This window comes from Cervus canadensis, chromosome 9 (genome assembly GCF_019320065.1).
Source record: "Cervus canadensis isolate Bull #8, Minnesota chromosome 9, ASM1932006v1, whole genome shotgun sequence".
In the NCBI taxonomy this organism is placed as follows: domain Eukaryota; kingdom Metazoa; phylum Chordata; class Mammalia; order Artiodactyla; family Cervidae; genus Cervus; species Cervus canadensis.
Window position 1 is genome coordinate 1,261,604 of NC_057394.1, and position 574,927 is coordinate 1,836,530.

A 574,927-nucleotide genomic window follows, 5' to 3' on the forward strand; every position below is an offset into this window, starting at 1 on the left:
GGAGCTGGTGCCCTTTTGCGATTATACCGGGGTAGCCTTCCTGTGTCTTTCCAACCCGAGACAGCGTCTAGCCCATGTGCTCCCAAACACAGCTCAAAGACGGTGCCCCGGGAAGGCAGGCTGCTCCTGGTAGCCCAAGTTGTCTGGAATTCTATCCCAAGAATCTGGAGAACCCGGGAAACGCTCACCGTCTATGGAACTTTCGGTCGACTTGGGAAGCTCGCGTGCCGGAGTGTGGGAAGGAGGGACAAAGCAGCGGTCTCTGGCGCCGGCTCACGGCCGTGGGGTCCTCCCAGGTCCCTGCCTCACATAACTTGGTTTTTTAAAAACTATGTGGTTGTTCCAACTTCCCACTTGATTATTTTTTATTTTTCACGCTTCTTCATGGCATTGGGACCTCAGGCTCCCAGGGGCTCAATAAACATTTGCTGATTGACTTCCTGATCGAGTCATCCCTTTGTATTGAAGGACAGCACCGGAGGGATGGGGCCGTGGACCTCGCGTCCCATCCAGTCTCATCCCAGAGCAGTGGTGATCGTAGGTAGGGGCGCGAGAGCCTAGACTTGAAGACAGACACAGTGAGAGACACAGACCCCTAAGAAGCAAGTCCATCATCCTTTCTGATCCAAGATGAAGGATACAGCTGCCTTCTTTATTGAAGTATGTAGGTTTATATAAGATGATCAGAACTCAACCAGCTAATAGTGAATTACTGGCTTCCGGGATGGCTCAGTGGTAAAGAATCCGCCTGCCAGTGCAAGAGACAGAGGAGACGTGGGTTCGTTCTCTGGGTTGGGAAGATCCCTTGGAGGAGGGCATGGCAACCCATTCCAGTATCTTTACTTGGGAAATCCCATGGACAGAGGAGCCTGGTGGGTTATAGTCCACAGGACTGCACAGAGTCAGACACGACTGAAGCAACCGAGCCCAGTAGTAAATTAAAGCCCTCTGTGGTTTCGTGTATTTTTTCCCATCAGTTATTTTCAGGACATAGTCACTCAGAAGTGAGCTTCGGTTCTAGAAGGTGATAAACTTTCACCTTGGGGGTTTCAACCCTGCTATCGACCTGCGGGACGTCTGGTAGGAGCAGCGGCCAGGAGTCTGGTCTCTGAGAACGCTTTGCCAGCAGCCTTCTCGCCTCAGGACGTAATTCAGGGAAATATACGGTTCTCGTGAAAGCAAAGAGACAATCCTGGCAGGATGAATGCTGCCTCTTAGACGGTGTCTGCAAGTAGCTAGCCCTGTCTCTGAGGCAGAGGTGTCCCCCAAACCGCCACTCCCTAGAGGGCGGACAGGCAGGTGATTTGGGAGGCAGCTCAGATTTTCATCGGAAATATTTCAGGCTCAGATGAATGAATTTGCAGTATTCCCTGGGGCTTCTGGACTAAACGCAGACTTTAATAATTACTCTAATTACATCTGTGGTGATTCCACCTTTGAATCTACATCAAACAAACATATAGCAATGATTACGCTTTCATTTAATATGCTAGTTCTCTGAAAACTGACGTGATCATTTCCTTCTTATGCACTTTTGCCTGTAATACAGGCCCAGAGATTTAAAATTATTTTTATTTAGTGATAAACATGTTGTTGGGCTTCCCAGGTGGCTCAGTGGTAAAGAATCTGCCCACAATACAGGAGACGCGGGTTCGATCCCTGGGTCAGACAGACCCCCTGGAGAAGGAAATGGCAGCCCACTGCAGTACTTGCCCAGGAAACCCCATGGACGGAGGAGCCTGGCGGGCTGCAGTCCACGGGGTCACAAGAGGTCTGACATGACTTAGCAACTAAAAACAACAGCAAATATGTATTTAACAGCTAATGGCACAGTTTCCTTTTACGTGAAATGTAAGGACACTGACTTTTCTGAAAGCCGCTGCAGAGCTGCTCTGCGTCGACAGCATAGACCCCGGAGCCTCCTGTAACGGGATGGGGGTCTCGAGAAGGGCAGGGTGACCTTTGCCCCCCAGCCCGGGTCCTTACAGCATGTGCCCCTTGTGGTCTGGCACATCGGCACAGCCACCTTCTGGAAAACAACTCTTTACGGTGACAGTTTGTCACCAAGGCTGAAAGAGGAGGGATGGACGTGGGTGTGAGTGGGAACCCCAGGCTGCGCGGAGACCCCGAGCTCCCGCAACCCCCAGCGTCTCCTCCACTCACCACCACAGGGTCTGAGGCGGCCTCTGCGGCTTAACTGCGGGCACGTTCCCCCTCCAGGCCCTGTTTCCTCATCGGTAACTGAGAGTCATGGCGAGAGTGAAAGGAGAAATTTGGGATTTCTGAAGCTTGGTTTTGTTAGAAATCTGCTATTGTTACAAACAGCAAAGATGCTCTTGAAGTGAACTGTCAGTCACTCAGTCGTGTCCAACTCTTTGCAACCCCACGGACTGTAGCCCACTGGCCCCTCTGTCCGTGGGATTCTCCAGGCAGGAACACTGGAGTGGGTTGCCATGCCCTTCTTCAGGGGAAGGACGCTTTTGGAAAATGTGTATTTTCCAGCCCTTCCTGTGGGGATGCTAACTTAGGAGGACTCGGGCAATTGGGACAGTGAGAACCTGGATGTTCAAGGCGTCGCGGGACAGTCCTAGGACCCAGGACAGAAGGAGGAACGGGGCTCTCGGCGCAGTGAACCCGCAGGCGTCTGCTGAAATGCACTCGCGTCTGGCCTGGGCCCTGCCAGACCCGCGGCAGACGTCAAGAGCTGCTCTCTGGGCAGGGAGCTGGCCCCCAGGAGAAGGGTTGATGTGGGAAAGTTAGTGGGAAAATTCAGATGACGGGGCTCCCAGAGAAGGAAGGAAGGAAGGAGAGACCGGGATGAGGTGGAGAGACCTCGGAGCGTCAGGAGGGCCTGCCGAGGTGGACAGACCCTCAGTGAAAGGCAAGCAGTGCTGTGGGCATAGCCCCTGGCCACCCCCGATCCCTACCCCCAACGGCCAGGCCAGGACAGGCACTGCCCTTCACACCCAGAGCCGTGGTGCTCACCCTGCCTCCTGCTGGCACCGCCAGGGGCCTTCTCTGCGTGTGGGGCCTCCCCGCAGGAGGGCCTGGTGAAACAGGCCCAGAGCAGGGCAGCATCTGCCAGGGCTTGAAAGCTGCCCCGGGCTCCTGCAGGGTCAGCCCTGGAGTCCACACCAAGCCCAGCTTTCCCCGCCGCCAACCTTGCCCCCTGCACCGTCCCTGGCTCTCTGGGCGATCAGGGCTCTTTGTGCTGCGGCGGTCCAGGCCCTGCCCCTGCCGAGCCCGCCAGCAAGGTGGATTCCCACAGTCAGAAACACAAGGAGGCTGCCAACTCATTTCAGGGAGAAAGGAGCAACAAATCGCCAAGTGCTTCCCCGATAAAGCAGAGGCTGGAACGGCAGCCTCTGGCTTCGAGTTCACAGGACGCACCTCAGGCTCGGTCGGCTTTGTTGAAGAGGTGCCGGAGAAGTGCAGGTTCTCTGTGAAATGCGTCATTGCTGAGCAAAAGGCTTTCTGTCTCTTTCACGGGTTGAGTGGTATCTCTCTGAAACTCACCCATTAATGTCCTGAGGCTGGTTAGGGAGGTGAAGGGAGGACTGGGATGTGCGTGATGGTTGGACATGCATTTTCCCAAGCTGCCCGAGAAAGTGTGAGACATCTCCTCCCTTCCCCTCTGCTCTACGCCAACCCTCTGTCCCATCCTAGGGCCACCGCAAAAGGATCCATCCTGTCACTTACACTTCTGTTGGGCATTTACCTATGCACACCTATTCACTCTACCCCAACGGCAAATGTCTGGAACCCCTTCAGAGCCCCCCCCAACAAATTCCTTGGAGTCAGAACTACAGTTGAGTGGTCACTGCACAGACAGCCCCTCCCGTCTCCTCCAGACCCCCCGCCTGGCTGAAGCACTGGGGCTGGGGATTAGTGGGTAATCAGAAAAGAGTGTCCCAATAAGAAATAAAAAAATCCAAATTTATGCCTGAAACTTTTAACGCAACTCATGTACTTATTTTGAGGTAGGGCTAAAGCTGCTGCTGAGGGGGTTTCATAGTCCTTTCTCTTGTACACACAGCTTCTATCTATAATGCATCCCTTGTGTTTCTTTGAAATGAACCAATTAGTTTAAACCGCTTGTGAAGCAATCTGAACATTGATTCTTAGGTTTCAAAGATTTTCCGCCAGTAACTGATACTGATCTCACCTACAAGTGATTCTTTTTTTTTTTTTTTTTTCACATAAACCGCTCGTTTATTAGCACTGGTGCTGGGACAGGACCTCCAGGAGACATGCGGAGCGGCGTGGAGGGGGCCGGCCCAGGTGAGGGGCAGGTGTGGCCTTACTTCTGCGGCTCGTCCGTGCCACAGTCCCGCTCGGCCGAGAAGCCCTGGATGGGGCCGCCTTCGCCCCGCGCGTCCTCTCGGTCTGCTTGGCCGCCCCAACAGTCTGCGGATGTGCCCGCAGTGCTTCTCCAGGTGACAGGGGTGCCGAGAAGCTGAGGGCGAGCAGGGCAGGGCCCAGCACTGCCTCCCGCTCGTCCGTGGGCCCGTCCACGTCAGCAGAGCTCCCGAACTCCAGCTGGTAGAGTCAGACTTTCTCATCAGCGGAGATGCTGCCCTGGGAGGCCTTCTCTTCCCTTCGAGGCCTCTGGCTGGCAGACAGGTTCTCGACGCGGGCCACGTCGGGCAAGGGTACGCCTGTCCACGTAACCCAGGAGAGAGTAGTCAGGGCGTGGTCTTCAGTCCTCACATCACTTCTGTGTGCTCACACACACCAAGGTGGAAAGTGCCTGCCTGCCGATTAGGCTGCACGCTCTGGTACCAACATTCTGCTGTGTCCGCCCAGCTGCGGCCCAACCTGTCTGCTTGACTGCCCTCTGCACCTTGGCTGCCCGCTGCCAGAGGAGCAGTAATTCTATATACTTTAAAACAACTGGTTTTATCTGGCCTTTCCTAAATACTCACTTTAATTTCCATAGAAAAATATTCTTTATGGTTTTTTTGCACTCATATTTCAGTGGCTCACATATTTAGTTAAATTAAAAAACAACAGTAATTGCATATGGTATGATTTGATGTTGGAGCAAATCTAGCACCTCTGACAGGGTCAGGCGCCATTCAAGTGCCGTATCCCAGGGAGGAAGAGGGTTGGGGGTGCTGTACCCCAGAGTCCCTGGGACTGCGAGGAGATCTAACCAGTCCATCCTAAAGGAAATCAGTCCTGATTGTTCATTGGAAGGACTGATATTGAAGCTGAAACTCCAATACTTTGGCCACCTGACGTGAAGAACTGACTCATTGGAAAAGACCCTGATGCTGGGAAAGATTGACGCCGGGAGGAGAAGGGGACGACAGAGGATGAGATTGTTGGATGGCATCACCGACTCGATGGACATGAGTTTGAACAAGCTCTGGGAGTTGGTGATGGGCAGGGAGGCCTGGCGTGCTGCAGTCCATGGGGTCACAAAGAATTGGACATGACTGAGTGACTGAACTGAACTGAACCCTAGGGAGGAAGAGGGTTGGGAGTGCCATATCCCAGAGAGGAGGGGGGTTTGGGGAAGGCTGGTTAGGACGAGGTGGGTGCAGAGAGCTCCCTCCGGCTGCTGATGCCCCTGGAGGCCTACCCCATTCCCCTCGCAGACTTTAGATCCTGCCTCCACTTCACCCCATGCAAGGACGGCAGTGGACGGGGAAGGATGGGGAGAGGCAGGTCAAAGGGCACAGATTTTTGGCCTAAGGTGGACAAGGTCCCCGCGTCTGATGTAACACTGTTGATGAAACTGTGTTGTACAGAAATTTGCTAAGGGAGTTGAATTTCAAGGTTCTCACATCCCCCCAAAAAATAAATATGTGAGGTGATCCTTGATAATAAATTAGATGGGGGAGGCCCTCCACAGTTCATATATACATACAGCAAGTCACCATGATGAACAGCTACTATAGACGGTGGTTTCATGGGTCAGACACGCCTCTCTGAGGCTGACGAAAGGCGGTGGTGGGCAGCTGGAGAGTCAGCTCTCTCCTCTGCGCCGCTGGAGACAGAAGTCACCAACACGTGTTGATGCTTCTTCACTACTTATTCATTTAGTCCTTCCCTAAATACCAACTCCTTGAACAGAGTCCGACAATCCTAATTCTGTGTACAAATCACGCCACCAGGAACGGTCGCCAAGGCCAAGCGAGATCCTCCTTGTGGGTCATTTTGGGGAGACAACGTGTGTCTTCACTAGAGTGCCTGATACTTTATTTGAGAGGAAATGTCAAAACCAAACTTGCAGGAATGATGCAGAGCTCCCTAAATCGGGGCTTCAAACCCACCGGCCATTAAATCCAAGGGCTGGAGCATCGAGTCACTGACGGGTGCCCAGGACCTGTCATTCACACCACAGACCCGCCTCTTCCATTCCTTTTCTCTTCCGCTGCTGTGCAACGTTTAAAACATAAAATCTGGCATTTTAGCCATTTTTAAGTGTGCAATTCAGTGGCAATAATGACACTCCCACCATTGTTGGACCATCACCATATTTCCCAAACTTTTCCATCACCCCAAACGGAAGTGAAGTGCCCAGTAAGCAAGAAGCCTCACCCTCCCTGTCACGGCCTCCACCTCCTTCTTAGCTTTCAGTTCGGGTGAGCCAGCATAGGTTTTCCTTTTCTATGTATCTTGATTTGATCACATATTTAATCAAGAAGCATGTGCTCCTTGTTTTGTGGACATTCATGCCAAAGCACATTCATTGTACATAGAGATCTTATGCAATTAGTGAACTCATGAAAATTATCTACTTAGACTCATTTAAATCAAATGATGCTATAAATTATCTGATAAAAATGAAGTGGGGTTAGAGGGGAGTCATACAGGAGACGATTCATGGTTTAAAGGTACCGCACGTAACTTGCAAATTTAGATTTTACACCTTGGATTTTCCTAAAGCAAAATTCATTTATATCATTTCAACACTTTTGTATCTAAGAGAAATCACCATCATTTTCCTTGGGTATAGAAGCACTTTATTTTAAAACTAACAGGCATATTTGACAAATTTCGGCTCAGTTAAATACATTGCCATCTTGATGCTCTCTGTTTCAGTAGATTTCCTTAAGTCATACCAGCCCTTTCATGATAGCTCCACACTATTCATATTCTAGGAAGGATAAAATTCCTGCCTGAACCCTCCACAAATATTCGAAATTTGAGACGATCAAATAAATGCCAATGAAAAAAAAAATGTTTCTGGAATTGTACTAGCTGTTATCAAAACAATAACAGCAGTGATAAATGTTTTAGAGATTGAGCACCAGGGATTTTTCCGACATTCATTACATGCCAATCTCGGTAAGCGACATGTAATAAATGCAAACATCCTTAAAAGCAAATAAATACGTTTAAAAGTATAATTTCTCTTAGCCTGTGTACCGATTTTTCAAAATGTTTCTAGCAAAGTGAAATTCCATATCAAAATGCGTGTATTCCATCAGACTCTGAGAAGGAAAAGGGACTCTGGGACTCTGTGTCACTGGGAAGATCCGGGGTGGCCTTAATCCCCAGACGACTCCAGTGTGACAACACGGAAGTCTCGGAGGCTCGGAAATGGCTCGGGTGCCGGGAGCCGGGAATGTGTTCCCAGAGTATAATCCGGCTGATACAGTGTTCTCTGCAAAAGGCTGTGAGGTCTTGGCCTAATAAGCATAATCTCATTACACTGCAAATAAAAGTTTCCTATTTATCTCCAGATTTCAAATGAATCTAATAAGGCTTATGATACAGTCACCCAATACCCTAATCATATTTCTGCCTATCTAAAAGCAATCAGTAATTGTGTTACAGCAGACCGTGCTGACAATACCTCTGACACAGAAAGGAGAATGAGAGCCCAGCTGTACTAATTAAATTAAATGCTAGGCTGATGGAATACATTTGCTGGAGCCGGGGAGTATGGGTGCAGAATTAATAAGCATTACGGCTTAGAGCGGGAGATGATATCATAATGGAGGGAAGGTTTTGATGTTGAGAGCCTCATTCAGATTCAATGCGCCATAATGCACGGATCTGACAGCTGCTTAGAGAGGTGCAGCGCCTTGAACAAATTGCACAGGATCTGTGTCGTTTCTGTGCTCCTCGCTGGGCCCATCACAGCTCGCATCACCCTTGAAGCCTGCAAGCCGCCCGGGCGGCCCCACCGGGAGGCGGCCACGGCTGGCCTGCCCTCTTCCTGCCTGTCTCTCCCCCGGCTCTGGGACTCTCCTGCCCATCCGTCTAGGCTCGCTTTGGATCACAGAGACGGGCCGGCAAGCGATCGTCTTAGAACTAGATTTTCCTGTGAGGCCTTCCCCCGGTTCTCCTAGGGAAAACCGAGCCCGCCCCGCCTTGTGACCGGCCCAGGGCGCAGCGGGGCTGGGGGCCCGGCACGGTCTCCTGCCGGCGATCAAGCGCCGCTATCTCTCCGGTTGCAGCGCGGAGGCAGCCGTGCTCGCGGCTGGCTGGGACTCATTATCATGAGAATTTTGACAGGATATTAAATTTACTAATCCTGCACTTTGCGGACTGACCCTCCCTGGGAGCAGACAATGCGGCTGTCTGCCGGAAAAGCACTTTCTCTGTCTTCTCTTGTCCTTCCGCCTTTTCTCCCCTGCGACCCCTCGCGTGGCCCCACCGGCCCCAGTGCGCACCCCAAAACCTGTGCTCCCTCAAGCGTCACCGGCGCCCAGGCCGCGGCCCCCTCCGATGGGCGCACGCTCCTGCAGGTGATCCGAAGAGGGCACCGCACCCCCTCCTTGGCTGGAAACACTGTTCAGGGTCCTTCCGGCCTGAGCCGCTTGGCTGGAGCCCGAGGTAACTGATGGGTTTGTGGGAGGACGAGGATGGGGCATCCACAGCGTGTCTGTGCAGTTCCGCCTTCCGCAGGCGACTTTGACACGCGGGGACCAACCGGCATGCTGGACACGGATTACATGCCATCCTGCACGCGTGCACACATGTGCACACACCTGCGTCACCTGTGATTCACCTGTAAGCCAGCCCAGAAGACTCAGCTCCACACGGATGCCGTCCACTAGAATTTCGGAAAGGCCGGCACCCGTCCCTGCCTCTGTCTGCACATTCTCACAGCCCTGCTGGCAATCAGGCAGCACACATATGTTGTGGTAGCAACTGTTACTCTTTGTTTATTCCGTCTTTAAATAAACTACATCGGAGCCCAGGAATATTTTTAGAAAAGTTTCGGGTATCGCAGCAGAATCCCAGCATCTTGCCCATTCATAAGCTCTCCCTGCTCCAGAAAAACAAAACGCACCACACATTTCCACTGACATTCTGCCAGTGTGATCTCTAAATAATTCAGCAGTAAAATCTGGTCAGCTCTCCCACCTCCCCGAAAAAACTCCTGCACACACAGTGCCAATTAAGTTGCTGAAAACAGCAGATTTCCACTGATACTCCACAGATAAAGCTGACCATTAAATCGCAATTTAACATCCCAGGCAGTGGGAGCTGCTGACAGACTCTGAAGCTTGTAATCTCATTTAACCCCCTCCTGTCAGGAGCAGGCCCACCCCTTTAGCATAATGCCGCCAAATTAGACCTGACATGGCAACAAGAGAAAGAAAAACCTCTTTAGCTTAAAAGTCAGGCCACAGTGGGCAACCCTGACCTTCAGCGTCCCCCGCTCACCCGCGCCATCCTCCAGGGACCCCGGAGACATTTACGCTGAGCCGGGGGAGCGGGGGCGGGGGGGGGGGGCGACGCAGGGGTGGAGGGGCCCGGCTGCAAGGCACTTGGGTTTCCCTGGGGGCAAATTACAGAGAATTTCCCTAGACAATGGAAGGAAATTTCACCTGGGCTTTTTCAAGTCTTTCTTTGGTAATAAAAGATGAACCCCGATGGTTCTGTTCAAACTCCTCCAGCTCAATATTTCCCTCTGCCTGCGGTGGCCTCTGACTCGGAAGCCGGGGGACGCCTCTGCTGGAACACAGAGTTCCCACCCCAGGCCTGGGACAGCGTGCATTTTCAATGAGGTCATCCTAGCTGGTGGCTGCAGGCTTCAAAGCCTTTTCTGTGACTGGCATTTACTGGCTCTGTTTTCATGAGGAATCTGGCCGCCTCGGAGGCCCCTGACAACCAGCTCTCTGGACTCAGGCTTTTCCACCAACTCCCCTATTTTGTTAAGAGTGGGTGGGGGCCAGAGGGGAGGGGCGTGGGGTCCCAGTACAGCCTCAGAAGGTGACTTTCACAACATTCACAGCACTTTTCCCAGGTCAAGCCAGAGCCGCTCTTCAAGACCGACACTGCGTTCTGGGCCTGACTCACAAGGACAAACCCAGATTTTTGTGGGCTCCAGTGTGCATTCTATTTCAGTGAATTTGTGTCTTAAAAAAAAAATTAGCTGTTAATTTGAAACAGCTTGCTTCTCTAGTATAAAGTAAATTTTTTGTCTTTCTGCTCCTGCAAAAATAAAAATGTTTTCAGGCCAAAAGTTAGACAGACACCTTCTAAAGCTGGCATTCATGGCTCCTTGGGACCTCGAGAAGACCAAAACCAAGCCTGCACTCAAAAATCCTATCCTCGGTTCCTCCAGGACTTGAATTTCAAAAACAGATGGGGTCTGTAGCAGACCAAAACCTGCTGTAAGTCGAGTAGGGTTTGAGACACAGAGAGGAGCTTGCCCACACCTGGCCCCCACCGACCCTCCTTAGGGAGCGGCTCAGGAGACGAATGAACAAATCATGCCTTCCAGAAAGAAGAGACACGCCAAGATGCTTGCAGGAGGGGAGTCTGGACCTTGCAGAGTGGTCAGCGGCTAGGCGGCTCCGCGGAGCCCCCAGCCTGCCCCGCGCTCCCGGGACTCACCTGTGCGGCTCCCGGCCGCCCAGCAGGATGGGCGCTCGGCTCCCTGGAACCACAGCCTCTCTGCCCGTCCGTCACCTGCCGCGGAGGCTGGCTCTGGGCGCTGCTGGCCGGCTCCAAACCTCCAGTCCCCCCGACTTTTCCCCCCCCCAGCTAAAGTGAGCCGAAAGGGCTAGCAGAAACCGCCTCAATGTTTATTTCGAATTCCCGGGGCTGCACTGGAGCGAAGTCCTGCCCGCCCGAGCCTTTCTGCGCTGGAGTGGTTTATTTAATTTGTCAGGATAATGGGAGCGGCTGAATGAGAGACAGAGAATGCAGTGTGGTATAAAAGAAACAAAGGCTAAAAGTACCACTATTTTGATTCCCTTTTTAAAATTACTTCCAAAGTGTGGTGTCTATTGTGAAGAATAATGCTGAACAAAGCACAGTGTCTTGGCAATATTCACAGGGCTTATTCACGCACAGCCAGCTCTGTCTGTACATTCAGAGGTAGAATACACTTATAAATGATGTATTGGAAGGACTGCAGCTCCCATTGTGTCCCCAGTGTAAACAAAAAGGCGGACAGGAGCCGAGTGGCCTCTGGGCGGCCGGGCCGCGGGGGGTGCTCCCAGCCCCCCCGGTTCCGGGAGGGAAAACCCGTATCAGCAAAACCCACCGGAGTCCACGTGACGGGGGCTCAGCCCAGGGCGCTCCCTTCTGTCCCCCATCAACCCCACTTGGGGCGCACGGGGGCTCCAGAAGTTTTGCTTAGGCAGCGTCAGCCTGGGCATGCGCCCACCACCCACACTCCTGGGTGACCCCTCTGCCCATTTCCAGAACCTTCTACTTGGAGGACACTGGCCTCCCCTACTGAGAACAGGCTCCATCAGTCCCAGCATAAACTCAGCGATGGCCTCCACGTGCCCTGCGTGGGGGTCCAGAGCGCGAGGCCTGACTCCACGTTCTGTGTGTTGGTGGGCATAGCTGCTCCGTCTCCGCTTCAGGCCTAGCAGCTAAACATTGCTTTGTAACATGCCTGGACTGCAGTTGTGAGAAGAGGGCCTGCTAGTTATAACCTGTAAACTTCTTCTTCCCCTGCCAGCTGGAGGAAAAAGCGTTCTTGAATTTCAGTTTTCTGCCAGTAAGACGTTTTCCCCACTCATGGCAACAGGGAAAGACAGGTCACGGCTGTAACTGTGGTTCTCAGCCAGGTGCGGGGGCCTGGGCCGGGGCCGCCCAGACCCAGGTCTTTCCGGGGGTGCGCTGTCCTGGAGCCCCACCGCCAGCCCTTCGATCCCCAACCTCGGGCTGTCTCCAGCTGTCCCCCGTCCCCGGACGTCCCCTTCCAAGGGGGAGCCATGTGCCTGCTCAGAGCTGCGCTGTGCGGGCAGAGAAGGCTGCGACTTTGGTTCTAGGTTTCGCTCTTCTGCAGAGAGTGGCTGCTGCGGCTCGGGCGGGGAAGCGCCGCCAACGCGACCTGCTTGTGCCGCGCACACAACGGGGGATGGCGGTCACGGCGAGCTGGGACGCGTGGCCAGCCCACGGTGACCCAGAGCTGTCCCCTCCTCGGGGTGCACACATGCAGAGGCCCCGGCCTGCAGGGGTCAGACTCCCCAGGCCACACGGGCCTCGCTGAGCTGAGAACATGGAGGCCGCTCACCGGACTCTCAGCGCCGAGTCCCTGCACTTACGGGGTGTCCGAATCCAGGCCTTCCTCTCTCATTGCATTTTAGTGACTGACTGTGTCTGATCTCCCCCTGAAACAAGCACCTCACACCTCTAGCTGGTTCTCAACGTTTTTTGAAAGAGACGTTTCTGTTTTCACATTTAGAGCTGGAGGTCTGTACCTTTGATCACTTTCACCCTTGCCAGCCCGCCACATCCACCATCTCCGGAAACCACAGGCTGCTGAGTCTGAGTTCAGTGTCCTGAGATTCCAGCTGTGAGGCCGGCCATGCGGGCTGTCTTTCTCACACCGGCTCCCCGGGCTCAGCGTCCTCGAGGTCGCTCCGTGCCATCCCAGTGGTAGGATTTCCTTCCTTCCACCATGAAAAACCTTCCTCTCTCTGTACCTGCACTTGTATCTGTACCTATATCTAGGTGGAATCTTATTTATGTGGTGGAACATATATAATATATAACATTATTTAGTGGCGTAAATAGTGAAAGTGAATGTGAAGTCGCTCAGTCCAGTCCGACTCTTTGTGGCCCTGTGGACTGTAGCCCATCAGGCTCCTGTCCATGGGATTTTCCATGCAAGAATATTGGAGTGGGTTGCCATTTCCTTCTCCAGGGGATCTTCCTGACCCAGGGATCGAACCTGGGTCTCCCGCATTGTAGGCAGACGCTTTTACCATCTTGCCACCAGGGAAGTCCTAAGCATATATAGTAGGATATATAATATAACTGAGCCACTAAGGAACCCCACATATATATATATATAACATATATAATATTATATACAATACATAATACTATGTATAGTAGAATATATGTATTATATAATATATAAAGGTACATATAGTAGAGTATATGTAGTGGAATATATAATATATATGGTAGAATATTATATATATAGTGAAATATATAGAATATTATCTAATATCACTATATAATATTACTAATATTATGTATGTGAAATACGTGAAGTATATATAGTGGAATATATTATATATAACATACAATATTATAAGTAGTGGAATGTACACTGTAGGATATACCTCACCATGTTCATTGCAGCTTTGTTCACAGTAGCCAAGGTACAGAAATGTCCAGTCTGTCAGTGATGAAAAGATTTTAAAAATGTGATATGTATATATTCTATTATATGTATATTCCACTATATACATAACATTATTATATATTCCACTACGTATGCTATATATTATATATATTTCACTTTATATAGTATCATATAACATATGATAGTCCCTAGACAGCGTATTACAAAGCAGAGATATTACTTTGCTGACAAAGGTCCGTATAGTCAAAGCTATGGTTTTTCCAGTAGTCATGTACAGATGTGAGTGTTGGACCATAAAGAAGGCTAAGAGCTGAAGAATTGATGCATTCAAATTGTGGTGTTGGAGAAGACTTTTGAGAGTCCCTTGGACTGCAAGGAGATCCAACCAGTCCATTCTAAAGAAAATCAACCCTGAATATTACTTGGAAGGACTAATGCTAAAGCTAAACCTCCAATACTTTGGCCACCTGATGTGAAGAGCTGACTCATGGAAAAAGACCCTGATTCTGGGGAAATATCGAGGGCAGGAGGAGCAGGAGGCAACAGAGAATGAGATGGTTGGATGGCATCACCAACTCAATGGACATGAGTTTGAGCAAACTCTGGGAGATGGTGAAGGACAGGGAAGGCTGACGTGCTGCAGTTCATGGGGTTGCAAAGAGTTGGACACGACTTAGCGACTGAACAATAACAATACATAATAGAGTACAATGTAACCTATTTATAATATAATTAAACATCAAATATGCTGCTGCTGCTGCTAAGTCGCTTCAGTCATGTCCGACTCTGTGCGACCCCACAAACGGCAGCCCACCAGGCTCCGCCGTCCCTGGGATTCTCCAGGCAAGAACACTGGAGTGGGTTGCCATTTCCTTCTCCAAGGCATGAAAGTGAAAAGTGAAAGTGAAGTCACTCAGTCGTGTCCGACTCTTAGTGACCCCACGAACTCCAGCCTATCAGGCTCCTCCGTCCATGGGATTTTCCAGGCAAGAGCACTGGGGTGGGGTGCCATTGCCTTCTCCATCAAATTTGCTATATAATATAAAATTGTATATAATCAATTACATTGCAATATATTATAGTTATATAATATAAACATATATAATGTTATACTTATGTAACTTCATATAATATATAATATTATATAAAGTGGAATAGCTATAATATGTAGCATATGTGGTAGAATATATAATATAATGTATATTGTGTGCGTGTTAGTTGCTCAGTTGTGTCTGACTCTTTGAGACCCCCTGGACTGTGGCCCGCCAGGCTCCTCTGTGCATGGGATTCTCCAGGCAAGAATACTGCAGTGGGTAGCCATTCCCTTCTCCAGGAGATCTTCCCAACCCAGGGATCGAACCCCAGTCTCCCGTACCGCAAGCAGATTCCTTACCATCTGAGCCACCAGGCTACCTCTTATTATGTATATAGTGGAATACACATATAACAGAATAAATACATATCACATTTTTTACCCATTCATCACTGATAACACTTAGTCATTTCTGTATCTTGGCTTCTGTGAATAACGCTGCAGTGAACGTGGCGATACAGGCTTTCCCCAGTGTCTTGTTTCCATTTCTTTAGGATAAACACCCAGAAGTGGACTTGCTGGGCCGCACGGTGGTCCTACTTTAATTCTGGAGGAGCCGACAGTGCTCACGGGTTCCCTTCTCGCCACGTCCTCACCGACACTGGTTACCTCTTGTGTTTTAGAAACTAGCCTGTTCTTCAATGTGTTAAGGGCCCTTCTGCCCCTGGCCTGTCCAGAGCGCCCCTCATGCCAGCGTGTCCTCTCGGGATGACCCTTGCCATCGCTTTCATGCTCCGGAAACACGTCCCTCTGCAGCAACAGGAGACCAAGTGAGTTTCAACAACGTCCGACACACGGTGACCTGCTGCTGTGATTTGGATTTGGTAGTGGGACATTTGTAAAGATCTCTTTTAAAAATGTTTATTTCCCATGATAGAAATAGTTATCGGGGCACAGCTTCTAAACCAGGGGTTCTTTGAATGGCTCTGAAGGCACCATCTGGGCAGATTCTGGAGAGCTCTCCATTTACAAAGATCACAACACTGAGATCTTAGTTGAGCTTCTACAGGAAAACCATCAGTAAATGTGCTATGGCTGAAAGTAGACAATAAAACGCAGTGGAGTGGCGAGTCCCGGCCTGGCTGTGACGGGACCCGTCCTGCTCTCTGGGCCTCTGTTCCTTCAGCTTCCGTGTTGCTAGTACTTTTCTGAAGTTGGAACACTTTCCTTTTTTAAAACAATCACTGCAGTGCTACGTGACCAGAAAGCCTGGTTGATGAAATCCTTGCTGGCTTTATCTGGAGCCCTGGGGGCTCTGGGCTTGTCCTGGAATTTAATGTTTTTATTTCTCAGTAGAGCAAGCTGAGTCCAGAGCCTAAGGGTTGCGGAAACTCAGAGAACAACAGGATTTGGTAGGAATCTGAGAAATCAGTTGGTCTAATGTTCTCATTTTAGAGAGGGAAAAATTGAGATTCAAAGCAAATTGGCTTTTCAAGATCAGTTAGCCAACAAATTGGGATAAGTTCTCAGATCTGTTAAGCTATTTAAGTACTTAAACAATTTTTTTAATTTAGAAAGGTTTAAATATAGTGGTCCATGAAAAGCAGTAGTAAATGATGCAATTACTTTTGGGGTAGAGACACTCCAGTAAACCTCTACTATTTTCTACAGGAGTTTTCCATTTTGTACACAGATTTTCAGTCTTTCGATGACTCAAAAATGATCAAGTGAGAGGTGACTCGGAGATTGCTTGATGCGGGGCTCCTCCATCTTCGAGGATCCCTCTGTGTGATGATAAAGCCGCAGGTATCACCTGGAGGTGCTTGTGCTCAGGTAACGTCAGTTCTCAGAGGACCACTGATGGCAGCTGAGGCAGGCCGCCCTAACCTGCGGCCTGGAAAACAGGCTCAGCTTCTGGACCATTCCTCAGCCTTAGAAAGAGGCTCATTCATTTATTTCCTACGCCATCAGCATGCAGCAGATGGCCGGTCACAGAACACACCGCTGTGTTTCTCCTAGTTGGCCAAAGGTAAGTGGGTGGGTCCAAGATTCAGGGGCTGGAGTGTCTGCTGAGGGGAGGAAGTGAGTCTACATCTCACTTCGGGTTTTGGGGACCCGACCTGGGCTCCCAGTTCCCCAACTTTAAATCTGGTCTTCCGGTTCTCCAACTTTAAGATGGTCTTGATACCACTTACGTGCAGAGTCTAAACTAGGACACAAATGGCCCCATCTGTGGAACAGAATCACGGACTTGGAGAGCGGACTGGTGTTTGCCAAGGGGCGGGGTATGGGGAGGGGTGGAGGGGGGTTTGGGGTTGGCAGACGCAAACTACTGCACACGGGGTGGATGAGCAAGGTCCTCCAGGCAGCGCAGGACGTGCAGCCAATATCTTACAATGGAAAAGAGTTTTAAAAAAGAATGTATTGATGCTTATATATATAAATTCTTTTTATGTAGATAGAATGTATGGGTAGAATATATATAGAGAATATATATATAATTGAATCACTTTGTTGTACAAGAGAAATTAACACAACATTGTAAACACACTACAATAAAGAAATCGTAAAAACTGAAATTGTCTTGATAATTTATGTCCATCTACTTCTATGCCCTCAACTTCACCTGTTTCCTAAAGACACGAATGTCCCCGTAGTATGTTTAATCAGTGGTGATCCTGGGGGAAGGTGAATTAGAACCACTCATTGTAGACTCTGAGGGGGAAAGGTGCTGTGTAAGTCCCCGGCGGCTCTCATGTGCGTCGGAAGGGGCTCCCCTGAGCTGGCCTGCCGCTGCTACACACAAGCCTCTTCCCCCAGTTACTCCGTTTTACCTTGGGTGTTTCACGGCCTCCTGTTTCACTACTGTACATCATAGTCCCAGCTAGACGGAATGTGAGGAGCCTGACCGTTTCACGTGGACTTTTCACACGTGACGTTTGAGAACCTGAATTTTTATAACATGTGCAGAAGGCAGAGGTGGCTCACTGGTGAGGAGTCATCTGCCAGTTCAGGAGGTGTAGGAGATGCAGGTTCCATCTCTGGGTCGGGAAGGTCCCCTGGAGAAGGGCTTGGCGACCCAATCTGGTATTCTTGCCTGGAGCATCCCATGGACAGAGGAGCCTGGCGGGCTACAGTCCATGGAGTCACAAAGAGTCAGACACGACTGAGCACGCACGCAGTTGTGGACTTCCCTTTTCCACCCTTGGGTTCTGCTATGTCCAGATTTTTAAACAACGGGTGCTGCTGCCCATGGAACTGGCCACACACACATCCTGGGCAGAGCAGTGCATGCTTTCCTGGACTGAATTTGCAGCAAGCCCAGTAAAAATGAAAATCAGTTCTCCAGTCTTTAATTTTTTTCAGCTCGTTTCCCTTTCCTTTTTTTTTTTTTTAATATGCTTTAAAATTCCTTGCAGTCTTCCTCCCCAACTGCACAATATCAAAAGCGCTCTGTTCTAATCCTCTCCCGGCCGCCTCAATTAATCACTTCTTTATTACAGACCTTGGCGTCCTGCCCTCTCATCACCGGCGAGCGTCTCCCTGCTTCGCGGCCGTGGAGCCGGGCTCTCTCGTCCCCTGGCGCCAGCTAGCCCTTCTCCCTCGCAAGGCGCTCCTTTTCCTTCCCCGTTTCTGCCCCATCCCCGCCCCTCGTCCATCTATTTCCTCCTTCTCCTACACGCCCGCTGCTCTTCGCTGACTCAGTCCACGCCATCGTGTGGCTGCTGCGCTTTATTTCTGCCACGTGGATCGGGCCCCTGAACTGAGCTGGAGCTGCGGGCAGCTGCCGCCTCCTGAGCCCTGACCACGCAGGGCGGGCTCAGGGTTACGTGCACCTCTTCACCGAAGCTTCTGGGACCCTGAGGGACGGCTGCGGCTCGCCCGTCTGATGCAGGAGGGGGGCGGCGGGGCCCTATGTACGGGGCCAAGAGGGCGCAGAGCTCAGGTGCCCCCTGGCCCGCACTGCTCCCCGGAGTGCTGTCCGCCTGCTGACCGCCCCCGGGAACTTGACCGTGCCCTGCCCGCGGCGGATGGGAAGAGCCGTGACTCTGGACCTGGCAGGCCCGGCCCACGGGTCACTTCTCCTCGGTGCCACAGGCAGCCTCCTCTCCTCACGACTTGTCCCCAGGGTCCCAGGCTGCCCTGGAGGGAAGAGCGTCGTGGATGCCAGCTCCTGCCATCGCCCACAGCATCCTCTAGCGGGGCCAGACTTACTCACTGGGCACAGCTTGGTTTTCAGCTGAACTATTGATAGGTAAAATATTCAGGGAAGGTTTTTAGAGGTAAAGCCAACTTTTTGAACATGAAATCAGTGATGTTTTATGACATGTGTTTTCCTAAAAGGTCTATTTTTAAAACTAACTTCCTACTTCATTGTACAGCCAAGGAAGAAAATGTGATACCTATTTATTTAATTGCCCTAAAATGCAGGCTTTTTCTGAAGCAATAGTCCTCCTCTGAGTTGAGCAAAGAAGTACTGCACCCTGGCTGCCCCTGTGAGCACTGGGTCCTGAAACAGACCTCCAAGAGCCTGAAGGACGGCTGATGGTGAGCTGGAAACACCCGTTCACAACCGGCTTGCACACTGGTGCGGCCTTGGAAGCCAAGACAGGTCAGGGGAAGACGCTTCACTTCTCTGTGCCCAGCCAGGCGTCGCAGCCTCAGCATCAGGTGTTGTCTGCCCAGGAGGCCGAAGGTGGCTCTTGGAGGTGACATGCCGTGCCGGGAGGCGACGCCGTGGTGGCGACACCGCCTTCTAACCCCTGCTCCCCCTCCTCATGGTCCCCCGCCCCAGCCCCAGCCCGCAGGTAACCGGCCCGGTGTGCTAGCCTCCGCAGAGCCGGGCAGGTGGCACCTGAGCCCCCAGGCGGCCACTGATACGTGAAATCCAGAGGAAGGACGTGGGGGTGAGGGCAAAGCGTGCATCGGATTTTGAAGACTTATCATGAAAAGAAGAATATGTTGTTAAAAATTTTAACAAATAGACTTCATTTTCTGGAGCAGTTTTTAGGCCCACAGTAAAACTGAAGGAAAGGGCAGAGATTCCCACAAACCCCCACCCTTCCCCAGACAGCCTCCCTGTTACCAGCACCCCCACTGCAGCGGGGCACCTGTTACCACTGATGGACCCACCATGACAGGATATTAAAAAGCAGAGACATTACTTTGCCAACAAACGTCCATCTAGTCAAAGCTATGGTTTTTCCAGTAGTCATGGATGGATGTGAGAGTTGGACTAAAAAGAAAGCTGAGTGCCAAAGAATTGATGCTTTTGAACTGTGGTGTTGGAGAAGACTCTTGAGAGTCCTTTGGACTGCAAGGAGATCCAACCAGTCCATCCTAAAGGAAATCAGTCCTGAATGATGCTGAAGCTGAAACTCCAATACTTTGGCCACCTGATGTGAAGAACCGACTCACTGGAAAAGACCTGATGCTGGGAAAGACTGAAGGCGGGAGGAGAAGGGGACGACAGAGGATGAGATGGTTGGATGGCATCACCCACTCGATGGGCATGAGTCTGTGTAAGCTCCTGCAGTTGGTGATGGACGGGAGGCCTGCTGTGCTGCAGTCCATGGGGTCGCAAAGAGTCGGACACGACTGAGCGACTGAGAGATGGACTGACTGACTGACGTGTCCTCACTGCCCAGAGTGCGCAGGTGACACCAGGGTTCGCTCTTGGTGAGAATTCTACCGGCCAGGACAAGCGTGTAACGTCATGTCTCTACCGCCCCCGTCTCCTGAGGGGGAATCTCATCGCCCTGTGATCCTCCATGCTCTCCCCCGTCTCTTTCTGCCCTGAAACCCGGGCGCCACTGAGCTTTTTACAGTCCCCAGTGTCTTGCCTTTCCCAGGATGTCATGTTGCTGGAATCACACAGTGTGTAGCCTTTTTAGACAGGCTCTTCTCACTTGGTCACATGTGCTTCGTTTCCTCCACGTCTTTCTGTGAACTGAAACACACTTCTTTTTGTGCAGAACGAACTCCCATGACGTGGATGCACTGGCGTATTTACCCGTCACCTACTGAAGGGCATCTTGGTTGCTTCCAAGATTTGGTGACAATGAATGAAGCTGCCATAGACACTGTGTATTGGTGTTTGTGTGGCAGTAACTTTTCAATTCATCTGAGTAAAAACCAAGGAGCGTGATTGCTGGATTGAAAAAAAAATGTGTTTTTAATACACTGGATTAAATAAAGCATACCATTAAAATTACTTATTTCTTTTTACTTAAAAAAAACGTGGTTAGTAGAAGCACTGAAGCTCACACGTGTGGCTCACGTCACATTCCTGGCTGACCGGTGGCCTGGAGCCTCTGGGGGCTGTAAGTGGGAAGGGCGTGTCTGCAGGGTGCGCCTGGAGCCTGGGGACGCGGTTTGCGCTCCCAGCTCCCTGGGCGGTGTTCTAAGGTCAGCGGAGCGGTCAGAGGAGGTGGTGGGGGAGGGCGGCGCTTTGCTTTGCACACGTGGTCTGTGCAGCTGGGTGGTCACCAGAGCTGCCAACTGCATCCTCGTGCGCGAGTGAGTGTTCAAGCTCACCCGTGACACGCCGCCCCCGCCCAGCCCTGACCTGCTCTGCTCCCCTGCCCACCCGCTTTGGTGGCTTCAGGCCCCGGGACCCATCTCGGGTGGAAAAGCCGTCTTTGGCCACAGAGAGCCGACACGCAGAGGGCCATTCTCAGCCCTCCTGTTCCAGGGGCGCCCAGGCGCGTCCGTGGACCCAAATCTCCGCGGGGGTCTCTCCTGCCTGTGGCCACGCGAGCTCCCCAGGTTGGGGGGGCCCAGGTGAAGAGGGCAGGCCAGGGGGGCTGGGAGGCTGGGGGCCTGACGCACGCCCACCGCCAGCGCCACGCTGGAGATGCCGCAGGGAGACGCGGCCGGCTGGGGACGGACGGGGCCCTTCCTGGGGAGGCCCCGGCAGGACAGGGCGTCCGCCTCGTGGTGGTCTCTGAGCCCGGTCTTCCTGGCGGGGCGGGGCTCGTCTTCTCAGCTCTGACCCCCGGCCCCCCACTGCCTGGGACTGGGCGCATTCCCGAGGAATCTGTGGTCTGAGTGTGACCTGGCCGTAAACCACGCGGAGCGGTCCAGGTGGCAACGGCATTTGTGCGGAACCCTCAGCGGCGGGAGAACAGGGCTCCACGTCCCCTGCTGTGGGCGCGCCCCCGAGCACAGGAGTGACGGCAGGGCCCAGGAAATGACGTCAGGGCCCAGGAAATGACGTCATGGCTGTCGGGCCCAGCCGTGCGGGGGCGCGGGGCAGGGCGGCTGTTCCTGTGGAGGTCACGGCACACGGCCGGCGGGCAGAGGGCGGCCGGGTCTTGGTAATGGAGGTTGACCCACACTGACTGGGTTAAGACCAGGTCCAGATGTTACGGGGCCTAACCTCCTGGCATGCGGGCCGTCCTCTTTCATAAAGACTTACACGATTGCAAACACCCCATTCGGATGGGAATTTACGGAAGCCAGGGGCCCGACCTTGCGGCTCCGCAGCTCTGCGTGCGGCAGCCTCTGCGGAGGCCCCAGCCCGGCGCGGGGATGTCGCGGGTTGCAGCAGGTCACAGCGGGGCTCCTCGGTTGGCGTTCTTTTCCAGGGGACGTTTGCCAGCGTCTGCAGGCAGTTTGGACTGCCCCAGCTGGACAGGGGGTGCTATCGGCACCAGCGGGAGAGGCCAGGGGTGTTGCTCCTCACCCCGCGATGCGCAGGACGCCCCAGCACGGGGGGCGTCTGCCCCCACGGGACCACAGTGTGGAGGTGGGAGAGTCCTGGGTTTCGCTAGAGAGGTGCTCTTCCCGCGGGGCGCCCAGCGTGGCTGCTGGCATGCACCTGCAGACTCGGGCCACGGACGGGGGGAACCCTGGGCTGGGGTGGTCGGTGCCCCCGCACCTGGACTGCAGTCTCGCCGGCTGCTTCCCTGCAGGGCCCGCTCGACAGCGCGGTGGCTCACGGCTGCTCTGCCCTCGGCTCGCCTGCTCACACCCTCCCTGCCCAGCCACCAACTAACAGTTACAGTCGCTGCCTCCACACGAAATTAATATATTTTAATGCTCACACCCGTAAATCATTCACTTCAAAATCCTCATCTCTTGTGAATAAGTTCATCATTTTCATTCACATTTTGTCACAGAAATTAGGAGTTTCGTGTTTGGAAAATTCCATTTTCCACTTGTCTTTTATGTGTGGCAAGATAGTAAACCAGTAGATTAGCTTTTCTTTCATCACAGCCGAGGAGGGACGAGCTAGAACGTAACACAATCAAAACAAATTGCTTAGGAAAATAATTCCTTTATTTAAAGGAATTACCAATAAGCAGGCGGCTTTCATACGAAAGAAAAACTGTCACGGAGCTAGCCAGGGTCGGGGAACGCGGAGACGGAATTACACTCTCCTCTGCACAGTCACTGTTCCAAATTACAGCAATACTCACATCTTGCTAATGACTTTGAAAATGGGGTAAGATAAACACTGTGGAAAAACCGGCTGCTCCTAGCACCACTTTTCAAGTGTGACGCCAAGAAAAAACCGCCTTTGCCTGGTATCCAACGACAGCCGGCATTCCTTTAGTTGACATAGCACCACGTGGCCAGGAGTGGACACATGGTGTGTAAACCCATGGGACACCACTTCTCATGGAGTCTTTCCCCCCCAGACAGCATACCATTATTTTTTGCAAAAGCAGACTGGCCAGTTATGAAAAAGACAGCTTCCATCATAGAAGCATTTCTGAATAAAATGTTCTCATCCTGAGCCTACAAAATCCAGTGTAGTTACTATTACAAGATAAAGGACATTTGAGTGGCACCTTGATGAATTTAGAATATCTCATGCAAATTGAGATTTCATTTCATTAAAAAAAAAAAAACCCTTTTGAAAATAAATGAAGGCAAAAGCTTGAACCTAATTTATCTGTTTGCTGTCTTCAGCTCATTTTCACTGTACGAATAAAGGAAAGAGGTAAATTAAAGTTATCCCAGGTTATTACTCGTGAGAGGTTAAAGTATGTTCTAATGGGCAGATTAATTCTGTGGGGAAATAACATTAAATCTTTCCGAAGCCTTGAAATTTCTCAAAAGCATTCTTACCGCCTTCTTGCAACAGAAGCAGTCATCTGGCTAGATAATCTGGCATCTTGAATAACTTTGCACTTAAGGCCTGTCAATTTGATCTTCCAAGGTTAATTGATTATTTCAACAAGCATTCTTGCCAGAAAAGATCTGAGTGCTCACATCTTTTCATTAATTCATGCTGTTTGGTGAGAAGGTGAAAAATAAGAAGGGGCGGCTTGATTTAACCCCTCCGTTCCGGGACCACCGGAGGAGGGGCAGGTCTGGGGCACAGCTTCACAGGGGCAAACTGCGGCTCTGTGTGCCGAACGCCCGTGAATTAGCACGGCCTCCTGCGTCCTGAGTCTGGGTCTCTGCCTGACAGATACCCGAGCCCGTTTGTAACCCGAGCGGCTGGTTTCCTCTGGACTCTGGCCCTGCAGCACCGGCCGCTGGCCCTGGACTTGCCGCCTGGGCTCCTGGGGAGGTCGTGCGCGGCCAGTCACCAGGGATTTGTCACAGATAGCCTCCTCTGCAGACGCCCAGCCGGGACACTGAGGATCTCCCCTCCCCGGATGGTGCCACCACCCCCCAGCTGAACCACAGAGCTGCCTGGGAGACGGGCTTCCTCTCCTACAGGCATTAGACGTGTGCAGGTGTTTGTGCTGCTTAACAAGACTTTAAAAAGCAGTCCCAGACCCTCCCAGCCTGAGAAAGCACTTGCGTCTGTGTGGACAGTCTCCATGGCGCAGCAGTTCTGTTTCTGACCAGGTCGAAGCCCCAGGCCCCCGCGAGCCTGGAGAGGGTGTCCCCTCTCTGGCCTTCCCCGCGCTCTCCCCCACCCCCATGCGGCCGCTGACTCCCCTCCACCGTCTCCTCTTTTGCCCACGAAGGCTGGAAAGAGCAGTGGCAAGTCCACCCTTTTCTGCTCACTGTCTGGGGCCTGCAGCGCCCCTGCGGACACCCGCTCACCCCATCCTGGCTCATTTTGAGGGGGTGGTGCCAGCTTGTGTGCCCGGGGCAGGAGGCGGGTCTGGTACCACGGGGCGGGCATGGCCGGGCACAGGCCCCTGCAGGCTGGCAGGGCCGCCTTGCCCTCCCTCCGCGCTTCCAAATGGAATTGGCATTGGAAGGAGAAGGCCACAGCTTTGTTTCCATAACATAAGAGACAGAACAATCAACACGCATTAATCATGATCATTACCCGAATCGTGCGGAAGGACACTGCTGACCGCTTCCGCTGCGCGTTCGTTACTTTCTGTTCCTTTTCTCTTCCTCTTGGAAAAGAGGGGAAAGCGACAGAATTGTCAGGACAACTCAGGGTCACTGCCCGGAAACGAGTGTAGATGACCCGCCAAGTGCGCGCTTCTTGGGAACTGCGAGCAGAACACGGAGCCGGCGCCCCCCTCTCCGCCCCTTGCGCCCTGACAGGTATTATTGCCCCCGAGAGAGTGACTTCAGCCGGGTAGGCGCCTGGTGTCCGGGGATGTCAGGGGACTGTGATTAGACACGTTTAATTAGGATCTACCCCGCTGCTCCTAACAAGCATTTAATTAACTGCGAGGCAGGGTAATTAGCCCTGGCGGCTGACTTCCCCTCTCACCTTCTGTTGACACTCGTCCTGCCCCGAGGCGCCCCGCGGGCTGACAGTGTAATGGATAGTGGCATCGGGGGAGATGCAGATCTAGGCTGAGTCTAAAAAAAGCGCCCAGTGCAGCGATGAAGATAAAAGCCTCAGGAACGACTATCGTGGGTCCACGTCTGGGAATCACCGGAGGCCAGGGGCCCCCAGGCGGACTAAGACCCTGCTGGGAGGGGAGGGGCCGCCCCTGAAACAAAGCCGGCCCAGCCGTCTACGTGGGGCCCTCGTGGGAGGTTCTCTCTCCCCAGAGCTCGGGTTCCATCTTCGCATCTCAAATGGATGCCCCGTAAAGGCCAGCCCAGCGCCCGCCTGGCGTGCGGACCCAAGGAACCAGAGAGCTCTTCCCAGAAGCCAGCAGCCCCGGCGCCTCCTCCTGCTTTCAGCCGCGTCTCCAAACTCCCGGCCGGGGACCTGCTCCTCCATCCTCTGAGATCTCCCTCAAACATGACGGGACTCCCCACTACAAGGATGAGACCGCCAACGCCTGAGGGAGGAGGGACTGAATTCGCTTCCTGGTGATGACTGTAAAGGCAGGTGCGCCTCACAAGGGACTCCTCTCTTTGCACACCCACGTGCTCAGCAGCGAACTCACACCAGCCAAAAGGTGGAAGCAGCCCAGGTGGCAGGTAAGCACAGCGTGGTCCAGCCCCGCGATGGACTACTACTCAGCCATGAAAAGGTTGGAGATCCTGACACAGGCTATGACACGGATGAACCTCGAGGTCGATACGCTCAGTGGAGTGAGCCAGTCACAGAAGGACAGATCCTACGTGAGCGCGCTCATACGAGGGAGCTGGGGTCATCAGAGTCTTAAAGCAGAAGGTAGCTGGTGATCCCAAGGGCTGGGGAGGAGGGGCCGGGGGTTAGCGCTGAGTGGACACAGGGTTTCAGTTTGGGCAGGTGGAAAAGTTCTGCAGATGGCCCAGTACAGTTGACCCCTGAACTCCAAGGGGAACATGGACACTGACGTCCTACACGGTAGAAAATCGTAGAGTGAGTCACAGTCAGTCCTCTGTGTACGTGGATCCTCCACATGCATGGTTCTCCACCTGCATATTCAACCCAGCCCCAGTCATGTAGCGCTGCTGTGACTACTTTTGAAAAAAATCCATGTGTAAATGGACTGTGCATTTTAAACCCATGTCGTTCAGGGTCGACTCTAATGTGAGTGTATTTAATGCCACAGAATCTACACTAAAGAATGGTGTTTGTGTTTAGTTGCTGAGTTGCGTCCAACTCTCTGCGACCCCACGGACTGCAGCCTGCCAGGCTCCTCTGTCCACGGGATTCTCCAGGCAAGAATACTGGAGTGGGTTGCCGTTTCCTCCTCCAGAGGATCTTCCCAACCCAGGGACTGAACTCGCATCCCTTACGTCTCCTCCATTGGCAGGTGGGTTCTTTACCACTAGTGCCACCTGGAGAGCCCAGACAAGTTGCAAAGAGACACTCACTATCAAAACTTAGGAACCGGGGCCCGTACACTTGAAAATGATAACCAAGTGGGTGGTTCTTTGAGAAGAGTCAAAACACAGAAAGACAAAATCAAACACTGGGGAAAAAATGCCCCCGAGCTGCTGGGGGCCCTCCCTGCCGCCCTGACTTCTCTCCTGCCTGGAGCGCTCATCTCTTCCTATCCCCGCTCTGGCATCACCGCGCTCACGTCTGTCCCCTCCCCTGCTGTGCGGTCTTCTCCAAGCTACGCCCAGGTCTCTATCATGGGTTTATTTTGCATGAATAAGTAACCCAGGGGAGGGCAGGATGTCTCCTCTGCTTACTGTTTCATCTGCTCACCCAGACACGGGATCAATAGCTATTAAATGAGTAGAGAATTAATAACTCCCCACGACAACAGGGATTTGAAAAAAGGAACAAATCAAACCTGGGAACATCCTCGGTGTGTCCCGAGGATGGGGTTCCTTGTCTTCGTGTTTTCCAGTGGGACCCAAGGTTGGGAGGAGGGGTCCCAAATATTGGAAATACTTGGCTTAATTGATGAACTGATTCTGCACCCTGAGTGTCCCAGTTCCATCCCACGGTCAGGGCTCTCCTGAAGGGCAATGAAGAGGCGGGGCGGAACGGACAGTGTTTGGGGCCCGTGTCTGTCTGGACCTGCTTTGCATCGGTTCTGAAGGAGGAGGCGCAAGGCAGGCAGCAGAGGGGACTGCCAGGGGAGGCAGGGGCCGGCCTGTCTCCAGGAGCTCCGGGCTTGCTCTAGGGCCCAGGGGAGGGGGTTGGACCCCTCGAAGCCGCCCCAGCTGAAGGCTGAGCGGGTGGTGAGAGGCAGAGGAAGCCTCGGCTGGCACAGAGCCCACAGACCCACGTCTCTACACGGGAGACCCTTCCCGAGGCACCTGTGCCCTTTGCCCTCTGGACCGACCTCATCCCTGTCTTCCTGCTGCTCGCTGAAGGTCGCCAACGTTGCTCGTGGCCTTGCTCTTTCTAGGCAAGGCTCTTGCCGCCTGGTGAGCGTGGCTCAGCCCTGTAGGATGTGGCTCCCGGGGGCCTTCCTGTCAGTCTGCGTGTCCGTCCTCGGGCTGATCCCCCAGGGCTCTTGGTGACCCCACGGCCCTCACCCCGCGGTGGGCCTCTCTCCTGCCCTGCCCAGAGCCCCTCACGTTCCTGCCACGCCACCGCTGCAGTTACAGAGAGGCCTGCTCACCTTCAAGCTCTCAGTGTGGAACAGCTGTGCACCGGGGGACCGAACACCCAGCTCCCACTGCGGAGCTTACGACGTGAGGATGTGAGCAGGTGACACGTTATGTGAAAGTGTACACACACGCGCTCTTCTCAGACTTGTAACAATCCCACTTAAAATTCACAAGGAGAAGCTTATGCTTTAAGGAAAAGTGGTGAGAAACGTTTGCATATCGAAAAATATAACCATCCCTCTCCTCCACTGAATTTTTCTTTTTTCTTTTTTTGCAGATTTGGATTCCTGAATTCCAGGCTTCTCTGAAGCAGACATATTGCACATCACCTGAGAAGGGCTGGCTGGTGGGACACGGTGCGATGCTTTCCATAAAATGCGATCATTCTGACCACCACGCAGCACAGGTTGGATCCATGTAGGCTTCAGTGGCCCCTGTTCCTGAAAGCACCTGTAACAACACACGTGGCTTGTGGTGTGGACGCCCTGTCCTCAACCCCGGCCGCAAGGGTCACTCAGCCGGGCTCCAGGCACCCGCAGCGCTCTGACCGCTCGTGACTGGTGTCAGGCATGTGCTGAACGGGCCTAGGTCGTTTCACAGCACGTCCGTGGAGGCCGTGGGGTCGATGCGAGCGTCCAGGAGCAACAGCAACGTGCCGGGGTTGGGACGCTGACGGTGGCCGTGCTAACTGCCCCCGTTCACACCTCTTCTCCGCCGGAAGGTGGAGGATGCGCTGGGGAGTCAAATGGAGCCGAGGACCGCAGCTGTACAGTGACCCCAGAAGAGGGTCTGCAGTCAAGTACGCTCCCGCCGAGGCTGCTGGGGGCTGAGGGGCCTGGAGCCAGTCCTGATTCAGAATCGGTGGACAGTGGCTCCGTCTCTGGAGGGTCTGTGAGCTGACCACAGTAAACCAAAGAGACGTGAACCTCTCACCCTCCTACACACGTGTGCACACACAAGCACACATGGCAACTACATGAGGACGACCTTTCAAACATGTTATCCCTCAAACAAGTGGGTCACCCTCGCAACTCTGTGCCCTGAAGCACATGCATGGTTGCACAAGGCACTCCGGAGGTGCCCAGTGACCCGAGGTGAGCAGGCCACGTGGTTCTCAGCCTGGGTTCTCAGAAGAAGCTCCAGGGGCCGGGGCTAGGCAGGTGGGCAGCTGTTTCCCCACCCCCTCTGTTATCTGCAAGGTGGATAGACAACCCTCAGAATGGGAGAGAATAATAGCAAATGAAACAAATGACAAAGGATTAATTTCCAAAATATACAAGCAGCTCATACAACTCAATATCAGAAAAACAAACAACCCAATCAAAAAGTGGGGAAGAGACCTAAACAGACATTTATCCAAAGAAGACATACAGATGGCTAACATGAAAAGATGCTCACCATTGCTCATTATTAGAGAAATGCAAATCAAAACTACAATGAGGTATCACCTCACACAGGTCAGAATGGCCATCATCAAAAAGTACAAACAATAAATGCTGGAGAGGGTGTGGAGAAAAGGGAACCCTCTTGCACTGTTGGTGGGAATGTAAGTTGATACAGCCACTATGGAAGATGGAGATTCCTTTAAAAACTTGGAATAAAACCACCATAGGACCCAGCAATCCCACTCCTAGGCATATACCCTGAGGAAACCAAAATTGAAAAAGACACATGTATCCCATTGTTCACTGCAGCACTATTTACAATAGCTAGATCATAGAAGCAACCTAGATGTCCATCGACAGATGAATAGATAAAGAAATTGTGGTACATATACACAATGGAATATTACTCAGCCATAAAAGGAGTATATCTGAGTCAGTTCTAATGAGGTGGATGAACCTAGAACCTATTATATAGAGTTAAGTAAGTCAGAAAGAGAAAGATAAATATTGTATCCTAACACATATATACGGAATCTAGAAAAATGGTACTGAAGAATTTACTTACAGAGCAGCAATGGGGAAGTAGACATAGAGAATAGACTTATGGACATGGGGAGAGGGGAGGAGAGGGTGAGGTGTATGGAAGGAGTAACATGGAATCTTACATTACCATATGTAAAATAGACAGCCAACGGGAATTTGCTGTATGGCTCAGGAAACTCAGGGCTTTCCTCATAGCTCAGCTGGTAAAGAATCCGCCTGCAACGCAGGAGACCCGGTTTGATTCCTGGGTCAGGAAGAACCTCTGGAGAAGGGATAGGCTACCCACTCCAGGATTCTTGGGCTTCCCTGGTGGCTCAGCTGGTAAAGAGTCCGCCTGCAGTGCAGGAGGCCTGGGTTCGATCCCTGGGTTGGGAAGACCCCTGGAGGAGGGAAAGGCTACCCACTCCAGTATTCTGGCCTGGAGAATTCCATGGACTGTATAGACCATGGGGTTGCAATGAGTCGGACACGACTGAGCGACCTTCACTTTCACTTTCAGGAAACTCAAACAGGGGCTCTGTGTCAACCTAGAGGGGTGGGATGGGGAGGGAGATGGGGGAGGAGGTTCAAAAGGGAGGGGGTATATGTACACCTATGGCTGGCTCATGCTGAGGTTTGATGGACAACGACAAAATTCTGAAAGCAATTATCCTTCAGTAAAAAAAATAATAATAAAAAAAAGAACTTACAACGATTGCAGTTTCATTTTGAGTGCCACAGGGTTTCTCCAGATTCTTTCCTCCTGAAACACTGAGATGCCCAGGGCCCCTCAGGTTCCTGGGTTGATGGAGAGGCGGTGGGGGCTCCACGGACCCGGGGGCAGTCAGCAGCACAGCGGCCTCCCTGCCCCTAGGCCGGCAGCATCACCAGGGATGCCATGCAGCCCGCTGCGGTGGGGAACCCCCAAGGGAGCTCCTTGTGAGGTGTGGGCGGGAGAATTCAGCCCCACGCTGTCCAGGGCGCGGATCAGGGAGGGGAGGTTCTCGCGTCAGCCCCCGTGGCGTGGTCACAGCTGGGAGTGGGTGGGCACAGCTGGTGGCCGGACACACGGGAGATGGGCACGGCGGACGCTCCCGCGCTTCCTCTAACGGGGTCATTTCCATCCTCTCCTGTTTCGTCTTCTCTGAGACTCACAGAGTGTTCTGAAAATGGCCCGACCCTCCGACACGGGACGTGCTGGGCGGTGGCAGCGTGGGGTGAGCGCGGTGTGTTGGGCACTGGTTGAGTCTGCGTGTGAATGAAGAGTCATCTCGGGATCCGACTCACTCAGGGGATCGCCTTCGCTCAGGCGAGTTTGTCACACTTTCCTCAGATCGGATCATGAAAAACAGGTGAAACTTCACCTGAAGTGAGCTGGCTTAAACAGATCGTGCAGTGGTTGCTGTGAGGCTCGTGGCCCTCGTGAGGGGAGCAGACACTGCTGGGAATACTCAAAGGATGGAAAGAAGAGATGGGAAGAGTCTTTCTAAACAGTGAACTGCACTGAGCCCCTGTCTGGGTGGACGACCCTAATGAACAGAAATACTCAGAAATCGGGGCATTGGGGGTATTTTAGACTTCTTTCCTGACCAATACAGTTAACCCAGATACAAATTTTGGTTTTGAGAAGTACTATTAAAGTCTTAGGGGCTCCCTTGGTGACTCAGATGGTAAAGAAGCTGCCTGCAGTGCAGGAGACCCAGGTTTGATCCCTGGGTTGGGAAGCTCCCCTGGAGGAGGGAAAGGCTACCCACTGCAGTATTCTGGCCTGCAGAATCCCATGGACAGAGAAGCCTGGTGGGCTATAGTCCATGGGGTCACAAAAAGTAGGACACGGCTGAGAGACTAACATTAGAAGTCTTCGTGAAATGTGTGAGAATGTTTCTCTGCCTTTGTGAGTGTAGAAAAGGAGACACGATTTGGGCTTTCTTGGCTGATTCTGGATTTGGCGGCTCTGTGAGTGAGTCACTGTCCTGGATGTTAATTCTCATTGTACAATTGCTACAGAAGCGTATGTGTTAGTGTGTGTGTGTGTGTGTGTGTGTGTACATGTATATGTAGTGTAAGGTAGAAGATGCTGCTTTATTTTCCTTTGTAAAAAAAATAAATGCTTGATGTCTGTGATGGATGCAGCATCCAGGTATTTTAAAATCTTGCTTCGTGGAGAAGGAAATGGCGACCCACTCCAGCATTCTTGCCTGGAAAAGTCCACGGACAGAGGAGCCTGGCGGGCTGCAGTCCATGGGGTCACATGGCTGAGCATGTGTGCATGAGGGTGGAGGGAGACGGGTTGGTAGCAATAAAGTGGTAGAACTAAAAAAGTAAAAAATAAAAAAAATAAAATCTTGCTCCAGGTGTGGCCTGGTCCAGGAGTGTGCGAATCACTTGGGAGGCTGTGAGAGAGACGGGTCCCAGGCCTTCCCCGGCCCCCCTGAAGAGGCATATGCATTGTGAAGACATCCCTGGGGGTCTTGCGTGGACCCTCGAGTTTGAAACACTCTCCTGTGAAGTACGCTGGAAAGCAATTGTAGCGGGAGGGGGAATGATGAAACAGAACTGCAGAATATGAATAATTGCAGTACCTGGATGAAGGGTGTTTGGGTCTTATTGCACTGTTCTCTCTACAAATTGTGCTAAATAGATCCTAACACCATCTCGTTTGGGCTTCCTGGGTGGCGCAATGGTAAAGAATCCACCTGCCAACACAGGAGGTGTAGGAGACCTGGGTCCGATCCCTGGGTCGGGAAGATCCCCTGGAGGAGGGCATGGCAGCCCACTCCAGCATTCTTGCCTGGAGAATCCCACGGACAGAGGAGCCTGGCGGGCTGCAGTCCGTGGGGTCGCAGAGTCAGACTCAACCGAGCACACACACCATCTTGCTTCTTATCACTCTGTCACTGCTAATGGCCAGTCTCACCAATAGAGTCTCAACCTTTTTCCCCATTTAAAATTACAGTTTATTCAGGTTTATCATTCTGGTTGATCCAAATTTTACTGTGTGTTAAATCTGATACACCTGTTAAATACTCACTGAAATGACTGGGAATGCCAAAAAGAAACCCACTTTAAAAATGAAGAATGGTAAGGTCTGGCATTTGTGAATTCTTTCCCTCTTATTTCCTGGTTTAGCAAATGCCTCTACAGCACTTTCTGTCCGCAAGGTCCTCGCTGAGGGACTTGTGGATTTGAACCCACTGAATTCATTCGGGCCGTACAAGGGCCTAGTGAGCCAGCAGCTGGCAGATGTGCGGGATTCCTGGGCCTGCTTCCGAGGGCCTCGCCTGGTCCTCTGCGCAGGGCCTGGGGCCTCGGGGTCCATATCCAGGAGGGGCCACGAGGCTAGAGGGGGGCCTCTCCTGCCACCCCAGGGCAGGCTGGGAGCTGTGACAGAGATCCGGGGTGACCGCTCAGGGGCCCAGTCGGCAACCCTGCTCACCAGCTGACTTGCTGACCTGGTGTGGCCAGTTCAGCCCTCCAGACACACAACTCAGGGAACGCAGGCTGCAACTGGTGGGATTAAGGAACACTTAGACTCTCCGTCTCCTCACTCTCCCCCCCAGAAAGATGAGCCCGAGTCGGAGACTGGGGCACAGAGCCTGCTGGCTCATCCGTGAGACCAGGGCTAAGCTAGGGGTGTACGCTCTGCGCTTGGGTCAGGAGCCCCGGGACCTCCGTGGGCGTGACGAGGGCCCGGCCGGCCCCCAGGACCCCGGACCTGGAGGCGGCTTCCCGGAGGGCAGGGCCCCAGGCGGACGCTGGGCCCAGCTGGGCAGTCACGTCGCGTTCTGTTCCCACGCCTCGCTTTCACTGCAGACGCTCCACGCGCAAACTGCCCTGCCGGAATTGCGTGCAGCGCTGTCTGCAAAACTGGGAATGACTTACTGCAGAGAAGAGTTGAAAGTAACTCAAATGTCCCTCAGCAACAGATCGGTTAAAAATAAACAACAAAACCATTTGTACAAGGAAATAGGATGTGTCTATTGAAAAGAATAAAGGGGATCCATTTGCGCTGACAGGGAGAGACACAATTTGTTGTTAAGGATAACATCAAGTTGGGAACCTGGATAAAGAATGTGATTTCATTTTTGTTCCAGAAATGGTCAGATAGGGTGATAAGTAAGTAGGAAAAAAGACCGAAAGCATTTCCATGAAGCCGTCAGCAGTGATGACCCAGGACCCGAGCTAGCGGGGAAGGTCTATTGGCAGTGATGGAGCAAAGTGAAAGTTGCTCAGTCGTGTCTGACTCTTTGTGACCCCACGGGCTTCACAGTCCATGGAATTCTCCAGGCCAGAATACTGGAGTGGGCAGCTGTTCCCTTCTCCAGGGGATCTTCCCAACCCAGGGATCAAGCCCAGGTCTCCTGCATTGCAGGTGGTTTCTTTACCAGCTGAGCCGCCAGGGAAGCCCAAGAATGGGCACAGTAGTTCTGTGACTCATCTGAGGCTTTGAAAACCCGCCGCTTCTCTGTCCGTGAAACATACGACGGTGTTTGCATCACAGAGCCACTGCAATGTGCAGGAGAGACCACGCCCAGAGGGGTCAGGGCTGAAGGGGCACAAGGCTGGGTGTTGGGAGCTCCGCTCACCACCCAGGACTGGGCTTCATCAGAGTCACACGTGACGGTGAAACGGGAACGCACCTGCTGGTGCTTGAGTCTGCAGGCCTTCCCAGCGTGGCCTTTCTTCCCTCTTCATTTATTTCAATGACAGAAAGGTTTAATGAAGAATTTTCTTTCCTCCCCCTTTCCCTCCTCCCTCATTCTTCCTTCCTCCTTCCCCTTGGCTTCCTTCTTCCTTTCTTTCTAAGACAGAGACTCCTATGCCTGGTACCCCTGTCAACTAAAAAATGGCAGCAAAGCAGGAAACTGAAATAAACTCTGGGCAGAAGGACCCTCCCTGTGATCCGCTCTGGGGTCACGAGCGCCCAGGGGGTGGTGTCGACGCTGCATCTGAGATTAAGTGGAGTGAGCCCTGGCCACAGCTGGAGCGGCCGGCCGGCCACAGACACCAGCTCCTGCCCGTCCCAGAGCAGAGGCTGCCGCAGCATGAGCCCTTGGCCTGGGGGCCGGTACAGGGGCCCTCGGGCTCGGGGCTGACCCCTGACCCTCGGCCGCTGGAAGGGACTGGACCTCTTGCTTCGTGCCTGGACCTCCTGCTTCGTGCCGGGACCTCCTGCTTCGTGCCGGGACCTCCTGCTTCGTGCCGGGACCTCCCACCCCGAGTCTCTCTTGAGATGGTTCCCTCGATGCCCCTGGGAGTGATGCCCCAGCTCCCACATGTCCCTCCAGAGTCACCCATGGCCAGCGCTGTGCAGGGCTGTGGGAGGGGAGTCCGTCTTCCATGAAGGGCTGTGGGTGGTGAGGGGCCCAGCCAGCAGCTGGACCATGATGAGGACATGCCTTTGAGAGGCCTTGACCACAGGGCATTTCTCTCTCCCGCTTCCCAGCGATCAGTCAGCGTTTAAAGCACTGGCTTAAAGCTGGAGGGAGATGAGGCGGATGCTGTAATCTATGAATATTTGCCCTATTTTGTTTACATGGATGTTTAAGCAGAAATCAATAAGAAAGTGAAATCACACAGAAAGCCCACCCCGAGTCACAGGACGCAGCCCGCAGCAGGCAGCTCGATGCCTCAGGGAAACCAAGCGCCCGAGAGTGTGAGGCACGCGGGACGGGCACGGGCCTCTCGGGGCGCTGGGTGACGGTTCCAGGAGAGACGGGCCTGGGCGTGAGCGTGTTACCCCTGGGCTGGGATCTGGATGCTGCCGCCTGGAACATCATACTACAATCAAACGTAGCAGATTCTATACCCAGCAATTTCAAACCGTGCCTTCCAAATGGATACATTCTACACAAATAAAAGGATCTGATTTTGGGCTTTGAAATCAGCGCCTGCCTTCTGTTTGCCGTACAATGCCATCTGACTTCCTCAAAAGCTCAGCGCCTCCCTCCCCTCCTGCACCTGTGAGAGCATCAGCATCTCATCTCAGATGCTTCCGTGTGATGCGGCAGGGGGCGGGGCGCCCGCAGGCCTGCGGTGGGGGGCACGGGACCCCCAGCCCTCACGGCACCATCACCCGGGAAGCCCGCGGCCGCGCCCCCGTCCACCTGGGAGCTGAGGCCAGGGGAGGCCTTCAGAGGAGAAGCTGCAGGCCAGCCGCCGTTGCTCCTTCCCAGAGGGGCCGGTCCTTCCAGGAGCTCGGGCTCCTCCTGCTTGACACGTGTTCCCAGAGGAACGCGCGCGTGAAGTCGGCGTCACAGAGAGGGGAGCGGACGACCCGCGCGGCCGGACAGTCCTGTGACGACGTGCGCATCACATCAGCAGCTGTGTGACCTTAGGAGAGCTGCTGGGGGTCTCTGACCCCTACTCTCCCAACTGTGATGTGGGTGTTCACGGCTCAGCCCTCCCAGGGAGGCAGTGAGGATGCCACCATCAAACTCACGTCGGGTTGAGGCCGAGCGGCTCTGACGGGTCTGTTGCCAACACTTCAGGATGAGACGCCGATCGGGTGGAGGACAGAGCAGCCGCCCTCCTCGCCCTGTGGTCCCCGCGACCGCTGGCCCGATGCTCACGCAGGGGAGGTCGGCAGTGTAAGGGAGGCCACAGGAGGCAGGAGGCACCCGCCCATGACAGGTCCCGCTTTCTCGTTGGAATCTGTCTTGGCCGAGAGTCACTCGCACATCAGGAGGGGCCCTGAGTCAGACTTGGGCACGAGCAGGACACCGTCCAGGGACCACCGGGACAGCTGACCCGCGGAGGCAGCCTGAGCTGCCCACTGCACGCCACTCATCCGCGCTCACCCATGCGCTCCTCCTCACCCATCGCGCGCCTCCTAAGCCCTGTCTCTATTTCACAGAATCTGCTGGATTCCTCCTTCAAAGAAGGCAAGGATCGAGGCCCTGCTTCCAGCCGCTCCGCCGCTGGAACCGGACGCCGGGAACCTCCCCCGGCGCTCAGGGGAGCTGCCGCCGCCATGACCACTGCCCGCTCCCGTCACAGGCCTTACGAGAGGCTGTGTCTTAGGGACTTCAGCCGAGTCCTCATCCTTCTCTCTCTCCTGTCTCTGTGACAGGCGACTTACTAAATAGTTCAGCCCTCGGTGTCTAGTGCAAGCTGGGTGCTCAGCAAATGCTGAATGGATGAATGAATAAGCATGCTTGCCCCAAAATACAGTAAAAATAAAGATTACATTCTTGAAGGACAAGGTTGTGCAGCTAAGCCACCAAGGGAGGCTTAAGCAACGGCTGTTTCGATGAAATGTGATAGCGCTCAGGTTTCCTCGCTGCTCTCTGAGGTAAGAACAGCCCCGCCGAGCAAACTGTGGGAAATGGGCCAGAACCACGGAGGCCCAGCGATGCCACGGACCCCTAGTCCCCAGCACGTCTGCGGGAGTAATCATGGAAATGGAACGGGACATTCTGATGGTAGTAGAGAAACAGGATTTGGGGTTTTTTTAAATTAGTATTATCAAAAACCACGTGCTTCCAAACAGTATTTTTGGATGCTTTCTCTGCCCCTTTCCAAACCTGTTGAAAATTTAAAACAGTACTTATGATTCTCTAATAGGAGAATCGTCTCCCAACATCATCCCCCTCTGCCTCCAGAAATATTTCTTTTTTTATGGCTGCACCTTTTGGCTTATTTTTAATTCCAGCAGCATGCCTTTGAGTTAAGAGAACCTTGCCTGCCTGAGCTAAAGAACAGAGCAATTCCACAACGTCTCATCCACAGTGAAATGTGAGGAAAGTATAACCGTTTCCTCTCCTATATCTGTGATAGTTACATTAAAGCATTTATGCTTGAAAACATTATCCCCCAAGTGTAAATCTCTGCCGCGCTTCCAAGTTCAGGATGGTTGTGGAAGTCTCCGGTGTGTGCATTCCCGAGGAAAGGTCTTATCTGACTTTAAAAGTCTTTGCTGGGTCACAGGCCCTGAGTCAGTATTGGGGAGGGGACCAGCTGGACTGGCCGCCCGTCCAGGGATCCCTGGCAGTTGTTTGGTAAACTGGCTTCAGAGCTGTCTCTTTCTTCCTTTCCCGAGCGTGGTGACCACCCTGCTGTTTCTAAATTAGAAGCTGCAGTGAAACGGGAAGGGGGCACCCCACCGTGGCGGTGGGGGGCGTGGCCTGGCCAGAGATTTCAGACCCAGGGCCTGGTGCAGCTCCAAGGTGGGGGCGGGTTGGACTCTGTCCTGGGGCGTTTATGCTGTGCCCCTGAGCCTCCGGAGGGCGAGGCTCCACCCAGGCCAGTAGACCAGCTCCCCCAGGGTGCCAGTTAGAAGCGGGTCCTTGGCTCCCACCTCAGACCCAGAGAATCAGAGACTGAGGGGGTGCAGCCCGCCGGCTGCATTTCAGCAAATCCGCCTGCAAATCTCTGGCACACGCAGGTGTGCGCACCACGAGGACACCCTCACTGGTCTCCTTTCAGTGGGGAAGGCTTTCGTTCTGTTTTGTTTAAATAATCACGGTGACCAGAGGGGCTCTGGTTGCCCCGGGGACGTTTCTGCAGAGACTCACGCAGGTGGGGCTTGCTCCAGGCGGCCGGCCGGGTCTGCCTGCCTTGTCTCAGCCAGGCCTCTGGCCACCTCCCTCTGGGCACAAGCTAGACAACGTGGTTCCGGTTTCCCTGATCTCTCTGTGCTGACACAGGGGAGGATTCAGACCCATCTTTGGTATCAAGATGTCAAGGGCAGCTGAAATCCACTGAGAAGTCTTTTACTGAACATATTTGGCTGCTCAAGTGTCACATGAGGCTAAGTGCTCACAAAAAGCAGATAACAATTAATCATTCAAGGCCAAATTTGCGGCTAAGACTCCCCCTTCGAGCTCATCTGAAAGTGTCCCCGGGCTTGCCATAGGAGGTGGGTTGCTATGGTGACGCTAGGAGATGAGATAGAATTTGGAAAAAGACTAGAAAATGTTGCAAGAGAAGAAAGGCTTAGAATTTAAAGGCACTTGGTCTGAACATAGGCAGGTGACTTCTTCCCATAGTGTAACTGTCCTCGTAACACAAATCAAAATTTCCTAATTTGTTAGACAAAGCAGTATCCTATTTTACTGCGTGACTCAGGACCCCAAAAGATCAAAACCACAGGAACAAAGATCTTTGTTCTGCAACATCACTCGTTACGAGCTAACTCCTACCACAAGCTCACTGTCTGCAGATGTGTTTGAGAAACCATTTGCCGGATGGGATTTGCTAAATGCTGTTGCAGACACCCCAAGGCTGGGCTGCTCTTGACCTTGCGGACTGCTGCAGACAGCAGGACCACAGTTTCCAAGGACTGTCACTCAATAAGCACAGAGTTACATTTAATCACAAATTTAACGTAAACGAATGTAATCAGGTAATTAGAATGTGCAGTGGCATGGTATTACAAGATGGAGCAGTGCGCTTATAATGTTGTGTAAAATTAAGTTAAAAATTCATATTGAACTTTGTAATAAAAAGGCACTGTTCAGCGAAAGCAGATGATTTTAAAGTTCAACATCTTGATCACTTCAACATTTCATTTATGAAATGCTGTGTTTAGCCAATACTTTTAACAATTTGCTAAATATGTTTTGTAAAAATCAAACAATTTCATAGTTAGTGGAGTGCTAAAAAAGCCCTAGGATCCATTCTCTTGGCTGCATATAGCTCAAACAGCTGAAACCATTTTAAGAAGAGGCTTCATTATAAATCATTGAAAATAGGGATTCAGAAGGGAAATGCTGACACAATCCTTTCCTGCAAATGAGGGCCTGAAGCGCCAACCGGATTCTTGACGTGACCAAGTGACAGGATGCGACGTGCCGGCTCAGCCCGAGTGACGCTGACGGCCCGGCCCGCTGAGGGCCAGCCACGCGGCGTGATCCGGGGGCTCCGAGTGAAGTGACCCAGTGGAGCTGCACCCACGTTTCCAAGTGTGTCTGTGTTGACATTCTGATGATGGTGGTGGCTTTCGAGGGCTTCCAGGAGTTGGAGCTGTCCTGAGGCCCAGGGCTATCTGGGGGCTGGGTCTGCAGCATCCCACTCCCTGCTGCCAGAGCCCCCATACCCCCTTCCACTCCCCTTGGGGCCTCCTGAGCGGCTTCATCTGGGGAAACACTGATGCAGACACACCCTTGGGGAACCACTGGTGTCTGCCAGAGGTGTCTCCAGATCCCAGCAGGGCTGGGGCCAACACTGGGCTGATGGAGGCATGACCGGGGCCCCTGGAGAGGATGAGGGCTGGGCACACCCCCGAAGAGAGGGGGGCTGGTTGGCACAGTCGGGAGGGAGGAGGTCCTGAGGTCCCAGGAGGGGCGAGGCCCCGGGGACGGAGCAGACTGTGGAAGGTACGTCATGACCCTCTGTGCGTCTCTCTGCTGAATTCAGAGAAGACCCCACAGGGTCGGTATCAACACGTGCTGACTGTAGACGAAGTCGCGGTTTTTCTGATAATCGTTAGACAAGTCTCCATGTGACTTGGTTTTCTCCTTCGGGCTGTGTGATTGGAGGTCACCTTCCTACCCACCGCTGGGAGTCAGGGGTGGCCACATGACTTGTTCGGTCACTGCAGGTGGGTACAGGGGACGCGAGCAGTGAACCCTGTCGGTGACCGCACTTCCCCTCCCAGATGTAGCGGTCATAACCCCGCGCCAAGGACGCCTCAGCCAAGCACTCTGAGCGCCTGTGACCTGACCTGGGATCCAGACAGCGCCCCTGGGTGGGCGCTGAGCCTCAGGACGGTTTGCTGTGATAGCTTAACCGGGCCTCCCTAACTCATGCAGTCTGTGCCTCTGGTTGGGCTGTCAGTTCTGACAAGGAGAACTGGATCTTCTAATTGATGTGTGTGCAATTTATAACACTTGCTATAAATTGCATAGCTAAATTCTGTAGCTCTAACAAACAATACATACCTATCCAGCGCAACTCTTTAAATGAACGGTGCGTGCATGCTAAGTCACTCAGTCGTGTCCTACTCTGTGAGACCCCATGGACCGTGGCCCACCAGGCTCCTCTGTCCACGGGATTCTCCAGGCAGGAACACTGGAGTGGGTTTCCATGCCCTCCGCCAGGGGATCTTCCCAAATGAATGGTACACAAATTTAAAGATCATCTTAAAAATGGACGGGTGATGGGGACTTCCTTGGTGGTCCGTTGGTTAAGACCTCACCTCCCGATGCAGGGAGTGTGGGGTCGACTCCCAGTCAGGAATCGAAGATGCCACATGCCTCTTGGCCAAAAAACACAAAACACAAAACAGAAATAGCAGTGTAACAGATTCAATAAAGATTTTTTAAATGGTCCACATTAAAAAAAAAAAGCACTTACAATAATGGATGAGCGGGCACAAAGTTTTCCAAAAGCATCCTTTAAAAAGGAAGAAACGCCCAGAGCCTGGTTCTGAGGCACGGCCCTTCTGCTAGGACGGGCCCCCTGTGTCCGGGGTCCGCCCCTATGTGACTGGACGACCATCTCCGCGTGACTCTCGTCCTGGGAAAAGCAGAGCAGAGCTGCCCGTGTGGACTCAGTGTCCACTTGGTCAGGGCGGGGCCGTGTGCCAGCACAGCACTTGGCTTCCAGGGTGGGGGGACCCCTCACGAGCCCGCTAGCATTTAGGAGGGAGCTTCGGGGTCTTAGACTGCCGGGCCTCGCTGTCTGATTGGCCTTCACGCTGGACGCACGGGTTCCGCGTGCAGCCGGCAGGACCTGCGAGGGTCCTGGGTGCGGAACGTCGGCCCCACCGGGGGCCAGAGGCAGGGGTGTCTGTGGCAGGATCTGTGTGACTGCCCTCCTGCGTTTGGAGTATTCCCTGAAGGCTCTGGTGGTAAAGAATCCGCTTGCAATGTGGGAGACCAGGGTTCAATCCCGGGTCGGGAAGGTCCCCTGGAGGAGGAACCCTCCTGCCAATGCAGGAGATGCAAGAGACCTGGGTTCGATCCCTGGGTCGGGAAGATTGCCCAGAGGAGGAAATGGCAACCCACTCCAGTATTCTTGCCTGGAGAATCCCGTGGACAGAGGAGCCTGGCGGGCTGCAGTCCAAGCGGTGGCAAAGAGTCAGACAGGACCGAGTGAGCATGCACCGTGTGTTGGGTGCTGGCATCAGTCTTCACAGTATTTACCTGCCAAGGGGTAAGCCCAGGACCCGAGCCTCCCCAAAGCAGAGTCTGCTCCTAACACCCAGCCTGGCGAGTGGGGTCAGGACCCCCATTATGACATCAGGCCACTGTGTCTCCTGGAAGAAGTGGATGCTTACTGTTACAAGGAGAAGCCTCTGAGGGATGAAGAGGGGTGGCCTGTACCCACCTTGGGGGACAAGCCCCACGGGGGATGGAAGTGGGATGCCGGTCCCTGATGGGGGCCCACTGGGTCCGTAGCTGCCTCACCCACCTGTCCCCGCTCGGCTGAGGGGCTCCGACAGCGGCGGGCTTTGTCCCCAGCATCTGCCCTCAGCTGCAGGCGGTGCCCTCGGCCCAGGTCTGGTTTCAGCAGGTGCCAGGCCCGCGGGGGCAGAGACGGGCGCATTCATTCCAGTGCGGCCTCCCCAGCACCGCTCATCAAAGTGCAGCAGGGCCTCCCCGTCCACTTGGGTGCGGTCCTGCCTGGCACAATGATTTATTCATGTCTCTGCAAAGAGGAGTATCATGTGGGTTCATTGTGTGATGGATTTCAGCTCCTCTGAATGGCCGTGCTGGGGTGGGGACCCGTCGGAGGCTGGGGCCCTGGGAACGGACACCCAACACCGAGGCTTCGTGGGAACCCTGTCCTCAGGGGCGCCCACCTGGGTGGCTGGGAGGGGCCAGGGCTGAGTCCTGGGCCTGGCTCTGCGCATCAGAGGCAGGGAGACCTGTTCTTGCCCACCGCTGTCGTCCAGGGAAGGACGTCCTCTGGACAGGTGACTTGAGGTCTGGGGAGGAAAGGCCCAGCCCAGACGTGGGGGTCACGGCCCGCCCTGCAGGGGAGGACCTGGCCGCCCACCGCAGGAGCTGTCACCTCCGTGTGTGTGCTGGTGGCCCTGGGTGGCCCCAGGGCAGCCCTACAAAGTCAGGCGGCGTCCAACCAGGACAGAGCTACTCCTGCTTGCTGGTTTGACCGTGGTCCTACATAGAGTGACCACGATCGGGCCACGTTCTCCTTCCGGCCTGTGCTCTGAGAATGTGGCTGCTGAGGGTGCGGGGAGCGGGCGAAGACGTGACCCTGCAGAGAAGGGGGAGCCCCTGGAAACCGGCCGTGAGCCCCCCCTAACCCGCAGGTCCCATCCTGACCATGAGCCCTGCCTGTGAGAGTCAGGGGAGCAGAGGTGGAGGGCCGCCACCCCGGGCTTCTGGCCACTTCCTCAGGGTGAGAGTTGGAACCTGGCTCCTGAAAATGGGCTGAGAATCCCACTTTCAACGGTCCCCAGGCCAGCTTAAGGCCCTCGGGGAGCTGGGCTTCCAGAACCTCTTCTCCACAGTGAGCACCCCAGTCCCCACATCCTTCCCCATCCTAATGCCCAGCTTCCTGCTGCCATTAAAAGACAAACAGAAAGGAGAAGAAATAGAAGCAGGGGGGAAGGAGAAGAAAAAGGTGCATTTTTTTTTCCATCATAAAAGGGTAATAAGGACACTGAGAATTAGGAGAAAAAAAGTGGTCTCAAGAGAAGAAAGTAGATGGAATTCAGCAAACACACACACCAGAGGGGAAGCCTCTCGGTGAGGTGAGATGGCGAGACAGGTAAGCGCAAAAATCAGGGAGGAAAGGCCAGGGCCAGTTAGCTGAAGAGTTAAGAACAAAGGAGCTCTAACCAGCAATGGGGCACAGAGGCCAGAGAGGAGCCCACGGGCCCACAGGCGGCTGAGCAGCTGGGGGGAGACGGGGGTCATGTTCACACAGTGTTTAGACGACATTCTTAGAGGAAGAGAGAGCAGTTAATTCAAAGACGAGGAAAGAGAAAGCCCACGATGGACAAGGATCAGGAGACCGGGAGGTGAGGCTGGTGGTCTTCACAGATCTGGGGGTCCGGCAGCCCTGGGGGGCGTGCTCCCTCTGGATGCAGAGACGCCTTGGGGACAGGAGCCAGGCAGGCAGAGGGACACAGGGTGCCTGCCCCCGGGACTCCTGGGCCCTTATTTCCGAGAGGACGTACCCTCTCTGGGCTCGGTCAGGCTGGATGCGTGACCATCAGCATCAGTTTGAAACCGTCCTGGTGGGGGGGCATCCAGGAGCAGGCTCCGGGCCGTCCCGGGGGACGCATGCAGCAGGCAGATGTTCTCACGGCACCTTCTCCCTGATTGGACGGGGCAGGTAGAGGTGGCAGGTTTTCTAGTTTTTCTAAGTGTGCCCACTCTGACGTCCCTCTCTTACAGATTCCATACTCCCACCTTTGCGGCCCCAGCAGCTGAAGAACTGGTAAGTTGTAGTAAGCAGGTGTTCCCTTTTAGTGCAAATCAAACTAACAAGTGCATCTGGAAGCCCAACAGGTAACACTCTGCAAAGTCCATGAAAGCTGAGACCTCAGGGTCACGCTGCGCGGCTGGGGGGGACATGGGCACAGGCCGTGTCCGGTTACAGGCCGAGCCCCGACCGTCGGGAACCTTCATTACTGTTGCGGCAACAACTGTCAGAGCAGGACGGAGCTTCTTCAGAAGGACCACAGAAGAGGGAGGGAAATGCCCTAAAACCTTGACAGAGAAAAGGAGCATTTTATTCTCAAATTACTGCTGTTGGCAGCAAGAGGCTTCGTATAAATTACAGTTCAACTTCCCAGGAGGTGTTCCCACCGCTGCACTGTGGGCCGTGTGCGTAATCGCTGCACGGAGATGAGCAGGGCGCCAAGTGCAGACCTGGCGTGAAGAGCGGGCTTGGCCGAGAGCCTGCTCCGGACCCCTCCCTCCGGGGACATGGGGAAGGGGAGAGGAGGGGAGGGGGAGGGGAGAAGGAGGGGAAAGAAGGAGGGGGAGGGAAGGGGGAGGAGGGAAGAAGAGGCAGGGAGGAGGGGGAGGGGGAGGAGGGAGGAAGGGGAAGAAGGAGGGGAAAGAAGAGGGGGAGGAAGGGGAGGAGGGAGAAGAGGCGGGGAGGGAAGGGAGGTGAGGAGGAGGGGGAGGAGGAGGGGGAAGGGGAGGGAGGAGAGGGGAGGAAGAAGGAGGGGGGAGGAAGGGGGAGGAGGGGAAAGAGGCGGGAGGGAAGGGGAGGTGAGGAGGGAGGGAGGGAGGAGGGGGAGAGGAAGAAGGAGGGGAGGGAAGGGGGAGGAGGGGAGAAGAGGCGGGGAGGGAAGGGGAGGTGAGGAGAGGGGGGAGAAGGGGGAGGGAGGGGGAGGGGAGGAGGGAGGGGGAGGGGGATGGAAGGGGAGGAGGGGGGAGAAGGGGAGGAGGGGGGAGAAGGGAGAGGGGAGGAGGGAGGTGGAGAAGGGGGAGGGGAGGGAGGGGGAGGGGAGGAGGGAGGGGGAAGAAGGTGGGGGAGGAAGGGGGGGAGGCTCGGAAGTGAAGAGGAGACAGGTGGGGAAGGTGAGCCCTGTGTTCCAGGTGGAGGGCGGTCAGTCTTGTCCCTGACGAGCCCTGAGGACAGACAGCCATCCCAGCCCCACCTCCATGCAGGCGGGAGGGCCCTCCCTGACGTCCACCTCTGACCATAATGAGTGCCGGCCCTTCGCCCAGGGAGGCAGTGGCCAGAGGACCATGTGGAACTGGGTCTGCAGCCCTGAGGCCCAGCAGCATGACCTCACCCTTCAGACTTCCTGAAAAGGACCCTGCACGTGGGGCTGAGAATCCGCACAGGAGATGCTCTTGGTCCAGTCCAACCTGGGCTAGGAAGTGGGAGGGACTTGTCGAACCAGACTTGGCTCCTTTTGGAACGGACATCTGACATGGGGCTGTGGCTCCCTCTGCCTCAGAGCAGGCGGCCTCTGACCCAGGCAGCAGGTCACCCCAACGGCCCCTGAGCACGGCTTGCGGAGCAGTTTCCCATGATGCTGTCGGGGACGGGTCTTCCTCAGAGCTCAGAAGACTGTAAAGTCAAGAACCCCAGCCTGCCAGGACACCTTGGTGGGCCCTGGGGCCCCTCAGCCGCTCAGGACAGAGAGAGGACCCGCAAGGTCCTCCGCCTTCGGGGGATGGTCTGGTCTGGGGACACGTCCGGTATCGGAGGGGCTCGAACCTCAGAATTTCTGGTGAGCGGTGAGGTGGGGAGCCAGGCACCGCCCTCCCCCTTCCTGAGAACTTCTTCCCAAAGCTGTGAAGCAGAGATGGCGTCTTACACCTCCAGCTCCATGTTTCTGCGGCTGCCCTTGAGGCTGTAATTGGGATCAGTTTAAGGAGCACTTATTGGGCACCAGCTGTATGCACCATGCTAGATCTCAGAGCTAAGCAGGAGGCTGCCTGTCCTGAAGGCTTCCGTCCTGGCGGGGGAGGCAGACCCAGGGCCCTAAGGCCGGCACTGCATGGACCGGGCTCCTCAGAGCTGAGCGGCCAGAGCTGCAGCAAAAGCCCGCAGCGGTGTACCGCCCGGCTGGGTGGGGTGGGCTGGAGGGGAAGGAGGCAACGTGGGAAGCAGGGAGGAGGTGAGGATGCTGTGGGCCAGCTGGGCGACGGATGTTCTCCCACTGATTGAGCAAGAGGGGCCAGGTCTGGGGACACTTAAGATTTAGATCAATGCTTCCCATCCCACGTTGGAATGTGGACACTAAAGCATCTCTGTTTTCCTGCATAAATCCGGGGAGAGTCTGAGAGACGGGCCTGGCACTCATCCAACACACCGCATTTTCTCCCTGGGTCTCTGACAGCCTTTGTCTCCAGCCTCGCTGGGGGCTCAGACAGTAAAGAGTCTGCCTGCAATACAAGAGACCCTAGTTCGATCCCTGGGTGGGGAAGATCCCCTGGAGGAGGAAATGGCAACCCGCTCCAGTATTCTTGCCTGAAAAATCCTGTGGACAGAGGAGCCTGATGGGCTACAGTCTAAAGGGTCACAAAAAGTGCTACACGACTGAGCAGCTAACACATTCATACATTCCCCAGGGGTCAGGCCAGGGGCCAGAGCTCCGGCCAGGGGACGCTGGACGCTGTGCAGGGCAGGTTCCCACCTCACCCCTGAGATGCCGCACATCCTTGACTGCATAGGAGGGCGAAGCCAAGCTGCTGCCGCATTAAAGCCACCAAAACGCTGGGGTCGCTAACACAGCTCCTAGTTTATGTAACTGTGCTGCAGCCAGGAAGGGGGAAAGAATGGGGGGAGGATGGGGGAGCAGGGAGACCCCAAATCGCAGCTCTGCCTCTCTCCTGCGTGTCCAGCGTCTGTGCCCGGGACCTGCCGTGGACCAGAGAGCAGACCGCAGGGGACTGACGTGCGCTGCCCCCCTCCCGGCTGCAGGAAGGACATGCTCTCTGGACTCATGGAGGTGAGGGCGGAGGCGGCCTGTCTGCGGGGTGAGGATGGGCGGATGGGGCACCAGGCTTAATGGGCGGGAGGCACCGAGGGCTGCAGCCCTGCCTCCGAGATGGGGTCAGACTCCAGGGGAACCGCTGCCCACGAGCGTGGCCTCGGCACACACCCAGGGCACAGTGCCGCTGACCTCTAGCACAACCTGCCCAGGGGCGTCCGCTGCCTCTGCAGCTCCATCCAGCTTCCCCCACTGCTCCCCATCAGCACAGAGGACATTTAACAGCGGGGTGTTCAAAGTGCTCTGCCGGCAAACCCGTGCGGCAGGGCTGTGACTGGGGTTGGCAGGAGAAGCGCTAAAAATACTCCTGGAGGAGCTCCCGCGGCGCGGGGAGCCGCGGTGGCCAATTACGGGGGCGGCGCGGGGGGTGCGGCAGGGCTGCCTGCGGGGAGGGCGGGCGCGCGTTCCCCGCAGGAGGAGGACCGGGGTCGCGGCCTGGAGCGCGCTGCCCCGCGAGTGTGGGCTGGGGCAGCATTTCCTCAGCGACAGCAGGGCCGCATTTCAGCAGACACACACGGGGCCCGGCTTCAGAGCCTGTGGTCCCCTGAGCTGCGGGGAAGATCTGCTCCTTCTTCAGCGGCAGCCACGGGTGGGTTCTTTTCCTGACAAATCACACTGGTTCAGATCGGCTGCTTCCCTCCCCACTCTCACCCAGGGCTCGGGACAGCAGCGCTGAAACTGTGGCTGGCGGGCGCCCGCTCCAGGCTCTGCCTCATCTTCCTCCTCGCAGGCCGGGGTCCCGCCTGTGTCTCCTGCTTTCCCGCGCCCAGGGTCCAGGTGCTCCCCCCGCGCCCTCCCCACTCAGATGCCACCTGTCCTGCCGTCTCCCAGCGTGGAAACACGCCGACGGCGTCCAGACCCGCACCAAACGACTCCCATCGCATCTGTGGCTTCTCTGCGGTCCTCTTTACCTGGGTTTTGTAAGTCGAGTAGCGTGAACTTCTGTTTTCCGGGAAGGGCTGTGAAACTAACACAGCCCTTCCTGAGTTTGGGGACCGGCATCTGGTGAGTGAATCACAAAGTCGGATGTGTCTGTGTGTGTGCTCAGCTGTGTCCGACTCTCTGTGACCACATGGACTGTAGCCCGCCAGGCTCCTCTCCCCATGGGATTATCCAGGCAGGAGTACTGGAGTGGGTTGCCATCTCCTTCTCCAGGGGATCTTCCCAACTCAGGGATGAAATCCACATCTCCTGCACCTCCTGGGCTGGCAGGAGGATTCTTAACCACCACGCCACCTGGAAAGAGCATAAAGTCCGACAGGGCAACAGACCACACGCAGGTCTGCAGACGACACAAAGCAAAGAGACGTGTTTACTGGGACCAGGTCGGGTATGAGGGTCACCACTGAGAAACGCCCCGTGTGCTCATTGTAAACAGTGTCTCACCAAGAGAAAAAGGATGTGACTTGACAAGAGTGTGAACAGCTAGTGCCTATGAGTTGGAAGGACTCCAGCCGGGGCTCCAGGCTCTGCCTCAAAATTGTTCTGTTCACCCTCTCCCAACGCAGGGCCTGGGGAAATCTGAAGAGGACTGAGACAGGAATGATTAATGACAAAGTCAAGACCCGAGTCCTTGAGACACGTGGGACCCTGGCCTGGACCCTGGAGAGCTGAGTGCCTTGCAAGAGAAGATATGCAGTCCTCCTCACCGCTCTGCACTCAGGGACGGTGTGGTGGTGGCTGGAATCCGGCAGATGGACGTGGATTCATAGACAAAGATGCGTAGACACGGATGCATGGGTGGATTCATAGACAAAGACACAGACACGGATGCATGGGTGAATTCATAGACAAAGACACAGACACGGATGCATGGGTGAATTTAGACAAAGACACAGACACATGCAGACAAAGACACAGACACGGATGCATGGGTGAATTCATAGACAAAGAGGTGTAGACACGGATACATGAGTGAATTCACAAAGATGTGTAGACACGGATACATGAGTGAATTCACAAAGATGTGTAGACACGGATGCATGGGTGAATTCATAGACAAAGACACAGACACGGATGCATGGGTGAATTCATAGACAAAGAGGTGTAGACACGGATACATGAGTGAATTCACAAAGATGTGTAGACACGGATGCATGGGTGAATTCATAGACAAAGAGGTGTAGACACGGATACATGAGTGAATTCACAAAGATGTGTAGACACGGATGCATGGGTGAATTCATAGACAAAGACACAGACACGGATGCATGGGTGAATTCATAGACAAAGACACAGACACGGATGCATGGGTGAATTCATAGACAAAGACACAGACACGGATGCATGGGTGAATTCATAGACAAAGAGGTGTAGACACGGATACATGAGTGAATTCACAAAGATGTGTAGACATGGATGCATGGGTGAATTCATAGACAAAGACACAGACACGGATGCATGGGTGGATTCATAGACAAAGACGCATAGACACAGATGTGTGGGTGGATTCATGGACAAAGACGCACAGACACGGATGCATGTATGTGGACACACTTTATGGGTGTCGGGACCACGGAAACAGGCACGCTCTGCATCAGGGCTCTCCCCAGCCTGCCAAGAGCCAGTTGTAAGGCATTTACCAAGTGCGCCTCGACTAAAAGCCTTCTCTGTCCTTAATCCAAGTGGGCTGTTTCACTGGCTCTGGTTCTCACTTGAAACTCCTGCAGGGTGGCCTGTCCCACGGCCGACCTTGGGATCTGATAAGTGTCTGCTGCCTTGCCTTGTCCCTGCAGGTCTGCTGAAGTCCCCACATGCCGGGCAGCTCTTCCCCCCAGTGGCGGAAGGACGACCCCACTTCTCTCCCTGTCCCCCGAGAAGTCAGCCTCTGACACTCTGAACCCAGTGCTGCACCTTATTCCTCCCAAATAACTTCTCTGCAATGCTCCATCACTTATCAGCTTTATGGCCTTGATAGTCTTGTAACCTTTACATGCCTCATCAGAATAATGACTTATAAATGTGAATAATAATACTAACTTGAAATTATGGTTGAGAGACTGAAATTACACACGAACATGAAAATTACTTGTGTTTAGTGGCTACCTGTGGTTCTTAGAGATAACTAATCAATTTCCCATAAAAATACATCAGGATATCACCTAAAATTCAAAGGTGAGAGAGAGTAAATAAAACACAGGTCTAGATTCAGAGAAATGAAGTTGATCTGAAAAGCCATTAGCAATTTGGACCTTGACAAAATGGGCTGGTGCATGCCTTAGTTCATGTGGAAATGATTTACAGATAGATGTAGGACAGTTTATCTGGTGGACCCAGTCAGGGAGTTTGCCAGCACCTTAAGTACAGGTATTGCAGAGTTTGGACCAGCCTTGATTCTCCAGGGCTGTGCTGACTGTCGTGATGGTGGTGATGACCCCAGCTAACCTTATTAAGTATCTACTATGTAAGCCACGGACCACAGACACTTCAATTCCTCCTTGCTGTGCATTTTCTCATTTAACGGTCATAACTTATCTAACTGTTGTGTAAGAAGGAATTTGACTAGTTGTGTCCCGGCTGCCTGGGGATAACATTTAAGCTGCTGCAAACTGATGCTTTTGAACTGGGGTGTTGGAGAAGACTCTTGAGAGTCCCTTGGACTGCAAGGAGATCCAGCCAGTCCATCCTAAAGGAGATCAGTCCTGGGTGTTCATTGGAAGGATTGATGCTGAAGCTGAAACTCCAGTAATTTGGCCACCTGATGAGAAGAACTGACTCACTGGAAAAGACCCTGATGCTGGGAAGGATTGAGGGGGCAGGAGGAGAAGGGGATGACAGGGAATGAGATGGTTGGAAGGCATCACCGACTCCACGGACGTGAGTCTGAGTAAACTCTGGGAGCTGGTGATGGACGGGGAGGCCTGGCGTGCTGCAGTCCACGGGGTTGAGAAGAGTCAGACAAGACTAAATGACTGAACAGACTGAATTTCCCTGGAGACTCAAGTGTCTCTGGTCCTCCAGAGGCCCTGGAGAGCTTATGCTGAGGAGGTGCTCGGAGCGGGGTGGCCATGCCAGCAAGGCTGACCTAGTGAGGTCAGCCTGCCCTCTGACCTCTACGAGAGGCATGAGGCTGAGACGGCATTCACTCTATGTAGAGACCAGTGAAAACTCTGGGCAGGACCGCATCCGCATGCCACGAGGGTGGGTGATGCCCCTGGCTCCACGGGAGAGGGCCCTGGGGCCACCCAGACCTCCCCAGGTGCCTCTTCCTTTGGCGGACCCCGATTCGTGTCCTGGAAAGCAGAGCTGCAGACAGAGTGCTTTTCTGGTTCTGCGAGTCACTCTGAATTATTGCCCCCAAGGAGGCCACGGGAACCCTGGGATTTACCGCCTGTGGTCAGAAGGGCGGCGGACCGAGGCTTGAGCCTGGAGTGTGGGTGGCACCTCTGCCTTTAACCCGCACGGCTGGCCACTGCCTCCAGGCCAGGACACGCGGCTGCCCACCAGTGGGGCCCCCAGGCTGATGGGAGAGCAGACAGCCAGAGAGACCAGGCAGTGAGCACCAGATCCGCTTTGACTTGGTGACACGGCTGACCCGCGTCCACACTACAGGGACCTGCATCTCCGGGGAAACGGCATTTCCTCTGGACCACGCCTGGGCGTGCAGACCAGGAACACGAGAGCAGAGGGCTGCCTGAAGAGAGTCTCCCAGCTGTGGGAGCAGACGTGCTTGCTCGGGGATCAAGGGTCTCCTCAGCGTGTTGTGCAGGGGCCACGGGCCACAGTGGATGCCGTCTCCCACCTCGGCCCGAGTGATAAAGACGGGGGTCTCGGGGTCATGGGAATGTCAAGAAAAGAACACACGTGGCCAGCGGGCAGAGGCGGCCTGTCTGCCATGAGGAGGGTTTTGATTTTTCCCCCTTCCTGTGCCCGCGAGTGTGTCTGAGCTCCCTGCGGCCGCGTGTGGCGTCCTCACGCTGGGCCGAGTGCCGGCCTTTGTTTATTTTCCTTCACGCCCCGTGGGTTTAGCTTTAACTCAGAGTGTGCCCCTAGATGTGATCCGCGTGTTTTAACCCGGGGACCGAGCAGAAACGCCGCCTTGGCGGGATCTGCCGGCTCTTGAACCGTCTATTAAGCACCGAGAATCTGATATTAAGCCGCTCTTTGAGTCTCATCCAGGCGTAATGCGCGGCTCGGCGGAGAGGCTGGCATGGGGCGAGGCTGCACAGAGTGTAATCACAGCCATTCCCGAGCGCCGGGCAGCCAGGCCTGCAGTCCACGCCGTTGGCTGCAGGCAGCTCGCCAGAAGGACCGAGGGGACCCCATCCTGGCCTTCGGAGCACGGCCATGGCAGAGGGACCCGTGGCCAGCCGTTCCCGTGGGGGATCGGATGCTGGCCCCCAGGAGGGGCCCCTGCTCAGTGTTGGTCGGAAAAGTCAGCATCTCTGGGGACACTGCTTGCAGCCCCTCCCAGGTGGGTGCCTACAAGAAGGGGCCCCTGACCCCCACCTCCCTTGAGATCTGGACTCCCGAGTCTGGGCCCCCAGGGCCTCTGGTCATTGCCTGGTCCTTCCCTCAGGACTGCAGCCCCAGGCTGCCCTCTGGAAACTGTAGGAAAGCCTGGGAAGTTTTGGTCGTGGAGGGTGAGGTGCCCCCTGGATAGCAGAGGTGGACTGGGCAGAGGGTGGCTTTGCTTATGTTGTCTTCATGAGAAAACCCAGGCCAGGGGGCCCCTGAGTCTGTGATGGGACTTGGCCTGGGGCGGACACCTGCGGGCTGGACTTGGCCACCCCCCAGAGGCACAGGGCGCAGCCCTGCCAGGGCGACTTGACTCTTTCCGAGTGATGCTGCAGATGGCGGTGACTCGTCAGCTCCTGCTCGGAGGAGGGCATCTCTCTAGTTGACTGTCAGCCGGACGCCATCCCACAGGCCACCAACCAGGAAAGCTGAAGATTTCTGAGGGCCAGGCTGATGTGGGGGTTGGAAAAGGTGCATTTTCAAATAACATATCCAAGAGGGGTGGAATTAAAAAGCAAGCCTTAATGGTAGCCCTGGATTTAACCAATTAAGAAGGAAAGCCCCGTAATAGCGATGGTGGCACTTGAACAGAGCAATCAGCGAGACACATGCGTCCCTCCCGGTGATTGGCGGGACGGAGGGTGCAGGGCCGGCGGGCATGAGTCATTGGGGTGGGGTGTTCACGGGTTTTATTATGCTTGCAGTGTCTGCTCACGTAGCAATTGCCCTCGACCCCAAATGAATCTTGCGTATGCCATCTTCTCTGCTTGATCAGCCTTTTCCATGCAGAATGGGGCACAAATGTTTGAACGTTCCTGCCTGCCCCTGTCAGCAGCCGTCCAAGCTGACGCCTGCACCCGGATGCTAACCTCCTGGGTGTGCAGCGGGGCTTCCAGAGGGGCAGCTGAAGCCCGCCCGTCAGTGCGGCTCAGGCCTGCGTCCCAAGGCTCCCCCAGAGTTTTCAGTTACCCTCCTGAGCAGCGGTGGGTCCAGAGTTCTTGAATGATCCAGCAGATGGGGGGCAGGCTCTGGTCAGACGCAGATCAGCAACCTGATGCCAGCCCTGGACCTCGTGTTTAGCGGGGATTTGTCCAGAGCTTGCCACAGGAAAGCCAGCTCTCTCCTGTCAGAAACTGTCCAGCTTTCAGTTTTAAATCCAGCTAACGTATCTATGGGAATTGCTTTTTTATATGCCTCTTTGGCTTTTGTGATGCATTTTTTATGTCATTTAAAATGTAGGCTTGTGATGGTGGTGGGTGGTTTAGTCAGTAAGTGTTTGACTCTTCTGCAACCACATGAGCTACAGCCCGCCAGGCTCCTCTGTCCACGGGATTCTCCAGGCAATACTGGAGTGGGCTGCCATTTCCTCCAGGGGAATTTGCCAACCCAGGGATCGAACGCGGGTCTGCTGATTAACAAGCTGCCTCTTTAGCAACTGAGACGCCAGGGAAGCCGCAACATGTTGGCTTAAGGATGATGCATCTCGACATTTCAGAATTAATTTCTGCCTCCAAGGCCCTGGTGTTCCCAGACTCCCGCACCCACCTAGTCCTCCTGCTGAGGTTCCCAGAGGCTCTGAGAAGTAAGGGCTTTGCCCCAAGGCACCCCGCTGGCAGATTTCAGCACCCCCAACTCACTGCCCCCCTCCCTGGAAGGAGCCAGCCCCGGAGCCGGGACTCAGAGTCCCATGGCTCTCAAGTTGGATCAGCTCTTGTTTTGCCAGGATGTGTGGGAGAAGCCTCCTAGGCTGTTGCTACCCGACATGGACCGGTCCCCTGTCTCGTGGCGTCTCGTGTCTCCTCCCTACCCCTGGAGCACCACCCCTGCCCAGGCCGCCTCTGCCTCCATCCCCCTGCTTCCGTGCTGCCCTGGGTAGTCCGCCAGCCCTGTGGCTCTGTTCTCCCTCCAGTCCGTGCTCACGTCCACGCTCCCCTCTGCCTCCACAGACTGCTCCTCTGCACCCCGCCGGGCCTTGCTGGCCCCTGCGGGCCCCTGGGAGGGCCGCCTGCCCTGGGGACGCCCCGCGTGGACCCTGCAGAGCCGACAGCCACCAGTCCCAAGAGCTGGTTCCGACCCAACTGGACCCTGGAGCTTCCCCGCTCCCCTCCTCTAACCTCTTACCCCCAACAGTCCCTGTGTGCTCCCCTCGCCCCCGAGATCCCCTTGCAGGCAGCTTCTTGGCCTCCTCGCTCCTGTAGATGGGGGAGCTCCCTGTTTCTCCTAGGGTGCCTCCCGGGGCCCCGGCCAGCCCTGACCAGGCTTGGTCACGGGTGTCCCAGGAGAGGCCGTGCGTGTGCACCACGGTGTGAACACGGGCGGCTCAGACAGCCACCCGCTTTCTGCCTGCGGGGGAGGGGCTGGGCCGCCCGGGGGGCAATACTCCCGGGGGGCACAGTCATTGCTGCTGCTTCCCGCCGAGGAGCCAGGCCCGGCACGGCAGGGCACGCCCCTCGGACCCCAGAGCCCGCTCCGGACCCCAGAGCGCCCGACACAGGGTGCAGGTGTCGCCAGGCGCTGGTCTCAGGCCCAGCTGGGCTCTGGGCCTGGGCACCAGGCTCTCACTGACTAAGCCCACCTGGGCCCCCGGCCCCAGAGGGCGCCTGCTTCCGCCAAGCTGACTGTTCTCCGACCACGCTCCCTTTTGTCTCCTGCAGGTTCCAGAGGCTGAAAGGCGTGGGTTTATAGGAGAAGCAGAAATGCAAGCCGAGAGAGTCCTGCCCTGCAAGGAGGGGCTGTAAACAAGCTCCTTCCCCAGGCAGCTCAGCTTGCAGAGCCTGGTCCCTCACCTATGCACCTAAAATAACGACCCTCGTTAGCACATTCATAGCAGTGGCTCCAGGTACAGGACCAGCTGAAGGCCCGGCAGGTGGTGAGGCCTGGGGTGGCCTTGCTGCCCCGTGGCTCCCGGGAGATGAAGACCAGCTTTCTGCCCGAGGCGAGGGCCGCCCTCCACAGGAGAAGGTGTCCTTACTCTAATTACGCTGGTAATTAGGTCTCAGGTCTTTGAACTTCGACCTCGGAGCTCCGGCCTCTGGGAGTCACGTGGGGATGAGGCTGGGCCTGAAGCTTCACTGTGGCTGGCGCCTGCTCGGGGCTCCCGGGGAGGGTTTGCACACTGATGTGTTTGCTTCATCCTGCCTGTAAACTGCTGGCGTCCTTGTGTTCCGTGCTCCATGCACACTGCAGGCTGGGGCTGGCCCCTCGCCCTCGCGGACTGAGCTGGCAGCCTGCAAGCGCTGGCTCCTCTGTACCCCATGGGTGCCTGGGTCTGAGGAATCCCTGCAGCAAAGACCCGGAGGGGGCTGTGGGTGGGTTTTGTTTGGAGGTTCTGCTCCCCTGGGTGCATTTGAATAAGGGCGTGTCTCAGATTTGGCAGCAAATTCTTTCATATCAAAATTTTCAAAAATAAAATGAGCCGGGTAATCTGGCTGATTGACAAAGTGGTTTCTACAAAGTGAATTACGGCATCGACTACATGCCGGAGAAAACCCTCTCAGTCGTTGCACGTTTCCCCAGAACAAATTAGTCCGTGTGGAGGGTTGAGTCTAAATGGGCTTCTCAGGCTGTGAACAAACTGTGGGACGGTCTGGGCACACAGATCCAACCTCCGCCAACACTGTTAAAGCATCCAGTGGCGCTTCCTGCAAGCTCAGTGCTCTGCAGGCTCCCCGGGGCAGGAATGGCCGTGGCGCTGAGCCCCCAGAGATGGCACATGTGCCCACACCTGTCCCCTGAGTGTCAGGATGCTGCGTCCACACTGAATTCCTCACCTCTTGCACTCGGGATGACGGAGAAGGCGGTCGTGTCCCGGCCCCAGGGGAGCACCAGCGGCTGCCTGTCTGCCTTGCTCCACGTGATCCGCCCCCCCCCGCCCCCGCCCCGCTTTACTTTCAAGTCCTTATCACGTTTTAAAAAGTAATTCTTATTTAAGATTATGACATTATATACATTTCCTGTAATATCTAAGCTATATAAGGTTATTTGGCCGAAACTTTTAAAAGAAATAAAGACTTCCAAAACAACTCCTTGACTGGAGGGATGAACAGCAAACCCATAGTTGGAAAAAATAAATCTGAAAATCAGAAGCACAACTATTTAAACAAAGGTTAGTGGCTGAATCCCAAACAGAAGAGTGGGGACAGTCAGCTGGCCCCTCAGCAAAGACAGGGAGATGCAGTGGTTCCAGGATTTTAAGGGAACTTTTGTCTAATGACTGGAGTTGGAAATGGCAACCCACTCCAGTACTCTTGCTTGGAAAATCCCACGGACTGAGGAGCCTGGTAGGCTGCAGTCCATGGGGTGGCAAAGAGTCGGACATGACTGAGGGACTTCACTTCACTTTGTCTAATGATGGGCTGCCACTGAGCTAACCGAGAAAAGACCTCAGTGGCCACGTGTGACGTAAAACACAGGCTTGATAGAATCAACTCAGGGAATGTACTAAACCAACAGCAACATCAACAGACCCTGAGGGGAGAGAGTCTGATTTCTGGAGCTGACATGTTGTGTTACATCACATGCCCAATTTTCAGCAAAAAATTGTGAGACATGCAGAGAAGACAAAAAGTACGGCTCATGCACAGGAGAAAAGCAAAAAATCAACAGAACTTGTCCCTGAGCAGAAGCACAGACATCGGGCTTTCCAGACAAAGGCTTTAAACCAGCTATTTAAAATATGTTCAGTGAGATAAAGTAAAATATAAGAACAATGTCTTACCAAATAGAAAATATCATAAAGGGAGAGAAATTATTTTAAAAGGAATCAAATAGAAATTACGGAGTTGAAAAGTACAATAATTGAAATAAGAATTTCATTAGAAGAGCTTAACGGTAGATTAGTTCATCTCTGTGAACTCAGAGGTGTATCAGTTGAAATTACCCATTCTGAAAAATAGAGCAGCAAGAAAGAAGAAAACTGGGAGAACCTCAGAAAGCTCCCAGAGGCCACTAACACACGTGGCCTCTGAGGCAAGTCTCAGAAAGAGGGAGGAAATGGAAGGAGGCAGGAAGAATGTTTGAAGAAATAGTGTCAAAACCTTCCCAGTCAGAATGGAAACATTAATCCCTACACCCAAGGAGCTCATCAAACTCCAAGTGAGGCAAACTCAAAGAGACTCAGCCCCCAACACGCACCCCGTGGAAGGACAGAGCTGTGACGGTAACACATCACACGGAGGGACAGTCCTAAGGCGACCGCCGGCTTCTCACCAGAAGCCACGGAGCAGGGGCGGTGAGACGCTCGCTGCCCACAGAGGGGAAAGCGTCAGCGCGGAGTCCTGCACCCGGCAAAACCGTCCTTCAAGGTGAGGGCGAGGGGGACAAACGCTGAGAGCCTGTGTGGCTTGCAGACCTGCCCTGCGGGGACTGCTGGGGACCCCAGGCTTAAACTGCAAGGATGTTAGACAGCAACTCCAATCCTCGCAATGGCATAAAAGCACCAGTAAAGGGAACTACAGACATAAATATATTAGTGAGAGACCATAAAATCGTATTTTAATTTTTTCTCTAAATGATTTAAAGGAACATAGCATAAATAATTACAAATCTGTGGTGACAGCAGGGATAAATACTATCTGATCAGTAATTACATAAAATATGTATCAATTAAATGCTTTAGTGTTTAAAGGCAGAAATTGGCAGAATAGACAACAACATGATCCAAATATGTGCTGTCTTGGCAGGTAAACTTTATATCCAAAGACATTTATAAGCTGGAAGTAAGAAGATAGAAAAAGATACACCACAGAAACACTAACCAAAAAAGAAGTGGGTTAGTTACTCTAATATCAGACAAAATAGGCTTTGAGATACCAGTTGCTCTCAGACACAAAGTAGGACATTTTATAATGATAGAAGTGTGAAACTATCAAGAAAATATAAAAATTATAAATAATATACACAAAAAACACAGAATAAAATAAAGGAAGGAAAAACTCATGGAATAGAAGAGGAAAAAAAATTTAACAATAACAGTCAAAGATTTCAACATCCTACTTTCAGTAATGGATAGAACAACTAGACAAAAATTGATAAAGAAATCATAGATCTGAACGGCATTATTAACCACTTGGGGTTTCCTGGTCTCTGTGGAACAGTGCACCCAGCTATGGCAGGACAGACATTCTCCTGGAGTGAACGTGAAATATTCTCCAGTATAGGACGCATGTTGGGCCACAGATTTCAATAAAGTCTCAATACATTTAAAATAATAAAGAATGTATTCTCTGATCACAACGGAATGAAACTAGAAATCAGAATCAGAAGGAAACTTGGGGATTCACAAATATGTAGAAACTAATCTACACACACCGAAATAATCAGCCGGTCAAAAAAGACATCATAAGGGAAATTAGGAAACACTTTGAGAAGAATGAAAACAAGAGACTGTGTACTATCACTTATGTGATACTGCTGAGGAACTGTTTTCCAGAGTAGCTGCAGCATTTTCCATTCTCACCAGTGAAGTATTAGGGTTTCAATTTCTCCACATCTTTGTCAACCCTTGTTATTATCTGTCTTTTTTTTTTTTTTTATCATAGCCACTTAGAGGATGGAAGTGGTATTTCACCACGGATTTGATTTGCAGCTCTCTGACCAGCAATGATGTTGAGCAAGACTTCAGGTGTTTATCGGCCATTTGTGTATCTTTGGAGAAATTCTATTCAGTTCCTTTGTTCATTCTTTAAGTAGACCATTTATTTTTTTATTGTTGAGTTGTAAGACTGCTTTACATATTTGGTTGCAGACCCTTATCAGATATAAAACTTGAAAATCTTTCCTCCTATTCTGTAGGTTATCTTTTCACTTTCTTGGCGGTGTCCTTTGGACCACAAAAGTTTTTTCATTAGAAACAAGTTAATAATATCGAGCACTGGTGGGGACACAGAGTGGTCAGAACTGTCACACACTGCGGACGTAAGGTGGTTCAGCCCGGTTGGAAAATGGCTCGGTGGTCTCTGCATTTGTTAGACGCACACTCACCGTGTGATCCAGCAGGCCCACTCCGAGGCACTCGTCCAAGTGAAATGAAGACACGTTTTCATAAGGAGCTGTAGGTGATGTTTACAGTGGCTCTATTGTAACTGCTGAAGAGTAGAAACCCCCCAAATGGTCTTCATCTGGGGGACGGACAGCAAAGTGTGACTTCATATAAAAGGAACCCAAAGCGCAGCAGGAGGACCAGACCAGGGGCTTGGGCCTCAAGCGCGTCGTGGTGATGGGCGCGGTCTCGGACGGTGGCGTGCGGCGTTCCTCCCGTTACACTGCAAGAGGAAACCCGGAGGCCAGGGGTAAAGGCGAGAAGAGGTGTGACCTCAGAGCCGTCCCTCAAGGCAGTGTCCAGGCTGATGGCGCTTTTCTGTATCTCGACAGCGGCGGTGGCCACAGGGCTCTATGTGTCGGTCAACACTCACATATCCTTATGCCCTGAAGAGTGAGTTTTTACTAAATGTACATTAGAAATAAAATTTTTGAAAACTAAGAGAGAGAAAATATTCAGAGATGAGCAGTGACCTAGCGATCAACAAACTGTTCAGACATTTAATTATTTTTCTCAGGCGCTCTCAGTCATCAGGGTGTTACCTCGACAATGGCAGTAATCGCTGTTATTAATCTCCAAGGGCCTGGACCCAACGTTTTGGCTGACCCAGAGCAGATGCCCCTGCGCTGAGTCAGTTTTATTGTTCTTCTTGATTGGTTTTGACCCCCATAGTTTCTTGATGGCTACCGTGATTACATTTGATCTCACGGTGGACCTATGCATGAAGGAAAGTTTGTGCACCTTTTTAACGGGAGACAACGGTGTCAACCTGGCTTGTATTCATCCTGCTCTGCCGCCTACGCCTCTTGCCATTGGTTCATGTTATTGCTGTTATTATGACACACAGTATCATGAGGTTATTTTTCTAGGCGTGATACTATCTTTACTGAATCTGTTCGGATGTGAACTACAGTGCTTTTAATTATTGTCTGAGTTATAAGGTGTCTGTAAGCTCTCATGTGACTTCTGTTTTGCCAGCACTAATTAGATACTGCATAATAACCATCTTCATATTCCTCGCGCAGTAAGCTGCATTTCACAAAGGTACGAACTGCTGTGCTTGGAGAAATTTTATAAATAAGAGCGTGAAGAGCAGAGCTTGGCGTAGGTCTCACCACTGTATCTTCACTGATGTCGGCGATCATAACACCGCTGCTGTTTCCAGTCGGCAGAAGCGCTTTGCTCCCCAACCTTCAACTCCCTGGTAGAAGAACTTCCGCAGGGGCTGCCCTTGAGCCCCCGGGGGCCCCCTCACCACCTCCAGGCCGCAGTGAGAGCGTCATGATGGAATAGGTGTTGCTGAGTCAGCTCTGATACGGCCGAACCTTTGTGTCCCCCTGAAGCCTGTGAGTTGCAGCTCTAACCTCCAGGGAGGGTGTCTGGAGGCTCTAGAAGTGGTCAGGTTGAGACGAGAGTGGGGCCCTGTGATGGGACTCATGTTTACAAGGGGATGAAACCTCCTCCTCTCTCCCTCTCTCTCCCCCTCTGAGAAGAGGCTGTGACGGACCCCGCGAGACGGTGGTATCTACCAGCACAGACGAGGTTCTCACTCGGAACCGAGCGTACCGGCTCCTCGACCTTGGACTCCCAGCCCCCAGCGCTGTGCGGTGACCGTTGTTTAGCAAGTGGCCTATGCTGTGTGTTTCATGAGCCCGAACAGACCAGGTGAACGGTGCGCAGAGCGTGTGGAGGGAGGTGGGAGCCGGGTTTCTGCAGGCTCGGGGACCTGGGCTGCAGCGCGGGGTGTGGAGTGTCCCCGTGGGCGCTGGGGGCAGAGGGCAGGGGGCGTCCCCAGCGCCTGTGAGGCTCCAGCGACAGCGCAGAGCTGAGCACAGTTGTGGCCCAGAGCCGGCCGCCCCGAGAGGGCGGGCGGGCAGGCGGCTTCGGCGGCTGTAAGCTGCCCTGGATGCTCAGCTTCCGGCTACAGGGGAACCCAGAAACCTCGTGGGTGAACCCCAGCATCCCCCCCTGGTTGGTCTGCAGTCCCCTTTGCCTTGCTGCGCCGCCCTGGGGGTCCCAGCCAGGGAGTGACGAGCCCGCCCGGGGGTCACCCCACGCCCTACGTACATCAGACACAGAATGACCTGGACTGGCCAGGGGGACGGGCCAGACCTTGAGCCAGAGGAGTCTTGTCAGATCTTTGAAATGTTAAAACACATGTTTTTCTGAATTTGAACCCGTCACAAGCCCCACCATTCCCGATGACCATGAGCTGGGCCTCCTTCACACCAACCGTATCTCAGTCTAAGATGCCTTTCACTGTAGCAGACACAATAATTTATGTCCCCTTCTGAACAAAAACTAGATTATGACACTCTGTGGGTTGTGAGGTATGTCTGGTTTTTGTATGGACTCAGATGTAAAAACAGACGCGTCTTAGAGGTAATGAGACCCACGTTGTGGTTGGCTGGGCCTTGGTCACCCTTCAGCTCTGCGGTCCCCCTAGGGGCCCAGCTCCAGGCGGAGGCTGCCTGCAGTCTCCAGAAGGCATTGCCTGGCCTGCATAGGACCATGGGGAAGGGTGGCAAAGGATTGCCATCTCTCAGGAAGGGGCATCCTAGTCTGACTCTCACGCACTGCAAGGAAAGAACCTTTCATGGACCTGTTAGTGTGCCCAGAATGTTAAGTTATGAAAATCTCACCATCCAAAAGATCGAGGATGCCAAACAGGGCATGGAGATGTGGGCCCTCTGCAAATGACAGAGCCCAGCCCGGCCAGCGTCACGGATCTGCGTCCTCAACCCCAGGTTGCCGCCACTCAGGTCAGCTCTGACGAGTCCCGAGGGACCAGACGTGGCCGGCAAGCCCCGAGGGCTTTAGCTGTTCCGTTTGAAACCTGATGGTCTCAGCGCTCTTCCAAGGCCGCTTGTTCCCTGGTCTTCCTGCCCGGCTGGCCGCGGCTCCCCATGCTGTCTCACCGTGGAGATGACCCTCCCTTTAGATTCCGAGACGCAGCTCTGTGCCGCTGCTTCTGCCGCTCCGGTCTGCCTCCTGCGGCCCTGGCCCCCTCCCCTCCATTCTGGGCCCCAGAGCCCTGGCCCTAACGCTTCCACCTCTGTCTGTTGCCGCGGCTCCTCCTCCTGACATCAAACCCCGGCTCTCTGCTGTGCTTGCATCTAGACGACAGCTGCCTTCTCTTCTGGCTGCTCTGGACGGGCGACCCACCTGCCCAGCTGCCTTCTCCTCCAGCCCCTGAGGCTGCTCTCCTGGCCCCAGGACAGAGGAGGCCCATATCCTTCACCCAACAAACCAAATCAGAGAACAGCAGCCCTGGCCCTTCCCTCTCCCTCATCCCCCATGAAGCTGACCAACTACGCTGTGGACGTGAATCCTCAGTAGCCCTCGAATGCAGAGACGGGCCCATGAACTCCTTGAAGTTGTAGGTCCTCTAACTGTATACTATGCTGTAGGTTTTTGCAAGCATGTGGTTGTGCGTTTGTGTGTGCATGTGAGCACAAATTTCTTTTTAACGAGAGGACATTTTAGGGGAGTTTTTGGTAGATTAGACAGATTGCTGAGGACTCATAACTGTGCTTTGACATTGGACCATGAATCACTGAGTCAGTCTTGCTTACACAGAAGCAGTTATCATTTATCACCAATTATCATTTTCTCTGATTCTGTGGACGCTTTCCCTTGGCTGGAAATCCCTTTCAATGCTCATCCATCTTCGCTGGCTCTTCCCTCGGGGTGCCGTCGTGTGCTCTCTGGGCCCCCTGCCCCCTCGCAGACGTATCTGTCACCTTCTCAGGGTGCAAGCACCAGACACTGTCTGTCTAGAAAGGTCAAAACGCACAGAGAAGACGGAAGTTGTAGTGTAGCATTTCTACTGCTGCAAAAAAAAAAACCCCAAAGTAAGCCTGTTGATCAGGCTGGAAAATCAATGACTATCCATGTAAAGTTGCCCAAAAAAGAGAAAATGCATACTGAACCCAAGAGAAAGCAGGCCGGCGTGTGATGAAAATGGAGGTTTTAAGGTGACAACTCTGCGTCACTTGCCAGTGGTGCCACTGAGGGTCTCAGAGGTGGTGTTGCCTTCTCGGGAGTTTTGGCTTGTCCTCGACCCATGATTCCCAGTCTGGCCCGGAACGAGTGATGGGGTGGACGTGTCAGAAGCAAACGGCCCGCGGCTCCAGCCTCACTGGGCTCAGGAGAAGGCAGGAGGCAGGGTCGCTGGTCCCGCTCTGTCTCTCTGTCCTCTCCGTCGGCTCAGGGCTCTGACTGCCTTCCCTGGAAGCGCGTGAACGTCCCCGCCCCGCGCTGAGGGATCCAGCCCCAGTTTGCTGTGGCCAGAGGCGGAGGGCAGATGAGAGGCAAGTGGGATTGACACGCAAGCTCCTGCTTCTCTGCCCCTGCCAAGGAGAGCGTGCCTGGGCAGCCAAGAGACCCGAGGACAGGCAGAGTGCCCCTGCAATGAAGAGCCAGCCCCGCTGAGCCCGGACCGGACCCGCCCATCCCCACCCAGCCTGCACACTCCCAGTGGGGCTGGCGAGGCTGCAAAGGCAGACAGGACTCAATGCCGCCGTCTGGAGGCAGAATTCCTCCTCTGGGGCAGAAGCTGGGGCTCAGTCTTTGCCCTAACAGCCGTCAACTGATGGGGCAAGGCCCACCACGTTGGCGAGTGTAATCTCCTTTATTTAAAGTCAGCTGACTAGATGTTAGCTGTGTCTACAAAACGCCTTCACAGTAACACCCAGATTTATGCTTGATTGAATAACTGGGTACCGGGGCCATTGTAAGACAAACCACCTCAGTGAGTGTAAATGATTGCTGCTTGAAGCCGCTGGGGTTTCGGGTGGTTCGTCACTCAGTACTCTAGGACCAACAGCTGACCGATACACAAGACAGAAACACATCGGAGCTGAAGGCTCTGGAGCTGCCATCATCGCCTGATGCACGGCTGTGGGAATTCGAGGCTCGGCTGGTGCGTTTTGGGTCCCTGGTCTGTTCTTGGCACACAGACCAGATAAAATAAGTGCCACACCATGAAGCAGAATGGATAGAAGGATCAGTCATTCACAGAGGTGATGACAAACAGCCCTTCATAACAATTATCTAGTTAAAACACCATTAACAATTAATGACATACATCATAGAACTTATTGAACCCATTAAAGACTAATTTACTGGCTATAAAAATATGGCATTAAGAATTTATGGATCATTACCTTTTATTCTGGAATGAAATATTGCTGATGGAAACTCTTAGAAACTGTTGAAAACAGTTACTCATTAAAGCCACATGAAATTAAATGATACAGCTTAGAAAAGAGAAAGAAAAGAATCCAAGCAAAGTTTGAAAATGTTTTTTTGAGGAGAAGCACTAACTTTCCGTGACACTGAATGGATAAAGATTATATTTTCAAACAAGATTAAGATCTACAATTAAAGAATTCAAACGAAGTAATTTTAATATGCAATAAAATCTTCTTTTTGGAAAAATGTATTAGATCATGACTGATAAAAATTCCGATCATGATTAATCACTGCCAGGTATTTTGGAACACTATTAAGGAGAGTGTAACAATGTTAAAATTAATTAACTAATTCCTCTAAAGGATTTTAAAATATAATATGATGTAACAGCTGTTGCAGCTTTAAAAATGATTATTTCTTCTCCGCCCTGCAACCAAAATTTGTCAGTCAGAAATCAACCTAATTTCATCGCAATTTCCAATTTATTACTCTGTAATGAGACCAGCTTAATAGGGATGAGCCCCTTGTTTTCTAAGAGACCATATGCATGTCTGCAAATTTCCAGCCTGAGACATATGGCACAGGCCTGCTTCCTGCTTAATGCGTGGCTCTCGGGTCTGGTCAGAGGGACACGGGCCACGCAGCTCCTCTGCCCCGGTGTTCAGAGTCCGGTGCTGGAGAGTGGCCAGGCAAAACCAGCCCAAACTGTCTGTCAGATCAGTACTGGGGGGTTTCCCTGGTGGTCCAGTGACAAAGACTCCACCTCCCACTACAGGGGCCCAGGTTGGACCCCTGGTCAGGGAACGAGACCCCACATACCACAGCCAAGCCTGTGTGCCGGAACTAGAGATGCCCGCACGCAGCAAAGAAGGGCCTGCACACCGCAGGGAAGACCCAGGGCTGCCAACAAGTAAAAGATCACAGTTAGCAGAGAAGAGAGTCGATCTTTATACCAGTGAAAAGGTATCGTAAGCCGCGAGAGTCAGAAAAGATCACGTCCCAAACTCCTGATTTATAAAGACACTGAAACTCAGAGAAGGCAAGTGACCTGCCCAGGGTCACACAGCCTTCAAAGGCAGGAGCAGAATGAAAACCGCATCTGCTGAGTCCCTGTCTGGCGTCCCCACCAGAGGCACTGTCTCCAGGTGCCCACGTGGAGGAGACGCTCTGCGGGCCCCTCTGGACGAGCGCTGACGGCTTCTAGACGTTCTCGAAGATAAAGCGCCTCTCCTGAGAGCTTCTGGGTGCTCACGGTGCTGAGCACTTCTTGTATTGCTACTTACATTTTTTTTTTTTAAGCTTCTTACTGGCAAGTGACTGAAACGATTTACTGGGCGCAGAAGTGGCAGAAAGTTTCCCCGCTGAGCTCACAGGATCCTCTGCACGCCTGCCAGATGGCGGAGGCCTCTGCAGGCTGACTGTGGTCTCTTCCAGGAGACAGGTGAGTGCAGGGTCCCAGAGAGCAGTCTTCATCAGGACATCCAGCTAGCTGCTTCCAGGCCCTCTTACCATGGGTAAAACGGGCCATCTTGTTGGCCCCTGATGGCATCCAGTGAGGTCTCCAGACTGGTGGTGTTGGTGGGATGACCTCGAAGAAACTCACAAAATTAAGATGCATCAACTTCGTTATTGCTGTTCAGTTGCTCAGTCATGTCCGACTCTTTGTGACCCCGTGGACTGCAGCACGCCAGGCTTCCCTGTCCTTCAGTACCTCCCAGAGCTTACTCAAACTCATGTCCATCAAGTTGGTGATGCCATCCAACCATCTCATCTGCTGTTGTCCCCTTCTCCTCCCCGCTTCAATCTTTCCCAGCTTCAGGGTCTTTTCCAATGAGTTGGCTCTTTGCATCAGGTGGTCAAAGTATTGGAGCTTCAGCTTTAGCATCAGTCCTTCCAATGAACACTCAGGATGGATTTCCTTTAGGATGGACTAGATTCATCTCCTTGCAGCCTAAGGGACTCTCAAGAGTCTTCTCCAACACCACAGTTTAGAAGCTTCAACTTTGTCTCGTTATGAATCAACTTTAATATATCATTTCTTAACATTTTCAGACATTAACCACTAAACAAAACCCGAGGTTCACACATCGCCTCGCAGGTTGTGCGGGCTGGTGGGGCGAGGGGGCGGCTCTTTCCTTCCTGCTTGTGTTTTCTGCTCAAAAAGAGCACAGGCTGCACACGATCCATCATCCTTCAAGACTCTGCGCAAACTCGACAACGAAGAAGTGAGTTTTCTTCTAGAGATGGAGACATTTGTTTTCACTTGGCCTTAGTATTTTCTAAACCCAATTGCGATTATTAATATATATCCTTGCCTTGAAGCTTTCATTCTAGTTTCGGAACTAAATAGTTTCGGAACTGTTTCATAGAAACAGCCCAGTAAATAAACAAAAAAATACTGATAAATTCATAGCTGGTCTGAGAGGAATTATTGGTGCACGCATATTATATATTACAACATGCACCCAAACTAATTTATACCCAGAGGGTGATTAACTGCATTTTCTGTGAAACAGACTCTGAATCTGTATCTTCCAAAACGTTGTCCAGTAACATGTGTTGGGTCGTGTCCCCAGGGCACCTTTCAGCGAATCCATATGTGGGGACTGGTGGTTGAGATGACCTCGGGGGTGATGCTAGGAGATGAGCTGTGAGAGGTCCTCCCCGTGTCCTGGGGACTGCTCAGCGGACACGGTGGGTGTCGGACCTGTGAACTCTGTGGAGGCAAGAATTCCTGCCCCAGTGGGGAGGCAGGCAGACTCACACCAGCCTGACTGTGGGCCACACCAGACCCAAAGGAGAGTGTGCCACAACACAGTGATGGCTTCCTTGCCTCTCCAGGGTCTGTCCTCCGGGGAAAGACTGACAGCCAGCAGACCCGGACTCCCGTGACGGGCGCCCCATCTCCCGCGCCCAGCCCACCCCCCGGGGCCCGCAGCAGCTGCGTCACTCATCCGCGCTCTCACCACGGGGGCGCGGGACCGAGGTCCATCCCGAGGCCGTCATCTGGCTGAGGGCCCGCCTCCCGGGAGCCAGGCCCCAGTGGGCGGCAGGCGGGCCACTCTCGGAGGAGCATGGAGTTGCTGCTCCTCACGGCCAGGCGGGTCACCTGCTGCTGGAGGCGGGGGTGGCCCCTCGGCCCCATGCTTTCAGGCCCTGTAATGTCTGACATTCAAACCAACGCCTGAATAATGTGCAAAACCGGACGTCTGCAGCCCAGACCATCACCCAGAACCGTCCTGCTCGCCTCCAGGAAGGCCCCTCAGAGCACAGACTCGCCATGTGGGGTGCTGGATTCGGCCCTGGAGTCGCCAGAACCCAGCGAGCCCTGAGCGGATCTCAGCTGCGCTGGGGGTGCAGCCTGCCCCCTCCCTCTAGATGGTCTGTTCTCTCCTCTTATTTTATACGTCGTCTAAGACCCCAAATTACTTAATGTCTCAGGAACAGAAACATCCTTCCTTCACCAGCTCCTGGTCCTCGGCGAACCCCAAACAATGGGCACGGATGTTCTCACAGATGAGGAAAAGCATCCAAAGATTAAAAGGAGGCAAAATGTCCAAGAGAGCAAAGCAGCAGGCCGGCTGTATTATGAGTGTGAATGTGGTGGTTTTAGGAAAAACCCATCTGTCTTAAGAACTTTTCCTTCTTTTCTTGACGCCGTCCCATTGTCCCTGATTCCAACAGAGTTTAATCACCTTTGATGCTTTTGCCCAGAAAGATATTTTCAGGCATTCATCTCTGTCGGTAGTCTTTGGATAATTAGTCTTTGTACAATTAAGGGAAATCCTATCTGGGTCTTTAAATCTCTACTCATAAACCATAAATCACACAGTCCCCCAACCCCCTTAATCATCGCCTTCCTCTCTCCACGGCTCCTCCCCATCCCCTGCAGCTTTCTGGCTCTGACGCTCCTCTCAGGAATTTACAAAAACCTAGAGCCAAAGCTGCCAAGACTGGGCTTCCAAGGGGGCCTTTGGAAGCCCCTGCCCCAGGCCCCCAGCAGCCCCTTACCAGTAACATGGTGATTCCATCTGCATTCTTCAACTTCCAAAGCCTTGACATCTGTTTAGGGTTCCCAGAGATAGGAAATAGAAACATAGAATGCCTGAGCACTGTTTGAGATGTGTTAATACTAAAAAAGCATTCATTGTTTATCTGAAGCTCAAATTCCGTGGGAGTCCTGTAGCTTGTCTGGCAGCTCTGGGACCTTGCACTTGCTGGGACTTGAGGTAGTTCCCATGAGGTAGCCCCAGACACCCCCAGCCCTGCCCACGTGGGTCGCCCCCTGGGAGCCAGAGCTCCTGGAGCAGCCTTGCATGATGAGAGCTGCTCATCATGAGGTCACGGCATTCGGAGGACAGTACCCACTGTGGTCACCCCTTTGGGCAGTGCTCACGCCCGCTGAGTCAATGACCACGTTCACCACCAGCGTCCTCAATTTTCTGTCCTGTGTCCTATGTCCAAGACGCATCTGTGGACGATGCTGTCATCCACGGGGGCGGGGGGGGGGCCCGGTTCAGTTGGATGAGCGTCTTCACGTGTTCAGCACCGGGTTAGCACGCGGATAAGGTGGCTGCCCCATAGCTCACAAACTCTCCTCCGAGTCGTGCGGCAGCGCCGTCCCCCGTCCCCTGAGGTCTTGTTTGCGAGCAGCGTCTGCCGTGTCTGGGGCTCTGTCTGCAGCCTCGTCAGTTGCCCAGCTGCACGCAGGCAGGCGTTCTGTCCCCAGTAGCAGAATGCTGACCCGGTCCATCACCGCTGCTTCCGAAATGCGGAGCTGCCCTGCCTTGCTCAGTTCGCATTCCGTAACATCCTTACAGTGAGTTTCAGCTGCGTGTTTTCCTTGTGTAAGACCAGGCCTTGTACAGTGTGAAGGACACAGAGACGGCGTGTGGAAGTGGAGGAGGTCCAGGGCCACACTGGACTCCAGGATACCGGAGGCAGGTGGGCGCTGGGACCACTGACTCACCTTGGGCACAAAATGCCGGGATGCGTCAAAACAGCCCTTCCTGGAGGTAAAGAATACTTCAGTGCAACGTTTATATAAATGAAGCTAATGTAAAAATCCACGAGAAACCAAATGATAAAATTCAAATAAAAATGAGATCAGTACGACTGATTTTGCCTTTTCTCTCAAGGGTACTTAGGCACAGCATTGACTGAAATCCTCCCTGGAGACTGCACAGAGGTTGTGGTTTTGCTGAAATAGTGGCGGGTTGGCCGTCTCAGGGATGGGATTCCGCGGGGCCCGGCTGGATGAAGCCTCATGGGGATGGGCCCGTCTGTGCAAGCCTGGCTTCACCCCTCCACCCCAAGGCAGCCCAGCCTCTCCCTGACAACCTGGAGCCACTCCAGTCACGGCTGTGAGTGTGTGGTGTTCATTTTCAGTGACTCAAATGCGCCTCCCCGCTCTCCAAAATTAAGTTACATGAAAGAGTGTGCTGGGCGTCACAATTTGCTTGGAAATTGGGGTCCGCCCAAGGGGAGGGGCAGCCTCTCCCCGACTCCCAGTTACGCCTCTTCTCTGGCTCCGGCACCTCCAGGCCCCCCGGAGCCACCGCCCCCTGCTTTTGTTCTCCAGCGTCTGCGTCCCCTGCAGATGTCTGTCTTTTTCCATCGGGGAGACTGGCAGTCTCCCATTAGAATGGGCAGAGCCCCCTCTGTTGGGTTGGGTTGAGGGGTGCTGTCACTCTAAAAAGACTTTCAGGACATTTTAGCGGCTGCTCTGAACTGGGAACTGTCTTGACTCTCTTAAAGCTTTGGCAAGACGTCACCTCATCACTGACACTTGAAACTGGAGAGACTGAATCTACACATGGTCCAGGCCAGACGGTCCATAAAGATGGAGCTCTCCCCACACTGCAGCAGCCTGCCTGAAAAGCCGGCCTCCTGTGGACAGAGGCCGCCCAGGAGGCAGCCGCTCTAAGCCAGGCTTGCAGGAAGCCAGCCCTTGCCGGTTAGTCAGCTGAGCAGGACGTTGACCACTGTCCCCAGTAAGGATCCAGGAAGCCAGACAACAACCCAAATGGCGAGGGCTTGATCAGTGACCGACAGCTTCCCCACGTTCGTCCCTGCCTCCAACTCAGGACCAACCACAGAGCCACGTGCTCCCCTTGCCCTGGACGCGGGCCGCCGGCTCCAACAACCTGCCGCGGTCACCCAGGCCGACAGCCTCCCCAGGCACCCTGCCCCTCCCTTTCCACTTCGATTTCTCCTGTTCTGCCGCACACGGCAGAGTCTCTGCCCAACACGGGTGAGGGCGGCCGACCACCTGCTGCAGTGAGCTCCACATATGTGCACATGACCTGTTTCTCCTGGGGGGGGTCCCTGTTCTTCTCCAGGAAGCCCCCCAGCTACCCTCAGAGTGTGGCTTGGGAGGTGGCAGGGCAGGCGCTGGAGGTCGCAGTCCCAGTAACTCTAGGGATGCGGCTCAGGTGGGAACTGGTTCTGAGGCTCCTCACACCGTCCCCCCTCGATTGCAGGCCTGGACAGGAGGGAACGTATCCTCCATCTGAGTGCAGAGAGGGCTTCCCAGGTGGGTCAGCGGGAAAGAATCTGCCTACAGTGCAGGAGACAGAGGAGATGCGGGTTCGACCCCTGGGTCGGGAAGATCCCCTGGAGGAGGGCATGGCGACCCACTCCAGGACTCTTGCCTGGAGAACCCCATGGACAGAGGAGCCTGGCAGGCTACAGTCCACGGGGTCACAAAGCTGGACACGACTGAGCGACAGACAGCACAGCTGTGTGAACACAAGAGCGCTCCCAGAGCGCGTGGTCATTCTGGTCGGACCGGACAGCTTCAGTGACTGCACAAAGTACGCAGAACTCCCCCACTGCTTTGCAGCTGATACAACTTTTTAGGACTTTGGAGACTCAACAGCAACAACCCCAAGCCCATGATTTGGGCCAACGCGAGTCCTCGCACAACATGACAAATACACGCTGGACTCTGACACTGCAGGCTCGCAAGCGGTGTGAAGACAATTGTGACATTTCAGATTTCCTGGGAAAACAGCAGTTAAACATGCAAATTCCAGTCTGCAGCATCTGGCCGTCTCTCAGGCCCTGGCTTCACGTCAACCCTAGCGGCTCCCACTCAGCACACATGGTGATGAGCTCGGCCGGGGGGACCCCCTCCCCTCGCCGCAGTCAGGAGGGTCGCAGATTCGGGCTGAACTTTGCTAGACATCATGGAATCCTACCCACTCGCTCCAGACGGGGAAACGCAGCTACTGGGTGGCAGATCCGTGATCGGAACCCCACCCACACCCTACCCACACCGCGGCAGCTCCCATGCGCTCATTCAAAGCGTTTACTTGACATTTCCCGCCGGGTCCATTTCCTCTGCTTCTCGCTGCAGCCTTGTTGGAACCAGGCCTTTTGGAGGAACTGTGTGTCTGTGGCTCTCTTGAGCCACACTGGTCTCAAGACTGGTGAGCATGTCACACACTAGTGCTCTCTCTGGCGCCTTGATGCTCAGAGTGAAGTCCATGGGCCAGCGGCTTCAGCGTCACCTGGATGCTTGTCAGAAAGGCAGAATCTTGTGGGATCCACTGCGATCTCACAAGATCGTGAGATCATCCCAGATCCAACATATGTCAATGAGAGGCCCAGGAATGGCGTGGCTGTCCTACAGTTGGAGGATTCTTTTCTTCATTTTCTATCAGATTTTAGGAATTTTACCTCATCTTCCCAACCTCTGAGCGTCCAGAATAGCAGTCTTTGTAGCAGATGGAGGCTGAGTACCCACGCAGCACCAGGGGCTTCCCAGGTGGCGCTAGTGATTAAGAGCCCGCCTGCCAGTGCAGGAGACGTAAGAGATGTGGATTCGATCCCTGGGTCAGGAAGATCCCCCGGAGGAGGGCATGGCACCCCACTCCAGTACTCTTGCCTGGAGAATCCCATGGACAGAGGAGTCTGGCGGGCTACAGTCCACAGGGTCACAAAGCGTTGGACTTGATGTAAATGACTTAGCACGCAAGCAGCATCTCCACCCAAGGACCAGAGGTGGCCAAGAGTCAACAAACGCTTCAAGATGAAAGACAACCCACACGTCTGATACGTCCCTTCCCCGGGGCTCCGGGCTCCGCCAGCCAGCCCTGTCTTGGTGACCCTGAGTCCCTCTAAACCAGAGACGTGCAGAAGCTCTCCCCAGGTCCCCAGCCCCTCTGGCTTCTAAAATCTGCCAAGATTTCCCGTTTCTTGGCCCACGGTGCTTATCAGGCAGGAAAGGCCTTGGAGCTGAGTCTGTGCAAACAGGGGCTCAGCTCTGCCAGCGTCCCGCCTCCGGGAGCCTGGTTCTCTCCTGGGCTGCCTGGCAGCTCTCTGCACCCTCAGGCGTATCTCGAAACAATTGTACCGTGTTCTCCTAGATGCTCTTGACAGGGAGGCTTGGTCTGTTTCACACTGATTTGTCGTAACAAGAACCAGGAACCTGAGACCAGACCTCTTACTAGTCAGAGCGCTGTTCGTCCCCAATGAACACAAACATAATTTCCTTAAAAAGGGAAAAGGTGCAAGATCCAGGATTGTAATCAGGAGCAATCGGGCTAAATTACACTAAAAATCTCACAGTTTGAGGCAGAGACACTGAGCTTTCACTCGGAGCTGGATCTGGAGTATCTGAAATACTCCAGTCAGAGGGCCCTGTTGAATAAGAAGTGTTGGAGAGGGGCCCTTTTCCTGTTTCTATTCTTTCCGATGCAAGGACATCTTCCTAGAACATAGGACACTCCTGCTGGAAGCAGAAGACTGAACGATGTTAAGGAAACCAGAACTAGCACTGCATGCGTGCTAAGTCGCTTCATGTCTGACTCTTTGTGACCCTGTGGACTGTACCCTGCCAGGCTCCTCCGTCCGTGGGGTTCTCCAGGCAAGAGCACTGGAGTGGGTCGCCGTGTCCTCCTCCGGGGCATCTTCCTGACCAGGGATCGCACCCACGGCTCTTCTGTCTCCTGCACTGGCAGGCGGTCCTTTACCACTAGGCCACCAGGGAAAGAACTAGAAGCAGGTTTCCTCTGGCGATGGCCGATGACACCGGACCATGGAGTCATGGCGAGGAGAGTGACCGTGTCCTGCGGAGTGGACAGAGGACGGGACGCCTCTGCTCCTTGGCGTGACTGAAGGCGACGCGATGCTACCCTGACTTCAGGAAATACGAGTGTCTACCTAGAAACCCAGAGGAATCCGCTAAAACTTACTACAGTGAAGGCAAACACACGGACTGCAACTGTGAATGTTTCTTTATGAAAAAGAACAGAACAGCTTTTTTACTTGTGGTAAGAAGCACATAATTTACTATCTTAACCACTATTAAGGGTACAGTCCTGTGTGCACTTAGCTTAATACACGAACAGAAGCTCAACTTCACTCCAATAAGAGAACAAGTTGAAACTACACGGAAACTAGAGTTTACTTCTGAGGCAGGAAAAGATCAGAAGGGTGGAAACAGCATTGAGGAGAGCTGCTCTGAGTGTGAACTCACTCCATTTCCTAGAGGAAAAGTGAAGGTGTAAGTCGCAGTCGTGTCCGACCTTTTGCGACCCCATGGACTATACAGTCCATGGAATTCTCCAGGACAGAATACTGGAGTGAGTTGCCTTTCCCTCCTCCAGGGGATCTTCCCAACCCAGGGATGGAACCCAGGTGTCCCGCATTGCAGGCGGATTCTTCACCAGCTAAGCCACCAGGGAAGCCCCAGAGGGAAACACGAGGTAAATGTGGACGTACCCTGCCAGGCTCTGCCCTGTGCATCTGCCCTGTGGCCTCAGGACTCTACACCCACGACCCTCCTCAGAGAGCACGGTCCTAGGGCCTTCTGCGCTCGGGCTGGGGTTCCTGTGGCCCCCAGCCTTGCGAGGCTCCCTCCTCGGGGGCAGCTGAGCGTCTTGTACACGTAACCTAGGCCACTCACAGCAACACAGCTGTGTTCACCATGGGGAGGAATCTTGGGGACATTAGAAAAAAGCCTCTGGCAAGAGGGAATAAAGACAAAGCATGACATAAGAGGCTAAATAAGACTAATATCTATCAAATCAGAATAAAATATTGTTACATCTAAATGAAAGATGAGAAAAGAGGTTTATTCCCTTCAGCTTTTCTTTTGGCTTAAATTAAAATTATTAAATCAAACTATCATTACATTAAAATTATTAAATATGGGATATGGAATAAATAAAAAGTTTGATTTCCCCATGTCAAACAGTTGCAAGAAATTCCAACAGATTTACGTGTCACAATTTAGAAATCGTTTTCCTTTTGCCTTTTTACTGATTTTTGTCTGTTATGAATGGACCGTCATGCATATTTTCATGTGCGTTATTTAACTTTTTTCCTTAGGACAGAGTCCTGACAGTGGGACTGGTGGGTCAAAGGTTACTGTGGTGACAGCCATGCTGGTGAGTCTTAAAGCACGCAGCAAAATGTCCCTGCTGAAAACATTCACGCCCCCGACGACGCGAAGAAGGTACCAGTTTTGCTGCAAGCTTGAGTGGACCATCCACGGTCACTCTCATCAGAAAACAACTGCTTCACGCTTTAAGATAATACTTTATCAACAGAACTAGAAAAACAATAAACAGTCCTCAAGACATGGAAACTTTACTCTCACCTTTTGGAAAAGTTGGTCCTGTGTGAGCTCCCAGACACGCTCCCGTCCTGCATCTGTGCACTCATGTGGGGACCCCGCGGGGGGCTGTGCCAGCGCCGGGAGGCTTCTCACCACCGGCTAGAGCCTGGGCACAGCCGTGTGCACCTGCGTGTGCGTGTGTGTCTGTACATGTGTGTGTGCAAGCATGTGTACATGTGTGCATGTGTCTGCATGTGTGCATGCATGTACCTGTGCGTGCATGTGTCTCTGTGTGCGCATGTGTCTGTACAAGTGTGTGCGTGCAAGCATGTGTACATGTGTGCATGTGTCTGTATGTGTGCATGTATGTACCTGTGTGTGCATGTGTCTCTGTGTGCATATGTGGCTGTACATGTGTGTGTGCAAGCATGTGTACATGTGTGCATGTGTCTGTATGTGTGCATGCATGTACCTGTGCATGCATGTGTCTCTGTGTGCACATGCGTGTACCTATGTGTGTGTGCACACATGTGTGCCGGTGTGCATATGTGTGTGCATGTGTACCCGTGCGTGCATGTGTGTATGCATGTACATGTGCACCCATGTGTTTGTGTGTGTGTGTCCACGTGTGTGGCCTTCTCCTTCACACCCGTCTGCACTAGAGGAGCCCAGAGGCACACCTGGGGACCACCCCCTCTCTGCACCCGCAACTTTCACCTTTTTCAGGTAAAAGGCACAGGTTTGGCTGGACTTGCCACTCTGACCCCCTGTCCTTCTAGAAGGTCTATTTTGCATGTTGCCAAAGGCAGTGTCAGCCACCCAGAGACGTCCAGCCCTGGGCACAGCCCCTCTCATCCACAACCTTATTCCTCCCCTAATGCCCAGACCCAGAGCCATTCAAGCTTTTCACTCTGCATTGAAATGCTTGGTAAAATTAAGTGAATTGAATTTACAACTTTTCTTATGACCCAAATTTCTCTAATTCTAACAAATCTTTTGTTTAGTTTTCAGCACCTCCCTCACCTTTTCTAAAATCTTGACACAAAAACGTGACAAATCTGAGCTCTCCATTCTGAATCTAGGTCTCATCTGAAAAATTATGAGGTTTCAAGACATAGAAAATGGCAAAATGGCAGTAACAATCCAGGGATTCCAGAGACAATCCCCCTGCCCCCAAGTCCACAAGAACACACGACCACCTTGATGGAGCAAGCGTTCCCTAGAACTTCTCCACCTTCCTCCTGACAGAAGCCCATCATCGCTCAGCAGAAGGAGAAGGGCGTTCAGACTTACCTGCCTGAGGACGGAGTACTCAGGCGTGCGTGCTTGCTTCTGGGTCCATCCTTGCCTGCGGGGCATGCCTTCAGATACAGAGTCCACCACCTCCTCTCTCAGACGAGTGCCATTTGTAATCCAACTCCAATCGACCTACACCGAGGTGTCGATCCTGGCTAGCTGCTCCAGGGCTGAGAGGCTGATAAGGAAGCCAGCAAGTTTCAGCTGCAGGGAGGACGTTGTCTCCAGTTCCTCTGGGTTTCAGCAGAGGAGACGGGCGTCCTCCAGAGCCCAGTTGTCTAAGAGCCCGGGGTAGGACTGGCCCTCCTCAGGGAGCATAGCTCAGTGTGGCCCCAAGCCCCAGCCTGCAGGCGCTGGCCTGGACAGCAGGAGGAGGGAACATGGGCTCCGTGGAGAGGCTGAAGGGCTGGCAAGCCGCTGGCGGTGGGCCACCGGTGCCCGTCTCTCCACCATCACACCCTCTCAGTCCCCATGTCCCCGCGTGCTCTGCGGCCCCCTGGGGGGTCACACACTGGAGAGTGGTCCCGGTGTTTGATGACAGCTGTTCTTCGAACAACTGCCTGTCCACTTTGTGCCAACAGGCTCTCAATCTCCGTCACGCAGTTAGTTCCGTCCTGGCGAATATTCAGTTCCCTCCTGATCGCTCTCCACGGACAGTCAGACCCAGAAATGTCAGAATGTCCCCAGCAGGGTCTTGCCCTCCTTGCCGTTGGGGGGTGTCTGTGGCCACTGGTCCGGGGATGCGGGCACATAGCCCCTGCATTGTGGGTGCACCAGGAGGATCAAGACAGGTGAGGAGGAGATGCTCCTGTTCCTTGAAGATGCAGACCTTCCGGGGGGCACCTGCCCCTCACAACTCCAAGGACTGTGCACCTTCTCAGAGTGGCAGGAGGGTGGGAGGATGCGGGGGCCCACTGGGCCGGGCTCCGCAACGGAGTGGACAGCAGGGCCTGCAGAGTGAAGAGCAAGATGCGGTCAGGGTCAGGGAGTGTCTGGGGGGCAAGTCCAACTCCACCTTTGGGGTTAAGGCCCACCCCCCATGGATGGTAGGGCAGAACCTGGAAAGGATGTGGTTCCCACTGACCTTACACTCACTATGCCGGTCTGGGCTGTTCCACTCTGTGTTTCTTTTCTTTCTTTCTTTTTCATTATTTTGATTTTATTCTCAGGTATCTTACTTGGCACTCAACCTAATCATAATGCTACTAATCATAAGTGCTAATGATAAGTCCTAATCATAAGTACTTTTAAAAAAACTATTAGTTCCCTCCCCAAAGGCTAATAGTTTACCCCAGGCTGTTTGTTACATTATCACCAACTTCCGTTTCTTTACAGCTGAATCTTACTTTGATGGATCGGGCTTCTCGGGATCTCAGGTGCACCAAGCATCTCCTAGGAGAGGCCTGATGGCAAGGTCATGCTCGCTCCATGAAGGGGCTAGCTTCTGCACCTGCCTCCCTTGCTCTGGAGTCACTCCCAGACACAGGGGAAAAGGTCGGTAAATCACTGAACCTTCACCTGGCATCGCTAGGGCTTGAAGTGAAGACTTTCTCGGGCAGATCACTCTCAGCATCATGAGGGAGGTAAGGCCTGCCACTCAGGTTGCAGCATTGGAGAGCGACCGGGGAGACCAGGTGGAGCCCCGCGTCAGGACAACGGCCAGCGCCCAGCTGGGCCTGCCTGTCTTCACACAGGCTGAAAGGGTGCTTCCAACGTGTTTAGGCTTATTGCGGATGTTATCCAGCCCTCCTGTTTAACACGTGTGCATCTGATCTCTTCTGGTCCTGCCCACTTTAATTAGCCCCAAGTGCGCTGTGCTTTCGGTAACCTTTCTCTCAAATAATGCTCAATAATTTTAGTTGGGTTTTCCTGCACTGAAACAAGGAATAGTTATTCCTTTTTTTCCCTCCAAAATAGAGTGCTGGCTTTTGAGGTCAATTTGGCTCATATTCATTCCGTATTTTCATAAAGTCGGGAATGGCCTGGCTGGGGGGGAGGAGGTGCTCGTGTGAGGACAAAATGACCCAGAGGACCCAGTTTGCACGCAGTCTTTTGACCTTCTAAAGAAAAAAGGGGACACACCATGCTGAGCCCTCAGCCTGTGGTTCAAGCCTGTTGGCTGCATTTCGGTCTCAGCCCAGGGAAGTCTCCTCAGAGAGCGATGCTCTTCCTCCAGTGACTGAGGAGGAGGGACAGCTGGGCCCCTGAATGCCTGGGCACTCAAAGGACACTCTCAGAACCCTCGGGAAGGGTTTCCCCACGGGGCTTTGTATCAGCTGTCTGCTGCCGTGTAACAAATTACCCCAAACACCGTACGTTAAATGTCCTTAATTTCACACCACAGAAGTGGAACTCCAGATCCCAAAGCGACTCTTGATGTCCCCAGGAAACCTGGTTTCCTGCCCATTTTCTTATGTACCTAAGTAGAAGTTTGTGTGTATGTCACAAATAAGAATCTGCCTGCAATGTGGGAGACCTGGGTTTGATCCCTGGGTGGGGAAGATCCCCTGGAGAAAGGACAGGCTACCCACTCCAGTATTCTGGCCTGGGGAATTCCATGGACTGTATGGTCCGTTGGGTCGCAAAGAGTCGGACATGACTGAGGGACTTTCACTTTCACTTTTCATGTCACAAATAAGAACAGTCAAGGGCATAACAAAATCCATTTCCTTTTCAGGTGTGGAGGTGGGAGGTGCCTGTTGCAGCATCTAGGTGCTTGAACCACTTTTCTCTTAGACTGAATTGACGTCACCTCTAAGTATTCAGTGGGATGTGTTATTATCCTCAGTGTTGTTTGCAGCTCCTCTCAGAAGCTCCCGTCTCCCTGCCCTGACTTGAACTTCTATTTTGTGGGAATCACAAGTCTCTATCACGGGCGGGTAGTAAAGATCACCTGCTTGAGCTACAATATGGGAGAGAGGCCGGGGCACATGTGCCAAGGTCTGCCGTGGGCAGGGCGCCCAGCAAACGGGAGTCCCCACCCCTCCCTCAACCGAGTTCTATCTCCTCATCCGTCTCTCCCCCAAGCTGCCCCTGGAAACAACCTGGGCATCTTCATGTTCCTCCCCAGGCCGCCTTTCTCATCTATAAGGACTGACCCTAGATGGCAGGCTGTGAGCATCCTTGCTTCCAGCTTCCTCCCATGCCAGGGAAACCCCTAGCCCCCCCCCACCAGGCCCCAGTGCCCCTGGAGGGGCCACGCTGGGAGCCTCTGCCTGCAGACCCCCGGGTGCTTCCAGTTCACACATCTTCACCAGAATGGTGCCCCCCATGCCCACCTCGCCGGACGCCAGCTCCACACAGATGTCTCCCAAGCGCCCGGCAGAGTTCACAGTCATGGTGCCAGGGCCCCTCTGCGAGTGTTTTCACTCCTGTGTCACAGATAAAGGGGCTTCCCTGGCTGCTCAGATGGGAAAGAATCTGCCTGCAATGTGGGAGACCCAGGTTCCATCCCTGGGTTGGGAAGATCCTCTGGAGAAGGGAATGGCAGCCCACTCTCATATTCTTGCCTGGAGAATCCCACAGAGGAGCTTGGCGGGCTATAGTCCATTGGGTCAGCAGAGAGTCAGACAGGTCTGAGCAGCTAACACTTCCACCCTCACTACAGATAAAGAGTCTCAGGTGTTGGGGTGACCCAGTTGTGCAGTTTCTACGCTGATGTCTGCCAGCCAACAGCGTGTGTGTGTGTTTGCAGAAGCCTCTCTGTCTCTCTCATTTATCACATCCCTGGTTGGAGGCAGACACCCCTCTGCTAAATGTCAGCCACCGGCCCCCTGGAGACCCCTTCTTCACCGAGAGGCTGTGCTGTTCATAAGCTCGCCCACGAGGAAGAGCGAGCCCACTGCAAGGACAGATCACTCCAGTGCAGCAGCTCTTAGAAGTGAATCAGGAGGGGACCTGGGGACCCCCGCCTCCCTTGAGAGAGGAGGGTCTGGGCACTGCAGGGAGCACCTCCCACGTAAACAGAGAGGCCAGCACTCTGTGAATCCCCAGAAGGCTCCCCCATGCCGCTGCCTCCAGGCCCAGGCTGCCGTGTCCAGGCCCCATCTGCTCTCGGCTAATGGAAACTGGAGAGTGGGGCGCGGAGATGCTGGGGCGGGGGAGGCTTGCTAGTAATGAACCTTGCTGGGGGTCTCTGCCTCTCCCCGCCTCTGGACCGTGATGAGCCAGTCGGACCTGTGGCTCTGGGCCTGTGGTTTGTGAAGTGCGGCTGGGGGAGGGGACCCCGGACTGGCCCCTCTGGAAGGACTTGAGGGCCGAGCATTGCCGGGCTTTTTATAAAGATAATTGTTGCTTGTGAGGGTTCTAGACAGCCACTCACATACACCCAGGAGGAGCAGGGACCCTCATCTCGTGTGGACTCAGTAGAGGAGGAGCGATGCGGGTTCCGGGCCCTGCACGCTGCGGCTTTGCCCCGCTAACCCTCTGTTTCCATTTTCTGCTTTGTGTTGTGGACACAGACAGCAGCCTCACGGATTTAAGTCCACTCATGTCCCTCGTGAGGGTCCGGGGAGAGTCTCAAAGATCCCTTCTGGCTTTAATGGAGCTTAAAATGTCTCACTGTCCTCATGGCCTTAGGGTTCAAAGCATGTTGGTGGAAAAAAATAATGTTATTAATGCAGAAAATATGTGTCCAGTGGTCCTCCTTCTGGGGTTTAGACATCGAGGTCGCACATGCAGCGTGGAGAAGCTTTCTCTGGGGAACCGCTCAGTTCTTGGACGTGAAGCAGACACAGAGGCATTTCTGCTCAAGACCCCAAGAGGACACTGCGGCCCATGGCCCTGGCCGCACTGTGCCTGCTCCAGGGGGCAGGGCCACTGAGGCCCACTCCCCTACCCACCCGCTCTCCTCTCAGACGCTGGCAGAGCAGGTCCTGACCAAGCCACCATCAGTCACCCCTGACTTCTCAGGAGCCTGATGTGAGAGAGATAGCTGGACCCCTCCCCACATGACCAGATGACATGCGAAGAGCTGAGAAGCAGTGGAAGGTTATACTTTTCAGCAGCATTTAGGCATTTTAAATTCCCCTTTATATTAAATTTTCATACGTGGCAAGAAGAAGTTAGTCAGTTGGTCATGCCCGACTCTGTGTGATGCCATGAGGGTGAACCAAGTTTCAAGCAGTTTGTCTGAGATTTCATTTTCAGCCACTTTGGCAAAACACTTAAGGAGCAGAATCAAGTAAATCATCTCCATGATCAGAAGTCAGATTTCAAAAGGTAAAATATTACCTTTTCTTCCCCCAAGTATCATCTTGACACTAAAATATTGAGAATGAAAGGAGGGGGGTGCTGGTCCCCCCTCCTTTAAGTCAGCAGAGACGTCTACACAGACGTCAGAGAGGATTCTGTCCAGGCTCCGATCCTGAGGCCACCTGGGCAGATGCAGCCTGCCTCAGACCCCAGTCTGCCCAGTGAGTGAGTCCCCAACATGGAGGGCAGAGTGCAATGCTCTTTGAAATGCCCAGTGCAGGTGAGCTGTGCCAGAGCCATCTCTAATGGAGCTGTAATGACAAGGAAGACTTTGCATGAAGGCTTGGTGTCAAGAGATCCAGGTTCTGTGATCCAGTTGCCGTCAAAGGATCCAGGCACCATATTCAACAGGTCTGCACTGAGGCCGGGCTCAGGGCTGTGCCAAGTAAGGGTGAGCTGCTGGCAGCCTGCAGAACACAGAGGGTGCACTCGGGAAAAGCAAGGAAGGCGGAGGTGAGCTGAGCCACCGTGACGGGATGCTTCCATGCAGGGACGGTGCCGGGTGTGCGCCGGGGGAGCGCTGCTGGGCAAAGCACGCGAAGTCGTCCTGAGCACAAAGGGCAGTGGTGAGCTTGGGGCTCGTGGTCACAGGCCTTCCCAGGACGCCAGGCGTGCAAAGGCCCTGATTCAGGGGGTCAAGCTTGTCACGGAAACAAGGGCTGCCTTCCTGGCTCCCCCACGCTCGGGCCACGGCTCTCCCCATCCTCTGGCCGCTGGACCTGAGCCCCGCGGGCAGGTGGCTGGGCCGTGGCCGAACCCCCAGCTCAGCGTTGGGCAGCACTCAGCGCCAGCTCCGGCTGCCCTCCCTGCGTGTCTGCCTGAGGTTTTGCATTTGTTTGAGGCTTGCATCTGCGTGCAGACAATGAGCAGTAATTTTAAACCTGTTTGCCACGCATTTAACCCAGATACTTCTTTTGTGACCATTTCACTCGCATCTGGGGTTCAGTGCAAAGAGGTCGTGAGGAACAAAGAGAGCAAACGCCGCAGCCAGCAGCTGCAGGGGCCCAGCCCGGCACACCCACGCACACTCGCCCCGCTTTCAAAGGCTCCGCGGCCGAGGGCGTGTGCCCGCTCGCTGGCAGGGTCGGGCTGCATCCCACGACACTTTTCATGTTGTCAGATATACGTTGGCTGGGAACAACCCCTCACTGGGTCTTGCAGGAGTGAGGGAAACCCTCCACCCTCAACGGTTTGGGCCCCACGGAAATGGGGGCACTGCTCCCCATGCGAAGGAACGACCGTACTGGCCAGGAGGAAACATGGTCTGGGGCTGCCAGTCAATGGTTCCAAGGCCTGTGGTTTAAACCGGGGACTGGGAGGTCCCCAAGGGACTGGCCCTCTATGGCCTGGAATGATTCCTCCCTTCTCACACCTGGTCCTTAGAGCAGACACGTCCGAGAGACAGGTGGGCTGCTTCTGGAGCCTGGCCACTGCTGTCAGCAAAGCTGCAGTGAGCACGGGAGTGCAGGTATCATTTCAACATCCTGCTTGCATCTCTCTCACTAAATATCTGGAAGAGACCATCGTGTGGCCACAGAAAAGGAGCCCCTGCCCTCTGCAAGACCGTGGACAGGCCTGCGGGCACGCCGCTGAGACGAGTCAGAGACCAACTGTGTGGCCTCACGTATTTGCAGAATTTTAAAAAGCTGAGCTCATAGAAGCGGAGGACAGAGTGGTTAGCAGGGGCTGCGGCTGGGGGACCAGGGAGATGCTGGGTGAAGGGCCCAGAGTCGCACCTAGAAGGTGAGTGAGTCCTGGGACCCGGCGCCCAGCAGGGTGAGGATGTCACGGAGACCATTCCGTCAACTTCAAAGTCTCCAGCAGACGGATCCTCCATGGTCTCACCACAAAGAAAGGATGCTTACGTCACAGCATAGACGAGTTAGCTAAGGCTATGGTAGTATCATGTTGTGATACATAAATGTGTCAAATTTATGATGCATTTACTGATGGACTCACTGTACGTCTTGAACGTACACAGTTTTCTGAATCAATCACACCTCAGTCTGTCACACACACACAATTCCAGGTCCATCGTCCTGAACTTGCTGTTTCCTAAAGCAGGGAAAGATTGAAGGCGGGAGGAGGAGGGGACGACAGAGGATGAGATGGTTGGATGGCATCACCGATTAAATGGACGTGAGCTTGAGTAGGCTCCGGGAGTGGGTGATGGACAGGGAAGCCTGGTGTGCTGCAGTCCATGGGGTCGCAAGAGTCGGGAACGGCTGAGCGACTGAACTGAATAGAAAAGCAGGGAACGGATGGAAACCCTTGTGACTAAGGGAAACCTCAACTTCTCTCTCTCTGTTCTCTGCTCCACCCCAGGGCACACTCCCCAGAGCCGAGAGCTGCAGAGCCTCTGACGGCCACGGGGCTGGGGCTCGCTGGCCTAACGAGGACGTGGGGCCGTTGTGGCCATGCTCGGGGGATGTGGGCTCCGCGTGACTCTGTCCCGTCGAGGGCTGGGGTCCGATCTGTGTTCTGGTCCTTGTCCCACAGACACCCCTGGGGGACCCCCTCTTTTTCCAGAACATGGCTGTGGGGTCTTGGGGACCCCTGAAACCTCAGGGGTCTCAGAGTCAGAGCACTTTTTCAAGCCAAATTCAGAAGCACATTCATACAAAATCTGGTTGTTCTTTCTTATGGTATCAAAAAGAGACAAAATTTTTACAGTCACAAGAAGGGTGTCACCTTGTTTGACGCGGCCGTGTGCTCCTCACGCACAAGGCTGGACAGACGGAGGTGGGGTCTGCAGGCAGCCCCTCCCGTGGGGGAAGGGGGCTGTCAGAAACTCGGGGTCTTCACGGCGCCGTCGGCAGCCCGGGGTCACCGGGACGGGCCTCAGTCTGGTGCGAGCGGGCCGCTGTCCCGGCCGGAGCTGAGCATGGAAGCGTGGCCAGTGCAAACAAGACCTACATTCTCGTTTTCTTTGGTTTTGAATCATTTAAACCCAAATTTAAATGTTAAAGCTCTACGAGACTCCTGGCGGACATACTGGCCTGTGCCTGTTAAAGTCTTCTCTGGGTCCTCTTGCCCTGTGCTCAGCAACCCCCCACGCACGCCGGGCAACTTACACAGACACAAAGAAACCCCCACAACTGCAGCACCACCGCAAGGGAAATAATCAACTTTTGTGACTAGAAAATTTAATCCTTATCCTGTACGTTGCTTTCTTTTTCATTGATACAGTGCGAAAACTGTCCCTAGAAAATTGAGATGAGACAAACAAAATCCCCTTCAATCAACTCATTACGTTTGCTGATGTCCTGGGGGGAGAGTTTTTAATTTAGCTGTTCTTTAATTTAGATGTTGTTTCTTTTAAAAGGCCCTCCTCTGGGACAACGACACAGACCCATGCATTTCTTTTTTTTTTTTTCAGAAACCACAGACCCATATAAAGGCAATTAGTGATATTTTTACCCTTTAAAAAATGAAAGAAGTTAGATTTTTGAAAGGAAAAAAGTTTTCAAGATGAACACATTTAAAAAATAAATTTACTTGTAATTTTCTGTATATGATTAAAGCAACCAATTGTCATAGTAAATTGTGTTTATTTAGTGCTTTTGCTCACCGCTTTATTCATAGCCCCCGGCACGGGAAAAGTCCACGAATATTGGCTGTGACCCTGTAGCCGCTGACCCTGACACCCCAGTCCTGACGTCAGCAAAGTTCTCCAGATTTTGCCAGGGGTTCCCTGGAGGGGTGTTCGGCTGTTTGCAAGCTAATGGTGGCTCTCACCTGCCATGACTGTTAACGCACCAACCTCTGTGTCTGTTATCTGTTATAAGCGAACGTTATCACGGGCCTTCCTCGGGGGCGGCGGTGACTGTGTGTGTGAAGTGTGTTAGTCGCTCAGCCGTGTCCCACTCTTTGTGACCCGACGGACTCCCCCGTCCGTGGGATTCTCCAGGCAAGAATACTGCAGTGGGTTGCCATTCTCTTCTCCAGGTATCTTCCTGACCCAGGGATGGAACCCGGATCTCCTGCATTAGAGGCAGATTTTTTTTTTTTTACCGTCTGAGCCATCAGGGAAGCCCTGTAAGATTAGGTGAACTAACGGACGGAGAGCAAACTGGAGTTGTCCAGATTATCTTCCGTCTGGACTGTGGGGTCTCCAGGACCAGGGTGCGTCCCCCTTGTCTCCGCGTTTTTGTGCAGATGTGTGTTTGTAAATGAATTACAGGAGGCTCAGCGGTAAAGAGCCCGCCTGCCAATGCAGAAGACGTGAGTTTGATCCCTGAGTTGGGAAGATCCGCTGGAGAAGGAAATGGCCACCCACTCCAGTATTCTTGCCTGGAGAATCTCCATGGACAGAGGAGCCTGGCGGGCTGCAGTCCCTGGGGTTGCCAAGAGTGGGACACATCTGAGCATGCACACGATAAAACAAAAGATACAGGCGTCAGGAGTGGAGAGGTGAGGGAGGGCGGTGATCGGCCGTCACAGGGAGGGAAGGCTGGGCTGGCCCTGGGGAGGGGGTGGCCAGGGCGGGTCCCTGGGCTTCTGCTCTGCTGACGGTGTGGTGTCTGACGGCACCTTGCGTGGGGCCGTCCTGTGCGTGCTGTGCTGTGCGCGGCACCCCTGGCCGCCACCGCCCGCACCCAGAGCAGCCCGGTCCTGACATCCACAGAGTTCTCCAGATCTCGCCATGGGTTCCCTGGAGGGGTGTTTGGATCCATTACCCATTTCTGCCAGGGCTCTAGTTGCAAAGTGCCAGAGGTTTTGACAGTCTACTCCATCCTAGTCTTGTTTTTAAAATTTTGCAAAACTGAGTCTTTTCAGGAGCTGTGTGATGCTTGCGGTAGAAATGCCTAATCTGACCGACCACACCCATTGACAAAGCTTTCTCTCTGGGAATGAGGTTGCTGCGGTTCAGTCACTCAGTCGTGTCCGACTCTTTGGGACCCCATGGACCGCAGCACGCCAGGCTTCCCCGTCTTTCACCATCTCCCAGAGTTTGCTCAAACTCCTGTCCATTGAGTCAGTGATGCCACCCAACCATCTCATCCTCTGCCACCCTCTTACCCTGCCTTTTAGATTAGGAATGATTTTATTTTCTTCTTTGGGATTACATATATATTCCAAATGTACCATAAAAGCTTTCTTACACTAAACTAAAATTGCATGAAAATGTATTTATCAAATTACATTGAAAAATAATTCTCTTCTTCTTTTTGTCTAGATCCTTTCAATATAATCTGGTTAGTCCTAACCTTGAGGTCACAAGAACGTCACTGTGAGGTGATAATAATTGTGCTATAAATATATATATGGAAAACAGAAGCACACAGCACTGCTGGACTCTGGTCTGGAGGAAGTGTCTTCCTACTAGATCCCCCCTCTGGCTGGCTGCAGGCGTGGCGGTGGTGGGCGTCTAGTTCCACCACCCACGACTGCTTTGCACCGTGGCATTCGATGCAGCTGTGGAATTCGTGCATGATTTTACCTGGGGCTAGAGCGAGGAGGGAGGCCCCTCTTTCACACTGGGGGGCTCTGCACTCTCGTGGACCCCGGCAGCTGTCTGCCAGCGTGAGACCACGGGCTCAGTCCCACGTCTTCCGCAGGAAAACGATCACGGCCTCGTCAGCAGCATGGGGTCCTCGATGTCTCAGTGGGGCCTGGGAGCCAGAGCACACGCCCAGACCGACCCGCCTCCCACGCTGGTGCGAGGACTGTTTATGAAAAGGCTCAGGATGGGGCCCAGCAAACGTCGGGTCCAAGCACATCACAGACGAAGGCCGGAGCCCCGGGGACATCGATTTATAGCACATCGGACGGCGCTCAGATCAGCCACACGAACACCCACGAGAGGCTGCATTCCCCTCATGCTCGTAGACAACAATTATTCCTTAAGAACAGGTTTCTTAAGAAAGGCTGAGAGACAAAGAGGTTCTTCTTGGAAACCCTGCTCAATAATAAGATAATGAAATGTTGGAAGGCTGGTGTCATCTAAGGCTGATAATAACATATCTTGTACTTCTCCCATTTTGTTTTCTGCAGGCCAGACAAATTAAATTAAACATCTCTTTGCTCACCAGCCTGAGATGAGTTGCTATAATGGCTCCTGCTCCGTCCATGGAATGACTGGCTCGGGGGTGAATGGGCCTGGGGTCAGGGGCTGAGGGGAGCCCAGCAGAGATGGAGGGAGGCAGCAGAGAGCTGGGCCTGTCTGCAGTGATGTCAGCAACGCTGATGATGCCAAAACATGACCAGCAAGTGAGCCTGGGGCCAGGGCCCACGTGACGGAGGGTGCGTGAGGCCAGCTGGGTGGGAACCGTGCAGCCAAGCCCTCCAGCCCTGAGGCCGCCTCTGCCCCCAGTTCTAACACCAGCCAGACGGCGTTCACGGGCGGCCCGGCCAAGACTCGAAGTTAACAAACTGTTTAAAAATATCCCCACTTTTCACTGGTAAACACCGTGTCTACTAATATATATTGAGAAAATTAGTGTTTTCATGCAACAGTTTCTGGTACATTACCTAAACTCAATGTGCAACTCACACACGGCGTGTCGTTGCTAGCAGCATCTGAACGCAATGTTTCACCACCAACTAGGGGCGTCGCGGCAATTATTTGACAGGCGATAAAAAGAGAATAAAGCTCTTTGGTGAGATTTTTATAGTCTGTTCCCCACAGTCTCAGTCATCGGAGTGGAAGAAATGAAGACGTACAATTTAACCAGTATGTTTACGTGCATCCAACAGATATTTTTCTGGGGAGATTAATTGAATTACACCTATAAAATGCTTACACTGTACACTTACCAGTCCTGAGATGGTTCGGAACAATTAGGAGAATATGTTTTCATTAGTAATAAAAGGCAACTACCCCGGCCCAGCAACACTGTGCCACAGGCTGTGGAGACAGCGCGCTCTGAGCGCGTTTGCTAGCACGCTGTTTCACATCACCCCATGTATGATACGGGGTATGTATGATATGATGTGAAGTTCACACAGAACTTCACTGACGCCCGTTAACTCCAAAATCTCAGATTCTAAATGCAAAGCGACCTTGTATCAAAACCCCGCCCCTTCTGTCCTGGCAGTGTGGTACACGAATCCAGCAACAGAAGCTGTGGATTTGTGGGGTGGGTGAGAAATGCCCGGGGGTGGTCCTCGGTTCTGAGGTTGTACTTTGGGTGACAGTGGGCTGGCTCAGAGAAAAATGGAATCATCCAGACTGAAAAATCCCCTTCACCGCTGATGGATGGGAGCTTCATTTTCACACGTATTTTAAGAAGCTCCTCCAGTTTGTGTTTCCTTTTGTAGACTTGGGTCCCCGGAAGCGTCCGTGCCCGAGGAGAGCTCAGGTGTCTCCCGGGCGTTTCCCATCAGAGGCCGCACCAGTGGGCCCACCCTCATCCTCGCGGGAGACCATGCTGCTCTGAGCCTGACAGGGAGCTTCTGGCTCCGAGAATAAAGGTAGGACCTTTCGTGCCGAGGCGGCTGCACCTCTCCACACGCACCTTCTCTCGGGCCCCCAGCCCTGCCCTAACTCTGCCCCCTCCGCTCCCGGACCCAACGTGGGCTTGAAACATTGACTCTAGGACAGAGGGAGAGTGCAGGGATGGGTCGGGGGTGGTGCAGTCAGAGGACCTGGCTCGCAGGACACTGCGGACTCAAGGGCCTGAGTCCCTCAGGGGGCTCTGGAAGACGGGGACCCACCCTCTTGGACCCGTCATCCACTCTCCAAGTCCAGCGGCAAGAGCATGCCAGCCAATCCATGCATCCGAGTGCCAATCGAGAGGGGCAGGGGGGGCAGCTGGGGTCCCACAGGGTCCCGGCTGCTGGCGGAGCTGCTTGGAATGCAGTGGAATCATGGTCCATGATCAGCCTTCCATCACCGAGTTTGTAGGAAGATGTGAGTGAGGGGTGGCTGGTGGGGCCAGCGCAGCTCCCGCGGACCCCGAGTGTGGACTGTGGGAGCCCCCAGCCCCTTCGCCCAGAGAAGGGCTCGTCACCCCACCCCACCCCAGCTTTTGCACCATCCCACTTGGGCCTGAATCTGCCTGCTGACCTTCAACCTCCGACTCCTTCTCAACTGGCGGACAGTCTTTTAAAAGCGCAAATTTGAGGACCTTTACCCGCTTCATGGGCTCCTCTGGCGGCTCAGACAGTAAAGACTCTGACTGCAATGCAGGAGGCCTGGGTTCGATCCCCGGGTTGAGAAGATCCCTGGAGAAGGACGTGGCAACCGACTCCAGTATCCTTGTCTGGGGAGCCCCATGGACGGGGAGTCTGGTGGGCCAGAGCCCGCGGGGTCGCAAAGGGTCAGACACAACTGAGCAACTAGGCATGCATGCACACATGCACGCATCCTCTTCACTAACAGTCCTCAGGGAGTTCTCCCCCGAAACTGGGACAGGGAGGGTTTGGGAGGGAGGGTGCTCAGCCACAGGCATCTGTGGGCCGCAGTCTGTGCTGACGTCTGAGGCGTGTGACCCCTGGGCTGCAAACCCCACGAGGACAGAGAACTGCCTTTGAGGTTGGCCACTGCCTGTCCGTGCCCGCCGGCTGGTGCGGGACAGAAGCACCAAGTGGCTCGCCAGGCAGCGGCTGGGGTGGGAGAACGGTGACTTGGCCAGAAAGCCTCGGCTTTGGTATTGACCTTGGCCGTGAGCTTCCAGACCCGACGTGGCCGTGCCCGCGTGCAGGCAGCACTGGGCATGACCAGTCACTGGCTTCACAGGGCATCTCACTCAGGCTGAAGTCGGCAGAGAGGCCCAGAGCACCCTCGGTGGGGACCACACACTCTCCCGCCCTAGTGGCCCCTCGAGATGTTCCTTCCAGATGCACAGGGAACACGCCGGGGACTGGGGACGTGGCCAGAGACCGGGCCGGAAGGAGAAGGGGCAGCAGGCCGTCACCGCACGCCACAAGCCCCACATCAGACTGGAGCAGAGTGCGCTTGTCCGGCCTCCCTGGAGGGACCCGGGGGGCCTCCCTGACGCCGTGTCCCCGAGGCCCGGCTTCAATCCAGCGAGCACCGTTTCATTTAAAACGTCAAGGTTTAATGACCCAAAGAATAGGAATTGATGAGGAAAGACACGCCACCCCTAATCTTGAAACATATTTCTCATCACAGTCATTAATCCTTCTAAGACTGTCTTCCTCGGGAGGAAAAGCAGAACTGGAAACACAGCGGCTCTTCATCCCGGCCCCTCCGCGTTTCAGCCGCCGGGGCCCGGGGCGGCTGGGGACATGCAGGCTGCCCCCCTGGGCCTGCGGGGAGGTCGCACCACCCCCACCCGGGCGCTCGGGCCCCTGTTCCGAGAGCCGGTCTTACCGCGGGGCTGGCTCCCGAGCACGCAGCCTGCAGGGCTCAGCCCTCCCCGCCCTCCGCCGAGCTGGGTGATCCCGCCGCATCCTCCCGCCTGCCCCGTGCTCCTGCTCTGTGCTCCAGCAGCCGAGTCGCCCCGAAAGGAAAGCTTCCCGGTGACAGACTGAGAGCTGCCCTTCCGTCCACTGTGGGTGCTCGAGAGCCCGCTGTGCAGGGTCCCCGGGATGCAGAGAAGACCCCAGGCCGTCCCCATGGTTCTGGGCCCGTGGAGACAGACCCAGCTGTGGAGGGAGAGACGCCGCGGGGTCACAGGCGCTGGGACGGCGCCAGGCCCGGGGTCAGACGCTCATGGCCACACTCCTCCTGTCCAGGGCATCCAACCTCCCAAGTTCTTTCCTTCAGCACATACTGATTTCAGGCTGAAAATACCCAGCTGACCTGGAGTGGAGCATGGGCCCCGCTGAAGAAGAGCATTAATCTGGAAAATGACGGACAATACGTTTTAAGGGGTGCCATCACAAAGGGGTCTAACATCGGGCTTGTGAGGCCCAGCACAGACCCGCACCTCCACCTGACTGGCTGGAGGCACTAGGAAGTCATCTTCCGACATGTGTGAATGAATGAATGACTTCAGATAAAGGTGACTGATGTGCGGCCACTTGTCACCCGGCTGGAGCAGGTTGGAAGCTGACACTGTCCTTCTGGGGGAGAGAGGGGTGTGCAGCGCATCAGGAGGGAAGTTTGCTGCCGAGTCAGGGGGACAGCCTGCTCTGTCCCCACGAGGTCCCCAGGGAGGGCACCCAGCCAGCAGGACGAGGCCCTCAAGCAGGGATCGCTGCGTGTGCGTGGAGAGTGGCTCACGGGGCGGGTCAGTCTTCACTCTGGTGAGATGGGGCTGGGGCTTCCGCAGCTGACCGCAGCGATGAGCCTGGCTGGCGGGGATGCCGTGGGAACCCGCCGTGGGGGCGGGGGAGCGACCCCCCTTCCTGGTCTGTGAAACGGGACGGTTGCAGGATCGACCTCCTAAGGCGGCTGGAAGGACCAGCGAGCGGTGAGCAGGGCCCCTGGCCCGCCCGGCGGGCTCGCGTGCACGTGGGGTGCCGCCAGCGGCCCGTGGGCAGGTGAGCGGTCTCGCAGGAGGCCGTTGCTGGGCGGGCGGGCTTGCGTGTGTCTGTGTTTTCCCAGCTGCAGCCCAGCTTTGAGAGGAGAACAATCGGCAAGCGGGACTCCCTGTTGACTCCCGCCCTCGGGTCAGGGTGGTGCGTATGCTTCCCGAGGCCCAGCCGACCTTCCTTCTGGACGGCCCCACAGTCCGTGGGAGAAGAACAAAGGGTTACGTTTCAAAGATGAGTCTTTCTAAGTCTAAGCCTTCTGATTCACCTGCTGTTTGAACTGAGAGCAGGCTGCAACAAGCCTTAGGCGAGAAGCAGAGTAAATATTAGAACACGCCTCCCTTGTCTGCCTTGACATCCACAAAGGCCCCAGAGCGTCAGCAAACAAAGATGAGGGAAGTGGGGGGGGGGTCTGCCCTCCAGGCTGGAGCCCCCCGCAGAGGGGCCGTTCAACTCCCGGGGGAGGCAGCTGATCTGGGCTCTCCTGAGGGCTGACCTAGGAGAAGGGAAAGGCTACCCACTCCAATGTTCTGGCCTGGAGAATCCCATGGACTGTATCATCCATGGGGTCGCAAAGACTCGGACACGACTGAGCGACTTTCACTCATTCACTCACTAGACATCTCTGTGACCCTAGCAGATTAGTTGAAGATTCTGAGCTTTGGTTTTCCCCCATAAAATCAAGGTACCAGGAGCCACGTCCCAGGCTTGGGAACCGGCTGCTCTGACAGAGAGGAGGTGCCCAGCGCTGACGACTAGACGGTGGCAACGGCCACGGCCGTCATGGTGGAGCCCACGGGCAGCTCCAGGCCACTGGCTGTGTGCACCTGCCCGGGTCCTGTCGGGGGCTGAGGGCAAGCAGGGGTCACGGGTGGGTTCGGGACCTGGTCACCCGCTCCTGGTGTCTGCCAGCCCCGTCCTACCTGAACCCCATCCCTGCAGGGAGCCTGGGACCAGGAGACCCCTACCTCCCCTCTTGAGGGACAGAAGACCCCTGCCTCCCCCCTTGAGGGATGGTCTGGAGGAGCCGCGGCTGCAGCCCACTCCCACCTGCAAGCGATGCTTCCTCCATGGAGGGAAGGCGCTAGTCAGGACAGCCCGGCTCCTGTGTGGAAACGGTGGAGGATGGCAGACGAGGCCCCTTCTTTCCGCTGAAAGCTCTTCAATGCCATGTGGGTGTCCAAGGTGACGAAAGGCTGCAGTTTGCAGGGACCCTGAGAGCTTGCTCTAAAACCTGCCCTCCTGGAGGCAACACAGCCCCGCCCGCATGCAAGGCACCGGTGAATTCACTTCTCGCTTTGAGAAGAGCAAGTTTCTCGGAGAACAAGGTGCAATATTCATAAGTTTCACAGCTGTTCGCCTGGTGGGACGGCTGACCTGCCCCGCCTTCTCTGACCTCTGCTTTCTCCTTCTTTCTATATTCATCTTCAAAACAAACCCAAGGCAAGAGCAGAAGCCCTGCTCCCCAAACAAGGCAGGCAAGATAGTCAAGAGGGAGCCTTCCCGTCCGTGGAGCTGAGGTCCTGGGCCCCCTGTGTTTGCTGCTGAGCTAAGCCTCGTGGAACACGGAGGCCACCACGTGGGCCAGCTGGTGGCCTGGCGGCCCTGGGCTCTTTGCAGAAATGCTTGGGCCGCCTCGGTTCCTGCGTCTCCCGAAACGCTGAGCTGCCAGGTAAATGGGTGGCGTTTAGGAGGAAGCAGGCGGAGTTGACCTGGGTCCTCAGGGAGAAGAAACGCAGAGTGAGGCACCTGCAGGGTGGTCAGGAGGCTCCAGGCTGTGGGAACCACGTGGATGGGGAGACGCCCACAGTTACCCCTCAGCCCGTGGGTGTCCTTCCCCGAGGTGTCTGGACCATGACATGCCAAGACCGTCACTTTCAGTGCCACCCACACATCCTGCCTGCAGTACCAGGGGCGGCGTGGTCGGAGGAGAGGGCGGGCCCCCAGCTCTGACTCTGGGGAGGACGTGACCGGGGCGATGGCTGAAGATGCCCAGCCCCGCTCAGGGGCGCGCCTGGAGGGAAAGTGTTGGTCAGGCTCGGCCCGAGGCTGACCGAGGCCAGAAGTTGGGGGGCCCCTTGTGCCTCTGCCAGGCTCAGGGCTGGCACAGCTCCGCCCAGGGCTCAGGGGACCATGTGCCCCAGCGTCCTTGGCTGTAGCTTCCGGCCACTCAGCCTGTGGGATGCACCAGGAGCAGCTGGGGGCAGGCAGGGGCTCTTCCGGGCCCAGCGGTCCTGCAAGCCTTCCCGGGAGGCCGCCAGGCAGTGACTGTGCCCCAGGACGGGTGACAAGTCCTGGTGGTTGGGCCTTGATGACCAGGCTTGTCCTCTGTGATGAGCTGTGTCTCTGCACAGAGGTCCTGAGGCCCTAACTCCACCCCAACCCCCAGGATGTGACCTCATTTAGAGATACAGTAAGTCCCCTATGTAAGAACCTCCAACTTGCAAACTTCAGGGATGCGACCGTGTGTTCCATCAGCGTCAGGCAGGAGCTGTCTCGGCCGGCCTCCCGTCTCCCGTCACCGACGCCCCTGCAGCTCTGCCCCCTCCCTCCCCATCTCTCCCGGCCGTCAGGCACTCTCCCTGCCCGCCCACTCGATGCCAGCCCGTGTGCCAGCTGTCGTCCGGGGCTGCTGTGCTTTCCAGGTGCTGTCCTGGAAGATGAAAAATGTCTTTTTTTTGTGCTTGTTTTTTTCTGTGTTATTAGTGTGAAAAGTATTACAAACCCGCTACAGTGCAGGGCTCTACAGCTGATGGTTGGCTGGGTACCCGGGCTCTCTTCATTGGACTTACAAACAAGCCGGACTTACGGACGTGCTCTGGGAGCAGAACTGATTCGTATGCAGGGGACTCACTTGCAGGGGGTTGGCAGGTGTAGATAGAGGGCTCCTATGCTGACCAGTGGGGGTCCAGAGAAGAGACGCTGAGGTGGACACCCGCAGGGGAAGCCTGCTACGGAGGCAGAGGGTGGAGGTGCCACATCCACAAGCCAAGGCTGCCCCCCCACAGCAGCTTTTTGGGGACCAGGCATAGCCTCACGAGGAGCCAGCCCTGCAGACCCCTGACCTTGGACTCCGGCTCCAGGACTACGCGAGACGGTCCACTTCTGGGCTAAGCCTCACGGTCTGCGGCGCTGTGTGTCGGCGGCTGGGCAGCCCCGGGAGGCTGCACGGTGGCGGTCCAGGCCCGGGAAGCAGTTTCGATCTGCGTTACTCCATCTGCTCACAGGCCCTCGGGTCAGACTCTGTGGGCAGTGGAGCAGACTCAACCTACTCTATGTCTTTTGCCCTTCCTTGGATTTAATTTTGTTTTATTTTTTGTTAACACAGAGGGGTCACAGTGACTACCCTGAGCCCCGGGAGCGTTTGTTGGTGTGACATGTTGCTGGTGGCCCCACGGTGGCCAGGCTGGAAGCTCGGGCGTCACCGGGGAAGCTCGTGCGTGATGTGGACCCTCTGCAGCTCAGCAACCCGTGCCTCTGCAGAGCCTCTGGGCAGGTCTGAGGGAGCCGAGTTTGTGGGCTGGTTACGTGAAGCTCTCAGTAAGTGTCGGAACTCTTCTTGTTTCAGTTGCCAAGTCCCGTCTGACTCTCTGCGACCCCGTGGACTGCAGCACGCCAGGCTTCCCTGTCCATCACCATCTCCCGGAGTTTCCTCAAACTCACGTCCATCGAATAGGTGATGCCATCCAACCATTTCATCCTCTGTCATCCCCTTCTCCTCCCCGCCCTCAATCTTTCAGCATCAGGGTCTTTTCCAATGTAGCGGCTCTTTCCATCAGGAGTCTAGTGAGTGCGAACTGTATGCACAGAAATATATCCAACATCCTGGGATAAACCACAATGGAAAAGAATAAAAAAAAAAAAGAATGCATATATGTGTATTACTGAGCCACTGCGCTATACAGCAGAAATTAACACAACGCTGTAAATCAACTGTACTTCAATAAATAATGAAGACCCATAAGAAGCAGAGAAGCGATCAGAACCTTGGTCCCCCGGGCTGCCCTGGGAGGGACCAAGGATGGGGGCCTGGGTGCCGGCACCCCCGCACACCCCCAGACCCCGTCCTCAGCGGCGGCTGTGAGGCTCCTGCCCCGGAGGGTCCCCGAGACCCTTCCCCAGCCAGCAGCACAGCCTCCGAGCCTCGCTCAGGCTTCAGAATTCCAACCGGTGTTAATGTGAAAAGGACAGAGGTCAAGGTCGCCAGGCGGGTGTCCAGCCTGTCTTTGGGTGGGCTGAGCAGAGATGATATTTACAGGAGCCTCTGCTCGTCCGGACGCCGGGACTTCAAAACACCAGCGTGAACTCCGGACGCTGCCCTCAGACACGTCTGGACCACGCGGAGAGTCTGAAATGTCATCCTCCCAGAGTCCGACGCACATCGCGGCGGTGTGTTTGTGTAGACGGTCACGTTTCAGATGAAAGCGTTTCATATACCATGCTCCCCGTCATGTCATCAAAGCAGGAGGCACTCAGTCTGAATGAGCCGTTTTGGTGTATTATCCTAAGAGAGCATTATTTTTAAACTACTGCGATATTTTAATTACATTCTCAGCAGGAATCATTAGGCACCTCAGTGAAAAGGCACTTCTGACTCAAATTGTACGCTGAAGACCTGCGACACAGTCCGTGAACGTGAGCCCAGAAATGGCCCGACAGGCCGGCGGTCCCAGCTGCTCCCCACGCATGACACCGGCCGCGGGGGACCGAGCGTGGTGCAGGGGGGTGTGCTCCTCATCCCACCCTCTGGATTAAGCCCCCAGCACACACCAGCGACTCTGGGGCTCCAGGGGAGCCCACGAAACTCCCCGTCCCCTTGGAGCTGGCGTTCTAGCACAAGAGGTGCGATCCCGTCCACACAGAAGTGTGGCAAGCAGCCACTGGGGTAGCGTGGGGGGCCCGGGGTGCTGGCCGGAGGGCCCCTGGGGCGCGCGTCCCCTCCTCTGGGCATCCGCGCGTCGCTCCCCAGCTCCCAGCACACGCGGTCTCCAGAACCGCTCCACAGGGATGCACTCTTGGTCCTGGACCACTCACGTGGGAGCAGGATGCTCTCCGGCACAATCGCCCCCCATTGGCGGGTGAACCCCAAGCACCTAAGGCCACTGAGTCTGCCCACAAAGTGTCTGTGAGGTTCAGACAGCCAGGAGGCAGCAGCCCGCACCGGCCAGTTATCTGCCGCCCCCAGCGGAGGGTCGCCCTGCCAGGCCAGCCCGGCTCTCACCTGCTTTCTCACGCGGGGCCCTCAGAAGACTCAAGGGTGGGGTGCCCTCTGCGATCGCTGCAAATGCAGCCACGGAAGCTGGCTGCTCTTCTTGGAGGAGACCCCCCGCCGGCCCCTCTGGGCGAGGATGCCCCTGTTCTGTCCACAGTGGTGCTTCCCTCCTCTTGGCGGCCTTGATCCTGGACAGGCCGGGGGAGCTCTGCCGCCCCTGCACTCACCCCTGCCCTCCTGCCCACAGGAGGCGTGGCTCGTCACTGTCCGTCACTGGCAGGACACAGCCTCCCAGACCGGCAGCGAGCAGGCGCCTCCCCAGCAGGTGGACCGCAGGCCCTTCGCCGCGCCCTGCTCTGGGAGGTCTGAGTGGACCGACGGCCCTCGGGGTCCAGTGTGCTGCCGCTCTGGCCCAGGAGGGGGAACGCAGGACGCGGGGCCAAGCAGAGCCAGCGCTCACTGCCTGGTTCCTGGGGCGGGGATGACGAGGGTCATCTCTGTGATTCCTGGGGCCAGGGGCCCAGGGGGAGACGGGGGAAGGCTGCTGGCAGCTGGAGCTCCGTGGAGACTCCTCGACCAGGAGGCCCGTATCTGCAAAGTCTGCTGGCCCGTGCACACAGGGGAACGCCCAGGGCCAGGCGGTGACGGCCATGAGCTGCGCTGACCCAGCGCCGCCTTAGCTGGGACAGAGCCTGGGAAGGGCTCCCGAGAACGTCGGCAACCCTGAGGGTGGCAACCGGCTGCGGGTCCTCTCCACTCCCTTTCCTCTTGCTTTTCCATCCAGGAGGCCGCCTCCAGGAGCTTCGCCGAGGCTCTCGGGGTCCCCTGTCTGCAATGCCCACCCGTCTCCCCCACGCTGGTTCTGGGCAGAGCTGCCCCCCCCACCCCGCCCTGCACACCCCTTTCCTGGTCTCTATCTGACCTCCGTTTGTGGGCAAGCATCTGGCTCCCTTGCTTCCCAGCAGTAGATTCCCTTGGGGTCCGTCTCACTAGCGCCTCCTCCAGGAGCCCTGGGGAAGTGGGTCTGCCCGTGGAGCAGGGCCCAGGGCCCTGAGATGCGCCTGTGAGTGAAGCCGGCCCGCCCCCTGCAGCGTCTGCCCCAGGAACCAGCCGCAAGGTCAGGAGTCACCGCCCCCCTGCAGCCGCGGCCTCATGCTCCCTGCTTCAAACAGTGATGGTGGGGAGGAGTGTCTGAGGGTGTGAGCCCTGCGGGGAAGCTTCCAGGTTCAAATCCCGACTCCACCACCAGAGCGGACTTCGGGTCCTGCCCCCAGCTTCCTCACCTGCGCAGCAGGGAGCAGGCCTGGCTCGCAGAGGTGCTGGGACCCTGTGCGCTGGGGCTGCGGCCTGGCAGGGAGCGTGGGCGGCGGCTGCTTCAAAATAAGCAGGATGTCAGGGCCCCAGGGGGAGCCCTGCGGTCTGTCCGTCGGGCCGGGTGTGTTTCACCGCCCGCCAGCCCCGCTGCATGGTTTCAAACAGACTCTGTGGACCACACCTGGATAGCACAGCACCGCTCCGGGAGGGGGCGGGAGGGCGCCCTGCCCTGGAGGAGGCCACGGGCTTCCTGGCGCCCCTGTGTCCTGGTGCCCAGCATCAGAGGAGCAGCCACTCTCGCCCAGACCCTGGTGGAGGTCTGTAGCCCCTGCTAATCTCCACCAGGCCACCCGCAGGGTGGAGAGACCTGTGTGAGGTCTGAGCAGTAGCTGAGACTCAGACGTTGAGTATCGGGCTTGGTGTCCAGGTCAGTAAGCAAAGAACTGGATACTGAGACCGAGCCAGATGCATGATTAAACCAACAGCCCACCCCCAAAATAGGCTGAAGACCTGCACAGACATTTCTCCAAAGGAGACATACTGATGGCCAACAGGTATATGAAAGGATGCTCAATATCACTACTTATTAGAGAAATGCAAATCAAAATTAAAATGAGGGACCCCTCACACAGGTCAGAATGGCCACCATCAAAAGTCCATAATAACAAGTGCTGAGAGGGTGTGGAGAAAAGGGAATTCTCTACACTGTCGCTGGGAATGTAAGTTGGTGCAGTCACTATGGAGAACAGAAAAAAACTTTAAAAAACTAAAAATAGAGTTACCATATGATCCACCAATTCCACTACTGGTATATATTTGGAAAAAATGAAGACACTAATTCATAAAGATATACGCGCCCCGGTGTCTACAGCCGCTGTATTCACAATAGCCAAGTTAGAAAGCAACCTCAGCGCCCATCAGCAGACGGATGGATGAAGAGGATGTGGAACACACGTGCGATGGAATATACGCTCAGCTATACAAAGAATGCAATATCGCCATTGCAACGACAGGGATGACCTGGAGAATATCATACGCTTAGCAAAATCCAAGACAAATACCGTACGACCACTGATACGAGGAATCCAAAAAGTAATACAAACAATTGTAAATGCAAAATGGAACACACGGACACAGGAAACAAACCGCCGGTTCCCAAGTGGAAGAAGGAAGTGAAAGTGAGAGCGTCTCAGGCGTGTCCGGCTCTTTGTGACCCCGGGGACCACGCAGTCCATGCAACTCTCCAGGCCAGAACGCTGGAGTGGGGAGCCGTTCCCTTCTCCAGGGGATCTTCCCCACCCAGGGATCAAACTCAGGTCTCCTGCACTGCAGGCAGACTCTGGAAGAAGGAAGTACGGAGGGCCCAATCAGGGGTATGGGATTAAGAGATAAAAACGACGGTGTACACAGTAGGTAAGACACAAGGATACGTTGTGTGACGCGGGATCATAGCCATTATCTCGTAGTAACTTTCAATGGAGCATGATTTGTACAAATACTGAACCACCATGCTTACACCTGAGAATAATATAGCATCGTAAATCAACTACGCTGCAACAATTTAAAAAAAAGGTGTGACTGTTTTGCTACTTCTCTAGTGGAACCATCTTATCTTTAAATTTCTGCAAGGCGGCTTAGCTGGTAAAATTTATATTTCCTTGGAAAAGAGGGGTCTCACTGTGGTTTTGATTCGCCTCTCGCTGTGATTAATGGTGCTGCACATCTTTTCATGTGCTCATCGGCCATTTGTATCTCTTCCTTGGTGAAACGTCTATTCACATCTCTGCCCGTTTTTTAAACTGGGTTAGTGTTTTTTTGTTACTGAGTCCTAAAGGTGTCTTCTACATTCTGGATGGAAATCCTTTATCAGATACATGATTTGCGAATGTTTCCTCCCATGCAGTGACTTGTCTTTTCATTGTCTTAACAGTATCCTTAGAAGAGCAGACGCTCTTAATTTTTATTATGTTCAATTTATCATTTTTTTTCTTTTATAGATCATGCTTTTGGTGTCATGCTTAAGAAATCTTTGCCTCACCTTTCACATTAAAAAATTTGAAAAAAGTTTTGAATCACAAAAAGGAATAGGAACAAAGAGAAAAGACAAATGACTAAGTGGATCAAAATATTTGAACTCATATCATAAAGTGCTAATTTTTCTAGTAGATAAAGAACTTCTAAAGTCAATAAGCAAAAGACCAGCCATCTAGCAGAATTAATGGCAGAAATACAGCAGACAGAACATGGAGAATGAAATACAAATGCCTCTTGCACATAAGATTCCTGACTTTCCTCATATAAAGAAAAATGTAAATTAAAACTATAGTGAGATACCACTGCTTCCCTGTCGGGCTGTCAAAGATCAAAAGCGAAAGTAAAAGTCACTCAGTCGTGTCTGACTCTTTGCAGCCCCATGGTCACAATTCCATATAGTCCATGGAATTCTCCAGGCCAGAACACTAGAGTGGGTAGCTATTCCCTTCTCCAGGGGATCTTCCCAACCCAGGGATCAAACTCATGTCTCCCGCATTGCAGGAAGATTCTTTGCCAGCTAAGCCACAAGGGAAGCCCAAGAATATTGGAATGGATAACCCATCCCTTCTCCAGCAGATCTTCCCGACCCAGGAATCGAACCAGGGTCTCCTGAATTGCAAAAGTGGGATAAATTCTATGGAGAGAAATTTGTCAACTTTCTATCAAAAATTCATACACTTTTTGACTCACAAATTGCTCTTCAAGAAATTTGCCTTTGATAAGTGTTGACTCAGTGCAAAATATGTATGTTCAAAGACAGCATTAGATACTATGTAAAATATTGAAAATAATCAACCAACAGCAAACTGGTTAGGTAATCTATGGTAATCCATACAATCACTCCATGGAATATTGTTTCCTGGGTTTATGATTCATTGTGGTGTGAACTCTATTCCTGGGCCCCACCCCAAATGCAGAAGAGGAGGGGGCTGGGCTTCATGATTTGACAAACCAGAGAGCTTACTTTTCAGGAGGTATTTCTTTCAGTCTTTTGAATTTTGTGCATTTAAAATAAAAACAAACCAAAAAAGGAGCAAAAGAAACAAATGGAAATCAACCTTGAAGCAGTCCTTTCATCCTGAGCCAAAGAATTAACAAAAGTGTACAATTTATTGAGTACCTACTTACTCCAGGCAATTTCTTTTAAGCCTTCCAACAAGCCTCAAATAAATGGTGTTCTTGTTTGTAATTGCTGGGGCTCGAATCAGAAAGCTAAAAGCTTTGTCCAGACTTACTGGGGCGGGAGGGGCCGACGGCGTCCAAGCCGACTTCTCCCTACACTGAAACTGTACCAGGAAGTCTTGCTTCTAATGTCATGAAAATCCAGAGCCTCTCTTGCCTCTGGTTCCGTGACGCCCACGGCAAACTCTGGCACTAGTAGCTGCTCAGTGACCAATGATGGACGACGCCCGCTACCGTGTGTTTCACCAAGGCTAGAGGAGGTGGCTTCAGTCACTTCCTGCTCCTATAGATACACCAGGAGGTGTTGTAACACGGGTCCCAACGTATGAATTCCAAACCGTCTAACTGTAGGATTTGCCAGAATCGATCCCAAATCCTACCGTAGCGAAAGAAAAGGAGGCAGGGTCCCAAGGAGTGAATGTGGATCGACCGGTGAGGATGCCCCAGAAATGCGGTCTGTTCCTGCAAGGTGCACGCAGCTTCGGTTTCAGTGTTCATTCCTCTGATGGGATTTGTTATAACGAAATCTTCTGGAACCCACTCTCTGTGCCCTGGTTCACATGGAGGTTGAAACAAAGCTCCATGCTGTTTATTATTTAAATTAGCAGGTAGTAGACAGTAGACAGTGCCAAAGAAAGGCAATGCCAAAGAATGTTCAAACTACCACACAATTGCACTCATCTCACATGCTATCAAAGTAAAGCTCAAAATTCTCCAAGCCAGGCTTCAACAGTACATGAACTGTGAACTTCCAGATGTTCAAGCTGGATTTAGAAAAGGCAGAGGAAGCAGAGAACAAATTGCCAACATCCGTTGGAGCATCGAAAAAGCAAGAGAGTTCCAGAAAAACATCTACTTCTGCTTCATTGACTATGCCAAAGCCTTTGACTGTGTGGATCACAACAAACTGTAGAAAATCCTTAAAAAGATGGGAATCCCAGACCACCTTACCTGTCTCCTGAGAAATCTGTAAGCAGATCAAAAGCAACAGTTCGATTGGACATGGAACAACGGACTGACTCCTAATTGGGAAAGGAGTACTTCAAGGCTATATATTGTCACCCTGCTTATTTAACTTATATGCAGAGTACATCATGAGAAATGTCAGGCTGGATGAAGCACAAGCTGGAATCAAGATTTCCAGGAGAAATATCAATAACCTCAGATATGCATGTGACACCACTCTTAAGGCAGAAAGTGAAGAAGAACTAAAGAGCCTCTTGATTAAAGTGAAAGAGGAGAATGAAAAGCTGGCTTAAAACTCAACATTCAGAAAACTAAGATCATAGCATCAGGTCCCATCACTTCATGGCAAATAGATGGGGAAACAATGGAAACTGAGAGACTTTATTTTCTTGGGCTCCCAAATCACTGCGGATGGTGACTGCAGCCATGAAATTAAAAGATGCTTGCTCCTTGGAAGAAAAACTATGATCAACCTAGACAGCATATTAAAAAGCAGAGACATTACTTTGCCAACAAAGGTCCATCTAGTCAAAGCTATGGTTTTTCCAGTAGTCATGTATGGACCTGAGAGTTGGACTATAAAGAAAGCTTAGCACAGAAGGATTAATGCTTTTGGACTGTGGTGTTGGAGAAGGCTCTTGAGAGTCCCTTGGACTGCAAGGAGATCCAACCAGTCCATCCTAAAGGAGATCAGTCCTGAATATTCATTGGAAGGACTGATGCTGAAGCTGAAGCTCCAATATTTTGGCCACCTGATGCAAAGAACTGATTCCTTGGAAAAGACCCTGATGCTGGGAGAGATTGAAGGCAGGAGGATAAGGGGATGACAGAGGATGAGATGGTTGGATGGCATCACCTACTTGATGGACATGAGTTTGAGCAAAGTCTGGGAGTTGGTGATGGACAGGGAGGCCTGGTTGCAGCAGTCCATGGGGTCGCAAAGAGTCAGACACGACTGAGCAACTGAACTGAACTGAACTGAGACAGCGTTATGGGGCTTCCCTGGTAGCTCAGCTGGTAAAGAATCTGCTTGCAATGCAAGAGACACTGGCTTGATTCCTGGGTCAGGAAGATCTGCTGGAGAATAAATAGACTACCCACTCCAGTGTTGTTGGGCTTCCCTAGTGGCTCAGATGGTAAAGAATCTGCCTGCAATGTGGGACAAATGGGTTCGATACTTGGGTAGGGAAAAACTGGCAAAGGGAACGGCAACCCACTCTGGTATACTGGCCTGGAGAATTCCATGGACAGAGGAACCTGGCAGGCTACAGTCCCTGGTGTCACAAAGAGTCAGACATGGCTGAGGGACTTGCACTTTCAGACAGTGTTATGGGCTTCCCTGGTAGCTCAGAGGTGAAGAATCCACCTGTCAACACAGGAGATGCAGGTCCAATCCCTGGGTGGGGAAGATCCTCTGGAGGAGGGAATGGCAGCCGACTCCAGTATTCTTGCCTGGAGAACCCCATGGACAGGGTAGCTGGGTGGGCTATAGTCCATGGGGTCACAAAGAGTCAGACATGACTTGGAAACTAAACAACAAGATGGTATTGCCTATAAATGAAGAAAAAAATGACTGGAAAGAAATAAATTATTATGAATGACTAAAAATCACCATCTCTAGTTTTTCTCTTCTATTTTTCACAAAATATCTAAGATCAGTATGCATATCTCTTAGCATTTTATATCGGAGAAGGAAATGGCAACCCACTCCAGTATTCTTGCCTGGGAAATCCCATGGACAGAGAAGCCTGGTGGGCTAGTCCTTGGGGTCGCAGAGTCGGACATGACTTAGGGTCCGAGCATGCATGCAGACAGCGTGGAGACTGCGGGTCACAAGCAGAGGACTGGCAGAGAGGGTTTACAGCTTGCTCCCTCGGCCCTGAGTCTCCAGCTGGAAGTGGGTCTGAGATGGGAGGGGGGAGACCCTGGGGGGGGCGTCTGCAGGTGGTCGGGGTGGGCATCCCCTCCTGGCTGCCTTGGTTCTGCCTTCAAGCAGCGAGAGCGGGCCTCAGGAGGCTGTACACAGGTCAGATGGCTTGGTTCTCCTTCTCGATTGGCATCCGTTGCCCAGGAACGTTTGTTTCACCCAAAACCTAGAGCTGCACGTGCTGCCGCTGCTCCTGACCCTTTCATCCGCCAAGGAAGAGCCGCTGTGCTCGTCACCCCGACTGGGATCCTAACCCCCGGCCCCTGGTCCCACCACCCCTCCTCTCACCTCCCACCCGTGTCCCCAAACCTCGTCACCAATAATTACGCTGCACATGAATCATTTTTTAATGTTTGGTTTAATACATACAGATTCTTTAAACAATAAAAAAAAATCAGCAAACAGCATCACAATCTGGAAATCTCTTTCTTAACATAGAAAACGGTTTCTTAATGGCACAGGGAAAGAACTCAACAGCAAGCTTGACAACATAATTAGAAGATTGTTCCCGGGAAGGGAAGAGCATTCTTTATACAGCTCTTACTACTCTCAATAAGATTATTCTCCCTGAATAGCTAATCAGCTTTTCCCAGCTTCCCAAATCCGTGTGCTTGAAGCCGCTCTCACAGCTCTCCTTACCCGCTAAATGGCAAACAGTGACACCTCGGAAAGGGAAATTTCAAGCGTTCCCGAATGTGAGCAAACAGCGCGATGCAGGCTGTGGACCGCGAGCTCCCGGCAGATTAGCGGCAATTTAGGAAGATGGTGCTGTCACACTTGGTTGACAAGGGTGACGGCACTTGTGATCCCTGCTCCATCTCCGCTTTGTCACGTTTCAACAGAACTAGAGGAGGGGAGAAAAGCCCTTGGGGGAGTCGTTGGAGGTTTCCTAGCAAGCTTTTAAGGCACCGGGGACAAAGGGACCCGGGGGCTCCCAGAGCCGCCGCCCGCTCTGGGCCGAGCACGGATGGAGGGGTGAGGACCGAGCAGCGGCGGCCGGCCCTGGGGTTTCTGGGGTGACCCCGCCCCTCCCCTGCTCCAGCCGTGGCACCCGGTCCTCTCCAGGTTCCCGTGGGGGCTGCACCTCAGGATGGACGGTGCAGGGGCCCCGGAGGCTGCCGGGCATGGTGACATCGTCCAAACGGCCGGGGGGCAAGAAGGCCTCGAGGGAGCACCCGGGCCTGGTGGGGGGACAGTGAGGACACGCCGCCCACCCCAGGCCCTGGACTCCACGGCGGCTGCAGCGATGCGGGAGAGGACAGCAGCCGCCTCCGCCTGAGGGAAGCCCCTGGCCTGCCTGCGAGCCCACCCGAGCGCAGGTCCTCCCGCTCCGGGAGACGCAGCCTTCCGCGGGCCCTCGGGAGCGGCGAGCGCACCGCTTGGTGGCCGAGGACGCGATCGGGAGGGCCGCCCCGACGTGGTCGCTTTGCCGCGAGGGCAGCCCTGGAGCCAGCCTGCGGGTCCAGCGGGTGATCCTCGCTCCCCAAACCCCACGGAGGGACCTGAGGGTCTGCAGCTCTCTCTCCCGTGGCTGGACAGACACATCGGCTGGCAGACAGGCGGCACAAGGCAGAAGCTTCCGGAACACTGAGCCAGCACGTGGGGCGCAGCTCCACGGAGGATCCCCACCCACGAGGATGGGGCTCCTCCGAGCTGAGGAGCTGGGCAGAAGGGGAGTCAGGGCGCTGAGCCTCCCCGGGGCACGCGGCTGCCTCGCATCAGCCTTCGGTCGGGATGTCTGCTCTGGGTCTCCGCGGAAGCCACCCCACCTGGTGGAGAAGCGCCATCCTCCTGCGCGTCCAGGGGCATCTACCTTGAGTTTAAGTAGGGCGTTTCCGGGGAGTTCGTGGACGGAAGGCCACGCCTGCGGTCGGGCGCTAACCCGTCCAGCTAACCCGTTCACGGCGGGCGTGAGGGTCCCGAGTGTTCCTGCGGAGAGTCGGGGCTAGTGAGCCCCGAGCTGGTCTCTGCACAGGGACGAGACTAGGGCTCTGCCCAGGGCGCCGCTGGTGTCGGCCAGAGGATGGCGTGATCCCACCAGGAAAGCGTGGGCCGACCCCCACCCTAATGAACCAACATTCCTGGGCTCGAGATGCGACATCCGTGTCCCCCACCATCCTGAAGCGGAGAAGCAGTTCATCAGACAGAGCCTTCGTTAGCCGGGGAACAGAGGCACGGAAGCGCCTCCTCTCCCCTCTCCTGGGTTTATGTGCTGCGACCGCTGTCCTCCCCACGTTGCGCAGTCTACCTGTGAACGCACGGCTCTTCGTATCCTCATGTTTGCACGTGTCTGCCCTTCTCGGCTCTAGGCCCCGCATAGCCTCCTTTTCATCTTGTGCCCCACGGCTTCCCACCGCATTCCTCACAGTTCCCGCGGGTGCTTCTTCCGTCCACAAGCTCCTCGGGGAACAGCTGACCAGGCCATGAGTGCCAGCGTGCGGTCCCGCAGAAGCCTGCCCTCTGGTTGTTCCTGGTGCCACCCGGTCCTCCAGCCACGCACGTCCATCCCATGAGCTTCCACTAACCGCGAAAACGCGGCCCAGCCCTACACTCTCGTCTCACGTCTGGTTTCCCTGTAACTAGCTCGCTCTTCTCACTTGCTCATCATAGGAGCCTCTGATACAAAGCCCAAGATCTTTCTTTGCCCACACTTGCCTTCTGTGGTTCCTGCCCACAGCACTGTGCCATATTCCAGCATTTGCTCATGCTGCTCCCAGCGGTTTGAAAGCCTCCAATTTCAGAGAATGGAATTGCATAATTGATGCAAATTAAACATCCTCCTCCATGGAACATTCATCTGCAAAGTCCAAGGAGTAGCCTTCCAGTTATTTTTGCATGTTACCTTCCTCCATCCAGTAAAACCCTTTGTCAGAATGAGATGATGGAGTTTATTTTTTGTCTCTAGCAAAGGAAGGCATCTAGGTTGAAACCTCTGATGACACCCCAACTCAGGAGAGAAAGTTAGGCAGGACCACAGCTTCAGTCTGAGGATCCATAATATTCTGTCCTAGCACAGCCTCAAAATATTCCCTTATCATTTCATTTCCTTTTATACCAACTGAAATCAGATTTGCTATTGGAGGAAAACTTACCAGATTATAAAATTATACTTAAAAGTACTAGGAAAAGTGTGTCTTATTTTATGGGACAAGGTGTACCTCACTTCATGGTCTAAATAGTCTCCCCATTTGGCGGCCAAATGTAAAGGAATACAAGCTTTTCAACTTACAGAAAATGAGCTGAACCCAAGCTGCTCACTGAAAAAGTCAGCCATCACGAGCGTGATAACTTTAACTGCGATCCACAGACTAAGGGAAAGGCAACCACCTACTCAGGCTGGTGGTGGCGTGGCTGTTCAGTCTCTAAATCATGTCCAACTCTGTGATTCCATGGAATGTGGCATTCCCTGCCGCATTTGCTCAAAGTCATGCCCATTGAGTCGGTGATGCCATCCAGCCATCTCATCCTCTGTCGTCCCCTTCACCTCCTGCCCTCAATCTTTCCCAGCATCAGGGTCTTTTCCAATGAGTCAGCTCTTTGCATCAGGTGGCCATTAGAGCTTCAGCTTCAGCATCAGTCCTTCCAGTGAATATTCAGGGTTGATTTCCTTTAGGATGGACTGGTTTGATCTCCAAGGGACTCTCAAGACTCTTCTCCAACACCACAGTTCAAAAAGCCTCAATTCTTCAGCGCTCAGCTTTATTTATGATCCAACTCTCACATCTGTATGTGATTACTGGAAAAATCATAGCTTTGAATGTACATGTACCTTTGTTGGCTGGTGATAACCTTGAATTTAGATTTTAACTCAGATTCCAAATGGTGACATCATCATTGCTTTTACACACAAGTTGTTGAGAAAATAAATCCGTGGGACAAATTCTAATTCCTTGTCTATTTTGACTTTTCAGTTTCAGCACTGACCTCAGTAATAAGAGGCATTGCAAGGGCTGGAGAGGCCTCTGCCCCTCCTTCAGACACGCAGGCAGTCCATCAGCTGGTGAAAAGTCATGGTCAGAGCACAGTGGGCATCACCTTGAATCAAGTCTCCGGCCACTGGCTCATTGGTGGGGAAGCCATCCATGCAGATGACCAGCAGCTTGGCTGAGGCCGACTGCTCACCTAAGTGGTCCCCAAAGACCCCGCACAGCAGCCTGCTTTTCACACCTGCCACAAGCGTTCTCCTCGATCGAAGATGAAGTCACTAAATGTCACTGAATGTAGCGCCGACCCCTGACTCTGTCTCCAGCACTGAAAGCAGCAGATCACCTAAGAATTCCAACTTCAAAGAAGAAGCTAGCACTGCGTCCTAAGGAAGACATCCTAAGTGTCTAGACTGAGAACACTGGGCTTCAGTTCTTGTCTTTCGTCTGAAGGAAGTGTCCAGGAGAGAATGTCCAGTGTCACCTCCAGCACCGGGAGGCTGTGGTCGGCGCTCCGAGGACAGCCCACTCGGGGCTAAACTTAGAGGATGTCACTCCTCTTGACCTCTGGTAACAGAACCACCCCGTGAGGAGCCCAGGGAAGGGATTTCTAGGACTGAAGCTAGACAGTGGGTTATAAAAGCACCTTTCAGCTCAGACATTAGAGACTGCGGCTGGCTACTGAAAGCCTCCTGATGAGGAGAGGTGAGAACCCATCATGCTCTCTATGTAAGGGAGACGGACGAACCTTCGGCAAGCCAACTGTGTGGAGGAAATACTCGGTCTGCGGTGTGAGTGGCTCAGTTACCACTAAGGATGGCCTGACTTGGTGCACTTAACACCAGTCACCAGGGAAGAGGCATCTCACCACTGGCTTCTCCATTTCCATCAATCCCTTACCATCCACCCCGCTACGCCACCAGCCTAGTTCCATGATTTCTGCCGGGTAAAACGATCACGACACACCCCCTGGAGTGGCCCTGGGGGGAGGACGGCTCACTGCTGACCTGTGCGGACGTCGGGCGACCCTGCAGGACCTAGGTCCCTGGAGCCCAGACCAGCACCGAGGCCCGGGTGACCTGTCTGACGTCACCTGAAAGCAGCCTCCCAACCGAGGCATCTGAAAATGGTTAGCTGGGTGGAAAGAAGCGCAACTTCCGGGTTCCTGATCCATGCACGTGTTCTGAAGCGGAAACGGAACCTCGCGCTCCGACACGGGCTCTAACATGCACCGATCGTGGGCGCTTGCTGAGCGGACGCTGCTCCTCCAGTTTCTGGGTCACACGTGAATCCTAGACTCGGGAGGCCAGCCGGAGAGCCGCGCCCCCCGCCAGGCCGGGCAGACCCACCCCTGCGGCTCTGCTCTCAGGAACAGCTCCCCACCCCTCGGTGCCAAAGACCCCAGTTTGGGGAGTTTCCGATTTTAGGCTAGAAGCTGGAGAACAGAAGGTGAAAGGCAGAATTTCCTAGGAAGTGTGCTGAAGGCAGACTGGGGTGCGGACACCGCCCTGTGGAGAGTCTGGCTCGGTCCAGCCATGCCCACTGCAGGCAGACTGGGACGTCAGGGCCCTTTTCACAGTGACCCCTCCCGCTGCTCCTCGACTACCGAGATTTGGTCCCGAGAGAGCTGCATATTTGGCTTCAGTTACACACTGTTCTTGCTCCTGTTAAAAGTCAAATTTCCCTCCCCCTGAGAAAAATCATTAATGCATTAATTTGAAAGATTTTTTTTCAGAATCTTTCTGTAAGGTAGACTATCTCAGGGAAAAGGAAAAAAAAAAGTCTGGGTTCCTAAGCCTGGGGAGTGGAGGTTAGGAGGAGAGACCATGGTCTCCCCCAAAGATGAAACAGAGCAACTGCGAGAGGGGTACACAGGCCTCAGTGGGAGGCCCCCTTCCCTGGGCGAGCATCGCGGGAGAACCCCCTCTGTGCTTCCGCTGGTTCCCGGGCAGCCTTCAAACCTGCCTCCAGCACGGCTGAAGTCTCCTCCCCTGCCCGGTTCTCTCGGACCAGACCCCAAGTCTGCCGAGCCCCCCAGGGCACCTCTTCTGTGTCTCTCCCATGGTCACACGTCTTTGGGCAGGAACGTTCCCAATCACCTCACACCCCGGCCAGTACCCACCGCTGCGGAGCAGAGACGGGGTATCGCTTGAATCCTGTCCTGAGTTTGTTGATAAAACCGATGGCTGGAACCGCTGACAAGTTTTGGCAGTCAAAACAGTAATTATTAACTTTACCGTTAGGTACTTGGCCGATGTCATTAATGACCTCATGTGTATGATCACCTCCACTAAAGGATAAAGGCTGCCTCAGCATGCGGCGTGTTCTTCCGGGAGACAACAACCTGAGTGAACTCGTGAGGCATCGCAGGAGTGGGTTTGGGAAGAGGAGCAGTCGCCATCCCTGGAGTCAGCCCAGGGAGACAGGACAGGCTCGGGCTTCAGGCCCCGGCTCCTCTGCAGTTCCTGTTCCTGCCGTGTTAGATGACGGGTGGCCACTTCTCTGCGGCTCCTGGGGGCCGAGGTGTGGTCACTCACGCCGGTCCAGCTCGGGGCGTGGTCACCCAGTGGCAGAGGGTCCCCGGCTGGCCAGGATGCGGCGCCGCACGCTGGGTGGCCTCACATGGCAGAAGCTGATGGTCTCAGCCCGGAGGCAGAGTCCAGAGTCAAGGGGGTGTGTCCTCCTTCCTGTCCACTGCCGGCTCCGCACGGCCACGTGGTCATCTTCTCCTGTCCTCGATCGTCTTCCTTCTCGGAGTATCTGTCTCTGTGCCCACACTTCCCCTTTTCACAGCAGCACCAGTCACGGCTAGCTCTGCAGCGGCCCAATCTCCAAACAAGGTCACGGTCACAGGCACCAGGAGTCAGAACGCAGGCGTCTCTTCTGGGGACACAGTTCAGTCCGTGACAGTGAGCTCCCCAGCCTGCGTCAGTGACACTCTCCCTCCCACCCCCTGTGTAAGATTGCATCAGGTGTTCTCAAACCTTTGACCCCAAAGTCCTTTGTACTAATCGCCGGAAAACACAAAGAGCTCTTGTGTCTGTGGATTGTATCTATCGATGTTTACCATGCTAGAAATTAAAATAGGGATGTGTTTGCATCAATTAATTACTTTAATCCATTTAAAAATAACTACAATAAATCCTTCACTAGTGGTAAAGAACACACCTGCCAATGAAGGAGATATGAGAGACGCAAGTTCGATCTCCGGGTCGAGAAGATCCCCTGGAGAAGGAAATGACACCCACTCCAGTATTTTTGTCTGGAGAATCTCATGAGCAAAGGAGCCTGGTGGGCTATAGTCCATGGGGTGGCAAAAAGCCGGACACAACTGAAACACACACACACACAATAAACCCAGTGCACATTCATACAAACAACATTTTTATGAAAACGGTATATTTTCCCAAAAATAATCAGTGGGAAGAGTAGCACTGGTCTACATTTCTGCACATCTCTCTGAAGTCTTGGCTGAAGAGGACAGCTGGGTTCCCGTCTTTCTGTATTCAGGCGGCTGCTGTGTGCTGTTTGGTTGAATCATGTGAAGGAAATTCAGCCTCGTGCAGATGTGTTGTTGGGGAAGCGAGGAGTGTTTGAATAGCTTTTCAGAGAACCGCGGGTGTGCTTCATGGCTCCACCAAGACTCAGCCGTGCTTAGTTATGAAACCTGAAGCCGTATCAGTAAACTCTTCCTCTATTACTGTAACATCCGTTGGTCTGTTTTGCCCTCTAAATGCAGGATTTTGTATCTTGAGTGCCACTGTTTGGAAATTATTGATGCCCTAGAGTTACACAGATCTTCCAAAGGCTGGCACATTTTACTAGACAATATATTTAAAACCCACCACAGTTCTCAGCGGAAAAGTCCTCAAGTACTGGAACATCTGAGGCTCTCAGTGGCGGGTATCAGTTTTCCAAAGTTCTAATTTTCACTTGAACATTCAATTTTTCTTATTGACAATAAATGCTGCGTTATTTTCTTTGAAGTGATGTTTTGCGAAAACGTCTGCCTAATGCCCACGTCTGCAGAAGTATTGTTTCCCATTAAATATCCCTTCAGGCAAAAATGAGGCTCTACCAAGAAAAGCGGGTGGTTCGGGTTGCAAACTGAGTTTTCCCCTGAGACAAATGTGGCCTTTCAGAGGGGCTTCATGCCCACCCCAGCTTTGTCACGCGGGCACTGAAAAGACGTGGGAGAAGGGTCAAGAGTTAATAAAATGCACCCTCTTTACTGCTCTGTCCAGAACATTCTTGAGAGGACCTGGCTTTCTCCCCTGCACGGGCGAGGTGCCCAGGGGGGCAAGGCCGCTCTCGAGTGCCAATGCCCTGCAGGTTCACCTGCCACCAGCCGAACCGTGGATGTGGGGAGGGCACAAGGCATCATCTTCCTTTTCTGCGGCTCGCAGCGACTCACCAGGCTGGGCACCTTCATCAGCGCACACGTGCCGTTTCACGTCCATCACACCCCTTTTGCCTTACAACGTGACATGAGCTCATCACATCCCGGGCCTCCCCCGCTCCATTACAAGGTGAGCCCCGCAGGGAGGGCAAGGGACCCCCGTCCTGATCGAGAACTCCAGCCCCTGACTGAGTGCGGGCCTCAGGACCAGTTAGAGAACTGCGTGGCCCAGGGCAGGGCCCCTCGCGTAAGGGCAGGTCACCGGGCCAGGGTGGGTCACTGAGCACCAGCCAGGAGGCTGGCCCTGACTTGTGCAAACGGTTCCGACTCTGTGGACACTCTGTCAGCTCTGGGAGACCCCAGGCCTCTGCAGACCATACTTGGAGCCCCGCAGGGTACAGGCATCGCGACCACTGCCCGTGGGGATGTTTGTCTGACCCTCATCATGCAGGCAGTCTGAGAGTTTTCCAGCGGGAGTGTTTCCTTCTTATTTTTCCCTATGGTTTAGAACAGTTTCCCCTGAGACCACATGCGCGCACACGCACACATGCACACACACACACACACGCACACACACACACACGCACGCACACACACACGCGCGCACACACACACACACACACGCACACGCGCACACATGCACACACACACACACATGCACACACACACACACGCACACACACACGCGCGCACACACACACACACGCACGCACACACACACGCGCACACATGCGCGCGCGCACACACACACACACGCGCGCGCGCACACACACACACACGCGCGCGCACACACACACACACTTCTATAAATAGAGTCTGGACACCTGTCTCCTGCCAGCATTCCCGCTCTCAGGACCAGTCACCTCCTTGGGACCATAACTGCTGTGCTGACTGGGGGCATTTTTATGAGACGGACCTAGGAAATCCACATGACTCCCGGGCAGGAAGTCATTCCACCTTCAGGACCCGAAGCCAGCTCTGCCCCCAGAATCCCCAAGCTCTGAGCAGTGGTCAGTCCCTTCCTGGAGGCCCGAGTCCCTGCTACCTCCGGTTTATGCCGAGGGCCTGGGGGCCTCCTCGTCTTCTGGGGGAAGGAGCTTGTTTTCTGCAGTGAAACCTGGATCCTTGCGTTGATTCCGGCGCACCCAGGGTTCTCCGGGCTTCTTAAGTGCTGCATTCAGCAATGCTGTGGGACTCAACTTGCTGAGTTTCTAGGCTTTCTCTGGCTTACCTGAAGCTATTGGGAGGCACGGCCAGCCCTTGAGAGCTGCCTGCTTCTGCCCACAGAGGCGTGATCCAGGCACTGCTGTTAGGTCATGGGGTCGAACCTTCAAAAATGCGATTCTGGGGCTTCTTCTCCAGAGTTCATGTAATTTTTAAACAAGGGCTATTTTTGCCTGCAAGTCCGAAAAGTCCTTTTACAGCCAGTATTCTCACTGTGGCCACATGTACACTGCAGCCTCCGGAAGAGCAGCGAATGGGATTTGGGTCAAATCCTCCCTGGCCGTGTGCCGGCCCTGGCTCCCCTCACAGCCCCCGCTGCAGTGGACGGTCCCTCTGCCCGTGCCGCCGGGTCACTGTCCCACCACAGGCCCCTTGCCGGGCCTCTGTCGCCCTTTCTGCAGCATTTGTGGAGAACCACACACTGTTCCGGCCACTAGGGCGACATCTGTGAAGAGTCAGAGAAATGCCTGCCTCACGGAGACGAACTTCCAAGGGGAAGTCAGACATGGAAGGAAAACTGAGAAAGCCAGAGGTCTGTTAGAAACGTCCTTCGCCAACAGTGGCCCAGGCTGCAGCAGTCAGGACGAGCAGGGTGCCGGGTCCCACTGGGAGGTGTCTTTGAACAAGAGCAGGAGCGGGGAGGGGGCGAGCCCGGGGTGTCTGCAGAGAGCAGGTGCAAAGGGCAGGGGGAGCCCGCTTGGCCTGGGGCAGCGGGAGCAGCGTGGGGGCGCAGCGGTGTGGGAGCTGGGGTCCGTGGGCCCGGGGAGCCCCCTGCGTCAGCTTCACACTGGCGTGGGGGGGTCCCCTCATGTCCTGCCTGACTTTCTCCTTCCATCCACCTGGGTGCTTCTCGACAGCCTCCACAGGCGGTTCTCCTTCCTGGAATCTTCTAGTTATTTTGGGGCTCCCACCCACGTCACTGCTTCAGGACGAACTTTCCTGCACTCACTGCCCGCCCTGCGGGACCCCAGCCCACGGTCTGTTCACACTTGCTGGAGGGTGGGTGGACTGGTGCATGTGATGAATGCGAAGGTTTGGGCAATGTCTGCGTTCCTCACTAGACTCTAAGCTCTAGAGAGGGAGGGTCGCTCCCCATCCACCCCGGGGCCTCCAGAAGGTGGGGTTCCGGGGGCTCACCCTGGAAATGAGGTGGGACTAACCTGTGCTGACCGAGCCCATGTTGGCTGAAGGTGGGCTCCACACACGAAGAGCCTCATGTCGGGTGCCGGTCAGTTGGATTGGAAAACGGGGGGTGAAGTTGGGCTTTAAACGTGCTTCCCTGTTAGGGGTCGAGAGGGGCCTCAACAGGGAAATGTCCTCCCCTGTCACAGTAGCATCGGAGTCAGCGCTTCAATCCCAACAGGTAGGGGCCCGGGGCCACTGCAACCTCGGCGGCCAGACGTCTGACATTGCACTGAAATGCTTCCCAGAAGGCACCTGAAGGGGGTCAGGGTGGCTCCCCAAGAAGCCAGCCTTTGTCCCCGTGAGTTCTGTTGCTGTGGAAGCACAGTCCTGAGATCCACATTCCAACTCCTCAGCACTTAACCGCTTACGAGTTCAGAGCTTCAGACCTGCTCTCGCCGCCTCTCACCCTGAAATGCCCCTCTCTGGGGTGGAGCTGACCGTGGTCCCCGAGCTCCCTAATTGTCCCTCCTACCCTGGGCTGTTGAAGGAGGGGGTGTGATACGCTGTTACAGGTCATGAGCAGGTCTGTAAATCTCTAAGAGCTGCTAATTACATATAACCGGGAATACCTATAGCATTTGTGCTCTATTTCTACCTACAAATTGAATGCAAAGACACCATTACACATCGACGCCTGCCACGGTGGCTCAAGAGTGAAGTGACTGAAGAGCGCGTGCCGGCCACACATCTCAGAAAGCGCCCCGTACTCGCATCCACGCCACAGCCCCACGCACAGCGCCAGCCCGTTACTCTCCTGGGGCAACGGCCTTTTCCCCTTCTTTACTCACAGGTGCCTGGTTTCATGGTGGTTAAGAATGCGCCTTCCAGTGCAGGAAATGCAGACGATGCGGGTTCAGCCCCTGGGTCGGGAAGATCCCCGGAGAAGGAAACGGCTACCCACTGCAGTCCTCTTGCCTGGGAAGTCCCACGGACGGAGGAGCCGGGCGGGCCACAGTCGCTGGGGCAGCACAGACCAGACGGGACTGAGCGGCTGGCACACAGGCCTGGCTGCCGGCCCGCCGGGGCTGCAGTGGGGCTCCCAGGGAGACATACCTGCCGGTTGGTTTCCCGCCTCATTCCCAGCACTGAAAACTCATGAAAATAGGTGGGATGAACGGATTACCAAACACATAGAATGGTATCATGTTCTGCAGATTTGCCTTTCACTCACACAGCTGTAAACTCCCAACATGAGTGATTGAACTGTATGTCAGAGAGGCAGGTAAATATCAAGAAACTATCCCTAAGACTAGTTTTGTGGTGTGTGTGTGAATAATGAGCACCATAAAATGAGATTATGGAAAGGGATATGTGGCTTTAAATGCACACATTTCTTTCTAGAAGGTACTTAAGGAAATCAACATGTTAATATATTAAGGATCATTCCCTAGACTCCTGCTTGTTTTTAGCAAATGAGAGACCATTTCAGAGCATGCGGTGTGTACCTCATAAGCGTTATTCATGAGTGGTAGTTGTTTAAAAAGGATGTGATCACAGCAAGTGATGTAAACAAATAATCGAAAAACTATTAGATAAGGGTGGAGAGACATGTCTCTCATGCAAAGGAATGTGAAACAATTTGTGGAATTTATGCGACTATTTCACCCTCTTCTCCCTCAGCCTGGACTGTGCAGGGTGGCTTTCATCCCAGGAGGACCGATGGCTACATGGAAAAACGAACTTAGCAGAGACAGCTGACCAGCACCCTCAGGCAGTGGGCAAGGGTGCCACCCACAGGGAGGTCAGGTGGACAGACTCCACCTGATGTGATGGAGGCCAATCAGAGGAACTTGGGGGATGGGCTGCAGGGTCCACCCTTGAGGGTAGATGACAGGAGGGCTTGGGGAGGGCTAGGCTGGGGCGACAGACCCCATGAGTCCCAGACACTGCCCAGCTCTGGGGCCACGGGTGGCCTTCACAGAGTCCAGCCCACATTCCAACCCTGACCACCCATGCTGGTCTTTCAGACGTTTAAACCTGTTGATTTTGCAGATGGAAAGATGAGACCTAATCTTTTTAAATGAGAAAAAAAATCACGCTTTCTTACATTCTGGACCATTTACCTTCAAAAAATCACACAACAAGATGATATTAAAAGCAAGAGTTGTTTCACACTCAAAGACGTGCAGAATGACCTGTTATGTATAATTGGTTCCAACCATCCCTCCCGTGACAAGTTTTTACAAGCCGTCTGAATGCACTTAGGGTAGAAAGAGAAAAGATTAAGCAACAATCACGCTTTATGTGGATGTGAGCGGAGTCCCTTCAGCGTCTTCACTGGGACGGGCCCATGAAGAAATATGAACACACACGGAGCAAACCCCAGCCTTCACCTCTCCGCCTCAGGTCGCCTTGACTAAGACCTTTCCGGGACTTCAGAATCACCTTGCTGTGCAGAGATCCCACAGCAAGGGGGTTTAAACACCGTTATTTTTCTCCATGTACTGGACCTCACATATTAATATTCAGGCCAGGAGCAGTTTAAAATTGCACAGAACAGGCAGGCTCGCCAATAGCTCAGTGGGAGGCTGAGTGTAAGTAGCTGCCAATCAGCAGGCCGGGGCCATTGTAAGCCCAGACAGCGCTGACAACACCCTCCCGGGTCCCCATCACTGCCCTTGTTCGGAGGGGCCTGGGGGAGGCGGGTGGAGGCGGAGGGGGAGGCTGGGACCCAAACACGGAGCCGAGGTGGGGCCGAGGCCCGGGCCAGGCGGGGAGGGAGACGCGGGGCTGCAGCGGGAGGTCCTGGAGGCCCCGCGGCAGCTCCCGGGGGTCCGCGGGGGACTAGGGGCCTGGGCCCCCGCAAGCAGGGCGGCCCCGCACAGGCTGGTGTGCCCTGAGGGGTCGGCCCGCGGACGGGCCTGCTCTCCTGGGGCCGCGTGTCTCCCGCTCCGGTCTGAGCGGTCAGCGGACCCCAGCCGAGGCCGCGGAGGCCGGCTGGCCTCTGGTTCCGCGCAGGCGCGCTGGGGGTCAGGCTTCTCGGGCAGTTTTCCTTCCAAACATGCGGTTGCCGGACTTCGCCTGAGAAGAACCAACAGGACGGGGAGGCTGCGGCAGCGGCCCGTCTGCGGGCGCAGGTCACACGATCTCAGTGACCGCAGCGGCGAGGGGCGCAGCGTGTCCTGCCCACCCCACGGAGCCGCTGGCGTGTGTTTCCACCCCGAACACGCGTGGCGTCTGACCACACGCGGCACCGGTCCTGCCTGTGGTCAGTTTCTACCAAAAATGACACCCATGGCCCGGGCTGCCAGCCCGGGGAGACGCCCCATCGCCAGAGGAGCCCGGGGAGGGGGAGGAGCGTGGGGAGACTGGAGGGGTGGGTGGCGGGGGTCAGAACCAGCGGAAGCTGAGACCCGGCGGGGTGGAGGGAGCCGGGCGCCAGGACGCTGAGGACGCCATGTGAACCTGTGATAAGGGAGATGATGACGCACCGGAGTCCTGCTTTTCCCTCCGGGTGAACGCAGGAAGGAGCTGTCTCCCTGGGCCCTGGCGGGGAAGAAGCGCGTGCGGCTTTGGGAAGCCCCCGAGGGGTGGGGTTGTGACCTGCCCCCCAGACAACAGCAATAACTGGAACGCTGCTTGCGGCGGAGGCGGCCTCTTTACTAGGTGGCCAGCGTTCAGCATGGGTGTGCAGGCCTGGACGGGGATGGGGGCGGGTAACAGCGTCCAGGCGGCTCCAAGTGGCCCAGCCCTGTCCTTTGATGGCCTCAGGCACCCAGTGGACAAGCACATCTGTAAGACCCCGCGCAGGACGGAAGGAGGCGAGGCGAACAGAGTCCCGTCCCCTCGGGGCTTCCATCTCAGGGCCAGGCTGGCCAGTCTGGCAGCCATAAGCCAGGCCTGGAACTGGAAATGATTACATTCCAATTACATTAAAAGTCCACCCCCCCCCTTCCCCGTCACCAGCTCATTTGCTGGCAGGCGACACAGCCAGCAGCGCAGAGAGAACAGTCTGCAGTCCCAGGAAGTCCTCTCAACGGGCCGTTCTGAGCGAGTGTGTGTGTGTGTGTGTGTGAGAGCACGCAGGTGTAGCTGTGATGTGTGTTACTGTGCATGTCTGTGCATGTATGTGTGGACGAGCAGAAGGGCGGTTGACAAGCTTGTGTGTGACGTGGGCTGAGCAGAGAGAAGAAGGAACAGCACGCCGTCTTTCGAGGCGCAGAAAGTGGAATGTAATTTGGCCACAGACACCGTGGTCTGGACCGCCCTCCCAGCCCAGTCACACGAGCGCAGAGGGGCTCACTGTACTTTCCAAACGCTCATGTCAGGTCCGGCGGGTGGCCCCCGTGAGCCAGAGCCGCTGTGGACGCTGAGGTTCACAGGGAACAGTCACTCAGCTGGGCGCCGGGCTCGCAGGTTGGGGTTCTCCCGCGCCAGGGGTAGGGCCTCCTCCTCGGGGATGCCCTCTGACTTCACTTGTCCTCACGACGCTGAACGAACCCCGCTGGCCCGGCCGCGGCCTTGAGCAGGCTCCCTGGTTTCCCAGCTGCTTCCTTGTCTTGCAGGGCTGAACAGCACCAAAGCCGTTCTGCGTCTTACTGCTCATTCTGGGTTCTAAAGTAACAACTTCACATAATCGTGACACCTCCAGAACAAGAAATACGTCGCCTCTGCTTTTATCAGATACTTGCTAATTAATCTAGCTACAAACGCAGCGGAGTCGCTGCGCCCGGAGACTGGGACAGAGCTGCCTGTCCCACCTGCCAGCTGGCAGTTTACCAACGCAGCTCAACTTTCCGCAACATGGGAAACAATCGAGAAATCTCCACACTCTGCAAACGGTTCTCACCCCCTGCCCCCAGGCGAGCCACTTGCTGTGATCACTTTATTGTTAAGTTCCAACCAAACACACACATACAAACACCCCCAAATTCCACACATGGGCACCCGCACCCAAACACACACGCTGCCACAGGAAAAAGGACAGTTTCATTTGCAGAATGTCATCTATTCATCGCTTTTATGCCTCAGATGCGGCTCTGGGAGAACTTATCTGCACAAACAGAACAGATAATGAGTCTAAAATAATAATCCTGGGGAAAGAGGCACATACCCTTCCGAACGCTTCCTGCAGTTTTCAGCTCCCTCTCCGCCCCCAGCATATGCTGCTGGTCCCCCTTGCTTTGGCGTTAAATAGCGTTTGTTCTTCTACGTTCGCCTCTAAGGCTGTGCACGTGTCTTGTCCTCCTACGGGGACTGCACATGGTGCAGACTTCAGTTCCCTGCTGGGGCCTTGTGTCTGCTCAGGAGCCAGAGGACTCGGTTCAGCTCCTGACTTTGTCACTAAGTTGTGTGTGACCGTCAGAAAATTACTTTGCCTCCTGGAACCTCAGCTTCCTCATCTGTTGATCAGGGATGATGGTAATGCTGATGGAGATCTAGATTTGACAAGGACTAAATGAGCTGACAGATGGAAAGAAAGAATAATCCTTGGCACAGTAATTCTGCAATAAATTATGCTTATTACTATTAGGATGGAAACTTGATCTTCCACTTTTTGTATCATTAACATTAGCAGTTGCACTGAATTTATATCCGATTGCTTTAAAATTGTTTTTATTTAGCTTTGAGCATGCTACCTATTTTTAGTTGATGTGGTAATCAACCTGAACACTAAACTACCTGTCCCGCTCCTGACTCCATAAACACCCCATGTTTCAAACACACCAAATCGGAGGTTCAGACATTGACAGGCTTTTCTCTCCACCTGAAAAGACTTTCCAAGACTTCCTTGCCTCAAAATGCCTTTGTCTTTCTTTGCTTTCCAGTTCAAATCACCTTTCTTGGGGAAATGCTCTCTGGGGAGCTTGTGCAGAAGGGAGAGTTCCTTCTGAAACGCTCTAGAATGTGTTCAAACTGTTCTGACACCACAAATCACACACATGTCATGTGTGCCTCATCCCAACGTACATGTATTTCCCAGGCAGCTCAGCTGGTTAAGAATCCTCCTGTCATGCAGGAGACTCCGGTTTGATTCCTGAGTCAGGAAGTTCCCCTGCAGAAGGGATAGTATTCTTGGGTTTCCCTGGTGGCTCAGGTGGTAAAGAATCTGCCTGCAAAGCAAGAACCTGGGTTTGATCTTTGGGTCTGGAAGATCCCCTGAGAGGGCATGGAAACCCACTCCATTATTCTTGCCTGGAGAATCCCTAGGGACAGACGAGCCTGGCGGGCTACAGTCTACGGGGTTACAAAGAGTTGGATTCGACTGAATGACTAAGCGCAGCACTCCCCTTGATTGGGAACCCCTGAACCAAGAACCATGCGGCTGCCCTGGAGGACATCTAGGAAATGTTCTGAACGACTGGTGCGGAAAAGCAAAGCTCAGAGCAAGCACAGCCATCGCTGACTGCTGAGACAAGAGGCGGTCAGTCAGCCCGGGAAAGACCAGAAGGCTTCTAGCTGCTCTCAGCCCTGCCTCCCGGCGCCTAGCCATGCCCTGAGTGGTATCTGCCAGCTTTCCAAATACAACATGCCATATAACACAGTCATTACCTAGGTATCTATAGATTTCCAGGGACGTGCAGAGGGTCTGGGTCTGCAAGTCCCCTGCATGAACAGAACATGTGGCCGGGTCAGAATCTGTCAACTGCTGACAATCAAGTTAAGGAGAACTGGTTTCGAACAGGAGGAATTAACCACCTACAGAGGGAACACACCTCAAGGGCTTGCACAGGGGTTGTTTGCCGGCTTATTTATCTCAAACCGTCCTGAGTATCTTGGCTTCCGACCCTCTACTTAGTACAGAGAAGAGGATGGGGCCAGGATGGGGCCAGGAGGTGGTCCAGCTCCTCCCTTGTGGAGACCAGTCTGTGGAGAAGTTGAAAAAGATCTCCAATCCCTTCTCTGCATTTCTGGGTCCAAGACATTCTGAAAACCGAAGTCCCTCCCCTGCTGTAGTTCATTGGTGGCAGGCAAAAGCTACTAGCTCACGGGGCAGGAGGGCCTTTAGCCATGTGGGGCTGTTTATGGTCCTTACCTACGAAGTGTGAAGAGCAATATTTTTAAAGTAGAAAGATTAATGTGCTTGATTACAAAATGATGCCCAGAGGCTGTGCTATATGAAGATGTTAGTCGCTCAGTTGTGTCTGGCTCTTTGCGACCCCGTGGACTGTAGCCTGCCAGGTTCCTCTGTCCATGGGCTTCTCCACATAAGAATACTGGTGTGGGTAGCCATTCCTTTCTCCAGGGGATCTGCCCCACCCAAGGATCGAACCCAGGTCTCCTACATTGCAGGCAGATTCTTTACCATCTGAGCCACCAGGGAAGCCGGTTGTGCTATATATGGGTACATATATGCATATATGTATATAACATACAGACGTATTATTTTGAAACCTAAAAATTCTAAACTCTAAAACACATCTGCCTCCATGGGTTTTGGCACAAAGGTTGGTGGGTCTGGAGTTAAGTCCTGTTTTAGGGACCCCTGTGAGGGATACTAGGGTGTGGTGGGGGGTGAGGCACCCCCAGGAGAGTCAGGGTGACAGGAGTGTCTGGGTGACTTGGGGAGGCGGGAGTAACCCAGGGGGCTGCATCTGCAAGACCTCTGGCTAGGTGGTAGGAACAAGGTGGGGACAGGGGGCCTGGGGGAAGCTTTGCAGAAACTACCCCGGGACAGCCCCTCCCTGAAGCCCCCCCTCTTGGCTGGTGATGGGGCAGGTCTTCCCAGAAAGAGGCTGAAACCACCGCCCCCTCCTGGAGGGTGAACTGGCCTTGGCTCTGACCTGCACAGAAGCGACCCTGAGCCAGTCCCAGGACCCCAGGGCGCTGTGTGCATCTCCCCTCATCCTTGACCTTCTGCCCAAATCCCTGTTAACTGCCAGACCAGCGGGCTGGTGGCTGAGGGGCCAGGGAACCAAGTCTATGTCAGCATGTGTCCCAGCCAAGGCTGCAGGTGCGGGAGAGAGCAGGTCCGAGCATAGACGTGGGAGGGCGGACCTTCCCCCACCCCCTACATAAACCCCCAAACTGCAGAACTGTGAGTTAACTAGACAATCATCCTTTTACGCCATGAAATGTTGGGGCAGCTACGAAGTGTGGGGGTGCTACCTGGTATACATCCAGACATCCAGGAAAGGAGGAGACAGAGAAGAGCCCGCAGGCACCACCAGCCCTGTCCTGGCCAGGACACCTGTGCCCACGAATGATGACCCAACGCTGACTCCGGGCCCCACCCACGTCTGAGGGCACGGAGCCCAGTGCTCGTCACAGTCCCAGGACCTCATTGTTCCTGCATCTGAGGCTACAACAGTAGGATTCCTTGCAATTCCTCTGAGAGACATGAGGCTGGGGTTTTCTCTGTGTATCTGATTACCAGGTTTAACCAGGAAAGAAAAACTGAATGGTTGTAAATTGTCCCACGAGAAGATGTTCCCAGGCCATGAGGCCGCCGGTCCCCGGAGAAGGAGACAGCCGTCATTGGAAAGACACACACCGCTTTGTTCCAGTTCTGACTGCTGTCTGGGCCCTGAAATGGTTAGCGCCGTGGAAACCTTCACTTCTTCTCGCATTGCAGGCTGGAGTGCACCTTCCCACAGCACAGTGACATAGGGAGAACAAGCTGAGAGCCTCGGTGGCTTGTCGGGATGCCTGGGCATCTAGTATCATCTAGTGCCACTGCTGAGACAAAGGGCTGCTTCCCTTGTCCCTGCAACAGGACCCCGGGTGTCGCCCTGCACTTCCTATGTCCCTGCTCTGAGGTCCCAGGTGTCCCCTGCACTTCCTGTGTCCCTGCTCTGAGGCCCCTGGGTGTCCCTTGCACTTCCTGTGTCCCTGCTCTGAGGTCCCAGGTGTCCCCTGCACTTCCTGTGTCCCTGCTCTGAGGTCCCTCATGTCTACCTGCACTTCCTGTGTCCCTGCTCTGAGGTCCCTGGTGTCCCCTGCACTTCCTGTGTCCCTGCTCTGAGGTCCCTGGTGTCCCCTGCACTTCCTGTGTCCCTGCTCTGAGGCCCCTGGGTGTCACCCTGCACTTCCTGTGCCCCTGCTCTGAGGTCCCAGGTGTCCCCTGCACTTCCTGCATCCCTGCTCTGAGGTCCCTGGTGTCCCCTGCACTTCCTGTGTCCCTGCTCTGAGGTCCCTGGTGTCCCCTGCACTTCCTGTGTCCCTGCTCTGAGGTCCCTGGGTGTCCCCTGCACTTCCTGTGCCCCAGGAGGCACCTGGGGCTCATGTTATGTGAAGACGGGCAGGACTAGGCCATCCTCGGGAGCTGCCCCTACATTGTGATCTTGGAGAAACTGAATCCCAGGTCTTTCCACCTTGCAATGTAGAGGGACTCCCCCCATACCGCACCCTGTAGGCAGTGCTGGCTTTGACATTTGCTGGTCGTGTGACTTTGAAAAGCTACCCGAGCTCTCCAGGTCTCTGAAATCTCAGCTTACAATGGAGATAATAACAGCGAGTGTTTGCTAGTTCTTGTGAGGATTAAAGGAAATTGAGTAAACTGTGAGAGCAGAGGTTTTGTCTAGTTGTTCACTTAGGTACTTGAGCAGGCCTGGCACGTAGTAGGTGGTCAGTAGATATTTGTTGACTGAGAGCATATTAGCCAGCATAGTGTGTACATTATAGCCATTGTACCCAGCCTGCATTAATAAATGCATAGGTATGCACCGCCTCACGCGTGCGCAGCCCCGCTGCCGCCAGCGTTCGGTAAACATTAGCTGCTGTTACTTCCACTATTACTATCATTAGCCACTTTGCCTCACAGGGTTGCTGTGAGGATGTGTAAAACACACAGGCTTCCCTGCTCTGCTGAGCAATATTCCAAGGTCAAGGAGGAAAAGCAGTCCACAAATACAAATTATTACTGTCAATCTCAGCTCCATATTTCAGAATCCCACTTCTGGGCACATTATTTACTCTGTCACGTAGCAGGGCTTTTCTTTTGGTCGGAATGCTGTGAATGAGCGCCTGACCCGAGGAAACAGGCAGATCTCACACCGCGGAGGAAGTCGCGGCAGCTCCTGGTTCCCCAGACAGGCTGGCTGTGTGCTCAGTGGGTGCAGACGTCTCAGTGCCCAGTTCCTCTCACTCCAATGCAGGGGAAACCTGCTTAGTACGGTTCCCCAAGCCCCCCTCCAGCCAGGAGGGCTTCGAGAGGCTTGTGCCGCCCCAGAGGAAGGCCTTTGCTGTCTGCTGTCTACCTGCTGGCTTCTTCCAGTGGTCATGCCCCAGGTCAAAGGTCGCCTTCCCAGTCACCCCACTGAGATCACGCGGGCCTGCTCCTGCCGGTGACTCTGGGTGGCGTCTTCAGCTGCCCACCGAATTGCTCTGCTACAATCCTCTTGGCCTCCGTCTTGGTCTCTCCCGAGGTTAGACTCTGCAGCTCCTGGGCAGCCCAGTGTCACTGGGCCTAAAGCAGGATGCATGGGGCGGGTCTGGGAATGGATGTTTATGGAATGCCTGTGGATTGAATACGAAACAGACCCAACAGTGTGCAGAACTTGGGTCAGGCCTGAAGCAATCAGGCTAGGAATCAAATCAGAAGCATTGCCCTCCAGGGGACCCTGACAGCCACCAGCCCAGGGCTCTGTTGGCCTGTCCCTGGCACATAAAAAGGACAGTATTTGGATGGTAGATTTGGGTGGACAGCCAAGTTCCCGGCCACCCCCGCAGCTGCTCAAGGTCCATCTTTGTGCGCATGTGCAACCATCCATGGCCCCTGTCACCCAGGCTGGACAGCTTGGTGGTGGTCCAGTCCCTTCCACTCAGAGGCACAGAAAGGAGAGGCTACCTCCCCAGGCAGATGGTGCTAAGCCTTGTACAAATTGCTGTATATTCCGATGGGGGGATGCCACATGGGAGAGTCAGCGGTGACGAGAAATATTTGATGGTGCTCCAGGAAGACCCTGGGCTTTCTGAGGACCTCCCTGGACAACTGTGCTGAAGATGGACGCTTACAGCGATCCTGACACATGACAGCAGGTGCACGTGTATAGAAAGTCAAGCCACGAAGTCTTGGCCAGAGCTGGTCCAGATCAGAAACAGAGATTTTAGATGCCCTGGATCTGTTATCATAAACGGTGTAGCCAGGACCACAACAGGCTCCTTAAGGAGTATTGCAAACTTATTTTTATTGAATAAATTTTTGACAGCGCTGCCTACAACTTCAGTCTCAGGGAGTCGCCTGTGAGCAGACTGGCTTGGTAGGAGGCGTTCACTGGGTCCCATGTGAGGCCCTCTATGGTCGCATGAGTCTAATAAGTCATCTCAGGGCTGGAGTGGCAGAGCTGTGCTGAGATGCTGGCATCCGGTTACCTGGGGGTCAGTGTCTCCTGGGGGAAGGGAGAGAAGCAAGTCTTCACTTTCCTTTTAAGCAAGTCAAGGACAAGTGAGCTTCTCTGTCTCCCGCTGGCCCAGAGGCTCTCAGTGAGGACCACCCAGTGCATTCTCTGTCTCCCGCTGGCCCAGAGGCTCTCAGTGAGGACCACCCAGTGCATCCTCTGTCTCCCGCTGGCCCAGAGGCTCTCAGTGAGGACCACCCAGTGCATCCTCTGTCTCCCGCTGGCCCAGAGGCTCTCAGTGAGGACCACCCAGTGCATCCTCTGTCTCACGCTGGCCCAGAGGCTCTCAGTGAGGACCACCCAGTGCATCCTCTGTCTCCCGCTGGCCCAGAGGCTCTCAGTGAGGACCACCCAGTGCATCCTCTGTCTCCCGCTGGCCCAGAGGCTCTCAGTGAGGACCACCCAGTGCAGCGCCTTCTTTCCAGGTCGGGGCCCTCAGAGTCCAACAGCTGAGAGCCTGGGAACCAGACGTGCCTGCGTGCTCGTCGCTCAGGCACGCCCTTCTCTCTGCGACCCCGTGGGCTGCAGCCGCCGGGCTCCTCCGTCCACGGGGTTCTCCAGGCAAGAGTACAGGAGTGGGCTGCTGTTTCCTTCTCCAGGGGGTCTTCCCGACCCGGGGGTCAAACTTGTATCTCTTGCGTCTCCAGGATTGGCAGGTGGGTTCTTTACCACTAGCACCACCTGGGAAACCGAGAGCCAGATACCATGGGCTGAATTGCACCCCCAGAAGACAGGTGGAGCCCAGACCTCAGAACACAGCCTACTGGGAGAGGGGGGGTCTTTGCAGAGGGATCTGTTAGGATGAGGTCACCCTGGAGCTGGGCGGACCCTCATCCGATAGGATTGGTGTCCTCACAGAAAGAGACGCAGGGGCACAGACACGGGGAGAAGACGGCCTGTGTGGACAGAGACAGGGTGATGCCTGGGGAGCCGGGGACTTGGGTCACCACCAGGAGCCTCAGGGGAGACCCTCCTGAGCCCCGAAGGAGCAACCAGCCCTGCCCAGACCTGCGTCCAGAGCAGGGAGTGAGGGTGTTGCCGCTGTTTCTAAGCTGCTCAATTCAGTGCTATGTCGCAGAGACCAGGAAGCACCAGCCACACGGTGAAGGGCCGGCCACCTGGTCAACCCCGGGCTGCCTCTCCTGAAGCCGCCCCCACCCACGCCTTCAGGGTGGGGCATCTGAGTTCGGGGTGCCCCGTTGCCTTGGGCGGGGCAGCTGTGGATTGAGGGGGGGCCCTCACAAAGCAGCACGGTGACCGTGCAGGGGAGGGGACAGAAGCCCTGTCTGTCTACAGATGGCCTCCCAGATGGGGGCTGGGTGCAGTGGGCAGGATGAGCTCCACTTTCCAAACATGCTGTCTGTGAAATGTCCCCAGAAATGTCTCAGGACGGCAGCCTGTCAGCTGCAGGGCCCCCAGCGACACCAGGGTGAGCCTGAGGGGTGGCCCGTGCTCACGATGCTCCGGGCCCCCGGAAGCCATGTGCTTTTCCTGCTTCTGTCCGGCCTGAAGCACAGGCGGGCCTTCCTGCACCTTCCTGCCTGTTCCCTCACAGCAGCACAACGTGGGCTAATGCACCTGCACTTACTTGGTCCCCAGGAACCGAGAGTCGGGATGAGGCTGGAGCTGCAGGTCATTTGGGGGCAGCACTCTTGGCTCTGGAGTTAAATCTATAAGGAAAGGTAATCCCAGTCCAGCCAAGATTACCTGGGAAGAACACTTCAGCATCACCCTTGTGTGTCCAGCTGGGCTCGGGGTGGCTCAGAACCCTGGGGTAAAGTCTAGGCACATTCCCAGCGGGGGCGGGGGGCGGCTCGTGCTTTCATGGCCTGGCTGGGAAGAATGGTTGGGTCCCGTGTGAACTGTAGCAAGGTCAAAACATGATTATTTTCTGGGAAATCAATAAACTTCTCAGCGCACTTCTTATAGCCTTTATAGGCAACTTAATTGCTGGTGGTATGCCAATGCAGGAGACTTAGGAGACACAGGTTCAGTCCCTGAGTCAGGAAGATCCCCTGGAGGAGGGAATGACAACCCACTCCAATATTCTTCCCTGGAGAATCCCATGGACAGAGGAGCCGGGCAGGCTATAGTTCATGGGGTCACAAAGAGCCAGACACGACTGGGCTCACAGGACACATTTATTGATTCATTTGGTTCTTGGGTCTTGTAAACTCTAACCATCCAGCATTGCAAAACCATTATGACACCCAGACATGAGTGTGTGTCTTAAGAAGGATTCCCTCCAGAGCTCTGTGTTACCATTCACCCCTGTCTCTCTGGAACAGTCGCATGCCTTTAAAAATAGACATTCAACCTAGAAAAGCACCACTCTGCCATTTCTCAGTTCTTAAACATATAGGAACATATGCAGCACGCCCGGCCTACAGGAAGTCCAGTTCATAGACTTGTGATATGTGTACTGTAACAGAAATGCTATTTTCCAAGTTGTTAGAATAAAGATACAATTCACTACAAAATTAATCTAAATGTGATTTCATATTTCTTTAATGATTCAGAAGATTCTTCAGAACTTGCCACCCCTCAGAGTTATCAATATCCTCATCAATATATTACACTCTACATAAGAATAAAGAAAGAAAAGCCAAATGCCAAAGAATGCTCAAACTACCGCACAACTGCACTCATCTCACACGCTAGCAAAGTAATGCTCAAAATTCTCCAGGCCAAGCTTCAACAGCACGTGAACTGTGAACTTCCAGATGTTCAAACTGGAAGTAGAAAAGGCAGAGGAACCAGAGATCAAATTGCCAACATCCGCTGGATCATCAAAAAAGCAAGAGAGTTCCAGAAAAACATCTATTTCTGCTCTATTGACTATGCCAAAGCCTTGGACTGTGTGGGTCACAATAAACTGTGGAAAATTCTTCAAGAGGTGGGAATACCAGACCACCTGGCCTGCCTCTTGAGAAACCTGTATGCAGGTCAGGAAGCAACAGTTAGAACTGGACATGGAATAACAGACTGGTTCCAAATAGGGAAAAAAAAACATCAAGGCTGAATATTGTCACTCTGCTTATTTAACTTCTATGCAAAGTACATCATGAGAAATGCTGGGCTGGATGAAGCACAGGCTGGAATCAAGATTGCCAGGAGAAATATCAATAACCTCAGATATGCAGATGACACCACCCTTATGGCAGAAAGTGAAGAACTAAAGGGCCCCTTGATGAAAGTGAAAGAGGAGAGTGAAAAAGTTGGCTAAAAGCTCAACATTCAGAAAACTAAGATCATGGCATCTGAACCCATCACTTTATGGCAAATAGATGGGGAAACAGTGGAAACAGTGGCAGAATTTATTTTCTTGGGCTCCAAAATCACTGCAGATGGTGACTACAGCCATGAAATTATAAGACACTTGCTACTTAGAAGAAAAACTATGACCAACCTAGACAGATATTAAAAAAACAGAGACATTACTTTGCCAACAAAGGTCCATCTAGTCAAAGCTTTGGTTTTTTCAGTAGTCATGTATGGGTGTGAGAGTTGGACCATAAAGAAAGCTGAGCCAGGAAGAATTGATGCTTTTGAACTGTGGTGTTGGAGAAGACTCTTGAGAGTCCCCTGAGTCCCCTGAACTGTAAGGAGATCCAACCAATCCATCCTAAAGGAGATCAGTCCTGGGTGTTCGTTGGAGGGACTGATGTTGAAGCTGAGACTCCAATACTTTGACCACCTCATGCGAAGAGCTGACTCATTGGAAAAGACCCTGATGCTGGGAAAGATTGAAGGCGAGAGGAGAAGGGGATGACAGAGGATGAGATGGTTGGATGGCATCACCAACTCAATGGACATGAGTTTGGGTAAACTCCGGGAGCTGGTGATGGACAGGGAGGCCCTGGCGTGCTGTGGTCCCTTGGGTCACAAAGAGTTGGACATGACTGAGCAACTGAACTGAACTGAAGAATAAAAGCTCCGAATGAACTGGGGTTTTAGGTAGTAGATCACTATACCCACTTTTTTCTTTCTTCAATAATGAGCTCAAGCAGTGTTATTAAGAGTTGTTGCTGCTGTCCAGTCACTAAGTCGTGTCCGACTCCTGGCGACCCCACGGACTCAGCACTACAGGCTTCCCTGTCCTTCCCCATCTCCCAGAGTTTGCCCAAACTCATGACCGTTGGGCCAGTGATTATTAAGAGCAGCCACTAGAAACTGTTTAGTCTGCAGTTTGGTTGTCTATTTACACTTATTTTCAAGGTTTAAAAATGAAAGAAATAGAAATGGAGACAAAATCTGCAGAGAGTATGGTCTCTGGGGGGCTGGGTGAGAGAGTCTTCGGGTGGAAAACGTCATGAGATTCTGGTAAAATGACATGTGATTTCTTTCAGTAAAGTTTCTCTAGAGGAAGCACAAATGGAAGAAGCCCAGTAGCGAGGCTCTTACTTCACATCTGACTGTGACGTTGCCTTGCTGTTTCTTATAACACAAGCCATTGAGGGCTCTCAGCACGTCTGTATCTGCAGTAACAACTCTAAACAAGCTCAGACGCTTGCCGGCCGTCAGCCCCTGCTGCTGGGCCTTGAACGCCTCGCTTCGACGGACCATTTGCCGGTCACCGCGCACACATCTTGCCTCTCCGTGTCGTGGCCAACCTCTCCAAGCAAGCTGGCTTCCCCGTGTGCCTGACCGCTGCAGTCACCCAGCTGGCGTGTGAGGGCTGGGCCATTCCCCGCCCTTCTTGTGTGCGAGGCGCCACATTCCCCGGGGCGGCCGTGGGGTGCAGGTTTAGAAATCGATTAGAGGTGGGATGGACTGAGCTGCGAGAGCACGCTCCACAGCCACCTCTGCAGGGCACGGCTCCCTCGTTCGGCCCGGAGAAGGCCCCGCCTGCGGAATTAATGGGGAGCCCACGGCGAAGCCTGCGGGGCCCGCGGCGCCCTGCCTGAGCCTTGGACACAGCGTCCCGATCTCTGGTAGCCAATCCAGCAGCGCCCGAGGGGGCAAGACAATTAAACCTCCATAAGTTTGTGCAGCACTTCGAGGAGGAAAGGCACTATATAAATGCTAAATGTTGTTACCACAGGGCAGAAGGAAGGACAGAGACGATGAATGCTAAGTGAGAAGTCCCTGCACGATATAGCGCCAGGGCAGAGCGGAAGAGGAGATTATCTCACACCGAAGTTTAAAAAGTTAAAAAAAAAAAAAATAGGGGAGAAAGCCAGGCTCAGAAATGAAAGGGAGGCTCCAGGAAGTATTAAGATAAATTATGCAATTTAATGCAACTTGATGGAGTCGGAGGTCACCAAGAGACAATGGGGACTCTGGAACATGGTTGTGATAATTAATTCCTAAAAAAAATCAATTTATGTTTTCTCTCATCGTTCACGAAGGGGGCTAGAGCGGGGAGGGCATGCACACGTCTCCCCCAGGAGGGGCGAGGATGGTGAGGAAACCAGGACCCTGTTGACACGGGAGATCCAGAGGTGAGTGCCTGCAGAGGGGCGGGCGCACCCACCCCTGAGCCTGCAGGGAGGGGGTGGGGAGGCTGCCGCCTGAGGCTGCCAGGAGTGACCAGCAAGCACATTGTACATTTAGGGCTTCACGGGAACGATGGGGAACAGGGAGCTGTTTATTTCCTTGTGCATAGAAATGGCTTTGGATCTTCTGACCCGTAAAGATGGTACACGCAGAGAAACACACACGCGCATGGAGCAACATACTGCAGCCCAGCTCTGGGGCATCTGCTCGTTTTGTATTCTTTTTTAAGATTTTTTTTTTGATAATCATTTCAGAAGTCCTCATTGCATTTGTTAGTACATTGCTTCTGTTTTATGTTTTGGTTTTTTGGCCAAGAGGCATGTAGTATCTTAGCTCCTTGAGCAGGAATTGAACCCACACGCCCTGCATTGGAAGGCAAACTCTTAACTATGAGAGCACCATGGAAGTCCCTCAGTGGTGTTCTTGAGGCAGCTTCAGAGTCACCTTAGGGAAAGATGACCTTTATCCCCTGCTAGTGAGAAACAGTGGACAACTGAGCTGTCCCTAGGACATCTAGCTCAGAGCTTTATCACACAGAATACTGCGTCATAAACTTTTTTGTCAGTTTGTTTTGAAGACATGAAAGAGAAGAAAGTAGAAGGGACTAGATTTGGGAGGCCAAGTCCTTGAATCATAAATCGTTCATCTGGAGGAACTCATGGAGCACTTGAGGTGGATGATGAGGGCAAACACAGGGTCCAATGGGAAGAAAAACAGACACCTGGGACGCTGCAGGGCCGCAGGGATGGTAGAGCGGGCAGGGAGGGCTTGTCCAGTCCAAGGGGAAAGATGCCTGGAGCAGAGAGAGCACACGTGATGGAATTTGCTGGTTGGGACAAGTGGCCAAAAGTAGAGGTGAGGGGTCATGTCACGCAAAGGAATGGTTCTGAGTTGGGTAAGTGGGGACGCAGTTGAGGAGGGAGAAAGGAAAGAGACTGAGATGAGGGATAGAAATTGCGAAAGGGCAGGTGGCCGAAACGGCGACAGGCACACAGTGGCCTCGAATGGACATGGAGATGGAGACAGAAATCAGAAGTGTCACCAGTGGGTCAAAGACAGCAGACCAGCTGGGGAGCATGCGCTAAAACCCTGGAGGACTCCAGCCGTCTTTATGGGCGCCGTGGCAGGACCGCACTTGACACCATGCGCGCGACTTGGATCCCTCTGATCTCAGACACGTGTCATGGAAACAGGGCGTGCAGGCCAAGGCCTGGAGTTGGCAGGGGAGCCGGTGTGCTGAGTAAGGAGGAGGTTGAGAGAGACTCCTTTGGGAGAGTGACGGACTTCGATTTGTATTTGATTTGTACACAAATCAAGCCCTTTGGGATACTGACCCTTATCAGCACAGGGTCTGTGCTGGTGTCAGAGAGGGGGCTGCCACGCCTGCCCACTGGTCCCCGGCGATGAGGTATCTGTGCCGCGGTCCTCCCGTGGGAGCAGAGTGGGCAGGGGCTCAGACGCCCAGGAGTGGGAAGAGAGCCTCCTGTGCCCGGCTCCCTCAGGAAAGAGCGGGCAGGCCGCCTGGGGTCCTTGACAAGTTCCTGCAGCAGAAATCCCAGCGTGATCTCTCTGCCAGCCCGCCAAGAACCTGCAATCCACGAAGGTCGACGCCAACCACACAGCGTCTGGGAAGTGGTCCCTCCTCAAAGAAAGGGTCCTCCACATGTTCACGCGGGTCCGGGAGCCCATCCCGTCAGCCACAGCTGCTAGACCGTATGTGCTTCTGACACTGTCGTTCTGCTTTCGCCAGTTCATCTCCCTGTGTTTGTCAGCTTCGTCCCTTCTCAGCTGTCACTGTCTCTGGCTGCCAGACCCCCTCTCTCCCTCCCATCCTTCCCTCCTTCACACTTACCTACCTCTATTTCCTTCTTTTAAGATCTGTATGTCAGAAACCAAAGCCCATCATATTCACACACCCCAGTGCAATTAATCACTGTGAACTAGACATGCAAACTGATTCACCAAAGATCCAGTCCTGTGCCTCACAGGGTGAGGGTTAGGGGTGTTTCAGGGTGAGGGTTGGGGTGTTTCAGGGTGAGGGTTAGGGGTGTTTCAGGGTGAGGGTTGGGGTGTTTCAGGGTGAGGGTTAGGGGTGTTTCAGGGTGAGGGCAACCCAGGTGCTCAGCAGCACAGTGACCCGGGGCTGAGAAAAGTAAAACCAGCAGTGACTGATCTTTGTTTGCTGGGCCAGCAAGTCCCACGGCAGAAAAACCAGGTTCCAACTCACTCAGGAAACGCTGACTTGTCTGAACGCTTGCTGAACTTTGAAGGAGACGCCGGGCTTACCTGGAGCCGTGACTCTGCCATGTGGCTGGGTTCTGTGCCGCTGCTCACGCTCCGAACCATGACTCATTAAGTCTGGGTGTTGGGTGACTCGGTTCTCCAGATGTCGCTCTCTGGCTTCAGACAAGCTGACACATGGGGCTGGGAAACCCGCTTGGGGGTGGCCGCTCTGGTGGGACCCCCACGGGAGAAGCACTGCGCTTCCCGAGGCTGAGCCGGCCCCTGCAGGGCGACCTCAGAGGGGACGCGGGGTGCATGCCAAGCCTGACGCCCTCAGGACTGCTGGGGAAGGCCCCACACGTTGCAGGAACCAGGAGACTCCAGACGAAGCAGAGCGTCGGGGCTCAAAGACGTCATCTCCAAGGAGACGTGCGGGTGCAGGCAGAGGGACCAGCCATGCATACACGTGTCCAGTCCTGCTGCCTGCAAGTGCTGCAGCGGGCCCTAGAGCTCCAGGACGTATTTATCTACTGGTTGCAAATGTGCACCTTAAAAACATCTCTTCCTGCACCCCTGAGGCTCCAGTAACCTCCATTTTACTTTCTATCATTATGCATTTGGCATCAGAGGCGCTAGCTAATGCTTCAGTGGTCATCATACTGAAGTATATGAACACAGCAAGCCACCACGTACACTTTAAACTTACACAAGGGTATATGTCAAACACACGTCAACAAAAAATCATACATTTTAAAAAGCGGGGCATGTATACGCCTGCATCAAGTAACACAAACAAAAGACAAAGGAGATGTGCCGAAGAGTTACGGAGAAATTCAGACGTTTCCTCAGGACGTAAACACGCACAGCCGGGCTTCAGAAGCGCACCTGGGGGACGGGGGGGCGGCGAAGGCGGACAGACGTGGCTCCCAGGGTGAGTGACTCTGAGGTCAGGTTGCCTGAACTCAGACGCTCCCACACTGGACCGTGTGTGTGTGTGTGTGTGTGTGCGTGTGTGCGCGCGCGCGCACGCACTCCACCGGCAGAGCTGCTGACCCATGTACACTGTGAGGTCACCAGCACGACCGTCACCGCCTGTCTCAGCTGCAGGCCCCCTCGTTCCCCTGCGTTGCCCTCCTGTCTGGTTTCCCGAGAGCCAGAGCGGAAGGCTGTGTGTTTGGCGTAACCAGCACCACTTGGCTTCTGGCTACCAAATATTTGATCGTTTCTATTCCAGCACGAGTTGGGCAACACTCATTCACAGATGCTATTTTGCAGCAAATAATTAAATCTCAACAGAGAGACAGAACGGCCTTTCAGACAATCACAGGGATGCTCGCACATGGAAGCTTCCACTGTTTTATCGCGGGACGCGAAGTGACTTGGGGGCCTCTGAACTAAGAGGCAGAACAGGCAGCTGAGGGCAACGGCTTTCAGCTCCAGGGCGTGGTCATCAGCTGGCACTTTCTTTGACTCCTCCCCTCCCTCGTCCAAGGGTCCGAGGAGTGGGTGGGTGGTGAGGCTCGCCCTCGGGGGACTCACGTTCAGCTTACGGTGACTGCACCCCTGCCAAGCGCGGTCATGGTATGATGAGACCAAATTCGTTAAAGGAACAGGGGGAAAGTCTGCTTAGAAGACCTAAGAGCACATGCTGTTAGTTTCTGATTTAAAGCGAGAAAAATGCGACAAGGCCCTGGCCCTGTATTAGGGCAGGTGACCTTCTGAGGTTCCTCCTTCTCATTCTGCAGGGGGTCAGCCACTCTGAACACAAGGCTGCGACCCCCGAGGGCTGGGCTTCAGTTTGCTGCGCTGAGGCCCCATTTGCTGAAGGAACCATGGCCACATTAAAGGGGTTCAGTAGACGGCTCACAGTTTTAATAAACCTGCTGGGCTGCCCCCCACACAGAGCCACGTGAGGAAGAAGCAGGAAATGAGGCAGTCCGTACCGGGTCCTGGGACACGGAAACCCAGCTCGATGTGATCAGAGCCTGACCACCGTGCGGTTCTCTCCGGGTGGGCCTCCCACCGAAGTTGCGCTCTGTCTGCAGCAGGACCCAAATCTCTCTCCATTCACCCCTTCCTTCCTTCCCTCCTTCCGTCCACGGGCACGTGGAGCCTACGCTCTGTTCCAAGCTCTTGGGTCCACTTGGTGCAGAACCAAGCCTTCGTCCTCCGTGGACGCCATGCTCCAACCGGAAGGGCTGGAGAATGAGCGCTGACTTCGGGTGCGGGGGGTGAGATGTTTATCGGGAGGTCAGGGCCAGCTGCTGGAATTTCAACTTCTGTTCGGTGACTCCCCTCCCCTTCCTTGCATATCAGGCATTAGACCTGTTTGTACCCACAGGCCCCTGTGGGCGAGGCCGGCCGGGTCTCAGGGCTGGAGAACTGACCGCTGTCCTTCCTTCTCCCCCTGGGGAGGAAAGTGGATCTAGACCCTGAGCTTCCCGGGACCCTGTGTCGGCCTGTCCGCCGCTGGCCTCGCATGCCCGAGACCCTGCCCTCCCGACAGGCCGAGTGTCCTCGTCTTCAGCCCCACGCGAGAGGCTCCCTAAAACCTCACCTTCTGACATGAGGCACTGGTGGCTGCAGCTCTGGCCCGGAACCCCCCGCCGCCCCCACGCCGAGGTTCCCGGCCTCTGGAGTCCTGAGAGAGACGCAGAGCACCCCGGCCCCTGCCCCGCCCCGCCACTCGCCCGCTTCTCCCAGACACCCTTCCCGGGCCGCAGCGCGGGGCTCCTCTGTGACTGGCAGGTTTCCAGGGTCGGGCGGTGCAGGCGGACGGGCAGACCGCAAGGCCACGCTTGTTTGGCCGTCGGTTCCCCGGCGGGGCTGGCATCCGCTCTCCTAGGAGGAGACTCTGCTCTGCGGGCTCAGCATCTCCCCCCACACACGCCCGTCTGCTCCGGGTGGGCAGGAGCCCCTGTAACCCAGCTGGTGGGGCTTCCGTGTCCATTGTCTTTGTCCCCTGAAAGTGGTCCCCTGAGGGCAGGGCCATGCTGAAACCCCCCCAAGACCCCCCGCGGCATATGACGCATGCACCCCTGGGTGCAGAAACGAGGCCTGGCAGCACAAAATGGCTTGGGCACACGGCCGGACATGCCCCGAGGGCATCTGGGAGTGAAGGGTCATCAACACGCCCGCTGCCCGCGCCATGCAGCCCCCAGCTCTCCGGCCTGGCGGCTCTGGGCTCCTCTTACGTAACCTCCGAGAACGGATAAGCCACTACCCACGTGGCTCCGCATTGTTCCTGCCAGCGAAGAACCCATTAAGTTGCCTTTGAAATCTCTATCCTGCGTCTATCTGCATGCATTAGCATATTTTATGATTTAAATCTAATTATCAGGGTTTTTCCAAGCGATGAAACTGAAAGTGATCCTAGTCGAGCACTTTAACAGAGCCAGAACAAAAGGCAGAAGAATGGACAAATTTGATGAAAAGCTTTCTTCACACAGGATGCGACCAAACTGATGAAAGATCAGAAATTTGAAGACGAAGTGAAGGCAACCACTCAGTAGTTATTGACAGGAAGCTTCCCAGATATGCCCCTGGATTTCCTGAAACCACCCCAGAGGCGCGGGTGGGACCAGACAGGCAGCATGTTAAACATGGTCGTCTCTCCCAAGGCCAAACCCCACCTCCTGAATGTGGCGTCTCCAGTAGAGGTTTGTTAGAAGTACACATCCCTGGGACGTCTTGGCGAAGGGGCTGTGAGACGTTCTCAGTGACCCGGGGGTCAGCGGGCTTGGTGCCAGCCTGATCTGTAACACTGACCCCAATGATCAGTGTATTCATTTCCTGGGGCTGTGCTGCAAACCAGTTCAAGTCACAGAAACGCACCTTCTCACAGCCTGCGGGCCGGAAGTCCAAGGCGGGGGTGTCAGCAGGGTGGGCTCCCCGGGGGCGGTGATGGAGACCCTGCTCCTGCCTCCTCCCCAGATTCTGGACACCCCTCGGCTCGCAGGTGACCACCTTCTGCCCGCGTCTTCTCATCGCCTCTGTCTGCGTCTGTCTGTTTGACTCTCCCTCTTCCCACGGACACCGGTCACATTGGCTTAGGGCGGCCCCGAGGCGGTGTCTGCACTCGCTGTCCTCCCGGACCTCCAGGCACGCTCACGCTCACAGGCCCCGGATACTGGAGCTTCAGCACATCAGGGGGCACGGCTCAAGCCCCAGGGCTCAGGTAAGTGTCCCAGAGCCGGCTCGCATGGTCAGCTCTCACCCTGAAAGTCTACTCAGGTGGTTTTCACAACCAGACTCAATACAACTCCTTAGAAAGCTTTGCCCGGAAGGTATGGCTTTCCACAGAAGTCTGACCTGAGTCACCGTCCAGATGGGAAGAGCCACTGGCTGCGCTGGCAGCCCATCCAGGAAAGAAAAGCAACAGCCCCAGGCCTGGAAATCTGGAGGAAACGTGATCACTCGATGTTGGGCTCTTCCAGGTAACAAATCCTCCTATCTTAAAAGTATAAAATACAAATGATCTTAGAGCCCATCACTGATGCTGGGGAAGACTGAGGGCAGGAGGAAAAGGGGACGACAGAGGATGAGATGGTTGGATGGCATCACCAACTCAAAGGACATGAGTTTGAGCAAGATCCGGGAGATGGTGAAGGACGGGGAAGCCTGGTGTGCTGCAGTTCATGGGTTGCAGAGAGTCAGGCACGACTTAGCAAGTGAAGAACAACAATAAAATCATTACAACTACTAATGTGTGAGCGACTGAACAACAGGTCATCACACCGTCCTCCACAAGCTGGGAAAGGCTTTCGCTAAACCCCACCCCGGGAGCGTGGGAGGAGGAAAGGCAAGGGTGAGGACAGTCACGCAGCCCGTAGGGTTCTGAACCTGTGACCTCCAGCTGAGCCTGCAGAGCGGGGGACGGGGCCCAGGGAGTCTCAGCCTCGACCTCCCTCAGCTCTTCACTAACAGCCCTCTGCTCCGCCAGCAGCTCCCGCCCGCCAGCAGCTCCCGCCTGCCAGCGGCGCCCACCCACCCCTCCAGCCATGTGCCTTGGAACCAGAAACCATGGATCGGAAAAGACCTCGCATATGATGAAAAAATCTGAAAACACAAGTCTGCAGAGAGGCAGTCCTTCTCCCGGGAGAGAACTAAGCTATGGATTTAAATGAGTGCTCAGGGTGTGGGAAAGGCATGACTGTTTGAACCGAGCACTGACCGATGGCTAAAAATCCTTCACATCCCGGGAGAAGCCCCGCATCTAAGACACTGAAAGCCTCCGGTCAGTGATGTCTCTGGGCAAAGCCTTCTGCACCCATGTTGCCCTGCTGGCTTGGTGGACGCCTCCAGAATCTCCTTTACTTGCTGACTGGGGACAAGGCCTGAGCCCCTTAAGTGTGCATGGGACGATAAGCCCTGAGTAGGGTTGCGCGGGCTGTCCACCGGCCCCGGGCCCCTCCACAAGGCCACAGGCGGCCCTCTGGTTCTCTGGTCACTTCATCCCCCCCAGCGTTCTGCCCACATCTACCGGTCAGCCTGGCTCATGCCACTCTCTCCTTTCAGCCTCCAGGACGCCTGGGGCCCCACGGTGCTCCTGCAGTGACTCCCCATTCCACCCGCCCAGCCCTGGTTTCCGACGACCCTGCGTGCAGACGAGCCTGCTCTCCCCCGGAGGACAGGGCCGTGTGTGTCCCCTGCCCCCTGCCGCCACCCCAGCCCCCAGGCCGCATCTGGCTCCTGGCCGACCTCCCCACCCCCACACGCGTGGACAAGCGGGACCCCCGGGCACCCAGGCCTGAGCTGGGCGCCAGCTCTGGCCCCCTGGGCCAGCACGCCCTCCTGGAGGCTGAGACGCGGCTCAGAGCCAGCCCAGCCCGAGGTCTGGAGGCCGGGCCTCCTCCGCGCCCGGAAGGAGGGAGTCACTCTTCTGCTCCGACTTTGTTCCCAGCAGAACAGAACTCCCAGTGATCAAGTCAGGAAGGGCACTCCCCCCGCCCCCGGCTTCTGCTTTTAGCCCGCGCCTGCCGGGATCTGAGACTCCATGGTGATGGGAGTCATAGAAATAGAGACGGAAGATCAATTGCCTAAAAGGTTCTGCATTCTGTGCTCCCTGCATAAGCGGCCGTGAGCTGGAGGCTGCACACTGACTACCCCCTAATTCACCCTCTGCTTTCTCAGATGTTCCTGCAAGCAGAGAGCTCACGGGGACCGCGGCGTTTTACCCACCCGAGCATCGATGGAGGCAACGGCAGCTCGCGGGCCCCCGGGGCAAAGAAAGAGGCAGGAGGGTGATTACGCCCATCAGTCACCTCCTAAAAAGCCCCAAGATCCCCCCGGCCCCAACACTCAAGGCCGGTCTAGAGCAGACAGTGGCGTCTACACACACAGGGTCACCCCACCACCCACAAGGTCAAGGGCAGAGAACTAAGCCCAGCTCTTTACACATAACCCACTTTAATCACACTGTTCTGCTGTGTTCTACCTTGAAAAGGGGACTGCTAAGATTCAAAGCCTAAGGAAGAAAGGTATGAAGTTAAGTGAAAGCTGCTCAGTCATGTCTGACCCTTTGCGACCCCATGGCCTATAGAGTTCACGGGATTCTCCAGGACAGAATACTGGAGTGGGTGGCCTTTCCCTTCTCCAGGGGATCTTCCCAACCCAGAGATTGAACCCAGGTCTCCCGCATTGCAGGCAGATTCTTTACCAGCTGAGCCACAAGGGAATAAAGATGTAATAAACACTATAAATGTGAGAACTGCTCATGACATTGATGTGGCTATTTTGAGAGGCAATGGCTTCACGGGACCCCTTTCAGGAGCTCACAGTAAACCCACATGGTGGGTAATACCAGCATCTTTCCACAGATGGAGGCCTTCTCAGGTGGCCCGGCCCTAAAGAACACACCTGCAATGCAGGAGATATAGAAGTGGGTTCGATCGTAGGTTGGAAAGATCTCCTGGAGAAGGGAATGGCTACCCACTCCTTCATTCTTGCCTGGAGAGGCCCATGGACAGAGGAGCCTGACAGGCTACAGTCCATGGGGTCGCAGAGAGTTGGACACAACTGAGCGTGCACGCACCACAGATGGAGATGTCAGATGATGTGAGGAGGAAGGAGACTGAAGGGTTTTCTAACTTTCAGAAGCAACAGAAGCAGAGCCGTACCCATGTCTGCCCAGCACCCTCCATCCCAGGCCAGTCCCAAGTCCCAGAGCCTCTGCTCCAGGGAGAGTTGGGTCCCACATAAGGAGGGCAAGGTGCCTGAGCTGCGAAGATGTCCCTGGAGCTGGTCAGATGCAAGACCATGGGGCTTTTTCCCATCAGGACCCAGGTCTCCCCTGCTGGGTCTCCTGTGGTGTGTCTCCCCCTGGATGGGTCTCCCCCTGGGGGGTGGGGCTCCCCCTGGATGGACCTCAACCTGGTGGGTCTCCCCCTGGAGGGTGGGTCTCCCCCTGGATGGACCTCACCCTGGTGGATCTCCCCTGGATGGGTCTCCCCCTGGAGGATGGGTCTCCCCCTGGAGGGTGGGTCTCCTCCTAGATAGGTCTCACCCTGGTGGGCCTCCCCTGGATGGGTCTCCCCCTGGTGGGTCTCAGTGGCTGCCCTGCTGAGAACTGGACAAGCTCACGCACAGACCTTAGGAGCCCAGCCTGGAAAGGACTTTCTCTGGGACTTGAAGGGGCTCCCGCCTCCCATGCTCAAACTCCAACACTGACTCAGGAAGGGAAGGAAATGCAGGGAGCAAAATGTTCTCTCTGTGTGACTTTTCACGTAAAACTTTCTTTCGGAACAAACAGTTCCAGTGGGCACAGCTGACGCCGTCTCACACAACAGACACAGCGGTCTGGGGACAGAGGCCCTGGGTTTTCCGCGGTTACAGGCGCCCAGCAGGCTGGGCCACCCGGCCACTCGTGGGAGGCACTTTGTTGTACATCCAAACCTGATTATTGCATTTGTGAGCACAATCAAATGCTGTACTTGGCCACAACCCACTTTTACCTTCTTTTTAAAAACCCGTGAATAGAAATACCAGTGCGGTCAATTATCACCCAGGGAGCAGCCCCACTTTGCGGGTCGGCAATGCAGCTGCTTTCAGTCGCCCAGCAACGTGACAGATAACAACGACAGATTAAACAGCGCGACTAGGGGCTCTATATTATAATAGCATTTAAGTTAATCTTTACATCAATACCCACTCCTCTGGGTTTCCTGCCAGTACTCAGCACCATCTGATCAGCCCGGGCGAGTCATGGTGAAACATGAGCACCACACTCAGGAGCCCCCGGATGGATGGGACCCTAGATGGTCTTCCCCTGCCAGTCCAGGCTTCATCTCACTCCCCCCATCCCTTAGAAACAAGCATTGTTTTCTGGAAAGTCATTCCGTGTCCGTGACCTATTTGACACTTGGAATTCTTGCGCACGCTGGCTCTATAATGATGTCATTTATTTGAAGACCAAAGACAAGGATTTGAGTTTGACTTGTTTAGGAAAACGACGTCCTAAGCCCCAGTTTCCTCATCTAGAGGAATCTGTCTCAAATGACACATATGGGAATCGTCTAAGCAAATTGACAGATGGATCAGAGGGAATAGACATCAACGGAGCAATGAATAAAATGACAAAATGACTTGATAAACCATTGTTCATTGTGTGAGTCAGTTCTTGTCCCAGATAAACACTTTTTGCTCAGTGACCAGACAATAAAATAATGTAAACAGATGCTGGGCTTCCCAGGTGGCTCAGCGGGTAAAGAGTCCACCTGCAATGAAGGAAATACAGAAGACGTGGGTTCAGTCCCTGGGTTGGGAGGATCCCCTGGCGGAGGAAATGGCAACCTACTCCAGTGTTCAGAATTCCATGGACAGAGGAGCCTGGTGGGCTACAGTCCATGGGGTCACAAAAAGTCAAACTTGCCTGAAGTGACTGAATGCACGCACGCGCGTGCACACACACACACACACACACACGCTAACTCTGAAAATGGAAAACGGGAATTTGCCAGAAACCTGAGTTGCTAAGGTCAATACACTAGAGGCGTATTTGCAACACCTTGCATCGCAGGAGGTCTCCCAACTGGAGGCTGATCACGTCCTAACACTGACCTCTGAGCTCTCCTGCAGATGAGAGGCCTTCGGGAGTGGAAGACAAATTTGCCCACCCGGCAAATTCTGAAACTGTTCTGGGTTACTGGAAAGAAAACAGTGTAGTTCCATTTTAATGACTGTGCAACATAGGCCTTTATCCCATTGCTTTTAAACTCCATGGAGTCTTTCCAGAAAACAACGCTTGTTTCTAAGGTATGGGCAACAGCAGCCTGTGGAAATGCTTAGGGCTCACGGAGGAGGGTTCAAAGAGGACTGAATGGTTGGAAAATGATGCCTGGATGGAGTGAGAGAGGAAATGGGATTCCACGCCTGGGGAGGAGGTGGCCAGGAGGTGATCCTTGGCCTTCAGGTCCCATCCGTGCTCTGTACTGGACGATGGTTGCCTGGAGGCACCCCTCCGGTCCGCGGGGTCAGAGTAGGGCCTCAGACAGCGCTCGGGATGAGCCAGCCCCTCCCTGGACCGTGAGGCGTGAGGACAGTGACCTCATTCGCTGGTTACTGTCTGCTTCTGGGCCCCACAGTGCCCAAGTCAGGGCATTGTCACGTGGGCGCTCTATGAATTTTTTCTGGTCAGAGTGACTGTTTGAGGTTATCTATGAAGAGTAGTCTCATGTCAGTGAAATGCTTAAAATTGAAATGGAATATGAAGAGATCTTTTTCATAAGAAGATAGATTCTCATCCACCTCGGGTAATTTAAGTGAGACAGTATCTGCAGGCAGGGGCAAGATGGTGACCTCTGCAGGCGGGGAATGAGATGGTGACCTCCTGAGTCCCTTCCAACTCAAGATTCCACCATCATTTATATACTTTCCAAACCAAAAGCAATATTCCACGAATGAGACAACCCTTAGAATATCTTAGGACAAAATCTGAGCAAAATACCCTCAGAATCCTCTTTACCCTATGTCTTCCTTCTTTTATTTATTTATTTATTTTTATTTTTTTTTCCCCTTCTTTTATTTTTAACAACCGAGGAACTACAGTCACCCAGAGAAAGCCCTGTACGGCAGGAGATGACATCTCGGTGGATGCAGTGTTCCTGACACCAGCATCAGCTCTCCTGACATGTCGCTTTTTTATTGTAGCAAAACACACGTAACATAAAAGATATGTAATATACAAGGTACCGCCGCAACCATTTCTAAGGGCACAGCTCAGAGGCAGACATTCACTGCTGTGTACCCCACCACCATCACCTCCAGAACTCTTCCATCTTCCCACACTGATGGTCTGCCCCATTAAACACTCCCTTCCCCTGGTCACCACGATCCTACTTTCTGTCTCCATGAATTTGACTGTTCCAGGTGCTTCCTGTCAGTGGAATCACATGATATGTGTCTTTCTGTGCCTGGCTTATCTCTCTGAGCATCATATCTTCAAGGATCATCCATGTGGTAGCATGTGTTAGAATTTTATTCCTTTTCATGGCTGAATACTGTTCCATTGTATGTATATACAGTTCACTTTTTGTTTATTTGTTCCTCTATTCATGGACATTTGGGTTTTTTCCTATCTTTTGGCCTCTGTGAACAATGGTCCCAGGGACACTGGTGTATGGACCTTTATTTGCATCTATAATTTCTTTTGGGTACAGGCACACATTGGAGATAATTTGGGTTCAGTTCCAGATGATTAAATAAATCAAATACCACTGGAAAACAAGTTACATGAGATTTTTTTGTTTTCCCCTGAATACAAAAGTGATGTTTACACTGTATCATAGTCTATTAAGTGTACAACAGCATCATGTCTAAAAAAGCAGTGCCCATACCTTAATTTAAAATACTTTATCGCTAAAGAATGCTAACCATCACGTGACAACGCAGGGTTGCCACAAACCTTCAATTTGTAAAAGCACAGTATGTACAAAAGGGAATCAAAGGAAGACAACAAAACGCTGGATTCTGATCATTAACCCCTTACCCGGTATATGATTTGCAAGTCTTTTCTCCCAAGCCTTTTCACTCTGTGAAAGTGAGTCCTTTGATGCACACAGGTTTTTCATTTTGATGAAGGCCAGTGTATGTGTTTTCCCTTTGTTGACTGCAAATAATGATATCTCACGTGTAGGATGTGGCTGAGTCTCCTGCGGGGTCCCCTGAGCGGTTTCAAGTGATGGGCAGTTGAGAATGGCAAGAGACACACAGTGAGCGCTCTGCCAGCCAGTGGCCCGCCTGCTTCCTTGCTGGTCCAGCAGGGCCCCGCAGAGAGTCCACGCAGAGGATCGTGGCGGGGGCGGGATGCTGGCGGGCATGGGGGGGGCGGGATGCTGGCAGGCACGGGAGCCATGCCCTTGCACTATGCCTGCTCACCTGCTGAGATCCACAGCTCCTCCTGCAGCGGGCATCCCCATGAGTGTGCCTTCAGAACCCCGCCCCCTCTCCTGCCCGCTCGCCGCCCTGGGCCATGGCAGGGCTGCCCTAACCACCCAGCTCACAGGGCTGCAGCCCAGAGAGTCTTTCTGTGAATGCATTCGGCAAACAAACCACAAGGCATCGTCTTTACGTCAGCTTTTTGACCAGTGGAGGAAAGAGCCCAGGAGAGCACTCCCCAAAAGGAGCCCCTTCGTAAACCTTCAGCCACAGGGATCGTGGCCTCCTCACCCTGTACCTCCAATCGGGAGGCTTTCTGAGCTGGTGGGGGAAAGGCGCCGGCAGTACTGATTTCAGAATGTACCATCTGTCCGTTTGGTCATTATCGACTTTTTCCTTAGCATTTAGTGTAAAACCCAGGGAAAACGCCACGTTAGATAAAGCAGAGCATATTCTGTGCTTGGCCAGTGTGCTGTAAAAGGTACCTCTGAGAACAACAGAAATAAAACAGTAATAAAAGTACTAGGAGAACTCCTGTCCACTGGGGCCATCCAGGGCTTCCCAGGTGGCTCAGTGGTAAAGAACCTGCCTGCCCATGCAGGAGACCCGGGTTTGACCCCTGGGTCGGGAAGATGCCCTGGAGAAGGAAATGGCAACCCACTCCAGCGTTCTTGCCTGGGGAATCCCATGGACAGAGCAGCCTGGCGGGCTACAGTCCAGGGGGTCACATAGAGTCAGACATGACGGAGCGACTCAGCACGCACGCATGGGGCCATCCTATCAAAGCCAGATAAATTCACCCCACGTGCGCCCAGAGGAAGCAGACGCAGACAGAGCAGGCCCACAAACAACAGGGGATGGGGAAGCCCACATTGGCACATGCTGGGCAGAGGGGCCTGCGTCCTGTGGGGACCAGAGCCCAGGACTTTCCCGGGCCTGCGTGTTAGACGGAACTCACTGACCACCATCCTGCACAGAAACCTAATGGAAACACACGGCAAGAGGACCCTAGGCCGGGGGCACCATGGACAAGGTCAACCATGAATAGAATCACACCGGGGGCGGGGAATCTAGCCCCGTGAGGGTTTGAGCCGAGTGGCCAAGGGGGTCAGTCCTGGTGTGCAGGGGGTGGGAGTGGGGGTGCGGGGCCTATAGGTCACACGTTCTTGGAAGGGATCACGTCAGGAGCTTCCTCAAGGGCGCTGGTCCCGGCTGCGGGCCTCACCACTCACTGGGTCTCAGCGGGCACTGGTGGAACCAGTAAGTGAAGGTCGAGGGGGTCAGCACGCACGGCGTCCATCCCATCCTGTGATCTGGGTCTCTGAACCTTTGGGGGATGACTTCATGCTCACAGCCATGAAGCCAAGTAAAGGACAAATGTCTCTGGGAAAATTTAAGGACAATTACTCGTGAATGGAAGTCAGTTTTCTCTAGACCATTCTATCGCAGAGAACATGAGGACAGGGTGATCTATTTTCTCGTTTTAGGGAACATCCAGAAATACTGCACTTAGAGGGAGCCAGAGAGAGTCAGTGAGTCTCACACATACACACACACGCACAGCTTTCTGGTTGCTGAGGGTCACAAGGACGGCTGCAGGGGACACAGAGTGTGGGGTCCTGTGGGGCATCACTGTCAGGCTGTGGATGGTCTTTAAACTTAGCTCAAGGTCAGAAACTGTCGCCTGGTCCTCCTGAAAAGATGTACCCAGACAGTCCCCGAGTCCCGGCCCGGAAGGACAGTCAGAGCCGGGCTCCTATGGGGATGGTCGGCTCCCTTTGCCAGGGGCACCACCCCTGGCCGCGTCTCCAGGCCACGCCTGGCCTCTGACAAAGGTCAGGCCAGACTGGCAAGGTCTTAGGTAGTGTCCCGGCTCCTGGGGGTGGATGTAGCAGGGGTGGGTCAGGAGCAGAAGGAGGGAAGCAGAGGGAGGGGCTGCCAGCTGCCCCGCTCCCCCCAACACGTGGGGGCCACTGGGAGCTTCTGGCTTGGCCATGCAGAGAGTGTCCACCCAGAGACAGTGCTGTGCTGTGGAAGAGAGTTGGAAGGACTGGGAAGTTCTGCTGGGGGCTGACCCCACCTGCCTCCTCACCTCTTCTGCCCTCTTCCAACCCCAGCAGGTCACTGATTTTTCAGCTGATGAATGCTGTGTCCACTTGGCCGGTCCTCAAAGAACTGCAGGAAAACCTCCAGGATACCATCAGGAAAAATAATCATGCAAAACTAATTTGAACTTCAGGGGCTTCCCTGTTAGCTCAGTGGTAAAGAAGTCACCTGCCAATGCATAAGACGCAGGAGACAGGGAGCTTTGATTCTTGGGTCGGAAAGATCCCCTGAAGAAGGAAATGGCAACCTACTCCAGTACTGTTGCCTGGGAAATGTCATGGACAGAGGAGCCTGGTTGGCTACAGTCCACGGGGGTTGCAAAGAGTTGGACATGACTGAGCGACTGACCACAAGAACAGATTTGAGTCTAACAACCTGGACTGGGAATTTTGGAAAACTGAGAGGATAAAAAGTTCTAGAAACTGTAGAATCTAGCTACATGCTACTACATGAAGTACATGCTACTTCATTCCTCTAGCACCTGGATGCTCGGAGTGTGTCCAGCCCCATCTGGGGCTGCTGAGACCAGCAGGGCCGGCCCTCTCGACCTCCTGATCCCTCTGCAATCTGAAGACCCTCGGGGAACCAGGCGTGAGCACACGTCTGAGAAGCACCGCTCCAGGACAGGCACAAGGTGTGACACGTTTCACCAGAGTCTGTGAGGCCAGGATGACAGGCCAGGATGTGTCTGAGGAGACACAAGATGTCCCTACTCCTCACCTGGTGCCCACAGAGGAGAAAACGAGGGACGCCTGGAAGCAACGCCTGTTGGCCTTGGGAATGTCCGCGCGCTTAGAGAGGACTGTAGGTTGGAACAGAGAGAGAGAGTACTTGGAGAGGCATCGTCTGAAAGATGAAGATGCCTAATGGAGTGCATCCCTTTCAGGGACAACAGCTGGTTCAAGCCGTTCCAATGAACGTAGCTATTTCTGGGGCAATAATGAAATTAAAGCTGTTGGCTCTTCAGAGAGGAATGGGAGAATGAAATGCCAAAACACAATGCTTCTGTGAGGGGGACAGAGGTCAAGGCCAGACGGCAACTGTGTGAAAGGAAGGAGATGCTGTGACGGAAGACTGGGCTGGGAAATAGGAATGGGAAGGAAAGAGTATGTGTCACCAAATTGGGGAGACTATATGAGACTGATTTTATTTCTGTTTCTGGAGAACCCAATGAGACCAGGTTCCAACTAGCAGCCCCTTTGGCAGGCTTCAGTAAGGACCAGCAGCCAAATACAGAAATCAAAACCATTCTCATCTCGTTGGAGTCATTTTTGAGGCACATTTTTGGGAACAGTGACAGGAGGCTGCTGCTGCTTCTGTTCCGTGGAGGGATAACAACAATAACAGCCATCGGTCTAGAAGAGGGCTGTTTGCAGAGGAAGGCCCAGTGAGCAGCAGAGATTACAAACAACAGGTTCTTGCAGGATTCCATCACAGGTTCCCAGATTTGGCCTCACCTTGGGTCCACCTGTTGAGCTTTCCAAAACCCTGAAGCCTGGGTCTCATGCCTATAAATCTGGATGAAATGGATCTACAGCCAAGGTTGAGAGTCACTGGAATATGGACATCCCCAAATGCAGTGTGCCTGGACCCAGCTGTGGGCGCTATTCAAAGGAAGAGCCTGGAGATTTGGGTTTCTAACCCCAGGACTGTAGAGTTGGAGGGAATGTCTCCCCCTCCCCGACAGTGAGAGTCAGCCTAACTTCAAAGTCACCTCTTTCCATGAACCTGCCAGGAAGTTGACCTCACAGAGCAAACCACTGTCCCAAGGCTGAAGGAGACCCAGCACTCACGGAGAAAGAGACGCCCATGTGGGGCCACCTTGGGTAGACAGGACAAGACACAGTCAGGAGGAATTCAGCCAGTGGGCCAAGGGGCTGGTGGAGGTCAGTGTGAGCCCCGGGGCTGCAGGTGTCAGGGAGGCTACACCACCTCACAGGTTCTTTCTCTCCTCAGTCAACCAGACACTTGTGGAAACGGTTACAGAGAGCCCCAGAATTAGCCGTTCTAGTGAAGACCCAGGGAAGAAAGCAGCAGGCACTAGGGAGCAAGGGCCAGAAGTCCACCTGAGTCTTCCCCTCCATGTCCGTCAGAGACACAGTAATACTGGTTAAGAAGTCTCAAGAGTGAATGACAGACACCGAACCACATATCCGAGAAGCACAGAAAACAGTCAGCAGGATGAATGTGAAGCAAAACAAAAACACTCACTTAGGACATCATATTAAACCACCAAAAGCAGGAAACAAAGAACATCCTGAAGGGAGTTAGAGAGTGACTTCTTCATGCACAGAAACCAAGGAAACCAGGAGACAATGGGATCACACCTCAAACTGCAGAAGGAAGAAAAACGGTCAACCCTGAATTCTACACCCAGAGAGAATGTGTTTTAAAATGAAAGAAGAAGACAGACATTCTCAGGAAAGAACTAGGACTGATGGAATTCAGTGTCAGCAGATGTATTCCAACAATACAAACAATAAGGCAGTATCAGACAAAGTCTGGATCTGCACAAAGAAGTGAAAAAGCTCTGGAGCAAAATGCATGAAGGCAAACGGAAATTCATCAACCCCATGGACACGAGCTTGAGCAAACTGTGAGAGCTGGTGAAGGACAGGGAAGCCTGGCGCGCTGCAGCCCACGGGGTCTCAAAGGGTCAGACATGACTCAGGGACTGAGCAAAAACAACCAGCTGAAATTCCTTTTTAACGTCCTCTGAGAGGCGAACTTTGGAGTCTGGAGTAACGGTGGGAGAGCTCCATCCAGTTGGTCGAATCTGACCCACTCCTGTTTTTGTTTTACTAGAAAGCAGCTAAACCCATTCATCTGCACATAATCCAGACAGGTTTACATGCTGTGGTTGGAGAACTGAGTAGTTTCAGTAGATATGATGGCGCCAGTAAAGCCTAAAAGACTTAATATCTGGGCCTTTAAAGAAAACCTTTGCTGATGCCAGGTGTAAAGAAAAAACAGTAGCATTGCATCTTGTGTGTGTAGTGTCTGTAAAAGTGGAGTTATGACGAAAAGCACACAGGAAGAGAGAGGGGAATTGGTAATATACTGTCGTAAGGGCCTTACACACCACAAAATGGGTACAAAGTTATTTCAGCACAGACTCACTCCTTAAACACATATTTGATATTTATATACATATTTTAGACTGTGGGGCAACTACTAAAATTTTTCTTAAGATGTATATGCTATTGGGGGCTTCCCTAGTAGCTCAGTTGGTAAAGAATCTGCCTGCAATGCAGGAGACCCCAGTTCGATTTCTGGGTCGGGAAAATCCCCTGGAGAAGGGATAGGCTACCCACTCCAGTATTCCTGGGCTTCCCATGTGGCTCAGATGATAAAGAATCCGCCTGCAATGTGGGAGACCTGGGTTCCATCCCTGGGTTGGGAAGATCCCCTGGAGAAGGGAAAGGCTCCCCACTCCAGTATTCCGGCCTGGAGAATTCCATGGGCTGTATAGTTCATGGGGTCGCAAAGAATCAGACAAGACTGAGCGAATTTCACTTTCACTTTATAAGCTATTGGTCAAGTCAGGAGATTAAATGGACTCATACAAAATGCCCAAATAACCCAAAAGAACTCAGGAAAGGAAGAAGAAGGACATACAGATAGAAAAAGTAGAAAGAAGCAAATAGAACCCAGTGGCATATAAGCACAATAATACCACACAGCTACTCAGGGTTCATTCCAAGAATTCAAGGACTGTTCAACATTCAAAAGTAAACTCACACAGTTTCCCATATTAAGGCACTAAAAATGAAAAATTATATGATCATCTTAATAGATGCCAAAAAAGCATCTCCACAAAAACTCCTAAAATCAGTAAGCGAATAGAGCAAGCTCCCAGGATGCAGTGCATTCCGTGTAACAGCTGAGGAGTGTGGACCCTGGCCCAAAGCCTAGGTGTGATCTCTGAGTAATCTCGCAGGCCCATCCACAGCCATCACAAAGATTCTACTGGGCAGACTTCGCAGGGGCCGTGCCCTCCACCCCACACCTGGGACACAGCCTGGCACCACCGTCTCTAAGGGGAGTTGCACCAAGGCCGCAGGCCCCTGCATGTCCACGTTCCCAGGATGGACGTCCCTGTCCAGGGGCCTGTCTACCTGGGGCCTTCCTCGGGTGCTGCTGTTGAGATCTCCTTGTTGGGAGGAGGGGAGACTCTCTAAGACACTGCTCTGACTCAGTACCCAGTGCTTTAAAATTCCTAGCCCTTCCCCCTCTGCCTCCCGCAAGCCCTGGGTCCAAAAACACACGAGAGCCTTTCGTTTGGGGCTGCCTCAGCAGTGAGATGACATGATGCCTGCTCTGGTCAGCCAGACCCCAGCTGGTGCCAACCTATGGGCAAGATGGAATGTGGGCACTGGGGCCTCATCTGGCCCAGTCTCCTGCTCCCCCTTCATGGTAGGTGAAGGGAGGTTGGCTGTAGCTTATTTTCTTAATCAGCTGTTCTGACATCTGGCGGCTCAGCCTTCAGCCCAGCTGAGCTCTTGAACACAAACAATTAGAAACTGAAAAAATAATACCAAACCATAAAGTACTTAAGTACAAAGCTGACAAAGTATGTGCAGGATCTGTATGCTATAAAGAACAAAATGCCAGCAGAAGAGGTCAAGGAAGGTACAAATAAAGGGAGAGACGTCCTGTGTGCCTGAGACAGCAGGCTCACTGTGCTGAGATGCCCGTCCGCTAGAATCCGATCTATGATAATCTCAATCAAAATCTCACCAGGGCTTTCTGCAGGTGTTTACAAACCAGTTCTAAATTTCTACAGAAGGCAAAGGAACTAGAATTGCCAAGACAGAGCTGACTGGCAGCCCTCATGTCACTCAGATTCACGTGTGTGATCCTGACAGTGGTGGAAAGAACGGGCACATGGATCAACGGGCCAGGAGAAAGTTCAGAAACAGACCCGCAGAAACGTAGTCAACTGATCTGGGGCAACATGGCAACATCAATTCAACAGAGAAAGGATTTTCTAAAAAACTAGAAATATCATATAAACCTATGTAAATAAATGAATAAATAAATAAGCCTTAATGTATACGTCACCCTTTATCCAAAAATTCAACTCAAAGCAGCTCATAGGCTTAAATATAAAATATAAAGTTATAAAACTTTTATGGAAAACCCTGTTTGACCCTGGGTTTGGTGATGGGATTCCACTTGTTCAGCTGCCCAGTCGTGTCTGACTCTCTGACTCCACGGACTGCAGCATGCCAGGCTTCCCTGTATTTCACCATCTTCTGGGGTTTGCTCAAACTCATATCCACTGACTGTGATTCTAGATAGAACACCAAAAGCATGGTCCAAAAATTTTTGATAAATTTTACTTTATCAAAGTAAAAACTTATCTTCTGTGAAAAATACTGTTAGAAGGATGAAAGGCCACAGACCTGGTAGAAAATACTTGTAAATCAATATATGAGCAAGAAAACTTCTATCTAGACTATATAAAGAACATTTAAAACTCAACAACAACAAAAAGGAACAACCCAATAAAAAAGTGACAAAATATCTGATCAGATACTTTACCAAAGAAGATAGATTGATGGCTCATAGGCTTTGGCTTATTGAAAGGTGCTCAACATCATGAGTCATTAAGGAAATGAAAATTCAAACCACAACAAGATAACAATCACCACACACCAATTAGAAAGGTTAAGATTAAAAACAAATGAATAACATTTTTAAAAGGAGCAATACCAAATGTTGGCAAAGATGCAGAGAAACAGATCTTCTTGTTTATTACTGGTGGGAACATGTCCAGACACTTTCTAAAAACAGGTTGGTAGTTTCTTACGAAGTTAAACGTAATTGCACCATAAAACCCACCAATCCCATGTGTGCATGCTAAGTCGCTTCAGCCGTGTCTGACTCTTTGCAATCACATGTGCTATAATGTACATATACTAAATTTAGTACTAATGTACTAAATGTACTGTAGCCCACCTGGCTCCTCTGTCCATGGGATTCCCCAGGAGAGAATACTGGACTGGATTGCTGTTTGCGTCTCGGGGGGGATCTGCCCAACCCAGGGATCGAACCCACACTCTTAGGTCTCCTGTATCGGCAGGCAGTTTCCTCGCCACTAGTGCAAGCTGGGAAGCCCTATGTTCCCACAGTCAATAAAAACATAGACAAAAAGCCCCGACCCCCCACAGCTGTGTGTGAGTTTATAGCAGCTTTGCAGAAATGCTCAGAGCAGTAATAGTAAGGATCAAATGGCCACTGATTCATGCTACAAATGGACAGATCTTGAGTCAATTTTTACCAAGTTAAAGAAGTTCATCTCCAAAGGCTACTGTGTTGCAAGACTCTACTACGAGACATTCTGAAAGAGGCAAAACAGAAGTATGAAGGACTGGCCAGGTTGCCGAGACTGCCCTGGCCTGGAGGGAGGCTGGGGGCAGGTTCACTTAGCACTCTCCCTGGGCAGGTGGCGCGCCTTCTAGGAGAGACCCCCGCGCCACCCTCCTCCCGGGCCAGCAGGACGCTCTGGCACCTGGGCAAGGCCAGCACAGTTCTTGGCAAAGCACCGATCAAAAGGCTGTTGTCTTATTTTTTATCAGGACTGACCTAGGAACCCACACCCACTCTGGGGTAATCTTGCTAGCAAAACTATGCCCTCAGATTGTTGAAAGCTTGTATTTTACCAATGTTGTCTTAACACAGGCTGTTTATTTGTCTCTGCATGCTGAATCTTTAATTATTCACTAGGCTTGTTCTTCTTCAGTAAAATGGCACCATTTCAGGAAGACAAGAGATGCACCATGACATTCTGTCTTTACATGGTGTTGGAAGCTAAATGAGGGAAACAACTGTTCTTCCTGACTAACTTTCACTTATCTTTCAAGATTCAAACTGTCACTTTTTCACTTTTATGTTTGTAAATACACTCTATTTTATTATAGAATTTTACTCATAATTACAGGGCCTGGGTGTTATGATACAAACGTACCCACAGCTACAAAGGTGATTTGATTAATTTTTTTTTAAATCCAGTTTTTGGAGGCTAAATTAATGAGGGAAATAGCTATTCTTCCTGACTAATTCTCACTTATCTTTCAGGATTCAAATGACCACTTCTTCCAGGCTGAGGTTTCTGACTGCCCATGTCAATCCAGGGGTCTTAGCTCCAGGGGTCCACAGCCACTCTCCCTGCCCCAGGAAATACTGGCCATGTTTGTGTGTACCTTTCCTCCTACGGGGTAAGCTCCACAGAGATAGGGACCACCCCTCCCAGGGCCTGGACCACGGTGAGCCCATCAGAGTGCGTTTAGGTCAAGAGAGCCCGAAGTCTGGGCCTGCATCTCGTCCACAAGGTGCCCGTGCAGCCTGGCAGAGGGCCTGGCACGCAGCGGGTGCTCACTGAATGCCTGTCAGCTGAAAGAACCTGTGAGTGGTGAGGATGGAGAGGCGAATGGACGCATGACGAAAAGTCAGGGCGTAGACCGTGCACCTATGAGAAGACTCTAACCCTAATCTGTCTAACCTAAACTCTAATCTGTCTGATTCTGCCATCGTCTCCCACCTGCTGCCTGTCTGACGGCCCCAACTGGAGTTACACGGGGATATGCCCAGATAGACCAAAGCATTCACCTTGCGGTTGAGAGAAGGAAATGGCAACCCACTCCAGAATTCTAGTCTGGAAAATTCCATGGACAGAGGAGCCTGGCGGGCTACAGTCCTTGGGGTTACAAAGAGTCAGACACGCCTGAGCCACAGAGCACGCTCCATGCAGTTACGGAATTGCTGAGGAGAAAAAAAATCTACCCCAAGCCCTGGTCCTAAGAACAGAAGTAATAAAATAGCTCTCATTAAGCAAAGAACAACTGCTTATGGAGTCATTAAATAAATGGGCAAGGGTTCTGGACCTTTAGTCCCACAGAGATGTAGCCAAGCCGAGCCAAGAAGGACAGGTGGGGTTTTGCAACGTGCTTCTCAGATACTTTCCGTGGAAGGGAGGTGCGGAATTCCAGGTGCCCCGGTCTCAGGGCACAACCTCCTCACCCCGAGCTCCAGGTGAGACACTCGCTTTGAAGGATGCCCACGTGGTTACTGGGCTTTAACTGTGGGATTATGTGATCATTCAGATGCCAATCCGATTTCAGTGGACGTGAATATTCTTACAAACCCGACCATTAAGCTAGGCCTTTCCAGCACATCGAATGACCCGCGATTTTGCTGAGATGTCCCAGGACTGTGCCTGCCTGGCGCCGGGAGCCCACCCCTCCCTCCTCACTCAACTGCACCAGCGTCAGCAGGAAAGCATGGCCGCAGCCACCCAGCAGCTGGATGATGCGAATGAATAACATAGATGCGGGTTATTGTCACCCTCGAGGAAATCTTGCGTTGCCCCATTCAAAAGGGAGAAAAATACGTGAAAAGTATGAAAGTGAGACGCAGCAGATGTTACCCTGGAGTTGTCAATCTCGTCTACGCAGGTGCTAATGTGTTATAATTATCCCTTCTGGCAGTTGATGTTTAGGATCCTGGTTCCCACCTAGTCAATCACGGCTGCGATTGTTAAGCTACTCACATCGCTAATACGCTGGGTAATAACCAGATAGGGTTTAATATTTGACATTTGCCGTCAATTTCTTCTGACGTGTGTCTCCTCTACACCAGGATCTGTACATTGGGCTCTCTCCTGACTTCTGCATAAAATACACAGAAGTGCAGGGAAGAGAAGGGAAATGAATTTAAAAAAAAAGCTGTGTGTGTCTCTACCTCGATTTGCCATCATGAGTCTCCTGGCAAGGAGCAGGGCCCCTGCCCCACTGGAAGCGACACGGGGACATTGGCAGCACGTGCTACTAGGATTATTTTAAAAGATTATCTCGAGTTCCCTCGCCGTGGGGGAGGGATCACCTTTATTTTTGCCGGACAAACGGGGTGGCCGGGGTGTGGAAGGTTCACAATGGCCTGCCAGGCAAGAGGGTCGGTCAGGGGACAGTTTGCAGACAGTGCCCGCCAGGTCTCTGCCCCAGGATCTTCCTCCTCCACACGGGCTTTAGGTTTCGATCCAGACGTTTACGTGGGGTTGAGGGAGCCCCAGTAAGGTCGACGTCACCTCTCAGCTCCCTACCAACCTTCCCCCATCATGTTTTGTCTTGAAGTCCTGCTCTCCTCCACTGCTTGGAACTCTGCTTGCAGGTAAGCCAACATGTAGTGGCACTTTTTCCTGAGGATGAGTGAGGCTAATGGTAAAGAATCTGCCTGCCAGTGTAGGAGACACAGAGACTCGGTTGCATCCCTGGGTCGGGAAGGTCCCCTGGAGGAGGAAATGGCAGCCCACTCCAGTGTTCTTGCCTGGGAAATCCCATGGACAGAGGAACCTGGCGGGCTACCGTCCATGGGGCTGCAGAGAGTCAGACACGACTGAAGTGACCCAGCACACACACACCCTGCCTTATAGTTTACACACTGATTCAAGCCCTGAGTCGGGACGAGCCCCTGGAGAAGGGAATGGCCACCCACTCCAGTGGGAAATCCCATGGACAGAGGAGCCTGATGGGCTATGGCCCATGCGGTCGCAGAGAATCGGACATGACTGAGCGCCTGATCACAGCCTTTCTCCTGAGGATGAATTTATTGATTCCTCCAAGGACTGTACAACTTTCCAATGTGTTTACTGCATATGTACATATGTCAGATGGGGGTGGATATTGAAGATTTTCTTTCAAGTTAATTTAATGGAAGGTAAATATCCACAACCCTTCAGTCAGGTATGCTCCCCTAATAAGTAGAATTTACATTGTCATCTTTTTCAGACATTTTGGCAATAAACCAACTAGTAAGATGTACCACAGGAGTGACAACCACATACTCTCTTGAAAACTATACTTTTATGAGTTATTAAATGCCCCTGGTACCCTGCAGAAGAAAGAGGCTCGTTTCAAGAGGATTCTGTTCCGAGTTTAAATTGGAAAGGACGTGGGGATCTGACAGCCAAGGAGCATTAAGACTTCAAAGCAGAGGAAGCTGGACCCGGTCACTTTGCAATAAAATGTGAAGTCGTGTAACAGCACCCTTTTAAGCCACTTGGGACTTTCTAAGACTTCAAATAAAACGCTATTAGCACAGACAGATAAACAATCTAAGCCGCTGTTTGCCTGGGGCGATACCCTTGTGATTTACAATGGGCAAAGAGAACACAGCAGGCCCCACGATGAGAAAGACTCACACACTCCGGAAACCCCTCCTCTGGGCCGCTCCTGGCCCTTCATACCTGCTCAGCCCCTCACCCGGCCGCGTCCCGTGTGCCCAAAGCAGCTCCTGGTTTCAAATGAGTGGCATAAACGGACTTAAGCAAACACCAAGCGTGAGGGAGTCTCTCACTGGTTTCAGCTGAGCAAGAGAATACTAAACACCGCGTCTTTGTTTCTGCTTAAAGTAGCAAGTGACGTCACCCATGGAGAGTCACAGAAGCCCGCTTTTCATGTGCCGGAAGGACCTAGCTGAAACCAGGAAGGCCACCGCCCCGGGAACGTCCTCTGATTTCTGAGGGGCCTGGCCCCACCTGCATCACTGAGCACGGCCCCGAAGATGCTCCAAGTGAGGCCGTCAGGAGGGTTGGACCCGGTGGGGACAGTGGATCCCTGGGCCCCACGGCCTTGCTGCGCTTCGGGACATCTGCTCCAGGACACCCCAGGGCGAGGGGGCGGCGGGGGCACCTGGCTCTCGAGAGATGCCCTGAAACCGCATCTTTTCCCGCATTTCCCTGCTCCATCCTCCGGCTCTCAACATGCTCGGGGCCTTAGCAGGAGAGCCCGAGGGGAAAGCACCCCCCACCCAAATCAGCCCCCGCAGCCACCAGAAGCCAGGTGAAACCACCCCGAGACCTGGAGGCGGCTCCCGGTTCACGGCAGGGGCGCATCCACTCGGCTGGACGTGGGTCTCCGGTCCCAGCCGGCAAGGCCGGGCGCACGTGTCCTCACCGATCCCGGGGACCACTTCTGCCCCGAGCCCGGGGATCCCCCGTGTGCGCTTCTGCCCGGGCCGCTGCTGCGTTGCCGGGAGCCAGTGTAAGAAACGCCAGGCGCTCCTAGCAGAGGCTCCGAAAGCCGATGCGTTGAGGTTCCCTGCGTCACCCGAGAGGTGGAGGAACCTCGCACTGACACGTGGGTTGCCCGCCATGGACAAGATGCTGCTCTATTTCTGCGTCTCCTGGATTCGCTTCCCGAGTCGGAGAAGTCGAATCCGGGCCCATGGCCACTGCCCCAGTCACCAGCAGACAAGTAGAAATAAAATAAAACACAACAGCAGCGACTATTTAGGATTAAGCCAGTAAGGCTATTGTCCCTTTAAATTGGAAAAGAAAAACAGAAAGCAAAATATTCTGTGAGTTCCACGGGAAAAAAAAAAAAAAGTCATATTTGTATAGACCCCAAATCCCCTCTGTTTAAACAGGGTGATTAATATCAGCTCCTGTAGGAAATTAAATTCGGGGAAGAACGGTAATATGCAGATATGCAGATTTCTGGGCAGGATGGCCATCTCTGGGTAGGGAGCCGGCTGATTAATCTGCGTCCTCGGAATACAAAATGAAACACGGGGCTCCCCTGGGCGAGCGCAAGAAATGACTTTGCCCCCCGCGAAAGCGGGGGTCGGGGGGAGGAGTCGGCGCCAAAGGCACAGGGCCTGGGCCGCGTGCGGAGGGCGAGGCTGTGGGAGCCGCGTCGCGGGGCCTGACCGCTTCCTCCCAGGCCTCCTCCGCGTGCTCTCTGCAAAGTCCTCCCTCCGCGGTTTCTGAGGCCGGGTGATGGATCTTGGTGCTCACCCACGGCCCTCCTCCGCGGCTTCTGAGAAGGGTGCCCGGCCTCCCACTTCAGCGGGACCACACGCGCCCAGCTACACGAAACCAGGACACCCCCACCCACCGGGGTATTTTTTTTTTTTCTTTCTCAAAGACTTAGTGGGATAGACAAATTTTTAAATTTAATGTATATCACCAGAAACCTAATTTGAAAATGTAAATGACTCTCCCTCACAACCCAACCCTCTCATCATTTCAAAATGTCAACGTGGTCATCGCATCAGGTCTTGCCTGAGGATGAGATTTTTGATCACTGAATAATGATGCCATTTATTTTTTTCTGAAAAAAATATTTACAGCAAGATGCAAAATGTCATTTTCAGTGGGATTTTTTTTTGTCGTTCCTGGAAACTCAAGCCTGTTATTCTGAACCATTCAGGGTCTCTCCGATAATTGTATAGAAGTAGGCATTATGCTATATTATTAAAGCTGTAATTTCCTGCCGAATCTGTCTGGATGTTTCTTTTTATCACTTGGCAATTTCTATCTAGTTATAGCATAATTAAGTTTCCTGACCCTTGCTCACTCTCTTAACAGGACGCTTAGAAATACACTAGAATTGCAGACCTGCGGGCCTGTGTCCCCGCTCCCCGCAAGGTAATGGAATAAAATTATTAATCCAGTAATTGTACAGAACGCATTACTTTGCATTGAATGTCCTGGCTTCTCATTTTCCGTCGGGGACAATCAGCCCAGGGGTACGAATCATTTCAGCGGGATCGCGGCCCTGGAAGAAAGCCTCTCGTTCCCACTCCTGGAGCCCTGGGCAGCTGTGATTATCCGAGGCCTAATGCAGGGCTCGGCTCCAGCCAGCAGAACAAAGTTAATAAAACGGACGAAAGAGCAAGGTATTTCCAGCTGTGGTTCATGCGCCAGAGCCAGAACCGGCAGGCAGGTGGTAAAGGACGCGTGCGCCCTGGTCTCAGAGGGTCCGCGCCTGCTGGCTCATCTGCGAGTCCTTCTGCCAGAAACCAGGGGCCGTTTGGGCTTTCATCCTGCGAGGCTCCGCGCGGGAAGGTCCGTAAGTCGTGGCCCACAGGCAGGTGGGCCCAGGGCTGCTAGGTTGGGGCAGAGGCTGCAGAGGGCTGCTTTCAGACCCAGGGGCCATGTCCCGGCACCCCCAAACGCCCCCAGCCAGGCAGAACCCACGCTCCTGGAGCCCTAAGCCGCTGCTCGGCCTGTGCACTGAGGAGGTCGTGCAGGACTGACCCCCGGGGGGATGGCCAGCACGTCCCCATCCTCATGGAGACAGTGAGATTCAACTCTGAAGCAGTAGCAGCATCCCAGGCACAACTGCAAAATGACCTGTGCTCGTTCGCGTATAGAATGTGTCACTGTGCGGTGACAATTTAATACACATGCTCTGTGAGGCTTACACTCTACATGGGCTGCGTGTCACAACCAACGTACACACTGCGTGCATGCTCAGCCAGTCAGTCGTGTCTGACTCTCTGCGATCCCATGGACTGTAGCCCGCCAGGCTCCTCTGTCCATGGGATTCTTCAGGCAAGATTGCTGGAGTGGGCTGCCATTTGCTTCTCCAGGGGATCTTCCCCACCCAGGGACTGAACCCACATCTCCTGCATTTCCTGCATTGGCAGGCAGATTCTTTACCACGAGCACCACGGCAAACACCCCTTGTTTCAAACCATGTCAGTGTCCTTCCTGGCATCCTGGCAGCCTTATCAGTCCCCTCTGGGGTAAACATCAACGCCAGAGCGTGGAGCTCACCTGAGCTTTTCCAAAACAGACCAACCAGATTATAGACTAAGCCTCGTAATTTCCTTTTGCATCTGGATGGAGGATGCGTGTGATTTTCACTTGGCTGAAGTTGAGTGTAGATACTGTGTGTGTGCTAAGTTGGTTCAGTCGTATCCCACTATGTGCCTGCCAGGCTCCTCTGTCCACGGGATTCTCCAGGCAAGAATCCTGGAGTGGGTTGTCATTTCCTGCTCCAGGGAGTGTACACACTAGTAGCCAGTTAATACGTGTGCAGTTTAAAAGTTAACCAACCACAGGTCAGCTTGCACCCATATCCTGAAGCGGCTGTTCCAACATGTGGTCTGCATGCTACAAAAATGAACCACTAGGCACAGGAGGAAATGCAGAAATCCTGGGGAAGGCTTCTCAGAGCTAGAGGTGTTGGTTTCAGGTCAGCTCTGTGCTAACTGTATGGGTTTAAATCAATTGTTCTCAACTGGGGGTGACTTTACCCCTGGGGGACACTTGGCAGTGTCTGGGGACAAGTTTTGTTGTCACACGGGGGGGGGGGGCTGCTGTTGGCGGGCGGCAGAAGCTGGCATTCTGCAATGCACAGGACAGGCCTGCCCTCAGCTAGAGCTACTCGTTACGAATGTCCAAGGAACTAAGCCCTGCAAACCCTGGTTTAAATGGACAAATATTAGTTGCAAGAAAAAAAAATCACAGCCTGAAAGCCTTGTGCTCCATCAACACCAGATGCAGCTGAAGTGATAAACTTTTCCTCCCTGACCTTCCCAGCTCCTGAAATGTAAACACGAGAAAAGAGCAGAGTGGGATTTTTTTTTTCAACTATACATTTTTGTCTTTCTCAGCTGAAAGAGAAACTGTCACAGGAGGCAAGGAGGATATAGGGACTTCTTTTTCCTCCATCCTGATTCTACTAGAAACAGGAAAACAAGAGCAGAACACCCATTTTCCTTCTGTGGAAGCAAATCACACTGTGGAATTTACACCTCACGTTAGCTGTCAGCCTGCCCACGTGCAGAGATGGGTAAGACTGTGGTAAGACTGTGTAAGTGGGTGTGAAACACAGACGTGGGCTGATGCTGGCGGTTGTTCACGTGCGTGGGAGACTCACAGGTCAGACCCCATGACGGTCAGCGTGTGGGTGTGTGCAGAGACACAGCGCCTCCTTTAAGCAATTTTTCCCATGGAGATGTCAAAATTTTTTAGGTTTCGAATGTTAGAGCCTCTGTCCCCAAAGAAATATGTCAGTAAAGGCGGTTTAATAACTGGCCCTCCACATCAGATGTCCTGCTTCTTAATTTTTGAGAGCAAATTGTGCGTCACTTTTGTTTCACAGCAGCCTGTGAACGCCTCCTCTGAAAAGCCACACACGGGACCTCTTTGGCTGATCCGAGCTGCTTTATTCCAGAATTCAGCCGGGAGTGAGACGTTCCCAGACCTCCCTCGCGCTGCCTCTGAATCAGCGCCTAATAAACATGCGTTTGGGGGAGAAGGCTGATGGGAGGGCCATCGCTTAAGTTCCTATTGTTTCATTGATAAAAATGATCCGGGAAGCGGCAGAATATGTTAACCGTTTCCTTTGGTTTTCCATCGAGAGGGCTGAAAGACATTTCTAAAATAGATCTATTTTCTTTTCATTCTGCAGAATAATGCATGAATGATTATAACATATGCTCTATCTCCCGGGTTTTTTTTTCCCCCCTCAACCAGTGGAAAAGTGCCTGACACTGTAATCACAACTTGTTGGGTTTTCAATCTGATGCTGTCCCGTTTTATCATGGTAGTTAAACGTCCATTCTTGTTCGGTGTGATAAATGTTATGGCCGTGTAACAGTAACGAAAAAGAGAGACATGTTAAACCAAATATTGCTTCAGATTGTGTCTTTTATTCTCCTTTATCATCATATCTTAATTTATAGTATAATCATCATTATCGCAACTGTCAGCCTCATTTAACCCCGCTGATCTCCCATGATTCTCCGCTGTCAGGTCTGATTGCCTACCTTCTGCCGACGGGCTGATAATGCCTGACAGATTAACCCTCCCCAAGAGGAAGACAATGATATATAGGACAGCGCCGAGCGCGCTATATATTAATGAGGAGCTGGCAAGGCTTTGATAAGGCTGCGGAATAATCCATCAGTGGGGAAGGAGCTTGTAAAACGGGAGGAACGTTTCATGGGAAAAACACCTGGAAAGGGTGTAACGACCCAGCAGCTAAACGCCTGTCAGCTGCCGCTCCCCTCGGTCGTAATTAACATCAGATAGCGGGCGCGCGGCTGACCCGAGAAGTTTATCGGCCCCCGGATCCAGCCTCCCTCGCTCCGCGCCGTGCCCGCCGCCGCTCCCGCGTTTACGGCATATTTAGCAAGCCAGCAATTAATAGTTCGCGTTCTTGGGCATTAGAAACTGTTTATCTTCTTCTGAAGGCGCTCTCGGCGGAGGCTGCTACCTGGGAAAGGCAGGGGCCGCTGGCGTTTTCCGCCGCACTCACGCGGCGGAGGCCCGCTCCGCCATTAGATACAATGCCTCAGATGGCTACTTGAGCTTGAATGCACCGTTATTACAGGTATTATATGAAATTGCCTGTGTTATGTGAAGGGGATTATAGAGGTTCTGGATCAATAACTTCAGTGGATGTTGGGAGTGATTACAGCGCCCTGTCAATTTTCCCCATTTCGCTGTCAGTGTCCATTTACCACACACCACCTCTTGTATTCACATCAAATCACTCATTTCATTGGTAAATTCTATATATCTCAATTTACTTTAAGTAGCTGATTTGTGTAAAATAAAATGACTTCCTCTTCTGTGTGGGCAACAGACCTAATCCTATATAATAATAAAAAGCGTAAACACAGGGAGACCCTCTGTCCCTTGGGAAGCCTCGTGCGGAGCGCGGGGGCTGCCCGCTCCCTGAAATAGCTATAATTGAAACATCTCCATCACCCGGGCTTTGTTGAGACCACACCTAGCCTCTTCATCTCTCCTTATTTTTCCGTCGGGGGGAGGAATCTTGGAGTGGCCGGATCTCGAGCACCCAGACTCCGGAAGCAGGTGTGTTTCCCTGCCGCCACGCGCCCGGCTGCGCTCACCCTCTCCGCGAGGGGGCAGGCCCGAGCGCCCCGGTGCAGACTCGGCCCCCACCTTCAAACTCCGGGACCACAAATGCTGTCCTGAGAGATTCGTCTCCCACCGGTCGGCAGGCTCCTGCTAGGTGCAGACTGCCTGAGCTTCCCTTCTCTGCATTTTCTTTTTCCTTTTTCGTGTGTGTAAGCACATGCACCGGGCGTGTTTGACGAAGTGTAACATCAAAACTTGTAAGTCCAGAGGCATCCATCCAGTGACGGGAAACGTCAAAGAGACCCAGGAACCATTTGAAGAGGAGGTCTAGATTTCCTGTATCAACAGAAACTCACTACAGGTGTTCAGACCACGGGAGAGATCGGGGAAACTCAGGGATATTATTCCACACACCTCAGCGTGCACGGGTAACACCTCACTTGGGGGTTGTCTTTTGGACCTTAACTCGACAGGTCTTATCAGTGTTTCCTACTATTTCTGACGTAAAAAAGGCCCTTAGAGAGCTGTGTACTGGCCACAAATAAATAAGGAGCACATAAACAAAGTATTTACAAAATCCTCAAAGCGACCCCCCCCCCCCAAAGAAAGCCTCCCCACCAACTGTCTAAGCTTCCAACAGACAAATGGATCAACAACTAGATTCACCAACCTGTGAATGGGCAGTTTCTGGTCCTGAAGCAATTCAAAGAACAGCAGAGAGAAGGAAAGGCTTGTTTACTGTCTGTCCTGGCATACAAGACCCTTTGCATAAAATATACAGACTAACCCTGCATCTGTTCATTCACTTCTGTATATTTTTTATATATTCTGCACAAGTAACAAAGCAAGGAGGAAATACAAGACTCTATTAAAAATATAATGAGTAAAAAGAAAATCTGCATAAACTGTGTCCTTATTTTCTGAAAAGCCTTCTTGTCACAGAGAACATAATATTATTTAAGAGGCAACTGAAATCAAAGATATTCAAAATCTGCCATCCCTTGGCTCCTTCCAAGTCAGAACCTTCCTGCTGGGTGCCCGGTCCCCATGTCTCCCTGGTACAGGTATAGCTATATAAGGGGTAGCATAGAAGAGCAGGTCAATCGATGTAGGAGGACAGTCCCCTCAACGCCAGTGTTAGCAAAGCAGGATGGGGACGGATAAAGGGGAGAGGGGCAGGTAAGACCCCCAGAGGGACGCCCACGCCTTGGCCCCACGGCACAGGGCATCGCCCTGGCTCACCGGCCTTCCTGCCTCCCTCCCTCCCAAGGTTTCGGGGTCACTGTGGTTCCCTGTCCCTTCTCACTGGTGCTAGCGAGCCTGCCCGTCTACCAGGCTCTTCGTCAGTCACCTCCCATGCTCAGACCACACAGAAGAGAAGCCCCACCTCAGGTTCATAGGGAACAAGATCCTGGTCCAAGTGACTTGCTTTGATGCTTCCACGGAGGCTGGAATCCCAACCCCTCGTCCCCACAAATCAAAAATGGTTTCCATTCGGACATGCACGCTAGCAGCTAGTGACGATTCAATTCAAGCCACAGGCAATACTTTAAGCAGGGCAGGATGTCACGAACTGGGAATGCGGAACTGGGCTAGGAGTGGAAGGATACCACAGGCATTTAAAAATATTACCCTTGCCATTGAGGAGTTAATGGTGTACCGGGAGAGATGAGACATAAAGCAGCACAAAATGAATTTACAGTGAGATTCAGAGAATACCATGGTACTACCGTAGTAAAAAATATTACAGGACTCAATCGTCTTGACTGCTGAGTTAGCTTTACAGGCAATAATATTATGAATCAAGTAGAAAAAGCTCACTTTTAGCTGAAATGATCAAGGAAAGAGCCAGTGAGATCTGAATAGAATTTGGCTCGCAAGGAAAACCATGACAGTCTCGGTACTCCTGAGCATGTATAAACCCATGCAATCACTCTTAAACGAGCTCAGGGTCTGACTGAAAATTCTAGCGTGAATCTGGCATTCAGGCTGATAAACGAAAAGCTACTGTTTGGAAAACTCTAGTTTCAAAGGAGCAATAACTCAGTTTTAAATAGCAATTTATAAAAGACGGCAGCCTTTAATATATAAACCCCTAGAGTTATGTCTGACATTACACAAAGGACATACATACTGCATAACCATTTTCGAACAATAACAGAAAATTCAAATGAAGAATTTATATGCATCTCCGAAGCAGCCACCCAAATTCACTTAGGAAAACAATGCATTTTGACAAAGTTACAGAAAATACTAATTTACTAATAGTCGACCAAAATCCAATTACAATTTTAATAACAAGTGCAAAACAAAGGGGATATCCAGAAGGCTGGTGTCTGGTGAAATATCAAGGTGAAAATGTGCAGAATGAGCCATGAGTCCAAAGTTACCCTTCACCCACTAGTCTACGCTAAATAAAGCAGAGATGTTAGGAAAAGAATCTGAGCTACACACATATTACAGCGTAACGTGTGGCTGAAAAAGGCAGCCCTCACAATTCACGGGATTTTCCTATCCTGATTGGTCAGAGAGAACGGGAAGAGAAAAGGAATATGTAACAAGCCCAGTCTTCCCTGGGTCGGAATACTTTCCACTCCATTATTGTGAGTGGTGTGTTAATCAGGGACGGAACCCACACACACAGCCCGCGTCTCTCTTTAGGATGGGTGGAGAAGGACTCTTGGTTACCAGACAGCCCCTTAAAGAGGCGATCCCAAGAGATGCGCTTGCCTTCGCTCAGGACACTCTAACAGCAGGGGTGGGTCTGAGCACATAGTAGGCACTAAATGCACATGCCTGGAAAACTGAATGAATGAGTGAAGAATGATGTCATTCAGAGGATAAAGGACAGTGTAAATCGGCGGGGTGGAGCTCTATGAACCCCCTGGTACTTGTGTTTTTTCAAAACCAAACCTAATTTCATGATCATTAGTAAATTACTAATGGTATATCTTTGGGCTCTGCATTTTCTTTAAATAGAAGCTGAATATTGACTGGGAAGCCTCTATCCATTTGCATGTAATTTTTGTTCGGAGAGAAATCAGTGTGACTTAGATTGAAATATGGCAGGCTCGTTAAAAGAAGGATATTGCCTTCTGCGGTGTGTTGTTGGCGCCACTTGAATCCTGAGTTTCCGATGGCTGAAAATCCTAGCCGTGTCAGGGCGGAGTGGGGCGGAAGCCACGCTGACCATGGGAATCACTGGCCTGGGTGGGGACCCCAGGGACGACTCTGCCGCGCTCCCTTGGGTGTGACCTTTCTTTGGGTTGCTGCTGTTTTTGATTTGCCCGAACAGAGGGTGCAGAAAGGCTCCCGTGTCTGTGGGTGTGCTCATAAGGTCCTCACCCCCGCCTGGGTCTAACAGGAAAGACATCACATACAGGGGACGGTGGGCGGGCAAACCCAGCCTGCTAGGCATTTGGATGTAAAATAAATAAAACCACCAAACAGCAGTCAGGGGGTAGATCGAAAAAGAAAGCATTTCTTTCTTTTTTCCTTCTTAATGCTGCTTCTTGTTAACACATATCCATTGTTATTCATTTGGTTGCTACCTTTAAAAGCAAGTGTTTCAGTTTTAACTCTGCGGCCAGGACCTAACCCTGAGTAATACCAGGATAGAGAGAAACAGTACAGGGGATTGGGGGTGACGTGCTGAATGGTTGGAATGGTTCAAATGAAAAATAACTGAATAGTCAGCCCACTGAGTGTCGCTTATCCCCACAGGGCCTGCAGGGCTTAGTGCTACTGAGTGTGGCCACGTTCCGGCTGGAATCGAGCTCCGTCCTGCCCAGCAGCGTGTTATGTGATGTCTCTTCAGGTTGTTGCTGCTTCTGGGGAGGATTCCTTTTTGGTGAGAACACTTTCACCAAAAAGTGAGGAGAATGTAAAAGCTGGCAACAATAAACTCTTATGGGAGGTGAGAAAGCATTCCTAGCTGGAGGAAAAAGGGAAAAAAAGCAAAAAAAGAAAAAGTGAAGGGTCCCATGGAGCTGGCCAGTAATCTAACTCCAGGTTCCAAATCGCCTTCTCCTTGCTCTGTGAAACATCTGCTAACTCAGAGTGCTGCGTCTTCTTAGGTTAGTACTTGATCTGTTAGTAGGATGGAGAGAAATATGACTGACTGTGGGGTCCAATTTCTTCAAAACAAAAATGCATACAGTCTCTAAACGTGCATTTGCATGAAAAAGAAACCCCATTGTGCACAGAGATTCTGAACTGCTGCGTCCTGAGTCCACTAACCCCTGTCCACGTGAAAATGTGTGCCCCGGCCCAGAGGAATTGGATGCTAGAGGCGGTGCGTTCTGCTGACATCTGATGACAAACCCTAACGTTCAGAGGTGGCTTCCCCAGGCGAGGGTGCGTTCATCAGGCCCCCTCCTCGGTAAAAACGCAGAGTCGACACACACCGCCTGTCCGCGGCCTGGGCACTGCCCTTTGCGGGCCCGAGGTTTTCTTTCCGAGGAAGTGTCTGCATACCTCCCTCCTTTTGTCTCAACCGGAGGGTTTAATAGCTGAAGTAGCTGAAAGGGACTAACAACAGCAAGGCTCCGGTTTCCAGAGTAACCGTACAAACGGAGCCCAGTCTCCATGGCAAAGAGAAAAGCCATTTGCCGCAGCCTTTTCAGACCCTGAGCCGACACTGACAGTTTTCCTATAATCACCCCGATTATTTGTAGCAACTAACTATATTATAATGTTAACTATAGGAGGTCTTTGAAAATATGCGGGCTAAAAAAAAAAGAAGGAATGAAAACATACTGGCTTTTCTTCTGCTTTAGCTATGAATAGACGAACCATTTAAAATTTGTAAAATAGTTTGTTCTTGATAATTCAACCCAAAGGGGGTACTGCCCGTCCTCCAGGTTTCTGTCCTTAATTCTTTCAGGGTGTCGACACCTTTGCCGGAAGTCTACACACCATCTTGGCATCTGGGATGCATGCCTTTCTACCAGAGTGTGCGGTGAGAACGGATATGTGATGTTTATACATTTTATTTAATCGGCCCCAGACGGAGGGGCCTCGATCCTGTACTTGGTAGCTGCTTCTTTCAGTCATTTGCGGGACACGCCCAGACCATGCTGTCCATGTGTGTGTCCTCTTCCTCCGTGAGGCCACATGACCAGCCTGTCCAGGACCGGCCGGGCCCATCCCTGTGGCTGGGCCGGCCAGTGCTGACCTAGGAGGACCAGCTGGATTGACAACAGTTTGCTTCCTGACGCAGAGGCGTAGCCTGCCTGGTTGACCTGCCTACATTTTTTTTTTTTTTAACTCTTCTTCATTTGAACCTGGAATGAACTTGAATTTCAGTCTCCGTCTTTCATTTAAACACCAAAACCATCTTTCTTTAGGGCACAGTTAAAGACTAGGCTCATTATATGTTCAACTATTAACAATATAGTTCCAATATTAAATCTATGCAAGGTAACTTTCAGATGAAACCAAAGCATAATTCACCAGTCATTCATTCATACACACACACACACACACACACACACACACAATACACACAAACACAGGTCTGTTACACAGTGTATTTCAAATATCCTATAGGCACCTAAAAAGAGTACAATCAAAATGTGAAGTAACATTACATTAATAGAAAAATGACAATTGCATTTTCAATTTTCTGGGAGAATGTAACTATCTTTCCTTTAAGGGATATAGCTGAAAAAACAGTCCAAATAAAAATCACTTAATTTTTATTCCATATATAAGAGCTTTCATCGGATGTTCTCAACTTGTCTTTGTTAGTTAATGTTTGGAGAATAAAACTTGGGAAATCAATATTACATCATGTCACTGAAAAATTGCCTCATTTTAAAATGGCACAATTTAAGAAAAAAAACCTCATCCAATAATTTAGATGTTTACATAATTAGCTATTAATAAAGTTCTGATTTTAATTTTCTCCTCCATTTATTAAAAACAAACCTACATACACTGTGTCTTAAAATTCGGGTGGCATGCATGCAGATCTCCTCTTTGCTGCTGTTTCTCCTCCCTGGAAAGCATCCCAAATGACCGAGGCAGAAAGGGCTCCTCCAAACACGCCGCGCCACGACTGGAATGCTTGTTTAGAGCGCCAGATTCCCAAGCAGAGCCCCTCGGCCCACACAGACAGCAGCTCAATAGGTAACAACGCCCCTCTTTTTCTGATTTTGAGCTTCTTCTCCAAATCTGTTTGAAAAACTCAAATGTTCTTCCCAGAAGGCCCGTTACCAGCTAGCTGGTCCCCAGAGTTCACGGGGGCACTCAGGTGTCCAGGGAAAAGATGGGCTGGGGTAACTAGGAGGGGACAGCAGGACACAGTCAGCCATGCAGGAAGCGGGGAGGGGGCAGTGAGCTGGCCCTCCACCGGGGTCACGCGGGAAGGCTCCCGGAGGGAAAAGCAATGGGCCTGGAGCCCGGCAAGGCTCAGCTTCCACCCTGACCCAAGTCCCTGTTTATCTATCAGACTGATGTACGCTGTGAGCCGCAGGCCTAGTCCATGCTGGGTTTTATAAATTGCTTAAAGATAAAAGCTTACCCTGCTGTAAAAAGTAGTAAGATATAATACTGAATTTGCACTGAAATGAAAAGTTTCCTGCTGCCCCTTATATATTTAAAATTGCTGTTTTCTTGCAATGAATATAATTCACTGTCTTTTGCAAAGTATAATCCGCAAGGGTTTGACCAAACAGGAATGCTCTAATGATTGCAAATGGCTCAAATATTCTGTCCAGTGAGTTAAGTGATAAAAGTTTCTATGTTAAAAGAAATAATAAGTGGAATTTCACACATATTATAGTAATTGTGAAGCATCCAATTTACATAGAAATAACGTGGAAGAATTCTGACCATGGTGTTTTAAGTGAATCATTACGTGCATTGCTGATACATTTAGAAGCTGCAATGTGCCAGGTATGTTTCTTTTAGCATAATAAGTCCTGTAATGGAGCCTTTAAAAGCTTAAAATGTATAGTTAGATTAACCTTTCTGTTTTAAGGGTTTTTCCCCCCCCTCAAAAAAAAAAAAAAAAAGGCCAGAAGAGAGAAATACAGAATCATTAAAAAGCCAATTAAGGCAACACCCTTTTCTTTTTTCCATCCAATGATTCCATTGAGGATTTTTCTCCACTACTCACCATTTTACTTAGTATTTTAGGTTTTTGGTAAATTTTGGTTATTTTTTTCTCCTAAACAAAGATCCAAGATTTCGCTCAAATTCTCGGACGGAGTACTGTAGTGATTCTGAAAGGAGATTGTATCTTAGATGTTAAGGCAGATTTCTTGAACTAGAGAGGAAGGTATACTCAGAAAAATCCTAGACTAAAACAAATGTGATCTGCAAAGCCAAATAACCTGGCTTTTCTTGTCCTTAGAAGTGATTATTAGAAATGTTGTTCCTCCTTTTTTCTTTCCCAAATTAGCTTTCTTGGACTTAATATTTTATTCTAGCAAGAAGGCATTTCTGCTTTGCCTTATGAGGTAGATAATTTAGTAGATAAATCAATTATTACTAAAATTGAACAAAAAATTCTAGACCAGGTTTTTTTTTTTTTTTTTCTTTTCATTGATTTGGAGGAGGGAGGGTATGTAAGTCTTCAGGTGTCTTTGAGAGAGAGGTGTTCCGTGTGCAACCGCCTCATAAAATCTTCCTTCCTTTTCCAGGATTCACGAGCCTGTAAGTCCTTTGCTGTTTCCATTGCATTGAGACCTGGGCTTCTCGCTATCGGTATTTGGGGCCAGGCCATTCTTTGCTGGTGGGGCCATCCTGCGCCCTTAGCAGCATCCCTGGTCCCTACCCACCAGGTGCCAGGGTGGCCGCCTTCCCCTCCCAGTGGTGACGATCAAAAATTTCTCCAAATAGTGCCAAATTGCCCCTGGTAAGTTGAAAACCACTGAGAAGGACTGTCCCAGATCTTGAGGACAGGAAAATCAGTAAAGTCCTTCACCTTCTTACCCCTGCAAACCCCCACCCCAGGACTAAATATGGTTAACTCAAGCCCATCATCTAAACACTCAACATTGCCTAAGATTTCTCACCGTTTCTTTTCTTCTTTTACTTTTTTAAAAAGAGGAATCTTGAAGCTAAACTAAACTGAAAACATCAGATACAAAATTAATAATAGGATACAAATGGTTAATAAATAAAATTCTGACTTTCTGAAGCACTTTCCTTTTGATTAACTCCAGCACTTTAAGATACAAAGGGCATTTGTCCCTTTTCTCATTTCCTGTCCTTAGGTCCAGAAGAAAGAGAAAAGCACAAATGGCATGGAGGTCATTGGACCATCTGTCTACTTCAGCAACCAGATGGACAACAATCAACAGTCATTGGTACCAAGATCTTATGGGCACTTCATAATGTTCTTGAGAAGAGACACAATATAAACAATGTAAGCCCAACAGTAATGCATTTATTTTTATTATTAGTAATTGATGCATTTAATTTTGGGGTTTTCCAAGTGTTTTCTGGTATGTCATGTCACTTAAATTTTGTAAAACTGTCCATAACTTTGAGATCATTAGTAAAAATTAAAGGCTATCTGTCCGTTTGTACATCATTCACCCAGTCCATTCATTCACTCACCTCCCTATACATCCACTCATCTATCCATCCATCTATCCATTTATTAAATATTTATTAAGTCTTTTCCATATATGTGCACTCTGAGCAAACTGCTTACTGGGCATTGTGGTGGGGGGGAACATGAATCAGACGTGACTCCTACATGTAGCTCACAATTTAGAAATAGGGAAATAACCTTAAATAGACAGATTTACCTCCCTATTGCTTCCATCTGCTAGCAAGGTATGGCCAATGAATTAATGAGCAAATGCATATGTATTTCACACACACACACATTTCAGATTCAGAAAAAGTCCCTCACATTTAATAGGATGATATCACATTAATAAATACAACAGTGAAGCAAAGGTTGCACATATTAGCTCTGTGTGCTTTTGGACATATTTTGAAAGAAAATATCATTTGTTAAACAAATTATATTGAGTGTCATACATTTTTAATGGAGGTTTCCCAGGTGGCATAGTTGGTAAAGAATCTGCCTGCAATGCAGCAGACCTGGATTTGATCCCTGCCTTGAGAAGACCCCCTGGAGAAGGAAACAGCTACCCACTCCAGTATTCTAGCCTGGGAAATCCCATGGACAGAAGAGCCTGGTGGGCTGCAGCCCATGGTGTTACAGAGTCAGACACGACTGAGTGACTGCACATGCACCCATGCATGCATTTTTAATATGCAGATGTGTATATAAAGTATGCAACAGGGTCACACACATGCAATAGGGTCACACTCTAATTCAAGGGCTATTTGGTTGTTTCACGTTGTCTCCACCCACACCCTGCAAGGATGCGGTCAGCCTCCCAATGCCAGGAGCCCTGTCCTGCATCTCTCTGTGTTCTCAGCATCTATGAGCAGACCACCCATCCACAATCGTTTGCTACTCAGCGCATGACTGAATGCCAGGCACCGTGGCAGGGTGGAAGTGGACGACCCGAGACGCCATGCTGGCCAGCCCAAGTTGGAAACGCAGCCTGGACGGTGTGATTGAGGTTGCAGAGTGACCCTAACCCAGCAGGGCACGGCCGGCCATGCAGGGTGCTGGACAGAGATGGGGGCGTTACGGTGCCCAGGCGGGTCACCTTGTGCTTCCCTCCCCCCAAATCGTGCTCTAAATCCCCACCAAAGAGACAGTTCAGGGTTTCTTCCAAAGGTATAAACCCACAGGGGAGGGAGGAGAGGGGCGGTAAGAGCAGTGACACCATCCTGGGAGCTGGGAGGTGATGGATGCTTGGAACTGATGGTGAGATTTGGGAAGGCTGCAGCTCGGCCCGCGGTGGAGGCGTTGAGAGTGACTGACATTACAGGACAGAACTGCCCGGGGACTTCTGAAAGCTGTGAACCAAGTGGGATTAAAAAAAGCAGATTGGCCAAATGTCTCCTTTAGAGGTGGGCAGGCTGGGGAAGACCAGATCCTCTGGGTGAGCAAAGCAGGAAACCTCAATCTAGTCACGGTAGGGGAGCCATGCTTAAGTCAGGAAACCAGACAAACATTTGCACCCTCAGCTCCCTCCCATCCAGGGTCTCAGAATGCAAGCGGCCAGGCCTTCCATGGTCCAGACAGGAGGCTGAGCCACCTGACTGGGCAATGAAAAAAGACCCAAAGAGACTAGTAGTAACATTTCCCAACTTAAACGCATAGTTCACCCCCTTCACTGAATCCCATACTCATCCATTCCTGTCCCCCGCCGCCCCCCCCCTTCAGCTTCAGATGAGCCTTTAGGGCCCTCTCCTGAGTATGAGCCAGAACTAAGGGCCATCAGACATATGTGTGAGCAGAGGATCTAATGTGAAATCAACAGATTAAATGATTGAGTGAGCAGGAAAACACTCATCTCCAAAAACCAAAGACCATGCAAGAAGAAGCAAACTTTGCAGGAACTTGTCTTTAAATAAATGTCTTTAAATAGAGAAGGGACGATATTCCATTAGTGAAATAAGGACAAAAGGCTATACAAAGGGGATCATTCAGAGCACAAAACTGAAATTAAGTATATGACATTGGAAATTAAAAGCTCGTAAGTGACACTGGATTATAACAAGCAAAAAGCCTCCCAAAAAGTAGAGGAAAAACTTTGGGGAGATGACTGTGCAGGAAGCCACACCACCATCCAATTTACCGTTTACGAGGATCAGGCTAGGGGTGATCTGCTGCGGGAGGGGAGGACAGTCCACACAGGGGGCAGGGCAGGGCAGATGTAGGTGATACCAAGGAAGATATACTGAGTCGAACATCTGTCTTGATTGAGATTTGGGCTGGGTATAGAAATCCTAGCTGGAAACCAGACTGAAAAGAAGTGGACTGATTCGTGGAACTTTGGCTGATTGGGTGAGTGGTGACGCAAACCCAGGAAGACATTCCACGAGGCAGGGCTCCACTTGTCCCATCCAGTTCTGTCTCTCCTCCTGGGCCTTGCAAGCAGCAGGCACAGCAGAACGTGAGGGAAAGTGACTCGCCCCTTCTGAGCTCTCTGTCCCCTTTCCAGTTTGCTGGGATGGGGACCACGTCCCAGGCCTCAGGGGCAACATGATGGAGGACAGTGCAGCCTAAGACGGAGTGGGCCTGGATCCTAGACCCCCAGCTCGAGAGCTGCCCCACAGGGAGTAAACTGTGGCTGTGTTAACCCTAACACCCAGGGGTTTCTCTGGTTGAGTAACTGAGCTGCCTTAAACTACTGTTGTTCCAAATCGGGGGCCAGCTGTCACCGTAGACCTTTCTCGCCAGGTAGGTCCTCCCTGCCCAGACAGGTTGGTTCATCTCAGTAGAAAATACTGCTTCCACCGGACATTCGAGTCGGGTGACAATGTACCACTCTGAGGGCTGCAGCAGGAGAACTCGCCGTGGGTTGGCAGAGGAGCCAGCAGATTCAGGACCGGAAGTAGCATGGAGGGGCACTGGTGACGGCTGTGATTAGGGTGCCGGGAGCACCGGGAGGAAGCACACAGCACCTTTGTCATCTGCCGCCCCCTCCTCACGCACACTGGCCCAGCCTGAGTCCCGGCAGGCCACCAGTCCTGGGGGCCCGGCCTGCAGCCACCGCCTGCGGACAGCACTGGACCGGGGTCTGGGCTTGGCAAGCGTCCCTCCCCGCACCTGTGAGCCTGACCTTATCGTGACTAGGTTAGGGGGGTCACCCCGGAGCAGGCCGGGCTGCTCACCCAGGGGGACTGGCGCCCTGATGAGAAGGCGGCGAGGCGCAGAGAGGGACCGTGTGCAGCCAGAGGCAGGGACTGGGCCGAGGACCCGGAAGACTGTCCGCAGCCCCAGAAGCCGGAAGGAGCCCCCCTGGGGCTCAGGGGGAGCAGGGCCTGCTGAGCGGCGCTTCTGAAGCCCAGGCTCTAGGGTGTGGGAGGCCAGCCTCCTGCCTGGGGGCCCCCTGAGTGGTCACCGTCACTGCAGCCCCGGGAGATACAGACAGTGAGGAACGCGGAACGGGCTGGCGGGAGTCGGCCAACAACAGAGGCCCAAGCCTGCTGCCCCTGAGACACAGACAGCGGGCAGCCAAGACCCCCTGCTCGTGGCCAGAGGAGGCCACGGCCACCGCAGCCGGCACTCTCCGCAGAGGAGGGCCTCAGCCGTGGGTGCCGCTCCCTGACGAGCCCGGGGCCCTCATCCTGTCTTATAAACTGGTGTCCTGGCATCGGATGTGGACACAGCAGGTACCCGTCTGATGAAATATGGCCGGGCATGCTGGTTTATTCTAGAACTACCTTTCTCTGGGTCACATCAGCTCTAACCAGACCCAGCCACACAGGACAGAGAAGACTGTTTTCAGCCCTTGGTTCCCCGGCCAGTAGCTGAGCCAAGTCAGCATCTGTGCCCATAAACATGCGCCCCCACCCCCCTGCCCCACCCCAGCAGCCTCAACCTGGCTCCTTCAGGCCTGGCTTTCCCTCACCCCTGAGTCTCAAGTTCATGTAATTTCCTGTGACCTCCAACCTTTGACCTGTTCTTCTAGCTCCTCCATGGCACCAGACTCCTCTGAAGCTTTGTGCTGCAGAGTCAGGTACAGCCAGGAGTCAGGGGTCAGAACCTGAACTCTTCTGGGAAATGCCTCTCTACACCCATGCACACACACTCAGACACATTCTTACATGTGCGTGTATTTATCTGCATTTCTCACAGGTGGGAGATGAACCGAGCGGAAGAGATGAACCATCCCCAACGGGGTTGGGGCTCCTCCAGGGCCACGACCGTCCTACACCTCCGAGTGAGTGCCGCCTCACGTGTTCCTAAGCATCAGCTGGGTGAAACGAACTGTCAGGCCACTCCCAGCCTCTGCTGATCTCATCAGCTCCTTAACTAGCTTTAAAGGCGTGAATTCCTTCCGAGAGAGGGGAATCTGCCATCTCTCCAGGGACCTGCCTGAACCTGCGCTGCGGGGCCAGAGGGAAGGAGCAGGGACCACAGGCCCTCAGCGCCTCCTGTCCTCCGCCCACCCGCCTGCAGAACAAGTCAGCCCGCACGCCTGGCATCCGGGCCTTGAGTCTGGGAGAAGGACACTCCGGGCTAGCGGTGCTACCCCTCGAGCCCCCAGGCCCCGCCCAGAGCTCCCTGCTCAGCGTCTCACCCTCAGCCCCCATTATCCGAGGAGACGTGTGCCCCCAAACCACCTGCGTCCCGTCCAGCTGTGCTTCCAGCAGGGCTGTGAGCCGGGCTGGGGCAGAGAGGCCTCCAGAACGTCAGCGATGCCGTCTTCCCCCCGTCCTCTGGGAGCTCAGATGGTCAAGTCCATTGGCTCACCAGGTCACCCTCCTCCTTGGGGTCAGGAGGACTGCGCATCGTTCAATTTCACTACATAACAACCCGCCCCCGAAACTCAGTGGCTGACAAGGAGGTGGGTCCTCCGTCGCGTGGGTGGGCTGGGTGGGCTGGGCTGGCCTTGCCTGGGCTCCCTCCAGCAGCCATGTCCAGCTGAAGGGCTGGCTGGACTGATCTCATCTGGAGGTGGGCAGTAGCTGTTGGCTGGGCTGCCCAGCTCTCCTCTACGTGGTGACTCATGCAGGCCAGACCACTGCCTTATGGGGGTCCCAGGGTACGTCAGGAGGGCAAAGGCAGAAGCTGCAGTTTGTCATGTCTACTACAGTTTACTGGTCCAGGGATGTCATAAGCCAGTCAAGAATCCAAGGGTGAGGAAATAGACCCTATCTACCAATGGGGTGAGGACCCCAGCTCCTGATGGGGAGATGACCCCACTCCCTGATGGGATGACCCCAGCCCCTGATGGGGCAATGACCCCACCCCCTGATGGGGAGGTGACCCCACCCCTGATGGGATGACGACCCCATCTTCTGATGGGAGATGAGCCCACCCCCTGATGGGAGATGACCTCACTTCCCCCACCCCTCATCCCCGCATGGGGAGATGACCCCACCCCCTGATGGGAGATGACCCCACCCCCTGATGGGGAGATGACCCCACTCCCTGATGGGATGATGACCCCACCTTCTGATGGGAGATGACCCCACCCCCTGATGGGGAGATGACGCCACCCCCTGATGGGAGATGGCCCCACTCCCTGATGGAATGATGACTCCACCTCCTGATGGGAGATGACCCCATCTTCTGATGGGAGATGACCCCACCCCCTGATGGGAGATGACCCCACTCCCTGATGGAATGATGACTCCACCTCCTGATGGGAGATGACCCCATCTTCTGATGGGAGATGACCCCACCTCCTGATGGGGAGATGACCCCACCTCCTGATGGGAGATCACCCCATCTTCTGATGGGAGATGACCCCACCTCCTGATGGGATGACGACCCCATCTTCTAATGGGAGATGAGCCCACCTTCTGATGGGAGATGACCTCACTTCCCTCACCCCTCATCCCCGCATGGGGAGATGACCCCACCCCCTGATGGAATGATGACTCCACCTTCTGATGGGAGATGAGCCCACCTCCTGATGGGAGATGACCCCACCCCCTGATGGGAGATGACCCCACCCCTTGATGGGGAGAAGACCCCATCCACAATGGGGAGATAACCCCACTTTCTGATGGGAGATAAAACATGAACTTGTGATTAAATTTCAAGCATAGACAAAATAATCCTACAGTTAGGTGTTACTGGTAAAAATACATAATACATAAATAAATCAAGCTGACACTCTCCCACCTCCATCACTGTGGCCCCAGAGGACAGGGACGGGTGGGCCCATGTTTCGGGGTGCACAGAGCTGAGCTGAGAAGCCCCAGCCCATGCAAGTCGACTTCAAATGCAAACAGCAGCAAGACCACTTCTTAGAGACGAAGAATTCAGGAAAAAAAAAAAAAACACTCCCAATCTCTCTGAATGAAGTGCGTGTGACTCAGGGAACCCAAAGTGGACACGAACACAGAACTCAGTATGGGAGCCTCCCGATACAACCACAGAATTACATTTATACAACTGTAAACGTGATTCTAAATTTAAAGTAAAATGCAAAATATTCTTGGAAAACAAAGTATTATAAATTATCTTCATTATTGTCTGGCTTTAAAATATCCCAGGTTACATTAAAAATGTTTAGAAATTATTTCAGGGTGAGGAGGAGAGAGAAGTTCCCAGTCTTTCAGAGCAGAGAGTTACTTTCTCACGTTGATAATTAGAGGACCACAGATTGAACTCAGGTCTCAGAAACACAAGAGTAGCCATTAAAGAAAGAAAAACACCTAAGTTTATATTCTTCCCTGGTAGCTCAGCTGGTAAAAAATCCACCTGCAATGCAGGAGACCTCGGTTCGATTTCTGGGTTGGAAAGATCCCCTGGAGAACGGAAAGGCTACCCACTCCAGTATTCTTGGGCTTCCCTTGTGGCTCAGATGGTAAAGAATCCACCTGCAATGCGGGAGACCTGGGTTCGATCTCTGGGTTGGGAAGATGCGCTGGAGGAGGGCATGGCAGCCCATGCCAGGACTCTTGCCTGGAGAATCTCCGTAGACCAGAGGGGCCTGGCAGGCTGCAGTCATACAGTCGCAAAGAGTTGGACACGACTGAGCGACTAAGCACAACACATATTCTTCAAACCAACAGAGGCAAAGCTATATAATTTCTTTAGATAGAAAAATGTAAAGGAAACATTGAGAATAAGAAAAACGATTTAGAGATCAGTTGGTGATCAGTGGGAACATTTATGTATTATTTTAACAGCTCACAAGAGATGTGAATTCAAAATGGAGGCTCTGCAGTCTGCATCATCATAGTGATGATGCTTTGACAGCAGAAGGCTAGGATGCCCCTGCACTCCGATGTTCACCATCATCTGAAAATTGGAGGAACTGGGAAGAGGCAAAATTGCCATTGTTTTCCTACAGTAAGATTTTCTCCTCTACTACTCTCTCAAAAAAGTAATAATAAATTTCAAAGTGTCTAAATAGAAAGTCTATTTAGACTTTTTAATATAAAAGTCTAAATAGAAACTTTAGGACCTATTTAGACAACCAGTAGAAAAACACATACACAAAAAATAATATAATTCCCAGATGTTGGCAATGATGAAAAAATCCATTCAGAAAAACCATACAACATAAAAGACACTAAAATATGATGAAACGCATCTTATCAAGCAAATATTTCCTGAGGGAACAGATATAAATAAAATAAGAAGTATTTAATATTCGTAGATAGAAAAGCCACAGTATGTATTCCAGAAATGTCAGTTCATCCTGAGATTATTTAATAAACTGAAAGAAATTCCAGTAAAATGACCAACAACACAGTTTTAACCAAGTTATATCAAACTTTATAAGAAAGTATGAATGGGCAAGGAAAATAAAGATCACTAAGGAGAGAAATAGCTGAGAAGGACCACAGCTACCTATTAAAGCGTAATACCTGGGATAGCACTAACTCAAACACCATGCAACGGCCAGAGGTGAGGTAAACAGTCCAACAGCACAGACAAAAAAGCAGAAATAGAACAAACTATGTCGTTAATGTGATGTAAAAATGCATTTTAACTCAGTGGAGAAAAAATTATTAAGTGAATTCTTCCAATATAATTGCTTTGCCATTAGTAATAAGTAAATTTTGACATGCATCTAAGTAAACTACAAGATAACTGCCAATGAATAAACCAGAAAAAACCAGAGGAAGAAAATTTTATATGCTTACTTCTAGAGTGTGAAGACAGACTTTGTAAACAATAGCATTGAAATAGAAACACTTGGAAAAATTTGATAGATTTGACAACTTAAAATGTTCTTATCTTTTTACTGTTAAAAATGCCTATGGGGAAATATTTAGAATATATACAATACCCAAAAAATCATTAAACACTCTAATATGTAAGAAAGAGCTTGCAAATCAATAGGAGAATAAAGTAACTCCATAGAAGAACAGACTATGGCTACAAATAGGCAATTCAGAAAGGTAGACCAATAAACAGCCAGTCACCATAGGAAAACTCTTCATCTCACTAACAACCAAAAGAGAACAACCTAAAACTCGATACCATTGTTTGTGGTCAAAACGGCAAACATTTAAAAAATGACAACACTCAGATTGCCAAGTGTAGCTAGGAATCAGAAACTGTTCCCTACCTTGTTGACGGGTGTATTCATTTGTACACAATTTCTGCTGGAGTCCTGATCTTCAAAGTGTCTCAGGTGTCTCGCAAATGTCTCCCTCCTGTTGAACCAGCAACTGTAGTTTGTCCCCTGAGGAAATAATTAGAAAGAAACACTAAGATTATGACCAAGGACTTAAATTGTAATTTTCTGTATCAAACTTGGGGAATAAAAACCTAAATATTCATCAAGAGGAAAATTCTTCAAAATAAATTGACTTAACTGTGCATTTATAAGGGACCATTGCATAATATTCAAAAATCACTTTAGAAAAGCGTTTCATGCTATGGGGAAATTTTCATGATATGACGCTAAGTGTAAGCACAGGATATAAACTTTCTCATATGTTATGATCTCTACTTTATCTTTAACATTCACTTTCCCTACAATCAGCATGCATTTTTTTTCAATTAGAGCAATCAAACTCAATGTAATTTTTTTAAAAAGCAAACAACGAGATGCTCAGCTGCTTCAGTCCTGTCTGACTCTTCGCAACCCCATGGACGGCAGCCCTCCTGGCTCTTCTGTCCGTGGGATTCTCCAGGCAAGAATACTGGGGTGGGTCGCCATGCCCTCCTCCAGGGGATCTTCGCCACCCAGGGATGGAGCCCACATCTCTGTCCTGTGTCTCCTGCATTGCAGGTGAGTTCTTCACTACTGACCCACTGGGCAGCCCCAGTGATGAGGCAACATCCCCAAGTGAGGCCTCTGGGGTTCAGGACCCAGCGCGTCAAGTCATTCCTTACGCTGAGAATTCAGACTGGGGCGGGAAGCCCTTTCTCTGAGCCTAACTTCCGGGCCTGGCGGTGGGCGCCGCGGGCCCGCCTGTCTGGTTCCCTCCATCTGTGAAGCATCCCGTTCGCCCCGGCTCTCTCTCGCCCCAGAGGCGTTGTCGGGTCCTGCTTGCCAAAGGGGCGCGGAGCTCGCGGTCGGCGGGTGTTACTCCTGGAGGCGAGAGCGCGACCGCGGAGCTGCAGACCAAGCACTCGGGCTCAGCGGGGGAAGCAGGCGGCTGAAGGCCGGGCCCCGCGGCGGTGGACCGAGAGGCCAGCAGCGGCCTCGCGCTGGAGCCGCCGCCTGAGCGGGCCTGGCCTTCCTCCCGCTCCTCTGGGCCCAGGCGCGGCGACGGCGGCGCCGCCCTCACGTCCAACTGTCATGTCTTCCCACCGCGCGGCTCCTGAAGGGCCTTCTCTCCTCAGGAAAGGCCCCGCCGCTCTACGCTGCCACCAGCAGGCCCCGCCGCGCTGGTCTAATCCAGCCCCATCCGCCTGGGCCTACTTCTTTCCACGTTGGCCAGCTTAGTGGTTTGAAAGGAATCCCTCTCTCCTGCTCTCCCATCGCGTCTTTCAATGTTCTTATTTCCCGTAAACGTGTTGGGTAAACATCACTTCAGCCCCTTCACCGTGTGATCAGTGGAAACGCCATCTCACACCCCGGGTTTGAGTTCTTCGAGTTCCCCTTCTTCCCACCTCTTGAGATATTTTTAACGCGTTGGTGGTGTTGCTGAATACTAGATTATATTTTAGGCTTCTATAGTTTAACATGCTTACTTCAAGTGGTTTTTCCTCCTGCTTTAAAACGGCCACAGACTTTCAGAGGCTAGACGCATTAACGCTTCCCGCTCACGGCGTCGCCCGTGGTCGCTCGGGGGCTGCTCCGCCCCAGGAGTGACCGAGCTGCTCTTGCGCTTTTGCGCTCCAGCCCTCCCAGTGTCGGGTCTGTCCTCGGAGTCTCGGCGCTGGGCCAGCAGAGCACGTCTGGGCTGCCGTGAACATCAGCTCACACGTTTCCAGGCCGCCGCGTCCGCTCCCGTCCTGGAGGGAGAGGCGGCGGGTTGGGGAGGGAATGGCCCCGGGCAGGCGTGTTTGGAAGCGAGCGGGCGGCTTCAGGACCGCGTGGTTGGCCCTTGCCAGGCCCCAGTGTCGGCTCCCTGAGACCTGCTTTCACCCCGGAGCACTCAGCTAAGGACTTCCCTCCCTTTCCCAACCAGCGGCTCGGGATCTGTCTCCGCACTTCTTGGCAGGACTCGTTTTGTTTCAGAGAGGAGGACTCACCTGTTTCATCTCCAACTCCCTCTGGCTTCAGCCCTGCCCCTCAGAGTCCTGCCCGCCTTCCTGCCCCGCTCAGAGCCCTGTTCTGTGGATCCGTCCCTCCGCAGGCACCGGGTCAGGTGTGTCACGGGCGGGGGGCTGGGGGTCAGCAGTGAGCAGGTCAGCGAGGCCTCTTGCCCGCCTTAGATTCCAGATTATTCTGGATGCACAGGGCGTGAGTTTGGACCCCCACTTCCTGCACCCGAACTCTCACACTGATCATCGAGGCGCCCTCTGGGCTTAGCGCCTCCCGCCTCACTCCAAGGGCGCGCCCTCCTGGTCTCCCTAATTAGCAGCCGCCAGTGGCCCAGGCTGTGTGCGGAAAGCAGCAGGGGTCACGGAGCTGGATCTGTTTCTGGAAGGCTCAGCCTCAAGCCCGTCAGAATTCTTGAAAGAGACACCCATTCCTTCCAGACTGAGTGGAGATGAAGAGGGCTGAGGACTCGGCTGTGCAAGCATTCTGTGGTGAACTTGTGGGCAAAGGAAGGGCAGGGCCACCAGCCAACGGCCAACTCAGAGGGATGCTCCAAAAGCGCGGTTTGCACGGGTGCTTAGACTGCATCCCGAGTCAGGGCTCATGTCCAACGAGAAGCCGCTGAAGCCGAGACTTTGGCCTCCCGCTTGCACGGCCCCTTCTAAGGACCTGGGGAGGGTCTTAACAATTTTGTGTTCATTCATTTGATTTCTCAAGCACGTTGTTCCATATTCCCATGACTTTCTCTCCCCCCGTTGAGTCACTTAGATTGAAGTTTTCAGTCTGGCTGGCTCCAGCCACATCAGTGCCTAGTGAATTTCTAAAAGCCCATGTTGCTGGCACGCTGGCATGTGAAATGCAAGACACCACAGAAGTATCAAGGGGCCAAGCTCCACATTTCCTGTCCCTTGTCCCCAAGACCACTTTAGGAAGTATGACAATCAGAGGGGCTCTGACAACAGAAGTGGTCCGATAACAACCCCCAGAGCGCTCGGGTTTATCGAGGGTTTACTCTAAACCAAGCAGTTTGTACAGTCTACACTTCGTGGTGTGTCCTTCTTGCTAGAACACAATGGCATAAACGTTAAGGGGCCATGATCCCTTATCTAAAACCCCCAAGGCCAGTTGTTTTTCAGAATCAATAACTTTTTGTATTTTAGAAAGGAAATCCTACCAAATACCAATCTGATTTAACAAGTCAAGGGGATCTCAGGCAGCAGACCATAATCAAACAAATTTCTGCAGTTAAGTGTATGAATATTCACACCAAATGGTATAAAGATCATAAATAGCTTCATAGCAGTGGGGGTCAGGGTTTGCCACAAAATGTTACTTTATGAGAACCCACAGGGGAACATTTATTTACCTTACTATCCTGTCTGTCAAGGAGGTGGTACCTAGCTTGTCTAAACTAGTATTCAGTCATTAAGTAATCATCTACATGAGGAAGGATCTATAGCACAGTTTTGTTTTTCCCTGCTGGGATTCCTCCCTATTTGGACAAATTGCCCACAGCTCAAAGGAGTATTGGTGAAAAAGTTTGGTTTAAACATCAATAGATATGAGTTTCTATTGAGCTGATATGACAAATGCCCTAATCAATTTCTGGTCTCAGAGTCAAGACTTAAGGACAGGTCAGTGATATCAGACAATCATTTTATTCTTCCTAATGTGCTTTCCACTGGTGATAGTGAACATAATAACAGTGAGTGGAGTGCACTAACACAAGCTAAAAGCTTTCTTGATTGTATGTAGAATGGTGGCCTGAGAGTTAAACTTTTAAAAGAATGAAAAATCTGATAATTAAAAATAGAAACTGTCATAGAAAAGTTACACAGCAGACTAGACAGAGCTAAAGAGAGAATTATATGATTGGAAGATAGACCTCCTTGTCAAAAACATTCTAGAATGAAGCAGAGAAAGAAAGAAAAGAGAAGGAAAATGCAGATTAGCCTTTTACGGGCGTAGCACAATGTGAGAAAATAGAGTATGTTTCTGATCAGAATTCTAGAGGGAAAATAGAATGGAAGAGACACAGTATTTGAAAAAAGAATAGTTGAAATTTTCCCAATATTTTTTAAAGATATGACTGATCATATTTAGGATGTCCATAAATCCCAAGAAGGGTAATTAATAATTCACATTTAGACACATTCTAATGACACTGATGGATACAAATGACAAAGAAAAACTTCTTCAGTTCAGTTCAGTTCAGTCGCTCAGTCGTGTCCGACTCTTTGCGACCCCATGAATCGCAGCACGCCAGGCCTCCCTGTCCATCACCAACTCCTGGAGTTTACTCAAACTCATGTCCATCGAGTCGGTGAAATGGGAGGAAAGAAATAGATTTTCTAAAAGAAAACAGGATTTAGAAATATAGCTGATTTCTCAACTGTAATAGGGAAAACAGAAGACTGTGGCATAATATCTAAACTGCTGAGAAAAAATAGATGTTTACTTTAAATTATAGGTCAGTTCAATGTATTTTTAAAAAATGATGATGAAGGAAAAATATTTCAAAAATCTCATGACTGACCCTCATTAGAGATACTTCTGTAGGGAAAACTCTAGGAAGAGAGAAAGGACCCCAGAAAAAAAAAGATCTGAGATACAAAGAATATTTATCAAAGAAAATAGTAAATATGTGGATAAGTCTAAACAAACATTAGCTGTGGAAAATAATAACATATAATTTGTGTGGTTAAAAATAACAAAATAGAACTAAGAAACAGAACAACTGCAACATATAATTTATAATAAAAAGAACTCCAAGTTTCTTGTATCATTTGTAAAGAGGGTAAATATTAGCTGTATACTTTGTCAACTCAAATGACTTATGGATTATTAATATTTTATGGTAATCAACAATATCCTAGAAATAGAATGTATTCCAAATTGAGTTGGAAAATAAGATGGGAAGAAATTAAAAATCAATTAATTTAAAAGGATGTAAGAACAGAAAGAAAAAAGAAAGCTAACAAAGGGAGGACAAATATTCAATAGAAAGCATGAAGGAAAATAGTAGAAATTTCCATTATCACTAATCACAATAAGTACTAATGAATAAAACTTTCTAATTAAAAGGTTAAGATTATCATGCTGAATTTTTAAAATCCCAGTTATATGTTGTTAATAAGAGATAGATAAAAAAGTATAAGAGCTTAGACAGGCAAAACTCAAAAACAAAAAGGAAAACTATGTTCTAAAAAAAAGTAACCAAGGGACACTGATATTAGTATATTGGTATAAGTTGAAAACAAAACAATTAAGGCCAAAGGCATTAATGGTTACATTTTTTAAAAAAAAAAAAGGTTATTACATATTAATACAAGGCATAAACAGCTCAGTTCAACAGGAAAGTGTAACAATTCTAAGCACTTCTGTTCCTGATAACTCGATCAAAATACATAAAACAAAAATAGGTGAAATTGTAAGGAAAATTTGAGAAATCCAGCATCAGAGAAGCAGATTTTAAAATACATTCTGTGAATAATCAATAGACCAAATAGACAAAATTCAGTAAGGATATAAAATATATGAACAATACTCTGAAAGGGTTGATAAAATAAGGATAAAACAGAGATAAGAATCAAATTTTTTCAAACACTCCAGAAACATTTACAAATACCACATGCTAGGAAATAAAGTTAAGTGCACCGTAGTTTAGTAAGTTGATATAATATGGACACATCGTTTCTGACTTCAACACAATTTTATAGATTCTAAAACACAATCTTCTTTTTTGGTTTTTAGTGTCTCTAAATTGGGATGTGTCTTACAGTCAGGGGCTCTTATACTTGGTGTTGCCATTTTCCCACATCTTAACATTTCTGAAATCTTAATACATCTTGTGTAGCATTTTAGGGCCAATAAATATGTTAAATTCAAAATCAATAATGAAATGATTTTAAAACAAATTCATGTGAAGCAAAAGACATACTTTCAAAAACCTTATGATCATTTCATGATGTCAAATCATTATGCAATTCGCCTAAAGCTTACACAGAGCTCTGTGTCAGTTGGGCTCAATACAAGTAGAAGAAGAAAAAGCCTCCTGGATCAAAATAGTAATCCTTACGGAAGTTAGAAAATACTTGCTAAAAGTATCAGGCGTCAGTAATTGTGAGATGCAGCCACGGTCACAGTAAAAGGCAAATTTATAGTCTTAAATTATATGAGGGGCTTCCCAGGGGTAAAGAACCCGCCTGCCAACGCAGGAGATGGGAGAGACTCGAGTTCCGCCCCTGGGTCGGGGAGACCCCTGGAGAAGGGAATGGCAACCCACTCCAGTATTCTTGCCTAGAGAAGTCCATGGACAGAGGAGCCTGGTGGGCTATGCTCCACAGGGTCGCAAAGAGTCAGACATACCTGAAGCGACTTAGCACACATGCACAAATTATATTAGAAAATTTTAAAAGGCTGGAAGAATAGCATAGCCTGCAAGAATAGCAGAATAAACTCAACAAAGCAAAAGAAGGGAAACAGTAATGCACAAGATGCAAGGCAGTTGAAAATAAAGGGGGAAAGGATAAGCAAAGCCTAAGTTTGATTCCTTGAAAAAGATTAATCAAATTAACAAATATTCACAGTATAAAAAGATAAAATATTCATAGTATAAAAGAAAAATTGGTTAAGTATGTATAAGCAACAAAATTTATCAAAGAATATTAAAACACATCTAGGACAAATAATTTGTAAAAAATGTGAAAATAATAAATTCCTATGTAAAACAATTTAGCTAAACTGACCCCTACAGGACTGAATGATCTTGAAACCGTTAAATGCCTTGAATCAATATTTTAAAATCTATCTGCAAAGAAAATACAGATGGTTTTACAGGCAAGTTCTACCAATCATTGCACAACTCCATCAGTCAAGTATTCCAGAGAATGTAGAAAGAACAAACATTCCTTCAGCTCATCCTACTGGGCTAGTTATCAAAATCACGGATAATATAAAAGAGACGACAGGCCAACCTTTCACATGAGCAAAAACCCACATGTACACAAATGCAAAAATACTGAAAATCATTAGCAAATAAAAGTCATGTGCACACAGGACTTCGAGGTTACTTTTGCCTTAAAAACATTAAAACCCACATTACTATAAATACCATACAAGCAGCTCAAAGCAGGAAAACCATCAACCAGACACAGAGACTTGCTGTGTAGTTTCAGTAACCAGGAGGGCGTGGTGGTGGCTGACGATCAAGTGAAGTACAGTACAGAGGCTAGAAACGGGTCCACGCGCGGGAAGGCTGATTTCCAACAGGCCTTGTGGATGAGCGAGGCGAGAACAGGACCCCTGGTCATCCAGGGAAACCCAGAAGCCTGCTCCCCACCTCACTTCATTCACGAAAACCCAGCATTAGTAGCCTGAGTGTGACAGCGTTTTCTTATCATTTAGAAGAAAGCATGAGATAACATCTTTATGAATCTCACGTGGAGATACTTTGTGTTTGAACGGTCTGATCCAGAGCACTTGCATGTGGGAATGCTCCTATAAAAGGAAAGTAATATTGAAAATAAGATATGATTGATGAGACTGAAATAAAAGCCAAATCCAAAATCCATTGAGATAAAAAGCTCAAAAGATGAGGGAGGGGGAAGATTAAGCTACAAGTTTAAAACCCACTAGAGGTAAAATGAAAAACACCCTAGGATAGATGAGATGGAGATCGAGGAACATCAAGTTTAAACCAACAGAAGATGACGAGGATAAAGAGTCTTGAGAAGGTCCTTTCAAGATGAACGTGGTGAAGAGCAGGGGGCCCATCAGCTGCTGGCGCTTCCGCTGCCCCGCGCGGACCACCGTGAGGGGGGACACAGGAAGCCAGAGTGACGGATGCGCTTGGTCAGACTCCTTACTGAAGCCCCCCTGACACGGAGCCCTCTGATGGGAGACCACACACCCCGCCAGCAAACACTTGTTAGTTTATTCACCGTTCCTTCTACCTTTCCTTACCAAGCACCGAGCTGTCTGCCCGCTGCCTGGTAAGAAATGCATCTACTCGTGGTCCTCCCTAGCATTATGCCAGGCAGCTGGGTAACCCCTGCAATGTCAGGGTTAGGGTCCCACAATAAGGGGTGATTCCTAGACCCAGGGTGACGGGTGTGATGAGGTTGGAGGAGGTGGGGGCTGACAACACAGGCTCCGCAGCCTCACCGAAGACTTTAGAGCCCGTCCCGAGGACAGGAGCCGCTAGGCACCTCTGCAGGAAAGCACAGTAAATCTGAGATTTCTGGAGAGACCCGTGGGCTAGGACCAGGCAGATAGCAGAGTGCAGGCCAGCTGGGCACCCATGCCCAGAGCAGGCGGCCGTGGTGATGGTTCACAGACAGGGCTTCCAGATACGTAGGAGACAGGATAGAGGCTGGATGGGGAAAGGCTTAGGGGAAGAAGGCGTGTTTTCTGACATGGACGACTGGGAGGCATCTCTTCTGCAGAGACCTAAGCAGAGGAAGGGGCTCAGTGTCAGCCCCTCAGTTCAGTTCAGTTCAGTCAGTCGTGTCTGGCTCTTTGCGACCCCATGGACTACAGCACGTCAGGCCTCCCTGTCCATCACCAACTCCTGGAGTCCACCCAAACTCATGTCCATCGAGTCGGTGATGCCATCCAACCATCTCATCCTCTGTCATCTCCTTCTCCTCCCGCCTTCAATCTTTCCCAGCATCAGGGTCTTTTCTAATGAATCAATTCTTCGCATCAGGTGGCCAAAGTACTGGAGTTTCAGCTTCAGCATCAGTCCTTCTAATGAACACCCAGGACTGACCTCCTTTAGGATGGACTGGTTGGATCTCCTTGCAGTCCAAAGGAGTCTCAAGAGTCTTCTCCAACACCACAGTTCAAAAGCATCAATTCTTCGCCGCTCAGCTTTCTTTCCTCCCAAATAACCAACCTGACTTGAGCCAGTGCCCCAGGGTCTCCTTCTGGAAACTGCAAGGCACGCAAGCTGGCTCAGGTGCCCCAGGTCCAGGATGGGGCGGAGCCAGGGAGGGGCCCCTTGCAGGGGGAGCCCCGCTGGGCCAGGACACACGTTCTGTCCTGCAGCCAGGGTCCTCCCTCCCAGGGGTTCCGACCCGGCAGGTGCAGGGCGCAGGGACCAGCGGTCCTCAGACTCCACTCAGAGGGGCCCAGAGCCTCACTGCTCAGAGCACGTCCCCGAGGCACCAGCATCTCCTGGGAGCTGCTGGAAACACGGGCCCAGGTCCCTCCCCTCCAGGACCCATAGAGTGAGAATGTGCATTTTTCAGAGTCTGCAGGAAGCTGGAGACACTGACTCCAAATCACAGCAAAATCAGGGACGACTCACTGTCAGAGGGTGACTGCCCATGTGCACGTGTGCGACGCGTCCCCGGGGCTGACGCCCTGACCAGGAGCACCGATGTCACTCCAACCGCCCCCTCCCCGCCGGCTCTGCTCTGTTCCACTCTCCTTATATAGATGTTCACGTCTGAACTGACGGAAAGCAGGGCTTCTGCTAGTTATACGCACCACAAGCCTGGCACTGGGTAAGCGTCACTAGTAACAAAACAGCCAGAGAAGCCACAGAGAAACATCGCCTCAAACAGGAAGCAGACTTCCCGCCAGCCCTGCTGTGTCCCCATGTGGAAGAGTCCAGCCCGGGAGAGCAGGCCTGGTGGCAAGCCTGGGATTGAGTGAGGGGCCCAGAGCACTCAACCCTGCCCCCCTGCCCCCCCACGCTAGGCCCCTGTTTGCAGCGCTTTGCTGCCTCAAGCCTGTCACTCAGCCTTACTCAAAAGGCCGATCCAAGTCCCGCGTCCTCTAGGAAGCTTTCCCACTTGGTTAAAAGCTGTATTTTGGAACCAAAATTCTAGGCATATGCTAACAGGTTTAACTAGATTGCTATATGTACAGCCCAGTCTTCCAAATAAAAACGTACCCAGCTTCACACTGAGATCACCTTGCTAAGTATACAATTGCACGACGCATCATTCCCTTGGGTAATTCCCAGCAGTTCACATGCACTTTTGCGGTGGTTCTCCTGTGGATCAGCAACTCGCGTTCCACGGAGTAAGCGGCAGTGGGAAGTTACAGGATGGGCACGGGAACAGAACAGCCGCAAAAGAAGCAGGATGCTCGTCACAATACCGCGGGGACCAAGGGCTCGGGGGCAGAGCAGCAGGCCCCGCACCCCAGCCCCGCCCGGCCGGACTTCGTCAACAGCTGGATTAGAGCGGCCGTTTCTGGCAGAGTTACAAAAGCAGATTAATCCTCTCAGGGCACCTTAATGGTGGGAGAGGTTTCCTTCCCCCTAATCCACCGAAGACCAGTGACAGGTGTGTGTGTAAGAGCAAGGCCACCGTGGTCCCGTCTCAGCCCCCAGACCGAGGTCCCTGGGGTGCGTGCCCACGCTTGGGGAAGCACCCTCTGGAAGGTGGACATCGATTTTAAACAACCAGGGCTCACGTTTTCTCAGCAAAAGTTTCTGAATTTAAAAGCACTTGATAATTTTAGTTTCTTGCCATGCTTTTTTAAATTATAGGGAAAAAATGTGTAGAAAACCTAAAAAGAAAATGATAACATGGAGGTTATTTTTAGATATTTTAATATTTTAGATATTTAATATTTTTAGATGTTTTAAACTGGAGAGCATTGTTCTTATCCCTGAAACATGACTGACAGAGCCCTACTAAACTCACGAGGCTGGACTCATTCCTGCCAGCATTGACTCTGAGCATTGCTGCCAGACACCAGGCCGCCGTCTGGGGACAAGTCATGTGTGCTGGGCAAGGCTGCGGAAGGCCGCTGCTGTGGCCTAACTATGTCCCCCTAAAACCACATGCTGAAGCCCTAACCCCCCAGGACTCAGAGTGCGACTGCCCTTGGGGTTGGGCTTTTAAAGAGGCGATTAAATTACAGTGAGGCCACATGGGCGGGCCCTGATCTTGTCTGACAGGTTCCCCTGGAGGAGAAGATCAGGACACAGACACATACGTGGGATAACCAGCCAAGGACTGCCCCTATTTTGCTCAAGTTGGTTTTAATGGGGTTTCTAGCGTTTGGAATGAAAGTCTAAGGCTTGTACAAGCCAGAGAAACGTACACACTCTCTTCACACTCAAAGCCGACCAGACAGGTGTGCTCAGCGCTGCTCATCCACTGTGTTTATTTGAAGCGTGTACACAGGACCTCACAGTGTATTTGTCTTGATCCCGTCACGTGCAATCTATAAGACGTATGAGCCAAGCTTACTTCCCGATGTGAATTAAAGGTGTGCAGTGACTGACTCCTTGTCTCCTTCTGTTGGAGGAAAACCTGTATTTGGATGTGTAGATTTCAAAGCTGCCCCCTTCTAACAGTCCTTTTTGAGACTGAAGTATAGTTGCTTACGATATTACATTGATTTCAGGTGTGCAACACACTGATTGTGTTGGTATTTCTGTAGATTGTGTACCATGGAAAGCTGTTATAACGCTGGCTATTTCGCCTGTGCTGGATATTACACCCCCAAGAGTGACTGACTTTCTAACTGGTAATGTCCACCCCTTCATGCCCCTCACCTATCGCGCCCGCCCCCTCACTCCCCACCCTTCTAACCTAGATTGTTCCCTGAGTCTCTTCCCACTTTGTTTGATCTGTTTGTTTGTCTTGTTGTTTAGATTCCACCTGTAAATGAAAACATGCCGGGTTTGTCTTTCTCCTTCTGACATTTCATTTAGTGTAATAACTCATATAACTCAACATCAAGGAAACAAAAGAAAGATGATTAAAAAACACACAGAAGACCTGAATAGACATTTTTCCAAAGAAGATGTATGAATGGCCGAAGGGTACCTGGAAACATCACTAATCACCGGGAAAAAGCAAGTCAAATACCTCAACGAGCTATCAACTCATACCTGTCAGAGGGGCTGCTGTCCAAAAGAGCACAAATACCAAGCGCTGGGGAGGGTGTGGAGAAAAGGGGACCCCGATGCGCCGTTGAGGGGAGCTCAGTGGGTGCAGCCTCTGTGGAGACAGCACGCGGGTCCTCGGGAACCAGGAATGGCGCAACCCCCTGACCCGCCACTCCGCTCCTTCGCCCCGTCCTTCCCCGCCCGGGGCAGCTGGTGGCTGGAGAGAGGAGATAGCAGGGCCGCCTCCCAGGAGCATCCCCACCCCTCCCAGGTCGCGGGCCCCACTGGCCCTTTCATGTGCCAGTTGGTCTGAGCAGGGGCAGGAAGACAGCCGCCCCGGCAGGACGCCTGGGAGCGCCCAGACTCAGCTCTGCTTTCCGGGTGACTCAGGGGTAAAGAAGCCACCTGCAGTGCAGGAGCCGCAGGAGCCGCAGGTTCGATCCCCAGGTCGGGACGATCCCCGGCCGGGAGCATGACAACCCACGCCAGTGTTCTTCCCGGAGAACCCCAGGGACAGAGGGGCCTGGCGGGCTGCAGCCCGTGGGGTCACAGAGTCGGACACGAGTGAGCAACGAGCGTGCACACGTGTGACACTCCTCACACCCTCCTGACCCTCTGAGCCAGGTGAGGACGTGAAGCTCCTAGTTTGCCCCCAGGAAGGGGAGCTTCTGAGGGACTCTCGGCGTCTGGAGGTCTCATCTGCACGGTCTCCGCAGGAATCCGTGGGGCGGCTGACCAGCCGAGCCTCACTGCCTCCAGGGCCCCCCTGGTCTTCCCACCCGGGACACAGGCAGCCGCCCCACGAGGACCACTGAGGTGGGGGAGCAAGGGGACCCGGAGCTGCAGAGCCCTGGGGAGGGTCTGTCCCAGGCCCGGGAACGGTTAAGGGAGGAGCGGCAACAAAGCAGGTCTCTGGGAGCCTCTTCCCTGTGGGGAGACCCCAATCCGTGTGCAGGAGCCAGGCGGGGAGACCCCCATCCGCGTGCGGGACCCAGGCGGGGAGACCGCCATCCGTGTGCAGGAGCCAGGCGGGGAGACCGCCATCCGTGTGCAGGACCCAGGAGCCTGGAGCACGGAGGCTGGACCTGGGTCACCTCTGAACACGTGTCTTGGCCGCCGCACGGATTCAGATTTCACATCAGATAAAACCGTTTGGTGAGGATGTCCCCACAGTCTACCAGCCTGTCCTCCTGGGCTAGAGGGGCTGACCTGCTCTGCACAACCGAATGTCAGCTACGAGCCTCCAGAAGGGGTCGGGCCCCTTTATTAGATGGGGAAGTGTTGGAATTCCGTTTCCTCCTTGATGAAGAATTTGAAACGTTCCCCCTGTCACAGAACAAAGGCAGCCGTGACTTCTGTTTCACCATCTGCACGGCTGATTTCATGCACATTTGACAGTTGCTATCACGCTTCTGACAGTGACGACCTCCCCGCCAAGGGAAGCTGGGTGGGTGGGGGGGTCGTCTGTGCCTAACCCATGTCAGCTCATCCCAAATGTGAGCTCTGTGTAACCCAAGGAATGAGCTTAGCTTTGCTTTCCACTTGGAAAACAGCCCCACAATCCCAATTCAGATGATTCAAGATCAAACAAAAACATCTTGGGCAGTCACCTGCTTCGACCTGCGGAGCGTTCAGGGTGGGACACTCAGAGGGCCTTTGACTGTGGCCTTAGTCCCTGAGCAGAGTAGCTGGGGGCACCTGGGCCCAACCACACTGATCATGAGCTGTTCATCCTTCCCGAGGGGTCCAGTGTTCTCAGGGGACCCCAGCAAGGACAGTGCGGTCCCCTACACGGCGCTTGCTGTCCACGGAGACGCACCACCCCTGACATAATCACAGACATCATGCTGAAGACAAGGAGACAGGGAAGGGCTTCCTGAAGCAGCAGTGCGTGCCTGACTCAAGACTCCCACCCGACGCCCGCAGACCCGGGAGGTCCTCTCTCTTGGTCTGCAGTCCTCCCCTCCCAGCTCGAGGCCCCTCCGCACGGAGGACCCAGGATTCGCCGGGAAGGCGCACCCTTCTGGCTCAGCATCGCCCTCCGGAGCCTTGCTGCTGCTCAGAGAGCCTCTGCACCCCGTCCAGCCCCCGTGAGGACCCGCTCAGGTGAGCTCGGCCAGGCTGCGTCCCCATGGGGAGAGAAAGAGGAAGAGGAAGATTCTAAGACAGCTTTCCCCTGGCCCCTCTGAGTGGCAGAAGATTCCGACCAGTGTGTCAGAAGGCATCTGTCACCAACACACCATCAGGGCGGGCGGTCCGGGGACAAAGAGCATGGACCCCCGGACGCAGGCTGCAGACACAGCGCACCCTCCCCCAGGAAGGTCTGGCACAGAGGAGAACTGCTCCAGGAGCCAGGCTCTAGCAGGACTCACTCCTGTTCCATCCAGCTTAAAAACAAGAGGGGACGGACCCACGTCACCGCCGTGAAAGCAACACGTCCCTCGTGGGAAATTTCAGCAGGAACACAGCCCTTCCCTGGCCTCTAGGTGCAGACTATTTGTCTGATTCCTTTTTCTAAACATAGGGAGGGTAACAAGCCTGTGTGCGTGCTAAGTTGCTCCAGTCGTGTCTGACTCTTTATGACCCCATGGGCCGCAGCCCGCCAGGCTCCTCTCTGTCCATGGGGTTCTCCAGGCAAGAGTACTGGAGTCGGCTGCCATTTCCTCCCCCAGGGGATTTTCCTGACGCAGGGACTGAATCTGCATCTCCTGCATTGGCAGGCAGATTCTTCACCATGAGCACCACCTGGGAAGCCCCCAGGAGTGTTACCCTGGCTCATAGTAGCAGTCTTGCTGTGACTTTGATGATAAGGCCGAGCCAGCAGCTGGCTGCCTTGTACTGTTTGCTGAGTGTTTGCTTAGGATTTTCCAAGCAGACAGGAGCTGTGCCCGGGCAGCCATGCACGCCGGCACACGCTGGGGTCTCTGATTCCCAGTGAGACGCTTCAGCAGGTACACTTGTGTCTTCATGGATGATCGATAGTCCCCTGGGAGGTGGGAGGGGTTGCATGAGTCCAGCTCGTGACCTGCCACCCAGATTTAACAAATGCACAAGAATGTCCTTCGAATAGGAGCACAGACAGCCTTCAGGGGAATTATCAGGTTATTGAGCTGCAAGACAGGGCCCTCCTGAAGCTCCTTCATGAGCGTTTTATTGTCGCGAGAGTGAAAAAGCAGCACTTTTTGGAGGGAAATCATAGTTGTCCCTTTCCAGACTTTCTGTGGCCGTTAACCTAGAAACACGGTGACTCCAGGCCTCACTAGTGACTCCACAGCTCAGAAAGCGAGCTTTCCCTCCGTCTCCCCAGACGTGTCATCAGGGCGTCATCAGGGTAAACAGTGCTCTTTTCTGGTTTCAAGTCACCTGATTAACTGGGGAAACAGAGAAAAGACAGCGTGTCCTTGCCCGGGGTGCAAATGTCACTGAAAGGCCAGGGGACCGAGGCTGCAGCTGCAGCTCTGAGGGTACCTGGGGGCCATCCGGTACTCCATGGCCTGCAGGTGGCCGGCTCCATCCTCGGCCGCCCTGCCGGGCCCGTGGGAAAACCCCGCCTCCTCCGTGAAGCCCCTGCCCACCGCTCCAGTCCCGGGTCACAGCTCCGCGTGCCAGGCCACCTCCTCCACGTCAGGGGAAGGTCCCAGCGGAGGAGCAGGTCAGGGCTCCGAGCTGGTGGTTTCCTCCTCCAGCCTGTCTGGACTCCCAGCCCCGAACAAATGCTTGAGGTCTGAGAACCCAAAAGGGGTTTGACCTAAAACAAAACCAGGATGTGAAAGGGAGAACCTGAGATCTGCGCCCACAGGAAAGCGAGACCTAAGAGGTGAGAGAAGGAGGCCTCACCAGCGCCTGATTTATGGAAAACGGAAACCCACCTCCTGACCAGTGATCCCCGGCCAAGTCTCCCCCATCCTCACGCCAATAAACGCCGCTTGGACCTGGCCCCGACCCTCAGGTCCTCACCCGCAGTGGCCGTGGGTGCGTTTCTCTAGCCGCTATCCCTGCGCTGCTTCCCAGCAGGCTCCCTTTCCAGCCGTCCTCTTTATTGAGGTGGACAAGGGGGCATCCTCCTGGAGGGGGAAGCCTGGCCGCCACCAGGGTTGGCCAGGTGCTTGTGATGAAGGACTCGCAGTGACAGCACCACCAGCTGACGAATGGTCCTCGGGGCCGGACTGAGGCCCCACGTGCCTCACGACACCCCTCGGCTCCAGCACAGCCTCTCGGGGGGAGCCTTCAGAGGACGGGGAACGCCAGGCTCCACTAAGGTCTGGAAATGATGGTTTTCAGGGATTCCCAAGGATGCGTTCCTTCCACTACAGTGCAGGGAAGTGATGTCTGTGTGTGCACCTAACTGTGTGTGTGTATGAGCATGTGTATATCTGTGCATGTGTGTATGTGTGTGTGTAAATGTGTGTGCGTGAGTGTGCACGGGCATCCTCTCTTTGGTTTCCCGGCTGGCTCTGTGTGGGTGTCAGAGGGCCAATGCCACCAGCCCAACTCTCAGGAGACAGAACTGCCCACCTCAGGGCCGCCCTGCCCTATGGAAACAAGCTCCATGCACCTGCACATGCCCTGGGTGAAAGGGTTTGGGTCTGCAGCTGGATGTCAAATCCGTTTGTCCCCCAGCCCCCCGCGGGGGTACTTTCGGCCCAGATCACAGAGCAGGAGCGAGGCCCCGGGCCCCTCCCGAGAGCAGGGGGGTGCGGACTCTGAAAGGCACATGTTCTTCTGAAGCTGTGGCTCATTATTCCCTAGAACAGTGGCAATATAATGCATTTTCATTTACTTAGCCTGAAATATATGTAAATTAAAGGGTTTTCTTTTATTAAAACTAACCCTGAAACTCACCACTGATGTGTTTTTGTTATTCTGAAGAGAAGCAGCCCTGGAGGACGGGGGCCCTGACAGCGTTTCACATGCAGGCGTGCGTCTTGCTGCAGAAAGAAGGCCCTCGCGCCCCAGGCCCGAGCCCCCGAATAAAGTGGTGCCTGGTGGCAAGGCTCGCCCTGCGCACGCGCCCGCGGCCTCCAGTCGGGATGGAGGGGATGGCCCGCCCCGCTTGGAAGCCTAATTGCAGCTGAGAAGGAAAAATGAACTGCCGTTCTGCCGCTGGAGCCCAGCGCTGGGTGGGGGGTGGAGGAGAAGGTGCTGGAACGCCACTGACGTCCCTGGAGGGAAGGACTCAACCCCCTCAGTCCCGTCTCCTGGATCAGCCCAGATCCCAGACCCCAGCCAAGACCCCGGCCCAGATCCCAGAGCCTGGCCCAGACCACGGACCCCAGACCCTGGCCCAGACCACGGACCCCAGCCCCCAGATCCCAGCCCAGACCATGGACCCCAGACCACGGACCCAGCCCCCAGCCCAGACCCCGGACCCCAGACCCCAGACCCTGGCCCAGACCACGACCTGGACCCCAGGCCCCAGACCCCGACCTGGACCACGAGCCCTGCATGATCACAAAGCCCTCAGCGACCCCCACCTGCCTGGATTCCTCGCCGACTCCCCAAACCCCACGCCCCACCCTGAGCATCCCTCTGAGAGCGCCTGCTCCTGCGCCCATTAGAAGTGGCTGGACCCCCTGTGTCCGTGTTCCAGGCTGTCTCAATCATGGGAATGGACCCTCGCAGTTTGCAGGCCGAGGGCTGAGATCAAGGGTCCAGCGGAGCCGTGTCCTCCCCTCCCCGTTGCGTAGCGCCCAGCATCCTCGGCGCTCCGTCCCTGGACCCAGGCCTGTCTCTTCCCACAGCACCTCTCTTCCCCGAGAAGGGCCGGGATCATATTGGATGGAGGGCCCGCCTTCTCCACTGTGACCACAGCGTACCACACCTGGGACGTCTGCAGGGGCTCTGCTTCCTAGGAAGCCCCACCCTGAGGCTCCGGGAAGGACACGGATTTGGAGGGGACACTTTGTGCCCCAGGGTACCTTCTCACCTTGGGAACCGCCGAGGACCCTACGGGCTGGGCTGGACGCCCCACGGGGACTCCCTGGCGGACGTGGCCGGGGTGCTTGGTCTCGGGTGCATGGTTCAGTCCTTGATTTTATGAGAACTTGATCCCACATCATCAGGCCCACTGCCTTTTGCTTTGTTTTGTTCCAAACAACAACGAACATTTATGATGCATCACATTTCAATCCCTGTATCTCAAGTGGGATAACCTGGGGATCAGATACTCAGGAGCTTGACTGGGCAGTTTTGGGCGAAGGTCTCTAGTGAGATGATCAAACAAGCTGCCTTACGCTCCCTGGAGGTGGATGAGCTTTCAAGGGTCGTGGTGGGTCCTCACCCTGTGGCCGGCCCCGGGTGGCGGTGTGTGCAGGTGGACCCCCCGGGAGCCTGCTGTCTGGGCGGCCCCCACAGCCCTCTGGCTCCCGTTCCATCCTCAGAGGGGCTCACTCGCTCTGCCAGCACTAAGACCCTGCTTACTGCAAGTTTCCTTCCACCCTAAGCCCAGAGGAGGCCTCGGCTCCGCGGGCCATCTGTGGGACCAGGAGCTGAAGGGGGAGAGACAGGCGTGGAGAAGAGGCAGTGGGCGGGCGTGGCATCTGGAACTCAGGCAAGTCCAGGGTGCTGAGGAAGTGGCCGGCAGAGGTGGCGGGGTTAGCAGGCCAGCGGACAGGCGGGGGTTCCACACCCCCCAGGACCAAGCGTGAGGTTGAGACTCAGCATCCTCACCTGGGTGCAGGCACCGGCATGTCTGACCTCATCCCCTCCCCCGAGCCCGGGAAGAGCTCCGGATGAGGGCAGACAGGGATGGAGCAGATGGTCTGGACGACAGACTTCCCACCCCCGGAGCACAGCCCTGACCCCCAGCTCAGGGAAGGTCGACAGCTCACGGCTGAGACCTTCTGGGGAATCGTCTCAGCTGCAGGAGGCTGACCGTCTGTGCTAGCACCCCCCAGGCTTCTGACCACAGGACTCTCAGAATACGACCTGGTTTGCAAATAGTCTTTGTAGATGTATTAGTTCAGATGAGGTTATATAGGGGGTAGGGGTGGGGTGGATCCAAGGTGACTGGTGTCCTCGAGAGAGCGGACACAGACACGGGGAGAAGAAGATGCCGTGTGGCATCTTGGAGAGATGCTCCTACAGGCCACAGGGCAGCAGAAGCCGGAAGATGCAGGGAAGACCCTCCCTACAGGTTTCGGAGGGACCCACAGCCCTGCTGACCCCTGAGCCCTGGACTTCTGGTCTCCAGAGCTATCAGACAGTACGTCCCCGTGGCTTTCCTGGTGTGCCGTACTTTCTGCCAGCCGCCCCAGTTACACCCCTGCACCGCCGGGCCTTTCGAAAGCAGGCCTGAGTTTGAGGAATCTTCGAAGGGCGGAGCTTCCCGCAGGACCGCCTGAGGCCTCTGTTGACCCACACTTCAGCCCAGCCCCGCGTGGGGATCGGATCTCCATGAGAGAGAGCCGTGTGGGCTGCAGGTGACCCCATCACCGCTGCTCTGGTCCAACGGCGCCGTAACGTCCCAGAAGCCTTTTACCCTGGAGACCGCAGGCATGTGTGTGCAGGTGCACACACATGTACACACACATGTGCGCTCACATGTGTGCACACACCCATACATGTGTGCGTGCACACACACATGTACATGTGCACTCACACACGTGTGCATACATGTACACTCACACAGGTGTGCACACACGTACACTCACACACACTCACACAGTTCTGAGAAGGGAGTCAGGCCCCACACCGGCTGGGGTGGCAGGCTGGTCCATTAAGGGATGAAGCCCAGGAAGGTGTTGGCCTCTGAAATAAAATTCACTGAGCTGCCAGCACCCCAGCACCCGCCACGCCTCTGCTCCACTGACCGCTAAGCTGGCAGCCAAGCTGGGTCATCGGGCTCAGGACTGCATTCTCTATGCACGTTTCCAGCCAATGGTCAGAATCCTGGAGGCTGGGAGGGGTCAGTGCCCCACAGCCCGAAGAGTTAGTGGGGCCCTCCCCTCACAAGGAGACGGGCCTCTGGCCGTGCTGGGAGGACCCCCGGGCCCACTGGCCATCCTGACTGACCATGACAATCGGGTAGGTCACAGGGGTGGGGCGGAGCTGAGTGATTTAATCAGACCCACTGCAGCCAGCACCTCTCTCGGGTGGGCAGATGGCCAGCCTCGAGCTCAGCAGAGCCGCGACTGCCCCCAGGCAGGAGGAGCCGTCCGTAAGTAAGGGTGGGCTTGAGCACTGAGCAAGGATCAACACCCCTCGGACCCCAACAGGGCTCCTCAGGTGAGTTCTCCTTATGTTCGCCTCCAAGGGGCACAAGCAGGGCCTTGCACATTCTCTCTGAATTCACCCCATGATGACACAGATGCACGCAGGAGCTTCCACCGGCTGAACACAGAGTGGTATCCAGCCCGCGGCAAAAGCAAGCCCCTCGGTCACTGGAAGCTGAGGCCCCAGATCAGCAAAGACACTTCCCTCGTCCACCTGCAGAGCGCTTCCAGGAGGGGTGGGTGGCCCTGGACTTGGGAGGGCTGCTCGCAGGGGAGGATGTGGACGAACCCGACGAGGAGAAGACACGGGCAAAGCCTGATGAGCAGACGGACGTCAAGACACAGCTGAGAGGCTCTGAGCCGGGCGTGGGTTTTACCAGGGGGTGTGGATTTTACAGTGAAGCTCAGCGGGTCCTTCGCAAGAACGTCTACAGCACAGCCCAGCAAAGGCTGTCAGCAAAGGTGTCTGGTCCAACAGTCCGAGATGGGGACAGTCGTGTCGTGTGAATGATTCTCCATACTTCTGGTCCCTGAGAGGCCGGGGGTGACCACCATGACTGAGTATATCTGTCGGCATGTATTTTATGCACAAATAAGGTGTCGGGTTTGAGGTGCCACCAGACCTGAGAAACGGGCTACACTTAGCTTAGATTCTAAGACGTTGAAGCAACTGTCTTCCCGATTCTTTGTCTCTGTAAGATCGCAAGTTGGTGAAATGAGTAAAACCGAGTAGCCCAAATCCAAATCTCTAATTTTTGTGATTCTTTACAGTGACCTATGACGTGACCGCTTAGTCCTCCCTTTGAATAGCATCCATTTGTATCCCGTTAACCTCTAATCCTCCCCAGAAGTATTCTACTGCAAGAGAAACTGCCATTTTCTTTTAAAACATCTTATTCAGGTAGAGAGGAAATAACTGGCCCGATTTGAGAGCCAACAAGATCCATCCCCAAAGACGGCACCTGTGATGGGAAGGGAGACTGGTGACAGGGTCCTGCAACCACAGACTGCTTCCACTTCAGCTGCCTGTTAGGTGGTGGGAATGCAGTGAGCACCCCGAGATCTGGACCTGGGAATTAGAAAGAAGATGGGCAAAGGAGGAGCCAGCAGTGAAAACAGCCGTTTTTTTCCAAAGCACAAAATGTTTACCAAGCTGACAACCTTGTGTTCATCAGACCACCGACAACCCTACAGGGTATGAGCGTGGTCTTGTGGGCTGGTGTTCCAGTGGCCATTAGCCCCATTCACAAACACAGTCGACCCTTGAACACATGGGGATTAGGGGTGCTGACCCCCCACACAGTCAAAACTCGGCGTGTAAATTTTGACTGCCCCAAAGTAAAAGTGGGAGGCTTTCTTATCTCTCCTGGCTATTCTTAGGAACTCTGCACTCAAATGGGTGTATCTTTCCTTTTCTCCTTTGCTTTTTGCTTCTCTTTTCTCAGCTATTTGTAAGGCCTCCTCAGACAACCATTTTGCTTTTCTGCGTTTCTTTTTCTTGGGGATGGTCTTGATCCCTGTCTCCTGTACAATGTCACGAAACTCTGTCCATATTTCATCAAGCACTCTGTCTATCAGATCTAGTCCCTTACATCTATTTCTCTAGAGATCTCTTCAAGAAAATTAGAGATACCAGGGGAACATTTCATGCAAAGATGAGCTCAATAAAGGACAGAAATGGTATGGACCTAAACGAAGCAGAAGATATTAAGAAGAGGTGGCAAGAATACACAGAAGAGCTGTACAAAAAAGATCTTCATGACCCAGATAATCACGATGGTGTGATCACTCACCTAGAGCCAGACATCCTGGAATGTGAAGTCAAGTGGGCCTTGGGAAGCATCACTATGAACAAAGCTAGTGGAGGTGATGGAATTCCAGTTGAGCTATTCCAAATCCTAAAAGATGATGCTGTGAAAGTGCTGCACTCAATATGCCAGCAAATTTGGAAAACTCAGCAGTGGCCACAGGACTGGAAAAGGTCTGTTTTCATTCCAATCCCAAAGAAAGGCAATCCCAAAGAATGTTCAAATAACCGCACGATTGCACTTATCTCACATGTTAGTAAAGTAGTGCTCAAATTCTCCAAGCCAGGCTTCAGTAATACATGAAGCGTGAACTTCCAGAAGTTCAAGCTGGATTTAGAAAAGGTAGAGGAACCAGAGATCAAATTGCCAACATCTGCTGGATCATCAAAAAAGCAAGAGAGTTCCAGAAAAACATCTATTTCTGCTTTATTGACTATGCCAAAGCCTTTGACTGTGGATCACAACAAACTGTGGAAAATTCTGAAAGAGATGAGAATACCAGACCACCTGACCTGCCTCTTGAGAAACCTGTATGCAGGTCAGGAAGCAACAGTTAGAACTGGACATGGAACAACAGACTGGTTCCAAATAGGAAAAGGAGTACGTCAAGGCTGTATATTGTCACCCTGCTTATTTAACTTATATGCAGAGTACATCATGAGAAACGCTGGGCTGGAGGAAGCACAGGCTGGAATCAAGATTGCCGGGAGAAATATCAATAAACTCAGATATGCAAATGACACTACCCTTATGGCAGAAAGCGAAGAAGAGCCTCTTAATGAAAGTGAAAGAGGAGAGTGAAAAAGTTGGCTTAGAGCTCAACATTCAGAAAACTAAGATCATGGCATCTGGTCCCATCACTTCATGGCAAATAGATGGGGAAACAGTGGAAACAGTGGCTGACTTTATTTTTCTGGGCTCCAAAATCACTGCAGATGATGCCTGCAGCCATGAAATTAAAAAACGCTCACTCCTTGGAAGGAAAGTTATGACCAACCTAGACAGCATATTAAAAAGCAGAGACATTAATTTGTCAACAAAGGTCCGTCTAGTCAAGGCTATGGTTTTTCCAGTGGTCATGTATGGATGTGAGAGCTGGACTGTGAAGAAAGCTGAGGACCAAAGAATTGATACTTTTGAACTGTGGTGTTGGAGAAGACTCTTGAGAGTCCCTTGGACTGCAAGGAGATCCAGCCAGTTCATCCTAAAGGAGATCAGTCCTGGGTGTTCGTTGGAAGGACTGATGTTGAAGCTGAAACTCCAATACTTTGGCCACCTCATGCGAGGAGCTGACTCACTGGAAAAGACCCTGATGCTGGGATAGATTGAGGGCAGGAGGATAAGGACGACAGAGGATGAGATGGTTGGATGGCATCACCGATTCAATGGACATGAGTTTGAGTAAACTCCGGTAGTTGGTGACGGACAGGGAGGCCAGGCGTGTTGCGGTGCGTGGGGTCGCGGGGAGTCTGACAGGACTGAGCGACTAAACTGAAAGTGAAAGTGAAAGTGAAAATGTTAGTTGCTCCAGTTGTGTCTGACTCTTTGTGACCACATTGACTGTCGCCCTGCCAGGCTCCTCTGTCTGTGAGGATTCTCCAGGCAAGAATCCTGGAGTGGGTTGCCATTTCCTTCTCCAGGGGATCTTCCCAACCCAGGGATGCAACCCAAGTCTCCTGCATTGCAGACAGATTCTTTACCAGTGAGCCACCAGGGAAGACCCCCAAACTTAGCTACTAATTGCCTATTATTGACCAGAAACCTTATCAATAACACAATCACTCAATTAACACATATTTTTATAAAATTTTATGCATTCAAGACATACCTACATTTTTAAATTTTTTTCAATATTTCTAGGTCACACAGTTCACCTGTGAGTTTTTTCAAATTGTCACAGATCTCAAAAAAATTTTCCAATATCTTTATCGAAAAAATTTTTCAAGTAAGCGGACTCATACAGTTCAAACTCATGTTGTTTAAGGGTCAACTGTACTTTTCTTTAAATAAGAGAAGAACATTCATAAAAGGGATTCTTGGAAATAGTTCTAAGCAGTGTAGGAACCTTCACTCTGGGGCAGGTCTTCTGAGGCGACCTGCCTTTGAGAATGACTTCCTGAGTCTCCAAGTGGCTTCCGTGGAGTCTGAAATTTCAGATCAAGGTGCCCACGGACTATACATTCAGCCAGGCTGCACCATGGAGAAACTAATTCAGGCTCCTGAAGTTCCGAGCATTCTAAAATTACTCACTGGCATGGGATGCTCAGGGCCTTCATGTTTAATTTGTTGTTGTTCAGTTGCTCGGTTGTGTCTGACTCTGCGACCCCTTGGACTGCAGCCTGCCAGGGCTCCCTGAGAGGTATCATCACACCGTGTTTCTCCAGAGGCCGCATGCTGGGTTTCAGATGGTTCTCCCGAATCTCAGAGGGGAACACGCGTGTTCTGGCGGCAGCATCTAAGCTGGAGCAGACACTTTCATGCTCTTTTCATGATCGGCAGTTTAGATGAATCTGTGTTCATCGACAGGGCTTTCCTCATAGCCCATGAACACCGATCTCCCCTCACGCCTGACACAGGGCACGTGTCTTCACCAGCTAAAGCGGCCGGACGTGGCCACAGCTCCGTCTGGGGCAGAGGGCAGGGGTCGGGGGCTCGAGCTCAGCCCCACGGGGGACCAGAAGGATGCAGCTGCCCCTGCCTCGGCGCTCAGCTCACACAAGACCCAGCCCAGGGAGGCTGGCGGCACCTCCAAGGTTCAGGTGAGACCAACATTCCTTCCCCGCCTTTCATCCAGTCTGGCCTTCTCCAGGCCAACTTGACTTCCGGATGCCCCCCAGGGCCACTGGGAAAGGAAAGGCCAGCCCCAGGCGACATCAACCCGGCCGTTCCCAAGGAAGTTTGGTAAAAGTCAGGGAACCGGCAGCCTGCGGCGCCTTTAGCGCTCTGCTCTGCAGTCCGGGACAGAAACGCCGAGGGGTTCTGGAAGGGTCCTGGAGGGGTGGGGAGAGGCGGACACACGGGGGGCAGAGTGCAGCGGTGAGACCACCTCCAGGGAGGCAGGGTCTCTGTGCCGTGAGCACAGGCTGCAGACCGCAGGCTCCTCCAGGGGACACAGCTCAACCGGGGCAGTGGAGGCCAACCCCAGCCGAGCCCCCGGCCAGCCTCCGCCCGAGACAGACCGCGCCGGGCCCCGTCTGCAGGCCTCACCCCCGGGGGGTAACCACAGGGAGTGAGCGAGGCCACCTCCCACCCACCCCGGTCCTTCCTGGCTCCACGGCCAGCCTCAGACAGGGACCCTGCCGCAACTGAGGCTCTGCGATGAGTTCCCGAACCTGCCGCCAAACGGCCGCGGCCGCTCTGGAGCCCACGAGCTGAGGCCGTGCTCGGGGTGACCCACCAGCTCCTCTGGTGACCAGGAGACCCTGCAGCCGGGGAAGCCTGCCCCCGAGAAATAAGCCCACATCCTCCCCAGGGACGGAGGGCCCAGTCAAAGGGACCTTTGCAAACTCCACATCCTTTTTCTCTGTGAACGTAAGACGCCCCAAGACCGCACACCTGTCTCCGCTGGTAAATTGAAAACACATTTATCCTATTGGTGCCAGGCTTTTTTTTTTGTTTTAAATAGATGGGAATGCTTCCACTTCACCATGCGGAATGCCTAAGAAATGCATAATTAAAAATGAAAAGAGAAAGTCTTCTAAAAAGGCTGTTTGCTTGGGTGATGCGGGTGACACGGTGTTCCTTTGTCCTCCCTGGGCCCGCTGCTGGGAGGACAGGACAGCGGTGCCGGGGCCTGCATGGATGGCCCCCAGAGGCCCCGCGCGGCCCCGGCCGGCCCACTCAGCCCTGGCCTCCCCCACCCCTTGCACGCAGCCGCCCGCTCCTTACACACCAGCGTCCCCCAGCCCCAGCCGTGGCTCCAGCTCTCCAGCAGCACCTGGGTTTACAACTTGACGAGTGTCTCTGAATTGTCCAAAAAGATGGGAAATAACCAATATTTAAGAAAAAAAGAAAGAGCGGGCTGGCTAGGGAGAAAGGATTCACCCTGCACACATACCAGTTTTGAGCAAGAAAGCCCCGCGTTCCGTTTTCACATGCCCTGGCCTTGGACAAACTTGGCTGAACCACCCCTCCCCGTGAACCCTCAGGGCACAACCCAAAGCCTCTTTCAACCCGAGGATTGATGGATGCGTGTCAGCCCCTGGTGGCCCCTGTTACAGAGGGTTGAAGTTATCCGAGCACGCGGATAACAAAAGTTACATCATTTTTCATCAACATTCATCATTCTAATTGCCTGAACCTCCACCAGAACAAAGTCGCGCTATAGTTTTATGGTATTTGATTAATGAGGGCAGGGAAATTGAAGTTTTTGCAATAAAACTAGGGGGGAAAAACCCCACAGACTTTTATCGTTTTCTCCCTTATGATTTTAATTTAATGGCTCGTGTTTTCATTACGGCTGGGGCTGTACACTTTAGCTTGCAATTATGTCCCATCTGTGAAGCGCTGTGTTATTACGGTTTATTCTAGTAGCTTTTCAATCACTTTTGAGTTGGGCTTTGCGAGTATTCTTGCAGCAGGTGGGCTCGCTGGCACGAGCCCAGGAGCACACAAAGCGCAAAGCTGGAGTTTAATGGCAGCATATGCAAGCGCGCAGAGCAGCCGCCTTCCCCCATATGCCGCGCAGCCTCTTCCGCCTGCCAGTCACCCTCCTTGCCGACTGCAGTCTCCGAGTAGTTTGCTGCCAGGGAAAATGTACCACGGCAGCAAATTTCTCCAGTGCACCATCCTTATTACCGAGACAACCCTGTCATTAGCACAAGCACAATGAACCTGGATGGGGAGTGAATACCAATGAGGGAGCAGGAGCAGCGCTTCTCATCGCCATGGAAACGCCCCCTCCCGGCGGCAGTGGACAGGGAGGCGTGCCCCCGACCCGCGCGGCACCCAGCTAACGCTGCTCACTGCCCTGTGAACCAGAGTCGGCCCGGGCCCTCGCGGTGCCCAGGGAGAGCCGCGGGGACGCCCAGAGTCTCCGCGGGCCCCCGGGGCGTCCGCCTCCAGAATCTTGCTCTCGGGGCGGCTCCCAGCCACCAGCAGGAGGCGATGCTGAAGTCTATAAATAATGTTCTCCCGTTAAATCTCACAGGGGGAGTCGAGTGATCGAGAAGAAATGGCTTTAATTCCCATTAAAAAAAAAAATGGAGACCAAACACTGTTTTTCTCTAATTAATACAAAGATGGCTTTACTTCTAGGAGGCTGGGACAGCTTGTGGACCACGGGCCTCCCTGGCCCTTCTCCCCAGACTCTGTTCTGCGCCACAGGATGGAGGGAACCTCAAGAAACAAAGGCAAGTGCTTGTGTGCAGGGGGTCTGCCCACCTGAGGGCTGCGAACTTTGCAGAGACCCACAAATAAAGTGCGGTTCTGAGTCTGTGTGTGTGTGTGTGCCTGGGTGTGTGCACATTCGGGAAAGGGAAAGAGCCAAAATTGAGGCGGGGTGGGGGCACCCTCGGATTTTATTTCACAGCCCAATCTGTACACAGCTGAGTTTTAAGTCTCCTCCCTGAGTTTGGGGCCTTGTAACTCCCAGCGGATGACACGCTTGCTTTATTCTCCTCCCGACCCCACAGTCAGTTCCAAACTCGAGCAGATCCCGAGTGCAGGCGCCCCGGGGCCTGGCCCCTCCTGGGCGGGCTGCCCCTGCTCGCCCGCCAGCAGCCCAGCAGCATCCCCGTCCCAGGGTTCCCTCCCACTCTCACGTTGGGTGTGCTCGTGAGCCCGGGTCTCATTCTCTTCGTCTGTGAGCAACTGTTTCCATCATCTCTCAGCGGTCACCTCGTGATGGGGAGACCCCGGCTTCCTGCGTCCACCCCCTCTGCCCCGCAACCCGGGCCCCCCACCCCGGACCTATCTAAATGAAGCACCAATAAAGTGCTATTTCCAAGCACACCCATCAGGTATTAGATCCCATGAAATGAAGTGCACTATAAGGGGTGGAGACTCAGGAAGATGACAAATAAAGAGGAGACAGAAAAACTGACTTCTGAGCCCAAATCACCCAGGCGTGTCAGAACTGGCGAAATTCCCCTGGTACCACCACTTATAGAGCATTTATTTTTTATTATAAAAGCACTTCTGGATACATGTGAAATTCACTGGGTTCTAATGGGAATAATTTCCTCCTGCATAACACGTCCCGGTGGGAATCCCGCAACTCTTTGATTTTTGTTTTTAAGTTAAAGACATCAAGGGAGAAAGAAAACTTCTTCACAAGGAGAGAGGTTCCCAGCTCAGGCAAAGCAGAGAGAGCCGAAGCCAGTGGGGTCCAGGGGGGGATGCCTAGAGGTCACCTGGGCGCTGGAGGCTGTCGGCCCGTCCCCGACACAAGAGAGTCAGCCCTGAGGACCTGCCTTCCGCTGCTTAAGGGGTTTCCGGCAGGAGTTTTGAATGATCATGAAGAACACAGCTTCCCTGGTGGAGATGCTACAGCTGAAGAACCCAGAGAACCTCAGAAACTTGGGTCTGCTTTTATTTTGAGTTCTTCCTCCCCAATGCCAGATCCTGAAACTCCTGGTTCCAGGACACTGGGGAGCAGGATGGGGGCACGGCTGGGCCCCCCTGCCCCCCAGGACTCTCTCCATCTCTGAGGGCAGCTTCTGTCTGCCCGGCTTTTACAGGTTCAGCTGGAGAGACAGAAGCACCTTCAGGCCACGAGACGGCGTCTGGAGGGCAGCTGGCCTCGTTCGCCCAGACAGATGCGGGCCCTCCCGCCCTCGAGCAGGTGGGCCGGCCCTGTCTGTGTGCCAGCCTCGGACGCGCCTCCCCACGTGACAGGCTGGAGGGGCGGGTGCACCACCCCGGCCGCTGGTCCCTGGGTCTACACGGGGCGTGTCCAGTCTCTGCTTCAGCACCGTCCGGCTCCAAGGCCCTGGCAGAGCCACCCAGGGTCACCCTCAGGCCCACTCAGCCTGGCCAGGGGCCAAGGATGCGCCCGGCCTGGCTGGGAGGGGCCTGACCAGGAGCCCACGGACGGCGCCCACTCCTTCTGGCCGGTGCCCTGTCTCGTCCCCCTGGCATCTGCACGGAGTGGTCAGAGCCTGGACCTCATGCTATTAGATGCCCGTCTGAGGCCGAGCTTTCCCTCCACGGGCGCGCTATGGGTTGAACGGTGTCCCCACAGCATAGAAGACCCTACCCCAAGGCCGCTGACTGTGACCTTATTTGGAAACAGGGCTGTTGTCGATGTAGTTGGTAAAGATGATCTCACGCTGCAGCAGTGTGAAAGGGTTAGTCACTCAGTCATGTCTGACTCTTTGCGACCCCATGGACTGTAGACCGCCAGGCTCCTCTGTCCATGGGATTTTCCAGGCAAAAGTACTGGAATGGGTTGCCATTTCCTTCTCCAGGGGATCTTCCTGACCCAGGAATCAAACATGGGTCTCCTGTGTTGCAGGCGGATTCTTTTCCGTCTGAGCCTCCCTGGAAGCCCCAGCGGTCCCAAATCCAACATGACCCCGGGGTCCTTGTAGGAAGTGGTGTCAGCTCTCAGTAGGACCACCCCAGTGAGGCTCCCTCCTAGACGCGCAAGGAGGCGGTGTTGGTAACTACGCCGGGACAAGGGCTGGAAGCCAGGGAGGTGAGATCCTGGGGAGGATGACCTCTACACTGCGTGTAGGCACCCTGGGGTCTCCCACGATGCTCTTCCCTCTGAAGCTGAATCTGAACTGAGCGCATCGGAGCGGGGTGGTCATGACCTCCTCAGAGCAGCCTGGTGACCTGCACCCTGGGCCCTGGGGCTGGGATGCTGGCAACCCATGAGGTAAGTTTCCAAACCCCTGACAGCAAAGTGACAGAGAGAGACACCTTGGTTATTTTTAATGTGCCAGTTTATCACCGTGCCCCTCCCCAGGACGAAGAAAGATTAAGACCCAACAGTCATTTCATAAAACCACCATTAAACCTCTGATTTCACAAAATCTACACACCATTCACATAATTTTTTTTCCTGTTGTTTCATCGCTAAGTCATGTCCCACTCTTTATGACCCCGTAAACTGCAGCACGCCAGGCTTCCTAGTCCTTTATTAATATTTGTGGTCAAAATAAAGTTGAGCTACGATAACTCGATGAGGACAGTATGTTGGAACCAGCAAGTCTAAGGACCCCGTTGTGCTGGAATCTACTGATACTTGTAGACGCTTCTAGGCAGGTGGAAGGATGCTCGTCTCAGAGTCCGCGAGCCCCAAGCTCAAGGACCAGCTCCGGCTCCTCCCGCCAGGACAGGTTGCCCACATGGCCGCCCTCCATGGGTGGAAACGGGGCCCCCGCTGACCTCACTCACCAGGGCAGGGTCAGGGAGAGCCTGGGGAACCGCTCACACACATTCAGTGCCTCACCGTCCGCTGCGTACCTGCCGTGTGCCTCGTCTGAGATAAGGATGCAGGGCAGTGGGGAGACAGAGAGAGACTGCCCAGGAGCAGCTACGCGGCGTGCTGTGAGTGATGACAGAAATACACCTGGAGCTGGCGGATGTTACACCGCGGTCTTCGTGCAGATGGAGCTGGTCCTTCGGACGCCCTCCTGTCCGCCTGTCCTTATCAGAAATGTCCAGTTTCTTAGGGAGTAAGCCCAGATCTTTGCTCAGATGGCACAGTATTGATGGCACAAATGTAAAGCAAGCTGCCAACAAGGCCAGTTTTCACCATCGCTTCCGGGTGCTGACATGTGCATTTGTGAACAGCGGATTCTCTCTCTGTCCCACTTGCTGAACCGTCTCCACTGGTAACATTCAAGGTCTCTAGGAATAGCCGTGGTCATTTTCCATGTTTGTAACCACCCGTTTATTCCCTCTTGGTTTTCAAAGTGCGAATCACAGCCCGGTTACTTCCAGTCCTGGCTCCCCTAAGTCCACATCACGCACATGAAATTTTAACTTCTGTCCTGTAATTAGGCCACTGAGAGCGTGAATGCCAAGTCGTCGGAGCACTTCCCGAACTTGCTCTATTTACCCACACAGACGGGGCAGAAAGCCGCAGGAAACGTCCCTTTTGTGAGAGCTGGTAGGTGTGACCTTGACCTCACAGCAGGGCTGCGGCTCGCTGGCTGCCCTTCTATAACCTCCCTCACGACCTTTCTCCTAATCAGGGCTTTTCTGGAACTTTCATGGCTTCCTCCTTGTCCCTTTGGGTTTGCAACCGTGCCCACTGTGGCAAAGACCAGCCGGAGGCTCACCAAGCCCTCCCTCCTCCAAACCAGCACCTGGGCTGGGACGTGGGACCCTGGGCTCAGGAGACCTCCAGGAGCTCCCCAAGACTGCCTCCTACCTGCGTTGTGGCCGACCCAGGTGAGACTGGAGGGGTCACGCGCCCAGCACTCAGGACCTCAGGCTGCTCTTGGCTGCCAGAGTCCCGTCTCCCCACTGGCAAGGCGATCAAGTGTCTGCCGTGTTCCAGCATGCAGTGAGAGGTGGAAGCTTTTCAAAGTCCGAGGCGAGCATGCGCAGGGATCGTCCAATCATCTTCGGTACCAGGGACACTATGCGGGGTGGGCAGCGGTCAACACCCAGCCCAGACACATCCTGATGAGATGTGTCCGGGAAGGTTTAAACCGCCTCGGCCTCAGACGCGGCCTCTCCGACAGGCCCGTGGGGACGGCACTCCACGGGGAAGGAGGGGAGGGAGAAGCCCCGCGGCGTCCAGTGACCCGCTGACCACGTCCCGTCCTCCCCCGAGGCTCCCTCCCGGCCCGGTGCGTCCCCAGGGAGCCGAGGACAGGTCTCCTGCCACCTCCTTGGGACTGCGATGGGCGGAAATGCAGGCTGATGGTTAAAAGCCGGTTCCCAGCGGGGCTTCCAAACTGGCAACACTTACAGACAGGTTCAACACTTAGGAGACAAGACGCCGGTCCAGCCATGGGCCGAGGAATGAGGCCGGAGGGTGACAGCGTCTCCTCTTGGGCGGTGGTCCCTGGGCTGCCCCGAGTGACCCTGAGCCATGCTGTCCCCCGGGCAGCCCTCCCACCGTGCTCCGTGCCGAGGCCCCTGGTGAAGGGCCTTCCCGGGGCCTTGGAGCCTGGGCCTCCACGAAGGCCTGCCCCCCGGGAAGGGCTGCTGCTCATGCCAGCCAACCTGCATGTCACCGTCAGGCACTCACGCGATGTACCCCAGGCCCCAACCCCAGCTATGGCTCAGCCGTGAAGGCAGGGGGTCCTGCTTCAAGGCCGCCTCGGTTTTACATACGTGGAGATTTTCTATATTTGCCCCCAGAAAAGACCAGGGCCTCATTGCAAGTATTTTTCAAGGTTAAAACTGGCACATTTTCTTAGAACATTTTTAAACATGAGAAACAAATGAAAAAGTATCCTCCTCCTTGGGAAGAAGTTTCAGATTCCTTAAGTTTAAACTAACGTTTGCTTAGTTGCTCAGTGGTGTCCAACTCTCTGCGACCCCCTGGACTGCAGCCCGCCAGGGTCCCCTGTCCATGGGCTGGAACCAGGCAAGAATGCTAGAGTGGGTTGCCATGCCCGTCTCCAGGGGATCTTCCCAACCCAGGGATTGAACCTGCGTCTCTTGCATTGGCAGGTGGATTCTTTACCACCAGCGCCACCTGGGAAGCCCCTAAACTATTATAAACATCTTCAGTTCAGTCGCTCAGTCATGTCCAACTCTTTGTGACCCCATGGACTGAACTTGACCAAGTGGCATTTTCCTTAAGTGGAGGGCAGAGGGGGAGACATAGAGGAGGCGGTGGACTGCAGGGAGGGAAGGGGACGGTGACCAGGAGACCTGGCCCCATGCTGGCCGCTGGCCCGACCCATGTGCAGCCCACGGGGCCACCCAGAGGCCATGTGGAGGTCAGAGCAGCTCCCGGGAAGAAAGTGGGAGACACCACCCTCACTTCTGCGGGCCCTGAACCTCCGCTCCACGGCAGGTGTGTTTCTGGAGCTTGAACATTTCCAAGAAGCTCACTGCCCCCCTCCCCACTCCATCCCACACTCCCATCCCCATTCAGTTCTATCCTGCAGAGGAGTCAAGGAAGCAAGACGCGGATTGGGCCTAAGAAAATGGAGGTAATTTTCTGTAATTTGGTTTTATGTAACCAAATGTATGCATTTTAAATAGACTCACGCTAATATCCACAGGTGGAAATAAACAAGAATCACGCTCTCTAGTTCTTTCCAGGACCTCAGACCTCAGAAGCTCAGTCCCAGAACAGCTATGGGGGACCCGGGGCCCAACCTTAAGGCAGGGCCACCAAAGCCCTCCAGACAAAGAGGTCGCTGCTCATTTGTGGAGGAAAACTTGTGGTCCCAAAGCCTCAGGTGTTCCGCCAAGAACTGTGCCTTCACCAGGAGGAAGCTCTGCGGCTGTGTCAAACGCTCCGTGCCTCTGCATCTCTGTCTGTCTGTCTCTCCACCTCTCTGTGTCTCTGTCTCTCCATCTCTCTGTCTCTCTCCATCTCTCTATCTGTCTCTCTCTTGCAGCTGGAGGCAGGTGGCTCTGTTGCGATCCTCACTGGCAGACGCTCCTTTGGATGGAAGAACGGGACCCCCTCAGCCCTGCCCCGGCCTCTGCAAGTCTGCAGCGTGTGGTCTGCAGGGCACAGTCCCGGGTTGGACCCCGAAGGAGACGGACTGTGACGTCCAACAGCACCGCGGTGGCGCTCTCCGCACGCACACAGCGGGGGCTCCAGAGCTCGGCAGGGCGGCTGTGAACACACGCTGATGTCACACGCGAACCCGCCCTGCCCACCCAGCCCCCGGCACACAGCAGGTGCTCCATACATGCCCCGTGCGACCTCAGCAGAGACAGAGCGGCCACACCTGGAGATGACTCTGCTCCTTGGGGCCCCTGAGTCCCCTGGGCTTCCAAGGGGGGCAGACCTTGGCAGATTTTAAGTTGTTATTATATTTATACCTTTCTTTCAAAAGTAAAGTGAAAATTTATTTGAAGTACTTATCTTTTCAAATTTTGCTCGTAAGATGAGTTGCTGCTAAGAGATTTTCCCTTGAGGGAAAATAATAGCTTTTTCAATCCCTAATAAGCTAATCTCCAGAAATTCAGAGGAAACGCACCCCACTGACATAGCAGCATATATGGACGGTATTAATACACTGTTATAAGACGCTAAGAGCATGCTCTACACTATAACAGGTTTTTGGGTCTTTCATCAGAAGAAACAATAAACATTTTACAAGATCATATATTTTATAAATAGTAAAATTCTTAATATAAATTTTACTGCACAGCTATAGTAGCGTACTCACTGACATTCTTTATTTAATTGCGCTACCAGGTAAAATGAGAGATGTTTTCTCTTCTCTCCGATAACACTGATAAATGTCCTTCTTTGCTGTTGGGTTTTCAAAATAGCAAGCTTGATTTCACTTCAAGACTAATAAAAAATCAAGCTAATATATACATGCTAATTTTCTTTGTGGCCCTTTCAAAAAGATTTTGAAGTTGCCAAAGCGACCACTTTAGAACTGTTCCAAGATTCTAAAATTAGGAGACAGTGAAATGTTAGAGTGTGCACATGGAGACTGAGAACCGATTACACACAATTCCAAGTTTCTGAATCTGAAAATGCCAGCAAGTTCCGTCAAACACAGCACTGCAATGTTCTATCAGCTCTCTATGACCGCCAAGGGCATCCTGATGTAAAATAAGGACGTTACTCATTCACACACTTATTCTTCCCCTGAGTCAGGTTCCTCCCTCACCTCACAGATTTACAGCACACCACGCATGCGCGCACACATGCACGCGCACACACACGCCCCTTTCCTGTTGGCTGAGCATCTGTGTGCATCCAGGGTCACGTTAACCAGGGCCATGCCCCCTGCAGGACCGCGGGGGCTTCGTCAGGGCGTGTTGTGATGGGCCCCTCATAGCCCGAGGTCCCACTGCTGTGCGGTGGTGTCCTCGGATGAACACGAAATAGAAACCCGCTCCTGCTCACCCTCTTAGGACAAACGGTGCGTCAGAATGCACACTTCGCATTGCTGCCCTTTGCAGACGCTGCGTTTCTCACAGATGGAAGGTTCGGGGCAACTCTGCACCAACCAGCCTGGCGACACAGTTTTTCCAGCGGCGTCCGCTCACTTCCTGTCCCCGTGCCTCATATTGGTAATTCTCACAACATTCCAGACTTTTCATTATTATTATACTTCTAAGGTCATCTGAGAGCATCTTTGATGCAACTGCTGAAGGATCAGATGATGGTTAGCACTTTTGAGCAATAAAGTGTTTTTTAATTCAGGCAGGTACATGGTGGGGGGGTTGGACATAATGCACACTTCATGGACTGCAGGGTAACATAGACTTTCTGGGAAACTGAAAATCCACGTGACTCTAATTGTGATATTCGCTATATAGCAGTAATCTGGAACTGAACCTGCAATGTCTCCAAGCGGCCTACGGACACAGTTCTTAATTTTAACTAATGTTCTTGCCGTGAGAAATGGGGATCTTGCTGGGGGCCCAGGGCATGGGTGGAGTGACAAGAGGGCGCGTGTTTGTCTCATCTCAGCTGCCGGCCCCCACATCCAGGCTCTGCCGGGCCACCCAACCCCACACCGGGCCCATGGGGGTGGATTGTCCACTTGGGGACCGTGGAGCCCTCTCTGCTTCTTCCTCAGTAACGACCGTGACGTGGACTCAGTCGGACCGTGTGTGCAGAGGTACGTGCAGTCCCCTGGAGACATGCAACTCTGCAGGTGTGGACGCTGTCGGGACCACCTGCTGCTTGCCCTAGGGTGTGGTCTCGGGCACAGAAGTTGGGGGTCCCTCTGCTGGGAGTGGAGAAGAGCCCTGTCCCCGACAGTGGGGACCTCTGGGTCAGCTGCCCCTCCGGCTAGGGTTTGTGACCAGGCACAGTTCAGCAGCGGTCGCCCAGAGCAGAGGGGCCTGCCCGGGGCACCCAGCCTTCCTGGCACGGGGAGAGGCCGCAGCCTCATGCAGCAGGGCCTCTGCAGGGTGGAAGCGGTTAATCAACTTGATATCACGCGCTGATTAAACAATGAGGCGCCCTGGGGCTCTGCTGTCTGCCCGACGAGCAGGCGTCACGCTAATGTGCAAACCCCACTCAGCTCCCTCGGGAGCAAACTCCCTTTTAATTTTTCCCTCTAAAGATTAATTCCATTGTTACGGAACCTGCATCATAAGCACTATAAACTAATCATCAGTCATTTGCACACAATCTGACCCTGCCTGCCCCCACCGTGGCGGCGTGTTTGCCAAGGTCTCCATTGGGTTCTGGGGATTCGCATCCTGCAAGTGCAGAAACAAGCGTGGAGAAGAAGCAATGACCTGTTTTCCTTGCAACTTTGCAGAAACGGGAAAAAAATGAAAGTGACTTATTTCTCACTTGTGTGGCTTTTCCTTTTGTTAACAGCCGAGAAGGCAAAACAGAACAACGCATTTGTCAGCCCCACGGCCCCCTACGGGGATGGGGGAGGACGGGGGACAGGCTACAGGGACCATGGCCATCCACACGCACACACGGCCCCCCAGCCCTCATCCTCCGAGGCCAGTGTCCTCCAGGGCCCGTGACAAGGTGGCGCCACCGCAGGCAGTGCTGGGGCCGAAGCCAGGGTCGGGGGTGTGAGCAGGGCCGGGCCTCCGAAGGGGGAGTGCAGGGTCCGTCCTCGCCTCTCCGAGGTCTCTGCTGGTTCCCGGCTTGTGGAGGCACAGGTCCAGACTGCCCACGGCGTGTCCTGGGGTCTCATCTGTGTCCAAAGTTACACAGCTTCTTAATGGAATAATTCACAGCCATTGAAAATGATGCTATAGAGATAAATGTGTTTACATGGAGAAGAAAAGACTATAAAACATCATGAACGTCGTGATTCTATTTCTCAGAATGTGTGTAAATACACATCCTGAGTAGAGGGCCTGATACTCCCTGAGGAGCTCGTGCAGGACTCCGTGCAGGACTAGGTCAGTGTGGCCTGCAGGGAGGAGGCTTCTGGAAAGGTGCCTGCCCCCGGGACACCAGTTTTGTCTTGGTTATTTCCTTTGTTCAGCCACTAAGCCCTGCCTGACTCTCTGGGACCCCAGGGACTGCAGCACACCAGGCTTCCCTGTCCTCCACCATCTCCCAGAGTTTGCTCAGACTCATGTCCATTGAGTCAAAGATGTCATCTCTTCCTCAGCCACCCCCTTCTCCTCCTGCCTTCAGTCTTTCCCAGGATCAGGGTCTTTTCCAATGAGTTGGCTCTTTGCATCAGGTGGACAAAGTATTGGAGCCTCAGCTGTGGGTTTGCCTTTGCTGGATATGTCTTAGAAGCAGAATGGTGGGCCATGTCGACTCCCAAGTCTGGCTTTCTCCTGAAGCAAAATGCCCTTAAGGTTCACCCACGTGGAGGTGGGTGTCAGCGCTTTGTCCCTCTTCGAGTCTGAGTATCGCCCCTTCAGATGGAAGGACAGATGGACCACGTGTTGCTTGTCCATCATCCATCAACGGGCCAGGGCCCTGTGCAGAGTGCACTGTGAATGTGCGTGGACATGCATCTGAGCACTTAATCTCTGTTTCTTGCGGGTACCTAGTTAGGAGCGGGGCTGCTGGATGACTGTAACTAAGTGTCTTTTACTTGTTATGTAAGTTCCTCCGTCTTCAGGGTGCCTTCCTACTTGAAAGGCAGCTTCTTTACCGTCTGCTCTGCTTTCTCTGAGGGTTTGGGTAAGAATGCCAAAGTCCAGTTGAAGCTTTCTCATCATCAAAGGCTTCCTCACAGTGGAAATGAAAGCCATGGAGGGGATGGGGACGTAAGGAGTTTCTAGGCCGTGTCGCTGTCCGGGCACAGCCTCCGGCTGCCGAGTCTCAGGAGAACCATCCTCCATTGCTCGGGCTTGTTTCAGGAGACGCTCCCGTGTCTGTCAGGGGCAGGCAGGGCAGCCTGGATCCTGGGAAGTCAGGGCTGGAATCAGACATCCATTCCAGCACCCAAAGCCCTTCAGGGGGCTCTCCCCAGAACGGTGGCCCTTGGCCTGTGTGCCCGCCTGTGTTTGGAGCCTCAGCCAAGCGGCTCAGAGCTCTGGCTCTAGAGGACATCTCTGCCTAGGCCCACAGAGACTGCGCTTCCAACAGGAGGGAACCAAATCGGGATGGAGGGAGCTAGTAACGCTCTCTCTGAACCAAGATGCTCACAGCTTTGATGGGCTTCCAGCGATTCACTCTACTCCTGTGTGTGGTGCAGCGAGGTCTGTGCAGGGGTGAAATGCCGGTAAACAAGCAGCTGGGTGAAACCCGTGAGAACCACGGAGGAGAAGGGGCGGCCCCGGGGTGGTGGTACGGAGACTCACGGTGGTCCGGCAGCAGCCCCGCCCAGGCACCTCCAGGCAAGGTGGCTCCCAGAGAACCCGGGGGCTGGGCAGGCCTCCCACGTGCGCGCGCTTTCTGGCGGCTCTGTGGCCTGGACCGCCCTCTCCCCTTGGCCTGGGGAGGCACGGGCAGGGGACAGGCTGCAGGCGGCGCCAGGACAGACCTAGCAGGCGACGTGCCTGGAGCAGCCCAGGGCCAAGGCAGCCAGGTGGGAGGACAGGTCACCTGGGGACCTCGGCAGTGGCTACATAAGCCTTGTACCAAAGTGCTGGAAAACATTAAAAAAGGTGTGGGCAGACGGAGCAGGAGCTTCCCAGGTGGCGCGAGTGGTCAAGAACCCACCTGCCAAAGAGGAGACGCGGGAGGCGCAGGTTTGATCCCTGGTTTGGGAAGATCCCCTGCAGGAGGGCATGACAATCCACACCAGTATTCTGGCCTGGAGAATCCCATGGACAGAGGAGTCTGGTGGGTTACAGTCCTCAGGGTCACACAGAGTGGGACACGACTGAAGAGAATTATCTCACACACACAGCACATACAGTGCAGACCAGACCAACCTCAGCTGTGGGTAAGATAAAACAAAGTAAGATAACCATGCATGCTGGTAAGAGGTTGTCTCCAAGAGGTCTTACAAAGGTGAAAAACGGTGTTTATAATTTACCTTTAAAATACAGACGTATGTATAGTCTTATGGAACTGAGTATATAAGTTGTAGCCTTGTAACACTGTATACATGTTGCAAGGGCACAACTGTGAAGAGTCTGCACACAATACATGCTTGTGGATGCAAACTTCATCCCGAGAAAGATTTATGAGAAGTTGGTTACAGCAGTCGCCTTTAGAGAGCTGAACCGCTCTCCAGGGAACTGTTTCCCATGGTCCATTGGTTTCTGATTTTTTAACTGCAAGGGCACACTCCTTTTTTCCAACTTTTTTGTTGTTGCCCAAAATGAAATAAAATATATCGCATCTTCACCATGATGAAGATAAGATGTACTATTTGTTCTTCCCACCAAATGCCATAGGCCTTATTGATTGATGTGACATTTTAGAGCATCTCTGTAGCCTTCAAAGCCCTCTCATAATGAAAGGAAAGACATGCATGAGTAGTTATCTCAAGGCAGGGCCTTCACAAGGCAAGAGCCTTCGCCGTTTTGTGAGGGAGCCTCAAGACACTGAAGTTCGGGTGGCTCTGGGATGGGGAGCACTTGACTTCCCCTGACCACACTGGTCAATGCCTCTGGCTATGGCAGGACAGGCCGAAGAAGCCGGTCAAGGTCATCAAACACAGAAGGCCCTGCCCAAGATGAGCGCCCCATTGAGAAAGGAAAAACGGCTACCTCATTGGTTCCCTCACTTATTTCCACCACAAATCGCTTATCACTTCATAAATTCTTTCAATTTTTTTTTCCCCTAGGGAAAAGCGTTGCCCTTAATTACATGCATCATCTCATCAGGGCCAGCTGCTCACACAGGCAGGAAAAATCAGACTGAACCTTATTAAGAGCTCTCTGCAGTTTCTTTTAGAAACTAAATGCTGTTTTCTGCCCCATTATAAACACAGATCTTCCCCAGTGGGTCTCCTCTCCAATCTGTTACACTCCCCTGTTTTTTTACGGCTTCAGCAAGGAAGGCTTTAGACAACTTAGCAACCAAGTCCTTACTGGAGCCAGAATACACAGAGCTGGGCGCATCTGATGGGAAGACTGGGCCCATGGAAGATGGGACTCCGCTCTGCTAATGCAGCCCTCGGACAGGCTCCTCTCTGAACTCACGAGCAGACGAGGGGCAGGGGGACACCAGCGTCCCCTCCACCCTCGGCCCCACAGCCAAAGGTCCTGCCCTTGTCCCCAGTAAACAAAGCCGCCTGGGGAGGGCAATGTGCAGGGCGCTGAGTGTTCCTGCCCCGAGCCTCCTAGACAGTCCTCTCCTAAGCTGCATCATTGCTGGAACGACTAACAGATACTCACGAAGGAGGAAAATCCTTCCATCATCGTTTAAACTCCCGGCTAAGAGCTTGGGTGGTAACAGTTAGACAGACCTGAAATTCCACCCAGGTTCCAACCTGTGTGGCTTTAAGAAGACAACAAAACTCTCTGAGCACAGCCTCTTCATTGGTCCTGGGGATGGTTAAAGCCCTGACTACAAAGAGGCGTTAGGGAAAAAGGAGGTGGTGGATCCAAGTCTTAAACTCAGCCTCTGCGTGCTCATTCAGTTGTGTCTGACTCTGTGCTACCCTATGGACCGTAGCCCGCCAGGCTCCTCTGTCCATGGGATTCTCCAGGCAAGAACACTGGAGTGGGTTGCCATGTCCTCCTCCAGGGGATCTTCCCCACGCAGGGATTGAACCCGGGCCTCCTGCAGTGGCAGTCAGGGTCTTCACAGCTGAGCCATGGGGAAAGCCCCAAGCCCCGTCTCTAGGGCTCTGCAAACGCTGCAAACAAGAGCCAAGGCGAATGTCGTCGCTGTTGGCGGAGCACAGTCTGTGAGTGAGTCTCTGTCTCTCCCAAGCTTCACATATGAGCACCGCCTACCCACCTGTCGGCTGCTCAGTTACTCTGTTATCCGTGAACTCTGCAGAATATGACTCTTGTCTAAGCTTCTTTCCACCAAATTAATTCACATTAATTAAGAACAACGGGCTTCCCTTGTGGCTCAGCTGGTAAAGAATCCGCCTGCAATGTGAGAGACCTGAGTTTGATCCCTGGATGGGGAAGATCCCCTGGAGAAGGGAAGAGGCTACCCACTCCCATATTCTGGTCTGGAGAAATCCATGGACTGTATAGTCCATGGGGTCACCAAGAGTCGGACACAACTAAACAACTTTCACTTTCAAGAACAAGTCAGAGAGCAGAAAAGGCAACACTCCAGTGGTTTCAGGCGCTTCGTGCTTAACTTCCTTCTTCCTGGAAGGGGCCTCTGGAGCAGGGCAGGTGGGGTGGGGGACACAGTGGGAGGAACCGTGTGGCCCTGAGGTATCTGTTTACTGTCCCTGCTGCTCTCTGACCCCGACAGTAATAGAACGTCACACGTCACAAGGGAAGCTTGCGACGTCAGGTTCCCCCCGCCGGCCGTCACGGCTCCACGCTTATCAGCCATGGGGGTCCAGCGGGAGACCCAGGCCTCACCTGGTTCGCTGACAAGGCTCCTGGCGTCCCAGTGGAGCCGTGTCGGGACCAGCTGGCTGCTCCGAGATGTTTACACCTGCCCTGGGGCAGCAACGGTGAACTCGTTACACGGCAGTAACCCACCCCGAGGCTCCGAGGGGGCTCCCCGGGTGGCGCTAGCAGTAAAGAGCCCGCCTGCCAATGCAGGAGGCAGAAGAGACGCGGGTTGGGAAGATCCCCTGGAGGAGGGCACGGCAACCCACTCCAGGACTCTTGCCTGGAGAATCCCAGGGACAGAGGAGCCTGGAGGGCTGCAGTCCACGGGGTCGCACAGAGCCGGACACGCCTGAGTGAGCACACACACGAGTCTCTGAGGACCCACAGAGGACAGCAGCCCCCACGGGCGGTGCTGGGGACCCAGACTCGGGATTCGGTCACTGAGGGACACCGGAGACCACCTCGCCTTTGCAACTCGACACGTGTGCATCCGCTTTTAAAAAATGACGCTTTCTGCCTTTCGAGAGTTTGTTATCACAGAGCTAAGTGGCTCTTGGTGAATGACCCAAATAAGTGGTAGATTCCAGAAACTCTGGGCAGAATGGTAGAAGAACCAATGGGCGTTTGGGTCCAGGTTAGCCCTGGCCTGACCCGCACTCGCCCACTGTCTCCACCCCAGGAGCTGGGAACATGCCCAGCCGGTGGAAGGCGATCCCCGAGAGCGCAGGTGCCCCCAGCACGGAGGCCTGAGGACAGAAGGAAGCAGAGGGCATCGTCTGTTTGGGCCCTGAAGCTGGACCCTGAGGCTCCCGAATCTTTGATGAAAGGCGCTATGTTTACGGAGGATGGCTTGTGATTTGAAATCGGAACTGGTCTGGTTTGCCCGCTGGGTGTGGGTCTTTAAGGCCAAGCATCAGCTACTGTGTGTTTTTATTTATCTATCAGTGCTGCATTTTGAGCTTCCCAACACTGAGGGTTGAGAACCGACTGGAAATGTTTCAGAACCACAGCACCAGGTGTGGAAACAGAACTCAGATGATCCAGAGCAGATGATTCGAACCAGAGACAGCGAGCAGACCAGGCATGACCTCTGTGACCTCCGAGACCTCCATGCCTGCGGCAGAGACTTTCCCTCTGAAGGGACCCACACTAAGCATTTTCGGCTTTGCAGGCTGCACCGCTTCTGTTGCAATGACTCTGCCCTGGTGGCCGCAAAGCAGCTGCGTGCAAATGTGTGACTGCGTGTGGCTCTGTGCTCGTCAGACTCCAAGGTCAGAGCAATTTGAATTTCATGTAATTTTTACATGGTGTGAAATACCATTATTTTAATCGGCGTTCTATCCACTTACAAATGTAAAAACCATTCTTAGATCACCACCTACCCCCACGGGCATGGGCCAGGTCTGGCCGCAGGCTGTAACCGGCCAACCCCCGCTCCCATCCTGAGAAGGGCTGAACGCGCTGTGGTTTCCTTGTTTCAATGCAGGATGCTGGGTCTGAAGACCTCAAATGGGTGCCATGTGATGAGAAAAGCTGACAAAGGTTTTCTTCTCCCCAAAGACTCACTGAACCCAAAGGATTGTCATCACTGATGAAAATTGGAACTCGTATCTTCCAGGGTGTCTGGCTTCCTGGTTGACTGTTTTAAAACAATGTTTCCTAGTTCTCAGAGAGACCACCACAATTTCAGGCAGACCCAGGCAATCCGTGAAAGCAGAAATGAGAATAAACAGGTTGCTAATTTTCGGGAAAGATCTTAAGCCTGGGATAAACACCCAGGTGTCTCTCTGGTAATTACAACACTGCTGTTATATTTGCATTCCAAGAGGACCCCCAAGCATTTGGGATTTAAGCACACCCACGTCTGAGGGTCCCCCAGACTTCACTAAAGCTCTCTCGTGGGCATCTCATGGCTTAGAAATGAGCCAGACGGCCCCAAAGCTCTCTGACGATGCTAATATCCTACAACTCAAGAGACATACTTAAATGAGGAACAAGAAGAATTTTTCCCGGTGTGTCAGCTGGGCAGAGGTGAAATAATTACAAGGCAAGAGGCTCAAAGAGACCCTTCAACCGGGACAAGAAGACGTTTTCCTTGGCATGGCTAATGGCCAGAGGTGAGGCAAGCTGTTGATGAAGCCAAGGAGGAGAGAGGAAGCAAAGGGGGGTAGTGTTTCTGGAGGGCCCTTCGCTGGGCAGGCGAGACAAGCCTGTCCGCCTCCAGGCGCGTCAGCAGCTGCGTCCTTGGATTGTTCTCTCGCTGGACGAGGGGCAGCGTTTTCTGCGTTCTTCTCTGAGCTGTCGGCGCAGATCGATGCTCTGCAACAGAAAGTTCAGGTTTGTTCCAACACGCCGGCTCTGTGTTAGTGCCTAGGTATCTCACTGTCAGCAAAACTGGATTATAATAAAATGGTCTACTTGTAGCAGACAGAAAGTACACGAAAGAATGATTAGATCAAGGTGACTCTCACTACCTGAAAAGTCATCCATGCCTGCATTTGTATTTTTTGTAAGAAACATAAAAAGACATTGGGCCGTTCTCTTGACTCCCCTCTGAAAGTGACTGGCACTCAGGAAAGGACTGAGATGGGACGTGCGGGGCCCGATAGACTCGGCTCCTCAGACCGCCTCTCATGTGGAGGCCAGCACCTCTTGGAGCCCACCCAAGCGCGCTCGGGAGAAGGGAGGTCACCGATAAGAAGGCACAGGGCACTGGTGCTTAGGAAAGAGAAGATTTCACTTGAAGACACTGATGCATTTCATTTATATTTTTAAAGCATAAATAGGAACATTTTCTAGAAGCAGAAACAATTGCACGATTAAACTGTGGTCAGACTCACCATCCTCAAGACTGGCAGCGGTCCCTGCCGGTCCCTCCCCGTCCCTCCCCAGTACACTCCGGCCTCTCCCACAAGCCCCAGTCCAGCCCCCTCTTGGCACTCATCGGCCTTCCGGACATGGGAGCCACCCACTTTTACGTAAACTAGGCCTCGGCAAGCTGGACTCCTGAGCCAAAACTGGCCACTGTCTGTTTGTGATAAAGTTTTATTGGTACTGTGCCATGGCCATTCATGTGCATGTGGTCTTTGGCTCCTCTGAGCTGCAAGGGTAGTCATGGCAGAGCTTATAGGACCCAGAGAGCTAAAAATATTTACTCTGGGGCTCTTCACAGGAAGGGTTTGCCCACCCTGATATAGACAAAGCCAGTGCCGTGAAGTCCAGGGCTGGCCAGAAAGGTCCTTCTGGTCTTTTCTCCAACATCTTATGGGAAAAAAACCCCAACAAACTCTTTGGCCTACCCAATAGCAAATGGGCAGAGCGGACCCACCTGCTGGGCTCCTGCCCGCATCCCCCCGACTGCTGGAAAAGCTGCCTGCGCACAGGCTCTGGGGAGAGGCCTGAGACCCGTGGGCCGGCCGCTCAGCGTGGCGTCTGGTACCTAACACGCTCTCAGCAAGGGGTGCCGTGACCAGCCACACATGCCAGCCCCTTCCCACGTTTCCCTGACCCTGCTGCCGTCTGCCTCTCCCCGGTACTGCCTCCCGAGCACACACCTCCTATTCCTCCGCCCGGTCTCCAGGGGCTTCTCCCCGCTCCTCCCGCCCCGTTTTCTTTAGCTGTCCGGCTGGTGCCTCCAGAGGACCTGCTCTGCGTGGGCAGGGCCTGGCTGCCGGGCGGAGTAGCTTCTGTTCTGAAGTCCGCTCTCCTTCTGGTCATCTTCCCTTGAGACGCCTCCATTCCTGAAAGGCGTAGACCCAGAGGGCCCCGGACCTGAAGGAGCAGGGAGCCTGCGCTGGCTCCCAGCAGGCCCCCGTCTTCTGCAGGCGGCGAGGGAAGGGCCTGGCCCCTGGGGCCGGTCACCTAAGGAGCCGGCAGCCGCTGCCTGCCGTGGACTGGCTCCCGGCCACTGCGCTCAGGGGTGCCTCACCTGGGAGGGGAGGCAGCTCAAAGGAGATGAAGTGAAGGTCACAAGCAACCCACAAAGTGAAATTTTCTAGAAACTCTGGTGACCCTAGGTCAGGACCATGCGTGCCCCAAGGCCTGTAGATCTTTCAGAGTTCAATGTGGGTCAGAACCTCAGGCGAACATCCAACAGGCTAGGAGAGGAGCTGGGACTCCCTGAGTGCCGACGCGCTGCTCTGACCGCTGTGCTCGGGGAGAATTTTAACGCAATTAAGCCAAGGGCGAGGACCGAGCTGAGGAGCCATACCATCTTCTGATGAAGACCCGGGCTTACTGGAGAAGATGCATCGCTTATTTTGAAGGCTACATGAACAGACAGAAGGCAGAGGATTCTCAGCCTGTGTTTTCAGGGTCCACAAGCGAGAATCGCTCCCTTCGGGGGCAAGACGGTTGTTTCTGATTTAAATCCATCACCCAACTGGAGAAAAGGGACTGAATTCATCATCGAGTCTCTGAAGTCTTATAATTGCCTAATATTCGACTCCCTGATTACAGTATTTATCTTTTAAAGACCTGGATAAACACACACAGGTGTAACGGCGCGTCACCCACAGCTTTCTTATCTTTGTCCTTTAGGAAATGCTATCAAAGGGCCCCATTGAATCTCATCGAGGTGTTATGTAGCTGATAAACATTTGTTGATCTTTTTACCCAGAGGGGGTCATACTCCAGGAGTGGATTAGCGGCCTCCGTGGAGCACGGTGGGTTATCTCCGTTTACTAGGCTTGTAACACATAGGCGTTCTGAAGATGAAAGATGCCTCGGAGCGTGTGTGTACCGGACTGCAAAACTCAAAGCCAGAAATATGTTAATAGAACGCTTAATAAGCTGAACGTGTTTGCTGCTTCCCATTATCATAGGACTGGAAGGGAGCAGTTCTTAGGCTCCCACGCTGTATCAAGGCTGGAGCCACGTGATTGTCGAGTATTTACATATGTTGTTTCGTTTGATTCTTGAAACCCAAGGTGGGGGCAGCATGAGCCCATTTTACAGACGCGGAGCCTTAAGATTCGAGAGATTAGACCCCAGGTTGTGCTGTCCTGGGTCGCGCAGCCAGAAAGCGGCAGACTGGGGCTAAATCCCCTGTGGTTTCCTTTGCACTGTTCCTCGCGTTGGACTTGTGGCTTCTGGAGATACGACCATCTTTGGGGAGAAGTGGAAGGCATTTGCACAACACACACTTTTCCCCTGACACACATTGAATAATGCTTCCTAGAGGTTAAACCATACCATCAGATAGACTTTCTGAGACATGGGTATTTGAAGTGATGGCCTTCCTTAAAGACACTGATTTTTTTTTTAAGGTATTTTTAGTTTGCAAGAGGTCTTTGGTAATGTTGGGATTCACTGAACCCACGTGCTTCCTGTAGTGCTCAGCACTATAGGAGATTGATTGTAGCAAAGCTGCAATTAATTAGGAAGGATTTGGGTCACTGCTGATACCCACGTCCTGATCAGATCCCACCATATCATCAGAGATACAGGGTCCTAGAAGTGGTCACTATTGAACACTTTGGACACAAGGTCAGGGATGGGAAGTCCCAGCTTTAATGGAAGTTCCAGAGGGAAAACGCTGGCTGTCTGGAAGGACCACAGACTCATCCAGAACCACTGACATGTCGGGGTGGGGAGCCCCGTGTTCCCAGGTGATCAGGGAGGGGCAATAACTGTGTCTCCTAGGGGTGCTGCAAAGACAGCATCACGTAGCAAACTCCTCAATACTCCAGGCAGGGGTTAGCTCCTAACTGCTGGCCTGCTTGTTACAGAAAACATGTAGAATTCCTAAGATAACCCTCAAGGTGGTATTTTCATCTCTGCTTCACAAATAAAAACTCTGAGGTGCAAGGACCAGCCCCAGATGATGGAGGGGGTGAGTACTGGATTCAGGACTCTAATCCGCCCGCCTCCAGACACGTCCAGGGGCTGCTGTCTGTGGCCACTCTGTCACAGGGACATGACATCTGCTAGGTCATTAGTGCTGTGAATAAGTCAGCAAGCTGGGAGTTACACATATTCTCACCAATCACGCGAAGGTGACGTTGCTGTCCACACTGTATATTTTATGGTTTCCTTTTCACGTTCCTTCCCTGGTGGCTCAGATGGTAAAGAATCCGCCTGCAATGCGGCATCCATGGGTTTGATCCCTGGGTTGAGAAGATCCCCTGGAGGAGGGCATAGCAACCCTCTCCAGTATTCTTGCCTGGAGAATCCCATGGACAGAGGAGCCTGGTGGGCTATAACCCATGGGGTCACAAAGAGTCAGACACGACGGAGCGACTAAGCCCAGTTCAGAATTTCACATCATGTTTAAACCACAAGGCAGTACTGTGTGAATGGAAGAGTCAGAGAGAATTCTGAGCAAGAGGAAAATGTCATGGGTTACTTCATATTTAGTCTATTTTCAATTGTGTGGGGGGAAAAAAAAGTAACCTAGCCAGAAAAGAATCTGCCTACCTTTCAGGAGACCCAGATTTAATCCCTGGGTTGGGAAGATCCCCTGGAGAAGGGAGTGGCAACCCACTCCAGTACTCTTGCCTGGAGATTTCCATAGACAGAGGAGCCTGGTGGGCTACAGTCTGTGGGGTCACAGAGAGTCAGACATGACTGAGCAACCAACACAAGTACAGACAGAAAAGGCATAAAATTACCTGAACAAAACTGATATTTCCCGCATTTTATAAAGCTGAGGACACAGACTCAAGAAGCGACAGGCAATCACCGGAAATAAAACTTCTGAGGCAGGAGAACCAGGCCTGAAGTTCACGCTGGTGTATCTGCAGGCCAGTCCTTTGAGCTGTCTTTAATCTCATGAAAAGACAGCCTGGACTCGGCCAGCAGACGGGACATGTGTTTCGGGCTGTGGCGCCCTCAAAACAGGCCTTCCCCTCCACCATGTTCAGGATGGACCCAGTGGTTCAGCCCCAGTCTCATCTCCCCAAGGCTGCTCTGAGCCTCAGTCCTGTGGATCCTTTGGGTGGACGGCTGTAAGGACAGGCCCCACCAGAGCCTGAGGACCAGTCACTCAAACACTCCTCCTGCTGGCCTAAAGGCTCAGGACACCCCCGGAAGTGTGAGTATTAAAAAGTTACGTGGAGGGGGGAGGAGCCAAGATGGCGGAGGAGTAGGACAGGGAGACCACTTTCTCTCCTACAAATCCATCAAAAGAATAACTGAACGCAGAGCAAACTTTGCAAAACAACTTCTGATCGCTAGCTGAGGTCATCAGGCACCCAGAAAAGCAGCCCATTGTCTTTGAAAGGAGGTAGGACAAAATGTAAAAGATAAAAAGTGAGACAAAAGAGCTAAGGACGGAGATCCGTCCCGGGAGGGGAGTCTTGGGCGGCATTGCTTGGGGTAGGGTCCGGGCCTGAGTGCCCTGAGGGCAATCGGAGGGAGCTTCTGTGAGTTGCCAGCTTGAACTGTGGGAGACCAAGGGAGAGAGAGTAAATTAACCGGCCTGAACACACAGCCGGCCGTTCGCAGAACAAAGAGACCGAGAAAGTCCAGAGAAGAGCTCGCAGGCTGCGGACCGGCCCAGCCCCGCCGGAGGCAGGAGGCAGGGGGGAGGGGAAGGTCGCGGCGAGACACAGGGCGCAGGCACCCGACCGGCGCGGGCGGGGACTGGGGCTGGGGACGCGAGGGCAGAAGGCGCGCGCGCCCGACTGGCGCCAGCGGAAACTGAGACTGGGTCCGCGGAAGGGAGGGGGCGCGCCACACCTGGGGAGAGGGCGCCCATCAAGCCCCTCGCTGCCTGGACCGCTCTGACGGGGAAGGCACAGAGAGCAGACGCAGCTTTTCCTTCCGCGCTTTTGTGGAACACCCGAGGGCTGGAGCCTCGCGCAGCGCGGGGCGCGCTCCATATAGAACAGCCGGGAGCCTGAGCAGCGTAGACGGAGAAAGCAAAGTCAGCCCCTCCTGGCAGCGCCAGCCCCTCCCCGCAGCGCCAGCCCCTCCCCGCAGCGCCAGCCCCGCCCCGCAGCGTCAGCCCCGCAGCGTCAGCCCCGCCCCACAGCGCCAGCCCCTCCCCGCAGCGTCAGCCCCGCAGCGTCAGCCCCGCCCCGCAGCGCCAGCCCCGCCCCGCAGCGTCAGCCCCTCCCAGCAGCGCCAGCCCGCCCCCGCAGGGCCAGCCCCTCCCCGCAGCGTCAGCCCCGCCCCGCAGCGCCAGCCCCGCCCCGCAGCGTCAGCCCCGCCCCGCAGCGCAACGGAACTAGCTACCTGAATAAGAGTCCACCTCCGCCCGCCTGTGTCAGGGCGGAAATGAGGCTCTGAAGAGACCGGCAAACAGAAGCCAAATAAACAAAGGGAACCGCCTCAGAAGGGACTGGTGCAACAGATTAAAATCCCTGTAGAAAACACCGACTACACCGGAAGGGGCCTGTAGATATCGAGAAGTGTAAGCTGGAACGAGGAGCTATCTGAAACTGAGCCGAACCCACACGACCGCAACAGCTCCAGAGAAACTCCTAGATATATTTTTACTTTTTTTTTTCTTTTTTCTTTTTTTTTCTCTTTTAATTTCCTTTAAAATTCCCTATTACTCCCCCATTACTCCTTAACTTTCATTTTCATAGATTTTCACGATTTTTTTAATTAGGGAAAAAAAAAATTTTCTCTTTCTTTTTTTTCTTTTTCTTTTTTTTCTTTTTTCTTCTTTTTTTCTTTCCTTTTCCTCTTCTATTTTCTATTTTTCTTTTTCTCTTATTTCTTTTAAAGTCCTCTAGTACTCCTCTACTACTCCTTAATTTTCATTTTCAATACACTATAACCTTACAAAAAAAAGAAGAGAAGCCCTATTTTTAAACCGAAGATTATTCTCTCCCAATCTTGACTCTCTGTTTTCTACCTCAGAACACCTCTATTTCCTCCTTTCCCCTTCTCTTCCCAATCCAATTCTGTGAATCTTTGTAGGTGACTGGGCTACGGAGAACACTCTGGGAACAGACAGCTGCGTAGATCTGTCTCTCTCCTCTTGAGTCCCCCTTTTTCTCCTCCTGCTCATCTCTATCTCCCTCCTCCCTCTCCTCTTCTTCATGTAACTCTGTGAACCTCTCTGGGTGTCCCTAATGGGGGAGAATCTTTTCGCCATTAACCTAGAAGTTTTATTATCAGTGCTGTATAGTTGGAGAAGTCCTGAGACTACAGGAAGAATAAAACTGAAATCCAGAGGCAGGAGACTTAAGCCCAAAACCTGAGAACACCAGAAAACTCCTGACTACATGCAACTTTAAGTAATAAGTGACCATCCAAAAGCCTCCATACCTACACTGAAACCAACCACCACCCAAGAGCCAATAAGTTTTAGAGCAAGACATACCACGCAAATTTTCCAGCAACGCAGGAACATAGCCCTGAACGTCAACATACAGGCTGCCCAAGGTCACACCTAACACATAGACCCATCTCAAAACTCATTACTGGGCACTCCATTGCTCTCCAAAGAGAAGAAATCAAGTTCCACGGACCAGAACACTGATGCAAGCTTCCCTAACCAGGAAACCTTGACAAGCCAATCGTCTAACCCCACCCACTGGGTAAATCCTCCACAATAAAAAGGAACCACAGACCTCCAGAATACAGAAAGCCCACTCCAGACACAGAAATCTAAACAAGATGAAAAGGCAGAGAAATACCCAACAGGTAAAGGAACATGAAAAATGCCCACCAAGTCAAACAAAAGAGGAGGAGATAGGGAATCTACCTGAAAAAGAATTTAGAATAATGATAATAAAAATGATCCAAAATCTTGAAAACAAAATGGAGTTACAGATAAATAGCCTGGAAACAAAGATTGAAAAGATACAAGAAATGTTTAATAAAGACCTAGAAGAAATAAAAAAGAGTCAATTAAAAATGAATAATGCAATGAATGAGATCAAAAACACTTTGGAGGGAACCAAGAGTAGAATAACGGAGGCAGAAGATAGGATAAGTGAGGTAGAAGATAAAATGGTGGAAATAAATGAAGCAGAGAGGAAAAAAGAAAAAAGGATCAAAAGAAATGAGGACAACCTCAGGGACCTCTGGGACAATGTGAAATGCCCCAACATTCAAATCATAGGAGTCCCAGAAGAAGAAGACAAAAAGAAAGGCCATGAGAAAATACTCGAGGAGATAATAGCTGAAAACTTCCCTAAAATGGGGAAGGAAATAGCCACCCAAGTCCAAGAAACCCAGAGAGTCCCAAACAGGATAAACCCAAGGCGAAACACCCCAAGACACATATTAATCAAATTAACAAAGATCAAACACAAAGAACAAATATTAAAAGCAGCAAGGGAGAAACAACAAATAACACACAAAGGGATCCCCATAAGGATAACAGCTGATCTATCAATAGAAACCCTCCAGGCCAGAAGGGAATGGCAGGACGTACTGAAAGTAATGAAAGAGAATAACCTACAACCTAGATTACTGTATCCAGCAAGGATCTCATTCAGATATGAAGGAGAATTCAAAAGCTTTACAGATAAGCAAAAGCTGAGAGAATTCAGCACCACCAAACCAGCTCTTCAACAAATGCTAAAGGATCTTCTCTAGACAGGAAATGCAGAAAGGTTGTATAAACATGAACCCAAAACAACAAAGTAAATGGCAACGGGACCACACCTATCAATAATTACCCTAAGTGTAAATGGGTTGAATGCCCCAACCAAAAGACAAAGATTGGCTGAATGGATACAAAAACAAGACCCCTATATACGCTGTATACAAGAGACCCACCTCAAAACAAGAGACACATACAGACTAAAAGTGAAGGGCTGGAAAAGAATATTTCATGCAAACGGAGACCAAAAGAAAGCAGGAGTTACAATACTCATATCAGATAAAATAGACTTTCAAATAAAGGATGTGAAAAGAGACAAAGAAGGACACTACATAATGATCAAAGGATCAATCCAAGAAGAAGATATAACAATTATAAATATATATGCACCCAACATAGGAGCACCACAATATGTACGGCAAACACTAACGAGTATGAAAGAGGAAATTAATAGTAACACAATAATAGTGGGAGACTTTAATACCCCACTCACAACTATGGATAGATCAATTAAACAGAAAATTAACAAGGAAACACAAACCTTAAATGACACAATGGACCAGCTAGACCTAATTGATATCTATAGGACATTTCACCCCAAAACAATCAACTTCACCTTTTTCTCAAGTGCACACGGAACCTTCTCCAGAATAGATCACATCCTGGGCCATAAATCTGGTCTTGGAAAATTCAAAAAAATTGAAATCATTCCAATCATCTTTTCTGACCACAGTGCAGTAAGATTAGATCTCAATTACAGGAAAAAAATTGTTAAAAATTCAAACATATGGAGGCTAAATAACACGCTTCTGAATAACCAACAAATCATAGAAGAAATCAAAAAAGAAATCAGAATATGTATAGAAATGAATGAAAATGAAAACACAACAACCCAAAACCTATGGGACACTGTAAAAGCAGTGCTAAGGGGAAGGTTCATAGCATTACAGGCTTACATCAAGAAACAAGAAAAAAGCCAAATAAATAACCTAACTCTACACCTAAAGCAATTAGAGAAGGAAGAAATGAAGAACCCCAGGGTTAGCAGAAGGAAAGAAATCTTAAAAATTAGGGCAGAAATAAATGCAAAAGAAACTAAAGAGACCATAGCAAAAATCAACAAAGCTAAAAGCTGGTTTTTTGAAAAAATAAACAAAATTGACAAACCATTAGCAAGACTCATTAAGAAACAGAGAAGAACCAAATTAACAAAATTAGAAATGAAAATGGAGAGATCACAACAGACAACACTGAAATACAAAGGATCATAAGAGACTACTACCAGCAGCTATGCCAATAAAATGGACAACTTGGATGAAATGGACAAATTCTTAGAAAAGTATAACTTTCCAAAACTCAACCAGGAAGAAATAGAAGATCTTAACAGATCCATCACAAGCAAGGAAATCGAAACTGTAATCAGAAATCTTCCAGCAAACAAAAGCCCAGGACCAGATGGCTTCACAGCTGAATTCTACCAAAAATTTAGAGAAGAGCTAACACCTATCTTACTCAAACTCTTCCAGAAAATTGCAGATGAAGGTAAGCTTCCAAACTCATTCTATGAGGCCACCATCACCCTAATTCCAAAACCAGACAAAGATGCCACAAAAAAAGAAAACTACAGGCCAATATCACTGATGAACATAGATGCAAAAATCCTTAACAAAATTCTAGCAAACAGAATCCAACAACATATTAAAAAAATCATACATCATGACCAAGTGGGCTTATCAAGGAATGCAAGGATTCTTTAATATCCGCAAATCAATCAATGTTAATACACCACATTAAACAAATGAAGATAAAAACATATGATTATCTCAATAGATGCCAGAGAAAGCCTTTGACAAAATTCAACCTCATTGATGATTAAAACTCTCCAAAAAGCAGGAATAGAAGAGCGATACCTCAACATAATAAAAGCTATATATGACAAACCCACAGCAAGGATCACCCTCAATGGTGAAAAATTGAAAGCATTTCCCCTGAAATCAGGAACAAGACAAGGGTGCCCACTCTCACCACTACTATTCAACATAGTGTTGGAAGTTTTGGCCACAGCAATCAGAGCAGAAAAAGAAGTAAAAGGAATCCAGATAGGAAAAGAAGTGAAACTCTCGCTGTTTGCAGATGACATGATCCTCTACATAGAAAACCCTAAAGACTCTACCAGAAAATTACTAGAGCTAATCAATGAATATAGTAAAGTTGCAGGATATAAAATTAACACACAGAAATCCCTTGCATTCCTATATACTAACAATGAAAAAACAGAAAGAGAAATTAAGGAAACAATACCATTCACCATTGCAACAAAAAGAATAAAATACTTAGGAGTATATCTACCTAAAGAAACAAAAGACCTATACATAGAAAACTATAAAACACTGATGAAAGAAATCAAAGAGGACACAAACAGATGGAGAAACATACCGTGTTCATGGATTGGAAGAATCAATATTGTCAAAATGGCTATTCTACCCAAAGCAATCTATAGATTCAATGCAATCCCTATCAAGCTACCAACGGTATTTTTCACAGAACTAGAACCAAATAATTTCACAATTTGTATGGAAATACAAAAAACCTCGAATAGCCAAAGTAATCTTGAGAAAGAAGAATGGAACTGGAGGAATCAACCTGCCTGACTTCAGACTCTACTACAAAGCCACAGTCATCAAGACAGTATGGTACTGGCACAAAGACAGAAATATAGATCAATGGAACAGAATAGAAAGCCCAGAGATAAATCCACGAACCTATGGACACCTTATCTTTGACAAAGGAGGCAAGGATATACAATGGAAAAAAGACAACCTCTTTAACAAGTGGTGCTGGGAAAACTGGTCAACCACTTGTAAAAGAATGAAACTAGAACACTTTCTAACACCATACACAAAAATAAACTCAAAATGGATTAAAGATCTAAATGTAAGACCAGAAACTATAAAACTCCTAGAGGAGAACATAGGCAAAACACTCTCCGACATAAATCACAGCAAGATCCTCTATGACCCACCTCCCAGAATATTGGAAATAAAAGCAAAACTAAACAAATGGGACCTAATGAAACTTAAAAGCTTTTGCACTACAAAGGAAACTATAAGTAAGGTGAAAAGACAGCCCTCAGATTGGGAGAAAATAATAGCAAATGAAGAAACAGACAAAGGATTAATCTCAAAAATATACAAGCAACTCCTGCAGCTCAATTCCAGAAAAATAAATGACCCAATCAAAAAATGGGCCAAAGAACTAAACAGACATTTCTCCAAAGAAGACATACAGATGGCTAACAAACACATGAAAAGATGCTCAACATCACTCATTATTAGAGAAATGCAAATCAAAACCACAATGAGGTACCATTACACGCCAGTCAGGATGGCTGCTATCCAAAAGTCTACAAGCAATAAATGCTGGAGAGGGTGTGGAGAAAAGGGAACCCTCTTACACTGTTGGTGGGAATGCAAACTAGTACAGCCACTATGGAGAACAGTGTGGAGATTTCTTAAAAAACTGGAAATAGAACTGCCATATGACCCAGCAATCCCACTTCTGGGCATACACACTGAGGAAACCAGATCTGAAAGAGACACGTGCACCCCAGTGTTCATCGCAGCACTGTTTATAATAGCCAGGACATGGAAGCAACCTAGATGCCCATCAGCAGATGAATGGATAAGGAAGCTGTGGTACATATACACCATGGAATATTACTCAGCCATTAAAAAGAATTCATTTGAATCAGTTCTAATGAGATGGATGAAACTGGAGCCCATTATACAGAGTGAAGTAAGCCAGAAAGATAAAGAACATTACAGCATACTAACACATATATATGGAATTTAGAAAGATGGTAACGATAACCCTATATGCAAAACAGAAAAAGAGACACAGAAATACAGAACAGACTTTTGAACTCTGTGGGAGAAGGTGAGGGTGGGATATTTCAAAAGAACAGCATGTATACTATCTATGGTGAAACAGATCACCAGCCCAGGTGGGATGCATGAGACAAGTGCTCGGGCCTGGTGCACTGGGAAGACCCAGAGGAATCGGGTGGAGAGGGAGGTGGGAGGGGGGATCGGGATGGGGAATACGTGTAAATCTATGGCTGATTCATATCAATGTATGACAAAACCCACTGAAATGTTGTGAAGTAATTAGCCTCCAACTAATAAAAAAATTTTAAAAAAATAAAAAAATAAAAAGTCACATGGAAATGATCATCGTCGATTGGCTCATGCTGACTACTGTATTGGGGCTTCCCGGGTGGCGCTAGTGGTAAAGAGCCCGCCTGCCAATGCAGGAGATGCAGGAGACGCAGGTTTGATTCCCGGGTGGGGAAGATCCCCTGGAGGAGGAAATGGCTGCCCACTCCAGTGTTTTTGCCTGGAGAATCCCATGGACAGAGGAGCCCGGTGGGCTGCAGTCCATGGGGTCACAAAGATTCAGACATGACTGGAGCAACTGAGCACACACATAGGCACAACTATTGTGTTGAGTGGGTTTCGCTGTGACTGTTAATCCCAAGTTGTGTTTGAAATGCGTGGACAGGTTAGTGGTTGGCCTTCCTTCTATCGATGCTGATGAGCTAATTTGAACAGATAATGGTCATGCACATACCATAGCTTGAGTCAGTTTGCAACAGACCTTTAAAACGGAAACTCAGAGTACAAAGCCATAAATCTAATTATTTTCCCCTTCAACCTTCATATTTTAATAAGAGATGTGCTAACATGGAAACAATACAAAACAGCAATGAGATGACGTCTAATGGGGATGGAGAGTGCAGCAAATAAAAGAATGCTACTAAATAGGTTAATATCACACATTAAGCTAAAAACCAGAAGGCTGATCTGAAGTCTGCGTGAACACTTCTATTTGTGTCATTCTCTTGCTTTAAAAACTATGCACTATTTAAATGTCTCTTGATGCTGTAATTGTTCATCCTCAAAGAAATAAAAAGATCAAGAGCGGTTCGCACATTTTGAAGGTAAAATAAATAGCAGTCCGAAGGAATGTTATCGATAGAATATGAATTTGTTATTTATACAGAGCCTGCTTTCGGGCAAATATGACCTGCTTTGGGATGCAAGTGATTAATGCAAAATCCCTTTCATTTAACATCAGAAACCCTGAGATGACAGCATTTATTTACTGACAACAATGCACTTCTAAACAATAGGAGTGTTTTCTTGGGATAACTCCAGACGGGAGACCAGCAGTTTCAGCCTTGGCTGTGCCAGGTGGGCTACAGGTATGAAGTGGGTTACTCTCCCATTCCTATGAACAAAAATCAAGCCAACACGGCCCCTCACTCTGCAATCTTCTGTGTTTTCATCACATGCCCTGAGCAAAAAATCACTCCCTCAATTTCATCATCGTGGGCAATCAGACAAGTGGTCTTTGGGGCATGCATTTTTCATTTTAAAAAATACATTTGGAATATTTACAAGACATAGTTCATAAAAACAAATGATTACTTCAATTTTGGTGTTACTGACATAACTTAACATCTCCTTTCCAGCTTAATGAAAAAAGTTTGTAGTTTTGAAATAATGCATTTGACAGCCCCTTGTAAATTTACCTGGTAGGAAGCGCTCTTCTAGGTGCCAAAGGCCACTGCGGTAGACGGCAGGTCAGGTTCAGGAAGCATCTGTACATCCTTGTATTTCCCCCAGATGTGTTAAAACAGCAACACAAGTTATATTCCCAGAGCGTCTACTCTACCTAGCCCTGCCTCCACCCACACTGACAGAGGCTCCCATGATTGATTTACTTGCCGTGACCCTACTTCGCAAAGCAAGGGCTGCCCTAAGGAATAGATTTTCTGCTTCCATTAAGTATCTGGGCAGATGCTTGCTTCTTCTGTAACAAACTCAAGAAAATAAATTGACTTTGGAAACACATTCTAAATATAATAGAGAAAAAAAGAGAGACAGAGAAAACTAGGTTAAGACCAGAAGTATTTCTATATTGAAAAGGTCTTAAATTTTAAAAAGAGAAAAGGAAATAGGAAATGGTAAAGGTTATCAAAATCACGCCAGAAACGTCTCGGGAATATTAGGTGTAAAAATAAAGATGAACTTTTGCATTACGTGCCATAGCCTACAAATAGACCATTTTATAAGTGAGAAATCTCAGGATCATGATGGTACTGACCCGAATTCTCTCCACTTCTCTTTCCTCGCCCTTCTCCCAAACCCTGTGTTTCCTAACCAAGAAGCTATCGTAGTACCTGCCTCCTGCTTTTCAAAACTGAGAAAAGACGCAGTCTTACAACCTAGAAGAAGTCGAATTTGTAATTTAAAAGCTCCAGATAAAGAAATCTCCATGTCCAGATGCTTTCACTGGAGAATTCACAAACTTAAAAGAATTAACATCGGTTTTACAAATCTGTTCAGGAAAATAGCAGACAGCAGAGTACTCTCCAACTCATTTTATAAAGTCGGTATTATTCTGATACCAAACCAGCCAAAGATGAAAGAAAACCGCAGATGTATTTTCCATGGACTTAAATGTAAAATACTCAAAAAATATTAGCAAACTGAACCTAGTAATGTCCCAAAAGAACTATACACCACAACCAAGCAGGACTTATTCCAAGTATGCAAAGATGACTCTACGCAAAAATAAATCAGTGCAGTCCATACATCAACAGACTAAGGAAGAAAGACCACAGCAAAAGTACTCGATACCCATGAAGGATAATGATTCTTAGCAAACTAGGAGTACGCACACACACAAAGACCCCATAGTTAAAATCACACTTAACGATGAAAGACTGAACATTTTCTCCCGAAGTTTGGGGAAAAGGCAAGTACGTCTGCTCTCACCACTCTAATTAAACCCAGTGCTATAAATCCCAGCCAGTGCAATAAGGCAAGAAAGAGAAATAACAATAATGTAGATTTTTAAAAAAGAGAGAAAATTTAGCCTGTATTCACAGATAATATGATTGTCCATGTAGAACTCCTAAGAAATCTACAGAAACTTCTACAATTAATAAGTAAGTTCAGCAAGGTCACAAGATGTTAGATAAACACATAAAAATCAATTGTGTTTCTATGAATGAACAATATACAGGGGGAAAGCAAGATGTTTTATCACAATCTTTGCTTCAGCCACTTTGGGGCGAGGTCAAAATCCTAAATTCTAGAACTAAAAAGAGAGAGAAAGAGAAAGTCAAAGAGAGTCGGGGGTGGGGGAGGATTCTCTAGGGAGGGCTCTGTCCCAGGGGTCCCTGTGGCTTTTTCCTCACATGCTCCTGATACTCATCATTATTGTCTTCTTTAGCAGCTGCTTCATCTCTTGCTGCCAACACCAAAACAAACAGATGGGCCCCATGAAGCCGCTGAGGCCGGGGTCCACGCAGGGGCCAGTGCCGCACGGGTGTCGCTGAATGTGCCCAAAGGAACCGCAGGGCACTGCCACCCCAGGCTGCCCGCGTGTCCCAGCTCCTCCATCAGGATGGGCACTGGTCAGCCCATGCTCCTCCCGCAGACCCTGTCCCTTCCTCCGCTAACACCACAGGGAGAGCAGCCCTCCACCCCCAGACCAGCCCTCTCTCGAGAGGGCAAACAGTGGTTCCTGCCTCCCCAGCTCCATCGTATTTATTTGCTACCTCCCTTCTGAAGAGATTTGTTTCAATTGTATGGGGCTTGATGTGGTCCGTCCAACAGTTGCCATACCTGCTTGGAAGTTCCCACCTCTGCGGGCAGCCTTCTCTTTGACCCCCTGCCACCCTGGACCACACCTCTCTTGGGGTGGGTCTCTGGTCAGGGTGGTGGTGAGTGCCCGAGCCAACTGTGCCCAGTCAGAGTGACCACCAGTCCCCCACATGCCCAGTGGGTCTCTTCACAAGAATGAACACAGCTGGCTTGCCAAGGGGACCCCTGGACCAGAAGTTCCATCGTCACCATCCATAGGACGTACACTCAACACAAGCTGCAGAAGGCAACCTCATTAGAGTCAGGCAGGGGATGCACATTGCATGGAATCTCCTACTGCTCAGAATTCAGCAGGAACAAATGGCAGCCTCCAGCTCACTGCGAGACCCTTGAGCTCACTGTGAGGTCCTCCAGCTCACTGAGAGACCCTCCAGCTCACTGTGAGGTCCTCCAGCTCACTGTGAGGTCCTCCAGCTCACTGAGAGACCCTCCAGCTCACTGAGAGACCCTCCAGCTCACTGCGAGACCCTCCAGCTCACTGCGAGACCCTCCAGCTCACTGTGAGGTCCTCCAGCTCACTGTGAGGTCCTCCAGCTCACTGTGAGGTCCTCCAGCTCACTGAGAGACCCTCCAGCTCACTGAGAGACCCTCCAGCTCACTGTGAGACCCTCGAGCTCACTGCGAGACCCTCCAGCTCACTGCGGGACCCTCCAGCTCACTGCGAGACTCTCCAGCTCACTGCGGGACCCTCCAGCTCACTGCGAGACCCTCCAGCTCACTGTGAGACCCTCGAGCTCACTGTGAGACCCTCGAGCTCACTGTGAGACCCTCCAGCTCACTGCGAGACCCTCCAGCTCACTGCGAGACCCTCCAGCTCACTGCGAGACTCTCCAGTTCACTGTGAGACCCTCCAGCTCACTGCGGGACCCTCCAGCTCACTGCGGGACCCTCCAGCTCACTGCGAGACCCTCCAGCTCACTGCGAGACCCTCCAGCTCACTGCGAGACCCTTGAGCTCACTGCAAGCCCCTCTAGCTCACCACCTGCCATTTTGTCCAGCTCATAAACATTTCTCCAGAGGCCTGTCTGCACAGGGTGTGGGAGGTGTGATCAGCTCTGAGCACAAGTCAGCAGGATGCGACAGGCAGGAAGGAGATCGCGACAGAGAAGTGACCGTGCAGGAAGGGTCCCCGCCGGGCACATCCAAGAGCAGCCTCCTAAGCTTCAAAGGTGCCGAGCGCGGTGCGGGGCTCGGGGCCCGCGGAGATGAGAGGCAGGCCGCGGCGGGGACCCGACACATCAAGGAGGCGGCTGACCTGTGACCACCCCTCCCCGTGCCCACTCGGGGGCTAAGGGGCCCCCTCCCTGGCCCCGGCAGGACAGCGCAGCGTCTGCCACTGTGATGGCCGTGCCCACCGGGCCGCAGAGCGCAACACAGGATGGGGGTCGGGAGAAACCAGTGCCCCGGCGGGGGAGGGTCACACGGGGCGTGCCAGGCGACCCCAGCCTCCCCTGCCCCTGGGTGGGGGGGGTGTGTGATTTCAGCAGGATGGAGGAGGGAGGCGTGTCCAACTCGGGATGGGGCGACAGGGGCCAGGTGGGATCAGGCCGGAGGGAGAGGGTTCTCGACCTCGCTGGCTTCTCCTCCGGGTGGACGTGGAGCCCTGCAGGGGACGCCTCCGTGCCCGCGCGGTGCATCACGATTGGTTTACATGCCTCTTGTCCTCCCTCGTCTCCGCTTACAGCTGTATATCTTTCTTATGGTTCAATATTTACCAAAGAACTGCAAAATTAAAAGAGATCCCATAGCTGGAGAAGACAGCATAATTATAAGGGTCAACTTGATAAGACATATAATCTTCAGAAACCTGCAGCTTCGCCTAATAAAATATTTATATCAGTCACTGTTGGACACCCGGAGTGGGAAAGAACTGATGCTTCCAACTCGGCATTTCAGGGTGTGCAAAAATGTCACAGGGGCGCCGGAGGCAGGGGCGGGGCGTGGGGCTTCCTGTTTAACCAGTTCCTGTCTTTTTCTTATGGTATAGTGGCATCGGCGCTCGTGGCTCAGTCGTGTCCAGCTCTTTTCTTATAGTATATTGAGACTGATATTACCAAGGAACAATGACTTTGACATCAGGTTTGAATTCTATTTCTTTTATAAATTTGAAGGAAGCCCTTTTTCTCCTTTAGTTGCATTTCATTAAAAGAATAAAAACACTCACAAAACCTGATACTTGGTCCCCCACTCCACTGGGGAGAATTACACAAGGTTTATGTTACACCATAGCTTTTAGTGTCATACGTTTGAATATTTTTAAAATAGCATAAGACTTTTCTCTTGAATCGTTAAAATCAAGCCTCTTATAACAATAAAACAACAAAAAGTCACCGTCTTCTTCCCTTGCTGTGTTGACTACCATGTGAGTTTTCAGCAGGTATTTGATCAGACCTCTTTTTGGCTCTGGGGACGTGGTCATGCAAATTGCCCTGCCCACACAAACCCGGCACTTCGCAAGGAAGAACATCTGAGTGCATTGCGGTTCCGGGGTGGGGAGCGCGGAGGTCTCGGAGGTGGCGGGCTCTCACCCGCGTCCGGGTCCAGCTCCTGGGTCAGGGGCTGTGGGCCTGGGGCCAGCTCGGACTAAAGCTCTCAGCACCTCACGTCCTCCCTCTACTGATGGGGCTCAAGGTGACTGCTCATAACATCCCATAAGGATCTGAAGCTCCCCATCTGCGGTAGCGGCTCACTGATGACCTCGCCAACAGCACTCCTGCCAGGGTCCGTAACACCAGCTACAGAGAAGGAGCAGAACCTGGGTGTCCTCACCTCTAAGACCCAAAGGGAAACTGGCAACAAAGCAACCAGCTCTCCAGAGCATTCAGAAACAGTCACACGGGGCTGACACGACTTCTCACTGACGTTTCGCAAGTTTCCTCCGGTTGACTGTTTCCTTTCTTTTATGCTATTTGTCATTTTATGAAGACCACTTCGGCACTTAGGGGGCTGGTTAAAAGGTATCATTAAATTTGATTTATGAAATTATGGAAACATTTCCACATGTTGAAATCATAAGAGGCTCACTAAAAATACAGCCCCAAGAAATGGCAATAAAGGTAGCGGGGGGATGGGGCGGGCGTTTGGGACTGGCAGATGCAAACCAGGGTACACAGGATGGACCGCCAGCCAGGTGCTACCACAGAGCCCAGGCTAATCGGGGCAGCGTCCTGCGATAGACCATCAGGGAAAGGAACACAGACCTCAACCACTTTGCTGCACAGCAGAAATTAACACTTCATATATCAGCTCCAGTAAGATTGTTAAAAAACGGGCAGTCACAATGTTCCATGGGAAGGACGGTAGGAAGCCTGAGGGGTCTTCAGTCATGGGTCCCATCCAGCCTGCTTATCCCGGGTCCCTCTGAGCCCACCAGCGCCCACCCGAGCCCCGAGGTTGCTCCTTGACTGTCTCCTAGGTAACACCCCTCAATGCCGTGCAGATACGCCCCTGCTTCACAGGGTTGGAAAACCAGAGGAAGAGATGGCAAGCACAGACCCGGCCAGGAAGCGCACAGCTGGATTGGATCAAAAATCATCACCTGGTTTGAAGGTTTTGCCTTTTGTTGGAGAGAAATAGTCGATTCAGATGAAGGCAGAGGCTGTGTCTCTGTGTGGGCTCTGCATGGTGGCATCCAGGCCTGGGGCTGGGCAGAAGCATGCTGAGTCCGTGCTGGACATTTGATAAACTGTCCCTCAAGAACTGACCGTGGTAAAGACGACCACGGTCAGAGGACACGAGGCCGTGAGCTGTGTCTGTGTCCGTGTGCCTTCTCCGGCCGTGTGAGCCGGGTTGCACGGCCTGGGTCGGGGTCCATGGCAGCCCAAGGCTCAGATGGACGTCTGTGCTCCCCAGCGCTGGGCTTGTCCTCTGGTTTCCGCAGCCCAGGTCAGGATGGGGCTGGCCTGGGGAGCCAGGGGCTGGCTGGGGGCCTGGAGGGTCGCCCAGGAACAGAAAATTACAGAGCAATTCCTGTTCGCTCTTCCCCTTAAGTCACCGGCCATCACCACACTGGGCCGGGACCATCAGAGCAGGACCCCCGAGGCTGGTGGTCGTCATAAGTCAGGCCCCCTGCCGCCTGTCAGCCTGCCGTGATCCCCTCTGAGGGGGGAGACGGGGACAGCTCTGTGCAATTGACCACATGGAGGCCTGGAGGGCGTGCAGGGTGCACGTGGACACCATGGAGGGCATTCGTGGCTGGCGAGTCAGGGAGAGAGCCCAGCCTCTAACCTGGGCAGGCGGCCAGCCAGGGAACGATGGCCAGGGAATGGAGAGGTGAAGCGCACGGCAACCTGCGGCTGTTTCTAAAACTGTTCCTAACCTCCAGGACTTGGCACTGTTTTCTCAAGAAGCTGCCCTAAAAGCCAGGAGCCAGCAGTTGTCCCAGGCTTTGGGGCACGCACGCATGTGCACAACCTTTGGAGCACGCAACGCGTGTGCACAGCCTTTGGGGCAGAGCACCAGGTGGCAGGAGCCGTCCTGGGCCTCCCCCTCCCTGTCTGAGGCTCCCTCTCAACTGCGGGGACTCCGTGTGGAGTCGGCCCTGGGTGTGTTTGTAACGAGCGCTGCTGATTGAGTTACTACGAGTGATCACTACTTGTTGGATGGCAACAAGCCCGTTAGGGGCTGGGATCTCATCTGATCTCGGATCCTAAAAACAGGCGCTCACCTAAAGGCCGACGGCAAAGCAGGAGGCCCCCCCCCCCGGACTGGCCACCTCACCCGGCGCCCCCAGACGCGACCCCTTGCCCCCCAGGGGGTACATCACGCCCACCTTCCCAGCCGGTCCTAGTAGAAACATCGGCGGAAAAGGACGGAGTGACGTGGGGGAGTCTTTGGCATGGGGGAGTCTTTGGTGCGCAAGGCAGAAGGGAGACAACGTGTTGGCAAACACATGCAGTGGGAAAGGAACACGAGAGGTCATGCTCTGAAGCACAAAGGACTTTAATTCTCTTGCCCTCCACGTGCGTGAGAAATGCCAGTTTTGTTCATATTGCTGCAGTTACGCACATGACAGGATAAAGGGATTTTTTAAGCTGAAATTTGGTAATGTGGTCTCAAAAGTCATTCTGAACCATCTGAGAGTGAATGAGTCTACAATTATACAAATCACTTTTGTAACGCTGGCTGCACTTGGAGATATGATCAGATAAGCATATTGCTAAAATAAAATGTGTTAAATTTAACATCATGGCAATTCTGTCATTTCATTCAAGCCCCCCAAAATTGCTGCAGTATAAACCATTAAGGTTTTTCTTAAGTTCCTTCTCTCCTCTCTTTTTAATCCCAAAGAAATGGCTATAATGATTTGCTAATAAAGTGACAAAGAGGAGCAACCTCAGTTCATTCAAAGACTGTATCCAGAGAAGACACAATTCTAACTCCATGCAGTGCGAGAGAAGGTCGGCCTGCCCAAGAGGACCCTTTGTCTGTGGGTTCCCTGGCGGGCCATGGCTGCCCCCTGGCCAGGACTCCTGGGCAGCAGAGCCCTGGGCCCAAGGAACCACGGTGCCCTCCTCCCCGGCCACCGTTAAAGCCGGGGGAGTGTCTGACTGCCCTGGGTACTCCCGCTGTTAAAGGCCTTACCCCACGCGATCTCAAAGGCACACACGCCCAAACACCCCACATTTAACTTAATGTTCTGCTGTGAAGTTTTAGAAGCATTTTGTAATTGTTCCTCTAAAAGATGGCGTGGAGCAGTGGTTACGGACTGCTAGAACCCCAGTTCTGCGTGACCTGAAGGAAGTTGCTCGACCTCTCTGTCGTTTACGAAACAGGAATAACTAAGAGTGCTTTTATCACGGGTTATCATGACAAGAAAATGAACTAACACGCACTCGGAGGCAGAAACGAGCCAGAGACCAGCCCTGCTTTGCCGTGGTTGTGTCACTGAGTGAAGATAAGTCATCTGATCAGAAACCAGCTGTGCCGTCCCGGCGTTTACTGGGCACACTCGGGGGTTCTCACGTGAGAAAAGCCAGCTTCTCAGCTGTTTCAAATGCACCCGCCAGGCTCCTCTGTCCACGGGATTCTCCAGGCAAGAATACTGGGGTGGGTTGCCATTCCCTACTCCAGGGGATCTTCCCGACCCGGGGATTGAAGCTGGGTCTCCTGCACCGCAGGCAGACTCTTCACCGTCTGACCCACCAGGAATACAAAGTATAAATCCCCCTGCTGAAAAGCCCTCCTGTAAAAGTCTCTCTCTCGGGAGTGATGCTGCCTGTCCTCGTGGCTACAGGACCACATCCCTCTCCCTCACGTCCTCCCATCAACGCCGCTCGCAGAGGTCAAAGGGGCATTAGTGTCACGGGGCATCGGACAGCCCAGCCACCCGCGATCACTGGGAAACAGTAGTGAGCCGCATTAACTGGCTGCAGACAGGCTGACCCTGGTCAGCACCCGCTGCCTTGACGTGGACTGTAATGCCCAGCGCAGCACGGCAGCTAATGGACCTCGCCCTCTGACGGATGGCAGAGCGGACTGAGCCAAGCCAGTGGGGAGACACCGATGGCCTTGATGGTGGCTCCTCAAATATACCTCCATCCCACAGGCACGGTTTCCGCTTCCCCTCCCGCCCAGCTGGAGAGAGGGGACACGTTTCTCACAAGGGAACACAGTAACCCGAGAAGTGGAAGACTATTCCGAGGACCAGAGCAGCAAGTTGGGACCAGCTGTCTCAGGTCTGCGAGAATCTGAGCAGGCGACTCCGCCCCACCCCACCCACCCTCCGTGTCCTGCAGCCCAGATCTCAGGAACCGGGGCTGTGCTCAGGGCCATCTGCATACCTCACCTGGAGTCCTTCTGTGCAGGAGATCGGCTTCTCCTCCCCACCTGTTTATTGATGCAACTATTCACTCATCTATACCCACACGGACTCACGAATGTTTATTTTACACTTGGAGTTACAAGCTAACCCTGCGTTACTTGTCTTGTTGCTCAGACTGGTCCAGCTTTCACCGCATCAGCATCCCTGGGTCCTGTGAGGGCCCCTCGTTCCTGGGTGGGTTTTCTCAGCAGGCCTTACTTGCTGGCCCAACACGATGCCCCAGGTTCATCTTGTATAACACGTTTCCTACGCAAGTTTCCAGTCCTGGAATCAGCGCTTTCTCTAGGAGACTGGAATTAGAAACCATGGTCTAGGTGCTAATGTGCTTGATGGCATTGCTTCTGGGCCCTCTTTGCTGACAGAGGAAAGGAACGCATGTGTGTGCACTAATCTGTGTAGATCCACAGCTCCGAGCGCTTCTGTATGCAACCACCTGTACCCACGTGAGTTAGAAATGAGCTTGCCCTGGTGTCCCTAACACTAACCCACCCCCACATGGACCATTCCAGCACCTCGCCTGCTTATCTGCAACCTCCCACTCCAACGCCGAGGGGCTCGGAGGTGGAATTTTAATCCAGATCTTTCTAATTCTAGCAGCCACACCTCTAACCACTATACCACACTGCCTCCCAGTTACTGTGATGTAATGGATGTGATTATTGTATAAAAAATGCAGCTTCTAGAACATACTAGGCCCTTGGTACCAGCCCAGCCTCAAGCTAAGCCCACTCCTGGCACCCCAGTGCCCATGGGCCAGCCGGGCATCTAGAGTCACAGTCATGCCTACAGGGCCGTCATGGGGGGGATCCGCCCGCTGTCTCTGCCGTCCTTTGCCGCGGTCTCCCTGGGGGGATCTGCCTGCTGTCCTCTGCCGTCCGCTGCCACGGTCTCCCTGGGACTGCCCCTCCTTAGGGCTCCGGGCAGCGGGCTACAGAGCTGGGGCCTCCTCTCGGAAGCTCTCGGAAGCACCCCGGTTGTCACATCCTTGCGTGCGTTTCTGTTCCCGCCTGCGATGCAGACTGGGCGCTGACAGAGGACCTGCCCCCCAGAGATCATGAGGCCGCAGGGCTGTGCTAAGGACACACACAGACGCAGGGATCTGGGCCCCCGGCACCACGGGCCCAGACTCTGGCGGCAGTGAGCCCCCGGCCTGGCGCCCTCGCTGTCCTTCCCTGCGGGTCTCAGCTCAGACCGCAAGCCCAGACTCACCCGCCGAACAGGGGCCGCTTCTCACCTTGCGCTCCCCCAACCACGCCGGGACCCTTCACTGAGTTTCCATCTCCTGTCAAGTCTAAGCTGCCCCCAAATGATATTTTGAGAACAAATAAACGACTTCTCCCTCTTTTAGTTCTTTGAAGAGCCACTTAAGAGGTTTCTTCTCAGAAACACAGAATAGTGCAGTCAGTCAATACTCATAAATTGTGGTTGAATGAATAAATACAGTCGGAAGATGGTCATTTCCTCCTAGGGGCTCAGTGGGGTCTCACGATTTACAAGGCGCGCTGAGCAGCTGCCCTGTTTAGACTCACAGGGTCCCGAGTCCTCCCGTTCCCAAGTCCACCTGCCCAGGGGGCCCCGGGGGGCCAGGCACAGACCCAGGACCCAGCCCCTTCCTTCTGGTCCAGAGCATCAGGGTCTCAACAGGGTGAGGAGACCCCTGGGAGGACCCTCCAAGTGAGGGGCTGAGGAAAGGGGACGCGTCCGCGGTGTTGGGGTGGGGGCAGACACACGGGAAGCCTGACATTTGTCTCTCTGTGGGGGTGGGTGATGGGGGGCAGGAGGGGCAAAGGGGGCACCGGGACCGCGAGGAGGGAGGAGCAGGGTTAGGGGAGCCGGCGCAGGGATGCTGCTCGTGGGTGAAGTGAAGACGAGGAACTCGGGAAGCAGCTTGGCTCGGGAACAGTAAACTCATCACTGCCGTCCATGAGCACTGCTAACCATCCCTGCCAGATCCCCGCTGCAGAATGGCCCAAGTGCTCAGGGCACTGGTGTGTGGTGGGCAAGTTTTGTTTGATTACAGCGCAAACCCCCATCGGCTCTGTGTGGTCCTAGGCCCCCGGGGCAGCGACTTGGAAGCATTGAGTGAGATAAGTAGGGGGGCGGGCCCAGGGGAGGAGCAGTCAGGGACATGGGCTCATCAGCTGGTGAACAGCGGCCAGACGGGAGAGGGGCTGTTTGGGGGACCGCTCCTCGCTCAGAGGCTCGTGAGGGCCCCGAGTCTCAGTCCAAGGGGAGAGATGCAGGGTCAGAAAGGACATCATCTGAGGCAGAGAGCCAGAGTCCGAACTGACAGAACAGAGCGTCGGCCACTCCTCTCTTACAACTTCTCATCTCCGTCAAGGTCGGACGTTTACCCTTTGTTAGGCTCACTTCCTCACCTTGTAAAATATAAACAATATTTCCCTGGGAGGGTTTTTTCCTGAGGATTATTTAAGATACTGACAAAGAATCTTGCATAGTTTCTGGAACCTACCAGGTAGTTATTACAGATTAGACATTGCATCTTTATACATCATCTATCGAAGTGTAGCATGTGTTGTATGTTTTCATGTCACACATACAGTGTTCAAATTGTTACTAATTAAACATTAGAAGGGGTCCCCTGGTGCCTCAGACAGCAAAGAATCTGCCTGCAACGCAACAGCCCTGGGTTCGATCCCTGGGTCAGGAAACTCCCCCGGAGGAGGGCATGGCTACCCACTCCAGTATTCTTGCCTGGAGAATCCCATGGACAGAGGAGCCAGGCGGGCTGCAGTTCGTAGGGTCACAAAGAGTCGGACACGCCTGAGTGATTAACAACAACCATTAGAAGGAAGAGATGCTCTTGTGAGAAAAGTTCACAGAAGCAGGGCTGCTAATCCAGACAGGACTGGCTGAGTGATTTGAGTGGCTTCTAGGAGGTCTGTCCACGCAGAGTCTAGATTTGAGGGTTCCTTGTCCTGTAGGGACCTCTCAGGGAATCCCAGCAGTGGGCATCCGTTTTCTAGAACTCCAGTTACTTAGGAAATGGAGGGATGCTCTTGGTAGTTTCTAAAGTTTTGGCCAGTCCTACCATTCCAGAACGTCTTAACTGGGATTGAGGTTGGACTGGAGGATGGACACTTTGACCGCCAGGACGGTGCGATCTGGGAATGAACGCTTACGGCTGGTGTGGAGTCTCTGCTCTGAAAGGTGCACCAAGAATGCAGAGGCCGTCTCGCTGCATTCAGCAGCAGTGTCTGCCTTAGGGACACGAGGCGGTCCTCACCACGCAGCCTCTGGGGACATATGAGGCCGTCTCGCCACATTCAGCAGCAGTGCCTGCATTAGGGACATGACGTGGGCCTCACCACGCGGCCTCTGGTGCCAGCTGCTCCTGGATTCTTGTCTGCTTGCTGAGGAAAGGGAGGAGAGGAGGACCAGCGCCTTCGCTGGATGACCAGGGCAGCAGGCTGAACGCCGCATCCCGGCATCTCAGGGCGGGGCACCCTGCACTAAGTTCCTGACACTCCCAGGACCTTCAGGGTGGGTTTGAACGCCGAGCCCCACCCAGCACCCCTCCAGGGTAGACGGAAACGTGCTGGATGAGACAAGGGCGGCAGCCCGCGTGAGGGACCTTGTTCTGACAGGACCTGCATGCTTGAAGCCGCTCATCACGCCTCAAGTCACTGAGACGCAACCCGCGTCTGCCCTGTGGATGCTCCTCCTTGGCCAAGCTTTCCATTCCTCCAGCTCCTTCCGTTTCTCAGCCCCCGCCTTTGGCTCGGGAAGGAATAATTAGCCAGTTAACCCCGGCTCCTGGATCATGTCTGCAGCCTCGACTCCTAAGCTCTCAAGGTTCACAAGTTGTTTTGTTTCAAGTACTTTATATGGTGCCCACCAGGAACCGTAGGTCAGGCTCTCAACAGTGAAGGAATGATCTTCAGTGTGGAGACAGCACCGCCTGCCCCTCCCCCCATCACCATAGATCCATTTAAGGGAACCCCGTACCCCCAACGTGGCCCAAAGTCATCTCCCTTTGTTATGCATATTGTGGCTTCTCAAAGTTATACGCAGGGTTTAAATATTAATTTGCCTTTCTGTGGATTCTGATTCCAGGACACCAAGGAAAAACTTGGTGATTGTTATCATGTTATTTAAATATAGCATGCATTTACCTAATAATACACCGTCATTTTTCTCAGCTGTATATGTAATAAATACACCCCTATCCATAATTCCCTATGATATTTATCTGAGGGATATAAACATTCCTTTGAATAATAATGCTTGTGTAACCTCCCCTGACAGTTTGTCTATTAAAGAGGAAATTAAACATACAAAGGTATGGGGAAAATCTCTGTGAGGCAATGATGAACTTAGCAAATTCGAGAAAGGAAATGAAAGATGATTGTCTGAAGCCTGCACTTCCCCTTCGGCTTCTCACGAGTCTCCACTTGTCACAGAAGCGCGGCTGGAGGGCCTCCGCGCGTCCACACACGTCCGTGTGCAGACCCGGGCGGTCATGTGCTGGACACGGAAGGAGCAGCAGAAACTGGGCGGACTCACAGGTCAGGGGAGGGAGGAGCTCCTGGGGGAGGGACTCTGCTTCTGAGGACGCATCTTTGCTGACTCCTGCTCCCAGACGATTTACTCTAAGTTACTCCCCAAATTCGTCTTCAGCTCACCATCCAGCTACCCAGCCTAGAGTCTGACGATTATATTTCCTTAAATCTCCCCTGGACTTTCTCTTTTTGAAAACACACAGACCAGCGTGATATGGAATTGTCAGATGTGGGTGCCGTCAGAGGCATGCTTAGTAACACATCTTTGTGTTAAAATCAGACACAGGGTGACATTCAAACTTAAAAAAAAATTTTTGGAGGAGAATTGGGGAGTGCAATAAAAATGTTATGAGTGTCAGTGATTTCCTCATAGATATTATCCAGAATATAAGCTTTTTTTTCTTTTATTATTTAATTATTGGTGGCAGCAAATCTGCCTAAAATTGCCATTTCATTGAGGTCTAGTTAAATTAATAATTAGCCAATTAATTAAGTATGGCCACAGTGATTTATTAATTCTTTTAAAAGGAAGGAGAAAAGTTTTAAACCGGGAGGAAAAAACCCAAAGTAACATTTTACCATTATTTTATGAATGAAATAGAAAAGCTAGTCCCCAATGGTGAAAATACCCCTAGTCAAATAAAACTTCCCCCTCAATTAAAAAGCAGCGTTCCTGACTTTTCAGTGGTGACTTTGCTTGATCCATGCTTAGGTCAGCTCCCTGTCTGGTCCAGAGCATGAGAAGACAGTGCATATTGCGGCTATAAAGTAAAAGTCATCATTTTAAAAGCCCTCCTGCTAATGCCTTTAAAATCAGCAGTCAGACGACCATTAGAGTAATTACCAGTCCCAGGAACCCTGGAGCTTAATCACACGGGAGGGAACCCCCTGCGGCAGCCCGTCTCTAGTGTGGAGCGGCCGGAGGCTCCGGGACCACTGCTGCTGCGGGCAGATGGGGGTGCCCGGCAGACAGGGCATGGGGGTGGTCTAGCTTTGCCCGCAGGCTGGCCTGGCATGGGAGCCAAGCTCGGGGGTGCAGGCGGGGGGTCTGGAGGCGGCTGACCCTGAAGCCCCCTGCCCCCCTGGCTCTCAGCTAGCACCACAACCGACAAGGACCGCTGAGACCCTTTCCCCGGACACATTTCACATTCTAGACCACTGTCGTGAACACAGCCAGGGGCGTCAGAATTTCACTCCAGGAGACAGTTCTGCTCACTTGCCCACTTTCCACGTGCTGCTTTGTTGCCTGTTTTTGTTTCATTCTATAGGTTTGCTGTTGCTGTTGTCCACTCACTCGTCATGTCCGACTCTCTGCGACCCCAGAGACTGCAGCAGGCCAGGCCTCCCTGTCCATCACCATCCGCCAGAGTTTGCTCAAACCCATGTCCATCGAGTCGGTGATGCCATCCAACCATCTCGCCCTCTGTCGTCCCCTTCTCCTCCTGCCTTCAATCCCTACCAGCATCAGGGTCTTTTACAATGAGTCAGCTCTTCGCATGCGGTAGCCAAAGTATTGGAGTTTCAGCTTCAGCATCAGTCCTTCCAGTGAACATCCAGGGCTGATTTCCTTTAGGATGGACTGGTTGGATCTCCTTGCAGTCCAAGGGACTCTTAGAGTCTTCTCCAACACCGTAGTTCAGAAGCATCAATTCTTCAGCGCTCAGCCTTCTTTATAGTCCAACTCTCACATCCATACATGATTACTGGAAAAAACCATAGCTTTGACTAGATGGACCTTTGTCCATATAGGTATAAATGTTGATAACTGGATTAAATTCTCAATTCTGGATCATACTATATGCAAGGGAGTAAAGAAAGGAAAAGATAAAATTTGCTCATATGTGGGTAAACTGGTCTTATACAGAGAGAGGGAGTGAAAGCGTTTCAAGCTCACCTCTTGCTAACTTCTGTCTCCCTTCCTCTTCCCTGCAAAGCCTGAGGCTTCCCAGCCCTGCAGGCACCCCAGGCCCCCGCCCGGCCGTCTCCTGACCGTCTGTCTGCTGGGCGCGCACCTGCCCTGCGCATCCTCGCCGCAGAGCCTGCACTGGCTCCTGGCCCCGTGACCACAGTCTTGAGAGCCACTTCCAGGCAGCGATGTCGAATGTAGTCACGAGAACTGCATGAAAAGGGGATTCATGGAAGGTGGCAGCGTTCTTGCTAGTGACTCTGGCAGCGCCTTTTCAGCTGACACCTGCCCATCAGCCCTGTTTCTGCAGCTGGTGGTGACTCTCAAGCGTGGAGCCTGCGAATGTATGCTCTTACACCTCCCTCTAGATGCGTGTATTCACATTCTTAGCTTCTGAAAATAATCCATAGTTGCGAATGGAATGTTCTTCAGAGACAAAGTGTGTCGAGCACGCCTGGGCCTCGGCTTGCTCACGGACATGGACGAGAAAAGCCCCATTCTCACATGCTCCCACCGAGCCCAGGTCTTTCATTTTGGAGGGAAAATCCATCAGGATCCCAGAGTGGTGATTTGCTCAAGTGGAAGAGTCCTGAGAAGCAGGCGAACTGGCGAAGCAGGGGCGACCCTGGGCCACCTAGATCATCAAGACCCGGCCAGACACTAATTCCCGCTTCCAGGCGAGGCGGACAGCGTGGGCATGTCCACACCACCGCCTGCCTAGATGCACCGGTGGGACAGCGCATGCAGCGGTGAGGCTCCTTTGCCCGGCGCCGGGATCTGACGGCTCACAAAGGTCCTCAGATCCAAAGCCGGCCAAGAAGAGAGCAGAAACGGATGAAGTTTAAAAATAAAAATCTTATTGCCAGTGTTTCAAGCCAACACAAGCAGAGCTGCTCCCCACCCCTGCAAGTCAATACGCCACGGCGCACCGCGAGTGTCTTCCATTCCGCTCTTTCATGCCAGATTTACCTGAGAGGTGAGTGCACTGAAGCAAATAGCACAGACAACCTCAATAGGACAGCTGCTTTGAATGGACACGGAAGGTCACTCCTATTATTTCAATTAACAACACAAGCTCCAGAAACACATGCGAGTGAATTAATTTCAAGCTCCCATTTGATGCTCCCGGCGAGGACATCTTTGGGCCCCCCGGTTGTCTTGGCAACTCCAGGATCCTAGCCTGCAGAAGCAGCCTCCGCCAGCCCCCTTCCCGGCGTACACACAGTTCAGATAGTACATTAGCCGAAGAATATGATGTCCATGTAAATGCTGAGATATTTTCGTTGCCATAGAGATAAGAAGAATGGCAAAAATACAGGAGTACTTGACATACTCCGAGGCAGACTTTTAATTAAAAACGCAATCTCAGATGACAGCAGCAAGATGGCCGGCCGCACGAGGGGCTTTCAAGCTCCAGCGCTTCGTGCAGAGTGTCCGGCTGGGCACCTCAGGCAGCGTCGGGGCAGCCCGGCCGCCCGGACGAGGAGGCGGAGCGCGAGGCGCTGTGTCCACGCCCGTCCCCGAGCACCACGCCCGGGAAGGACGGGGATTGACACACAGTGGGGACAGTTCCCCATGCTGGTCCTGTGTTTCTTCAGAGACAGGAAGCCACATCGGGGACCAGTTCCTTATACTTCCATGGCTGTGGAACCCCGGGCTCCGGCAGGAATAACCTTGCCTGTGCCGTGATCTCCTCCTTGTCCGCCCTCCCCTCTGAGGAACGGACTGCACAGTTTCTCCAGGGAGGCAGCGTCTCAGCCCCTGGGGGGTGGGTGTGCTCTGCCGCAGCAGAGCTGGCCAGGAACTGTTCTCCTAAAACCATGTTCTGAAGAGCTGGGGGGAGTTCTCCAAAGTTAACATTTAATTTTTACAAAAACTATAGACATTTCCACAAACTTCCGTCAAAGATATCTGCTGCTAAATTACTCCTCAATTGGTTATAACCTGAGAGATGCCAGTGCATGCAGGCACGCTAAGTCACGTCAGTCACGTCCGACTCTCTTGCGACCCCATGGATCGTAGCCCACCAGGCACCTCTGTCCACGGGATTCTCCAGGCAGGTATACTGGAGTGGGTTGCCATGCCCCCTTTCAGGAGATCTTCCCAACCCCGGGTTTGTAACTGCATCTCTTACATCTCTTATGTCTCCTGCATTGGCAGGCAGGTTCTTTACCCCTGGCAGCACCGGGGAAGCCTGAGCAATGCCTTGAACATTTTCCATACAGCGCCCCTGGGGGGAGAAGGTGCCCCTGGGGGGAGAAAGCGCCCCTGGGGGGAGAAGGCGCCCCTGGGGGAAGAAGGCGCCCCTGGGGGAAGAAGGCAGCTGGGATGAAGGGCCCACCGCGGGCAGAGGCATGACTTCCTGCCTCGGTTGGTCAGCGGCCCCCATGCCTCCCTCCTACTGGGAACCCGGCCCAGCTCCACCCGCTCAAAGCATTTCTCCTCTGTCCAGCGTGGGGTCAGAGCTCTCCCAGAGTCCCACCCCCATCCTGCTTCCTTTCTCATCCAGTCCTGCCCATTTTCCCAAGGTCAGCCACCCTCTAAGGTGCTGCCTGCCTGCCCAGGACCAGTCCCGGTCTCCAGGCAACCACTGCGTGGCCTTCCGCACCTGGCTGTCCAACCCCAGCTCCACCCCAGCTGGCGTCCCTCCCCTCCCGCCATCCACCGGGCTGGCTCCTCTCTCTTTTTTTTTTTTTTTTAATTTTTTTATTAGTTGGAGGCTAATTACTTCACAACATTTCAGTGTTTTGTCATACATTGACATGAATCAGCCATAGATTACACGTATTCCCCATCCCGATCCCCCCCCCACCTCCCTCTCCACCATTCCTCTGGGTCTCACAGTGCACCAGGCCCGAGCACTTGTCTCATGCATCCCACCTGGGTGGTATCTGTTTCACCATAGATAGTATACATGCTGTCTTTGAAACATCCCCACCCTCACCCTTCTCCCACAGAGTTCAAAAAGTCTGTTCTGTATTTCTGTGTCTCTTTTTCTGTTTTGCATATAGGGTTATCGTTACCATCTTTCTAAATTCCATATATATGTGTTAGTATGCTGAATTCTTATCTTCGGCTTAACTTCACTCTGTAATAAGGGGCTCCAGTTTCATCCCATCTCATAGGAACTGATTCAAATGAACTCTTTTTAACGGCTGAGTAATATTCCATGGTGTATATGTACCACAGCTTCCTTATCCATTCATCTGCTGATGGGCATCTAGGTTGCTTCCATGTCCTGGCTATTATAAACAGTGCTGCGATGAACATTGGGGTGCACGTGTCTCTTTCAGATCTGGTTTCCTCAGTGTGTATGCCCAGAAGTGGGATTGCTGGGTCATATGGCAGTTCTATTTCCAGTTTTTTAAGAAATCTCCACACTGTTTTCCATAGTGGCTGTACTAGTTTGCATTCCCACCAACAGTGTAAGAGGGTTCCCTTTTCTCCACACCCTCTCCAGCATTTATTGCTTGTAGACTTTTGGATAGCAGCCATCCTGACTGGCGTGTAATGGTACCTCATTGTGGTTTTGATTTGCATTTCTCTAATAATGAGTGATGTTGAGCACCTTTTCATGTGTTTGTTAGCCATCTGTATGTCTTCTTTGGAGAAATGTCTGTTTAGTTCTCTGGCCCATTTTTTGATTGGGTCATTTATTTTTCTGGAATTGAGCTGCAGGAGTTGCTTGTATATTTTTGAGATTAATCCTTTGTCTGTTTCTTCATTTGCTATTATTTGGCTCCTCTCTCTTTCTCCGCCATCCGCACATGCACAGTGACCTAGGGCTGAGACCCGAGGTTTTTCTGGATGCTCCCAGGCCATGGGCTCAGAAAGTCTGCGAGGCTCTGAGCGTCAAGGTGAAGCTACTCCCCCGGAGAGGAGTGGACTCCTACCGAGGACGGGTCATCCCGACCCCTCCCCGGGATGCTGGGCGGGGCGGGGTCGCCGTGGTCACTCGGCACTCAAGGCCTCCCAGGCTGAGCTTGCCTCAAGCAGCCCGCTGTGTGTACCTTCCTGGCATCTCTGCCTTTCAGGGGGAGAGGATTCTCACCACCCACAGCCCCTCCACGCCACCCCTGAACCCCTTCTCTCTGCTTCAAATGCCGTCCAAGGAGCAAACTGCGTCTGTCACAGCTGTGAGGGACCACTTCTGGTCAGTACTCGGTTCATGTATTTCTCAGGAGATAGACGTCCCCATGTGAGCCGTCAACCTCGTGATGGGAGCCACACGTAAAGTGTGACGATGAGCCGCTTGACCTGGGGGAATGGTCCAGGGTCCAAGGTCCTCGAGCCATCGTGGTGTCTGGCCCTGCCCTCTGGCCCTGGCGTTTGTGGGGCGGGCCACCCCTGCCCGGGCCACCCCTGCCCTGACCCCTGTGGCCGGCCCACAGCCAAGTCAGGCGGTGCTGACTGACCACCGGGCCCTGCAGAGGAGCACGCGCCACGGTCCCGGGTCCCCGAGCGCGTGCAGAGGGGGCGGGGGCCAGGTGGGGACCACCAGCCCCGCGGTGGTCAGGGGGCACCGCGGCATCAGGAGCCATGGGGAGAGACTGGGGGAGACCAGCTGTCCACCGTGGTCAGAGGGGGGGACTGAAGACGTGACTGGATCCAGGGGTGCGGGATGAAGCAGACCAAGAGCTGGTGTCCAGGAGGGGCGAGGTGGGACCCCCAGACCTGGAGTGGAGCAGACCCCCCCACCGTGCGCAGCACGGGCTCCGCCGGGAAGGCAAGGACATGGCGGGTGTGGGAGGCAGATGCAGGTGGCGGGTGTGAGCTTGCCTCTGGGGCCAAAGAGGCGTGCAGCTCCGGAGTCTGCTAATGGGGAGCAAGGCAGCATGGGATGGAGACTCCCGCCACAGGACGAGCTCTCCCCCTCCCAGACCCCTGGAGGGCACCCCCACTGACCCGGCCCTCCCGTCCACTCCAGGCCTCTCCCCGGGGGGCCGAGCAGCCCCTTCCACGGGGCTGGACCGTGAGTGACAGCTTCACACGAGCTGCTCATCCTCGAAGGCGCGTGCCTGGAGGTGGCGTGGCTGGCCTGTCCGTCCCTGACGGGATGGGACCCAGGCCCCCCTGGGAGAGCCAAGGTTTAGGACAAGCCTGGAGTGAGAGCGGCTGCCCAAGCCCGTCCACAGGCCGGGGGTCCTGAGAGGGGACCACCCAGGGGCAGACAGGGGAGGGGCAGACGGGAGAGGGGCAGACGGGGGAGGGGCAGACGGGGGCAGGGCAGTTTGGCGGGGCTGGGGGCTGGCAGCCAGCCAGGAAGCTGGCCCACTGCAGTAGTGGCTGGGGTGCGGCACCCCCACCTCTGTGTGGCTGCCCTCCTCCCCCTCACCCCTGGAAGGGGTGGCTGGATGGTGGGGAGTGCAGTCAGCGCTGAGTGGCTCTGGAGAAGCCTGCTCCACAGGAGAGGCCCCGAGCACCCTCATCTCCCCACGGGGTCCGGGCCCTGCCAAGTCCCTTGGCCAGAAAAGAGAACTCACGTCCCAGCGGGCGTGCCCGCCAAGTCCATCTGCACCTCTCAGGAGCCGGCGGCCCGGGCTGCCTGTCCCCGGGGCTCCCCGGGAGGCGCGTCCTCCTGCCAGGACCGAGACGGGACGGAGGGAGGGTCATGGAGACGGAGCAGCGGCCAAGCTGCAGACAGCCCGGCCTGGGGGCCCCCAGGCCCAGGCTCAGGCTTCCCCACGTCTGAGGGGGACGCACAGGCACGCAGCCTCCAGAAGGAGCTGAGGCGCGCACGAGGAGGGGCCCGGTGCGGAGGGCATCATCTGGCCCAGAGCTGCAGACACTGCCCGCTGCACCCGCAGGAAGGGCTCAGCCCTGCACGGGCCCGAGGCCCACCCCGCCCGACCAGGGGCTTCAGGGGAGGAACAGGGGCACCCTGACCCCAACTCTCTACCTGGCCCCAGAATTGGGCCATGACCTCCTCACAGAGTCATTTTGAGAATTAAATCGTGTATGGAAATCCTTAGCACTAATTGCTAATACACGTTCATTGGAAAACGGGGACTGCTTATTAGTCAGGGCTCTTCAGAGAGACAGCGCCAGTAATGGGTGTGAGTGTCTCTGTGTGCATGTCTGCACATATGAGGGGGGGATGGATTCAGTGTAGGGGCTCAGCCCGTGTGATTACCAAGGCCAGCACTTCTGAAGCTGCAGGGTGGGCTGGCAGCCTCAGGGAGGGCTGGAGACAGAGTCCCCTTTTTCAAGGAGAACCTCGGTCTCTTTCTCTTAAAACTTTCTGCTGATTAGGTGAGGGAGGGCAACCCACTTTACTCAAAGTCTACTGATCTAACCATGTCTAAAAGGTTCCTAACACAGCAACCTCCGTACCGGTGTCTAACCGAATTTCTGGGGGCCGCGGCCTGGCCAAGTTGACACAGGAGATTAACCATCACAGACCACACCCAGCATCTCCTCTTTCCTGTCAGCCGACCATCCTTCCCCAGATGCAAAGAACTTTGACCCCAAACCTCAGGGTCAGGACTTGGAGCCGCCCGGATTCACAGAAGTCCTCCCATGTGGGTGAGCTGAGCCGTCCTTCCAGAGAGAACCTGCATCATGAAGACACATTCTGAGCATTTCAGAGAATCTGATGACAGCTTTGGATTTTCTCCTCAGAAAAGACATATATGTATCAAAACAGCACACGTCTCAGGAGTTCTCTGGTGTTCTCTAGAGTGACAATTTCCCAAGGGTGGCTGGACTTGAACTTGACATCTTACATCTGAAAGTACCAGGGCTCCTTCCCATGGGAACTGTGCAGACAGGAAAGGCTTGGGGGATCAGGGGGCCCCTCCACCCCTGGGAACATCTGGGCAGGAGTCATGGGTTCTGTGAGGGTCCCGGGAGGAAGAGGGGCTCTTGCTGGGGTCTTGCTGTCTCCTGGTCTCACCAGGGCCTGCAGGTTGGTGTGCAAATAAGGCAACTGGAAGGCAGGCTGCCGGTCCAGGTCCCCGCAACTAAACGGCAGAGGAGACGCCCCATCCCCTCCGCTTCTCGTTCCCGGCAGAGGGTTGACAAGATGGCCCCTGTCCCGGGGCAAGCTTGGTCCCACACTGGGAAGCACTATATAGCATGTATTCCCCCGTGTGTGCAGAGGGCAGTCAGCTTACTGTGGGGCTTTCCTGGCGGCTCAGGGGTAAAGAATCCGCCTGCCAATGCAGGAGACACTCGTCCCATCCCTGGGGCAGGAAAAGCCTCTGGAGAAGGGAATGGAACCCACTCCAATATTCTTGCCTGGAGAATCCCGTGGACAGAGGAGCCTGGCAGGCTACCGTCCATTAGGTTGTGAAGAGTCTTTTTCAGACACAACTGAGCGACTAAAACAAGCAACAGCTGCTTACTGCGTGTCTGTGCACAGGCAGCAAACGCTGCTCTGAAAATGGCAGCGTTTACACAAAAGCTGCTTTACTCATTAATTAAAATGCAGGCGTCTGGAACCCCCTCCGGAAGGGAGTCTGCATTGCCCTCTGTTGCCCCCTTCACCCCGCATTGCTCCATCTTTGCAGGGCAGACGCTCGTTGTGGTTGGTTTTGCAGGATGTCTGAAATCAGACTCCTCGTGGCTTCTCTTGGCTCCCTGGAGTCAGTTTCACGGCTTTCAGAGTGAACCTCAGGGTCAGTGGCATTTCTTTCATGGACCCATGTGATCTGTGAGCTCACGGGGTGAGGGCACCAGTGCAGGGAGGAGGACCGGGATCAAGGCCAGTCTGGAGACTTCAGAGTGGCGGCAGGGGCGGGGGGCGTGGACAGCGGGGAGGAGGCTCCTCGGAGGGGCTCTCGGGAAGACGGTGCGAGCGGGGAGCACGCCAGGGGTCCACACCGACTGAGCTGGCACGTCTCTGAAGCAGCACGCAGACAGAGCACCCGAGTTGCCCATTTCCCCAGGGGAGGGGTTTCGGGTTGTGGACAACAGCACACGTGGGTCTGGACAGAACAGAGCGGTGGCCCGGGGGGTGTTTACAGGAATCCCACCGCCGTGAACGACCCGAGTGACGTGGGCTCCCGCCCCCGCTGCCCGGGGACCCGACAGAGACAGAGAGTCACATGGGGAGGTGGGCCTGGGGGTTCAGATGGTGAACACACGCTGTGGGTGCAGACCACGGGTGGGCCCCCCAAACCTGCCCGACGGCTCCACACACAGCCGACCTCCTTCTACTCATCCCCCTGTGGATCCGGGCGACAATCCGGTGAAGGAGCGGGCATGTGTGTGTGTTGCTGTTTGGTCGCTATGTCATGTCTGATTCCTTGACTCCATAGACTGCAACATGACAGGCTCCTCTGTCCTCATTGTCTCCCGGAATTTGCTCAAACTCATGTCCTTTGAGTTGGTGATGCCATCCAACGATCTCATCCTCTGTCACCCCCTTCTCCTCCTGCCCTCGTTCTTTCCCACCATCAGGATCTTTTGCAATGAGTGCTCCCGCAAGTTCAAAGTCCGGGATCTGGAGTGAAGACTTCCTGGAGCCTGTGGCTACACGAGGCGGCCCTGGACAGACGCCAGCTCTGACAGGAGATGCATTTTTTTCGGTGGCTCAGAGGCGAGCGTCCTGGCCATCCTGATGCAGGGCCTTTCCCTGTGACCTTCAGAGCCGGCCCTGGGTCAGCAGAATGAGTGTCACAGCCTCCAGGGCCTGGTGACTCATTTCTCCAACACCACTGACACCAAGAGCTGTTTCAGACTGCGGGCCGAGCACGGTCTGATGCCCTTCCTCCCGGAATCTCAGCTGTCAGAGCCGTGCTCCCCGATGAGGCAGGACAGGTTCCTATGGGTGGTACCCTGGGGGTCAGTCCCTCAAGTGTCCAGGGAGGTGGGGGAGCATCGTGGGGGCAGGGCCCACTGCGCCTCAGGGGTCCGGTCATTTTTGCATTTGCTAGATAAGCGTTGCTTTAAACCAAGACTTTAATGAGCCCCAAGCAACATCACCACCCGCCTGACGTGCTACGGCCTTGGGTTGATGCCCGTCAAGATGATGTCTCAGTTATGCCCAAAGCCAGAGCAGCACCAAATGTTTCCCAGAAAAAACGACGAAGAAAGAGACCTGTGTCACTTCCGCAGCCTCGTGAGCCCTGCCGCCGAGGTGTGTGTCCACAGGTGTGCCGAGCGTCACACTCAGCTCCTGTGAAGCACGTGGCACCTGTAGGCAGAGGCCCAGGGCCCAGGGTGGGGGCGGTGAGAGTTTTCATTTCCTCACTCAGGTGGGCAGCGAGGCAATGTGTGTCGGGAACTCAGCAGCAGGACCACACAGTCAGCCCTGGGGGTGGACCGGGCTGGGGGCCAGGCGCTGGGGGGGTCCCGAGTCCGGGAGGGAGCCACGGGGCAGGCCTGGGCGGCGGGGGGCGGAGCCCCTTCTCACAGGCAGCCTCCTCGAGGACTCCCGGCAGCTCTGATCTCACACTCCCTCACTCCAAAGTCCCGCATACATTTCCTCTTTAATCCTCCTATAAATCCTATTAACATTTTAATTAACCACTCCAGCCCCCCTCGACGAAGAGTTTCCCCTAGTAGCTGCAGAAGGTAGAGCAGCCCTGAATCACTCTAATAACCCTCTGAACGCACCTGCTCCCAAAGGTTGACCGGCGTGGCCAGGCCGCCCCAGAGGGGAAGGCATCACAACGCAGACGGCACCTGGGCGCGGGCAGGGCGGCGGCGGGGCTCAGGGCTCCTCCTTCCAAGAGACTGTCTGCCGCATGCTGTGCTTACCGCTCACTCACTTCGGTCGTGTCCGACTCTCTGCGGCCCCATGGACTGTAGCCCGCCAGGCTCCTCTGTCCCTGGGGCTCTTCAGGCAAGGGTACTGGAATGATTGCTATACCCTCCTTCAGGGGATCTTCTAGACCCAGGGATCAAACCTGCAACTGCTGCCTTGCAGGCAAATTCTTTCCCACTGTGACCCCAGGGAAGCTCCACTGTCTACCATATCAGGCAGCAAAGCAAAGTCAGGAAAAATTTCAAAACTCTGGAAGATGAGCCAAGACAAAGCTACTTGGGCCCCTCTGGCCTTCCTGGGCTGCTGTGGGATGTCCCTGGAAAGCTTAGCAGGACGTGTGCAGACCAAGGACGGTCCTGGGTCTGTGCCCAGATCACAGAGGACACGGCCTGGAAGCCCGGCCCCCTCCCCTCTCTCACAGGGGCCACGGGAGAGAGGGGAGCATGGCCAGGCCCAGGCCTGCCCTGCACCGTCACCTTCCCTCTGCTCCTGGACTGACGCAGAGACACAGCCGTCCCTGAACAGGAGCTGGAAAGCGTCGAACACGATAACACTGATCACAAGCTGCCTAAGGCTTCAGAATCCACGTCCCGAAGCCAGTCAGCTCAGGAATCAGGGGTGGGTTCCTTCTCTCCAGGGCAGGATCCAAAGACTCAATGAAGCTTATTTCTCAAAAAGCTTTAACCAAGTTTCTTAAAGAAAGCAAAGGTGGAAAAGCTGAGACTCACCAGTGAGCATGGTGAGCACTTTCTTTTTTATGCCAACAAGCACGTCCTGTTAAGAAAAGCATGTGAAGGAACTGAAAATGTATACAAGCAAAACAAAAGACTTGCTGACTGAATCTGGGGATTGTCAACCAGTACGTATCGAAGGATCTTCCCTGTGGCTCAGCTGGTAAAGAATCTGCCTGCAATGCAGGAGACCTTGGTTCGATCCCTGGGTCAGGAAGATCCCCTGGAGAAGAGTATGGCCACCCACTCCAGTATTCTTGCCTGGAGAGTCCCATGGACAGAGGAGCCTGGCGGGCTACAGTTCATGCAGTTGCAAAGAGTCGGACACGACTGAATGACTAACACTGCTACACACGCATCCTATCTGACTAAGTACGTTCTGTGCAGTCACGTCCTGGGACTTCGCAGCAAAGGCCCACAGACCCAGCCTTACATACCAGACCGCACTCACACCCTGGGGACGGTGTGGTGGGCAGGGCTGCGCCCTCTGCAGCGGTTGGGGGTCTGTCCCCCACCCCGCCCCAAGGTCTCTGCTGCTTCCTGACTGTGGCAGCACAGGTCCAGTCTGCCCACGGCGTCCCTTGGGGTGTCCCCTGTGTCTGGACGCCCCTTTCATAAGGACGCCGGTCAGTGGATGAGGGCCGCCCTCCTGCGGGAGGAGCTCGGCTGATTCCACCTGCACTCATTCTGTTTCCAAATCAGGTCCCCTTCTGAGGTTCTGGGGTGAGGGCCCCAGTGTAGAGTTTGGGAGGGACATGGTCGAGCCACACGGTACTCAGGGGCCGTGATAGGTGAGAGGACGGGAGGCGGAGAGGAGCGAGGCGGAGAGGAAGCTGGTGTCCCTCAGGAACATCCTGAGAAGCAGTGAAGCCCGGGGCTCTGGGGGGAGCCCAGGGCCGCCTGCTGCAGCCGGTGTGGGGAGTGTGCGGGGAAGAGCCGGCATTGCCTGCTCCAGACCACTCTTTCCTGGGGAGAACCACTCCAAGACCAACGGTGTCCCCTCAGACTTGGTTACTCAGCAGACATTGTCTGGAAAATGCATGAAGAAGTAGCGACCCTGTGACTTTCACTTGCTTCCACTCGTCTCCGGGGCACACTGGCAATTTATGAATTTGCACTTGTAAGGCTGGTTTCATTCTTGTCCACAAGGACCCTTTTCTTAGCTTTTGATCAAAGCAAAACAAATGGCAGGGCTTTCAGGAGCTTTCTCTGGGTGATGCCCCAATGTTTTCAAGAACTTTCATTCTTCCTGCATCCCAGCCAAACACATCTAGGAGGTCTGAAACTTCAGGAGGTGTCTTTCCAGAGCTAATGGTGTCCTATGATTACCATCCAAAGGTCCAGAAGAAAACAGCCTCATCTCTTCCCAAACCCGTCACTCTTGGTTCAACAGAAATCTGTTGTTGTTGTTTTCAGTTGCTAAGTAATGTCTGACTCTTTGTGACCCCATGGACGGCAGTGCTCCAGGGTCCTCTGCCCCCACTCTCCTGGAATTTGCTCAGATTCATATCCATTGAGTCAGTGATGCTCTCTAACCATCAACATGAGCTGCATTTACAGTAATACAGGGACAATGGCTGGAGCAGCAAAGCAAGAAAAGAGGAACCATTTGCACAATGCTTTGAGTTTCATATCTACAGCTTCTGCTTTAACCAAAGGTGTTCCTGCATAAAGACACGGACAAGTTGCAGCATAAATAAGGAAAAAGACATAAGACAAGGTGTAGCCAGTGTTCCTATGTAACACCTGGAACGAGATCATCTTTTCTGAAACAAAACACTTAGAAAAAAACACCGAACTGGGGAAGGTCAAGAACCTTCATATGCTCGGGAACTTAATCATAGTACAACCTCTCACTTTTGGTGAAAAGGCATACAAATAGAAATATAACTCTTGAACTATTTTTTTTTTCTGGGGAAGAAATTATCTGGTTTCAGGTTTTGTCTTTCCAATGATTCACCAGAGGACACGTAATAGGACTATCTAATTTGACAGCCTTCTACATATCAAAACATGCAGCGTTTCTGAGTTAACTATCTTTGTGTCTGTGATTAAGCTAAGAAACAGTGATTGCAAATTCAGTATCAGAATTGGGAAGCGATTAGCTCAGGAGAGATTTGCTGGTGTTGGCCTCATATACATTAGTTGCATACGCTGAGATGGCAAATGGAGCTGCCTCTGTTGTTTTAATGCTTTCTTTTGAGAAGTCTGGTTTGATTGGCATGAACGTTATTAGGTAAAACAGACTGAAGCTGCAATGCCAATATTTTTGTGACTATTTTGCAATCGGTGTTAATCAATGAGATGGGACTGTAATTGCTGCAATTTCCCATATCTCTCTTCCTGGCTCCAGAATCACGGATATAATAGCACTCCTAAGAGTTCCTGACAATTTGCTGTTCACGGTATGTTTAAAATGCTGTATTAAACATACTACATAAAATTGTATCCCAATGCTTTTCTCCCCCCAAGCTCTTTCTGGGAATCCATGACATCCTAGGGAGACAGTGTGTGAAGTGTCACTCACTCCAGACCCTGCCACCGAGGCCCCTGGCTGAATCGCTGCTTGAAAGCCGTGTTGGAACTTTGGTCTCACAGCTTCATAACATTTCATGAATTCAACTTCGTTTTGGAAATTTTTCAATCACTTTGGTGACATTGACAATTTCCCATTTCATTAGAATGGCATAAAATTCAAGCACCTGCTTGGCTTTTCAAAATGTAAATCTACTGAAAAAATAGAGAGAAAGCAGGTGTTCTACCTTAATTGGCAGAATTGAAACTCCTACCTGAAAACAAGCGTCCAATTCAAAACAGAGGCTCCCCCACAGCCCCAGCCAACATGGGCAGAAACAGGGGTTCCCGCCCCAGCGCTGCAGCTCACGGGGTCAGGGCAATAGCGGGGGGTGGGTGGGGGGTGACCAGACAGACGCCTCTCTGAGATATTTTTAAACCTGAGTCACAACCGGATGTTGGTAGGTCAGAAACAAAACTCAACTAACACTTTAATACCTAAAAAAAAAAAAAAAAAGAATTCAGTAAGGAAAAAAAGTCTCTAATGAGAACAGAATTATGGACAAGGACGGGAGCAGGGGACCACACATAGCATAGATAACCAACAGGAATTTGGTGTGTGTCTCGGGGAACTCACACCGGGGCTCTGTGACAACTAGAGGGGTGGGATGGGGAGGGAGGCAGGAGGGCAGTTCCCGGGGGAGGGGACTTATGTACACCGATGGCTGACTCATGTTGATCTAGGGCAGAAACCAAGCCAATATTGTAAAGCAATCATCCTTCAATTAACAATAAATAAATTAAAAAAAAAAATCTCTAGAGAAAGACTTCCAAACTGCTCCCTCTCTTCACGTCCGTCTGAGACGCTCAGTGAGCTGTGGTGTTGCAATATACTAATCTGGGGATCAGAGGCAGAAATTCTAATCCATGGAGAAAAATACTCCCAGGAAAAGTTAATTGTGCTTTTAAGTTTTTTCTCCCTTTAAATTCACAGAAGAGTCTGTTCAGCATGAAGTGCGTCTCCCCTATCCTAATTCACCGCAATCTCTTCTTGCAAATGTCACAGCCATTCAGCCTGATTAACTCCAGCACTTCCATCTTTCTGCAATGCTCTCCTCTCAGCTGCCAAACAAAGATCCTTCTATTTCATTATTCAAAATATTAAGTGAAGCTCAAAAGCCACAATGATAGACTTTGGGGTAAAGAAATATTGCTCTATCAGAAAAGCTGAAAGTTATTTTATTACATAAAATAGTACTTAGGGTATCTAAACCATCAGTTCTGTAACAACAGGAAGGGCATGGCTGAGGGAAATCCCAATCACCCATTTTTATCAAATGTATGCTTCATCACCCATGAACCATTTTACCAGGACTTTAAAAAATAATGGCATTAACTACTCTAATTTTATTTCTCCAGCTGCTGTTCCTATTTGGGTAAATTTGCTAATGAATAAATTTGGGAAAACACTGGTAAGTCAGGAAGGACTAGAAATCTGTGTCTGATCCACAAACTGTATAATTTATACCTGAACAGTTTGAAATTAAGTGAAACGTCTTCTGACATGAAAGCATTTGTGCTTCTTAGGTCTGTCAGAGCAGAATGTGTCTCTCCTTGTTAAGCACAAAAAAGAGTGAGAAAATTCTGCAATGCATGGAAATGGCACGGCAGCCGGACACAGGTATTGTCTCAGATACTTAGAAATGGTCAGCCTTGAATTGGTAAATATTTAACTTCTGTGTCTCAGTTCCAGCTGAAAGAAGGAGATGCTAGTCACACTCCAACCTGTTGTGATGATCAGAAAACCCAGAGATGGGCCGTGTGTCCCACTGGGGCACTCAGCACGGGCAGCTGGTGTTGTGGACAGGCTGACTCCTCTGTTCAATGTGGCCACTCCCTAGCCTCCTACCCAGCCCGCAACTGGAGTAAAATGGGAAAAAAATCTAGACTCACCCCTCCAAACAGAACATTGCAAGAAACCATTGAAAGCTCAGGCAGTCGCCTGATGCTACACCTGCCCAGATCCCACGAGGGCATCTCGGGAGCCCCATCCTCGGAGCAGAGAGAGGTGCTCCCCTCCCGTGGTCCCGGCCCTCCCGGGGCTGACCACTACTGACAAGGCGGGAACATAAACATGAACACAGGCCCGTTTCCTGGGGTAGCGTGAGGGCTGCACCGCCCATGCGGGAAGCGCTAAACGCTGCGGGCGGCTCTGCACCAGGCCCGAGGTGCTGGGTCCCCAGCGGGTCCCCAGCCAGCGTCCGACCTACACGAGCTGGGCCGCTCCAGACACCGCATAACCAGGGCCTGAGAGGGCCTCGCCCGGGGCTGGACAGGCAGCCGTGACCCCGAGTGAGGGAGCGGGGCTGCAGATCCCTAGCACGCGGCACCGTGGGGGCCCAACAGGAACCCTGAAGCCAGTCACAGTCGCGGTCATCAGCCCTGGGTAGGGGCAGGGGTGCAGACCCTCCTGGGACTGCCCGGAGCCCACAGGGGACAGGCGGGCACCCTGTGCTCCGGCCGGTCCCACACATCTCCGTGTTCAAGCACATCCTCTGTCCAGAGGCATGACAGGTTTAGAAAACCTAAACAGCGCTATAAACTTCTGTTTTTATGCAAAAAAAAAAAAAAAAGTCACCTTTGAAAAAACCAAGTAGCAGAGCTAAACGTGATTTGACTTGATCGTATGAAGTCCTCTGTGTTGAGGACGTCAGATTGATTTCCTTGTGATGATTCTGCTGTGTGTTTGGAAGCCAACACGTAGAGAGAACTCTGTTACAGGCAATCATATGAACCTCTCTTTACCACCACTCACCCCCAATCCCACCTAGACACACCCAGACCGAGACGGACAGGTGCACCTCTGCACCGGGGCAGAAGGACCGTGGCTGCTTTCCACCAGCCCCCAAAAGAGGAAGGTCAACGTGCAGAAGCGTCCTGTGAATTCCACCCAGATATGCTTCATTATATCAAGTGATATGACAATTCAATCCATGGATTAAAGTGTGCTGGCTGCTTGCAAGGATCATTTTTAGCTCATTCTGTATATCATTGTATTTCCCAGTCTGGCACCGTGAACCATAAATAATCCTATCATTTATTAATTACATTTCCTAACCTAGTCAAGAAGAGCCCTGCCGTGTGGAGCAGCAGATCATGAGTAAATGGTTCATTGAAAAGCGACTCTTATTGCCAAGTAGTCGTAAATTAGGGTGTGATAATTACCCACTTTAACCTTTTTAAACAGGTTCCTCTAAAAAGCTCCAAGATGGATGTTTTATTACAACAACTTTGACCCCCAACACACAACAACACGATTAGTTTTGCACCCTGACAAAGGGATGCTTTGATTAAAAATCTGGTACACCGCATTATTAGTAGTGTATTGTCTGCATAGGTATTGGATCTGGGTGGATACACACATAATGCATGATACAAGCACAATATTCCCCTGTTACGTCCTGCATCGACTTGGAGTATAGATCTAGTGAAGTAGAAAATAATCAATTAGTGCGGACTGTAATTACATAAAAAGTGCCAACTCTGTCGTCATCGACGATGAGTGACGCGCCCGTGGAGTGCTCTGTCCCCACCGTCCTAACCCTGCTCAACATGCTGCCAACGTCATAGAAACCGCAGGGAGGCACAGGGCAGGGAGCCCACCCAATCCCCACGCCCCAGCCGGGGTCCAGCAGTCTCCCCTTCCATCCTCCGGGAGGCTGGGGCTGCTGTCCGTCAGCCCCGTGGTGCTGAAGAGGGGTCAGGAGGGTGCCAGGAGCCCGGGTTAAAATGCAGATTGCAGGGCCTGCCCCTGGGGCCTGAGACAGCGCATTTCTCACGTTCCCTGTGAGAGCCGACAGCTGTGGAGGTGGCCCCCAGGACACCCTGCCTCGTGTCTCTGCCCCACTGGGCTCCTCCCTGCCCCGTGTTATCCCCACCGTTTTGCAGCTTCCCTCCAGACCCTTGACTGCAGGTGTGACCCTCACTGCAAACCAGGTCGGCGGGAGCTTCCTCCGTCCCCACCCCACACGCAGAACTTTTATTTATACTTTGTGTGTGTTTATGCAGCAGGCACTTGCCTGAGAGATTTAAGTTCTACACAGAGCAGGATGGAGGGAGAAACAGACGTTCAGTGACCAGTGTCCAGCACCGCCCTCCATCTGTAATTATCTGAAAGTCATTTCCTTTGGGTTAGAAGGGGCACAATCCCATTCATCTCGAGTTATGGTCACCAGGGGGACATGCTGCGTCCGTGGCCCCCTTCTGAAGAGGATGCAGCTGGTGCGGGAGAAGGGCCTTTGACCGGGACAACCCCTGGACCGCGAGGAGGAAGGCCTGACCTCGAGTCCGCTGGGGGCGAGTGAGGGGAGGAGGTGAGAGCGAGCGGAGCTGCAGGAGCGGGAGAGCGGGCGGCGGGACCGGCCGACCGACGCCGGGCTGCGACCACACCCAAGGGCGGCCCTCCAGCCGGGTTCCTCTTCCCAAGAACGGACTCAGGATGGGCTTAGAACACCAGCAGAGGCCTGGGGTGTCACATTGGGGTCCATGTGGAGCAGAAGAGGAGCTGAATGATGAAAAGTCCCCACACTGAGCAAGTTCAGCAGAAGCGTGCGTGAGCCGTGGGCGCCTACGTCAACCTTGGGCGTGCAGATTCAGAAGCAACTTGGTGACAGCAGGAGCCGAAGACGGCTCATGTCTCTTGTCACAGTCATTTCACTTCCGAAGAAGTGAAGAGAAAGTCACCCTTAATTCAAAGAGGTTCACCATGAGATGATCCCTGCATCTCAAAACAGGGAACACAACTAAATGCCGAACAGAAGAACCAGGGCAGAGTGAGTCGGCCGGGCACCAAACCTAGAAAGTTTCACAACTGTTGGAAACTGTCAGCAAAGGGTTTTAATGACACGGGAAAATGCTCACACATCAGTGTGGCTAGGAGAAGGCCAGGATACCAGACTGTATCCCGTGAGGACGTCAGCACTGCAAAACAGCATTTGCGGGAAGAGACGCGCACCGTCATTCCTGATGAATGCTACACTGCAGTAACCTTTCTACAGCTAAATACCTCCTGCTCATCCATACTCTGCCATATCTCCCACATTTTTATAATAAACATGAAAAATGAAAGTGAGAAAGTGAACATGTTAGTCACTCACTCATGTCCGACTCTGGGCAACCTATGGACTGCAGCCTGCCAGGCTCCTGTCCACGGGATTCTCCAGGCAAGGATGCTGGAGGGGGTAGATCTTCCCCAGGGGATCTTCCAACCCAAGGATCAAACCTGGGTCTCCTGAATTGCAGGCAGATTCTTTACCGTCTGAGCAACCAGAGAAAATACAAGAAAATAAGGTGTATTTTAAAAAGGATGATGTGATTTTATAAATGAAAGCTCCAGAATGAGCCATCAGGTACATTTTTACACTTAATCTTCTGAAGTCAACAAAGAGAGAACACAGACATGGAGAAATTTACTAACAGGTCCACTGACGAATCAAAGTGGGTTCAGGGGCCAGGCTGCATCCACAAGTCATGACGATAATCTAACACCACCTTTAAAGCAAATAAAACACAGATCTGAAACGTTGCTTCAGTGGCATTTGATTTCTTAACACCTTATAACTTGAAGTCTATGGCACATGTCATAAAACACATCAACTTGTCCATCCAACCATCATATATGTGCATGGGTATGACCATGAATGTGCATATGCTTATGAAGAGATATGCGCTGATGGATAGGTCTGTTTGGATATGCCTCTGTTTATCAGTTCAGTTCAGTTCACTTCAGTTGCTCAGTCATGTCCGACTCTTTGAGACCCCATGGACTGCAGCACACCAGGCCTCCCTGTCCATCACCAATGCCTGGAGTTTACTCAAACTCATGTGCATTGAGTCAGTGATGCCATCCAACCATCTCATCCTCTGTGGTCCCCTTCTCCTCCTGCCTTCGATTTTTCCCAGCATCAGGGTCTTTTCAAATGAGTCAGGTCTTCGCATCAAGTGGCCAAAGTATTGGAGCTTCAGCTCCAGCATCAGTCTTTCTGATGAATATTCAGGACTGATTTCCTTTAGGATGAACTGGTTGGATCTCCTTGTTGTCCAAAGGACTCTCAAGAGTCTTCTCCAACACCACAGTTCAAAAGCATCAATTCTTTGGCTCTCTGCTTTCTTGATAGTCCAACTCTCACATCCATACATGACCACTGGAAAAACCATAGCCTTGACTAGATGGACCTTTGTTGGCAAAGTAATGTCTCTGCTTTTAAATATGCTGTCTAGGTTGGTCATAACTTTCCTTCCCAGGAGTAAGCGTCTTTTCATTTCATGGCTGCAGGCATCATCTGCCGTGATTTTGGAGTCCAAAAAAATAGTCAGGCACTGTTTCCCCATCTATTTGCCATGAAGTGATGGGACCAGATGCCATGATCTTAGTTTTCTGAATGTTGAGCTATAAGCCAACTTTTTCACTCTCCTCTTTCACTTTCATCAAGAGGCTCTCTAGTTCTTCTTCACTTTCTCCTATAAGGGTGGTGTCATCTGCATATCTGAGGTTATTGATATTTCTCCTGGCCATCTTGATTCCAGCTTGTGCTTCTTCCAGCCCAGCGTTTCTCATCGTGTACTCTGCATATAAATTAAATAAGCAGGGTGACAATATATAGCCTTGACATACTCTTTTTCCTATTTGGAACCAGTCTGTTGTTCCATGTCCAGTTCTAACTTTTGCTTCCTGACCTGCATACAGGTTTCTCAAGAGGCAGGTCAGGTGGTCTGCTTTTCCCATCTCTTTCAGAATTTTCCACAGTTTATTGTGATCCACACAGTCAAAGGCTTTGGCATAGTCAATAAAACAGAAACAGATGTTTTTCTGGAACTCTCTTGCTTTTTTGATGATCCAGCAGATGTTGGCAATTTGATCTCTGGTTCCTCTGCCTTTTCTAAAACCAGCTTGAACATCTGGCAATTCACGGTTCACCTACTGTTGAAGACTGGTTTGGAGAATTTTGAGCATTTCTTTGCTAGCGTGTGAGATGAGTGCAATTGTGCGGTAGTTTGAGCATCGTTTGGCCTTGCCTTTCTTTGGGATTGGAATGAAAACTGACCTTTTCCAGTCCTGTGGCCACTGCTGAGTTTTCCAAATTTGCTGGCATATTGAGTGCAGTACTTTCACAGCATCACCTTTTAAGATTTGAAATAGTTCAACTGGAATTCCATCACCTCCACTAGCTTTATTCATCATGATGCTTCCTAAGGCCCACTTGGAGAAAGCAATGGCACCCCACTCCAGTACTCTTGCCTGGAAAATCCTGTGGATGGAGGAGCCTGGTAGGCTGCAGTCCATGGGGTCGCTAAGAGTCAGACACGACTAAGCGACTTCTTTCACTTTTCACTTTAACTCATTGGAGAAGTAAATGGCAACCCATTCCAGTGTTCTTGGCTGGAGAATCCCAGAGACGGGGGAGCCTGGTGGGCTGACGTCTATGGGGTCGCACAGAGTCAGACACAACTGAAGTGACTGAGCAGCAGCAGCAAGGCCCACTTGACTTCCTGCGTTTATATGAATATTTAAACATGTATTTGCATATGTGGTACGTATATGTGTGTGTATGTGGTACGTATATGTGTGTATATGTGAATGATTATGTTTATACATGTGTGTGCGTGCACATGAATACATATATGAATAGACTAATTTGTGCTCTTGCTTTTGATTATGTATCTACATGAATGTTTCCTGAGTAGGTGTGCAACTATGCATGCGTGGATGAATGTGTGCATGTTTATATTTGTGAGTTTATGTACATGAATGTGGATGTGTATTTGGATGTGTATGTTTTATATGTACACATAACAAACTTGCTCCTCTGCTTCCAGTCACATAATTTCAGAAATCAAGCCTTCCTTTTGAAGTGGTGACTTTGATCGGATTCTGATGATCATCTGAATGAAATGTATATATTTAATTTAAGTAAGACAAAAAAGAATTTTAAACCCTAAGACCAGGATAATTATATTAGTCCTGTACAAACTGATACAATCTATTTAAATTGTTTCCAACTCTTAAATGAATTTTTGCCAAAGAGCTTAGAAAATGAGTTCCTGGCATCCTTGAAGCTGATATTTTGAAACGATGGCAAAAGTAATTACTGGGGGGAAATTGTGTGTTTGCACGTCTGTCAGCTGAGCAGTCAAGGGAACAGCGTTCTGATGCAGAAATCCACTGGGACTTTGGTTAAACTTTTTCAATATCCTTATTTTTGACTCAACTGAGGCACATGAAACCCCCCATCTAAAGGAACATGTGAGAAAGTTTAAGGCAACAAAACGGAAGAATCTGCAATGAAATAAATATCTTTTTAGACTAAACAGCAGTAGACATTATAGAAAACACTATTATATCATCAGTAGCTTTCTTCTTTACCCATCGGGGGGTCTGTAATTATGTCATAATTCATATTTAATTGTTTCATCTGAAGACTATTATCTCATTTCTTCGTGATTGTCTTATTCTAGCTGTTTATATATTTTCCTATTCACAGTGTCATGATTTTCAGACTAAAATATTGAGCTTAGAGAATATTAGTTTTGTTATAAATGATATATGTATATGATTTAATTTTATTTTAACTTTTTAAGAAAATCAAACTGCAATCCAAAGATGTGTGGTGTTAACTATAGGACTCTCCACTCCGCATGTTTTAAAATATCACAGTGCCATGTGCGTTCACAGCTCTCCTCCCTTTATAGAAAATATTAAACACTTTTTTTGAAGACTATAGTGTTAATTACTATTATAAATATTTTCAAACAAAAGAGTAAAATGTGCATACCCCACAAAAACGACAGTTTCTTAAACATGCCAAAGAACGGAAACCCACAGTCCTACTGAGAAGTAAAAGCTACATTGGAACAGCCTTGTTCTCTCAAGCACAGTCATTTCAAAACTGCCGTGCGAACATTTTTACAAAACGGTTTTGTGAAATTCAGAAAGACTGTTAGCCAAAATGTAGGTTATTGTTTAGACTAACAGTGGAGGAAACTGAGTTTTGACGGAGGAGAAAAGAGTCTCTGCCTGCTGGGGAGGGAAGCCTCCGAGTCCTGGGGCCCCGAGGCAGCTCACACCTCCTCGGTGTGAAGCCCCGCGCACGCCGGAAGCTGCGTCTCTGGGCAGGTGAGCACCGGCTCTGCACATGGACGGGGCTCCTGGCTCGAGAGCTGGCCGGTGGGGAAGGCCAGGCTCTCCGGGGAGGGCGGTCAGGAGAGCCCCGCGCCGAGGTGTCGGCCAGCCTCCACGGGGTAGACAGCCCCGGGGCGGCCGGCTTCAAGCTGCCACCGTGGGGTCGCCGAACGCAGAGCCGCCGAGCAGCCCCGGCCCCGCGGCGCCGTGCACGCTCCTGCGTGCTGTGTCCACAGGCGTAAGTGACCTCGAGGGCGCAGACTCCAGGAAAACACTGGAGGGAGCTGGAGCCCTGTTTGGAGTAGTTATTACTCCTGGTTTGCATAATTTATAATTGTGAGTTTATATAATTTTTAATTGTGACTGTGTGTACCAGTGGGCTCACAGAATTCTTGAAAGCTAACCGTTAATTCTCCTGAGCCATCTTTTTCTTTCGGTTAATTTTTACTGGAGTATGCATGCACGTGTGCTAAGTCGCCTTAGTTGTGTTCAACTCTTTGTGACCCCATGGACTGTATCCCACCAAGCTCCTCTGTCCATGGGATTCTCCAGGCAAGAATCCTGGAGTGTGTCGCCACGCCCTCCTCCAGGGGATCTTCCTGACTCAGGGACTGAACCCGAGTCTCCTGCTTTGCAGGCAGGTTCTTTCCACTGGTGCCACCCGGGAAGCCCCTTATAGGAGTATAGTTGCTTTATAATGCCGTGTTAGCTTCTGCTCTGCAGCAAAGTGAATCAGCTACACACACACATCAGGTGTAAGACCGGCTTCCCAGGTGGCTCAGTGGTGAAGAATCCACCTGCCAAGCAGGAGACTCGGGTTCGATCCCAGGGTCAGGAAGATCCCGTGGAAGAGAAAATGGCAACCCACTCCAGTATTCTTGCAGGGAAAATCTCATGGACAGAGGAGCCTGGTGGGCTAGTCTTTGGGGCCGCAGAGAGTCAGACATCACTTAGTGACTAAACAAGAACAGAATGGACAGACCAAGAGCCGCACTGAGTTGAGAACTACACAGCAAACACCAGGGGACCAGCTGGAGTGGGCAGCGGCAGCCTCGAGGTCATGGGAGACGTGACCCTTCATGGAAGAGGGCAGGGGTAGGAGATGTAGGGGTTTTGCAACAAAGGGCAGGTAGTCTGAACATCAAAAGATTATTTTTAATTAAGGGAAACCAGATATCCCAAGTTAAGGAATTTAGTGCTTTTCTTTGTGTGGGAAGAGGCAAGGGTCTGGGCTCGCTGAAATCAGTCCTTTGATATGCACCTCACTTAACTCCGGCTTAAGTCCTGTGTTTTCACATCCTGAGTCTCCTCAGGGCTCGCTCTGGGGCATGGCTGAAATCTGATGGCTGCCAAGCGGCAGGTAGGTGTTCTTTCCTTCCTGAGTTCCCCCAGGGCTCGCCAGCTCACCATCCGTGGTGTCTGGGATCCCTGATGACCGTGGCATCCCTGTTCACTGATATGGCAGGACCTTCCCCATATCTTATTTATGAGACCAACATGATCCCCTTAGGCCTGATCCAAAGATCCTGGATTCTCCCTCCAACAGGACAGAAGCCTCCCCAACGCCCAGCCACTGGGCAGTCTGCCGTCCGGCTCCCCGGCTTGCTCAGGGGCTCAGCAGGTCAGGTGCCAGGCGCCAGCCAGGCTGCTATTGTCACCTCTCCCCCCACCAGGCACCAGACAGAGGACCTGGGGCAGGAAGGTCCCTGTTGATTTCATGGCAGCTGCTGACTGCGATAAAAACTAATCACAAAACACTTTCAGCAGTGGGGTCTCTTGTGCCAAGTTTGAAAGTAGTGGGTTTATAATCTCATTTCTCCTGAGACGGTCAGAGCGAGCGAGGTGGCAGGGGTGACCCGGCCCGGCCGCCTCGGTGAAATCACTAATTAACTCGTGAGCAGCACTGCCTCTGGACGGGTCTCCGCCAACCCAAGCTTCCAGCCCCAGACTCGAGGAGAACCAGCAGAGAGCAGGGTGTCGGGCAGAGGCCAGATCACGTGGCCTGGAGGACTGAGGCCGGAGACTGGCAAGGCTACGGGCATGCTACCTCTGAGCCCGGCCTCATCACAGGGCGAAGAATCTGCGATGCTGCCCCCGAGGGCGTGAGCACAGGACACCAGCAGCAGCTCTGACTAAACTACAGCCTAAAAGACGAGGGGCGTCCCCAGAGGCGGCCACAGACGGGACTGGTCGACCAGACCCAGGTGAAATTGAACTGGAAACCGGCCCTGCTGATTAGCATAACAAAAGTTTCATTCTGTGTAAATGAAGGGGGTGGTGAGGGGGAGAAGCCCAGCTTCTGTCCAGCCTGGACTGATCTGGACAGAGGGGTGAACCCTCCTGTAAACACAGGCTCCCAGCAGCCCCTCAAACCCCTCCACTCCTCTTCTATTAGGATGGGGACTGACCAGCTATTGAAAACTGCATAATGGCCGCATGTGGACACACAAACACACATATGTATTTTCCCTACTTTATAGGAGACCAAAGGCAAGCTTCCAGTGGTCATGTATGGATACGAGAGTTGGACTAGAAAGAAAGCTGAGTGCCGAAGAATTGATGCTTTGAACTGAGGTGTTGGAGAAGACTCTTGACTATAGAGTCCCTTGGACTGCAAGGAGATCCAACCAGTCCATCCTAAAGAAGATCAGTCCTGGGTGTTCACTGGAAGGACTGATGCTGAAGCTGAAGCTCCAGTACTCTGGCCACCTTATGCAAAGAACTGATTCGTTGGAAAAGACCCTGATGCTAGGCAAGATTGAAGGCAGGAGGAGAAGGGGCCGACAGAGGATGAGATGGCTGGATGGCATCACCGACTCGATGGACATGGGTTTGAGTAAACTCCCAAAGTTGGTGATGGACAGGGAAGCCTGGCGTGCTGCAATCCATGGGGTCGCCAAGAGTCAGACATGACTGGGTGACTGAACTGAACTGAAAGGCAAGCTTAGCATGCTTTACTAACCAAAATTCAAAAGTCCAGTAATTCAGATAAAGACAACACTGACCACATATGGGGATTTACTTTATACCAGGGATTTAGAGGTCAGCCCCATTTATCAAAAAATATTGATTATTTTTGTTATTATTTAATCTATTAAAAGCTATTAGAATGAGCAGCCATGAAAAAAAAAGAAAGGAAAATAGGAGTTAGATCTTTGTCAGGAAAGCAAAATATCCCGATCCTCATCCCGTGCTAATTCTAACATATACTTGAAGTTGGGCTTCCTGGTGGCTCAGCGGTAAAGAACCCACTTGCAGAGCAGGAGATGCAGGAGACGTGAGTTCAATCCCTGAGTGGGGACCATCCCCTGGAGAAGGAAATGGCAACCCACTCCAGCATTCTTGCCTGGAGAATCCCATGGACAGAGGAGCCTGGTGGGCTGCAGTCCATAAAGAGTCGGACAGGACTGGAGCGACTGAGCGTGCACACACGTGAAGTTTGGTGATGACGCTGCAGTGGCATAAGCAGTGCGCTGAGTCTGTTCCGTGGGCCAGGCGCCCTGCCAGGCTCGTCTCATGACCAGCTCTCAAAGCGGTATTATCACTCCTATTCCACAGACAGGGAAACCGATGTTCATGGAAATTAAGTAACTGTTTAACAGGTAAACTGGACCAAACTCCTGTCAAAAGGACAAGACCTCACCATTGACCAACGGGAACGTCCATGAGCTGATCTGCCACCGCCTCGCTCACACTGTCCTTGAAAACTCTGCCCTGAAAGTCCTGGAGGAACTGGGTCATCTAAGCATCAGCTGGCCGCGGTCCTGCTCGGCCCTGTAATAAGCGCCTTACTTGCCTCCACCACACGCTGGTGTCAGTAGCAATGGCTTTAATGCACATGGGGCCAGCAGACCCAAGTTCGGTCTGCACATCACACACACGTGTTGGATGTTATTAGCGAGAACTTAGAGATGTAACAACGCGGGCTGCAGAGAAGGCAGGGCGATGTTGTCTCCATCTGCACTGGCTCCTTCAGGATTCATGATTCTAAGGACACAACTAAGGACGAAGAAGAGGCTGCCAGTGGTCTGGCCAGCGAGCCCTCCTGTGGTGTGAGAGCCACGGCATGTCTTCACACTCCCTGGGTGAACTGCAAGGTCACTGAACTCCACCCTGGCTTCTTCCCACATGAAAGGAGGAAGCCGCCCGCGTTGCCGTGTTTACACTGCAGTTTGTCTGTGGTCATCTTAGTCCTGTGAAATCACCAAGTGTCCTGCCCCACCAGAGCCAAATTCCACTTTGGCCTTATTCTATCCAAAGAGCTGAAATAGACTCCTTTAAAATCTAAGTTGTTACTTTTGTATCTAAAATAGATTTTTTAAAAATTACCTTTTCTAACTGAGTAGTAAAAATAGAGAAGCATGAAGCGAAAAGAAAGATCGGTGTAGCGAGGTTGGTTTTATTTCAGGACACAATCAGCAAATCATAACATTTACCTAAAACAGGATTTCTGGGTCTTTGGCAGATAAACGTAGTCCCCTAGAGCCATGCTTAGCATCGCTCCTGTGATGGTGAAAAGGTTTCATGCCTGCTTCATCCGTAACAGTGGCCAGGGGCCACCAGTAGCTTGTTGGACACTTGGAAGTTGGTGAGTGTGACTAAAGAACTAAAATTTAATTAATTTAATTTGAATGGATTTGAATTGAACAGCCGCAAGTAGCCAGGTACTATCGCACTGGACGATGCAGCTCTGCAAGATACAAAATCATCTCATTGAGGGCTGACCTGCCCAACCACACGGCTACTTTGCCTACATCCTAAAACACCATCTTAAATAATAAATAGGATACCCGATGCCTGTGAACACCCTCTGTCCTTCTTAAACGTGGACCCTTGTTCATGTCCAGGGAGACCCCAGTCCACCGAGAGGCGCTGGATTGAGGCCACGGGAGGCTGAGAAGGGAGGGAAACTCGAGAATTGAGAGAAGAAATTTAAAAGAAGGAAACACAGGAAAACAAGTGAGAAATGAAAGAACAAAGGAAAAGAGAGAGGCTTTTGGGAGGAGGGTCACCAAGACCCCCGGGTGGTCAGGCGGCACCCCCGGATCCGTGGCACTGTGGGCTCCCGTCTGGGGGCAGCAGGCCGCTCAGCATGGGGAGGGAGGGGGCGGGTAAAGCGGGCGTCCAGGAGCAGAGCAGGGAGGTCCCCAGGGCAGTGGCAGCGGGGGACGCGCACGCCAACCTCTGGATGGACGCTCCCAAGCCACACACACGCCACCTTCCAGGGCCTGGAGGGAGTGTCCCACCGGCCATTATCCCCACTGTTCCTTCAAAGGCTACCCGGCCTCCAAAAGCTGCCCCCTCCACTGCCCGCCGGCCTTCCTTCAAGGAGACGTACCGCAGAGAACAGCCGCTGGGCCGCCTGGGCTTGTTCAGATATCCTGACTGCACACTGTTTACTGTTTTCTGCAAAGTATCCATTGCAGATGCATTTAAAGGGGACTTTAAAATAAACACCGTGCAACTCGATATGTGATAGGTTCTCACCTCTGAGCAGTGTGGGCAGATCCTGTGTCCTGTTACACGCTCAGACCTATGGACGGGGTGCTGCTCTGAGCCTCGTCCACGCTCAGACACAGCCTCCGCAGCCCCTTGGGACGGGTCCCCGCCCCGCTACCGCATTCTCTATCAGCAGGCAAGGCGGCCCGCCTGCATGTCCGCACTGGGGCCTCCGGCCCATCCACGTCCAGCCGAACAAGAGGAAACGTGCACGGCTCCTGACCTGGGCTGGGCTCACCTGCCCCTCACCTGCTGCTTCTGGCCCACTCGGGCTCCGGGCTCCATACCTGCCCAAGCTGTGCTGCCCACGTTCCCTGGAGCTCAAGATCAGTCCCGGGCCACCGTGTGGGGGGCCGTCATGTGGGGGGCTGTGGCCAGTGTTTGCCTGAGGCTGCGCCCCCCAGAGCCGGCCAGCCTTCCCGAGTCTGTCTGTCCCCAGGCTCCCCACCCACGACACGACGCTGGCTCACATCTCCCTATCTGTCTCTTCCTGTGCGTGTGTTGTCTCAGCTGCAAACTGAAATATACAACAGGACACATGATCCCACAACGTTCCCCAGGTGTGTCAATCTATTCACGTGCAAAGTCGCACACGGTTTATTTTCTGCCGTCACCTTTAAGTGCACATGCAGGAGGTTCTTTGCAGGAAATAGTCAATGATGAGAAATGACGAGAGCTGTGGATAATCAGGGGTGTACAGTTGCTTGTTCTTCACAGAATATCTGTCCCTAATTTAGTGTCTTCTGTTGAAAGTGTTTCTTCCCCTTCATCCATCCTTCAAAGCTCATCGTTCTGCCCTGAACCTCCGAAGGGACCTTATTTGGAAATAGAGCAAGTCCTGGTGGAATCAGTGGAGGTCCTACTGCTGGCAGCAGGCCTTCATACTCTGACTGGCGTCCTTATAAAAGGGGAGTCTGGACACAGAGGACACCCCAGGAGAGGCCGTGGGCAGGCTGACCTGTGCTGCCACAAGCCAGGAATCAGCAGAGACCTCGGAGAGGCGGGGACAGATGCCCCAGCCCCTGAGGGATCGGGCCTGCCCACACCGCAGCCCTGATTTCTGCCCGGAGGGTGTGAAAGAATGAAGGCACGTAGTCTGAGGCACTTGCTACAGTGGCCCTGGGAAGCTGACTCAGCAAGAGCCTTAAGCAGATCAGGATTCCAGGTGGTAAAGAACCCAGCTGCCAACGCAGGAGACGCAGGAGGCATGGATTCAATCCCTGGGTCCGGAAGATCCCCCGGAGAAGGGAATGGGAACCCGCTCCACTATTGTTGCCTGGAGAATCCCCTGGACAGAGGGGCCTGGTGGGCTAAGTCCAGGAGGTCCAGAAAGAGTTGGACAAGTCTGAGCACACACATGGTAGATCACCTACATAGCAGATTTCCCGAGAAATAAAGCCTGTAACTTAGCACCTCGGGTTATTTATTCCTGTTTGTTTGTTTTTCCTGAAGCCAGATGAAAGCACAGCCTGATCGTATCCTTGCATCTCCCAGGTAATTATCCCAGGGATGATCAAGTCAGAGCTGCTCGTAAACACTCGTTAATTTTCCATCAGGACACGTCATCCTAAGTATTCATCATAAACCTCTTTCAAAGGGCAAACTCCCGCAGAACATTTAAAAATAGGGTCTGATTTGCCGGCATCTGCGGCGGCCACTTTCCACGGAGCCAGGCACACCTGCTTCCCTCCGCGGAGGAAGAGCGCTGCGGAAGCGCCGCAGCCCGGAAGCCCGGACGTGCGGACGCTGCGCGCGGCCGGGCGTGCCATCTGCTCTCGCGGTGCGCGGACCGTGCGTGTCGCGCCGGCAATTAATCCCGTATTTTTGTAGCTGAAGTCACAATGCTCATTTCAGGACGGAGCTGGAGTGAGGAGAGCCTATCTATATCTGTAAATGGATGATATCATTATTTTGGGAAATGGAAGTTTAAGCTCGGCGAAACGTACAATCCCACGGAGATCTCCGTGGAGGAACTTGTGTGCACAGGTGTTCAACGTGATAAGGTGCGTTGCCATTTATCTGTGTACTTGCAGGCAAATATTAACATAGTCATGAATTAAGCTTTTAATCCCCTTTATTATAAATTGAATATCTTTATTTTAACAAACATCAACAATGCACATTATTGTGGTCCCAACTATTCATTACTATTCCCCACAGTGAACGGTTACATGATACGCGGTAATACACGTGTTTCTGGAGCGGCAGGCGTCTGTGAGCCCCTGCAGTATATCTCATTCTTCCTCCCAGCCTAAACAAAGACATGCGCTCACAAACATGCTTCTCATGTCGGGGAGGAGAACCGCGTCTCAGTCCTGTGCCCGGGAAGTCCGGGAATGTGATTCATGCTGGAAGCGTTGGTGAGAAACCCATATTCTGTCAGAAAACTCGAATGGAGCTGGATTGAGGTGCCACGCTCAGAACAGCAAACCCCGGGGCCTGGCACAGCCCAGGTGCTGAGAGGCCAGGTATGGGTCAAATCACTGCGTGTTCCAGCCTCTGGGGACTCGTGGTGTCAGTCTAGGCCCAAACCGAGGAGAGAGAGGGTGCATGCTCCAGTGGTGACCGGAGGTGGGCGATTTTACTCACGGAGTCAACATCACATGTATTTGGACAGCCTCTGTGTGCAGACTGACTTCGAGAACGTCTGACTGCAACGTGTTGACAGGAGGGTGAGGAGCAGCTCAGAAACTCACGGACATGCTGCAGCCCGAGTGTAACAGGCGTGCATGCTTGGTTGCTCAGTTGCGTCCAACTCTTTGCGACCCCATGGATTGTAGTCTGCTAGGCTCCTCTGTCCATGGGATTCCCCAGGAAAGAATACTGGGGTGGGTTGCCATTCCCTTCTCTAGGGGATCTTCCCGACCCAGGGATCAAACCAGCATCTCCTGCATTGGAAGGCGGATTCTTTACCGCTGAGCCCCCAGGGAAGCCCAAATAGGACAGAGGCAGACCAGGTGTTTACTGGGGGGATGAGTAATGGAGAAAGAGGAAGGACCTCTGAGCCCGGGGATGGAGGCGGCTGTGGGGTGTGGGAAGAGGAGTCAGGGACTCTGCAGACCCTCGGACAGTCATAGACCAAGAAGGGACTCTGCGGTCAGGATTCTAGACTGGACTGCCTTTGACGAGCTCGGACACCAAGCCCCACCATGAGGAGCCCCACAGAGGCACCAGGGGGCACACCGCCGACCTCCCGGGAACGGTCTCTGCCTCCATCTGCTGTTTCTAACCTTGAGTCCACTCTCATCCCACACCCTCGAGAGCACACACGCGTGTGCGCACACAGCCTGAGATTACACGGAAACCATGTACATACAAGTCTGTCTCAGGTCACACGATCGCTGCCCGAGCACCCTGATGGCAAAGGCGACCTGGGCTGGAAGCGAGCCCAAACTGACGCCCTGAAGAGGCAGCGCAGCATCCAGGGGCCAAGCAAGGGCGGCAAGGACCCTGCTGCCCCAGCGCCCACGGAGCCCCCGGGGCCCCCGGCTTCTGAAGGGGGTGCCCGACATGCGGGATGGCAGCGCGCCGCTGTGCGTCTCCTCGCGACCAGGTGTGGGTGGATCACCCGTCACATGCCGCTTTACCACGTTAAAGGGCCTCACAAATAAAAGTGCAAGGCCTCTGCAGAGCCTGCACTGCAGAGGGCGGAGGTGACGCCCGAGTCCCCCCCTTCGTCCAGCCGTGGGCCCCACACACGAAGAGGCAGAACTTGGAAGAAACCAGAAAGTAAAAACTGCAGCTAGACCCAAGCCCCTGAAGAGCAGTAGCGCTGAAGTCACTCCTGACGGGCTCCTCATCCCTGCCCTAGACTCTCTTAGGGTTATTTTTCTCTCCCTGCATTTAAAGAAATATTATTTCTCAAGTTAATACTGTTAATCAGAAGGCTTATGGTTTCCAGATAAAATTGGGAGCATGTTTCTCCAACAGAGTTACCTAGAGACCTTGTTTAATCCGTGAAATACAAATGCTGGAAATCCATCCTGGTGACATAAATAAACCAGCTGAATGGGGAAGCCTGCAGATGTCTGAGGCACGTGCTTTGATGGCAAAGCTGCCTGTCCAGTTTAAACAATCAGTCATCCTCATCCCCTCCCCAAAGATGTCCTGATTCTTCTATTCCTTCAAATGCTACATATTTAGATAACTTCCCTAGTTTTGCGTATGGAACTACATCATTAGCTCCCAAAGTCGCATCCGATGCCTGCTTGCAGGCCTCCAGGCCCTGCAATTGGCTCAGAGTCCAACACTGTCATAAGGACATCTTTCTATGACAGCATGTCACACTCCAGTCACTGAGCTCGCTCGGGAAAGCAAACCCCACGTAGGCAAACACAGTTGCAGGTGCTAGGGAGGAAAGAGAGCTTGGCCTGCCCCACCGTGCCATCCGGGAGGAGATGGGGAGTGTGGGGTCAGAGGCTACAGTCCTGTAACTGCCTCCCCCGACCAGCCACGGATGAGGACGCCGGGCCCTCGGGTCAGGAGCGTCCGGAGGAAGCCTGCAGTGTGGGTCCATCAGCTTGTGACTCTCGGCGGGACATGCCCAGGGGCTCTAAACGGGATTATGGACACACAAACGTCCATCCTGCTCACGGTGTGATTTTACCATCACTTCAGTTTAGGATTGCAGAGCTCGGTCTTCAAGAGGTCTCCGAGACCTTCCGCTGAGCCGGGAATGCAGAGCAGGATCTCGAAAATGACTTCACCTGAGCCACCCAGCTGCAGGCCTGGCAAGCCTCTCTGTGCCTTTGTCCCTTACCCTGTATTTTGGGGGCTTGTTTTTTATTCTAATAAAAGCAGAATTCTGCTTTAAATGTATGCCTTACACTTTACTAATAGGTCTACCTTCAAATGGGGCTTCCCCGATGGCTCCGCGGGTCAAAAATCCACCTGCAATTCAGAAGACACAACAGGTTCCATCCCTGGGCCAGGAAGATCCCCGGGAGGAGGGCATGGCCACCACTCCAGGATTCTTGCCTGGAGAATCCCATGGACAGAGGAGCCTGGTGGGCTACAGTCCCTGGGGTCACAAAGAGACACAGCTGGAGACTGACACACACACACACTATCTTAAACTTAACACACACACAGAGTAAGATTTTTAAATGGCGTTTCTTAGGTACAACTTGGAGATTAATCAATTTTCATTCATTAATTATATTATTTAGACACAAACTTTGCTCTTGCCCCCATTTTGTCCCCTGGGTTCATGACGATGGAATCACTGCAGGTTCTTCTCTCGGATCAGGTCTGCATGTACCCCCAAATCTGGGCATCAAGCTGCCTCCTTGCATTTCTAACCCAGCTCTAACTTCATGAAGGACAAATGCTACTTTATCCATCTATGTTGGCTAAAGCACTTTGTATCAAAAATTTTCTTCTTTCTTTCCTGTTCTGCTACTACAGTAATTTCTCCAAAATGTTAGATGCTTTTCCTGGTAAAATTCCTATTTTTCCCACCTCCACAGGGCAGGAGTTGAAAGGACAGCTGAAGAGTTCTGGATCACTTTTGATGCCACTGGTCCATGTAGTTACTCAGTATTTCCATGAGTCCCAGTTCTCCCTCTTCCAGCAATAAAAACACTCCATCTGTACAGGCTATTACTGAGAAGTCATCGTAATTACTCTCTTACTGATTAATAATTCACCTCTCATATATGTGTGAAAGCCACAAAAACTCAACTTGCACAAAACTGTATTGAGACCTGGGTCTCCTTCACATGAACTGTCTCCAGTGTCCGAACGCCTTCCAGGAGGGGTGATGATGCCTGCAAACAGGTGGAAGTGTAGGACTTCCCACCCTTAAAAGTGATCAAAATTGGGAGAGAAGCAAAAGTAGTGAAGGCCTGATCTCCAGCATGACGGCTCCAAAGACTGCCGCAAATTTCGAGGAATCTGGTCTGAACAACACAACCGGTCAAACTGAATACAATTCAGAACTGGGTCTCCAATTTCTCTCCAGAGGAGAGCAGTTTGCAGCAGCTGGAGGTGGGGGCCCTTGGGCCACGGCCCCAGGCCCATCTGCAGGAGCTACAGTGCAGGTGTGGGGGGAGGGGCAGAGGAAGGATGGGCAGGACCACCCAGGCCCTGTCCTCCCCCAGGGGGACGCACTCTGAGCCCTGGCAGCAGGCTGGGGACCAGAAGGCAAGATGTGGGAGAGGTGGTTATTCCCACGGTGAAGCAGGACTAATAGCAGATTGGGGAACCCTGAAATCTGGGGGTATCTTGCTAGAAGACTGGATACACCCCCAACCTGGAGGACTCAGCCCAGTACAGATGGTCGGGGGATGCAGCCCCAGACACCAAGCACTCCTCCTCCGCACCCTGGACCTGGCGTGGGGGTCCCGCAGACGCAGGAGTGAGAGAATGAGATGGGAGCCCCAGAGAATCAGCTGCTCTGGGCAGCAAACTACAGCCTCAGGCAGAACGATCTCCCCTCGATGTCAAAAGTAAGAAACAGAAAAAAAAAAAAAATGCTGTGAAATTTCTGCAAAAATTTTACTACAACAAAAAAAAAATGGAGATCATACATGTACAAGAGAAATGAGAGAAAACTTCAGAATATGATGTACCCCAGGAAACAAAGTCAATTCTATAAAACCACTCATATTCATAACTAAGAAAATAGTGATTGGATGGCATCAGCGATGGGAAAACCATGAGTTTGAGCAGGCTCCGGGAGTTGGTGATGGACAGGGAGGCCTGGAGCGCTGCCGTCCACGGGGTCGCAGAGTCGGACACGCCTGAGCGACTGAACCGAACTGAAGACAGAAGGTGGGACAAGAAAAGGGAGCCAGTGTCTAAAGGAGAAACAGAGTATGCACCTATTTGTTTTTCAAGAACCTTACATTTTGAGTTAAAGTCTTGTAAGTTAAGTATGCGCTTCCCAAAGAAATTAACTCAAACTGAAACTATGACCCCACAACCCACATGGGAAAATGCAACAAACCAGGCTTACATGGTGAATTAAGTATTATGCCTGAGTACTGCTTTTCCACAGCTAAATTATAAATAGAATCATTATCTAAAATGAAAAAACCAAATTAAACTAAAAAAAAAGCCGAGCCCTAGTGAACTGCCTAATCCTGATGAACCTGAAATGAAACTATGAAGCTTTATTCTTTGGCTTCAGCGTCCACCATGGTGTGGGGAGTGGGGTCGGGTGCCGATAGCAGGTTCCGTAGGGTTAGGAACCGTCTCTAGAAAGTGCTTCCTGCTCGAGCATCGGCGTGCTGACGCTCACGTGGACTCCTGCGGGGCAGCCACACACGACGGAGCCGGGACCCAGCCCTTGACGCTGTGTGTGCGCCGGGCCGCAGCGTCCTAAAATGAGACCGACGGCCCTGAGATTACGGGCCCAGGCTGCTGTCGGCAGCGTTCCCTCGTGGAGCAGAGTTAATTAAGAATCAGAAGCTAAATAAAGCACCCCAGGAAGATCATCTTCCCCCATAATTGAATTGTGAACGCCGATGCTTGTGAGTTCAACTGTCTTAAATTAATGAGCCCTGTCTGGTGGGATCCGGGTCTTTCTTAAAATGGAAATCACACCATCCGTCTTGAACTGCGGCCCTTTCCCGATGCGAGTCCTATTTTCTCGGCAGTCACCCACTTACCCTTTCCCAATGCAAGTCATGTTACCTCTGTAGTCACCCATTTGCTCTTCTAGGAAAGCCCTGCTTCTCGGGACAATAACGTCCATGAAGAAGAGCCTGCCAGATCCTACTTGTGGGTGACTGTTGTTTTGCTCATCTTTGCATAGAACTCGGACTGGAATAAAGCAAACATATTTATGGCTTTTATGGATTTATCTTCAACCTTTGCATACGTGAGAGTAACCCAATCCAGGCTAAACTATATGTGCTCCATTTAGAAATGCTACTGATGAACACTCATTCCAAATCTGTCCCTTAATGCTACCTCGGTGTCAACATGGGTAGCAAAATTCTTCTGATGCCTCACGTGATAATTCCTAGTATGGCAAACAAGAATATTTTTAACCTCATGTATTTTAGGATGAGCTCCCCATGTGCTTGCTCCCAGCCCATCCCCTAGAAAATTAACACACAAGGATTTGCCACTGCAGACGAAACAGCTTTAACGTTACCAAGAGGACTTGATAGATTCCACAGTTGAGTTTCACATGTTTGATGCCAATCGCCATTGTTCAGCTGGGTTATAATGATCTCCTGCAGCAAGTTAACTCCTTCTGTTACCACTGAGAGCATTTGGCCACTTGGTTATCTTGGAAGTTTCACAATATGGCATTTTTTAATGTGTACAGATATTTTACTGTATTTTTTCCAAATGGCTGAGATGAGCACTGTTATAAAAGTGGTTTGGGCTTTTTCCAGGCTAAAATACTGCAGCCATGCTGAACTGCATTTGAATTTCAAAGCCTTAATCCATGGTGAGTCTGCCACGGAACCCGTGCAAACGGGGACATGCCTCATAGGGTCTGCAGGCAGCTCCCGCTCTGCTGCTTCCAGTGATAGGCAGGCAGGAGGTGGGGACAGAGGGGAAGAGGGACCTCGGAGGCCGCGCCTCCCACGAGTCCTGCCTGTTTCACCAGGTGGGCTGTGAGCTTCCTCTCGGTGAGCGGGTGGTCGCCTGTACCACGTGCATCCTTCTCAGGGGGATGTTCAAAGCGCTCCTTCACTGTCTCCAGGGAGGAGGCGGTGACGGGAATGTGGCAGCCACAGTCCTGGAGTCCAGGACTGGGCGTTGGCTGTTGGACCCCTGCCTTCTCATCTTCTGGGGTGACCCACCCACACTCTCTACACTCAGGGCCCCTCCTTTATGGATGGTTCTTAGCTCACAACAGGGAGTGATTTTTTTCTTTTTCTCTCATCCACCAACGAAGGCACATTTTCAAGCAACACCACCTCTGATAGCATCTGGCCTAGCATATAAGGGGAAGTTAGATATATTCACAGATACATCTGCATACCCAAGCCCATATCATGTGATATGTACATATATATGTGCAATTGCACACATGTATGTGTACAATATATACACGTGCATGAACACATATGGAGACGTGGAACTTAACTGGGAGTTAAATCCCACCCGGCTTCCCTTTTTGGCTCATCCACGCCCCAAGGTGTGGGGCCTTGCACTAAGCTCTTTGCCATTTCTGGGTGAAAGTTTCATCAGATATTAAACCAGAGTAATAAAGATGCCTTCCTCAGAAGTCTTGTGAGGATTTATGCTGAAGTGTCTGGAGGGCTGCGGCATGTTGTGAGTGGTGAAGCATCAGCCCTCAGACCCGCCTGTCTCCCGTCCGTGTGGTGGGTGTCAAGGGGCCCACCTGCAGACACGGGGTTCCACAGGCGGACAGCCTGCAGCCTGCAGCCTGGCTCAGGGACCGCCAAGCTGGAGTGAGCCGCCCTGCCGCAGGGCACCCCTCACCGAGCAGCCTGCGTCCCAGGAAGCTAAGAGGCCATCCATGTTCAGGACCCCCAGTGGGGCCGGCTGGAGCTTCACTGACTCCGTGTCCAGCCCCATCGCCTGCAGGCCCAAGCCCGCCTTCTTCCCGTCCTCAGCTGTAGGTCCCCAGAGTTCTCCTGGAACAAATGTCCTGCACGCGGTACCCCCTCAGAGATGGCTCCCCAGGGAACCCGGACCCTCACTTTCCTGAAGGACTGATGACTCTTCTGCTCTGGGATTATACCATCTTCAGGACACACGGCGTGATTTTAGTGACCCGTGGATGACCAAGTAACAAGGCAAGAAAAGTGAGCAAGGTGAAACCCATGACTCCATGCAGGGTACTGCTTATTTAAAAGCTAAAATAGGAATTTAAATTTTTTAACAGAAATCAGTAAGTGCTAATTATATGGCAATGGCACTTGGATAGCGAAAACTCCAGGAAGGCAGTGCAGAAATGAAGATGTTTCTCCATTTTAAGCCAAATGAGGTGTCTGCACAGTAGGCTCTGTTCAGGCAGCAAAACCCTCCTGGCCGCTGCTACTGGGCGTTTGTCAACACCTCATCCAGACACATCACCACCAGGACGGCTGGTGAAGGACACGGTCATCTGCCGCTCTGCTCCGCACCAGACCAAGAGCATGTCTAGGACTGTTTCAGCACCCTGTTCATAGCACTGTTACCGCATTGGATTTGGGTTTACCAGTAGCCCGTCTGAAAGGGCATCATGAGAAACAACTCTTGAAAGCTGTCCTTGTGGCCACTACCAGGATGGCATTCAGCTCTCCAGGAAGCCACACGAGGGAATTTTCTCTGAGGTCTTAACACTGGGTGGAGTCCCACTGAGCACACAGGTAAATGCCTGTTTGTTGCATGAATCTAGGTCCTGCATCTGGTTTGAATCCCTCAGAGTGTAGCACAGCATTTTGTACAAGTAGATAGACCAAAAAAAAATCTTGAATAAATGACAAAAATACATTAAAAATAAGCTTAAATATTTAAAAACTAAGCAGAGAACTTTTCATTAAGAGTTGGATGGCGCTGATAGAGACTATAACTAGGACCGTCCTGTGATACAATGAAGACCTAGCGTAGGGGGAGGCCAGGAGACGCTGACTTCTGTTTCCGCGACGGATGAGGCCCGGGGAGAAGGCAGTGCAAGTGATGCCCTCGGGGTGTGATAATTCCAGGAAGAGAAGCCTTGCTTGTTACCCGAGGGTAATGCCGGCCAAGGACCTGCTCTTCACCCTGATAGCACTGAGCAAGACCTAATCTGTCAGGTTCTTAGTCTGCGAGGGCTGCCCCAACAAAGCACCCCAAGCTGGGAGGCTTGTAAACAACAGACACTTCTCCCGGTTCCAGAGGCTGGAAGTCGGGGATCTGGGTGCTGGCATGGTTGGGTTCTGGTGAGGGCCTTCTTGCTGGTTTGCAGACGGCCGCCTTCTCCTCTGTGTCTTCATGTGGGAGCAGACGGGGACAGGTGGATGGGAGCAAGAGGAAGCTTCCTCCCGCATTTCTTGTGAGGACGCCAACCCCACCATGAGGCTGCGCCCTGTGGTCGATCACCTCCCAAAGCCTCACCTCCTAACCCTGGGAGCTGGGGTTCCCCACAGGAAGCGGAGGTCGGGGGGTACAGGGTGCACTGCAGACTCACAGCCGCTTTCTGAGAAGGGTGGTTCTCACTCAGGGTGTGTTTATACCGATTATCAGCATAACATACGGCCCGGGGTAGAAGTTCTGATCCAGACTCTGATGTGTACATGAAAACCACGTGCCTGTGACAAGAACGTCTTTGCAGCAGAGGAGACCACCCAGATTGGATATGGGGGGTGGGCAGCCTGCTCCTGAACATCTCAGTGGCCCCCCCATGGGGTGGCAGTCAGGAGGTAAAATTCAGGGCACCTGCCTTTTCTGGTGGCTCAGAGAGTGAAGAATCTGCCTGAAATGCAGGAGACCTGGGTTCAATCCCTGGAGAAGGAAATGGCAACCCGTTCCAGTATTCTTGCTTGGGAAATCCCATGGACAGAGGACCCTGGTGGGCTACAGTCCATGGGGTCTCAAAGAGTTGGAGACAACTGAGCGACTAACACTTTCAGATAAACCAGTAACTATGTCTCCTAGACACATATGCACTAAAAAACTACTCATGGTTTATCAGAAATCCAAACCTGACGTTAACTGTTGACTCGACCCTAACATCTGATTAGACCCAGTGAATATCACTTTCAAGAGCGCCAGCATGTGTCTGCCATGCAAACCTCCTTCAGAGGCCACTTCCCTGCCGTGACAGGGCCAAGGAATAAGCCAGCCATGGGCTGACTCCAGAAAGGGAAAAAAAAGAGGGGGGGGGGCTCCAGGCTATGTTCACGTTAAACCTACAACTGTGCCATCAGCAAATTAAAATCAATTGAAATCAATTTAGCTGGATAAAGTCTCTCCCCCCGGGGCTGAGGCTCATCTGCTGTGCTAACAGCTCCCAGCAATGAAACAGGTGCTTGTAAATTAATTAGCCTCCTGAAACACACCTTAAAATGAATTTCCCAGAACTCCCTGGCAGGGAGCCATCCTGGCCCCAAGAGCTGATCAGTGTCTGTAAATATTGAGATTTGATAAAGTGAGCGCAGCTCCAGCAGCAGATGGCTGGCGCTGATCCGTTCACCCTGCCTGGATGACGCATTCGAGGCCCCCGCCCGGCGGGCCCCCTCTGGGAGCCGGGGAGGACCCCAGCCCCTCACAGCTCCGTGCTTCCTAATTGAAAATCCTTATTCCCAGATGGAGGCCCGTGCACCGCTCCAGGCCCCGCTCGGCGCTGCCTGACTGTTGATACACGGGTAATTGCTTCCAGTAATGCAGGTTAAATGTGACATTTAGTGCTTAATAAAAATTATCAAGGCCAGAGCCGTTTATCATTCCCACACTTCGGGCTGTCACTTGTAAGGGGATTCTCAAAATTCATTTGAATTCTCGAGCAGGAGACGGGCAGCTCCTCCGCTGCAAAGACATCGCAGAGACAACTCGGATTGTTGGGGCCTTCCTTCTTTCCCCCTTTTGCTTTATTTGGTACTTTTCGAAGATTTGTTTGTTAACAAATAAAGATTCCAAATTAACCTATCACGCGCTGAGCCGCCTCCCCTGTGTTTGAAGGCTGGTGAATAGTGTATAATCAGCAGCTGTGGAGCTCAGAACGTTGAAGGCAGAGGCACCGCTCTGCACCTCCCGCCTGGGGCCGCAGCCCTGAGATCCACGCCACCCCGGCCCCCGACTCCCCAGGCAGCACGAAGAAGGGAACCTGGGGGGAAAAAGACCACATTGGCCTCGCTAGATAGCACCACCAGCGGCTCTAAATAAAGAAGCAGAAATTGTTATTTAGATGGAGAGCTTGGGGTTCCTCCCCCGGGGTGGTTTTGCACCAACAATGGGAAGGATTTCAGAGCTGGCCTTCAGGAGAAGCCCTCCGCTCAGGTGGGCTTTCCCGCAGAGCCGCTTGGAACAAGCTGCGGGCCCTGACAGGCAGCAAAAAGCACAGCGCGTCCGGCTGCTCGGTAGAAACGCCAGGAGAAACGGCTGTGCTGATACACCCAGCCATCGCGTCATCATGAGTTTGAACCTTCCTCAAGCCCTTCCCCAAAATGCTCCGCAGCATTATCGTCAAGGGCTGCAGTTCGTTTGCGTCCCCCACAAATTCACGTCGTTTCCAGTGGTCATGTACAGAGGTCAGAGCTGGATGCTGGAGAATTGATGCTTCCGGACTGTGGTGTTGGAGAAGACTCCTGAGACTTCCTTGGACTGCAAGGAGATCCACCCAGTCCATCCTAAAGGAAATCAACCCTGAATATTCACTGAAGGACTGATACTGAAGTTGAAGTGCCAATACTTTGGCCACCTGATGCGAAGAGCTGACTCATTGGAAAAGGCCCTGGTGCTGGGAAAGACTGAGGGCAGGAGGAGAAGGGGATGACGGAGGATGAGATGGTTGGATGGCATCACCGACTGCATGGACACAAGTCTGAGCAAGCTCTGAGAGATGGTGATAGACAGGGAGGCCTGGTGTGCTGCAGTCCATGGGGTCGAAAAGAGTCGGACTCAGCGACTGAACAACAACAACATAGGTCTTCATGGATTTGTCGTAAATCTTTATTTGTCTTTTAAATAAACATTTAGGCTGTCTAATTTTTAACAATTATAAATAGCACTATGAATATATTATCGTATAAATTTTGTGCATATTCTTGATTCTCTTCCTACAATAATTTCCAGGACAAGAAATTGCTAGGTTGAAAGGTAACACATATTTATACTTTATAAAACTCTTAACCTGAAATTATACTCCAAAATATTCACTCGGAGAAATGCTAAAAAAAAAAGAAAAAAGAGTTCATTTTACAGTCTATCAAGTTAAAGCCAGGATCACCATTGGTATGAGTCTTCAGGTTTATCAAAGACTCATTCAGCCATCAATAATGGCTGCTTCCACTGGATTCTGAAACTTAATCCTACAATCTGCTTAGATTATAAAGTTTATCCAATACAAAAACCCCATTAAAACCTGGCTCACAGGTAGTAAAAATCAAGTGAACACATGCACACAAAATGTCAATCACCCGCAAATGGCAAGAACTCCCATCAGCTTGTCCTTCCCCTGGTTCCCCACCACACAAAACATCTGCCTTCCCAGAGGTGCTCAAGAAATGCTAAGATCCAGGCAAGCATCTTAGAGCATCACCGCACATCAGGGCCGGAAGGTGCAGGGGAGGAACCAGAGTCGGGTGGGAAGTGACGCGCCCACAAGAGGGGCTGAGAGAGAGATCAAAGGGGGCGGGGGCGGGAGAGGGGTTAGAGCCTTTACCAGTGAGTGGTCAGTGCACACCTGTGTGGTAGCCACACAGGGAAACGGCCAAGCGGAGGCACAGAAGGACAGGCCCAGAGGCCATGCTGGGCCCCTGCTGGGCGGCACTGGCCTGGAGGCCATGCCCTCCTGCCCACGCCTTTGGTCCCACTTCTGGGAAACGCCCACTCCCACCCTGGGACCAAGTCCACTGTCACCATCCAGACTCCCGGGTCCGGAGGCCACCCAAGGACTCGACAGCTGTCATCTCTGAGTCCATAAGAAAAAGTGAAAAGGAGCATGTTAGTCGCTCAGTCCTGACTGACTCTTTGTGACCCCCTGGACTATAGCCCGCCAGGCTCCTCTGTCCATGGGATTCTCGAGGCAAGAATACTGGAGCGGCAGTCATTCCCTTCTGCAACGGATCTTCCCGACCCAGGGATCAAACCCGTGTCTCATGTCTCTCACTTTGGCAGGCAGGTTCTTTACCACCAACACCACCTGGGAAGCCCCTATAAAAGATTAGGACCATTAAACCAGACGAAAGCCTTAAACCAGATGGACAGACTGACGCTCTGGCCGTCAGGCCCACTGGGTGGGAAGGGGCACCCCATGCCCCAATTCACACTGGTCCTGCTTGACCTTAAAGATTGACCTTGGTGTTTGATCCCTGACTAAAGGAATGCAAAGGACTCCAGCTCCTCTAAAGCTCTTCCCAACTCACCCCCAGTGATCCACACCCCAGAAGAGAAGGTCCCGAGGCAGGTCAACAGGCAGAAGGAGGCTTCCCACAGACCCAGGAAAACCTGAATGTCCATGACCCCGGGGCAGCCAGGGGCACACCCGGGCCTCCCTCTGTGTCAGGGGACCCTGGGCCCCCCAGGACGCGCCATCCACAGTCGCTCCGCAGTCTGAGACACGTGCACATTTCCAACTGCTGAGGCTCAAGCTCGGAGGGCAAGCTGGGAGGGAGTTTGCTGGAGGGAGCCACCCCGACCCAGAGCTGCGGTGAGCCCAGCTCCGCTCAGCAGGGCCTGCACATGACCGCCCCATCGAGGGCAGCACGTTGACCAGGGGCTGCTGGGATGACCTACAGCTTTGCACGTAGAGCCCGTTTATCCTCTTACAAGACTAACACTCTGGTGCTGTGTTCTTCCCGTTTCTGGCACAAAGAACTAGCCTTCTTAAGAATCTGATAAATACGGATTCTTGCCCCAAGCCATAGAAAGCCTATGAAGATATATACTCAATCTTTCATGCACATTAAGGGCATGTGAAAACCACTGGAAAACTGACCCCTGCCTTTTCGGCCTTTTAAAATTATAAAAAACAAGGTCTCCAGGTCCAAGGGCCTCCAGCAAGCTCTTTGGAGGGTCTGTGAGTTACGATAAGTAGGCGGTGGTGGGCACAGTCTCCCCAGACAGACAGGGCTCTGGCCGGCCTGGGGATCACAGCTTCTCTCTCACTTGCATCAGGGTCCCACTCAGAGTGGGGACAGGTAATGGGTTTATGTCAGCAGGTGCCACAGGCAGAAACGACTAGGGCAGCAAAGCAGAAAACTCATTGAACTGCACCCAACACAGGCTTACAATAGCATCCAAGGATTTTCTTTTTGACTTCTTGTCTCAGGTTTGATGTCTGCATTTTCCCTAAATTCAAAAGCAAATGCAACAAGAGACTGCTCACTGATTCTTTCAGCAACTTCTCCCCTCTCCTCCCACCACCCTTCTTGCAAGAATACTGTGTACCAGCAGCCCCTCTGGGGAAAATAACTTGGAAAAATTGGATAGTGGATGCTAAATGACTTAATGGATAATAAAATGGCTTGTGCTTCTGAGACTGCTATTTAAAGACCAACTTGATATTTTATGTAAAACGAACCCTAGTTTTTTATGCAGTCATGGGACCTTGTCCAGCTTTTCTGCCAAATTTGCTACTTATGGAGGATGTACTTCTTTAAGGCAAGTTAGAAGCCACTTCTGAGACTCACTAAGACTCTGGAGGACGGTGACATCTTGAAGCACCCCCACCCACACTGAGGGAGGAAAAAAGGACAAAGGGTGTCTGCAAATTCCACAAGGTAACCAGACCTTTGGGATGAAGTTGTAAAGGATAATTCCTGCATGTCAGGATGGCACACTGAGGACAGGACTTGAACTTGAACTTGGGAACTCATCTGACCCCTGGCAAAATCCTGGGTGCCAACCTGCCCTGCCCCCTACACGTTCCCTCCCCAGACGCACCAGCATGAACGGCCACATCCGCTTCCCAGGCGTCTCACGCATCCGTCCTCTGCTCTCGGTTCCCTGCTCCAAGTCCCCAAGCCGCCTAGACTCTCCTCCTGACACGAAGACTGCCTTCACCTTGACCCTGCCCACCCAGGTGCGCGCCCAGGCTCACCGCCCTGCTCTCACCGGGCGCCCACCCCATTCGGGACCCCCGGCCTTTGCACACGCTCCCCCCACCGCCCGGCTCCTGCTTCTCTGCCTGAAAAGTCTTGCTTGTTTTAAAAATCAGCTCAGAGACTCAGGAGCCACCCAGGGCGTGCGTGGTGCCTCCCCTGACCGCCGGTTCTGCTCCTCCCGCCTGGGACCTGAGCCCGAGGCCGCCACAGGCGCCGCACCGCGGGGTCTGGGCGGGAGACGCGGGGTCTGGTCCCGCCCGCCCTGCACAGATGCGGAGGTGGCCACGGGCTCACGGCCCCAGCGGCAGACCCCCGGGGCTTCCACACTGCTGGAGGCCGCCCCACCCAGCCGCCCGCCCTCATCTGAGACGACCCTGCCCAAGACAGCGGAGCCGGGAGGGGGCGGCGGTGTGGCGGGGTGTCCTCCTTCCCGCGGAGGACGAGCCCGGGAACGGAGGTTTCAGACCAGCAGGCAGAGGCGCACTGAGTCTCTTTCAGAAAACGCCTCCTACGGGCCTCCTCCGCCCCGGCTTCCGTTTATTTACAGCGCCGCATCTTCCCATCACCACATGCATGGAAAGGCAGGCTGGAGGTTGGAGAGGGTACTATTTACTGACAACAGGAATTCACGAACCAAAACAGCCTACTGTCTCGATCATTATAGGAGAGCCATGATAAAGACCTTACACGCTTTGAAAGAAAAAGTGAATCAAAGGAAGCCTTTTAAGTTAAAAATATCCAATGCTACATGTAAGAGTAAAATCAAAGGCAGTTTTATAATGAATCAGCCAGCTTACATTTTTGCTCCTTTATTGTGAAGTACGATTTAAATTCTAGTGTAGGTCATCAACTAAATGCTTGCTTATGTGTTTCTTAGAATGGACATAATTTGAATGATAAGGTCAATGAGAATAGATAATAAATGTCTGAAACTATAAATAACAGAAGAACCAAACATACACATTCTATAATAACGACGTGACCACCTAGACCAAAAAGGAAGGGAATATGACTGCCCCATGATGTCGTGATAGCTGACATGTATGACATAATAAATATCAATCCTGAAGGAAATCAGTCCTGAATATTCACTGGAAGGACTGATGCTGAAGCTGAAACTCCAATACTTTGGCCACCTGATGCAAAGAACTGACTCATCTGAAAAGACCCTGATGCTGGGAAAGATTGAAGGCAGGAGGAGAAGGGGATGACAGAGGATGAGACGGTTGGATGGCTTCACCGACTCGATGGACATGGGTTTGAGCAAGCTTCAGGAGATGGAGAAGGACAGGGAAGCCTAGCGTGCTGCAGTCCATGGGGTCTCAAAGAGTCAGATGCGACTGAGCAACTGAACGACAACATACGATGTAATACGAAAAACCGTTTCATCAGGTGTTTGAATGAGAATGACGGTGGGAATGTGACAGGGAAGAGAGAGGCTCCGGAGGGAGCAGAGCGCGGTTGGGAGAAGGACCAAAAAGGAACCTGTTCCCAGAGGGAGGGAGCGCCCCACCCCATCACACACCCTGGACACGTTCTGAGTTCCAGGAGGAGGTGGCCCGGGGCAGGACGACAGGAAGCAGGTGAGAACTGCCCGCCTGCTCTAGAGGGTGCCTGAGGCAGAGGCGCTCAGCCCACTCAGACCCCAGGCCCTATTTTATGAAAATGTTTTACAACCTCCTGTGCTATCTTGGAAAGAAATAATACATAGTAAAATCTACCCCAGTTAGCTTCAAAAATCAACACAATGCCCTAATAGCGTGAAAGGAAGATACCGATGATGTAAACACTATGCACTTTGACACGTAAACTCCTGGGTGTGACCTCCCCAGAGGCACAGTGAGGTCACCCCACGCCTGCACTGACACTCCCACTGCTGAGGATGTGACAGCTGGAGACGGGGGCACAGGATGCTCGGAGGTGAACTTCCAACACGGTGACCCCAGTCTCCGTAAAGCTCCGAACAGCATCAAGAGTAACCTTCCCTCATTTGAAGCACGTGTGCATTTCTGGAAATTTCGGCATGAACTAGAACTATGTGATGGGCTTCCCAGGTGGCTCAGTGATAAAGAATCTTCCTGCCAGTGCAGGAGCCACAGAAGACACGGGTTTGATCCCTGGGTCAGGAAGCTCCCCTGGCGAAGGAAATGGCAATCGATTCCAGTATTCTTGCCTGGGAAATCCGTGGACAGAGGAGCCTGGCGGGCTACAGTCCATGAAGTTGCAAAGAGTTGGACACAGCTGAGCACTCACGCAAGAGCTTTGTGACAATGCTTTAGAGAAAGAAGCAGGCCCAAAGCTCAGATACTCAGAAGCAGGGTCTTCCCCCTTGGGAAAGCCGTGTGTGTGGGGACCCAGCTGAGTCGGGTGGGACGGGCCCAGCCCTGTGGGATTCTAGTGACCGCCCACGGCCACCTCCACTTCCACAAACCACCGAGAGGCTCCTCCGAGGTGACACCCCCGCTGAAGGCAGGGTGTCCACTGACCTGGATCTGCTTCTTTGGGAAACTGGTGTCAGAAGGCAGAGCAGGGAGTGGACTCAGGACAGGAAGGTGAGCGGAGACGCGTGAGGCCCCTCCCCGGGCCCCGGCTCCCTGGTTTCTGGGTCCCCTTGAGACACAGACGTCACCTGTCCCCACAGCTCATAGCCGAGACTCAGAACTTCAGCTCATTACGTCGGCACAGGCCGCCGCCTCCTGTGAAAACCCACAGCTTTTTCTCAGGGATTGCTAATAAATACCTTAGAAATGCACAGAAGAATACGTATTTCTGCGAGCCGTCCAAGTGTGTTGTCCTTCAAGGTGAAATATTGACCATAGGCTTTCACTGGTCAACATTTGGTTTTCAGATCGATACGTCTGATGCGTGTTCTCAGAAGTCAGTGATGTCTTATTCCTTGAGGCCTCGTTCCATTGTCTCCCTCTGGCCAGGTTTCTCCGAATGCGCCCAACACAGCCCACAGGTGAGGCCACACTGAGAAGACCTCCCAGGCACAAGGGTGCCCATCGCCTCCCTTGGGGAGAGTCCTGCTCAGATGAAGGAAGTAGAGGCCGTTTCATTTGTGTATTATTCACACCAGTTTTCATGAAAATTAAGCCCTTGTTCTGCTCGTGGCGTGCCTTCTAATGAACCTGCAGGACACACAGGAAGCATCTTAGCTGTCCCCGGGCCTGTGATGCTGTAGGCAGGAGGTTAGACTAGCGGGGAGACTGTGCATGCTCCCCAATAACCATGAAGGATGCAGGAGTTTGTATCAGAATCCCGCCATGCCCTCGTATTTAACACGTGCCTTGGCTCAGTGGTTAAAGCATCTGCCTGCAATGCGGGAGACCTGGGTTCAATCCCTGGGTCGGGAAGATTCCCTAGAGAAGGAAATAGCAACCCACTCCAGTATTCTTGCCTGGAGAATCCCATGGGCAGAGGAGCCTGGCGGGCTACAGTCCATGGTGTCGCAAAGAGTCAGACACGACTGAACGACTTCACTTTTTTTTCACTTTCCGGGAGCATCAGGGAACATGGCGCCCGGTGTGGAGCAGACACACTTGAACTTGAATGTGTGCATGAACCGTCCCGGCGTCTTGTGAAAAGGAAGATCCTGACGCAGGCAGCCTGGGATGGAGCCTGAGATACCGCATTTCTAACAGGCTCCCAGGGATGCTGCCGCTGCTGGAAAAAATCACACTCTCCTGGACCAAGGTACACCTCCCCCTCGACATCAGGTGATACCGCTGCCAGACAAACGCACACACCCTCCTGGACCGAGTTAGCACCAGCCCCTATCATCTGAGAACCAGAAGTCCTTTCCTGACCTTCTTCCCACCCCACCCAGGCTGGGAAGAGGCCCCCTCTCTCCTCGGAACCCGGCTCATGCATGTGTTGGTGTAGTCCGCCACGGCAAGACAGTTAGCCAACTGTGAGCTCCCTCCCATTAAGCCAAGACAGTCTCCAACATGGGGACCATGAGCTTCATCTAGGAATCACCAGTGACAACACTTGACACCCAGTAAACGACTGTTGAGTGGCAGGATGGCGGGGTGGCTGGTGATGGACAGATGAAGGGACGGGCGGGGTGGGTGGGTAGATGGATGGATAAGGGATGATGATGGAGGGATGGATCTAAAGCCTGGTTGAGGCTCCGCCATTAAATCTGCAATTGTGGGAGAGTCTCTTTACCTCCTCGCTCTCCTCCTCCATAAACTGGAGGGAGAGGCTGGCTTCTGCCGTCTCCTGCTATTTGATACGATCAAAGAACAGGTGAACTGCATTGACGGCATCCTTGGTGGCATCCTTGGCGCTAAGTGCTTCGGTGGATTATCTCAACTCCTCTTTACAAAAATGCATGAGAAAGATGTGTCGTTGGCCCTGTTCCACAGATGAGGAAACGCCGAGAAAAAGTGAGCAACTCGCTTGTGTTCACAGAGTGAGTGACCAAGCCAGGACTCCATCCAGACTCAAGGCCTCCCAGGGCTGGCCCGCCCCCAGAACAAGCCCAGCCCGTTGGAGCAGACAGACAGGAGCTGCAAACAGAAGGCCAGCTCCAGGGCCCAGATGTCCCCACCCTGGAGCGCAGGTGTGGGGTCCGGCTCCTCGGCCAGCTGCTCCCCTCTGCAGAGGGCCAAGCCCCAGGAGATGGGCAGGGCCAGGCTGGCAGAACGTCAACACTGGCCCTGGAAAAGGAGGGCCCTGCCGGTGACCACCTCTGCAGATCACTCAGCTGGGGGTTGGACCCGGGGTCTCAGGGAGTGGGGGGGCCACTGGAGCTCATGCTCAGAATCAGACAGGTGGGGGACCCCAGCTCTGGCAAGTATCAGCCCGTGACACACCACATCTTCGCCCGGCTCGTCATTTACGAAGTGTCAGGGATGAAGTTGCTCCCTTCCTGAGGCTGCTCTGAAGTGTGTCTGTTCCTTGGCACAGCCCCTTGACTCCGCCACTGACGCTCTCCCAGGGATGTAGAAAACAAAGGCGGCACTTAGAAAAGGTGAAGAGCTACGTCCCCAAGACCCAGCAACTGGTGTAGCTTTAGACCCAGAGAAACTTGCTTGTGGAGAGCTACTCTGCAACGTGTACGTAGAGAGCTGCTCACTGCCGTCCTGGACACTGGCAAAAGGCGGCACTACCTCTCTGCCCATCCATTAGCCGATCAACAAACACGCTGTGGCCCATTTGTCGGAAGTAAAACAAGACCAGTGAGACGAAGGAGCCAAAGCTACCTGCTGCCGCCTTTCGGGAGTCTCTGAAACAAGATGCTGGGCATCACCAAGAAGCACAAAGGTATCTGAGCTCTGCTTGCACAATCTTTCCACATGCACATCAGTACTGCCTCTGGTCTTAGAAACACCCAATTCAGGATAGCGGTTCCCTCTAGGGAACGAGAGCAGAGAGGCGGGGGGACCGCTTGCACGGTTTACTCGTTACGCTTGGTGATGAGCACACGCATTTGTCGCGCAATGTCCTTTGTGTACATCTGCCCCAGATACTTCACCATAAAACGCTAAGAGTCACTTAAAAGAGAGGGCCTAATTCTAATTCACATTCCAGAAATTAAGAATCAATTATTTTCCATGAATCTGCCCCTTTTTGCTTCACACACTTCCCTTCCCGACAACGTCATTTGGGGAAGCCCTCCCGCAGGTCCAGAAGTTACCCACCGCCATGGGTGTGCCACCACCGCCTGCTCTGGGCAGGTCTGTCCCCCTAACGGAGCACCTGGGCCCCGCAGGAACCGGGTAGCTTGTGCTCCAGAGAGCCGCGAGGCTCACTGACGCATCAGAGGCAGTCATCCCCGGGCATTTTGACGAGTGAGTGTGCACACTGCCCTTCAGACTACCAGGTCTCGGGGCAGCAGTCACGCGCTGGCAGCACAGGCTCTGCAGAGATGGGCAGGGCAGGAGGGCACCACCCCACTGACCAGCCTCGGGCCTTGCCCCAGCCAGACCTCTTAACCTGCCGGCCCCCGGGGCCACCTGCCGGAATGATACAGGACACTGGCAGCAAACCATCCGTCAGCGGCTGTGCTCGGGCCTAAAGCATCATCACCAAAGCACCGGGCTCCTTGCAAGGCACACTCACCCTCGGGCTCCAGCCGGGTGCTTCCTCCATTTCTTCATCTATAATCATGTGTGTACACACATGCCACACACAGCACACATACACCTAAGCATTTGCACATGCCCTTGCTAATGTGTGTGTATACTCATGTGCATGTGTATACACATATGCTGGGCATAGCACATATACACCTAAGCGTATATATACATCCATGCTAACATGTGTGTATACTCGTGTGCATGTGTGTATACACGTGTGTGCACAGCACACATACACCTAAGCATGTGCACATGCTAGCTTGTGTGTATACTTGTGTGTACACACATGCTGCGCACTGTTCATGTTCTTACACATGCATATACACACATGTGCAGACACATACATTCCCCTCTGGAACTGTTCTCTCAAGAAGTCACCAGGTTCTCACGGACATGATGTGATTAACCTGTCTTGAACACTGAGCACTTGCTCTCGAGATCACGCCAGACCTTTCACCGAACCCTCAGAGCCAACGGTTTCAGCTGCTCTAAGGACACTTAGCCCTCAGAGGGCCTGAGCTCCGAGGGTCTCGCAGCGGCACTGCACTGCCTGATCTGGCTCTTCCTAAGGCCAGGGGGCCAGGGGGGGCCGCGGTCTCCTGCGTCTGCCCAGACGGGGCAGCGGTTCTGAGGCTGCAGCCCTGGGGTGCAGGCGGCCTTGCTTCCGTTGGCCATCTTCCCAAGCTCACTGCCCGGTCTGCAGAGAGGCTCCAGATGCCACGCGGAGAGCAGGCCTCCACAGCGAGGGCCACTGACAGCAGACCCCGGGGCTGGTCCTGGGCCGCTTGCTCCCGGGTGCCCGACACGCAGCGAATCTGTGCCACAGACACAGTGCTAGGGGCTCCCTAGCTCCTTTGGGGGTTCTGAGGTTTCTTTGAGTCATAAGTCAAAGATCGCGGCCAGAGCCAGGCGGAGTCCTCAGCCTGTCCGCGGGACGCTGGACTGAAGAGTCCAGGAAGGAGCCAGAAATGCGCATCCCCTTCTGGGATCCTCTGATGAATGTCCGCAAACTGGCCAAAGCCACCTCTCAAAAAAAGAAAAAAGAAGGAATGCATACCTTGCCTCTGCCCTCCCCACCCCAGCATGTAGAGCAGCTGTTGTTGTTTAGGGAAAAAATAAAAATTTGTGCCACAGCTCAGGGCCCATCTGGCCCGCCCCCCACCTCACTCCAACACCTCCTGTCCTGCTGGACGGCCCGGCACCTGATTCCCCAAGAGCAGACATGTCAGCTTCCACAAGGAGGGGCCCGTGCCTGCTCCCCACATGGACACACGGCATTCACCCGCAGTGACCCACCGCCTGAGCCTGGGGACCCCCTGGGTGGACGGGCGCGGCGGATGGAGGTGGAGACCCGGCGCCCAGCACAGACCTGGGCCCACACGGCCGGAGGCCACGGGCTCCCCGGGCAGCCGAGAGGGTCAACGGTCAGTCAGGCAGCGCTTGATAAAGTATATTTAATTACAAGGGCACTCAGGTATTTGGCTTACTTGACGCAGGCTTCTAAATTGAATGTCATTTCAGTTATTGGAAATTAGAATCAAATGAATTAATATGCTGTTATTTAAAAGTTACATTTTTCAGGGAGGAAAAAAAAGGAATGATTGGATTCAGTACCTAAAGACTCAGGCACCAAACGGTGACGTGTGCTCGCTCAGGTAACCACACTTGACAACCCGAGTCCTCTGGCCCTGTGGGTGTCGCTGTTTCAGAAACTGCCCAACTAATGCTGCTGGACATTCGTGCGGATCCATTTCAGCCAAACCAAGGGGGCTTGAGGGGTTCTGTGTATCTGTGTGCATACCTGTGTGTATCTGCGTCTACCTGTGTGTGCATACCTGTGTGTATCTGTGTGTTTACCTGTGTGTATCTGTGTATACCTGTGTGTATCTGTGTATACCTGTGTGTATCTGTGTGTATACCTGTATCTGTGTATACCTGTGTGCATACCTGTGTGTATACCTGTGTGTATCTGTGTATACTTGTGTGTATCCGTGTATACCTGTGTGTATCTGTGTGTATACCTGTGTGTGTATACCTGTGTGTATCTCCTCCAAAAATTTTTCTCTTCCTTCTGATTTGGCCAGCCCTCACCTGCGTGTTCATTAAATGCCCGTGGTTTCTGTGCCCACCTCTCCAGCAATTCTTAAGTGAATTTAGGCTCTGAGAGATAAATAGATTTGCTATGCTTTCCTCTGCCCAGTTCACACCGACTAAAAACTCAAGGACTCAATTCCATCTGGGGGAAGAATACTGAGATAGCCCATTTTTTTTTTTTTTTTGGTTACTTTTGTTCATTTTTGGCTATGTTTTACATAACAGTTAAGAAGCCACTGGGCCACTTCCCACATCCGTCGGAGGAATGAGGAGGATCTGAGAACCCAGAATAGCCCACATATTAACACAAAAGCTCTGCAGCGCCTCCCATCCTGGCCTCTACAAGGACTGATCCGCCAAAGTTTACTACATGTCCTCAAATTGTTTATCTTGCAGTATTTTATTTAAAAATTAGAATTAATTTTTTTAAAAAGTTAAGCCTGTAGGCTCCTTCCAGCCCTGTTCTGTCTAGGTTAGGATCCATGGGATTTCCCAGGCAAGAATACTGGAGAGGGTTGCCATTTTCTTCTCCAGGGGATCTTCCTGACCCAGGAAGATCAAACCCATGCCTCCTGCATTGGCAGGTGGATTCTTTACCACTGAGCTACCTGGGAAGCCCAATACAACTCAAGCACTGTGTAAATAGTTGTAAATACAGTGTAAATCCTATATAAAGAGTTGCCCAGAGTCCCCAGCAAAGCCCATTAACAATTCCCGGGAAGTAAAAACAGAGGGTTCGGTGGGTAAAGAATCCGCCTACAGTGCAGGAGACACAGGAGATGCGGGTTCATCTCATGCACGGCAGGGTGTTCAGCAGCAGTACCCCGACCTCCACCCGCGAGGCCCCGGGGGCACCGTCCCAGTTGACCGTGTCCCAGGGCAGTGGCCTGGAGCTGAGCGCCCCCAAAGGAGGGCCCCGCGAGGCCCCCTGGGCTTAAAGCACAGGCTCAGAGCCCCCGGGTGCTCCTGCAGGGCTGGCAGGAACGCGGGCGGCCATGGAGCCTCTCCTGGGAACTCTGGCCCATCTTAGGAAGCTGAGCGCACTTCCCTTGTGATGCCCAAGAACAAACGCCACAACCACCTGCACGCGTGAGACCCAAACACTGGAATCGATCCAGATGTCCTTCAGCAGAGGAGTGGACAAGCAGACCTCAGTGCATCCACATTGGGGAATAGCACTGTCTGTGGCCAGAGAGCCCCCCGCCAAGGGACAGGGCAACCTGGACGAAGCTCAGAGGCACCCCACTGAGAGACGCAGCCCAGAGGTTACTGGGCAAGCCAACTTATTTCAGATTCTGCAAAAACCACCAATAATGGAAAAGAGCCCGGAGGGGCCCAGGGGCAAGGGTGATGTGGGAGGGTGACCATGGGTCTCGGTTTCCCTGGCACCTTTCCAGTTTCAGCGCCGAACGTTCCACATGCCAGAAACACCGGGGCGGTTGGTTGCTGTGGGTGTGACTACTGAGGCCAGCCTGGGGGATCCCAGGGGAGACGAAGCGGTCTTCCACCCTGGCTACGCTGGTGGTAGTCACCTGAATCCGCGCCTTTGTTAGAACTCATGAGGATTTTTAAAACAAAAGGACACAAAAATGCTCAGAGAGCATCTCTTCCAGAGTGGGTGGGGTCTCCGGATCTTCCTGACTTCCAGGGAGGGTGGGTGGAAGAAGAGAAGCAATCAAGGGCTCGCTGTGTGACCCCAGCCTGCCCCTGAGCCCCCGTGCTCCTCGGGTGCCCCCCAGACCAGTAGACCTTACACATACATCATTCACACCCCCAAATCCCCAGAGCTTCCATCAGTCGGAGGCCAGAACCGCTCCACAGACAGCACCCTGGTGCGCGGGTGCGCACAGAGGCCCCTGACCTCAGTCTCCCCGTGTTCTCTTCCACGGGAGACCACTGCCGGGGGAGGGGGCCTGCTCCCTCAGCATCACACAGGGAGGCTTGGCCTTCCTTACTCACCTGAGCGGTGCGTGCTTTGTAACACATTTTTTGGCAACTGCAGAGGTAGCAGAGGTCATGTGGGCTGAGAGATGAACAAGGAGGTGCCCCCGGGCTCCATGTTCAGAAACCCAGGCTGGTCCCTCAGAGGCTGGTTTGGGAGAAGGTGAGGGCTTTCTGACCCCTGGCCCCGTCCTCTCCTGCCCAGAAGTGAGCCTCTGCCTGAGTAGAACTGCAGCTGAGATGCTTTGCACGGTGGTCACAGACAGCAAAGGGAAGTCTGTTCATGGAATCCGGTGCCGTGAAGAGGCTGAGAGAGTGAGCCTGCAGCAGGCAGCCCAGGCCCCTTGGACCTGAGCATGAACCAGGACGTGGTGTGGAGGGTGACGATCACCATCATCATCACCACCACCATCACTGCCACTATTATCACCATCACCACCATCAACACCATCATCACCATCATCACCACCACCATCATCACCATTATCATCATCACCACCATCATCATCACCACCACCATCACTGCCACTATTATCACCATTACCACCATCACCACCACCATCACCACCATCACCACCACCATCACCACCACCATCACCATCATCACCACCACCATCACCACCACCATCACCATCATCACCACCACCGCCATCATGGGTGATGATGGGTGAGAACCTCCTGGTGTAAGGGAAGCAGGTGAGGAGCCAGGGTTCTTACAGCAGCTTGGCTCGGTGAGGGCTGAGGCAGCCTGAAGACCTGCAGCATCAGCCTCTGACCTGCCCTGCCCCTAATCTACTAGTGGGGAGCGTGATTGGTTTCCTTCCAGGGAAGAGCCATCCTGAGCACCTGGTCCTGAGGATGCAGGGCTCTCTGGAGGCATTCTAATCCCCCACAAGCTCATGGGCCCCCCTGGCTTCTCCCTGATGTGGGGTGTAGGCCTTGGAGACTCTCCCTTCCCACACCCCAGGGAAGATGGTTATGTGGTTGCTTCTGAGCAGCTGGGCTCAAGTCCAACTGTGACAGGTGTTGGAACCTTACTCCTGTCTCCACCCAAATCCTCTGTGAGCTTTCCTGATTCTGCCTCTGCAAGACAAAGATATTGTGTGTTACCATCACCTGCAAGCAGGAGGCTGAAAGCAAGAGGAGTTTAGAGTCAGAACTCAGAGATTCAAGGCTGCTTCAGTCCTGACCTTGAAAAAGTCGAAAATGAAAGGAGCAACACCTTCTAGTTCCCAAGGATTTGAGTGGAGATCCATGGAGAGAAAGCCTTTCGTTACTCTTCCAGAAAGCACCCTGTGCATGGATGAGGGTGAGGGTGATGGTGGGTGAGGGTGATGGTGACTGAGGATGATGCTGGTGGTGATGATGATCGTGGTGATTGTGGTGATGGTGATGATGAGGGTGGTGGTGGTGGTGGTGGTGATGGTGGTGATGGTGGTGGTGGTGGTGGTGGTGATGGTGGTGGTGATGATGAGGGTGGTGATGGTGGTGATGGTGGTGGTGGTGATGGTGGTGGTGGTGATGGTGGTGGTGATGGTGGTGGTGGTGATGGTGATGGTGGTGGTGGTGATGGTGGTGATGGTGGTGATGGTGATGATGAGGGTGGTGATGGTGGTGATGGTGGTGGTGATGATGGTGGTGGTGATGGTGGTGATGGTGGTGGTGATGGTGATGATGAGGGTGGTGATGGTGGTGATGGTGGTGGTGGTGGTGATGGTGATAGTGGTGATGGTGGTGGTGATGGTGGTGGTGATGGTGATGGTGGTGGTGGTAGTAATGTGGTGGTGATGGTAGTGATGATGATGGTAGTGATGGTGGTGGTGATGGTGGTGATGATGAGGGTGGTGATGATGGTGATGGTGGTGGTGATGATGGTGGTGGTGATGGTGGTGGTGATGATGGTGGTGATGATGGTGATGGTGGTGATGATGGTGGTGGTGGTGATGGTGGTGATGGTGATAATGGTGATGATGATGGTGGTGGTGATGGTGGTGGTGATGGTGATGGTGATGGTGGTGATGGTGATGGTGGTGGTGGTGGTGGTGATGGTGATGGTGGTGGTGGTGGTGGTGGTGGTGATGGTGATGGGTGGTGTGATGATGGTGATGGTGGTGGTGGTGAGGTGGTGTGATGATGGTGGTGGTGGTGGTGGTGGTGGTGATGATGGTGGTGGTGATGGTGGTGGTGGTGGTGGTGATGATGGTGGTGATGGTGGTGGTGGTGGTGGTTGGTGGTGGATGGTGGTGGTTGGTGATGGTGGTGATGGTGGGTGGTGATGGTGAGTGGTGGTGGTGGGTGGTGATGGTGGTGGTGGTGGTGGTGATGATGGTGGTGGTGGTGATGATGATGGTGGTGGTGGTGGTGGTGGTGGTGATGGTGATGGTGGTGGTGGTGATGGTGGTGGTGATGGTGGTGATGGTGATGATGGTGTTGGTGATGGTGGTGATGGTGATGGTGGTGGTGATGGTGATGGTGTGGTGGTGATGGTGGTGGTGATGGTGGTGATGGTGGTGGTGGTGGTGGTGATGGTGGTGGTGGTGGTGATGGTGGTGATGGTGGTGATGGTAGTGATGATGATGGTGTTGGTGATGGTAGTGATGATGATGGTAGTGATGGTGGTGGTGATGGTGGTGGTGATGATGATTGTGGTGATGGTGATGGTGGTGGTGATGAGGGTGGTGGTGGTGGTCATGATGATGATGGTGGTGGTCATGATGATGATGGTGGTGAGGATCACGGTGGTGAGGATGATGGTGATGATGTTGGTAATGGTAATATGAGAGGAAGAATAGAGAGGAGGAGAAGAAGGAGATGGGGAGGAGGAGGAGGAAAGAGAAGAGGAATCCTGCAGCCCAAAGGAGATGTGATCACTCTGAGTTCAGAGGCTGGCCCGCTGGATAATGTCTCTGAAATGTTTCACAGCCCAAAAGTCTCAGTTTCCCCAGGTTTGAGATGGAAACATGCCCCAAGGCTGAAGGTCACATAAAATAGGCCCACTGCTCACTCCACCTGAGTGTGCTACAGATTTCAGTTCTAGGGCAGGGCCAGGACCTGGATGGGCCGTGCTGTGGGCAACCTCACTGGGCCTAGGGAATCTGTTTCCAAACTATCTGTTAACACACAACAGCCTTCCCCAAGGACCCTACCAGAGAATCACAACATCCACTCGGTTTGGTTTGGACAAAGAACCAAGTCTGTCATTGTCATACCCCAACCAGAGTCCAAGGCTCCTCGTGGACAGAGAGGGACTTGTCCATTTTACCCTGTGACTTATATTCTCCCCAGGGTCATAACTGGTTTTTTTTTTCTAATAAGAAAAGCTCCATCTACCCTCAGTTTCAGTTTAGAAATGGAAGCTCTGATTCAGCTGAGAAAAACCACCCTTCACCGTTGATTTGCAGCCCCCAGGTCTTCCTCCCGAGATCACTGGGGTGAGCGGACCCAAAGCTCCCCTCTCAAGGTTGGACCCTCAGAGCACACACAATGCCAAGTGCGCAAAGCCACCAGCTGTAACTGCTGAGAACCGGAAAGCTGGCTTTTATGACTTCGGGCATTTGAATTTCCGACAGTAATACTGCAGTAACGAAGGGCGTCTGTTTTTTGCATTGAATTTACACCTAATGTGATTTCATTTTGCATTCTTTACATATGCAGATGAGGTAGCTAGAACGTTCCTGATGCAAAAACTGTTTTTGCTAAATCATATCAAAATGTTTCATGGATCTCACCAAAAAGTGTTGATATATGGAAATTGCTCTTTTTCAAAAACTGTCTTTAAAACCCAAATGGTATATTTTGAATTTCTTTTCCCTACACCACACCCTCCCCAGTATTTGTAGAGAATTAGAGGAAATAAATAATATATTAATGCCACATTGCCACGGCATGGGAGCAGGGGCAACCAGAATAATGCTCATTTTAACCATTATTGAGACAGAAGGAGGTGAGTCCAGGGCTCAGGTGTTTTCCGAGGCAGATGGAAGAGCGAAAGTTAATATTAGAATGTCGGAAATGTGTCCTTGTCTCCCTTCTGAGTAAGGGAACAAGAGTCACACATTGAACAGTGAATTATATGAGGGGTATATTTCCTACATACTAAAGCTGTTTGCTCTCCTCTGGTCTTAGGTCATGCACAGCTTTAAAAGGGATGAAGGCTGCGCCCTGTCCCTCCAGGAACTGTGGCCTGTGGCCACTCTGGCTGAACAGTGACTGTGGCAGGGACGGGAGCCTGGGACAGTGTCGTTTTCACATACTGGCTTTCCAAACTCCTTAGGCAGGCTGAAAACCACAGCAAACTCTGCTGCATCGTGAGAATGGCCTGCTTCAGGTCTCATGCAAGGAACAACGAACATGAACGTGAGCAGGATCGCCCAGATTAACGTAACGAGGAGAGGAGGCGCAGCAGCCAGGAATCAGAGATGTGCTCCGAGCACCCTCCCAGAGCAAGGTGCAGGGAAGACACCGCACTCGGAGAGCCGGCGGCCTTCGCAGCGGTGAACCAAGTCAAGGAGGGCCCAGAAAGCCCAAGGAGGGCGAATAACACACCGGGGAGGAGGTTTGTAAAAAGAGAGACAGACACACAAAAGCCAGAGCTCTCTCCAGCTGAGAAAACCCTTTCAAATCGGGGCGTACATCCATCTGCCTGGGGCTGGCTGCTTTCCCTCCTGAAGCGGAGGAAAAGTGTAAACACGCCACACAGAGGTGCCGGCTACAGCCGCGCCGGTCACTCCGCACACTCAGCCAGCGACGTGTAAATCTGTCACAGGACTTGGGCAAACACATACGGTCCTTCCTTCCAGGGTGACTCTGCCCACTTCCTGCCCTGGGATAGTCCTAGGGTTTATGGCTGGACGCTTTGAGAAAAGCATGCATGTGCGGTGAACAGAGAAACACCCAAAGTCCCAACAGCCTTTCTCCGGGTGACTTGTAACTGTTGTTTTAAGTAGACAATACTAACCAGCCTGGCTTCCACAACATCCCAGCCTTCTAACACAGCCTCGGCAAACCAGCCTGCCTTCGTGACGCTGAGGACTCACCTCACTCTGATGACCCCTGAAAACAGCTTTTTCTTGGTGTGTTTTTTTTCTGGCCTCCTTGTGGGGTAGGTAAGGGGCCTGCTGAGGAGCTCAGGCTCAGAAACTATTTAGTGATGCTGCCTGAAGGGTCCATTTCCCCGTTCAATCATCTTCCCCTGATAGAACAGCATACCTTGATTTTTCATCAACGTTAAGTGTGTTTTTTAATATATGTAATGGTGTTTGGATGACATTTATTTAATAGATTCAAATTGTCCCGGCATGTCTCTGCTATTGATTTGGCTCTCCTCAACGTGACTGAACATATTGTGGGCCTGCCCCCGGTTACCCCAAGGTGGAAAGTTTATACAAAAGCTTGCTCCCTGAATCTCTACGTATCTCCCAGGGTGGGAGAGGAAAAAAACAAAAACCTAAAGAATACTGGAAATTTTCTTCTGCTTCCATGTGTATCTGGCAGCCACAATTCTAATGTGTATTATTGTTTGTGATTTATTGCCTGCACGCTTTCACTAATAATTTAATGTTTGGGGAAAAAACAAGCACTTCAAAGCACAAAAATCCATTCAAAGCTAAATAAACTTTTTTTTTGGGGGGGGGGACGGTCAGAGTTAAACGTCTTTGTATGTTGAAATGCCAGTTCTGTCGAACAGACTTAATTAAAGCTACTGGATTTGGAGAAAAAGAAGTTTAGTTGGCGCACTAACCTCTGCCTGCTCTGTCAGTTTGAACAGAGCTGAAAATTACCTCCTAATGGCTGAGAATCTGTGTGCGCAGTGTCATATTTTGTACCTAATCTCACTGTGCTCCCCACAGATGCAGACGTGTTTATTTATATAGATTTAATCAGTGACAAGGGTCCCTCTCCGTGGAGCTCGGTTAGGTGGCTTGAGAGCAAAGTGTTATTGCAGCATTTCTAAACTCACAACTTAGAGCCCAAACTGTCCCAGAACCCCCAGCATTCGGAAATCGCCATTTTGACTTAATTATCAGGCATTTGCTTTCTGAATGAAATTATTCAGGATATTGTGATAAGCAGATATAAAGCAGTTTTCCCTCTGCCAAAGGAACCTACAGTGACGCGTCAGAAACTGCATTCATCACGGCGGGGCCCCGGAGGGCTGAGTGTTGAGACCCGAGGTCACCTCGCAGGGACGCACACACCACCTCCCGCAGCTTCTAGGCCCCTGCTGTGGGAAGTATTCACACCTAAAAGGACAGAGCCCCAAGAGAAGCAAGAGGCTCTGAACCTGCACACAAGCTTGGCGGTCAGGGCACCTGAGCCTTCCTGGCTCCCACCGCCCTGCCCTACATCGGAAAGGGGTCCCCGTTCCGTCTGATCCCACCATCTGACCTTGGATGTAGAAGGCTCGCTCAAAATTCTGCTCCCAATGACTGGTGTTCTCTTGGGCAAAATCTACATTACCTGCTGTCAAGGACTGTCAAACAAATGTTCGACTTCGTACGCCCCGTGATCAAACCCCAGAAGGGAAGGAAGGAAAATACGCTGTGCTGGGATGAGAAAGCGCTGAGGAAGGTAAAAATCAGATATTCTTGTGAGCTTGTAGATGCAAAATGCTGAATGTGACCTCCAAGGAATGTCTGAGGTGACTTATCTTTGCATTTGCACAGCATCCCCGCCCCAGCCTGGACTTACAGACACAGGTTCTAACTGCTGACTCAGAGAGTGATGGAGAAAGGGAAGGAGTCTGCCTGGTATTTTGAAAAAGTATGCTTTGTTTTAGTTGCAGGACTGAGGGAGGGTGTGGAGCCAAGTGAGGAGGAAGGGGGCATGAGGCAGTAACAAATTCCTGTAAAACTGTACTCTCTGGTACTATGCTCTTTTATACAATTTTTAAAAACAATTTCAACTGTCATTCTTAGTAGGGGCATTTATATGAATAAATGAGTTTACTATTTCTCCTTAAGCAGTACCCAACTGTAAACCACCCCCATCTTCACACATTTGATGGATTGATGTCAAAGCACCAACAGCATTTGCAGTCTGCTCGTTTCCGTAGAATTCCCTCTCATCCTGATAAAACTAAACAGGAAACAGCAAATGTGTTTTCTTTGAACTCAAATCATTTAAAACAAGTTCTTATATTGTTTTTTGGAAACTTACATAGGACAAGTTTTTAAATGCATTTTTTTTTTTTACTCCCGACGACTCAGTGTTTAAAAATTTAGTTCTGCCATTAGATTCAAAGATCACTTCATTCTCTTAAAGGTAACGTGCTATTTTGCCTCATTATAATAAACACCAATGTTTTTACAACCGCAACAGTTCCGCGCACATTAGCATATTTTGGCTGAGGTATTGTTTTACTCTGACCTGTATAATAAGTGTCACATTAGCAAGACAACAAATCAAACGTTTGTTAATTTCCCTCGCTCTCCCACACAGCTGGTGGTGTTATCCTGTCACCAGATTTTAATTAATATGATAAGTAACACTTGCAAGACAACAGCCGGATTTTTTTCCCCTCTGTGTGCGTGAGGGGCTGTAAGCCTCCTGTGTGTGTGTGTGTGTGTGTGTGTGTGTGTGTGTGTGTGCGCGTGCACCCGCACACACGTGTGTGCCGATGGTGGAAAGCAGGAGGAAGCTAAGATATTCACAAGGGCCTTTTGCAACACATTAATCACCAAAAACATTCACAGCCACACACAATGCTATTTCCAATCTAACTTTCAGGACACTATCTTCTTTTGCTCTTCCGGATCAAAGATCGCCATGCACCAATGCAGAATAAAAATCAGAGAAACAGATAAGAAAATGTGCTAATTTTCATACCTGGGGTAGTTGTGTGTTTAAGGTGTTAGCAGTTAAGAGAGACGCAATACTGCTGTCCTCGGAGAGGTTTAACTTTAATCTCTCAGCCTCCACGTGAATAGGAACAGATACGCGTCTGACTCAGACAGGGACCATTGTGTGTGTTCCATGTGCCAAGCCCTGCTCGGGCTGTTCTCGGGTGAGGGCAAAGTGCCATCTATTTGCAAAAGCTGGGAATGCAGCTGAGCTCTGAAGGGAGAGATCCCTCCACCCCAGCCCTGGAGCCTCCGGCGCCGCTAACAACAGACCCAGAAGTGGGTCGGCCCAACAGGGGAAGAAGAACCACGGCACGAAAATACATAAATGAAAATGCATTCCCGGCACGTGCACCCTGTAAAATATTTTACAAAACTAGTGCTGAGGCTCTATTTAAAACTGTTTCTATACATGTTTTTTAGTAAAAGCAGTTCCAAGAAAATGTGTAATGTAAAACATCACCTAAGAATGAATGCATTTTACCTTTAGATATTTTAAAAATTATTTAATACTTTTAAAGTGACACAGTAGAAATTAATTCTATAACAAAACACTAACAGTGGAAACCCTTAAATGGTTGCTGAAGGAAAATGCCAATAAGAAGAGTGGTATTCAAAATTAGAACAGTCTCTAATGCTTTCTGATTTTGAATTTTCTGAAGAGAAAGGAAACCTCTTTCTCCCAGGAAAGGAAGGCAGAAAGCCCGTTTACGGAGCTGAAATTCTTCCAAATCTCCTTATTGTTATTTAACTTAACGTTTTTTCCTTCTGCCACAAAACACAAGCTTTCCCCTGATGAATCCCAAACTCTAATATTCCACCTACATAAGATTAAGCCCCAGAAGCAGGATGGCACCGACATCCCTGAAAAGAAGCTTTTCTCTGTAAGTGGGATTAAGCCAGAGCAATCCCCACACGCGGCGGCGGTGTGTCGGGAGGGAAGGCCGGCAGACCCGCTCACCGGTCCTGCCAGGCTCATGCCCCCGCCCGAAGCTGCCCAGCAGAACGGGGGTGACCGGAAGCCAGCTCGGCTGCCTTCAGCCAGGCGTGTAAACACAGGCTTGGATTTGAGGTCAGCTCATGATCTCCGGTAACGGCTCTGAAAGGGAACGTGAAAGCAGGTTTCCAGCCTCCTCTGCTGGTCTGTGAAGAGAGGGTCGGAGGAAAACCGCCCACCGCTCATCTGTCAGAAACCGACCCTGGGAGAAGTCACCTGGGCATTCAGTCAGCTGGAAGAAGGCCCTGAGGGGCTCCCTCTTGGTGGGTGCAGAGCTGCCCATGGTGGGGGGCAGAGAGCCAGCCCGCCTGTCCCCCCTCATCCACGCCGCAGGCCTGGAGGCCACCTCCTGTCCTCTGCCGCCCCCAGGGGAGGCTACCTTTCTGAGAGATGTTGGGAGGGCCTCTTCTCTAGGGAGAGGAGCCGGGGAGCTGAGGACAGACGGACCCTGACTGGGCCAGTCCCCAGGCCAGTGTGTGCCACCCAGACGTCCGCGGGGCCAACAGCCCTCAGGAGGCCTTGGTCCACCCCCGGCTCAGCGAGCGCGAGACCCCCGGACTCCCCAGGACGCACCTCCCGCCCTGGCTTCCTCTCCACTGCGTCAGTAGAAAGAGGACCTGGCTCTATCCTGCCTTCACCTTGCACCTCAGCCAAGGAACAAAGTTTAGGGGCAGATGGAGCAGGGGGGCTTCCAGGGGTCAGGTCGTGCTCACCCCCCAAGAGAAATACTAGCCCAGCGAGCCCCTAAAACAAGCGGGGCTTGCCCACGGAGCTAGGACCCTGTGTGCCCAGCGCCCTGACCTGAAGGAGACCGGGACCTGGGGCTGGGCTTCCTGCAAGAGGTTCTCCCGCAGCAGCCCAGCAGCCGAGGCAGCTCAGGCTTCAAGGGGAAGCAGCTGAGAGCCTGAGTCGGGTTTCCAAATTTAACACCCGGAAGACACACGCTTTATTCTGACCAAGCAGGGGCAGACGAGAGCGGTTACAGGCAGTGAGCTTAGCTAGGAGCATCAGAGCAGGTGATGGAGGGAAAGAGCAGGGGCCGGGGGAAGGGGGAGAGGAAAGAGGGGAGGGGGAGGGAGAGAAAGGAGATGAGGGAGGGAAGGGTCTTCCCGAAAAGGATTTGGTGATCAACGCACGATCCACCTAAAAATCACACACACACACACACACACACACACACACACACACACTGCAGAATAACTCTGGCTCCTACGAGATCAGGATCCTGACGTGAGCCTCGGAGATCACAGGTCAGGCTGTCCCAGCCCTGTCCCAGGAGCCCGGGGCGAGGCTGGAGGGACAGGGATCAACGCTGTCTCCAGTGTTTCATCCTAGTTTCAGGAGGAGACGGCACATCCTAGTCTCAGACTAAAGGCGGAACCCCGGCGGCCATTAGACACGCCGCGTGCACCACCAGGAAGGAGCGGTGTCCAGATGAGGCGCTGGGGGCGGCGACGCACCTGCTGTAAAGCGTCGAAGGTGGGGAATGCCTGTTTTGGGATAAATGAAGTGTAAGGGAGATGGCCTGCCCTGCTTCTGACATGTTACTAAGATCGGGGAGAGTTCAAAGAAAAATGCAAAGATCTGTGAGAGTCTATCAATTCACCTTCTATAGGTTTGGAAGGTGATTGTGGGTGTGTTCAGTTGCTAAGCCATGTCTGAATCTTTGTGACCCCATGAACCGCAGCACACCAGGCTTCCCTGTCCTTCACCATCTCCCAGAGTATGCTCAAACTCACGTCCATTGAGTCGGTGATGCCATCCAACCACCTCATCCTCTGCCGTCCCCTTCTCCTCCTGCCTTCAATGTTTCCCAGCATCAGGATCCTTTCCAATGAGTCAGTTCTTCACATCAGGTGGCCAGAGTATTGGAGTTTCAGCTTCAGCATCAGTCCTTCCAATGAATATTCAGGACTGATTTTCTTTAGGATGGACTGGTTGGATCTCCTTGCTGCCCAAGTGTCTCTCAAGAGTCTTCCCCAGAAGCACAATTAGAAAGCAATTACATAAAATAAAGCTTAATTTGGAAAAAATCCTCCCATTCTGTAGAGCCAATTTCAAAGTTCATGCTAAGATTGCCCTTTGGATCACACAGGCTCTACTGAAGCAGGACTTGGGGGCCACAGCTGTGACGGGCCAGGAGGACCACAGCCCCAGCAGGTCAAGGGTGGTCTATGCTGGGCCCCTACCTCTCCCTGCCCCAACCATGTCCTGTCCCGTGTGGAGGGACAGCAGGGAAGACAGGGAGGCCAACAAAGTCCCCTCCCCAACGACAACAAGGGAGGGGGGAGCTGGAAGCTGGGGGCTTTCCACGATCACCGGGAAAAGCCCCTGCCCTGCTGAGTGGGGCACGGACGCTGCTTTGGGAAGACGGTGGTCTCCTCTGCAGACAGACTCGGGGCTGTGTTCATCAAGAGGACAATGAGTCAGGAGACTCATTAGTAAATGATGCAGGAAATTCGTGTTCTTGGCTAGGAGTTGGTTTGCTATTTTTGTTGTTAAATTCCTGCAAATTTGCATTTGTAATGCAACAAACATAATGTAAGGGGGCACTCTGTCCTTCTCTGGCTGACCCATTTGGCTGCTGCCAATATCAACAAAGAGGGCTTCCCAGGTAGCTCAGCTGGTAAAGAATCCACCTGCAACGCAGGAGACCCTGGTTTGATTCCTGGGTCAGGAAGTTCCCCTGGAGAAGGGATAGGCTACCCACTCCAGTATTCTTAGGTTCAATACCTGGGTTGGTAAGATCCCCTGGAGGAGGACATGGCAACCCACTCCAGTATTCCTGCCTGGGGAACCCCATGGACAGGATCCTGGTGGTCTACTGTCCATGGGGTCACAGAGAGTCAGACACAACTGAGCAACTTAGCACACAAAACCAGGGAAGTGATTTTGATGATTTGAATGCAACTGACAGGGACACCGAGCCCAGATGAGGAAAGGCCGAGCCTGCCAGGCAGGCGGGTCACCCCTGTCCCCACGCCAGGCGTCCGCGGCCGCGGCAGAGACGGGGAAGGAGGCCACCTCCCCTTCCGTGTGTTCTGCAGGGCATGTGGCCGTTCTTATTTTCTAGTGGGAGTTGCATTAAGTCTTCCGATGCTGCAGATGGAAGGGAACACCCTTCCATGGAACGCCCGTGAAGCAGCAGAGGAAGAGGGCGGAAGACGAGAAAGGGGCGGGCGGGGGGGCTTACAGTCACCACCAAGCACCGTCCGTAAGTGCTGGACAGCGAGCTGCAGAGACCCCCGGCCTCCACGTTTAACCGTCTTGGTCTCATGAGCAGCCCAGACCATTCCATTCAGCTCAAGGGCACTGGCCGAAGGGCTTCCCCACTTACTTCCATTAGGCAACTTGCTTCGGCCAAAGTCAGCGATTACACCAGGATGCGCGTCTCACTCATCTCGCTCCTCGCGCCCAGTGTGTTTCAGACGAACAGGAGGTGTGTTACTGTCCCAGAGGCTGGGATGCAGGCCTTCCCCTGGGCCACGCTGCCAGGCCAGGCCTGGGGGTGGACAGCAGCGCTGCCCGTGAACCCGCAGCTATACCGGCTCCAGTCCCGTCCTGACTCTGCCCTCCGCCGAAGCGGCGTGTGGATGCTGGCAGCCTCCTTTGGCTCACAGCATCTGGAAGTTCCATTTTACACAGACATGCTCATAAATTTCTGTGCTTTTCTGGAAAAATGCCACCGAAGGATACGGACAGATATCTCGGGGTCTGGCTACAGATTGGTTCTCAAAGCGTTTTGAAGACATTAAGTGGGTAGATCCCACATGCCACAGCTAAGATCTGGTGCAGCCCAACAAATAACAAATAAATAAATGTTAAAGTCATCTGTAAAAGGAATTGCATTTACCTGTTCACATGTGCATGAAAAAATCGACATTTTCTGTTGATCAGGGGAAACTAAGGCAGAGACTGGGGAAAAGCCTTCCTTTTAGTAGCACATGTCAGAAAATAGCCATGAGCTGCCTTTGTGACTCAGGCTGGACCATTTACACCACAGAATGAACTGTCGTCCCTGAGACCATTAGACCAGCCCACGGAGCACACCAACCAGCCGGCACAGGTGCCTGGCACCCCCAGAACAGTACCCCTCACAAGTACCCCCACCCTGGTACACCTCACACCGAAGTAAAGTGCGAGTTGTGCAGTCGTGTCCAACTCTTTGTGACCCCGGGACTGCAGCCCGCCAGGCTCCTCTGTCCATGGGATTTCCCAGGCGAGAATCCTGGAGTGGGTGGCCATGCCCTTCTCCAGGGGATCTTCCAGACCCAGGGATCGACCCTGTGTCTCCTGCATTGGCAGGCGGGTTCTCTACCGCTGAGCCGCCAGAGAAGCCCCTCACACTAGTACCTGAAATACGCAGCTCGATTTTCGGAGGGGAAAGTCTTGTTAGAACTTCAGCAACTCGCTCCTCTCGAAGGGCTCTAGGCAGCGCTTCTTCGGGTAAAATTCTCAGCAAACCCCACTGTGATGGATGTGATCTGGGACGCGGACCGGCCGGTCCGTCCTTAGAGGCAGCTCCTGGGTGTCCAGCGAAGCTCTGACATGCCTCTTGAGGAATCACCAGAAATGAGTGCAAACCGACAGGTACTCAGTCATGAGGTTATTTCATGATGTGAACACTCCCGCTCTAGGAAACAGCGATTCTAGAGAGCAGGTCTGTCACCTGGAGGTCACTGCGTCCCCAGACACCCGTGCCCGCAGTGCCAGGCGTCCCGGGCACAGCAGGCAGACTGCAGTCCTGCTTCTCCACCAGCTCACGGTCCAGCGGCGGATGGTGTGGACGTGACTGCCGACCAGGCCCTCCAACCCCAGGGGGACACTGGGCTTTTGGCCCCAAGGAGGCAGGACTCTGAAATACTGAGACCTCACAGAGTCTCGGCAAAACAGAGCTGGCCTGGGTCTGGCACGCCGGCCCGGAGTGAGCGGAGGGAACCAGACAAGGTCCATCCACCAGGGCTGACCTGCCCCCAGAGTCCCACGGGCCACCAGGTCATGAGAGCCCAGACACGCTTCTGCCCGTGGGCCTAGAGAGCAAGTCAGCAGCATACGCTGCTCACTGCCTGCCTCTCAGGAACAAGAGATGCACGACCAGACACGGGGCCCCGGAAGACGGGGATCTCAGCTGAGATCTACCCCACATAGGGTCGCCCCCCTCCCCCAGCCAGGACTTGAGGATCCCCTGACTCAGTGAAGGATGAACCAAGAGAACGGCTCAGAGGTTTGAGTCTTCAGCACAGACAAGGCTGGGGCATGGGCTCTGATGCCTCCTGGGGCTCCGCAGGTGGCTCACGGTCAGAAACCAGGCTGCCCACGCGGGAGACATGGGTTCCACCCCTGGGTCGGGGAGATGCCCTGGAGAAGGAAACGGCAACCCACTCCAGGATTCTTGCTGGAGAATCCCGTGGAGAGAGGATCCTTGGGCTCCGGTCCATGAGCTCACAGAGTCGGTCGTGGCTGAGCAGCCGAGCACAAGAACAACAGCCACGCCTCCTGACTGTGTCTGAACGCTTCTCTTCCAAGGCCTTCCTAGCCCCCGGCAGCGGGCTCGTGGAAGCCCTGTGACGTGGTCAGAAAGCTGGAGTGACCACGGCGGGGGCTCTGACCACAGCTCCTCTCGAGCCGTGACCCCCGCCCGGATCGGGGGTGGGGAGGAGGGCTGGGGGAAGGCAGGAGGGCAGCGGCCGCTCCGGCCTCTGACACCGCGTCTCTGAGCGGCCCTCCCAACGCCACGCCTTCTGCCTCTCTGGTTTCCGTCTGTCCGGCAGAGAGCTGCCCACCTCCTGGATTTTCCTCCCTGCTGAGTTGAACAATGAGGGTTTGCTTTTTTTTTTTTTTCCATCATATTTCTAATGTTCTTCACAAGCTTGATTTTAAGAAAGGAAAATTCCCCACCATATTTTCAGTCTGATTATCAGAGGATGGTGGACAACAGATTGATAAGACTCACTCAAGGAGACACCAGCTCTTGTGTGTAACAGCTCCTCCAATTATCAGGCACTACTGAACTACTATTGATCCCACTCACATTGGGTGATAACTGAGCATTTTCCACTTCTTTAAAGTGCTGTTAGCTAGAGCCTCCCATCAATGGGAAAGCAGTAGATTTCCTTTAAACACAGCTCAACACAATAAATAGCACAGGCTGAAAGTTCAGAGTTCTTTAATCTCAGTGAAACAAATAACCGCCCAGCAGAAACACACAGGCTTGCGAGGCACTAAACGGTTTATTACAAAACTGGCTCCCGGGGAGGTCATTTAATATGTCACCTTAGCGACCACCCACAGATGCGCTGAAGAAAAGGCACAGCTCTCTCCATTTGCTTTCAAGGGTTTAAAATTAAGGATAGAGAGACGGGGCGGGAGGTGGGAGGTGGTAACCGGAGTGACAGTTGTTAACCGTCAGGGGTGGGCTTCTCATAACCCTTGGCAGCATCCCTCTGGCTTTGGGGCTGCACGTCTTGCTTTTCGTGGGATGGCAGGATTTGCAGATGGATGCGGGCAGATGGGTAGAATGGGGATCAAACGAGTATCTCTGTCAGGCTGGGTTGATCAGTGTGGTCCCCAGAGAAGCTATCGGTGACTGCTCCTCTCCTGGGTATGTGGTTTGGCGAGTGACCAATGGGTGCCTTTGTCCTGATGGACCAAGCCTTTGTTGTGGGCCCAGGGCCGACCCGAGAACATAAAACCGAGAAATTGACGAATAGGGAAATCAGCACGAAACTGTGAAAATAATCTCTCTGTACCATCAGTAGTTAGCCAAAGGGCTGACCACCGAGACGTGGGGTCAGGTCAAATGACCTGAGAAGTCAATGAAAAGTGGTTTTCGTTATTTATTTTGCCATAGTTTCCCCCTTTGTAGACGGGTTCACATTCTATTGCAAGAAAATAAAAGCCTGGAATTTCTCCAAACAAAGGCATCGCCGTCATTTCAGGGCTAGTTCCCCCATCCATAGAGCATCTCTATACAGAGATGCTGTGGTCAGGAGATGGAGCACCCCAACAACTCCTTGTGAATAAGGGTGTTGTGGATGTCGGGGCTCTGAAGAGAAAAGAGGCATAGACATTGAGGAAGGTCAGAGTGAGGGTAGAGGTTAAAATGAATTTAAAGATAAGTCATCACTAAGTTGTCCATGCATCTGGGTCTCTATTAATGTGATGAATACATATCTATCTGTTGGTCACATGAGGTTCACACCTAATCCTGCCTTTCAGAGACTTGAGTTGAGATGTGGGACTGAGGAAAAAGGGTACGGCAGCAGGCTAGGGCGTGGTGGCAACACACAGGGACACACACCTGCCCACCGGGCGGCCCGGGAGGATGGAGACACCTGTGCTGAGCCTGGCAAGGGAGGTGGCAGAGTTGGCCCCCATGTGGGACGGCCTCTGAGAAAGCCTAGAAGGATGGGTGTGGCCGCTGAGGACCCACAGTGGGACTCAAACAGGTCCTCGTGGCAGCAGCATCCACAGCGGCCAAAACCGGAGACAACCCAGCATCTGCCAGCAGGTGATGGATAACCAGTGTGGTCCATCCGTACAGTGAGCACTGCTCAGCCTTGAGAAGGGAGGGAGGGGATTCCCTGGTGGTCCCGTGGTTAGGACTCGGCACTCTCACTGCTGAAGGCCTGGGTTTAATGCCTGGCCAGGCTTCCCAGGTGGCACTAGTGATAAAGAACAGCCTGCCAATGTGGGAGACATAAGAGATGAAGATTTGATCCCTTGGTTGGGAAGATCCCTTGGAGTAGGAAATGGCAACCAACTCCAGTATTCTTGCCTGGAGACCCCCCAAGGACAGAGGAGCCTGGCGGGCTATAGTCCATGGGGTCGCAAAGAATTGTACACAACTGAAGCGACTTAGCATGCAGGGAATTAAGATGCTGAAAGCCATCTGGCACAACCACAAAAAAGAGAAGGGAAGGAACTGTGGCTCCATCCCACAACAACGCAAATGAACCTTGAGGACAGTGTTGAGGGAAAGAACCCAGTTGCAACAGAATGGATGCATCTGATTCCACTCCTATGGGGGACCCGGAGTCGTCCAGCCCACAGAGGCAGAGAGGGGATGTGGTCACAGGGACAGGGTGGGGATGGCAATCAGTGTTTCACGGGGGCGAGTTTCCATTTGGGAGGATGGAGACGATCCGGCGATGAGGGCACCGCTCTGTGAATGCACTAAATGCCCCTGAAATGTATGCTGAGAAACGGTTAAATGGAAGCTCTTATGTTCAGTGTATTTAGTCAAAGCTACGGTTTTTCTAGTAGTCATGTAGGAATGTAAGAGCTGGACCAAGAAGAAGGCAGAGCACCAAAGGATTGTGCTAAGCGTCTTGAGAGTCCTTTGGACATCAAGGAGATGAAAGCAATTGATCCTTTAGGAAATCAATCCTGAGTATTCATTCGAAGGACTGATGCTGAAGCTGAAGCTCCAAAACTTTGACCACCTGATATGAAGAGCCAACTCATTGGAAAAGACCCTGATGCTGGGAAAGATAGAAGGCAGGAGGAGAAGGGGATGACAGAGGATGAGATGGTCTGATGGCATCACCGATTCAATAGATACGAACTTGGGCAAACTCTGGGAGATGGTGAAGGACAGGGAGGCCTGGTGTGCTGCCGTCCATGGTGTCGCAGAGAGTCGGACATGACTTCGCAACTGAAGAACAACAGCAAATCAAAAGGAAATTGAGTTCTTGCTGCTTGTAAGCCCAAACTGAAGACAATTCCAGAAGATAAACCCCAGAAATGCAACAGCACCGGGGCACAGGACCCAGGCTCAGAGTCTCACGGAGGGAGACACAGCCACACGAGTTCCCCGCACGTCTCACGGGGCATCCAAGGCTCCCCGGGCAAACCCAGTCTTCAGCCAGCTTGCAGTTCAGGAGAGGATGTGACAGCAATTCCAGCGCACACATTGCCAGGGACCAGGCTCCCTCAGAGAAACACACATTCGCGATTGGCCCTCCCTGCATTACCTGTGGCCTTGAGCAGTTTGGTGCAAATACGGATACTATTAAACAGCAAATTAATGAATGGTGAACACTTTAAAATTTCAGCATTTTCTGGAAAACACTATCCACCTCCTGCACTTCCAGAAATTTTCAACTCTTGGGGACTGCTTGAAGTAGAAACAAAAGAAAGACCATCTCACCCTAAGTGAGTCTGGGCAAGTACGAGATGCCACTGACGCAGGGAAGACAGGAGGCTGGGAGTGACGGCTGCCTCGGCACCGACTCGGCCGAAAACAGGCGCTGTGTCGTCAAGCGCCTCACCCGGTACCACCGTGAAGGAGGCAGACAGAAAGCCCCACGTCTGCAAAAGCGAGGAGCCCCCCCAAGCGGAGAGACACTCAGGTACTGCGTGGGCAGCAGGGCGGCTGGAGGAGACATGAGTTGGGAAAGTCCAGTTTTCTGGGCTGACGCTGACGTCACCGTCTCAGAATCGGAAGATGAAGCGGAGGCTCGGATGCAGCCAGCTTCTCAGCAGAGGCTCGGGTGCAGCCAGCTTCTCAGCAGAGGCTGAGGAGGTTCAGGCCACTCTTTCTTCCTCAATGGAGCGAGGCTGGCTCACGCAGGTTGGGGGTCAGGAAAGCATTTCCCCGGGTCAGGTCTCCACTCCACAGGACCTCCGTGCCTGCCGGGCCCTGATGATGCGCAAGCCTGGGGTGGAAGGTGCGTCCCGCCTGTTGCTGCTTCACCAGCAGGGCTGGCTCCTGCCTGCGCCCCGGAGGGTCTCAGGAGAGGCGGTCAGCCTGACCGTTCCCTCCACCATCCAGAAGGCTGAAAGTCACCACCCAAGCTTTCCTCCAGGGCTGGAAGGAGACCCGGGCAGGCTTGAGGACTAAGATGGCTCCTCAGAGCCCAAGCAGAGCATCCCAGGCCCTGGACTCTGCCTGATCCACCTCCACCTCCCTGGAACCACGGGGCAACGTCTCTGAGGCGTTCCTCCTCTGCTACTCGGGCTCCTTCCATCCAAGGACCACCATGGTGGGTGACACCCCCAGACACGGGGGCCTTCCCCACACCACAGGAGCCCCCTGCCCCGGAGGACCCAGCTCGGATTCCTCCCCTCCCCTCGAGCTGTCTCTGGTCACCATCCTGGAATCCAGTCTGGTCTAGCTCTCATCTCTAGCCTGGATCTCAGGATTCTAGAACGAGAAGGGAGAGTAGAAGGCACGCCACTCACCTCTCTCATTTCACAGACAGCACAACGTGGCCTGGAGCCATCAGAACACTGGGGGCTCAGTCCACGGGGGTCAATAGGGAACTAGGGACCAGAGAGGCTAACCAAGGGGACTCAGCTGAGGCCCCACACCCAGGACATCAGAGAGACAAGACTCCAATCCACTGAAGGCTTCTGACTTCAAAAGGAGACCCAGCGTGGCTGTCCAAGCCAAAGTTTAAAATCTCAAACTGTGCGGCACTTCCCTGGTTAAGAATCCGCCTTAGTAGAATAAAAAATCAAACTATGACCATTGTTGACTTCTTCACAAGCATCACACCATGCCCAGATAATTTTATTTCATTTATATGTTGCTATCTTTTGTACTTAGGCGTTTATTTGTACCGTATACAGCACAGCTAATGCCTGTTTCAATTAAAAATATCTTAGAACGGAATATCCCTTGATGGAGGTGCTTTCTCCCTCACTGCCTGTGGGGACGAGCCCGGCCACATGCCCCAGGTCCGAGCACAGCTGTTCACACGTGGCCTCGCAGGCATGGTGCAGGGAGGAGCCGGCCATGTCTAACACTGTCTGGGCAAACCCAGCCCTTCAACAAGGCTTGTAGACTCTCAACTTGCTGCCTTTAGCATCTTCAAAAGACCAGCGATGGGAAGGGATGGGCTAAAAATGTGAAGACCCAATGCCATTCTAGTGGGTCCACTAACCACCTGCTGACATCATGGTTTTCTGGGCAAGACAGTCATTCCAGCCCTTCCCAACTTCTAAAGTGCCGTAACTCCAAGTTGGCTTTGCTCATGCCACTTGCAGGTTGGGAATTTGGTCCTGATCATAATGACCAGGGGCTTCCCAGGTGGGGCTAGTGGTAAAGAATCTGCCTGCCAAGGCAGGAGATGCAGGACATAGGGGGTTGACTTCTGGGTTGGGAAGATTCCCTAGAGAAGGAAATGGCAACCCACTCCAGTATTCTTGTCTGGAAAATCCCACCAACAGAGAAGCCTGGCGAGCTATAGTCCCTCCGGTGGCAAAGAGTCAGACATGGCTGAGCACACACACACATAATAAACGGGCTCAGCATCACCCCACACCATGAGGACATGGGATCCTGTGTCTTTTAGGGGCGATGCCTTCGTTTGGGGCTCCCTTCTATGAGCAACCTTCGGGAGTCCACATTCTATGGGATCTGGAGACCCAAGTTGCTGGGGGCTAAGAAGGACCAGACAGGAACTGGCCGCTCAGACTATCATCACCAGGGCAGGAAGCCTCTGAGTCTGAGTGCACATGGTCCAGTTGTAACCCCGCTAGTCTGCCAGACAGAGACGGCAGATAGAGCAGGAGGAACAGAGGTGAAAAACTAAGATCATGGCATCCGGTCCCATCACTTCATGGCCAGTAGATGGGGAAACAATGGAAACAATGACAGACTTTATCTTCTTGGGCTCCATAATCACTGTGGATGGTGATTACAGCCATGAAATTAAAAGACACTTGCTCCTTGGAAGAAAAGCTATGACCAACATAAACAGCATATGAAAAAGCAGAGACATTATTTTGCCCACAAAGATTTGTATAGCCAAAGCTATGGTTTTTCCAGCAGTCACGTATGGATGTGAGAGTTGGACCATAAATATGGCTGAGCACCAAAGAACTGATGCCTTTGAACTCCTGTCCACATGGACTCATGGTCCAATTATTTAAAGGGCTACACTCTGTTACTGTGTAGTCCCTATAGTTAGAGCTGTGGTTTTTCAGGAGACACGTGTGGATGTGAAAGCTGAACCGTAAAGAAGGCTGAGTGCCAAAGGATTGATGCTCTTGAACTGTGGTGTTGGAGAAGACTCTTGAGAGTCCCTTGGACTGCAAGGAGATCCCACCAGTCCATCCTAAAGGAGATCAGTTCTGGGTGTTCATTGGAAGGACTGATGCTGAAGCTGAAACTCCAGTACTTTGTCCACCTGATGCGAAGAACTGACCCTCTGGAAAAGACCCTGATGCTGGGAAAGACTGAGGGCAGGAGGAGAAGGGGGCGACAGAGGGTGAGATGGTTGGATGGCATCGCCAACTGGATGGACGTGAGTTTGAGCGAGCTCCGGGAGCTGGTGATGGACAGGGAGGCCTGGCGTGCGGCGGTCCACGGGGGTCACAGAGTCGGACACGACTGAGCGGCTGAGCAACAGCAGCCGCGGTAGCAGAGCAAGGACGAGAGAGCGAGAGCACAGTGGCTTGGTCTTCACCAGAGTCAGCGGGTGCGGCTGCCCCAGCGCAGCCTTGGGAAGCGCAGTGAGTTGGGATTGACGCTTCTCAACAAGCCTCTCCCCGTAGCCCAGCCCCGCATGGCCACACCGCACACCTAGAGATGACAAATGAGCAATCTCGCAGCACCAGCATAATACTATCGTCTGTATCACAGAGTCAGCAAAATCCAGCCCCCAATAACTCAGCAGACTATTCTCCACCAAGACCGGCCATCAATACGGGTTTATGTGCCCGGTACTAATCACCAAAGTCAGATAATATGCAAGGTTAATGGCTGCAGACAGTCTGGGGAAATATCCAAGATCTGATAAGGACAGACCCGCATTATTGCACTTCTGCACGTCTATACCCCACTAAGAACAAACGCAGGAAGGAAATCAATGTTTAAGGCAGTCGCAATACATCTCCTGTGGTTACATATAAATTGGCCCTTCATTGGCCCATTCACATCTCGGTTAATAAATAGTTCAGACAAGGGCCACCCTGATAGTGAAGGAGGGTGCCCATTGTCAGCCCGTCACCCCCCGGAGATTTATGCTGCTTCAGCACAAGGACCGCCGCGGCTTTCCAATTACCCTGCCCGGCTCTCAAAGGAAACAGAAGCGGTGGGCACTCAGTTCTGATGACGAGTTTAATATCCATATATATCAAGCCCTCAAAACTGAGAGCTTCACTGCCTTCTCCCAGCAAAGCACTTTTATTGAACAGTAAGCAGACAAAGCCCCGCTTGGGGCTCCTTTGTCCCAGTATCGACCGCTGGCCTGACCGCGGGGCCTTCGTGAAGACTGCACTTCCTCTGGCCAAGACTTGGCGACCCTCGATAGCATCCCCAGCAAGACCTGGAGGACCTTCTGTGGTCTTCGACGTTTAGAGATGGTGTTGCAGTTCCCCCCATCTGTGAGATGCTCCTACCAACAGTAGCTCCCTATCAACAGAGAGCTGGTTAAATCGGGCACCTCCATCTGGAGGAAGACGTACCTGTTTGCAAACACGCCGCCCTCGGTCACCCCTGAAGGACTGACCCCCGTCTTAGCAGTGTGTGCTCCTCAAATTGACTATGCCTTCTGTGCCCCAGTATAATGACTACAATTTACCTTCCCAAACTGAACCAGAGCGTTCTGGCAACATCTTTGATTTGTAACTAAACTATGAAATGCAAATGTGGAGTTGGCAGCTTGGCCGCCGCCGTAGCATTGGGGGGAGTTTATCTCACCCGTGACAGGGAGAAAGACTCTCTCCCAGGACCGTGAATGCTGACAGTCCCTCCGACAGATGAAAAATCACCTGGTCTAGCCGCTGGGCTGAGGCTCCCGCCTCTTCTTGGGGTGCAGAGCCGCGTTCCTACAAGCCAGGCGCCGAATGGCGGCCTGCTGTCCTGGGTCCCAGCCCTCCCGGAGGGTGGAGACCACAGGGAAGGGAGCCGTGGCCACTCCACCCCACCCAGGTGCCTCTCCTGTGGAACGTGGAAAAGGAGAAGAGGAGGCAGCAACTCCGCTGTCCGGGCCTGGCTGGCCTGCCGGGGGACGTGACCCACCGGGGCCCTCGTTCTCGCTCTCCCACGGCCGGCAGCCTGGCGTGGCGCCAAGCCCGGTCTTCGGTCTCTCTCTCCTTCCCATTGCCTGATGGTGTCCGGGGAGGCGGAGCAGGTCACAGAGCCTCATGTGAACCACATTCTAGCAAATCCCCAAGGGACGGGAAAGAAGGCAGAGACTGATGCTGCCCGGTGGTGAGGGACGGGTGAGGAAAGTGGGGGGCTCCCCACCGAGCCAGGGACCCTCTTGAGAAGCGGCGCTAGGATGGAGGATCAGACCTCATCCGAGCACCACCAAGACGAGCGCCACACTGCAGGCGAGGTACTGTGAACCGTTGTATTTTACGCTGGAGTGTAGTTTCAGGGGTACGGCAGAGTGACCCAGTTATATGTAATACACACATCTGTTCTTTTTCAAACTCTCCCCCCACTTGGGTTGTTACACAGAGGTTTGAGCAGGATTCCCTCTGCCCTACAGTAGGTCCTTGTTGGTCATCTGCTCTAAATACAGCTGTGTGTACATGCCCACCCCAAGGTTAGGAGATTGGGATCTACGTACTTCTACAGATTAGCACACAATGAACATCTTTAAGATGACATTCTGGCAGAGGGCTCCCAAGGCCCTGTTATACAGACCAGCCTCCGTCGTCAGGAAGCTCGGAGGTTACAGCTTTGCTTTCTCACTGTGCTTGTGGGGAAGATGATCCAGCAGATGGTGGGACATTGTGGGGGGTGGGGGGGGAGGTGTGTGCCAAGTAGGCAGATAAGAGAGGAACCCATCTGCCTGCTGAAGTGCCCTCAATTCACAGAGACCACTCTTTGTGACCCCATGGACTATACAGTCCATGGAATTCTCCAGGCCAGAACACTGGAGTGGGTAGCCTTTCCCTTCTCCAGGGGATCTTCCCAACCCAGGGACTGAACCCAGGTCTCCCGCATTGCAGGCAGATTCTTTTTTGCTTGTTTGTTTATTTTCTTGTCACTTCCTTCAGAACTCTGGGATGGGTCCCATCTTGCCCTGGAATTGTTCTCGCACTGGGCAGTGGATCTGTCTAGCACATGCAGGGAGATTCTTCACCAGCTGAGCCACAAGGGAAGCCCAAGAATACTGGAGTGGGTAGCCTATCCCTTCTCCAGTGCATCTTCCCAACCCAGGAATCGAACTGGGGCCTCCTGCATTGCAGGCGGATTCTTTACTAACTGAGCCACGAGGGAAGCCCCACACGGGGCCCACAGAGACCACTTATCCAACAAGCCTCCTGGAGAACTAGAGGAGGGAAGCAGACGGAGGCTCTCCTTTGTAAGAGACCTTCGTGTGTCACTGCTCAGGAATCGCTGGTGAAACTTCCGCTTGGGGGTGAGGAGACACCCCCGTCACCCCTGCGAGGAGAGGGCACAGCCATGATCCGCTCAGGGACCACGTACAACCTGCATGGAGTGTTTATCCCACTCTGCTCGGGGTGAGATGTCCCCCTCTCCCCCTCACTCACGAACGCGGAGGTCTGGGGCACGTCACAGTCACTGCCTCCGTTCAACGTTGCCACCTCCAGAAGAATGGAAAGTGCGATCTTCCAATGAGGACGAAGGGTAATTCCAGCCTCATGAAGGAAGGCCCCACGGCTGCCCGCCAGAGGTCCTGGGTAGTGGGAAGCAGGCCTCCCAGAGCATTTTTTCTGAGATTAACACTAAACATGGCTTCCTGCCCAGAGGGTGTGCGGACTCCCGTGGGGGAGGGCTGGTCCTAAGTGAGCGTGCACAGGTCCTCCCCGGCGCCCTCCTGAGCCCCTCCCCGCACCCTGAGACGGTGGCATTTCTGGTCCCTCCTGACTCACTCACGTCGGACCAGTCAGGAAACCAGACAGCGGTTCCGGAGCTTCCACCCCACCTGGAGAGCTTGTTACCGCAGAGCCTGAGCTCTGCCCGCATGCTCTTCAGGTTCAGGAGGTCTGAGTGGAGTGAATCCGCATTTCTAAGGTCCCCGGTCCTGCTAACCCTGCTGGCCTGCAGACCTCACTTGAGGACCAGCGCCTTCAAGAAGCCACCCATGTCTCACAGCAGGATGAAGGGATGGGCGTGAAAGAGCAGAAACACGTAAGGAAGATGGGGAGGCAGCCAAAGAGACGGAGGGCGCCCTGCCCTCGAACACTTGGAGACCCGCAAGTGTGGGCACAGAAGGAAGCTTCCTCAGGCGCAGCCCAGGCCGGCAGGCATGGCCTGGGGACACAGGCCCTGCTTCTCTGAGGGAATCATTTGCTTAGAGGCCCAGCCGTTGACTCGCACCTGGGCTCTCAGGGGCACACACAAGCCACTGGAGACGGGCAAGCGTCATCTGCAAACAAGACGAAGAACTGAAGCAAGGGGCTGGGAGGGGAGGGGAGGCGTGTGCCGGGTGTCCTGGAAGGTCCCCCAGCCCTGAGAGTCCCGCGGGTACCAGTCCCGCGCCTCCCCTAGCAGGCAGATGCGTCCTAGGTCACCCTCTAGGATCGGTCAGCTCCCCGCTCCCCAGACTCCATCTGCTCCTCCAGTTCCAGGTGCCTCCCTGAAACCAGTCCTGCTTTTAAATACTTGCCTTCTGAGTTCTGAAATAATAGGATCAGAAGCCATCATGATCACCCCCGCTTTGGAAAGACGCTGCTGGTATTAACTCTAATATGTCTTTAATTGGTGTCGTTAAGGAAGAGGGATTTTTTTTCCAAGCGCTTCAAGCAATAAGAAAGCTTTCAAGAAACATCCCAGATGTTCATTCCTCAATTCCTTTCAGGTCTAATTTGTGTTAATTCAATTAAGGGCATGCAATTTGTCTGTCACAGAAATTAAATATAAACAAAAATGTATATTAATGCAAAGTTAGAAGAGTTAGGTGCATAGAATCCAAGAAGTTCCCCAAAGTTGTCTTCTTTCCTACAGCAGGAAGCAAGAAAGAAGGGAGGGAGGGGGGATATTACATGTATATGACCTTTCTTTTAAATTCATTATTCTACAAAATCTTATACACAGGCTATGCTACAGGACTTGAATAGGCCATCATGCCGTGAGAATTTCCTATTTAATTGTTGTGGTGGCAACTAGTGGTAAAGGACCCCCTGCCAGTGCAGGAGACATAAGGATGCGGGGTCAATCCCTGGGTCGGGAAGATCCCCTGGAGGACGGCCTGACAACCCTGGAGGGTTACAGGCACATTTAGTCACTCAGTCATGTCTGACTCTCTGTGACCCCATGGACTATAGCCCGCCAGACTCCTCCGTCCCTGGGATTCTCCAGGCAGGAACCCTGGAGTGGGTTGCCAGGCCCTTCCCCAGGGGACCAACCCCACCCTGGGATCAAGCCCGGGCCTCCTGCACTGGCAGGCGGATTCCTGACCACAGAGCCACGTGGGAGACCCTCCCCATTTACCACACTTGGTTTTCCCCATGCACAGAGAGCTCTGTGCCTGCCACCGCATCCTAGGCTCCAGCTGGTACGAAAACGCCAAGGACAACCTTTCCGTGAGGGCGCACATGAAGTTCAAAGGCCGAGGAGGTGGAGGGCTGGGTTGTGGTCACTAAACGAAGTCCCCTGTGGGACCCAAATGAGGACCCGCCCACAAGACGCGCTCACACTCCCTCTGCTCTGCTCAGAAAGCCTTCAGAGCAGGGCCGGCCGTGGGACGGCTCCCTGCGATGCTGCCTTTGCTGGTAAAGTCGCCTCTGTAAATGCCAGGCGCTCCTGTGCCCCTGGCTGAGTCAGACACCCCTCCAGCCAGGGTGCCCAGCCCTGAGAGTGCGGCCGGCCTGCGGAGAGGCCCCGCAGGCTCGAACGGCTGCGCGGGCCATGTCACTGAATTCCTGCGGAGTCCCTGACGGCCACACTGCGCCAGCCCCCTGCTGGGGAGGCCGAGCCCCACGGAACAGAGGTGGCAGGGCCAGGGCTCACCACGAGGAGCCAGGCACGGCCGGTCCCCGCCCCAGCACCGCTGGTGGGGGCTGACCTAGAAACAGAGGCTCCTGAGCAGAGCTGGGCCCTGACAGCTCGTGGCCAGAGACGCAGAGGCCAGGCCCCGGTGGGCCCGGGAGGAAGCCAGGCCCCACGGCCCGTGACCCCGCCACCCGGGGGCAGATGGGCACCTTCCGGACGCTGACCGCCCCGGGAAAGCCGCCCGCACAGCTCCCCTGAAGGCCCTGAAGGTGAGCACAGGCTGAGTCAGGCCCCGGACGACTGCTCTGATTTCTGTTGTGTTTTTTTAGGCAGCGCTGCTTGTGGGATCTCAGTCCTCCCACCAGGGATCGAACCTGGGCCCTGAACCCGGCTGATACAATCAAATCAGTGGGCATATTAGTGGCTGTGCCCTCCGCTGCTGCTGAACCCCGCTGTCCTTTAAACCCGAGTCAGCCAAATGCCTGGGAGGGCCTGGCCCAACAGAGAGGCGGCCTCGGGGGAGGGCCTGGGGGTGGGCGCCCCTTTCCCTGCATTCTGCTGGCCGCCCACCTGCCTGTAACTCTCCTGAGTCTCCTTCCCCCAAGGCTCCACCTCACGGTGTACTCAGCATCTGCTCCACGTCCTCAGCCCCCAGCTGGGCTCCGACCGCCCTGAGCCTTCACCCCCCAGCCTGAGCCAGACCTCGCATCCATCTGTCCTCAGACCCTGTCCCTCCCCAGGGCAGCAGGGCCCCCGAGAGCTGCTGAGGCAACTTTAAAACAAGGCTCTTAAGAAGGCACCTCTTCTCTGCTTATCTCTCGGGCAGAGGGCATAGAAGGAGTGAAAATTAAATTCAGAAAACCATTTTGCCATGATCATGCATTTACTAATTTCAACACAAAGAAGCCAGGAAATGCAGAAGCGCAGCCTTTCATCCTCATTATCTCACCCACATCCCAGGTAGCGCCTATTAAGCCATCATTTTCAACAGTTTAACTTGCAACGAGAAACTCCCGAGCTGAGAACCAGCGCCTGCCTCACCTCCTAACTCCATTGTTCGCCGGGCTCCAGTCTCCACACTGTGTGTTTACTTTTAGAGCCGGAAAATACCGCATTTTGTGAGGATGTCTGCGCGGCGTGGGGAGGACCTGTTATCGAAGTGAATACCCAGGCTGCCAAAAACCTAAACTCAGAAACCAGACTATTAGGAGATGAGCATTCTTTACACAAAAAGGAATTATTAATACTGTTTCCTTCTGTAAATGACACATTCTTAGAGTTAATTTAAGTCACAATGTGATTTACAAAAGGAAGAATGGGGTGACACAACCTGCTCTCAGGTAAGTCTCCCCAAGCCCGGAGCAGGTCCTCAAAAACTCGGCATGAGATCTGGAAACACGACAATAGGAAGGCGGTCCCATCGGGGCCCCCTCAGCCCGTGCACCCCTCGGCCGACACTCACCCTCCAACCAGGAGCTTCTGCCCTCGCCCTGATGGGGCCTTTGTATCCTGGGGCCCTGCGGACACACAAATCCCTCTCCACACTGGATCCAAAAAACAGGGAAGAAATGCTGAGCGCTGGGCTGGCACCCGGGAAAGGACAGCCTGGCCCCCGGAAGCCATCAGGGCCAGACCTCAGCCCCAGGCACAGAAAGCTAGCCCGCAGCCGCTGCAGGAGGGGAAGCTGAGACTGTGGGGAGGGCCCGCCGCTGTGTCCCACAGTGGGTGCTGGGCGCTCCAGGCACCAGCTTTGGGCATCAGGGTGGGCAGCTCCACGCTCCTCTTCCATCTCCTATCCGGACAGAACAGGGCATCCCTAAGTTCACTCTCCTGGACCTGGGCAGCGATGAGCAAGGCCCTGGCCTCAGGAGCCGCCCGACCCTGGATGCTAAATGGGCAGCCGGGGACGCCAGGGGCTAGCGGGTCCTCGGTGGCCCTCAGTCCCCACGCAGGCTTCTGCACCCCCCAGAGCCTCCCCACCTCCAGAAGGGGACAGAAGTCATCCCGCCTCCTCTAAACCCTCCCACATCACCACCTTCTAGGCCAAATCCGACTCTTGGTGATCCCACGGATTGTAACCACCCCCTCCCCCAGGCTCCCCTGTCCATGGAATTCTCCAGGCAAGAATACTGGAAAGAACTCAAGAGTCAGAATCAGATTTTTAAAAATATATAAATGGGAAATATATAAATAGATGGGGAAACAATGGAAATAGTGACAGACTTTATTTTCTTGGGCTCCAAAATCACTGCAGATGGTGACTGCAGCCATGAAATTAAAAGACGTTTGCTCCTTGGAGGAAAAGCTATGACCAAATTAGAGAGCATATTAAAAAGCAGAGATATCACTTTGCCAACAAAGATCCATCTAGTCAAAGCTATGATCTTTCCATTAGTCGTGTATGGATGTGTGAGTTGGACCATAAAGGCTGAGCACCGAAGAATTGATGCTTTTGAACTGTGGTGTTGGAGAAGACTCTTGAGAGTTTCTTGGACTGCAAGGAGATTAAACCAGTCAATCCTAAAGGAAAACAACCCTGAATACTCTCTGGAAGGACTGATGCTGAAGCTGAAGCTCCAATACTTTGGCCACCTGATGGAAGAACTGACTCACTGTAAAAGACCTGATGCTGGGAAAGATTGGAGGCAGGAGGAGAAGGGGATGACAGAGGATGAGACGGTTGGATGGCATCACCGACCCAGTGGACATGAGTTTAAGCAAGCTCCGGAAGTTGGTGATGGACAGGGAGGCCTGGCGTGGTGCAGTCCATGGGTTGCACAGAGTCGGACACGACTGACTGACTGCTCAGCGTCCAGACCTGTTACACTGGCCCTTGCCGGCCCTGTTCTCGGAGCCCACACCCAGGCCCACCGGCTGCTCCTGGGTGTGATGCATGGAGGCCCCAGCCTGGGGCCACATGTCCCCCCAAGAGTGGCCTCGGGAGCCCCAGCCACGGTCACAGTTCTGCTGGCTTGTCTCTGCGTCAGCCCTACTCTGATCTCTCACAGTTGACTCCCCAAAATAGTGCTGCGAAAGGTCAGAGCAGGGAGTGGGGAGCCAGGGACAAACACCACGAACTGCACCCCCAGGACGGGAGGAGAGGTGGTGGGAGTGTGGAGGAGGATAGAGCGAAACGTGTTACCAGCAGGTGCATCGCCGTGGCCTCTCATCAACCTGCCTGCCACACATTTATTTTAGGAGGGATTTTACTGACATCTGGTGGCAGTTGAAAAGATCTCACTTTCAGAGAAATTAAGTGCAGAGATTTAACCGGCCTGCATTAGGGCCCGTTGTCCAGAATGAAGGGGCCATGTGCGGAGCCTGCAATTCCCACCCAGACGCTGGACCCCAGCAGCAGCCAGACCCTCGCTCCCAGAGGGAGCTAAGGACGCAGGGTGCGGGGGAGACAAACCCCGTCCTTCCCAGGCGCCGGGCCCCGGGGTCCAGACAATAAATAAATCAGGGGCCAGGAGCACAAGTTTGAACACTCGTGACAAGCAAACAGTCTAATCCTGGGATCATCTCCAGCTTAACAGAAAAACCCTCTGCAAGCCCATGGCCCGGGTCGGACCTCGAGAGCTATCTTCTGACCCACTGGCCTTTCTCACTCCTCCGGCCCTTCTGCCGGCTCTGGAGTGGCCGGAGTACACTCGGATGTGTCCACCCCTGACCCCACCAAGTCACAGGGACAGACAGTGCAAGAGTGAGCGACAGAGCCGCATGGCCAGGGCACCCGGCACCGCGGGGCAGGTGCCGAACCCCGTTCTCCTCCTGTTCCTGCAGAGAGACGTGACGATGTCTGCATATGTGTCGTTACAAGTCACTTATCAACGACCGGCCTGAAGAGGATGATCCCGCCTCGGCAGCTCTACAGGCATCAGCTAGAATCTCCCCTAAAAGTAAGAGGAGTTGGACAAAAGGATAAAAGGTAGCATTTTCAGTGCAAAGTGAGAGATTTCCTTCTTAACTGACAAACAAGTGAAGTGAACGTCGCTCAGTCCTGTCCGACTCTTGGCTACCCCGTGGACTATAGAGTCCATGGAATCCTCCAGGCCAGAATACTGGAGTGGGTAGCCTTTCCCTTCTCCAGATCTTCCCAGCCCAGGAATCGAACCCAGGTCTCCCACATTGCAGGCAGATTCTTTACCATCTGAGCCCCCAGGGAAGCCTTAACTGACAGTCAGGGCAGAGCAAACAGCAAACAGTGGACAGAGCTATTCACACTCATTCACACACGTTTGGACCCGATACTAAAGAAGACATACCCATGTTTCCAGTCATATTTGGCAGGTGTCCCTGTGGGTGATGACCCTTCTCTTTTTACATTCGTATTTTTTCCAAATTGTCTGCAGTGATGAGATATAACTTTTATCGGAACAAAAGCAGAAAACAAAGCCTGTATGGATAGCAGGTTTTAACGTGCTCCTGTATTGTGGGGCAGCCGCCCCCCCCCCACCCCCACCCAAACCACGGCCCCTGGTCTGGCAGTTCCGGGGCCACGTGCTCACCTGCCACTCGGCCGGCTCTGGGAAAGGAGCCTCTGGCCAATAGGTGGCGCCAGCGCTCAACCGCAGACGGGCCAGGAGCCCAGCGGCCCCACCAGGGACCGGACATTCAGCCACAGCCCGCCATGGGCACAGGAGTCAGAGCCCAGACCCGAACCCCGTCTCACTCTTCCCACCACACTCCCCGCTCCTCTCAGGGATGCGCCCCCCGAGCCTCCGCAGAGCCTTCGCCCATGGCCACCGCCCCAGCCGAGCTCCAGAGGTGCCCCAGAATCATTCTTCACTTCTGTATAGAAGTGTGTATCCACACCATGCACACACACGTGCATGCACACATGCCTACACACTCATTTGTGTACACACCACACACACAGCACACACACCTACACACTCACACCCCACACCTTCATGTGTGTGCACACCTATGCTGGGCAGTACAACTCTGCAAAAAAGAAAGCCCTGCCCGTGTGTGTGTGTGTGTGTGCATGCGTCACTACCTGCATCCTCGTCTGTATCTGGGTCTCTGCTCACACCTCCACTGGGAAGTTGGAAGGATGTGAAAGGCGTCATTAGCTCCAGGGAAAAGAGTGCAGGTGAGAGGTTGAAAAGGGCGTGGGGAGCCATTTACTTCTCCTGTATCACATGCAACTCTTCTGAGTTTTTAAAACTTGATTTTAAAAGACCAAAGAAAGCTAAATATAAGTCATCCCATTTAAAATTACATATTCATAACAAAGCCTATGTATTCATAAACTACACATATATATATCATTATTGGGCCTTAAATAATAGGAAAAACCCAGAGATGGCAGAGACAAGATAACGACTAAATCTCCAAGTTTTCCAAGTCCACTGAACAGGTTCCTATTTTGTCCACATGAGAGCATCTGAACTCTCCTCCCAGGCAGTCACAGAGAGCAAGACGGTCAACTCCACCAAGAATTATTTTCAAGTCTCCTCCATCCTGAAAAATTTTATTTAAAATATAATCTTTAATAATGCTTTTACTGGTAAAGCCTCTACAAAATTTCAAGTTGTAATAAGCTAAAATCTGTGAGAACAAAAAATAGGGATTATAACTTCTGAAATGCCTGTGACTCTGATCTCAAACACGAACCAAGCAAGACCATTGTATTAAACTCGTGTCTGAATGTGGACAACTCTCAGGCCCATCTCCAGCTTTCCTCCTAAGGAGCCCATGCACCCTGGAGCCAGAGGGGAACTTGCGTGATCCTCACATGGACAACACTTCTCCAGGGTCCACCAGTGCCCCTCAAAACCAGGCAACTTTGAAATGGCATGAGTACCCTGGTGAGCCTGTTCCATCTCTGGAAACTCTTATGGGATAATTTAAAATTTTAAACAAATATATTCATAATTATAAATAGTTTAAGGCATAACACTTTAACATAGGAAATGAATAAAGCAATGATTCAGGCACATGGAGATGCAGGTGAAGAAGATACGGAGAAATCAAAGATAGGCAGACAGAAGTGAAACTCCCAGAGGGAATATTCCAGAAATCTTGAGTGGGAGGAAAATAATTCTCTCCAGTATGACACCCAGAAAGGATGGCGACCTACAGGAGAAAATTAATGACAGCAGGCTACAGAAAAATCCTACTTGCAAAAACTTCCATGAAGTTCTTATACTTGGAGGATATGTACAAAATGCAGCCAGTGTGGAAGTGGAAAAAAATATATACATATTTGTCTACAGATATAGGTATATAAGTGTATACATGGAGAGAGATATAGGTTATACCTACATGTACCTACTTACCTATATCTCTCTCCATATATATACCTCCCTATATATCTTCAAACAGAAGCTTGTGCACCAGGACCCAGGAGAAAGGAGCAGTGAGCCCACAAGAGACTGACCCAGACTTGCCCGTGAGTGTCCAGGCGTCTCCGGCGGAGGCGCGGGTCAGCGGTGGCCTGCTGCAGGGCTGGGGGCACTGAGTGTGGCAGTGTGTGCACGGGACCTTTTGAGGGAGGTCACCATTATCTCCATCACCTCCACCACAGTTTGGCCCCGGTAAATAGCAGGGAGGGAACACAGACCCAACCTTCAACAGAAAATTGGATTACAGATTTACTGAGCATGGCCCCGCCCATCAGAACAAGACCCAGTTTCCCCCTCAGTCAGTCTCTCCCATCAGGAAGCTTCCATAAGCCTCTTATCCTCATTTGTCAGAGGGCAGTCAGAATGAAAACCACAATCACAGTAAACTAATCAAACTGATCACATGGACCACAGCCTTGTCTAAATCAATGAAACTATGAGCCATGCTGTGTAGGGCCACCCAAGATGGGCAGGTCATGGTGGAGAGTTCTGACAGAATGTGGTCCACTGGAGAAGGGAATGGCAAACCACTTCAATATTCTTGCCTTGAGAACCCCATGAACAGTATGAAGAGGCAAAAAGATAGGACACTGAAAGATGAACTCCCTAGGTCAGTAGGTGCCCAATATGCTACTGGAGATCAGTAGAGAAATAACTCCAGAAAGAATGAAGAGATGGAGTCAAAGCAAAAGCAACACCCAGCTGTGGATGTGACTGGTGATAGAAGCAAGGTCCGATGTTGTAAAGAGCAAAATTACATAGGAACCTGGAATGTTAGGTCCATGAAATCAAGGCAAATTGGAAGTGGTCAAACAGGAGATGGCAAGAGTGAACGTCGACATTTTAGGAATCAGAGAACTGAAATGGACAGGGTTGGGTGAATTTAACTCAGATGACCATTAGATCTACTACTGTGGGCAAGAATCCTTTAGAAGAAATGGAATCGCCATCATAGTCAACAAAAGAGTCTGAAATGCAGTACTTGGATGCAATCTCAAAAATGACAGAATGATCTCTATTCAATTCCAAGGCAAACCATTTAATATCACAGTAATCTAAGTGTATGCCCTGACCAGTAATGCTGAAGAAGTTGAAGTTGAATGGTTCTATGAAGACCTACAAGACCTTCTAGAACTAACACCCAAAAAAGATGTTCATTTCATTATAGGGAATTGGAATGCAAAAGTAGCAAGTCAAGATATAGCTGGAGTAACAGGTAAATTTGGCCTTGGAATACAGAATGAAGCAGGGCAAAAGCTAATAAGAGTTTTGCCAAGAGAATGCACTGGTCATAGCAAACACCCTCTTCCAATAACACAAGAGAAGACTCTACACATGGACATCACCAGATGGTCAATACCAAAATCAGATTGATTATATTCTTTACAGCCAAAGATGGAGAAGCTCTATACAGTCAGCAAGAACAAGAGCTGGAGCTGACTGTGGAGATCATGAACTCCTTATTGCCAAATTCAGATTAAATTGAAGAAAGTAAGGAAAACCACTAGACCATTCAGGTATGACCTAAATCAAATTCCTTACGATTATACAGTGGAAGTGACAAATAGACTCAAGGGACTAGATCTGATAGACAGAGTGCCTGAAGAACTATGGACGGAGGTTTGTGACTTTGTACAGGAGACGGGGATCAAGACCATCCCCAAGAAAAAGAAACGCAAAAAAGCAAAATGGCTGTCTGAGGAGGCCTTACAAATAGCTGTGAAAAGAAGAGAAGCGAAAGGCAAAGGAGAAAAAGAAAGATATTCCCATTTGAATGCAGAGTTCCAAAGAATAGCAAGGAGAGATAAGAAAGCCTTCCTACGTGATCAATGCAAAGAAACAGAGGAAAACAATAGAATGGGAAAGACTAGAGATCTCTTCCAGAAAATTAGAGATACCAAGGAAATATTTCATGCAAAGATGGGCACAATAAAGGACAGAAATGGTATGGACCTAACAGAAGCAGAAGATATTAAGAAGAGGTGGCAAGAATACACAGAAGAACTATACAAAAAGATCTTAATCATAATGGTGTGATCACCAACCTACAGCCAGACAACCTGGAGTGTGAAGTCAAGATGTGCGTAGGAAGCATCACTACAAACTAAGCCAGTGGAGGTGATGGAATTTCAGTTGAGCTATTTTAAATTCTAAAAGATGATGCTGTTAAAGTGCTGTACTCAATATGCCAGCAAATTTGGAAAACTTGGCAGTGGCCCCAGGACTGGAAAAGGTCAATTTTCATTTCAATCCCAAAGAACAGCAATGCCAAAGAATGCTCAAACTACAATACAATTGCACTCATCTCACACACTAGCAAAGTAATGCCCAAAATTCTCCAAGCCAGGCTTCAATGGTATTTGAACCATGAACTTCCAGATGTTCAAGCTGGATTTGAAAAGGCAGAGGAACCAGAGATCAAATTGCCAACATCCGTTGGATCATCAAAAAAGCAAGAGAGTTTCAGAAAAGCATCTGCTTTATTGACTATGCCAAAGCCTTTGACTGTGTGGATCACGACAAACTGTGGAAAATTCTGGAAGAGACGGGAATACCAGACCACCTGACCCACCTCTTGAGAAATCCATATGCAGGTCAGAAAGCCAGTTAGAACTAGACATGGAACAACAGACTGGTTCCAAATAGGGAAAGGAGTACGGTAAGGTTGTATACTGTCACCGTGCTTATTTAACCTATATGCAGAGTACATCATGAGAAACGCTGGGATGGATGAAGCACAAGCTGAAATCAAGATTGCCGGGAGAAATATCAATAACCTCAGATATGCAGATGACACCACCCTTATGGCAGAAACTAAAGAGCCTCTTGATGAAAGTGAAAGAGGAGAGTGAAAAAGTTGGCTTAAAACTCAACATTCAGAAAATGAAGATAATGTCATCTGGTACCATCACTTCATGGGAAATAGATGGGGAAACAATGGAAACATTGGCAGACTTCATTTTGGGGGGCTTCAAAATCACTGCAGACGCTGACTGCAGCCATGAAATTAAAAGACACTTGCTCCTTGGAAGAAAAGTGATGACCAACCTAGACAGCATATTAAAAAGCAGAGACATTACTCTGCCAACAAAGGTCCATCTAGTCAAAGCTATGGTTTTCCCAGTAATCATGTATGGATGTGAGAGTTGGATCATACAGAAAGCTGAGCACCGAAGAATTGATGCTTTTGAACTGTGGTGTTGGAGAAGACTCTTGAGAGTCCCTTGGACTGCAAGGAGATCCAACCAGTCCATCCTAAAGAAAATCAGTCCTGAATATTCATTGGAAGGACTGATGCTGAAGCTGAAACCTCAATACTTTGGCCACCTCATGTGAAGAACTAACTCATCTGAAAAGACCCTGATGCTGGAAAAGACTGAAGGCAGGAGGAGAAGGAGGCGACAGAGGATGAGACAGTTGGATGGCATCACCAACTCAATGGATATGAGTTTGAGTAAACTCCAGGCGTTGGTGATGGACAGGGAGGCCTGGCTTGCTGCAGTCCAGAGGTCGCAGAGTTGGACAAGACTGAGGACTGAACTGAACTGATACATCTTCATATTTCATATACATATAAGTATATAGGTATATATGTGTGTATGTATGTGTGTATATATATATATATATGTATATATATATATATGTATATATATATAGAGAGAGAGAGAGAGCTATCTATGTATATATCTATGTCTATATACCTATATGGGCTTCCCTTTCCCTATATGGGCGCTAGTGGTAAAGAACCCACCTGCCAACACAGGAAACATAATAGACATGGGTTCGATCCCTGGGTTGGGAAGATCCCCTGGAGGAGGGAATGGCAACCCACTCCAGTATTCTTGCCTGGAGAATCCCATGGACAGAGGAGACTGGTGGGCTATAGTCTCTGGGGTCGCAGAGAGTAAGACAGGGCTGAAGCAACTTGGCATGCATGCATGCATATATCCACCCACATCTAACTAAAAGTAGCCACCTCTGCTGACTCTAAATATGTATCGACTTCATCTTGGTTTTTTGGTCAACATAAGATGGGAAGTACCACTTATCAGGCGTCCACTGATCCACCCAAGAGCAATGCAAAAGGAGACAGAATCAGCAGTCTACAACAGTGAGCTTAGTTTACACCTTCTAGAAACAAAGACAAGAGCTGGCTTGTTGTGATTCTGTCTACAGCCTCCACAGTGAATAGGCAGACCGCAGCCCAGAGTCAGGACCGCATGTTCTGGTAGCCTGACCACTCTGAGCCCCGAGGCTGTAGGGGACTCGTGGGGATGCCTGCCCCCTTTCAGCATCCTGAAGGACGCAGCCCCAGGGGCTCCCGGAAGCACCCAGCCCTGGTGAGTGATGCAGCAGGGTGCTCTAGGTAAAGCCGTTCATTCAAACAAATGCTTGGTTTTTCCCAGAATGCTGAGGCTGCTCTTGATTTGAAGCTACACTGACATCCCCTCCATCCAGGGTCTGAGTTGACAGGAAGATGCTCACAGCAGCTCCACTGAAAATTTTAAAATCAGGATTTTCTAGACTCTGAGGTCTCAAAAAGTGCCATGTGGTGCTTAATGGCCCTCTCATCTAAATAAGATCACCCCGGAACACCTGTGCCCCTCAGAAGGCGGAGTCAGGAGAAGCACGTGGTTACAGGGTACCAACCTGTGATGTACACACTTCCCCAGAGCAGGTGTGCTCTGAGATCTCTCAACTCACCAGCTTCGTGAGCTTGGGGCTGAGATTTCCGTACCTACTTTACAGAAGAGGACACTGAGACCAGGAATGTGAACCATGACAGCTATCAGAGGTAGTTTTACGGTCCAAAGCTGGGGGCTTCTGGCTGCCAACATAGGCTTTTCAAAAAAAGGTAGTTTAAAAACACATAAAATCTGCCATCTTCACCATTTCTAATTGTACAGTGCAGAAGTGTTAACTATGTTTACATTGTTGCACAAGAAACCTTGAACTTTTCCATTCTGTAAAACTGAAATTTCACATTCAATGCTCCCTGCTTGGGCTTCCCAGGTGGCTTAGGGGTAAAGAATCTGCCTGCCAAGCAGGAGACATGGGTTCCATCTGTGGGTCAAGAAGATCCCCTGGAGAAGAAAATGGCAACCCACTCTAGTGTTCTTGCCTGGGAAATCCTGTGGACAGAGGAGCCTGATGGGCTGCAGTTCATGGGCTCGCAAAGAGTTGGGCATGACTGAGTGACTAAACAATGACAATTCCCTGTTTACCCCTCCCCCAGCCGCTGGCACCCACCCCCTTCTACCTTCTGTCTCTGAGTCTGACTACTCTATGTACTTGATATAAGTGAAATCAGACAGCGTTTCCTTCTGTGCCGGCTTATTTCACTCAGCGTCGTGTCCCCAAGGTTCATCCACATGCAGCAGGTGTCAGAATCTCCTTCGTTTTGATGGCTGGATAATATCCCACTGTGAGTTTGTAAATACAATGGAAGGAACTGTTTTTCCATTTGTCCTTGATGGACACTGGGGAATGCAGACACCTCTGGAATTTCAGTCCTTGTGGTTACACATCCAGAAGTGGGATGACTGTATCATACAGTAATCCTATTTTCAATTTTTGAGGACCCCCCCCCCCGCCCCCGCATACTGTTTTCCGTAGTAAATGGCTACAGAAATGGTTGCACCGTTTACATTCCCACCAACAGTGCCCAAGGGTTCCCTTTCTACACGTCCTTCCGACATTTGATATTCTGGTTATTTACCAGAGGCCTTCCTAATGTGTGTGAGGGTTATTGATATCTCCTGAGCAGGTCCACTTGGAGATACAGAGCCTTGGTTTAAGGTATGAAAACCTGCAGCCCATGTTCTTAGATGATACCAGGAAGTTGTTAGTAACTTTCTCGAGGGCAATCATGTTCCTGTGGTCACCGGGAAACCCAGCCTTATTAGGTGATACAGCCTGTTGCTCTCAGACGTGAGGTGTCAGGACATCCACAAGTTACTACTGTTCAGAAAGTCAGGTACAGACAGACAGAGAGATGATAAAGAGGACAGATGATAGGTAAAGATAGATGAGAGACAGTAGATACAGAGAGCTGATCAAGATAGGCAGATGACAGGTGATAGATACAGATAGGGGATAGATGATAGATGAAAGACAGACAAATGACAGACGATTGATAAAGACAGATGACAGATATGGACAAATACAGATAGACAGATGACAGAGATGCTCAGGAAGACACGTACACATGTGACAGGGAGAGAGAAACGGACAGAGAGAAAACGGCTGTGCCCAAGGCCACAGCTGAGTCTAGGAGAAGCGTATCCAGGTGTTGGCTGTCCATTGTTGGAAGTTCCCAAACGACCCAGGAGAGAGAAAGCTGAGGGCAGCAGCGCACACGGTCCTGTCCGCCTGCCGCCCTGTGCCCAGCCCGCCCGTGGCTGTCCCGCCCTGCCCTCTGAGAGGTGGCGGGCCCAGGGACACAGCCGCTGCCCCCGACGTCGAGACCTGACCCCGGGCTCTCGGGGACGCGGTTCCCCTGGAGGGGGCACCTCAGCCTCGGTTCCCAGAAGCGCCTTCCACCTCCCGACGCCTGTTCCGGTGACAACGATGTGACCCGTCCGCCATCAAGGCCGGCGGGGTCCCGGCGCAGAGGGCGGCCCAGCCTTTCACAGGGAGTCTTGCCGTCTTCAGAGGCGCCCACCCTCAGCTCACCTGCGGTCAAAGGGGTCTGCACGCCCGCGTCTCAAAAAGCAAGAAAGCCTCTCTAGACTTCCGGTGTGCCCCTCACGCGCGCGTCCCCCCGTGTGCCCTCACGGGTGTTCCCCGTGTGCCCCTCACTCGCGTTCCCCGTGTGCCCTCACGCGCGCCCCCCCGTGTGCCCTCACACGCGCGCTCCCCGTGTGCCCTCACGCGCCTTCCCCGTGTCGCCCTCACGCGCGAGTTCCCCATGTGCCCTCAGGCGCGTGTCCCCCCGTGTGCCCCTCACGCGCGCGCCCCCGTGTGCCCTCACTCGCGTTCCCCGTGTGCCCTCACGCGTGCGCTCCCTGTGTGCCCTCAGGCGCGCACCCCACCGTGTGCCCCTCACGCGCACGCCCCCCGTGTGCCCTCACGCGCGCGTGCTGAGCAGGGCGGCGACCGTGCCCCAGTCTCTTCTCTGGCTGGGCCGCGGGCCTTGCCCGGGCGGCGGCCGGAGCGCCTGACGCGGCGGACTGGTCCGCGTCCCGTCGCTAGAGGGCGCGCCCCGCACGGTTCCTCCGCGCGCCGAGCCCGCCTCCGCCCGCCGCTTTTCCGCGGCTCCTCAGGAAATCTGAGCGCGCGGGCCTTCTGTCTGACGGCTTGGGCCGTCTCCACCCGAGCCCAGTCGGGAGAACCCAGCTTGCGGCTGCAGGAGCCGCTCTCCCCAGGCCACTCTGAGCGCCTCCCGCCCGCGGCCGAGGACGCAGATCCCAAGGCTAACGCTACAGCGACGGGAGCAGCCCGGGCAGGAAACCAGCTTCACCGGTAACAGAGCTGACGGCGCGGCCGACCCTCCATCCGTCAGCAGCGCTCCTCCTCTCTGCCGCTCGGTCTCTCTGTCTCTGTGTCCCTTTGTCCCTCTGTGCCTCTGTCTGTCTCTCTGTCTCTCTCACATCTCTCTGTGTCTCTCTGACTGTCTCTGCCTCTGTATCTCTCATGTCTCTATGTCTCTGTCTCGCTGTGTCTCTCTGTCTCTGCCTCTCTGTCTCTGTCTGTCTGTCTCTGTCTGTCTCTCTCTCACACACACCATCTCCTTTCTCTCTAAACATCCGTGAGTTATTTCACCAAAGAACACAGGCAGAAAACAGAGAACGTCGGGTGCTTCACTTTTTACTGTTCCCTGTCACTTTTTGCCCACTGCTTCTTGTATGAATGCAAGCGTTTTTTTTCCCAGTAGAACTCACCGAGTTTGGAAATCTTCCTTGTCTGTGGCCTGTTTGTGGCCATGACAAGTAAATCTGGGTTACAAAGCCTGCATGGTTTTTTGGTAATTTAAAATGTCCTATAAATAATATGAACCCCAGGAAATAATATTCACCTCTGTTAACATCTTTGTGAGTGCGTGGTCATCTGGCCTGTGGATTACAGGGGGTTCTTCAGAGGCTGCAGTGGTCCCACCCCCTCTTTGCCCCTGTCACCCCTTCCCCACTCCACCCTGCCCCGCCTGGAATCCTCTGTGATCCGCCAACTGCCTCGCCCCCTGGCTTCACTTGGGAGCCTGAGAAAGGGGCCCGAGCTTAGATCAAGGCTGGCCACTCAGCTCTATCCTCTGATAAAAAAAGTGCCAACCACCTGCGCGGACAGGTGCTGACCGACATCAGCCCTCCTCCCAAAGGGCACCCCCTGCAGACCACCCCCATATATCCTCTGGCCGCTCACCTTGGGGGAAGCCCAGGCTGCGCAGGCCCCTGAGCCAGCAATGCAGGCAAACAGCCTCTACTGATCCCGCCATCTGCCTGTCCCTGGGACCTTCCCAGGCAAACCTGTGCCCAGGGGGTCATGGCAGCCCGTGCTGGGGTCTGGGGGCAGCTCTGCCAGGGCTGTGTCAACAGCAAGTCAGAACCAGGAGGATGGAGGTCTCAGGATGCCTTCTTTCCTAACTCCAAGCCCTGAGAGTGTGATTCCACAGATACACGAGGTCAAGACTCAAATGCAGGAACCACAGTATTCCCAGTGGCTGTGGTTCAGCAAACACCCTGCCCTGCACTAAGTCTGAACACGTACGCGTGCAAAGCCAGGTCCAGACCAGACTGCAAACACCCTGCCCTGCACTACGTCTGAACACGTACGCGTGCAAAGCCAGGTCCAGACCAGACTGCAAACACCCTGCCCTGCACTACGTCTGAACACGTACGCGTGCAAAGCCAGGTCCAGACCAGACTGCAAACACCCTGCCCTGCACTACGTCTGAACACGTACGCGTGCAAAGCCAGGTCCAGACCAGACTGCCAACACCCTGCCCTGCCCTGCCCTGCACTGACGTCTGACACGTACGCGTGCAAAGCCAGGTCCAGACCAGACTGCAAACACCCTGCCCTGCACTACGTCTGAACACGTACGCGTGCAAAGCCAGGTCCAGACCAGACTGCAAACACCCTGCCCTGCACTACGCCTGAACACGTACGCGTGCAAAGCCAGGTCCAGACCAGACTGCAAACACCCTGCCCTGCACTACGTCTGAACACGTACGCGTGCAAAGCCAGGTCCAGACCAGACTGCAAACACCCTGCCCTGCACTATGTCTGAACACTTACACATGCAAAGCCAGGTCCAGACCAGACTGCAAACATCCTGCCCTGCACTAAGTCTGAACACTTACACGTGCAAAGCCTGATCCCAGCTCGCTCAGCAAGGTCGCCCTCATCTGCTCCCGAGTCACCAAGGAGGTGCCAGCTGCCGACCTGAGTGTGGAGGGGGCGCTGGGCCTCTGCCAGCGGCTCCCACGCGACTCTGGGCCAGACCATGTTCTCCCGGCCGGCTTCCCCAGGAGGATGAGGCCAGACCCCAGGGAAACCCACCGTCCAGGGAGGAGACAGCCAGCTGAGACGGGCCCAAGAGGACTTAGCTGCCCACCCCGCCGGTCAGGGTCCGTCCTCAGGGGGGCCTCTGGGACCCAAGTCCTCACCCCCTACTGATGCGATGTTTCATCATTGATTCAACACGTGTGTGCCGAGCACCTGCTGTGGTGCTCTGATGGGGACGGCCCCATTTCTGCCCTCCTGGAGGTTGTGGTCCAGGAACCTGGGAACAGCAGGCCTTTTACTGAGAACCGCTAATGATGCGACATGTGGAGAAACCCAAGAATACACGGCTGTGAATATTAGATTAAGAATGGCAGATTTGGGGCTGACGAATACACACTGCTGTATTTTAAACAGGTAACCAATGAGGACCTACTGTACCGCACAGGGAACTCTCCTCAATACTCTTAGTAACCTAAAGGGGAAAGGAATGTGAAAAAGAATAGGTACATGCATTACATATAATTGAATCACTTTGTTGTACACCTGAAACTAACTTAACATTGTTAATCAACTCTACTCCAATATAAATTAAAAATTAAACACAAGAATGGTAAGTCACTACAGAATTCAGGAAATTCCCTATAAAAGAACAGCATTCTATAAAGTAGGTAAATAACAAGGACCTACTGTATAGCACAGGGAACTATACTCATTATCACGTAATAACCTATAAGGGAAAGTAATCTGAAAAGAAAGCATATATGTGTATGTATAACTGAGTCACCTTGCTATTCACTTGAAACTAAACAACCTTGTAAATTAACTTAATGTACTTCAACTTAAAAAAATAACAGAACAGCCTTCTACCTGAGCAGTACTTACTGCAGGGGAATTTTATGTGGTCAAGAAGGAGTGGTGAACCAGCCCAGGTTGGATGCATGAGACAAGTGCTCAGGGCTGGTGCACTGGGAAGACCCAGAGGGATGGGATGGGGAGGGAGGCGGAAGGGGGGATCGGGATGGGGAACACATGTAAATCCATGGCTGATTCATGTCAATGTATGGCAAAACCACTACAATATTGTAAAGTAATTAGCCTCCAACTAATAAAAATAAATGAAAAAATTTAAAAAAAAAAGGAGTGGTTATTTAAGGCAGTTTTTAGGAACCATTAAACCAAGAGATAACTGTGTAATTAACATCAGAGTCCATTAACACTGGGGGCACTCAGGTAAGCTGCCATCTTCATTGCGTGTAAATGACCCTAAAGAGGCTCATCCAGGTTGTATAAACGTTACTTCAAAGAAAATCATTGGGGGATGTCTACCACATATTTTTGTGGCATTATTATCTCATCTTGTCATCTTTCACAGAAGAGTTTCGAGTTCCCTGGGAGCACATGTGAGCATGGGGTTAGCGCCACACGTCGGCGGAGATTATTTCTGGTTCTGACTCTGATTTCTGGTCCCTCCTGCTCAGAGGTGTGCTTCCTGGCAGATGGGAGCAGCGCCCAGTTTCCCGGGAAGTTCTCAGCTGTGTTTTATGGGAGGAGAAAGGAGAGAACTCTTTCTGCCCCCTGAAACCAGGCTCACTGCAGGTCGACAGCAAGTGAGCCAGACACCAACCGTCAATCTGCCGACGGTTCTTTTGGGGGCTTGTGGGCCATTCCACTTGGTTCTTTAGCCTATAAAAGCCATCTCGAATGTTTCAGTCACCCACAGTCAGACCGCCGCCCCTCCACCTGACCTAACGGGGTGAGAGAAAATGAAAGCACCTGGGAGCTGATGTGGGGGCCCACCCGAAGGTCCGTCCCCTTCCTGTGGTTTTGTCCACAGCACAGCCAGTTTCCAGGAGGAGATGGCTCCCCCCCAAGAAAGTACCCCCCCACCCTGCTGGAGCTCCATCTGCAAACACGGGATTCGTGCAGGTGACCTCATCCAGATTGTGGTCACGACTAGACGACCTCCCAGCACAAGTCTCACAAACAGACCCACATGTGCCTGTACATTTTGCGTCCTGTCTCACCCTGTTCAGAGGAGTCAAATGTGACACTATTTCCTGCAAGTGGGTCCAAGGACAATCCTTTTCCTCCAGAGCCCCCTCCAAGATGCGGCTCACTGGGCGGGCTTTCAGCACCTCCAGTGTCACCTGTGGAGGAGGGGACTCTGGAAATGATTAAATGAATACATCCTTCAAAGGCGACCCGGCCTGGAGATCACAGACACGGTGACAGGGATGGGGAGAAAGAGGGGGATGGAAAAGAGTAGGGGCTACATGGAGGCAAGTCCAGGGCTGCCTTGGGGGGCAGGGGGGCGGGGGGCAGGCAGACAAAGAGCAGAGTCATCACAGACCACAGAGCAAAGAGACTGGTCCATGCAGGGGGTCCTGGCCGTCATCCTCGCGGCAACAGCCCTCACAGGGACCTCGGGTGAGTCTCCATAAATACTTCATGGGCTGAGGTTACCTCCCTGTGGACTCCCACAAATGTGACCACACCGTTAAAACCTCACGTGGGTACATTTCACTAGGACAGGAATTTCAGTATTTAACTACCTGTCCGTCTGACAAGCACACCTTGTTCCAAATAACATGGAAGCGTTTGAATGTTTCAGCATCGTGGGCTCTTCCCAGACCCAAGTGTCTTTGTACAAAACCCTGTCCTGCCATCAGCCACACAGGAGACATGTCAGCTGATGATGTAACTAGTTCTACGCACTCTGAGTTTTTATCACGGGTGGAGAAGAAGACGGAAGGCAAAGTAACATTTCCTAAGCGCACGCTCGTTGGGCGCCGGGCTGGATAAGAGGCACACACAAGCCTCGCTGAGGTTCTGTCTACAGGCATTTCTCTACCTCGGGGGTTTTTTTTGACATGGTTTTTTTTTTTTTTTTATTGAAGTTTATCACTGACTTACACGGATCTGCATGTACATATTTAAAGTGACAACGTGATGAGCTTTCACATAAACACACACCGTGAAGCCATCACTGCCATGAACACAGCTCACACATCATCGCCTGGAGCTTCCTCATGCTCCTTTGTAAGCCTTCCTCCACCTCCCCGCAGTGTCTACGTCTACTTTCTGTGTCTGCATCACCGTAGACTACCTCACACTTTTCAGCATTTTATCTGAATGAAATCATAAAGGACTTACTTTCTGTCCAGCATGGAAGCATGCATGACGCAGCATGACGATTTTTCACACAGCATGACAATTTAGCGATTCCTCCAGGCATTGTGTGCGTCAGGAGCTCATCCCTGTCCTTTGCTGAGCGGTGTCATGGGCCCATGACACGGATGGCGGGCTTAGCCAGCCACCCTCTGAGGGACGTTTGTGTGACTCCCACTTTGGGGATTATTACAAATGTGGCAGACATTCATATCCAAGTCTTTGGTCATATGATTTTTTAATTTGAAGTAGATACCGAGACACGGAACTGACCCAACTACATGGTAGGAACACGTACAACCTTTTGAGAAACTACCCATTTTCCATTTGTGCATCTTCAAGAATTCTTTTTGTGTCCTGGAGTCAAGTTCTTTATCAGATGTATGTTTTTCTACCAGGTTGTAGCTTGACCTTTCATTGCCTGAAAGGAATTTTTGAAAAACAGAACCTCTAAAGATGAAGCCAAATTATCAGTTCTTTCCCGTACATTTGTGTTTTGATGATGTATATAAAGAAATCTTCGCTTAATCCAGGGTCATGAAGGTTTTGTCTTATGTCTTCTTCTTGAAGTTTTATCATTTTATATTTTATACTTGGGTGTGTACCTATTTTGAGTTCATCTTTGTGATGTGAGGTATGGATTGAGTTCCCTTCTGGCATATGGATACCCAGATTTTTTCTAGCACCATTTTAAAATAACTATCCTTTCTGTACTGAATTGCCTTTGTACCTTAGTTGAAAATCAATTATCTGTATGTGTGTGTGTCTATTTCTGCACACTCTATTCTGTTCAATTGATTTATCTGTCTACCTGGACACCAAAACCACACAGCTTTGATAGTGTAACTTTATAATTAGTCTTGAAACCAAGGAGTGTTAGGCCTGCAATTTGTTTCTCTTTCTCAGTTTTTTGGTATCTTCTGGGATCTTCACACTCCCATAAATGCAGATTCATGGAAATCATCTTGTCAATTATTACAAAAAAAGAAGCCTGTTCAAATTTTGATTGGTATCATATTGAATCCTCAGATCGATTTGGGAGAAACTGACATTTTAGGAATATTGAATCTTCTGACTCACAAACATGGCACATCTTTCATATTATTTAGGCCTTCTTTAATTCCTCTCATCTATATTTTATAATTTTCAGTTGTCAGATTTATCCCTAAGTATTTCATACTATTTTATGCTATTGTAAATAGTATTTTTTGTTTCAATTTCTGTATGTTACTTTCAAGCTCAAAGAAATTCAATATATCTTTGCATATTGATGTGGTATCAGCCTTGCTACCCTCACTGACTGGTTCTAATAGCTGTTTTTATAGATCCCATTGGAATCTCTGAGAGAAGCCATACTGAAAGGAGCATATACTGACTGTATTATTCCACTTACACAAAATGCTAGAAAATAGAAACTAATCTATAGCCACAGAGCCCTGGTTGGGGCAGGGGGTGGGAGGAGTGTTACGAAGGGGAGCCAGAAAACTTTGGGGAGCCGTGAACGCATTCGTTCTATTCTTCGTGGTGATGGTTTCCCATTTATATATCTGACAAACCGTATCAAAGACTACAATTTAGATATGTACACTTTATTTTGTACGAATCAAGCCTCAAAAGAAGTTGCTTCTAAAAAATCCTTTGATAAGTTGGAACTAAATTTTCCACTGATCCAAACACGTGGAGTTACAGGGAGAGGACAGAGGGGTTGGGAGAGACGTGAGACCCCCAGACCGTTGCCTTCTCACGGGGTCAGAGAGGAAGAGCCGTGAGTCCTGCTCAACTCTGAGCAGGCGCTTGTGGGAAACCTGGGCTGGGGGTGGGGGTGACGAGTGATCACAGGAGATGGGGTCAACGACGGACCCCGGGGGTGGGGTGAGGAGGTGATCACAGGAAATGGAGTCAATGGTGGACCCCAGGGATGGGGGTGAGGAGGTGATCACAGGAGATGGGGTCAATGACAGACCCTGGGGGTGGGGTTGAGGAGGTAATCACAGGAGATGGGATCAACGATGGACCAGGGGTGGGGTGAGGAGGTGATCACAGGAGATGAGGTCAACGATGGACCGGGGGTGGGGTGAGGAGGTATCAGAGGAGATTGGTCAATGACGGACCCCGGGGGTGGGGTGAGGAGGTATCACAGGAGACTGAGGTCAATGACAGGCAGAGTCTGTCTTCTGGACCAGTCTCTCCTGCCTTGAAGTGACTCAGGTCATGACACAGCAGACATGTCTGAGAAATTCACAGACAATTCACATAACGACAGCTCACAGCTCAAGACCATGATTCAGAATCTTCTCACTACACAAGGATGCTAGCCCCAAATTAAGGAGCGCACATTCATTAGGAATAAATATAAAACACAGATGTAGGGTTTAGAAATCCACTCCGTAAGTTCAGCCTGGGTGTCAACGTAGTTGACAGCGGTAGTTCTCATCAAATAGGCCTCGTCAGGCTTGCCGACCATCAGTAGAGACCAGGGAAGCTACAGGAAGCCGCCGGCTAAGCTGAGAGCAGCCCAGGCTCTGAACCTCGGCTCACGAAGCCCTCTCTGCTCTCCCACATCCAGAGCCGGACGCCCAGCCAGGCCCAGATTTCAGGAGAAACATGGGCAAGAGGGAGACGTCTGAAGGTGGGTCACCATGGAAACCATCCCGGTGTGTTGTTAAAGGAAACACGTTTCACCTGGAAAGAGGGGCTTCTTCACACCCATGTGCTCCTGCATGTGAGACCAGACTGGACCTGAGGAATCAGACCAACAGAACAGCCAGCGGGTGGAGGCGGAGAAGGCAAGAGCTCCGGAGACCACAGAGACGCGCCTTGCCATCAGAGCCTCCAGACCCCTCCTTGCTGGAGGAGGACCGCCCTGGCAGAGAGTGTTCCTGCTCTGAGAGCACAGGATGTACAGAGCTCAGAGGGAAGGACCACGGGATGCTTTCAAGGGAGGATGTTCACTCAGGCCTGTCTCAGGGCCCATCTCGACAGAAGCCCTGCAGCCTCTGCTCACAGACAGCTCCTGCCCACCATCAGCCTTCCACGACTGCAGACATGCTCCACCAGAGGGATACGGAGTTCTCGCAGGACCCCCCACCTCGGCCAAAGCCAGGTCTGCGGACACAGGAGCCAACGTGCGCTTCAAACCACGGGCCTCGCCACGTCCGGCAGGCTCTCACCTCCCAATCCAGGGTCCTCCCTGACTCACGGCATCTGAAGAAAGACGTGCTCGGTGACACCCCAGCAGCCCATCCAGTTCCCTGGTGGCTCGGGTGGTAAAGAAGCTGCCTGCAGTGCAGGAGACCCAGGTTCGATCCCTGGGTCAGGAAGATGCCCCGGGGAAGGGAATGGCTGCCCTCTCCAGTATTCTTGCCTGGAGAATCCCATGGACAGAGGAACCTGGTGGCCGCAAAGTCCACGGGGCCGCAAAGAGTTGGCACAACTGAGTTCTAACACATAGCAGAAGAGACACTGCTTCTTGCAGACTCTCTTCTAGAACATTTCCTGGGAATCCAGTCCCATGGTCTTCAGGGTCAGAACCCTGCCATTCTCGGCTTTGGGATGTCAGGTATTGGCCTTTGGAAAAACCACTGCACATTTTCAAGATCAAACAGGGACGAACAGATTGGCAAGCGGCTCCTGGGCTGTTGAATGCAGAGACAGAAAACATTCTGGAACCGACGCCCAGAAAGAACAAAGCCTGAGTGTGGGATGTGGGTTTTTATGCCAGAAAATATGGGATCCAAGCAGCCTCTGGATGCGTTGCTGGGTGTCTGCTGGCAGAACCTTTGTTGTTTCCGATACAACAATGGTAAGCGTCCTCTCTGTTTGCACACGGGTTAGTTAGCGTCTGGGATGGAAGCAGAAGGCACAAAAGAAGTCCTCTGTCGTTTCGAGACAAATGACTCGGATATGATGAGATGCAGAGAGAAACCTAATTAGTTCTTCTGGGCCCTGGAGAGCCGGCCCCTCTCTCAGATCCAGTTCCCAGATTAGCCCAGAAGGAGGCGAGTGGAGCAGACCCACTCATACCAATAGGGACCCCCCAAGGAACGGCCACCACCGCCAGGCCAGTCAGACCCCTGACCTGCTGCCAGGTGGCCCCCCTGCAGGCCCGGCTGCCCACCTGCCCTGCGCGCCACTCCCAGCTTTCCCGGGGTCTGCTCCAGCAGGACTGACGATGGGCCATTCCGGGAGACTTCCTGTCCGACGCTGGACGTGGTGTGTGTGGGTGCTGGGGGTGTTTGCATGTATTTGTGTGTATGTGTGCACCTGTGTGTTTGTGCATGTTTGTGTCTGAAAGCTTCTGTGTATGTATATATTTTGTGTGTGCCTGAGTGTGTATTTGTATATGTGTATATATGCATCTGTGTGTTTGTGTATATGTGTTAGTGTCTGAAAGTTTCTGTGTGTGGAGTCTGTATTGGCACGTGTGAGTGTGTATGTGTGTGTGTGTGTCTATACACCCACTGGACAGGCACACAGAGGCACAGACCCCCTTTTCCTCCTCTGGCCTGGAGACCAGACTCAGGCTGCAGCCTCTGGGCCTGCTCTGTGCAGGGTTTAACCAAGACCTCCAGCCTCAGGACCAGGCTTTCCCAGCGCCTGCACCACTGACATCCGGGACCAGGGGGTCCTCGGCGGGGCCCGTCCTGTGCGTCCTAGCAGCGGCCCTGGCCTCTGTATGCCGGGTGCCAATACCATCCCTGATGTGACCGCCCCAAGTGACCCCAGATCCTGCTGTGTCCCTGGGGCAGAGCTGCCCCCACTGAGGACCACTGTCCGAGACCTGCCACGTGGTGGGTGAGAAGAGACAAGGAAGAGAAAACCAGGCCGAGGACAAGAATACCCCTCGCGCCCCGAGATGGAGGAAACAGAAGAGCCACGCCCCCTGCAGGTCCCCGCTCCTCCCTGCGGTCCCTCCTGGGTCCCCACTTGGTTGTCTAAGAGCCAGAGGAGAGCAGAGCTTCACAGGAGATGCGCCTGGGGCCCCCCTGGAACACCCAGCAAAGGGAGACCCATGGATCCCCAGATATTTGAGGAGATCCAGCCACACCAGAGATAAAGTGCCAGATAAGCACAAGGGAGAACAAGCGATTAGCGGACACAGCTAACTCAGAAAAAAATACTAGGGCTTTAAAACTTTCTATTTTCAAAAAGATTCAGTATCACACTGAGCCCATGGGTGGGGGGAGGGAAGTGGATAGTATAAGGAAAGTACTGAACAGGAGGAAAGAGCCTTTAAAGGCGAAACGAAAGCAAAAATTAAAAGCAAAAACTTAACACAGAACATTAAGGAGGTAAAGCTTTGGAATTCTTCTAGAAAACAGAACAGTAAGAAAAACAATCATAACTCAAAAGCTAAAGAAAAGTTGAGGAGTAATCCATATTAGATAAATAGATCCAGAAAGGAAGACTAGAGGGAACCATCCAGGGACTTCCCTGGGGGTCCAGTGGCTACGACTCCCTGCTCCAATGCAGGGGACCCAGGTTTGATCCCTGGTCAGGGAATTAGATCCCACATGCTGCAACTAAAGATCTCATGCGCGGAAACAAAGATCAGAGATCCCGCATGACCCAGTGCAGTCAAATAAATAAGCATTTAAGAAAGAAAAAATAAAACCACCCAAGAAATAATATTAACACAAGAAAATATCTCAGGACATTTCAGAAAGAGCCTTCGCCCATCAAGTGCCAGCGGAATGAGAGTGAACGGTCAGAAGGTCGAAGATAAAGAAAAGATCCTCAAAATGTCCAGGAAAGAAACCTCACGGGTTCCCCACACTCCTTTCTGCTGCCCTCCGTCTTACAACCATCAGTTATCAGAGAACAACGGAGCCAAAATTGTCAGCTATGGTGCGTTTCTTTCAGGCTAGGCTTGCATATCCAGCTGAGCTACAATCACATGGAAATATAAATGTAAATATAAAGAACTTTACCCTGGATGTCTACTCTTTAAAAAAAAAAAAAAAAGCCAACAAGCTGAGAATATGTTCCAGAAAAACAAAGGAGTAAACCAAGGAACAAGTCTGGTTATGCTCATTAATTTTTATCTTTCTCCCTCTCCCTCCCGAGAATGTTCATCCATGGTTAGACTGGCGTGGGTTTCGGTGAGTGGCTAGTATTTATAAAAGCAAGTCCAGGGGAGAAACAGAAGGAAAAAAGATGTGAAAGTTAGGAATGAACACATGAATTTTTAAAAATTGCTGATATCTACATAGCCTCAACATAGATTTGAAAAGTCTGAGTAGGAATTTTGGTTATTTTCAAATAAATTATTTCTTTGGTGGAATGCCTTCCTTTGACCTCAAGTTTTCTATGAGATGAGACCACATGGGTCATGTTTTCTAAGAATTATAAATTAACAACACTCATTTCACTCTCAAACCACAGATTATATTATTAAAAGAAATATGAGGTCAAAAGTCATGGAAGAGGGGCACATGATATAGGCGAAATCAAGATACAATATTTTATTCTTTTAATCATAAAAAAATGTATGTTTACAGGAAGAGTTTTTAAAAATCTGAAAGATAAGAATAATTGCAAATATATACATGCTAAACAACAGAAGATAAAAATAAAATGATTTTTAAAGTAATGTTGAAAAAGCATTTAAAACTCATAAAACAAAACAAGAATTAGAGAGCTTTTCATCTTGTTCTGTGCTCTGGAATAGCTTATGTAGCATTATCACTGAATGTTTCTTAAAATAGGAGATCTTCTCAGCAAAGTTGATGATTACACCCTTGAAATCCACTCTTTTAACCAATGCAATGATGCTTGAAATTGAAATAACAAGTATCCATATTAAAAACTGAAAATTATACTATTATTTTCAGATATGAATATGATTACAGGCTCAGTAAATTCAAGAGACTCAACAATAACAGCAACTACAATAATAAAACTACCTTAACTAATAAGGAATTAACAAAACACCCAGACTCAAAACAAACCTACCAGAACCATGAGTGCTTCTAAGGCCACTCTTCCACCTATTTTTAATGGTTCAGTGTTCTTATAGTCTCTCATTTTGTCTGTTTTCAATTCCACTGCACAGTGTTACATCATCATCATGGTAATAATAACCAGGTTTCATCAAGTGCTGACTATGTTCCAAGAAAGTATGTGACAAGTCATATGGATTGTTTATCACATATACTTTTAATAACATTCCATAAAGCCTTATTTTTGGCATGTGGCTTAGAATAATTAAGTTTAGCAACGCTAAACCACACATCCCTCCCCCAGGCGTCTCCCTCCCCGAGGCGTCTCCCTCCCTCTGGTGTGTCCCTCCCCCAGGCGTGTCCCCTCTCTCAGGCGTCTCCCTCCCCCAGGCGTGTCCCTCCCCCAGGCGTGTCCCTCCCCCAGCTGTCTCCCTCCCCCAGGCGTGTCCCCTCTCTCAGGCGTCTCCCTCCCCCAGGCGTGTCCCCTCCCCCAGGCGTGTCCCTCCCCCAGGCGTGTCCCTCCCCCAGGTCCCCTCTCTCAGGCGTCTTCCTCCCCCAGGCGTGGTCCCCTCCCCCAGGGCGTGTCCCCCTCCCCAGGCGTGGGCCCCTCTCTCAGGCGTGTCCCTCCCCCAGGCGTGTCTCCCTCCCCCAGGCGTCTCCCTCCCCCAGGCGTCTCCCTCCCCCAGGCGTCTCCCTCCCACAGGCGTCTCCCTCTCCCAGGCGTGTCCCTCTCCTAGGTGTGTGTACAGGTAGGCGTCTTCCTCGGAGGTGACCTGGGCCTTCAGCCCAGCCTTCTCAGGCTCGTCAGTAACTACGGCAGGAAGTGTGCTTATGGGAAGGGCCACCTTATGAAACGCTGCATGTCCACAGGAAGACGAAGCGCTGGTCCTCCCCCGGCCTGTGAATCCCAGCGCATGGGCACCACGGTCAGGGTCCAGCAGGGCTGCGGTCTCCCTCTCGGGATCATCCGCACCAGCACCTTCCCCTCCGCCGCCTCGGGGATCTCTAGCTCAGCGTCTTTGCGACGCTGATCCGCAGCGTTTACTCAGAACGTCTCTCTCGGCGCTTATTTTTTCCTCACGCAGCTGATGCTCTATTTTTGACGCTCCTGTATCTGGTGTTTCTCTCACCGCCTCCCGCGTTAGCCGGCAGGGGGCGCCCCGCCGATCGATGCGAGCGTCCTCCAGCGTCTTCAGGGGCGCAGGGGGAGGGCTGGGGGCGGGGAGCCCGGGGGCAGCGCCCGGGGAGCAGACCTTCAGTTCTAAACTTAAGGACGAGAAGGGCTGTGGCGCGGAGCAGGCCGGAGGCCAGGGCCTGCCTTCCCCACCCCACCTGGGCCAAGCGGAGGCCGCCCCCTGCCTCCTCTCTCCCTCCGGCTTCCCAGATGGACGTCCTGGTAAGTCAGAGCGACACTTCACGGTTTCCTCCCCAGAGCGCGGGACCGGAATCTGATGAGGGGGAGATACCGGACAAACCCAGACTCAGAGACACTCTACCAAGTGACCGGCCTGGCCTCTTCAGAAGCATCGAGAAAGACAAAAAGTGTGAAGCACAGTTACAGATCCGCAGAGGTGACTGTGGACGAAGAAAAGTATATCGGCGGAGGACACGATTGAGACAAAGGACAGGATCTGAACGTGTGCTATCGATGGCATTATTGTTGGTCAAAGTTTAATGCATTGATTTTGATGATTGCACGGAAACCATGAGGGGTGAGACCGAGATTCACACAGAGAAGAGGGCGTCAGTGTGAAGGCAGCGACAGAGATGGGGACATGTTCTTACAAACCGAAGGTTATCAGTCACACCAGAAGCTGGGGGGCCAGGACAGAGTCTCTGCCACAGCCTCAGGAGGGACCCACGTGCTGTGTGTGGCAAACAAGCAAAGCAGTGTGTGTTCAGAATTAACCGCGGTGGTTCTAAACTATTTAAATATATAAACGTGGCCAAGTCATGAAAGCAAGTCAATCACAGAACAACCTCTCCTGCACTAGTATGGCTTCTTCCACAAGATTAAAGAAAGTAAAAGTGTTACTCGCTCCATCGCGTCCGACTGAGACCCTCAGTCGTGTCCGACTCTGAGACCCCCCAGTCGTGTCCGACTCTGAGACCCCATGGACTGTAGTTTGCCAGGCGCCTCTGTCCATGGGATTCTCCAGACAAGAATGCTGGAATGGGTTGCCATTCCCTTCTCCAGGGGGTCTTCCCCACCCAGGGATTGAACCCCCGCCTCCTGTATTGGCAGGTGGACTCTTTACCACTGAGCCACCACCGATCAATCCAAGGAACTGCCCGGCCTCTTCAAAGACGTCAGGGTCAGGACGGACCAGAAGCACTGAGGAGCTGTTCCAGATGGAAGGACACTCTCAAGACATGACCCTCAGCGTCATTCCCGATCAGGATCAGCCTCTGATGGGAAACGAACGCCCAAAAAGGACGCTGCTGAGTCAGTTGGAAGCACCTGACAGTCTGGGACCGAGATAGCTGCTCCAGGGCCTCGCTTTGCGGCCTGAATACCCCACGCCCGCTGAGGGCTTGCGGAAGCTTCCTGCCCATCTCCTGGATTCCTGACTCGGAGTCTGGGCGGGGCGGGGCTGGGAATCTGCATTTCTAACACGTTCCCAGGAGACGCTGCTGCTACAGCTGGCGCAGGGACCCCACTTGGAGAACCAACCATCGGATTAATGACTTGCCAGGGGTCAAGGTTAAATTTCCCAGTGTTGATTATTAAACCATTTGGTTGTAAAAGGATGTCTTGTTTTTACTAAATATACTGGAGTGGAGGGACTTGACTTGATTTCAACTTAAATGGTTTGAAGAGGTGTGTGTGTATATGTGTGTGTATTCATGTGTGTTCATATGTACATATATGTGTGTGTGTGTGAGTGTGTGGAGAGGACAGCTGGTAAAGAGCAGTGCAAAAGGTAAATAATGTCCCTGTCCTTCATCTGCCGGCCTGCACTCACATGTCTTCCAGCAGATGCTCTGCAGACCAGGCTGTTCTGTAATCACGAGGGAGAGACAGACACCAGGGCCTAAAAGCTTCCACTGCTCCCATGACTCCTCCTGCCACACCCCTGACGAGGCATCGCCAAGCCGCCTGGATCACGCAGCCCGTCTACAGCCATCTGAAGACCTGCACACACAGGGGCTGCTCTCCTGCGAGTACTGAGGGGCCGGCAGGTACTGAGAGTGACCTGTCTTCCCACAGGCTCCGGTTCCAGGGTGAGAGGCCACTTCACCTCCAAGAGCCCACACCCTGAGTGGACGGCTCAGGGTGCAAGCCCTCAGTCTGGAGGGCCTTCCACTTCATGCCTCCACCCTGATCGTTACGCAGCACTGTTAATGACCTGTCCTGTTATTCTGCTGTTTCTCTGTGAACTAACCACCCGGCTCCCACACCCTGTGGGGAAAATTGCACAGGTTTTTTTTCTGCTTTTGAGATCAGAGGCACTGAGCAGGCTGAAAAGCGACATTACGAAGTGTGGGGAGATTTGTGCAGGAAGAGCGCACGTCCAAGTCCAGAGTTAATGCTGGACAGAAAGCAAACGTGGGCAAAGCCGCAGGCCTGGGCAGAGGTGCACGCGGGTCTCCCCAGGTTGTGGATTGTACCTGGGGAAACTTGAGGGCTGTGCTGAGAGCCCCTGCAAGCAGGTGCCCCAGGGATCTCACCTGGCTAAGGCCTTGTGCCTCCCTGAGAGGCAAAGACATGAGGACACAAAGCAGAACCCACGCGGCCCCGCGCTGAGCCCCCCAGTGAGAGGACGGGGCACCGTGGACCTGCGCCCAGAATCGCCTCTGCAGGCTCCTCGGCTGCAGAGAGCAGGAGGGGGCTCCCGGACCACAGCCGAGCCGTGGGGCGCACTGGTCCATGCAGCTCCCTCACGTCCGTCTGTGTCCGGAGGGACTGGCCCCCAGAGCCCCCGTGACCCCTCTGGTCAGCTGCGGCACGCCAGGACTGACACACGGAGCCACACTCCCAGCCTGAAGATGCCCAGAAGCTGAAAGCCCTCCCAGCTTCTATCGTTCACTCATTCATTCATTCATCTTGCTCCCAGAAGGGCCCCTTACATTTGTCCCTCGTCAGGTTTCAGACGGGGAGGGTGGACATGAGCTCGACCGCTCCCCCTGCTCTCGGGGGTCAGGCAACGTGGACATCACTAGGAGAGCTCCCCACTGGCCCTCGGCCGGGGGTTTCAGGCCCTGCAGGCAGCTTCCGCCGGCAAAGGTCCTGACCTCCCAGCTCACCCCTTGAGAGCAGCGCCTTTTACTCTCTCCTCTGCAGCCCACGCCAGACTGGCAGCAGAGACCACCTCCCACAGAGGAGGAATCCTGCCCCCCAGACCCAGCTCCACAGGCTCTGCCGCCCCCTCCTCTGCACAACCATCATCCTCCAGAGGGAAGGCTCCTCTGACACTGCTTACGCTGGCAGGGACCAGAACATGGCATGATGGGAAAATCTGAGCGTGCTGTTGCCTTCGGAAGTCTTAGCACCTCAAGCCTTCTGACTCCCTCAGCTGTCAAACCAGCCTTCGACAGGAAGATCCCCCACAGAGAGAGAGCCAGACGCACAGAGGAGGAAAGGAGTGCGCGTGCAGAACCGACCGTCTCTCCTTCGACCAGTCCTAAGCGCTCTCTCCGCTGTTTCTTACAAAAGGGTGGCAGCTGCTTTATTTTTCATTTCTATGTCAAGTCTGGAAAGTGAACTCTAGTAGTGTATTCCCTTACTCAAATTATGTTACTGTTGGAGAAAAATGGAGACTCTGTGGGATGTTTTGCTCATTCTGCCTTCAGTTGGTTTATGTTGCTCAAGAATTTCATGGTTATTCCATCCATGGAAAACCCAGAATTGTCCTTGAGGCCTAAAATTGTACATTCTCTTGCTGACGTGGACAAAAAGCATACATCGCAGGCTGAAGGTAATGAACACCCTTGAAAACTCTTGATGATGCAGAGTCTTTAATAGATAACACTCCCCTCAAAGTTGTAGTCACTCACTCGCTAGTATGAACTAGTACCCACTCTTTCTAGACCTAACACCCAGTCACGGCTGCAGCACATTTTTCTCCCTCAGCTCATCTCTTCTATTTAAAATCGCTAGCCCCATGTGTCCTGAATGTTTACTGTCTTCCTCGGAAAGCAACGAGCAAGAATGCAGACTGGCAAATAGTTATCAGTACCAACTGTGAGGAGGGCGCTGTGTTCAACGCAGGGGCAGATGGCAATCCGTTCCAAATGCTGGCATCGGTCTAAGCACTGGCTTCTGCTTTTGAAGGGCGTTTCCAAACATTGATGCAAGCCTGTTGTTCATGACAGCAGTTTAAGAATTTGTTGCTAATGGTGATGATTTGCATTGAATAAAAGACGGTGCTGTAAAGCTGACTGACCGAAAAGCCCCTCGAGACACGTGGTGGAGGTCCGCGCTGACCACATTCTGCTCTCCCGTCCTGCAGCGGGGTCACCCTGAGCGAGCTCACGAGCACCCCAGCCCTAGCTTCTGTGTCTGCACCTGAAGGAGATCTAAACCTGCCTCCTGGGGCATTCCTCATGTCCCAGAGCCCCTGCTACGGAATTCGAGACATAATGAGAAATCCTGAGCTTTATATATGTCAGCGGACACCACGGGGCACAACACCCAGGGGTCTCAGGCCAAATGCAGCTGGAGTCCCAGGGACAGCCGTGTCCTGGGGAGGGCACGCGAGGACGGCGACCACACTCACCAGGGCCAGGCCCCTCGCTGGTGCCCCCGATGCAGGGACCCGGTCCCCAGGGGGGAGACTGTGTCCTCCTTCCCGGGGACACTCCAGAGCAGAGGGCCTTACCGCGAGGGGGCAGGCAGAGGGTAGGACACCCCCAGCACCCAGGATGACTGTTACACGGATATGAAGCTAACAATTCCACAAGCCAGAAACATAACCAAGACCTGACGGGAAGGCTCAGCCCGACTCGCTCCTCCTGAGCTCGGGCACCGGCTCTGACCCCCAGCTCCGGGCCCTGGTCCCTTCCGGACGCACAGAGGCCAGAGGTGGCCTCATCAGCGCGCCATCCAGGGCTCCCCGCCTCCTCCTTAAGGGTCCTCATCCAGGCCGGCCCATGGGGGCTGGGGGGGAAGGGGGGTGCCCGGATCCGTGGAGCGGGTGTGACAGGCAGGCAGCCCCGCCGCCAGCATCCTAAAGGCTTCCGAGGCCTCAGCAGCCTTCAGGCACAGCACCAGAGGTCTCGGGCACACCATGCTGTCTCCAGACTACACTGCGGGAACCCTGGGCAGAGCCTGCCTGCCAAGGCCGGGGAGAGTTGGGGGTGTCTGAGTGCCCACGTCCAGGGGGTCAGCCAGTGGATAACCTGCTCCAACAGTCAGTAGCCACATGTTTTAACTTTTGCATCTGTTTACTGTGACCTCACTTTCCCCTGAGGCAAAAGCAGGTCTTCTTACAAAGATGACGTATTCGCCACACAAATCTGCAAGTGATGAGCGTGGCAGGTCACGTGGAAGGAGTGAAGCTCTCTCGGTGTGAATCTCAGTCCTCATCACCAGGCGAGGCTGTTTTCCTTCTGGCTATGGGCTTCCCAGGTGGCGCTAGTGGTAACAAACCTGCCTGCCAATGTAAGAGACGCCAGTTTGATCCCTGGGTGGGGAAGATCCCCTGGAGGAGGAAATGGCAACCCACTCCAGCATTCTTGCCTGGAGAATCCCACGGACAGAGGAGCCCGGTGGGCTACAGTCAGGGGGTCACACAGAGTCGGACACGACTGAGCACGCACGCACGGTCAGGAGGGCCCCTCCGTCAGTACACCCGGCTGTATGGGTCAGCGTGTTTCAATGCAGAACAGATCAGGGAGGGTCAGCAGACACAGGGCAGATCTGTGCTCTCAGGAAATCCAGGCCCAAAGAGATCCAGATAGAATATCTGCTTATTCATAGTCTGATGAGTTGGGTGTTTTTTTTTTTTTATTTTCTCATATGAAAGCAAAGAGATTTCAGGTCAAAAAAAGAGACTATAAGGATCACATCAGATATTAAGATCAACTGCTTTTGGGTGATTTTTACTATTTTTTGAGCATTTTAAAATTTGCATTAACGAGCTTATATTACCTTTATACACAAAGTAGCCTTTTGAAAGTTAAGGATTACAGGGTGAATTTTATATGACAATAAGTGTTTAATGTCACATCAGGGCCCCCACGGACCACCTGGTAGGCAGGAAGAGGGCTGAGGAGGAGACTGGGCCCCATGCCCTCCAGGTGACCTTCCCAACACCCAGAGGTTGAATGCCACCTGGTGAGGACCCGCCCCCCCCACCGTGAGGACCCGCCCCCCACCATGAGGACCCGCCCCCTACCATGAGCACCCGCCCCCACCGTGAGGACCCCGCCCCGCAGCCTAGGCCCGGTGCTCGGCCGCAGAGTCTTGCCCAGAATTCTCAAGGTGGCGCCACCCTCCTTCTTCGGGTACCGTCAGAGAGCACCCGTTCCTCGTCTCTGCACAGACTGTTTTCTGGAGCATCCTTGGTCACAGAACCCGGCTCCATGGAAGAAGGAACCAGGCTGTCTGGTGACGCCAGGGCAGCAGGAGCAGAAAGCAGACGAGCGCGGTCTGCCTCTCTGGAGCGAGAAGGAGGGCCCGCAGGTCCCGAGAGCCCGTGCAGGGGCTGAGCGCCTGGGTGAGGGCCGCGCGAGGCCGCGGATGGCATAGCGCCCCAAGAAAGCTGACGGCCCGGGGCCGCCCTCGGGTCCGGCCTGAGCGGCACGCGTCTGGAAGAGAATTAGGGCGAGAGGCGTTCTACAAATGTAACGGGAAAGACGGCGGTTCTGAGAAGACGTTTGGTTTGGATTTGACGCTGGATCCTGAGTAGAGCTGATCTCCTTCCAAGGGAAGGGTGAGAGATTTCAAGTCAATTATCTTCTTTTTGTAAAGACTGTTTGTGCCCAGAATAGAAGACAAAATGTTTTGTCCCTTTCAGAATGCAGCAATTTGTGTCTTTCTGAACATCCAGTGTTCTGGGGGTGATTATGAGGCTTTATTGCTTCAAGATGCTGCCTGGCCCACATCTTAGTCTGAGGGATTTGACTAACATCAACCGCAACAGACTCACTGTGGTTCCTCCTTCCTCGAGCATCTCTGGGAGAAGGATTCTAGGAGATGGATATTCATCAATAATTAATCCAGCTATCCCTCCCTCCTCAGAAAGTCAAGTCCGCAAATAATTCCCTAATTATTGAAGAGTCGATCAGATTGATTACCATGACCCATCAAATCAGAGATGCTAAAACATAAGGACGTTCACAGTAGAAGCCGAGGGGCAGCAGTAAGACTCAGCGTGGACTGAGAGCTCTTCCTGTGCTCTGGGAATACCAGCACCAGGAGTGTTAGCTCACTGCGTCCTCAGGACGGCCCGAGGGGTGGGTCTCATTGTCCAATCGTCCCAGACAGGGAGAGCCAGGCTTCAGAAGGCAAGGGTGGCCAGTGCCTGCTGTATCCAGGCAGGGGGACCCCTGAGCCTCACCTTTGTCATCCTGCCTCCCCCTGAAGGTACGTCCACCCTCTAAGGGCAGATTGGGCCTAAATTCCAGTTTTAATTAACGTTTGTGCATGCTGAGTTGCTGCAGTTGTGTCTGACTCTGCGACTGTATGGCCTGTAGCCCACCAGGCTCCTCTATCCTTGGGACTCTCCAGGCAAGAATACTGGAGTGGATTGCCATGCCCTCCTCTAGGGGGTCTTCACAACCCCCAGATGGAACCCGCTTCTCTTATGTCTCCTGCATTGGCAGGCGAGTTCTTTACTACTGGAACCACCTGGGAAGCCCCATTGAGGTTCAGCAAAGTCCAGTTGTTGGCTAACTTGAATTAAGCTCCATTGTAAAGACCAGTAGCCCTCGCTGAGGGCAGTACTTGCCAGTAGTGGAGTAAATGTTGACACACCCTAATATCTGGGCTGCGCTGGCCCACGGAGACGCAGCCCACGCCTCCATAGCCTGACCCGTGTTCTGAGAAGGGCACAGCCAGGGGCCACGGAGCCCTCTGTCCTTGGACCAGGGCTGGAGGGCGCCTGCCTGAGCCCCCACACCTCACAGGTCGCTGCCCGAGTCGCCCCCAGGCAATCCCACCCCAGTGGACGGTGACCAGGGGATACAGCCCCTGGATCGGCCCCCACCCGTCGTCAGGTGCTAAGACCTGGAGTCCCGCATGCGGAGGGGCGAGCGCCCCAGCCTGGGCCTGTGCGGGCCGCCTCCCGCCCGGCCTCCCCAGGAGGGAAGCAGCGGCTGCTTGGGGGTGCGGATCGGCGGGTCCAGGGCTCAGGAGTGGTGTGCACGGCCGTGGCTCTGGGGCCAGCTTACCTGAACCCACCAGGTCCAAGCCTGCCAAGCCCCCGAAGGTGAGGTTTCTACATGCAAACCAGGCCTTCAGTGATCCTTAGAGCGTTTTCTCAAGGAGGAGGCAGGACCCACATTTGGTGGCTTGATTTATAGCTGAAACACCAAGACACATGGCCCGGGGGGCTGCCTTGGCTCTCTCGCTCTGGCCCCATAAATTCTAGAAATGGGGAGCCAATCCTGCGTGCTCTGGGGCTTGGCTATATGCTTGTTGGGTGCTTAACCCTGGGAATCAAGGATGGTGGTGGTGGTGGCTTAGTCACTAAGTCGTATCCAACACTTTATGACCCCATGGACTGTAGCCCACCAAGCTCCTCTGTCCATGGGATTCTCCAGGCAAGAATACTAGAGTGGGATGCCATTCCCTTCTCCAGGGGATCTTCCCAACCCAGGGATCGAACCCTTGTCTCTTGCATTGACAGACAGGGTCTTTACCTCTGAGCCACCAGGGAAGCCCAGAAAAAAAGGATGTAAGGATTTAAATGACCCCAGGAACAAGTCACCCATTTATTTTCAGCTGAAGGATATAAGGCCCAGAGAAGTAGCCAGGGTCAGGAATGGAAGCGGTGGGTGGATTCAAATAATCCAAAATCCAAGAGGATGAAAAGCAGATGTGTTCAGGCAAAGGTAACCATCCATTTTTAAGCATGAGCATGACCTGGGGTGACCGCCCAATGCACGGTCTTTATTTGACACCCAGAGATGTGATGGGGCCACTGCCAGGCCTCCTTCAGTTCCTTTCACTGTAAAGTTACATCTTCAAAATCTGTGCTTTAAACCCAAGAATAATAGCAAAAACATTGTCCAGCAGAACTCGACTACAGTTATTTAAGTAAGACCAATTGTACAGATGATTCATGTTATGAAACACACCTTATACATTTTCTTTAAAATTAACTTCATTATAAAGTAATGCTGAGAAAATAATTAAAACTAACTCTAATAATCCCAATTATTAGCTCCAGAAATAAGCAAACTCGTAAGCCTTCAAACATCGTCTAAAGGACATCAAAACCACAGTGTAGGAAAGACATGTTCTCTTTGTTGGAAACACACACAGGATGTTTCTAGAGTGCTAAGACCCCCACCAACTGAATGCTTTCTCCCAAGGCCAGGAGTTTTGATGTAATAATTACATCTTTTTATATTTTATATTATATTTTACTGTTGCTGTTCAGTTGCTAAGCTGTGTCTGACTTTTTCGACCCCGTGGACTGCAGCACACCAGGCTCTTCTGTGCTCCACTATCTCCTGGCGTTTGCTCAAATTCATGTCCATTGAGTCAATGATGCTATCAACCATCTCATCTTCTGTAACCCCCTTTTCCTCTTGCCCTCAATCTTTCCCAGCATTGGGGTCTTTTCCAATGAGTTGGCTCTTCCCATCAGGTGGCCAAAGGATTGGAGCTTCAGCATCAGTCCTTCCAATGAATATTCAGAACTGATTTCCTTTAGGATTGACTGGTTGGATCTCCTTGCAGTCCAAGGGACTCCCAAGAGTCTTCTCCAGTACAACAATTCAAAACCATCAGTTCTTCAGTGCTCAGCCTTCTTGATGGTCCAACTCTCACATCCGTACATGACTACTAGAAAAACCACAGCTTTGACTATATGGACCTTTGTGGGCAAACTAATGTCTCTGCTTTTTAATATACTGTCTAGGTTATTATATTTTACATTATATTTTCATTTTTCAAAAAGAGAAACATGATATTTTGAGAATTTATCCAACACTTTCCAAAGAATGCTAGAGACATTTCTTCACTGTCAAGATAAAATATCTCAGATACCTAACAGATGGCCTTCTGAATAAGATACACTAAGGAAAAACTAAAACCAAGGTAAAATGTAAAATTGCATATTTTCAGGTTTATCTTTCAGTACTACGAAGTTTGTCTGAATCAGCTGGAGGAGATTTAGGCATTAGGTTTTTGAGATGTGTGCTTGGGGTAAGAACACAGTGTAAGTAGGATCTGAAAACATTGCGTGTCTGCCGTGAACAAGAAACAGCCATCTGCAAGCAATCTCTTAGTTTTTCGCAGCAGAAGACCCAAGGGGATGTCCCAAGTCATGACGGCCTCATGCCAGACCAGTGAGCTTGGAAAGGTGGTTGCATACAGCGGTAGAAAAGCATTTCACCCAGTGTTCTAGAGAGAGGAAGGTCATGTAGCACAGACTAAAACAGAAAAAAAATAAACCCTCGAGATGCAATTCTTGACAGATAATTGTCTGCATGATGCCCTTTGAAATGGCTGACACAGGCTGCCAGCACTAAAAAAGAAGTGCCTGTTTTTTTAACCCAACTTTTACTTGTCTCTTTTTCTAATGATCAAAGCTCATTTGTTTCATCTACATTCTGATTCCCTGAAAAGTAAAAAATATACATTCAAACATCCCTATTACAGATGAACATACACTTTTTTCCTTGTGGAAAACCTAGTATGGCCCGGGGGACCACAAGCCACTTGACAATCCAGAATTAAAAGGCTGAAACGATGTTGACGGGAGGAGCCCATCGACAGGGCTGTAAATCCGGGTCAATCCGGGTCATTTGCCTCCTCACAGAATCCATCCGCCTGTGTTAGGTCACGTGTGTGGACAAGGCCGGTCATGCGGGACACTGACCCTTCCTCGGTGGACATTCCCCCCCCCCCCCCCCCCCCCCCCCGCCTTCGTTCCCCCTCCTCCACCTTCTTAGTCAACTTACAGTTTCTAAAACACCGTCAGAGGAAACTAACTCATCTCACGCCTGGCAGAAACTGCGTGATGGGACCAGGCCGTGGGGTCTCCCAGCCCAGAATCCAGCCATCTGCCCAGAGTGAGGTGGGATCGTCCAAAGTGAGCTAGCACCTGGGTTCCAGGTGAGCTCCCATGGGCGTGGGGATGCCGGGCTCCCTGTCTCCATGGAAACCAAGGAAGCTGGTCAGGAGGCAGCCCCAGCGAGTCGGGGCCTTGAGGCTGAGGTGGACACGACCCTGGTGGTTCTCCCGCCTGGAGACCGGAGACTCCGCATCGCCACGCGAGGCAGGATGGAGGCATCACGACCGTGATGCGGAAGCTGGAGCGGCTCCTGGGGAGGAGCTGGCGGGCCTCCAGCGGGACCCCTGCCGCCGCCGGGGACAGGTGTGGGGCCTGACCTGCCCGAGCTCCGCTAGAAGGGCTTTGACCAGCCCCCGAGCCCCTCAGCCGCTCACTCCCCCACCCCGGAGGCCCGAGCGCTCCGGAGGAAGTGAAGGGCGCTCCGCCCGGCGCTTGAAGCTGACACGGGGCCCCCGGGCAGGTGGCTCCGTGGCCCGAGGTGAAGCCAGAGCCCAGACTGCGGTGGCAGAGCGGCCTGGCCCCGGTGACCCCATCCGGTGTGGGGGAGGGCGCCTTCACTCTGCTGCGTCCTAGGGGGCCCAGAAGACACCTGGCGCCCACCCCTCTTGGGACACCTGGTCTCCGCCTCCTGCCCGAAGGCCCTCTGGGGCCAAATGTCCATCAGGCTCGGTTTAGGTGCCCCGGGCAGGGGAGGGGCTGGGGTGCCCGCAGTGCCCGGGGCGTCCCTGTGACCTGCCCGCCTGACAGCGAGCGTCCTTCCAGGGGGGCATGGAGGAGACACACTGGCCGCAGAGGCGGGGGCGAGACAGATCACTTGCTTTTCTCGTTTTTAAGTAACTGGAGGGAAACCAGGCTCAAGGCCAGGGCCCAGGAGCCTACCCGCTGGGTGGCCAGGCCCCCCACCCCCCACATCAGACACCCCCCACTCCCCACTCTCAGCAGGGGCCTCTCAGGTGGAGAGAACAAAGCCACACTGGTACAACAGGAATTACAGAGAAGATATATCAAGGCCACCAAATAGTTAAAACGCAGGAAATCAAGAGTTTTCAGGTTGAAAACATGCTGTGATACGTGATCAATAGTTTATGTCATGAATAAAATCTCTTTCTTCACCGTGTCTCCCACAGTGGAAATACACCACGAACTTTTCCTTATCATTTCCTTTGCATAAGTCAAAAGCTAATTCTTTGACAATTAGCAATCTTTTCTTTTGCATCAATTTAAGTTTAGCATTAAGAATAAAGCCCCACTCGATGCAGCTGTGAGCGGGAGAAAGTAAGAAGGAACTTGTCAGGGTTTCTCTGACGAAGTACATAATAAAAGCCAGAAGAACCCTGGCATTTATTCCCCCAAAACCCACGTGAAAGAGATTTTAAAATCAGAATTTACTTAGCTGCTCATGATATTGAAAAGCACAGAACACTAACCGCAGCAGAATAAAATACATACAATTAGAATCCTCATTTTGAAAGACTTCAAAGAAAAGTAATGTTTGTTAGAGCTGAAACACGTCGAGGTGTGTTAAGGAAAGCACGAAAACATACGTCCCTGTAAACTAATTGGATAATGACATATATTATCCCAACTGTCAGCTTCCACTGTGCCTTTAAAAGTTCCTTTTGTTAAGCACACAATTTCATCATTAAAACACCAAAACAAGGCAAAAATACCTGTTAGCCAGCCCTGAACCTAGCACAAACCCCTGCCTTATCTCAGAGCTAATGATACCCCACGCTGCTCACGTTTTCTGTTCGTTTCTGTGAGGCAGGTTCAGGGTTTATTGATTCAGTTTCCCCGAAATGCAAAGTTTAGTAGTTTAAAATCACACACCACGGTCTCATTTCAGTGTCTCCCTTTGCCAGCTCTGAACCCAGGATGGAGTCTGCAGAGCCCTCAGGCAAGCCAAAAGATCCTTGTTATTCCGTGGGATCCTCACCCCAAAATAAAGGTAACCCAGAGTAAGACTGCCACCATCCAGCACACAGTGAAAACCCAGCGAGAAGAAGGACTTTGTTCCAACCAGGGCAGACTCTGCCCGCGCCAGCCTGTACGCTCTCAGCAGCCAGACGGCTCTCCTTTCTTCCTCTGTCCCGGAACCATCCTCAGAGCCAGACACTGGAACTTCAAAAGCAGCCAGGAAGGATTCCCCGGGGGACAGTGAGGGCATGCTAGCAGCAGGGACGTGCTCACAGTCCCTGGGAAAGGGGGGCAGAAAGTGACCTCCAGGGAGCATCTCCCCCCCTGGCTGGCCCAGCACCCCCCAGCACCCCAGTCTGGATCTGGGAGCCCCAGGGCTATCTCCACAAACCCAGCCAACACCAAGGGTGGGGCTGGCACATGTTTTTGCAATCCCCCAAACAGAACTTTTCAGCAACTTGAGACAGAGAGTGCAAGTCCCGGCTGCCCAGGTAGCAAGAGTGATGTGAGTGCCGATCCAGCTGCAGGGCCCTCCTGCCCCCAAGAGTCAGCCCTCTCCCTCCACTCACACCGTGCCCTGGCAGGCCCCAGCTCGGCCCGCTGGCCAGCCAGCACACCCGGCCCGGCTCCCTCCATGCCGGATACAGGGCAGAGCCTCTGTGGCCCCCGGGAGCCCCCGACCCAGCGGCGGCCACTGCAGTTCAGACAACCAGACCCTCTGCCTCCAGCCCCAGCGCTCAGCAGAAGAGGCCTGGCCCGCAGTGCCCCCACCCCCCCAGGACACCCCCTCCTGCAGGGGGGACCAGCGCCTACCTCCCGCGCAGACGTCCAGCTGCTGTCTGGTCCGGGCTCCATTCCTCGTGGGGCCGCGAGGCGGCTCGGAGCAGCCCAGGCGTTGGGGGCGGCAGGCAAGGTCTCCCGGCTGCCGCCGCCGTGGCGGCGATGGGCACAGCTGGAGCCCGTCCACGAGGAGCCAGATGCTGTGCGGCAGCAGCAAACCAACAAGCAAGTCGAGCGGAGGGCCGTTTCTGGAGGCTTCCGAGAGCTGGGCACCGCGCGGCGTCTCCGCCTTGGATGGCTCCCGCCGGCTCCTGCTGCTGCTTTTACTGTACCATAATGCACTAGGTCTGGCTTTTACCCTATTGAAAGAACATGAATATATTATTATCCACACAAAAGAGCAGGTTATTGTTTATGAATTACCAGCCTTCCCAGCAACAAAGGCTATTTTCATAAGAAAACTCAATTTCATTTTAGCTCCAATTTGATTACCAGCTGAAGAAAAGACGCTCTGCTCCTAACCCTCAAAGGATTTTTATTCATACCATTGAATGGGCTTTATTGCTTCCTTTTCAAAACTGACGTAGAAAGCTTTTAGAGTAAAACATTGACAAAAAATTATTGCGCTGCTATTTTGCGCAACCACGGAGCTGAAGAGGGCAATGATTTCGCAGCCATCCTTCACTGTACTTCAGAATAGCAGAGGCTGGAATTAATGACAGACCAGAGAGAGGAGGCGAGCCCAGGTCTCACAATACACGTCAAATCTAAATGATCACCATACATTGAAAAGCCCCCAAAAAAGCCACAGCTGATTGATTCACGGCTTTCACAAGAAAGACAGGCTTGAAGAGTTTATTGCACCACAATTTACTTGGAATTATCATAAAAACGAGTGCAGAGGCTGAATGTCACCCCAGCCTGCTCTAAAAACACACACCCAGGGACAGAGTTCAGGCAGACATTGTCGCCTCTCAGGCTGGAGCGGAGGGCGGCTGGGTGGCCAGGAAGAGGCTCCATGTGCTCTTAACATGTAGAGCCATGATTCGAGCTCTGTGGGGGAGAATGCTCACTCCCACACACCCCGGAATATTTGTCCACCTTCATCATTTAAAACGGAAAAGACTCTCGGCTGGGAACAATGGCCCGGTGTCCTGGAGGCTGGACGCCTGCTCCGAGAGGGGCCGTCCACCCTGGGGCTGCCCTGGAGGGCGCCGGTCTGTGGGCTTGTTGCTTCCATCCCCCGGGGACACGGGAAGTTTGCAAGGGCTCAGTGGCCCACGAAAGTGGTTTGGAGGCAAATGTTTAAATAACTCAGGTTGTCGCTAAAACGTCTCTCTCCACATGCACTCTTTCCATTAAAATTCGAGTAATAACGCCTAAGCTGGCAGGATTGCCAAAGAAACCTGCGCTTGACATTATGCAAATAGAGTCTGCGGTGTGATAACTTGGCTCTGGAGGTGCTGGGGCACGGCCGGCTCACGTGGAAGCCTCGGGTGGGATCGGACCAGCCAAAGCCAAGCAGATGCCCCTAGAAATCTGCTGGCCAGTCAGCAAGCCAGCCCCTTCACTTGCTTGTCTACCTGACACCGTGCAGTTTACAGGTAAAGAACGTGTCATGCTCAATGTTTTACTGGAAAACAGTATTGATACTTTAGAACAAATTAACCAGAGAGTAACACAACCCCCCATTGGCCACCACACTTTTCAAAGACTGCTGAACTCAACACGGAATACAAGGGTTTTCTCTCTTCTCTCCGAGTCAGGCTTCCGAGCCTCCCTGTCCAGTAGGAGTGAGGGTTTCCACTTGTAATAAGTCATTTTCCATGACCTTCCCATCATCACCATGTCTGACCACCAACAGTGGAGGTTGATGATGTCAAAGCTAATAATTAAAAAGCCGAGCTTCCGCCAAGCACTCATGTGCCTACTGATACCTGAGCATTCGGAACTCGGTTGACAACAAAAGTCCAGATAACTAATTCCAGTGGCACCTTCCTCAGGGTTTCCTGACTTTAAGACCTAAGGTCAAACGTTCACAGTAATTGTGTCCTATTAAGTCACCGTGAACTCTGAATTAGCAAATGCTGACCATGGTTCCTGGGGACGAACAGGGAGGTCTGGCCAGCTTCTGGCCACAACACGTCCACCAACCCATCACCACGTGACCTTGTTTTGTGTGTGTTCTGTTAAAGACACCTTACAGGATACATATTGATGCTCGTTCACACGGAGCCTGCAGCCAGCAGCCTGTGACCCGGGCCTGAGGGAGGCTCCTCTAATGAACGTACTGTCCCCAGGAGGCACAGAAAGGCTTCTCAGACTTTGGAACACCATGCTCACTCCAGCATTGTGCCTGGGGCCATTTAAGACAGCAAAAATCACCCAAAACCCACAAAAACTTGAAACATGTGGCTCTAAGGCTATGCAAAGGCCACATGGTTACAGTGAGAAAACCAAAACAAGAATCAGCTACCGTCTCATCTGACCTGAGCTGGGGACACATACATTGATTGATACATATTTTTTGCCACCCTGCACACGTCCATCCGTGAGAGACCTCAAAAGGACCATGTGTATGGCTCTGAGGTTACAAATAAATGTGAGCCAGTAGGCGAATTCACAGACACAGAGTCACGGATGACAATCACCTTCACTGTTCCTTTTTGGACATAAGGCCGTTTGCAGTTGAGTCCAGAAAGCTAAAAACTGAACTTTTTCCCCCAAAATGCAAGTATTGACGCCCCAACCCTGCTGTGACTGTACTTGGAGATGGACCTTTTAGGAGCTAAAAGGTCATGTGAGGTCAGAAGGGCTTCATAGATGGCTCAGACAGCAAGGAATCTGCCTGCAATGCCAGAGACGCGGGTTCAATCCCTGGTTCAGAAAGATCCCCTGGAGAAGGGAATGGCAACCCTCTCCAGTATGCTTGCCTGCAGAATTCCGTGGACAGAGGAGCCTGGTGGCCGATGTCAGAAGGATGGGGCCCAGACCTTCAGGACTGGGGGCCTCCTAAGAAGAGAAAGAGAGAACTTTGCCTCTCAGCGCACAAGCCAAGGGAAGGCCTGTGAGGACACGGCTGGCGGGCGGCCGCCTGCGAGCCGGGGAGAGGCCTCAGGAGGAGCCAGCCCCCGGCACCTCCGGCCTCGAGAGCTGGGAGGACGCCACACCTGTGTTTAAGCCGCCCGGCCGTGTGCTGCCGTGACGGCCTGAGCGAACGGAGGCCCAGTGAGAGCCGGGACAGAGACGTCAGCCAGCAGCCCACCGAGGTCTGCCAGTGAGTGTCTGCCATTCACCAGCTCCAGGTGCAGGCCGCGGGGCTTCAGAGACACCCCGAGGGGGACGGAGCAGCAGCCTGCAAGCCAGGGGACACATCCGGCCACAGCCAGGCCTGCAGCGGCCCCGGGGCCGGCCTGGGGGTCCACCCCCCAGGGGCCAGCGCCTCACAACAGGGGCCTGGGAGCCGTGACATCACCACCACCATAATGCCGCCAAGCGTCCTCAGAAGTGGAAGGCTGGGGTCCGGCCCTTGTAGAGCCCCGGGAGCCTGCGCATGGCCTCTCCCACCCAGGTGACCCCCATCCTCATCAAGTCAGAAAAACGCCATGATCACTGAGCTGATTGGAGAAGGACTGAAGGAGCCGGCATGCAGAGCAGCCCGGGCGGGGCTCCGAGCCCTGAGCAGCTGCGGCTCTCCCAGCTGGGTGTGACCGCCCGCGTGCAAAGCCACGCGCGCCCCCGAAGCCTGCCCGCGGGTACGCTTGCCGAGGCTTAACCAGGAAAAGTGTTTCTGGACCTTGAACAAGTCTCAGCTTCCAGGAAAAAAGGAACCCATAGGATGGACAGAAATGACGTTCTCTTCAAAAGTAAACACAGAGATGGCATCCAATATTATTGCTAAAAGACCAGAAAGTTTTCTATCTTATGATTTTTTTTTAAATAATTTGAATGAGGCTTGAAACTTCTAATCCAATTCTGAAAATATAAAGAAATACCATGTTGTAAAAAAATAATAATAATAAGGAAATTGACATGTGATCCGGTATTAACTAAAGAACAGATTTTGTTCAGATTTCACAAAATTTTATGCTCGTGTCCATTATTTGCTTTCATACCTTATTCAAGCTTCCACATGGTATTTAGTTGCACTGAGCAGCTTCGGCTGCATGCAACAAATTCTGGTCAATTGTCTTTGCATTTTTCTTCTGTTACAAATATTTTCTAATTTTCCTTATTTATGGCTTCTTAGATACACCCGTCATTTAAAAGTGGAGACTTACTTTCCAAATACATGGGGTTTTTTGAGTAAAAAGAGAAAAGTAAACACAGGGAAGGTTGACAACGAAGCTTTTCCCCGGGTTGTGGCAGCGTCCACAAAGCCAGCGAAGGTCCAGTTTGGGCGTCAGGCAGACCCGCCCCTTGCTCGGGGGCCAGTTTCTCAGTCTCTCCATAACCTCCGATCTCCTCGAAGATCAGCAGGGCCGCTCACCTGTCCTGGCTTCATGCAACTGCACACAGTAGGAGCTTGAGTAAGTATTAGCACGAGACGCCATGAACATTACTCATGACTCACTGAGAGTCATCAGGGCCGGAACCCCAGAGTTTCATCACACGTCAGCCAAGGTCACATGCTAGGAACTCACATCAACGGGGAGGGTGACCGTGGATTCGGGGCTCCGAGCTTGTTCACCAGAGAGAACGGCACCTTTAGAACCATGCAGCCCACCCACCTTTACAACGTCTTTCAGCTATACTGGGAGGCTTCCCTGGAGGCTCAGACAGTAAGGAATCTGCCTGCAATGCAGGAGACTGGGGTGCAATTCCTGGTCAGGAAGATCCCCTGGGGAAGGAAAGGGCATCCCACTCCAGTATTCCCACCTGGAAAACCCCATGGACAGAGGAGGCTGGCAGGTACAGTCCATGGGGTCGCAGAGTCAGACACAACTGAGATTCTGACACTTTCTCTTCACCTTCAGCTGCACTGAGTCCGTTTCCTGCCTCCCTCGTCATCATCCGGACACAGGAGATCCCGCTCGCCTGAAGACTTCCAGCCGACCGCTGGGGTCCAGCCATGAACGTACAGGAGCCCTGCCCAGAGAGAGAGCGCCTCCCCTGTGATCAGGCCTGCAACCATCTGAAATCAACGACTATGTGGTCCCAGCTCCGGGAAGTCTCATCAGGTCTCCCGGGCCCCGAATGACCCATGACACCTTGTCCTCAGGCTTCGTCCTTGAGGCCAAGGCCAGTCCCCCGAGAAGCAGAGCTCTGGATCAAAGTCTAAGTCAGGAGGCCACGGAAGCGGAAGAACCACACTGTTCAAGCGGGAAAAGCTCACCCGTGAGCTCAGCCCTGGGTGGCCGGCATGCGCACCATTGGTGGAACCTGATATGGATTGCTCAGGTTTCCTCCACGGCTCTGAGGGCCTCGCGAAGACATTTCCCCGAAGCCTGACGGTGTCAGAGGAGACTCTCTGTTGTCACTGGACGTTTAAGGAGCAGGGGACGCTGCCTTTAACTTGATGGCCATCCACTGCTCAAAAAGAAAATCTAAAAACTGCGTAGTCATTCAGTCGTGTCTGACTCTGTGCAACCCCGTGGCCTGTAGCCCACCAGGCTCTTCTGTCCATGGGATTCTCCAGGCAAGAGTACTGGAGTGGGTTGCCATTTCCCTCTCCAGGGAATCTTCCCAACCCAGGGATCAAACAGCTATCTCCTGTGTCTCCTGCCTTGCAGGCACATTCTTTACCAGCCGAGCCACACCAGGATAAGAATCACTTTCCATTTTTTATCACTGTCCAGTTTTTATCTTATTCTACTTCATGTTTCAAAATTACAATCCAGACGCTCTCAATTTCCTCCCCCCTCTACACTCCTCTTTTTTCCCCTCTTCTGATTATCAAAAAATAGAGACTGGCCTCATGTGCTTGGCTCACAAATTCTTACAATCAATGCACATCTAAAAATTAGAATCCAGATGGGTATGAGCCATTTCAGCCTCTATTTCCATATATAAAACAGCAAGGAAACAAGCCAGACTCAACCCAAAGGACAAATTGCCTCATGCAGGCAATCTCAAGTTAAAATCCTTCTGGACTTGGATGCTTGATCCAGAAGTGTTGCTCCAGGGATGAGCGTTATGACCTCCAAGGCTTTTCAGGTCGTGCTGGACCATGGCCATCAACAAGTTCAAAGGCCAGCTGCACCCTCTCACCCCAAAGGGAGCCCCATGCCCCCAAATATTCCAGTATTCCTACCTGGAGAATCCCATGGACAGAGGAGCCTGGTGGGCTACAGTCCAGTTCAGTTCAGTTGCTCAGCCCTGTCCAGCTCTTTGCAGCCCCCATAGACCACAGCTCACCAGGCCTCCCTGTCCATCACCAACTCCCACAGCCTGCTCAAACTCATGTCCATCGAGTTGATGATGCCATCCAACCATCTCATCCTCGGTCGCCCCCTTCCCCTCCTTTCCCAGCATCAGGGTCTTTTTCAGTGAGTCAGCTCTTCGCATCAGGTGGCCAAAGTATTGGAGCTTCAGCTTCAGCATCAGTCCTTCCAATGAACACCCAGGACTGATCTCCTTTAGGATGGACTGGTTGGATCTCTTTGCAGTCCAAGGGACTCTCAAGGGTACAGTCCATAGTGTCTCAAAGAGTCAGACACGACGGAAGTGGCTTAGCACACACGCTGGGTCTTAAGGTTCCTGTGGCCTCACTCGGGCCACAGATGGTGGGCGGCCTCTGCCTGGGTGTCCAGGCAGGCCAGGGTGGGGGGAGCCAGCCCCAGCAGGAGGAGAAGGCAACTGGTCCAGAGGGAGGGGGAGGCCGTGCTGGCCAAGGGGCAGGGGAGAGCGGCTCCAGCTGAGGTCAGATCAAGCTTCCCAGAGGTGCCCACAGGCTTCAGGGAAAGGAGGGAGGGGTCAGCATCTGACTGTGGGGTCTGGTTTGGCATGAGGACAGGGCTCCCTGCAGCTGTGTGGACGGGCCCCAGCTGCGGGCGCAGTGAGTGTTCTGTCCGGGAGCAGGGCTGGGAGCGGCGGCCTCGGCAGACACAGCCCGCCTTGAGCCTGGCCCTGCAGCCCGGGCACACCCACAGCCAGGCCTCCTCCGTGGGGAGATGGTCCACGTGTCCCCTCGAGGCTCATCTCGGGGCCCTGCTCCAGGGCTGGGCCCCAGGGATGTCAGGCTGCACTGTGTGTTTCCTCACTTGTTTCACCCAGAGGGACTTGAGCGCAGAGCATCCCTCCCCGAGAGGCAGGGTGTGGTCCAGATTATCACCAGGCCTCATCTCCTCCAGAAACACCCTAGTCCTGGACACGCCTGATCCTGCAGGTCACACCTGGGTCTGAATCTCCTTATACTAAATATATGTCCCCTCTGAAAACAACCAGCTGGGGCATCAAGACCAGCTACAGGCGTTTTCTTTTACCAAGAAAAAAAAAAAAGAAAAACCTAGATAAGATACAAAGCCCAGGGAGATGGAGGCGGTGATGATGCAGAAGGAAGAGGCGAAGAGAGACGAGAGTCCCATACAGGCAGACACAGGCGGACAGGAGGCGACACAGACAGCTGAGAGGTGACGGGCTGGGGGAGGTCGGTGAGCTGGTGGGGACCAGGGATGGAGGGGCCCGGGGGGAGAGGAGGATGCAGCGACAATCTCAGGGGGGCTGGAGGAGGCAGCACTGCAAAACGGAAGCATCTTTTCTCCTGCAGAAATCAGAGTGTTACTCCAAAAGTCAGTCACCCTCCTAAGCCAAGCTTACAGTAAGCAAAACATGAGATGATGGTTAGCTGGTGGGACACCAGCGGGAATGGAATATGGATGCAAATTCACTTATGCACACACGCACGCTCACACACATGCACGCTCACACACGCACACTCACACACGCACACTCACGTGCACACTCACACGCACGCTCACACACGCATGCTCACACATGCACTCTCACACACGCACACATACATGCACACTCACGCACGCTCACACACATGCACGCTCACATACATGCACACTCACACACACTCATGCTCACACATGCACGCTCACACAGACATGCACACACACACCAGGGTTAGAAGGGGCCAGGCTTGCTCCTGTGTGTCCAAATCGAAGCAAGGAATAATCACGGCCTAAGGCGGGGAGGGTGGGAAGCATGCTGAGAGCCCCGTGCTGCTTCACGACGTGGAGAAAGGGGGACGACCAGGGAAACCAGGATGAAAACGCAACGCCAAGGGCGGCTCACAGCCACTGCGGAAAGACAGCACCCGTGGGCGGCGAGTGTGCGGAAGGGGCTTCGAGAAAACGCAGGGAGAGCCACCTCCACGCAGGCCTCAGGCTCGGGAGGACTGGGCGGACCCTCCGGGCACAATGGTGCTAGAGGGCCAGGAGCCCAGAGAAAGTGAGGGCGGGACAGTCGAGGGATGGAGACAGATTCCACCTGCTGGCTCATCAGCGGACCTGCCTCATCGCCCGCGTCCCTTCAAGGTCAGGCGGTTCTCTGTCCGCAGGGAGCACCACGCCCGAGCTCGGGGGACAGAGGCGTCGGCGCTGCTCAGATGGAGAAGCGAGGCCTGGAGCCACAGCCCAGCAACACGACTCCAGCTCTGACCCCCAGGCTCCGGGGGACACAGGAGACCCCCGAGAAGCCTGCCTCCACCCCTGCACCCCACCCGTGTGAGGGGCTTCCTTTAGGGCGGGGGACCCTGTCCTTTGCCTCACATGTGGGCTACTTCACAGAACATGGGAGGGGGATGAGGGCCTGGGTTCAGGGGGTGTGGGGACCCCCCAGGCCAGAGTGGGGGGCCGGCCCAGCAGGACACCGCCAGTTGCCTTGCACACGGCACCCACTCACGCTCGCTAGTGATGATCAAGACACTCAACCGCTATACAGCAGAGGGCCAGCCGATCCAACAGGGGCAGCGTTGTAGAAAAAGAGGCGCCTGGGAGCCCTGCCCTGCTGGTCGTGACCCCCCTCCACTGATGGCCACAGGGACCAGGGTCTGGCGGCAGAGGAGGGGACTCGGGGGCCTGAGGGAGGGTCCATCACCGACCACTGCAGTGGAAGGTCAACCACTTCCGTGTGCTGGCCACGGCCCTCACATGGGGACAGCACCGCCCGCGACTCGTGGCCATGGGTTTATGCAAAACACAGCACTGAAAGCTGGCGGCTTGCACGGCGGCTGCTGCTTGAGATTCCAGTTCCGGGAGCCAGCGCTCTGCGCGAGGCTCGGCTGGGGCACGCCTCAGCTCTGCGGACCGCGGCCATCAGCGGGCGCTGCTTCTGCTGGTCTGCCCGGGACGCCCGGCACCAGCCTCCAGCAGGGAGCCTGGGCGTGCTCTTGGGACAGCAGCAGCCTCTGGAGGGGCAGGAAGACTCCTCAAGGGCTGGACTCAGGGCAAGGGTGAGGCCAGACCCCTCGTGTGCGGGCCACAGCCAGCCAGGGTCAGCCCAGGCGCTGGGAGCGGAAACAGCCCCAGCTCTGGTGGGAGGACAAGCATGGTACAATCCGCCAAAAAGCACTGAAAACCCAAGATGCCCCCGAAGCCTCCAGACTCCGTGGGGCCGGAGAGAGGCGGGGGAGGCCTGATTTGGAGATCAGTTTTTGATTTAAAGGCCTGGAGGGAGTTGGGAAGAGGTCGTTCTTCTGGGCGTTTTTGCCTGGAGACTAACAGTAAAAGCTTAGGCCAGTGGAGTCAATTTTCATTTCGTATATTTGTTTTTCTTTTTTTTTTTTACTTATGAAATCAGCTGAATCCGGGGGTGATTTTCCTCTGTGTTTTGAAATAAGGCCTTCAAAGGTTGTGCCCTGGGTCTGCATGTACTTGGCAGAACCTCTGCGCACAGCCCTGCAGATAACAGAGAGTATTTATATTTAATGCAGTCACATTTGAGGGGAATTTGGGTGAGGAGTTTTTAAACAGTGAAAAAGGACTGGATGCACAAAAGACCAGGAAGGACCCACAGCTGAGGCCAAGAGACACAAAGAGCGCTTGGGGTCCACTTTATCCTGCTTGGACTCAAGGAAGGGGCTCCTTGCTTCCTCTTCATCCCAATGAAGCCAGAAGCCCTTGGCAGTGGGCAATGCTCCTTTATCTTTAAATAAAACAACATTCTTCTATCCATTCATTTTGCATTTAGTCTGAATGAATCAGATTTTTTTTAATGCATTTAGTGTGATGAAAGGTTGACCATTTCATGTAGGAAAAAAACTAAGAGCAGTCAGGACCCTGCTGGCATGCGGGCATGCAGGGGTTTATTAGGCTTTTAATTACCTCTAGGTAAAGAGCACGGCCCCTCCAGACGGCAGAGCAGAACAGCGAGACCCAGAGACGCCCCCAGAGTCCCAGGAGCTGCACAGGTGTGTGCTTCCGCCCACCACTGCTTCACCAGGACCCCAGACCTGGGATCCCACCAGCAGGACATGTGACCAGAATGCCCCCAGTAACATTCGTTTTCGTTTTCGGTTTGGTTCCCTGAGGCCATTGCCATAAAATTCCACCTGGGCTTCCCCGGTGGCTCAACAGTAAAGAACCTGCCTGCAAATGTAGGAGACCTGGGTTCAGTCCCCGGGTCGGGAAGATCCCCTGTAGAAGGGAATGGCCACCCACTCCAGTATTCTTGCCTGGAGAATCCCATAGACAGAGGAGCCTGGCGGGCTGCAGTCTATGGGGTAGCAGGCAGTCGGACACAACTGAGCTCGCGCGCGCGCACACACACACACACACACACACACACATACACAGTGCCCAGCATACAGCCCTGCCCGGAGTCAGAGGGCCCACGCCCAGCCCTGGGAGCCGCCCAGCACCCTGAGCCTCTCCTCGCCCCACCTAACCGTTCACCTCCATCCTGGCACTGGAAGGTGTAACCTCCTTCCTTACCCACAGGACAGCCTGGACAGGACCCTGACCCCAGGGCTTGACCGCCAGACCAGCCCGTCCCCCACACCCCACACTCTCCTTCAGCTGACAGCAGCCCAGACCAGCCCTCCCTGACCAGCCTCTCCAGTGGGTCCACTCAGACCCTCTTCTCTGCTTCTCAGGCATGCCTTTCCCACCAGACACGTTCCTCCGTCACCAGATGCTCAGGTGGGCTGCAGCACCCAGAACCCCATCTGGGGTCAGAGCCCGGAGCCACCCCACTCAGTGCCTGCTGCACCCCAGGGATGGCGCAGACAGGCTCGGCCCCCCCCAGATCCTGGACACCCAGCGCCCATCTCCACTCGGCTATAGGGAGGAGCAGAGTGCACCCGCCCGTCTCTATGTCCCAAACTCGCTATCTGCCAAAGAACCGCCAATCCTGCCAAAGACCTGTCTTCCCAGAGACGGGGCCGGGAGGAAGCGTGTCCACACAGCAGCTTGACATGTGGGGAAAAGGAGCCATGCAAGCAGAAAGGATCGTCTTCACGTACGGCGGGCTCGGGTTTTCTGTTTGTAGCAGAAGCGATGAGAGCCCATCTTTCACCGTGTGTGGTCCCCCGCGAGCGCCTGGCCCAGCTTGAGCCTCTCTCCTCCTGAACCCCCTGATGCAGGCAGAGCCAGGCCCCACCCTGCCTGCTGCTCCTGCAGATCTCGGATGAGCAGAGACGGTGGTCGGAAGCGCACGTGGCCGCGTCCGGAGACCTGACCTCGCGGCATCTACTCTGCTCACTGGATGCTAAAGCCACCCTTCTTCTCTGCGGCAAAGTCCAAGCTCAGCCTACGGCAGCTCCTACTCTGCACCCTGGGGCAGAGGACTTGGTTCCCTCAAGAAGGAGCGGTGGGCAGAGCCAGAGCCCTGGGTTCCAGTCTCCACGGCCTGACGTGGACTCAGCCGAGCGTCACCTGCGGGTCCCCAGACCTGTGAGCAACCACGCGAAACCGCCACCCTTGCTGACAGCTGAGCAGACTGACCACTGGGCTCACCTCCCCCAGAGAGGTCTCACACATCCATCCCTTCTCTCGTTTCGGAAGTAGATCTGATCAGAAAAAAGGGCCCTAAGGTCTCTGTTTTTCAAGGACATAGTTTTGTTACTTGGGGGAGCAGATCAGTCATATGACAGCACTCCCTTCTGTTGGAGAAGCTCCCCTGGTCCTACCCAGGACGAGGTGTGTGTGTGTACACGTGTGTATGTGTATACATGTGTGTATATATGTGTACATGTGTATCTGTGTGCATATGTATGTGTGTGCACTGTGTGCATGTATGGGTGTATGTGTATACATGTGTGTACATGTGTGTCTCTGTGTACGTGTGTACATGTGTGCATCTGTGTATGTGTATCTGCATGTATGTGTGCATGTGTGTATGTGTGCATGTGTATGTGTGCATGCATGTGTGTACCTATGTGTGTCTGTGTGTATGCATGTATGTGTATCTTGCATGTGTGTGTACATGTGTGTGTGCATGTGTGTATTTTGTGTACATGTGCGTGTTCGTATGTGTGTACATGTGTGTATAAGCATGTGTGCGTGTGTACATGTGTGTGTGTGCACGTGTGTGTGCATGTGTGTATCTGTGTGTGTGTGTGTGTATGAGAGTGTGTGGGTGTATATATGTATATGTAGATGATGGTGAGAAGGTGAAGGACAGGGAAGATGGTGATGGACAGGGAAGCCTGGCGTGCTGAAGTCCACGGGTCACAAAGAGTCAGACGCGACTGAGTGACTGAACAACAACATATGTAGGTGTGTGTATATATATATATATGTGTATATATATATATATATATATGGTGGTGTATATATGTATGTCTGTGTATACCTGTGTGTATATGTGTATATATGTTTGCATATGTATGGGTATATATGTATTTATGTACATGTGTGTGTGTGTGTGTATATATATAAATGATGGTTAATGTTTGTTATCTTGGCCAGGCCACAGTGCTCAGATGTTTGGCCAAAGTCAGTCAGTCTGGAAGCCTCTATGGAGTCATTTTTCAGATGTGAGTAATATTTTAATGACCAGGCTTTGAGCAAAGCAGAACACCTTCCAAAATGTGGGTGGGCCTCATCCAATCAGCTGAAGGCTCTAAGAAAAACAGACAGAGACTCCCTGAAGAGGAGGGGATTCTGCCTCCAGACGGCCTTCGGAGGTGAAGCGTCACGCAGCTCTTCCCTGGGTCTCCAGTGCGCCTGCCCCACACTCATGGGCGCCAACTCTGTAAACTGAATCTCTCTCTCCCTAAAAAAAAAAAAAAAAAAATATATATATATACATACACACACACATACAGTTTATGTGTGTATATGTATATATATAACTGTAGACAAACATGCATAACCCCCCACACACGTTCTATTGTTTTATTCCTCCAGAAAACTATGGAAAATAGTCCCTGACTGACACATGAATTTACCCACGTTTTTAATAATGTTGACTCTTACCTTCATCCTGACAGACGCCTGGTTTTACTCACCTGAGAGCCACCTGGATAGATCTGCTCATCACTAAAGTCCTCCCTGCCCGGCACACTTCCAGCAGCTGCAGAGAACTGTACAGAAACGCCAGTTACTCAGCCAGAGATCTGCTGATTTTCCAGATGAATCAGCTTGCCTACCCTTCTCCAGTGTTTCTTATAAAACCCCTTCCAACATGGCCCAGTGGGAACCAGCCCTCCAGAGGTCCCACCCCGGCTGCCCTGCCCTCCCCTGGTTGGGTACTGGATGGGGAAGGGTCTGCAGAACCCAGGCCCTTCCATGGGGACCCGCGCTCCCTTCATGGAGATGCTGAAGGTGGCTCCCAGGTCAGCGTGGCCCGCGGCCACTGTCTACACCTGGCGCTCCTCATGGAAAATGTCATTAGCAGGAGAGTCCCACACTGCACACACAGCGCTTTCCACCATTTATCACAATGTTGATCTTTATTTTAAATATAAATCAGGCAATCATTTATGTCTTTTATGTTCTTTGTATTTATTCAAGAATATTTAACTGTAGACAAAAGGTGACTTATTCATTATTCATCCTGAACAAGGCAAGTATGGCAATTTGAAAAGGCTGACATTTGAGCTTTTTGCCAACACTAGCAAAATTATATCCTTCCCATTGTAAATCAATGAAGTAGAATCATCGTGCACAAAGGAATTAAATTGCCTTGTCACTTTAATAAGGCCACCTTATACACAACCTTCCGCCAGCACCATTGTGCAGAGAGATGGCGACCCATCCCCAGCCGCCCGGGTCTCAGCTGGCTCTCCGATTACACGAGCATCCTTCAGGTCCTTCTCTTCCCGGGAGATGGTGTCAGGATGTCACGGGCGCAGCTCGCTATCAGCGACGTGCACGCCTCTGAGCAAGTTAGCACCCAGCGACAGCCGTGTGCGGGCGTTCTGTGGACTTATCCCTCTCCTTGGACCCTCTGCCTCCCACCACTCCTTGCACCCACGCGCGCGCACACACACACTTACACAATCACACACACTCTCATGCCTCGAGAAATAACTCTACCAACTCATTCTTGTTTTCACTGAGAAAGGTGTAAATTCTCCGGGTAGGAGGCATTTTTGTAACAACTAATGACAACCCTTCAAATGTGAGCATCTTTGTTATTGCTCAGTCGCTCAGTCATGTCTGACTCTGTGACCCCAAGGACTGCAGCACTCCAGGCCCCCCTGTCCTTCACCATCTCCTGGAACTTGCTCAAACTTATATCCGTCGAGTCGCTGATGCCATCCAGCCATCTCATCCTCTGTCATCCCCTTCTCCTCCTGCCCTCAATCTTTCCCAGCATCAGGGTCTTTTCCAGTGAGCCAGTTCTTCACATCAGGTGGCCAAAGTATTGGAGCTTCAGCTTCAGCATCAGTCCTTCCAATGAATATTCAGGGTTGATTTCCTGTAGGATGGACTGGTTGGATCTCCTTGCAGTCCAAGTGACTTTCAAGAGTCTTCTCCAACACCACAGTTCAAAAGCATCAGTTCTTTGGCACTCAGCCTTCTTTGTGGACAGTCGAAAAAGAGAAAGGAAGGGCGGGGGAGGTAAACGTATAAAGCACAGGAGCAGCTGGACGGCGGCAGAGAAGGCAGGTGCGGGTGGCTCAGGAGATGAGAACATCCTCTCTCCCTGATCCCCAGCACTGAAGTCATCCCTGCAGAACAGAGGTGGTGCTCCCCAGTGGAACGGTAAAGGCATTGATGGCAGACTCAAGGCGTCAGTGCGTTTTTGGAGGATGGAAAGCAAATACACAGTGGCCACTGACAGAGAAAATACAGTGGTGATGAAACCTGGGTGTCGTCAGGATGCAGAAAGCAACAACACTTGACTGCAGCTCCCCCAAGGACCCCCAAAAGGCTGGGAGTGGGAGACACTCGGGTCTCCTGAGGGGGGGATGTCGGGTGTGGAGGGCAGGGTCTGTTGAGGCTTATTTGGACCCCAGGCCCCTTCCCCAACTTCCACAGGCAGGAAGCGGCCCCCAGCCCACTGCAGCCATCTCTGAGGAGGCGGGATCAGTAAACTCTGCCATGCGGGACCAGAGGCACAGCCGGGTGTGGAGCTGAGATGCTGTCATAACAGCCAGAGCAGCAGCGTGGGCACACAGCGGGACGCAGCATCCTTCTCGATGGGCCCCTGGGCCCCAGAGGCCAGGTCTCATCAGGCAGGAGTGCTGTCTGGGAAAACCGACAAGCCAGCTGCTGCTCAGGGGTCTCCACCAGCTGCTCCAGCCCCCAGGCCTCATCCCAGAAACCACGTCCAGAGAGTCAGAGTCTCCGGGCACTGGGAGAAAGTCCCCAACACAAAACCCAGAGGCAGGAAGGTGGGAAAGAGAGGAAAAAAAGAATTAGCTCAGAGGAAATAGAAATAATAAAGGGAGCAGGGGAGCTTCTTTCAAGTACAGTTAACATCAAAGAGATAAGAGACGTTGATTTTATGGACAAGAATAGCATGCCATAAAAGACACATTGTTCAGAAAATTCAGAGAATACTACGCTTTTCTTCTTGTTCACTTGAAGGACTAGAAATAGAGAAAATCATTTGGATAATGAAAAATATAGAGATGAAAGTTCAGAGAGAAAAACTCAATGACTGATTCAGGAATTTTAATACCTATTTCCAATTAGAATTTTTTTTAAATAAAAGAGCAGATAAGGGTGATGAGCTTGCCCCTGACCCCAAGAGCTGGGCCTGAGCCCTCTTGGGATGTGGTTTCCGCCTCTCGGGACAAAAGCAGGCTGTGCCTGGGGCCAGGCCTGCCCCCTGATGTCCTAAACGGGGGCCTGGGGCACCCACCTCCCCCTTTGGGCCTCGAGTGTCGCACCCCAGGGCTGGGATCAAGGTCAGCCCCACACCTTGTGGATGAGGAAAGGAGAGTTCCTCTGGAGGACACAGGACAGTTGTCCCCAAGAGGAAGAACTTTACTTTGGCTGGGGGCGGGCAGGGGTGGAGTCACAGCTCCGAGGTGAGCGAGCTTGTCTGGGGACAAACCGAGGGGCCAGCTCACCCAGGAGGTCAGAGGGAGAGGAGTCAGCAGACAGCGAAAGCTAATAAAAAAGCAAGGGGTGATCGAGTGGGTGGGGGGAGACGAAGGCGTCATCAAGGTGTCCACATAGAGACTGACCATCGGGGCAAAGAAACAAGTTACTGGGGAAAAAAAGAGAAAAGAAGGAAAGCAAACAATTAAAAATAAATAAATAGAACATGTCATAACAATACACACAGTAACTATAACACTTCATTATAGAACACGATTGACTCAAACACAACATTGAAAACTAAAGATTTTCAAATGGTTTCACAAAGTAAAATCAAACCCCATGTGTATCCAAGAAATGCATCCAGAGCAACATGTCTCCTTTTGCCAAAAGGGCAAACGGTTTCGGCAAATGCACAGTAGGAGAGGAGAGCTGTGAACGGTCAGTGTAGGATTCCGGTGCAGAAACGGCATTCAGACAGATGAAAAGGATACCTTGGGTGCTTAAAGCGACAACTCATGATGCCATGTCTGCTGTGAACACCTTCGTGAAGCACAGTAACCACCTGTGAGGTGCAGGACCATCAAGATGCAGAGAAGGGAACCGCTAAGCTCCGCGAAAGACCGCTCCTCTCGGTCCAAGAAAGGTCAAAGGGCAAAGCATCAGGAAGGAGACAGAGATCCTGGTGATGCAGTAAACTTCACCTCTGGACACAGGACACGCCCCCCCTCAAAGCAGTCATGGAAACACACAGCACATTTCGCCACAAGCAAGTGTTCAATAATGAAATACAAACATAAATCTCCATCAGGAATGCCGAAAAGCTACAATACAGAATCTAAGCACTGTACCAAAAAGCCCTTTTTTCTTATTCTTGGGGGAGAAAAAACTCTATAATAAAAAACAGTCATTAGCTGAAAAATACAAATAAAAAATTGTAGAATTACTAAAAATTAGGGGCAATAAAAGTGCTGCATATCAGAATGTATGGGATACAGTTAAAACAGTGATCAGGAAAAATTGTGTAACTTTACAAAATTATACCAATAGAATAAAAGAAAAAAAATAAAGGAATTAAGTTCCCAACTCAAAACCTGGAAAGACAGCTATAAAATAAGCCAAGAAAAAGCAAAAGGAAAAAAATAATAAAGCTAAAAGTAAATGTGACAGAATAGAAACCAAATTCATATTTACTTAATATTTGCTAAGTAATTCTTAACTATTAATAGAACATAATAGAAAATTAAGCACAAGGATTAAATCAAAATGTAGTTTCTTTTAGAAGAGATGAACACATACTTCTATAATTTGCCTAAACAAGAAAATAAAGAAAGAAAGGGAGAAATAACAAAGAAAAATATAAGCATAAAAAACTAAGAACTATTTTGTACAACTCCATGCAAATTCACTTAAAAATATAGATGAAACAAAAACATCCTGGTTTAGCCGCTAAGTCGTGTCCAACTCTTTGTGACCGTAGCCCACCAGGCTCTTTTGTCCACGAGATTCTCCAGGCAAGAATACTGGAGTGGGTTGCCATTTCCTTCTCCAAAATAATATCCTAGGAAAACACAATTTTCTAAAATTGACCCAAATAAAGATAGAAAGCTTAAACAGACCTACTCCCAGAGACAAAATACAGAAAGTTATCTACGAGAACTGTTCCCTTAAAAAGAAAATAAAACTCAAAAGGTTTATTGGGAATCTATTATATAAATACAAAATAATCTCAACAGTATTTAAACTGTTGCAGGATATAAAAAGACAGAAACCTTCAAATTCTTTCTTGAAGCAACTATAATATTGATCTCTAAGCCAATAAAGATAGCCCAAAAGGAAAACCAGAGACCCGTATTTCTTATAAGTATCAACGCAAAAAATCCTTCAAAACTTACTAGCACAGAGAATCCAAAAACAGATTAAAAAATAATACATCATGTCTAAGTAGAATTTATTAGGAATGTGAGACTGGCTCAATATTAGAAAATCCATTAATATAATTTGCCACATTAATAATAGCTATAAGGAAGAAATGGTGTGATTTTCTCCATAATACTAAATAGCCTTCAATAAAATTCAGCAATTTTAATAAGAATTCCAGAAAAGGCAATGGCAACCCACTCCAGTACTCTTGCCTGGAAAATCCCATGGATGGAGGAGCCTGGTGGGCTGCAGTCCATGGGGTCGCTAAGAGTTGGACACGACTGAGTGACTTCACTTTCACTTTCACTTTTCACTTTCATGCATTGGAGAGGGAAATGGCAACCCATTCCAGTGTTCTTGCCTGGAGAATCCCAGGGACAGGGGAGCCTGGTGGGCTGCCGTCTATGGGGTCGCACAGAGTCAGACACGACTGAAGTGACTTAGCAGCAGTAGCAATAAGAATTCATGGATATTTCTCTAAATACACAGACACACACTTAGACATATGTACAGATCTATCTCCATTTGCATCTGCGTGCATGTGTGCTAAGTCACTTCAGTCATGTCCGACTCTCTGCAGCCTTAAAGACTGTAGCCCACCAGGCTCCTCTCTCCATGGGATTCTCCAAACGAGAATACTAGAGTGGGTTGCCATTTCCTCCTCTGAGGGATCTTCCCAACCCAGGGATCAAACACATGTCGTTGTCTCCTGGCTGGTTCTTTACCAATAGCGCCACCTGGGAAGCCCACATTTGTACTTAAATGCACACATACACATGTATATACGTGAAAGTGTTAGTTGCTCAGTTCTGTCCGACTCATTGCGACTCCACATACCCAGACGTAAAGTCAGCCTTTAGGTTATTATCTTTCTTAATAGGAAAATAATAGAGGTATTTCCCACTAAGGTCAGAAAGAAGGCAAGAATTCCCATTCTCCACACTACTATTTTGGAGAAGGAGATGGCAACCCACTCCAGTACTCTTGCCTGGAAAATTCCACAGATGGAAGACCCTGGTAGGCTACAGTCCATGGGGTTGCAAAGAGTCAGACATGAGTGAGTGACTTCACTTTCTTTCTATAGTTCCTTTTGGAGATGGAAATGGCAACCCACTCCAGTGTTCTTGCCTGGAGAATCCCATGGACAGAGGGGCCTGGTGGGCTACAGTCTATTGGGTTGCAAAGAGTTGAACATGGCTAAGCAACTCACACACACACACACACACACACACACTATTATTTAACTCTATATTGAAAATATAATTAATACAATTGGATAAGGAAAAGTCATTACAGGGTTAAAAATTCGGAAAGCAATAAAACTTTATATGCACAAGAGGTGAAAATATACTTGGAAAATCAGAGACTCAACAATGAAAATAACAAAAATAATAAAAGAACTTTTAAAAATAGGAGAAGGTAAAATGAATCCACAAAAGCCAATAGCATGTGTCTGTGTGGGTGTGCAATGGAAGAGAAACTCACTATTACAAAAGCAACAAAGAGGGTCTAGTGCTTATGAGTTAACTTATCACGAAATATGCAGAATGCACGTGAAAATAATTTCAAACCACTCCTGAAGAGCACAAAAATGACTTGAACAAATGAAAAAAGAAAAATCCTTCGTTCTTGCAGAGGGTAATTCAACATTATAAAAACATCAATCCTCCTTAGAGATACTATATACATTTAACAAAATGGAAATAAAACTCCCAGTAAGTTTTTATTGTGAACTTACACAAGCTGATTCTACAGTTTAAATGAAAAATTAAGCCTTCAACATAATTATATTGCATATTATTCAAATGCAGCTAATAGCTAGGAAAATTCTAAAAGCAGAGCAGTGAGGGAGGATTAATCCTACTCGATATTAAAACATACTAAAAAGCCTCAATAATTAAAGCCGTGATCTTGGCAAATGAGCAAGCCAACCAGTGGAACAACAAGTCCAGGCAGAGACCCAAAATCATATGTGAATACAGTTCATGGTGAGGGTGACATCTCAGATCACTGGGAAAAGATGGTTTCTGTGATAATAAAAGATGTTGCTGACACACAGCATACCTATGGTCCTTCTGCCCATGTCCTCTGCCTGCCTTTTGTCCGTGGAGAAACTTTAGCCAAAGAATAAGCTTAGTCAGAGAAGTGAGAACATGCCAAAACAAAGGGAAGAGTCAGAGCAGACCAAAGAATAGCGATGCGGTCAGCGAGCAAAGCCAAGGGCTTCAGTCCCTGCTCAAGGCCTACGGGTAACATTCAGGACCCTGCAGACCCTGAAACACCGGGTGGAAGAAGCTAATGACACGGTGACCAGACTGCAGCCGGGACAAGCTGCCGCAACTCTGAGAACCGGCCTCAAGGAGACGGGAACAAGGGGACCGTGGCCCTGAAGACCAGCTGTTCTGAAGACGACCAAGACTGCGCTGGGCGGACCAGCGATGACCGGTTCTGTGACGGCTGTCAGAGCGGGCTCCACTTCTGCATGGAGCCCTCTCCCTCAGTCTGTAAAAGCCCTGGACCCCTGGTTGAGGGGGGCGGGGGTGAAGGTCAACCTCCAGACAGGAGTCTGCCCTACCTGCTCCCCATCCCCAGTTGCCAGCCTCCAAAATAAAGCAAACTTTCCTTTCCACCAGCCTTGCCTCTTTCTTGGCTTTTGAGCAGTCAAATGGACCCCACTTTCATTAACATTGTGATCATTGTGTGGCTGTTTAAAAAGGCATAAATGAGTCTATCTTTCACACCATATGCCAGAATAAAGACCAAACAGATCAGTGATCTACATAGGAAAACTTCTAGAAGAAAATATGGGTAGATTCTTTTATAATGAAAGATGTGAAGGAAACTTTTTAAACTGTGCCATAATGTATATGCAGTAAGAACAACAGCTGGACCACAAAGAAGGCTGAGTACTGAAGAACTGATCCTTTTGAATTCTGGTGCTAGTGGACAGCAAAGAGATCAAACCAGTCCATCCTAAAGGAAATCAACCCTGACTGATGCTGAAGCTAACGCTCCAATAGTTTGGCCACCTCATGCAAAGAGCCGACTCATTAGAAAAGACCCTGATGTTGGGAAAGATCGAAGGCAGGAGGAGAAGGGGATGACAGAGGATGAGATGGTTGGATGGCATCACCGACTCAATGGACATGGGTTTGGGTGGACTCCAGGAGTTGGTGATGGACAGGGAGGTCTGGCATGCTGTGGTTCATGGGGTCGCAAAGAGTTGGACACAACTGAACGACTGAACTGAACTGAACTGAAAAGCTTAACATACTTCTTCAAAGTCAAATATGATAATAAATGTCATACCCTAAAACTGGAAACCCAAAGAAGCAAAGGAATTTAATGGCATATCAAATTGATAACACAACCTCACAGCAAGGAGAAGTAATACAGGCAAAGTTTTACCCCAGCTCTCTGACTATTCACACTTTGTGAGGTCTGCTGTAACAACAGCTACTGCAGAGGCATCTGGGATTTCTCTTCACAAACTTGTATTCAGCATGGTGTTGATGTAGTGATTCTGAAGTGAACTTGTGCGTGGCATGGTGGGGCAAAGAGGCAAGGTTTATTTAGCCTCGGGAGACCCAGAGTCTCACCACAAGAGACGATAAAGACGAACGTGGAAAGAGGCACAACCTGTGGGTCTGGGCTTGAGCTAGAGCATCTGTGGAAATATAACTTCTAGCCCTGTCCACTCAATGGGCCAGGAGCAATGAGCCCTCCTACACCCCAAGTCTGTTTATACACTTCGCTCCCCATGGAAAGTAACCAAGTCCCCTTAGAAAACTAGCTCATCCCATCTCAGGCTGAGAAGGCACGGTGAGCAAGGAACACCTTTCCTGTCAGAAGGCAGAGAACCCCTTAATGTCAAATGGGCCATATCAAAAAGTGAGAGAACCTGATGTGAGGGGCTCAATGGTCAGCCTTCAAACAATCTGATCATGAAAAAGAATGCTAATGATAATAGATTATAGCACATGGGATTGAAAAGAATAATTGAGTCCACAGTGAATTTGTTTTTAGAAAAGGCTAGAAAGATAAAGTCATTCTTTACAAAAGAAGTGGTTTGTAAGTGGTCAAACAGGAGACAGCAAGAGTGAAGCAGTGAATCAGCGAACTAAGATGAACTGGAATTGGTGAATTTAACTCTGTTGACCATTATATCTACTACTGTGGGCAAGAATCCCTTAGAAGAATGGAGTAGCCATCATAGTCAACAAGAGAGTCTGAAATGCAGTACTTGGATGCAATCTCAAAAAGAACAGAATGATCTCTGTTCATTTCCAAGGCAAACCACTCAATATCACGGTAATCCAAGTCTATGCCCTAACCAGTAATGCTGAAGAAGCTGAAGTTGAATGGTCTATGAAGACCTACAAGACCTTCTAGAACTAACACCCAAAAAAGATGTCTTTTCCATTACAGGGAACTGGAATGCAAAAGTAGGAAGTCAGGAAACACCTGGAGTAACAGGCAAATTTGGACTTGGAATACAGAATGAAGCAGGGCAAAGGCTAATAGAGTTCTGCCAAGAGAACGCACTGGTCATAGCAAACACCCTCCTCCAACAACACAAGAGAAGACTCTACACATGGACATAACCAGATGGTCAATACCAAAATCAAATTGATTATATTCTTTACAGCCAAAGATGGAGAAGCTCTATACAGTCTGCAAGAACAAGAGCTGGAGCTGACTGTGGCTCAGATCATGAACTCCTTATTGCCAAATTCAGATTAAATTGAAGAAAGTAAGGAAAACCACTAGACCATTCATGTATGACCTAAATCAAATTCCTTACAATTATTCAGTGGAAGTGACAAATAGATTCAAGGGATTAGATCTGATAGACAGAGTGCCTGAAGAACTATGGACAGAGGTTTGTGACTTTGTACAGGAGACAAGGATCAAGACCATCCCCAAGAAAAAGAAATGCAAAAAAGCAAAATGGCCTTACAAATAGCTATGAAAAGAAGAGAAGCAAAAGGCAAAGGAGAAAAAGAAAGATATTCCCATTTGAATGCAGAGTTCCAAAGGAGAGATAAGAAGGCCTTCTTCAGTGATCAATGAAAAGAAACAGAGGAAAACAATAGAATGGGAAAGACCAGAGATCTCTTCAAGAAAACTAGAGATACCAAGGTAACATTTCATGCAAAGATGGGCACAATAAAGGACAGAAATGGTATGGACCTAACAGAAGCAGAAAATGTTAAGAAGAGGTGGCAAGAATACACAGAAGAACTATACAAAAAAATATCTTCGTGACCCAGATAATCATGATGGTGTGATCACTCCCTTAGAGTCAGACATCCTAGAATGTGAAGTCAAGTGGGCCTTAGAAAGCATCACTGCAAACAAAGCTAGTGGAAGTGACGGAATTCCAGTTGAGCTATTTCAAATCCTAAAAGATGATGCTTTGAAAGTTCTGCACTCAATATGCCAGCAAATTTGGAAAACTCAACAGTGGCCACAAGACTGGAAAAGGTCAATTTTCATTTCAATCCCAAAGAAAGGCAACGCCAAAGAATGGTCAAACAATGGCACAATTGTACTCATCTCACATGCTAGCAAAGTAATACTCAAAATTCTCCAAGCAAAGCTTCAACAGTATGTGAACCGAGAACTTCCAGATGTTCAAGCTGCATTTAGAAAAGGCAGAGGAACCAGAGATCAAATTGCCAATATCTGCTAGATCACTGAAAAAGCAAGAGAGTTCCAGAAAAACATCCACTGCTGTTTTATTGACTATGCCAAAGCCTTTGACTGTGTGGATCACAATAAACTGTGGAAAATTCTGAAAGAGATGGGAATACCAGACCACCTGACCCGCCTCTTGAGAAATCTGTTTGCAGGTCAGTAAGCAATAGTTAGAACTGGACATGGAACAACAGACTGGTTCCAAATAGGAAAAGGAGTACGTCAAGGCTGTATATTATCACCCTGCTTATTTAACTTATATGCAGAGTACTTCATGAGAAATACTTGGCTGGATGAAGCACAAGCTGGAATTAAGATTGCCAGGAGAAATATCAATAACCTCAGATATGCAGATGACACCACCCTTATGGCAGAAAGTGAAGAACTAAAGAGCCTCTTGATGAAAGTGAAAGAGAAGAGTGAAAAAGTTGGCTAAAACTCAACATTCAGAAAACTAAGATCATGGCATCTGGTCCCATCACTTCACGGCAAATAGATGGGGAAACAGTGGAAACAGTGGCTGACTTTATTTTTCTGGGCTCCAAAATCACTGCAGATGGTGATTGCAGCCATGAAATTAAAAGGCGCTTACTCCTTGGAAGGAAAGTTATGACCGGCCTAGACAGCATATTAAAAAGCAGACATTACTTTGCCAATAAAGGTCTGTCTAGTCGAGGCTATGGTTTTTCCAGTAGTCATGTATGGATGTGAGAGTTGAACTATAAAGAAAGCTGAGTGCCAAAGAATTGATGCTTTTGAACTGTGGTGTTGGAGAAGACTCTTGAGAATCCCTTGGACTGCAAGGAGATCCAACCAGTCCATCCTAAAGGAGATCAGTCCTGGGTGTTCATTGGAAGGACTGATGTTGAAGCTGAAATTCCAATACTTTGGCCACCTGATGCAAAGAACTGACTCATTGGAAAAGACCCTGATGCTTGGAAAGACTGAAGGAGAAGGGGACGACAGAAGATGAGATGGTTGGATGGCATCACCAACTCAATGGACATGAGTTTGGTTGGTGATGGACAGGGAGGCCTGGCGTGTTGCAGTCCATAGGATTGCAAAGAATCGGAGATGAGTGAGTGACTGAACTGAACTTACAAAAGAAAGTCCGTTATAAACATAGGAGGAACAACACAATTAGAATATCTGCAACCACAGTTGAGGATGACAAAAATCATTGGGGGAAGGTTGTTGGGGGGCTGGATGTTCACACAGCTTCAGTGTGTCATCCCACAGATTTCTTATCATTTTCAGAAAGGGCCACACAGCTTACACTGGGCAAGCCTGAGAGTCATCTCAGCCAAATAATTAGACCTAGCCAATGCAACGAGCCAGAAGGGACACAGACCACCTGTGTGGCCCTCCTGCCGAAGCAGTCGACCTGAACTGAATCCCGAGGAAAGCAGCTCACAGCCCAGGCCGCGAACGCTAAATGAGACGCTCGGCTGGACTGTGTGGTGTCCACGTCGTGAGGGGGGGAAGCTGCTCGAGACCAAAGGAAGTGGCAGAGATGCCCAAACAGACATAACGTGCTCCTCGGGGGTTCCTGGATTGAAAGGGTACGTGAAAGGCATTTTGGGGCTGACTGGGCGAATTGGAATACGGAGTGTTTCTGATGTGCAGGGGATCCCAGAACAGCATGGGCAAGTCGGGGCAGCCTCGTTCCTGGCAAGGACATGCTGAAACACCCCCGGTGAGTCAGGATGGTGCAAGAGAGAGGGGCAGAGGGCACAGGAGAACACGGGCGTCAGTGATGCAGACGGTGCTGGAAGGAAGGGCGCAGAGGCTACGCACGGGTAAGCCTGACCCTCCCGTGTGCAGGGGACAAAGCTGACGCTCCAGCCACACGGCAGCCCCGGGTCGAGGCCCAGCTCCACCGCTTCCTCGCTGTGTGTCGGCACCAACGCCTTAACCCCTCTGGGTCTGTTTCTTCACGGGTCAACAGATAGTACCTGCCTCCCTGGGTTATTGAGAAAATCAGGAGTTAAAAGGCGAAAAGCGCGCTTCCAGGAGCTCCTGGTCCAGAGTAAGTGCAGGTGAAACAGCTCCAGAAGGAGACTGTTTAGAAACAGGCAGGAAACCCCCCTGGTCGGCACTGAAATGGTGAGCAGTGGCCTCTCCAGGGGAGAGGGTCTGGGGGTGGGCAGGACGCTGATGTCCTTCCGAGGCACGTAGGACCACGTGCGTGTTACACTCGGCTCCTGCGTGAATCTGATGGAGGGTCGTCACTGAGAAGGAAGCAGAGCAGGACTCAAGATGCAACTTTAATGCCGTGTGGCCAGAGATGAGCCCTGACACACACACCTCTGCGCGCTCGTCTCCTTCCTGGAAAAGGAAAAGGCGGAGGAACCCAGAAGCCAGTTCGAATGGTTCTTACTCTGAAAAAAAAAAAAACAGCCTACCGCCCAAGAATGCTTACATAAAACTCCCGAGGGTCAGTGGAAAGCAGCAACAAAGCATGTTCCATTGTGTGACCTGCCCCGGGCCCTAGCCGGACACCCACTTAGCAGGACAGCCCGCCCTCCGTGGGCGCTGCACGTGGGCTTTGGGGCTCCAGGGCCCATCTGCCCGCAGGGTCATCTTTCCCTGGGGCTCCAGGCTTCCTCCAGGCCCGCCAGGAGCAGGGCACCCATCTCCATCTCAACCTCCGCCCAGGACTGGGAATCAGCAATTGGTCACTCCCAAGAGCCACTAAGGTGTGTGCTGCAACCACCGACCCAAATAAACATATTTTCTCAAATTTGCAAGCATGCATGCACACGTATCACAGCATGAGAACTCTTTCTCCTCCCAACATGCAGTCCTGTTCTGAGAGTTTCCTTAAATTGCGAGCCTGAAATCACGCAGGCACGGGGAATGGGTTCTTCCCATCGCTGACTTTGCTAGGTTTAGTTGGAAAATGTTAATACCGAATGACCTTTCTCTGAAGGGTATTTTAAGGAGACAAAGCAATTTTCCATAATATGGTTACCATAGTGATTGGCCCTTGAAAAGGCCGGGGGAGAAATGATGTACGTCTGCAATCAACAGTCACTGCGGCAACAAATGGTTCGATAAAGCAACACGGGGGATTAATTTGGAGCAGAAGAGATAAGCACGGTTTTTTAAGTCACCAGGAAAAAAGCAGCAGCAGTGTGGTGAGGCACAAGCAAGGCCTTGGTAACGGGCAAGGACCTCTGCTCAGGCGGAGGCGAGGCCCCGGGCGGGTCCCCTGACCTCCTGGGAGCAAAGGTGGCCCACGGGGAGTGGGGGGGACCCTGCAACAGCCTCCTGCTGGGGGTGGGGGAGGAGCCCCCTGCCCCCTCACGGCCGAGTGTGACTGCGGCTGGATCCTCAAGCTGAAGCATAAAGGAGGAACCACTAAAGGAACCCAGTGTCCTGGGAGAGACGGCTGATCCCGGGTCTGGACCTGGACACCGTGTTGTGCTGGAGGGCAGGAAGCTTCTCCCGGAGCAGTGGAGACAGGCCAGGGGCACGAGCTGCCTGCAGGGCTTCTCTGGCTGGACAGGGAATTCACACATCAAAGGAAGTGATGGTGGAAACAGAGCTGATGTTCAGTCGCTAAGTCATGGTCAGCTCTGACCCCATGGACCACAGCATGCCACGCCTCCCTGTCCATCACCAACTCCCAGAGCTTGCTCAGACTCTCTGGGAGTCCACTGAGTCAGTGATGCCATCCAACCATCTCATCCTCTGCTGTCCCCTTCTCCTCCCGTCTTCAATCTTTCTCAGCACCAGGGTCTTTTCAAACAAGCTGGCTCTTTGCCTCAGGTGGCCAAAGTATTGGAGCTTCAGCCTCAGCATCAGTCCTTCCCATGAATATTCAGGACTGATTTCCCTTAGGATGGACTGGTTGGATCTCCTTGCAGTTCAAGGGACTCTCAAGAGTCTTCTCCAGCACCACAGTTCAAAAGCATCAATTCTTCGATGCTCAGCCTTCTTTATGGTCCAACTCTCACATCTGTACATGACCACTGGAAAAACCACAGCTCTACCTATGGGGACTATACAGTGGCAGAGCATAGCCCTTTAAACAATCGTACCGTGAGTTTATGTGGATATGAGTGAAGGAATGAATATATAAATGGGAAGTTTAATGACGACACTTACCTAAATTCAGAGTACTTGTACACAAAATACTAAGAAGCAGAAGAGAGGAACATGAAACGGACATGCCTGGGAGGTGTCATCCTAAGTGGTTAATGATAACAGGCAGCAGCCACGGGGGCTGCTCAAAGGAGAGGTGGGAGAGGTTGTGTGATGAGACCCAGCCCCGCTCCAGCGCAGCCTGAATGTGGTCGTGAGGACTCACCAGATGAACACAGAGGAGGCACACTCCTTAGTAGCTGGCTGTCACCTTCAAGAGAGCCTCGCTCATGGTCCCCAGGGAAGTCCGGGGAGCCTCACGGCTCGTGGGGAGACGAGCGGAGCCGGGTCCTGCTGTCTCCGCTCCTCCCTGCCCTGCTCGCCTGGCCCCGGGCAGGCAGGGCCAGCTCTGCTCTTAAACGCACGCCCTGCCTCGGCCCAGCTGGCGCCGACACAGGGGCCCGCGTCTCTAACGGGCTCCCCAGCGGAGCACACGGGGCACCCAGGGTCCTAGACGGCGCATTCGCAGTGGCCCCATCTGCTCACAGGTCCTCTGACGGTCCTGAGGCCTGAAGCCCAGCACGCGCCTCGCTCGGCCGAAGCACGGGTATCTCGGGTATACCCCCGGGGCGCCGGAAGGGGCGGGGCGGGGCGGGGCGGGGGCGGGGGCGGGCCCTCCCGCTTCCGGCTTCCGGCTCCGGCTTCGGAAGCACCTCGCCCGCTGGTTCACAGCCGCTCCACCTCGCATCGCACGACTCACTGCTCCTCCTCGAGGGGGCGCCGCCCTCTGACCCTGCCCGGAGAACCCCCCCACCTTCTCCGGACCCGCGTGGACACTCAGGACCATCTCCCGACCTCAAGGCCCCTAACCGTCACCCCGTCCTCGAAGTGGGCCCCTTGTTACCCACCTTGGGCTCAGTTGTGGGCGTCTGCGGGCTGTCTTCCTGCCCCTTCCCTGGCCTGCCTCCCCACTGGGGACGGTGTTTCCCGCAGGATTTAGCAGCTGCACCACCGCCTCCGTGTCCCCGGGCGCCACCTCCCGCCCCGGCATCCCCGGGTGGGCTCTGGGTTCCCCTGCATCTCACCCAGAGCCTGGCACGTGCGGACGCTTCCTGGAAACCAAATCCTTCATTCAACAGCAAGGACTGATTTCCATGCTGCCCTCAGACAGGATGAAAAACACTCCGCCTGGGCTGCTGGATCAGACGAGGCTCCCCGCCCCAGCCCGGCATCTCCGCGGCCTCGCCTGCTGCCACTGTGATGCCCCAGACACCCCAGGCCAGCAGGCCCATGCTGGGCGTCCGAGCCTCAGCAGCTCACTCTGGTCCCTCTCCACGTTCAGACGCATCTGTGACCTGGAGACACGACGCCTCGCCCAGGGCTCCAGCCAGGCTCCAGAAAGAAGAGGCCCCGCCTCCCAGGCGGCTCAGCCGGTAAAGAATCCGCCTGCATTGCAGGAGACCTGGGTTCAATTCTTGGGTCGGGAAGATTCCCCTGGAGAAAGGAATGGCTACCCACTCCAGTATTAGGGCTTCCCTGGTGGCTCAGATGGTGAAGAATCTGCCTACAATGCAGGAGACCTGGGTTCGAGCCTTGGGTTGGGAAAATCCCCTGAAGAAGGAAATGGCAGCCCACTCCAGTATTCGTGCCTGGAGAATTCCATGGACAGAGAGCCCTGGTGGGCTACAGTCCATGGGGCTGCAGAGAGTCAGACACGACCGAGCGGCTAACACTTTCACGTTCACACTTTCAGCACGTGGAGGGGGGCACAAAGCCTTCTGCACTCAGAATGACCTTTATCCTAAGTGCGTGTGTGTGCATGCGCTAAGTCGCTTCAGTTGTGTCTGACTCTGTGACCGCATGGACTGTAGTCCACAAGGCTCCTCTGCCCATGGGATTCTCCTAGGCAAGAATCCTGGAGTGGGTTGCCGTGCCCTCCTCCTCCACAACATGTTTCCAACCCAGGGATCGAACCCGCGTCCCTTGTGTCTCCTGCATTGGGAGGCGGGTTCTTTACCTCTAGCAGCAGAGCCCCCACTTAATTCCTAAAGCCACGCTATGGGGACGAGAGATGAGGATTCATTTTTAAAACCCGCTTTCTTGCAACCTAGAAACAAGCTCAAGAAAAGCCAGACTGAAAATCATCATGGGTGGGAAGAGAGAGTTTTGGCCAAAGAAAACACTCTGACTTGAATTCTCTTCTTTCTGGAGAATCAACAGCAGCCTCTGTGTGGATCGGACCCGGAAAGCTGCCGCGTGCCGGCGGGTGGCACGGCCACGCCTGTGTGCCCGTGGAGAAAGGGGCGCAGGCTGACTGTGTTGGGCGCTTACAGACGCTGGAGCCAAATTAGGACTTATCAGCACGTTCATTATCTAAAAATAAACCAGCTTTTCTTTGCTTCATCAAAAAATCAGATTACAGAGAACGCCGCCTTACTTGCAGAATAAAGTGTTTTTATTCTTAGACAAGTGAGGACAATGAGAACTGTTACATAACGTGTCAGCGTGTGGATGGGCTGGTTACGGAAGCAGATTGTTCCCCGTGATGAGGGCGATCTGTTTTCCCCACTGCAGAGGGTCAGTGGATGGCCACGGAGAACACACAGTCCCGAGATTCAGGATGCAAAACGAGGCGCATCTCTTGCCAGCCTTCTAGACCGGTGGCTCTCTGCAGGATGGCCGCTTTCCCTCAGACACCCCGAGACCAGGGCTGGTACCCCCTCCACCCAATCTGCAGCCAAGGCCCCACATTCCGTGCATTCACAGTGCAGGCCTGACCCCCCACCCCAGGCAGGCATCCTCCTGACCCCAGTGGGGAGCAGAGCTGAGCCCACTGCCCACTCAAGGAGGTCGCTGCGGTGAGGAAGGGGTGGCCACAGCGCACAGCCTCAGGGACCACCGTCCCCTCCAATGCTGGCCATCCGCCCGGGGTCCCCGGAGCAGCCGCGCTCCAGACCGGCTGGCTGCACCCTGGGGGGGGCTTCCCGAGCACCCTTGTGGCCCACAATTCACTAGAACAAGTCACAGAGCTCAGGGCAGCACGGTTCCTACGATCACAGGTTCGTGAAAACAAACGGATGCGTCTCTTCCTTTCCAGCTGAGGCAGGCACATAAGACGGGGTGGGAGCGTCCACGCATCCACAGCAGCGCAGCCCTGTCCTCAGGACACGTCACCCCCCGCCCTGCCGATGGGATCCCTGCCTGGGGCGCTGGGCTCAGCTGCAGCCTGCCAGTGTGTGCGGTGGCTTCGTGGCAGGCATGGCTGAGTCGCTGCCCGATCTCCAGCCCTCTGTCCCCCCAGGGGTCAGGCCGGCCTCTCTGCGGCCAGTCTACCACCCGAGTCACCGTGTGGGTGTGACCTGCCCCCCGCCCCGTCACAAGACATGCCTGTACTTGGGACACTCCACGGCTCAGGAGGGACCTCCCAGGCACCCGGTTTCTCTCTGGGCTGAGGCCAAGCTCTCTGCTGCCTGGGTGGGTCCTGGTCAGGTTCCCCAGAGGAACAGAATCAGCTGGAGACCGACCGACTGACCGACTCACAGGAACTGGGGGCCGACATGTCCCGAGACGGCAGGCAGCCCTGGCCCAGCAGACTCTGTGCTGCCCACCCGAGGCTGCGTCCATCAGGCCCGAGACCAGGGTCTGTGCCACCTGCCCCAGGCTGCATCTGTCAGGCCCAAAACCAGGGTCTGTGCTGCCTGCCCCAGGCTGTGTCCGTCAGGCCCAAGACCAGGGGTGGAGCCATCTCAGCTCAACTCCAAAGCAGGAGAAAGACAATTTCTCGGGTCAAAGGTAGTCAGGGCAGGCACGAGGAATTCCCTTGATGGGAGGGTCAGCCTATTCCTTCTTCCTTCTGTTCAGGATGGACTGCAGAGGCCCGCCCAGGGAAAGAATCTGCCCACCATGTGGGAGACCCGGGTCATATCCCTGAATCGGGAAGATGCCCTGGAGAAGGGAATGGCACCACTCCAGTATTCTGGCCGGGAGAATCCCATGGACAGAGGAGCAGGCCGGGAGAATCCCACGGACAGAGGAGCAGTCCGCGGGATGCAAAGAGTCGGACACAACTGAGAGACACTTTCACCCTCGCCCTCACTAGGGAGGGACTGTGGTCCCCTCAGTCCACCCCCCCACCCAGCAACCTCGTCCAGAAACATCCAGAATAACATATGACCGCCTCCCGACACCCAGCGGCCCCTCAAGCTGACACGTAAAATGGGCTGGGCCTGACCTCCCCGCGGTCTGAGTGACCCCCGTACCAAGCCTGCAGCCCACCCTGGGTGGGGTGAGCCACACCGGGGGCTGCCTGGTCCGGGTCGGAACAAGCCGAGCGTCGAGAATGCAAGCTCCTGGGGCCCGGTCTCAGCTTGGGGGCTGCTCCCTCCTGAGGCAGGAAAACAAGCTTTGGGGACCCAACACGGAGCACAAGCATTTCAAAATACCTTTATTTCCTCTCACCGGGTGGTCACTCCACAAAATATTTTGACGGCCGCTCCCCGGCCGCCCCACCACGGTCAGACTTTTCCTCCCGTCGTCACCCAGCCTCTGCCCCGCGCCTCAGTCCTCTGTTTCCTCCTCCTCTGTCACTAACGGACTCGCTGGATTTAAGATAAAACAGAGAGAAGTGGGTTTTGAGTGGGACTCTCGGCCACCCCAGGGGGAGACCCTCCAGGGCCTGTGGATGCAGCTGCAGGGACGCGATTCACTCAGAAACGCGTTTGGCGGCTGGGTCTCTGCCCACCCCCCTGCACCGGGGTCTGTCCGCTGAGTCCTGGGGCCGAAGACTCTGCAGCCCCCCAGGTAGCACCCCCGCAGGAGGCGGGCGCCAGGCCTGCAGGCCCCCTGGGGCCGTGTCCAGGTCCCAGAGGACAGCCAGGCAGGCCGCTCACTGCCCCTTGGGATGGTGAGAGCCTGACGCTGGCTCCCACCACCCACGGCCCAGGACAGCTGGTCACCGTGGTCATGCCTCCTTGAACCTGCCGGGGGCTCCGGCCAAAGCCACCCGCCTGCGAGGCCAAGAGGCTTCCTGGGAACCAGCGTGGGCGGGACGCATCCCGGACAGCAGGCGCTGCAGGAGGCGGCGACGCCCGGAGCCCGCCGGCCGAGGGAGCTCAGCCCACCGCCCTGCACCCCCCACCCCCCACCTGCCCAGACCTGGAGCTGGGGGCACGGGTGGGGGCAGGAAAGGGAGGAACGCTGTGGACAGAAGCCGTGCCAATGTGCCATGGGCAGAGCCCACTTGACTAGCAGGCCAGTGCCGCACGTGGGGGCCGGGGTGGAGGCCGAGGGTCTCCAGCAGAGCCGCTCTCGGCAGCAATGAAGCCGGCCGGCCCGCCGCCTTACCGTCCTCCCCGCCGCTCTCCTGGGACTGCGGGGCCTCCATGCTCGGGGCCTGCGAGCCAGCCCCCACGCTGCTGGGCGGCTGCGTCTCCACCTGGACGCTGGACTTGGCTGAAAGAGGCGCCTCCGTGGGGGCTTCCTTTCCTCTCCTGCTCTCCTGGATGACTCTGATGGGCAGAGAGAGAAGGATGGGGACCCCCAGGGGCCGCCCGGCCTTCCACCGGGATGCACCCGCAGCATCACAGTGTTCACAACCCTGCCGGCGGGTTTGAAGGAGAAACGCTCTGTCATCTCAGCTTTGTTTTCACAGGAGCTCCAGACTCACCGGGCGCATGGCGCCCAGGCTCCCACAAACACCAGGGAGCGGGCCGCGTGTGCGTGGCCCACGGTCACGGCCAGGCAGGGCCACAGAGGTGCCAACCGGCTCCACTCGGAGGAGGAACAGGCTTTTTCCTCGCCGTTGGACAGAGTGGTTCAAGCAGCCTCACCGGCTTCCGTTCACAGGACAGGGGCCGGGGCCCCGAGTGCAGGCTGCAGCCCGGCGCTGCCTGTGGACCGCGGGCAGCTGCAGGGCCTGGCGGCCGTGTCCTGACCACTAACACTCACCCAGATTCGGGCCTGAGCACACGACCGCTGCAGGCCGAGGGATGAGCCACTGGGTGGGGCCCGGCGGCCTGCAGACCGGCACCCGCTGGCCGTGAGGCTGAGACGCCAGGAGCCAGGGTGGTGTCGGCCCCGAGGGTGCTGGGCAGGAACGCGCGCACCCTGACCGGCTCGTGCCCGCAGACGGCCCTCCTCGTCGCCCACACTGCAGCGAGGCGGGGTCCGCCCGCCCACGGCACCCTGCTCCCGTCCCCTCGGGCCCACAGTGAGGTTCAGGGAGGGAAAGCGCTGACCTGTAAATGATGGTGATGACAAAGGCTCCGGCGATGATCACGATCAGAGCAGAGAACACCTGCACGTAAGCTGGAAAAGTTCCTGGGCGTCACTGCGGGCCAGCGTTTCCTCAGAGCCACCTGCCTCCCCGCGGTGGCCACAGCTCCCGCCTGCCTGCCCTCCACACCCCCCGCCTGGCTCAGCCCCGGGCTCTGGCCTCTGCACCTTCCTCCCCCAGAAACGCGGCCATGGACCCGAGCGGGGGGCCCCCCCAAGGACCGTCCCCTGAGGACAGTGATGGGGAGGGCCGTCCATCTGTCCAGACACTCTGTCCATCTGTCCCAGAGTCAGCAGCACCCAGCCTCCTGGGACCTGGGCCGCCCCCTGCCCTGGCCTCCCTGGAAATGGTCCCTCAATACACAGGTCAGTTGTCCCAAGACATTAGGAGGCGTTTTTCAGGTGATAAATTCCACAGGTCTGACTGCAACTTTCGTGAACCAAGTGCTCCCATATCCGCAAGGGGCGGCCGCTGCGCCCGGCAGGTCCCACCTTCTCTGGACGAGCCCCCAAAAGAAGGCCCAGCGCCTCTCAAGGTGACTCAGGGCAGCCACGGCCCCCGAGTGTCCCGGTGCAGGAGCACCCCTCACGGGTGTGAATTCTCAGCCCTTCCCCACTCCTGGGAACGAGAGACAGGGGGCAGCTGGGCGACCCCCAGGCCTTCCGGGGGGGGTCCTCCACCTCAGGGTACCTCGTGGTGCCCAGGCTCACACGCAGGGCCGGGGGCCAGCCTTCCCTACGAACTGACGCTGGGCCTCTGTCTGCCAGCCGGCTCGGGACTCGGGCGACTGAAGGGCAGGACCCGCGTCCCCTGGGCCCAGGAGCTCTGCGTGGGCACCGCTCCGTGAAGGCACTCGGACCAGCCCCCAGTTCTGTCCCCCCGCTCTCCTCGTGAGGCTCAGGCCAGGATGTAAAGCAGCGAGGCGGGCCGGCAGGCTGCATGGTGCCCCACACGAGGCGCTCGAGCCCTGACCCCCGGCTGGCCCATCCGCGAGCTCCGCGGGCCTCCGTGCCGACTGTCTTTCCCGCTTTCTCAAAGTGAGGGAGCGGGCCAGCTGGCGAACGCCGACCCGACTTGTGACATGACCTCTTCAGTCCCCTTGCTTCCTCCTCCCTCTGAGCCGTCTGCCCCGACCCAGGGGCAGCATCATCAGGCGTCCTCACTGGTGGGTCCCTGGGGCCATGGGGTCCCGGATGTGGGGCTCGAGTCAGGAAACGGAAGGGAGTGACGCCACGCAGCTCGGCAAGCAGGGGCTGAGCATCCGGCCGGCTCTCACAAGCGCGTTCACAGGCGGGGGGCGGATGCGGTGCTCGGGGGCAGCCGCAGCCCCATGACCATGACTGGCTGGGAGCTTCTTGCTGGAGGTGCATCCTGGCAGCTGGCTTCTTTCTGTCCCCGACGCCTTGGCCGTGGAAAGGCGTTCACCTGGGCTCACCTCCTCGCCTCCAGGACTGTGATAACCTGCTCCAGTGTTTCTCACCCCCTGGTATGAACGCAGCGGTGTGGACGCTCCCGCAGTGACCTCTGAACCGGGCACTGCAGGGGGACGCGACCTCCAAGGTCAGGGTCACCGCGGCTGTGGCCCTGCTCGCGCTCCAGCCGCCGGCCCCGGGGAAGAGCGTCTCACAGCTGCGAGCCGGCCTGTGACATGAAGCAGACGTCTATGCGCACGCAGGGCTGACCCGCAGCGAAGTGGGAGCCTCGGAGCAGCCCGTCCAGCCCTGGGCTGGCCGCAGACGACCACCGCCTCCCGCAGTCTTGACTGCGGGCTCCTGAGCCACCTGAGCCCAAGCCACCCAGCCGAGCCTCTGAGTTGCTGATAAAGCCAGTAGGCTTGGGAAATGTACCACCTGGTGATAGATAACTAATACAGGGCAGCTCCTAGACCTCGGTGCATCAATGCGCTTTAAACAGTGTTGAGCGAATGGAATGGAAACCAAGTCTGAGTGAATTGGGTCAGTGACAAGAGGAAGCCCCCGGTGGCTCAGACGGTAAAGAATCCTCCTGCCGTGCAGGAGACCCAGGTTCAACCCCTGGGTCAGAAAGATCCCCTGGAGAAGGAAATGGCAACACACACTCCGGTGTTCTTGCCTGGAGAATCCCGGGGACAGAGGAGCCTGGTGGGCTGCAGTCCGCGGGGTCACAAAAGAGTCGGACACGACCTAGCGACTGAGCCACCGTCACCCAGCTAGGAGCAGGCAGCCCACACATCCCTGCATTCCAAGCAGCGGCTACTCCTTACTGTGATTTGCGTCCCATCTCGTGAAAGAAATTCAGAATCTATTTGTGCCCTGGTTTATGAAAGAAATTCAGAATCTAAATGTAAGTGGATCCCTGTTAGAGAGACACACAGATTTAGACAGTGATTTAGTTTTCAATTGTCGGTTATATCTTCTATATCTTGACATGTGCAAGTACTTTTCTTTCTTGAGGTCGAGCTCCTGAAGGCAGAGACTGAATCTCAGTGATTCTCTCCGCACAATCTCTAGCCAGCATCTATTAGCGGCAAGCAATATGTACAATTTATCATATAACACATATTATGATTGATCACTCAGAAACAGCAGCAATTGAAAGAATATCTTGGCAAAGCCTCCCCCAGATAGTTGAACAAAAGTTTTGAAATTGTCTCAGCAAGTCCCACAAAGAAACTGAAGTCAAACACTTAGGGGAAAAAAATGACAGGTTAAATAGTGTACCCTAAACTCAAGACTGAAGACTGAAAGCAAGTCATTCTCTCTGAATTCCCATTTCTTCTCAAAGATCTAATGCTAATTCCCCAAGTTCATGTTCTTAATAATACAGATTATGCCATAACACAAAGTGCACTTCAAACCAGCCAATTTAAGAAGTTGGTGAAAGGTTTTCATAACATGGAATTATGAGCACAAAGAACTCATAATATGCTGTCACGGAACACTACAACTTACAGCACAAAGGTTTGTGCACCGTCTTGAAAGAGAAAATGTCAAAGAAACGAAAAATGCCGAGGGCGCAGTGAGAGCCCAGTGCAGGGCTCACTGCCCAGACTCTGCCCACAGACGGGCCACGCTCACAAACGCGAGAGGAGTCGGAAGAAAAGACCCAGCCCACACGACTCGTGTGTTATAACTGAAAGGATGGAAAAAGGCTCAATCCTCGCCTCCAGGCAAAAAATGACATGCCCACTTGTGGAACAATGAGCCCTCTTCAAGGACAGAAAATTCCTGGGTTTCTGTTCTTTTCTAGGTTCCTTAGGGACACTAATAATTTAGGTGCTAAAAAGAATAAGGCTTATTTTTCAAATAAGCGATAGGCATAAAGTGATGGTACTAATTCACATGATGTCTGAAACACAAACAGTTACAAATGGCCAGCTCCCACCATGAAACTCTGAGGAGAAGATGCTCAGGGACGGAACAGACGAAAGAAGAAAAAGCATCAGCTTGAGTTTCTGTTCTCTCAGTGGCTGCACTCACCCTTGAATGGTCCATGTCACTGCTTTATGCTCTTTGGGCTCCATTTCATTAGGATGTGAGCAAACAGGGATAATTAATGGCCAAAACTACGACCTGACTGATGCTGGGAAAGACTGAAGGCGGGAGGAGAAGGGGACAGCAGAGATTGAGATGGTTGGATGGCATCACCAACTCAACAGACATGAGTTTGAGCAAGCTCTGGGAGTTGGTGAAGGACACGGAAGCCTGGTGTGCTTCAGTCCATGGGGTCGCAGAGAGTCAGACAGGACTGAGTGGCTGAAAAACAACGGCAGTAACCTGTCCTGTGACTTTACCTGGGAATTTAACGTCCTTTGCATCTTTATATGTGGAAGATTGAAGAGCAAACCCACTACCCTTTGGATGTTAAAGTTTCCTGCTTTTAGGAGCTTCCCACAGTAAACGTCTCAGAAAAACTAAGCTGCATGTGTGCTTAGGACACCAAAGTCTTCTAGGAAGAAAAACTCCATGATGGAAATGAAGTGAACTAGACTGGCTGCTCTCTAAATAGTGACATGTGTCCAACCATTAAAACTGCAAAATGAAAACAAAAGGATGAAAAAATGCAACAAGCAGCAAATTACAGTCAGCTGGAAACAGAGGCAATTGTTGAAATCACAATGGCTGAAGGGGCCGAGAGCAGCTCGGGGCAAACAACAGGCTGATCAGAGAGCTTCTCGGGAAACCCTGGGGAGTGACCGTCGCCAGGGAGACGTGGAGAGCCGTGACACAGCCCGTGGAAGGCAGAAAGCCTGGGGAGTGACCGTCGCCAGGGAGACGTGGAGACGGTGACACAGCCCAGGAAGGCAGAAAGCCTGGGGAGTGACCGTCGCCAGGGAGACGTGGAGACGGTGACACAGCCCGTGGAAGGCACGGAGCATCCCTAGGAGGGCAGAGGCGGTCCCAGGCTCACCCTGCTGGCTGACCTTCAGGTTCTGTGGAAGCAGGAAGTGGAGACTAAGGCAGAGCTGGGGACACCTGGCTGACGCTGGGTCCCAGCCCACACACAGGGCCCTTGGCAGAGACCGGGAGATGATTATTTCCGGGCGTCTGTGGAGGTGTCTGTCCAGACACTAGCTGACCGCCAGGCTGACCAAGCAGAGCCTTCAGTGAGCACACACTGCGAAGAAGAGACACTACAGAATCACTCAGAAAAGTCATCGTTAGACAATGACCCCGCCACGACGAGAGGTTTAGCAGGCAGGAGAGCCTGGTTTTCAGGGTTGCCACATTGCATAATTTAAATGTCTGGTTTTCAACAACAACAAAAAGATATGACACACGCAAAGAGACAAGAAAATATGGCCATGTACATGATATGTGAAAGGCCATCAATAGAAATGGTCCCTCAGGAAGTCCAGATATTAGACTGACTGGGCAGAGACTTCATTGTAAACAGGTTCAGAGAACTAAAGGAAGCCATATCTGAAGAACAGAGCATGAGAACGATATCTCACCCATAAAAAGATAGAAATTATTTAATTAAAAAAGGAACCAAATAGAAATTCTGAAGTTGAAAGTATAATCCTGGAAATGAAAGCCTCACCAGAGGAGCAAACTGGTCGATTTGAGCCACAGAAGAAAAGAATCAGCAAAGCCAAAGCCAAGGCCACCGAGAGCATGCCGTCCGAGTGTCAGAGAGAAAGAGTCAGGAAACATCAACCTCAGAGATCTGGGGGACGCCACTGCTGCAGTTCAGCCGCCCAGCCGTGTCCAACTCCGTCGGCCCCGTGGACTGCAGCACGCCAGGCCTCCCTGTCCATCACCAACTCCCGGAGCTTGCTCTAGCTCACTCATGTCCACCGCGTCGGTGATGCCGTCCAACTGTCTCAGCCTCTGTCGCCCCTTCTCCTCCCTCCTCCAATCTTTCCCAGCATCAGGGTCTTTTCCAATGGAGTGTCCTAAATGTACAGCCTCTTTTCTGCCTCTTTTTGAACCAAACTGACTCCTCTTTTCCCCTAAATACCAAATCTTCACCCCACGGGAAGGCACTGCTCCCCGTTTGGCTGAACCCAGATCTCGCTGATGCTTTAGCTTCTTGAACTGTTTTGCCCAGAACATCACTTTCTTGAAGGCACTGGAGTGACGTTTTGAGTGGGATCGGCTGCCCCCCAGGGCAGTGTGTCTGACTTCCCAGCTCCAGGAACAAGAAGGCAGGTCTTGGGGGTGGGGGGCTGAGACCCCTGGGGCCACAGAGGAGACTTGGAGGGCCACAGCACGCAGCATGCCCCCTGAGGGGTGAGGGTGGGGTGGGGGCAGGGACGGGGGCCCGGGACACATTTCCCAAAGCATCCCAGCTGTTGAGTGTCCGCGGCCAGCGCCAGGGGCTCTTTCCTGCGTCCGGTGAGGCCTCCTGCAGACTGCCCGTTCCCGAGACCATGCGCCCCTCCCCAACATCCTCAAGCCCTCTCGCCAGTTTGCAAAAGGAAGGCATACGGGCCAGGAAAATGCATCTACGACCAAGTGGAGCTTGAGGGGTTGGAGACACTAATCCAGATGAGCCCAGAGGCAGGAAATCCAGGAAGCACTGTCGGAGCGGCCCTTGTGGGCCAGGCGTTGTGGCTCACCTCCTCCTCCCCACCCCCCACTCCGCTTCAGGCCGCCCCCGAGTTCTGCTTCCCTGGGTGCCCCTGTGCTGCCTGACCTGGGGGTGTGGCCACTCCGCGGCTCGAGCCCCCGCCCTCCTGGTGTCCCTGCCAGTCCTACCCCGACCCCAGGTTCGTCCCCAGGCTCAGGATGGGAAGCAGAACTCAGTGCCAGGTTGACATCCTATTCCGACCCCTGACGGCGGCCCCTGCAGGGTTGGGGCATCCTTGCGCACGGTGCAAGGGCTCCAGCCCGAGCCGGCTCTTTCTGCGGACCTGGCAGCGCCAGCTCAGCCTTCTACGCCCCTGGGATGGACGGAGATCAAAGCGTCTCCAATAGTGTGCAGGCCCGCTGGGCAGTGAACGTCCCCCGGCAGCAGAAGGCCCACAGCCAGCCCCTCCAAGGCCTCTTTTCCGGGCCACCCCGAGCAGGGCGACGTGGCAGAGGACGTGGAAGGAGGCCCATCCAACAAGGGGGACCCGGGTGAGGGGAGCCATCCCAGGCCCACCGGGCTCTGCCGGCCCTGCCGCCCGGCCGCGTACTCACTGGGCAGGGCCTTCTCGTAGCAGATGCCTTTATAGAAGCAGCAGCCGAGCTCCTTGCAGCGATCCCGGCTGACGTTGTAGTCACATATGTCGTACAGAGGGATGTCGCACACTGCAAGGCAGACACACGGAGGGCGTCACCCCGCGGCCGCGGCCCTGCCAACTCAGAGGACTGTGGGGCAGGGACGCGCAGTGCGTCACACAGGCCTCACTCCGAGAGTCCCACTGGAAAGATGCGATTTCTGAACGAATTAGTGTCAAGTTAATTACACAGGATAACGCAGGGTCCTCCGGTGACCAAGCAACTAACGCATCTCGGCAAGAGCTCGCCAGGCTCCTTGCTCCACAGAGAGACCCGGAAATGGAAGCCTGACACCGTGGGCGCCCGGGAGCTGGGGCAGGAAGTGTTACCAAGGCACGTTTAAGCAAAGGGTGCGTGAAAACGATGATGCCATGGGTCATTTCAGAATTCAGACGTCCATGGAGGACAGCTCAGGGCCCGGGTCTGTGGGCTGCATGGGTGGGCGGGGCCCTCAGGGGCCACAGCGGCCCCACTGGTCCCCTCCCCGCCCTCTGCCTGTCTGGCTCCTGCAGTCGGGAGGCCTGCATCCTGGTTCCCAGAGGTGAAACCCAGGCTTAGAATGAGTCCAGAACACGACGTGTGCCTCGGATGTAAGAGCCGCTCACGTCTTGCAGGCCTGCGCCAGGGCTCCCCAGAAAGACTCTGGGGGGCAGGCTCCCCAGACAGACAGGGGAGGGCAGGCTCCCCAGAAAGATCTGGGGTGGGGGCAGGCTCCCCAGACAGAAGGTGCGGGTCAGGTTCCCCAGACAGATGGGGGGCGGGGGGAGGGCAAGGGTCTGCCTACCCAGACAGACCCGGGTTGGGGGGCCGGCTCCCCAGACAGATGGGGGGACAGGATCCCCGGACAGCCTAGGTTCAGGAGGGTATCAGGGTACCCGGGTCCCAGGCAGAGAGCCTCCTGCGGGGAGAAGGCCCCTCGGGACATCCCTGGGAAACCACCTGTAAGCCATCTTAGGGGTCTCCTTTATGCCCAGTCTCCACGGCGGTGAAGCGAGGGCTCGGGGATGGGGCCCCGGGCCCACCGGCGCTGCGGCCTTCCTGCCTTGGGAGCCTCTCTGGCCCCACCTAGACCCGCAGCCCCGCCCTCCGGCTCAGGAGCACCCCGCCCTCCCGGCGCTGAGTCCGAGTTCCCGGGTCCCTGGACACGCTGGGGCGAGTCCTCCGAGGGGCCCCTGGACGGGTCACTCGATGGAGAGAGAGCGGGGAGGCGCGGGCAAGGTTGCAAAGGCCTGGCCCTCAGGGCCCCTCGCCGACCGCATGTCCCCCGTCGTCGGGGACGCCCGCCGCCCCTGCAGCCTGGCCAGTCACCTGCGAACTTCTTCAGGAGGTGCGAGGGGGACTTCTTGAACTCAGGCGCATATCTCATCGTAGCAGCTGAAGGAGGACCGCGGGGTCACGGGGACCTGGGGAGAGAGCGGGTCAGTGCGGGGCCCCCGGCGCGGCCAGCGCGGGTACGGGGGCGGCCGGCGGGAGCCCGGCCCCACCTGGCAGGCATGTCCTGGCCGAGCCGCGGCCACGCGCCTCACGTGCACAACAGCGCTCGGACCAAGCGAGGGACCGGCCAGCTCCCCACCAGCCACGGCTCCCGGCCAGGGCAGGCCCGCCCGCCGGCTGTGACGTCACACAGGCCCCGTGACGTCACACAGAGGCCTGCAGGCCGGAAGCAGCCTGCGGACCCCGCCCCCAGCCCCTGCCTGCACGACGCCCACCCCGCTGCCCAGCCAGTCTCTGCAGAACTGGGTCCCGCAAGGCTGAGGCCCCGAGGCTCTGGGGTGAGCCAGGCCTGGTGAAGCTGAGAGCCCTGGAGGACCCGGCTTGCCTGTGGACGGCACGCAGTTCAGTTCAGTTCAGCCGCTCAGTCGTGTCCGGCTCTTTGCGACCCTAGGGACTGCAGCACGCCAGGCCTCCCTGCCCATCACCAACTCTCGGAGTTTACTCAAACTCGTGTCCGTTGAGTTGGTGATGCCACCCAACCATCCCATCCTCTGTCATCCTCTTCTCCTGCCCTCAATCTTTCCCAGCATCAGGGTGTTTTCCAATGAGTTGGCTCCTCATATCAGGTGGCCAAAGTATTGGAGTTTCAGCTTCGGCATCAGCCCTTCCAATGAACACCCAGGACTGATCTCCTTTAGGATGGACTGGTTGGATCTCCTTGCAGTCCAAGGACGGCAGGCAAGGAGAGGCGGGAGACCAAGCGGGAGCCGGCGAGCAGGTCACCGCGGGGGCTTCAGCCTTCACACTACGGGAAGTCAGGCGACAGAACAGGGTCTGTGCAGGGCAGAGAGTGAGCGCTCTCTTCACAGCGTCGTCCTGAAGGACGGTCAGCAGGCAAGAGTCAGCCTGGGATAACACGATCACCGGAGAGAAAATTAAAGGAGGGCTGTGACCGAACGTGTTTCCTGTTGTTTTAATTACTGTTGGTGACTGGCAGCCTGACTGGACCTGGCGGGAGGGGAAACCAGGCTGGAGGGGCGGGCCCTGGGCTCCGAGTGGACAGGCCAGCACAGGTGCCCTCCCGCCGGGGCTGCAGTCCCCGCGAGGCTGCAGGCAGCCCTGGATGGAGCGGCCTCGGTGTGTGGGGACAGGGGGTGTGGGAGGGGGTGTCAGTGTCCAGGGGAGGAGGGGACGGAGGGGACAGAGTCACTCTGGCCCAGCAGGTGAGGACAGGAGGGAGCAGGAAGGCAGGCCGAGGGTGGACAGGGGCTCATGCTGGGAGCCATGGCCCGCGGGGAGCAGGTGCCAAGTCCAAGGAAGCTGGGGTCACTGGAGGTCAGGGCCGGTTGTGACAAGGAGCAGGGAGCCCCGGGGAGGGGAGCACACAGACGGTCGGCTGGGGCCGGCTTAGGGCCTCTGGGGCGGAGCCGCCTTGACCAGCGCCTGGCGGAGCACCAAGCTCGCGGGCCGCCCCTCCCCTGAGAAGCGGCTTTGCTTCCCGCCCCCCACCCCCCGCCCCGACCACATGACCCAGCCTCTCTCACCCCAGTTTCCTCACCTGAAAGCAAGGTGATGATACACACAGGCACATGACTGGCCCGTGCTGGGTGCCCAGTAATGAGCCCACGTCCAGGGGCTCAGAGGGTCAGGCGGGGTGTCCGGCAGTACCTGGGGCCAGGCAGTCCCCTCTGTCCAGCGGCGCCCAGGGCTGCGCTGCCGTCCACTGTGTGTAGCTCAGCCATCTGGACTGTATGATCCAGGGTCCACAGCATGCCATCAGCCCAGGGAGACCCCCAGCACTGTGAGCAGACACCCCCACCCCTCAGAGGGATCTCTAATCCACCCCAAGCCTGAATTCGCTTCTGGACACGTCCTGTCCATGGAATCTCACAACACGTGGGCTTGGGTCTGGTGTCTCCCACCTGCCGCGTTCAGGATGCATCCAGGGGGCGGGGGTGCCAGACCGCCCCCCCTCACGGCTCCAGGACAGCTGCCCACGTGGCAGACGTCTGCTGATCCGTCTGTCCGCTGATGGACGTCTGGGCTGTCCCACTTCTTCAGCCGTTATGTGTAACGCCGCTGTGGACGTCCACGTACAGGTTTCGCGTACACGTGGGTTCCCACCTCCCTCGGACACAGCCTGGCCGCGGCCTCCCTGGGTCAGGCAGTGGCTCCTGGCTCAGCTTCCGAGGAGCGGCCAGACTGTCCCCAGAGCAGCCGCTCCAGTTCATGTTGCCGCCAGGAGTGTCGGCAGCCAGGCCCCCTCCTGGGAACTGACTTCACACCACCGTGCAGCGGGTTCAAGTTCATCGATGGACCAGCTTCCCGGGGAGCAGTGGGAAAGGTCACGTGCTGCCGTGCAGGGGCTGGGTCAGCGCAGGGAAGCCGGGGCGGTGAGGGCGCTTGGGACAGACTCCCCGGGCAGGGCCCAAGTGTCGGCTGAGGCGGGTGGGGCGGGGCGCCGGGTCACCGCAGTGCTGGCAGGACCCAAAAGGAGCAGACGGACCATCTCCCCCTCTGCCCGGGGACCCCAGGGTCTATTGCCCCCTTTCCTGACCAGCCAGGCCCGGCCTGCAGGGGACCATGGGGAGCTCACGGGGGCCTGGGCCGGCATCTCCTGTTATTGGCCAAGCCCTTTCCCTTGTGACGTGATTTTAGCCGAGGAGAAGACCCAGTCTGTCCTGGACCGAGAGGCCTTCCCATGGGAATTGTGGGAGTCTCCCTGGCTTTTCTCAAACAGAAGATGCTCCTCCAAGACCTTCCCATGACCCCCTCCCTGGTCAGTGCCAGGGAGGGGAGGGTGGTTAGCTGGGAACCTAGAGCCACACACAGGTGGCCTCTGCGAGGGCAGGTGCCCCAGGCCAGCGGGGGGACGGGCCAGCGCTGGAGCTGAGTCCACATCCCCCCGGGACAGGTGGAACGGTATTTCCCGGAAAGGCCGTTCCAGTCCTGAACCCGAGTACCCGTGCACGTGATCCTGACTGAAGTTGGGCCTTTGCAGACGCCATCAGTTTGAGATCTAACCCAATGTGACAGGTGTCCCTCCAAGGAGAGGCAACACAACCACAGGGTGGAGGGCACAGGGCGGACAGATGGACACGTGCCAACAGAGGCTGAGCCCGAGACCCTGGATCGTGCCACCACGGGGGCCGGAAGGGGACCCCCGCCAGGGCCTCCAGAGGGACAGGCCGCCGACACGTGGGCTCCAGACTTCAGGCCTCAGGACCCTGAGATGAGGCTCTGCCGTCACAACCCACCCAGTTCACCGCCCCTGCTACAGCGGCCTCGGGAAACCAGTGCTGCGTCACCCATTTTGCTGAACAGTAACCAGGCAGGCTCTAACCCGGCTCTTACGGGAGAAGACAAACCCAAGGGCAGTGGGTTAGAGGTGGGGGGCCTGGGTCCCACCGTGCACCCCACCCTCCCAGCCCAGGACAGCAGTCGGACACAGCTGACCGCAGGGACCCCCAGCGTCCACTCCTGCAGGCGCGTCCCACCCTCACCCCTCTTCCACTTCCGTGCCAGTCACGTTTGTTCACAAGTAAAATCGAGTTAAACACTGCATCTGAGAGAGAAATTAAAATGGGGTGACTGCAGCCCCGACGGAGCCCAGGGGACCGGCACCCAGCAGTGTGTGAGGAAAGGCGTCTCAGTCGTCCCTGGAGGTCCAGTGGCCAAGACCCCACGCGCCCAAAGTGCAGGGGCGGGGTTCGATCCCTGGTCAGGGAACTCGGCACCAGCACACAGCACGGCGTGACCAGAGAGAAAAACTGCACCCTGAGCCAGAGGCATGTTGGCACCAGCTGCACTCGAGGAAGCCTCCCGAAGGGCAGACGTCCCGCCACGTGTCTCCCTGAGGTCTGACCCAGAGGTGACGCCGGGGCGCCCGGGGCATCTGACCAACACGTCCTCCAACACGGAGCCCCGGGGCCACGTGTCTCCCTGAGGTCTGACCCAGAGATGACGCCGGGGCGCCCGGGGCGTCTGACGGAACACGTCCTCCAACGCGGAGCCCCGGGCCGTGACCCTGACTGCGACGTCAGCTCTGTCCTCTAGGGGCGGCAGCTCCGGGGGAGAAGGGCGGACATCCTGGGAACTCTGTCCCCCAACCTGGCCTGGCTGCTCTCTAAACACCTGCCTCCTCCAGCAGGACGGAGTGGAGGGAAGGGCGAGGCCACCTGCTCCTGCCTCGCGACGCTGAAGGGCCCACAGGATCCAGGGAGAGGCGTCTGCCCTCCATCAAGCCCCACCCAGCGTCTACCTGGACTTCCAGGGGTGAGAGCCTTCGGCTCCCGGACGGCAGCCTTTCCTTCCCACTTCCTTCCCCCAGACTTGTTCTCATTTTTCATGTGTGCTAAATCACTTCAGTCATATCTGAATCTGTGACCCCACAGACCATAGCCCGCCAGGCTCCTCTGTCTATGGGATTCTCCAGGCAAGAACACTGGAGTGGGTTGCCATGCCCTCCTCCAGGGGATCTTCCCGACCCGGGGATGGACCCTGCATCTTGTGTCTCCTGCGTTGGCAGGTGGGTTCTTTACCCCAAGTGCCACCTGGGAAGCCCTTCTCCCAGACTTTGTTTTCTAACTTATCTTCAAATATTCCCAAACTCGATTTTAAAGATAAATGTGATATTTTCCAGCATCAAAAGTTCACACCAGAATTTTAAGATTAAAAAAAAAATTCAAAAGAAACGATAAAGGTACACACATGCAGAAAAAAAAAAAATCACAGACAATGAAGTGACATGTTTATAACATAAGAAAAATAGTCAGTTTAATAATTACAACAACAGAGCGTGAGTAGTCAAGACCAGGACACCGGGGTGCGGGGGGGGCGTTCGTGGAGGACCCCCACGGCTGTGAACGGGGGCCCGCGGGGAGTCCCCGACAATGGTTCAACCTGCCGCAGAGCATGCCTCCCGGCCACGGATAACTCCGGTACATCCCCCTCCCACCCGGGCGAGGACGTCGCTCTGTCTCCTCGTCCGTGGAAGGTGTGGCAGAGGCAACTACAGCAGGCAGACGGCCCCTTCCTGACGTCCCCTGGGAGGCCGAGCCCCTCGAAAGTCCCCCGGAGACACGGGGGCAGTTCACTGACAACAGGGCAGGTCTGTAGGAAGAACCGCTCAGATGCATCGTCTCTGCTCCCGAGAAAGCTTAGTAAAAACCCTGGGACCCGGGAAGGACGCGTCACGCAAGCATGTCGACGGCCACCCCTGGGGAGGAGGGGCGGTGAGAAGACAGGATGTGTGCCCCCTCGATGCGCAAGTCAACAGTTAAGGCAGGCTCTGCGGGCGCCCCGTCGGGGTGTGGGCGGCAAGACCGCCCGCCACAAAGTGCTGGAGAGTCAGGCGATGACGAGTTCCTGAGTTAGAATTTGCTCGAGACAGCAAACTTCAGTGCACGGATTGGATTGTTTCCCACTGCGAGGTCTCACGCATCACCAAAGGGCCTACTGTGAAAACAGGGCTCACCAGACACTGCAAGGCCATCGTTTCCAGCCCCACCAGGGACGAAGAAAACAAAACGCTGAGCACAGGAAGCCGGCAGTTCCCGTCACAAGGTCAGGCGTCCTCACGGTCATCAAGGCCCAGACACCCCCAGAGCTCGGGAGGCTGAGGGCACGGCCGCGGGCGGACCGGGCGCCCAGACCAGCTGCTCCAGCTCAAGGGCGTCCAGCCGATGCAGACAGAGCGCAGGCCACAGTCGCGTCTGATACCACTCGGGCATTTCCGAGACGGCCCTGATTCAGGGGCTGGGGTTTGGGCTTTTAAAGACATGATGCTTGTCCTCTACGAGTTCATCTCACTTTACAAACGACCTCTTCAGAACAGCGGGGCGCAGGGGCAGGTCCCGTGAGCCGGCTGGACCCCAGGCCCCTCCTCTGGGCCCTGGCCATCTGGACTCGGCGTGGGGTGGGTGGGGTGGGGGACCCGGTCTTGACCCCCACTCCTTGGGGAGTCTCAGGCGTGTTCTATTGCTTGATTCGTGCGGACACTGCCCCCTCAAGCGAGCACGGAAGGCCTGCCCGCGCCCGCCAGGACGGCAGGTTTTGGAGCCAGAGCAGCCTCAGGCAGAGAGCCCGCCTGCACCCGGCAGCGCGTCCTCACGGGCTGCAGTGACGTGCAATAAATAACACACTTTATTTACAGGCTTCAGGGAGCTCACGCCTTCGGGGAGGACGGGACGGTGCACCTGGTCGAGTTCCCAGGCCAGCCCCAGCCAGGCACCCTCCGCCACGCACGTGCTCACACAAGGCGGGCGTGCGCACACCCGTCATGGGGCCCGCTGGCAGCAGACGCGGCTCCCGGGTTCAGCCCGAGTGCTGTACGTGGCCTGCGGCCCCGCTCGACCAGGAGACTGGGGGGTGGGGGCCGGGGGAGACGGGCCCCTGCAGGTCTAAGCAGGTGAGCCGCAGGCAGACACGCGGGAGGTGTTTCTGGAGCGCGGCGGCAGAGCAGGCACCCCCAGAAACAGCTGTGGGTCTGCAGCCTCTGGTCCCCACGAGCGGTGAGCACACGCCCCAGGGCGCGGGAGCAGGGAGGTGAGCGCAAGGGGGGCTGCAGCCCAGCAGTCAGCCCAGATAGAAACACCGCCGTGTGCGTCCAGAACGGGGCATTTACAGGGAACGTACACGTAACATTGACACGTGTTCACTCGGAGCCCGCGAGCCCAGACGCCATCACCGCACTTACTGCGGAACGAGGTACTGGGTGTCGGGGGGGATGCGGTCTGGGCTCGGCCTGGAGCTCACAGCCGTCCAGTTGCAGTCTCCACACACAGCCCCGCCGGCAGCCTGAGCGCCAGGGGCGGGGGTCGTGGGGCTCCGGCTCAGGCTCAGTCTCGGAAGCGGTCTTGACGGAGCACCAGGACGCCCCTCAGAGGTTCGTCTCATCCCAAGCAGGGTCGTTCATGTTCTTGAGCACCTTCCTCACCAGCTTCTCCAGGTCTTTGCGGGCTCTCTGCTCCTCCTCCAGAGACTTCTTCATCTTCTTGTTGTCCTGCGGGAGAAGCAGACCGCAGGGGATTAACCACCGTTGGCACCAAAAGGGCCTCCTCCCGGAGGAGACGGGGCCGCACTGAAGGGGCCTGCCCTGCACAGCGGCCAGGGGCGCGGCTGACGGGACCCCCGAGGGTCTCACACGCAGGGTGACTCCTGGCGCCGGGACAACCCACAGACGGAGCAGGCCCGGCACTCCACTTACGACTGTGAACCAGAGAATCTACAAAACACAGCGTGAGAGTGGCCGAAAGGAACGGGCCAGGGCTCACATCCCTCCTGCTCTCCCGCGCCTGTGACAGTCTCCACAGCGCTAAGAAGGGGCACAGAGACGGGGAGTCAGGGGCCCCGTCACCCCCCACCACGGTCGATGCCAGCGCGGCCCCTTGGACGGGCACAGCGGCAGTGAGTCAGGGTCCCCGTCACCCCCCACCACGGTCCATGCCAGCGCGGCCCCTGGACGGGCAGAGCGGCAGTGAGTCAGGGGCCCCGTCACCCCCCACCGCGGTCCATGCCAGCGCGGCCCCTGGACGGGCAGAGCGGCAGGCGGCCAGCCAGGGGCCCCGTCACCCCCCACCGCGGTCCATGCCAGCGCGGCCCCTGGACGGGCAGAGCGGCAGGCGGCCGGCCAGGGGCAGCTGTGGGTGCGTGGCCGGTCCCCTGCTGTCCGTCCAGCCCAGGCCAGCCGCGAGCTGCGTCTCACACACGGAAGCCACTGACACAAAGGATGCAGCTCACAAGTCTGCTCGGCGAGGCAGCCCAGTCTAACTGGCTTTTTGATGGGTCTTCTCAAGAACTAGGACCACATGCTACACCGGAGTGACAGAGAACAGTCCCTGTTGGCACCTAACAAGACGTCTGACCAGAAGCAACTTCAGGTGTTTTCACAATTGTTCTGGGAGAATCTGAGATGTCTGATGACGCCCAGACAGGGTAGTGGAGAGAACGCTTGGCAAGTCGCCTTATAGACGCACTTCCTGTCTCTCACACTCACAGACCCACTGCTGATCTGCTGCTGATCCAGACCCCGAGAGGAGGCTCCTGTTCTGGCCTCATGGTGCTCGTGGACAGCTGGCTTCAGGTCTAACACCGTGGTTTCCTCATCGGCCCCATTCAAACGATTACAGACAGATGACAACTCACCTGTCGTAACTCCTGGACTTCATCTTTTAGCGCATACACGGTGTCGACGAGACTCCTAGACAGAGATGGGGGCACCCTGAGTGAGGATCGCGAGCACCCCATTTCACCCCACGCCCACTGCCCGCCCTGCCCGCCACCCCCCGAGCCCGCGCCCACCCGCCCCGCGCACCCAGGCCTAGCTCCGGGAAGGCCCAATTCCACACACGGGGTGTGGACCTCAGCCAGGAAGCCCTCCCTGCCACAGACACTTAAAAACACTGAAACACAGCTTACTTTTCTTCTATCACTGTCTGACCGTTACTTTTAGTCTCTTCAACTATAATTTTCTCTTCTTCTGGAAGCAAAACTTGCGGAGCAGATTCTTTGCGTGAACCTGTCATCATTAAAAGAAAAAAAAGAAACCCACAGGTAAATACCACGGCAGAACTAAAAGAACTCGACTATACAACACTACTTAATTATTAATATTAAATTCCAGGGGTTAATTCCAGTATGTTAAGAAATACATCCTCTAGATAAAATGGGGATGGGTAACCTTTACCAACTTCCTCTCCCTCTGCAGACTGAAGCCAAGTCTTCTTCAAGCCCATAGCATGACAGGGGAAAGGAAATGTTAGTCTTTTTTTTTTTTTTTTTGCAATTTATTGAGCTTCAGTTTATGAATCTGGATTATTGATCTTTTAAAAATTTTCAACACGTAGTAAGTTGAAGATTCTGACCATATTGACTTGGGTGTTTTGGGAGGAAATAATCAAACTTCTGGGGGATATTCAAATCAACCAAATTTTGTGCCATTTTATTCCAGGAATCTTAGAACAGAACCATCAGATCACGCAGAAGATATATTCCAATATTTATCATGTCAGTGAACTGGTCCTTAAAACATTTAACTCCAGAGCAACAGCTAAAAGTGTTACAGCACATGGTTAAGAAAAAGTTTATTACTGATCCTCTTATGAAAATAGTATTTACATTCCCTGGAATATAAACATTTTTCCAAAAGGAGGAACACTGTTTACAATATTAGAGGAATATTTATGTCATTTAACCAAGACCCAGCACAAAAGCTTACCCAGGACAGTGGCCAGAGAAACCGTTACTGCAGAACAGGTCTTCAGAAATTAACAAGAATCAAATCTCATTTAAGGGTGCAAGGAAGAAAAATCACCTTTTTAAAGAGTTACATTTAGTGTATCATTCCTAGTTTTGAAAAATGACATCAGATGCACATCTGAGGAGGGATGTGACCTGCCGCAGAGCCCCTGCTAGTGGTTACTGCGATAAACGCAGCTCTTTCTCCGATACAATCCACACACTCTAACCACGGAGACGGCACTTCGGCTCGCCTGACCTCGTCTTCTCTGCTTCACCCTCGGTTCACCTTCCCAAAGGTCCGTCACACTGGACGAGGGCCCCTGGCATCCTCACATGGCGGGAGCATTTGGTTCGACATACGCTTTCAGGACGGGACTTAACGGTTCCACCAGCATCTCACTGCAAGCTCACCCTCCTCTGAACAGAACAGGGCTCGTGGTGGCTGTCGACACTGCTGACATGGGGCTCCCGTGACGCTCCTGACGTGGGGACCGAGCGCCCCCTTCACTCCCAGGGCAGCCGGCGACAGGGAGGAGGGTCTGGTTCACCAGGCCGGGTCCCCCTGCTGGCCGCCGTGCGGGCGTCTGCGAAGCCCCGCTCCAGCCCCGGCCCGCAGGCGGGAAGGTCGTGCTACACCCCAGCGTTGGGCCTGAGAGGGAGGAGGCCTCCCGGCCCAGAGAGGGACAGCACCACGTTACAGCGCCAGGGTCTGGACAGACGAGTTTCCTACAGCAGCCAAGGCACCGCGTCCATGTGTCCTAGGACGTAGGTGTTGTAACCACGGGGACTGCTCGGAACCCTGCCACGGCCGGGAGGAGCTGCTGTGCCAGATCATGTCTGTGCGTGAACTTGTCAGCTGCTGTTTCACGGACGACCTTCCACTAGTGACTTGGTGCTCACAGCGAGATGCGGGTCCTGGGGTGACAGCTCCAAGGCTGGAGGGTGCAGGGGGCAGGCAGCGCCCAGCTCGCACCCTGCCCAGCGTGGTGACCGACCTGCAGGCTGTTCAGACAGAAGGCGATGTCCTCCAAGCCCTGGGCCCAGGGAGGGACACGTCCTGAAAGGCTTCGCCCTGCCGATGGTGATGACCGGCTCCAGGGGCCATGTGCGGGGCTGCGGCCATGCCGTCTTCCGGGCCTTTCTCAGCACACGCTTCTGGGAGGTCTGGGCCACGTGGGGAAGCACCGCTTAGGGAGGAAGCGCGCACAGGCAACACAACTGGGAGGCACAGGGGCCGCCGGGTTAAGAATCTGGAGGTCCAGGAAGCGCCCGGACTTCCGACACCAACACTAGCGCTGGCCATGTTCCTACTGGGAGGAGGGAGTGCGTGCTATTTTCCCTGAAAACAGACAAGCATTCCTAAGGACTCTGCTGTGTGGACCACACGTCAGGGAGTGAAGGGCTCTCGTTCCCTGTAAGGAGAAGCATGCGGGTGACGCTGGACCCCAGCGTCCCTGGGGGTCCCCCCTGTTACCTGCTCTGCCCTGGAAGCTAAGCTGGGTGCCACAGGCACGCCAAGGGCCACCAGGGTGGGCAGGTCATGGGCGGCTTGTAACACGACGTTTCTTCACCCCAACTAATGAGCTAATGAGACCACAGGCTGAACGTGTTTTTTCATGAAAGTGCTTTAGGAAGATTAAATTCCATGTTTATTTCTCCTCAGTTATTTTTGCATCTTCTAGATTCCTAGGCAGCCTATTTACATTGCGCTTACAGCAGTGAATTCTCCAAATAATACACAGAACAGAATCACGGAGGGCGGGGGCGGTGGTGTCCACTCTGGGAGCAGGGGTGTGCAGGGACTGGGGCTGCGGGTCTTGGTAAACTCAGGCCTGACACCAAAGCCTCAAGTCCATGTGCCGTAAAAAGAGAACAAGACCAACCGCCTCTGCAGAGCTGTTCTGGGTGTTAACTCAGAGGTCCCTTTGATCAGTATCTTCTGCCAGATGAATTCGTAACTATACGCCCCACGGTGTGAGGTGACTGTGAGACCCGATCCAAGAGCTGCACGCGCAAGGACACCGTTCTCCTCTCGGCAAATGCGCTGAAAGCGGACGAGAGCAGAAGGCTACACGGCAGACAGGAAGCGCCAACTGCTGGGTTCCTGAAACATGCCGACGTGAAAAATGCCGCTGAGGACGTGCTGGTGAGCCAGGAGGCTTATCAGGGAAGATTATTCATCGGCCTGCACAGAACTCCACAGGCTGCCTAGTTTCAGCGTACTTTTGTGAAACAACTGAAAAAAACCTGCAAGTCTCTCAGCAAAACAACAAAGGAATATTCTCCTGCCAGTTTTATAAGTAAGTCGACTATTTCTATAAGAACAAAGTTCTAGAAAGTAGGTAGATTTAACAAGCTCTCTCCAAGATCAGTTTAGTACTTTTAAAGGTATCACAGAAAATCTTCTCTGAATTAGTTAAGCTGGAAAAAGAATTCAATAGCAGAACCTCCAAAGACCGCTGTCACTTTGAAATCCTCTACTGAGAGGGGCCAAGACACAGGTGTGTGTGTTCACGAGGCCCCAGCACACACAGGATCTGTGTCTCCCCAGCTCTGTGCTCAACACGAAGCTGTGTTTCCAGGAGACCACTGGGATTCTGCAGCACGTCACTGTGGAAAACGCTGACAGCTGTAGCCACTTCCTGGAGGGCCACAGTGCTTAGAATTTCCAGCAAAAATACCCATTTAACCTGAATTCAGCACCTAAATCTGAGTGCTCAACACCTTCTCCATCATCAAGAGGAACATTTCGCAGCTTTCTGGCAAATGATCTGAGGAGTGGGAGCCAGCACACGACCCCACACGTGTCTGTGAACACACACACAAGCGCTGCGCGGCTGTTGTCTTTCCTCAGGGCGAACCCAGCCCACGCCGGCTGACAAGCAGTGCGGCCAGCAGGGGTCGCTCTGCGCCCTCAGCTGGGGATGGAGCCGGCGCTGGGGACTCGTGGGGCCCAGTGCGGGAACACGGATAGGTGCAGCGCCCCCACCTCGTGGACAGAGGGCTTGCCCGGACGGCAAGGAGACGGCCTCGACCCAGGGCGCTGTCACGGCTGGCAGGCCACCCGCTGGGGGCACCCCCGGTGGCCTGCAGCTCCCAACCCAGGGGATGCGCGGTGCGTGTGGGTCCGGGATGGGGGTTGGCCTGCCTGGAGACACTGAAGACCGTGTAGGGTCCTTCAGAAGGGAACGTCCGCTTCTCTGGCCAGCGTTGGAGTACCTTGACAGCACGGTTCACGTGACCTTAACTCACAGAAACTGAAGTAACTTTCAGCATGAAACAAAATGTTAACATTTAAAAAATTCTACTTAGTAAGATCTCTCCAGTAGGCCACTCTGTTATTTCTGGCTGTTATGGGATTTCAATTCATTTCTCTTAGGAAAAGACAAGACAGGAGCACCGGCCCCTCTGCAGAGAGGGACGCGCCCGGCCGCCCTCTGGCCCCGCCCTGGTCCCGTACCCGACAGGTACGTCTTTTCCTCCCATCTGCCTTCGAGTCTAGACACGCACCCTACAGATAAAAACCAAAACCTGAGACCTTAGGCTACGGAAAATAAACACTGAGTGGTGGGCTTTTTTTCCATTTATGCACACCCCTGACTCCACCAAAAGAGGAAAGAGAGAGCTCTTCTTTCTGAAGACAAACCTCCCAGTGAGCGAAAACTTCTTTAAAAAAAAGAATTAGAGGGAAACAGATGAAATAAACATGTGCAGAGTCGTCTTGCATCATCTAGAACATACTTAACCTAAGACAGTGCGGGCTTTGCCATCGAGGCAGGTACGGGGTGCCCCGCTGCCCCGCCGTCCTGCGGAAGACGCTAGTTCCCGACAGCCATCACAGTCAACTGCAAACTCTGCTCCCCCAACCCCAACCCCCACCATGTAACAAATATTAAAAACCAGAGGCTAGCAAATGCAAAATTTATTTCAACTGTATATAACAGATGTCTTTTTTTGAATATAAAACAAACACTTCATTGCCATATGCAGCCACAAACAGAATATGCATACTGTACAGTACAATGCGACATCCAGGTACACAGCCGACTGAGTCCAGAACGGCAGGCGCCCATGGAAAATGGCTTTCCTGTTCACAGATTAAAAGCACAATACGCAGACTTTTTTCAAGGTCTTCACCACTATATACACATCCCTGTGTTTTGGCAGTTTTATGCAAAACACATAATATAGCTTATAGACTTGTGGCAAGTATCAATTCAATGGGAACACCATTTGAGCCATTGGCAAAGGGCCTGGAAACGGCTTAAACCTGCCCTGCAGCTCAGAATCTTCCCCCGTCATTATAACACTAACTGTACACAGAGATATTACAGAATGGCAGAAACACAGGTACTATTTCATCATGACTGAAGTTCCGCAACAGTGGAAACACTGGCCATGGCGCGCCTTCTCCTCGGCCCCATGAGAATGGCTTTCAAGCCAGTGGTACAAATACTTCCAACTAGGTCACAAGGGCAAGAGGTGCCAGACTTCAGAACAAACCCAGACAGACAAGACAGCCAGGTGGTCATTCTGTAGTGATCTTAGTTAGAATCAACAGAAAATCATTGTCAAAATGGCTTTAATTGGCACAAAGAGGAATTATGGGAAAACAGGAAAACTTTGGTGTTTGGAATATCAATGTCAGGACAACCCAGATGACATTTGGCGTTCAAGAGAAACCCAGGTGCACACAGCACAAGGCCCAAAACCCCACATGCAACGCCCGGCCCAGCACACTCAGTCTCTGAGCACAGGGAAAACCCTGCACCGTGAGAGCCTGAAGGCTGTGACATCACCTGCTGTGACATGAAGTGAAACACGTTTCTGAATGCACTGCATGACATGAAGCATATGAGCCTCACAGTGACCGTATTTCTCCCATAATCCCACTTGCTACTTGGCTGAATGTATATAAACCCCTCTCCCCAACGGGCGAACACTGGGCTCTGACTAACTCTAAAAGACTGCTCCTCAACTTTCTTATTTACACTAACTGATACAAAAATATGAACTTGCCAGGTGGCATGAGCAGTTCAGCAGACACCTGGGGACCGACAGACGTGTGTGACTCCTGGTTTCCTAACGAGCCCCTGCCTGGGGCGCTGGCCCTCCAGCACAGCTCCTGCCGGGACCCTGGGAGGGCCGCGGGGACCAGCGCCGTGCACAGCGGGGCCAGCTCCCCGGGCATGGGGCGCAGGACACCGGCACACAGCCGCTCCGTGCAAATGAGGTCAGAACCCCGCATGCCTGGTGCTAGAGGAGGCGGGGCGCCGGGAGCACAGGGCCGGGCCACCCACACGGAGGGAAGACGCCACCCCCGACTGTTATGGCATCTCGCTTTCTGAGGCCGGCTTCATGGCGTCCCTAACACACAGCTGAGTGTGAGGCGGAGGGGCCCCACCCTACCCCCCAGTGTGGACTGGGTGTGGACTGGTGCCATGAGTGCGTGCCACAGGGCACAGTCAGTTCTTAGTGAAGCAGGAGCCAGTCTGAGGGAGGGCAGTGAGGAGCTCCCACAACAAGCCCCAGGGAAGTTGGGGGCACCCCCAGATCTGAGATGTTCTCATAAGCCTGTTACACAGCAACTTGGTAAACGTTTGGGGACTTACATCACCATGACGACCAAGAGTGAGGGTGATGTTCCACCGGGGCTGTGAAGGGAGTCTCCCTGCAGCTGAGAACAAGCACGTGTGCCCACGGGCAGCAGGCTCGGACCTGGGAGTCGGGGCGGCCAGGCTTCCTGGGTACGCACACAGCCTGACCTATGCCCTCAGAGGCCAGACTTCCGCCCTGCCCTGCAGGGGCACCGGCTTGCCAAGCGCCTTCTAAGGGAAACTCCTCCAACTAACGGAAGTCTGGGGGGATGACATGCGGGTGTCTGGCCTGCGGGGAAGCGGGGCCCGGAGCCAGCCATCTGCGGGGTGTGGATGTGCCCCTCGCGCGCCGGCCCGGCCTGGAGCCCACCCCCGCCGCACTGACAGAGGCTCCTCCAGGGCAGCCGAGCACTCGGCCGTCCGGTCTGGACTCGGCTCTGGAGGCACGGTTCTTCTCCTCTCTCCACCTACTGGACTGCCGCGTCCCGCACACACACAATTACGTCCCTGTATGGAAGGCCAGAGTCTCCTCCACGTCGCTTAGGTCACTCAGATCACAGACCTGTGTGGTTTCAGTATAAAATACAAACGTGTTCATACAGCTGTATCTAAAAAGAAACAAGACAGTCGCTACGCTGAGAATAAAAAACCTAACCGTGCCACGTGGAGCTGTGAGACCACCACTGCCCATGGGCAAAGGACCCTCGGTGTGGCTGTGCGGACACGCCACCGCTTTCAACAGTCAGTCGCTTGCGTGGACACTCCACGTGGCCAGTAAGCCCCACAAAGTACAATGGGAAACAGCAGAAACGCTCCCCAAAGTTGTTAAAACATCACATAAGAGACAAGAAACCGAGAGAACATCTAAGAAAAGCAGGCTGCGGACAAGCATCGTTAAGGAAAGCTGAGAGGCGCGTTAGTTCTGGTGAGAGATATATGAGCAACAGCTCTTACGAGGTGTAGAACCCATCCTGTAACTATGGGCTGTCCATATACTGTCATAGTCAGAGTCTTCCGAGAAGTCTGAAGGCTCCACACGGGACAGGCTGCTGCGACGACCCAAGGAGTCTAGGCTTGACTGGTCGTCGTCAGCCAAGACGTGATTATGCATCAGGTCAGTGCCCTGCCATGCTAAGACGGGTGGGGGGGGTGGGGGGCGGGGGGGAGGGGCAGGCGGAGAGAGGACAGGCGGAGGGGGGCAGGCGGAGGGGGGCGAGCAGGAAGACGGCAGGAAGAGCCACAACCAAAACATGAAACAAACGCAAAAGGTGACGGGAAGAGAAGGGAAAGAGAAAAGAGTGTTAAAAAACGGCAGCAACGTTCATTTCTCCTTATCTACGGCTGCGTTTCATTTACTGACTTATTAATTAGCACGACCCTTACAACAAAACTAGAGATCTATGGTTATTTAAATAAACCTATATATCACAATACCATTTCCAAACTGCTCCTTTTTAAGGTTACTGCTATTAGGCCCTCACTTACGAAATGTTTTACGAATTAAGACCACGATCACAAGAAAATTCTAAAGACATAGGACAAATAACCAATTCTGCTACACATTCAATTAACAAATAGTCTCATTTAGGACATTATTTGTAAAAGGAAACATTTATGAGGTTAATGTGGATATACTGAATGCAAAATACTTCCCAAGGATTTCTGACTTACTTCTTCAGCTACCTCTCTGCCAGACTAGAAGCCATCTTAAGGATGGGGGTCTAAACTTACCTTGTCCAACTGTAATGACTGCGAGAACTTCCGACGGAGACGGGGTGACGCAGGCCCCGCCCCCGCTCCCCCACCCTGCAGAGCACGCAGGCCTCCAGCCCAGAGCACCCACCCACAGGAGCCAGGGGAGTGGGCACGCGGGGAGACACGTCTGACCAGACGCATCAAGCCCCATGCTGACCCTCCCCCTGACGCGAGGGGAGCCGTGAACAGCGGCCCCGTGTCGGGGGAGGGCGGCAGGAGGCGGCGGGCATGGACGGGAGGACAGCAGTCCACACTGAGGCCGTGTGGGTGATGCGGGTGTCCTGCACCCAGGTGCGCTGCACACAGCTGAGCCTCGGGCGGGGACGCGCATGCCGTGAGGACAGAGCCGGCCCACCCGGCCCGTCTGCAAACTCCACAGCACACCACCCGGCCAGCGTGGGGGACACAACTCCTGCTGTTCCTGACCACCATGCATCACGGCCAGTCCCAGGCCCCAGAGGGTGAGGCCGTAAGGTCAGTTAAAAACAAAACCACTGCGCTGGCCAATGTCGAGTGCTCTTCCCGCACAGCAGAACTGGACACACAGGCAACGTGGCGAGACCTACACACTCCAGGCCCCGTCCTCCGGGGAAGAAACGAGGCCCACACAAAAACACAAAGCTCACGTCACTAGGTCTGTTCACCTGAGATGGCCAAGCTCAAGTTTCACTTCATACAGCTGAAGTTGAGTAATTTTTTAAAAATCTCAAACTCAAAACCCAAAAACTACAGGCACATACGGCCTATTACCCAAAATGCAGTCTCAAATAGGAAACCGTCCTGTCCTCAGGGACGATGGTCTGCGCTCACAGCCTACAGCCCTGTCACCTGCAGACTCTCGCCACACGCACACCCTGCTCTTCCTCACCTGCTCTGAGCACCGGTCACAACAGACAGGCGTTCTCACCAGACGGGGTGCAGACCAGATGTCCCAACGTCACGGGCGGGATGTGTAAAGTACGAGCCAGAAAGAAGGTTCCGAATCATCTGCAGCTGTACCCAGGGCTAATCCTGTTGGCCCTAGCCTCACACCTGCAGTCACCTTGAGCAAAAGCTAAGTTAAAGCACTTGACTGTTCCTTTTTCCACCTTTTCTTTCCAGCATTTTTTTTTTAACAACAGACCTGACACCGACTGGAAGCCAACGTCACACTGCAGGTGGTACAGATGAGGTGACGAGCAATTCACCAAAGTCCAGATGGAGAAGGGAGCCCAAACACAACACCTAATAAAAGCCAGTTTTCATGCCAGAATTAACGTCATCCAGTCTGAGGCAGGAGAAGCTCAGCCCCGTTTCCTCCTGAACAGACCACAGCCTGACTATACCCACCCTGCACTCCACTCTCAAATGCTCAGGAAGTTGGGGAAAAGAAAGAATCCACCTTTTTCCTGCTCACACGACAGATTAAGATTTTTTCATAGAGGACATTATAAGTAAGATGAAGGTACACTGAGAGGTACTGAAATCTACCCATAAACTCACTGGTGTCTACAGCAAAAATTCTAAATGCAATCATTTAAGGGGCGGGGGGGGGGGGGGGAGTTGCTATTTAAAAAACAACTCTTAACTCTAGGCTTGTGTTTTTGACAATAATTCTAAGAAACTCTTCCCTCAAAAAAATAAAAAAAACCCCACTTCCACACCAGTGGTTTAAGCAGCTTGACCAACTGAACTGAGAGCGCGTTCCGGTGTCTTAACACAAGCCGTCCTCTCCAGGCCCCAGAGACTCCACACCCTGGCAGCGCCCTCCACTCCAAGGCCTCCCAGCGGGGCCGTGTCACTGACCGCTGAGACCCCTTCTCAGGACGGGGGGATGCGGGCCGGGCCACAGAAGCAGCCTCACTAGGGGCTGCACCGAGAGCCTGCACGGGGCCCAGCCACGTCCTTCGGGGCGTGATTTTAGGCAGAAGGAACCAGCAGAGTGGCAGCGGGCTCCGGTGACACTTACTTGAGTTGAGCGTCTGCCGCGTCTTGGCGCTGGTGCAGTAAGCTTCAATGACCTTCAGGATCTGGGCATCCTCCTCCAGCGCAGCCGTGCCTGCGAGGGACACACAGCCGTCACCAGCCAGCCACCAGCACAGCCTGGCCAGCCACTCACCCGCGGTGCTGACAACCGACGGCCCCCAGACTTTGTGTCAGATAAACATTTCCCGACATTCACAGAATAGTTATGTTCCAAAGGGCGTTTACTTTTTCTATGTATTTTTTATCTACAACATATCTGGCAAAGAGCTAAAACCCAAATATATATACATATATATATACACACACATATGTCTGTGTGTGTATGTGTGTATATTTATACATATATATTGTCTTACTAATCCATAGGAAAAAGAGTATCCCCATCCTGAACATGAAAAAAGAAATGGAAACAATTCACAAGAGAACACAGAAAGAAAAATGTTCATTGTCACCAAGAAAAGATCATAAGAGAACACAGAAAGAAAAATGTTGTCACCAAGAAGTGAAAATTAAAACTAGGGATGGTGTTTTCACATATCGCCTCAGAAAATCAGAAACCATGATTCTCTGTGTGGATGCAGCTATCAGAAAGAACTTCCTGCACCCACACATGGGAGGCAGAGAAGACAGGAACAGCCCCTGGAAAGGCCATTTGACCCTATTTACCAAAGGCTTGAGAACAAGCGCTTCCCTGATCCACAGATTCCCACCAGAGAGTTAATCCGGGAAATTGAGAGCACAGCCCAGAGCGTGCAGGCAGGGCTCCAGAGCTCGGCCTGAGCTGGCGCCCCTCCAGACAGGCCTCGCCTGCACCCGGAGGCCACCTGGTGGAGCACGGAGCCTGTGGAGCAGCAGCGTCTGATGGTGCTGGTGCCAGGCAGCCCTCACACCCCACATGCTTCATACCGCTGTAGCGTTAAATTCTGCTATTGTTCTAAATGTTTCTATATTTTCTAGGATATTAGATATATATTTTTAAAGCCTCAACTAATTTGTAAAAAATGGGGAAGAATGGAGGACTGAGCCACTTACAAGCTGTACCAAAAATGCTCAGACAGCATCTCATATTATGATAGACACATGCAAGGCAGGCCAGATGCTCCCTCCTAAGAGTCAGCGTCACACGGAGGGCTTAGGAGCCATCGAGAAACTTACATGTCACCAGCTGGACCAGTCGTTTAATAGGTTTCTGTGAGAACAATGTTTAACTCCCTGCAGGATCCGCTGGGAGTCAGCGTCCACAGGGGGTAACGCTCACAGGGGATGTTGCCAGTGCAGCTGCGGCTGGCACTGAGGGGGCTGCGCTGCCCAGCTGACGTCCTCGAGAGCGGACCCGAGGCTGGGCCCTTGCTCCCCTCTGTGGTTCTGGAAAGCCCCGCCTTAGCATCCCAAAGCCCCGCCTCCATTCTCGAGGCCCCGCCTCCCCACCCCGGAGAGCTACGTGTGTCCTCTCAGGCGCTCACTTTTTCTCAGTGCGAACTCCTCGTCTGAGGGCTTCCGCTCTGGCTTGCGCTTGGGGAGCAGCTTCTTCATGGTCTTGGGACTCTTGCTCAGGTCCTGGGGAAGGAGAGGGAAAGGCTGGCAGACCCTGGATCCGGTGTGCAGGCACGGCCGCGGCGGAGAGGGAAGCCAGAACACTCCAGCACCCGCCCCACACGCGCTGACATCCTCAGGCACAGGCTCTGACGGCCCTCCTCCACCTGGACCCGCCGGGCCGGGACCACCGGGACCGCGCCCAAGAAGGCGCAGCGGCCAGTGGTGCAGGGAGGAGGGCAGCTGGCTGACGCCTGCGCAGGGAGCCACGTGCGCGTCCCACTCGGGGGGGCAGACCCCCTGCTGCAGCCAACCAGAAAGACAGGAGGAAACTATTTCTAAAAGAAAGGTGAGGGAAAACAGTTCCTTTAGGAACATATTCTAAGCCTCAAGGGGGAAGAAAATGGAAAAGAATCAGCCCACAGGCAGGACACTGGTGCCCCCTCCGCTGGCAGACAAAGCCCCAGAGTCCGTCCCTCCGTCCACAACACATCTAGATCCTCTGAAGGGGAAGGAGAGGAACACATGCACAAGTCCATGCGGCCGGCAACGTTTTGACTGTCAAGCACATACTGAACACCAATGTCAGAAAGGCTAACTTCTGCATCTCGGACATACACCGCTGGTGAACCTCAAGAGGCCACTCCGAGGCTGAGAACGGGAGAGTCAGGCTATGGGAGGGATCAGGCTGAAAAGCACCCAGAGACCAGAGCTTGCATTCCAAAGGTATGTCTCCAAAATCTGTGAAAGTGAAAACTTTCAAAGTGCTTGAAAATGCTGCAGAAATCATCAGTCCCCAAAGAAGTGAATGCAGCACGTGTCCCGAGGCAAGGGGGCGGAGGGGAAGCCAGGGCAGGGTGCCCCCTCGGTGGTGCTCAGTGATGGCCTTGCTCTAGGACCACTTGCTCCATGACCAGGCGGTCTGTGTGCTCAGCAGGCTGGACACGTTCACGGCCACACCCTCCAAGCCTTCCTCTCTCCTCTACCCTACTCCCCTCTCTCCTGTCATGAACCTGCAGCAGGGCTTGACCGCCCCCTGAACACTGAGCTAGGCAATGAGGGTGCCAAAATGCTCCTCCGACCTGGCACAGGGCCACCAGGAAAATACATTTCCTAAGAACCAAAGTTCACTAACGAAACCCATAAAGGATTAACTATAATTTATGTTGTACTCTTCTATGTACCTTAAAATTTCTCCAGCAAGGATGGAGGCAGGGTCTGCCCCAGGTCCTTCGGCAAATGTGGCCTCGTGGAGATGCAAACCCACGCAAAGGTGCTTCACCAGGCTCACACACAGGCCCCGCCCACCAAGCTCATAGTCCCACCCACCATGCTCAGAGCCACGCCCACATCCCCACCCACCACGCCCACCGCACAAGCCACACCCCCACATTCATGGCCACATCCACACCAGACACAATAACTGACCCCGGCTCACACTCAAGCTCACGCGTGTGATCACCACACTTGTCACTTCAGTCACCGGCTTCCTCAAAGTGCAAACACTGCTCAGAACCGGCCCCTCTCCCTCTGTGATGGGCACAGAGGGGACCGCAGCTGGGGTCTCCCCAGAACTCAGGGGCCCTGGAGCGCAGGAAGGGGTGACATGGGAGTGAAGGCAGAGCCTTCCACTCTGAAGCAGCTCATCGGCCCCACAGTCACAGACGCAAACCCACTACGGCTCACCTCCTTGTAGCAGAGGGCAGCAGAGGGCCGCAGCGGGGGTGCGGGTCGCAGGCAGCTCAGGCTCCAGGGCTTGGGGGTCTTCGGAGGCTCCAAGGGCCCCCAGTTGATGGTGGTGTGTGGAGTGCCGTGGTGGGAGGGGTGGGGCAACGTGTGGTAGGCGGGCGTCAGCGGCGCGGGCTTGCTGTCCGCGTGCTTGCTGGACGGGGTGATGGAGTGGGAGGGGAGCTGCCGGGGACAGAGGGAGAGAGCAGAGCTCGTTCACCGCCAGAGGATCCGGGGCCAGCCCAGCCCCCTCCCAGCACATCAGCGCCCACTTGCTGGCGTGCATCCTGAACCTCCAGACGCTCAGGTTACTGGCTGCCAGGCCGAGCATCCCCCACACCCTGCGTGCGGCCCGCTGAGCTCAGGGCAGGAAGCAGCAGGCTGCTGGGTCCAGATCTGGAAATCCATGGACCGCCTTTAACTGCCATGCAGCCACATTTGCAAAGAGGGCATTTCATTTAATACAGATATCAGGATTTTATAAAAGAATGGGCATTCCCTGCACTGGGAATGTGATTGGGGGAGGGTAATTATTACCTCCCCAGGGAAAGTAGGGCTTGATCCGGTTTTGCTTTAAAAAAGTTTTCCTGGGACACAGTCAGGCCCATTCGTGTCAATGGTTGCTTTTATATTATAAAAGCAAAATACAATTGTAACAGAGACCATATTGCCTAAAAACCAAAAATATATTTACTGTCTTTTTATAGAAAAATTTTACCAATCCTTTGGGTAAAACATTTTCTCAGACAAATCAGCTTTAATCAAGACAAAGTTATATAAATCTAATTTCTCAGAAGGATCTTATTAATGGGGTTTATACTCCTAGAAACCCCAAAAGTATTACATCACACTGACAAATAAAAAAACGTTAAACAAAATAAGTAACAATTCAAAATTAGCCGGTGACCTCAAATTAACCCAAAACAATATGGTATGCTTAACAGGAGAAAAAGTTGAGTTGTTCTGTGAGCTGGAAACCAAGAGCATGGTCATTATTCGGAAGAAATGAGTAACATTTGAAACACAGGCCTAAAGGGGAGCCTGGGCTAGAGCTGAGGCTGGGGCTCAAGGACAGAAGCAGTAGACTCTGCGGTGACCACACCGCTGCCCTGGGACCAGAGGCCAGGGTCCCAGCACAGGGCACAGGGCTACCTGAGGTGGGACTTCACAGAGGTGGGTTTCAGGCTGTTACCACGTGAGTGAGAAAGCACTCCCTTCTGATGTGCACACATGTGCCCTTGAGATAAACTCAGTCCCATGAAAGCTAAGCATCTCTAGTATACGTTTACAATATGAAAAAGTTGTCATGGCAGAACCATTCAAAATGATAGCTGAAGCAGATGAATGGTTTTTACCCCCAGACTGCTGAGAAATGGAGTAAGAAGCTGCACCCGTGACCAGTACACTATGCCATGGCACCATCCCTGAGAAAACCCTTCAAGCCCAAGGACAGCGACCACAGGTGGGAAACACGTGGCAGAAGTCCCAGGAGAGACCCTCACAAGCTGGCCATGCCGTGCGGTCCGAGGTCACCGTGAGGAGGGCACCTCGTTCGTCAGAGCTCGCAGGGAAAGACGACAGGTGTTCAGACAACTCAACACCAGTATCTTAAGCAGGCAACACCAGTAAAGGCTAGCTTTAAGCACTGACACTTTGGTACTGATATATTTTGCAATGTTTAAGGATCTAAAAACTTGCAGAGCTGCTGAGCTTTTCTAAAAACAGAAAATTCAGGTTTCTTAAAATGATGAGTCAAAAATCACACTTTAATGCCTTCAGCATGAATCTGGTCCTTTTTGTCATCATAAGTTTGGTTTTCGTTTTTGTTTTTGATGAAACATAATAAATACAATTAAAATGCTCAGAAAAGCCCTCTATGGACCAGTGGTTCTCAGGGTTTTGATTGAAACCTCCAAGGTTAGTGTTCACGGCCCACCCTGGGCAAGACAGCTACCTAACCGGGTGGCATGAACTGTGTGCGTCCATGTGTGTGAATTCTTGAGAGGCAGCACAAGTGGGCCTGGCTTACAAGTGGGTTCCCTGTGAAGCGATCACGGTCCACGGGGGATGAGGACACGTCTGCAGAGAGACCCAAGGCCCGGGCCGTGCTCTCCTAACCTGGGGTCTGCACTTGGGGGGCGGGACGGGGGCCCTTACAGTGTGGGACGGCACGGAGTGGGGCTTGACGGTGGGGTTCCCTGCCGACGTGACCTTCGTCTGCTTCTGCAGGTGGTCCACCCACTCATGGAGGTCCTGCTGGTTGTTGCAGGACACCAAGATCCGCTCGATCATGCTCCCTGGAAGAGACAGACGCAGGCTGGGGGGCGGGGGGCAGGGGCGGGAAGGGCAGCAGAGCGCACACGCACACGCGCACCCCGAGGAGGCCCACAGCACCTCCACGCAGCCCTCAGGGGGTCAGCGGGGCCACTGCCTTGGCGCCCGGACAGAGAGCACCCACACAGTCTGTGCCTATCACCTGATATTTCAAACGCGTTTCTATGATTTTCACTGTCCTCAAGCTTTGTGATTGTCATTCCTGTCGTTGGTAGCTTTCCCTAAAACAGAACCCCCCCCCCAAAAAGAAACAATTAGTGCTTTTCTAGTAAAGAAGGTACCGTTATTAAAGTAAATATTAAATGATTTTAGAATAGGCAGAGGAACTGTCTTCGTAAAGCAAAAAGTCTCGTTTGTACCAAAAGCACGTATGATACAAAAACCTCTACCTTGAATAAGAAATCGTAATACTATAACCAAGAAATGAGCCAGCAAAAAGGTACAGGGCTGCAAACCAGAACAAAAACATTTCATCTGATGAGTTATTCTAAATATAAACAGCAAGACACAAAACATTATACACTATGATTAAAAAAACAACTAGGGTCCCCGGTGGCTATTTTAAATGATGTTGTTTGTAGAAAGGAAGCACAGATATGCCTTAGAGGAACAGAGGAAGTTCCACGTCTGAAGGCAAAATACAGGAAGCTGGAGCCAGAGGAGCCGTGTGAGGGCGGTGCCTGGTCGTCCATCACCACAGCCCATCACAGCCAGGCCGGGAGCTGCACAAAACGCAGAGCGCACACCAGCCCGCCCGCTCTGGAGACCGAGGGCGAGCAGGGGGCGGAGCCAGAACTGGGCCGCGAAGGGCCCACCTCAACTGACAGACACCAGAGCTGCGGAGGCCGAGCGAGTGCTCAGGGAACACCTCTCGGAGTCAGGGCCAGAGGCCCCTGAGCGCAGGACCCCGAGCAGGGGGGCAGCAGTGAGGCTGCAGGGCACAGGGCTCCTGATACCCGGGCAGAGGCCGGGGGGCCGAGAGCACCGCACGGGGCCCGGCCTTCCGCATCCCCTACAGGCCTCATCCAGTCCACAGGCGCCAGGGCCCGCGCTCAGAAGCCTGTCCCGCAGCCGGGCGGGTGGGATGGCGGGCGGGTGGGACGGCCGCTGGGCGGGCACTGTGTGTGTGGTCAGGTATGAACACTGCAGACGCCCTGCCGAGGGGCTGACGGCGCCGGGGTGACCAAGAGCTCGGAGCAGCCAGACAGGAAACAGCTGCGTGGCCCCGACTAGCCTGCAGCAGCAGCCACGGAGGGCAGGACGAGCTCGCTGCGGCTGGATGTGGGGCAAAGCCAGAAGTGAACACTGACACGCGTGCACTGGGGGTCACAGCACTCGGAGAGAAGCCCCCCGGACAGCGCACCCGGGGGGAACGGCCGTGCGGCAGCATGCTGACGCCAGCATGCTGGGGCCTGAGGCCGCCCTGGACACCACCACAGCCCCACAGGTCACCGCAGGGCCCTGGGCCCCGGGGTGGGGGGAACTTCGAAGCCAGGGGATGCAGCTGGAAGGGACCGTGGTCGCTTAAAGTGGCGGCCACTGGCTTGGGGAGCCAAGCAGGTACTCCCTCAGCCGGGCGCTGGCTCAACCACAGGCTCACGAATCAGGAGGCACTCCTTCCCTGGGCTGGCCCGTGCCTATCTGCTTTCTCACGCCTGAAGTGCTCCTTTCAGAGGAAGTGTGTGACGCCAACCCCTCTCTGGGCTGCAGAGCTTTCCAGCAGGTGCAAGCCAGCCATGAACGCTCTGGACTCAGGACCCACCAGAGCGCTTGTTGGGGACAAAAACAGCGTGCCATGTGTGCGGAAATGCAACTCAAGAGCAAACCCAGGGTGACTTCTGTGGGAATGGCTCCTGGCGACCAGTCAGGCCTCAACAACTTGATGGAAGGGCCGCAGCTTCAATAACCACACAAGACAAGAGCAGTCAACTTTGCCAGAAGCCCCACTGGACACAGAGAGAACGTGAGGCACCTAATGGGCTCCCTGGAGGCTAAGACGGTAGGGAAGCCGCCTGCACTGCGGGAGACCGGGGCTCCATCCCTGGGTGGGGAGGTCCCTGGAGGAGGGCGAGGCAACACCACACTTTAAATTAACATACAGAAACAGAAGAACTCTGCCCTTGCACTTTCTTCTTAAATCAGTCTCATATCCTCTCGAAGAAAATCAGAAAAGCCATTAGCAATAAAAAAGCTAAATACACCCCTAGCGTGTGCTGGTGACTGCTGACTCCACTGGGGGCCCACAGACCACCTCAGCTGCACGTCCCCCCCCCACCCCCAGCCGGCCTGCGGGTGGCAGGAAAGCAGCAGAATGACCGGCAGGTGACCAGCTGGCCTGCATCCAGCAGTCTGCATCCTCGGGGTCAGCTGTGCAAATACCTGTTTCCTTCTCTTTTTGCTCTGGATTAACACAAAGATCCTAACTGGCACAGTTACAGCAAAACACAGACAGGAGTGTCTGTAGGGATGTGAATGTAACACTTTAGGTACAACCCTATAGGCAGCACACGAACAGATACATAGTATTTAATACAAAAACTCAAAGTGAGCCTTAAAACAGTTCTCACATCCACAATAAACAAATACAAACTGAAAATGTGTTTTACCTGATATATAAAACCACTCATCCTAGGACTGGCAGACAACATTAGCAAAATATTTGGAAAGAGTAGAAGATATCTCTCATTCTTTTCCTAATGTAAAAGAACAAATTCAAATAAGTGTATTAAAAACACATATTTACAATGGTGAGAACAAATACTTACATTAGGCCTTATGAAATAGAATATCACACTTCATGCTTAGGTGTTTCTTTCTACCAAATTTAAATTAAATGGAAACAAAATCATGACAAATTCCTAAGACTCACAAGTAGCCCATGGAATATCTTTTTTAAAAATCTGAGTTTAGGTCTGCCATTGACTCATTAGGCAGGAGTTAGAAAAACAAATTTTTTTCTGTGGTTGAGAGAAAATGAAGCAAAGAACTTGTGAACTTTTAGTGGCAGTGGAGACCAGGTGGAACCTTCAGGCTGAAGGCAGGGAGAATAAAGCAGGGAGACGCCTCTGGCCCACTGACGGATCCTGGCACTACCCTAGAGCCGAACACGTCCACTGTTGCCATCCCCCAAAGAGCTCTGCCCAATTTACATGAAAGGCCGACGAGCACTGTTTATATGTTAAATCTCATTTGCTGCAATCAGTAAGAGAAGCCCCAGAAAGACCCTAAGTGAAGCACAAAGATGCCCAAGAATCTAAAAGAAGACTCAAGAGAAACACTGCCCACAGCAGTGAAGGAACTCAGGGAGGCGGTGTCCCCGGCAGGGGAAGCCAGCCAGGCGCAGGGGCCTTGGAGGAGGCTCCCGCAGTGAGAGAAACGCCGGGAACGCCGAAGGCAGTACCTCGCTGCCGGCACACTGGATCAGGACCTGGGACATGTAGACGACGCTGCCCAGGGTCTTGATGTCGTCGCCCTCCCAGTTGCGGATGGCCTCCGTCAGGATCTGCAGCTCCAGCTCCTTCCTCTTCCGCACCTCCTGACACTGCGCCTGGGGGCACAGGAGGCGCGTCAGGGGAGACGGGCTCCCAGACCGAGCTCCGGCCCCGACCTCTTCTTCAGACAGACCAGCCAGTGAGCAACGCGCTTACTTCACGAGAACGGAATCAAGTCAAGAGAGACCCACAACAACCAACAGCTCTAGAATGAGAAACACTAGTTTAGAAAAATACAGGAAATCCTGTCATTTTTAGAAGAAATGTGGACTGAACAAGAAAAACATTCTCTGATTTTATTAGTGAGTGCCAGAAAAGACCTAGACGAGGGAAAAAAGGGTGAGTTCCAGTTGTGCTATAAATAAGACACGCATTCCAGAAACAGTCATTAAGACAGCTTGACAGCAGATAAGAAGGCAGCCCAGCACTCCATTTCATACGTCACTAGAGACACTGGGATGAGGCTAAAAACATGTTCTAAACCACTTACATGTACTACAGCATTATGTGGTACCGTGTGAAAGTGAAAACACTGATCCTTCCATTTCTCTGGTGTCCACAGTGCCATAAAGCATGAAGGTTTACCAGCCATGGAATAACTATGTTATTTATTTTTTATTTCTCGAGAATAAATCCAAATTATAGTTCACAGCTTAGTTTCTGCATTCATTTGAAATAATAATGCCTGACGGAAAAAAACTGTAACACACTCTATCACTTACTGAAAGGTTTTTGAAGGCGGTCATGGATTTCTGAATATCTTGTCTGTCTGGGTGATAATCCTTTGAATAAAAGAAACACACTGTGAGCTTTCATAATGAAAAGTTTGTTCTTCGAAAGGCTCTCTCTGGAGACTGGCTTGAACCTCCCCTGCAGTCTCAGCCTGTAATCTGTCCCTGTGTCTCCGTACTGAAGGGCCCCTGCTCAGTCTCTGAGGGGGTCACGGAGCGGTGGACAGTCTTCTAGACTCTGCGCTGGAGAAGGAGGCTGGCCCACAGCCTCGCCCACCCCCACCCGCCCCGATGCTCAGGCAACAGAGGGCAGAGGGGAGCGGCAGACTGCCTGCCCCCTGGGGAAGGGCTCACCACACCCTACCCAAGCCAGCGGCCTGAACCCCAGCTTCTGCCAGGCCCAAGCCTGTGTTCTGAAAATGAGATAAGCACACATCGTTCGCTGATTCTTTTCCTATCACCTCTCCATAACTTACACACTTAACACTGTACGCACACGTTCCCCATGTGACCCCTCAACACCACGACGTTTCCCAGGTACTGGAAATATCCCCGCTAGCAGTGGTTGGAGCAGACGCTGCTCTACACAGCTGGGATACGGGAAAACAACTTCAGAACCAACGAAGTCCCCGTGACACTCTCCCGAGTCACAGGCCGGTGGGGAAGCCCTCTCTGGGTCTGGCTCCTCGCTGCTGCTCCTGGCATGGCCAGCGGGGCAGACGTACCTCCATGTGCCTCTCCAGCTCCTTGAGCAGCGCAGGGTACTTGTCCAGGCGCATGAACGGCTTGCTGAGGCCGGTGGTCAGCACGAGAATCCCTGGGCTGCTGGCGCCCTTCAGCTCCATGAACTCTCCCAGCTCCTCACTGAGCGTGCGCAGAGAGAGCAGAGGCCACCGTCAGAGCCCAGGAGGGCCGCGCGCCTGCCCCCAGCCCCCAGATGACGACGCGGCGCCCGTGGCCACGCAGAGGCCACAGGCTTTACAGCCTCGCGTGCTGCTTACTTCTGAACACCAAAGGGAAGGCCCCCCACAGCTCACGTCAGGGCCCTCAGCCTGAGCAAAGCCATGTGTGCGTGGCACAAAGCGCCACGGCTTCCCAGCCAACCACTCAGGAAAGCCCCGCTCAGCGAGCCACCTGCATACAGAGAGGCCTGAATGTGCGCGGGCCTTGTAGGGCAAGGACAGAGCCCCGTGAGCAGGTCCTTCGAGACGGTAAAACCTGCAAGGAGACGCATCACGACGACAACCACCTGACTCACGGCGCTGAGCCGCCAGGCCCCACAGTCCCCCAACAGCAGCGCCACTGTCCCTGACACGCACGTGGGGGCTCAGCCTCCAAAAGCATTTTCACATCATTTCACTTCACCCTCAGACCCGTGGGAGAAAGTTGTCTGCATTTGCAGACAAGGAACCCGAGCGTGCATTCAGAAACAAACAAGCCGCAGAGCAAGCCTGTCCTGTTCAGTCCTGCTCCCCCACCTTCCCGGACCGCAGTCCTCCTCCCCCACCCTGCATCCCCAGCCCCATCGAGCGCCTTCCCGGACCGCAGCCTCATGCCCAGGGCTGCCCTGGCTCCGCTTCACAGGAGCACCCAGGAAGGCCAGCAGGGGGCCCAGCTCCGTCACCCACACATCTGTGGCTCACGTCTGTGATGGGACACTCTGCATTCCTGTCTCTGCACCACGGGACAGATGACACCTGGGGCCCCTGGGAGGACCCCAGTCTGTGGCCCACACTGCTGCCGAGAGGAGTCCCTCCAGACATGGAGCAGAGGATGCCTGGGCTGCGGGCGAGCGGAAGAGGCCACAACCCCTCAGGGTCCCCACGTCTCCCACCGGGAGGAGCACAATAAACGAGGTCATAAAGTAAATATCCTCAAGCCCCGGCCCATCGGTGCGGGTCACCTGGATCCGCCTCACGTCACCCCTCCCCCTTAATGGTACTAAGAGTAAAGTTTGACTCCTTTAAATATAATCCAATTGGGGCCTTTTCTACCACAAGAAAAATAACAAAAAAAGTCTCTGTGGGCCATTGTTGATATTTTAGTATTATATGAAACTTCATAACTATAGTTATGGCAGACAATAATTAATAAAACTAAGCAGATTATTCTTATCACCCATCCACCTACTCCCAAAATTCCCTACAACTAAAAATTTATGTGGAATTTTTGCAAGCAAAAGTAACTTCTTTTAATATCCATATGACAGTCATAAAATGCCAGACATGTACACAATTAAGAAATGAAACAAAACCTTTTATAAATCTTTACAGATCACTGTATGGGCTTCCCAGGAGATGCTAGTGGTAAAGAATCCCCCTGCCAATGCAGGAGACATAAGAGACTTAGGTTGGATCCCTGAGTTGGGAAGATCCCCTCAAAGAGGGCATGGCAACCCACCCCAGAATTCTTGCCTGGAGAATCCCATGGACAGAAGAGCCTGGTGGGCTACAGTCCACGGGGTCTGCAAAGAGACACGACTGAAGCAACTTAGCATATATTTGTTTCATTGTTTAGTTTTTAAAAAATTTAGAACCATTATAAAACAAAACAGCAGGCTATAGCTTTTCTGACAAAACAAAGACCCTTTCTGCTTAATTTCTACTGATGCTAGCAACCCTTACACAGTGTTTTTTCCTCTGTAATTACTCAAACGACACAGTGGGCTGCAAGAGAGTGACCAGAGGAACACAGAGGCAACCTCAGTTTAGCGCAGCAAAAAGTAACAACTACTGTGCTGGGAAAAAGGAGACATTCTACATATTAAATCATGAAACCCCTAATTCACTCGCAACAGGCAGCCACGAGCCTATGATGTCGACTATCAAACGGTAATGCAAAAGGCAGATATCCATTATAATTCAACGGGACCGGAGGCTCCATACATACATTTTGCAGATTCACACTCAAAATCCAAACTAACACAACGTAAGGATCATAAGACTAAAAATAAGAATTAAAAACTGCAAAACACTATGTTTAAATCAGTCCCTAAGAAAGTATATTCAAGCAGAAAAACAGACTGATCCAGCCCTAAGTGGTGGTTTCACGACCTCAACAAGAGCAGGACAGAGGCCACAAGTAGGACCCAGGACAGAAGGGAAAGGGAGGGAGGGCTGGCGGAGGCCAGGTCTGAGCGGCAGGCAGGGGGCGCCGCTGCCCAGGGGCCCCAGGAGGGCACGCGGGCAGCGCATCCTGCCGGCCGCCTCGCTCGCCCAAGCTCGGCACACTCCCAGGGCCTGGACGTCCTGCCCCCTGCCCGGGACGCACCACACGAACACGGGCAGGGGGTCCGTGAGCAGAGCCCCGGCTGGACTCCCTCCTGCTCTCCTGGGAAAAGCTGCCCTGAGGTTCCAGCCACGACACAAGCAGTCATTGAAGTAATAACACAGAGGGGAACACAGCAGGTGCTCACAAGCATTGCCCCTGAACATCTGAAAGGTTTAAATGTCACCTTCAGGACACAGCTTCACCCCCAGGGGGCTGACCCCTGACCAAAACGGCGGAAGGAGAGCACACATTTAAAATGCCCTGTAATTTACCCCAGCATTCTACCTGCTGTTCATCTCTCCCAGGGCTGCGTCAACAATTCCTGCGGAATTTTCAGAAACTTCACATTTCAACCTGTGCATTTCACTCGGGAGGAAACTCATCTAAGTCATCGTTCCTGGGAGGAGATGCCGGGCCAGGTCACAGCATCCATGCTTCCCGGCTTTCCTGGGAAGGTGCGTGCACGGCAGCCCGCCTGCCCCGGAGCGTGCAGACGACCAGCCCGCCTCTCATTCCTGTGGTCCCCGGGCACCCTCAACCGCCCTTCTTTCCCACCCCTGTGTCAGAGATGACTGGCCTCACTCAGGAACGGAGATGCATCAACACAAGTGGAGGTTCAGAATCGAGGCACACTGAACAACAGTCAACACCCGGAGTCTGGGGCAGCGACCGACGTGAGGACCGACAGAGCAATCAGCATTTACTGAGAGTTCATCACGTCCACGCAGTGCTGGCCAGCTCAGGGGTTCCGCTTCCCGCCGACAGGACTCTATAACCAGGCACTTCCGGAGAAGCGGGGTGACCTCCGAGGCCAGCTGCAGAGCAGTGCCTAGGGCTCAGAGCAGGCCACAGGCCCTGCCCAAGGTCCACACGACCCAGCCACACTTGGACGGACACAGGCCGCCTCGCTGGAGCCTCAGGTTAGAAACAGCCCAACGACGCCTGCATCCCAGCACAGCCTCTAAGCTTCAAACTGAAATATTAAGTTAGGAGTAACTTGAGGTTAAATATTTAAATCAGGAGCACAGTGGCATTTACCTTGCTCCGACTCATACTATTTCTTCATTTCTGGCTGAACTGCTGTTTTCAGAAGAAACCATTAAGTTTTTGAATCCCTAACACAGACGCAAGCCCCTCTGGGAGCAGAAGCAGAGCTCGGTGGCCACCCTGCATGCAGGTCAAGCCCCGCAGTCCTCCCTGCTGCCCAGGAACGCCGGCCATGCCTGACCAGACAGCAGAGAGCAGCCTGCTGCTGCCTCCCTGGTCTCCCGGGTGCAGAGCAGACGCGCACGGCCTCTGGCTCGGCGTGCCCCACAGAGACGGACACCACCTCCTACAGCAAGGCCAGTGCTGTCCCATGTACCCCAGTCCCACGCACTGGGCGGATGCGGCTCCGGCAGCCCGGACCAGCCCGCGGCCACCCTCCTGAGCCCCCACCAGCCCCCGACCTCCGGCCAAAGGGTACAGGCTGGAGGGGAGACTTCAAAACACACCTGTTTCTATTATAAGCACAAATTAGGATTTTAAAGCCTGACATCAGTCCTCCCCAGGCACTCACTTGGAGGGAAATAAAACTTACCAGTCTTGAATAAACACATGGGTGCTTGCACCACGTTTCAAGTAATAACTGACAGAAACGAGCTGCCCAGAGGGAACCCCGGACATGGCTGCCCGCACCCCTACCCCGGGAAGAAGCCCACGAGACGCACCTGTGTTCCGTGAGGACGCTGACCGCGGATGGGTGGTTGGCACAATACGCCAGGTACAGGGTCTTCATCTGTGGCATCAGGCTGAGGAAGCAGCCCCCGACCCTCTGCTGGGCCTCCGGCATCCTGCAGACAGTGACACGGAGCCCCACTTAGGGAGCGTCTCCCAGAGTGGGCCCCAGCCCACGGGGCAGCCCCGGATGGCGCGCCCAGCCCCCGGCCCCCAGGGGAGCCGCTCAGCGGAAAGCAGGCCGTCCCTTCCTCGAGTGTCCAGACGCCGGGACCTGCAGGTCAGCCCCTTCCTTGGATAATGAGCAAAACAGATGTCCAGGAGCGTTATGTCGTGTGTAAATGAGGAGGAACGGGACGTGTGGTTACTTGGTCGGTAAGGTTTCCTGCTGAAGTAGCTGCGAGACAGGCGCACGAGAAGCCCCACAGCGGCTCCTGGGTGGAGGCTGCCCCATCAGTGGGGGGAAGAGACAAGTGGCCCGCAGAGCAGAGCGGCCACCCCACCAGGTGAGGGAGACAGTCCCGGGCGTCGGGGGCCAACAGCCCTCCCAGGCCGCGGGGGCCACAGGACCCGACAGCCTGCCCCTGAGCCGGCCGTGTGTGTACGCGAGGGCCAGCGCTCAGCTCGTTCACTGGGATCTGAGGTCAAAGCACGTGGGCGCCCGCACCGCTGGCAGACTCCTTCCCAAGTGTGAACCCCCAAGCGGGTTTTAACAGCCTTCAGGGATTAGTCACAGTTTCCTGTATCTGCAGGATAAACAGTCACTGACTCAATAAATTAACTTCAACCATTCAGTTAGGCACTGGGAACACATTCAAAATAGAGAAAGAGTGAGTCTTTACCTTAAGGGTGACTACAATCTGTGGGGGGGACACAAAACCAGTTCAAAACTAAGCTGAGTATAAGAGAGACAGAGTCGATGCCTCAATCATAAGAGCCACTCACTGCAGGCGCCCCCAGAAGAGGACAACATGCAGTCCGGGAGGGGGAGAGGGCACCCCAGAGGGGAGAAGGCGCCCCAGAGAGGGAGCAGCACCCCCCAGTCACCGGGGAGCAGGCATCACACGCTGCCAAGGGCACCCTCCCCAAAGGCACTAGACCACCTGCTTCCTACCAGGACCCGGACACCCAAGACACACCTGCTCTGAGACCACAACACACGGACATCTCAGCAGGAGACGGTCACACTCGGATGCAAGAAAGCAGGCGGAGGCTGCCTTCTCCAGCGAGAGACCTGCAGGGAACCCCGACTGCCTGGCTGAGGGGACCGAAGGCGACAGCAGTGACAGGCCGTCACGCTTTGGCCGAGAAGAGCAAATCACTGCCGGAGACGGGGCATGGGCAGCCTGCAGATGCGCCGTCTAAGTGACCAGATGACAGGGCTGCACGCCCTGCTCAGCGCCAGGCTAGGAGCTGCTGGGACAGCCTCGCCTGCCTGGGCCAGACCACAGCCCGACGCACTCAGAGGAGAACACACTGAAATCTAGGTCAAGGGGCTTTAATCTGTTAACATGTCCGTGGATTACATACGGACAATGACTTCAGTAAGTAAGACCTTCCTTCTTTCTTCCCATCATGCTTGGCTCTAGAGGTTTACTACCTCTCTCAACCCAATGCTCCAAGAAGTCACTGCACTCGCCACCATCAGCTCATGAATCTTTTCACAGTCCATCCACTCGCCAACCTGCAGGAGCAGCCAGAGCTCATAAAGGTCGCATGCTGGTCTTAACTGGAGCCCAGGTATTATGCCGACACACCTCACATGCAACAGCGTGTAGATCACCGAAATAATGGAACACGCAACACTCACAAAGACCATCCAGGCAGAACACGACTTAAGAATTGAGAGAGAGGATTTTCATCGTGGTTCTCTCTCGTGCTTCTAGAGGCGGGTTTGAGAACATGAAGACGTGTAGCAGAGCATGGCGCTCTCACCGCATACCCCTGCAGCCTCCTGGAGGCCCCACACCAAGCTGTGACAATTAGTGCGGGGTCAGCAAGGCCTGCTACTGTGGTTCCATCACTGATCTGATGATAGGAGGGGGTGGTCTGACAAGAGGTGTCATCAATCAAGGACCTGCTAACAGGTGAAGTTATCAGAATGGTCAGATGCCAAGTGAGGACTTAGCAAAGGTCTGGTAACAGGTGAAAGAAACAGGTAAAACCACTAGACCATTCAGGTATAACCTAAATCAAATCCCTTACAAATATACAGTGGAAGTGACAAGCAGATTCAAGGGATTAGATCCGATAGACAAAGTGCCTGATGAACTATGGACGGAGGTTCGTGACACTGTACAGGAGGCAGGGATCAAGACCATGCCCAAGAAAAAGAACTGCAAAAAAACAAAACGGCTGTCCGAGGAGGCCTTACAGACAGCTGAGAGAAGAAGGGAAGCAAAGGCAAAGGAGGAAAGGAGAGACATTCCCATTTGAAAGCAGAGTTCCAAAGAATGACAAGGAGAGATAAGAAAGCCTTCTTCAATGATCAATGCAAAGAAATAGAGGAAAACAATAGAATGAGAAAGACTAGAGATCTCTTCAAGGAAATTAGAGATACCAAGGGAACATTTCATGCAAAGATGGGCCCAATAAAGGACAGAAACGGTATGAACCTAACAGAAGCAGAAAATGTTAAGAAGAGGTGGCAAGAATACACAGAAAAACTATACAAAAAAGATCTTCATGACCCAGATAACCATGATGGTGTGATCACTGACCTAGAGCCAGACATCCTGGAGCGCGAAGTCAAGTGGGCTTTAGAAAGCATAACTACAAACAAAGCTAGTGGAAGTGATGGAATTCCAGTTGAGCTATTTCAAATCCTAAAAGATGATGCTTTGAAAGTTCCGCACTCAATATGCCAGCAAATTTGGAAAACTCAGCAGTGGCCACAAGACTGGAAAAGGTCAATTTTCATTTCAATCCCAAAGAAAGGCAATGCCAAAGAATGGTCAAACTACGGCACAATTGTACTCATCTCACATGCTAGCAAAGTAATACTCAAAATTCTCCAAGCAAGGCTTCAACAGTATGTGAACCGAGAACTTCCAGATGTTCAAGCTGCATTTAGAAAAGGCAGAGGAACCAGAGATCAAATTGCCAATATCTGCTAGATCACTGAAAAAGCAAGAGAGTTCCAGAAAAACATCCACTTCTGCTTTACTGAGTAGGCCAAAGCCTTTGACTGTGTGGATCACAACAAACTGGAAAATTCTGAAAGAGATGGGAATACCAGACCACCTGATCTGCCTCCTAAGAAATCTTCTGCAGGTCAAGAAGCAACAATTAGAACGGGACATGGAACAACAGACTGGTTCCAAATCAGGAAAGGAATACGTCAGGGCTGTATATTGTCACCCTGCTTATTTAACTTATATGCAGAGTACATCATGAGAAATACTTGGCTGGATGAAGCACAAGCTAGAATCAAGACTGCCAGGAGAAATATCAATAACCTCAGATACGCAGATCTGGCAGAAAGTGAAGAAGAACTAAAGAGACTCTTAATGAAAGTGAAAGAGGAGAGTGAAAAAGTTGGCTTAAAACTCAACATTCAGAAAACTAAGATCATGGCATCTGGTCCCATCATTTCATGGCAAATAGATGGGGAAACAGTGGAAACAGTGAGAGACTTTATTTTCCTGGGCTCCAAAATCACTGCAGATGGTGACTGCAGCCATGAAATTAAAAGACACTTGCTCCTCGGAAGAAAAGCCATGACCAACCTAGACAGCATATTAAAAAGCAGAGACATTACTTGGCCAACAATGGTCTATCTAGACAAAGTTATGACTTTTCCAGTAGTCATGTATAGATGTGAGAGTTAGACCATAGAGAAAGCTGAGTACTGAAGAATTGATGCTTTTGAACTGTGGTGTTGGAGAAGACTCTTGAGAGTCACTTGGACTGCAAGGAGATCCAACCAGTCCATCTTAAAGGAAATCAGTCCTGAATATTCATTGGAAGGACTGATGCTGAAGCTGAAACTCCAATACTTTGGCCACCTGATGCAAAAAACTGACTCTTTAGAAAAGACCCTGATGCTGGCAAAGATTGAAGGCAGGAGGAGAAGGGAATGACAGAGGATGACATGGTTGGATGGCATCACCGACTTGATGGACATGAGTTTGAACAAGCTCTGGGAGTTGGTGATGGACAGGGAAGCCTGGTGTGCTGCAGTCCATGGGGCTGCAAAGAGTCGGACACGACTGAGTAACTGAACTGCACAGGTCAAGAGTTACCAATGGTCTGATACAGGAGAGTTATGAAAGGTCAGGTAACAGGTGAGGCGTTATCCATGGTCAGATACAGGTGAGTTATCAGTGGTCTGATACAGGTGAGTTATCGACGGTCTGATACACGTGAGTTATCTGTGGCCTGATACAGGCAAGTTATCAGTGGCCTGACACAGGCGAGTAGTCAGTGGCCTGACACAGGCGAGTAGTCAGTGGCCTGACAGAGGCGAGTAGTCGGTGGCCTGACACAGGCGAGTTGTCGGTGGCCTGACACAGGCGAGTAGTTGGTGGCCTGACACAGGCGAGTAGTCGGTGGTCTGACACAGTGAGTTGGTGGTGGTCTGGTAACAGGCAGTGATACAGGCAGTGCACTGTAATCTCTCCAGGGGGAACACTGCTACAGGGCAGGCGGGGACCCCCAGGGGCCCTTCTCCTTCCCCGGAGCAGAGCGGGATGAGCTCCAGGAGAGGCCTGAGAACGCAGAGCTGCCGCACGACGTCCCTGCATGACACGTTTGCTCCTGATGGCACTGCTAACTGCACAAAGAAAGGGCTCAGGGTCCAGCGGCCACCGACTTCCCAGGGAGACCAAGAGCAGGAGGGTGTGGCCGTGACCCAAGTGAGCCCCTGCGCCCCCCGCCCCCCGAGTCTGCCCACTGCCTGCTAAGTAACCAGCTTCAGCAGCAGCCCCCCAGGAGGCTCCCGAGGGTGTGGCCGTGACCCGAGTGAGCCCGTGCGCCCCCCAAGTCTGCCCACTACCGACCGAGAGGCGTCCCCATGCGGGGACACGAGTGACTCCACACTGGAGCCTCAAGGGCACTGTCAGCCCCTGGCAAGCCCCCTCCTGCTGGACCCCAAACCCTGAATGCGGACAACTTCCTCAAGGATGCCAGAGGCCCGAGAGGGCGGCAGCACCTGAGGCTCCCCCAGAGGAGCCCCCATCACCAGCCAGCAGCTCCAGCCCCCGCCTCAAGCCATCCGCTCACAGCCCCATGTGCCACTGGAGTGCCTTCCCTTCCCAACTTCCCAGACGCACGAGGTTCTAGAGCTGGAAATGTTTCCATGGAATCATGCAGTCTCATTCAGCAAGTCCAGAGGTTACGGCAAGGGCTACTCAGGACCTCCCAGGTGCCATGTGGTGGGCCGATTCTGACGTGAAGTCCACTGTACCGACACCCCACTGGGGTCGGAGGTGATAGCTCTGACACCTGGGTCAGCGCAGCACCAGTCCCAGTCACCGCCTCATCAGCCCAGGTCCTCTGCTCTGCTCTGTAGGAGGGGCGGCCCAGCAGGCCCAGCAGGACAGAGGGTGCTGCGCGGCCCAGCCGGCCCAGCAGGACAGAGGCTGCTGCCCGTACCAGCCGGTCCGTTCTACAAGGTTAATATCATCTCTGGATCCCCATGTTTCTATTATTTGGATGGTTCAAAACACAACTTTCAGACAAAATAAACTATTCTCTAGTTCAAATTTGTATTTTGATAACAATCTAAAACAAATACTATTTTACTGTGAAAATGTTACAGTAACGGTCCAGTGTCTACAAAGATGAATTTATTTATATTTTAAGACACACCTCATAATTAACTTTGAACTAAATACACAATGTTTATTTAACCAGTAGCAATTATGTCAAATGTTTATTTCAGTATTTTCTTCAATAAGCTGAAGCCCTACAAAATGTAAGACAACTAACGGGAACTCAGCCCACAACACACGGAGGAGTCTGCAACCTAAGAAGGTACAAGCGAGCGGGAAGCGCGCAGGACACCGGTGACGGCAGCGCCAGGAGGAGGGGCTGTGACAGGACTGCCCACGCCCCCGGCACAGCGCGAGCGGCAGCGGAGGGGAGGGCGGGGCCACAGCGCGAGCGGCAGCGGAGGGGAGGGCGGGGCCACAGCGCGAGCGGCAGCGGAGGGGAGGGCGGGGCCACAGCGCGAGCGGCAGCGGAGGGCGGGGCCACAGCGCGAGAGGCAGCAGAGGGCGGGGCCACAGCGCCAGCAGCAGCGGAGGGGAAGGCGGGGCCACAGCGCCTCAGTGGGCCTGCAGACTGAGCTGAGGCCTGTGCAGCAGAGCGGGCGGGAGCCGGGAGCGGGCAGGGCTCCCACAGACGGCCGCCATGCGGGGACCGACCTCCTACCTCAGCTCCCCAGCACCCTCAGGCCGCTCCTGTGGCCCTTGAGGCCAGTCTGTGAGACACAGCTGGGAACAAGCCCAGGAATAACCAGGCACCCCCAGCTTCTGAGCAGGGCTCAGGCCAGACGCTGCTGGGGAGATGGACGGGCAGAGGGCCACCCAGAGGTCAGGGCCTCATCAGGGGGTCTGTGCAGGACACAGGAGGAGCGGCCGGCCTGAGCCAGGGCGGCGTCAGCGCAAGGGCAGGGCAGCGGCTGCCACAGGAACGAGCCCTCTTCCAGGACAGAAGAATGCGCGGGCAAGTGCGCCAGGTTAAGGATGCTGGGCTCAGGGTGACCCGCGAGGGCGGGGGACAGGATAACGAGTGAGCGACTGACCACACAGTAAGTGATGGAGAGGCTGGGCCCCCCACGCGCGGGGCCGGCTCAAGCGGCCGCCATGGCCTCTGCCTGCCTACTCCTGTCATCGCAGTGCTTGGCCGACCTCCCCTGAAACCCAACTTCAGCTTTCCTCACAGCATTTCCACACCTCTGTCTGTAATTACTTCTACCGTCTTTAACCAGCTGTCTCCCTCCCCAGACTACCAGCTCCTCTAGGACAGGGGTCACTTCTGTCTCGTTAACACGCGTCTGGCACACGCTGGGTGCTGCGTAAGCAAGCAGAGGATGAATGACAAAGGACCCGGAGCAAGCTGGCCGTGCGTCCAGCCCTGAATGTACCTGAAACCCATGTGAGAAAAACCAACGCAGACGAAGCAGAGAGACCCGTGCCTGTGAGCAGCATGCCGTGCTCCCCTGACCTCGGCAGGGGTCCAGCACCAAGCCGCAGCGCTCCCTTCCACACTCCCTCCCTTCTGCAGCCGCCACCCCAAAGAACCACTGCTCACAGGAAACCTCTCTCCCTGCTCTGAGCAGGCAGTAGGTCCCACCGAGGAGAAGAGTCTAAAACACACTTTCACTGTAAAAGTTGACATACCCCAAACATTCGAAATAACCCAGTATCCACCTTTAGAAATGTGAAATCTAAAAGTTAAGTTAATCCTGACCATTCAAATACCAGTTGTATCCATCTGAATTTTATATTTATTAGCCTCTTACTTACTTGGTGCATTCTTCTAGAGACTGTACAAGCATTTGCTGGAAAGAACATATTTCTTCCAGATTTCCCATTAAATGTGACGTGTTTGCTGAACTTAACCTAGAGCCGAGAAAAACAGGAGACACGTGTGAGCGGTCTTACTCATGCTCCCCTCCCCTCCCCTCCCCGCCCCGCGGCCCAACACACAAGGAGCTCTCTTGTGTCTTCAGCTGCATTCTGTCCCAGCCTTTCAGCTGCTGTTCTCTGAAAACACGAGGCAATAGCCAAGGGGACCACTGTTCCAACACTTGACACAATAACCACCTAACTTACTTCTCGCTGGTCTGCAGGGGCCGTAGGTAGGTTGAAAGCACAGTCTGAAGTTCTTTAGAATATTCATTTTCTGTTTCCAAAATATTCTGTAGCACCTACAATAAATGTAAGTATTATTTGACATTAAGATGTATAAGCTTTGGGAAGTTCATCACTATTGTTCAATTCGCACGGTTGCTTCTATGTAACACTGATTCGTTTAATGTTATCACTCCCTGTGATTATTAACTAGTAAATTCAGGTAATGAGTTATTATCGAGGCTATCCAACTGACTTCATATTCCTGCCAAGCACATTTAACAGGGGAACACCTAGAAAGAGGCCTGAATGAATTCCATCATCAGATAAGTAATGCTACGTCTGTTTAGATGGAAAGAAGGAACCACTGACAATCACAACAGCATGGAGGCATGGATGCATCTCCAAAGCACGCGTTGTGCAAGAGAAGCCTTTCACACAAGGACATCCCATATACCCATCTATGGTAAATCTAAGGACAGGCCAAACTCATCTGCGAGGGCAAGGATGGGGGGGTAGGGGGACAACAGGGAAAGGGACGTGAGATCAATTTCTGGAATAATGGACAAGTTCTGCATCATGACTTGGGTAGTTGTTACACAGACATATACACCGGTTAAAGCTCATTGACGTGTACCCTTAAAATCTATGCACTGTGACATATGGAAAGTGCATCCACTAAAAAAAAACATGCAGTTCACCCTTCAGATGGCATCTAGTCATTCTAAGTCAATTTCTGGGCACTGCAGACCTTCACCAGAGAAGGTGACCGTCTCAGATCATCCTGTACATGTTACAAATAAAAGGTCCACCAGCATAAAACAAGCATTGTATGCACTGTATGTATTCTACCATCTCTGGGAGAATAATTATAAATCAACCTTGAAATTAACATGTTTCCTGAAAGCCTGCAATATATATAGACAAAAGCAGCTAACAACCCCTAAAAACTGAGAAAGAAATCTATAAAAGAGCTGGCTGAAACATGAGCCCCTTTCAGACGCAATCACAAGAGCACTGGCCCCTGGGGCAAGGCTAGGCGGGGCAGCTCAGGTCTGCAGGGGGAGCCTGACCGATGGGAGCCTGGACGGCTGAGTGAGTGCCCGACCCACAGCACCTCCGATCCTCGGGCAAGCCCTCCTCTAAAGAGGAAGAGTGAGGCGGGGAGAGGTGGACCTGCGCCCAACCAGCACCCCCTCTCCAGCCTCGGGCTAAGGGCTGCGTGGGAGCAAGGAGCCCTCCTCAGCCGTCTGCTCCACCCCACTGTCAGGGCCAGCACCTTCTCCGGTCACCAAGTCACACCACCTGCCTTTTCTGAGGAGCTACTACTCCCTGCCCTAAGTGCTGTCTCCCAAAACTAACACAGCACCCTAAACTAGCCCTGCAGAAGAAATCAGACAGAATAAAGACTCCAAACATGCTCGGCTTTCTCCCCTGGTTTTCGATAATCAAAAGGTATGTTTAAACATTTAAGAAAAAAGCAATCATTAGCTAAATTTACATTTCAGCATTGACACAAACCACCCGAACCACTGTGTGCTCACTAGGGTCTTCCACATTCCGGAGGGGAGCAGAGCCACTCGTGAGAGCAGGGGACCTGAGGCGGCTCGGCATGAGTTACTCGGGGCCCAGGCTCTGCCACGCTGCCGCAGCTCTGGGCTCCGCTCCGTCCCGCCCCTGAATGGACCTATTCACGGATGCCAGCGGACGGGGAGGGGCCGCTCTGGGAGACCCTGCCTCGTGGGGAAATGCGGCTGCCGCTCTCACAGTTAGACACCTCCCCTCCAAGAGACACTCAGTGGGCCCGAGTGTCAGAGTACTGGAGGACGGGGGCACCACGTGACCCTGCCTCTGCGTCACCAGGGGATGCGCTTCATCCACATTATCCCCATCTTCTCCTTACAAAATGACCCGAGGCAAACCAAGTACCATGGGTGGATCCCTGAACTAAAAAAAATTTAAATCTGTCACAGATGAGTAAGACAGAAAGCCCCTATGTTAACGTGAAAACACAGGCTCAACTCAGACTCCATGTCTAAGAACAAACACCAGGAACTATTAGCAACTCTGCTAAGGACACGCTTGGAACCCGACACACACACCCTACAAACACAAACAGCTCCCACGGATAGCAGCGTCGGGAGCGCAAGCGCGAGGCAGTCAATGACCCTCCTCAGCCACGGCACTGCGCGGGGCGAGCAGACACGGAGCGCCCCGAGATCCACGCAGAGTGCGCTGCCCGACCGCCTCTCCTTCATCTACTGGCTGCAAACACGACCTTCAATTAAGTGCTCAAGACAGGCTCTAGAGCAACCCCGCCCAAACCACCCAGGCCACGCTCCTCTCCCTGACTTCCGCAGACTCGCTGAGGGAGCCACGCGGCGCGGGCGTCCACCACGCAGAGGCTGCCAGTCCCTCCCCGAGCTCACAGCAAGCCGAGGGCTCCAGCCATCACCTGTCTCCCCTTCCTGGACTGCTGCACGCTCTGGCTGCTGCAGGACCCCATGGGACGTCACGGCCCAGCCGCCACGGCTCCATCACACGCAGGCGGGTCCAGAGAGGGCCGGGAAGAGCAGCCGTCACCGGGCACCATGAGGAGGGCGGGCCAAGAGCCCGGCCGCGCGAGCTCCCCCCAGGGCGGGAGGCGTGGGGCGGCCCGGCCAACAATGGTGCCCATAGGGGGACCGCATTGGGCAGCTCACAGACAATCCCCGGCTGTCAGCTGCAGCGGCAGAGCCAAACAAAGGACCGACTCATGCCCCGCAGCCCACAGAAACCACTTCATCGCTGCCAGGAAAGGAGCGCCAACACCACTCTCCTTACCAGGGAGCCACTGCAAATTCCAAGGGCGTCCTATGTTCCACGTGTCCCTGACAGTCCTCTGAAAATAAATAACTGATGTACATGTAACAGAACATGTAACATAAAGGAAACTTTTCAAGATTTGACCCAGACACAGTAAAGGAATCCTATCACAAACTACACCCAGGGATTTCCCTGGTGGCCCAGTGGCTAAGACCCTGTGCTCCCAACGCAGGGGGCCCAAATTCGATCCCCGGTTGAACTCAAGACTGGCAGAGCTATTCTCACCCCTCTCTGCCCACCTAACTATAACCCCCACACCACAAGGAGAAATCACCATTGCACATATTCTTCCAGCCCACTCTATTTAAACTGCTAGTACTTCAAGTTTCAAAAAGTAAATTACTAGACAGGACCCCAGCTGTTAATGAACTAGAGTCTGGAGGGAGAGCAGAGAAGGAAGGGCAGCAGTGCTGCTGGAGGAAGCCATTCCTGCAGCCCTCCCGCTCCCAGAGCAGAGGCCGCGGGCACAGCCCGGCCACCACTGACCAAGTGTGGCGTCCTGATTTCTGCATCCTCAATACTTCATGACGTTAAGTCTCAAGAAGAGTCAGGGGGTGGATGTTAAATGCTTGTGTCATTGTGCCATTTAAAAGAAGCTACGTGCTTACAGCATTCCTAAATCTGGGGACTCACAGGCTGAGGGACGCTGAAGATTCACTGCCCAAGAGCTCCAGCAGGAGCCGGGGGCCCACGGTGCTCAGCGTCACCCCAGGGCCAGCCTCAGGGCCAGCAGAGCCCGGCCTGATCCCCGCCCTGCGTGTCCTCCCCGGACGGCACACCTCTGTGGGTCTTGAGGCAGGAAGGACCCTCACAGACACCCCGCCCAGCTGTCGCCACGTGGCCCAGCTCGCTCTTCCCCCACTCACACGCCCGGCACTGGCCACCACCGGAAAAGCTTCACCTCGGTCTTCATCCACAGGGAGCGAGGACCCTGCCAGGAGCCGCAGGAACAGAGCCTGCCCAGGCCGCAGGCAGTCAGTGTGAGCGAGGGCCCAGGAGAGGAGGGGCCGCAGGCAGACAGTGTGAGTGAGGGCCCAGGAGAGGACGGGAGTAGGGAGCAGGCGGTCAGTGTGAGCGAGGGCCCAGGAGAGGACGGGAATAGGGATCAGGTGGTCAGTGTGAGCGAGGGCCCGGGAGAGGACGGGAAGAGGGATCAGTGTGAGCGAGGGCCCGGGAGAGGAGGGCCGCGGGCGGTCAGTGTGAGCGAGGGCCCGGGAGAGGAGGGCCGGGGCCGCGGGCGGTCAGTGTGAGCGAGGGCGAGGGGCCGCGGGCGGTCAGTGTGAGCGAGGGCCCGGGAGAGGAGGGCCGGGGCCGCGGGCGGTCAGTGTGAGCGAGGGCCCGGGAGAGGAGGGCCGGGGCCGCGGGCGGTCAGTGTGAGCGAGGGCCCGGGAGAGGAGGGCCGGGGCCGCGGGCGGTCAGTGTGAGCGAGGGCCCGGGAGAGGAGGGCCGGGGCCGCGGGCGGTCAGTGTGAGCGAGGGCCCGGGAGAGGAGGGCCGGGGCCGCGGGCGGTCAGTGTGAGCGAGGGCCCGGGAGAGGAGGGCAGGGGCCGCGGGCGGTCAGTGTGAGCGAGGGCCCAGGAGAGGAGGGGCAGCTCCAAGCGCACACAGAGCAGGCAGCCCCGTCCCGGGCGGTGCGCCAACAGCCTGACCCTGTACAGGCCGCGGGGAGGCACTGACCAGTCCTGGCCAAGGTGGATGAGGCAGGGACCGTGAGAGATGAAGGCAGCCAAGGCGGGGCTGGCTCAGCGTGGCTCCAGGAGAACCTCCGGCCACCAGGCCTGGGTTCTCCCGGACGAGCAGGCAGAGGCTCTGGGCAACCCCAGGAGCCAAGGGGACGCACGGGGGCAGGTCCGTCTGGAGCACAGGCAGGGTCTGTGGAGGTCTGCTACAGCGTGACGGACGTCCACTCTAACATGTAATATGCAGTGACCGCTGCCCATTGGGTCACGTCTGCAGTCTCTCAAAGACAGAGCTGCTGCGCCTGTCGTGACACCAGGCGAGCGCGGACACAGACGATGTGCATCTTCTGTCCGCTGCGTAAGGAACGCTGACCGGTCCCTGGAGACAAAGCCACCATGCCGCAGGACACGGAGGGTCCTGACAGCCTGCTCTCCTCCCAGAAGACACAGTCAGGAAGGCTCGTTCTCTGATGGTGACAGGGAGCCTGCTGTCCCCTAGGAGAGGTGCTGGAAGACTGTCCACCCCCGAAGGAGTGGGCATCCGGCCTCTCCAAGAGAAGGGCTTCACTGACCTCCCCTGGCCGGGGGTCTGTCACCAGGCCAGAAGCGCAGCCAATTCCTCTGTCACACCCACCAAGCTCAGAGAGGTCACACACTTGCTCCCTTTAATTACACAATCCCATCACCATGGACTACCGCCCTGGGTAATTAATCCTCAAATGGGATGCCCATCTGCAAACAGAATGGTATGGTGGCCTCAAACACTTCTGAACACACTTCCTAATAACCATGAGTCCCTGGGACCAGTCAATCCTAAAGGAAATCAACCCTGAATATTCACTGGAAGGACTGACGCTGAAGCTGAAGCTCCAATACTTTGGCAACCTGATGTGATGAGCTGACTCCTTGGGAAAGACCCTGATGCTAGGAAAGACTGAAGGCAGGAGGAGAAGGGGAGGACAGATGATGAGATGGTTGGATGGCATCACCAACTCAATGGACAGGACTTTGAGCGAACTGTGGGAGTTGGTGATGGACAGGGAGTGCTGTCCATGGGGTCGCAAAGAGATGGACACGACTGAGCGACTAAACAACAGAATAACCATGAAAACCTCTTAAGGGCCAACACTTATGAGGCACCTTAAGGCCAAGTGCTAACCCCCTTAACGCTACAAGGCCGAGGCCAGCATTACCAGCGTTCGGTTACAGAGACAGCAGACTGCAGGCAGCGGGGGGGGGCTTCCCCAGGCCAGCCCGCAGCAGGGCATCAAACACAAGGGCACACAAGGCCCGACGCCCCACCAGGCACCTAAAGAAGGGCGCTCCTGACCATTCACTGACCGGAGACTGAAACACATCTCACACTCGAAAATAAACTGTCCCGCCGGGCTCTGTCACCAAAAACGGGTCAACTCTTCGTGTAAAGCAAAGTCACGGGGTTTCTTCTTCCACTGTGACCCTCCGTGTCTGAGCCCCGACTCCGCCACCCGAGGTCTCCACTCCTGGTGACATTCCAACCCAGCCTGAGCCCCAGGGCCAAGGCAGCCCTCCAAGCCTCCTTTACCAGTGGTACCGAGGAGTACAACTCCGCCACGCTCCCTGGCACACTGCCTTCTACTTTCAGTGATAACACTTTTACACAACAAAATCACATTACCTGCCCAATTTTATATTCTGTACTTTATACTCACTGTACTTTATACTCACTGTACTTAAAATGAAAACATGAGCTGACGTTTTTTAAAGCCCCGTTTGCACCTGTAAGAATCAGAAACGGATCCACCACTGGTGTCTGAGGCGTCGGTACATGGCTACACACTTAGGTTGCTTGCAGCTTATTGCTAAACAAAGCATCCTGTGAAAACATCCTCACACAAAAATCTCTGAAATCATCTCAGGTAATCTTTCTGGGGTGGATTTCAAGAATCAGAAATACTACATTAAAGGCTTGAGTGTTTTCAGAATTCTACAGTTTTTCTTTTGAGAAACACTTTCTGGTTCTGCAGGTGAGGAGCATGAGAGTGGTCATCCACCCAACAACAGGTAAAAACCAAAGAGACGGAAAATCAACAGCTCCTCTCAGATCCACAAGGGGAGGGACGCGAGGTCACTGCCTCCAGGGTGAGTCTCACTGCCCGCAGCGGACGCTGTAACTGGACCCGCCTGAGCATTAAAATCCCTGGGGGGACAGAGTCAGGTGGGAACCCCCCACACCCAGTCTGGGGCAATTTACCTCTAGGAGCTCAACCAGGTACCCAACGTAAGCATCAGAGAAAAGTTGACAATCCGGGTGATTCCAACTCAGACACTATAAAGATCGGGGTCCCCAGGGGTCGGGGTGAGGGTGGCAAGGAATGAACAGGCAAGACACAGAGGATTTTCAGGCCCTGAAACGGCTGGCGCTGTGAGGGCAGAGCCACAGCGTCTGCAGGGAGCGCTGCAGTGACCCCTGGACTCCGGATGGCTGTGTCAGCTGGCCCACCTGGAGAGCTGCGGCCGCCTGCTGAGTGGTGCTGAGGCGGCGGGGGCTGCAGGGGGCTAGCTCTCTCTCAAGGGCACGGTCAACTCCAACTGCGCTGTCTGACAGTGTCCAAGGAACTAAAGAAAACTATGCCTAAAGAGTTTTTTAAAAGTATGAGAACAATGACTCAAATATAGAATGTATTGACCCATAAAATGAATCAAATGGAAATTATGAACTGAAAGTTACAATAAATAAAATGAAAACTTCATTAGAGGGGCTCAAGGTCAGAAAACTGAGCAAACACAAAAAGACCCACAGAGATTTTACACTCCCTAGAACAGAAAAAAAAAAGAAGAAAAATGAACAGCACCTCAGAGGCCTGTGTGACACCCAGTGCTTGCCAACACATGCTCAGTGGGCGTCCCAGAAACAGGGGAGGCAGAGGCGTGACCAGCCCGAGGACGGCCGTGAACCACTGAGATCCTCGTCCTCTCCCCGGTGTTGTCGTGGTTGGTCTGGACCCTCACACACCAGCAGCAGACACACACCCTCCCCACTCACGCCTTAACTTCCAAATGCTTGCACCACCTCCACCTCCGGCACTCCCCCGCCTCTGACACCCTCCCACCTCGGGCACTCCCCCGCCTCTGACATCCTCCTACCCACAGCACTCCCCCGCCTCTGACATCCTCCAACCCACAGCACTCCCCCGCCTCTGACACCCCACCCTCCCACCTCGGGCACTCCCCCGCCTCTGACACCCTCCCGCCTCGGGCACTCCCCCAGCCATGGCACCCCCCACCCACAGCACTCTCCAGTCACTGGCCCCAAACCCTCCCGTGACCTCAGCCCACGCTGGCCTCACCCCCGGACCAGGTGCTCGCCCCTCAGTGGGGTGGAGTGCCTGTCCCGTGTGCGGCTGTCCATGCAGGCGCAGCGACAGGTGGAGTGTGAAAAGCTTCACACACCGTCTCTTCCAATCGCCCAGGTGCGCCGCGTGCCCCACATTTTACTTTCCTGTGTAGTTTACAAACATGGAGCTCAGGCAAGCTGAAACTGAGTCCTGGCTTAGTCACTCACCGGGTTTGTTCACTTTTGCAAAACGAGCACGACGCTGAAAGATGGTCTCCACACTCTCCACGCTGATGTCCCAACAACCACACGGGCTGTTCAGCATGCTGTTTATGCTCTCAGCTACGTGAACATCAGTTTGGATGTGAGACTGAAGTCAAGGTGTCCCCTCCCCCGGTTCAGAGTCAGCAGGCCCTGTGCACGGGGCTCCTCCCCCTGTGTGAGCGCGGCTAGAGATGGACGGACCTCTGGAAGGGCACTGGTCACGCTTCAATCCGAAGGGGGCCACATGCTACTACTGGACCTCCGGGAAGCACGGCTACCTGGTTCCACAACAGCACCCGGTGGGAGCGGGGCTCCCGGAGACAAGGGCAGCACTGTGGGCCCCTGCGGGAGTCCTCTGATACAACCCCTGATGGACACAGATGGGAGTCCTGATACAACCCCCGATGGACCCAGATGGGAGTCCTGATACAACCCCCGATGGACCCAGACGGGAGTCCTCTGATACAACCCCTGGACGGACCCAGACGGGAGTCCTCTGATACAACCCCTGGTGGACACAGACGGGAGTCCTCTGATACAGCCCCCAGACGGACCCAGATGGGAGTCCTCTGATACAACCCCCCGATGGACACAGATGGGAGTCCTCTGATACACCCCCCGGACGGACCCAGACGGGAGTCCTCTGATACAACCCCTGGTGGACCCAGATGGGAGTCCTCTGATACAACCCCCCGATGGACACAGATGGGAGTCCTCTAATACAACCCCCGGACGGACCCAGACGGGAGTCCTCTGATACAACCCCTGGGCGGACCCAGACAGGAGTCCTCTGATACAGCCCCTGGACGGACCCAGATGGGAGTCCTCTGATACAACCCGTGATGGACACAGACAGGAGTCCTCTGATACAACCCCTGATGGACACAGACAGGAGTCCTGATACAACCCCCGAAGGACACAGACGGGAGTCCTGATACAACCCCTGATGGACACAGACGGGAGTCCTCTGATACACCCCCCGGACGGACCCAGACAGGAGTCCTCTGATACAACCCCTGATGGACACAGACAGGAGTCCTGATACAACCCCCCGATGGACACAGACGGGAGTCCTGATACAACCCCCGATGGACACAGACGGGAGTCCTCTGATGCGACCCCCAATGGACACAGAAGCAAGGGGCTCCCGCCCTGGGACGTCACTGGGAATCAGGATGGCACTCCTTGCCCCCTGCAGCCTCCCCGGGAAAGAAAGCAGTGTCTTACCCAAGAAGGGGGAAGAGAAGGCAGCCCCACGAGTCCACAGTAGAGGCAGCAGCTAGGAGCACAGGGCGACTGGGTCAGGTGTGAGACTCACTATCATGGGTATTGTTCAAGCTCACAAACTGCTCAGGTTTCAAAAGGCAGCAAGTTTCAGGATTCTGAAACACTTGTCTTCACTATGTACAATGTCCAGATGCTCACCTGTAACTTCATACTATTTATATATATACACACATCAATCCCAGGAAAGACTATGGTAACACACAAGATAAACTAAACACTGTACTGGTCTAGAGAACTGACAACCTACTCTGAATATGAGCCTAAGGGCACTTAAATCTGCAAATCACATTATGACCTTTTAAAATCCCATGCTGAAGACTGGAAACCATACGGGGAAATAATCCCAACACCAGGTTATGCAACAAGCACAGGGCCAACTGCAGACACAAACACAAACACATAAGAATGTCCCAGAACGACCTCGGGAGCAGGAGTCAGCACGGCCGGTAACCCCTTCTCCAGGGAACCCCCATTCTACACATCGAGTTTCAGATATCGAAAAAACATGTTACTCTTTAAAAGCGCCCCTCAGTCACTCACCACACTGTAGTAGCCTTTGTTAACGGCAGTTGTATCGAATCCTTTGGGAGGGCTCTTCAAGGCTCCGGATTTCGGTGACACGGGCTTCTCTGAAATAAAGACGGGAGGGCAGGCTCACTCATGGCTCTGGCCGAGACCACCAAGCGCGGCAGCCCCCACGGCCTGGCCTCTGGCTCCAGCTGAGCCCCAGACCACAGGGAGGTGGAGCAGAAGTGCATGCGGCCAAGAGGCCCCAGCCCGCACCCCCTCCTCACGGTCAGCTCCCGGGGGTCAGAGACCCCCACAGCTGGGCCTCCCCACCCAGCCCAGCCTCCCCGCTCAGCTGAGCACCTCACGGATTACACACCGCTGCTGTCAACAAACAAAAGAACGCATGAGCCATGCGTCAGCTCAGGGTGCAGCATGGGTGAAGTCTGGCCCCCCAGAACAGGAGGGAACGCAGGCAGTTAAGGGGACGCAGTGTTAAGACATCAAGACCCGCAGGCTGGAGTGCATCTGGAGGGGCCCAGGTCACTGAGAGCGCAGAGGGCCTGCTAACACAGGCGACAGACAGAGGAGAGAGCCACCCCAGGCAGGGCGCTGAGAAAAGCCACACTGTCTTCAGAACCTCCAAGCCAGAACCAAAGGAAAGTGGTCACGGTTACTGCAAGGATTCAAGTGCATCGCAGGCCTTTCATCCAACTCCACTCTAGACAGACCTCCTCAGCACAGGCACTGGAGGAGCGCCTGGCGGCTGACTCTGTGGCTCAAGGTGTGTGCGTGAGTGCCTGTCAGTCCCTGCTTCTGCGAGGGGCTGTGTCTGTCACCGAGGCTCTGCGGGGGCGGGGGGTCTAGCCCTGGACCTCCAGCTACAGAGGCTGGTAGTGGCCCTCGGCTGGTGGGGGGAGAGGGGTAATTCTAACGGGCACACCCCGCACCTCCTCTGCAGGGCCCTACCGAAGACAGCTGGCGGTGCCCCTGACCACACCTGTCCAGGACCTCTCTCTCTGGCAGCACTGCCCTCCAAACACCCTCGGGCACCGGGTCCCAGATCCCATGTGCTCAGTATTTCCATGAGCTTCTCAGCACCGGAAACCCATAAAAAGCCCAAAGCAAAACGCCTATCTTTAGCTGTGGGTCCCCCTCCTCCTGTGGAGCGGCTGACCTCAATCTTCCTTCAGTGCCTCTCTGTAAGGGTTTCCAAAAGGGTGAAAATACAGAACAAAACAGAAGGTGCTATTCCCAGCTGAAACAATTCTCTCTGTCCACGGAATGGAAAAGAGAACTCCACGGGAAATAAGTAACTTTTAAGCCACGAGACATACAAGAAGGAAAACTTCCCTCCCTATTCTTATATCTGCATCTTACCATTTAACTGTGGGAAAAAAACTGATGTTTCCATCTGAAGGAAAAAAATGCCTTTTCCTCCTTAAAATACGCCATCTGGAGGAGGCATATGCAACGACAGTAAAGCGGAGATGGCTGAGCTGAACCACAGCCCTGGGATCAAAAAGAAGTCCACGGCAACACAGGTCAAGCGAGCTTAATTCATGAGTGACTTCAATCTGCTTTCAATTTTTTTAAAAGCAAATCATTTGCCAACTGCCTAATTTTATCAATTCTTAAGTTTAAGACATACCTCTCAACACCACAGTTAATAACATTTAATCACCTTACTATGAGAACCAAAAGAAAAAGGTTTTCTAAAGCAAGCTACAGGCGAACATTCTACAAAAACAAGAAACAGGCAGAAGAGACAAAGACAAATCAAGGTTTAGGTCCAAAGAGGTTGTCTTTTCTCACTCAAAAAAAAAAAAAAAAAAAAAGGAGAGCATACGACATGCTGGGCTCCAGACAGAATCCTCTGGGCTGGGAGGTGTCAGGAACACACTGCGTCCAGACGCCCCCTGAGCCGTCACACGGAGGGCCGCCAGGCGCCCCCTGAAGGAGAGCCGGGAGGGCGGGGGCTGGCGCCTGCCGGCGTCCGTGGAGGTGCAGGCAGAACCGCAGACCTGTGCGCCCCAGGGGCCTCCAGCACCTCGAGAGAGAACCTGGACGTGTTAATGCAACACGACAGAGGTCAGTCACGGCCACTCGTAACAGAGGAAAACGCACAGGAAACAGATCTTAAAACACGGAGCCTTCCTAGTGTCCTAAGCAAAACAAAACATTCTGCGGCCCACCCAAGAGCTAAAAACAGACTCCACCCCTGTGAGGAGGGCAGGGGAGCCCCGAGGATGGGACAGCGCACCTTCCAGGGCAGCTCAGGCAGCCTGTCCTCCCTGTCACGCAGTAAATGTTACAGTGCTGATAACAGAACGTAGACACAGATGTGCTGAGAAAAGGGGGCTGAGCCCCCCCACCAGGCGCGGAAAGTAATGAAGGCTACGCACGGCAGCACCGGCGCAGGGTGGCCCCAGCCCAGCACATGGGGTCCCAGAGCCCCGCGCGCCTCCTAAAAGGAAGCCGGCCAGAGAAGCTGCTCTGGGGTGGGGGACACCGCCCAGGAGAGACCAAACGGAGCCTGACCCACCCAGCGTGTGATCCAAAGCCACACCTCCTCCTGAGGACCCTCGGGGTTTCCCAAGGGCGAGAAAGCTCTCTGGGGCCCAGAAGCCAAGGTCAGCCGTCGGGAAAGGAGGCACCCACTGAACAGCTAGCCATCAGAGGACAGCCAAACAGAAAACAAGCTCAAGAACCAGGGCACCAAGGGAGCGTAAACAGGAAGCATGCAAGGGGACCAGTCCTGATATGCAGAAATAACACGACCATCGAGGAGGCTTACAGCACACATGCCGAAAACGCCTCGAAAGAAACGGGGGCCCGAAAGAGTGAAAAGGCACCACAACAGTGAAGGGCGTCTGGAAAAGAAGGAAACAGTCTCTAGAAACGAGCCCTGTGGTCTAAGGCGAAATCTCGGTGGACAGGCGGGGCGGAGGGAAGCGGGAAGGGAGAAATCTGAGGAGCGGGCAGCAGGTGAGTGTGGTCCGTACACCATGAGGAACGGCAGGACACCGGCTCAACGTGTCAGAGGCGAAACTCTGGACGTGGGGCTCCTGAGCCCCGCAGCGCCCACGTTCCAACCACTGGACCCAGCGCCCCACACCCGAGAGCAGCGCCAGCACTCCAGGACAAGCCTCCTGGCAGCCTGCCTTCCACCCGCACAGTCAAGACACCACCGCGCGTGTCTCTGTGTGTGTGAGATACACATGAACTGTGTGAATAAAATGAGCTCTACACACCAAAAGAGTGTCCACAGAAAACGTTCAGGGACACTGACACACACCTTCCGTCAGACAGCACATACTCGGGAAGGACAACCAACACGTCCGCAGCGAACTCTGAAATATCCTCACGCAGACCCCTGGAAGAGGTCTGAGGAATTGGATCTCTGAGGGAGTATTCCTGTCTTCAAAAGGACTGTTTCAAACCAGAAACCACACTCAGGCCCCAGGCGCAAACAGAGCACTGCCGTCTGCAGCCAGGAGGGGGCAGGCGAGCACGGCCACGCGTTTGCCACGAGAAGCCAGACAGAGCCCACCTGGAGACACACAACCCCAGGGGACATCACGGAGAAGGAGACCTCAGCTCTGGGTGCTCAGTAAAAATACCTGTAAACCAGATCAAAACCTAACACAGAGAAAATTCCTGCCACGATGGCCACTTAGGAGGAAGGAGTCTGTATGCTGGGACCTGGCATGTTTTGTTTACAGAAAATGAAAGATAAATTATACTGCAAATCACAATGTTTACGTTAAACCTGCGCTTTAAAAAAAGGAAATCTATTCCAAAATCATAAAGTCATACAAATTACTAAAAAAGAAAAAATGCAATTACACAAGTGTTACCATGATCCTGGATTTTCACTCTCAACTGTTACAAAGCAATATGCTAAAAACATGGTTTCACGTCTTTCCTTCTCAAATGCCCACGTTTAAAATCAGACAGGCACAGCTTTCCATGAAAGAGATTCAAGTAACCGAGGACACTAGGAATGGAAACTTACTCCTCAAAGTAATTATTCCTTTAGCTCAACAATCAAATAAACACCCCCCAGCCTAACAGATCACTCATTTGAGCAAACACGCATTCTCTATATTTTAAAGCTAAACAGGAAAGCGAGGGAAGTTTCCAGTTTCTTGATGAAAGCCAGGGGCTCCACGTGAGCCCTGCGAGGAGCTGTGTGACAGTAACGCAGTTACTCACACACAACTAAAGGGGCCTCAGATACACATACACACACACACACACACACAGAAACACAGGACCGAGTCAGAGAAACGGGACTCACAGGCAGAACAAAGTGCTGTGGCTACTCCTGACGCAGGTAACTCATGAGACGTGATGGCTGGTTCTTAGAGCTGTGTCTGCCCCCTTCCCCACAGTGCTCACGGCCCCCAGAAGTAGGGCTAAGAATAGAATACACCTGCCAGGCTGCTGGACACCCAGAGGCCACCACAGACGATGCTGACCACACGCACGTCCACCTGAAAACCACCCTATTTTTGCAGTGTCATTTCCAAGGTTAACTCTGGAAACTTCAGGAGGAGAAATACCTAGAAAGGAAACTTTATTTGTACTCATTCACACTTTTACTATGATGCCTCAACATCAGACCAGAATTTACATTTAAGAGCTGTTCACAGTAGAATTCAAGAAGCCCAGATTTAACAGATATCTACACAATCAGCAGAACCCACTCTTTATGGCTTGTTCCTTCACCAGCTCCGAGACCCTCTTGGGACACGCCCCTCTGCCAGCACTGTGACCTCTTGAGGGCGTGCCCATCACCAGCTCTGTGACCTCCTGGATCTCCTTGGTAAAGGGAAAGACCACCTCACCCTCAACCTCCCCCCCCAAGGGCCCAGTGCGCTCTCAGCCCCAGAAGGACTGCTCGGCTCCCCAGCACTCAGGCCCAGGGGCCAGAGCCAGGGTTGCCCCTGGACGGGCTGGCGGTTGCTGGCGAGTCCAGCCAAGCTGCAGCCTAAGGCATGTTTCCCAGCAGCCGTGTCTGTAACGCAGGCGGCTGGACGCCAGCGCTGTGCTTCTTGGCTGGTTCTGCCTGGGGACAGATTAACAGGAGAGTGTTCAGAGGAGGGTATTATCTGCACCCTATGCCCTGAATATCCCGGCAACACTGTCTTCTGGGGCTGTGGTGAGGACTGAAAGTCACAGATAAAAAGCACTTTATATAGGAAGCAGAACACAAAAACCTGGCTATTACTGTTAACTATATTCTAATGATAATGAACAAATATCGTTTTTATGATCAACTACAGAAAAAAGAGCAGCAATGAGATACCACTTCACACCCGTTAGCATGGCTATTATCCAAAAAAAAAAGGAAACAAGTGTTGGCAAAGACATGGAGAAACAGGAGCCCCTGTGCCCGGCCACGGGGATGTGACCCGCACTGTGGGTGAAGCACAGCAGGTCCTCAAAACCGGAACGGGGCCCCGCATGAGCCGGCAGCTCCGTGCCGAGCCACGAACCACGAGGCCCACAGGACTCAGACGGACAGCTGCAGCCCCATGGGCAGTGACGTCGGCCCCCAGAGCCCAGGCCAGAAACCACACGAGTCCAGCAGCAGCCGGACAAGGAACAGACACGACCTCGCTGCAAAACGATACACACAGTACACTGGTCTCTGTTCCCAAGTTCCTGGCAGAAGGCTCCTGACCCTTTGGAGTGTCCCGACGAGAGCACTGGGAGCACCCAGGCCTTGGAGCTCCTGCAGTGCCGTGACGTGATCACACCTGAGCAGAAATGCAAGCGATGCCAGGACCACCATTCCTGTCCAGAATTAGACAGGCTTTGGAATAATTACTTAAATGCAAGAAACAGCGTTAAACAACTACAGAAAATGTACGGAAGGGGATGCATTTTAAAATACCATATTAGTGCAAAGAAAGGGACAGAAATCGCTCAACACCACACGACTGGCAAAAGACCCACGATAAGAAATTAACACAGCCAACGCGATACAGAAGCTTCAAGCCCTGAAGAGGGTAATGAACTGTACTTTATATAAATGTGCAACCACAAACTAAAAACGAACAGACATGACAGGTTTCTCCGCAAAACGGTAAAGAACAGAGTGAGTCTGTTTTCAAGCGCTCGTGCCACGACGACAGGAGACGCCGGCCTGAGTGTGGAGCCCCTTCTCCAGCCTCCAGTTTGGGGGACACCAGGCCCTCTGGGCAGGAAGGAAGGCACTCCGACCCTCCGCCAGGGCCGGACCCACGCCCAGCCGGGCGCCCCAAGCCCATCACCGCCCGCCCGCCGCCGACTCACCGCTGGGCTTGACCTCGCGCACGTAGTTGCTCGGGAACCAGCCGGTCCTGCCGTTGTGCGTGCCCTCCCACCAGCCCCCCTCCTCCACCCGCGTCACGTGGATGACATCGCCCTTCGTGAAGGACAGCTCGTCTTCATTCGTCTGCTGGAAGTTAAACTTGGCTCTGACGACCAGCTGATGGTTGCTGTTGTCGGTCATGTCCTAAGGGGGACAAGGGAGGGAGAAGTCATGAAGACCACGGCGTCTCCGTCGCTACGATCAGACCAGGTGCGCCTCGGCACCACAGCACAGCCGCCCGGCACACACGGGGGCCGGCTGGAGACACGGGAGTGCCTGCCCCGCACCGTGCCCCGACTGCTGCCCAGGCCCTGGCCCGAGGAAACCCCGTGAACCGCCGGCAAGGCCTTACTCGGGCCACGTTAGCCCCCACGAGCACTCCACACACATGCACGGCCCCTGCGCTCCACAGCCTCGGGGCAGGAGCCGGGCTGTGAGTCTCATCGGCCCCCATCAACAGTCAGGGTCCAGCAGGAACCCCGCGGACGCCCAGTCAATGAGCCTGGCCCCAGAGCCACAGCCTACGACCCTCAGCCAGCAGCGCAGCCTAAGACACAGATGTGAGCAGGATCCCACGTCTTCCAACACTCTCAAAGTGTCTAAGAAAGAATCAAAGATGCTCCTTGTTCCACGAATAAAGAAACTCAAGCTTGACTGAGAAGACATAGTTACCAACACTGAGGCGAAGCTCTCTCAAAACACGAATAAAATAGAAAATCTCAGAAATGGAAGAGAACTTACAAAATTTACTCAAACTGACATAGTGAAAAACAAGGAAAACGATGAGATCCCCAGGGACCTGTGAGAAATGACAAAGATCTGACATTGGAACCAAAGTCTTGGAGGAGAAAGGACAGTGCTGAAAAGGAGTCTGAAAAGCACGGCTCAAAGTGTCCCAAGTGTGACAACAGACACACGCACACATGTCCAGATGCTGAGTGAACCCCAAACAGGATACACCTCAAGATATCTGGACCGATTCATGTCATACCTAAACTTCAGAAAACTAAAGACAAAAAGACTGTAGTATCTGGATAAAGACATCTGCAGAGATGCAAGAACAGCGCCCTTACTCAAGACATTAGTGTGAGACGCACTCTGCCAAAACAGTACTAACCAAGAGAAAATGAGGATGGAGGCAGTGGAGGGGTGGGCTCGGGTCACAGCGAGTCCAGAGGCAGTGGTGACGGAGGCTGAGGGGGCGGCTGGAGGCCTCACACTCTCCCTGGGAAGAGGAAATGGAGACACCCAGACCCGTCTGAATGCCCAAGAGGAGAGTCTTTCAAAAAAGGCAAAAGAGCAGACTGCCATCTGCCAAAGGCGCGCAGAACACCATCAGGGAAGGGACAGGCCCCACTGAGCCTGAGCCTTAAAGACGTCGCAGGGAAAGCGCCGCCAGCACAGAGGCCACGGGCGGGCCCGGGCGCTCAGAGGTAAGGGCCGGGCGGCGGGGAAGTGCGACGCCCCTCTTTCACTGCAGGGTGTCCACAGCCACAGCACTGTGCTGTTCAAAAACAGCAACAGGCTTCACACGGGCGTTCATCAGAGACACGGACGAACGCCTGAAGAGCCTGTAGAAAACGGGAAAGCTGCATCTCTGCTGGATGTCTCCCAGTAGCAAGTCTCAGAGAATCACCTGGCTCTACGCTAGGTGCGTGTATCACTAAACAGGATGAAAAAGACAGAAAGCACAGACAGTGCTCAGAGCCCCAGGAGAAGCTGACGTGACGCCTGAGAGAGTTCATGTGTATTTACCTGTTTAGACATACACTGGCTACTATAAATCGTGTTTACTTAATAATTCAAAACAATGCATCAATCTTTATCTACTGAATTAAACACTTAATGCAAACTTAATATTTAACACCTAAAGTACTCAATAAAGCAACCTCTTGTAAGCTTTTGGAGGAACCGTGGACTGAGCACCGTCCCCTCAAGCTCAGGGTGAGGGGCACCTGAGAGGTGCGGGCTGGGCAGGTCAGGGCCCCACAGGGACACCGCCCGCCGGCGCCTCAGGCTGCGAGCCATCACCATCTCTCACCCGCCGTCCACTCTGAGCCCCGACACTCTCCTTTCTGCGCCACATCCTGGCTTTGCAGAGCCCATCGGGGTACTGAGGGCAGGCCCCGAAGGACGCCACACTGCCCCGGGAGCCCCCTGCCAGCCCGTCCCCAACGGCGGGCGCACACAGGCGGCGCCAGGGGGGATGGGGCGCCGCCGTCAGGAGGCAGCAGGAGACGCGACCCACAGCCTCCTGATGGGCCAGGCCGGCACCAGGGTGCCTCCCCTTCAGGCAGGGACACTCCACAAAGGCCCAGACAGGGCAGCGTCAGCAGACGGCAGGGCAGCCTGGACCCTTCACTCCTGAGGCAGACTCTCAGCCGCCGAGCAGCCCCACCCTGAAGAACGGGCGTGGGCCCAAGGCAAGGACAGGACCGGGGGCCACGCCACACCAGCCCGGCCCTCCCCAGCGTCCGTCCCGGAAGCAGCAAAGGGAGACTTCAATCATGAGCATCTCATCTCGGCTTCCATCCTCCCCTCAGGTCAGGAGGAGCCTCACCACGCTCCCCCCGAGTGGTTCACCATGTCCACCACGCAGCTGAGGTGGCTGCGGGCTTTCCATTTCTGGTGTGACAAAACTTCTCTGGCAAAACATCAGTCCTGTACTTACTATGATCTCAGCAACATCCATTATGAAAGGACATTTAACTTAGTAAAATTCTTCAATTGCAACCCAGTCCTCATTTACACAAAAACAAAACAAACAGAAAAACAGATGAAAACTGCCACGAGTTGATGGGGCAGGTAGCAAAGATTTCTCTGCCCAAAGCTTGCTGACTGTTCTTGCATCTTCTGTGTGTATTTCATGAGGCAGCTATTTTCAAGGGGTCTGGACTCCTTCCTTCCTTTGGACCATGACGCTCCCAACAGGGCCCCCAAAGTCCCTCCAGCCCCGGGGTGGGGGGTGACACGCGTCTGTCCCCGTGACGCGCTGACCAGTCGGTACCAAGAAACCCCACCCGGGGGGCTGTGCTGTTCACAAGGTCAGACACAGGGCCGGGGCTTCTCTGAGGGGAAGACAGTCACGCACACACAGCAGGAGAGCCAGCCTGAGTGCAAGCAGTTCAAGAAGAGGCAAAAATTACACCCCTTCTACAGTTCTCCGTTTTTAACAGTGCTTCATGACCTAACTCAAATGCATCTCTCTACAAGGCACAGCTCCAACCAGGCCAGCTTTATTTCTCCAGGATCCCCACGTGCTTACGGAACGACATTCCCCTGCGGTAAGCAGAAAGCAGTGGCTTCTGAAGACTGGAAGAGTCGGTTCTCTTCAGACTCACGTGACAAGATCGCTGCGTTTCCAACACAAAATGATTACCAGGATGCCGCACGAAGCAGAGTCACAGCAGCGGCTGGTGAAGCCAAGGGCCAGGCCGGTGTCTGCCCCAGGGGCTCGCTGGTGCCCACGCAGCCCTCAGCCTGGCCAGCGGACGTGGTGGCCGCCCCCACAGGCTCCACTCGGCCCCGCACGTCACGGCCCCCGAGGCCTCATTCCCAAGGTCTGTGCTCACAGCCCGTCTCCCAGGGTCTGTCCACCTCGGGGGCCCCCGCCTCACCAGCACTCAGAGGGAGCCCCTCACACGCTGCAGCCACGCTCTCATAAGGACAAAAACCACCTCGAGGCTCCTCCACGTTCAGCCTCTTCTTCATCATCCAAGTACAAGACATGGATTCTTGCGTCTCAACTTCTGATTGTGTGTACAGCAGGAAAGACAATACCATGCAAGTGACGAGGAAAACATCTCAAAGCCCACATCCCTCCAGATAAGCGGATGTACAAAGCCCACATCCCTCCAGATAAACGGATGCACATCTTGAAATAAGCCGACGTGAAGTGAGACCTGTGATAATCTGGCGGTGGCAAACGCCAGCCCCGAGAGCAGCGGCAAGGCAGCCCAGGCAGCCGCCCCATGCCAAGCGCCTCCCGAACCCCGGCCCCCGGCCACACCACCGCCGCCGGAGCCCACGCCCACACTTACCAAACTGCGGTACTGGCCCTGGAACAACTGTGAAGTCCGGCCGTGCGCAGGCTGCGAGCCCAGGGAGTCGAAGGACTTGATCCGGTGGGAGGAGGGCCGGGCGCACACGGAGTCACTCCCCAGGCCGATGTCTGCAAGGTCGTCAGGGGGGCGGGCTGAGTGCCCTGCTGCCTGCCCGCCCCAGGGGCTCGCCCACCCCTCACAGAGAGCAGAGTCCCGGCCGCAGGACCCACCCGCACATGCCCCCGCTGCCCTTCCCAGAAACAAGCCGCATGGCAACATCTATCAGTTTCGTCACCAGGTAGTCTGTTCTGATCCTTTCCTCTCACCTGAGAAAAAACAGGCCTCCTGGTGAATTCCTTAGCAGACCACCGCCCAGGCCTCGCCCCCCTGCACCCCTGCTGCACGCCTCCCCTCGGGGCCAGCAAGCCACAAGCCCCAGTGTGACCGTGCAGAAAAGGAAAGACTCTGACTTGCAACAGAAGCCCCCGGCCCCTTCTGGCCAGAGCGGCCCCTCAGAGGGCGAGTCCCTCTGCACAAGGGCAGCCACACCTTCCTCACCTCCCAGGACTGTGAAGGACCAGGGTCAAGGGCACAAAAGGCTCGGTCTGGTCAGGACCACACGCCCCTCCACCACCCAGCATGTCTAGGTCAGCAGCCCTCTTCACAGATGCAGCGTGATCGATAAAGCGAGGCCACAAAAAGGTTTTCCAGGAAATCACTGCCCTGAGACGCAGGCCCTGGCAACGTCCTGAAGCTGCGTGGGGGCCTTCCATGAAAATATCCTGAAACTGGGGGCCTCCGGGCCCTCTTTCTGGCAGGTCTGTCTGGACTGGCTGGCACAGTGTCTGAGGAAATGCTGAGTTAGTCATCAACAGCTGAGAGATAGAGGACTTCCCAGGGAAACAGAGCATTCCAGCTGCTCTCCCAGCACCCAGGCAGGCACCACGGGGCATGCACTCCCCGACTGCCCAGAGCCAGCAGGGCCCAGGCATCCAGGGCTCCTGCCCTAAAACCACCTGGACACTCAGTCTGGAAGCCCCACCAATGCTCAGGCCCAGATGAGCACTGCCAGCAACGGCCAGCGCTCCCTGCCACCGTGGGGCGGGGCCCGGGCGACCGCAAGCGCAGAGCAGCGCCCAGAGGACACGTGCGAGGAGGTAGCCCGGCAGCTGCCCCTGCACCCAGCGCGCTCAGGACCCCTCCTGCCCCACCGCCAGCCTTTCCTCTGCCCACGAGAAAGGCAAGGATTTGTCCACACGCCTGACAACACTTCCTTCAAGCGTCAGGAGCAGAGGGAAGACAGCGGCGGCCCTCTCTCCGCGAGGCCGACAGCCCGGAGGGCAGTGCACCTGTCTCAGCCCTGCTGCCGCTCACTCGGTCCCGTCCGGCTCTCTGCGGCCCCACGGGCGGCAGCCCCCCAGGCTCCTCTGTCCGTGGGATTTTCACGGAAAGAATACCGGAGTGGGTTGCCATTTCCTCCTCCTGGGGATCTTCCCAACCCAGGGATCACACCCATGTCTCCTGCTTGGCAGGTGGATTCCTTACCAGCGAGCTGCCAGGGAAGCCCGTCTTACACCTGAGTTGGCCCCTCACAGCTTACATCTGCAAAGGCACGGCCACCTGTCACACTGACTCCAAAATCAAGCATGAAGAGCAGCGGCCAACAAACCAAAGGCAGAGAATTCTCCCACTTGACAAGGCTCTGGCCTTGTTTCAGAGCTGAAGAGAGAAGCACCGAGTTCACTCCACAACGTCCAAGCAGGTCTTTGTAAAGAACAGCACTCTGCGTTCTGCACCCAGGGACGTCAAGGACATACGAGAAACACATCTTCTCCAGGTGGGGTGAGAGTGATGGCATGGGTGCCCTGGAGACACGGCCCCGGGCTGTGTCTACACGGCACGTGTGGAGCCCAGTACGCCCACCTCAGTGACCGAGCGTCACCACCTGGCGGACAGAGCAGAAGCATCCTCCGGGCCCCTCTTCTCACCTTCCGACCCCGGAAACGGACGCCTCCAGGGCAAGAGCCGACCCGCCATCTCTCCCCCAGGCTCGCATGGGGTCTGTATCTACCAAAGCTGCTGCTGCCTGCAGCCCGAGCGCACGTCCAGCCCCAGGACAGCCCGTCGGCCGTGGCCCTGGCGGCTGGGGGCGACCGAAGCGAGCCGGGGCGTGGAGTCACGGGGGAAGCACTGCTATCGCGAGCCGGGCCGGCTGCCCCTCACTATGTGCTCACACCAGGTCCACCCCTTTGCCATGGGGGCCCTGGAGGCAGCACGCTGCCTGACGGGCAACCTTCACGAAACGCCGCACATCTCCTCCTGCGAGGCCTCCTCCAGGTGGAGGGCTGATGTCCATCTAGGAGCCATTTCTCCACCCTTCTCCTCCAGGATCCAGACCCTCACCCTCGTCTACACTCGCTCAGCTGGGTCCTAATTCAGCATGACCCGAGGTGCTGCCACTGCAACAGCTAAGAACCTCCACTGCCAGCCACGGTCAAGCTTGGACAGCGGAAGCCGGGCCTGGACCTCTGGGCAGCCGGGCAGCCCCCTCAGCAAACAAGCAACGTGAGGGTCCTGGGGGTGGTCCCTGGGGCCCAGTCCTCCCCCATCTGAAGGGCCAGGACAGTCCACGAGTGCACCCTGGACGAGGGCCCCTCTGCTGCTCCCTCAGGTAGAGGAGGGAAAGCACTGGGACACACAAGGACCTGAAGAGGAAGAGCTGCTCTAACAAGAAAAAATAATAATATCGCAGCAAAGTCACAGCCAAGAATTTAGTGCAATCCTTTCTAAGCTCAATAATGTTCACCCTGTCTGGCTGATAGAAGGGTGAGGTTTCTGCCCCTGGCTCCCCTCGCCAACCTCAAGTTCAGCAGAAAGACACTTACCTGCTGTTACTTTATTCAGCGTCACTAAGGAGCTGAGGACCTTGTTGAAATTCTGCCCCTGATACAAATCGTTTGCCTCAAACGTCTGCAACGGAAAAAGAACAGCAGGATTAGCCGAGCCCAGCACCAGGGTGGGACGGGGCGGTTCTGTGGAGCGCAAGGAAGACAATGGGCTTTGCAGGTGAGACCCGGGCAGGGGCACCCCAGGAGCTCAGCTTCCGGGAGACCGGGCCAGACCCCTCCCGGGGCCACTCCGCTCCTGGGGCTGAGCCCATTTCTGAGCCACCCTGCCCCACCCGCCCAGTGACCTGGGGCACTCCTGGCACTCAGAGAGGGCTCTTTCCTTAGACTGAGGCCAAGGCTGCCGGGCACACCTAGGAGAGACTTCCTCTCCTAGTCACAGCTGAGGCCAAAGTCAAGAGCAGCCGAAGGGAAGCCCAGACGTCAGAGTGGACACGACTTGAGGGAGAGGAAGCAGGGAGGCAATTCCAGAAGAAGGGACATAACTGCGTCAGCCCCGGCCCCGCCCGCCCAGGAGCCGACAGAGCGCGCACACAGGGCCACCCAGACACAGCGCTCGGCCTAGGACGCGGGCACAGACAGCACAGGCAGAGACGCACGCCTCAGTCCCAGACGCTGTCTGAAGAACCCCACCTCCCCACCAAAGAACTTAACCGTCAGATTACCCACGACTCTGTGCCAGGAAAAGTAGAGGAAAAAATTCTTTCAGAGATGCAATTAACAGAGTCATATGCCAAAATGAAAACTATGTGAACATACTTCAAAGGTTCTCTCACTGGGGCAAAAATGAACTCCGGTGGCCAGTCATCCCAGGAATGACTTCCTCTGCAGGTCGCCCGCCATCTCTGCCCCGGTTCACGGTTCCTGCGTCTCACATCCTGCCAGGAAGCCTGGCTCCCCTTCCTGCCCCCCGCCCCCTGCGCAGCTAACTCTTACTCCCAGCTCCCGCAGCCCCCCCGCGGACTCAGCACAGCCAGCGAGGCCCTGGCACACGGCACGGTCCCTGCGCGGGCCGCCCCAGAAACTGAAACCCGCAGCGGCAGACCTCACGCCCCACATGCAGAGAAGGGCCACACGCAGTGAGAAGGTGCCGACCTGCCCAGCTCCCACGCCCACCCCCCACGGCTCGGCATGTCGCTGTGAGGACAGAGCCAGGACACCGGGCTGCTCCACATCTCAGCAACCACTGCCGTCTCCAGCCCAGTCTCCTGTCTTAACTTCCGAGATGAGCAAACATCCCCATGAGGTGTGCTTATTTAGACATGGACCAAAGAAGGAAAACCCAAGAGTTGAACAACCAGCTCCAGAAAGGCCATTAAACCCAAGTTGAGGGAGGGAGGCACACAAACAGAGTTGGGAGAGGGGAAGGGAGCCCTGAGCTCAGACACCCAAGCTCGCGGCGACACTGCTCATGCCTTCCTCGCGGACGGAGCAGGAGATAAAACATTCCTGATGCCAGATCCTGCCCGCCTGTGAAAACGAGTGCCCCTTAGGTCAGTCTCTGGAATCCGTGTGACACAGACTATAGTGCAAGTCAGAGGAGACCGTGATCCAGGTGGATGCGTGTAGCTGCGTCTGCAGTGGGCTGGCTGAGCTCCTTATTAAAAGGAGGGCCCTGAACAGGCCTCCGCTCCCTTCTGTCAGAACACAAAAGCTCCTTCTCCTGGAAAAGGTGGGAGGAGGTGGTCTCAGCTCTCAAGTCCTAATTCCAGAGCTTGAAAAATTCAAATTATAGTATTCTGCAAGAAAAAATATACATAAAAGTATCTACTAACCTTCATTGTGGTGAGGCGGAGAGTCACAAAACCCAGAAAAACAGGATGTTGAAAGCTGAAGTTTCCTGTTATTCCAGAACTATATATCTTACTTGGACACCAGGAAGCGTCTGGTTGGCTGAAGCAGCCCACCAATGGGCTCCAAAGTGATGTCACAACTTAAGTGAATTCACACACACACACATCACACTTCTCAACAGGAAGCTACACAATGAGACCAGACAAGCGCCTGCCACCGAGAGGGGAAGACGCACATTCTGAGTCAACAGATGTTTTGACTAAAGGGCTTCTCTAGAGAAAGATAACTGACTACTTCCTGAAACAGGAATCTATTCAACAAAAGAAAAACTCAGGGTTCAGAGAAAGTGGGAATAAGGGTGCACACAGTTACCCCGGGGCACTCACGCTTCGGAGACAAGCCTGCCCGCCCGTGGACCCTCTGCCGATGGTCACCTCAGTCCATAAGGGCACCGAGGCTCGAAGACAGAAGTCCACCCGCCCAGCGTGCCACCCCCACCGGCACAGCAGAGAAGGCAGGTTCTCGAGCACCCAGCACCCGGAGCCCCCAAGCGCACTGGCCATGACACGGCACGGGAGGGCTAAGCCCGACCATCACTCCCCCGAGCCAACCTCGACCTCCCAGCCTTCGCGCTCGCTCCCGTTCTGCCCCACCCTCTGCCACGCTCTTTCCTTACACTCAGCATCACACATGGTATCAGGCTTGGACACAGGAGGGCTCACCTGTCCCGGAGGAAGAGATGAGGCGGCCACACGCCAGCTGTCACCAGCACCCACCAGCGGGACAATGCGGTCGGGGCCCTCCCACAAGAGCAGGAGCTCTGAGACCCCCGGCCAGAAGATGACTATGCTTTGCAGGAGCAGCCCCGTGACTCTCTCGAAGGCGTCACCAATAACATGGTAAAACCGGCTTCCGAGGTCCAAGGCAAGAGCCAGCGCCGACCAGCCCAGAACCCACGTGCCTCATGCTGCCCTCCAGCTCTCCCGTCTAACTTCAGTCTCTCAGCCTCCACTCGGCCCTTCCCTAGATGCGGGGTGGGCGTCCCGCACCCACCGCCAGCCAACGAGACATGAGCACAGGCACCCGCCCTGAGCAGGACGGTATCTTCACGTCCCAACAGAAGCTTCAGGAACCTTCTGGTGTAAGGGCACAGCGCTCGGGAGCTGCTCCCGCGGCCTGGACCCCAGGATAACGAGGCCACTTGGCACAGCCACGCCGTCTCCGCAGCCAGCACAACAGGCAGGACACACCTCCCGAGTGGTCAGCCACGGGGTCGTGGGGGCTGCTGCTGAGCAAGCCTCCTCGGGTAAGAGCGGGACATAAACCACATCTTCCCCAACAGAGCTGGCTCCTGAGCAGAGTACAGCTCCAGAACACACAGCGGAAGAAAGGTATTAAGTGCCGCGGTCAGGTCATGGAGAGCGGGGCCATCGGCACACTAGACGGTAAGAGTTAAACCCCTTAGGCTGGCTGAGTCACAGAATTCGCTGCTATTCAGTCAGTCCCCTCCCAAAACAGCACTGACCGCTCTAGAGCAAAGGTCTTCCTTCCTTCCAAACCCTAAAGACGCGCCTCACAGGCCTGCTCAAGGAATCTCCCAGAAAGACCCCGGGTCTCCAGCTTGCCCTCAGAGGGCTCTCTCAGGAGATGTCCCCTCTCCCCGCGCGTCAGCACCTCCGCAGGGGCCACGCGAGCCGGGAAGGAAGGTGGGGTCCAGGGATGAAGGGAGACAGAGCGCAGGGCACCTGCCACCTCCAGGCACCTGTCGACGTAACAAGTCACCCCAACACCCAGAAGCCCAACCACAAGCCGTGGCTCAGGAGCCCGCAGCCTGGTGAGCACGTGGCTCTGTCTCCCATCTCCCACAGGAAGGCCCCAGTCGCCAGACCCTCCCCGTCCAGGGAAGGGCCACGGCCCCGCCTTCAGGAGGGAGGGTCCCTGCAGAAACCCGCCCCAGGCCCTCCAGGGATCTGACCTCCTCCCTTCTCAAACCCAGCCGCCACTCCTGCTGACCGGGCCTGCTGGGGCACCCCCACCTGCAGGTGATGGCAGGGTGCCCAGCTCATCCACCCAAAAGGCTCTCCCCACCCCAACACCGGTGAGCGGCTTTGCCTTAGCTTCCAGGTTCACAGATGGCATGAAAGTCAGGAGAATCTTCCATGTAATAAACAGAAACGCAAACTTCACATGGTGGTGTACTTCATGTAACAAAGATCTCGTCAGTCAGGAACCTCCCAACTGTAAGCAAGTGAAACCCAACTCAAACTGGCATAAACAAAACAAAAAACTATTGGCTTGCGTAACTAAGAGTCGAGAACAGCAAGAACCACGGGCAGGAAATCAGAGGCTTCGGGCCGTCTCCTGAATCGGCTTGTCTCTGCACGGGCTGCCGATCAGCAAGGTCCTTCCTCACGAGGCCACAAGGCCACCAGGAATCCCCGGCCACAGCCAGCAAGTCCGTCACCGCGGCCACACCTGTGAGTCCTGCCAGAGTCACAGCCGAGAGGCTGGGGAGGCAGGGCAGCACAGAGAGCCGGGCAAGGCCAGGTGATGACACTCAAGCACCTCCTGGAGACCTGCCCGCAGCTGTGACCCAGAGCAGGCAGGAAAGGCCGCCCTGGGACTGACCACCAGACCCAGGGATGACACAACAGTAGTGAGCTGCTCCCACCAGTGCTTCACACACACCCTCCCAGTCTCATCAGACTCAGAGTCACAACCACAACAGACTCTGACCCACCCGGTCACACCGCTGCAAAAGCAGACGACTCACACCTCAACGACGCCACCACCGGCCGATGTACCAGAGAGAGAACACCAGGCAATGCGGAGAAGCTCTCCTTCCACCAGTCGTTATAGAAAGGACCCGCGGAGCAGCCCTCCTCCCCCCTCCTGAAGGAGAGGCCCCCACCGCGGGAGGCCGACAGAGCTCAACTCGGGCAGCTCCAACATTCTAAATGCAACCAGCCAGGTCAGTTCCACTGATGGATTTAGGAGAAAGTTATTTTTGACACAAGAAATTGTTACTTTTGGCACAGCTCTGGAGTATGGCTCTCAAAGTTTAAAAATATAATCTTGCCCTATCACATTGTCAAGTGGAATTTGTGATTTTAGAACAAGATGAGTAAAAAATGAATCTTAAATGAGTTGTGCTATTTAAGTTTAATGCAAATGGTCCATATTGCTGGGGATATGTGAAAAACAGAAATCCAGCAGGGAATGTTCTCTTTCTTGGCTTCTGCAGATTCTGCACTTAATTCCACCTACTCCTACACCCTAGGGATAAAATTAAAAGTTCGATGATGGATTCTATCGATACACAACACTTTCACCCTATGTGCCCTCATTTCTTTTCCCTTAAAATGACAATTACATCATATTCGATTTTGTGGATTCCACTGTATCGACACCTAAAACACAAGGACAGGGACCACTTACTCAAGAAAAGAGACACCAAATATTTCACGCATTTCCAGGAAAGGCTGGGGCAGAAGGGAGCACAGAGTCCTGAAAAGTGAGGCAGCAGGACTGACGCGTGAAAGGGCTGCACCGTCTCTGCCCTCCTAGGAGCCGCCGCCCCAGACAGATGCCGCCAGGTGTGAAGACGAGCACGGGCAGCCTCTGAGGCCCCAGGCACTACGCTGCGGACTTCACCCCAACATGACCTCGTAAAGGGGAAACCGAGGCTCCAAGAGGCCTTCTGACAGAGGTTCCAGAAGGGAGCAGAGCGCTGAGCCACATCAGTCGCTGGGCCCCACACACCCACACAGAGGTCAGTGGGGCAGCACCCACAGGAGGCTGGCTCGGCACTGGCCCATCTGCCCGCCGAGGGCTCCTTGTTGGGAGGACAGTGGCACGGTCGCCAGACAGAGGGTCTGAGCAGGTGCACAGCAACTACTCAGGCTGACGGCTGGCTTAGGCGCGAACGCTTAAGAGCCAAAAGGGCAAGGAGCACATTGTGTTAATACTCAAAGCTGCTGCTGCTAAGTCACTCAGTCGTGTCCGACTCTGAGACCCCACGGCCTGCAGCCCACCAGGCTCCTCCGTCCGTGGGATTTTCCAGGCAAGAACACTGGAGTGGGGTGCCATTGTCTTCTCTGAATACTCAAAGCAAGTAGTGACAAAACCCAAACTGAGAAACACAAGTCAAGACAGAAAACTGCAAGTACACATTAACTTCCATCCCTGCCAAGGCTTTCACTGAGATGACAGAAAAAGCAGACTACTAATAAAAAACAGCAATAAAGAATCCACTGCAGGGCTAAAGGCAGGAGCAGAGGGCCACGAGCTGTCAAGATGAGGCTCAGGGAATTCCTGTGCGGGCTCCACGGCTAACCACCCCAGAGTCTTCAAAACCAAGGGAGTCACAGAGGACACAGTGGAGAAACTAGACCAACGGTACACGTCATAGTGAACGCAGCACACGACCCCTGGGTGGCGCCTACACTGAGAGAAATGCCACAGAGGTCCCCTGGAGGCCCCGGGGACCGCATCTGGGATGGCGTCGCCAGAACAGCGTCAAACGTCTGGGCGGTACCAGCAGGATGTGGTTTACACAACAGGAGGGCCTGGTTTGAAGACGTGCATGCTGAGCGCGTCCCGCAGTATACGCGGGGGTGCGGTACTGTGCTCAGCCGCTCAGGCGTGTCTGACTCTGCGACCCCGGGACTGCAGCCCCCGCCTGGCTCCTCTGTCCATGGGAGTCTCCAGGCTGGAACACTGGAGTGGGGTGCCATGCCCAGCTCCAGGGCATCCTCCCCACCCAGGGATCAAACCCAGTCTCCTGCACTGCAGGCAGATGCTCTACCAGCTGACCCAGCAGGGATATGGGTAAACAGCTAGCAAAGGAACCACGGGTTCACACACAACTTGGCGACAGAACAAGGCAGCGTCTACACGACCGTGTAAAGGCGCAGGGCGTTCACCCTGGTCTCCTGGCTGCTCTGCTGACTGTGAACTTTCAAAAATGAAAAGGGGGCTGACCACGAGGCTCTCTCTTGCATCCCCTCAGCGGCCCCCCAGCTTCACCCTTCAGCAGACAGGGAAGCACTCGTCACACACAGAGCTTCCCTCTGCAGGCCTCAGGGAACAGGACTCAAACCAGCCATCCCAAAAGGGCTCCTGTCCATTCAGTCGCTGCTGCGCCAACGCGTCTCAAGTCCCAGCGCGGCAGGCTGGCCCAGTCCTGCACCGAGAAGAGTGGAGAAGAGCAGCAGCTTCCCTCTGTGCCTCCTCCGCCGGGCGGGCTTCCTGGCTCTCCTGCAGGCTTGGGGGAAACACGTGGCCCCCTCTCCCAGCCAGACCGCCCCCAACGTCACCAAGCCCTCATGCCAAGCACACACCAGGACTTCCCTGATGTCCAGGGGATAAGAATCAGCCTGCCAATGCAGGAGACATGGGTTCAGCCCCTGGTCTGGGAAGATCCCAAATAACACAGAGCAACTCATCTCGCACACCTAGAGCCCATGCTCCACAAGAGAAGACACCCCAATGGGAAGCCTGTGCACCGAACCTAGAGAGGGGCCCCCCACTCGCCACAACTAGAGGAAGCCTGGACACAGCAACAAGACCCAGCACAGCCAAGAGCAAACAGACAAAACTGAAAAATAAAAATAAAGGACCCACGGGGGAACGAGTTAAAGCAGACTCTCTCCACAGGGGACGCCAGAACCACAGTCCTATAGAGCAGCCCACGGCTGCCACCCGGCCTGCCTGCTGCTCTCCCCTAGAGCGCGAGCATGTGTCAGTCACCCGGGAGCGAGGGGCAGACACCAGCGGCCGTGGACAGCAAACCCCGGCACCGCCCAGCTCGAGGACCAGGCAGTCTCTCTCAACGACCAGGGAAAACACCCAACACACACCAACCTAAATCGGGTCCAAAATTTGGGTCAAATTAGGTCAGAAATGCATATTCTGGCTAGAAAGTTATTTTTTTTTTAACATACTAAATGCAGATTTCACATCTAAATATGGTCTGAGAGGACTCGGGATTTGTTTCGCTTTGCAATTATTCACTGGGAACCTGTCCTCTCGCTAGTTCCCAGGACTCAGAGGAACTCCGCAGGGACACAAACCGCCTCAGGGCAAGAAAGGGGGGGGGCACTTCGCCTTCCTCAAGACCAACAGGGAGAAGCCAGTCAGGAGGTGGGGGTCCCTTCCTCAAGATGAACAGGCATTTTCTTGATTTGTTTTTAAATGGAAACAGAAAAGTGACAACTAGAAGATATTCAAAGTCTGTTTTACTGGACTTGGAAAAGGGGGGAAACGGAGTAAAAGAGGGGAATGAGATCAAAAGACAGCCCCCTGAGTGGCTAGAATTCCCATGGTCAGAGCAGCAGGCGGCCAAGTGTGTCAGGACTCTCCTCGTGAGCATGCAAAACGCAGCACCCGACAGCAGTCGTCCCCCCTGCTCCACGGTCCCCCAGGCCGTCCCCCCTGCCCCGCGGTCCCCGAGGCCGTCCCCCCTGCCCTGCGGTCCCCCCCAGGCCGTCCCCCCTGCCCCGTGGTCCCCGAGGCCGTCCCCCCTGCCCCGCGGTCCCCCAGGCCGTCCCCCCTGACCCGCAGTCCCCGAGGCCGTCCTGCCGCGGTCCCCCGTCCCCTGACCGCGGTCCCGACGGTCCTCCGACCCGCGGTCCCGGCCGTCCCCCTGCCCCGCGTCCCCGAGGCCGTCTCCCCTGCCCCGCGGTCCCGAGGCCGTCCCCCCTGCCCGCGGTCCCCCCAGGCCGTCCCCCCTGCCCCGCGGTCCCCCCAGGCCGTCCCCCCTGCCCCGCGGTCCCCCAGACCGTCCCCCCTGCTCCGCGGTCCCCTAGACCGTCCCCCCTAGACCGCCCCCCAGACCATCGCCCCTGCCCCGCGGTCCCCCTAGGCTGTCCCCCCAGACCATTCCCCACTGTTCCACAGTCCCCTACAAGACCCGGATTCCACCCACCACCTCGGCAGTCATGGAAAGCCATGCCCCCCAGAGCTCCCACCTAGAGCCCAGCCAGCCGCCACGCTGTCAGGATCTGTGACGGACCGGGGGCCTCCCTGCAGGGCTGACAGGCAGGTAGCGGCCTGCCTCTCCATGTGACTCCACCATGTTTGTGGTGGTCTGTCAGGCAGCTACAGAAACCAGTGAAAGCTGCGATTCTGGCTTGGCTGGTCCAGTCCAGGCGCAGCATGCCCAGGAGGACGCAGCCAGTGGAGCCACACGACCCAAGTTCAAACCCCGGCGCTCCCGCGCGGGGCTGTGACCTAAGACCTTGTCATCCGCTCCTCTGCAAAGCGGGGAAAATGCCACCTTCTCTGCAGGGCACCTGGGAAGACTCAACAAAACAGCACAGGCAGAACCGCTCGGCACACACTCTACCCGACACATCAGTCCTGCTCAACTCCAAGCTGCCGTGCGTCTCCAGCCTCTTCAACGATGGAGACTTCAAGGGTCCGACGTGGGTGCCACCTGCCTCATGAGGGGCTGGGCACTTCCAGTGCAGCCGATTCAGAGCGAGAGGCGCTTTCAGTGAGAGAAGTACACTTCAGATTCTAAAGATTGAATGTGAAAAAACAAAGTAACATCAACAATATTTGCACATCAACTACACCTTGATATAAGAACATTATGGGTACACTAGGTTAAAGATAACGTACTATTAAAAATGAATTCCATGTTTCTTTTGCCTTTTTTAAACGTAGTTACTAGGAGATTTAAAATAACAGGTGTGGCTCGGTTATATTTCTATCGAATGGCGCTGATCCTGACGGGAGACCCCAGAGACCTGGCGGGAAGAGAAGCCCAGGCCTCCGCGTGGGACGCAGCCCGCGTGCAGAGGGGACCAGCTCACTGGCAGGACGGCTGGCCAGGCTCTGCAGCATGACACAGAGCATGCAGGGAAAACTAAAGAGAATCGTACTGTCAGAGGAGGATTTAACATCTCTGCTTATAAGCACCTACAAGATGGTCAGAAACAGTTATTCATCTCACCTACCAAGTGACTTTTTTTTTTCTTTTTTTTCCCAAATGACTTTTTAATTACTCACTGTCCCTCTACTTCTTTAAAGGCAAGTTCTGGCAAAAACATGAATGACTTGACTTCAAGAGTTTATTCGGTAAGTCAGTCAATAAACACTATGTCATTACCTACCACTTCCAGCTCACCATGGAGTCAGGGGAAGAGATGACCAGCTAAGACGACAGACTGTGTGACCCCAAACACACCTGTGTGCAGAGCGACAGCACACAGCTTAACCGCCCACCCGTCTGAATCCAGGTCAAGGTGGTGGTCACACCTGGGTGGGGCATCTCATTCCCAGGGGAAGGACTGTACACTTCTGTCTTTGTGTCAATTAATTCTGAAGCCTACAACAACAAGTTTCAAGTTTTCACACAAGCGTGTTTTAGTTCTTTCAACAGTATTTTTAAATAGTTTTGGACAAAATCTCAATCACAACCTTGCTAAATATCTAGATGAGAACTGGGCATGAGGACAAAGAAGTTTAATGAAAGAATCTGCCCTCCAGAAATACACAAGAAAGATGAGGACTTCAGAAAGACGTAAGGCGCTTTCTTTCCCCACCTCATCAGCTCATCAGCCCAGCCTATGACAACCCTGGAGGGCCCTACTGACGCCTTTCCCTTCTCTCTGCAGGGAGGAGTCAAAGCTCCGCCACTCACACAGCGGGAAACGGGCACCCTGGCACAGTCTCCAAACTCACTTCCAGCCAGAGCGCCCCGTTTACAGAGTGGCCCCAGAACACCGCTGGCCAGCACCAGGCCAGAGGCTACTTGTGAAAGAGATGGAAGACAGCACCGCAAACGTCTGAGGCTCTCAACTTCTACTTCCTGCTCCAACAGCTTTTCTTTCACATCCTCCTTCCCAAGTCCACTGCAGGAAATCTCAAGTGCATCACATTGGCTTCAGTTTACCATTTACCCAGAAAGGCAGGCACGGCAGATGATGTAAGAAAGCTAGAATGTCCACCCCAGGAGGGTTCCATTAGCCTGAAGGCAAGAGAAACGACAGGTAGCAGGAAGGAGCCACTGGACTGCAGAGGCACGCGCTCCCACACACACTGCTGACGGCAAGGCAAAGGGACAAGACGTCTCTGGAGACACCCCGGCAGAGATGCTCAAAGCCTGCAAAAGCCCCACCTCCGACCTAATGCACTGCCACATCAGGCACCATCTCCTTCGGAGACAATCAAGGACGAGGGATCCTGTACAGCGAAGGGCATCAAAGGTCACTGCTGACAACAAGAAAGACTCGAAACAACCCCTACACCCAAAACCGAGGAGGAGCACCACAGTGAGGACACCGTTAAAACAACACGACAGACGTTTCACACAACAGTCCCTATGGCAAGTTAGAGCACATTTTAAAACATCGTGTATACCATGATGTCATGGATATTTTAAAAGCATATTTATATGCAAAGGGGGAAAAGGCTGAAAAATACACACTAAATTTCACACTGGTTATCTCTGCTGCTGCTGCTAAGTTGCTTCAGTCGTGTCCAACTCTGTGCGACCCCATAGACGGCAGATCACCAGGCTCCGCCGTCCCTGGGATTCTCCAGGCAAGAATACTAGAGTGGGGTGCCATTGCCTTCTCTGCTGGTTATCTCTAGATGGCATCATTATATAATTATTTTCCTTTTACATTTCTCCATTTCTTGAATTTTATGTAACTGAATATGGCTTATGGGATAAAGTATTTTTTTAAATGCCTACCAGCATTGTTCAAACTACAAGAAAATGATAATAATAACAGCTACTCTCTGCTTAGCACATGATATACATGAAGTGCTGTTCTAAGTGCTAAACACTAATTCATTCAATCCCATGACAAGGACAAAGGACCTGGACCCTGGTGACATGAGACACACTCGGTTTTCTGTAAAATATCACTCCTTGAAGCGGCCAGCTGCCACTGAGCGTGACACAGGCGGAGAGGGCTAAGAAAGTAACGACTCGGTTAACAGATACAAACCTGTCAACAGGTAAGAAGTAAGACAACAAAGTCAGCACGACCCACAGCTGTTGATGTGAACAAGTCTACCCCTCACCCTGTGAAACCAACACCAGAGTCAGCATGCCACCCAAACAGTCATACAGAGTGAGGTCAGAACACGTCCCCCTGAGTGGTCCCACCGCCAGGGACCGGTTTCCTTTTGGTTTCAGGCACTCGTGAGCATCCAGGGCATTACTCCCCGACATCCCCCTGCCCCCTCCGGCTCGGCCGTGGTCACTCCAGATAGGCAACGGTCTGCAGCTGTGGATGGTTCACTCACCACGCAGAGGAGTGCATAGCGAGGGGTGCTGGTCCCTAATCTTCACCACCTGCTCCTCCAGGAGGCTCAGGAAGCGAGGCCGCCTGCAGCGGCACGAAGCACCTCCTGTAGGGCCAACGCCAGCCCCGCGCCCCAGCTCCCAGCCGCCGGTCCCCAGGGGCCCACGCAGCCCTGCCAGCCTTTCTGTTTACTTCCAGCACCCGGACCCTCATACCCACTCCTGCTGCCCAGGACCTGCCGAGCCACCACCTCTGCAGTATTCCTTAACAAGCCCAACAGCAGCCCTGCAGTGAACACTCACGGGGTTAATAGTGAGAACCGACGTCAGACTGTGCCTCCTTCCTATAAAAGGAGGACTGGGCTAACTCAACAGACTAAGGGGTAAACTAAGGCAACAAGTACAAGTCCTTAAGGAATACAAACTACAAAAAGCAGCACGCTCCTGAGAGCTGAAATCAGGGGCCAGGTGGAGACGGGAAAACTATACACAGGACTTGGTCAGCATGAGCAACATTCTCACAACGACCAGGACAAGTTCCGTCCTTCCACATGTACCAGGTGAATGACAGCTTCCAGACACAACATTCTCGAGCTGGAGACACTCACAGTGCCCGGCTCCTTTCATCAGCAAACTCGACTTTTCCAGGAAAGTTCCAACTTTCATTACCAAGGCATACATAATTCTAAATAGTGTTACTTTACATGCTTATTACACTATTAGAAACATGAGAAAAAAAATCTAAATTCTTATCAAATTCCACACTATTGAAGGAAACAAAAAAAGTCAAATAAGATGCTTACTGGATAGCAAAAAAAAATCGTAAGCAAAATGAAAAGATCAAAGTCACATAGGCTGTTTTGCTAAATATGATTTTCCAATAAATTTTTACATTTTCCAAATTTCAAAATGTTTTCTAACCTAAAACCTAAATTGTTTTTCAAAGCTTAACAATAAATGCAAACTGTACAACAGTCCTTTAAAATTAAAACTCCGTTCATGATCAGAACCACTCACTGAGGGATAAGACTTGATTTTCACACTGTATTAAGATGTGTACGCATGAAAATAACTGATAAAGTGATTACGATGTTCCATTCCTCTTTTCCTTTAAGAAACCTGTGAATAATTTATAATGGTGGTAAACAAGAAAATACATATACCAAAAATAAGCAGTCTCTTACAAACACAGTTCAGTCTAAACCTCTGGAAAAAAGCACCTTGACACTTTACATAAAGAAAAAGCTAATCTAGAATTCAAGCTATCAATTTTGGGTTTCACATTTGTAATTTCAAAAGCTTTTTGTCAATCTCTCTTCCAGGATTTTGCGAAAACAAAGCACACAGAGCTACAAGGTATTTCAAAAGAACAAAGCCTTTCTCTGCTCACTCCCTTTCACATGTTTTTCTTTAAAATCCCTGGGAAACGGCCACACTTGTGTTGCATGTGTGAGGCTGTCTTTCAGAAAGCAAGCCTGTCCCTTCACATCATGGATGAGAACAAGGCTGGAAGTCCACCTTGAGTCCACACCACACAGAATTCCTTTCTCAGATGCTTATAAACAGTGTATGGGCTTTCTGATCGGCTTTATTATTATTATTACCTCTCATTTAATTGAAAGTTTTAAGTACGACTTATAATTGAGCTTGAAAGAATGTTAACTAAACTTGTCTCTATATTAAATTTACTAGAAGAGATATTCTTAAAAATTTGCACAAAAAAAAGTTTGCACAAAATAAGTCAAAATTGATTTTTGTACATAAAGTGAAACATCTGATACCAACTACAACTTCAAGGTCAACCAATCACAAGCATTTATGGAAGGCCTACGAAATGCCAAGCACTGTTCTAGATGCTTAGGATGTGTTAGTGAACAAAGTCTCTTTTAGAACATCTTTAAATAAGCTCTTAATTTTAAAAAACAGTAGCTATATAAATTTCAACAGTAACCTTTGGAAAACTAAGAATGGGTTTTTTTGGTTTTTTTTTTTTTAATTCAACTTTCTTTAAAACAATTCTTTCCTTAAAACCTGACACTGAAATGTCACATTATATTCAAAGTACAAACTGAGTTCTTAATGATTAAAAAAAAAAACCAAAACACCTGAATAGTTTGGAAAGGATAATAAAATTCCACAACAACCAAGAAAAAGCAAAAACTGCCACAAACATTCATTATCACAGCCTGACAGGGGACTTCGATGAAAAATGACCAAGCTCACCCAGCAGAGGAAAGGATCCTTCTGAAACAATGTCTCTCCCACTCCTGAACTGCCAATCTCTGCTCTGGAATCGCCTCTGAGTCTGATTTCCTCACAGATACCAAACCCTATCAACTTAGTGTTGATAAAAAACAGTACCAACAGATAAGCTTTCCGTAGACTCTTCCTCAGATTTGACGGCTTCCAGATTTACTTCCCAAGAAACCGAAGAGGCTGTCCTTTCAGGATGAGAACCCACCGCGGTTCCTTTGAAGATGCTTTCATACGCTGCTGCCTAGGAGCTTGGCAGAATTCACCTCAGCACTCAGATCAGGAAACAGAGGCAGAGTGTGCTAAAGCCACACGTAGAAGACGCAAGATTTAAACCCCCAACAGACACAAAGCAGCCGCATTTCTGATCTAAAGCACTACCCCATGATTTGGGGGGAGGGGGTACCCACATCCGGGAAAAAGGAGTTTCCAGGGAGACGCCGCTGAAAGACTGTACTTAGCGTAGAGACAAAATCCTAAGCAACGTGGAAACGACATCCCCGCCCAGAAGGCTCCCCGCGACGCAGCTTAACGTCTCTAACCTAAATGTCCAGTCAAAATGAGAGCCAGCTGACCTACAGCCCAAGGGAGACTAGGAGCGCGTCGAGGAGGACGAGGGGCCCGTTTTCTTTCTCCGGGCCCGGCCTGACACCTGCCTGGGCTTCGCGAGCCCACATGCGGGGCCTCCGAGCATCCCCAGGGCACAGAGGAGGCTGAGGCAGGGACCAAGGAACCCGAGAGCACCCCTGAGGAACGAGCGCTTGTCACCGGCACCGCGAACCAGCAGAGCCCCTCTCCCCGTCGCGGAGGGCGAGACGCGGGGCTCCTCCCCGCCCCGACACCGCGCTCGCCCCTGGGCACCGTGCGCCCGCGCCCCGCGCTCCGGCCTCACCTCCAGCCGCAGGGACGCCCCGCAGCCTCGCAGGAACTCGCGGATGTTGCTCAGGCACTCGCCCTCGCTCCGGGGCTCTGGGAAGACCTGCAACAGAAAGCACAGGCGCTGAGCGCCGCGCGCAGGCCGCGGGCGCGCCCCGAGGCGAGCCCGCCGCGGCCCCCGCGGGCGTGCCCGCCCCTCACGCAACCAGGCCGGGCGGCCCTGGCGGCCCGGCGCGACCCTGGCCGCCCCCGCCGGCGCCCGCGCGCCCGGCCGCCGCCTCTCCTCACCCCTTTTCCTTCCTCCCGGCTGCACCAATCTCCTCAGGCCCCTTCCCTCACCAGGAAGTGGAGCGGCGGCGGAAGTGACGTCTTCAGACCGCGCCCCGGCCAGCCCCCCGCACGCGACCTCTTCCGGTCTCCGCCTCGCTGGCGCGGCCTCCTCGCCTGGCTCCTGGCCCTCAGCCTCCGATTCAGCCCACCCGACGCGGGCCACGCGCGGACTCCTCCGTCCCCGAAAGCTGGCGCTTTTCCCCGACGCGGTCCCGCGGACGCAGCCCGCCCACCCAGCGGGGACCCGGGAAAGCTTGGCCTCCGCCGCTTCAAGCAACAACGAAGGGGCTGGCGAGAACCTGTTTTTTCTTCAGTTCTTCCCCGCCCCCGGCTCGAGGGGGCAGGGGGGCTAGAATTCTAATAGATGATTTAAACTAATTAACAACGTAAATTATGCATGTTGGGATTAAAGCTCAATGTTTTCTTCTCCTAAATATGGACCATGTGCTTCATCAATGATTAACCAAAATAGCCTGTTACTCTTCAGCGCGAAGGCTGCTGGAGACAAATGGAAATTGCAGCCTCCATCCCAGGAGAGGAGCGGCGAGGGCTCACGCAGACAGACCTTCTGTGCTTGGTCCAAGGCAGAGCTGTAAAGGCCACCGCCACGCGTGTAAGGAGTTACTAACAACCTCCCACGGCAAGAAACGAAGGAAACCAAGAACAGCACCAATTACACAGAACAATCAAGGGAGAAGCCTGAGACCTCAGAAGAGCTTTTTTGTTGTTCTGAACTACACATGAAGGCTTTTTACACTGAAGTGTCATCAGGAATTCGAGCATTCAGGACGTTCAAGACACTTTTGTCCTTCTGTCCTCTAGTGTGAAATCTCGACATTCCATCAGGTCTCTCTCAGGAATACTGTGGTTTCATGTCAAAGTGCTTAGGGCTTCTAAAATTACAAAAGAAAACCAGGGTGTTAAGCAGTGCAAAGATGGAGTAAATGAGACTTTTTTTCCCCCCTAAAGTTTAAAAATTCCTAGAGAAGTGCCAACATGTTTCCCTCCAAATACTGAACAGATTTGTTTTTTCCAGTGGAACAGCAAAACCAAAGCTGCCTTCTAGTCCCATCTACTCCTTCCTCAGACTCCCTCAGTCAGTCCTCATTCATGGATTCTGTATTTGCAAATTGGCCTACTCGATAAAATTTATGTGTAACCACAAAATCCATATTTGCAGCACTTTCTCAGCCATTTATAAATGTGCAAAGCAGCAAGAAATTTGAATTTCCTTATGCACATGTTCCCAGCTGAATGTGAATAAGGTCATGCTGTGCCATCTTACATTAGCTCTTAATGGAAGCAAATGTCCTTTCCACTATCTATTGGTGCCACGTTTTTCACTTTTTTTTTTTCTTGGTGATTTCACTATTTTAAATGGCCCCCAAGCATAGTGCTAAAGCACTGTCCAGTGTTCCTAAGCACAAGAAGGTTGTGATGCGCCTTACAGAGAAAATACGTGTGATAGATAAACTTCATTCAGGCCTGAGTTACAGCGCTAGGGGTCCCAGATTCAACATTAATGAGTCAACAATACAGTACATGTAGAAAAAGGAAGAAGATATTCGGAGATGACATGAAGCCATTTTGGAAAGTGCTTAAGTAACCTTTATAGTGTGTGATGCAGCTGTGGGAAAGATGGAAAAGCAACTAAATTTGTGGGTTCATGAGATGACAAGCAATAAAAAGAGCATAGTAGACAGCATTGTTGTGAGGCTGAAAGCCAAAGAAATGTACAGTCATCTTACCCAGGGCCAAGACAATATTAAACCCTTCTCAGCTAGTGCAGGTTGGCTTGCACAATTCAAAAGGTGATACCACATGAAAAATGTTAGACTTGCAGGCAAGCCAGGTTCTACATATCGGGAGGCAGCAGAAGGGTTTAGAAAATACCTGCTAAGTGTTATATATTAAAAGGGTTATATAGAAGAGCAGGTTTTGAGTGCTGATGAAAACTGGCTTATTTTACAAGAATGCTGGCAAGTGAACCTGTGCAATGCAAATGGCCCCCAAAGCTCCTGGCTTTAAATCATTCAAAGACTGGGTAACCTTGCTATTAGGTGCAGTCGCCAAGGGTGACTTTAAGAGAAAACCCCTCATGGTACACAGAGCACAAAACCCACGAGCATTCAGAGGGAAAACCTTGAACCATATGCCAGTCCATTGGAGATGGAACAAAAAAGCATGGATGGCATCTGAAATATTTCTGGGAAGTTTCCACAACTGCTTCCCAGAAGCTGAACGCTATCTCCATGGCAAAAACCTTGCCTTCACGGTTTTATTAATCTTGGATAACGCCCCAGTTCATTGCTGTTAGGAGCTCAAAAACGCCCACCCTGACATAGAAGTTGTCCTCATGCCCCCAAACATGGCATCTCTCATCCAAGCCCTCAGTCAGGGTATGATAAAAGCTTTCAAGGCACTTTACGCCAGGGAGCTTTAAGCCAGGCTTTCAAGGCTCTCAGCACCAACAAGGAGACCACCATACTGGAGTACTGGAAGTCAGTCACCATACGCAACATTATTGATCACATCAGCACAGCCTGGGACAGCATCAAACAGGCTACCATTAGCAGTTGTTGGGGAAACATTTGGCCAAACTGAAAAATTTTTAAGGTTTTGAAGATGTCACAGAAAACACGAAGAATAGTGTCAAAAACATAATGCATATTGCACAACAAATGAGTGGAGAGGGTTTCCATAACATGAAGGCAGGCAACAGGGAGGAAATTTGGAGAGAAACAACAGCAGAACCTACCAACCAAGACTCAGATGAGATGGCAGAATGAGGTGTCAAAGTCAGCAATGAGGATGGCAGTGCAAGTCAGCCTGAGACTGCAAGAATTGTCCCTTTTACAGCAGCCAAGATGGTGGAATGGCCTTCAGCCTTGGAAGAAATTTTCAATGACGTGGAAAATAGGGACCCTGTGCCCAAATGCAGCCTCACATTTAAGCACCTTGCCTCAACTGCATTCATCTCTTAGGCCAAAACACATAAAGATATGAGGCAAAAAGCCAAGTGGACAAAGTCAAAGCAATTATTTCAAGTCAGATTGGGAGGGAAAGTTGTTGACACCATCACCAACCTGTAAAGGCCAAACTCCTGTGGCAGGGCTGCCAGGCCACCCTCCTTGATGTCTTCCTCTTCTGCCCAGGGAGCTTCACCACTTTCCTTCAGTTTCCAGTGAAGTAAAAAGAAGTCATGTCCGACTCTTTGTGACCCCATAGTCCATGGAATTCTCCAGGCCAGAATACTAGAGTGGGTAGCCGTTCCCTTCTCCAGGGGATCTTCCCAACCCAGGGATAGAACCTAGGTCTCCCGCAGTGCAGGCGGATTCTTTATCAGCTGAGCCACCAGGGACAAGTTTCCAAGGGGCACGCCAACATTGAGGGGCTTCACCACACCGCGCACCGCCCTGCCACGTGTCACACAGCTCCACCAACAGTGAGGCAGTTTCTGTACGTTTGTAAACGTTTAATCTTCAGTTAACACTTTTGGAGGTTTTCTTTCTTGTGTTACACTGTACTGTCCAGTATATGGTATGCATGTGTGTGTGTGAGCAGTAGACATGTGTACTTTCTAGAACAGTCACCCGATGGTGACTACATTACACAATGCTGTCATTGAAATAGTGTTTTCTTATGAAGATACACGGCATGTTAATTATTTGTAAATATACAAATATGTTAAATAAGCCATCTTTAAACAGAAACATACCCAAAACAAGATTATGTGTTGCTTAGTTGACCAAATGTCGTGACCATAGTCTCAAAGGAAACTAACCCTGTATTTCTCCAGGAACAGTGGTTCAGTTACTGCTAATTCAGTGGTCATGGTGCCCTTGTAGAATGCAGTTACCACAAACAACAATTGCCTCAACATTTAAAACTATTAATCTATCAGGATCTGTTACGAATTCTCTACGAGTTCACAAATGATGGCAACATACTACAGTTTTTCATAAAAATTAATTACAAAATGCTAATTATTATTTGACAATGTATATCTTAAGGCAGTGTTTTTTAAATGTTTAATCTTCAGTTAATGCTGTTTTCGAGGTTTTCTTTCTTGTGTTACACTATACGGTCCAGTATACAGTATGCACGTGTGTGTGTATGTGTGTTTGAGCACTGGATGTGTGTACTTTTTAAAAGTCACCCGATGGTGACTACATTACATAATGCTGTCATTGAAATAGTGTTTTCTTATGAAGAAGGTTTTCTTAAATGAGTTTATTTGCCCATGGATGATCACTTACTGCTGGAAAGAGATATTGACCAGCACCAGTTCTGTTCCCATCTTGGGGTTTTTTATGCAAACACTGCGAAACCTTGTTCATAAATTAAGTGCATGGAAATGGATGGAGTTTTATTAGGATGTAACTTGATTCTGTGAAACCTTCTGAGTTACATAGCCAAAGTCCTGATACAATCTATCATAAATAAAAACTTGACATCATCAGCTAACAACTTGACTGGGGTCTCCTTCAATTTCTGTGAAAGCTGAGAAGTACAACCCTGAGCTGCAGCCTGCAGTCATCAGGGTCACACCCCTCCCAGCGCCAGGGCCTCTGTGACCCAGCCGGGAAGCCCTCCCCCAGAGCATGCACCCTGGGGACACACAAGGGCCGTAGTTGTGAAAGCGGAGGGGACAGCTGGGCCAGCGCCAGGCCCTCCTCGCACACAGGCAGCTTCCCGGCTCATCAGAGTTGAGCACAGGTGCAAGCTGAGGACCTAGAACTGGAGATGTGATGGTGGTGGTTTAGTTGTCATGTCTGACTCATTGTAACCCCATGGACTGTAGCCCACAGGTTCCGCTGTCCATGGAATTCTCCAGGCAAGAATACTGGAGTGGGTTGCCATTTCCTTCTCCATGATGATAAAAGAGGCAATACTTAAAAGCGCCCCCCCGCCCGATATTTTGCTGAGGAAGCTGTATGAATGGTAAGTGAGCACATGAAAAAGTGTGGCGCGTCCTTAGTCAGGGGGGAAATGCAATTAAAACCACAAATGACACTCTCCACCCAGCAGGCTAGTGAGCTGGAGAAGGCTGGCGGTCTCACGAACTGAAGACGGGGAGCAGTAGGAGCCCCACGCCTGTCGGTGGGATGCTCGGGGAACCGCGGTGTCTCTCAGAGTCAGACACGCCTGAGCCCCAGCAGTTCCTCCCCGAGGCATTTACCCAAGCGGGATGGAAACACGTCCTCCAAAAGCCACGTTCGAGAATGTTCACAGCAGCTTTATTTGCAGCCACCCGAAGGCAGGCTCCCCTGAGTGCATCCTCCGAGGTGTCCAGAGAGGCGCTCCAACAACTGCCCTGAGCATTTTCCAGAAATCCTCTCCCGAACCTCCCACCACGACAAACTCCAGGCTTTTCCGCCAAAAGCTGTAATCCGGCAGAGGCATAGACAGTCCCAAAAGTACTGTGATTTCCCTTTGAAATACTGCTTTTGTAGTCCGTATATGATAAGGGGCGTGTCTGATGTTCTGAGAATCTGCTACAAACTAGATCCCAAGGCAGCATTGAGGTCAGAGGTCAGACCTCAGCAACAGCTGCTGGGCTCCCGCCTCCCCAGCTTCTTCCCACCACCCACTCCATGCCCAGCACAGCCAGCTCCTCCTGCAGCGCCTTCCCTCCAACTCTGAAGGTGTCCAGAGTCTTAGTTTCCAAAACTGCCACCAGGAAGAACAGGCTGTCCTACCAGCAAGGAATTGCACGGGCTTCAGCTAAGACGGAAAGCACAAGAAACTAACAGCTGGGAGACACCCAGCTGCCTGGGACCCTGGTCCCCAGGAGGGGTGGCTTCCTGGGGCGCCTCCACGGCCTCCTCCCTGCCCCGACTTTGTAAGTAGTCTCTTCGTTAAATACTCTTCAACCATCTGTTTAGCGTCATCTGTTTCTCGCTGGGACCCTAACCCCAGTGAGCCTCCTGGTGGTACAAACTGAACGCGGTGTCACAGCGAAAGGCGAGGAACCATTTAGGGAAAGGAGTGAGTCAGCCACAGCCCTGTCGCGGAACAGCGCACCGGCCCCCCGCACTGCTTTCAGAAAGAGGCGGCTTTACACCCTGACCTGTCACAGCCTCCTGCTTACAGGACAGTCCTCCTGGGCGGACACGCTGCCTCTGTGTTCAGAGCAAAAAGCAGGGTGTGCAGAAACGCGTGGCCTGTCTGGAGGCACACGGCAGATAACAGAGGCTGCCGCCCGGGTGGGGAGCGGGGCTCAGAGGACTAAAGTGTTTGTCACGCTGTACGTTTCCGTACCCTTTCAATTCTGTCCCACACACAAGTATTATTAAATAAACACATTTTTTAAAAGAAGAACACTCCAGTCTTCATTCCTCGACAGGTAACGTGGCCCTCCAGTTAAAAAACAGCCCTCAGAGAGCCCAGCTCTCAGTGCATTAGGGCCCTTATAAAGCAGATCTCGACCCACCCTGCCAAAATGCAAGGCGATGCTTACAACCCTAAATTCCCCACCCAGAAGTCAAACGGGCACTGAAGGGCTCGTCCAACTTGTAACGACCCGGCAGCCGTTGCTTCATTCTCACTAGAGTGTGGCTGTCTCCTGCTCAGGGGCCATGCTCATTCTGCACCCAGAGAGGCTGAGGGGAGGGAAAACAGGTCAGCAGAGCCCAGCAGAAGGCCACAGGGCCCTTCCTGCAGTCCCGCAGAGGACAGTGAGGCCGCTGCAGCGCCTGGGACCTGGCAGCGAGTTCCAGAGAGTAATCAGCTCCCAGGGCACACAGCCTGGGGTCACAGGTCGTCTACGGGGAGCCATCGAAGCCTTTGATAAAGCACGTTTTGCTCTGCTTCCCTTCCTTAACACAAGCCCTACTCCCGGGTGGATGCTACGGTCATCTGAGGAGCTGGCTGAGCCCGAAGGGCAGTCAGAAATGGAAATACACTAAGCACAGCCTTCCCAGACGTGAGGGGTGCCGGGTGGGGGCCGGCAAGACTGCACAGCCTAAATTAGCTTGGGTGTCCCCTGAGGCTCGCTTCCCACAGACTCCAAAAGCACATTTCAAGTCTCTGAGAGATGGTGGCGACCATCCCAAATGCATACCAATGCCAAAAATGGATTTTTAAAAATGTGAGCACAGACATTCCCCAGATAACCCGGGCTAAGCTTCTCCACCACGGTTGTATTTTACCCTCGCGGGAGCGTCAGATCAACAGGCAGACGTACAGTTAGTCGAATGAGAGCAATCTGAAAACCAGCACGCCACCCGCCCCGTGTGGCTGTGACCCACACACAGTGTCACAGAGGTGCGCAGCAGGGCCACTCTACCGCCTCATTCCTTCCTGACACAGGAAGACAGGAGCCCAAGCTCACAAGGGCTTCCCAGGTGGCACAGTGGTAAAGAAGCCGCCTGCGACGCAAGAGGCGTGGATTCAATCCCTGGACCGGGAAGATCCCCTGGAGAAGGAAATGGCAAGCCGCTCCAGCAGTCCTGCCTGGGAACTCGTGGACAGAGAAGCCTGGTGGGTTATACGGTCCATGGGGTCACAAGGAGTCGGACACGACTGAGCACAGAGCTCACAAGACAACTGACCGAGGCCTTGTACTCAGACTTGTCTTAACTCTAAAGTCTCACCCGTTCACATGGAACAAGCATCCTTGTTCTTCCCCTCTCACTCTTCTGCTTTCAACCCAATAGAAACATGCATTTTGGACCATAAAGAAAGCTGAGCGTTGAAGAATTGATGCTTTTGAACTGTGGTATTGGAGAAGACTCCTGAGAGTCCCTTGGACTGCAAGGAGATCCAACCAGTCCATCCTAAAGGGAAATCAGTCCTGAATATTCATTGGAAGGACTGATGCTGAGGCTGAAACTCCAATACTTTTGGCCACCTGATACAAAGAACTGACTTATCGGAAAAGACCCTAATGCTGGGAAAGATTGAAGGTGGGAGGAGAAGGGGGCGACAGAGGATGAGATGGGTGGATGGCATCACCAACTCGATGGACATGAGTCCGAGTAAACTCCGGGAGTTGGTGATGGACAGGGAGGCCTGGCGTGTTGCAGTCCATGGGGTTGCAGAGAGTTGGACACGACTGAGCGACTGGACTGAACTGAAACCAGAGCCACTGCTGACTTTCTTCAGCTCCATCTCTGTACTGTTTCTGGTCCTTCCTATTGGTCTCCTCTCCCACTGCACACACTTCAGAACGGCTGGCCACGCCTGTGCCCACGGGTGGAAGAGCCCATGCAGAAGCTGCGGTCCCTGAGGGGAAGGTGCCGTGTACCTGCGCAGTGTCCATGCAGCAGCTGGGGCTGAGAGTCCGTCTCACTGTTCATACTGTTCGCTGAACCCAGGGTAGGCGAGGTGCGAGCGGGGAAGCTGGAAGAAAACTCGAGGAGCCCCGGGAACTGCAGACAGGCTCGCTCTCCCCTGACTGGCACCCAGCCGGAGCAGCAGACACGCCGTGTTCTCCTGTAGTTGACCCAGCAGTCAGCCACAACACGGCCATGACACCGGCCAGGACACGGGCCATAACACAGCCCCCAGGGCACATCAGGTGGAGCTCACATGTGTTTACAGAACACACGTGGCCCGCGGCCAAGCGGGTACATCGTGACGCGCACGGGCAGTGCTGTAAGGACTCCCAGCTGCTACATAACCACGTATTTACAACACGTGGGGCGAGAGAGCCTGACCACCGCCATCTTGGCTAATTTGCTCTCTCCCTACAGAGTCCTCGGAGAAGGCAATGGCACCCCACTCCAGTACTCTTGCCTGGAAAATCCCATGGACGGAGGAGCCTGGTAGGCTGCAGTTCATGGGGTCACTAAGAGGCAGACACGACTGAGCCACCTCACTTTCCCTTTTCACTTTCATGCATTGAAGAAGGAAATGGCAGCCCACTCCAGTGTTCTTGCCTGGAGACTCCCAGGGATGGGGAGCCTGGTGGGCTGCCATCTATGGGGTCGCACAGAGTCGGACACGACTGAAGCGACTTAGCAGCAGCAGCAGCTAGAGTCCCAGGGCGGAAGCCGGCCCCCAGGAGCAGAGCTGTCTGCTGTCTGAACGGGGGGCTGGGGGCGGCAGGTCTCACAGGTCTGCTCTTTGCCTCACGGACAACCCAGCCTCCTTCCTTCAACCGAGATGCCTCAGGTTAAGATGTCCCGTGTCTGCAGCCACTGCACTGTCTATCCCGCTATCCTCAGGTGTCCGGGAGGGGTCTGGGCTGCCTGCCATGGCCCTGGTTTACCGCTGTGCCCCCTCCAGCCTCTCCCCACAGTGAACCAGGGGCAGCAGTGGGGCTTCGGAGCAGCACCAGCCACCTGCTCAACCAGCCCTCCTGGCTCAAGACCCCATCTATCACTTTTAAACAGTCTGAGAAGCTGCACTGAAGCCTCTGGGCCAGAAGATGGGACACTCTGGAGACCACCTTGGAGAAGCTTTGTTTTCACCCACGGGTTAGCACGGGGGAGGTCTGAAGGCACGCAGAGGGTGCTGGCTGACTCTGCAGAGAGGCTGAGAAGCCGAACAGAGCCTTCACGGGGAAGAAACCTGAACACAGGGACAGGAAACAGCTGAAGACGCCCGCTGGCCGTGCGCCTCTCCACAAATAGCAGCTGAGACCCTCCCTGGAGGGCAGGCCAGGGGCGGGGCGGCCACAGCCGGGACACTCCTGCCGTAAAAGCCTCTCGCGTGAAAGAAGCCAGCTGAGACGTCATATTAAGGCGAGTAATAAAAAGGTGATAAAAGATCGTTATCGCCAAGAGGCTGGAGTATCTGCAGAGGGCAGGCTGAGTCATGTAGGGCCGTGGCTGTCAGACGTGTAGCTGGGAGACATGTTTTCAAACGGTCGCTTAGAAAAACGGACCTTCCTAGGTTAAAGACGAGGCTGCCAATGCAGACTCCGGAGTTCTAGACCTTCTTTACCACTGTGGCTGGAATACGTCCCTGTACATGTATAATTTGCCAGTTGCCTCACCCCTCGGCTCAAAACTCTCAGCAGCTCTCCATTTCACTCAAGGACAAGAGCCAGAGTACTTTCAAGAGAAAGAAAAGATAAGACACAGACAGGAAAGAAGAGCTCATTTGCAAAACACATGTCTAGTCAAGGGCTTGTACCCAAAACATACAGAGAAGTACTAAAACTCAACAACAAGAAGACAGACGGCCCAGTGAAAAAATGGGCAAAAGACATGAAGTCTCCTCGCCAAAGAGGGCACAAGACGGTGTCTCGCTGTATCTCACTGTTCGCTGAACCCAGGACAGGCAAGGCACAGCTGGACGAAGACGCCAGGAGCTGCAGGAACCGCAGACACGCATTACTGGCAGCAGCCAGGCAGACATCCTCTCCTCTCTAATGGCTGACGCCCCAGCAGCAACAACCACACAACTCAGCTCAACGCGATTCTGTCCTAACTGGCCTCAACTGCAGGAGTTTTCAGGTGCTGCTTATATTATAGGTCACTGTGCACGCACCATGCTATAAAGGACCTCGGCTGTTACATAACCACATTTTTACGAAACTTGGGGCGAGAGAGCCTGACCACTGCCATCTTGGCTAATTCCCTCTTTTCCTACAGATGGCAACGCAACTGACAGGTGAAAAGATGCCCCACGTCAGCTGATCAGGGAAGTGCAGATCAACACAGCAGTGAGACGTCCCTGCACATCCGTGAGACTGTGCCCCAGGCTGGTGAGGACCTGGGGTGACAGCAGCCCCATCCCCGGCCGGCAGGAACATGAGCCACAGAGAGACCGCGGAAGACGGCTCCTTACAAAACTGCACATCCTCCCACCCAAGGTCCAGCAGTCTTGCTCCTTGGGTAAATTCGCTTTACCCAAATGAGTTGAAAACATGTCCATGCAAAGACCTGAATATGAATGTTTATAGCAGCTTTATCCATAACTGCCAAAAGCTGGACGTCATCAAGATGCCCTTCTGTAGGTGAGTGAGTAAACAGACTGTGGTTTACTCACTGACAATGCAGACAACGGGAGATCACTCAGTCATAAAAAGAAACGAGTGGTCAAGACACAGGAAGGCACAGCAGAGACTTAAATGCACACGACCGAGTGACGGAAGCCAATCTGAAAGGGCTACACACCGTGTGACCCTACGTGATGACATCCCAGAAGAGGCAGAACGGCCAGGGATGAGGGGACAGGGTGGGATGATGAACAGGCAGAGTGCAGAGAAGTCTTAGGGCCGTGAACCGTCCCGCGTGACGCTGTGATGATGGACATGGGTGGTGTCCAAGCCCACGACTGCACAGCGCAGGGCGAATCCTCACGTCCACTACGGACTTTTCTCAGTGTATCAGCCTCGCGTCACCCACTGCAGCAGCTGACGCACACTGATGCAAGACGTTAACAGCAGGGGAAAGCGGGGAGGGCTGGATGGAAATCTCTGTGCTTTCTGCTCAGTGTTTCTAGAAACCTAAGACTGCAAATAAAGTCTACTGAGTTGTTTTTTTTTTAAGTCAAAGTCCTTATGATGGCTGAGCCTGCCTGCACAGGCAGCTCTCCCGTGCCCTCCCTGACCTCACCGGCCAGCCCCTACTCTCCCCCAACCCACAGTGGCCTCTGCTGTTCCCAGAATTTGCCAGCCAGGCTCCCACCTCAGGGCCTTCTCACCGGCTCTTCCCCTCGCCTGAAACTCCCTTCTTCCTGATATTCAGGTCCCGCCTTTGCTCATATGCATTGTCTTTGTTTAAATGTCACTCCCTGGCACACCTCCCTACCGGCCAGATGCAAAACTGCAGCATTACCCTACCTGCCCGCACCCCTGCCCCCCCCCCCCCCGTTTCCTCCATAGCTCCAACACAAACACGCTACGCAATCGACGTGCGTGCCATGCGCACGTCCAGAGAGCCTCCTTGCACATGGAGCACACATTTCACATGCAGACTCTGTGTGAGGAGTGCTAGGTCTCAACACCTGGCATACAGTGATACAAGCACTGAGCATATTAACCGTTAGGTGATTGAATGGCTTACTTAAGGACCAGTGCCTGTGACTCGAATTGGTACCAGAACCACTTGGGTACAGCTTCCAGAAGTGGAGGTGAGTGACGCTGACAGCACCTAGAACCAAAAAGTAAGGCAACTGGTCTAACATGAGAACTGAATACTTGATACAGGAACCACGCTTTAAAAAAAAAAAAAACACATGGAGATATAATCACCACAGACAAAACGACACAGAGGGAAAAGACGCTCTCGGGTTTTAGCATAAACCCGTAAGCCCTTTCTGTCAAGGCTGACGGATGCATCCTGTTGCCGCCAGCCCCACCTGAGGCTGGCTGCCAGCCACCACCCAGAGCTCCAAGGACAGCCAGCCCAGGGCCCGGGCTCCGCTCCCCTCCGCGTGCACGTCAGCCAGGCGCCGCCGAGCGCCAGGCTCTGGTTTCAGGGATGGTTCCCCATCACCCAGGACGATCACTTTCTCCAGGCAGGGCCCATAACCAGCTGGCAGGCTCCCCCAGGCCTCGCCTCCTGCCCGAGTCCGGCACCGGGACGGCCGCCCAGGAGACCCGTGTGGGGACAGGCTGCCCTGTACTCGGGTCCTAAGCCTCACCGGGAGGCTGGAACATGCTGACGCAGCCCTCCCGGAATCCCAGCCTCGGTCGGCTTTCTTGTTTCACTGCGGCTGCCGCAGGCAGCCCTCACCGCGTCCCCTTCCTTCGATCCCTTCCTCCCTGTCCCTCAGTCCGAGCAGACCAAGTCCCCGGGCCCACGGATTCGGTCTCCTCCCCTCGAGTTTTGAGCCCATGCAGTGAGCTGGACTTCAGTTATTCTACATTTCAGCTCTGTAATTTCCACATTTCTTTTGTTACAACTCCTCTTTCTTAGCTAAGATTTCCTAGTTTTCCGTTTGTTTCAAGAGAATCTGTAACTGTTTTTTGAAGCCTTTGTATGATGGCAGCTTGAAAACCCTTGTCAGGTGATTCCAGCCCCTTCACCTGAAGGAGATGGCCCCTGAAGGTCCCTCGGCAGTACAGTATCATCTAGAAAAGCAGCGTGCTGTGACCGGACTTGGGTGGCGGGGTTGCCAGAAATTGTTTTCTCCTGTATTCAGTGACAAAATGCACTTCTAAATTGGCTTTTGTTGTTCAGTCGCTAAGCTGTGTTGGGACTCTTGCAACCCCATGGACTGAGCCTAACAGGCTCCTCTGTCCGTGGGATTTTCCAGGCAAGAACACTGGAGTGGGTTGCCATTTCCTGGCCCAGGGGATCTGCCTGACGCAAGGGTCGAACTCACAACTCCTGCCTTGGCAAGTAGGTTCTTTACCACTGAGCCACGGGGAGAGCCCTCTTAATTGGCTACTGAACTGAAAAGCGCCGAATGGACTGAAATCGAGACGCACGCCCTCAGCAGTGGTGGAAAGCCAGCACAAGCCACAGACCCCCACACACCTTCAGAGAGAAGAGGTCCCCGGCCTAAGGACCCAGGCCCACCCCCCATGGGCGGCAGCAGGAGGAGGAGTCACGGCCCTGCTGACCCCCACGCTAAAGAGTGTTTTCACCTGGATCCCGGATGCCACCCAGCCCCAAGCCCACAGCACGGCTGATCTACCTCTCCCCTTAAAAGCCTCAGTTTTAGACAGAACCCTTACCTACAAGTGTCTCCATATCTTTTGGTAACTTTTAGTGACTCATCCTCTTAGTGAGCTACAGTTCCTCCCAACCCTAATATGAATATTCCAAGGATCCTGCCTTAAGTGCCCTGACTTAAATAAAGTGAAGTCACTCAGTCGTGTCCAACTCTTTGCGACCCCATGGACTGCAGCCTCCCGGGCTCCTCCGTCCGTGGGATTTTCCATACAAGAGTACTGGAGTGGGTTGCCATTTCCTTCTCCTGACTTAAATAAAAAAGTCATCAGGGCTCCGCTGAGCTCGGCGGGCGCCTGGCAGCCCTCGGGAGGCGCTGCAGGCTGGCGACCCGGGCTTGGCTGGCGGCGGGACAGAAGAATTTCCACGTTGATTAGTCAACGGTGGAAAATCTGAAGAGATGCGAGCAGGAAAAAGAAACTAAACCAGGCCTGAAGAGCGATGCGACAGGCATGATGGAGGTCGAGTCCTCCTACTCGGACTTCATCTCCTGTGACCGGACGGGCCGCCGGAACTCGGTCCCCGACATCCAAGGAGACTCCGAGGCCGTGAGCGTGCGGAAGCTGGCTGGCGACATGGGCGGGCTGGCCCTCGAGGGCGCACAAGGACAGGCGGAGGTGCGCACCTCAGACAAGGAAGCCAGCAGCCAGCCCGAGAGCAGCGATGGCACCACCTCATCCTAAACGTGACCTTGCCCGAGGAGGCTGGGCGGGAGATGCGCCGTGGAGCCGGAGCCCTGGCATTGCCCTGAGCAGTGTGTTCCAGGCAAGCAGGGCCAGACTGGAAGGCGGGCCCAGGGGCTCCCGCAGCCCCCTCCCTCGAAGGCCCTCTGCCCGCACCCCCAGGCTCCACGCCCCCACCACCTCCCCCTGCGCCGGGGTACATTTCAAGACACTGTAACCGCAAGGATGTAATTTATCCAGGGGGTGCCGGGGCTGGGTCCTGGCCCCAGGGGTGAGCAGCCCGGGCGGGATCACGTCCCAGCTCAGTCCCCTTGTCTCCAGCCTTTCCAGCCTTCTGAGTCAGGACACCTTCTTACCCCGTTTTTAAAAAATCACTTTTAAACTTTTTAGAAACTTTCAACCTTTTCTCAGCAGAGAAGGGAGGGAGCTGACAATTTACTTTTTTTTTTTTTTTTTGGAAGCCATTGTGAGCTAAACTCTTGGACCATCTATGCAGCTCTGAGGTTCCCTCCTGGAGCTTCACAGATCCATTTTTAGGGAAGGGATTTTTGTGCTCAAAACCATCTTGATTAACTCTCTGCCCTTTCTACCAAGATAAGTGACACCTAGGACCCAGGAAATAAATGCTGATGATTTGTGGGGAAAAAAAAAAAAGTCATCAAATCGCAAGCAAGCCTCCTGAGCTTGGTCTCCTAACGGAGACTGTGTTTCTCTTCTGTTTTATACAAGAATTTCTAGAAGTAAACAGACAGGTGAGGAATCCCATTTTGCAGATAAATTCCAAGTGCCCCTTCCAATCCAAGGCAGGATTTCTTTCACTCTACCTCCACGTTTCAAGGCTCCAAAAGCCTGCCGTGAAGCAGCCAGGGGTCTGCTCTGTTCTGATCTAATAAGCACTGGGTTAGGACATTTCCCCAGCACGGGGGTGGGGAGCTCACAAGATCAGCAAGCAGCCCGCGCTCACCTGTGGGGAAGCCCCCGGGGGCTCACACCTTGGTCCCCTGTCCTTACAGCGCCGCGTGGGTCATGGGGCTGGCCCCAGGTTATAGCACCGCCAGGCCGATGAGCTCGGGGGCTGTGAGTGGTCCTGAAACATGCCCCCTGGACCGGCAGCGTGCACTTGTGAGAAATGCCCACCCTCCCCAACCTGGACTGTGAAATCAGAAACTCTGGGTGGAGCCCAGCAGTCTGCATCTTCACAAGCCATCTAGGAGGTTCTGGGCACACTCATGCGTAAGAACTGCGTAACCGCCTGGGCCAAAGGTGCAAAGCGAGGAACCACCACCGAAACACAGGTGCTGCCAGCTGCGATGTCAGTAGCTTCACTCATAACTTTGATGTAAAATTGTAAACATTTTTATACAAAAATTCATTGTTGGGCAGCTATGCTTCCAGCTACAAGAAAAGGAAAAGGAAACCATCCTAAGCCTGAAATCTCAAGTCATAGGCTCTTCGTGGAAGTGAGAGGTGAGGGAGAGAGGGAAGAGACGTCTTCCTCCAACGTCCTTATCAACAATACTGTCCCCGCCACGGGCGCGCATGCTCAGTCGTGTCCGACTCTGTGCGGCCCCACGGACTGCAGCCCGCCAGGCTCCTCCGTCCATGGGATTCTCCAGACGAGAATACTGGAGTGAGTTACCATTTCCTCCTCCAGGGGATCTTCCCAACCCAGGGATCAAACCCACATCTCCTGAGTCTCCTGCACTGGCAGGTGGATTCTTTACTTTAAGCCACTTCATCCTCTCAAAGGAAAACGACTAAGGAGGGAAAAGAACCAGTGAGCCTCCATTCCCCACACAAGGAGACAGACTGACGAGTGTGGGTTTTATTGCTTTGAATGGGGAAGTGAAGTGAAGTGAAGTGAAAGTCGCTCAGTCGTGTCCAACTCTTTGTGACCCATGGACCATGGGATTCTCTAGGCAAGAATACTGGAGTGGGTAGCCGTTCCCTTCTCCAGGGGATCTTCCCAACGCAGGGATCAAACCCAGGTCTCCTGCATTGCAGTCGGATTCTTTACCAACTGAGCTCCCAGGGAAGCCCTTGAATGGAAAATATAACACCCAGCAGCTAAACATTGCTTACACTCACTGAGGTTGTTTAGGGACAGTATTCCCAGTAAACACAACTTGATTTACTTTTATCTCCCTTCATTTATGATAAAATATAACTAATTGGCAGTGTTTCCTACATGAGAGAGAGAGAGGGAGCAGGCCCAGGAGAGGTGTGCGTATATTCATAAAATTATAAAGCAAATAGTCTTTGACTTGAACCCGAACGTCCTAAAAACTGTACATTGTCCCTAAAAAGGCCTTCCCTCCAATGAATCTGGACTCTCAGGTGTCAGCAGCATGTAGAGACGGCCTAGAGTAGCAGGTTCTCAACCATCCTTATCTTTACCTAAAAAGCCATTCACTGCAAAATGAATCAAAGCGGGGAAACTCAACACCTGACGTGAATTCATTTATGATAAGACAGGGGTTTTCCCTGGCAGTTCAGTGGTAAAGAAGCCACCTACCAATGCAAGAGACAAGATTTCAGTCCCTGGTGGAGAAAGATCCCACATGTCGAGGAGCAACTCAGCCGGGGGGCCACACCTCCTGCACCCGTGCCCTGGAGCCGAGGAGCCGCCCCTGAGCCCGCGGCCTGGAGCCCGGGACCCGCCCCTCCTGAGCCCGCGTGTCACCACGCCCGAAACCCGAGGACCGCAACAAGAGAAGCCGCCACAGGGAGAAGCCTGGGCACCAAAAAGCTACAGAGTAGCCCCCGCTCGCCGCAACTAGAGAAAGCCTGCACAGCAGCGGAGACCCAGCCCAGCCAAAAATAAATAAATATTAAATTTTTTAAAAAAGATTTTCAAAAAAGATAAAACAAATTTATTTTAAAAAAATAGTAAGTTGGAAATGGGCTCAGAGTGACCACTGCTTGGCCGCAACACACTCACCGGACTTGAACACGTGTTAAAACATGTAGGAAGTGAAGGAAAACCACACAGATGTATTTCCCTGAAGCTACTGAAAGGAAGAGAGTTCTCTAAAGTCTCCTTTATCAAGAAAAAAAAAATTGCTGAAGGTCCACTTCCTTTTAACAAAATTTCCAAGCGTTGATGAGCATGAGGCTGTGGAAACCCGCCCTGAGTCCATGTATCCTGGGATCCCGCGGGCCCGCGCTCTCGCAGCCCCACACTCTGCCCCCCAGCCTCGGGCGCACCGCTGCCCCGGTTCCGACAACACCCCGCAGCCCTACGCTCGGCCCCTCCCTGAGCACAGGGGCCCCGTTCACGTCACCGCCCCCGAGGCTGACTACTCTGTCTTCCCCCCATTTCTCCTGGTCAGCCTAAGAGGGTCATCAGTTCTGTGGATTCTTCTCAGAGAACAAGCTTTGGGTTTTGCTGTCTCCCTCTGGTAATTCTCTGCTTTCCACGTCACCGGTTGGTCATCGAGTTCTTCATTTTTCTGTTCTGTCTGGTGCTTACTTGGGCTTAACTTGCCTTTATTGTTGTAGCTTCTTAAGACGGCAGCTCTGTTCCACCCCACAGAAGCCTCAAATCCTGTGCAGAGTGAGTTCCCTCTCACTCCCAGAACATCGTTCTAACTACTTATAAACAGGATGCCTAAGACTCACACCCAATTAAATCGTTACTGTGAGTTATGTGAGGACCCAGCCTGGGCTCGCCAGCAAGGCAGTTACCCGGGTTCAGTCTACATAAACGTGCTTGGTCAGAGGTCAGAGGAAGGAGAAAGGAACCTTTCCTCCCCGTTCCTCTCGCAAAGATGAAGCCTGGGAGACGCTCAGTCCCAGGCTCTGGCCACTCAGAGGCGTGGCTTCAACCTGTGCTGCTCTCTGGAAGCTTAACCTCTGCCAAGAGGCTGCTGGGAACCTAACCCCGTTCTATTTATGGGGCTTGTTTTCAAAGGAAATGAAAATGCCTTAACAGATAAGAGAACCGCAACCAGAAAACTTCACATTTCCATGAGAAGAAATCTGCTATGCATGTCGCTGGACAAGGCAGTTTCTCCAGCACCACAGAGAGACGGCCCTGCGGTCACCCAAGAAGTGGAGGCTGACGGGCGTGCGTTCCCACGCCTCTGGCTCCTCCCGAGAGCCAGCAACCCGGCCTCAGGGCCAGGACGAGGCCTCCGAAGCGCCCAACTTTCTACAGAATTTCTACAACATTCTTCACAGAGTGACGGACAAAGTCATAACCTTTCGGTACGCATTCCTGGGTCAGGAAGATCCCCTGGAGTAGGGATGGCTACCCGCTCCAGGATTCTTGCCTGGGAAATCCCATGGACAGAGGAGCCTGGTGGGCTACATCCATGGGGTCACAAAGAGTCGGACACGACTGAACAACTGACCACACAGGCACACACGGAAAGCAACAAGCTTTTTTCAGAAAGTCTATATTCCTGACAAGACTCCTGGACAAATTTACTAACTTCAGCTGGAGTTAAAAGTCTCTTGTGAACTTACAAATAATTATGTGTCAAACGTTTTAATTAAATCTTTTCAACTAAGATGTTTCTGTTACCCAAAGTGTATTTTCCTCTAAGACATCATTGAGCATAAACACATTATATTTCAAAAGTTAGAACATTAATTTGCTAGATTAAATTTTAGGAATAAAAAAATTTTAAGTACAAAAAAAAAGTCTCTTATGAACTTCAGCCATCTCAAGCTCAGGGAGTCAGAGCAAAGTGTGTTCCCGGCAGAAACTCAGCAGTGAGACACTCAGGATGGAGGGAAAAGGGCCGCCACAGGCCAGAGGGATTGCAGGCAATCCAAACCAGGCTGTCCTCAGGATTTCTGCTTGACTGCTAAAAAAATCATGCTGCCAGAACACGACTTCTGCCAGGAACTGCGACTTCAAAGCAAACCTGGACACCAGGACTCCCGTTTTAAATAAAACCATTAGATGTCAGCTGGGAGGGGCTTCACGAGCTACACTTTTTTTGGTTCTGAATCACATGCACCTTCTTTAGAGAAAAGATAGGAACCTTATCAGTTCCTTTTTAAAGGCTGCTCTCGGTGTAACAGTAATTACGGTCACACACAAAACACCACTAGCACTCTCAAGCCTTGTACCGCGTCCACCGCCACGGGGAGGCCGCAGAACAAGCAGCCAGGAAGCCTCAGTGGCCGCTGAAGCGAGCTTGTGCTTCTGACCGTGGGGCCGCAGGCCTGCCGGGCGGTGCTCGGCTCGCCTGGGCTCACGCAGCAGTGGGGACCTCTGATCGAGGTGGCAGCTCTGCTGACCTCGGCGGGACTGGCCCATGAATGGGGTCGGAGGGCTGCGGGTGGGCCCAGGGGGCCTCAGCAGGGACAGCTGGGCTCTTGGCCCTGTGGTCTTGGGGCCCGGGCTGGTCCCAGGTGCAGGCTCTGAGAGAGCATGGAAACACACCAGGCCTCCTGGGAACTGGTGCCTGCCCCCTTCTGCCACATCCGTTGCCAGAACAAGTCAAGGTCAGCTCAGATGCAAGAAGTGAGGAAACAGGCCCCTCCCAGCCCTCGATGGGAAGAGCTGCAGCGTGACTCGACAAGCCGTGAGGGGCGTGGCTGCAGGGGCAGTGAGGAGGGGGCGTGGGGGCCTCCTCCGTAACCTGCCACGGCCCTTCTCTAATCTGTTGTGTGCCCTACGAAGCTGACCTCCGTGGAGGCTGACCTCTCTGCCCCATTGCCCCAGCACAGACCTGGAGACCCCATTCACTTAGACTACAGTGTGAATGACTCCCCCCAGGCCACACAGTGCACAACTTACACAACCGTATGGTGCTGCCCTCAGCGAACCCATCTGCAAAATGACGAGTCTGTGCTGCATGACGTCGTGAGAACGCCTTCCACCCGGAATTCACAAATGCCTTACACTTCAGACCCTATGGTTTCTCTTACGACTTGCCTGAAAAGGCAGTACAGAACACACGTGTGTGTGTGTGTTTCCATGTGTATGATGGGTACACTAGCATGCACACAGTAGGAACATAAATACATCGGTTAAATATGTTGACATTGGAATGAAGATTAAAATAATTTTGAACAAATGTGTTGCAAATGTACAAACATCCCACCCTTCTTCCTGGATTCCAGGACTATCCCACAAAAGCAAGGCTGAGAACTACTAGTCTGGTTCATCAAACAAGAAATACAGAGCTAAAGTTGGACAAAAAAAACATAAGGAAACAAATGATCCAACCCTAACTTGGTAGAAATGAGGAGAGGAAACGTCAGAAACGGTTCCCAGGACGCAGGCCCAGGACGCCCTCCCAGTGCAGACACAGGGCCCTGGCAGGCCTCACTGCCCATCTGTGACTCTGGGCCCTTCCATGCACGAAACCCTAGACGCGCGAAACCCGAGCCCCCGGCCGGCCCTCTGGCCCCTCGAGCCAGCAGCTGCGTGCGCCCAGCAGCTGCGCGGGGACCTGGAGCTAAGCGGAGGACCCGGGAACACATCCCGTGGTCCCACCACCCCGGGCCATGGGATCCATAAGGGTGAGAAGGGAGGGCCGCCAGCACCCTAAGACGGCAAGAGTGTCCAGTTGTGAGAATAAGGACATGTTCCCGGATGTGGGCAGCCTTAAGGTTCAAATCCTGGCTTGATTTTCCCGGCCACAGCACGAGGTGTTGATCTGTAAAGTTTCATCCACAAGGGCCCGGTCTGTGCCCAGCACCGCACACAACCCCTCACGTCCAGTCACTTACCCTCGTGACAAGCCTACTGGCCCAAGAGGCCGTTTCCTCCAGGCAGGAATGGTTAATCTTGATTTTCTCTCTCTGTCACTCAATCATGTCTGACTCTTTGAGACTCCATAGACTGTAGTGCACCAGGCTCCTCTGTCCATGGGATTCTCCAGGCAAGAACACTGGAGTGGGCTGCCGTTTCCTTCTGCAGGGGATCTTCCCGACCCAGGGATCGAACCCACGTCTCCTGTGTCTTCTGCACCGCAGGCGGATTCTTTACCCATTGAGCCACTGGGGAAGCCCTAATCTTGTTTTTAGGAGGAAGAAAGTGAGGCTCAGAGAAGCAGGGCAGGTTGTCCAAAGTCACACAGCAAATGGACGATTCTGGAGCACATCCTGGGACTTACCCCACGGTACAGGCCCGGGGGAAGAGTGGGTCTTGGGAACCGCTGGGCCTCCCAGCACCGGTGCTGTCCTGGGCAGAGGTGAGCTCCCAGAGGGAGGGCTGGGCCTTGGCCTCCTTCTCCTGACCCCCGTGCAATGCCAGCCCAAAAGTCTAGAGACAGTCCCACCAAATAAGTGTAACTAACACACGCACGCACGCACACACACGGCATTGTTTTAAATCTCAGCTTAGATGGACTCTGAGTGAACTCAGGGTCCGAAGGCCCAGGAGCCCCAGCGAAGGTTATCAGGTGCCAGAACGAGAGCTGAACACTCGTCCGTGGGGGCGTCCTTCGCGAGGCCGCCTCTCACCGGTCCCCAAGGCCGGCTCCAGTGCCCTCCTTCCCTGCCGTTGCCCCCCCCCCCCGCCCGCCGGCTCCCATCCAGCCAGGCCGCCCGCCTGCGCCTGCGCACGGCATCACGCCGCCCCTTCCCTCCTCGGACGCCCGTGGATGGCAGCCGACCTAACCCTGCGCTCTCGTGTCCCCTGCGGCCGCTCAGGTCGGGGGCCTTCCCGCCCTGGCTGGTGACCCCGAAGCAGACGGGGGCCCAGCCGGGACTCACCAAGGCCGCCCGGGAGGTCCCGCCTGGGGCCGCGGGCACCCCGGGGGATCCGGGCTCGGCTGGGGCCCCGGGCTCGGCAGACTGCAGGGCCTCAGGGTCCTCCCCCGTGAAGCGGGGGCCTCGTGAGGCCACAGCAGTTTAGCTGCTCACGGCGCTCAGTGCTTTCTGGAAAGGAGCCGCATCTGAAGGTGGGCTGTGCTCAGAGAAAGCGGGAAGAAGGCCACGGCGGTGCCACTTCCATCGATAGCACGAGCTCCCAGGAGAACACAGGCTGCGTCCTCCCGCCCCAGGGCCCCCGGGGACAGCTTCCCCCACGAAAGGGCAGCCTGCGGCCCTTCCCCAGCGCCCGCAAACCCAAGGCACTCTGCACGCGTGTGCCTGTGCGCGCGTGCGTGCGTGCGTGCGCTCGGGAATGCCGGCATCGATACCCCAGCACTTCCAGCGTGGCTCTAGGGAGATGACGGGAGGCAGTCCCACTTGAATGGAATTTAGTTGTGTCTGCTCTGTTCCGAATGAAGCAGCAAGCGCACTTATAGCTCCTCCCTTCACTGGCGCTGGGTCGTGTCTGAAAGTCACTGCTTCAAAGGCAGATGTTTCTTAGGACAAAATCAACTATCCTGAAACCTCAAGCAGTTTCAGTAGAAGTAACTCAATACAGTCAGTAATTCCGTCTGCAAACTTTAAAGGTGTCTTCTCCTTACAAACACAGAAGTCCATGCGTTCTGGAACCTTTCTCTCGGAGAGCTTCACCCGTGATGAGCAGGTGTTTGTGGCAGCTACAGGACGCCGGCTTCCGAACCAGCTGGTCCGGAGTAAGGCCCTGACACCACACCACACTGCCAACCACATCCTTCTCAGGGGGCCAGAAAAAAGACACGCTTCTCCAGGTGGGTGCTCAGAACTGCTGTCCAATGGCCACTAGGACTACATTTTTCTTCTACCCCAGCCCGACCCAGAATCTCAAGAATGAGCAGAAAGCAAGTCAGGAATCAATCAGGAAAATGCAATTTCTTCCTGCCTTGCCACATCAGAATGCACGGATTCTCTGCAAGCCTGCGGAAGATCAGGCAGGAATGCCGCATCAGTTTGCTGTTGCTGTGTAGTCGCTAAATTGTGTCCGACTCTTTCTCGACCCCGTGAACTGAAGGCCACCAGATTCCTCTGTCCATGGAATTCTCCAGGCAAGAATACTGGAGTGGGTTGTCATTCCCTTCTCCAGGGGATCTGGAGAACCCAGGATCGAACCCAGGTCTCCTGCTTTGGCAGGCAGATTCTGCTGAGCCACCAGGAAAGCCCCAATCATAGGTTGGGAAAATAAACACCATACTCTAACCCATGCCTCAGAAATCAGCAGAGGCTGGACAGCCCAGGGCAAGTCCCTTCCAGCTTCTCATTCCTCAGCCCCTCTCTGTCTACACCGGACATTTTTTTTTTACTTTTCCTTCAGCCCCACACTGCTCGTTTTTAGAATTATGTCTTCCCCTGGACTAAAAGCCTTAAGAGCTTGTTATGCCGTCTTTCTTGTCTCCCATAGCACCTTGCACCTGCAGGCAGGTCAATACATACTAAGCTGATTTGGTCAAACTTACTGTGCAACCTGTTGTGGGTTGGGTCATGACCCCGGAAATTCGTGTGTTCCAGCCCTAAGCCCCAGGGCAGAATGGGACCTTATTTGGAAACAAGGTCATTGCTGATGTAAACTGTCAGTGTCATTCCCGGAGGGCGGCCCTCATCCACTGACCGGCGTCCTTTTGAAGGGGGCATCCCGACACAGAGAAGACCCTAGGGGACGCCATGGGCAGACTGGACCTGTGCTGCCACCAGCCAGGAACCAGCAGAGACCTCGGGGCAGTGGGGACAGACCCCCAACCGCTGCAGAGGGCGCGGCCCTGCCCACAACACCATCCCCAGGGCGTGAGAGCATGCAATCCTGGTATGTGAGGCCGGTCTGTGGGTCTTTGCTGCGAAGTCCCAGGAAGGTAACACACAGCCCAGCGGCTCCCACGAGTCTGGACGCACACCACACCCCGGGCACCAGCAGGACCACAGGGCAGTGTGTGTGACTCCACAGACACGGGTGGGAGAGGGTCTCCTGGCCACACTTTGTGGCTTACGGCGTGTGCTGTGTTCCTGGGCAGAGAGAGGGGGAACCGGGTCCCTGAGTGTTTGAATCCAGCAACGTCATCTGCTGCAGTAACAAGCGACATTAAAGCGGCCCGGGGACTTCCCTGGCGGTGCAGTGGTTAGGACTCCACACAGTCACCGCCGAGGGCCGGGGTTCGCTTCCTGGTGGGGAAACCAAGACCCCACCAGCCGCGAGGGGCATCCAATAACCAAGTAAGTAGTAAGTAAAGCAGCCTTTGACCACTCCCATTATCTGAACGTGTCTTCCTGGTCCTACAGGAGTTTCAGAGGCTGGGGTGTGACTGCCTCTCAATTTCACCCCCTCTGACTTCATGGTTCAGAGTCGGTTAAAGTGTTACCTAAGGAGCTGGGTGCCCAGAGGGCTCCCTGGACCCTGCAGCCTCCGTGTGTTCCTCATCACAGGAGGAATGAATGACGGAAGCAAACAGTATGGGCAGGTCAGAAAAACACCCTGGCTGTTACCAGGCAGAATCTAAGCAGCAGGGGCTCGCCCAGGGCAATGGAGGAAACCTCAGAACACCCACTGTTCTCTCCCCTTCGGCAGAGAGGACCCCTCTGCGGTAACAAACTGCATCTCTCGCCTGAACCGCTCCTGGCAAGTTTCTGAGCCCCTCCTGTCCCCGTCTGACCTTCCGCCTAAAGAAAAGCAGGCCACGTGAAGGGAACCTCAACAGAAAGCTTTGTAAAGCAAGCAGAACAATCTGAACCGTGATGAACTTCTTTCGTTCCTCACCCTCTTGCCGGCCCTGAAACAGAACAAACCTACAAAGGCACGAAACATACGGGGACATGCTTTCTTAATGAAAGGCACATGGGAAACCCGAGCCGCCCCAACGCTCCTCCCGACTCTGTGCTACGCTCTCCTCCGTCTGATGGTTCATTTTACATTTTGTGAATTTGCAAAAAGTTAGGTTGTAGGCTGCTGACACCCCGTTAGCCAGCCTTCCATGTGTTCATGTGGCAAGCTGGGGCCGAGTCAAGAGCCTTTCTATTGCATATGAATACTCGGCGAAGTTTCCAAACGTTCCTTTTTAAGGAAAAACAACGTCCTCAGCCTGGCGTTCCCACATTGGGGTGAAGGGTGCTCAGCGTGTGTGCTTTCTGGCAAACGGGAAAGTTATCTGGTGTGCATGCAAACATGGGAAAGTTCAAGTAAATAACGCATCTCAGGAAATGGAAAATGCTCATGAAACTTCTGAAACCCAGGGTTTCCAGGGGCGGAGAATGGCTAATATTTTACTCCTCAAACCTACCTTTGTACCACAGAGAAGTGGTCGCTATGTCTATAATTTGCGACTTTGACACTGAACTTGCAATGTGGCTGGGTCCCTCTAAACAAACCAGTTGGGGCCTCGGGGCGGGGGTGGGGGGGCCGTGATGAAAGGGTGGCTGCACTGTAAGAAGTTCCCAAACAACCATGGTTTTAGAGCATGCGGGGTTGTTTCAGTTTGGCTTCTGCAAATTAAACATGTTAGTCATTCCTCTCTTTGTTGCTTCCGAGATGAAAGGAGTGCTACAGTTTTCTAAGAAAATCTTTCTACAATTTAAAAGAAAGTGATTCTTGAAGTCCACCAGTCAATATGAATGCAGTTAATATGCCAAATAGCGTATGCATTGATAATGACATGTTTCTAATCAAACAGCCTCTGAAGTCTCTTAAAGCTTTACTCTTAGAAATGTAACCGTCTTTTATATAAGCCTGTTTTGGTTAAGTTAGCATGCATTTTCAATGCTTCTCAACATCTGTCTCTTATTACCAGAGATCCTGATACCCAGATGACAACAAAGTATTCTGAGTGCCTTGGAAGTTAGTCTGCCCTTTATTCCTGACTTCAGTCATAATTTTATTGTGACACCAGGTTCACTGAAGAGCAACATTTTTATTCCCTGGACAGACAGGGGGACAGTCTTTCTAAAATGCAGATTCTGTTTGCATAAATGTGTTCCATGTGGCAGCCTGGATGTGAGGAGAGTTTGGGGGAGAAAGGATACATGTGTGTGTATGACTGAGTCCCTTTGTTGTTGTCCACCTGAAACCATCACCGCATTGTTAATCAGCTATATTCCAATAAAAAATAAAGTTTAAAAAAATATGTTCCAAGTAAGAAAATACCTGAACCTAGTATGTACACACCATTCAGATGAATCTTTTCTGACCTTTAAAGATGTAGTGCCAGAACATGCATGAACTTAAAAGATTAAACATTTTACTTTCTAAAGTCACCTAATTAACATGTTATTGTTAGCAAATTGATACTGTACTGTTGGGGCCAATACACCCTATTTAAAAAATTAAATAATATTTCCAAGTAATGGTGTACTTTAATCTCTACATTTAACACCATTTAAGTAACTGTTGATCTTAAGATTATGTATGGGGGAGAAAAAAAACTGGGGTAAGATTGTAGTGTTTCTGAAACACGGGGATCCACCGTGTTTAAAACAGCCCTATCGGCTGGGTCCTGCTTTGTCAGCTGAGCCAGGGGAAAGCAAAGTTGAATCACTCAGAGCTGCGGTCAAGGTTCACACTCCAGCCGCGAGGAAACCGCAAGTCACCGACAAGGGCAGTCGGGTCTGCGAGACTCGGGATTCTGTTCCGAACCAGGGATGAACCTGAAAATGCAACCTAGGACTTGCGGCCGGCCCTGAACAACGCCAAGGCTTCCCGACCCCGCGTGAGGTCCTCCGGGTTTGGAGACAGGAGAATTCTTCCCTGGGGAGGTCAGCACACCATCTCCCAGCCCAGCTCTCCGCCACTGATAAACGCATCTTTTAAAAATGCAACTGGCCAGCGAACCAGAGGCCGAAAGTCTCACACGATAACAGCAACAAAAGCTGTTCAAACAAAGCCGGGGAGGACGCCCCGCGGGCGCCGCAGCCCGGTTTCGGCTCAGGTCGCCCGGAGCGGCGCCTCCTCCTGCGGGCGGGGCTCCCGCGACCCCCGGCCTCCCCGGGCCGCTCCCCTCGAACGCGGCCCCCCATACCCGCCGGCCCCGCACACAATGGCGCCTCGAGCCCGGGCGGGATCCCGCCGCCGGCTCCCCGCGCAGCCCGCGCGCCCCCCGCGCGCCCGGGCCCGCGCACAAAAGAGGCGCGTGGGCTTCTCCGCGCGCGCGCGCGGCCACCAGGTGCGGGCGCCGGCGACCCCGCGCCCGCGCGTCTCGGCGTACCCCGGGCCGCGGCGGGGGCCAGGTGGGGTGCGGGGCCTCCGTCCGCGCGGGGCCTCCCGCCGCCCGGGCCTCCCTCCGCCCCAGGCCTGTCCGCCAGGGGTGCGTGCGCGGGCCGGGGCGGGGGGGGGGGGCACTCACTTTCTCGATGGTGCCGGGCAGCAGGCGCTCCAGCAGCCTGCAGAGGACCACCCCATCCTTCAGAGACGCCTGCAGGAAGCCCTCCGGGTCCGAGATGGTTTTCTTGGGCGACTCCAGCACGCCCAAGGTAATGAGCCACGTAACGGTCTGCTCGGCGGAATTCATCGCGGCGGCGCGCCCGGCCTCCTCGCGCCGCGAGCGCGTCTCGGCGCCGTTCACCTCGGAGCGGCTGCGGCCCGGCCGGCTGCGCCCACCGCCCCCTCCTCCCGCTCGCCCATGGAGAGCCCGGCGACGGCGATTGGCTCGGGCGGCGCCGCGGTCCGGCCGGCTCGCGCTCCCTCGCGTGCGTCCTGGCCGACTGTCAAGCGCCTTTTCATTAGATGCACATGAACCTGCGGCGGCCGCCCGGCGCCGCCCCCGCCACCGCCTCCCGGCCCCCAGCCGCTGCCGCCGATGACATCACCGCGAGCAGAAGAAAGACGCCGCGCCGGAGCGGCCCCGCGCCCCGACCCGGGGCCGCCCGGACCCGAGCCGAAGCCGGGCAGCGCCGGCCCCCGCGTTCGGGCCCGCCGCCGTGCGCCCCCGCCGTGCGCCCTCCGCACCCCGCCGGAGGTGCGCGCGCGTCCCCACCTGCGTCGCCGGCTGGAGGGCCCCCGCCCCAAGGGCCCGGTGACCTCCAGGAGGCGACAGCCCGCCGGCCGCGAGAGCTCGCCGCGCCTCCCCGCCCGCGGGCCGCGCGCGCCCTTCACCGGGTGCGCCCGGCGGGGCCCGTGGCAGCCCCCTCGGAGGTGGAGACCCTGACCGGGCTCCTCTCGCTGTCCTGGCCCTTCTGCCGCCTCCTTCGCTCCTCGAGAGACTCGGGACCTTTGTTTGTATTCCTGATTCATGAATGTTTAAATGATTAAGTGCTTCCCAGAAAGCTCTTTTTATTTTTGCCAGTTTTATTTCAAGAGGTCGGGGGTGGAGGGAGCTGAAAACAAGACGGTTCCTTCTCTGCGCTACCTTGCAAGCCAGTAATTACAGAACACAATGATAATTAAATCTGGAACCAGATGGGGCTCTTTCGGGGAGGCATTGAAATCCCTGCTGCTGCTGCTGCGCTCCTTGGGGACGTGACCGGCCGGAGCGCCGTGTGACCGGTGGTAAGCCTGCCCCCAGCTGGGAGGCCCGTCTGCCTGGCTTGGGTGACCTCCCTGGCCGGGTGCGGCCGGCCCACCCTCCAGGACCAGAAACGTTGAAGCCACCGCAGGTTAAATTGATGGTGGTGTTCCAGACACTGGGGGAGGAAGGTCAAGAAAACAGCAGGACCTGAGCTGGGTCTGCACAGATGACTGGGAAGGAAGGACTCAAATCCAAACAGGCCACTTGGCCAGGTCACGTGTGGCTCAGAGATGCTCGGAGGCCTGGCTATGAACCGAGTGGGCCAGGCCTAAGGAACTCAGCCACCTGACTGTTCTGATGAAGAAGCTTCTTCCAGCAAGGAATGACAGTGACGCTGCATGCTGAGGGAGGAGGCGAGCCTCTGCTTAGAAGGAGGACCCTGAAGGTGTCCGTGTATCCGTTTGCTCCATCCCGTCCCTGAGTGCTTTGCCTGTTTGCTTGCCGTGACTGCCCCTGGCAATTTCAAAGGGTCACCTACAGAGAGCTTGCACTTCCCCGGTGGCTCAGTGGTAAAAAAAAAAAAAAAAGAAAGAAATCTGCCTTCCAGTGCTGTAGCCGCAGGAGATGTGGGTTCAATCCCTTGGTCTGGAAGATCCCCTGGAGGAGGAAATGCAGCCCACCCCACTACTCTTGCCTGGAAGATTCCACTGACCGAGGAGCCTGGAGGGCTGCAGTTCATGGCATCACAGTTAGACACGACTGAAGTGACTGAGCTTGAACGTGCACACAAAGAGCTTACTCTGTGCCAGGCACATATTGAATGTATTAATCCCATTAGTGACAAGTATTTGAAAACATGAAAATTAAAAAAAAAAAAACAGAGGCTTGACTCTCCTCTTCCTCCTTCTTCCAGAGCACTTCTTTTGCAACTGTGAATTGCATTTATTTCCAGCTTCGAGTTAAGTGGCTAAGTTTTCTTTCCAGGTGTGAACACCGGGTGGTTCAGAGAGCAGCATGAATTTTAAGAGAGCAGCAGGATTTTAAGGGCCGTGTGTTTGGTGGTCACTTCCTGAGCTCCCAGGGTCTGCTCCCTGTGACACGGTCACTGCGGCAGCCTTGGGAAGGTTACGTCCCACTAGTGGTGGGACGGACTCAAGCCTGGGTTCTGCAGCTCCAGGGCCCACACTCGGCACCCGCTGTCCAGACCACGTCCATCTGCAGCTTCTAGGAAACAGGACAGCTCCCAGCTCCATCAACTTTTGTGCCCAAGGCTTTGTCAACAAAAGGGTGTTCACCCAAGAGTAGCTGTTCAAAAGATTCCTGTTTAATCTCATTACTTCTGAATTGGACGCATGATTTAGAGTCGAGTGGTTACAATTCCAGATGCGTTAAATAACATCCGGCCGCTGCCGCCGATGACATCACCGCGAGCAGAAGAAAGACGCCGCGCCGGAGCGGCCCCGCGTCCCGACCCTGGAAAGCAGGTTTAAGGGTCAGCTTGACTTAATCAAATGGTCCTGCAGAAAGGTGGCTCCAGGGAGTGGCCTTAGGTAGCCACTGAACCCGGCAGGCAAGCATTATCAGAAGGGAGACCACGGAAAGTTTAAATGCTCTATAGCAACCAGAAGCATTCTGTTACTTTGGATGTACATTTATTTCAAAAAAGATTATTTGGAAGTCATTCTAGAAAGTAACACTGCTCAGACCTAGGTGTTTTTAAGGGTATAATTGCGCTGACTATCCAAGGTGGGCATCTGGTTAAGCTTAACATTTTTCCAAGCTCCTGTGCAGGAGAACTCTGTTCTTCTGGGTTGGTGCCAGTTAAGAATATTGCTGGCTGAGGATTTTGGCCTTGTCTGTGATGCCCTTTGATGCACCCCAAAAGATCGTTGAAGGGCTCTCCACACGGGCCCGGGCCCCTCAGTTTCCTCATTTCTCATGAGGACTTGAGCTTCATTCCCAGCTTGGCTGCCTGTTCATCCAATGGCCACATGCAGCCCACTGTTAGGGTTCCACCCACAAACAGTCCCAAACCTGGAGCTGCCACAGCTCATCTGAACAGGGCTAACTCCACTTGTTAGCTTGGTCCTTGGAGGATGGTGTTACAGCAATGTTAAAACCTACCGGAAGCCAGACGGATAGATGGCTGTTTATCTAGCCATCACTCCCTGTAGAGATGCTTTTATTGAATTGGACGGTCATCTAGATTGAAACATGCAGTGGGAAGCAGTTCTGTGAAGCTCACTGTAACTAAAACAGTATACTACTTATTTGGCTTAAATGGGTCAAATGCTAAAAATCAAAGATGCAAAGCAGGAAAATATAGTTTCTGGACAGATAGAGCTGAGCAGCTACTCAGGGCAGGAAAATTGTAATCATCGTGATACCTAATGTCTACAAGACACTCATCCTGGTTTGGGTCCCCAGAGCAGATCCTCTGCCAACTTGGATTCGAGTAGTTCACTTGGGGAGTGACCCCAGGGAGGACGCGTGAGGAAGGGAGGAGATGACCCCCTACTGCTTTCCACAGCAGCTGCACCACTTCACATTCCCACCAGCAGTGTAGGAGGGTTCCCTTCTCTCCCCGGTGGTTTGTAGACTTTCTGATGATGGCCATTCTGACTGGTGTGAGGGCTAGCTCACTGTCGTTTTGATTTGGGCTTCTTCAAGAGTATTTTGGACCAAGCAGCCTTTTAAAGGTAGATGTGTGGTTGGTTCCCTCCAGGGCAGAGGACAAACTTTCTCGCTGACCAGCAGGATTATAAATAATGTTTCCTCTGGGACGAGGTTTGGGCAGGTTCACTTTGCAGTCCCTTTGAAGATCAGGGTTTGCCAGCCTGGGGTTCTCAGCAGTGACACAAGCCCCCCGTGTGTGGTGCCCAGCTGAGCCCGCCCGTCTTTGCCCTGGATCGGGGGTCCTGGTGAGAAGCCAAGGCCATGCTGAGTCATGCGGTCCTTCCTCTCTCTCTCACCTGGGAGTCTTGTGTCCTCCTAGCAGCCACGAAGCTTTGGCTTAACTGCGTTAGCTTTCAAATGGCTAAAATCCCAGATCCATTATAATTCTTCACGGTCCTTTACTCATTTCCCAAGATTAGTGATCAATTATCCTTTTTTTTCCCCTCTGAATGCGGCTTTCACTGTGTCCCATGAGTTATATTAGATGGTACTTTCTTTTTCATTGCTCCCAAGGGGACTCGCAATTTCCCTTCTGATTTCCTCTTTGAGCAAATCTTTCCTAGGAATATGTTTCTTAATTATCAAGAAATTGAAGGTTTGTTGGCCACTGACTCTTAGTCAATTGAACATATAAATCTCTAGTTTTCAAGATTTGCTAAGATTTTTAAATGTGCCGTGAACATAAAAGGATGCATATTCTCTGTTCAGGAGACTATAAGCTTCTATTTAGCAGGTAAGGTTTTTGTGCTTTTTTAAAAAGAACTTTTTATGCCAAAATAATTTTAGACCTACAATACGTTGCAAAAATAGGACAGAGGACTCCCAGGTAGCCTTCCCCTGGCTTCCTTCAGAGATAATGTCACACAACCAGAGAACAGTTCAAAGCCAGGGCGTCGATGTTGGGTCAAGACTCTTTGCCAAACTATAGGTTTATGTGTACTTTGCGTGTGTGCTTCATCAGCCCCACCTCGTGGGCAGGTGGTGTCGTCACCACCCAGACAGGTGCAGAACGGCCGTCTGCAGGGAGTAGAAAGCGCAGAGGGCAAAGCCCTCCAGCGGTCTTCCTGCAAGTGGGGGGCCGAAGCTGACAACAGTCACCGCAGCCAGAGTCCCCGCTGACGTTCCTGGGGCGTCACCCCTGCCCCGCTGAGACTTTGAGTCTTGCCCCCACCCTTTCTGTGAGATATGTCCGATCCCGACAGATATAGACGTTAAAATCACATTTTTCCTAAATCTCAGATCATTGAAACATCTTATGTGAGGTGTTCAAAGCACAGGTGAATTGAAACCATATCTCCTTTTCACAAATTCTGCCTTCAATCAATTCATAATGTTCAACTTTGTCTTATTTCTTTTATGCTTATTTTCCATGGATCTGATCATAGTTTTCCATTCCTGTTTCCTTCTTACTTACACTTACCTGATGACTCTTTCCCTTTCATTTTCAACCTCTCTTCCTCACTTTAAGTTAGATTGTGCCAAGAGCATAAATGGGTTTATTTTTTATGCCTTGTTGACAGGATCTGTTTTCTTTTTCATAATAAGTCCATTCACGTTTAGTGTACTGACCAATAGACTTCATTTTTGTCCCTGTCGTTATAAATAAATTACTTCTACCTTACATTGCTGAGGTTTACTTTCCTCTTCTGAGTGTTTGATGGTGTGTTCAGATGGCTTTGTTCCATTTTTTTGTCCATTTTTTTTTAATTCAAAAGTTGCATCATAGTTTTTCATTTAATAAATGGTTATCTTTCCTCGCTTGGCTTATAGTCAGACTGGAATAGCTCTGCATTTAAAAGTGAGCCGCCGTGACCCACTGTTCCCCACCAACGTGCCATCTTCTTCCTGCTCACCACCTGCCCCGAGACGAGACTTGCAGAAGGCTTGTACCTCCCGCTGCTTATCAGCTTCAACCCCCCACTTCCAGAGACCCCACTGGAGAACTTTGCCTTCTCCCCTTTCTATACCCTCAACGCCCATAGTCTGCCATCAGATTGTCTATCATTAGGCTTCCCAGAGGGCCCTAATGATAAAAGACCCTCCTGCCAGTGCAGGAGACTCAACAGACGCAGGTTCCATCCTGGGTCAGGAAGATCCCCTGGAGGAGGAAATGGCAACCCAGTCCAGTATTCTTGCCTGGAGAATCCCACGGACAGAGGAGCCTGGCGGGCAATGGTCCAAAAGACACTGGGCCGCGCAAGAGTCAGACATGACATTAGGATTTAATCTGTAGTATACCTTGTTTTCCAAGAGTCTTCATCGAGCCCTTGTATCACACACTTGGGTGCGTGTGTCTATGTGTCTCTGCTCACCACCACTTTGCCCCTGTCTTCATGCCTCCTGAAGTTTGGCTGTTGTTGGTCTCGTGTCTCAGATGTTCACCTCTAGTGGGGCACGTGAGTGATAGACTATGTTATTGATCCATGTTTGTGTAAGTGTCTGTGTCCCCCGACAGAGCGTGGTATCTTGGCTGGGCGGAGAGTTACGCAGACCAGCCCTCTGCTCACCCCGCCCCTGGCAGGAAGCTCTTCCATCCTCTTACAGCTTCTGCTGTTGCAGACGGGGGTTCTATGCGAGGCTGATCCTCTTACTCTGTGTAGGTGACTTGGTCTTTTGGTCTAGAGACTGGTCGGATTTTCCTCTTTATTGTTAAAGATCAGGATTTTATCAGGGCCTGATCTGTGTGTGTGCATGTGTGTGTGTGCACATGTGCATGTGTTTACCCTCATTGCTGTCTGGAGCTTGATGGCCTTTTCAAACTGGTGACTCCCATCTCTCTGCAGTTCAGGGAAATGTGCTTCAATCACTTATACTTAATACCGCTCCTTCTCCTCTTTTTTTTTTTTAACACCCTGGAACCCCTCTTATTTTCCTGTTAGCTCTTCTTTATGATTCTCAATGTTGCTGTTTTTCCCTCATGATTTCTATCTCTGTATTTTTACTCTGTGCTCTGAGGTACGGCCTCCATTTTATATGCCAGCCCAATATCACGGGTGTTCTCCTCCCATTCAGCACTTATATTTTTCTTTTAGCTTTAGGAAGTCGTTTTTGTGTTGTACTTGAAACTCCTTTAAGCCTGTTTTTGTCTCACGTTTATAATTTTAGGAAAGAATGTATATTTTGGTAGGAAACATAATCCCAGAATTGAGGGGATTTACGGTGGTTAAATGGAGAAGGAAATGGCAATCCACTCCAGTGTTCTTGCCTGGGAAATCCCATGGACGGGGAGCCTGGCGGGCTACAGTCTGTGGAGTCAAAAAGACTCAGACAGGACTGAGCGCCTGAGCGCTTGATGGAGTAAAGTGATGACTCCATCATTCTGTGGCCCAAGCAGAGAGGTCAAGGGGCTTCAGGAGGTCTGTGGGGACTGGGCGGCCCTCCTGTCTCATTTGTCACCACCCTCAGTGTTTCTGCCCTGTGCAGATGTCCCCGCTCCCTTCTGCCTGGAACATCTGGAACCCACGGTGGTGCCTGCTCGGATGTGCAGTCTGTTCTTCATACTGAGCTCGTGCCTGTCCCCTGGAGGGGGCTCTGCTGGCCTCCCCACCCTTTTGTCCCCTTCCACCACCCCCGGCCCCCTCCTATCCTCCGCTAACTCGTCCTCAGTCCTGCCCGCCCTTCCCGGCCCACCCCAGCCTGCAGTGACCCCTCTGCCACCCCGACCCCCTCACCCCACCGTCCTGTGGGCTCGCTCCTGCCCCAGTCCCTCCCCCATGCACCCACGCTGAGTCTCCATCCCTGGCTTGTCACGAAGCCCGGTCCCTGTTGGGCAGAGTTAACCCCCTGGCCGGTACCAGATCCTCGCCGGGGCTGAACGCCTCCCACTTTTCTTACCTCCGTAGGGAGCACGAATCCGAGGTTCTCGGGCTCTTCACAAGGCTCTTCAAGGTCTGGGGGTTAAGAAGCCCTTTGAGCGCTGATGGAAACAGAAAACCCTCCTGGGAGGCAGAGTGTCTCCACGGGCCTCAGGTCATGGCCGTGCGGGATAGAGAGCAGATGCGAGCAGAACACACGCGCCTCACGCCTGTGGCGGCTGAGCGGACCTCCTTAAACAAGAGCAGCAGGCGCTAGGATGAAAATGTCTGATCGTTTGTGTTTGTGTGATCCGTGATGAGGCTGCAGTAGACAAGCATTTTAGGAAGCGGAGCGTTTCACACCTGTCCCCTCCGCAGGCGGTTTACTCTGGGGACAGCGCTGAGTGGCATTCTCAATGCCTCTGCCTGGAAGTTACAGAAAAATAAAAAATACGTACAAAACCCCAGACAGGAGTGGACGACTGTGTGCCGGGGTTCTGTGGGTCTGCCCTTGCTGTTGTTCAGTCGCCCAGTCGTGTCCGACTCTTCGAGACCCGTGGACTGCAGCACACCAGGCTTCCCTGTCCTTCTCTATCTCCCGGAGCTTACTCAGATTCATGTCCATCGAGTCGGTGATGCCATCCAACCATCTCATCCTCTGTCGTCCCCTTCTCCTCCTGCCCTCAGTCTTTCCCAGCATCAGGGTCTTTTCTAATGGGTCGGCTCTTCGCATAAGGTGACCAAAGTACTGGAGTTTCAGCTTCAGCATCAGTCCTTCCAATGAACACCCAGGACTGATCTCCTTTAGGATGGACTGGTTGGATCTCCTTGCAGTCCAAGGGACTCTCAAGAGTCTTCTCCAACACCACAGTTCAAAAGCATCAATTCTTCAGTGCTCAGCTTTCTTTATAGTCCAACTCTCACATCCATACATGACCACTGCAAAAACCATAGCTTTGACTATGTAGACTTTGTTGGCAAAGTGATGTCTCTGCTTTTTATTATGCTATCTAGGTTTGTAATAGCTTTTCTTCCAAGGAGCAAGTGTCTTTTAATTCCACAGATCTGTCATAAAGCCTGACATAAACATTGGCCCTAAACATAGGCAGTGCTTTGATTTTTATGTTAAAATACCCATTGATATTTTACCTGTATTTCCTGCAAAACCTAAAAATATCTCTCTGTTGGGGTACTTTTTGAAAAAGAACAGCAGCAGACGCTGACAAATAAATATTTGTTGACATAAGTTCAGCTCAGTCGTGTCCCAACTCTTTGTGACCTCATGGACTGCAGCACGCCAAGCTTCCCTGTCCATCACCAACTCCCAGAGCTTTCTCAAACTTAATAAGTAGCCCCTGTCATATTTTATACAGGGGCAACAAAGTGCATCTCACGTGAACTCCTTTTGCTTTATAAATGGCTTCAATCCATTTAGATGTAGAATCTGTTTCCCAAAGGAAGCATTTTTAATTGCCCCTATTTTCTATCCTTTTGACTTAACTCCAGAAAAAAGTATATTAAACGGATAATGGGTTTGATTAATTGGAACCCAATTTTTAGAAGCCACAAATTATTGAAAATTGGAAATAGAGAAGTCCCTTAGGAAAAAAGGCCTTCGTGCTTGTCCAGATACTAAATTTCATTTTGATGCTGCCTGGACCATGAGCATGGTCCTGGCATGAAACCAGGACCATGAGCCTGGCATGAAACGTCTCCGTCCCCATAGAACAATTTCTGGTGGAGGAGGCCCTCTGAGCTCAAGGACCCTGAGCAGAGACGAAGGGGTGGAGCAGCGTGTGGGCTCTTGGAAGAGCTGAGAAAGCGCGGTTGGAACTGTCGGGCAGAAGAGGGATCAGTCACAGAACCAGGAAGGACAGCAGGGCAGAGGGACCGGCCAAGGACCCAGGCTGGGCAGGGACGCTGCAGTCACACGTGGGTGTGGGGACCGGGTGACTCCCCAGGACCATGGAGTTGGCCTGGGAGTAAAGGGCAATGCGTCCAGTGAGGGGGAGTCACGCACGTGCGCTCTCATAAGCAGCAGCATCTACCGACGTGAGATCAGGAAGACGTGCACGTTGTTGGGAAAGAGCTCGGCGAGTGAGCTGGCTGTGAGATCAACGAGGCGGGCTCGAGACGGGTGGGGAAGAAGTGGGTGAGGAGTAAGGCCAGAGCGTGGCCACTGTGACTGCTGCCTGGCGGGAACCGGAGGGGGTCCTCGACCCAAGAGACGCTGCAGGGTGCACGCCATCATCCCTGAGGTCCCGAGACGGCGGGGGGTTGCAGAACCCGGCCTGAGGGCTGAGCGCCTGGCTGCCCGCAGTCCAGCGTCCTGCCCTCGGAGGTTGGACCCACGTCCACGTCCCTCAGCCTCTCCCCCTCTCCCCTCAGCATCCCTGATCCCCCGTCCTCCAGTACCTCCCACTCGCCAGCCCGCTCCTTAGACGCATTCTGGGTTTGGACAACCGTGCAGCCTCCGCCCTCCTGGTGGGACCCTGGCTGACACAGGATCCCAAGCAGTGGGGCATCCAGTCCAGTCGGAAGTAGGTCAGGGGAGATGCGAAAGGCTGAGGACGATGCCAGGTGAAACCAGGAGGCAAGGGTGTGTGGGGTGGATAAACAGCCTGCCGGAGCGGTCACCAAGCCAAAGGAAGGGACGGGGGAATAGCTGGGCTCCACGGAGACAGGCCTGCAGGGACCCCACAGTCTGCAAAGTCAGCCGGGGTGCCGGAAATGAGTGTACTGCCAGCCCCCCCCTCACCCATCACCATGTCTGGGCTCCGAAGGGGAGCCCAGGAATCGGGGCAGAGCGCAGTAGGAGCTCCTCTGGAAAGGGGGCCCAGGCACTCTCCGCCCTCCCTGGAGAAGGAAGGGCAGCCTCACCCCCACAGGAGGGGGCAGGGGGCCATGCAGAGCTTTGCCCGCTCCTGGCTTGGGGGGACAGCAACCAGCACAGCTGACACCCCTGAGTGGTGGGACGGGCCAGCGGGAACCCTGTGTCCAGACTCGGCGCCTCTGAAAGGGCACCCTTGCGGCAGACTCAGGGGGAGTGAGGTGACGGCAAAGGCCCGGTCTCGGGGTGCAGGGGCAGGCTCAGGAGCACGCCTGGGGCCTGCAGGCGGGACCCCCCCAAGGGCCATGAAGGACCACCCAGGCAACCCCATCGGCAGGAGACTCCAAGCCCACTGCGAGTGGGGAGGGGGCGGAGAGGAGCCCCAGGCGGGAGTGTGCTGGAAGCCTGGCACCCCCACCCACTCCACGTCTGGCTCAAGGTCGGGACCAGGCTGGGGAGGAGGGCAGCTTCCATCTGAATGAGACTTGGAAGCCTTCACATTACAGTGACCGGGGAAGTTTCTATACTGAAAAAATGTGATTCTTGGTTAACACCTGCCAAGGACCAGAAAGGCGGTGCCCTCTGCCCCTGAGCTCCTACGGTGCGTTCCTGGGCTGCCCGCGGGGATAGGGCCAGACAGGAGGAGCAAGAGCGCTTCTGTTGTCATCCTGCTGAAGCCCTCTTATTAATACACTGCAGACACTCTCCTGTGAAAAAGAACGTTCTGACAGCACAGCGTGAAGCTGGGGTGGGGGCCAGGAGTGGGAAGCTGCTGAGGACCACAGAGGGGGGCGTGGCCTGGGACAGGAGAGCAGGGGGCACTGAGACCACAAAGCGGGGCGTGGCCTGGGACGGGGGAGCAGGGGGCGCTGGGACCACAGAGGGGGGCGTGGCCTGGGACGGGGGAGCAGGGGGCGCTGGGACCACAGAGGGGGCGTGGCTGGGACAGGGGAGCAGGGGGAGCTGGGACCACACAGGGGTCGTGGCCTGGGACAGGGGAGCAGGGGGCGCTGGGACCACAGAGCGGGGCGTGGCCTGGGACGGGAGAGCAGGGGCACTGAGACCACAAAGAGGGGCGTGGCCTGGGACAGGGGAGCAGGGGGCGCTGGGGACCACAGAGGGGGGCGTGGTCAGGCACGGGGGAGCAGGGGGCGCTGGGACCACAGAGGGGGGCGTGGCCTGGGACGGGGGAGCAGGGGGCGCTGGGACCACAGAGCGGGGCGTGGCCTGGGACGGGAGAGCAGGGGCACTGAGACCACAAAGAGAGGGGGGCGTGGCCAGGCACGGGGGAGCAGGGGGAGCTGGGACCACAGAGGGGGGCGTGGCCAGGGACGGGGGAGCAGGGGGCGCTGGGACCACAGAGGGGGGCGTGGCCTGGGACAGGGGAGCAGGGGGCGCTGGGACCACAGAGGGGGGCGTGGCCTGGGACGGGGGAGCAGGGGGCGCTGGGACCACACAGGGGTCGTGGCCTGGGACGGGGGAGCAGGGGGCGCTGGGACCACAGAGGAGGGTGTGACCGGGACGGGGGAGCAGGGGGTCCAAAGGGAGAGGGGCGTCCTCCTGAGAGCGTACTCCTGCCGGGGAGAAGACCTGAGCGCTGGTCTGCACTTTCATAAGTCACCTTCTAACCCAGGGAACAAGCTGGCGTTCTGAGCGTACAGAGCCCCCCTTCCTGCCCACGGCGGAGGTCTGCTTCTTGGTCCTGAACGTTCGGGCCCAGGCTTCAGTGTCTCCACAGGTAAGTGGCCGCCTGCTGACGAGACAGCTCTGCCCCACCCAGGGCTGAGAAGGTGCCCCGTCCTCCTGTCTCTCCCAAGAAGAGTTCAGCCCTGGCCATGGTGGTGAGGGGTGTGCACCCACTGTCTGTCACTAACTGGGGTCGGCACGCCTGTCCCGGGCAGCTCAGAACCTATGCGGCCACTGTCTCCACCTCCCACCTCCAGGTAGGTGACGTCCGAGGGCAGGGTGGCTGGCTGGTGGGGTGGCTGGTGGGGAGGAGGGTCTCAGTGAAAGAGGCTGGAGGGCAGGTTTCAACACAGACCTAGGTGCAGGAAAAGCTGTTTGCAGTCATAGCAGCATATTACTTTACTCTCCATGAGGCAGTGACCGCAGCTTCTGAACAAGCTGATAGGATGGGTAAGAGTATTGGACTGACCTACTGGTCAGCTCAGTGTGATGTAGGAAATCTCAAGTTATGTGGACAGTTTTCATCATGAGCATATACCAAAGCTAAGATGCGTCCACCTGTTTTTCCATAAAGAATGATTTAGTAACCCAGATATCGGAGAAGGACATGGCAACCCACTCCAGTATTCTTGCCTGGAGAATCCCATGGACAGAGGAACCTGGCGGGCTACAGTCCATGGGGTCGCAAAGAGACAGACGCAACTGAACGACTAACACACACAGGTGTCCAAAACCCAGATGGACAGATACAACTTGAAATTCATTCTCACAGACACCTTACAATTATTCTCCATGTGCCTATCTTACAACTTAATAATTTTATTGTTCTGTCCTCAAGCTAATGTTTACTGTCATAAAATAATAGATGCGTCTGACACAGGTTCACTTACAGCCATCCAGGGCTGGGACCCCCTCGAGGAGCTGCTCAGGGGTCTCAGGTCAGGACAGTAGCGGATGGCTGAAGTGTTGGTATCAGCTCTGTCAGACCTCAAAATCCAGCCACCAAACCAGGTATAAGCTGGGGTATAGAGCGGTGGTTTTCATACATTTTTACTCATGGAAAAACCATTGTAGCCTTGCAAATTTTTAAGTTGATTTCTAAAAGTTTTATTTGCAAGTTAAAATAGTTAAGAATGTCATGTTCAGTCAATTATAAACATTGGCTTAACAATAAAATCAGGTCCCTCCTTGGTAGTCAATGGCATCTCTAACCATAAAAATTTCATACCCGCCATTATCCATTTTAAAATGCACTAAGTTCTTCTTCAAAGGTCTAAATTTACATTTTACTTCTTTCCCTTAAAATTGTATTTTAATATACTTTCTCCACAGAAAGCGGAGTATATATTGACACAAGGTCTGACAAATGTAATATGGCCACGTCTTTCACAATTACAAAAGGACTTACTCTCTAAATCAGTAATTCCACTTCTAGGAATTTAAATTTAACCTTCAAATGTGAGATAACATAGGTAAGAGGTTTGTTATTATAGCATTATTTATAATAACAAAAGATTAGAAGCAGTTAATTCTATGCAGTCCTAAAAACAAACAAACAAAAAAGAAGCGGTCCAAACGCCTGGATAAAATATCCCAGAACAAGAGAAACAGGAAGGCCGTACAACAACGTGTGACATTAGCCGGTAGCGCGCTTTGTCTAATGTGACTTACTTTTCAATTTAATGTGATGTCCTGTTATGTTAGAGAGACTTTTACTAATCACCCAAGCATACTTCTCTGCCTACAAAATACATATACAGCAGAAATACATATTTTTAATGTGATCCAAAAGCCGTAGGTGTCAAAAACATTTACTCTAGGTTATATCGTTGTAATTTCTTTTCCGTTCACAATTGATAAAAGCAGTGCAGCACACCAGTTTTTATAACTGAGTATCACGTATAAAAAGTAACTCTGGAAATGATGGAGATGGAGAGCTATCTCACTTTTCGATTCATCCGCGCGTCTGCGTGTAAACATTTCCCGTCGCCAGCCTGAGACGCAGGTTAGCGTGTGTGTCCGTGTTTCTCCCTCACTCTGGAAACCTTGGGTTCACTTCCCAGCTGTGCCCCCGAAAGCGGTACCCGGTGTCCCCTGTGTTCCCAGGTACCTTTGCTGGTGGCGGGAATGACCACCCTGCCTCTGGACGGGGAGGCCTGTGAGTGTCGGGGCCCCGGGGTGGGGCCACCTCCAGCCGGGCTCGTCAGCGCCCTGCGCGTGAGACTTGGAATTCCGCGAGCTGCCTCGGCGTCTCCGAGCCTCCCGGGGCTCCAGAGGCCTGACTGCAGCCCCCGGCCTCAGCAGCTCTGCCCCCGGCCCCTCACCCCCAGGGAAGGGCCCCAGCGGCTGGAGCCAGTCCCCCGCCGCCCCGTCCTCGGCCTCCCTGCCGGCCCGGTCGTGCGCCCTGGGCCCCCAGCCTCAGGTTACTGCGGCGTCCGCCGCTCTCAGCCCCGGTTCCTTCTGCTCCCTGCCGTCCCCCGTGTGGCCCCGAGGGCTGCGTTCTGTCCCCCTCCACACCTACCCCGCTGGGAGCATCTGACCGTGGCTGCCGTCCGTGTGCAGGGCGGGCGGCCTCTCCTCACCAAGCGGGCGGCCAGGAGCTCGTGAGAACGCCGCGGAACCCCCCACCCCTCGCCGAGGCTGCTCCTGGCCGGCAGTCCGATGCAGGATCTGTGTTGCTCCTCATCCCGCCTTGGGCTGAGCCTTAGGGGCTGGGGAAGGGTCCCCGAGCCGCTTTACAGAGCCCGCGAGGACTGCTCCCCGGGGGCAGTGGCTGATTCTGCTCTTGGCGCCGGGTGTCCGCGTGCACCTCCCCCCGGCCTTCTGCGCGAGGCCCCTGGTGCTCTCGTGACGCTGAACATCCGTGGGCCCAAGAAGACCCCCTGGTGGGCACTGCGAGCACTCAGCTTATCCGGTAGGCGCTGAGAGACCTCGTCCACGGGAAGAGACAGCAACGAGTTCAGCGAAGCAATAATGTGCACTACACGGGTGACTGGCGTGGAAGGCCAGACCAACAGCCTACTCAAGAAATCATCTGAACAGCCTTATGTCTAACAAATAAACTAAACTTATCATTAAAAACCTTCAAATGAAAAAAAAGAAAGGCCCTGGCAACACAATGAGAATTCTTTACGCGGGAATGTGAAATGGTACAGCCACTGTGGAAAAAAGTACCGTGCTATCTCAAAAAATAAACAGAATTACCATATGGTATGCATGCTTAGTTGTTCAGTCGTGTCTGATGCTTTTGCGACCCTATGGACCATAGCTCGCCAGGCTCCTCTGTCCATGGGATTTTCCAGGCAAGAGTACTGGAGTGGGTTGCCATTTCCTCTTCTGGGGAATCTTCCTGACCCAGGATCAAACCTGCATCTCTTGAGTCTCCTGCATTGGTAGGCGGGTCTTTTTTTATCACTAGAGCCACCTGGGAAGCCTTCTTAGCATAGACCCAAAAGAATCTAAAACAAGAGCTCAGACAGATACTTGTCCACCCATGTTCAGAGCAGCACTATTCTCAGCAGTCGAAAGATGGGAACAACTCCAGTGTCCATCAACAGCTAAATGAATAAGCAAAATGCAGTCCATCTATACAAAGGGATATTATTCAGCCATAAAGAGGAATAAGATTCTGACACAGGCACTGACGTGGATGAACCTGGAAGACATGATGCTGACTGAAACAGGCCAGACAGAAAAGGACAAATACTGTCTGATCCACTAATATGAGGTCTCTAGAGGAGGCTTCCCTGGTGGTGCAGAGGTTAAAGCATCTGCCTGCAATGTGGAAGACCTGGGTTTGATCCCTGGGTTGGGAAGATCCCCTGGAGAAGGAAATTCTCCCATGGACAGAGGAGCCTGGTGGGCTACAGTCCATGGGGTAGCAGAGAGTCCGCACGACTGAGGGACTTCACTTTCACTTTCAGAGGAGGAAGACAGAGGATGAGGTGGTTGGATGGCATCACTGATTCAATGGACATAAACTTGGGCAAATTTCGGGAGATAGTGAGGGACTGGGAGGCCTGGCGTGCTGCAGTCCGTGGGGCCGCAATGAGTCAGACATGACTTAGTGACTGAGCGACAGCAAGAAGAGTCACATTAGCAGAGAAATAAGTAGATGGTGGCTGCCTGCTGGGGGCGGGGGCTGGGAGCTGCTGTTTAATGGGGGCAGATTTTCTGGTTGGGAAGATGAATCAGTTCTGGAGCTGATGGTGGTGACGGTTACCCAGCATTGTGGATGTATTTAGTGCCATTGAACTATACTAAATGTACTAAACTGTAACTAAAATGGTTAAAATGGCAAATTTTACGTTTTGTATATTTTACTGAATGCTGTGGTCCATGGGGTCACAAAAAGTTGGACATGCCTTAGTGACTAAACAACAACAACAATATTTTACTACAATAAAAAAAATTCATTACAACTGACTTTCTAAACACAGGGGGAAAAACCTTATTTTGGTTCTAAAAAGCATGTTTTATGTCTGATCAGCTCATTTAGGTAGAACCTGGCACAACCTGGTCCTGTGGTGGTGGTTTAGTCACTAAGTCGCGGCCAACTCGTGTGACCCCACGGACTGCAGCCCACCAGGCTCCTCTGTCCACGGGATTCTCCAGGCAAGAACACTGGAGTGGGTTGCCATGCCCTTCTCCAGAGGATCTTCCTGACTCAGGGATCGAACCTGGGTCTCCTGCATTGCAGGCAGATTCTTTACCGACTGAGCTGCGAAGGAAGCCCAACCTGATCCTAAGAGACTGCTTTCTGTGGTACCAGCAGTGCTGACCCCGTGGAGAGAGGACCCCTCCGGACTCCTGAGCCGGGAGTTCTGCAAACACACGACGCGCGCGGAGGCGCATCAGAGGAACCGCTTAGCCTAGAAAATCCTCCCCAGCCGTGGATGAGTCGGTGGTGCCGCTGAGCGCCTTCGTCAGGGTCCACTCCCCTGGCCGGAGAGGTCGGGCAGGACAGAGGCAGGTGGGGTGGGGGTGTGGCCGTGACCTGGAGGCGGTGGGCCACCTGGATAGACTGGGCAGATGTGCTGACCTCTGCTCAGAGAACTACAGAATTCTCCAAGAAAGATGGAACGCGGAAGAAACGTTGTCTGTTGAAGTCACTCATTTGTGCTAAGAGGCGTGAATGTCATGATTCTGGAAGCTTCTCTAACTTGTCCACGCTCGTGGAGTGACCTGGCCAAGGCAGGACACCCAGCATCCACGCTTGTGTTTTCCTCTGTGTGTTCACAGTTCACAGGTCCAAAGAAAAGACAGAACCAGCCCCACGCCATACACGCTGGACACGCTCGCCCCCTGCAGCCCACTGCCTCCTGACTTCAGCTGCAAACAGCACTGAGGGGGTGTTGGCATCGTAACACAAACGTCACCTTTGGACCGGTGACAATGACGGGAACGAGGCTGAGCCTGTGACGCCCCGTTGTGCACGGAAGGGCCAGCTCTCCCACGGGTGTTAGACGCTCCCCGTCCATCCCAGTGCTGATGGCGCTAGGGCCTGGGGGTTAGCACGGCAGCAACTTAAATGTAACATGGGCTTAAAATGCGTACGCGTGAAGGACCATATCCACAACACCCCCATCTCCCTAACTTGAGGAAGGTCCTGAGAGCTCCATCAGAATATTCTGTGCGCTGCATAAGAATTCCCAGAGCTTGTAACCGTTATTGTTGCTGTTTAGTCACCAAGTCGTGTCTGACTCTTTGTGACCTCATGGACTGTAGCCCACCAGGCTCCTCTGTCCGTGGGATTCTCCAGGCAAAATACTGGAGTGGGTTCCATTTCTTCTCCCGGGGATCTTCCCAGCCCGGGGATGGAAGCTGTGTCTGCTGCATCGGCAGGTGGGTTCTTTACCACTGAGCCGCCCGGGACGCCTGTGCTCATGGCTACACAGCTCCTAAGCGTCATTACTCTCTTCCTCATATCCAGCTAAAGTTACACTGTTTGGAAAACCGTGGGAAAACTGTATATCGAGTAAAAACAAGTCACACAATGAAAAATAGGTTGTGATATCAAACATTGGTAAGGGTGTGGAGCAAGAAATATTGCAGCTGGTGGGAGCGTAAATTCATACCACTTCTCAGGAAACCTGCTCAGTAATTCTACTCCTAAATATGCAGCTCTCAGAAACACCTACAAGTGTGCACCGAGACACAAGTATGAAATGTTCACAACCACATCACTCGAAACAGCCAGCGCCGGGAGCGGCCCTGTTGCCGGCTTGCAGTAGGAGGGATAAATGAACGCGGTATATTCAGACAGTAGATGTTACACTGCGGTGATGTAGGAACCCACAACACACTGCTTACATGCTGTATATATACTACATGTGTACTGCATACATGCTCTGTATATGCTACATGTGTACGGCACATACTACATATATACTACATGTATGATGCATACATACTACATGTATACTACATTTGTGCTGCACACTACATATATACCACATGTGTATTGCACACACTATACACATGCCATGTGTGGTGCATACACGGTACATGTGTGTCACATACATGCCACATATGTGTTGTCTGTGTTGTGTGTGCTGCATGGTAGTGCACACATGCTACACATATACTACATGTGTATTGCATGCATACTACCATGCAACACTGCTCACTCAAAATATGGACAATCTTGTGGACATTACATTGAGAAGAATTCGGACACACAATATAGTGCAGTTTTTTTCATGTTTAAAAACAGCAAGACCCCTACAATGAAGCCAACTAGAAAAGCACTTACTCTTCAGCAGTGATGACTGGCGGAGGTAGGAAGGAGTGGCCAGGTAACACCCTAGATCTTGTCCCGGTGTCCCCACAGATGCAGCGCCTTTGTAAACAATTCTTCTAGTGGTACATTTAGGATTTCTGAGCTTTTCTGTATGTAAGCTGTTTCCATTTAGATGTTGACTTTAAAATGTATCCATATCCTTTAAAGTGTATTTGTACACATTAAGAATTAGCTTTGAGACTAAAGACTACATAAGTGAAGTTAATGAGAGTGATAAAAGTCCTATGAGATTCAAGAAGTTAAATATTTATGTTTTAATAAATGCATTGAAGTTTGACACATTGCTATGCTTCTTGATTGACATCACTGAGCAGAATAGGAATAAAGCTGTGGGTTAACACCCCCTATTGGCCGTCAGTGGTAAGTGCAGGTAGAATCAATACAGGAGACCATCAGTGGTTGTGAGCTCTGACACCACCTTTGCTCATAGGAGCTACAAGTCAGCATTGAAGTTTAGCAGAAAAGGGGGAAAGAGGTTGGGCTGTAAAAACGCTCTCTGGTGAGTGGACAGAGCTGTGAGGGCTGCATCTTTGACTCAGAACATCTGGGTCTCTCATTTAACCGTCCAGGCGCGCGTGGTCCAAACCCCTCGGTTCCCACACTGGACATGACACGCGGTCAGCGGAGAGGGGAGACCTCGTCCTTCTCGATTCTGGCGTCCGCACCTGCATCAGCTGCTCCGTGTGACGACTCCGTGGTCTCATAAACGTGGAGTCACCCAGGTTTGTCTTTTTGTGACTGGCTTATTGTTTATGTTTATTTTTAACAAGAAAGATTGGCCAGAATTTTTAATAAACTCTGCCTATTCCTATATCATTTGCTTCATGAACCCCACCCCCTTCACCGTTCTGTCTCTTTGTGATGTTTTTGTCTTCCTCTCTGCTTTAATCCTTTTTCACTAGTCCTTCCCGCCTCTTGTTCTAGTGCGTTTTACTCCCCCTCTCCTGGTTTTCCGCCTTATTCCCATACTCCATGGCTTCACTGGAAGGGACCTCTAAGGACGCATGTGTGGCGATGACTCTCAGAGAACCCGGACAGTCGTGTTTGGCCTGCCCGTGGTCAGTGGGGTTCACTCACCAGCGCCCCCCTGGGCCCCAGGGAGTAGTTACCTCTCGTGTTTCCACAAAACAGGACGAAGTGGGTGGAGATGCCTTAAGGAAAGTGAAGAGTCTTCACTGGGGCCAGTGCATCTTTTACCCTCCAAGGAGACCGGATGACTGTTCATACCCCGGGGACCCTCCTGGGCTTCTAAGGAGGAGAGGAGTTCCTGAGTCAACAGTTGGCAGGTGAGGAGGGGCAGCTTCCCGGCGGTGGGAGAGGAGTGGGCCCTGAGTCCTGAGGGAGGGCAGGGCTGCGCTGAGCCGGGAGGCTCTGGGGTCCCTGCACGACCAGAGGGAGGGGAAAGGGGCCCCAGAGATGCATGTGATGGGCTGAACTGCACCCCAAAAAGGCTTTCCAGGGGCTCTGGTAAAGAATCCGCCTGCCAATGTGGAGACACAGGAGACTCAGGTTCGATCCCTGAGTCGGGAAGATCCCCTGGAGGAGGAAATGGCAACCCCACTGCAGCATTCTTGCCTGGAGAATCCCGTGGACAGAGGAGCCTGGCGGGCTACAGTCCATAGCGTCGCAAAGAGTTAGACACGGATGAGTGAGTAAGCAGCAGCAGAGTCCCTGAAAGAACGGGCTCACATTCCAACCCCCAAGACCCCTGCAGATGTCAGGAGTAAAGACGAGCTCGTGACCGAGCAGGGAGGGCCCTTCGCCAATGTGACTGGTCTGGAAGGTGAGCTTCCCCCACCTGCTGTGTATCTTGAGGCCTGAATTCTGTTCCCAACAGAGAGAGAAAGCCACAGACTTTAGAAACATGTTTTAAACAGCTAAGGACAGAAGATACCCACAAAGAGCTCCAGATTCATCTTGCCAAGCTCCGCATTTTCTCAACTCATATTTCTATTTCATAACCAATTGTGGCCATAAATTGGCATTTTCCTGTGGACAAGACGTATGATTTCCCATTTTGTAGAGTCAGCATGTAAATGAGGAAAAGCAGTGACGTGCTGACTGGGCCATCCCCTCATGTCTAATCATTAACAGCCTAGGTGATCTTTCCTGAGCACCTACTATGTGCCAGCTTCGGCGCCAGAGCTGGGCACACCTGGCGACCGGGTGGGAGTGGTCTGTGCCCCCCGGGTGCCCTGTCTCACCCACACTGTGGTTTGGGCTCCCCTTTGTGGGCCTCAGTGTCTTATTTCTCGTGTAAGCTGGGCGCTTTAAAATCAATGACGTTACGTCACACTTCATGTGATCTTGGGCAAACGTCTGCATCTCTGGTTTTAATTTACTGGATACAAGAGCTGGGCTCAGGCTCTCTCATTCTGATGCAGAATCCAGAGCATCTTGGGGACGTTTCTCCTTCAACATGAGTTTCATATTTGATTTCTACTGAGGTTGCATATTTATAGGAGATTAGGAAAGCGTGTCTATAATAAAGAGATAAAATGTGATGGTTTCCATTTTATGGGACAAAAAATATTAAAAAAACAAACAGCTAACCTATCATGTTTCAGTCTGAAGTTTCTGTTTGCTGTTTGCAAGGTGTTCAGATGAGCAGGAGAACTCGGTTGCAGCCCGGTGCCACTGCAGAGGAGTTCAAAGTGACAGGTCACTGTCCGGGAGGCTGTGTCCTAAGACTGCGGGCGACATCCCTGCCTCAGGACAGAGGGAGCAGGAGCCAGAGAGCCGAGCCCGGGGAGGGCGCAGCTGGAACTTCTCCCCCAGGCGGCTGAGGAAGAACAGCAAAGGCGCTGGGACGGCCCAGCTGCTCAGGGGTGGTTTGGGGACGCGGTGAAGAATCCGAAGACGTGAATGAGAGGGTCAGGTGTGGAGGCGTTGGTGGCAGCTGGGACAACTGCCGCTCTGGAAAGGAAGCCCGCCTGGCCGCGGTCCCGCCGGGCCCCCGCGGATGCCTCGCTGAGCCCGGCGCCGGGTCAGGGCGGCCGGGGTGGGACCACAGCCGGGCGGGACACGCAGAACGGATCCACCGCCACAGGCGCAGCCCGGGGTGGTGGGCCCCTATGCTCTCAGCGGCTTCAAAAACAGCCTAGTTCTGTCGAGTCTTTTCTGTCCCATGATGGAAATTTAAAAAAAAAAAAAAAAGCCTTTATTTTGTATTGGTTTACAGTTAACAATGTTGCGACAGTTTCGGGTGAACGTTGAAGGGTCCCACGGTTTTCCAGCCCCGGTGATGTACTCACCCGTGTGCTGGGTGCAGCCGGCTGGCCACTTGCCAGGGGCTGAGCGTGTCTCTGCAACACGTGTGTGCATGTTACTCACTCAGTCGTGTCCAACTCTGTGACCCCAGGGACTGCAGCCCACCAGGCTCCTCTGTCCAGGGGATTCTCCAGGCAAGACTCCTGGAGGGTGTCTGCTGGCTTCTTTCCCTTCTCTGTGATCAGCACTTTGTGGGGATGGGTCGATACTTTGAGAGGCGGTCAAGAGCCCGCAGCTCAGCAGGCTGACCCACTGGCCGGGTTACCGTGACGGTTCTAAGTGATGGTCTCCTCACCCCGTGATTTCTGCTCCTCTGAGAGTTTCCAGTCTCCCCAGAGATGTGTTTATTCATTTGTGTACATCATTCAAACCAATCTTTTTAAATGTTAAAATGTATTGAACAAGTTTGAAAATGGAATGAATTATTAATCGGTTATTTTAAAATGTCTAGTTGTTTGACTAGAATTGACCAGTTTCCCTACAAAATTTCATCTGAGAAAGCCTGGTCTAAATGTTGTTGATTTCATATGTTTCTGTCCCCTCACCATCGATTTTGTCACCCACACTTTCTGATATTTAGTTCAAGTTACTGGCTATCCAGGCTTCCCAGGTGGGCTCAGTGGTCAGGAATCCACCGCCCATGCAGGAGACGGAGGAGATGCAGCTTCGATCCCTGGGTCGGGAAGATCCCCTAGAGGAAGAAATGGCAACCCACTCCAGTATTCTTGCCTGGAGAATCCCGTGGACAGAGGAGCCTGGCGGGCTAGAGTCCGTGGGGTCACAGAGAGTCGGACATAACTGAGCGCATCACAGCACTGGTGATAAAGACATAAAAATATGAGCCAGATAATGTCACACAGAGTCACTTGTGAAAATTTTAAACCAGAATTAGGGAGGTCGGAAGGTCTTAACATAACCCTTTTGGGAAATAGGATATTTAAAGCTGTGGAATTTACTGAGTGTGGCTTCTGTTTCCACTGGATGACATAGTTAATCTCTAAAAATAGAAAAACCCATTAGACTAGCATCTAACAAGCAGCAAGAGTGTCAGAGTCTTTCTCTGAGATAATGGTTCATGTACATGCTGTCATGAAAGCGATCACGAATCATCCAGAAGATTTGGTTTTTGTTCCACACCCGTCGCCTCTGTTTGACTTAGAATTAACATTCCCTATAACAGGTCACTTTTGACCAGAAGTTCAGCCACTTTTGTACATTTAATTTCCTTAGGAAGCTTTTCTAACATTTGTGGGCAAGGGCAAGATGCATAAATCCAAATGGACTTGGCTGGGATGGCGTATTTCAGCCAAAAATTACTTCAGGGTACAAAATGAAGCAGATTTTTGCCAGGAGATGGAGTCACTTCACCAGCCAATGTGACCTAAACACACCTGAGTCCCAGCCGAGGCCAGCAATCTAGACTCCAGGTAGCTGGTTGTTTTATTTACTCTTGTCCTTCTCGGAAGAGCTCGAGGTTCAAATGCGAATGTCAGTCATCAGCTGTGATCACACCTGCAAGAAGCTGCGGTTTTCCCTGCAAGGTGTCTCCGAGGAATTCTGGAAGCAAGCAGGCGTGGAGACCCGTCAGGCCCACGGCTGCCCTGTCCAGCTACAGCACTTCCCCTTGATGGCAGAAGATGAGCCCGACTGCCTCAGGCGGCAGAGAGCCCTGGACAGTCAAGAGAGGTGGAGCCAGGGGGTGGCTGCCTTGCTGGGTGGTCAAAGCAGAGCCACAGGTGTGCTGTGGAGGTGGGCACCTTCTCACGGAGCTCCACCTGCGCAGCGGGAGGGCTGGGTCTACTGCAGCTCCCCCCGGCCTGGTGAGCTTACGGAGTGCTCAGAGGTCGCTTTGGCAAGATGCCCACGTATCCCAAAGCTGGCCCCTTCCAGGCAAAAGGGGTCCTTGCCCAGCTGCTTCAGTTGTGTCCAACTCTTTGCAACCCCATGGACTGTAGCCCGCCAGGCTTCTCTGTCCATGGGGTTTCCCAGACAACACTACTGGAGTGGGTTGCCATGCCCTTCTCCAGGGGATCTTCCTGACCCAGGAATTGAACCCGCATCTCCTGCATTGGCAGACGGGTTCTCTACCACTGAGCCACCGGGAAGGCCCAAAAGGGGGTCCAGGGGTAGACAAACTGCAGGATGACTTCCCAACGAACAGACGAGGCCGCGCAAGGCCAGCTAGGTCTCTGCCGCAGTGAGTAGCGGCTAGCGATGCCGCTACACACCCCACGGCCCAGGACAGCCGCACAGCAGAGAACACCCCGGCAGAAAACAGTCAAGAAACTCTGTCTTCAAAAGTTCAGTGGCTGAGAGATAATTTACACCAGAACTTGAAGCAAACAGCTCATCTGCAAAACTTAAGCAAAGAAAATCCTCCTCGTTCAAAACTATCCCAAAGGACAAAGCTCTGAATCACCCAGTGACTGTACATCTTCCGGAGAGCCTGAGGGGTGATGGGGGTGTTTCCTAGCTGTCGGTTGAGGACAGGAGTCAGACTCGTCTACCGACAGGCAGTGAAACGACTTGGGAAGAATGTGCGCTGATTAGTGTGGGGATGAAAGAATGTTCTTGAACGTTCTCATTCTTAACTCGGTCACAAGGGCTGGCCTGTCACTTCCTACTGGCTCAGGACGGGGGGCAGAGCTGACGGGGACCAGGAAACGCTTCCAGGCAGACGGTGCTCTGCTCAAATTTTTCTTCTTCCTGTTCCCACCAAAATCAGTCACCTCCAAGATGCCAGTATGATGGGTTTGGTGTCAGATTCTTACAGAGGAAAAACCCTTCAGTCAACTCTAAGGGTGGAATAGTAAACTTCCGAGCGCGTTGGAATCGGGAATCATAGCTTTAATACAGATTGTGACTCAGTGTTATGACTCACCCCTGACGGGGAAAGCAGTCTCGTGGAACAGATTGTTGGAAGCAGTTCTGAGGCTGGGCGGGCCCTGTGGATCCGTGAATGAGGACCTCACACAGAAGGGGGGCGGCTCGGGGAAGGGGTGCCCCCATTCCCTGTCCCTGAGGAGGGGGACCTCAGGCTGCAGTGACCAGCCCAGGGCCCTCTGCAGAGCCACCCTGCGTGCGGGACGCACCGCAAGCCAAGGTTTCCAGGAGGGGCAGGAGGGAGCGCTGGACCCAGCGGCCCCCCGAGGGTCACACAGCACGTGTGCGTCCCTGTGGCTGGAGGAGGTGGGCCTGACGCCACGGTCGCGGGCCCTGAGGTTTCACAGAGAACAGCGCCCCCCGCCGGCCGCGCCCTTATTTCCGCCTGGCGCCTTCACTCCTCCCCCGAGGCCGCCGTGATGAGCTGGTCGGGTGGCACCCCTGATTCAGCGGACAAGAGCTCGAGCAGACTCCGGGAGGCGGTGACGGACAGGGCGGCCACGGGGCTGCAGAGAGTCGGACCCGCCTGAGCGACCAGCAGCAGCAAAGGCCGCCGCAGCCAGGAACCAGACACGGGGTGACTTCACGCGGCAGAGGCGCGTCCCCCGACAGGCCTGGAGCCAGAAGTCCGAGATCACGGTGTGCTGCACGCCCCTGCGGCCTCCGGGCGGGGGTCCTCCCGCTCCCCCAGCTCCCGGGCCCAGGCTTCCGAGGACTGAGGCCGCGTCACCCCCGCTCTGCCGCCCGCTTCACTCAGCCGCCCGCCCTCTGCGTCTGAAGTCCTCCTCCTCTTACAGGGACACCAGCCATCGGACCGAGGGCCCACCCAGCCCAGGACCATCTCCTCTCAGGAGCCTCAGCACACACCCTGATTCGGACATCCTGAGGTTCGGGGTGGACAGGAAGCCAGGCAACCCTGCTCAGCCCACGGCAGTCATGCGTTCGGAGTTCTGCCTCCTTGAGGCAAATGGGAAAAACGGCTTCCTCTTCCTCCCTGGTCATCCCTCCCCAGAGAGGACGGACTCACCGGCCTCCCTCCCCAGGACCGGCTACGGCGGTCTGGCCGGCCTGTGACTCAGCCCACCTTCGTGCAGGCTGGGGCGCAGGTCCAAGCTCTGCTCTCAAGTCCGGCTTGACCAGAAATACAATCTGTCCAGCTCCTGAGCACCCACCTCAGTCTGGGGGCCTGGGGGGAGGATGTGACCTCGGCACCGGCGTCCCCAACATCAACGGCCGTGGTAGGAGGGTGCGGGGCAAGCTCCAGGGACTCACAGCCAACCCAGCAGGCAGGACGCTGTGGCCCCAAAGAGAGAATTCCAGAGGCCCGGCAGGCCTGACGCACCCTTGGACACCATCCGCCAGGAGCAGAGCCCTGAGGGTGCGACCAGTCTCCAGGGCCTGGGTCACCATCCTAACAGGAGGCCCGGAGGGCCCCCCCAGGGGCAGGAGGACCAGTGAGGTGGGGGGCAAGCTGGAAGCCCCTCCAGTCACTGCTGCCCTGATAGTTCTCATTCAAGTCCCGTCGAGGGTGTGGGGGAAGGGCCAGCTTGAGTCAGGGTGGGACGACTGGCTGGGGAGCCGCTTTGGGTGGGTGGGGGTGAGGGGCAGCCACCCTTGACCTCTGACACTCTCCAGGCCGGGCCTGCGGGGTGGGGCCAGTCCTGAGCGGGCCCTGCTGGTGGCTCGTCCCCCCGGGCAAGGCAGGGGCTCGCCCCCAGGCGCCAGTGAGGAGCCCGCATCCCAGGCCTCCACAGCCACTGGGCCCTGGGCAGACGGTGCCCGCAGCCATCTGACCCCGCGGGGGCGTCTGAGCGCGGGACTCTGCGGAGAAGCCAGAGTTTAAAATAAAACAGCATGTGACGGGACGTTCCAGCTGGGAGAAGACTCGGGTTTCGAGGTCACTGGTTCAGATCAGGGGACAGCTGGGCCTGTGAGGCCTGGGTGATCCGTGAGCGAGCTGGGGTTTCTGCTTCCCGTGGGCCAGCTGTGTCCCTTCAGCTGCCCGCTCACCCGGGAAGGCCGGGCCTCCGGGAGCAAGCTCTCTGCCCGTTCCAACGGGGCGACGCCTGGTGCTATCCAGGCCGAGGAGCACGGCGTGGGGTCTGTCGTTCGGCAGACGGACTCTTGTCAGAGAAACAACCGTTAAAAGCAGGGCAAAGGGCTGGGGGAGAGGCTGGGGAAGAGGGGGTGATTTCCCGGCAGCGCCCCCTGAGGAGTCACCTGCATGCTGGGCCCAGGATGCGCATCTCGGGAGCAGTCTGGGGTTAGAGCTTTGATGCAGAGAACTTTAAAAAGTGACCATCAAGAGAGGACTAGACATTTAAACTTAAACACTCTGAAAATCAAACCCGGGGCTTCCCTGGTGGCTCAGAGGTAAAGAACCCACCTGCCGATGCAGGAGACATGGGTTCGAGCCTGGTCAGCAGAGAGCTCACGTGCTGCCGAGCAGCTACGCCCGTGGGCCACAGCTACCGAGCCCACACGCCCTGGAGCGAGAGGCGGCGCTGCAATGAGAAGCCGTCACCACCACAGCCAGAGCGTAGCCCCCATTCACGGCAACTGCAGAGAAGCCCGCAGAGCAGCAAAGAGCCAGTGCAGCCAATGAGGAGATAAGGAAAATTATTTCTTTAAAAAATCAAACATACTGCCAAAGGTGAACGATTTGCATTCATTTGGTCTAATCAATGATTCTAATTCTGGAGTTCTAATTTGTGTTCATCTCCAGAAGCCAACATCAGTCGCTTTACAAAGAGCAGGACTTTGTCTTGGGGTCAGAGTTGTCATCTGTGTGCAGGGGAAGGCTGGGGGGAAAACGCAAAGAATGTCAAAGCAGCATCTGCAAGAAGGCCTCGGTTCTGACAGCAGCAGCATCCGAGGGCACTCTAGAAATCCTTTGCAGGCGGGGTGGTGCTCTGAAGGTGGTCCAGGCAGGGGGATGGGTCGGCTCATTTCTCTACTCATCACAGAAAGGGAAAAGCAGAGGCTAACGATGATGGTACCTAGTCAGGTCTGTGCTGGGCGGCATAAGTGTCCTCTCGGTTGCCTGGACTCTGTCCAGAGGGCACGCTGCCCCCAGAAATCTCAGTCACCCCTGTGCCCTGGGAGCCAGGCAAGGAGGGAGCCCCGGAGTCGGAGAGGCCATCCCAGCAGCTGGAGGCAGCTGGGCTGAGATGCAAGCAGCAGGAACCCAGGTGGCACCGAACCTGCATCAGGGCAGCGGTCTCAATACCCCTGGGGCACAGGACGACTCTAGCCCCAATTTCATCTAGAAAAACCCAGCCTAGTTGAGCTGGCCTCCAGAGCACAGATGGGAAAGCAACCTCTTCTAGATCAGGAAGGTGGGAGCCGGCAGAGCGGGTCCAAAGCTTTTTGTCAAAGAAAAGGAACAGCCTTGATGAGAAGCAGGCAGACAGAGACAGTGGCGGGACGGCCCATGGACCCTGAGCTGATGAAAAGGGGCAAGAGTAGGAATCAGTAGTGTTAACACGGGTCTGAAAAGAGACCACGCCCCCGCCTGTCGCACCCCGCGCCGGCTGTGTCAGAGAGCGCCTTTCTTGCGCACGTGGTCACACACCGGCGCAGTAATAGTGTTTGTTTCAGAAGATGGTGTTTTCTTTATTCCTCACGCCACCAAAGCCGATTCTAAACGGCAGGAGCCTGTACGCTTCTGTCGCTTTTCCTGCGCTGTTATTAGGTTGAGGTTGACCCTCCCCGGGGCCCTTGACAACCTCAGAGAGACCACCCAGGCTGGGAGCTGAGGGAGCCGAGCCCTGCAGAGTTCTAACTGAGGGGGCACACAGTTATTTTATTTACCACACCGCAGCTTTTTCACACATTTCATAAAATCCAAAAAAGTCGCTGAACGGTGATGGATGGCTTCTTTTATTTTGTTTTATCTTGTTTCTATATCAGTGTTGTTGCTGTTTAGTCCTTAAGTCGTGTCTGACTCTTTGCACCCCGTGGACTGCCACCTACCAGGCTCCTCTGTCCATGGGATTTCCCAGGCAAGGATACTGGAGCGGGTAGCCATTTCCTTCTTCAGGGGATCTTCCCAACCTGGAGACTGAACTTGCATCCTCCTATATTGCAGGCAGATTTTTCCTACTGAGTCACCAGGGAAGCCTGCCTATTAAGTCAGCAAACTAGTAAACACACACTGAAATGCCTCATTGTGTCTTAACTCACTTCACAAGGATGATCTGTGTTTCCTGCTGCCTGGGAAGCACAGATGTCTGGAATCTTTGTCAAACACTCTTTTGCATACGGTTCAGTGGCAGGTTGCAATTCCTAAGAATAGCCACAGTATCTCTCATCCCAAGGTTTTTTTTTTTTTCCCAAACTGTGACCTCAATGCTCTTCTCTTGAGTCAGCCATTTCCTGCACTTGACTCTGGGCCGACTTTGTGACGTGCTGACCAGAAGAGTGTGGCTGGATTGATGTGAGGTGACCTCCGAGGCTAGGTGATGCTGTAAAAAGGTCCTGCATTTTGACCCGGTTCTTCTGAGGCACCCGCTCTGGAAACCCCACCACCACGCCCCGAGGAAGCCCAGACGGGCCTGCTGTGTCTGAAATGGTTACTGAGGTTCTTTTGCATCCAGCCTGTGTCTCACCCTGACTTGAGCCATCAACCTCTCTATCCGGGGATGCAGTTGTAGTAACTACTTCTCCAGTCGCAAGAGGGTTATTTCCTATTTCTCCCTGAGTTATTTAGTCATTTCAGACCATCTTTAGCTACATTTCTGCAAGTTCAAGTCAGTGCGAGACACAGGAAAGGAAAAGAATTTGGCCTGGTCTGATCGCTATTGCTTGACAACAGGAGAGAGAATTGGTAATTTTTACAGTTATCTTTCTAATCAAAATTTAACTATACGAGCAATACAAGTGCATTTTGAACAGTTCCAGAAAGCTAACAAGTAATAATAAACAACAGCCGTACCTCCCCCTACTCCCTAACCCTGCTATTCTCATCAATTTGCTATGCTTTTTTCAGATTTTTTATACATTTGCAAGCATGCTTTCTCAGAGAAAATGCAAAGTAGAATTAAAATATGGAGTGTCATTTTGTGTGGTTTTCTTTAACCCATAAACTTAATAATATGTTAAAAACAGCTCTGCCATGTCCCTTTGTATTTATTTTTTAACTGCACACTTGAATCCCTGCACCCATGAGATCGTCACTGCTTTAGTAGCACTTTCTCCTGTTTAAAGGGTTAGAGTTTTAATGTCTTCATATTTTATGTGATGGAGTTTGTGCTTCTGTTTCTTATGCTCCTGTCAACTTTGGGTCCATTTCTGGGCAATTAAAAGGAAACACCTCACTTCATTACATCCCCCCCACAGAGACATCTTTTGTATATTCAAAATTACTTTGTATATCTTGGGTGTTTTACGGTGATATCCCTCACCTGGTATAGTTTTTGCTCTAATGTGAAGAATACTTTTATCACATCTTATAGTTGGATGTTACTAAGATATAGAAAAGCTATTTACTTCATTTTATTACAATTATAAACTTGAAGTTTAAGGGTTAATCGTAAATGGGGTTGAAGATTAGATAGGGGTAATTTTAAGGAATGTGTTACTGCACAACATATAATGCATCAACACGACTTTCCTGATTCTGATAGTATTTTAGGTCATGTAGGCATTGTTTGTAAAAAAAAAAACACATAACGAAGCACATCAGAGTGATGGAGTATCACAGCCTCAACCTACTCTCAAACGGTTCAGGAAAAACTGCTTTATTGTACTACTACTTTATGTAAGTTTATGCAGCCTTTATGTAAGTTTAAGGTTTTTTCTTGTTAATTTAAACAAATAATTGGAGCTGCCTGCTTCTAAGGGAGTGAAAACTTAAACAGGGGCTAGGAATGCATGTGTTTAGCCAACAGGCTGTGAATGTACCTGCAAAGTTGTCCAGTTCAGAAAAGAGGCACGGCAGCTGAGGAGCAGTTTGCCGAGTTAACACCCTCCGTACAACACCCTGGGCTTCCCCAGAGGCTCAGCGGCAAAGAGCCTGCCTGCCACGGCAGGAGACCTGGGTTCGATGCCTGGGACGGGAAGATCCCCTAGAGGAGGAAATGGCAACCCACTCCAGTACTCTTGCCTGGAGAATCCCATGGACAGAGGAGCCTGGCAGGCTGCAGTCCGTGGGGTCGCCGAGTCGGACACGACTTAGCGTCTAAACAGCAACAACACGGCAGCCAAACTGTCTACGCAAGCCTATCGGCCTCAGGCAGCAGCACGCTCCTCCCCGTAAAGTCTCGGCCTCTCATCTCCTTCTGTCATGGCGGCTTTTTTCCATTTGACTTTCTGGAAGTTTTAATCCCACGCTCAGCCACTGCCAAGTGACAGGATCGTGTCTCAACCTCAGCTGGACTTTTTTTTAAAAAACCATTTACAAATGCTCTTCCAGGGCAGGGGTTGGACGAATTGCTTTTTGGGCCCCTTCCAGTTCTGTGATCCTGGGCCTGACGGCAGGCAAGGAGCACAGGGTGCCTGGGGACACGGGCCCCGGCCCCGCCCCGCCGGCTCTGGGCCAGGGCGCCCGCACCTCCACCAGCTCAGCCCTCTGGGCGGTGGGTCTGAAGGAAGCTTTTAAATAGCAGCAGATGTTGCTTCTCAGGGACGTTTCTGGGAACACAACTGCTGAGTTCAAGCCACGCTTTGGGGTTCTCTGCAAGAAGACTCTGGAGAGACATCAAATGTCCGTCTCCTCAACCAGTTCAGTTACATGTTCAGAATTTTCTGTCGCTCACACACACTGAGAGATTGAACAGATGAGCAACGGCCGGAACATACATTAAACACAGAACCTCGGCCCATAGACTGCAGCAGCGCCCAGGACACGACACCTCAGCCACGCATGGGCTCCCGGGAGCCTGCCAACTTTCATGCCTGCTCGAAGCTTAGGACCCACCGAGGCTCTTCTAGCCCGGCGTCTTTCCACTTCAGATTAGCTGCCCGAGCTCTCGGGTGCCCTCCAGGTGACCCGGGGTGACCGGCTGTCCTACAGGCCCCGAGAGCCTCCTCCAGGCCCCTGAGGGTGACGGTGAAGGGGCCCCCCGGCTCCCTAAGGCCCCACAGGCCCGGGAGAGCTGAGCAGACTGAGGCAGGCGCAGGAGTCGCCCAGGAGGCCGCCCCGTGCCCCGCCGGCCCTGACCCCGTCAGCTCGCTGACGTCCCTCCCCAGCTGAGCAAGGCAGTACTTGTCACCACTTCACAGGCAGGAGAACGGAGGCCGAGGGGCGCTCACAGCCCCGTCAGTCGCAGAGGAGGTCCCGCGCCCTGGCCACCCTCGTGGGCCTCCCTCACCTCGCCTGCGGAGCCTCTGCGTCCAGCCGGGGCTGCACCCCCACCCCCAGGGCTCAGCCTGGAATCGGGACCCCGCTCAGAAGGGGCAGGTATATGTGCTGGACACTGGAGACTCACACCTCCGAGCCCTCTGCTCACGTGGCCAGGAAGCCAATCGGGAGAAGGAGGTGGGATGCAGAGTGCGTGGCCTGCACACCAACCGTGCCCTGCACTCACAGGTGAGTGGGGTGGGTATCACCTCCTCCTTCCTCCCAACGCTCCTGCCGAGACTCCGGCCTCGAGAGCCCACCCCCGTGGCCCACAGCTGAGCGCCAGCCCTGGGCTGGCACCACCCGCCCCCCGCAGACGCCTGGCAGACACAGCAGGTTCAGTTCAGTTCAGTTCAGTCGCTCAGTTGTGTCTGACTCTTTGCGACCCCATGGACTGCAGCACGCCAGGCCTCCCTGTCCATCACCAACTCCCCGAGTTTACCCAAACTCATGTCCATTGAGTCAGTGACGCCATCCAACCATCTCATCCTCTGTCGTCCCCTTCTCCTCCTGCCCCCAGTCCCTCCAGATTCAGGGTCTTTTCCAATGAGCCAACTCTTCACATGAGGTGGCCAAAGTATTGGAGCTTCAGCCTCAGCATCAGTCTTTCCAATGAACACCCAGGACTGATCTCCTTTGGATGGACTGGTTGGATCTCCTTGCAGTCCAAGGGACTCTCAAGAGTCTTCTCCAACACCACAGTTCAAAAGCATCAATTATCCGGCGCTCAGCTTTCTTCACAGTCCTACTCTCACACCTATACATGACCACTGGAAAAACCATAGCCTTGACCAGACAGACCTTTGTTGGCAAAGTAATGTCTCCACTTTTTCTTATGCTGTCTAGGTTGGTCATAGCTTTTCTTCCAAGGAGCAAGTGTCTTTTAATTTCATGGCTGTGGTCACTATCTGTAGTAATTTTGGAGCCCCCCAAAATAAAATCTCTCAGTGTTTCCATTGTTTCCCCATCTATTTGCCATGAAGTGATGGGACCGGATGCCGTGATCTTAGTTTTCTGAACGTTGAGTTTTCAGCCAATTTTTTCACCCCCCTCTTTGACTTTCATCACAGAGGTTAGGCTAGTATTAAAGTGCAATATTGTTTTTCTCCCAAATGTTACTAGATGTTTGGAATTACTAATAGGTGTGGAACATATTACATAGAAAACATAAAGAAGTTGGAATTCTAAATTTAATTTTTAAAAAATTGGGGTGTAAAAAACATACCTTTTAATATTTATTCGTTATTTCTCCTTCAAAGCACAGATTAGAAAAAAAAAAAGCTATGGTAATAGCTTTATAGAGGTTTTTAAAGCCTAAGAGTAGAGTTTTAAAGAAGCAATTTTAATTTAAATGTTATATAATCATCTACTTAATGACACTTTTTAAAATTTCCATCCTTTTTCTTATTCCCAGTTAATGGCATAAAAGTTAAATTTAGTAATGAATTTTTCTATTAAAAAAACTCAATTCATCACAGGCAGGAAAGAAAGATGATTTTCCTTCTTGTGAATCTACTTAAAAGAATGGCTTGTCATCCTAGCTAATTACCCACATAGTTCATTCATTCAGTCCTTCCCGCCTTCCTTAAACCAAAAGTACACTGGGTTTTGGGCTTCCCAAGTGGGCCTACTGGTGAAAGCCCAGACTGTCAATGCAGGAGCACGGGAGACACGGGTTCAACCTCTGGGTCGGGAAGATCCCCTGGAGGAGGAAATGGCAACCCACGACAGTATTCTTGCCTGGAGAATCCCACGGACAGAGGAGCCCGGCGGGCTGCAGTCCACGGGGTCACAAGGAGTCGGACACGGCGGAGCATTCTGCTGCCCTGAGGGCTTCTGTTTGTTTTCTGGATTTGTGTGTGTGTGGACCATTTTAAAAGTCTTCATTGAATTTGTTGCCATATTGCTTCTGTTTTATGTCTTGATTTTTGGGCCACGAGACATGTGGGATCAGGAAGTCCCAACAAATAGTTTAGAAGAAGTTTCAATTAGAAAGACATTTTGATCAAAACAATGATTACATGGATCAAAGATGTTCAGAAAACGGAGTCTTAAATCTTCCCTTTAAAGTATCTGTGGACTAAAGCTTACACTCGCAGTCCACCCACCCAGGCCTCTCTTCCACAGCTGTGTTAGCTGTAACTTAATCAGAAATGTAGGAACCGCTTTGTGAACTTCGGCAGACTCGCCTGTGCAAAGCCAGGCAAGCCACCCTCAGCACACCAACCTCTCCAAGCTGAGACCGCCTCTACGACCTTAGAAGTCATCGGACGTTACTCCAAATGAATCTAGTGGTCCGCTTGTTTTTGTTAAAGTTCATTGAAACATGACTTGAAAAAATAGCCTTTCATTTTCTCAGCCTTGTGGTCAATTCTCCATGATGTGTTTTTTAGAAAAGCAACTTGACATAAAATGACTGGCTAGTACAGAGGTCAATATTATGATTCTCCTACATTTAAAGTTGCTACTGAAACCTAGGAAAGCAGCACAGGTCTGTAAATGGCACCACACTCAGCTACAGAGCACAGCCTACAGGACTTTATTAACCTGATAACGAAACTGCCGTCCTTACCACACTCCTCCCAGAAAACGACCTGTGACAGAAAAGCTTCCTGAATTATCAGAACTAGTATTCCTGCACAACCCTAGCATTCCGTGGACAGCTGCTCTGGGCAGACAGCTGGCAGGGTGAGCAGAAGAATTTTGGAAGGCCCGGCCTGCCCTGTCCCTTCCCCAGGGGCCATGCAGGGTCACTCTGTCCTCTCGGGTGCTGTAAATCCCAAGAAAAGATAGCGCTTAAAGCCCCATCGTCCAAGACGCCAATGAAAGAGAAATGCCTCGCACGTGAAAGAGGAGAGGGAGATTCGGCCTTTTCTATATTTCCCCTTTTGTCTAAAATGATCTAGGTTCCAGAGACACAGAGAACCTAGCCCGAGAAGTTCGAGGTGAAGGTGAGGAGCCCTCCTCTAAAAAGCTACCCAGCCCGCATAAACCACTTCATAGATCACGGTGCTATGATCTGCCACTGAATAGATTAGATTCATCACAGGTATAGCTTTATCTGCTCTTCATTTAAACAGAAGAGCTCGTTTCTATGGACAGCACACTCATTTATCCTGATAAATCCTGATTTTTATCAGCATGAAAAACAAAAAAAATTAATTCTTTAATATAAAAAACTTGGGCATTCAGTCATGTTGACAAGTTTTAAAAGTGTCACTTCCTCTGAGGGCAAAGTAGCACTCGCTCACCCTACTAGCAAACATCGAGACGCAAACACTGAGAGGCGTGAACACACATTATTACACAGAATGCATCTTGCAGAAATTACAGTTATGGAGCAAAAGCATCAAGGTCGGAATATAATTGCAACATGCTTTTATTTTATTGACGCGTTTGCCACTCAAGTTTCTTTCATTGTCACCATTATGTCAAACACACAAAGAAGTGAGGAGAAAAAAATAAAGCATAATTGGACCATGATTTCTCATTAAGTGCTGGACAGATGCCAAGGCCTCCCTGCTAAGAACAGACAGAAGAAGGTGATTATTCTTTAGGGCCAGATCCATTCATTCAGACCACAAAGGACCCCAACCTCAACCGGTCAGCAGGCAGGCAACCACCAAGAGGCCCTTCTCCGGCCACATGGAAAAAAACTTGGCCACCCTGGACCAGGGGAGGTGAGGGGAGCTGCCCGGGCAGGCTGGCAGAGGACGGCTCTCAGGGCTGGGCGTGAAGGCGCCAAAGTGTAAGACAGGGACGTGGTCACTTTTAAAGCCAGTAATTCCTTGCAAACGTGTAAGAGGAACAAGGTAACTAGAGTGTGAGTGTGTCCACAGAGACAGTCCAGGGAGCGGCGCCCGCGGGTTGCCCCTGGTGAGCGCACCGGCCTTCGACCCAAGACGCAGACTGGAGAGCATCCCGAGGGTTTCCGTGAACCTCTGATTGCTATCTGAAAGTTTCCTAATTTTAACCACTGCTGCTGGCCTCTAACTTTCCCCTCTTGCTGCCCATGTGAAGCTCAGTCTCTTGTATCTCTGGCAAGTCTGGCCCAGACTGTTCACTCTGATCCACTTAACACCGAGACCATCCATTCTCACCCACAACACACAGACATGTTCACCTCCATCAGTTTATGAGGCCAGAAACCTTTAAGCCACAAAGAAGCATAAGGATATGGCTTCTCTGACTGTTTCAGTAACAAATAATAGAAAATGTGGTTTTCTTATGTAGTGTATCTTCTCCTTCCAAAAATATCTAGAAATTTCTTCCCACACATTGCATATACTCTCTGTACTAACATTCAGGACATCTGTAAATTCGTACAGGGCTCTGGTCTTGCCTGCTATTGCACTTCATCCTGTGCATGTTAAATCACTCAGTCGTGTCTGACCCTGTGTGACCCCGTGGACTGCAGCCCACCAGGCTCCTCTGTCCATGGGATTCTCCAGGCAAGAATACTGGAGTGGGTTGCCATTTCCTTCTCCAGGGGATCTTCCGAAGCCAGGGATCCAACCTGCATGTCTTACATCTCCTGCATTGGGAAGCCCATACGACACATAGATCAGCCACAAATATACAGCTGTCTGCTTTTAACTTATCTTCTTTCACAGAACACCAGCCTGACCTCCAGGCACGAGGCAGATGTCTATGGATGCTGACACCCAGGAACCACCTTCAGCACCAGGCCTGGGACCCTGGTGCTCTGTCTTCAGATGCCCTCAGCCCCAGGCCCCCCACGCAGCCCCCGTGCAAGTGCGCCCCGGTCCCCCACCAGGAAGAACTCGTGGCCTCTGGACGGTAACAGATCTGTTAAATCATGGAGCCCTTTGCCCGCCTTCCCCACCTCCCTCTCAGGAGATTCTACCAGATTTAGAGCTGAGAACATCCATGAACACCCACAACTCACTCAGCAGGGCTGGCTGCTAAGGGCTGTCCTCCGCACCCGATTGCCCTGGAGTTCTGCGACAGGCCCATCAACTCCCTGGAGAGACCCCCCCACCCTACCCCCCACTCAAGATAGCAAACAGCCAGACCCGCCCCTGGGACCTGCTGTCCTGGCAGAAGGTGGCCCGGTAGGAGGCTGAGATCAGGCCTGGTAGAAGCCGTTTAGACCTTGCACTCGAGAGAGGAGGGCAAGCACCCTGAAGCCATTGTGGAATAGCTTACAGAAATGCGGAATTAAACCTGAGGCACCGTGGCGTCTTTAATCCCTGCCCAGCCGAAAAGTCTTCCCGACACTAAACAATAGTGTGCTTGGATGGGCAGGAAGACTTGTTAGTGTTATCACTGAGGCTGCACCACTTCTTGGAAGAATTAAAAATAACAGTCCTTGTCCTATTCATGGAGTCTTTGCAACACAGAAATGTAACTAGAAGTAAAACCCACACCCAACCATCCTGCTTGTCAACCCCTGTCACTATGCTTGCGGGTGCTGCAAGAGATCAAACGTTGGGATGGAACTATCCTGCACTTGGGGAAAGAAAAAAGCGCAGGCAGTCTGTTTCCTGATGACTGTAGAACTCTATTTGCATTGTGAGGGGAAATCAAAATCGCCCCAGTCTTGCCAAGAGAGCCTCTGAATGGACCGGAGGCCGTGGATGAAGTTGGGGTTGTGCACGTCTCAGCCCCAGTGGGATCTGCACCCTGACCATTTATGGTCTTGATGCTGGCCTCCAGATCATCTGCACACTTTCCAGAAACTCAAGATACTTATCAGACCCTTGCCCTAAATAACCTGAGATAGCCTATCCCTCACGGAAGAATATTTCCTTTCTTCTGTCAGAGTTAATTATAATTCTTGCCAAACTCGAACAACTGTGTGTCCTTTTGCCCTTATAAGTCCCTGACTCTTTCTCTCCCCCAGAATGCTCTGTGGGTTTTATCTGAATCCGTGACTCTTGAGTTTCGATTCTTAAAATCCCAAGTTGATACTGGTCATTGTTTTAGAGCATCTGTCTGTATGTTTATGTATTTATGTGTATGTACCATTTTTCTATCTAAGAATGATACTGTCAAAATGAACTTGAAAAACTTCTTGAAGAGCTCTATTTTAATTGGCTTTGAGAAAAATAATCACTTATATAAAGTAAATATTCATAAAATTCTTAGAAATATTGGAACTGACTCAAGTGTTTTTCAAATTCATGTGATATGGGATAAGTCATCTTGGACTACTGGACTGTTCTTTTTTTTCCCTGGACTATTCTTAATAAGAATAACAATAAGGGCTTCCCTCATAGCTCAGTTGGTAAAGAATCTGCCTGCACTGCAGGAGACCCCGGTTCGATTCCTGGGTCGGGAAGATCCCTTAGAGAAGGACATGGCAACCCACTCCACTATTCTTGCCTGGAGAATCCCATGGACAGAGGAGCCTTGCAGGCTACAGTCCATGGGGTCGCAAGAGTCAGACATGACTAAACGACTAAAGAAAGAGATTCTTTTTTTTTTTTTTTTTCATTTATTTTTATTAGTTGGAGGCTGATTACTTTACAGTATTGTAGTGGTTTTTGCCATACATTGACATGAATCAGCCATGGATTTACATGTGTTCCCCATCCCGATCCCCCCTCCCGCCTCTCTCCCCATCCCATCCCTCTGGGTCTTCCCAGTGCACCAGCCCTGAGCACTTGTCTCATGCATCCAACCTGGGCTGGTGATCTGTTTCACCCTTGATAGTATACTTGTTCCAAGAGAGAGAGATTCTTAATAAGAGACTGTGAAAGACTTGCTTTATATATATATATATATATATTTTTTTTTTTTTTTTCAAAGAGGAAAAGAGACAAGTTTATTGAGGGGCCGGTGCCCCTCCCCTGCCATGGCTGGAGAGACCAAGCCAGCGGTGAGTTTCTTCCTGACGACCGTCTCCGGGGCTGGCAGGCCAGGCAGCCCGCTAGGTCCCTCCTGTGTCCCTCGGTCTTCCGTGACAGCCCGAGCACCTGGGTGGAGCAACCAACTAGGGCTCCTGCTTTGGGCCTGGGAGAAAGAAGCTGGCGGGTGCTGGCTGGACCCTCTGCTCCACACCCCTCTCCTGGGCCCCCAGGCCCTTTCGCTTTATATTTTGAATAGCCACCTAGGAAGCAAAGATTCCACATACTTCCGGTTGTCTTCCTCATGTCTTTGATTATGAAAGAAAGCTGAGTCTTCCCAATATTGGAAGTGCTAAGTTTTTTTTTTTAATCATGTTATTCCCTATACTCATTTGTGAAGTCTTTTGTTGTCATTTTGGTCAGATAAATATTTTTCATAGTGATCTGTGAACCTATTTAGTCAAGTGTTCAAAACTTTTTGACATTTTGGACAACTTTCCAAAATCAAATTTCAAATGCAATCTTCCTGACCTTGAGACTCAGAAATTTCCCAGAGAATCTCAGAAGATCTCAAAGGATTTGGTCCCCCATTTTGTAAAAAGAGATGCTGAACTCCTTGGTCTATTTGCTGTGTTAAACAGTATTGGAAACATTCTCAAATAAAAAGTGATACTTAATCTTCCTTAGGCTATATTTATATGGATGGAAGGTTGTTTCAGAAATTATAAGAAGTTCCTAAAAATTTGTCAACATCCTTGCTTTCCATGGTATGTCCTAATATAGTGCTATTTATCGTTCCAGTTACCTTCACAGGAACAACCAAATTGCCTTGCCAATTGTAAACTCTCATCAAATCTTTACCTGTAGTCATTTTAAGCCTTTTATCATTTACAGACAGCTATTTTTTTCACTCTGGTATTTTCCCAATTGCTCTTGTAATCAAATATAGGCCAAAGTTCTTCATCTTAAACAAAAAAAGCACCCCCCTTGGGACATGGGGAAGGACGGTCCTCTGGGAGCAAAGATTCATGGCCCCTTTGCTTAAATAACTTTAAGGTCACACCACTGTGCGGGGCAAAATTCTTCAGGATGGGTGGAGAAGCTGATGGATTCATGTAACTGCCGACTCAGATCAAGCAGAACAAGAATTCATTACATGGGAGGGACTAAATGAACTGAGGAAGAATGGTTAGCTAAGATTTTTATGGCTTTTCTGTTAAAACTTCAGATTCTTCAACGTCTGTTTTTCCAGATTTAAGGGACCCCTTTCCTCTTTTCTCTTAAGCTACCTGTTATTGTCCAATTGCTCAGTCGCATCAGACACTTTTGTGACCCTATGGACCCTAGCCTGCCAGAAGCCTCTGTCCATGGGATTCCCCAGGCCAGAATACTCGAGGGGGTTGCCTTTTCCTTCCAGGGGTTTTTTCCCACCCAGGAATTAAACCAGCCTCTCCTGCATCGGCAGGTGGGGTCTTTACCACTGAGCCGCCAGGGAAGCCATCAGCTACCTATAACTCAGAGCCAGTTGCTGAGTTATACCTTTGCAAACAGAACAGAATCACTTAGCTTTCTCCCTGATCTCTCCAGGACTGGAAAACTCTTCCTGAGTATTCTTATCGTCATAGAAGTCTGGTTATTCCCTTGAGTCCAATAAGACTCTGTTCTCCTTATAGCAGGACACGGTGGGAAACTTTGGTTATGCAACAAAGCTTTGACTGGATTTGGTTTTGGAGGATGTACATTGTTGTACCTGACATAAAGCTTTTGATTGTAATCTAAGTGCTTGACATTGAGGTTTTGATTGCAACGGCATCAGCTTCGAAGACATCCATCTCAAATAAACATATTGCCAGCTATATGGTATAGTTACTAGCCAAACAACTGAAGAAGGGGCCAGGCTGCCCCACCCGCCAAGTTCCCCTGTTAGGAAGTCCTGGGTAAACCGGATAACTGACCATTTGAGTGGCCCGCTTCTCCCATCCGCGCTCAAATCCCCACTCCTACGTTTCAAGCCACCTATAAAGAGTGTGCACGTGAAACCCCAGACACTCCACCCTTGGACCCCGATGAGGGCAGAGCCCCAGGTTCAGGCTTGCTCTTCCCACAACCTCACCGTGTGGTCCTGGCAGGCCACGTGTGGCCATGCACCCTTCAGGATCCTCGAGGAATCCTTTTTGGTTCAGTTTGTCTCCATAGACAGGTGCAGGGCTGAGAGTCTGGGCCACTCGGTAGAGATCAGATTCTGGACTGTGAGTCTTCCTGGGAAAGTTTCAGACAGGAGAACGATGGGGTGCAGGAAAAGCTCTTCCAAAACCCAGGACCACTCCTTACGCTGAAGAACATGAGGAGGCAGAAACAGGAAGGTCTTCTGACCTTGCCTCCACCCTCCTTCCCTGGAATCCACTCCACACCCGGAAGAAAGGAGCAGCCTCGTCTCTGAAGACAAATGTGTGCCAAGAAGAAGCCCAGGACGACACGGACCTGCCGTACAGCTCAGGGGGCTTTGCTCAGGGTCACGGGAAGGGGGCCTGGGGGACAACGGACGAAGAGTGTGTGTGTACGGCTGAGTCCCTTTGCTGTCCTCCTGAAACTAGCACATCATTGTTAATCGGCTATAATTGACATTATTAATTATTGTTAGCATTGTTAACTGGCTATAATACAAAATTAAAAATTTTTAATTAAAATACATTACTAACAAGGACCTACTGTACAGTTCAGGGACCTCTGCCCAATGTTACGTGGCAGCCTGGATGGGAGAGGGGTTTGGGGGAGAGTGGATACGTGCACATGTCTGACTGAGTCCCATTGCTGCTCACCTGAAACTCTCACGACACTGTGAATTGGCTACACTCCAATATGCAATAAAAAGGCAAAAAAAAAAAAAAATCCCAACCAGCGGGCCCTGTTCACGACACCTACCTCCTACTCCTTGATCAACCGCATTCCTCCAGGACTGTCCCTTCCTCATCAGAGCCAGGATGAAAACCCTCAAGTCCATCCAACCGTCTCCTCAGAACTTCATTTCCTTGTGAAGGTTTCCATTTCACGTCAGACGCATTAAATCAACGTGTATGCTTTTCTCCTGTGGGTCTGTCTTTGTCAGTGTAACTTTCAGACCCAGTCAGGAACCCCAAACGGGCAGAGGAAAACCTTTTCCTGCCCTGGGAGAGCCAGTGTGTGCTCAGCCTCAGTCGTGTCTGACTCTTTGCAACCCCATGGACTGTAGCCCACCAGGCTCCTCTGTCCATGGGCTTCTCCAGGTAAGAGTACTGGAGAGGCTTGCCATTTCTTACTCCAGGGCATCTTCCCAACCCAGGGATCGAACCCAGGTCTCTTGCATCTCTTCCATTGGCAGGCGGATTATTTTCCACTGAGCCACCACTGAAAACCATACCCTGTAGTCCAAACTCACTACACACGTGTGTCTCCCGGGCATCTGTGAAGATGTAGGTTCTGACTCAGCGGATCTGAGCTGCCCCCGCGTCCTCACCTTCCAGGACAGCTGGGGAAACAGCCAGCGGGTCTCCAGGAGTAAAGAAGGAGCCAGAACAGGACCCCAGCCCACCTCCCACCCCCTTGCCAGCTACAGACCCCGAGCACGACTCTCTCTGCCCCCCTACATACGGGCAGGACCCGGCTCCTCTCCTGCCGTGATGTCACACACCCTGGGCATTCCGCTGCGTCCTGGAGACCGCGGCGGGAGGAGCTGAGGGGCCTTCAGGAGAGGGTCCTCCTTCTGCCGGAGGGGATGGCGGCCACCACGGGAGTGACCCTCCTGGTCCTGCTGCTCTCCTGCGGGCAGGGAGCCGAGCTCCCGCCCATCAACGTGACCTCAGGTACAGCCTCGGGCCGGTCATGGCCGGGAGGACACGGGGCCCCCGGCTGAGTCCGGGGGTGCGGGGTTCTCCCAGGCCCTTCCCCTGCGTGCCGCCCCAGATTTACCACTTATTCCTGGAGGACGGAGCAAGCTGCACAGCTATCCTATATTCGAAGAGTTTTTCAGATCCCACCCTCCATGGGAGAGTAGCGTGCATTATATACTTTAGCTTTTATGATGGAAATTTCTAGCTTACCCAAGAGTAGAGGAGTCGTGGAAAGAAACTCCATTACCTGGTTCCAGTCGTACACATTTTGCCATCTTGTTTTGCACACACACACACACTTTTGTGGTTATTGGAGTATTTTGCCATCGCCCAAAATGTCTTAGGACTGCCTGCAAACGCGTCCTGCTAAGATAAGGGCATTTTCCTTTCACACACCTGCATTGTCACTGAAGCACTGACAAAACGAAGAAAGCTTCCGAGCAGGGCCGATCCCGGCCCAAACCTCCCCCCGGGTCTCAGAATGTCCCTTACAGGCGGCAGGTTCAAATCCCGCCCGGGCAGGCCCCGCTGGGCTCCGGCCGCTGCATCCCGACCCCTGGGTGGAGGAAGGCGACAGTGGATGCCCCCCTCCTGGGATGTGACTCGCTGCCCAAGGAGTGCGGGGGGCGGGGTCCCCCATGACCCCGCTTTTCTGCCGGGAGACCTGAGCCCAGGCCCCCTCTCACCCTCCTCAGAGGGATAAGCCCAAGGAACAAGGCCCTGCCAGGCCCCCTGCCCGGCTCCCAGGGGACGAGCGGCCTGGAGGGTCCCCACAGGGCTCGGGCGGCTCCCCCGAGAAGGACGCGGCCTCGGCCCGGCCCCGAGTGACCGGGGAGGCCCAGCCCGCTCCGGGTCTGGGCGGGAGGGCAGGGGGTCCCCTGCCTGACCTCGCCGTGAAGAAGCTGGCGTCTCCAGCGGTCTTTCCTCAGGACACTGAGTTTTGAGGCTCCTGCAGGGAGGCATCCCCTGGGTGCCGGGGCGCGGGTTCTGTGACAGGCGGGGATGGGGGCTCACACCTCGCTGGCTCCCCGCTGCCGCTCCTTTTGTGGCTCTCCGCCCCGGCGTTGGCGGAAAGGGCTCCCGCTGGGACTGACCTGAGTCTCCCGATACAACCCTGAGCCCGGCCGGCTCCTCGTCCCAACAGAGTGTCCGCGGCAACCCCGAGGTAGCTCAGGGCGGGTCCAGGACCGTGGTCTCTGCTCTCGGCCTCCAGCCTCGGCGGACACCGGGCTGGCCTGACCCCGAGGACAGCTCAGGGGGGTCCCGGGCCGTGGTCTCTGCTCTCGGCCTCCAGCCTCGGCGGACACCGGGCTGGCCTGACCCCGAGGACAGCTCAGGGGGGTCCCGGGCCGTGGTCTCTGCTCTCGGCCTCCAGCCTCGGCGGACACCGGGCTGGCCTGACCCCGAGGACAGCTCAGGGGGGTCCCGGGCCGTGGTCTCTGCTCTCGGCCTCCAGCCTCGGCGGACACCGGGCTGGCCTGACCCCGAGGACAGCTCAGGGGGGTCCCGGGCCGTGGTCTCTGCTCTCGGCCTCCAGCCTCGGCGGACACCGGGCTGGCCTGACCCCGAGGACAGCTCAGGGGGGTCCCGGGCCGTGGTCTCTGCTCTCGGCCTCCAGCCTCGGCGGACACCGGGCTGGCCTGACCCCGAGGACAGCTCAGGGGGGTCCCGGGCCGTGGTCTCTGCTCTCGGCCTCCAGCCTCGGCGGACACCGGGCTGGCCTGACCCCGAGGACAGCTCAGGGGGGTCCCGGGCCGTGGTCTCTGCTCTCGGCCTCCAGCCTCGGCGGACACCGGGCTGGCCTGACCCCGAGGACAGCTCAGGGGGGTCCCGGGCCGTGGTCTCTGCTCTCGGCCTCCAGCCTCGGCGGACACCGGGCTGGCCTGACCCCGAGGACAGCTCAGGGGGGTCCCGGGCCGTGGTCTCTGCTCTCGGCCTCCAGCCTCGGCGGACACCGGGCTGGCCTGACCCCGAGGCCGGGAAGGGGGCAGCCCTGGGCCCCGCGAGGGCGGAGGTCACCATCCTGATTCCCCGGATGGAGCAGAGCACGCCTGCAGAGCTCCACGGCTAGCCCGTGCGGGGCCAGGATGCGCGCTGTGCAGACACGGGGCAAGCAGCGTCGTCCCCGCGCGGGCACAGGCCCGGGGGACCCCGGACGGCCGAGGAGATGCAGGCGGACAGGCAGCCACACCTGGCCGCGCTGCACGGGCTGGGTGGATGTCACCAAACATCAATATTTCTCTGCACACGCGCACGGGCGGGCTTGCACAATGGCTCCATTATAATTAGGGACAGACGCAAAATGAGAAGAATGTTTTTAACAAAGCGCTCGCAGGAGCAGCTGTGCCCGTCCGTAATGACTCGCTAACGTCGCCTCCGAAGAGGACTGTGCTTCTGTTTGCGGCGCTGACAGAGGTCAGCACACTGGGAGGTGATTGTCATCACAGCACAGACCTTTCTCTGCAGTTTTCCTGCATTGTTCTGAGCCCGCGTGTGCGCAGATGAGCGATTGCTATGCAGATTGTCCGTCATTAAAACCATTTCAAAATCAGCGTCGTCATTGGTTTAGTGCAGGAACTTGAATGCCCGCAGACATCACCTGAATGCTCTGAGTGCCACAGTGGGAAGGCGGCCTTGCCCGGGGCTCCTAGGGGGCGGCCGTCTGCTCTCTGGTCTCCTGGGGTCCCCGGGGGTCCTGGGGGGCGGCCGTCTGCTCTCTGGTCTCCTGGGGTCCCCGGGGATCCTGGGGGTGGCCGTCTGCTCTCTGGTCCCCCCGGGGCTGGAGGACAGGGCTGATCTTGACCTTGAGTGGAGGACATGGGCCCCAACCCCAGCTCTGCGAAGAGTGGGAGGCACCCTGGGGGTGCAGCGGGGACCAGTGCTCAGGGCCCCCGCACCCTGCCCGGCTCCGCATGGCTGATTCAGGTCAGCGAGTCTGGGAAGGTGGAGCCAGGGGTCCAGGGCCCCACGGAGGACTGGCTTCCAGAGGCCAGCCCCTGGGGACTGAGCCCCCCGGGGATCGCTGTTTACAGATGAGGAGCCGCAGGGGCCGGGCTCTCTAGGTCCCCAACCAGAGGGGCAGAGGGCGGGCGGCCGTGCCCGTCTCCTTTCCTCCCCCCCACGTCCTCGGCCCCCAGACAGGCTCGTGGCTGGAACTCATCATCGGGGAGGAGAGTGTGGTTTTCACAGAAGGACGCATGTGTCCCTTCTTACCCTCCCCGAGGGCGGCACCAGTGAGCCTGCCAGGAGCGGGGCTGGTTCCCAGGGCAGGGCCACCATCATCACCCTCCTACCTCCTTCCAGACGAGCCCTGGGTCGCCAGATCCCATGCAGGTCTCCCTCCCCTCGAGCAGGCTGGTGGGCCCACAAAACCAAACCTATTTAGAGAGAAGTCAGTGCCAGTTCAAGGAACGCTGTTAACCTACTAGGGTTTTTATTTCCCCCCAGCTTCAAGCACTGAAACGCCAGCAAATTTAAGTAATCTGGATGATGATATGGCTACAATATTTGGTAAGGAACCTCCTCCTCTCAAACATGGCCACGTCTGGGTGGGGTCGGGGGTGCGGGGCCGTCGCCCAGATACCCTGGTGCAAGCCGCACAGGCTGGGGCGGTGACCGGGTCTCAGGCCCCGCCCGCCGGGAGCAGTGACGGGGGCGCCCGCAGCCCCGGGGCCGGGGTCAGGTGCCCGCTTGGGCACGCTGTCCTGGAGGGTCTGACAGTGCCCGCGGCGGGTGTCCGGTCTCCGGGACCGTTGCGGGGTCAGCGGTCAGCGTCCTGCAGGTGTGACGTCCAGAGGCCGCCGGCTGCCCCGCGGGCGCTCACACGGGGGTCAGCACGCTCTGTGTGAAGCAGGTCTGGTCGTTGTCCGTGTACACGTTCAGCATCTCCTTTCTCTGAAAGGAAAGTTTACATTAGGAAATACACGAGGTTTAAAAGCACCTTTGGGCTTTTCTCACCTTGCACGACTGTTGGGCTCATCTCTACCTGGGATTTTTTCCAGAGAAAATTACACGTATGACGCCCACAGGTGTGGACGTTTCCGTGTGTCTCCACGTGAGCTGGAGCCGGGGGACCAGCCGGCCTCCTTGCTGGGACTGAGGGGCTCCTGGGATGTGGGACGTTCTTGATAAAACAGGAAAAGCAGGGCAAACCGGGGCGGGTGGGTCACCCCGCGGGGTGGGAGTCAGCCCAAACCCGGCGTGTGGACAGGCTGGTCAGCTCGGCCGCGGGGGTCGAGGCTGGGGCTCGGCTCTGACGTGTGTTCGTGGAGCCCCCAGCCCGGTCCCTGACTGTGTTAACCGTGCCCTACACGCCCGGCTTCGTTTGAACCTCAAACAAATCCTGATGAGATAAGTGCAGACCCCATCTTACAGACGAGGAAGCCCGAGGCCCAAGAGACACGTGTGTCAGAGGACGTGCAGTGAGGGCAGGGCCGGGTGTGGCCCAGGGCTGCCGACAGCAAGGCCAGGGCCCGCGGTAGACGCTCCCTGGGCGATGCGGGGATGCGCAGGCAGAAGCCGGCCGCCTTGGGTAGAAATCAGGAAAGACGCTCGCGCCTGCCTGCCTGCCTGCCTGTCTGCCTGCCTGCCAGGTGCAGCTCACGGAGGCAGGGTGTCTCAGAGGGGACAGAGCGGCCCCCGGGGCAGAAGGAGAATCATGACCACGCAGGGTCAGGCGTCCAGCGTCCCGTCTCCAGCGGGCGTGTCCAGGGACCCGGATAAGCTCAGGTTTCCAGAAGTTGCTTAGGGAGGCAGTGGTCTCCCCGCCCCTGGACAAGGTTTTCAGTAACCAAGTCCATCTCCCCATGGCCTTGGGTCCCTGTGTCCAGTCCTGCTTTCACTGACTGCCTGAGGGCCGTGCAGAGCAGAAGGGTTTAACACGTGTCCTTCTGTGCTTTTCCCAAGATGAAATTCTAGTCCAGGAGATGATGGAGTCAAATAGATCATCATTTTTTGACGCACAAAAACCACTACCAACATTCCCAACAAGAACAACCTCAACAACATTAACAACGACTCCGACAAAGAAGAAAAGCAAGTATACACTTTTTCAAGCCTTAATTGCCTGTATTCCTGGAGGTCTGTGGTGTGTATGCACAGTTTCATCTTGGCAGCATCTTTGAGCTCAGCTACTCCTGGGGCAAAAGCAGATGGAGATGTGAAGGACACAGTAGTCCCATATTTTCGGTAATCTTCCCGAGGCAGGAAGGTCAAACCCAGACGGGCAGAGACAAGCTCCTGTACTCTGGGGGGGTCTCTGGGGGCACATGCAGGAGAGGTCTGGTGCTTGGGGTGCATGTGGGGTTTAGTCACTGCAGGACCCCAGGATGC

The 574,927-nt window shown here is 53.0% G+C and overlaps 3 protein-coding genes and 2 long non-coding RNA genes across 17 annotated transcripts; 2 read left to right on the forward strand and 3 right to left on the reverse strand.

Annotated features, from left to right (window-relative positions):
• Positions 1 to 76,737: 76,737 nt before the first annotated feature.
• On the reverse strand, positions 76,738 to 377,244 carry LOC122447471. Of its 2 annotated transcripts, XR_006271246.1 has the most exons (5): positions 377,231 to 377,244; positions 376,772 to 377,097; positions 181,935 to 182,051; positions 128,595 to 128,686; positions 126,883 to 127,007 (listed from the first exon to the last, which is right to left on the reverse strand). It is a non-coding gene; the product is annotated as an uncharacterized LOC122447471 (long non-coding RNA). The 2 variants fall into 2 exon arrangements; XR_006271247.1 differs by lacking the exons at positions 126,883 to 127,007; positions 128,595 to 128,686 and adding an exon at positions 76,738 to 77,682.
• LOC122447472 lies at positions 170,846 to 173,315 on the forward strand. The gene is made up of 3 exons (XR_006271248.1): positions 170,846 to 170,973; positions 172,491 to 172,705; positions 173,067 to 173,315. It is a non-coding gene; the product is annotated as an uncharacterized LOC122447472 (long non-coding RNA).
• A 32,021-nt stretch (positions 377,245 to 409,265) lies between the features above and the next one.
• Positions 409,266 to 419,426, reverse strand: TEX29 (testis expressed 29). Its single transcript, XM_043478065.1, has 6 exons — positions 419,286 to 419,426; positions 419,110 to 419,204; positions 417,721 to 417,831; positions 411,075 to 411,144; positions 410,182 to 410,345; positions 409,266 to 409,436 (listed from the first exon to the last, which is right to left on the reverse strand). The coding sequence occupies exons 2-6, from the start codon at positions 419,165 to 419,167 to the stop codon at positions 409,396 to 409,398; spliced, it is 444 nt and encodes a 147-aa protein (XP_043334000.1). The 5' UTR covers positions 419,168 to 419,204; positions 419,286 to 419,426; the 3' UTR covers positions 409,266 to 409,395.
• Positions 419,427 to 423,983: 4,557 nt separating this feature from the next.
• On the reverse strand, positions 423,984 to 526,873 carry ARHGEF7 (Rho guanine nucleotide exchange factor 7). 12 transcript variants are annotated; one of them, XM_043478193.1, is made up of 22 exons: positions 526,535 to 526,873; positions 498,828 to 498,914; positions 483,604 to 483,688; positions 480,716 to 480,846; positions 476,618 to 476,819; positions 470,345 to 470,433; positions 460,377 to 460,471; positions 460,068 to 460,163; positions 452,589 to 452,711; positions 448,335 to 448,473; positions 447,601 to 447,660; positions 446,788 to 446,934; positions 445,994 to 446,080; positions 443,530 to 443,608; positions 443,211 to 443,350; positions 441,012 to 441,236; positions 439,256 to 439,349; positions 437,776 to 437,865; positions 435,027 to 435,203; positions 427,654 to 427,753; positions 427,381 to 427,435; positions 423,984 to 426,238 (listed from the first exon to the last, which is right to left on the reverse strand). In XM_043478193.1, the coding sequence occupies exons 1-22, from the start codon at positions 526,697 to 526,699 to the stop codon at positions 426,116 to 426,118; spliced, it is 2,589 nt and encodes an 862-aa protein (XP_043334128.1). In that variant the 5' UTR covers positions 526,700 to 526,873; the 3' UTR covers positions 423,984 to 426,115. The 12 variants fall into 12 exon arrangements, with proteins under 12 accessions (XP_043334128.1, XP_043334117.1, XP_043334123.1 ...); XM_043478182.1 differs by lacking the exon at positions 435,027 to 435,203; XM_043478188.1 differs by lacking the exons at positions 435,027 to 435,203; positions 526,535 to 526,873 and adding an exon at positions 499,100 to 499,167.
• LOC122447535 (cAMP-dependent protein kinase inhibitor gamma-like) lies at positions 512,987 to 513,659 on the forward strand. Its single transcript, XM_043478194.1, has one exon. It carries the CDS (start codon positions 513,171 to 513,173, stop codon positions 513,399 to 513,401), a length of 231 nt encoding a protein of 76 aa, XP_043334129.1. The 5' UTR covers positions 512,987 to 513,170; the 3' UTR covers positions 513,402 to 513,659.
• Positions 526,874 to 574,927: the final 48,054 nt, after the last annotated feature.

Bases quoted from the DNA above. Each gene is read 5' to 3' on its own strand.
- LOC122447535 (XM_043478194.1), top strand. From the start codon at position 513,171: ATGATGGAGGTCGAGTCCTCCTACTCGGACTTCATCTCCTGTGACCGG.
- ARHGEF7 (XM_043478193.1), bottom strand. From the start codon at position 526,699: ATGAATTCCGCCGAGCAGACCGTTACGTGGCTCATTACCTTGGGCGTG. The intron at 452,712-460,067 runs GTAAGTAAGAGG...CACTGTCTGCAG, and splicing joins TCTCTAGAAGAATGCACCAA to GATGCCGGAGGCCCAGCAGA. The intron at 446,081-446,787 runs GTACTGCCTTCG...CTTTTACATTAG, and splicing joins TCCAGTGTGCCGGCAGCGAG to GAAAAGAATGAGAGATATCT.
- TEX29 (XM_043478065.1), bottom strand. From the start codon at position 419,167: ATGAGATATGCGCCTGAGTTCAAGAAGTCCCCCTCGCACCTCCTGAAG. The intron at 411,145-417,720 runs GTGAGTACGCGG...GAACTTTTCCAG, and splicing joins CTACGAGAAGGCCCTGCCCA to CTTACGTGCAGGTGTTCTCT. The intron at 409,437-410,181 runs GTAAGGCGGCGG...TCTTAAATCCAG, and splicing joins GGAGAGCGGCGGGGAGGACG to CGAGTCCGTTAGTGACAGAG.